The sequence below is a fragment of the Anser anser genome (assembly GCF_964211835.1).
Source record: "Anser anser genome assembly, chromosome: 8".
Taxonomy (NCBI): domain Eukaryota; kingdom Metazoa; phylum Chordata; class Aves; order Anseriformes; family Anatidae; genus Anser; species Anser anser.
Genome location: NC_139728.1, coordinates 11117467 through 11686522, shown reverse-complemented (window position 1 = coordinate 11686522; position 569056 = coordinate 11117467). Strand labels below are relative to the sequence as shown.

General features: G+C 43.6%; 12 protein-coding genes and 3 long non-coding RNA genes across 55 annotated transcripts in view; 9 read left to right on the top strand and 6 right to left on the bottom strand.

The window, feature by feature from the left end:
* The window catches only part of LOC310903014 (protein transport protein Sec16B-like), a 14992-nt gene extending 11740 nt beyond the window's left edge, over nt 1-3252 (bottom strand). Inside the window, exons 1-7 of one of the 4 annotated variants that reach the window (XM_083845505.1) lie at nt 3214-3252; nt 2516-2674; nt 1713-1984; nt 1389-1495; nt 766-871; nt 578-656; nt 115-244 (exon numbers count right to left, since the gene is read on the bottom strand). In XM_083845505.1, the coding sequence (XP_083701631.1) occupies nt 115-244; nt 578-656; nt 766-871; nt 1389-1495; nt 1713-1984; nt 2516-2674; nt 3214-3237 (877 nt within the window). In that variant the 5' untranslated portion in view covers nt 3238-3252. Of the gene's footprint in view, nt 1-114; nt 245-577; nt 657-765; nt 872-1388; nt 1496-1712; nt 1985-2515; nt 2832-3213 lie in introns of those variants that run through there. The other 3 variants (XM_083845503.1, XM_083845504.1, XM_083845506.1) reach the window with 3 other exon arrangements.
* Nucleotides 3253-9526: 6274 nt separating this feature from the next.
* Nucleotides 9527-16864, bottom strand: LOC310903168 (quinone oxidoreductase-like protein 2). The gene is made up of 10 exons (XM_083845908.1): nt 15202-16864; nt 14680-14803; nt 14416-14512; nt 13398-13456; nt 13112-13177; nt 12693-12802; nt 12237-12318; nt 11527-11708; nt 10866-11094; nt 9527-10090 (listed from the first exon to the last, which is right to left on the bottom strand). Exons 1-10 carry the CDS (start codon nt 15408-15410, stop codon nt 10022-10024), a joined length of 1227 nt encoding a protein of 408 aa, XP_083702034.1. The 5' UTR covers nt 15411-16864; the 3' UTR covers nt 9527-10021.
* Nucleotides 16865-21165: 4301 nt separating this feature from the next.
* Nucleotides 21166-199265, top strand: RASAL2 (RAS protein activator like 2). 16 transcript variants are annotated; one of them, XM_083845870.1, is made up of 19 exons: nt 21166-21716; nt 98247-98374; nt 106989-107112; nt 144104-144210; nt 157279-157388; nt 167283-167436; nt 168974-169072; nt 169877-170431; nt 172767-172911; nt 176314-176458; nt 177340-177576; nt 178245-178446; nt 181119-181318; nt 182093-182951; nt 187004-187138; nt 188475-188677; nt 189159-189246; nt 191942-191972; nt 194011-199265. In XM_083845870.1, the coding sequence occupies exons 1-19, from the start codon at nt 21554-21556 to the stop codon at nt 194151-194153; spliced, it is 3828 nt and encodes a 1275-aa protein (XP_083701996.1). In that variant the 5' UTR covers nt 21166-21553; the 3' UTR covers nt 194154-199265. The 16 variants fall into 16 exon arrangements, with proteins under 16 accessions (XP_083701996.1, XP_083702006.1, XP_083702007.1 ...); XM_083845880.1 differs by having other exon boundaries at nt 21454-21716; nt 181140-181318; XM_083845868.1 differs by lacking the exon at nt 21166-21716 and adding an exon at nt 55502-55824 and having other exon boundaries at nt 181140-181318.
* A 13278-nt stretch (nt 199266-212543) lies between these two features.
* On the top strand, nt 212544-357027 carry RALGPS2 (Ral GEF with PH domain and SH3 binding motif 2). 7 transcript variants are annotated; one of them, XM_083845889.1, is made up of 21 exons: nt 212544-212635; nt 229598-229654; nt 260002-260133; nt 263365-263472; nt 273415-273465; nt 278998-279081; nt 286649-286738; nt 290596-290688; nt 294832-294958; nt 320901-321038; nt 321958-322048; nt 324404-324471; nt 325140-325275; nt 325628-325779; nt 334468-334522; nt 338051-338128; nt 339718-339823; nt 340515-340607; nt 347055-347160; nt 348358-348449; nt 350662-357027. In XM_083845889.1, exons 3-21 carry the CDS (start codon nt 260077-260079, stop codon nt 350689-350691), a joined length of 1755 nt encoding a protein of 584 aa, XP_083702015.1. In that variant the 5' UTR covers nt 212544-212635; nt 229598-229654; nt 260002-260076; the 3' UTR covers nt 350692-357027. The 7 variants fall into 7 exon arrangements, with proteins under 7 accessions (XP_083702015.1, XP_083702012.1, XP_083702018.1 ...); XM_083845887.1 differs by lacking the exons at nt 212544-212635; nt 229598-229654 and adding exons at nt 234969-235120; nt 245185-245275; XM_083845890.1 differs by lacking the exons at nt 212544-212635; nt 229598-229654 and adding exons at nt 234973-235120; nt 238979-239136.
* On the bottom strand, nt 212642-238972 carry LOC310903172. 2 transcript variants are annotated; one of them, XR_014587318.1, is made up of 4 exons: nt 235647-238972; nt 229250-229321; nt 217815-217969; nt 212642-216679 (listed from the first exon to the last, which is right to left on the bottom strand). It is a non-coding gene; the product is annotated as an uncharacterized lncRNA (long non-coding RNA). The 2 variants fall into 2 exon arrangements; XR_014587319.1 differs by lacking the exons at nt 229250-229321; nt 235647-238972 and adding an exon at nt 220090-224121.
* Nucleotides 298271-320858, bottom strand: ANGPTL1 (angiopoietin like 1). The gene is made up of 5 exons (XM_083845904.1): nt 317962-320858; nt 310715-311570; nt 305498-305691; nt 302321-302591; nt 298271-301273 (listed from the first exon to the last, which is right to left on the bottom strand). The coding sequence occupies exons 2-5, from the start codon at nt 311538-311540 to the stop codon at nt 301086-301088; spliced, it is 1479 nt and encodes a 492-aa protein (XP_083702030.1). The 5' UTR covers nt 311541-311570; nt 317962-320858; the 3' UTR covers nt 298271-301085.
* A 27721-nt stretch (nt 357028-384748) lies between the features above and the next one.
* On the top strand, nt 384749-410062 carry FAM20B (FAM20B glycosaminoglycan xylosylkinase). Of its 3 annotated transcripts, XR_014587315.1 has the most exons (9): nt 385029-385430; nt 391619-392148; nt 394842-394928; nt 397267-397376; nt 399561-399732; nt 402221-402412; nt 404507-404566; nt 405787-406008; nt 406318-410062. XR_014587315.1 is itself a non-coding variant. In XM_083845905.1 (8 exons), exons 2-8 carry the CDS (start codon nt 391772-391774, stop codon nt 406547-406549), a joined length of 1230 nt encoding a protein of 409 aa, XP_083702031.1. In that variant the 5' UTR covers nt 384749-384869; nt 391619-391771; the 3' UTR covers nt 406550-410062. The 3 variants fall into 3 exon arrangements, 2 of the variants coding, with proteins under 2 accessions (XP_083702031.1, XP_083702032.1); XM_083845905.1 differs by lacking the exons at nt 385029-385430; nt 405787-406008 and adding an exon at nt 384749-384869; XM_083845906.1 differs by lacking the exon at nt 405787-406008 and having other exon boundaries at nt 385022-385430.
* Nucleotides 410063-411111: 1049 nt separating this feature from the next.
* Nucleotides 411112-421447, top strand: TOR3A (torsin family 3 member A). Of its 2 annotated transcripts, XM_083845909.1 has the most exons (7): nt 411112-411832; nt 412567-414445; nt 414812-414925; nt 415657-415922; nt 416536-416711; nt 418639-418763; nt 419275-421447. In XM_083845909.1, exons 2-7 carry the CDS (start codon nt 414160-414162, stop codon nt 419523-419525), a joined length of 1218 nt encoding a protein of 405 aa, XP_083702035.1. In that variant the 5' UTR covers nt 411112-411832; nt 412567-414159; the 3' UTR covers nt 419526-421447. The 2 variants fall into 2 exon arrangements, with proteins under 2 accessions (XP_083702035.1, XP_083702036.1); XM_083845910.1 differs by lacking the exon at nt 411112-411832 and having other exon boundaries at nt 411914-414445.
* Nucleotides 421448-421554: 107 nt separating this feature from the next.
* On the bottom strand, nt 421555-468159 carry ABL2 (ABL proto-oncogene 2, non-receptor tyrosine kinase). 3 transcript variants are annotated; one of them, XM_083845883.1, is made up of 11 exons: nt 467939-468159; nt 437327-437497; nt 436258-436553; nt 435343-435615; nt 434491-434575; nt 432597-432774; nt 431801-431985; nt 431370-431522; nt 430784-430873; nt 429412-429585; nt 421555-428360 (listed from the first exon to the last, which is right to left on the bottom strand). In XM_083845883.1, exons 1-11 carry the CDS (start codon nt 468105-468107, stop codon nt 426676-426678), a joined length of 3459 nt encoding a protein of 1152 aa, XP_083702009.1. In that variant the 5' UTR covers nt 468108-468159; the 3' UTR covers nt 421555-426675. The 3 variants fall into 3 exon arrangements, with proteins under 3 accessions (XP_083702009.1, XP_083702011.1, XP_083702010.1); XM_083845885.1 differs by lacking the exon at nt 467939-468159 and adding an exon at nt 447035-448379; XM_083845884.1 differs by lacking the exon at nt 467939-468159 and adding an exon at nt 441147-441398.
* On the top strand, nt 429592-436374 carry LOC310903171. The gene is made up of 5 exons (XR_014587317.1): nt 429592-429756; nt 429912-430043; nt 430683-430893; nt 433161-433264; nt 436238-436374. It is a non-coding gene; the product is annotated as an uncharacterized lncRNA (long non-coding RNA).
* Nucleotides 441987-452707, top strand: LOC310903170. The gene is made up of 2 exons (XR_014587316.1): nt 441987-442214; nt 448450-452707. It is a non-coding gene; the product is annotated as an uncharacterized lncRNA (long non-coding RNA).
* A 15399-nt stretch (nt 468160-483558) lies between the features above and the next one.
* SOAT1 (sterol O-acyltransferase 1) lies at nt 483559-511389 on the top strand. 8 transcript variants are annotated; one of them, XM_083845895.1, is made up of 16 exons: nt 483559-483645; nt 486383-486512; nt 493677-493735; nt 499016-499164; nt 499252-499311; nt 499748-499855; nt 501756-502038; nt 503111-503189; nt 503863-503944; nt 504633-504678; nt 505811-505940; nt 506307-506404; nt 506905-507003; nt 507462-507597; nt 508299-508444; nt 509286-511389. In XM_083845895.1, exons 2-16 carry the CDS (start codon nt 486389-486391, stop codon nt 509340-509342), a joined length of 1656 nt encoding a protein of 551 aa, XP_083702021.1. In that variant the 5' UTR covers nt 483559-483645; nt 486383-486388; the 3' UTR covers nt 509343-511389. The 8 variants fall into 8 exon arrangements, with proteins under 8 accessions (XP_083702021.1, XP_083702022.1, XP_083702019.1 ...); XM_083845896.1 differs by having other exon boundaries at nt 483562-483645; nt 486379-486512; XM_083845893.1 differs by lacking the exon at nt 483559-483645 and adding an exon at nt 483652-483787.
* A 3313-nt stretch (nt 511390-514702) lies between these two features.
* AXDND1 (axonemal dynein light chain domain containing 1) lies at nt 514703-535785 on the top strand. The gene is made up of 24 exons (XM_083845961.1): nt 514703-515368; nt 515740-515840; nt 516505-516631; nt 517031-517116; nt 518263-518319; nt 518461-518566; nt 519296-519417; nt 519948-520088; nt 520511-520615; nt 521269-521389; nt 522021-522122; nt 522703-522866; nt 524399-524462; nt 524919-525153; nt 527630-527843; nt 528471-528564; nt 529261-529469; nt 530051-530147; nt 531149-531259; nt 532023-532166; nt 532313-532444; nt 533650-533741; nt 534631-534782; nt 535543-535785. The coding sequence occupies exons 1-24, from the start codon at nt 515216-515218 to the stop codon at nt 535641-535643; spliced, it is 3030 nt and encodes a 1009-aa protein (XP_083702087.1). The 5' UTR covers nt 514703-515215; the 3' UTR covers nt 535644-535785.
* Nucleotides 535786-538620: 2835 nt separating this feature from the next.
* Nucleotides 538621-546882, bottom strand: NPHS2 (NPHS2 stomatin family member, podocin). 2 transcript variants are annotated; one of them, XM_083845855.1, is made up of 9 exons: nt 546835-546882; nt 544565-546122; nt 543585-543688; nt 542852-542924; nt 542462-542544; nt 541174-541377; nt 540428-540483; nt 539769-539847; nt 538621-539053 (listed from the first exon to the last, which is right to left on the bottom strand). In XM_083845855.1, the coding sequence occupies exons 2-9, from the start codon at nt 544863-544865 to the stop codon at nt 538775-538777; spliced, it is 1179 nt and encodes a 392-aa protein (XP_083701981.1). In that variant the 5' UTR covers nt 544866-546122; nt 546835-546882; the 3' UTR covers nt 538621-538774. The 2 variants fall into 2 exon arrangements, with proteins under 2 accessions (XP_083701981.1, XP_083701980.1); XM_083845854.1 differs by lacking the exon at nt 546835-546882 and having other exon boundaries at nt 544565-546724.
* TDRD5 (tudor domain containing 5) lies at nt 546871-565866 on the top strand. 3 transcript variants are annotated; one of them, XM_083845846.1, is made up of 12 exons: nt 546871-547026; nt 547183-547231; nt 548918-549316; nt 550120-550244; nt 553358-553578; nt 554444-554650; nt 556742-556808; nt 557781-557981; nt 558993-559154; nt 561238-561384; nt 563217-563433; nt 564252-565866. In XM_083845846.1, the coding sequence occupies exons 1-12, from the start codon at nt 546886-546888 to the stop codon at nt 564452-564454; spliced, it is 2139 nt and encodes a 712-aa protein (XP_083701972.1). In that variant the 5' UTR covers nt 546871-546885; the 3' UTR covers nt 564455-565866. The 3 variants fall into 3 exon arrangements, with proteins under 3 accessions (XP_083701972.1, XP_083701971.1, XP_083701970.1); XM_083845845.1 differs by having other exon boundaries at nt 546899-547026; nt 547183-547421; nt 561241-561384; XM_083845844.1 differs by having other exon boundaries at nt 546899-547026; nt 547183-547421.
* Nucleotides 565867-569056: the final 3190 nt, after the last annotated feature.

Below are 569056 nucleotides of genomic sequence, written 5' to 3'. Positions count from 1 at the left end.
GCAGAAGACAAATGGGAGGCAGCTCCTCGCACCCAGCAGGATCACCTCCAGCAAACATCCACGCCACAGGACAGCAAACCTCCTAACAGCAGCCATTTGTTTACTTGTCCTCACCTCCCTGCGCTGGGCTCCAGCTCTCCGAAAACGCGGTGTCGCAGTGGTCGGCTCCGTCGCGGATGTACTGGCTGAGCTCGTAGCCGCTGGAGCTGAGCCCCGACTCGCGGTACTGCAGGAGCAGGCTGGGCTGGCCCGCGGCATGGCGAGGAGGGGAGAAACGAACCTGGCTGAGAAACTAGGGGCTCCACTGCTCACCCGGGGTGGCAGGACCCACGGGAGCGCAGCTGATTGCTGTCCTAACAGCTCAAGCCCTTCAGCATCCTAGATTCACCAGCCCAGCAGATGGATTTCATAAATCCTAATAACCCCCGAATAAAACATTTAGCATCAAGCCTAATGTAGCAAAGCAGCCCCTTTCTCCTCATCGTCTCCCAGCTGGAGGAGGGGCATAGGATGGCTCCCTAAATCCCTGGGGGAGCCCCGAGCCTTTCCTCCCCATCCCCGCCCATCCTGGGGTTACCTCTCGGGGCTGGCCACTGGCCTCCCCCCCTGCCCACGACCGCCTGGAGCCCTCCTTGTACACGTCGTAGCTCTGGGGCCTGCAGGAGGGAGCAAAAGGAGATGCTCTTGGTGCTGGAGATTTGGGGACTGGCCACAAACCCGCTGGTTTGTGGGAAGGGATGAGCCGCAGCCCGAGCACCCCCTCACCTGTCCTGCCCGGGTGGGCTGGTGGCCAGGTTGGGGTGGTAGCCCCTGTGGTAGTGCTGGTCCCGGTAGGCGCTGCTCTTGCCGTAGGGTTCGCTGTATCTCACGTCTAGAGAGGGAACCAAGACTTCGCGTTGCCCCTCTGGCGCAGCAAGCCATTGTGGAGTTACAAAAGCAAAGCAACGAGCCAGACAATTTGCCGCACGCACTCCATTTGCTTCCAAATTAACCCGGCAAGTCGGAGGTCCGAGGAAGCCTTGCGCACGTCTGCCAACACCACCCTTCCTTCTTTCCTGCCTCCCCTTTTCTTCAGCCCAGAAATACAGCAAAAACGAGGTCCCAGCCACCCTGACCACATCAGCATCCCCATGCTCGGCCTGCACCCGGGCACAATGCAGATTTTGAGCCATGCAGGTCAATATTAAATTCTCCCTAATTGCTCCTAATTGCTCCCAAATGCAAATTTAGGGCAGCACAGCCCGGGGAGGACAGCACTGGTGGCCTGTGAGCATGGGCAGGAGAAAGCCCTGGAGGTGGGCAAGCCCCAGGACATCCCATTCCAGAGAAGACCTCGCCTCTTCTGCAAGCCAGAGGTCTGTCCCCAGACCCAGAGGAGGACAGGGTACCTCTGTCACCCTGCCAGGCCACAGGCTGCCACTGGTGGCTTTGGTAAGCGTGGTTGTCCCCGTAGGCGGCCGCTGGGTACTGCCAGTGGGGGTCTTCATGTCTTTGCCTGGAACAACACAACGCGTGGAGCTGGGAAAGGACACCACGCCAGCACCCGGGCCCCATCCAGGGATGAGACCTTTAGGGGCAGCAGGGATGATGGAGACAAAAAGCAGCTTCTCTGCCAAGAAGGTTTCATCGAACCTTCCAGAAAAATCATTAATGAGGTGGAGGGATGAGGAGGGGCTCATCGCGAGCCATGCTAAAAGCCACATGCCTCCTACCTGGAGTAGGGCCTGAGGGGGTGGCTGCTCTCGTAGCTCTCTGCCCGGGATGCCGGGCGGCGCGTGTCCCTGCCGGGGGGGTGGCCCTGCTCCCAGGAGCCGGGACGAGGCGGGGGACCCGCGTGGAGGACAGGCCACCGGGGAGGTGGCCCATGGTGGCCCTCTGCCCACACAGCCCACTTCTCGCCCCGGGCTGCGCGGCCCTGCCGAGGCAGGGGCGGCCTCAGGGGGGCCCAGGGCTCCATCCGGAAGATCCGAGGGGCTTTGGAGGCCTGGGAGCAATGAAATAGATGACAAAGGGCTTCAACAAGGGCTTTCCACCCACAGCAAAGCCTCCTCTGAAGCCTGTTGCCACCTTCTGCCCACCCTCCTGCAAGCCTGCCATCCTCTGTTTCCAAAATACCCGCAGCAGAGGCAAGATAAAACATTGATTTCCCCTTTTGGCTCCCCATGAAGCTTCCCGTAAAACATTGGGATGAAAGTGGCCATCGCTGCGAGGGGTCTGCAGCCAGGCAGCATCCTCCTGGCCAGCCTGGCAAAGCGCCCCGGGCCACCACTGCCCCACACAGGGGGAAACCCGCTCCCCTCCACAACAAGAGGGTAAAGCCCCGTGTTGTACATGCCATGCTACAAGCAGTGCCCCTCACGCTCAAAATTTAAGGCTTTTTGGGGTCATTTCACGTCTGAACAGAGGTGAAACAAGGGTTCAACCTAACTAACCTCCCCCTGCCCTGGTACAAACATGCAGGTGCCCATCACTTGGGTTCCCCCCCCATTTTCGGACCCCCCACAGCCGCACACACCTGCTGGGAGGCCGCTGGGGCCCTTCTTCCGCTCCCCAGGCGCCGCTGCCAAAGTCCACTGCCACCACAGGGGACAAAGGGCAGCAGCTCCTCCGCCCGGGGACCAGCCAGGTCGGTGCTGCTGCTGCTGACGCCGGGCCCCTGGGGATCCCCTCCCACCTGAGAGGAAGCACACGAGCCCCTGAGCCCCCCAAAAAGCGTATTTTTTCGTGCGTTCTTTTTTATTATTATTTTTAAGCCATGGTTCACACATCCTCCCTTGCCCATCTTCATGTTGCTCCCACTGCTGTACTCCCTAAGAAATTAGAAGTAAAACCTGCTGATTAAGCTCAGCTGATCCGGACCCGACCACAGATGCATACGGCTCAAACAAACAACATCCGTCCCGCTGGGTGCTGGCAGGACACAATTTGGGCAGAACAGACCCAGGAAGCACCCCAGCAATGCCTCTAAGTCCTTACTCTGTAAGGGACTGGGGATTCCTTCCTACAGAGCCTCCTGCAACCCCTCGGGCGCCCTAAAACACTGAAAAATTGAGGGAATTAAATCAAGCTGCATCACAGAGAAACACAGCAAAAGCTAAATGTAAAACTGTCTTCTGCCCAACAGCACAGTGACACGCCATCTTCTCCCAAAATCACAGGGTGGCCCTAGAAAAAGACCAGGGCCTCTCACTCCCACATGTGTCCTGATCCTACCTGCACCACCAGGAGAAATCCCATTTTAAGGATGCTGGAAGATTACAGTGTTACAACTTCAGAGCTTGAAATTTCCACCCCACTGGGACAATAGAACTTTTCCCTGGTGATCCCAAGAAATAAGCGCTCAGTCTCTGTGGAATTAAAGGTTTCAAATAAAAACCAACATCTGCATCGCTCAGCCGTGCCACCAGCCTGGAGGAAACGCAAACCAGGGAAGCGTCGTCCCCACGCCGACAAGCTGCTTGGGCAGGGCAGAATGAAGGCTCTCCTTTCAGTTCCACAGCTGCTCTTCATCATTTTGGGTGGCTGGGAGCAAAGTGAAATGTCTGATATGGAAAGGGCAGGTCTCCTGGGACAGCAAGAAAGGAGCCCTAGAGACCACAAGGATGCCACTTTAATATATTTAATATATAATTTAGTGTATATACACATAGATTTCTCCTCCTCCTGTCTCCACTGGCTAATAATTCCAGGTTTCTGGCCAAGAGGTGACTACTGGCTGTTTCCAGCCCATTTTCTAGCAACCACAAGGATTTATATGTGGGACTTGTGAGGGGCAAGCAGTGTCGCTTGGAGCATCCGTGCCTTCTCAGGCTGCTGCTGCCAGCAAGACCTCGGGGTCTGGGCTGCAGGGAAGACGCTCGACCTGCAAGAAAGCAGCAGTAGCTTGTGCTGCTGGGATCTGGGATGTGGGAAATGCTGCCTGGGTGTGCGCTGGGGAAGGAGGTGGAAGAACCACTGCCAGCAACATCAAGCTGTGAGCAAAAGCAGCTTAAAATGGTCAGCTGGGGAACACCAATTTCTAAGGAAAAACAAGCAGAAAAGTGTGTTAGAAGAGGAGAGCCAGGGGAAGGAGCTGGGAAATGAGAAGTGAAAGGAAGAGAAACAGACAAAAGGAGCAGGTGGGCTGGAAAGAAAGAGGGGAAGAAAAAAAAAAAAGAATAGAAAAGGTAGCCCTTGAACTGCATCTCTCCTAGCCAATACATTTCTATTTGAGAAGGATCCAGAGATGTCCTGGAAACCCCAGACCTGTGCCACAGGACTGCCACCAAGCGCACAAGTCCACTGCGAGGCAGGCAGCTCGCACTATAAACGGCATTTGTTGAGGCACAGCTATCTCTTAAAAAAAAATCGTATTTTTCACTTTAAAAGGTTTCCCTGCTGTTGTCACAGTAACGAGATTAGGTGGAAAACATTTTTCTCCATGCCCTGGGGTGTGCGTCGCATCACCTGCAGCCAGCCCGGGCTGGGGCACCAAGCCCAGCTGGGGAAAAAATCAGCGAAGCCCCAGCAGAAGTCCTTGCAACCAAAGGAGAAACCGAGGTGGCCACAGCACCTGCAGCTATTTTTAGGTGTTTTATGTTGTTTCTAATAAGCTCTGAGATGAGATCATTATTTTAAATGGCATCAGTAGGAAGCTTTGCCCGCCTCTGAGCTGCAGCCCCCCAGAGCTGTCTGCCGGCAGGGCTGTGGGAGCATCACGCCCCAGCACAGCGGGTTTGCGAGGGCTGGCGGCATCTGGAGGGAACACCAAAAAGCCTCATCCCGTCTGCGGGGCAGAAATGTGGGTAGCAAACGGGCTGCAGAAACAGGAGGACTGGTCTGCAGGTTCTTCAGAGGGAAGACACCAGCACTCGGGACATCCAACAGCACCTCACGTCACATGAAGAACGAGACCACCAAAACCCCCCCAGGATCTTCCCATGTATTGGCAGAGCCCTCAGCCTCAATCAGCCTCAGTGGCAGCTCATTAATTCGCCTGAGCACTCCTGCCAGGCGGGAGCCCTGCTCCGGCTGGGTCTCGTGGGGGCATTTTGGCCTTCCCAGGGTGGGGAAGGTGGCGGCTCCTGAAGCAGCAGAGATAAGAGCTGCTGTGTTAGCACCATCGTGTGGATCTGATCCATGGCACAGCATTTCCCAAAACCCTCCTGTCTGTGTGCTTCAGCTCTCACTGGTGGTTTTACGCCTTTCCTCCCCGCGTTGGGTTGTCCCCAGCCTCGAGGGAGCTCACCATTCCTACAAACACACGCCTAGCAGCACCAAAACATGCCTATTAATTTTTTTTTTTTTTGTGACTTTAGGGCACGAATATTAATCGCATTCCGGAAGCATTCGGCATAAAGCAAATTAAGAAACAGCACTTTACACCCAGTGTTGTACCCAGAGAAGAAGCAGAGCTACAAAAAGCTATTATTTGCAGAAACCAAAGCGTGCCTGTGCGCAGTGCTGCACCACACGGACAACGCCAGCCTGCCATTACAAAGAAACCCAAAAAAACTTTGAAGCCTTCCCCCTCCTCCATCCCTGCCCCAGCAGGACCTGCAGCTCCTGGCTGTGAATGCCACATCCATCTCCCAGCCCCAAACCAAGGCCGTGCCGCCGGGCATCCCAGCGGGGTGTGCTCTGCCCCTGGGGATCGGGGTGCCCACGGGGTAACGGGGACACATCAGCCAAACCCCCCCATACCGAGGAGGGCACTCAGTACTCAGGTCCCCTTGTCTTTCTGCACAGCTCCCTCATGTTTTCTAAGCCATAAAATTGGTGTTTATCTCCCTGCTAACTGCCTTACAGAGATCACCTGGAAATAGGCCTGGAAATATTCGCAGGGCAAACAAATATTGAAGCAGCAGCAGCAGCAACTCCCGAGGAAAGCTGATAGCTCAGAGATACTCAGCCCCACCACATTCCAGAGCGTCCTTTTGGAAAGATTGCCATCTTGTGTCTCCTCCGGCGCTCAAGTGTTGGTTGCCTTTGTATCGGAGACCACGGGGCTCGTTCCGGAGCTTTATTACACACAATCAGGGACAATAAAGACCCCTGACAGTTACAGATGGCTTCGGTGTGTCCTGTTCTCAGTGCTACCTTGTAAAGTTGGACAGTAATGTTTCCCTCATTTTTTTTCATCTCAATTTATGACTCCTCTACCATGAAAAGCCACTTATGCCCTCCACGGTTACATACACCATATCCTTCAAGGCCAGTAAATCACAGGCTCAAGTCATGTCAAATTTCACGAAATAAAACTAAATTGCAGCTGTCCTCTGAGGCAAGAAGCTGCAGAATTGATAGGGAATGAGGTGTTTGAAGGCAGAAACCTCACCGGCAGCTTCCTGCGGTCCATGGGGGCAAGGGTCACTGAAAATCTCGACATGGAAGAGAAACGCCTGACACAAGGGAGCCCAGGGGACCTTACGCTTCACCCCAAGGCACCTCTGGAGGTATTTCTGTGGTCTAAGGTTAAGTGTTCCCAGCCAGCCGGGTTTCTGGGCAGACGGAGAAGCTGGCTGAGCACTAACACGGCAGGGTTTTACGCAGCTGAAGCCACCTGGGCCCCGCACCAGGTAGGGAGAAGCTGAGGATCCGGCACACAAACCACACGCTGACCCCCAAAGGAGCTCCTCCACGGACACAGGAAAAATCCGACCCTAGAGAACAGAGGATTACAAGCAGCCATGACGGAGAGACGCAAAAAGATGCAAAACATCTCGTGCCAGATCCTTGGCTGATAAAAACCGCCGCGCACAGCATACAGCTTGGGGCTGGGATCCGCTTCCCCACCTCTGAATCTTTAATGTGTGTGTACACATTGGTTAATCAGCGGCGCGGGGGACGGAGCGCTTTGTACCTCCTCTCCACGTGTTTGGCAATTAAAAGGCTTCTCATTCAGGCACAGAGAGGGAAGGCAAGGGACTTTGGCTGCGAAGCATCCATTATTCAAAAGTGTATCCATTATTCAAAGTTTTTCTTAAAATCTTATTGTCAGCTTGAAAGGAAAATGAAAATGAGGTTTCGAAAGCTGTGCTCCAGTGATATTCCACTCCGATTTTTGCTGATTTCAAGTGGTACAACTCCAGCCACTTTGAAGGGCTGAAGAAATCCTTCCTGGCTCCTGAGAAAGGCAACACCCCGTGGGTAGTCACAGTTGTTTCCCCCTCGCTTAACTCCAGCTAGCAGGGATGCAATACACCGCAGCACGCTCCTCTCCCAAGCTGTTCTGGTGCTCCCCCCCATGATGCCAGTAAGTGTTTATTCAGGGGAAGGCGATAGCAGGCATTCAGCCAGAGCCATCAGACACCCACCAACGCCCCGACTGGCTCGCTGAGAGCTGTAGACCCATCTCAGAGCAGCTGGGTGAAGGCTGGTGTGATGTCCGACCTTCTCACAGCACCTAGGAGCTGCAGTTTCCCTTCATGGTGCCACCAGGCAAGGGCTGAGCTGGAGACACGTGGTCCTACAGCACAGCTCAGGGAAGGAAAGGGAAGGAGTCCCTGAGCAGAGCTTACATGGGACCCCAGCCCCATAGGTGGGGACAGTCGGGGAGGCCCATCACGGCCATTAACCTTATTAAGGTGCACAGAGGGCCTCTAGGGGCTCACGCACAGAGGAGGAAAGGATGGGTTGGTGCTCTAGTGCTGGCTGCTGAAGTCAGTGCTAGCAAGAAATAGTTGCAGATGCTGTGCGTCAGGCTCAGAAGTGGTTGTTGAAGCCTGAAAAATGCTTCAAAGCCATGAAATAAACAAACTTCTTACTATGGCTAAAATCATTTTTTGTAAGCAGATAGCAATAGGTCTTTAAAAGCTTCTCTGTTACTGAAGAGGTAAGGTATGGGGTCTCTGAGTGCCTGCAGACCTTTCTCCCTGGGTGGATGGATCTCAAGATGAAGCATAGCAGAGGTAAGCACTACTCAGCTGCAAGGGACTACTGTGACCTTTTTCAGGACTTCTTGTAATAAAAGTAATTTCAAAAATATTAACTATTTTTGAAATCAGATTGTTTAGATTTTTCCGTATAACTAAGCTGTGGAACTGCTGTGATGTGACTTGAAGAAACCAAAGACATTATTTTAGCTAAGCAAATTGATGGAATGATGGTAGTTAAAGCCTAATGAGCATTGAAGGCTGACGACCACACTGACCTGGGTGCAGCACAGGACTTGAAGTCCTTGCATGTGGCTGGGTGCAACAGGGCAAAGGTCCTGCTCCTCCATCACTGGCCACTGCTACTTGTAAATATTATCAGTAACTTTGAGGAGACAGCTTGAACATACAAAATGAAGCTACTGTTCAGCAGTCTTCGAAGCCGGAGATTTTATTTTAGGCTCTTTTTTTTATTTTAGGCATTTACCTAAAACACAATGATACCCCAAGAGTGGGTGCTCATCAAGTGCTTCCACGGTACTGAAATGAACCAGGCATTATCTACAGCAAAGCTACGGCTCACAGCTTATTTGGATGAATTCTTCCCTGCAATAGACCATTTTCTGCTATTACCGGTGGAATAAGCTAAAAAAACCACTACTTTTCTCCTGAAAGGAGAAGCTGTGCATACCATGATGGATTTGCAAGGCTTTTAAAGGATGGATGGGAGTTAAATAACTTCCTCCAGGGTCTGAGGCACAGCAGCGAAGATGGGAGCGAAGCAGGGCTGGAGCTGCTGCCGCAGTAGAGGTGTGCTAAGAAAGCCAGGAGGGCTATTGCAGCAGAGGAAGCACTTTGTAATTGGCGGCAATGCTGAAGCAGCTTGCAGAGCCAGAGTCTATACAATGCTAGGAGCTGGAACAGCAGGGCGCAGCACAGACAAAGTTAAGTGTTGTCAGATCAAATGGCTCAGCTATTGTGTCTCTACACTCCATTACAGCTTAGGTCTCTCTCGTTAAGCCTCAAAGAGTGTAACCTGCTCGTTACTGGAGCTTTGGGCTCCTTTTGTTTGCAGGGATGTGTATGACGGTAACCCCACCTGTGATCACTCTCCTGGGGCTGAGCTGAAGCAACGCCAGGTCAAGAAGCACGCTCCTTCTCCAGGCACAACTGCCTGGGAGCATGGGAGGCAATGGGGAGGGCGGGCAGGGGAGCAGTCACCCTTCCTGGCTGGTCACTGCAGGACAGGTCACTGGCTTCATTCCCTGTTCAGAACACGTGTGCCTACCTTCATCCCTCCAACCACATTATCCTCACTTTGTGCTTCCTTTCAGACCCAGCCATTTCATCAGGATGCTCATCAGATGCCTGGCTGGGCACTGCTCTGGTGTCTTAACCCCGTGGCTCCCAAATGAACATCAGCAGGAACCCTATTAGTCACATTTCCTTTTTGTCCAGCTCAAACTATGTTTAAAGAAAAAAAAGAAAAAAGCTGGAACTGAGCTACTTTCCTTCTCCCATAACCAACAACCACAGCCAACATAGGACATAAGGCTGTTGTCAATAAGGGAAAAGTGCACCAGAGCCTACTGATGGGCGAGCTGTGCAAGAACTCAGTTTATGCCTACGCTATATACGTGACTCTTTGCCCCAAGAAATGTTACTGGGTCAGATTTTGAGTGCTGTGTAAATTTATTGAAGATTTTGGGAGGACAGACAGACAGCCTTGTCAAAGTTACTGCTCCTGCAGTAACAGGACATCCATGAGGTAAGCTTGATGCTGAGATTTACCATATTGCACACGTCCCATCACATAAGAAATCCCTGACAGTGCCATGGGGTCCCTGGGCTGTGTGAAAGGCGTAGAGCAAAGCACTGGCCCTGTAACTGAGCAGTGGCTGCACAAGTTGTCCGATTTGCTTGGGCTGCGGAGATCTGAGCCTTGGCAGGAGCCTTTCCAGATGGTGGTGAAGCAAAGAAAGGGGACAGCTAAAAGCTCGCACGCATCAGCAGCCACCCCTGTTCTGCTGGCATGCAGCAACTTGAAAAGCCACCATAACTCGTGTCCCTGCCTCATGTGGCTTGTCCACTGCTGGGCTCGGAGCTTGGAGAGTCTCCTCTTCAGGGCGGGGGCAGAGCAGGAGGCTGAGTCTGGGGAAACAGCCCTCCTACTTCATGGAGATGATGACCTTGCCTGTGGACTTGCGCTGGAGCACATGGTTGAAGGCTTCATTTACCTGCAAACACAAAGCCCAAAGTGTTTATGGTGATGGTCATCAGGGCAGGAAGGGGCAGAACGAGAACATGTGGGAGAAGGCAATTGCTGTGTTGTGATGTCAGTGCTGTTACTTGCCAAAAAAAAAATGTTAAGATAAAACAAAGATCTGGTTGTATTTATGTGGATTGTACAACAGGCTGTAATACAGACTGGCATAAACAAATAGCTCTCACTTTGCACCTGAGTCCCTGGAATCGACTGCTGGGATCGAAATAACTCAGGAGCCAATAAGCTCCTGGGTATTCCTCCACCTTACATCCCTGAATTTGCTGGATGGTGCCTACATCAATACTTCTGAGTAGCTGAGCCGTTACCTAAGGCTTACAACACCATCAAAACAGGGGGAAAACCTGTTTTGAACACCTTCAGAAGTGCTCAGGGGAAAATGCAAATGAAGGCACATCACAATCCACTAATCCATTTCTAAAATATCCCAGCACATTATTCTCCAAGACCAAACTCTTTGGTATGGGAGTGTGCATTTTTACGACTTCCCCATTGAGCATGTTGCAATTCTAGCCCTGCAGTACCAAACCAGGAGTTAACGACTCCCTGGCTGAAACCCAATGGAAGAAGATTAAAAAAGGTGAGGGAAAATGGGATTTCTTGATTTAATATTTTTCTTAGGACTCTAGAGGCTTCTATGCCAGGGGTCTAACTGCACACACAAACCTGTTTCTACCCACATAAGAAAGACTTTGCTAACAATCCTCAGGCGTCAGCTCAGCAAATACCTCTTCCAGCTTGAAGACCGCTCCAATGTGGGGATGGATCTTTCCCTCCTGGCAATACTGAAGAACAGAGGAGATGGCAGAGGAAAAAAGAGGAAAATCCTCCTGCTGGTACCGACTGCAGTACACTCCCATGGCAGACACATTCTTCAGAAGCAGCAGGTTGGCAGGAATCGAGGGGATTTTTCCTCCGGCAAAGCCCATCACCACAATCCTGCCCTCCCAAGCCAAACTGCGCGAAGGGAGGAAGAAGACATGCGATGGGTACCTCGAAGCTCATCCCAAGGCAACGCTCACGTGCCAAGGAGAGCTGACAGCTGTGGATGATGAGCTTTCAGGCACAACTGCATCGGCGCTCTGGGCTGTGCCAGGTGTTAGAAAACATACTTGGTGTGCACAGGGGGCTTGGGCAGAGGTTTTGTCCCTGGGGGCTGGTGGGCGCCTGGACCCTACAGCAGCCCCTAGGGCTGTGTTAATCAGCCCTGACATGCATTAATCAAGCCACGAGAATGCGTCTTACAAAGACGCCATCTCCTCAACCAGTCCAGGGCAAACAGCTCAGAGGGTTTGCTTCACCTTTCCCCAGTGGGCAGCAAAGCCTTCTGGTGTGCCAGCAGCATCACCTCTGCTGGCACAGCTTTGTCATGCTCTGATTCTGGCTCACCTTTGCAGAGCTGCCTTGAAGACGTCGCCACCGACAGCCTCAATGGCCACGTCGACCCCTCTGCCGCCTGTGAGCGCCTTCACCTCCTCTCTCAGGCTGCCCCGGCTGTAGTTCACCCCATGGCTCGCGCCTCTCGTCAGGGCCAGCTCGCATTTGGGGTCGCTGCCAGCTGCTGCTATCACCTGAGACCAAAGGGAAAACCAACACCCGGTGCAAAAGCTGCTCTGCTCAGGAAGCACCGAGCACCTTAGCCTCCAGGTGCATTTCTTATTTCATTTATGGGAAATAGGAACATGGAGTTGGAAACCCCACTCTTTCTCCTTCTATATTCAAATGTTTTCTCACGTGTGCATCAAAAGAATCACTAGGTTAAAATGTGCTCAAGTGCCTGAATGACTTTAGGAGCCTGGGGCTGGGAAAAGGAGTGTCTAACCCCCTTCCAAAAATGATGACCCATAGGGGAGGTGCAGGAGGTCCTCACACTGCCCAGGGGAGCGATGGAGTCTTATAGCAGAGCCCGAGGGAGGTGGAGGGGAGAGGGTGGGCTGTGATAGCTAGGGGAAAAGAGGCTGGTGTCGGACCCAGCAAAGGCCTGGCCTCAATTCTCTGCCTCTGTCACCACAATGCTAGGCCACTTGCTTGTCAAGACGTGGCACTGGAGTACACACACAGAAGGACAGGCTCTGGTGAAAAGGAAAATACCTGGATACCTTTGCCTGGAACACGTTGACAGCCAGATCAATGATGGCAAGCCCAGTGGCCCCAGCTCCTGCTGTCACCAGCACTGTTTCCCTGGGAGGGAGAAGAAGAATGAAAAAGCAAAGGTCTATGGCACAACAGAAAAACATCCCTGATTCCTGAATGAAGCAATATTTCAGTGGCACAAGGATCACCCTGCCATCAGGACGCACTGGGTACCACGGCCACTGGGGTGTCTGTGGCATCCCTGAGCTTGGCCAGATCCACGCTGCTTTTTCTACCAGAGCATCAGGCAGAGGTACGTTAACTGCAGGCTGGGGAGAAAATGCTGCTCCCGCACAGTGCGGGCCTCTGCTCCAAGCAGCATTAAGCTGCACACCCTGGGAGCTCAGTGCCCCGATGGTTTTGCCCGCAGAGATGCCTGGGGCCAGGCTGCAGTTCCCGTGCCGCCCTGAGCTGCTGCTTACCCTGGCTGCAGCCGTGCCCGGCGGCACAGGGCCAGCCAGGCCGTGCCGTAGGCGATGGGCAGCACCGCTGCGTCCTCGTGGGAGACACCGTCAGGGATCTGCCACAGCATCTGCAGATAGAGATGTGATGCGGGAAGGGATGGGCTGAGGCTTGTGCATCTGAGCCCTGCTGAAGCAGACCCACCACACAGCGTCGGGGGGGCTTGCTGTGCGAAAAGGCTTGTTTGAAGGTGTTTTTCTATTAAACATTTATTTGCTGCTGTTTGAAAAAGCTCCCCCAGGCATGCGGTCCCACAGTGGAAAGGAAAGGGCAGAAGGCAATCCTAAAGGGTGGTGAAGCAGCAGCTCCAGCAAGGCTAAAGAGCTGAACAGAGGCGAAGGTCTCCCACAGTTTGGGGGGAGAAATGTTCCGTCCTTACCTTCTCATCAACGACACACTCCGCTGCCATAGCTTTAGTGCCAGTCACACCGATTACTCTGTATCCCTGCCAAAAATAGTGATTGGATGGGCGTTGGGAGAGAAATAGCTCAGTCCTGCTGTTCCCTCCGAATTAAGCATTTCATTTCCCTGCATTTTCAGGAACAACCGTGAACAGCTCAAGCTGTGTCTAACAACAGCCCACGTAGCGGCTGCATTAACTGCAGGTATTTACCCCTTCCCTCTTCTGAGTTCCCTGCATCCTTACATCCCTGTGTTGTTCTTACCTCCTTCACGGCACTAACGTTTTCTCCCGTCTCCATTACAGTCCCCGAAAACTCCATCCCTGCAGGAGGACAAGGACATGCACGTGTTGACACAACCCATTTTTGTATATGCAATTAGCAGCATCCTCAGCTGACGGACCTGCAGATGAGGTCTCGCTTCCAGTACCATGAAGCTGCGGAGGAGATGGCCCAGCAACAGGCACTTCTGTGCTCCTCAGCCCTCTCGCCGTTACTTATAATGCTGCAGTGCAAAGAAATAACCACCGGGCTCTGCTTCCAAGGCTGCTGAGCATCCGTGGGTTGCACCCACACAGTGCACATGGAGCAGGGGCCAAGCCATGAAGTTTTCAGCAGCAAAGCACCAGTTGGGCAGAAGATGGCAGCATCAGCACAGGAGACAGCAAGTGCTTGCTAGTTAAGGCAAGACTCTCTTAGCTTGGAATACCAATATATTTTTGCAGAGGAAGGAAGGCACTTCCACACCGTGAGACTTCAGAAATGTGCTTTTTTTGCACATTTTTTTTGCCGCGAGACAGCAGTTCCTGGGCTGGCGGAGCCAAAGGAGCTGTCACAGCCCAAAGGAGCACCATCCACATGCTGCCTGTGCACGGTGCTGCTGGAAGGCGCTGGGTCAGAGGGATTTTGCGGAGGGAGAGGAGGTGCCTTCAGCCACATGTGCTTATGGCGGTTATTGCAGCTCTGGACAGAAGGACACAGCCCTGCCCAAAACCACTCTGTGCTTTGGTGTTCCTAGCTTCCAGGCAAACAGTACTTTCTGTTGCTCTCCCCAGACTAGCAAGAGCTCTTTGCATGCCACATTCGAAATGCAAAAATATTTTACGTCGAGTATTATCAGAGGATGTTAAAATGTGATCCTACAGACCCTAAAAGACTCCTCAAGTTAGCTGATGCTTTCTCGGCAGCGGCCTTCACCTTGCAGGGCTGCTCATCCCCCTAGGATGTGACGCTTGAGCACATTTGGCACTGCCCCTTCTGCACAGCTCGGTCACCTACTCACCAGGGGTGAACGGAGGAGTGTGTTTGTCCTGGTACAGACCCTGGCAGGCCAAGATGTCGGCAAAATTTAACCCGCAGTAATGGACACCCACGCGGACCTGCAGGAGAAGGGGACAAACATTAAACCCTGGAGCACGAGTCCCAGGGTCAGCAGCTTGGTTTTGCTGTGGCCGCGCGGGCTGTCCCCGAGAGGTTGTCCTGGTGGCAGCGGACAGCACACGTTGAAGGGCTGCTGCCAGCCTCCTGCGAGCCCCCGTGGCCCTACCTGGTGGGGCTGCAGCGGGGGGGCCGGGAGGTCCCGCAGGAGCAGGGGCTTGGCCAGCTCGGTGCACAGAGCCGCTCGGTAGCCCCGGGCACCACGCAGCGAGGCCAGGCTCAGGGTGCTGATCCTGAAACACAGGAGCATGGGGACCCCTCAGGGTGATGGAAGGGGGGTCCTGGGGCTGAGCTGGGGGGGGCAGTGAGGGTAGAAGGGGGAGAAAGGGATGGGGAAAGGGGGATGGGGGGGTATGGGGGGCAGAGAGAGGGGGGATGGAAAACTGGGGCTGGGAAGTGGGATGGGGAATGGAGGAGGGTACAGGGAAAGGGGGATAGGGATGGAGGGGGAGTTAAGAAGGGAGGGAAGGGGGGCACGGGGGAATGGGGTCGGGAGTGGAAGGGGGGGGAATGAGGCAGGGAATGGGAGCCCGGGGGGCGGAGGGCGGGTTACGGGGAATGGGGAGGGGCAGGTTCAGCAGGAGGGGAGCGGGAAGGGGGCCCGTGAGGGCAGGAGGCAGCCGCCCCGCACCGCCGCGCCGCCGCCGCCGCCATTCCGCGCCCCGCGCCGCCTTCCGGGCCCCCCCGCGCTGCCGCCGGGCCGGGGCGGGCCGGGGCCGGGCCTTGGGCGGGCCGGGGCCGGGCCTGCGGGCGTCGAGGGCGAGCGATGGCGGCGCGGGGCCCGGCGTGGCGGCGGCGGCTCTGGGGTGGCCGCCGCTCCGTCTCGCTGCCCGCAGCCATTGGGCTCCAGCCCGGAGTAGCCCCGCGCGGAGCCCTGTTGGCTGGGCCGTGACAAAGATGGGCCTGGCTCGTTGCGTTCGGCGAGAGCCGCTTAATTAGAGCGGCAGCTCAATTTATTTGCCTTGTATTGTCTTTATTAGCCAGCACTTAAAGTCGTAATTAAGGGCAGGATGGGGACTGCAGGGATGGCACCCGCTCCTCGCCTGCTCCTGTGCTGGGGCCCGGCTCAGGCGAAGCAGGAGGGAGGCGGCCGTGCCGCAGCCCGGGCTGCGCTCCTCTGCCTCGCCTGAGGAAGGCCTGACTGCTGCGCTCCGGCAGGGATGCCGCTGCCCATCCCCTAAATGCCCCACCACTGACTCCCAGGCAAAAAAAGATCACCAGAAGCCTTGCAGAGGCCATGTCAGGCACCACGAAGGCTGAGGGACCAAGAGCTGAGGCTGACACGGTGGCTGAGAGAGCCCAGACCTCCTCCCAAGGAGGGAACGGGGCTTGGATATGCAACGCTGCACTACTGCTCTTGCTGTGGCTGCTGATAGTACCCTTACACGGTTGCATCCCTGTGTGCTGGTGCTCCTGAAATGCCTAAGATGTTTCTGTATTTCTCCGACGTCCTAAATCTCCTCTTTGCCAACCCGAAATCCAGGTTGTGTGCTTCAGGCCAATGGCCTTGTGTGACCAGCGCACACAGCCATGGCTCACCACGGCGCAATTCATGATCGGAGACCCTGCTTTCTTCTGTCACACCCAACTCTGGGGTTCTGGCATTTCATTTTAAATACAGCTTGAGCCAGAACCCTCTGGGGGTAGGGAAGGACGGGGGCTGTGTTTGCATATAGGTGAGCTGCTGACACAGCTGCCTTGTGCTCCAGACCAGTGCGCTTTCCTTTGTTTATTCGGACGCCTAAAGGAACAATAGGTTGGAGGATGGGGAGGGGAGGCATATACATTTTGCTCCTCCTTTCTTCCGACATGTCATCATCTCGCAGCTCTCGACCGGTTCTGTTTGGAAGGTGCCACCGCTGTGCTCAGCTCCAATGACAGACATGTAAGGGCAGCAGTATTTTGGGGCCATGCATCTCCAGGCTACCCCAAGCGAGGCTGTCTGTGTCTTTGCACACCCTTTGTTTGCAGACAACGGCCTCTCTAGGTAACCACACAACAGACCATAAGCTCCTATGTATTTGCATCTCTCTGCTTACAATAGCAAGGGCAGGGAACCCATCTGTTTAGGCAACACAGCGCAAAAATAAAGCAGAGATAGGCTGGGTAAAGTAGTAAGATAGGTGGCCCAGAGAAAGAAGCTCGTGTTCCTATAGATGCAGATAAATCCCGGGGTTATGTGCTACACAAAGTTCAATCCAAGTCACCTAACCTGGGCTTTAGCAAGAAAAATAGGGATAAATCCATCATTCCTTCCTTGTTGCCCAAAGATAAAGCCCAACCCATGTAGCCATCATCACAGTATCTGCTGCCATCAGCTCCCAGTGGCCAGGGGATCAGCTCCATTTCCTAAAAAGACCCATTAAAAACTACATTTTTAAATGCCAGTCCAATGCTCATTAGAACCAGCAGGAGGGTTTTACAGATCTGCTTACGAGACTGCTTAACAGCAGCACAGCTCTCCTGAAATAAGGGATGCTGCCCAAATAGCTGTGTGTCAGGGGCAGGCAGTAGAGCCGGTAGCTTTCCAGCTGCATTTTCTCTCTGTGGGGATGGATGGACAGGGACAGGACCTTCCACGGCCACGCTGGCAGCAGCACAGCAGGCAGCAATCACCGGTTGTTGGCAGGATGGGATCTCGCCAGCCCACATCTTTGGTGTTTCACACCAGCCTCACCCCTGTGCTGCCCGGCATCGCGTGTACAGGACGGGGAGTGAACAGCCGAGAGCCACACCAATCTCACCACATGTGTAAATAGAGAGGGGATGTTGTCTTGCTGAAGCGAGACCAGATGTTCCTCTTGTCCCTTAGTGAAAAATTAGAGTTTCATTAAAATAGCAGCCACTTTTGCAAGGTAGAAACCCAGCGTTAGCACACGTATCCTGGGGGCAGCTGGCACAAGATGAAGGAGGGATGGCGGCAGCCGTTAAAGCTGGGCTGCAGTTCTTTAATATTTAACTTTCCCCTGTGCTGGTTTTTCTCTTTTTTTAATCAGCGTGCGCATTATCTGCTGGCCATGTTCAAAGGGGGCTTTGCAGCGGAGATTTTGGTGCTTAATCCCAGGGGCAGGAGGAGAGGAAGGCTGGCTCTGGAGCCCTCAGGGCTCCATCACCCAGTGCAGCAGCAAAGACCGGCCACCGCCGACCGCGGCAGGTCCAAGGGAGAAAAACTGGGGTCAGCCCCATCTGGGTGATGGCTGTGGTCCATCAGGCTCCATCTATAGGGAATTAGCAGGAGGATACAGACACGAGTATGACCAGCGCCTGGCCATGGCCAGCTGCAGATGCTTAGGAAGGGATTTCGGAAGAGGGAACGAATAAAGCAATCCTTCCTCCGGCGTACCCTGCCGGCTTCCGGCAATCAGCAGCGGGGAGACTTCCTGAGCTGGAGGCTGCACGAATCCGTCTAATCCTTTTTTTTGAATTCATTTATACTTTTGGCCTCCGTGACATCCTGTGGCAGTAAGTTCCACAGCGTAATTATGTGTTGTGTGAAAAAGTGCTTCCTTTTGTCTGCTTTGGACCTGATAGTTTCTCTCCATGCTCCTTAGCTCTTGCATTGCGAGGAATAAAACTCCAGGTCCGTGGCATCCTTCAGATTTTTCCGCTTTTGCTTGCCCCGAGGTGCTGCTCTTCCATGCTGCAGCCCCTTCCTTTCTGTAGCCTTTCCTCATGCCCTATCTACTCCATCGCTTCCACTGTCCTGATCCCCTCCTCTGTGTATCTTCTCATTTTATTTTTCCCTTTTTGAGATAAGATCACCGAACTGAGACCTGTTTGCTCCTGAAGACGTGGATGTGTTCGGGAAGAAGGTCAGCACAAAAGCTTTGTTCTCCCAAGTCGTGCTGATGTAGCTCAATTTCTTCTACAACATGTACAGGCTTTGGATGAATGGAAATACAGCTGCAGCTCCCCTCACACACTTTGCTTTAACCTGTTCTGTCTGAGTAAAGCTCCAGTCCCAATTTAACCAGAGCCTGTGGGTTAACGTGACGGCCACAGGCAGATTAGCTCCCGGCCCTGCTTCTCACAAAGGGAATTCCGTGCATGCACTTGGTTACTGATCATTTACGCCTGCACAAATCCCCTCTGCACTACTGGCCGAGAAGTCCCCAAGCCAGAACAGCTGAACTGATGGGCATGAAACTCAGGCATCTCTTATTTCCAGGACATCTTTATTTACAAAATATGTCTATTTTTGCTACTGCCATGCCTGCAAAATCAGCCTTCCTATTTTAGTCATCTCTGCTATTTATTATTGTTTATATTGCACCCAAACCCACAAGTGAAGGCAGAAGAATGGATTTTGTTTTCTGCTGCAGTGCAAATTTCAGAAACTTCACTTTCCGGTCGCTCCAGACCTCGCGTTGGGAACGGGCCGATGATACTGGCAGACACAACCAGTCCCCACTTGATGGGAACCAGTTGTCGGTGTCCCGCGCCGGTCCTGTGTAATTGTCGTCCCGGCACTATGTGGCAGCTTTTTCAAACTCCACAATTCCTCTTTTGGCAGCAGCTCAACAGCCACATCCTTCCCTCGCAATACGCCAGCTCCTGTTCGCGTTCTCCGAGCAGCTCCATCCCCCCTTCCCCTGCAGCTGCCCGTGCAAGCTTGCTGAAGCTGTGGCAGGTAGACACAGGGACACGGCTGAGGGACAGGCTTAGGACAGGCTGAAGGAGAGGAGAGGGCCGCAGAGAGCGCAGGAGGGAAAACCTTGACGAGTTTATTGGATTACGGCCACTAAGTGATAAGGTTGGAGAATATGTTATATTATCAGCAGCAGCGGGAATGAGCAAGGGTAGAGTACGTAGGAGGGAGGAATTGGCTGCCGTGCTGCTTTATGGTATCATTATGGCAATTTATGCAGATGTCCTGTCTGGAAGGAGTAGCCCTGCACACCCTCAGCTCCCAGTCCTTTGGAAACCATGACGCAGAGCATGCTCTGGGGTGGAAAGGAGCCAGGATATGTTACTGGGTGGCCTGGCTCCCCAGGGATGCGCAGCCCACATGGCCTGCTCAGATGGTGAGGGGCTGCATCTTTATGCAAGAGGCCGGAGGAATTGCCTTGCGCCTGTCACAGGGGTGAAAGGATGAATCCTCGCCAGGTTTCTGCCTGGTCTAACTCTTCTTGTTAGTGGGGGTAAGTTTTTCATCTTTACTTCCCAGAGAACTGAGGCTGACACCACCAAACTCAGGATCTCTCTTTTCTCGTGGTCCTGTGTCTCGCCTCATAAAACCTCAGTAAGCATTGAACCTGCTGATCTGTTTCAAACAAAAGAAAGAGTCATAAAGGTCCAAGAGCTAATTAAATGCCAGCAGGAATAATGAACACCGGCAGCAAGGTAAAGCAGAGAGATCCTACGAGACTCTTGACTGCAGGTGTCCACCCCTTGCTAGATCCCAGGGAGTCTGCCTTGGGATGTGAATCAGTGGGAAACCAGGCTGCACCGGTTCTGCCGATCATGAAACAAGCCAACATTTCGAGGAAGGAGGTTTCTTTGTTTTCAAAGTCAGCCTGGAAATTGCAGCAGGGTGCGTATTCCCACCCTACAATGGAAAAACTGCGATGCAAACTCATCCCATTTCAGAAAACAGAGCTCCTGACTGGATAGAGAATGACCCAGTTGTAGGGCAAGATTCAGGTCAAGCTCATAGTCAAGCATGAGACCGAAACCCCCAGGAAACAAGGTTTCATCAATTAATCATAGGGCTGGCAGGACTTTTTTCTCTATTGAAATAGTTCGTACGTCTTCCATTGCGAACACAACTACACCAGCGTGAGTGTACTCGAATCCAGTCGGTTCAGTGCTGCTGTGCAAGTGCTACAGCTGTGAGACAGCACCGGAGACAAACTTTGGGGTTCAGGCTGCTGATTTTGTTACACTGCAGAGCTTAGAGAGTAATGGCCCCTTCAGAGGGAAGTTACGGCTCTTCGGCCGAGGTGCCGTAACTCACCACGCGAATGCTCGTACTCTGTTGTAGTGCCAAATAAAACAGGATGGCACGCAGCACGGTTAGAAGTGGGGGAGCTGTATCTGGCTTAAAGCAGCTTTATGGCCGTGTAACGGCTCTGCGGCCATGCCAAGGACAGCGTTGTTTAGCTGTTTGAATAAAGAAAAAGTTGTTAGGCTCTTTCTACTGCTGCAGAAGTTGTGTACTGAGATGGGCCTTTAGAGACAGCCTGCGCTAAGCTTTAGGTTTCAGTACGTTGTTTCGGAGAAACGTGGAAGAAATGGCTGATTCGCTAAATCACCTATGCACCATGGAGATAATCACTGAATCTTTGTGCTTGGATGAATTTTCCCAGCTCATATTGATCAGGGACAGGCTCAAACCCAGAACAAAGTGCCCAAAGCCAGCCGACCCCCCTGCCCACCCTCCCTGCGAACCCACGCTTCAGTGTTGATTTAAAACACGATGGGACACACGCACGCTACCCTCGCAGGTATTTTATTCAGGATTTTTAAGAACATGCACCTTGATCGATGGGAACTTGACCAAAAACCAAATAGAAAGTTAAAGCCTGGTGTAGTTGGGGAGCACTGAAACCCCGGGAGCGGCGTCTCACACCCATTTTTGAGCCTGAAACCGCCCCTTTGAGATCCCTGCGAGGGACGGAGGCAGTGCTGTTGTGAAACCCTTGTGGCACAGCGGGCTCACGCCCTGCTCTGAAGGGGGGTGTGCGAGCAGAACCTCCTGGAGGGCTGCGCCCCCCCGGCGCCCAGCTCCAGGCCTAGGCCGGAGGCTCGGGGAGCGGGGCGCGGGGCGGGGCCCCCCTCAGGAACCGGTGCGTGGCCGCCGGCGGCGGGCGCCCAGAGCGGGGCGGCCGCGGGCTCGGCCTCCGCCCGCCGCCGTGACGCAGGGGGCGGGGGGCGGCGGGGCCGGGGGAGGCGGGGATGGAGCCGCGCTGAGGCGAGGCGCGGCCGGGGCGCAGCGCGGGCGGGAGGGCGGCGGCGCCTCGTCCTCCCCCCCGCTCCCCAGCATGGAGGCGCCCCCCGCGGCGGGCGAGCCGGCGGCCTGGGCGGCCGAGGCGCTGGCGGAGCCGGAGCTGGGCTCGGACGAGCTGGAGGCGGCGGCGGGCGGCGCGCTGGACCGCGTCCTGCTGGAGTCGGTGTGCCAGCAGCAGGGCTGGCTGCGCGTCTACGGTAAGGGGGAGCCGGGGGGGGGGACGGGACGTGCCGGCGGCCGGCCTGGGCGGCTGCCTGGGCGCACGGCGGGTCGGGAGCGGAGGGAACTTCCCGGCGGGCCCAACTTTTCCTTCAGTTTTTTGTTTTTAATTAATTAATTAATATTTTTTTGGGGGGGGTGACCCAAGCCCGTCGTTACACACCCCCAGTCAGCCACCTGAGCTGCTCTGTCCTTCCCTCGCCCACCCCGCCGCCCTCACGCCGCTCGCAGAGCGAACGAAGCCCCGGCGGTGTTGGCATCGCCCCGCTGCCCCCCCCGGCACCAAGCTGGGGGTCCCTCCTCGGGCAGGCCCCGCACGCGGGGCGCTTCGCAGAATCCCCCCAAAACGCCTCGTGTCGCCGGTGTCTTCTCACAGCAGGTCCTGCCCTGCTGCCCCGCTCTCCGTCCTGCCCTGCCCGGCATCCCGGCGAGGTTCTCCAGGCTCTTCCTGGTCTGTAAGACTGGAAGCCAACGCGCCCAGCTATCAGTGTCGTTATTGACACGCTACCGGTTGCGTTATGCCCAAAAGGTACGGGTGGCACAAGTAAGTCACCTCCAGGAGCTCTGCTGGCTGGGCACGGTTGGTTATGGTGAGCACCACCACGGTCAGTTAGCCTTTGCCACCTCCAGCGAGGAGGATCAGGCTGCAGGTCTTCAGGGGAGCACGGTCTGTTCAAAGAGCTTTGTGTTTATTCTGGGAGCTTGAAAAGCTGGTGCGGTGGGACGAGGTTGTCTGTCTGCTTTCTGTCTGGTGCTTCAAGGAGCAAAGTTATACTTAGCGCAATTAATTGTCGTAGGAGTTTGGGATTTTCAGTAGTTTCCACTTGTCTAACTTGCGGCTTCTTGCGTGGCTTTCTTTTGTTACTCTCAGCCTGATGCTGAGACTGTAAAATGCAGCCTTTTTTGAAAAAAAAAAAAAACAACACCTCTCTGCTGCTGGTGGGGGGAGCTCAGAAGAAAGCAGAGTGCCTTCAGATTGTTTGTTTGTTTGTTTGTTTAGAATACTTTCCGAAGGTAAAATGAGAACGTACTTATGAAGAGGATGTCTGGCACCAGCCTATCTGATTGTTACCCAAGGTTATATCTCGTGTGAGTGGAAGCAGGAATGTGGTTTCAAAATTAGCCACAGTGAGAAACCCTGCTTGTTGATAAAGTCGCGTCATGTGTTGTGATGTGTTTGTAGTCTGACACTAACATGTAGATAAATGGAAAAAAACTCTGCGTGACGGAGCAGCTAACCGATAGGCTATAAAAATCAGGGCAGACTTCAAGCATGTAAAAATACATCGTGTAGCCCAAGGACAATAACTAATTATTCTTAGTTTAAAAACAACTCATTATCTCTCTCCCTTGTGAAGAATCTGATGTGGCGGTGTCTTCCCTCCTTCCCTATGAAATTGCAGTTGGGTTAGCTAGAATTTGTTTATTTCCTCCTGCTTCCTAGCCTTTTTTCTTGTGTGAACACATCTGGATAAGTTTGCGGACAATGAATCGAACTGAAGCTGTGCCATGTTTGTGCACAACTAAATATGGGTTACAAATCTATGAGTGACAAGTGTTATTTATAGGATTAAAAGTAAAGCCTTGCACAGTTGTTCGAGGAACCACAGCAGCACAGCTAAAGAAAACAGGAGCAGAAAGCTTAGCCTTATTGTCTGTATTGTCTGATAAACAATGCGAACGCTAACACTAATTATTTCACCATGAATGGCTGGGGAAGGGAAGGAATATCTAACATGAAAAGATGAGAACCATTTTCTTTCTAGTGTATCAAGAAATGCAGCTTTTGATGTCACAGCGTTTCTTTTCTGTGTGAGACGTGGACAACTGTGCTGTGGAGTTGTTCCAAACGGAAGATAATAGTCTGAAAAGCTGTAGAAGCGCTTCTTTTAGAGTTGGGTACCTGCTTGGAGACGACTGCTTATTTCTGTGCCTCTCTGTTCTGCAGCGGCGTGCCACCCAGCTCGCCTCTGTCCAAGGAGACAATTACTAGCATGAGGGGAGCTGGTCCAGTTGCAGAGCCTGTAAAACTTCATCTGTAAGCAGAGAGAAAAGAGTTTAGTCGTAAAGTACCCTCGTTACTGGTCTCTGTGGCTTGCCAGCAGCATGACGGCGATGTGAGTACAGTAGGACTTTGCAATGCCTGCGATGTGATTTCAGTGTGACACTGAGGTCTCGTCTGACCTCACTACCAGATCCAAATCACAGTCTGGCTATTTTTGCATTTCCTGCGTTCCTGCAGTAGTCACAGAGTAACTTTTTCATTCTGTTTTCTGGAGTTTCGGCACCTTCTGGTTAGGTGAATTAACAAGGACCTTATCAAACCATGAAAACCGTTTGCTTGCTGAAGGACAGAGCTTGTACCGCAAGCAGCGTCCTCTAACCTCATGTTTGAACAGTGAACGGGAACAGCACATTTGCTTGTCAGAGTGATAGGTTTAATTGCTTGTGAAACACAAATCATGTGAATGTCGTCAGATGATGTTTCCAAGCACTAGTTTTGACACACAACCGATGTTTCTGTAAAATATGTATCAGTGTGTGTTGTGGTTGATGGCTTCCTTCGGCCTCACGGCACGTGTGGAATGGGTAAGAGGGAAGAGATCGTCTTGCTTGGGTTAATGCTATGGGTTTTTTCTCTGTAATAGGGATAACTGACTTTTGAAAGCATCCACCAGTGTTTTAAGTCAAAGTTTCAAGGTCTCTTTCTCTGTTCTTTGGAACTGATTTGGTGGAAGACAGGAGAATGACTGAATTTACAGCTTTCTCGGTGCTAACAGTGAGAACAGAACAATTATATCGCTTGGTATGGCTGACTGCACATCCATGGATTTTGTAACAATGAATTATAAAGCTAGCGTTGCAGCATTGGTGTTAAATGTTGCATGTGATGGGGGCAGAATCAGATTTTGTCAGACTTACAACCTGTTTAGATACAGACTGTAAACTTCTGCAACGGCGGTTGTCAAATCCGTTTCTGGAGCGCCTGTTCCAAGCTCACCTTAAGCACCCGTGCACCAGAATGATGAACTGTGAGCTAGGAGTTGCTGAAATACATAGAAAACAGCACGTGGAAGAGTCTGTTCCTTCCTGAGTGTTCATCTTGGGAGTGGGCAGCGCTGCTCTGGGGCCTTATCAGGACTAGGAAATGTCTTTCCCTTTTAGCATTGGTGCTAAAAGACGATAGTGGTTGTACAGGCACTAGTGCGGATCGGACGTGGATGTTTTCATCACCTTGTCCTCTAATCCGGCCAGCAGCCTGGAGACATTCCTGACTGCCAGAATAAACCTCTCACTCCCCTCTCCCAGCAGCAAGAGCCTGCTCTGCAGACCGAGGCTTGAAGGGCTCCACGCTTTCTCGTGGATATTGATCTCCAGGCAGAGCTTCGCTGGCTCTGACTCCAAATAAAAGCACTAGACCCCGTGTAACCAGACATAAATGTCTCTCAGCTGCCTGAAACTCGACTTTGAGGCTTTTAAGTATTGGCTGCCTGAAAATATTAGGCTTGTGCTCGGGACTGAAGCTCTGGTAATCCACATAGTGTCATGTGGAGATTAAAAAATAGCTGAGACTCAAGCGCTGTCCAGAAGCATCTCTAATCATGTGAAACTCGGTCCAAAAACCCAATTTCTGTGAGTTACCCGTTCCAGCAATCCATCATCTACCTTGCTCAACTGTATTTTATAAATGACTCTGTGACTCTGACTCTGTGCCGGGGTTTTCTGTTTCTTTACAGCCTGCCTCGCTGTGGCTTTGTAGGTAGCTTGATGCCTTTTTTTTTTTTTTTTTCCTAATTTCTACTGCAAAGGTTATCCTCTTCCAAACCATCTCTCTTTGGGTGAGCACCAGTAACAAATAGTATCTTGTTGTTGTCAGCAGATCCTCTCCTTCCATGCTCAAGGCGAGATTGCTACGAGATGCCCGTGCGAGGTCAGCGACCCTCCCTGGGGGGTCACGAGCTCCCCAAACCCGGGGACCGCGTCCTGTGACCCGGAGGAGATCCCACCAGGTGGCGGCATTTTCTTTACGGTGGTGCCGGAGCCGCTGAGGATGCCCGAGGCAGCCCGAAACGCTCCGGGGAGCGGTGTCCTCTCCACTTCCAAAGCTTATCGCCTGGCTCCAGAAGCTCAATTAAAAAGTCACCTAAAGGCTGCCTCACAAGGAGTAGGTAGGGAGGGCGTGCTTATCGTAAAACCGAACAAAAATTCATAACAAATTGAAGTGGCAAGGCGATCCGGTGGTTGAGGGACGGCTGTTCTAGCTGCGGAGGGTTTTCTCCAGAGATGCGTGCAGGTAGTGTGGCTGGGCTCCGTTCTGCGTAGAGCCGCACTGTGTGCGCACGGGGCTGTGGTTAGTTGCAGGAGATCGTCTGCTGTTACAAAGGAGTTCCTGCGTGGGACAAGCTGAAGGGACGGATGGGAACTTGCTGAAAGGGAGCTTACGAGGTGTATGGCGTGTCTGCAGAGGTGGTCTTGCGTTGGAAAGTGAAGAAGGTCGGTGTTCCCGAGTATTGCTTTTCCTTCGCATCAGTAGGCTTATTTTTAACTCACCTGGCAACCCTGTGCAAAAGCAGGCTCAGGAGGCAAACCTCGCTGGGCCGGGCAATGCCGTTTCCTGTGCGTTTGGACAATGCCCGCTGTCAGGGCGTCCGACCTTACTGTGGCCTTCAGGTACCAAGGAGGCATGTTGCTTACAAACATTAGGTAACGACCGCACAAAGCACTTTTGCATCTCGTTAGGGTGGTAAATAGCAGTCACTTGCAGTCGGTTGTCCGCTGTAAAGGACGGAATTTAATCAGAAGCAAGCTTTCAAGTAACTGTGTTTGCTACAGACTGAAAGCAGACAAGCGTGCTTTGGGCAGGGGTACTGCCTTCCCTTGCCAGCCAGCAAGGGGACATCGAAGGATGCGACTGAAGCTCTCAAGCAGGTGATCTGCTCATACCTGCTGCGTGCCAGCCTCGCTGGTAACTCCTCTGGACTCCAAGGAGTTGTAGTGCAGGGGGGAATTACAGATCCTCCGTGCTGCCGCCGCTATTCGGTCTCTGCTCGCTGCCTCCTGTGTTTGGGGCTGTGACCGGGAGCACAGCTGAGGGCTGGATGTAGGCTGTTTTCTCCTTTGCTTTATTCCCAAACTTTATTGCAGTATTAGCCCCTTGACATTAAAACCATTTGCCCATCATCTTTTTTAAGTAATGCTGACGTTAATTTGTACATAAATGGTTGTGGGTTTTTTTTTTCACTTTTGTTAAGAGTTTTTAGCTGTGCTTTTCCAGCTGCCTGTGTTGTGCCAAATGTTGCCTAGGTTACTAATTTATTAAAAGTCACTTAAATATTTGGAGGCATCAACAATGCTAGTGTGTGTCGGGGAAAATGAGGATGACATTATTTTAAAACACCAGCTTCCTGACTCCTGTATTTCAGTCACACGATTTATCTCTGGCTGAACATTTTCATGTGGTGCTGTTTCCTATTTTTAAACAATAGGGAAAAAAAGGGAAGATAAGAGCATAACTGTGACCCATTGACTTATTATGAGATCATGAGTTCCTTTCAACTGATATTTATAGATTTAAAAAAAAAAATAGTTGGGATTTCAGCGTTTTCTGGTGTATATGCTTTCTTAGCCCCAAGGTCACTGAGTCGGGCTCTCATCTGGATTCTTTTGAAATCCTCTGTAAAGAGTCATAGCAATCATGGAAATATAATTTGTCTGCAAGAAAAGGAACCAAGGGAAGAGAGAAATTACTGCATTTTGGTTTGTAAACTTCTAACAGTCCTTTGTGTGTTTTGATGCCGCCACCACCCCCCTCTCTGAAAGCCATTACAGAAATCATCAGGAGATGATAACATTTGTTAATTCTCTTTAATGGGATTTCAAAAGGTCACAATACTGTAGAAGGGCTCTTCTCTAAGAATCTGGATTATTTTTAATTACAAAACAAGTCGAGTAGTGCGGGTAATGAGCTCTTGGAGGTGGGGGGGGGTCTTTGCACTTAAGTAAATGTAAAACCACGTCCTGGCTTTAGATCCTTTATTATCTAAAGAATTATTATTATTTTGTGTTACAGCTGGGAATGCCCCATTAAAAATTAGCTCTGACACTGCAAGCACTGGCAGGCACTTAGTTCAACACATTAATTCTGCAAACTGTGGGAAAACGACACCCAGTTCAGCAGATGTGCAGTGTCTGGGGTGGATTTGCATAAGAATGCGTATGCTTCTCCCGTCGGTCCTGGCTTGATTAAAACTTGCAGGCACCTTTTCCCTTCCTGTAGGGCCGTGTCTACATTCTTGGACGTTAGTGGTTTAATTGTGAACGCACTGTTTTCTTCTTTGTGAAGATAATTTATTTTATTTACACAGTGCTATGCTGTAGATGCAGGTGGTGTTTTACAGACGGAGGCTGCTTTGCCTGCCTTTTGGAATTTGTCGTCTGGACCGGAGAAGAAAGGAAATAGCAATGATGAAAAACGGCAAATGAGTGTGGAAGTGGATGGGGAATTACACGGTAGCGTATCATGAGAGAGGAGGGGGCTGAGTGCATTGAGTCCTTGCTTCCAAGGAGGTGTGGGACTGGGAATAGGCACTGCGATGACGAGGGAAGAAGTGTGTGACTGAAAATGATCACCCCTCAGTCAGGCTCCACAGAAGCATCCGCGCTGGAAAAGGCCTTCAAGATTGCCAAGTCCAACCGCCAGATCCCTCCCAGCAATAGGCTTTCATGTCACTGCCCGAAGGATTCAGCAGAACCTCTTCACCTCACACCTTTTCCCAAGCTGGATGGCATGAAAAAAGCAGAGAAAGTTATTTTGGGTAGACCACAGACACTGTAGCATCAATTCTAAGAGAGCTCGCTACGTTCTGGGTAGCAGTGACTTTGAACAAGGTGCTGGAGACAGGATATTGGAAAAGAGGATGGCAACTCGGATTTTGGTGTGAAGTTTCTCGCAAAGCGAGAGAAACTAACTCGAAAGCAACGTTTTGCGTAGGCTTTACCCTTGTACAACAAATGCTGGGTGCCCTCTGCCGTGATCCAGGGCTTTGGGAGAAGAGGTTTTATGTCAGGACTGCTTTCAGGGGATTTCTGGCATGAAGGAACAAAAGACAATTTAGCAGTATTCTAGACGAAGCTTAATGCTCAAGGAATGCGGCTCTGGAACTGCACTGCCCCGTCTCTCCTGCTAGCGATGGTTTTGTATCGGCCTGGGAGCCAGCAGAGCACTTTGGGGTTGGCGAGCGCCGGAGGGAGCGTGCCGCACGTCTCTCGGGGCATCGTTTCGGTGGCAGGGGGGTGAGAAGGAAAGGAGGGAAATGTTCTCCCTGGGATGCGGGGAGGCTGTGAGCTGGCACTGAATGGCAGCTCCCGGCTTGCAGCCTTACCAGCTTCCAAGTTTGAAAGCCTAGAAGCTCACTTCTTACCCTTTTTTAGGGGAATGCACTTCACAGAAGAGCTCGGAGTGACTGCCCAACGGTGTAAGTGCATTTTTCCTGCTGGGAAGCGTGACTTGCCCATCCCCTTTTGCCAGCGAAGGTTTGGAGGAAATGCAGATGGAGCTGATGCCTCTGGAGGGATCTTTTTTCCAGGGTTGGTAGCTGTATGGCAGAGGGAGTTAAAAACTTGCTTGCCTTCTTTGGTTTCTCATCCCTTGAGTCAGTGGATTGACTTGAGATAAGCGGAGGTAATTCACACCTTAATTTAGCTGACTCTTTAGTGCATGAATGCCATCTCAACAAGATAGGGTACAGATGCTGCTCTCATCAGCGCAACATGTAGTAGCAGGGATTTCCGATTCTAGGAAATGTGTGGAGAGCAGCAGTGGCTGGGAGGGCTGAAGCGAGCACTTCAGTCTCTTTGAGGACTGAAATAACCACGTAGCTTCAGTTTTGTGCATGGGTTTGTCATGGCAAACGGTGACAGCTTTATTAGCAATTCCTGTGCTGCCTGTTGGGGCTTTTAAAAAAAGAAATGTTTTTACTTACATAGCAAGGCAATGAGTGGTGTGAGTGAGTGCATCAATGGTTTTATTTGAGTGCTGCTCAGACGTAGGAAGATGAAGAAACAGGGCGCAACTAGGTCAGATAGCTCGCCCAAGGACATGCAAGAAACTTGGCATCAGAAGTCAGATCTCCTGAGACCTCTGCGGTGCTTTGCTTGCATAGGCTGAGTTGCATTGCCTTGCGTTTGGGCTACCTTTAAGCCTGCTGCTTTACTTGGATCCTCTTGTGACTATTAATAATCCTCTCAAATACCCTATTAGCTGTCAGAGCTGCAGGTCAGCGGGGCGAGATGCTCTCGGGGGAAACTCTCTCATTCAGGTGTTTATGTCTGCTTGCTCCCTTTTTTGGAAACAACAAGGGTGAAGTTTTGCTGACCTTCAGAATGTAATAAACTTATCTCCTTACAGTGATAGCAGCCTGACCTGCTGGCACGAAGGAGTTTGGAGAGCTGGCACTGATTAACTTCTCTTCGTTTGTGGACAGGGCCAGGTGTTTGACTAAATCATTGCTTCCAGGAAGGTAACTCTTCACTGTAGAGGAAAATGCATCACAGATGGAGACTGGAAAACTACAGAGCAAAGATTATACCACCTGAAGCTCCAACATACTTCCCATGGCATGTGAAATCCTGTGCCCCTGTGTAACACGTCTTTGTTTTGTTGGCTGTGTGAGGAGAGCTGACTGAACCAGATTAGTTTTCCAAATTAGTTAGGTATTTTATCTTGATATGCAGGAGTACAGTACAGTACGGGCATTATGAAAGAAGAGGAGACAAAAAGGTTCCCGAAAAAGATGTTTTATTTATGTTATGGGGTTATACCTCAGGCAGCCAAGCTGCTGCAACAAAAGCACCATGTGCTAACACTTGCTAGGAAACCATTAGACTTCTTTGTCAAATAATACTGAGAATTTGCTATTTTGAGGTATGTTTCCGTAATTATTTTCCATCTTTTTGCTCAGGATGGTGAGTAGTTGATAGTTCCCTTGGAAAACATGAAATCTGGAAAAACGGAGTAGTATCACCAAAGCAGAAATTGAGAGCTGTGGCAAAAGGATATGGTGTAAAAATTCAACACGCTTGTAATCCTGCTTTGAGGAGATTTATCTTTGAGATGACATAGGTTCGTGGGGTCTCTGTTCCCTGGCAGCACTTACGTGGGATGTCAGTGAGGTATGGTGTGACTGATTACCTCGCTGAATGGATTTCATGGGGTTCTTCCTTAACTCCTCCTTCTATAAGCTAAGGTCTTGCTCGGTGAAGTTTTCAAACAGCCTAAGCTCTGTGGAGGTAATGAGTTTTATTTCCTATGTAGGAAGGTAGCAAAAAAGCTTTATGGTCTTGCCGTAAATATTTATGTCGGTTTTCTTTCACGTGCCCTCAGCTGGTGAATCCTCTGCTCAAAGAAGCCCAGCGTTGCAGAAAGTGGTCGTTCACATCAAGATTTGTAAGTAGTGGCAGAGCACAGCAAGCCACAGCTGTGTGAAAGGCAGCTTTCCTGGCCTCGATCCTAGGGGTTACTAACTTCCCACTTTTATAACCATTACATCAAATTAAGGAAGAAATCCTTTCTCTCTCTCTTTTTTATTATTTGTCATTATAGACAAGCTTTACAGAAAGAAGTTATGCATATTCTGCTCTAGTTTCTTTTTTTCTTAGCTCATAGAAAAATCAGGAATGTGATGTAAACAGCCTCTGTTCACCAAATGATGAATGTGTAGGAGAAAGGAAGGATGATAAGAAGTAAAACAAATACTCCTGGTTCATGCCCAGTGCTGGAAAGGGAGTTTGTATGCTGTAAAAATGAAAATATGTCTGAAATAGTGGTGGAAAGGAAAAAAAAATCAAGAGGAATGCAGTACTAATAGTTAAACAGCTAGTTGCTTTGAAGAGGCATTATTCTTCCCTATACTGGCAAAACTTACGTTCTGCTACTTCTTTGTCAGAATGCATTTGTTTGTTCTTTGTCAGAAAATAGAATAGGGTGCAGCTAGAAAGTTCTCTGAAAATGTAGTGTGGCTGTCATTGGTAAACCTCTGTTTAGTGTAAGAGCACTGTTCACCTGGAGCTGTGTGTCCTAAAGTTATCTGGATCCTGCCTTCATCAGAGCGTTAGGCCAGTTATCCCATATCATGTGTTTTAGGTGGTTTGGGTTTAGTGGCTCTCGGCACCTTTGACCTGGTCCTTGGAAGGAGAAGGCAGCCAGTCATAGATAGTTTTTATATAGATGAGCCACTAGGCAACTGTGAGTTATCCTGATCTCCTTAGTCCTGTGTTCTGAATTTAAATTTTTTTATAAACATATAATTAATGATTCTGTGATTCTATAAGCCCTGTCTATATGAAGAATTTGAAGTGCAATAGCTGTTAATATCAAGAGATAGTAAAGAGATAGTAACTGTTTTCCTTGCAGTCTTCTGACTCTGTTCTCAGAATGGTTTTGAAACAAGATCAGCTCAGGACATAGAAAGCACTCTGACGAGAGGTAAGGTAGTTTCCCATGTGAGTAGTTAGGTGTTCCTATAAACATGTGCCAAGAATTAAATTGACCTACTTTCTCCTTGCTGAGAAACTGCTTACTCTGTGGGTTACACTAACTTGGACTTTTCACTAACAGCTTAGAAAAAAGTGAGAGTGGACTGAGAGCCTAGCTTTCTGCGTGCTCAGGACGACAGCTTTGGGTTGCAAGCCAGCCGGCAGCAGCCAAGGCTTCATTAACAGATGCTGTCCAGGCCGTGAGGTCCCTTGGTTGGCATGTCCATCCTGTTGGAGAATATAAGCACCGAATCCATTTACACATCTGTCTTGTACCTAACCGGCTGTCAGGTGATTTTGAGATGCATCTTGAGTTAAAACTATGATGAGAGAGGGGTGTGGAGGGGTTGAGATCCAATATGATAAATCATCATTGTCAAGATTGTTTGTGTTATTGATGGAGTTTAGAAGGGTTATTGTTTCAGACTAAAAACCATGCAATTATGTTTAAAAATATGGTAGCTTTAGAAGAGACTTAAAGGAAGAGCCGTAGTACATCACTTACTGGGTACTTGTATTTCATCCGTGGAACGGCTTACCGGCTGAAATGTTCTAGCCGTACTTCTGAAGCCCATTTATAATAACCACTCAATTCTATAGCTGACACAGTATCCCTCCCAGTTTTGTTTCCAGACTTTATTGATGTGGCTTCTTTGTGACCTACTTTGTGTTCACCACTTAAAGGTTGCTTTTTTTTTTTTCATTCCGTTCCAAAAGGAAGTGCCTTCCATGAGAAATGTTGGAAGCTCGCTAGCCAGTTTTATACTGGTGGATGGAAACTTGGACCCGGCAGACTGGGTGGCCTTCGACTACACCTAGGATGGATGATGAGACTCTTAGGTGCTTTCCTTCCTAAGCTCTGTTGCTAATCATTCTGAGATCCTGGAGAGGGGGTGTTTGGAGAATTAGGGAAGGAAATGCCTGTGTTTCCGTGGAGCTCTCGTTACTCATTGCTGCGAACTGTGACTGTAAGGACATTGCATTTGCCTCTTGTCCTTGCAGGGGGGCAGCAGTATGTCATGTGCTTATTACTTGCACAGCTTGAGGAAGGAGCATCCCAATTCTTGCTCCTTTTACTCATTCTGGGGTATTCTCCTTTTGCATTCCTCCTTGCGGTTTCCTTCTGTAATTTCCACTAGTGGTGATTCAGTTCAAGGCTTAGCTGTATCTCCCGTCAATTAGTGGTGCTTTTGCTTTTTATCTGGGGCATGAGGTATGTGCTTGCTTATTCGTGGGGACACTTAAAAACCAGTTAATGTGATGCAGATGTGCAGTTCTCAGCAGCTGCATAGCATTTAGCTAAGTCTTATGGAGGAATTAATACCTCAAGGTATTACATATCATTGGAAAAGAGTAATTCACTTCTGTAATTTTGCAAAGTGGACATAGCTTAGTATTTGTACTCATCATCTCATAAGATCTGGGGCTTCTCCCCACCCCATTTCACTTGGGTGTCATGTTGGTATAAACACAGGTTACCCTAGAGAAAAAATCCACACCAGTCCTTCGCCTGGAACCTTAATGGCTTTTTGCTTAAATGGCTTTGGATCCAGAGAGTAGCCAGATCTTTTGTTCGTTTGTTACGAAATGGACATGCTATTAATTGTAACCGTGCAGTTTTGGCTTGGAGCAGCAAAGACAGCCATGAGGAAAGTAAGTTTTTTTTTTCTCTGTGTCAAAGGAATTTCAACAGAGTTGATGTCTAGCTTTCGTTACAATTTGGACACAAGCTTGTCTTCGCTCCGTTGGTGTTGGGCATGCTAACTGCATTAGGAAAACCTTCAGCAGAGGATGAATGAAGAACTTAAACCAGCAAGAGCCGCTCACCGGTGGTGCAAGTTGCAAGGCATTTGAGGAGAAAGTTCTTCTTGTCACCCACTGTTACAAATAATATTCTGCACTCCCTGTCTTGTTGCCCTGGAGCATATTTGACTGGACACAGCATGCATGCTGGTATCAACGTGAGGTGTGGGTATGATTGTATGTGGAGAGCTGGAAGAGTTCAAATTGCCAGTAACAAGGCTAAAAGTAACTGGTTTTGAGTCACTTGCCTCAAAAGCTGAGCTTAGGGCTTTGGGCTGAGCCTCAGTAGGACTTTGAGGTTGAATGAACTGGATGTGATTGGGCAGAAAATGAAGAATTCAGCAAAAGATGTGGATGCCAGCTGCAGTGTGGTGTCAAGCTGTGTTACCCAGTGGATTGCTGGACAGAACAGCTCTTTCTCCACATTTCTTGCCAGCAGGGTATGGGGTGAAGGGGGGGAAGCTGTTTTTGTTGGAGGCGAGCTCAGTACAGAGGCCGTGCTTGTACAGAGGCAAGGCATGTGAAAGCTTCTAGTGGTTTGTAGAATTTTTAGGATGTTCTTTTTCTCTGGTTGAAATATCCAGTAAGGTGGGCGAAATGTTGGCACCCATGAGGGAAAGCTATTAATTTTTATCCCGTTTTTTATTCAGTATTACCCTTCGTCAGAGGATAGGAAGCAATGAATGCAAATCTGTTCTCCAACACATGCGGACACATTTTGTTGCTTGGAAGCTGAACAGGAGCTTTGATGAGTTACCAGCACCCTATGTCAGAGCTCTGACAATCTGCCATCTCCTTAATATTCTGACGAGCCATCATGGGTATTATTCCTCTGCATTTTTCCCCCTTTGTCCTCTTCAAACCCATGTTCTAATCTGAATGCCGTTGTTTTTTAGGATTGAAAGAGATATTGGCTGCCTCTATGCTTTGCTCAGTTTTCCTTTGACAACAGAAGGGGAGAGAGGATAGTATGATTCTTCTTTTTCCCTCCTATTGATAGTGCCAATGCAGCCTGAATTAGAAGTGACTTGGAAAATTGAAGAGTTTTCTCCAGTTCTGTTCGTAATTGTCTCTCTCTCTTAAGAGTATTACGACACATGAATTCTTCCTATCAGGAAGAAGTTCTTAATTGGCATGAAACTTTTCTTAGGAAATCGCAGTACATCCTAGGAAAAAGTCTTTCTGCTTCCTAAAACTTGGAGCAACTCTGTTCCCGGTTCTCTGGCAACAGTGGCAGCTTATCTTTGGAAATAAGTGCAGATTAATTTACGTGTGTCTCTTTTAAAAAGTAGCTTGCTTACCCAGATGGCAATTAGATTCAAGTTAATGGTAATGTAAAACAGCAGGATCTAGAGTAGTTCCCCAGCCTAAGGGCTGACCATTTTTACCATCCAGCTGTTTTCCAAGTGATTTATTTCATTTTCCCACTTGGCTTCTTTGCCTCACCCCCCGGTCTCAGTCTCGGTGCTCGCAGCACGGTGTGGGTGGCAGGACGGGGAGAACAGCTGCGCTTCGCCGCTCCAATAAATGGCTTTATTAGAATTAGAGCTGTGTCTGTGTTACACCCAGACCAAATGGCTGCGTTCATCGGGTAGCTTCTAAACCAGGCTGCCGCCGTTTCCACCCTGCTTGCTCGCTGCGGGGAGCGGCAGGGCAGCCCTGGCTCAGCCTCTGGCCAGGAGGGGAGGCCGTGGGGATTTGCATGGCCTCTGTCAGGGACCAGAAGTGCTCGTGCCTTTCTCCTGCTGCTTGTGTGTTGAGCGAGGTGTGCAGAAGGAAGGATGTGCTCCCCAGCAGCTCGGGAATCAGTCTGAACCACCCCGCTGTCAAAATGATGCAAAAATGCCCTCACACCATGCTTTTAGCTGGAGGATTTAACGCGGAAACCTAGAGGAACGCTGCAAATGTCCCCTTCCTCCTCCCTGGAGAGGCCTGGCGGGCTGGTGAGGAGGCTCTGCTCTGAAATCCCACCTCTGGGACGTTTGCACCTTTGCTGTGATGGAGCAGGCGCTGTGATGGAGCAGGCGCTTTCCTGGCTGCTGGGCACGAGGTACCCGCCTCTGTCCACGCATCTTCATGGCAGGTTTTTTCCTTCAAAGACTGCTTGTTTCCTTTGGGGAGCTTGTAGGGGCAAACGCAGTGGCTGGAAGAAAAAGGGTTTAATTTTGTCTTGCCTTATCTGTGCTTTGAAGAAAAGAGAAGTTGGTATTTATGAACAAGATGTATTTTTGTAAAGTGCACCGTGTTTTTTAACTGTTCTGCTTTTAACTGGATTTCTGTGGGTGAGGTGCCAGAATCAAACCCAGCAGCCGAATGCTGTTCTTGCACTTCAGAGAGAAAAATACCCAGAAAGCCAGGCAAATGGACAGCAGCCCTAAAAATCTAAAAATCTCTTCATAATCCCTGCCTTACTCCCTTGTGTTACTCTGCGCTTGGAGCTCACAGCAGCCTGAAAGCAGAGACTGAAGTATTTCAAGGGGGATTTGACAAATCCACCTGTCAGTGTCACCAGACGACTGATTTATCATCTCTGACAAGTAGAAAATTGCTTTGACTTGTCTGCAGGACAAGTAAAATTTAGTAATAGTGATGGGGTATTTTAAAAATTGTCATGATCATGTAAATCCTGTTATCTCTGTAACCCAACGTTAGCAAGCTCTGAACTGTAAAATGACATTAACTTTCTCGAAAAAAAAACAGTCCACTATTAACAGATAGCTGGATATTTTCCCCCTCGGTTCATTTTTTAATCCTGTTGTCTTTCAAAGGATGACATTTCTGTCCCTTAGCCCTATTTCCCTCCTAATAGAATATTGAAGGAGATGCCTTCTAAAGAAGGAGAAAAAAGCGTGTAGCTACATTGCGCTGTAAAACGCGAAGGGAGCACAGTACGCTTAATCTGACAAAGCATCAGTGTTTAGCTTATAAGCTCATTATAAGCCTTGTGTAGTGGGAGCTGATTTTTTCAAATTAATTTCTATGTATTACCATAACAAACATTTTAATAATATCCTTTCCTTCCCTCATATCCTCAGCAGCAGAGTTACAGAGTCCTTCGTAGCAGCCCATGCGGATCTGCTCACAAGAATGCTTATAGGTATTTCCAGCTTAATTCAACGTCCCGGGTTATGCTGCTTCAGCTGCTTCTCTCGGTGTGTTTCAGCTAGCGTTCAGGATGTTTCCAGAAAATACTTGGGGAATATTAAGCCTTCCTTTTTAACCCTGATTTTATTTGGTAGTAAGTTTAAAGAAATCACATCTTCGTTTAAATCTCTCAAGTGGCTGGGAAGTAACTTCTTGTAGGTAGCATCCAACACCTTAGAAAACAAGGCTTGCACTTGCAGGGTTTTGTTTGGCGTGCTCATCGTTTGCCTGTAAAGAGAAGTGGAGCTGAGTGTTTGCTGCTGCTGTGGATGAAGGGTTGCGGAAATTTAGAAAGCAGAAGTAGGACACTGTTAGATGACAGAAACTGGTAGGGGCCAGGGAGCTGTGCAGAACCCAAAACTACTTGCAGCTCCCTAGAAGCTCCCTAACTTCCAGTTTGTCACCCATTTGGTCCTGCAGCTCGCTCCGCTGTTGCTGCTGTTCTTCACTCTCACCGTTCGTCAGCAACTTCCTAGAAATAAAGTGTCCAAAAAATGCCACAGCAATCCCGGATGGTCATAACACATCCTCTGGGATCAGTCATTTGCATCTAGAAACCCTCTTAGTTACTGGCTCGGTTTTCCACAACAATCTCATGTTCAGTATGTTGTCCACGATTACCCCATCCCTTTCAACACTTGTGCTTCTTGAGTTTCTTTGCCATCAGTAGCTTTGAATATTTGCCACCTATCCTTGGGTGTCCTTAATGTCTTGTGCTATACCACGCTAATGGTCAGCGAGTAGAAGAGATCTGAAAGCTGTCTGTGTGAAGGCTAGATGAGCATTTGAAATCAAATTAAAATCTCCCAGCAAAATACTAGATTACTCGTGAGTTGTGGTATGTAAAGCTGGTGGTACTTGTCTCTTCTCCACCCTCGGTTCCTCCCTTCCTTCTTTGGCCCTTCTGGTTGGGTTTATTTGGGGGACCAGGGGACCTCTTTTAAAATAAGATGCAGCAAGTGCAGTAGTTAAATGTAGACATTCAAGATAATCGCAAAAAAAGGATTTAGTAATTGTAGAAGTCTTCTCTCAGAACCTCCGTGGTAGAATTAAGGCATAGATAAGATGTATGACATTTCCTCAGTGATTACATCCATTAGTACTGAAGTTAGACTGTGAAATCTAGATATGTTTTTGTTTTTCTATTTTTCTTCTATTTTTCCTTTTTTTCCATTTTTTTTTTTAAAGCTCATAGATGGCTGCTGGTAAGTGACAATAGTTCTGCTATCTTCAGGCTTTTCGGCGGCAGCTTGTTAAGAAATCTTGTATTCCCAGAACCGTACTGTTTTAAAAACGGGGGGGTTGGAGGGTTGTGGCAAATGAGGAAGTAAACAAAGAGCCTTTGGAATTTTAGTCTGCTGCAAAGAGGAACAGGTTCATTGTTGCAGGAAGAAATTGTTTCTAAGTTCTAAGAAACTTTTGAAAAAAAAACAAAACCAAAACCCAACAAAAATAGCAGCCCTTAAGCCTGTGACCTGATACACACTTTAAAAGTGTTTCAACATCAACATGGATACAAGCAATAAAGATGGAAGATAGGAGTTAAAAGCACCTCTAGTGAAAATACTGATAAGACCAGAAGAAACAGGTTTTGCTGTAGAGATGAAATGCTACTTGCACTTGCATTTTAATCAGCCTTATGTTTTTTTAAAATTGTTTCAGAGGAAGACAATCACACAAAGATTACACAAAGCAGCTCCTTTACTGCCAGCACGTCACGCCAACAACAGTCAGGAGATGTGATGAAATCAGGTTTAGAAGGCTGTTTTGCTAAACTCGAGTTATCATCCTTTTTTTTCCATTTTAGTTTAGTTGTAATTTTGTCTTATGCAACCAACCAGGGTATAAATACATACTGCTTTTCAAAAAAAGAGTACTTCTAAGGGTATTTTTGTACCAGTCTGAAACAGGTTCTGTGTCAAGGTATATCCTGGAATGAAGGAGCGGTGAAAAAGAGAATGCTACGAGCACCTGAGAATACAACCTCAGAAAAATCAGGTAATCTCTCCAGGCAGTTGTGCTGGCCGCAGCATACAGGGTGCACTCGTCCTCGTGGGGATATGGCACAGCCCTTGTGGGATTGTCCTGCTCCCCGATGGTGGGCGCAGGAGGTGGCTGCTGCCCATCGACCCCGTCCCTCCTGTCTGTGCTACGTGCCTGGGTGGCTCCTGCCTGTAGCTGAGGAATGTGCTTTAAAAAGTCACTTTCTGGAATACCAATTAGTTGGGTTTTGTTGTGGTTTTTTTTCCTATCTCAAATATTAAGCTGTTGATACTTTCAGTGGTTTTGACCCTTGTTTCCTGTTGGAAACATTCTAATGTGGAGAAATAACAGTGGCCAATGAAGGCAAAAGCTGCTTGGCTTTGAAAATGACCTCTGGGCAGCAACGTTTTTGCTTATTTTAAGTCATGTAGCACACATTATTCCATGGTTTTTTTTTCTCTTCTTACAGTACCAACTTGTAATATTTCATCTTCTTTCCCATTTGCTCCACACGCATCCAGTTAGGAGAAAGTGGTTTGCTGCGAGTCTCTCCTCTTGCAAACCATAAGCCTTTGGTAACCCTGGTGCTGCTCTTGTCACCAGGCTGGAGCTTAATCAAGGAGCAAGAAATAGGCGGAGTGCAAAGGAGTGGCTGCGTTAGGTGTAAAGGAATTACTTTGTTAGTGTGCTCAAAGCTTTGTCTCGAGTGGGAAAATAAAAAGCCTTGTTAGAAGTTCATTAAGCATGCTATCGCTGGTGCCCGCTTTTAAAACTGTGTAATCAGAGAGCAAACTAACAGCAGCTTGACAGTGGGATATAAAGAAGATGGATGGTATCTGCCGGCACGCCTGAAATCCTACAGATTCTGTTCAATAAACTTAGTTACTTTGGTTAAATGTTACCATACTTTACTTGTCCGGTTAAACATTTTAAATAAGTTTTGGCAGCTGCCTGAGTTAATATACATATGATTGGTTACTTTGTCGTCTTTTTTTTTTTTTTTTTTTGCTCTACAGCCTTGTTAATCTGATCCTTCTTTCAGACAGCATCCTTAAAATGCACAGGATCATTAGAAAAATGCTAATTTTGAGAAGTCTTGTTAATATAGCCCGTGTGCATCTACTTTCTGTTGTAACTGTATATGCACACTTGTCTTTTTTTTTTCTTTTTCCCCAGTGTATTACTTGCAGTGGTAGGTGAAGGCAGCAGCAGGGACCCCAGCAGTTCACTGTTGGGGCTCAAGACTTTTGCAGTGACATCTCTAAAGTCTGGCCTGAGTAAGGCTCAGTCAGCACTCGCTGAAGGGAATACATTTAGGTTGGAAATTAGGAAGAACTTCTTTGCTGAAAGGGTTGTTAGGCATTGGAATGGGCTGCCCAGGGAAGTGGTTGAGTCACCATCCCTGGAGGTGTTTAAAAGACATTTAGATGTAGAGCTTAGTGATATGGTTTAGTGGAGGACTTGTTAGTGTTAGGGCAGAGGTTGGACTAGGCGATCTTGGAGGTCTCTTCCAACCTAGATGATTCTGCGATTTTGCATTATCGGTCGCAGGGCTTCAGGTCCACTGTTCTGTTAATATCTTTGACTCTTTCTTTGTGGGCTAAAGAAAAAAGGAAGTCCATCTTCAGTAACATGCGGCTAAGCTAGAAACGGAGATAAAATGTGTTTGAATCCTGTCTTCATTTGAACACCATTTCAACCATATGAGATGAAGAAGCTTCACTGGCTCCGTATGCTTGGAATGGGTGGGCCACAAATCCTCTGTAGCACTCTTAATGTGCCATATTCTTCCAGCTGACTTTGGATACTTCTTTCCTCTCTTTCTTATAATTGTCATCCGAGAGGTTGGGGTATTGTCTCCCCCACCTTCTTTCTTTCTTCCCTCTCCCCAGAGAGCTTGCGTTGTTTTCGGACACAGAGAGGAGCACGGTGAAGTAAGTCAGAAACCTATTTCTGGTTTGATTGCGGTGACCCGCGGGGCTCTGTGGATGGCTCTTGAGGACAAGTACCTGGAAATCTGTGTGCCCTCTTCCTAGGCACTGCCTCCACTCTGTTCTGGCTCAGTGACCCTGAATAGTGTGTTCGTAGAGCATTCTCCTTCTTTATGAAGCAAATGCAAATCTACCAGATCCCGTATTTCCCAGCAAGAGGCTTTCTGTCATTCTAATTCCCTTATCATAAGCACAGCAACTTCACTTGTCCCTGAATCCTGGCCCATCTGTCTTGGATTTACTAGAATAGTATCGCGGTTTAAATAATGCTCCCTCCATCTGTGGGAACAAACATTTATTGTTTTATCTGCAGAAGGAATTGATTAATATTAGTGTTTGCAAAGATAAACTGCATTTTATCTTGGCTTTTACCAGCAGTCCCCCTGGCTGCACCTGCTGTTGGAGGCAGCGCGTGGGGAACAAATGAACATGTTGCCGTGCAGGCTCCGAGGAGAGACAGCGCTGCTCTAGCTCTCAGAAGGGCATGTTTATAAGTGATTTTTTTTAACATGAAGCGTCTGTTTCAATTTCGGGTTTTATTTTTGAGATCAAATGCTTATCCTGACTCCCTTTATCTGCCTTTTTCGAGCTTTTTTTTCTTTCTTGGGCAAGGGCATAAGAAATGATAACATGATTCAGCTGGGGGATACACATTTATCTGAGTGCTGTACCGTTCAATGGGGCATCCTTGATGGACCAAACCTGCTGCTTTTTTAACCTGGCCACTATGTCATTGACACTTGTGCTGGTTTCACAGGTGATGAAACGTTATTTTCCTGCTTTACAAGATGATTTTGCAAATGGTAGGGGAAAAATCATCCTGCTATGTAACTAGCATGAATAATTATGTGACTTTTTGTGTAGCTTTCCAGTATCTTTTCTGCTGACATTTTTTTCTTGTTATAGTGACTTGTGCAGTCTACTTTATAACTGGCTTGTAGAAGCTGTGCAGAATCTTTTAGATGAGTTGTTGGGGGGCTGGGGCATTGAAAAGTTATTAATTCATATCCACTTGCTTGTGAAGGGAAAAAATAATTTGTGGGTTTTTTTTGGCCATGGGTCACTTCCATGGTCATTTCCCACTTCTGGATTCCTCTGCATCCTCCAGGTTGGCACTCTCATCCTGAGCAGCACAGCCCGTATCGGCTCCTCCGATCGGTTTGAGAAGATTGTAGGTCCCTGTTGTAAGTCAGAGCTTACACGTGTGCCCTGCTGCCCTGGAAAGCTCAGTTAGAGACCTGTTTTTCTCTGGACAAGGAGATGCAGCTGCACCTAGGTATGTACGTGGTGCAAGCAGCTGCCTCGAAGGGTGCTGTGGGAGTCGTGGGCTGTTTTCCCATCACTTGTGGAAGGAGGGGATGGTTCCCCAAAGCTACGGCCCGAAGTACACCGGTCCTGCTGGAAGGAAAGGCGCTTATCTTGGTTGTACTGAGCCACAGAGCCTGTGCTGGGTGAAGGAGGTTGTAAATTTTACTCCACTCATCGATTTGCCACTCCGAGAGAGGTAAGCACTCTGTCCTGGATGGATCAACAACGGAAAAAGCTGTTAGTGTATGTGCTGTCAAGGCAGCAGCTGAAAGTTTGATTACAGGGTTAGAAACAAAATCCTAAGATGGGAAAACACGAGCCCAGGTTACAGCTGAACACGCGATTCCTCCCCAGCAGCGTCCCACGTCGGCTGCTGGCAGCATGGCTCTCTGCGCCCCGCAGGGCTCGCTGGCCTCGGGGTTTCTCCCAGTTGTAATTTACTTGTTTCTACTGCTGCAGTCACTGCTGAGAGCAGCTTTTTCCTTCAGCCAAAAATAAAACAGCCTAGCATGTGTCCTCGGTTCACGCTGGCTTCACGGAGTGAGCTTGGGCTTTGGGAAGCTGGGTGCAGGTGCAGCAGCAGGGCTGCTCTCCCCTTGTTGCTCTCTGTGGGATAGAAAGCAGGGTGAGAAGCTTTGCTGATTTTTTCCGCTTTGCACATTACTCAGACTTCTTCAGTTTCTTGCACGTTGAGATATTTGTGGGGCTTCAGCATGCTCTTGGCTGTTTCTTGAGGCCTGGGACGTTTGATGCCCATCGAGCTGATGCACATCCCGCCTTCCATCTCGCTGCTGGCGCTGCCTGAGGGCTGAGCGTGACAGGTTTGCCATGCCGTTTGTTTTTTGTTTTTTTTTTTTTCCCTAAGCTACCTACCTTCCTTTCCCACCACCTCTTTTTAGCGTTTTTAGCCACTAGAACGTTTCTGTTATAATTAGCTCTGAATATGTCTGTTGTTATCTTTATAGAGTTTAATTTTTAAAAGACGGTCTGGAGGAAGTAATGCTCATTTGGCTGAAATCCTTTTATTGTTCCAGCTGAGTGGCCAGCTTGGTGATCATACACAAAACTGACTTTTAAAAAATTATCTGCTTGCCCTCTTCAGTTCCTCAGCCTAGGTAAGGGACCTTATGTACCTTGTGATGTACAAGTGGAAAGAAAAATCAACCCTCCCTCTCCAGTGCACGCGCTGGTTCACTTTGATTTCATCTGGATTAGCATCAGTGCAATTTGTCTATCATATCTAGGTCACCGGTGGAAATAAGCTCAGGGTATTACGACCACCATCCATCCAAGAGCTGTCCGAGCTACGTAAAGCAAATCTGATCGTGACCTGTTCCCTGCTGAACCAAACTCCCCCGTCAATTGTAGATCTTGCAAACTTTTCAGCCCTTTCACTCGATTCCTTCTTGCGCATGTGCGGCTGAATTTTGTCTCCGTGTTTAATAGTGTGAAGTTTTTTATTTTTTAAACAAATCAAGCAGGATATGGGATCATTAACTTTGACTTCACCTTGCACCATCTTGCAAACAAATCAGCGGCTATCGAAGTGCCCTTCCCAGAACTGGGTGTGGTGGCTGAAATAAAACATGTCAGGAGTACAAAGAGAACAGAGTCCCATTGTTTCGGGGCAGGCAGAAAGATGACTTCTGAAAGCTAAAGTGTGGTTTTATTTTATTTTTTTATTTTTTTTAAAGTAGGATATTTGTGCTGCTCTTGTCACTTTTCCTCCAGTCTTATTATTTTGTTGATTATCTAAATAAAGTAATCCTGCAAGGAGCCTTCAGGGCCAATTTCTGTAATTTGAAGCTCGTTTCGAACTATCTGCTCCAATTTAATTGAAGAATTTCAGCGAGTGGTAGCTTAGCTTTGAAGTGTTCCTTTGCACCGAGGAGATCTTGTTAAAGAGGGATTTCATTGAAGCAGAAACTCCCTAGACAGTTGCCTCGATACCTCGCCTCAGAGCGATGTTCCTGTTCCTTTCTCTGCCTCTTCTCCATTGTTACACGCTCGTGCTTACATCTATCTTGCATTTGATGCTAGTTTTCCAGCTAGGGTTTTGACGTTATGAATGCGATGCCATACCGGGCTCCGTCTTGTACGTTGAAGCCAGAATAGATTCAGTGCCTAAATAGCAAACAGGAACGACTGGAAGAAGAGAAGGCCTCCTGGGTACCTGATTCCGTTTTCCTTGCTGAGTAAAACTTATTATATCGTTTCTTTACTGATAGCAGTCCTGAAAGGTTTGTAGCCAGGATGCTCATGCACATCTGTGTCCTGCTTTGGGACCTGTGCCCCTGCGTGGGGTCCAAAGAGTGCCTGGTGTAAGCGTGACGGGCACCTTGGTCTTGGAGAGGTGCTGGGCATGAATAAAATAACTGGGCTTGGCACGAGGAAGGCAAACTGGAGGTCATGTAGTCCCTCTGATCTCAAGCTGCTTGTCTCCCAAGGAGCCCTGGATGGTGGCGCAGCGTAACCCAAGATGAAAGGAAAATCCCACGCAATGAAAGCAGAAGTCAGGGTGGTGGTTTCCTCCTGGAGACAACCACGTGTGGAGAGGGGCATTCTCAGTAATGCAGGGAGTGTCTTTGGGTCTGTCATTCTGTTTGCTCAGAACACTCACTGAGACTGAAAGTGCTTGAGAGGAAGTGATTTTAGGGTGTTGAGTTTTGGTTTTTTTTTTTCCCTTAAAATACAAGGAATTGGAATGCTAGCTTCTTCCCTTGCAAGCTACTACTTCCATGTTGCATCAAGGTACATGAGCACAGCCCAAAGTCCAGCTTTCAGCAGGTCTCTCGCTGAGGTCAGCCCACATAACGTAATACAGGCCATTGTACAGCAACACTTTTCCTTTTTAAAGCCTTTGCTTTTATTTACAATCAGCATTTGTCCACGTGGGAAGTGAAAAGGTTTCCCTTTAAGACCTGTTGTTACTCCTCCCATACCTGTTCTTTTAAATGTATTCTTGTGTGCCTCTTCTCTCTCTTTTCTTTTGGAGCAAATCTGATAGAATGACTTGGGGGGGGGGGGGGCATTTATGAGTCAAATATCCTGTTTCACTACAAACCTGATAAAAACTTGAGAATTAATGGCTTGTCAGAACAATTGTGTCAGGCCATTTGCATTTCTGCCGCTGTGGACGAATGCTTGGTCTTTCAGTCTCCTTTGGAAATGTAAAATTCAATTTTTAAAAACTTCTAATTTTCAGACCAAAAGCTTAGACTGTGTAAGCTGTAAGGGCGCTGGAGCAACATGTGCTAGTCAAATGAGATAAATATTTGATGTCCTGCAGCCCTGGTAACAAAAGGACCATAGTGAGTGCAGTCCCTCATACTGCCTGTGTTCAGAGTTGCTGACTGTTCGCCTGTGGCTGTTTGCGGCTGATACAGTATTGTGTTTCTGCAGACATGCTCCAAGCTGTGTGCAACTTCCTTCTCTTTTATATAAAAAAATAAGCACAAACATAAGCAAAGGGGTATGTGAAGGAGCTGTGCAAGATAGAAAGCAAAGGGCAGGCAGTGCAGTGTGTTTATCTGGGTTACTTTGTGAGTAATCCTGTTTCTGAGGATTGCTTGCCTCACCTTCGCTTCCTTACCCCTTTTTCCTTTTGTTCATCTTCACGAGTGCTGCAGCTTTGCCAAATACATAGAGAAGAGAGGTAATGAAGTGGCAGTATTTTCAAGGAACGTGGCGGCACGCCGCAGACGGGGCAGCTTTCCTCATGCTTGCTCTTTTGACTTTTTGCTTTCTTGTACATGTGAATAATCAGGCTCCTTTTCCAAGGGCTCTTCCTGCCTGCTGAATCGCATGTAATATAGATAGAGCAGCTCCCAATAGGTGATTCCTTTTTCCTGTTGTAGTGGGTAGAGGTGAGTAATGGTGTTTTCCTTTTTTCTAACCAGTCAGGAAAACAGCAATCTATAACGTGTCCAGGATGCAAATAGCGCTGCTGTCTGTAAAAGATCGGTATGTTGTGTCATAGGGGATTTAAGCAGGGGTGATAACCATGCACAAATTTGACAATATCTACATACCATCTACTCATAAGAGGCAGAATTTGTCATGTTCCTTGGAAAAGTTAAATATCTTCCCAAGCATTTTCAGTTCTCCAGAATCATGGTCTTTAGGTATGGGACCAAGATAAAGTTGAATTAATTTGAAGTTGTAGAAAATTTGCAAATACTTTGACTCATTTTCATGAGCTTGACCAGAGAAGCTACATTTGTTTTACAATGCTGTTTACCCAAGAAAACGTCCAGGACCATGTTTCTTTGAAGGACGACTTGTGGGCGATGACAGAATTTACTGGGGGCCTTCAGGACTGATCAAACACATCGATCGCGCTCTGGTGGTAAGCAGAGCCTTGCAGAGGAGAGTCACCTACTCCGCTCCTGTTGAGGAGCCAAACGATTCCCTGGCACCCTCCTTACCGTGCCAGCAGCTGTGTTCTGGAAGCAGGAGCATTTCCACAGCAATAAGATCATTAAGAATTGCAGCACTGTGACTTTTACTTTGCTAGCGGCGAGGAAATCCTTTGATTTCGATGCAGGCTGAGGATTTCTATTGCTGATCTGCCACAGAAAGGCAAATGAGACTTAGCTGTTCTGCGTCTAAATGTGGCCTGTGTGAAATGAAGTTCTTTGCAGCGTAATTTTTTTCTAAACTGAGCCATTCGTTATTCCCTAAGTAGGTGATTCCTCACTGCTGATAACCGCCCGGCTGCTCTTCCCTTCTGCCGCCGCAGCTCCCTGGCAGTAGCGACATTTCCTTTCCAAATGCCACTGGGGGAGCTGCAGCCCCTGGGGGGGCCGCATTTAGGCCTTCTATTAATGAATCGGCTCATTCCTGTAATTACAGGGCCCTGAGAGCCGCCCCTGCAGCTCGCTGCCTGTCGCCGCTTCACCCTCGCTCCGGTTGCAGCCTAGCCCTTGGTGCTTGGCGAGGAGTTGGCGGCACCAGGAGGTGCAGGAGGCGTTTTGCGGCGCCCAGCTGGCATGGCAGTAAGCTCTGGCGAGGTCCATTTATCCGTGGGACGGTGGGAAAACGCTTCCCGATTCCATCGTGACCTCGTTGACTCAAAATGGCACGTTTTGCCACGAGACGGGGTGGGAATAACGCGGCCACTCCTGAGCGGGCTCCACCAAAAACCTCGGTGCGGGGTTATCTGCGGGGCTGTACGCGGTTGTGCAGTGGTCCCGGTCACTCACCTGGCTGCGGAGAGGGCAGGGAGGTGGGACAGTGCAGGAGATGGCATTTTTCTGTGATTTTAGTGTAGAAAAATTTTCCTAGCTTTTTTTTTTGTTCAGCATCCCTGGCGTTGCTCTGAAGGAGGTGGTGCAGAGACAGAGAGGAAGGCTTTGTATTTTTGCTAGCAGCAACTGTGCAAGCAAACTTACTTTGGCATTCTTAAGTCCGCTGGTGTTTTTCCAACTTTACCCCTCAGCTGTTGCTGACTGCATTGCAGAGGCCTCTGTAATCCTGCCGTGTTGCATTGTCTCCAGCCACTGCCATTTATAAGCGGGAATTGGATTCAGGTTGCGTATCAGATGAAGTTAGCATTCCCTTTTATTTTTAATTCTAATATAAGTATTTCTTCAAGTCTTCGGAAAAATATGCCTGACACCTCACTAGCCTGAGGATACATGCTTGTCAGCTGAGGTGAAAAATACCTGTATGATCTTGTCCTCTACCGTTTCTATAGGAAAGAAACAGTTGCATACACTTCATTTATTGCAATTCCTGTGTTTCATCTCTTCCCTCCACCCCCAGAGCAACCACACTGGCTTTATTACTCTCTCTCCTCTTCCTCCTCTCTCATTTCCTTCTTACATAGCTCATGGTATATCTCATCCTGTCTCTTTTGTCTGTGGGCTTCCTTTCCTTGCAGCTGCCCCACGTGGGGCAGCGTGCCATCTTGCTGCTTTCCCGTCAAAATAAATATCCTTTGGATGAGGATGTTCCCTAGGTTTGCTTCTACCTGTGCTCTTTCTCAGCCCATTGGAGAATTGGAGACCTTTTCAGCAGCTGCCAACAGAAGGCAAAGCTTTCTCTCGTCTCTGTGCCACCAGGACAATCTTTGCTGTCCCCTACTTGGCCTCCAAATTTGTGCTTTATTCGGGGAAATAAATGCGAGGGGATTTGTGGTTTTTCACTCACCCTGCCCCTACTCCCTTACTATGATCATTTTACGCAAAACCATTTTGCACAAATTACACTTCTCAGGTTATTGACGTGGTGGTGGTGAATTAGCGTTTGAAATCTTGCTCTGGGGCTCCAGAGTGCCTTTCACGAAAATGGTACCCCATTTAAAACCGGCATCTCAGTTTTACCCTTGCGAGGAAGGCTTCGCTCTCATTACGTAAGTTTTTGGCTGCTTATTGTCAAATAAGGCTACGTGGGCATGATGCTCAGCTGCACCCCCAGGTTTTCCAGCCAGCTGCTGGATCGCGGTCGCGCGCGTGAGAAGGCAGTGAGCGGCCGAGCCGGCTCTGCTTCGGTAGGCAGGGGAATTGTTGCTCGTGCGTAAGGATACTCCCGATTCCTCCTGTAAAGGAAGCATCTCTTTCATAAATGCTGCCCCTGCTTCTTTCCTTCGCCCCCTCCAGACAGACTTTTGAAGAGGAGGGAAGAGAGGAAGGTAGGTGCGGTTGATTTATTCTTGCTAGTTGTAGCTTTAAAAAAAAGCCCAGGGCGTCAAGCACAGAAGAGGGGATAATTCGCCAACTTTAATTAAGTAACAGAGCTGGAATCTGGTGGCAAGGTGGGATTTACTTCTTTGGGCTATGATATCTTGAAGTTTTTCTCATCCCATCTTTTCCAAAGCACAAGTGTCTGCACTGGGGCAGTGTGTGCATATGCTGACTTAAAGGAAAGTGGATTAGGAGGAGTGGTACAAAACGATTGGAAACAACTGCTCTTCTGTTTCGCTAAGGGAAAAGCAATTGCTTCATAAAACTGTGCATTCGGACTTTCGCAGAGCCAATTTAAAATTCCCTGATTTCTCGAAAACGGTAGTTGTGATTTGCATGATGACATGGGACTGAAATGCTCGTTTGAGGTTTTCTGAGGAAAAATAAATCCTGGTGCGCTTGGATTGCCACGGGTTTCGGGGGTTATTTCGGAGAGCAAATTACAAGATTCTCGTGTGGTTCTGAACTCTTCTGTTTTTGTAGCAAACATGCTCAAGTTTAGGGATTACGTGTGGGTTTTGCGGCAGCTGTCTGCCAGCTGTAAGAGCGCGCGGTCTGGTCTGGAGTTACAGCGATGGAAAGCGTTTGCCGGAGGAAGCGCGATGGGGAGAGAGGTGCTGGGAGCAGAGAGGAGAGCCAGGCCCGTTTCCCCTGCTGTCCTGGGAGGGGAACCAAGCAGCCTGGCTCTTCTTAATCTGCCAAATCCCAGCTGAGAGGGGTGCTCCAGGAACAGGGTGCTGGGCTCCCTTCCACCCGGGGAGGTGGGCTCTAGGTCACCCTGTTTATTAACAGTAATAGCTCTGCGTTGTTATTTTACCCTGGCAGTATCCTATAATAAACAGCTAATAGCATTCTGCGGGTTATGTTCTCTTTATGCAGAGCACTGTAAAGTACGTGGGGAAGCACTCACTTGTTCTTTTGTCTCTTTAGCATCCTTCAGCTGGAGGTCCTCCTTCAAAACAGGGGTGCAGGGTGAGGCAAGGCCTGATGCGTTTTTCTCTGCTCGGGTGCTGACCACAAAATTGTTCATCTCGCCTCCAGCAGAGTCAGTGGCAGCGGCTGGGAACAGCCCCATGGTAGCAGTGATCAGAAGGGACATGCGTGTGATGGAGGTGCAGACAGTATAGGGTTGTAAAAATACATTTGTGTCTCCTATATGGACCCTAAAATTGTTTTTCTAGAGAGATGCCAAGTCCCATTTCCAGCTTATGTGCATCTGTTTACACTGGGCTAACAACTGCAAAATCCTGCATGAGGACCAGGGAAGTGTAAAGACAGAATCCAAGTACACATTTCTTCCATTTTCTCCCCGTTTTTTAATCTGTTGTAGAAACTTGACCCTGTTTTAGCTTCCCATCCTCCCTCTCCCTGATTTCCCCCTTCCCTTCCTCCCTCCCTTGCTTTTTAAAAAAGTGCAGTTTGATTAAGAAGCTGTAATCTCTTTATTGTTCATTTCACTTAAAAGCACCTTAACCAGGCTAATGAACCACGGGCTGTTTCTCAGTCAGTTTGCAATAAATTTCCTGTTTGCCTGGATTCTGGGTTATTCACTCAACAGTTAACGGAGGCAATTAGGCTGCTGAAAACTCCTTGCAGCTGACGGCTGCCAGGCTGGCACTCCTGGCCCCGGGTCAGCCACAAAGCCTTTCCCCTTTACTGGCAGCAGCGTAATTTGTGCAGGTTTCAAAGGCATTTACTCGCGTTTCAGACTTCCTATCTTCTGAATTTAGCTTCTTGTCTTTTGTGTGTGTGTGTGTGTGTGTCTGGCTCAAATTGCAACTCAGAAGCAATCTTTAACGTGCCTTTCCTTGCATGTTTACACAGAAAATTGTCTGCCTCCTGGGGCCGGGAGGGCAGTGGGAAAAGGAGAGAGCAATCTGCAAATTCTTCCTTATCCAAACCTTTTGTTGGCAGAATAGAAAGCCTTATCCTTCTTCATAGACATTTTATGTAGTCTTAGAATACCAGCTGAACTCCAGCAAAGGTGATTTGTTCGTTGGGTATGTCGTGCTTGAGGCAAGAAACACTTGGCACAGCGCAGCTGTATTCTGGGGGCAGCGTTTTGCCTTAGCCTTTTGTGACAACCTGTAGCTGCCGAGGTGCTGCAGATCCCAGCAGCTGCTTCTCCAAGGACAGATGTGATGTCCCCTCCTCTGGCCTCACTGTTCCTGACCTCTTCCCTCTGACAGAGGACCTGGCCTCTGCTTCCTGGCCTCCGTTGTTTGTTTTTTTATTGTTGTTGTTGGTGTTTTGTTTTGGTTTATTTTTGGCAACTTTTTTGCAGTGCGTTTCTTGTCCTTTCCTGAGTTACTAGAGACATTAGGTTTTGATATCTTGGATTCAAGAAGACAATGTGTCACTTTACCAGCACGTTTCTGGAGCCGTATGTGGTCTCCCCCTCCCTTGCTATAGCTGTCTTGTAAAGCATAATAATTCTATCAAACGCAGCAACGTTAATAATGCCTACAGATACTGATAACATGCCTGTGTTTCAGATTTGATGAAGCAAAGCAGAGACCCGGAGCTGTAACTGTCATTTAGGCATAGAAAATAAATATGCTTCTGCTCCCAAATGAAGCCCATCTCTGGAAACAAACTTCCAGCAACCTCACAGGCAGCCTCAGTGCTCTTTTCCTCGGCTATGTTGATGCCACGCTATTGCACAGAGTGGCTGGGTACTGAAGAGAGGTACTGAAGATGCATTTTTCAGTTAGATGACTTTTTCCAGACTGGACCCATTTTGCAGGGATGGGAGGTGGGGAATTGGTGCATATCTGTAGAGATAAGCTTTAGAAATGAACATGTTAATGTGAATATATATATTTTTAATAATCCAGCAGGTCTTTCATCTTTTTTTTGAAAGAAAGCCTTTGAATGCAGACTGTGTAAATACTTTGAGAATGATCAAAACTATTAATGCATCATTGATTTCCTCCATTGACCCGTCTGTTAGATATTTAATCTCCTCTTTTTAAAAAGTGTGCATTTTTCTATTTCAAAAGCAGCCTCCTGCCGTCCGTCGCCTAGCGGGAAGCGTCTCCCGCTGGCTTTTTGTCACTTCGCCAGCCTTGACGCTGCTCTTTCAAGGATGGCTGAACACTTTGGACTCTTTCCCGTCGCTGTGTTGGGATCGGGGAGCAGACTCCCCTGCTGTACCCACAGCTTCGGTCAGCGGCCACCTGAGCCAATTAAATCTGCCTCGCCGGGACGGTGCGTGCTGTGATCAGATAGCTTCATCGCCCAGCCCGTCGTGGAGCTTCCCGAGAGGAATCGCGGCCGTCCCCTGCTAGTCTCCGTCCTGCAAGCTTTCTTCTGCACCTCCTTTCTCCTCGCTACGTCAGTGGCAATACGCTTCTGTGGCTTGCTCGCCGCTGGTAAGATTTTTAACAGTAGTGGCTATTAAAAGCATTGCCTGAGTTGGGTCTCTTCCACCCGGTTTGTAAGAGTTCTGGTTTTAAGGTTATGTCTCACTTTCAGAAAAATATTAGATAAAAATGAGGAATGATCAGCTGCTCTGGGAGCTGCATAGGGAAGGTGGTTTTGAACTTGTGAAGCAACTTGTGAAGTGGAAGGCCTGAGAAACAAAGTGATTTGACTCATGGCTTATATTTAGTATCATTACCTACTGCATTAGGTTCCTTTTTCTTCTGAGCATTAATGTTTCTGTTCAGGAAGGTTAAGAGGGAAAACGCCCAGCAGAAGGCATTTGTGTGCTTATCAGAGGGCAAATGCATGGAAAACATCAGGTCAGTGTGCTGGATGTCAGCTTTTTTTTTGTTTTAAAGAGCATGTAGAAGGAGGAGTATTCGAGGGTGGAGAGAGGATGTCCTTCCGTTTTGGTGAAGCCTGTAAAATTGGAGGTGCTCATGGATCTTCAGTTCAGATGTGACCTGCAGTCACAACACCTTCTTTGTTTCTTGAATCAGAACTGGGTATCATAAATACGGGACCCTGTGCTTAAAGTATGTGCTGGAATCCTAGCCACGAAAAGGGATAGTTCTGATGTTTCAAGTGAATTTGTAATTGAAGCAAAAAATCTAAGTACTTCTTTTACATATAATGTTAAAAATATGATTGACCTTTAAGGTTTTTCACAAAATCACAGAATATTAGGGATTGGAAGGGACCTTGAAAGATCGTCTAGTCCAGTCCCCCTGCCAGAGCAAGAACACCTCATGATCTAATGGCTTTTGTTAGGAGCAAGTTTTTACTACTTCTTTCCATAATTATTTTCAAGCAAGGGAGGGATGCCCAGATTCAAGGGGCTGCTTGCAAAGCTTCAGCCTGAAGCATTAAACCTTCAAAGATCTTTGGGCAGTCCTAGATGGCAAAAGAGCTGTAAACCCGGGCATGCTCGGGACAAGAAACTGCGTGACTCCTTGTGTTTCTGGAACGGGGTGAGGAGCTGTAGTCAGCTCTCATCACCAAAGCATAAACCATACAAATAAATGTGATGTGTGTCAGGTGGAAGTCCCTAGTACTGGGGAAGCAGGGTTGAAAATCGAAGTGAGTGGAAGAAGCTGAGAGCAGAGCTGAAGGCCGTGTGCTGCTCTTCGTTCTCCTCATTCCTGTCTCTGGATGTGGTGGTGTTAGTTTACCCCAAAGACCTCTTCAAGGGGTCAACTGACCAGACTGTTCTTTGTAGGTGACCTTAGATAAATACCACATTCAAGACTATTTTTCTGTTCATTACGGAGTGTGAGAAGCAGCAGAGCAGCTATTGCACTTCTCCCTGTATACAGACATGAAGGAATTTGACTTCTCAGGGTGCAGCTGCTGGAAGCAAGCCTTTTCTTTCCCTTGCTGCCAAGCTGTTTCATCCTGGGGCTTGTTAATTTTATTACGTGGGACACCCTTCACAACTAGGCTGAGGAGTCCCTGCTGCCTGGGCACCCCAAGTAATCGCTCTTTAGACAAACACAAATTTGAGGCGCTGTGTAGAGCCTTGTGCCTCCTGAGATTCCCGGTGATAACAGCATCATTCTGCCGAGGAATCCCTGGTAATATTCATGTGGTAATTGTTTCAGCACTTGGCAGGGATGAGGGTGTTAATGTGAAGCCTTCTTCGGCTGGCGCATGTTAAAGAAATGATTTGTGTTTTGTACTGTAGCAGCGATTTCATTACATCTGAAGAACGAGATTCTGGATGGCTCGGTGTGGATGCACACACCAACACTGGTATTCAGGCAGTTCGTTGACGTATTGGACTGCATGAACCTCGCATTATCTTCTGTATGGATCAGTTTCCCAAACGGGACAGGCTGTTGACTATATTTCTTAATACCCAAGTGCTGCTTTCCTTGCCTGATGTCAGTGCTGGACACAAGGTGAGCATCCCCACCCTCTCAAGGGCTCCCCAGGAGACTGCGGATGGTCCCCGGGATGTGCACACCCATGTGCACGTGTGTGACCAGGCGTACAGCCCTCGTGCATGGTAAATATTTCCATCTATGTGGCTAGGAGCCCCAAGTCCAAATGGATGTGGACTCGTGGTTTGTTGGAGGTGGCTAACTGTTTCTGAGTTGTCCCGGTATAGGTGGGGGTTGGCCACAGGGCCCGCTTAACTGGCTGGCAGGGAAGAGCCGGCCTCTTCGGGCCCTTTCCCCTCAGTCTCGCATTTCCATGCCTTCAGGGATAGCAGCAATTTAATTTTACTTTACTCCTATGGCATGATTCAAGAATTTGGTTTGTTGTGAAAAACAGGAGGGGAAGAGGTGGGCTGTGGGGTCTTCTAGTAGCCAGCTCTGCAGGGCGACAGCAACAAGGACGCTTGCTGAGTAGTCCCAGACCTTTTGGTGTTCTAGCTTGGAGGGAAGAAAGCTTTTTATTACGGTGGTCTCTGATAGAAAAACAAAACCAGCACGCAGCTGTCTGAAAAGGCGGCAGCTTTTTCAGAAGGTGCCTCCTATCATTCTGGAGCTAGGCGTTGCTGCCCTGCTCGCTGCTGGCACCTGCAGCAGCTGGGGCCCTTGGTGCCTCTTTTGGGGCTCGCTGGGCATCGCGCCCCCTCTTTGCCTTCCGTCCCCGGAGGGACGGGAGCTCTCTGAAACCTTTCGTACAGGCACTCGGCTTGCAAGACACTTGGTGCTGGAAATCCAGGAGGCTCTCCAGAGGAGGAAGCGGTGTCTCCTGTTTGTCTTGAGTTATTCTGTCACAACAATGGCTTCAGAATTGACCTAATGTAAAAGTTGGGTTTAATCTGATGGGAAGATGTTTGTGTATTTAAAATAGTTGTTCCTCACCGGGGCCACTCCCTGCTTTTGTCCTTCTCTGCCGGACTTTTCAGCTTCGCTTAGCTAATGTGCGCTGCTTGTTTACAGCAGAGATACTGGAGCATGAAGAAGGAAGTCGGTACGGTTCCTACTGATTCAGTTCCAAGCTTCCTGTGCGTGTGCACACACGTGTGTGTGTGTGTGTGCAGGGAGCTTTCAGCCTTGTTCATCCAGACCCTGTGCAGCCTCAGTAGGAAAAGCAGGGGGAGCGGCGCAGACGGACACAGAGACTGGATGCTGGCAGGTTTTTTTATTTTGAGCTCTTCCACCCAGTTTGGTTCAGAGCAGGTTTAGACAACACGGTTAAAAATTCCGGTATGGCAAGCCTGGTGAGGAAGATGCTAGTGCAGACAAAGCCGTGGAGCGGTGAGTAGGAGAAACGTCTTGCCTGATGGAAAAGATAACTGATCAGAAAGCATTGTGGTAGAAGAAAGTAGCGGGCAGAGAGCTTTGGGGCTTTGTTGTTATTTTTGTCTTCCATTTCCAGTGTGAGAAGGCTACCTGGAAATATCAAGAACTTTATCCGTGGAGGATAAGGGTATCCAGAGGGACGTGCCAGTCGCTGGGCAGTCACTTCTGAAGTCCCCTCCTCAGCCTGCCCCAGGATTTCTGCCTTCGCTTGGCTCAACGACAGCAGCTGCCCATGCACACGGGATGGCTTTTTGTTTGGCAGGTGCTGGGGGGAGCGGGGAGCTTGCAAAACACATCCACCTCGGGAGCACACGAACTGTTGTGGCAGTTTTGACAAATAGGTGGGACTGAGAAGAAAGTGATGCTAATAAGCTGTAGGAGAAATAATTTAGTCGCTTTATTTTTATTCCTTTGATTTGGTGCTAACTGGGTTTCAGTAAGGTTCTCTGCTGTTGCGTTGGTTACAGAAATCATCGTCGGCAGCGTTGTGTATTTTGGGTTTTAAAATATTCCAGTAGTAGCAGCAGCCTGTGCCTGGGGTTTTTCATTTAAATTTATGGTGTTTATTCAACTCTTAATTGTGCAAATTAGAATAATTGTGGAGTGTGATTATATGTGGAGCTGGTGAATGTTTTTAAAAAGCTCGCTCAAATTTATTTTATTTATTTATTTAGGAATTTATCATTAGCTGTGTCTCTTCTCTGGTGTAGGTGTCCTTGCTTCATGCTGCTGCTCTGCAAAGCAAACATCATAAACTGTCACAGCAGGGAACGATTTTTGCACCCTCATATCCGAGTAAATCAATCTTTAATAGGACAGAAATCTGTTCAGTATCTCGGGTGAATTAGGTCTGTTGGGGCGAGTTATCGGAGACTGGAAGAACCCTCCCCAAGCAGGAGACCCCTCTGCTGAGGACAGGAGGTCACGGTCTGAGCAGAGTGCCATAAGGTTTGCGCGAGTGCCCATTTTCTCAATGTACGAGTCTCAATGAAAGGTCATTTCTGGAAAATAGGACTTTTTATGTGAATTACTTGATGCTATTATTCTCTCACAAAGCAGCAATTTGGTCTGTATTTGCGGAGGAGAAAATTCAGACACAGGTGTAAGCAGTGTCTCTTGCATAGAAGTTACGGGCTGGATGCTCAAAGCATTGCTTTGGCCCTTGCTAGCAAGAATGTCTTATTGGAAACTGGTATTCACTTCTAGCCCAAATTTACTTGTCTCTCTTCATTTACTCAAGGCTTTTTAGAAACTGAATTTTCTGCCTCTAGGAAAAGCAGAGACGTCATTTGAAGTTGAATAATCTCCTTGATTACATTGTGACAGACAGGGCATCACAAATACAGAGAATTAAAGAGGGTAACTCTCTAATCTCACAGTGCAGAACCTGGGACTTGGAGTAAATTAACCAATCTTTGCGAAAAGAAGCAGAATGAAAATGAGTAAATACAGCTATATTTCCCTGGTTTAAGGATAAGGAGACTGGCATGATTGTAGTTGAAATTTCACTTGAAAAAAAGGCAGTCTGAGAACTAGAGGTTTGTTGTTTTTTTTCTATACAAAAGTCTAGCAGGTATTAAATGACTAGAACAAACATTTACCTTGCATAGATTTCTTCAGAGAAGTTTTAGCCCATCAATGTTTAAAAGAACAATTCTTTGATGAAAGAAACATAGCCAATAGGGAAACATGCAATAAACATCAGCTTGATAACTTTCTGCATAATTTTGGAATCCCTGGAGAGGCTCTTTGGGCTTATCTCGCTATTTACACTGTGGGGATGTGTGTTAAATGCATTTTTTTATTTTTATTTTTTAAGTACGTGCAGGACGTTAGGAATTTCAGGATGCTGGGGGAATGACACGAAATACAGCTGTTTGGAGCACAATTCCAGAGGCGGCACACCTGATGAAAAAACCCTCGGGTAGGGCACATGCCTCCAAGCACTTATTTTGCCCTGCACGAAGGTGTGTGCCTGAAGCCACTTGGGTTTCTTTATCTGGGGGGACTGTGGGTGCTAAAGACCTTGGTTCTGTAATCCCAGCCTCCTGTCTGAAGCTGCTGCCTGTGCGTAGGGATTGTTGCGATGGCTTCAGGTGGAAAAAGGAGTGACAGAGTAATGAAACATTATAAGGAAGCGTAAAGGACACTTCCAGTGTGTACTTTGCTGTGTTTAAGGTATGGGGAGCAATAAGAACATTTATCTACTCCTTACGCTGTGTTACCATGTGTAATTCTGGCTGAAGAAACGTCTGCAGCAGGATAGGCTCATGAACATTTTGCTGTGCCTATGTAGAGTCTGTTTCTCATTACCACTTGTCTTTATTTAACTCTTCTCATGCCGTTAAAAATATCTTTTACTTAATTCTTAATTCCTAGTGATAGATTTACTTATACAGGATATCTGGATGTTTTCCTGGGTTTGCATGTTCCGAATTTTTGCATGGTTTTAGCACTGACAACTGGCAGCAACGCTCTTTCAGAGATTTCAGGATTAATGAACCAAATGAAGAGCATCAATCTTTAGGAGGGACTTTTAAGTGGTGACTTCTTTATAAGAATACATGTTGGACACAGGTTATTTCAGCTGCAGTTATATTCTACTTACTTTGAGAGCTCTTTTTTAAATGACCCATCTGTATAAATACGTTTAAGGTTGGTTGTATAAGAGAACTCGTGAACACTTCACCAAGTGGTGCTGGAGCTGAACATCTTAAGATTTAGATCTTTATTTAAAACAAAAAGGTTATAAAAAGTGAAGGTCAAAGGAGACAAATGGCATATTGCCAGCTTAGCAACTGCTGTTGTGTTTCTCTCTCCTCTCCTGAGATCCCTGTTACTTTTAAAATGCTGTTTAATTTGGCTGACTGCTAGTCATCTACAACTGTAGGAGAAAACGCAAATCATTTTTGGGGGATTTGAGGTAAACTGAGAACAGCTTGAGCCATGCCTTAGCTGAAGAGGCATTTAAGTCAACTAAAATTGGCTCTTCGTTAAAATCATTGTTTGTCCCGTGAAATAACAAAGATAAATGGTATGGAAAACCTAAAACATTTAAGAACAGCAAAATAACAAAGACTTATAGAGAAGCACTTAGCTAAGCAGTATCCTTTGTTTTCTAACTACATGCTGTATTTCCTTTTAGTTAATGTGTGAAATGACACCCATTATTTAAGCTGCATCACCACAAAAGATGCTGCCATATCATCTGAAGATTGTGCAAGATGATGTTGGGTGCAAGAGGCTGTTCAAGGAAAGCTGAAGTTGTCACATCAAAGCTCTCAAATAACAAAAAGCAATAGCCTTAATGGCTGCACCATCTTAATGGTACTTGCTTTGGCAGGTGAATAATGATAGTCTAACAGGAATCTCCAGTACCTCAGAGGATTTCTAAGTCGCAAGGAATATCTTATATCTGAGAATGCCAAAGAAAATACACTAGGGAACTTTACACTAAATGGCCATATGTGAAACAGTACAGCTTTTAAAGGTAATATGCACAAAGTTGTCATATGAGACCTCCATAACCAAGTGAAATTCAGCATTAATTTCATCACCTGAGTGCAGTGACATTTATGCTGCCAGTTCAATTGAGTGTGCTTTGGAGCATATTTACCAACAAAAGCATCTTGTGTCATTGAAATCCTGCAATTCAGGTGTCAGAACTATTCCAAGCCTGGTTTAAATTTAGTAACGCTGTATTATTCCATCATGCAGCCTTCCAAAACCCAGCTTCAGCAACTCTTTTAATATTCTTGAAAAATAATAATGATAATAATGTGTCATGATGTTGCATATTCATTTTTCTTGCATACCTTCTAGCTTAGCACAGAAATTTTGAGTATTATTTCCTCTGCAGACAGATAATTGCAGGGAGAGGAAATGGAGCAGTGTTAAGTACAGAATTTTAAGTGGTGTGTATAAAATCATATTTATGTTTATTGGAAACAATAGATTGTTTTAAATTGTTTGAAATACTGAAATTTTTTTAGCTTCTAAAAAGGAAAGCTGTCATTAGGAAACCTCCTTTTTCATTTTTAAGATCCTTTGTTTCTGAAGGTACCTTCTATTGAAAGTAAACCTCTTCTGTTCTTTGTATCTCCATATCTGCTCTTTACTAAAAGCACAAAAGGACACTACCAAGGCTACTTCTTTTGTTCCATGGTTGCTTTTCTTTGTGAAAGTAAACTTGCAGTTGTGTTCTGACATGACAAAATAGGTATTTCTTTATTCTTGGAGTGCAAGTAGTATTCTCTGACAGCTCTGCAGACCAGACTTGCCTTTCTGTCTCTGCGATGGGTTTGTGCTTAGATCCTCCATAAGTGAATAAAGAGTTCCACGTCATAGCCTTTCTATCCTCAAAAACAGGACTAAAAATAATTCTTAGTGTCCTTGCTGTGATATTGCTTGCAGAGTTCAATAGAGCACTCTGAAGGGGCTCTCTCTAGTTCAGAGATCTGTTTGTTCCCTTCCATCCCATGCTGTGGATGCCCTGACTGTTTGAGGACAAGCTTTTTTGGCAATCAACACGATTTTTCCTGATTTAATTCCAAAGTGATTTAAGCTGTACCAGGGGAAAGCCACTTTAATGGCTGCATCTCAGTAAGGTTTCTTAAAAGTTTCTTTATCCATGTTAAATAACTGCTGAAGGTGCTCAGTTTTCCAAATATGCCAGTGTTATCCACTGAAAGTTCAGAGGGTGTTTATTACATCAAGTGTGTCGTGCAGTTATTGTCCCTTCTCCTAACCAGCTCTCCACTCCTACCACTGTGTAAATAAACACCACCTATTGCTGACGGTGTAAACACTTAGAGCGTTCAGGTTCCCCCGTCAGTATTTTCAGCTATTATCATGATTAAATTTGCAGTCCTGAGGGTTGTTATCAGATAACAGTAACGGAGGGAATTAGTTTTGAAAATGAGATTTCCAGTTTAGTAGGGCCTGAGAGGAGATAGCAAATGAGATGATAGTTGAGGCTGAGGGAAGAGGAAATCTGAACTGTGAGTTCAGTTAATACTGAAAGTTGCTTTGGGGCGGAAAGTTATAATTAGGCTAGTCAAAAAAGCACAAACATACGTAAGTGATTAATTTCCTGCTTGTGTCTCAAGTTTTTTAAAGCTTACAAGTGCTGGTATGAATCTTTGGATATTGCCAGTTACTTTCTGGGACAATCACAGGCAGCGGCTAGCTCTTCCCTGAGCTAAATTCAGCTTTTTCCTCAGTAAGGGCTCAAAAATAGCTGCCCGTGCTAAATTACAGCTTTCTAGCTGTCAGATTTCAAGAGCTCTACAGAAATTCTCCAATTCGCATGGCCAGGTAATGGTGGCGTTAGACATGTCTATGTCAGAAGAAGCTGCAGTTGAATTTCCTTGATGCTTTTTTGCTCCTGGAATCGCTGCAATTAGGATGCAAAGATAATAAATACATCTGTGTCTTCCTTCTTTTCTCTTCTCTTCTGCTTTCTCGCTACTACGTGTCATGTTTCATGACTCTAAATTTCCGAGCTTTAAATACAAGCTTATTCTTTCATTTTCTTTTGTGAGAAATTGTGTTGTGTGCCACTAATCTCTTTTGTATTGCCTAATTGGTAGGCAATTCTGCTTAATTTTCCCAGTAGTATAGTTTGTGGCAATTGGCTTCAGTTGTTTTAGTGGGAATCCTTTTGTATTACCTTTAATAATAGAGAAAGGATGTAGAAAAGGGATTTTTTTTTCCTTGTTGGAATTACACAGAAGTTGCCACCTTTTGGTTCATTTGAAAATGCCCTTAACTATATAGTGCAAAAATTAGAGGTCTTAATGGTAAAGGAGCTGAAGCTCTCACGTTAATGGTACTTTCATTGCTAGCTTTAGAAAGTGTTAAAAAGAGAAAATGTAAATTAGCGTTAGACTAGATTCGTTGCATTTTTTGCCTTGTGAAGACTGTTGAATTGTAGTTCATTTTGTAGTCTGCAGTTGTAATTTTAAAATGGACTTTAAAAAACGGACTGAAATCAAAGATGCACAGGGGTGAACTCTCCTGTGAATGTCAGTGATATATGATCTCTTAAATTCCCTGTGGATTGGAATGGAATAGATATGAGCTGTTCAGCTGTGAAAAACACAGTGAATACAACAGGAAAGGCTGTATGATTTAATCCATCTATTGATTGTATTTGATGGCTGAGCAGAGGAGAGAGGGAACAGAAAAAGTAAAAGAAAAAAAATCAGTAGGTAGAGGAATGGAGAACAGACGTAAAACTAACTTTTTTCCAGTGAATGTGATAATGAGATTCTGAATAAGGAATTTGTGTGCAATCATCTCCGTATAAAACTTGTTCTATTTCTGGAAAGCCTTTTGTAGACTTGAAATTCCACTGTAGACTGATTTCAGTAACAAAGTCAGTTTAAGAGGTATTTTTCTTTGTTCTCCTGCCTTTGGTACAGGTTCCGCAGACAAGCCTTCATAAATGGTGGAGTTGTAAGCCCACAGTCACTGAACTGAAAGGTTTAAAAAACTCAGAGCACCAAAATCCTCCCACAAGATGGCCTTACAGCCAGAGCTTCTGCAGGGTACAATGGTCCCGTGTGAATAATGAATTCTGGATTTGCTTGTGTTGCAAATCAGGATGCAAAAATAAACATAAAGTTGACTTTCCCTGGAGTGGGCAGCCTTAGTGATCCTTCTTCTGTCAAGCTGCCCATTGCAGCTTTTCAAACGTGTACCTGAATTTCCACTCAAACCACCAAGGCACGCTAAATGGGATGTACATGCTAAGATCCGAACATGTCTTGGTAGTTTGGTAGGAAATGTGAATTTTTGTTCACTTGATAAAATCACGCTTCATTCAGGCATGATGAAAGCTTGCAAAGTTGTTTGGATTTGGGGTGAAAGTGTGGGATATTTTGTGAGTACACAGTGAACCCTGGTATATGCCTGTGGGAACACTGCACTTCTTGGCTGGGTGGTGAGCATCCTCCTGTGCATGGAACAAAGCAAACAAGAAAATACAGAAACAGAGCTCTGACCTTCTGTGCATGGGAAATATTATGCCAGAATGGAAAGGTAAAGAAGCTCAAAAGAGACCTTGTTAATGTAACTTCTTATATCTAAAGAGTGTGCGAAGGTTAATTCAAATTTCAAAAATAAATGTCTTAAGCACAGAATTGATGGTGTGTTTACTGCAGGACTGTGAATATCTATAGCATAGTCAGCTATTTTCGGGCACTTTCGTATCAAGAGTTTCTTGCTGCTTTGTGATAATGTCAGCTGCACCTTTGGGCTAGCGGGGTGAAGGAAGTCTGGTAGTAGAGCCTGAAACCCAAACTTGGATGGCGAGACCTTTGGCTTCACTTGGTGCTGTTGTTGTGTCTGGTGGGTGAATACATTGCTCTTTGCAGAAATTCGGTGAAGTTATGAAAGGAACAAGCGAAGACCTGCAACTTCTTGCTAGTGAAAGAAGTAAATGTGCTACAGCTCTCTTGAGAAAAGTTATCTATCTCAGTGGTGCTAGAAGCAAACTGTTCTCGAACACTTCCTATTCCGGCTCCTGTGTGCATCTGTTGTAAGGGAGGAGTTGAGAAGGAGGTGGGACACGTCAGCTTAAAACACTAATACATACATTTAAAAACAAACAAAACAAACAAAAAACCCTCAAGCCTTGTTAAACTCTTAAGGTGATTTGTTAAGGATTATCTTGAGGATTGTCTTTTTATTTTTAATTGCAGGAAATTATGTTCCTTGAGGGGTTTATATTTTAAGAAGATAAGCTCTGATTTATCCCTGATCTTTTTTCCTCCTCTGTACCACAGTTTACTCTAGAGTAATACTCATTTTTCTTCTGTCAGACCTTTTTGCTTTTTTAGACATCCACGCTCCTAAAATTGCACGTGGCACTCGAGGTACCGGCTCACTGGCGCTGAGCACAGAGGGGAAATAGCTTCCCTGCCGTGCTGGCCACGCTATTCCTGACACAGTCTGTGTTTGAGAGACAAGAAGTGTAGGCAATCTGGGGATGCTTTCCTTTGGTCTAGCTGGCGCTTGGATGGAGGTCTGTAAGAGACCAGCGCTGCCCTGCACTCCTGTGGTGAGATGAGGACGGTGGCATCAGGGCCGGCTGCACTTTCAGTGAGGTAGAGATTGCTCATTTACAGAGCAAAGATTAAGGTCTGTGTGTGTTTTCTTTCCTCCTCCACTCTGTGTCCTCCACGAGTCACTTGTGACCTGCAAAGGTGCATTTTATGAAGCTCCCAGAGCCGGGGCACCGCTCGCCTCATGCCTGAGGACATGGCGGTGGGCGCAGGAGCCCTGTGAGGAGGCCCCTCACTGACCCTGCGGCCTGAGCTGGGATTTTTAAAGAACAAAATAGGATGCATTAAACTGGGATAGGAAGTTGCATGCTATCCAAGCGGTACAACCAAGCTTGTGCCGAGCTGACCCAGAGCTTTATCTCTATTTGTGGCATTCCTGTGAGATCTGATGTTGGCATTGTCCTGCTCCAGCCCCGCTCGCTGTGAAATGAGGAGGCGACAGGAAGCGAAGGCCTTGTATTTAATCTAATGTGGCGGTGGTGGGAATACCAAATTGGGAGGATTTCCTGGCTGTTCTTGTTTTTTTGGAAAGAAGAAAACAAAACCTGACAACAAAAAACCCTTGTTCTCTTGGCCTCTTCCCTTGGTGCTCCTCACCATGTCTGCCGTGCGCATCGCCAGCCCAGGCGGGATGTTTCCAGGCTTCTTTTTGAAGATATTTATAAATAAGTTGAGCTCCATATGCTTTTGTTGTTGTTGTTGTTGCTTCCCCAAATGACTTCTTTACTGTAAGTCATTGTAGTGCTGCATAATTGATCCATGCATGGCAACTTGCATCCAGGGAGGGAAGTCGCAAATGTTTTTGGCCTGCACTGTGCAAGTATAGAGAAAGGAAATAAAAGAATAGCTTGACAGTAACCCGAACAATGAAAGCCGGGGAGAGAAACTTGTAAAAATAAATAAGTAAATAATAATGCAAGTTCATTTTAACTTGTTCTGAAACAATAAGGATGAATGTGCTACATAACTTTTATGAACTAAAATAGACTGGGGAACAGCGAGCAGATTTCTCTCCTTAAGCCTCATTCTGCCCTGCAGAATCGAACTTTATTTTTATAAATGTCAATAGATCAAGAAGGGCAAAGGCACTTTAAGTCATGAGTATTTTTAGTAAGGAAGAAAAGCACTTCAGTGGTGTTTCTTCCCATACGTTATTATTATAAACTGCATTGCATCAGTAGGCTTCAAAAAAATCGAGATTTCAGGTTCCATGTCTTCAGTTTGTAGATTTTCTTTCCCAGCAAAAAAGAGGTCAGTTCTGCTTGTTTACACCTCTGTTCCCATGTGTTTGGGGAAAGAGGGTGAAAGAGGAATATACGGCTGGATTTGTGCTACAGCCAGGAATATCTGTGGTGGAAAAATATCTGCCACGGTGGGGATGGGGAGTGTGCTTCAGGCATGAGATTAGCTTAATGCTGCAGCATAGGCTTAAAAATATATATTAGAAAAGATAATGCTGCATTAATTCATGCAGGTTTAATTTTTGTAGCACAATGACAAAACAAAACTAGTAATACTCCAAAAATATAACTGTGACTTAAAGAACTTTCTCCTTTTCTCCTTATTCCCCCTCCTCACCTCATTTCCTGCTTGGACACCCAAAGTCTGAAACTCAGAAGGGTTTTGAATGGGATTTTTTTTTCCCATGCCTTGATTTAAAAAAAAATAAAATCCCTGTTTCTGTAGATGTGACTCAGTCCTATGATGCCTATCTGCCTTGTGTCAGGACTCGAGCTGTCTGTGGGAAGCAGAATACACACATACCCGAACTGTGATGCAAGTTTTGAAATTGCCCCAAGTGCACTCAGAGCATCAAACGCGCAGGATCACGCCGTGCATCCGGCAGCAGCCAGAGCTCGCGGGGCCAAAGTGGTCATGCACCCTGCGGGGGGGGAGAGAATCCAAGTTGCACATGCATTCAGATAATTAGGTAAACGGTAAAGATGAGAGAGAAGTCTGTCTCATTCTAAAATGTCATTTTTTTTGTCTTCTAAAAATCTCTATTTATAGATTTGGCAGCGAGATTTATCACAATAATCGGAGCATTGTTTAAACAAGGTCACTGGTGTGTGTGTGTGTGTGTGTGTGTTTATCTCTGTTTAACCGGATTGCTTATTTGAAATAGAAATACCTCCAAAAACATTATGCAGAGCTATTGGAAACTTGCGCGCTCGACTCCTGCAGCACATGGTCTTTATTAGAAAATAGATGCAATTATTCAATTTTGCAGATTAAAGTCCTGAGGGATTTGTACATAAAAACAATAGAGGTTTGATTACATCCCGATTTTATGTCTGACTGCTATAGGAGTGTTTCATATGTGTAAAATCTTTTTTAAAGTATGGATTATAATATGTTACTAAGTGGAGCCATACAAATGCCGTCCAGTCTATGTGAATTGGGATACGCATGTTCATTAACTTGGTCTAGCTTCGGTGGTTACTTATGTATTTATAAAAACCAGCGAAGCTTTGTGTTTTGTATTTACAGCAAATACTTCTGGCCTGTTGGCAGGTTGGTTTGTGCAATGAATGTTTGAAACTTTGGGATACAATTTCAGCATTGGACTTTGTTGTTGGCAGAGGTTCTGAACCACTTGGTAAGGATGGAGCATAGTTTACTAATAGTACTTGTGTGGTCACAGTAAACATAGTAAATAATAGCTCATTGTTCTTTTTTACTGATGAAGTGAGTAAATACAAGGCCCTGAAATATGCTCACGGAGTAGTTTGTGCAGGGATGTTTTAATCAGCTTTTTTTTTTTTGACATCAGGAGTGGGTGGGATGAAAGTATATTTATTAAGACTGTTCTCTCGTACGAACTTGGTCACCGCTGGGTAATGGTAGGTACTTTTACCAGCCTGGCAGTAATTTGCTTTGTGGACAATTAGTGGCTTCTTTCTGAAAGCTGGTTTCTTTGTTGGTGCGATGGCTGTGAGAGCAGCACCCCAAAGAGGCCAGTACAAAACTATCTGAGGGTTTAAATAAAAAGCGTTTAAGAAATAGCTGGAGTGGATTTTGTTCTGAGCAAGAGCATAAGGTACAGATTTTCCTTTTCTTGTTAGAGCTTTTGGTTAAAATTTCTGTTTTTGCCATAGGAATAATTGAGAATATTTCTAGAGAGATTGCTGAGCTCTGCCTGTCCCCTGCACACCGGGCTCGGTCTGGAAAGGACTGGCCACAGAAATGGGCAGGTTTGTCATCCAGTAACCCGATGTTTGCACCTGGTGAAACCAAGCCAAAGTCATTTTGGAACCTGAAGGAACAGTAGCCTGTGGTACAGTAATAACGGGTGAGGACACACGCAGGAGAAGGGAGAGTTTGTGTCCTGCACAGCGTGAGGGCCAGGCTGAGGGCCCTGCCCAGCCGGCACGTAGAAAGCCACCTCAAAAAGCGGTTTGAATGCTGGGAGACTTTGCCTGGGATGTGATGACACGTGCCTTGTGCAGCTCCATGCTCACAACATCCAGTTCTTTCCTTTTGTCCTTCAGCGAGAAGGCGTGTGCATCTGTTGCAAATCTGTTCCATAAATAGTCTGAGCGAGAAATTCCCTTCCTTCCTTCCTTCCTCTCTCCTCACAGCTTGATGTTATTCTGTGTATTTCTCTTTTTGGGGGATAGCCTCTTTTGCATGTGCTGCCATAAAATACGTTTTTAATCGGGTGTGCTCCTTTCTTTCCCCCCAGCTTGTGCAGGTCCATGCCTGCAGGTCATCTTTCTCCACCTTTTGGCTCAGCGCACCGCTGCCGGTCGCGAGATCGCCAGCACTGGCACCGGGCACATCTTCGTGTCAGCGCTTTATCGCTGCCCAGCCCCTGGCTTTTGCACCGATTCACCTCTGCTCCCTACAGACAACCTGTGGAGAAAGGGCTCTTCTGGTTAGAAGGTCATTTGCATTTCATAACTGCTCTTTTTATCTTTTTTCTCCGTTCTCTTCCTTTCTGTTTGTTTCTTCTACTACTTCCTTCGTGCAGTGTGTGGTACCTAGCACTACAGCAGCTGGAATTTTAAGCAGGCTCACTTCCCCAGCTGATACTAAATGTTTTTTTTCATTCTAAACTTCTGGCATTTTGAAAAACTGGCATGTTTTCATCTTTCCTCTCCGTGATCCATTTCTCCCTTTAGATGAAGGCTTCAAGTTAAACTCCTACACATCACCGATTTATTGTCAATTGTCGCACGCAATTTGCTAATGTTAATACATCATTCTGCAGGGGTCATGAGGTAGGTGTTACGCTAATTCTCCTACAGCTCAAGGAATTTCACTGCCTAAATTTGGAGCCTGAAGTAATTTGTGCATTCCTCTTGCTGCTGGTTCGTTGTATTCCCGGCTCCCACCGCCTTGTCTCGGCAAACACTTCAGAGCTGTCGTCTGTGGCAGTCTCCTCTAAAAGATAGAAACACCACTGAATATATAGGCTGTCACGAACCCCCGTGCAAACAGGATACAAAGCTGACCGGCGACTCACGTGTGTCTTTGGTGATTTCAAAAATTAGGTTTGTGTGGTTATGTTTCTTCACGCACCGATTCTATAAATGTCAAACGTCTTGGATGTTAAATACTGCAGAAGCATGTTTCAGGTTGTGTGAGCTAATTGTTTGTTTGCTTTCTTGTTACTAACCGGGCTTTTAAAAAGTCTTGCTAGTTTGGCTATGGAAACCCCCAAGCCTGTTGGCTTTTTCCAGCAGCAAACCAGACTTCAGCATGTGTAAGTGCTTGGCACAGGGAATTGGAAAAACCTCTCTGCAGATGAGCTGATGTCCTGCCGCTGCCCTTCTTCCCACCTGAACTGCCAGTTGTGCTGCTTAGCTCCAGTGCAGGGCAGCAGTCATGAAAGGAGACAGCATTTATATTAAAAACTTGGTGCATTTATATTGTGAATGCAAACATTGTGATTATAGATGTTGCTCCAGTTTGTTCCTTACTTGTACCATAACAGCGCACTGATACGCAATGGTAATGATACTGGGGAGTACTGTGAATTAGTTGGTGGCTATCTTTGTGCCTATAGTTGGCTTTACTGCAGGATTTCCAGTGTTCGAGAAGCCACATTTTAAAGTTTACAAAGCTAGCATTGCATGAAGGAATTGGTGAAATACAGGTTGTTTAGTCACTCTGAGACTGTCTGTTGTGGGGAAGAGGACAAAATAAAGCCAACAGAGTTAGGGCAATTAAGGAAAAAATGTGTAGACTGAAATCCTGCACCAAATACCTTATTAATCATCATAAAAAAAAAAAAGCCTTTTGAATCACTTTTTTCTAAGTGCAATTACAGATAGGTATGAAAATTTACATGCAGTCTCCCCTTTCTGGGCACCCAGTTGAAGAGGATTGCACAGATGCTTGGGTGGCTGGGGCTGCAGGCTGCCTGTCCTGCGAGCAACAGGCTGAGCTCTCTCGCATCTGAGAAGTGATATTCTCACCAGCTTTTCTGCATCTCTTTTCTGGTCCCCTGCCAACTTGCATTTAACGTAGTGGACGCTAGAGTTAATATAGGTCGTAGAGTTAATAAGTTGTATTTTTGCAACAGCCTGCACTGAGGATGTGGTCCTTGACAGCTACATAAAAATAAAGGGTGGAAAGTTTGAATATATACACCTGCTATTTGAGCACTGTTACCAAGACCATTCTTGAGATGTTTATCCATTAGCGTGCCTAAATGTTATGACTGTTTTTCTCTTAGCAATGTTAAGGCTGCCTTTGGTTTGATGCAAGCTGTGATGGCCTCGAGCAGCGCTGTGTTCTGCTTTAAGGTTGCAGGAATAAAGTTTTTTTCTCTCTCCACAAAAATCCCAAACACTTAAGTCTGAAAAAGAGTGGGGAGATGGGAAGGTAATTTTGCCTGCTGGAAAGCAATATCATTAAAAAGGTGAATCAGTAAGCTGCTTGTGATATTTAAGGTGGTACCAAGCACCACCTGTAGGCATGAAGAAGCGGATGTCAGAGTGGGGATAGGAACTATTTGTACAGTTTGAAAGATGGTTGTAACGGGTTGGAATTAGATAACCTTTGAGGTCCCTTCCAACCCAAGCCATTCTATGATTCTGTGGCCTTGCAGAAATTGTCAGTGAAGTAGGTTAATGCTCCTGTCTCCCTTCAGGGGCTGAAATTTGTGATCTGCAGCTCCGAAGGGTTTCCTCTCCCCTTTCAGCCCCTGTCTGCATCGGTGGCTTCACAGTACAGCACATGGGTAAGCCTGCAGAGGAGCCAGTGTTGCAGGAGCAGCTGTGTCACCCACTGGGCAGAGCTGCAGGCTTCTCCGCCTTGCAGAAACCCGTACCTGCAGCTCTGCAAGTTCGAGGCAAGTGCTTCCAGTCAGTAGGAACGGGTCTTTTTGCTCTTCTGACTTTCTGTGCTGCAGAGCAGTTGCCAGAGTGTTTACCTCCAGGTTATAGGTTTGTTTATTTGCACCAGCGCATGTTTCCAAAATACTTGGCTGGCTTGGGCTGGTGTTGCTCACAGCTGTGTGTGGGCTCTCTTAGCCGCTGTGTGCGCTTGGCTGGCTTCTAGATGTACATTTTTATGGCCCTTGAAACTTGGCATGAGTTGTGTTTTGTCGACAACAACAACAAAGAAGATTGCTGGTGAAATTAAAATCTGGCATCGCTGTTCCTACAGGTTTGCTCTCAGTGTATTGAAATGAGATTTTCTTGCAAACTTTTCTTGGCGTCGATCCAGAACGCAGCATCTCATAAATCTGTATTATCACTCTGCTCAGTTGTCAGGACTGCATCAGCTTCTCATGTAGATCACGGGAACAACATGGAAAACTGAAGCCAGGGAACTTTCAAATGAGGAGTTTATATCAGCAGAGCAATGGCAGAAGAAATTTGCCATGGAATTAGGGGGCAGAAATCTTCAAGAGGTTTTCACTGCCTTCCTTCAGAAACTAGACTTCCCAAAATGCAGACTTGTGTCAGTGGATATCACTCCATCTTTTGCTAAAAACTGAAGGGTAAGGGACGTGGAAATTCAACACAATGACGGTCCAGCAGTTGCAGTATGCCTTGTCACAGAAATGGTAGATCATGAAAACTAGGTGCTCTCGGGCATGCAGGTATGGCGGTGTCACTGTTTAGCTTATTCATAGATGCACGCTATTCTCAGCATAGTGATAGTGAGAACAACCTGCCTTTTTTATTTACCTGGGACAGGTGAGCTTGCTGTGTAGTCACTGCTATGTTTTTCCAACTCAAAGCTTGGGTCCCAGGGACTCTTAATTTGGGCTCAGTAAATTATCTGTGTTCCAACCATGGGGATTCCAATCTCCAGCAAGCCTTGCTCTTCGAGTCCCTGTAACCCCAAATGCAACAATTTTTAAGGTACTGTTTGATTTGTCCTCTGCATAACTTGGTGCACTGAACACGAAGCGGTCAGGTGCACGGGTGCGTGCTGCTCCAAGAAGTGATGTTCACCTGCAGGAAGTGTTGCGGGGGAAACAGATGCATCTCGGCGATAGGGGATGGGAAGGGGATGTTAGGTCATTAATTACTTAGCCTTGCATAAACAAAACTTAATAGTTTGAAAAGTCTGTAATTTAAAGGGGAGGAAAAATCTTTCATCTGCTGCTGTGCTATTTAGCTAAATGTCAAGTTGGGTCAATTGGAAGAGTTTTGTGATGATTTCTGCTTTATATATTGATTACTTTTTCTTGAACGTTGCCAGCACAGTGAGCATTGGACTAGTTTTGAAGGGGGAAAGGAGGTAGGGGGATCTAGTCTGCAAAGTCGGGGATCCCTGACCGGCTGAATCACTTCTGGTTTATCCAGGGGCAATGCTGGGTGCGATTGGATTCACTTTCCTGCCTGGTAGAGAACTCATTTCATGGCTGGTAGCTGGGGACTTAGCCTGGTGTCTTCTCAGAAACGTTGATTTTTGAACCTGCTGTGTTTATGATTTCGAGGAGAGGACATAGCTGAAGGCCCACATGTGGTGAATAAAGCTGCAGGGCTGGCTGGGGGCTCTGGTGCCCTCCCTCCTTTGGTTAGTGCTCTCCTCTGCCCCCACCACCCCATCCCCGCCTTGGAAAATCTTTTTAAAAATTGCTGGCAAGTTTGTGCTTGGTCCAAAACTAAATTTAAAATGGAGTGGTTCAGTCATGGGAGGTTTCAATTCAAGTTTTTCTCAGTATAAGCTGTAATAAAGATGAACTTAAATGTTATACTTTGCATGTGCCTTTACTCGAGCACAAGACGAGAGCGAGACAGCATTAAAAATTAATTTTTATCGTCAGAGACACGTTCTCCCTCCAGCTGCTTGGCAGCGATGCTTTTGTTTTTCGCATTGTTATTGTTATTTTTGTAATTGGCTGGTGGTGTTTATTAAACAACTGATACTGCGAGGAATTTCTGAAGCTTCTTGCAGCAGACTGGGTAGGTTTTTTGGAAGGCTGAATGGTGGAGGGAGGACTTCCCACGCAGGAGGCCGCTGCCAAAGAATTATCTTCATATGCTCAGTGAAAATGTAATGCTGCTTGTGTAAATTTTCTGTGAAATGTTGTTATACATTTAAAAAAGATTGTTTTCCCAATATAATGCTAAAGCTGGAGTACAGTTACGTTTCAGGGTAGCAAATCTGCATTTTTTGCATAAATTACTTAAATATTTAGGTGCAGTGAAATATATGCTGTTAAACATGTCAAATCAGATGATTAAATGACTGGATTGTTAGGAAGAAAATAGTAATTTTCTGAAAAAGCTTAATGAATGATCTGGCACAATGAACTACAAACACACCAGAAAAAAAAAAAAAACCCTTCTGAGAAAATTTGCCAGCCGAGGATCACGTTTTTATGCAGTAGGTAATAAAGACTGGAAGCATGAGTGAAAATATTCCTGATTTTTCTCAAGTGAATTGACAAGCTCCTTTCTTCCACTGCAATTATTTTACCTGCTGACAGCTGAGTGGGTGGCTCTCTCTGGTTAGTGATTTAGCAACGCGCTAGCAGTCACTGTTCAAGTTGATTTCTTTGTGATAGACGACCGTGCAAACGCTTCCCCAGAAAAACTGCTGCTCTGAAACGACTTGAGCTTCCACACGTGGACTGCGGATCAAGGAGAGCGTTCAGCTACGTGAATTGCCTTCTTGTATCTCACACAAGAAATGCTGAAGCCAACTGAAGCTGATTCTAACTCGGCGACGTTGGAGGAGAACAGATTTGTTTGGGCATCGCCTTTGCTATGGATGATGTGTAGGAGGAGGAGAGGGTCCAGTTTGACTCGAAGCCCAGGCTATAATTTTTGAGCTAGCAGTTTAAAAGAATTGTCTTCTTTGTAGACTAAGCAAACTTGTGTATCAGTGATTTTATGTCAATAAACCTGTAAGCCTTGTGTGCCCTTTTCAGAATCGCTTTGAGAAGGACCATTTTACCCCGTGCAGTACGCAGTGAAATCCCCGCTAAGTGAGGCAGCTGGATGACTGTTCTCTTGAAGCAAGAAGTGCGTTCGTCTGAGCGGTGGCAACAAGAAAGCAAAAGTGAAATCAAAAGTGAAGACCCTTCTGACATTACTTGAACTTAAACCGTGCCTTTGATGTTCTTGGGCTTTTTGTTGAGTGAAACAAGTGCTCCTCGGGAGTCCGCAGGGTAGTTATGGAGAGGGGGCACAGGATGAGAGCAGTCCTGGTGACCCTCTGATCCTCTCTGTCTTCATGCAGAGGCTGACATCCCACCCAAGCTTTCATTCTGGGCTAAATCCACGTGCCAGAGTAACATTGCCAAAGCAGGTGGCAAGTTAACCGAGTCGAGCCGCTCCTGTTGGTCATACTGAGTCCCCTGGTGGAGCACCTAAGTGCTTCCGAACCCCGTTGCCAAAAAGGTGCTTTGTATCAGCTCTCAGCTTGGTAGCTGTGTTTCAGCAGCAGCTAGAAAGCATGCTGAAAATCTCCAGCAAGCAAATCCCGGGAGGAGTTGAGCTACTGCAGTGCCTGTCTCTGTTTTCTGTCCTCCCCTGCCCTTCGGCGCTCCCAGAAGTCCATATAGATGTGCTAGTGGAAACTCACACAGGCGAGGCTTGCAGGGCTGACCAGAAACCTACCTCACGTTCTCAGTTTTCTTGGCTTATTATGGCCTGTGCCATTAGAGCAAACCACACTGTCGTCTGTCGGCTTTATTTGTAGTTATTTCTGAAGTTCCATAAGGCCTGTTTTACCAGACTGACTAATTCAAAGCATTTGTTCAAGGCACTGCTGCCTCCTGAGAGGTCAAAGGCTCACCAAGGAACACCAGGACCTGTTGCTGGAAGGGGTGGGTGACCGAGCACCAGCGGCTGCGGCTGAGGTCGAGCTCCTCAGCGCCGTGCTTGCCTCAGAGGCAAGGCCCCGCAGGCCTCCGTGCTCGGTGAAAGGGATCGAGGAAGGAAGGAGAAACACTGCTGGCAGTGGGTGAGCGTCACATCAGGAATTATTTACAAGACCTCAAGCCATACAAGTCCGTGGGACCAGGTGGGCTGCCTCAAGGGGGGATTAGCAGCCCCTAGGATCGAGAAACAGAGAAGTCTTTCCTGGTCTGCCTGGAGAAGAGCCAGCTCGCTTCTTTCCCGGTGAATTCTCCACCAGCGTTTTGTTCAGGTACATTTTGCCACTGAGGACACGTGCGCTGAGCAGCACGACTGCCTGCAGAGCAGGAGAGTCAGCTTCGGTGTTTTTGGTGCTGAGTTTGTATTGCAGTGTCCGAGCTGTTCAGGCGTCTGAGGTGGGTGTAACTTCTTGAGCATGGCAGCTTTACACAGCCACTTCTCTTGCTTCAATGTGAGGAACGCAGCTTGCTGCTGAATAGAGAACTTATTTCTCTACGTGATGGAGGTCTTGGGTAACTGCGGCCTTGTTTTAGGGAGCAGTGACACCCTTTTCCCTGTGCATTCAGAAGTAAGGAAGTTTTGCATCTGCAACTGTCAGGAATGTGCTTTGGCTGATGAATGCCATCGAAGCTTAAAGGCGAGATCCCATAGCGGGCCGATTAAGCTTTATTGGTCTGCCAGACCAGATTATCATTTTATTTAACCAGAGAAGTAGTTTTCATTGTCACTTGATTGCCAAGGGTCTGTCAGCATTTCCATTATAAACCCCCTATTTTCAGGGATTTGAGTAGACTTGAGATTTAAGTGTTCTGCTCTGAAACTTGGCAAGCATGGTCTGAGTTCACCAGCAGATATTTTCTTTATGAGATTTTAAAATAGTCAGCTGTTTCTTAAATTGTAGAGAAGGCAAGTTTTTTTTTTTTCCTCTTGGTTAAACAGATAGGATTATTTTTTCCACCCTGCTTATTCCAACTAGATTTATCAAAACAAAACCCTATTCTCTTGTTTAAAGAAAGAAAGAAAAGAAAAAAGACAAATATGCCCACTGTCAAGTTCTGTTTGCCAGCGGATCATGCCTCAAAGCTTTCCCAATCTCTGCTTCGGTGTGTGGTTGGTGAAGTCCCACCCACCCTCTCTGCCCTTTTTCTCCTCCCCTTTACTTCTCTCCCTTTGGTGTATTTACACTCTCACTATATTAAGTTGCAGCATTTCTTCTCCCCCCTTTGCCTTGCTCCGTGAAGCTTCCAGCACCCAGTTCTGAGCAGTCTGGGTATTTTACTTCTCTCTAAAAGGAAACTCTGGGGTGTTCCTAAGTGATCCAACGTACCCGTGGTAAATATCAACTCTAGGAATTGTCTTTATGTTGTGTGTTGCTCTATTTGGCGTACATTACTACTTAACTGAAGGACGTGTGCATTACTCTCAGTTTGACTATTGCAGTTTTACCGCTTTTCTGAGACTTCGGTGTGACTTTGAGTGAAGGACTTTCACGGTCGTCTTTTTTTTTTTTTTTTAACCAAATCTTTGATGTCGACTGAAGAAAAGTGAAGTGTGATTGGTGCAGAACACCACTGTGGCTTTTCATGGCTGGGCTCTTTTAGTCATTTCCTGAGAGCTTGGTGCAGAAGGGCGACAATGCAGGAAGCGGCAGCAGGCTCGGCGAGGCTGCGCGTGGTGTTGGAGGGCGGCTTGCTGTAGGTGAGGGCTTGTCCCTCTTGCTGACATGTAGAAGTACCTGGCGCTGGGGTTGATGCTCCTCGGGGAGAGCCTCTGCTGTCCTTCACAGCGGTGAAGAGGATGATTTGGGCATTAAAAGCTGAAATTCAAGAGTAGGAAAATGAGTGCTTTTAAAAAGTACTATAGTCTCTCTCCCAGGACCTTTAGAAGATCCTTGTCGGAACAAGATGCTGGCACGGCTACCCTGAAGGAGTATCACTGGTACCACCAAATGAAAAGCAAGAAGATGAATAAACAAACGACTTCGGATCCTGAGAAGGCACTCGGAGCGTACAGGTGGCAGACACATCCGCGGCTTCCCTGGAGGATAAGCAAAAGAGCGCGCTCCAGCAGTCTTAGAGGGGAAGGTAACGATCCGAGCCTTGTCAAAAGTTCTGCAAGCGTGGATGCTACCAGCACTGAGCATCTCCACAAAGATCCAGCGGAGATGATTTTCCAGGCAAAGACCAGGTCGCTGCGGGTTCCCTTCAACCGCTCTCTGTCCGAACCCGTGCCGCACTCTGCGGCCAGGAGCACAAAGCCCTTTCTGCAAGCTGTGCGCTCGGTGGACTGCGAGCAGCAGGGCTATTTCGTCCGTGGCATCTTCTCTACTCTCTCAAGTGGCTTTTCAAGGATAATAAATCGAAGAGGGGAGCCTGTCAGTGAGTCACTAGGCGAGTGGAAGGCAGATGATAATCAAATTGATCCGATCACAGGTAATGGGCTCTGTTTTGTTTTGTTCTCCTTGTGTTACAGGTGTCTACAGTTATTCTTTGGGATACACCACGTTTGTTTAAACTGGTTTTGAACTTGGTGTTTATTAACATGAGATGTGCAACTTTCTGCTGTTCTACCTTAATTTTAAAAAAAAATGACTGGGAAAAAAAAAAAGGCCTTTCCTGATTAGGGAAGTGGTGTGATGTTTTGGCATGTGCTTAAAAACCTGAAGGTCCCTTTAAAACAGATGTCTTGGAGGAAGCAGAAGCATTGCTCTCCAAAATGAACTGCGTGTGTGGTGTGCGCAGTCCTGCGAGCGCAGCAGCCTCAGAGGAGCTGTCGTGCACTGATGGATATATCAAGCCTGCTACTGTAAATGGAGTACTAGGGGGAGACAGAAAGAGAAATAAAGCTGTCTTTTAGCCAGTGCTCAAGGCAGTGGAACGGATCTACTTCCTCATACCAGATTCAGAGTTTTGTAATCAATCAGCTAAATTGATGTCTGCTCTATGTTAGATGCCAAGGACGACAGTGTTAGGAAGGTTTAGCCAGCCGGGATTGAGGTCAGCAGGATGCCAGGCCGAGATTCCGTTTAAATCTGCCCTGCTGTTAACAATGCTCATAAAGTGGGGGGGGGGGGGGGTGGAATTTGCCTTCTGTTCTCTAGGGTCTTCTGTGCAACTTTCTCATGGGCTACCCAGTCTGAACTGAGTGACTGCAGAGGCTTTGGGGAAAAAAACGCAAAGGTTAAATTTAGAATAAAAACAAAAATAAACCTCCCTTCTCCCCAAAACCTCAGTGCTTTCCAGAGTCCTCCAGATTATCATATTAAAACCTGATAACATCTGGAACTAGTTAGAACTGCTGGACAGGTCATCCATATTAAAAAATAAATAAATTCATCTTGCTGTTATTACTAGGAAACACTGTCCACGTGGGTACTGGGTCTCAGCCACAGTGGATTGTCTCTTACAGGCTTATGTTCGGTGCTGGGAGCAGTCACACTGCTCTAAAACAAGAACAAGTGGACAAAGAGGAGGAATAACTAAGAAGGACCATCTCCCCCAGCATCCCAGGGTTTGTTCAAACCACCTACATACAGTCTGTGATTTGTATTCCTCCACAACCTTGCTCGGTTGGAATTTGGCTTGATGATGCTTGTTGGATCTCGTGGCATACATGGAAAAAATGAAGACAGAGGATTGTTTTATTGCTGTTCTTGAAGACAGCTTTGTTAAGGGGTTGGTTTGATATTAGAAACAAGGATTTCCACTGCAGGCTTCCACTGTTGTTGAGAGCTCCTGGCAGAGTTATTATTGCGAGCTGCCTGGGATGGTTTGTTTGGTCCTTTCCGCCCACCAGTATACGTCAGCAAGCTATATTGGGAAGGTATTCTATAGGACATGAGCATTTTGCATTAAAATCGTGCAATCTTTGAAGGGCAGAGCATGCCGTGGTTGCTTTTTTCTTGGTCCTGGCACACTTTGATACCAAATGGTTCTCTAATAATTCAAACGAGTTGTCAGTCAGCTAGGTTGCTGGGGTCTCTGCTTCTAGTAGCATGAAAAGTGAACAGTGGAAAAGGATTATTTGTGAGAAGCCGCTGCGCTGTAAATGCTGTATGTTGGTTCTGGGAGAAGTACGGAGCCTTCTGGCTTTTGGACCCCGAAACCTCTGCCCGAGCCAGCCAAAGCTGGTTTCACAAAGAGCCTCGCAGTTCAGGAACTGAGAATAAACAATGGGACTCAAGGTAAAAGCCAAACTCTCTTGAGGGAGGAAGTCACAGCTGGGAAGGTGCCTGGGGAAGCGAGGGAGTGCAGTCACCTGCAACATCTCCTGAACCAGCTGGGCCCTGCTTCTTGAAGGCCTACCCTCTGCTCCTCGAGCAGACAACGGCCGGGCTCTAAGAGAACTCGTTTGCCCCCAAAGATGTGCTGCCTTGTGGGATTTATAGGCACAGGACAGCTAGTTGCTGGCCTCGGGATGTATCGTTCCCTAAGGAGGAGCAGCTCTTGCCGGAGCAGTTGGCCCTGCTGGGTCACCCCTGCCCCAGCGGGCCCGAGAGCTGGCGGCACTGCCGGGAGCTGGACGACAGAAAGGGAGAGAAATGTAACTCGTCTGTCATGTCTCCTGTTCAGGAAGAAATCCAAGGAAATGGGTGGTTTTCCTGTCCGAGAGGCAGGATTTGGGAATCCTTGGGCTGTCAAACCCCGTGGTCTGCCCAGACTTCTGACTTGCCCAGAGGTAGTGTGAGCCACGGGGTTTCTCCAAAGCATGCGGATGCTTTAACTTGGAAGGGCTGCAGTGAAAGTCTCCTGGGAAACATCTGGTTGGACAGAATTTCTTGTCGCTGTGACCCAGAACCAAGGAGGACCTTGCCTGGGGTGTTAAATACACAGTCCGAGAGGAGAGGCATGCTTTGGAGTTTAACCAGGAGAACCTGGAGGCATGCTGCCTGCCTTGTGTCCAAGCAACCAAGCCCTTTCCTTACTCACTCTCTTCGTTAAAACCATTTCCACTTCCTCTGAAATAGTTGCAGATTATCAGCTTAAAAAGAAGAAAAGAAAGTCTTCCTCCTGGCGCGTGCCTGCCCTGGTGTGCTCGGCCTTACCTCTGGGCTGGGGTCGCGGCGGTGGGACCTCGGCATGGGTTTGAGGAGCAGCCGGTGGAGTTTGCTGCTGACCTTTGGAAAGCGGGGGCAGAGCAGTTCCCTTCTTCAAGAAACGGTTACCTCCCAAAAGAGGGTTGGTTGTTTCTTTTGGCAGCTTGCAGAGGGAAGTGGGATTTAAAAAAATAATAATAATAAAAAAATCTGGATAAATATTTTCCAGTTGGTCTCACAGTCTAGGAAGCATGTTCAGACGCTGCTTCATCGCTCCTTGGCTGCAGCAATCCCTCCTGGATTGATGCAGGCATCCTCTTGGGCAAGGAGGGATGCCGAACCTGCGGAGAGCCGTGTGTGCTCGCTCCCCCGGGACGCTGCAGCTTCTCCCCTCTGTGCTGCTTGGGAGCAGCTTTTGGTGCACATGCCCTGGCTTCTGACCACTCTCACACCCAGGCGTTTCGTACAAGCGGTTAAATTGACATGTGCAAAGCCCCGAGTGAGAAGGACTTGGGCTCAGTATTAAGGTATTATTTATACCATCATTAATTAAAGAGCACTTTAATTTCTAGCAGATGTACCAGCTCGAGGAAAGAGAAGTAGCACTCTGATAAGCTTAATGGTTGCGAACGCACCGAGATCTCTTTAGGAACGAGATAAGGAAGGAGCTGTGCAGACAACTCAAAGCCTTGGATCCAAGGGTCGTGGGTGAGCTGCTGCACTCTGTTTTATTTTGTTTTTATTTCTGAGTATTGCCAGTGACCCTTCAACTCTGTTAAGAGTAGATTTGTGAGAGACTACCCAGATAACATGTATTTCACTGCTCCTTCTTATCTAGATCTCAGGGCAATGCAAGTTTAATTGGAGATTGATGACAAAATAACTCTTCAGTAGAATCAATTATCTGTATCTTCAGTGGGTATCTCTTGGGGGAGGGAGAAGGTAAACACTGATTTCTTGCATTTGACATGCATTTGTCTTCCACACTCGCTCTGTACTTGAGATTTTTATAGTGACGCTTCCCACAGGATTATTTCCTTCACTTTCTTCACCTGGGTGAAGATCTGTTTCTTCAGTATTTTAATTTTATGCTGTAAATCATTTTAGAGGTTTTTTGTACCTAGGCTGAGAGAGTGTAGTTTCTATCCTTGCTTTTCTGGAATTGTTCTTCTTTTTTTTTTTTTTCCGGTTCACTAAAGTTACTCAAATGTGGTGCTCTTTTTAATACAGTCTAGATTGATTAAATTGATTAAATTCTAAGTTTTGTATCTTTCCATATAAACTTCTATAGAGAGAATCTGCATTTTCACACTTCTAACTCAAAGCCAAGGCATTTAGGTTTCTTCAGTGATTCCCCAAACACAAAACTATTTCTTCTGTCTGAAATGGGAATTCAGCATTTATTACTCATTGAGGCAGCTTTTCAGTTTTTCATGTTTTCAAAAGTGCTTTCTCATTTTAGAAGTGCTCCTGCTGACTCATGTTCCCCTGCACCCCCGGATCGCTTTTTCTGTTGAGCAGTTTATTTTTGGTGGGGTTTTTATTAGCGAACCTCTACACAATTGAGCTCACCCTGTAACTCACACGCCCATTGACGTGCTGTGTAAATGCCACTTTATCTGCACTCTGCTGTGTTCCTGTTTCGTTGCAAGGTGCAGGCTCGGTGTTTGCAGTCATTAACCTTTAATTGCCAGAACAGCTTCAGGACAGCTGTTTATACCTGGGCTACATCAAAATGACCCAAGTTTTTCTGAGAGGTACAGCTGTGGGAGCAGCAGTCTGCAGTCAAGTGTCGGTCTGTTTTTCAAGCTGTAGTGTGTCTTCGTGGGGCTAAATGTTGTGGTACGTGGTGTACTGAAAGTTGCAGAGGGGTGGGACACACCGGGGAGCATTCCTGGCATTTCACAGCTTTGGATACGGATCCTACTTCTCCCCCCCGAGTATTTCCTTCAGATCTTGACCCATGTGTCATGTTCATCACGAGCGCCGTGTCGTTTACTGTGGGTAATAGGCTAATGCTATGCAGATGAATGTTTATGATCACAACAGAAAACAATTAGCGACAATATCTGAGGCTAATAAAATTACAGTCATCCGGTGCTAATTATGCTTAACAAAGGGTGTCTCTGAGCAGGTAGTTGTGCTCATTTCAGCTGTGACTGTTGATTTTCCTCCTCCTTAATCCCAGACCATTTTGTCTGAAGCCAAAAATTAACATCCACCGGGATGAATGAGGACATTTTTATTTGTGAGGACTTTCCTGACTCATGAAATCATGACGAGGGAACGGCAGAGTCTTGCATTCCAGGTTGCTTTTTGCTGCTCTTGTGGTCTGTGTCTGTGTTTTTGCTCCTTGTGTGGAGCGTGCTGATAACCTGTGCTTGCAATACTGTTACCTGTGGTTACATTGGTCTTGAGAAATTAGTGCATGGGAATTACCGGGAGGGTAAGTGTGTCCTAGAGATGTCCCTGGATGTTCTTTGCAGGGCGACAGGGTTTGAAGAGATGCAGCTTTCACAGAAGCAGGTAAGGAGTGGAAGTATGGGGATTAGGAGAAAGGGCTCTCAGCAAACTAGAGATTTCGGGTTGTGGTGGGAGAAGCTTTTCCTTTGATAACAGGCCAGACAGGGCCGAGAGGAAGCAGCCGGAGGAGGAAGAACAGCCTTTGCTTTGCAGAGGAGGAGCTATGTCTGGCGAGCAGTTGGACTGGGAGTCTTTGGCCAAGTTTCACGTCTTGCCTGCTGCGTCCCCGGAAGGAGGAGCTCCGGCGCGAGAGCCCGCGGGGAAGGAGCAGCTCGCGGTCTGGGGGCAGCCCCGGCAGCCTGTCCTCGCCCTTCGCCCCATGGAGCAGCGAGCCCAGGCGTGGGAGGCGTGCAGAAGACAGTGGAAAGAAATGGTGTTGGACTTTTCTCAAAACGCTGTATTTGTCTTAAAGGTAGACGTAAAACACAGCCGTCGAAGCGTGCAGAAAGGGGAGCTTTGCACAGCAGCTCGGCTCTCCTGGAAAACTCTGAGGTTCCGCCACCCCAGAGATGGGAACCGTAACTCTTGGAGGCATTTAGAGCCTGTGGCCGGAGGGCAAGTTCTGCCACGGTGAAGCTGTCTTCAGGCAGAGCTCCTTGCTTTGCGTTTCCCCAGCGCTGCCTGTAATGGAGCTTGGTGCAAGCTGAGAATTGCCGGCGTGCTTACACAACCAGCACTTCCTAGGCACATTGACCCTTTTTTCTTGAAATAACAAACCCAGAGGAAAGTATTTGTTTTAGGTCTTTGTTTCATTTTTCCAAATAACGAATGGTGTACATCTGTAATGCTAACAGTACTTGATTTAGGACTCAAAGCAATGGCATGTTAGAAGTAAACAAACGTGCACAAGATTATCTCCGTGCTCTTATTTATAGCGTTACTTGATCGCTTGCTTCAACTAATTAACTTGTTTTATTTAGCCTTATGCTTTCTGTGCTGATACTTTGGGGTAGTTATTCAAAAGACTCTCTAGGCTCTTCTGAAATAAATACTTCATAATCCTGTAAAACATCACTTGTTTTAAAGGAAGCTGTTTACATAAATAACAAGCTAATGCATGAACCTCTTGACATGTTAGCATTGAAACCAACTGTCCCCTGCGTGGTTTTGTTCTTACTACGAGGGAAGCTGAAGCCAGACATCTGGTCCTCTGTGGGCAGGAGAATGCTGTACTAGTTACAGGGCTGCTCGTTTGAATGGAGTCAGAAAACATTGTGTACAGAGGAGGTGAAGAAAATGACTGAAAGACTTTTTGAAGAGGCTTAGGTTTCGGAGAGCAGGTGTTCTCTGCCTCTGTTCCTTATGGGGGCATGCTGGTCGTTTTAGTGTGTGCGTCTGGTGTAGGAGCATCCCTCCCAAAACTGCTCGTGGGGAAAGTGGTGCAGAAAGGGGCGAAGTCCCTGCCAGTGGCCTGTGAGGGCAGGGAGCGAGCCAAGGGCGTTTTTCCAGCTCCAAAGCAGTGTTGTCAGCTATCGCCATGCTTTGCTGTCAATGCTGTCTGTAGGTTTGAGACCTCGGGGATCAGCTGTGTTGTGGTTTTATGGCTCCTCCCTTCAGTGAGATCTGAGTTTTTACTCCTGAGATCGTTTATTTGCAGAGCTCTCAGATCCCTCTCCCCTCGTCACAGCCAAATCCCTGTTTCTAGGTGAAATGCAAGGAGCTACGCTGCCAAGTCCGGCGGGAGGCTGTAAGCAGACCTGCTCGTTCAGTTTATGTCTAACTTTTCCTGCGTGTCTTATAGGAACAGAAGTGCTTTCCTACATCCCATTCTCAAAATACTCCTGAGTATAATTGTCTGAGACCATCGCAGGTGTTGGTGATGATGCTGTTGAGGGCCGGCTGCTCGCTGCATCTCTCCCAGCTCGGTGACTGCGGGTTGCAGTTCTCTTCCAGCTGCACCTAGGAGCTCAGCGCGTTTCCCTAGGAAAAGCGAAAGCCCCTTTTTAATGCAGTCGCTTCTGAAGCGATTCTCCTCGGCCAGTTGCTGACTGACACAGATGCTTTGGCATGGGCTTTTGATGAATTACCGCTGAAAAATCCGCCAGGCTTCTGATACTTGCTCCGCATCTCCATCTACCTCCTGGCTCCTGCCGGCCCTGGCTGCACCGGCACATGAGGGATGGCTTTGTCGCAACACTGCTGTGCGTGTTTTGGGCTGTCTGGCGAGGGCTGGCTTCTGGCTGCGCTGCTGTGGCCACAGGCTTCCTGTCAGCTCGGCTGCCGTCTGATACACACACAAGTATGGTTTCGGCCACCAGAGTCTTGAAATGACGGTCCTTGCCTTTATGCAGCTTCCTATGCACCTTCTTGAACGACACCGAGACTTCGTTTAATCAAAACAGGGTGAAGTTTTGGAAGGAAACAGAAAAGAAATGAATAGCCTTCCTGAGTCTGCTGTGAAGGAACCGAGATGTTTGTCTCCTGGTTTTCCTGGCTGCTGACCACGATGTCCATGTCTCACTGCCATGTGCAGGGTTGACTCCTGTTTCCCGTTCCTCAGTGTCGGAGGTGACCTGGGTCACTAAAGGCTTTTAATTAACCCGGAGGGCTCGCAGAAGGCATGCGGCACGTGGGGAAGTGCTGAGTGCTCCTCTGGTGCGGGTTAGGGCAGGAGGTGAGGCCCCGGAGGCTCTGCGGTGGTAGGCATTAACAGGTTCATTTATCTTGCACTATTAAAACCTCATCGAAAGGAGCTGGCTGGGCTATTCACCCCGGTGCTTCAGAGAACCAAGTGGGAAGGCGCTGTGTATGACTCGTAAGGCACGAGCAAACCGGCGAGCCCCAGTAAAGCATTTTGCAGAATTATCTTTCTCTTGGTGCTGTAGAGACGAGTCCTGTACGTGTCCAACACCAGGTGGGTGCCTCCCTACGACTCCGTGGTGCCCAGTAGGTGCTGGCGAGCGTGAGCGGGGCTAGGCGGGCATCGCTGCGTCCCTGCCCCGTGCTGCCTCCAGATCGGGGTCCCCCCTAACCACCACAGAGGTCGTCAGTTATTTTTCTCCCCTTCCCAGGGAGACGTGATGGCTGCAGCCGCTGTCGAGCTGTGCTAACAAGGTGGTTCTCAGCTGGTTTATCCAGCAGCAGGGAGCTCTGTGCAGGCTGCCGCACAACCTGGTTATGGTGAGAGGTTGCTAGCTCATGCTTAGATAGACTCCAATAGCTGCAGAAGGGAAAAAAATCTTTCCAGGAAATACGTATTTATTTTTTCTTCTTTGCTGTAGGGTTTCTTCGGAGCTTTCTGTGAACGCTGCGTGCCTACAAACAAAAGTGAAGGCCTGTACATGTGGTCGTAAGATGCCATTGGGTTTGTCTGAGGGAAATTATTTGTGTACAGCAGGAGTTTTGAGTTACTTTAACAAAAGAAGTGAATGGCTGCGATGCACTAATTGAGAAATTGGTGTTTGGGCTGTGACCGAAACAAATGGGCTGTGCACATGTGTGAGGCTGTGAACTGGGCCTCAGCCCCCAGACCTCCCGGGCTCTGTGCTCTCGCTTCTAACGCCAGCCCGTCTGTCTCCGAAATGGGTGGTTTTTTCTGCCGAGGCAGTAGGGGACAAAGTCTGCACTCGTGTGCAGCGTGCACTGGCGGTATCTGATTTGAACGTGCTCGATGGGGAATCACGCGCTCGTTTGGACGCAGGTGGATTTATTTTAACAGCAGGACTCCAGGTAGGAGAGCTACGTGGGAACAGACACGTGGATTCAGAGAGAAATGAACACTACAAAATGTAGGAGGAAGAAAAAAGTTTTATTGTCCCTACATAGAAAGGACTTGCCCTGACCGAGTCACGCGTTTCTGAGCTGTCAAGTACGTGGAGGAAAAAAACGTGACAGCATAGAGCCGGCCCCCAGCAGGCCCTGGCTGAATTAAACACACACATAGCAATCTGCGCTCCGAATAACTCCTGCATGGATATGTAATTTAAAAGAGAAATGCTTTCGGGGTGATGATAGGTTTTGTCTACATCTGTAATGTCTCATTTGTCTGTGGATGCCCAGCAGCCTTCGCTTTGTTTATTCAAAGATGAGCAAACATGAAGCTGAGTGTACTTTTCAATGATCGGGGGGAATCAACATAAAAAATGTAGGGCTTTATAAAATATATATGGACACAGATATATGCTTAGCAAGGTTTACTAGACTGATTGCTCCTAAACCTAGAGCTTGACTCTTCTTAAGCGCAGAGGATTCCCAAGGAGACAGTCGTAGCCCAGGGACAGTGGAGTGTGGCCACTGATGGATAAAATAAAATTCAAGCCTGTTTGCATTTTAATGGACTTTAATCACATGAGAGTTCAGGAAAGAAGAAAATAGATTTTTTTTTCCTGTTCATCATTTGTCTAATTGCTTCAGGCCTAGCGAAACTGGGTAACAAAATATCGTTTTTGGTTCTTGTACTGCTGTTAAGGAGGATTTTACAAAGAAAAGGGATGTGCATTATCATCATTAGTCACCAAGAGCAGAACAAACAGTACTGGTCTGTAGATGTGGCAGGGAAAGCAGAGCTGCAAGTTTTTGGCAAACTAAGTAGTAAGGAGGAAATGAGCAAGATGCCATGCATGGTTTTTATCACCAGAGATTTACAAAAATAAGTTTGACATCCGTCAGGGGCTGGGGGTAGGGTACCATCCGGCTCCAGCGGCGTGGAGGCAGCACGGTCTGCCTTCGACGGCCTCAAACTCCCGAAAAAGGCAGCTCTGCCTTAATCCCTTGCTCTTTGGGGCTGCCTGTCATCTGTCGGTCGCTTCTGCTGATCGTGACGGGATCCTCAGGCACGTTTTGAAGGCTCTTGCTTCGTTCTGCTGGCATAGCCCGGGTCTGCCCAGGCCAACGCTCCCTCCTGCTGCTCGTCCCGTCCGTAGAACCAGGCACACTCATCCCTCCATCCCCGGACACGGGTTTTGGTCCAGAGCACAGTGCAAAGACCAGCTAAGCAGGGTGTTTTGGGATAACACAGTCATTTATTTAAAAAAAAAAAAAAAAGGCAGGGTGGAGTGGAGGGTGTTTAAAATGCCAAGATATTTTATATAATGGGCAGAAAATAGAGAAGCTCAAGTTTTTGCCCCGTATTTTCTTTTGTTGTATCGCTAAGTGGATGTTTGTGTCTGTTTATACTCTGGTTTCGTGTGTGCTTTGAAATCTCATTGTGCTCAGAGGTGGAAAATTGGCTGCTTCGGTAAAGGCACGTTAAGGACAGCTATCTACAGTAGCTGGAAGGAAATGCTTCTCAAACATATTGTCCAAGTTGGTTCGAGTTAAATCTCTTGGGTACGTGAACTTTCCTTACCTTCTCCACCCATCTTCTGGCAGCAAACAATTCTTAGTATTGAGACTTAAAAATTAATACATAAAATAAATCCGTGCTGCCCCTGTAAATCGTTTCCCAAAAGCAGTGACGCGGGTTTCAGGAGCAGCTCAGAAACCGCTGGTGTTGGTAATTCCCTCTGGAGATGGGGGGAGTCCCACGAAGCAGCGAAGTACAACAACCCTTTCCAAACTGGATGAAAGTGATCACGTTGATGTAAAGATTCCCTCTGCCCTCCTAGTCTGGTCGGATTTACTGTTACAAAATGCAGTAGCACAGCAGGATTGCTAATTAGATGTTATCGGGACTGCTTCTGCAAGGTTGTGACCTATACATTTCTGTTTCCTACCGCTGTAGGAAAGAAATTTTCTCTTGACTTGTTTGTTCCCTTTGCTGGGCTCACTTGGTCTCCTTTGAGGATTTTGGAGATGAGCACCTGCGATTTTACCCTGATGAAAGGGGATTTGGGATCTGCTGGGGGGCTTCGTGATGTCCATTTGCAAAACGCATGGCACGGAAACATTTGGGAACGGGTGCACGTTGGTGCTTAGGGGATTGGCGGCATTAGCAGTAAGCATCAGAGAAATCAGCACTACAGAGGGAATAGTGGGAGGTTTCTCCTTGCATGCTTGATATTTTGCAGGCTTTGGAAAGGAGCAGGAGTGGCATGGGCTCCGGGGTAGAGGGGACGTGGGGTTGCCTTTATCTGGGGCAGCCTCGCCTGCCCAAGAGAGGAGGAAACGTATTACATAGAGGGAGAACCCAGCGGGTCTAAGAATACCTGAAATACTGCACCCTAGCTACAGATCCCCTTTAATTAACTAGACCTTCATCAAAGGAGACGTTAATCACGCTCATTTGTGTTTGCCAAAAGCAGAGGAAACCTGCTCCTCCTGTTCTGGTGGGACCTGGGAGCCTGGATCTCCGCGCTGCCAAGAGGGCCCCGCCGAGCTGGCCTGCTCAAGTCTTTTCCCTGACACTGGCTTATCCCAGCGCGTGCAGGTTCTCTGCCCTGGCACTGTTATTTCTCCTCCTGTTGCCTCTTTCCTGCACAGTTACCTTGCTTCAACATCCCACAGAGTAGACGAGAAGAAAGAAATCACCTGCTGAGTTCTGGAAATTCAGAAGAAAATTGAAAATTGAACTTTGATTTGCAAATGTTCAGGCCTTGTGGCAGCACTGAGAGCAATGCTCCCTGAGTCAAGAGGCTCCCAAGCCCTCGTGGGAGCCAGCAGCTCCATCTCCTGCCTCGACCAAACTGGCTGTGACCTCCTGATGCGTAACCAAAGTGGGTCTTTTCTCCCAAAGCCAGCTTTCCCTCCCTAGGAAGAGGTACAAGAGCAGGGTGAATTTACAAGGGGAAGCTAGCCTCGTGCAACCTTCAGCTGGGGGTTTGAACGTAGAGCTGGAAAAAGGTCATTACCTCTGAGCACTGGGTTGAGTGTGGGGTTCAGGTTATTTGCAACACAGCATCTCTTTGTATAAATCTGGATATGGCTCAGAATCGCCATCGCATCCATGTATGATCCAGTCTCCTTCCTCTACCGAGTGTTTTGTGCCTGAAGCATCTTTAAAGGATGAAGAAGTTCAGTCCTTTGTATAGTAGCAGCACAGTGCTAAAAGGCGTGAAGACTCCTCAGACATCGGGGTAGAAATGGAATGAGGAGTGTGCTGGTGTTTTTTTTGGGGGGGGTGTGTGTTTAAGTAGGTCCAATCAATTAATCAATGTCTAATGGCTGGTTCTAGGTTCTGAAAACACTCTGCAGGTGCCAGAAGGAAGGGGAGTGGGTCTTTGCAGATAGCATGAGGGGTTACTGGAAGGCTTCTGTTACATTTGAGTCCTTTGGGATGGTCCCTTACAAAGTCATCGGCTTCAGGTCGTTAAGCTAAGAAAGCTAAGCTTAGCCTCTGTGCCTGAGCAACCTGGGTACACACACGCAAAAAGCACATTGCTGTATTGCAATTGAGTGTCCCGTGAACTCTTCCTTCTGCGGCGAAACTACACTCCAATGTCTATGAAATGCCAGCTGTGGGCAAAAATCTTCTGAACCAACCCCCTCCAACCAAAAAAAAGGAAATGCCCTGATCACTTGTGTGCTCAGACTTCAAGAAATTTTCAGGTGGCACGCTGGGAGGTTGCAAATAGAGGAGAAGAGCAGCAGCAGTGCTGGCAGAGGGAGCGAGCACCAGAGGCTCCCAGGTCTGGGAGAGCACCCCACGCAGGGTTGTGATTGTTCCACCCCCTGAACTCCTCTCTCCCATCACAAAAACCACAGCCATGCAGAGGTTTGGTTTTCAGACCACAGGGCCTGTGCTTCTGTAGAGGTATGATTTAGGGGAGGGGAATTCAGCAATCCTGGCACTGCTTTGAGAAGTTAGTTTTTGGGCCGAGATCAGTGGCACCGAATGCATCGGTTTTCTTGAAGGAAAGCTGAAGGCAGAGGCTTCTAAAAGAAAACTCCTGCGTGGTGTAATGCAGGCTGCCTTAAAGACTGTCTTTGTTTTCTGGTTGCTCACCTTGAACTTGTGGTCAATCTCCTACCACCTCGGGTATGCCTGCGGCTCGTTCTTTTCCCAGAAATGCTCCTCTACCTTGGCTGGTCCAGTGCCTCCCTCCCTTCACCTGCCAGAAGGAGGCAAAAGGGTCTTGAAAGAAATCAGCTTCAGAGGAGCATCCGCTGGAGGTGCCCTGCTGGCAAGGGTGGTGAGCAGAGCCGCGTGTTGGGGGCAGAAAGTTTAGAAACAGCTTTCACCAAACTGTTGGTTTTTTTTTTCCTTTTTTTTTTTTTCTTTTCCACAGCTGCCTTGGGCTGAGGTCTCCCTTTTTAAGTTGAGGATGCTTTTCCTCAGTCTCCTTCCTGCACTGCTGCGGGCCGGCTTCGAAGACCAAAGATTTAAGAGGGAGCAGAGCAGGCTGGGTGCTCGCTGCTGGAGGGGCTGTGGGATGGAGCTGAGGCCGGGTGAGAGTGAGCGTTACAGAGAACAGAGCAGGGGGAAGGGCACAGAGCTGGGTGAGAAAAGGAGCGTGCATAAATTAAGAGGGAAAACTGCAGCTTTTTCTCCCAAGAATAATTAACTTTTTTGCTATTCTTCATTTTCCAGTTCCTTAAACCTCTCACGAAAGCCTCTCCTTGCTTTAGGGAGAAGTGTCACTTGAGAATCTTCTCCGAACTTGGCAGCTTGGCAATAAGGGCATGTAATCTTTTATAATCCTCTCTTCAGGTTTGTAATATCCATTTCTGTTTTGAGCTTCCAAAGCGTTTTGTAGGGCAAGTGGGAATTTAGCGGAGAGAAACGCATACTTAATATTCAGGAGCAAAGACGAGTGGTCCTGGGTGAAGAATGGGAACTGAATAAGAAGGAAGGGAAAACCTGCTCGGTATTGTCGGCAGGGTCATAGCAGTGGCTTTGAGCAACTGCGTGCGGGCGGCTTGAAATCCTCCGTACCCTGGGAACCGAGCTGTTTTTTCCCCGGCTAGCAGCTTCTCTCGGGGTGATGTCATGGGATTGACAAAGCCCTACAACGAGCTGCTTGTCTGCGGGCCGGGCTCAACCTGCAGCACACCTGCGTGCTCCGTAAGGTTCCCACCGTGGCTGGGTTTTGTCGTCTGCTTCCTCTCGTCGAGGCACGCCGATGGCGGCGCGATGTGGTGCTCCTGGCACGGGTCCACCTGGGGAGGTGCTGGTTTCTCCTGGCGCGCTCGTCCTTCGCACCGCGTCTCCCAAACCTGGCTGCGAACAGACGATGAGAAAAGGAGCAGAGGGAGAGAGGCGAGGCTCAATTACCCCTCCGTACATTCAGCGATCGGCTGGGCGGCGTGTAAGAAGCTTAGAGGAGCTCAGCAGTGTTCAAGCTAATTGGCAGCTTTGAACTGCTATTAAGAGCTTCCACACCTTTTGCTCAAAGAAGCTGCGTGGTGACAGTGAGCTGGTGCAGCTTGCTGCTCTCTAATCAGAATTACCCTCCCAGACCAATTTTAGCTTTTCGCTTAATTTTGCTTCTGCTGCTCCCTCCTTAGCTCATTTTTAGGACTTACAGGAAAGCTCCAAACTGTTGGCTCGCTCAGCATCTGCTAGCTGAGCTCCTCGTAAGATTTTAAGACTTGCGGTTTCTCTTCTGGAATGACTCCACACTTTTCCCTTTTGAAAAAGAAATCTCAGCTCTCAGGGCTGCATCCTTGTGGCCTGACTGAATTTGGCCTCTGGCTTGTGCTTGGGTACTGGGGAGCACACAAACGTTAGGGGCCGAGGGTGGTAAATGTGCTAGGAGGTCTTGGGAACGCTCGGTTTTGAGTTGTGTGTGTTACGGGGAAACGAGGGTGGAAATCTTGGCGCGTCTCTAACACAGTCTCAGCCTTGGTGTGAAAACTACTTAGCTTTTGATAGGCAAAGTGGTGATATTGCAAGTTCAGGGCAGATGTTTTAGGGCAGACCGAGTTAAATTGGCGGAGCCGTCTGGGAGCTCAGCTGGGTGAGTGAGCTTGCTGCAGCCATCTCTGTGCAAACAAGTCACATTTCTCCTAGTGCAGGAACGGAGAGATGGGAGCGACGTCACCACAAGGAGAGGCAGCAAGAGTTCATCCTTCTGGATGATGCCAGGTTCATTAAACGGTACCGTTCTGGTTTTTTGCTCCTTGTTGCAGAGGACACAGCCTTTGTCTGGCTGTTGGCATTTATCAGGTGTTCACTGATCTGATGGCTTACCCCTTCCCACATAAAAATCAGCACGCTGATGGTAGGGATGGGAAGCATGCACAAAGTGCACAGATGATCATTGTGGTGGTTTCCACGAGGGTACGGGGAATGAAGACTGCACCTGATTGAACAACTTTTTTATGAATGCGTGGCTGATGAGATTCTCCAGCGGGCTGATGGAAAACGAATTTTTTTAGACTGTGCTTGATCACTACCACTCAATAAAACAGCAGCGGAAAGTTAATAGGTTACTACTGCAAGGTTGGCCAACACTAGAAGAATTAAAGATCTTGTAAAGAATTTGTGTCGCGGTGCCAAATGTGTTGGAATCTGAGAAAGTCATGGTGCTGCTCACGGGCTCTGCCAGCTTCTAAAATACCGTTTTCACCTATTTAAACCCGTAGAATGGGTTTTCCAGGTAGCGTTTGGGCTGTAACCAGTTGGTGTGAGAGCTCTTGCAATCACTGAAATTTGATGGTTTGGCTAAGCTTTCTGACCTCCTGCCCTTGCTCTTAGATTTCCATGCGAGGATTCGGTTGTCGTTGCACGCAGCTGCTGGAGGAGAGCAACTGGGTTCTGCTGAACCGAGGGCTCACTGGTGCATGTGTGCCGAAGGTTGTTGAGTGTGGCTGTTAAAGATACCAGGAAGAATTCACACTAGATGCTTACCTCCATAGTAAATCCTATGTAAATGACGTGCCTGTCATCCCAAAGGGTCTGCTCGTGCTTTCTTTGCATAAGACAACACAGCTATTTCACCACAGAGGTGTTTTTCCAGCCGTGAAAAGCAGGTACCTCCTAAATGGTGTGCAGCCATGCCACACTGATCAAGATGGAGAGTGAGCCGTGCTCTGTCTCACCGTAGCTACAAGGCAGTTCCTAGAAAACCTGCAGCCACTTCACTGCCTGGGCTGTGATTTCAAATAAAATGACAGAATTAATAGGTTCATTTCTGCGATGTGCACTGGCCGTATCTCTAGGTGTGTTGTGATTCAGAGTAGAATTAATCACCCCTGAGAGCATTTTCTCTGGCTCGGTAGTATGTGAGTCTGTACATACAAGTTACCCCACATAGCATGTGCTGAATTTCCTCTGCAGAGTTACCTGATCGGTCGTGAGCATCGTGTGTTCCCTGCCGGGACATGGTGGTTGTCCGTCCTTGGAGAATGAGCGTCCCTTCCTTCTCCCAGGTCAGCCCGTGCATCTTCTGGTGGGATCACGCCTGGGTCGGAAGCATGGCCAGAAACCATTGCTTCGAGCTGGGAGCTGAACTTTGAGAAACAGGAAATGCAAACAAAATCTAAATATATAACTGCATGAGAGAAAGTAGAAGTCGTCTTGGTCGTGCTTTCCTAAGCAGACCCCTGGTACGTGCCGAGAGGTCAGCGGTCCCCTCGCAGCCGAGCGGGGCTGCTCTGATGCCTGTGCCTGTGCTCAGGGCAGAGGCTCTCCAGATCTCTGCTCCGTGTTAATCCTGACCCCGCAGACCTCAGTCTGAGCACAGCACAGCACTCTGAAATAGCCGCTTACACGCAGCCACGTGCCACCGAACTGTGCCGGGTATGCTCCTCTGCATCGGTGCCTTGTGCAGAAATCCTGCCCTATTGCAAGATGCAGGTTTGAGGGACCGGAACGTGTTGAGACACAGTGTGTCTCCGCTTCTGCCATATCTTTCCCTTGAATCACTGCCTTCATCAGCTTTTAGAGATGGTGCAAGTTCAGCGAAGGCCTTTTAATTGCCGCTTGTCTGTCGTGAAACTTCACGTCAATAGTCAGGCTTGAAGTCTCAGCTTCTGTTCGGCGGCTTGATAAAGCTTCGAGCTGATGATTATTCAACCCGAGCTGCCTGCTCGTGCACATTTGTGTAGGCTGGGGTACTGACAAGCTCTCAGACGACAGCATTTACCTAAAGCTCTCCAAGTCTTGTCTCTATGGCAAGTACATAAACCAGCACGGAAACACTGACAGACCTGTTGTCAGAAGGTGTTAGGGCTCCTTCTAATCTTTCTCTTCAGGGGAAAGCACACAAACTTGGCCACTCCATTAGTTACTCAGCTGCTTGGCAGCTCCTCGTTGGAAACATGAGGAACAGAATATGGACCCTAATAAAGTCAATGAAAATTTGGCAAGGGCTTCAGTAAGCCCTCAGTTTCGCCCCAGGAAGAGCGTGGTTCAGGAAAGGGGCTTTGGCACATGCCAGGGTTGCTCTTGTCATCGCGGGGAAGGAGGTTTGCTTTTGTGTGGTTATTGATGGTTGGTAGAGTGCTTGTTGGCAGAAGGAGCTGGAGACATGGATTTACCTTTAATGTAGTTTTGTTGGCCTGATTTCTGCAAATTCTGTAGTTTTCATGAGTTGATGCCCCCCTTCTGTGTCAGCAGAGCTGTTGGGGACTAAGTGCTGCTGGAACACTTGACATCGCGTGGAAATAATTTTCTGATTCTGCCCACTGACTGGAAAGTATTCTCCGCTTGTGAATGCATTTGGAAGTTGCTGCTGTTTGTGTTTTTTGTTTTTTTTTTAATTGTTGCATAGTTGCAATGGAAGATTCAGAAACGTTCCCATCTGATAGCGCTCGTACTGCTCCCTCAACTGCCATCAGCTTTCAGAAAATGTCTGAGCCCTTTCCGTGGGGATGGGCTTGGCACTGGCTCCTTCTTTCCGTGTTCCCTCTCCCTGTACCAACCAACACCTTTATCTGAAATGCCGTTGCAGCATGACTGTTTCTTTTTTTTTTTTGCCTTTTTTCTTCCTGTTTTTTTTTTTCCTTTATAAGCTCTGTAGTTGATAATAAGGTACAAGTTGTCATTTGGCTGAGAGAAAGGGAGCTTTGTGGATATTTATAAAGTGCCTGATGGCATTTCAGTGCCCCGAGGAAAAACAGCGCAGCTTCAAACCTTCGGCCGTGCCAGGCGGGCAGCGCTGCTCCTCTCGGGGCGTCAGGGGAGGATGCACAGAGGAGGGGATTTTTTCCATGCTGTTACTTAACTGCCATTAGCATTTGTAGGCACGTAAGGCATGACCTTTAATCCCGTGTATAGGCTAACTGATCTGCTTTCTTGAATGCCTCATTGTAATAGGGCCGAAGGGAGCGGGTTGCAGCAGACCAGGGAAGGGAGGACGTCTTCTCGCCGGCACTGCGTGCTCAGGTGCGGGGCTGCCTGAGCCTGTCCCACACACAACGTCTGCAGGCTCGGAGCTTTTGGGTGTGCCTGCCTCATTTCTTCTCCAGCCCCTGACCGAAATGAAGCATTTGCATTTGTCGGCGAGTTACCCCCGAGCAAAGGCTTTGTATGAACCGATAGATAGCGCTGTATGAGCTGACAGAGGATAGCCCCGAGGTGAGAGATGGCAGCCCTGACTTTCAGCCTTTCTCTGAAGCTAAGTGGTCCTACACACTAGAGGACCTTGGCGTTCCCTCCCTCAGTGATCTGATCAGCGGTGCTAAATCAGGTTTATAGGGCATTAGTGGAAGGGATTGGTAGGTTTTATTGCATTCGCATGAAAACTTGGGGCCAAGAATGTAAAATGAAAACTAAAGGTGAAGAGCACCGGAAAACAAAACACAGTTTGTGAAGCAACCGGGTGTATACGTGATACTGTGTTCAGTCCCAGAGAGTCTTTGGTCTAAACCTGTAAAACCCTTTGCAGTGAGTTTTGGGGCTACAGCTGTTGCAAGGGGCTCTGAAGAGGTCTGCTCGGGCAGGCTAGCTGAGAATTGGTTTAAACAGGGAGAAAAGTTGCTAGGCATGGACACAGCGGAGCTTACGCTGTGGTTTCTGTTGCGGGCAGCTTCCTCGTGAGCTCCCCTCTGGTGTGTGAGACCTGCTTTTGTAGCATCAGCCCCGGGGAGAGGACCGGGGGTACCCGGTACCTCGGAAACCCACCTTGCACCGCTCCTCCGGGTGGAAGACAGCGCTCGGTCAGCCTGCGGGGGCGGCGGGGCTGTGTCCTGCCGTGCGATCGGAAGGATGCCAACACACCAGATATTAACGCCGGGCCGTGACTGACAGCTCCAGGCACCGCGATGGCACGATGCGCTGCCAGCAGTCTGCGGAAAGCTCTTCTGACGTAGCCAGCCCGCTTGGCAGCAGAGCTGTGGCTGGCCCGCAGCGCCTGATGACTCAGTTACGTCCCGAAGTTGTTATTGCAGTGGAAGGAGCCGTTCTGTTCTTTAATCCTTTTGTGCAGCCCCGTAGATCAACTGGGTGGTATGCTGCCAAGGCCTGTAGTTAGTAGAAATTATAACGCAAAAGTCTTTTGGGGCTGGGCAAGTCGTGACTGTAGGTTCTGCTGGGGGTTCAGAAGGGTTTCCTTGTGTCGGGAGAAAGTTGGCTTTCCTGCCTGAGGGGCTGGACCCCCCGAGCTCTGGGCTTCGCTTTTGGTGCATGCTCACGGCTAGGAGCTGGGGGTTCATCCTCGCCCTGCAGCCTGCTTGCAGGTCTGGAGCCTGCAGGACCTCGCTTGGGCTTGTTCAGGCATGGGTTGGGTTCCTCTGCTGCTGCTGGGGAAACCAAGGGCTAAGCAGGAGCAGCAGCGTTTACATCCTGCATCTGGTTCGGTTTGGGGCTGTAAGCCGCGATAAACGTGAGTTGCAGGTGCGCCAAAAGCCTGCCTCGGGAGCGAGTGTCTCTGAGGTGGCCAAAGCTGTGGGTAACTCCTGAGTGAGAGTCTCCTGTGCCCCAGGAGCTTGCACAGACGTGCTTTTGCTTCACAGCGGCCGTGGTGGTTTCTGTGAGCTGTGCCCGTACCAGGCAGGCTTTGGGGCAGCTGGGAGAGGTGCAGAGCTGCGCGGAATGCCAGCGCCTGGTAGGCGAGGCAGCACGGTGTGGGGCCTGGCTCTGAACCTCAGGTTTGTGTCTGAATTATCTCATCCGAAATCAAGGAAACAAAGTTGAATTTCAGTATTGTGCAGAGCAGCAGGAGCGATGCATTCCTTTGCTTTTTCTCTCTTACCCGTATCAGATTGCACGTCACAGGTATTCCTCAGAACGACCACAAAGCTCCTAACGCAACGCGGGGCGTAACTGGGTTTCCAAGTCGATTCCCCAGCTTTAGAAGCGGACGCGTGCCTTTCGGCGCCGAGGCAAAGCTGTCGCGTGGAGGAGGAGAGCGGGGAGAAGCTGCGGCTTTGGGAGCCGTGAGGTGGGGTCGGGGGGCACCAGGGCTGCAGCTGGCCGAGCACCGAGGGTCACCTCTCGGCTCCCGGTTGGGCTCCAAGGGCTCCCTGCAGCCGGGCGGGCGCTGGGTGCCTGAGGATTCACTGGCCTCTAGCGGTGAATGCACGCAGCAGTCCCAACAAGCATCTTAGCCGTGCGCTGGTGCAGGTTTGCCTACAAACTCTGCGCAACACCTCAAGCGGGTTTTCAACTTCCCTTTTGCCTGCTGGGCTCCTCAAATGGGAGGGGATCCTGGGCTCCTGCACAGCAAGTGTAAGCCGCTGGCAGTGGGCTCGCTTCTTGTGGTTCGGGGGCTTCAGGAGGCTGCAGAGCACGGCCTGAGAGCGACTGGTGCTCACCTAGATCGGGGCAAGGAAAGGGGCGTTAAACTTGAGTGCAAGGTAAAAGCAAAGCTCGATGTTACAGATCACGCAGAACATGAAACTTTAGAGGTTGACTTCAAACTGTTTTCTGAAGTTGTATACGTGATGCTACCAATGGCTCTGTTGCATACATCCCCTTTGTATTACTCCCGTGGCATTTCGGTCTCCTGTAAAGAGGTTTTTACAGTAAATTGCCTGTGCAGTTGAATTCCTCAGGCTGCCTTCTTTGCACCCAGCCTTCTCGCCTTGCACAACGAGGTACGGAGCTCCAGCCTGAAAGACTTGAAGCAAATTGACTTTTTAGTGGTTTTTCTTTTTTTTTTTTTGTCACTGTGATGGCTGTGACTGAATGGAAACGCTGGAAGACTCCTATCTGCCACAGCTTTACCAAACAGCTTCCTGCCATAGGAATGTTACTAAGCCCTTCTCAGTGAAATGCCCGTCCCTTTGAACTTTCCCTCCCTTCTTCAAGCCTGCCTGCCTGCTTTCCTCCCATTCTCTCTTCCTGTGTCTCTCTGCCCAAAGTCTCAAATAATCCAGTTTGTTAAGAGTTCGGGTACACTCGGGGCCCACGCTTTTGCGAAGGAAACAGAGGGAAGATGGAGCTTGCATGAGGCTCTCGGTCTTTGCTTTTGGTTATATTTCAGTCTTAAGCAACAGCATTTATATTCTTCTCGGGCATTGCCATTTTCTTAAGTCATGCTCTAGATAACTAAGTACTCACGGTGTACCTCATGTTGTGTTCCCCACGGGTGCCTCCCAGGATTAGCAGTTTGTCTTTTAATACGCTGAGCCAGGCGCTGCTAAGTACAGATTGCAGTTCTGGTGTGCAGCTTGCTGCAGAACCACAAAAGCGAAGGAGGGCGGTTAATGACACACGCTAATGACTCCGGGATCCCGGTTTTCTGTTCGCAGATGTGAAAGGACCACCTACGCACAGGCTGTCCTGCGGCCAGTCCCCCTACACCGATACGACAACATGGGAGAGGAAATACTGCATCCTGACCGACAGCCAGCTGGTGCTGCTCAACAGGGAGAAAGAGGTGAGAGGAACACACGTGGGCCGCTCAGCCCATGCCTGTTGGCCTTCGTTGGTGAAATGGGAAGGCCATTTCTTCATCTCCTCCTTTTTGTTGTTGCTCATGAGTTTAGTGAAGACCCTGAAAGGAGGGAGCTAACCTATTTTGCATGTAGGGATAGCAGTAGCGCGCACAGTCATAATCCAGCTGGCCCAGATGCCAGTTGCATGGAAGCGGTGACAGCAAACTGTGTGCATCCACCACTCCTTGCCGGAGTTCTTTGCCCTGCATTTAACTCTGCCACTCCATCTTTCTGCATTATTGCTGCTTTTAATGGTAAGTAAAGCCACCACGGCTTTGTAAACCTACCTCCTCACATCAGTGTGGAGATGAGCTTGGGAAAGGTAGGGGAAAGGGGACGTTGGTGGTGGCTGTGTTAGAGCGCTGAGCTGCAGCATGCAGCCTTCACGCCGTACGGTCATCCTTGCTGCAGTCAGAAGGCAAATTGTTTGAGGCAGAGGTTTGCCCTCTCTCTGGCTAAATGTAGCAAACAGGATTGGGTGGCCCTTGGCATGGAATACGCAAAGCTATTGCAACCATCTTTGCTTTAATTATAAAATTACCGTGTGTGCTGTGTGTGTGTGTATATATATAGCATGTAGGACTGGGCGTTGTGCCTTGGCATGAAGGTCATGTCCATGTGGTTAAAGAATAGGCACATTCTAGTTGATTGAAACGTTTTGAACAAATAAATGCTGATAAGTTCCCTCTCACAGGTTACACCGTGATATGTTTTTTCTTGTTATATTTGATGTCTATGGACTCTCACACATACGTTGGCGTTAGAAGTTGATAATATTCCTGGGTTTGTTTGCTCAATTACTTTGCTATAGATTTACCCTGTTTAAATATTTCAAGATAAACTATAAAGCAGGAATGATTTTGTATTACTGAAGTAGATTTTATTTTATATAAATGTCCATGAGTTTGAGTCTAATACCATGGCTTCCTACCTATTGGACATAACCTGAATTTTTGCTTTTTCCTGTATTCTTTGGAATCTTCTGTATATGGCTGGGCCCAGGCTGAGCTCATTATACCTGTTGCTGGCATAGCACTGAATGTTATCCATCTTGAGCTATGATCAGGTGTGTTTACAAAGGTTGAAATATTTCCCTTCGTAGGGAGAGTGGGAGGAAAAGGCTTAGAGAAGGACTTTAGTTATTAGAAGGGAACAGCATCAATGCTAATTTATAGGAGAAGTGATCAAATGCAGGGAAAATGGAAGACCCATATCATAATGTTTGTTTACTACATCATTCTTTTTCTAGTCTGGCAGGAGTGTCACCTAGGGAATTAAAGTATATCCTGAAGAAACTTAAGGACATGAGAATTAATCCTAAAGCTGTACTATAGCAGCACAGCTGGGCTAAAAGGATGCATCTCATTAAAGAAATGTAATTGGAAAAAAAACACTGGCTCATATCAGAAATAATTATCTGAAGGTGGTAACTGTGCTCTTATGAGTTGTTAATTTCTCTTACCGCATACAGTTAAAAACATTTTGCCAGGAGTCAGATAAGCCTCTTGCTTAGATCCTGAGGAGTAAATATGGGGAGTCTAATGCATCACTGATGTCAAGTCCTTATATATGACATTTAAATACACTCTGGTTTTGCCTGTTTTCTGCTGGAAGGCGGAGAAATTCAGTACTGGGGCGTACACAGCATGGGCTTTAAGTATAGTAAAGGAAATCTTTGCACTGTGCTCTCAAAGGAGTGCTGCCAGCACTATCACGATGAGAAATAACTTGTTTTGGAAAATGCCGCATGCAGATGAACCAGGCAGACATGCTCTGTGCAGGTGTGGCTCCACATGCTGATAATGGGATTTACTTCAGAAGCTAGTAGCTGGAGTCATATTTGCCATGCTGATTTTCAAGTAATTGGGCCTACTGTAAGTGAAAGGAAAAAGGGAACTCCTTGCAGAGTCATAAGTACTTTATAAGAAAATACCTTTCAGAGTCATAAATACTTTATAGGAAAATAAAAGGTTGTTTTAATCTACTTCTGCGTCTGTACGCATGGCAGTGTATTTACGATCTCCTAAAGAAACACAGAAAGCTACACTGGCAGAACTGCTTGGCAAGAGACACTGAGCTGATGCTCCGGATTTGCACCTTTAATGCCCCCGAAACAGAAGCATGCCTTGTAGCTTTCATGGGAGAGGGAAGGGGAGGCGACCCGGTGTGAGTCATTCAGAGGTGAAAGGCTCCATGAAATGTGATCTCCAGGTAGGAGCAAACAAAGGCCTAAGGCAGCACTGGGGGAGATGCTCGAGGAGCATAATGATGGAAAGGTATGTAGGAGGAGAACAGGTATGTAGGAGGAGAATGGAAAAGGGCCCTAGTGGGACCACAGGTACCTGCATCCTAAACAAAGGACAGAGTTACGTGTGTAAGGAAAAGGGAGATTACTAAAAGAGGAAAACAGAAAATTATGTTTAGAGTGAAAAGTGACGCTGGAGGAAGTCTTTTTAACCTGAAATGAGGTGAGAGGGGCAACAGGAAGCTGACGATGGAGAGGTTCCTGCTCTGAATGTGAAAATTGCCAATAGAGTTGGTAGGTCGGATTTTCTTTGCACTGTTGATGAGGATCTTAGGAAGAATGCGAGGCACGGAATGATATGCATCGTTAAGGGGTGGGTGTGAGGGAAGGAGGAAGAGATGCTAACAGCAGAGTGCCCTTTCAGCCGACAGGGAGCACCTATATCATCTAAAGGCTGGTGTAATTTGAACACTGCACGTCTGAAGCACCTTGTTTTATTTTTTATGCATCTGCTTTGTTACTTCACAGAGCAAAAACCCAAGAAGCTTAGACCATGTGAAGTTGAAAAGGAACAGAACTGTTTGATGTGTATGATCTTTGTAGAATTATTATGCAAGTATGAATGTCAAAGCCCAAAAGTAGGAAAACATACAAAATGCAAACAGGTAAATGAAAGGTGTCTTAGTTGTTTCAGGTAAATACTAGCATGGGTTTCTTTCAGTTAAAATACTGCATTATGAATTGCACAGCTTTATTTTAAGACGGAGGGAACAGAACAGAAGGAAGACAAGTAGTAAGGAAATTTTTTTCTTCTAACACCCTCCCTCTCCCTCTCTGTACAGCTTTATTGACAAGGCAGTTTGGGTGGACTGTGTGCAGACAGATTTTGCACTGTGCAAGCCCAGCAGTAGGTTGGAAATCAGAGAAATTTTGAGGTACAACTTGATGCAAAAATATCTGTAATTGCTTAGACAAAAATAGTCTGAGAGTATTACCTTGTGTAGCGTAGATAAATACTAATTTCTTGACACCTTGTCATCTTCATACAATGAAAATAGGTGAGACTGGAGAATGAAGACTATTAATGAAGGGAAGAGATCAGGGCCCAAAAAGTAAGTAGAAAGAAAACAAACCCCTGTAGGGACATGAGGGACAACTTAGCAAGTAAGGAGTGTCGAGTGACAGAAGCAGTGCAATTACTAGAACATCTCGTGGTGTGGCGATATCTAGCAACACCTTCTAAGACTAGGAGAACAGGTCTGGGCTGATTCACTTACAAATCAGCTTTTTTTTAATCAGCTTTTTTTTTCTTTTTTTTTTTTTTCCTATGAGGAAGACAATTTCTCACTGTCGGGAAGGTGTCGATGTTTTCATCGTTGCTGAAACCTGTTCCATAGGGAAGAGCTGTGAGGACATACTTTTAAAGAGGACACAGGAAAAAGTGGCTGCAAAAAACAGCAGCATTTAAACAGGAAAAGGGAATGAGTCAGTGGCTCTGATCAGTGGTTTCAGATAGATAATCCATTGCACAGCACTTTCACGAGGGATGTGACAAATGGCTGCATCTGGTTTGGGGCTGCTTTTTAGTTAGTCATTGTCTGTAACTTGGCTGCTGTCCTGCAGAATCTTTTAATTTTGTGTTCAGCTGCAAATGGAGATGAAAATCACTTTTCGCTGTTAGACTCTCATTTTCCTTCCCACACTTCCCTCATTTTTCTATTGGATCGGGAGGCATTTTTAATTGAGGGCAAAGCAGAGCAAAGATCTGCATTCACCATTCGCCATGACAAGGTTGGCTCCTTGCTGGTGCTGCTGGCAGAGGCCAGCAGCGGGACACCTCCGGTGGGTTTTCTGCACTCATCCATCTCCTGCAACTCACACCGGTCGTGGAGTGACAGCGATGCTCCCGAGAGAGAGTTGTAGCAAGAGCAGACAGCGGTGAGTGGTGCCCCAGGGGAGGTTTTCAGAAGTGCCCCATGCCATCCGCAAAACTCGTCACATTGGCATTTACAGCACGTCTGGTTGGCGTGTAAGTGCAAGTTTGTCAAAGCTGAACTCAGTCATAAGAAAAGATTTGCTTCAATTCCCAAATGAGTTTGTTTGTTTTCCAAAGTCCCCAAGGAAGGTAAGAATTGAAGTGAAGAGCTTTCCATTATCTGTTTGTTGATGCGATTCCCAACTTATTGATTATCATTTCAGAAGAGGCTGCAAGTTCTCAAATGTTTTTTTTTTTTTGAGTCTTGGATCAGTCTTTCTAGTCTGAAAAAATCTATCTGCAGTGAAGAAACTCTTTTCTGCCTACTTCTTTTTTTTTTTTTAAAGAGACCAGTTTACACTACCTTTAAGTGGCATTAAATGCTTGTGGAGCTGTTACTCAGTTTCTTCTGAAACCTCTTCATCATCAGGCTAGAGATCCCAAATACAGCGTTTATACTTAAAAAGCACGTTCAGTGGCAGGTCAGCTGTGATGCCGTTCAAGAGGTGAGAATCCGAGCTGTGAACCTGCTCTCATTAAAATTTGAAAATCCAAAGAACCCAAGAAAAGTGGCCAGTGATCAAAATTGTGAAGATTGTCCAAATTGCCAACAAGTCAGCTCAGGGCTGGGCGACTCCCAGGTCGGTGAATTCTTGGCAGGCGAAACAACAAAAACCAAAGGTAACAAAGCTGTACAAAGAAAATAGGTGGAAGCCTAAATTGCAGTTCAGTCCTGTCTTTGCAATACTTTGTCATCCTCTGATCCACAGCTGAGATGCTTTTTGGGGAGGCAGGGGCTGGAGGAGGGCGGGCAGATGCTGTTGTATCGCTGTTTGCACAGTGTCTGGTTGTGCACTTGCCTTTGAGTGCCAGCCCGATCTTTGACTCTCTTTGACCTACCCCAGGGTGGTTTATTTACGTGCTTAGAAATGCACCCAGTCCATAGAGGTGTGGCGCTGCAGGCCAAGCTCGCTTTGCACATTTGTGAAGCTGGATTTTTCAGAGCTGGCTGATCTTGCACTGAGCAATGAACAGCAGCAAGGCAGGCTTGGAATTATGTGTTTTTATGGTCAGTGCAGGCTGAGACTATGGTTTGGAGGTGTGTTATTTTAAATAACACTGCAGTGTTAAGTCAGACTTAAGTTTTGTGGCTCCTTTGCTACTTTAATCTCATCCATGGAATCGTGGGATGTTTGTACATGTGCAGGCATAGGTTGAGCTGTGCAGCACGCAAGTGTTGTTCTTCCTCGTGCAGCTTACACAATTCTTCAATCAAATAAACAGTAGCACGTGTTTCTCAAGCCCTTGTGAACACACCAACAAATGCAGTCTTTTGCTGTGTCGCACCAGGTGAATGTTGCTACACCAACGAACCTTCTTTAGGGTGCAGCCCAACCGCATTTTCCCGGTCTGGGCAAATGGTAAGTACAAAAGGCAGCGTGACTCAGAGCTAGGACCGGAGCCCTCGGACACTCTTCCTGCTAATGGCTAGGTCCTCTTTGAAGATAAATCCTATCTCTGGTATGCAGAAGTAGGTTTGTTTTTGACACCGGCTGCCTGTTTGCTTTTCCCAAGGGCACAAAGGACAGCGCAGCCCCAGCCACCATCCTCCTCCTCGCCCTAGCAGCAAAAAACTGCCTTTGTAGTGTCCTGGCTGTTGTCGCCATCCCTGTACACACCGTAGCAGCATGGTGCTAGCAGCTTTTTCATGTCTTTGGATTAAAAGAGTGTTTCTGTCCTGTGTCAGAAAGGTCCCAAAGGTACCGAAGTGCCTGCTCGGAGTCGTTCCAGAGATAACAGCTTGCAGCATCCCCCCAAAAAGCGCTCTGGAGGAAACTGGGAGAGGCAGACCGGGCAGTCAGCAGAAGAGCTTGTAGAAGGGAATAAGACTAAGTGGCGTCTCCAGATGAAAACTGAAAATCTAATCTGTGATCTTGATTGAATGAGTGTAGCATAAACTAACAAAATTAGTCTCTGCTTAACTTCCTAATGGGCTTCGCCCGGCTATCATTCAGCAAAGGACCTGCTGTAAAAATCTACCGGTGAAGAAAGTAGCCTTCACGGAGTAACCACCAGGGATTTGGGAAACTTGTTTTAAAAAATGAGCACTGTTGGAAGGAGACAAATAGACTGGCATAGTAACAAATAGCATTAAAAATGACCTTATGAGAATGCTAAGTGCTTGAAAGTCAGGAAATGCCAGAAGTAGTTTGTGAGAGCCAGTGTAGTGCAGCCTGTTTCTAAAATAGTACAGTATCGTATACATCTTTTGCAACCTTCTGTACAAATGAATAATATCTTTTTGTTTGCTATTAATACTCTGTTTTCAGAGATGCTTGGAGATATGAAAGGATAAGCAGCACAGGAAATACGACAGGGGCTTCTATTCCTCAAGCTGCAAGTTGTGTTTTTTCCAGAGCTGTCTGAAAACAATTGCAGCATGACATGCATCACGGTTGTGGCGTTAGAGCCAAAGTCCTCACTAGAAGCGTGCTGGGACCAAGGGGTTGTGTCTGCCTCCGGCCCCTGGCTGCTGCATCTCTCCCTTACCCCCTGAGCTTCTTCCTGCAGGTGATGTCTGGGCTTACAGGGCAGCCCCATCAGGGTACGGGCTGTTACGGGAGGTGGTAAGACCCCAGGCAGACAGCTTTAGGGTTAGACAGGTCATCTCTAAATAACGGCGCTGTGACAAATACGGATCAGGAGCACGATTAGCCGTGTTGTTAGAAGTGCAGTCATTTGGTCATACAGTTAGCCAGATCAGAACAGCAGGTCCAGTGATTCACCAGCACGGGGCCAACAGTAATTTGTGAGCATGCAGAGACCTCCATAGCCACGGGCATAACCACGGTGAGCAGGCAGGCCGGCAGGAAGCAGGGCATGGCTGACTGAGGGTAACTGGCAGGCTCAGGAAGTTCCCGGTTCCCCACTCAGTGTCCTCTCCTGGTGCCACGTTGTGGAAGCACCAGCTGGACTTGCTGTCAGCCAGCACGTCCCCGCTCTGGTCCCACTTGGGGACACACAGAAGTGCCCTGCACAGCACTGGCCCCACGTGTTCCCAGCAGAGGCATGGATGGCCACCGTGGGCCAAGAGCTTGTTCTGCTCCCTTCTGGAAACACACTTCTTCTGTGTAGTCTCTGTCTTTGTTGTCCTCTCTTTCACCAACATGAATAATCTTTGTTGTCTTCTGGACCTGTTCAGAACAATCTGTGTGTTCTTCTGAAGGGTAAAGCGAAGGATAAATGTTTTCCAGCGACATGTGTGGCTCGTGCTGTAGCGAGCAGGCAGCCCGCTGAAGTTTTTGTCTGTCTGCGTTCCTGTATGCAAAGTGACCGGTGCTCGACTCGATCGCGTAAACAAAATCAGGATGCACAAAGCTGTGCGTATAAATTTGCAAAGCAGTTGGGTTCTCTTCCTTACCCCTCAAATCCCTTTTTACATTTTCCTGTTTAGGTTAGGAGTAGGTCAGGCTCATCTCTTGTTTTCTGTTGAACAAGGAGGCTGCATTGCTTGGGCTCTTTTAGAGCAGTTGCTTGTTGTCTGAATGCCCTGCAGCTGTAGTGATAGGTAGCTCGATTTATCTCTGTTTTTGCAGCATATGCACCTCTCTAGAAAGATGTCATCATCCAGGCAGGTGTTTAAAGGCAGAGGGAAAGGGGGGAGCAAACCCTGAGGGGTCAAGTGCTGCCAACATTTCAGATGAGAAACAGGATTTTCAGACATTCACTATTTTTGAAGAGAATTTGGTGCTGAGCGAGCTCTCTGCAGCTGGGACCCCAAGCCTTTTGTAGACCCTTCTGAGGTCCCGCGTTTAGGAAGACTTTGACTTAATTTGAATAGGAGCTACTCCCTTTCTTGATGTGGCCAATATCACCAGCTGAATGCCCGTTCTCCTCCAGCATGCTGCAGCTGATCGGTGAGTATGTCTGTGCAGAGATCGGAAAAATTGCTTTTGTAACCTGAGTTTCACGTGCAGCCAGCAGCCTCGGCTTGGATTTCCCTGTGTTTTAGTGGGCATGACGGGGTAGCAGTGGGTCCGGCACGGGGAAACAGATTTTGCAAAGCAGCACTGCCCTGTTATTCATACGGGTTGGTTTGTTGTTACTTGATACCTGTGCATTGCAGGGTGCTGCACACCTGTGTGCAGTCCTGTGCGGGCTGTGCACCAGCACTGCTCAAAGCTCCGGTGCTCGCCCATAAACCCACCTCTTTTCAGGGATTTCCTGGTAAGGCCGGCCACGTCGAGCTGAGCCTGAACATTATTACCAGATCAGCAGAAAGTTAGCTTCTCGACAAGATGGCACGTTAACAGCTGTCGGCATCCTTTTCACGCAGGTGCCTATGGATGGGGCGCAGGAGCCGCAGGATGCTACCAAAGGGCGCTGCCTGCGCCGGACGGTGAGCGTGCCCTCCGAGGGCCAATTCCCCGAGTACCCGCCAGATGGGGCCGCCAAACTGGGTAAGTGGAAACCTCAACCGCAGCAGATTGATTTTAATTTCTAGCCGCACGCTTTATCGCACAGCGCCGCTTCCCAGGCGGCGACCTTGCAAAGGAGCCTGCTGAGGTCCGTCGCGCTGCAGCCAGGTGTCAGCGGGGGTCGTGGCAGCGCTTGTAAATGCCTGCCTTCAGAGGGACTTAGGCAGCAGGATTTGTCCAAACGTCACTGAGATTGTTACGGGGTGTCAGAGGAGCTGGACTGCTGTGGCACGCGTGGAGGTTTGTGACTGTGAGCGAGGGACTACTGGACAGCCCCGAGGTGTATGGCTGAGAGCTGCTGAATGCAGGTCAATAGGAACGCAACATTTACTGGTAGTTTTAAGGTGGTTCCACAGTTTGTTTTAGAACTGTTATGTTGTTATGGTTTACCTCACTTTTGAGTGTCTCTGGAATTTCCTTTGCTTCATATTTTAGTAACAAGTACTAGATAACAGGTTTTTCTCTAACATACCTCATGCCTGTTCAAGGCGCAGTTCCTAAAAGAACCATCAACTGCCTGCTGCTGCTGGCTATAATTATACACGTTGAAATCTAAGGAAAGCAAAAAAGAAAGGGCAGGTATTAAAACGACAGACAAAAGCTCTCCTGCAGTGGTTTCCCAAGTCTAGTTTTGACCCCATTCTCCAGGGTTTTTCTCCCCTCTTTTTTCCACCCTACCTGTGGCTGCGTAAAGTGCATCATTCCAGCTCTTGGCAGAAGCAAGGAGGAGTGAGGGGAGGCAGCAGCCATGCACAAGGGAGTTCTTTCCATTCCCACCTCATGCAGGAAACTTGCCTAGGCATAGGCTGTGAGCTACTGATAGAGTCTAGGAGCAATTCTTCTTTAGTTCAGCTGTAGAATATTAATCTTGGGAGAGAGGGAGCTATGACAAAAAAACAATTATGCATCTCTGAACAGTAAAACAGCCGTGATTACATTGTTATCAGAGGTGAAGAGCAGGTAAGGTATTTTTCATTTCACAGGCTCATCTGCATTTTATGCCAAATAATGTTATTCTGTAAGTATATTGCACACGAGTCATTTAAAGAGAAAGTCCTGTGAGGCTAAACATAGAAAATCCCACTCTTCTAGATAGTTAATTAACAGATGCAAGGGGGTAGCACTTACTTGTTTATACTTGCCAATATCACTACTTAACTCTTCCCTATTTGGGGAGGCGGATGGGGTTGTGTTTTTTGTTTTTGTTTGACTCATGGATTAGGAGTCTGAGAAGAAAGGAGGCAGGTCAGTGATTTAGGGAGGAAAATTGCAAAATACTTGAGGATGAAAGACGTAAACATAGCTTTTACTGTATTTGTTTGTGGCATTTCAAATGCAACTCTAAACGATCATCTTGTTTTGCCATACGAACAAATACTCATTCTTTTTTTGGAAATAAAACCAGCATGAAACACATTTACACTGTGTTAAAGGGAAAACACCTACTCCCAGGCGCAAGGCTAGTGAGATGAGCGGGGAATCGCACTGCAGCCAGTCTGCGCTCAGCAACGGATGTTATTTGCAACTTTGCAAGCTAGAAAGACCTTTACAATCCAGGGGATTCAAGTGCCTTTTCTATACCATGTGCAAAAAAACGTAGGGAAGAATTCGTAGACTTCAGTGAGCATCTGAATAGCTGGAAATCCAAGTGTTAGATTTTCAAATGTGACCTTGTAACCCTCTTCATTTTTCTTAAATTGCCACAGGGAATAGATGACTGTGCTCTTTGGGTATGTGCATTGCTGTGTATTTTGCTACAATTTTAGATCGGTGTGGTGTGCTACTAGATGTATGCCTGACAGGAATCTATTAAAAGTACAAGGGAAACCCATATCCACACAGTCTCCTCCGTGTGAGATCTGCAACGGGAGCAAATACAGACATCAACGAAGTCTGTAGCTAAAGGAAGGGGGCATGCAGTGGGTGGGGAGGAAGAAAGGCATGAGCTGCAGAGAAATGGAGCAATGCCTGTGCCATGAGGACGGATGAGAGTAAGTGGGAGGGCTGGCTGTGCGTAACCTGATTGCAGCACCCTTGGTAAGGTCCCCTTGTTTTCACGTCCTGGTTAGAAATGTCTCCTATCATGATTACAGAATCCCTGCTAGTGGAAGAAGGTGAGTTGATAGAGCAGTGGGAGTAGTTTTGTGTCAAAATGTTGAACCAGAGGACAAACCAGTGCGGGCGACTACTGAGCATCTTTATGAAGAGAAAGAAGTGGATGGTAGCAGCCAGGACCTATCACCAGCAGTACAGATAACAACGAGACTGAAATAACTTTGGAATGGACACCAAAGCTGAAAAACAAGAGAGCTCTGCACAGCAGAGGCTGATGAAATATCTAGTAGATAAATTGCCACGCAGAGCTGATAAGAATATCTAGCTTGTCCTTGGGAAGTATGTGCATGACATGGCAATGGCAGACAGTGCATCTTATGATGATTTGTTGAGGCTTTTTTCCAAGTAAGGTTGCCATACCTCTTGTGCTTTAAAAATAAAAATAAAAATCAGGTGATGGAATTCCTTTTCATCTCTAGCACTAGTTACATCTTTTGTAAAACCTCAAGAGTATCATATCAGATCAATCTTTTTTTTAATGGAGCAATTAGAACAGTGCATGTTCTTCTGGGGCTCTGCTTAATTAACAATAGTACCCATTCTGCAAATAATTGTGGCATTTTTTATAGCACTGGGCACGTATCCTTGTAGCACCATTCCTAGGAAGCGTGTGGGAGAGAAACTACCCGTGTTACAGCAGAGAAGTTGAAGCAAGAGACGTGTAACTCACCAGAGGTCAACATTAAGTCAAGTGTGCTTTACTCAAGGGCTGTTGCAGTCATTCTTGCCATCTCTTTCATTTCTACCCTTGCTGCAGGGTTGGCTCAGCTGTTTGTGTGGCAGCTGCTGAACCACCATGGTTTACAGTCCTGTGTACTAAGATAGGCACCAATTTCCACATACTTCAGTACAGTAAGCTGTAATTTGTGATGGGTCAGCAGCTGCTAGAGAAGCAGCTGAGCCATCCCTTCTGTGCAGGCAGAAACCACTGTAGTCACCCCTCCATGAGAGACGGAGGGGTGGACAAACAGATAAAGCACAAGATAGAAAGTGACTTGTTTAAATAGGGAAAACTAGTAAGATCATCTAAAAAAAAATAAATTTAAAATACTCCAGAGGACACTTTCCATCTACTAGCTTAGGAGCTTGCCCTCTGCTTGCGGGCAGTAGAGAGGCTGCTTCTAATGCCAAAATTCTTAATTCCTGTCTGGAAGGGACATTGTACATACCGTTGTGTAATCCAGTTCTCTGTTAAATGTATGCCATGAAATTTCCTTGGTGCATAATCTCCATCACTGTAGTAACACTTACCAAGAGTGAATAGGTGCGTTCTTAAATACCTCATTTACTTGCCAGGGTTTTGTCTTGCCAGCACTTATTGTCAAAAGTGCTTCCTTTCAGAGAAGCTAAAAATGTAGCTGTAATTTATCCCTAACTCCAGTTTGACAGCCCCTTTCTTCTTTCAAGCATTACTTTCAATGGGCTAATTTTTAAATGAAGTGTGGAGGTGTGATACGGGCCTTAGAGACCGGTACCTAACTAAAGCGAGTCCTTCCGTTGTGCTTGCCAACATTCCTGGTGTAGAACCTCCTCTTTTTTAACAGGTGTATGAGTTTTTGTTAGGGAGATTGCATCCTTTGTAGAGGATCATTGTTGATAATAGCATATTGGAATTAACCATTCATACAGTAAAAGCGTGATTCAGATTTCCATCATTCATACTATTTGACAGACTAGTAACACAGTTATTGCTTCCTTTCCTAAAATAATCCTCTTCTCTCTTACTCTGCTTCCTTCTCACCACCTGCTCACACTAAATGAGAGTTGTTAAGGAGAATACATAGGGAAAGTTTTGATTCTGGCATCTGGGTGCATCTTTGTGGCATTAGTAAGAGATTTTTTGCCTGCATATGTGAAAATATTAGGAGAGATTGAAAGTGGGGAAATTGATTTTTTTTAATTGTTTTTAAATTATTAGGAAAATGTGTCATCAGGGAGAGAGTTTTTTGAGATTCTCTGATGCTAATGTTTATGCAAATGGATTGCAAAGGGCTAATGATTCAGAAGGCTAATGTTGATGCAAATGGATTTTCTTTTTATATTTGGAGACGAAGGAATCTGAGAAGAAAACGAAGACTTCCACTTGTTGGAACGAGTTAACCCTGTGTTTTCTCAGTCACATCTCTGACTGCTTGAACACGAGGGCTCTTGAGAAAAGATTGCAAGCGCTAGCTGAAAGCAGGTCAAAGGCAAATCTTTGTTCTGTCCTCACCCTGAGTCACTAGCATTGAGAAATTTTGTTTTCTGTCCAGTCACTTGGTCTAAAAAATTGGAAAATATCGTTTGTACCCTCAATGCACAATGAATGCTAGTGTGCTGGTTCTTGCCTTCATTGGTATAATTGCTGTAAACAATATTAATTTGGAGTGTAGATTAGGAGCTCTGGCATAGAGCACTGGTCTGACGGAAACTTCCCTTGGCAGTAACACTGATTTAGGCTTTTTCCACCTCCCTTCCACCATGCCAGTGAGTACGTTTTTCTCCTTGCACTGTGCAATCATTTATTTCTGCAGGTATTCTTCAAGCCACTTCACTGCACTGCCTTGTGGACAGCTGTGCCAGCACAGCTGGGGGAATGGTTCTGCAGTAGAGACGTGCAGCCAAAGGTGAGAGGAGAGGAGGCAGGGACTCCTTCAACTAACTTTGTTGCTGACAGGTCTCTAGAACTGCACATTTAAAGTTTTTTTGTTTGTTTGTTTGTTTGTTTTTTCCCTGGAAATGCATTCCAGTTTCTTTGCTGTTAGGCAAGAGTATAGTCACCAAGACTGAGGACAATCTGGGTTAGCAAGCCTTATGCCTTTTAGGAGCTTCTGTTCAGTCAGCTCTGTATATCCAGGGTCTGCTTGTCCTTGCACAGCTCTGTGGCTCATCTTCCACACTTTTGGGCTGGAGTCATCGTCTCTTCATCAGAAAACCAACAGGCCTTCAGTGCCTCAGCCTTGCCTGTAAAGTGTTAATAGCTGTTACTCAGCTGCTCTGCAGCTTTTCTCCCCATCCTTTGCAACCTACTGTCATCGTCTGCTCTTCATCCTTGGGATGAACCACCCATGCCCTCGTGAGTTGCTATTCTCTGAGTGTCTCTGGAGAAATTGCTTTTACAACCAATAACATGGCAACAGATCAGTTGTGTGATCTCCTGTACTCGACACAGCTGGTGTGCCAGGAGTAGTGGGTCCAGTTTCAGGCCCACCGGTAGAAGAAGGATGTTGAGAACCTGGAGGTGGTCCAGCATTTCTTAAAAATACAGGGAAGGAGACTGGACTGCTTTCAATGTGTTTCAATGGATGCTTCAGTTGGGAGGTCAGTGCAAGTATCTAGGAAACTGGGCATCCTGACTTTCCTGATGTCTCAGAGATGTCTTATATGTATAGAAATATTTTATGCATATAAAAATATACAGAAATATTTACACATATAAGGAAATTATATTGGTCACAACCTCCCTACTGTACTGTCACTGCTATATGTACAATTCTGAAATTTAGTGAAGATGAAATTTTGAGATTCAAAAATTACACTTCTTGATCTTCTGGTTTAGTTGCACAGTTGATAGATTTTATCTCAATAATCATCCCCTTTCCACTTGCTCAAGCTTATTTTTTCAGTAAAAATTCCACTGAATTTAGAGAAAGCTCTGATCAGGCAAAAAACGGCAGAAGTGATGAAAATGAAGCACCAATCTGCTTGGGTGCCAGATCCATGCTGCATAGCTATCAGGTGACCTGTAAGATGTACAGAAATCTGCCTCAGTGCTGTTTTAAAAGGTTATGTCCAGAGACTTGGAAATGGAGCGAGCGACAGAAGATCAGTTAAGTGTCTTCTAGTTTCCTTGCTGCCTGGCATGCACCTCTTTACAATAAATAGTTCTGCAAGCCACTGCTGAGTCCTCCTACATGGGGATCATTGCACCAAGGAAATACACAATCCGTGCTCTTCCTTCAGGTAAAAACTTGGCGGGAGAGAACAGACGTTAACTGAAAAAATTTCCAGGGTTATTTCAGTAACTGCTGCTTCTGAGACACAAGGTTCTTTGCAACTAAAGCAGTCAAAGCTGAGCCTTGCTTTCTGTATATTCCAGCTGGAACAAATACTTTGTGATGAAAGAATAAATAGACTTACTCTGTGAACACTGCATAAGTGCAGTCCTAGTGTGCTGAGGTGTGGGATAAAGACCTGAAAAGTGTTACTGCTTGGGAGGCAAAGGGGGGAGACGGTCTGTTTTGGAAGAACAGAGATTGTTCCTGACGTGGTCAATGAAAAAAATCTGCAATGCACCAATTCCTACATGTTCAGTAAAGATTTACTTAAGAAGTATGTGGGGTTTTGAAATAACAGATTTACTCTGACTTCTAGCAAAACAGTGTGCTGGAAAGAGGGCTTTCCTTTCACCTTCCCTAGCCCAACTCTGCATGTAAAGCATATCTGTTAGAAAGTGAGGTTGAAGAAATGCAGTTTACTAGCTTCCAGTATCTCAGGCTTACAGATTTGTGTTGTGTCTTGATGAAAGAATTTCCCCAATAGCACTGTCTGCTTTTTCGCTGTGTTGCTATGTGCAAAATAACCATCTCCTGCCAACTGTCTTGTGTGGCTGGGATGCAGAGTAGGGGCTTTGGGTTTAGCTCTCAAGTTGAGGGGAAGGATGTGCATGTTGTGTGCACACCCACAGCACTATCCCTGGCGGGAAGATAGATTCAGCTGCACTAACTTGTTTGCAACTCTTTGGATTTGCCTGATTGGGGCTTGCATGAGCATGTTTGTATATACACACACAAATAAACGTATGAGAGAGATCCACATCTTCCTGTATACAGATCCAGGAGTCTAAAGGATCAGATTTATCACTGTCTGCTTTTTCATTTAAATTAGCACCCCGTGTTGCTTCTTTTTCTTTTTTTGAACTTTAAGTCTTTTGTATCAAAAATCTACCTTGAAAGGTTCCTAACAGCTGAAAGGTGACTGAGAGCAGTGCAGTGAGCACCATTCTGCACTTGCATGGTTTGACACAGCTCTCTGGTGGCCGAAGAGCTGCCTGTGTTTCCCTATGCCACAGGTGGGTACTGTGCATCTTTAGCTACACGGCCCTGCTGTTGCATGGCACCTCAGTCCTAGCCCAACAGCGTTGCTACAACTCCTGTGTGAGCCTTTTGTGAGCAGAGATCTGCAGCCCTCACTTCACGGAATAGCACAAGCAAGGATTTGCTAAAGCCTTAATCCTTTGCCTGGTTTACTTTCTGATGTATTGGATCATTCTGCTAGTGCTGTCACTACTGGGTATGTTTAGCAGGAACTGATCTATGCTGATATCAATGGAAATTCTAAAATTTTAACTCTCTTTAGAAGACATTGTTTACCCACCATGTTCTATCCCAAAATTCAAATACGTGCAAACTGCAAGTTGCATTTTTAAAAACCTCCTGTAAAATACAGCTGCTTTCGGGCATCGTTAAACAACCAGTGAGCTACACGAGGAAGCACACACTATGTGGAAAGTGGCCTGCTATCTTCAGCATCCACAAAAAGAGGTTAGGAAACTTCAGGAAAAGCCCTGAAGTAATCTGAAATTTGGACTATGTACAGTACAATTTGCCTACCTCGGAAAGATGAAGAATTTAGACAACTCTGCTTGAAATTAAAACCAACTCCAGGGAGGCTAGATTAAACAAACAGGATGCCTAGATCTCAGTGACATTCCCCCTGGGCAATTGGAGTTATTTGTATACAGAAAATTGCCAAGCTGCTGTCTTTTTCTTCTTGTCAAACCCAAGCGAAGCCAGAGGATTTTGTTTTGTTCTGAGTGCTGCTGAAACTTTATTCCCTTGGACACAGATCATCTGTGCTGAAAGCCAAGTTTTGTCATGAAGCAAGTTTTATCTGTTCAATTCTTAAACCTTTTTAGAGCAGAAATTAATAGGGGTATGAACAAATAATCTTAACTCTCTAGTATTGACACACAATCCATTAAGGTTTTTTTTTCTTGGAAATCTCTTATGTTCCTGCCCGCTACTTCCAGCACACACAAGAAATTGCTTTAGAAGATTTTGAAGTTTTGTTGTGTGAGCACAAAGAGCACTTTATAAATACAGCATGTTGTGCAATGTATTAATTGCTACGAAATGGTAGCTCTTGGACCATTTGGCAGGTTTGTTGAGTGTGTTCTAATCAAACCTCAGTTCGTTATAAAGGAAGCTATCATTTTCCTTAGCTTTTGTAAGAAAAATATTTATGAAATTCCGTAGAGAAATCTACCTTAAGTCATGCATGAACTTACTGTGCATTGTTAAATTTTGTAGGTTCTCTTTTATAGTTGTTTGATCTTGTGGCAAAAAGTAATTACGTTTCACCCAACCATGTATACATTCCTTTTTCCTTCAGTAACAACCAACTTAACACTTAATGGAAAATTAACCTCTCTTCCTACAACCTGAATTTCCTTATCTGAAGTCTTCTCTACAGTTAATTTGAACTGTTAAAGTGATTTTAAAAAATTTAGTGTAATTAAATCTGGTTCGGACTTCTAGTTACAGTACTAGTTGCTGATCAGTTTACTGCTTTAGCATGCACTGATAGCAATACTTGTCAATGCAAATATTTATGAACTCGGATTATATGCATCTAGCTTTAAGTTTGTATGAAATCAAATATACTAAGTTCTCTCCACAGAACAGGGGGTGTGTACACTCCTATATCCCTGCTTTACCACCCTCTTTGGTGTTGGTTCTGTCTATGATCTGCCCTCCAGGAGAATCAATTCGACTTCACACAGTGAAGCCCACTTCTGCCACTGCTGAGTGCTGTGCTCTCACATTCTTACAGCTGCTGTTACTTGAACTACTTCTGGTATGTCTTCATGCATTGCAGTTCAGGCTTGTAGTTACAGCACACTCATGCCTTGCTTGTGACAACTATTTCATTAGGGTTGCACATTTTTCTGTCCTAGGCACAGCCTTAAGTTCCCTATCTTTCTCTAGCTATGCATCCATTGTGTTAGAAGTTCATCCATTTCTGTAGCATTCACATGTCTGTAATCTTTTTATATTCCAAACTTTGAAGCAAGCAGAATGCAAAATATGTGATGCACAAGCCTGTACAAAAGATGGGGAAAATGTGGAGTTATTATGGAGGACCACTCAAGTCATTCTTCCAGGGAACTTAAAGAAAGAGATCGATTTAGTAAGTGCACTAGTCAGACTAGTAAAACAATCACATTTTTATATTAATGGAGCTTGGAAAATGGAACTGCCACTTCTGTTTCTATTTCCCCTGCTTTTATTTCATGTGTTGTTTCTGGGAGGCCTGAACCTGTCTTTTCTCTTCCCATACCTCCCTCTCTTCCCAATGTACTGTCTCCACGTAACTCTACATTGGAGTTGCTCGTAGCAAACAAATATGGACAGGCGGTGTTGGTTGGTAATGTACCGTAATAATAAGTGAGCTGTCCTGTATCTTCTCTTTAGAGCACTGGAAACTGTGAATCGATGTATTTTTATTTTGGCATTATGGGTTACTGTTGTGGCCTTTGGCACGTCTCCATCTACACATCTGAGCTGCCCATGCTGAAGTGTCCCTGCAGGTATTGAGATGTGTTCGTATGTCTGCAGAAACAGCGCTGAAGAAGTTTTGTTATTGCTGCCCCAGAATGCAAAGTTTGGGGGGATTTTCTTCCGTATAATTAGTTCTGGGTGAAGATGGCAGAGCTTGCGAAGAAAGCTACAATGGGGCAAGAAATCCATTGTCAGTTATATATTGGGTTTTTCCATGCAAGACCTCATGAGATTTCTTTTCCATCAGGCAGCAATAGTACTTACTTACATAGCACTTTACATCTGCAAAATGGTCTATGAAGATGAGCTAATTAATCTGCACAATGCCTCTGGGAAGTAGGCAAGTAGGGTTTTTAAAAAATAAATAAAAGAAGCAAATTTTATGGTGTTTCCTGTGCCATCTTGTGATGTTTACACTTCACTGGGGCAGTGACATACCTCCTGTGGGCAAACTACTTTTATAGCTGCACAAATAAAAAAGTGCATAATATATGAGGTGGCTTATGTATTAAATTAGACTTATTCAGGTGTATGCTGGATATTTTGCTAACCTGCTAACCCTGTTGTAACTGATTGCCCTTTCATAGCACAAGGGGAGGAAAGAATTATAACTATGATTTTATCTTAAACCAAAGATGTTTCAGCAGCACAGCAGAGAGATAATTTACTTAAAAGAAAAATAATAAAGCCACAGAGGAAAAGTGGGCTATTGAACTCCACTGGAGTTCATCATAAACTCTTCTAGCAGGCACCTCCGTGTCGCAAGCAAATCCCCGATTCCCCAGAGAAGCCCTGGAGATGGAGAGGACTGTAAGTTCTAGTGGTGATTAGTGCCCATTAAGATTCAGCTCGGTGTCCAGTAAAGTGCTTTTGGCTACAAGCTAATAATTCCTGATGCACAGTTGAGACTACTTTATCTTGTGTATTATCCAGTGATTTTTTTTTCCATTTCAACTACAAACGTTTGCTTGACAAGCAACCTCTTTTTTCCAGAGAGTTGCATGTAGTTTTGGTGCAGGTCTGACCAGTGAGACCGTTAAAAATTCAAGTCATTTAGGTTTTTCCTCACAGACAGACTTTCCCCACTCTTATGTGGTATGCTTCGGCTAAGACAGTAGCAGGAAAGTCTCCAGCAGCGGTCACCAACCTTGCTGACCCCAAGGTATCAGCGCCATGCAAATAGTGAGTGCTTTGCTTTTCCAGCCACCTTTATTACCCCTTGGCTGTAGGAGATGCTGGGGAGGACTTTACGTGGGCTAAACAGTGAGGATTGCTGGTCTAAAGGCTGGGAAAACCCTAAGGAAGCATAAGGTGGCTGCTCTGTCATGGTCACCATTGGGTTAGTGCTTCGGTCTCCTTTGACCATGGTGAGGTGACCAGGGTGAGGCGTTAACAGTTCCGCCCAGGAGTGAGCAGATGGGAAGGATTGTATGTGCTCATGGGAGGGAGCCAGGGCTCCGTGTGCTATTTCTGAACGTGTAGGCATGTGGGGAAAATGCGGCTTTTCCCCCTGCTGCTGCCATTTGGGATGTTTGTGGGAGGAAGGGGATCTGCACGGAAGTGCCATTGCCATGTTACGTTGCGTCTCTCTCAGGCTTTTTGAAGGTAATGCATTCGAGAGGTGGGCCCAGTGATGATCATGTGAGCTGAATTCACTACTTTTTGATGATGAAGAAACTATAATCAGCAACTATTACAATAATGCACAGTGCTCTAATATGTTAGAAAACTTAATGATGTTTCTCAATTTTTAAATTAATTTCGGTTCTTTGTGCAAATACTGATTAAGTATTGGAAACTTTGCTAAGTGCAGACAACTGGTTTTTTTTTTTAGATAACTTGACCTATCTCTCCCCATGTTACACAGTATTTTAAAAAATGTTCTGCTGAGTGTTCCCATACATGTTTCTAATTTAAGTAGTTCAGATAGATCACAGGGAGATAGACCGTAAGGCAACATCTTGCATTTAATTGCAAATGATTTATATTAAAAGAAATTGATTTACATTTAAAAGTTAATTAAAAAAAAAGTCCGATTCTCAGTTATTTTCTTTTATCTCTTCTGCTCTAGTGCTTCTGCTCAGTCATTGCTAATGCATTTCTTCAGCTGCAGCCTCTGGAGACAGAAGTTTTAAATGTGTGTGGTTCCCTCACTGCCTTCCCACAAGGTTTGAATAGCAGCAGCAAGCTGGCCAGGAACTAGTTAATTGCTTGAATTGCTGTTTTCCTTCAGATATTGGGTGGCAACCTCCCTTCTTCCGATTCAACAGGGCTTTTTTTTGTGAGAAGTAGAACCCTGCTCTTGTCAGAAGATTTGGTGATTTGAGCAAAAGTCACATGGCGATGCATGGGTAATGTTATTGCTGTCTTTTCTGATAATCTTTAACCGGTGTTGCAGTCTTCTGGAAGTAACTTTTATTCCTAGGCTTCACAAATTGTATTTCAAATATCTGAAACTGTGTAGATTTCTAGAATACTTCAAAGTACTTGTGCACCTTAGGTTTTTTTTCTAATCATCTTCCTAATTTGCTGTCCCTTCCTATATCTTCAGAAGATGTATTTACTTGAGTTGGGTAGCTCCTTCAGCATTTCAGAAATCTTTCTTTGAGGCTGCTAAGAGACGTGTTAAGGTTGAGGAAAAATAAATACAAAGACTGGACCTACCCAAGTCACTAAAAGTGGCTTATTTATAAACTATTTGCCAGCAGGCAGATTATGGCCTTATTTTGGAGCTGGATCCAAAATTCAACCCTTGTGTTTGAACCTGATTTAAAAACAGGGAATTCCTGAATGATGTGAAATGAAAAAGCAAAACGTGGAAACAAAAACTGGAAATGTAATCAGAGAAACTTCTTTAAAAAAAGAGTTTATTATTATTTAAAAAGAAAAAAAAAATAAAAGAAAAGAAATGTTTACCCATAAAAGCGTTAGAACTCTTTGAAGAGACGTACAGGCTAACTTCAGAATACCAGTCCTTAATTTTTCCATCTCTTCTATCATGCTGTGTGGTATACATGAATTGTCTGATGTTGCTCCACCCTCAAGAGAGATGCTTTTCTGTGGTGCCGTGAATGTAGTTGGTAAAGTGCTCTGGAATGAAATGTTCTATATAATTACTGTAGTATTTCTTTGTTTTGCGGATCAGGGCTGGCGAGGGAGAAGAGATGGCAATCGTTCACAAGCGGTTACTGCTTTTTTGCAGAATCTTGATCAGCTGAGATCATGAGACCGTTTTGCCCTACCGTTTCCGGTAATTGGACGTTTCTAAGCAGCAGGTCAAACTAATTTGTCTTTAGAGGGACTGTTTATTTTGTTATACTGCTGTCAGTGACAGGTTTTGGGGGTTTGGCGTTGTTTTTTTTTTTCCTTTTTTTTTTCTCTCCTGATTTTGAGCTGCTGTTCTGTTCCAGCACTTTGTGCAAGATCCCTGGGTGTAGTTAAGTGATTAGCTTTAGAGGGCGAGGGAGCAATTACAATTTTGTATTATTTATTTTGCAGTCAGTATTGTTTAAGCACACATTCAACAAGTTTCTTTCCCAAGGCCTGTGCTGTGCTCTTCACACAGATATCTCATGTGAGCTTTGGCAGGGGTTAGGGTGACCAAAGCTGCTGTTTCTTCCAGGGGAAAGACTGTAAAGGTGTGGGAGGTTGTTTCCCAAGAGAAGTACAGATGTTCATCTCCAGTAATGAGGTGGGTGGCATTAGAGGAAGAAAAGGACTGAACCAGAGGAAAATACCATGTTGTAAACAAGTGGCAAAGTTGGAGCGAAACAGTTCAAATCGCTCTTCCCCCTGCCTCCAGCACACCTAAAACTGCAGAAGGTAGGAGCAAGCGTGCAGCCTCTTAGCTCTCTTAGGAGCAATGCTAGCCTGTTTAGCAACAGGCTCAACAACTTTGCATTCCTCTTGTGTGTGTGCTTGTCTGCTCCGGTCCCTGACTGGCAGGTGGGATCTGTTGGGAATCAAGCCGTGGACTTTTAAACTGATCCATCTTGACACACTATTTGCAGCAGGGGCATTGTAATGTATGAGACATTGTGACGGCAGCAGTAGCCAAAATGTGCAGGTTTCTGCTTCTGTGTGTTGAAGAGCAGCTTTTGCCTTTTCATTCAAAGCAATGTTACACCTAGAAGTTCAGCTCTTGGCACTTCTAAAATAAACAAGAGCACAGGAAAACGGCTTTCAGTATCAGACTTAACCATTTCATTTTCAAAGCCATAAATCACATTATGAATTTAAAAAACAAACAAAAAAAACAGTACCATCAACAAGAAAAAGGCAGCTCAGGATACAAAGAGAAAAAAAATCATTGTTTTCTTTTAAGTGAATCTGCAGGGTATTTTTGAGTACTGCATATTTCCTAAACTGTATAAAGGGGGGGGTTACATCTGCAAATAAAGTGGAATTTTGCCAGGCACATTCAGAGAGACAGTTCCTTGTTCAGCTGACAAAACCATGTTTTCGTCTTGACTGGCTTCTTGTAGTCCGGACAGTTTACGCAGTGATATCAGCCTCTTAAGTTTCCCTGCTGCTGCTTTTAGACTTTGAGTCAGCTGCTCAACATCCCTGACTTTTCTCAGCATCGGGCGTGTTTTTGCTTAACAGGAGTCTCCTCCTGCCCACACACCCCCCTTCCACCCCACCCTGAGTGCTTGCGCTGGCGCTCAGCTCCCCCACCCTCCCTTGGGACAGGAAAAATGAAGTGTCTGCCCGTCCCGGGTAGATTATGTCGCTGTTTGCAAGGAGAGCGGCGTGCATCCCATACGCAGGGAAGGGAGGCGAGCAACCCAAGGGCAGCTATTGTTCAACTGGAGCCAAGGAGCTGAATAGAGAGGCTTGCGCTTGACGGGCTTCAGCTCTGGCTTTTCTGCATTCCAAACCGTCTGCGGCGGGGAAAACAGCGCGCAGAGAGGAGTATGCAGAGGCTGCGCTGACTTTCTGGTTGGCGTGGTGGCAGGACCATGGTAGAGGCATTGGGATTACCGCAGAATGCAGTTCACAGGTGAGATCCCTCATGACATTGTCCATGCAAATAGGGGACGGGATTGCTGCAGTACTCCGGGGAGGCGGGATTGGGTAGGAGGCACCTAGGTGTTTTGCTGGAAATTTAAAGTGACTAGGCTTAAAGTAACTAGAAACTTAAAGGCTTTTTTTTTTTTAGCTTTTCCTTGCTGCACATGTATGTACACCTTTTTCTTCATTAGTTCAGGTTTATGTAGTGTTTTTTAAAGACCTATTTACATGTATTTAATTTGTTCATCGGAAAAGTGAATTATTGGTACTTTTCTGCTCGCTAGTACAGAATTCAGATTTGTTTGTATTCAAACCTCATCAAGATGCAAAGACAAGAGAGAAGTTTTTGTAATGGCTTTCCAAGTTTAGCATGTAGTTTATTGCTACTTAGATCATTAGGTTTACTTTCTCTCCCTCTCAGTGAAAGCCTTCTCTTGCCTAACGTAAGTCAGTACGTGTACGTTTTTATATGATATTGAATTTCTGGGTTAGGCCAGGCATCATTCTTCAAGGGCACACTGTGGGAATATTTTTCAGTGTTTACTTGCGGCTGGCATTGTGTGATGTTTTCAGCATGTGATATTGCCAACCTTGTTTCCTGTCCTCCAGCAAGCGATGGTAAATCAAAGCAGTTCAGGGAATACTGCAGGTTGCTCATAAAAACAAGAGGATTTGTTTTCAGTATAAAGCACGTTGCGTTAGTAATGGAATGTACTTTTCTAGCAGCTTTTGTCTTCAGATGTTAAGTAATAGCAAGCTGGAGAGCATTTAAATTTTGTGCCTTTTGAGATAGTTAAGACATTTTTCAGTGGCTACACAAGCAGTGAGTGTTACCTAAGGAAACCAGGAATGGAAACTACTGAGTTAAGTTTTTTCTACCTCAGAAACAGCCTTTAATAGGTACTGATTATGAAGTCTTTCTCAGTCATTTTCCTCCTCTTCTGTAGACCAGGGAGAATACTAATTTGCTGACTTGGAGAGACTGTTTTTGTTAGCCTGAACCAATGAGGTTGTTCTGCAGCCGCTTTTGAATTACACGATCAGAAAATGAAAACCTTCTGCCTTAGCCTTTTTTGGGCAAACATGTTTCTTCCCAAAACAAGCAAACTTTCGGCAAACTGATTAGTTGAACTCGTGGCAGCACAGTCCTGATCCCTTCCGAGTTTCATTTAGATGATTTTGGGGTGGTTGCCAGGACGTACCCTTTAGAATTTCCCACCTTTCTGGGCGGGCCTTTTCATACAATTTACATGCTAATGCGACGCAGAATCAAAAATACAGTACTGGGGATTTCTGGAAGGCAGACGTGAGCAGCAGCTTACCTTCCTGCAAATTTTTCATCTCGTGCCTAACTGTATCTGATACTCTGTGGGTGCTCTTGCTCTTTCTGTCTCCAGAAATCTAGAGGGAGGGGAAACCTGCATAATTCTGATGAATACTTGAAGTGACTTCTGTCAGAAAGATCTGTCATGGCTATTTAAAGCTCATGGGAACAAACCAGCTTCATTTGTATATAAGCAGGAGGAAGGGGCGTTCTGGTATACTGAGGCTTGACTGGCTCATTGCTATTTTCTGATAGCTGGGAGAAAGTGTCACATCAACTATATAACACGAAAGTCAGAGAATTATGTGATGTAGCAACATACAGCGTATGGACGGCATTTGTAAATGGCTTGTTGGCATCAAGAGACGGATTCATTCTCTAGCCTGTGGAGGTACGTACCTTTTCAAAGCTTTAATTCTCCACAAAGGGAATACTTCCTTTTATCTAGATTTGTTGGCTAATTGGCATTAGACAGCACAAATGTTTTTTACAAGAGCTAATAATGGTGGGTTTTGAAACTGGGCCAATGGCAGAAGGGAGACCTAATGATCCCATTCCACTTAATTTTCTACATATTTGTGTGACTGCTATTAGTAAGGGAGAGAAAGGGAGATCTGCACAAGAACTCAGCAAGCAAATGATGCAACTACAGTCACCGCATACAGTTTCAGCAGAATTGGCTCTAAATGTTAAATGATCAGCAGTCTTCCTATATATATATGTGTATATACTCTGTGGATTTAATGGGAAATGGTGCTGGAATTGTCATGGTAAACCTAACTGCAAAAACTGGGTTGTGGACTTCTATAATAGCTCATTATCTGAGCAGATGATGGCATCTACAAGTAGCTATGGCAAGTGTACATAGAGTTTCCTTACATAGCTGAACAGTGCTGCTCCTTACGCAGTGGATCTATTGTTATGATACACAACATTGCATTTTTCTTCCCTTGCACCTGCAGCTAGCTCAGCAGGGACTTCAGCAGGGTGATGGCGGGACGTGGGCGCCTGCCAGAGAAGTGAGACAGCTCCTCTGATGTGTTTGCTCGCAGTAGGCCTCTGGGCAACCTTTGAGTGTCACCAGCCACAAGCATTCAAAATTGCAAGTCTGACTTAGAAAAGAGGAGAATGAAGGGTGGGTTGGTTGTGGTTGTTTTTTTTTGTTTTTTTGGTTTTTTTTTTGGTACTCATTTTCCTGTTCATTTTGATGCTTCTGAGAGTAGGCTTCAGTCAGGTTCTCAAGCTCAGTTGCACTCTAACCAGGAAGGCCAGGTCCTTTTTCTAGAATAGAGGCTGTAATTGTCTCTGCATTTGCTTGATTCCAGGAATAATGGCTACAGGAAAAATGCCAAATGCTACAAAATACAGTATGATTCCCATGCCAGCTTTTACAGCATTAATTCTCTTAAAGCCATGTCCTGGTAAGTCATGAGGTCAGTCTAAAATGCTGGATATATTCTCCAGTGGAACTCTTGCCAGAGTCCAAGAAGAATCTTTTAAGGTACTGTCAGTTGGAAATTAAGCCTTTGTCCACAAGATGGAGGACTTGGTATGTCCTCATAAAAGTTACCTAGACTAGAGTTTCTTACCTTGCAGTGTTCCCTTCCTTCACCGCTAAATTTGGTCCCTAATTTGGAAGCAGATTAAGAAAATACAAACAAACTCTATTTACTGCCTTTCTTCTATTTATCTTTAGTGTTTGGAAAGACCTTAGGCCTTATTTTATTAGGCCAGTTGCCTTATTTTGATGCTTGCATAGAGATTAACACGGTATTCCTATAAACACAGGTGGAACCGAGTAGTAAGAGGGAGGGAGACCACATGATTCATAGGCAGGGTAGGAAATCATATTGGTGGCCATAACCTCATTCTTCAGAATGCTCCTGCTTCTCTGCTGCATGCCTGGTAAGTGCAAGCTGCGTGCTTTCAGGCTGCTAGATGCTTAAAGCTTTTGGCTGTTGGCTTTCTGTCTCATGACCTGGTGTTAGAGGCGCAGGTTGTTATGAATTTGTCTGTGCCAGTCAAGCAGAGTTCACCTCCCACCTGATGCTGTTGGCAAAGCTGTGGTTTATTGCCATACAAAAGGCACAAGTGGTGACCTCAGGGTGGAGTAAAGTTCCCTATTGGCACAGCACCCTCAACCCTGCTCTGCAAGCACCGCTGGTATTTAGTTTGTTCTGAAAACAAGCAAGTTGGACTTGTTGTGGGAGTGCTACATAAAACTGATGTTACCTTGTACTAAAGCTAGCAGGAAGAAAGGAAGCAATCTGTACGCTGGTGGGATGGTGTGGCAATTCCTACGTGATCTGAGCAGAAGTTAAAAAAGTTGTATGATAGGTAGGGTATCATATATTGATTGTGTTGAATTGCTTCTCAAAATACTTTGAAACCATCTGGCATCAGCCTCTTGCAGACTGGTAAGACACATTTAGCTCTCTTTCACATGAAACCATTTATTTTTCTCAAAATTCTAGTTCTCTACCTGTCTGATCATATCTCGTCATGTAACACGCACACACATCCCAACAGTAACAAATACACCCAGACTCAACCCTCACTGTGTTGCTTTTTCATTTTTGTTGTGGTTGTAGATGTCCAAGCAATTTATAATATAAATAGGAAAAATGGCTCCCGGCTGCTTCCCTGCTGTGTTTGAAGGTATAAGCAGTAGGATAAGACCAAGGATAAGCAGTAGGTCAGAAAGTAATATACAGACCAGCATTAATTAAGGTAGTAGTCCAACAAAACTGTCTTAATCATTTTCATCTGCTTTTCTTTTTGATTTTGGGCAAAATTCAGCACTTTTGAAGATGCAAGTTGTGCAAAGTATTTGGCCTGCACAGTGAGTAGGAAAAATTGTTTTCATTTTCCATGCTTGACTGCTGCGTTCATGGGGAAGTACTTTGCTGTCCAAACAGCAACTCAGAGGACAGCTTAATACAAGGCGTCCTTTTCTTCAAAAAAACTCCTCTTTTTCTCCTTTTGACAATTCAATGGAAGTCAGCCTCCTGAAGTGCAAAGGACGAAGTAGGTGCCTGTGAGGATAGTAATAACCTGTCAGATTGCTGCCCCTGTGTAGCGTACCTGTCCCTGTCAATTACGTTACAAGCACTAGGAGTTATTTGAAAGGTACTTTTTCCATGGTATTTCAATATATTTTCTGATAAATCAGTCATATTATAGATGCTTCTCCTTATCTGTCTTTCCGATACAGCTACTTTAAAATGATTTAGAATGGATAGAATCTGAAGAATCTTTATCATCTGTAAAATAGCAGTGGTGCTGTACCTGAACTGTTTAAGCACAATATTTTTTTATTTCCTCCTCCTTCTTCGTAATACTTGGCAGACTTGAAATTACAGCCAGCAGAGCTGCATCTGGCTCTTCATTGCCTGGAAAGGTTCATTTTTCGTAGACAACCTGAGAGATGCAAGTCTGAGGGACATAAGAGAGGAAGGAAGCTGTGTTGCCGGTGTTCTGTTTGTTTGTTTTGTCAGCATGTATTGTTTTTAGCTTTCTCCAAAACACCATTTTTCTTCCGGTAGTTCTACACAAATCGTGTTCATCCTTGTTAACTTTCATCTTGATCATGTTTAAGCTGTGCTTGTCTTTGAAGACAGGAGTTCTTGGAAATTGTTATTCACAAAAGCGCTGTAATGCTGATACCACAAGAGACAGTAGGGATTTCATTCCTCCCAGTATCAAAGTTCAAAAATCTCTACCTATCTTTCTCTTATACTGCTTTAAAAAATGGAAGATCTCTTGTACCTGGGCTGCATCTTCAGATTTGTGAGGCAGGAGATGCGACTGGTCTCAGTGGGTGGGGGGAATCACATCCTGAATATTGATCTTTTTCTTGTCGTTTATCCATTTTTGAAGGTTTGACATCTGTCAGGTTCTTTTCTTCTTAATTTTTCTTATAGCCTTAGTGTTAAAGTGCTAAATATCATTTCTAGCAACAGTGCTAGCTCAGAAACCCCTTTTTAAAGTGCTCGAGACTTGATCCACTTCAAGCTGTTGCTTTCAGAGTATCCACTTACCAGCAATTCTGGAGAAGTGCGTGTTTTGGTGGGGTTTGCTTTGTGGTATTTCCATCCACCTCACCCCCCCCCAAGACACAGCTCCATGTTTCCAGAACGTTTTGAGTCTGTTCTTCCTTTCGAACACCCAGTGTTGGGAGGGAAAGAATATAGGTGGTGTTCTTTATAAACGCATTCTTGGGGGAAAAGGTCATCGCATGAAGACCAGCATCAGATATTAAGTAGTATTTACGTACAGCTTGTTAAATACATAGCTGGATGTATTCAGGCTTGAATACAAGATGTCTGTTTACATAAGGCATATGGCTCACAGTTTGGAAAAGCACTGTGGAGTGGATGACTCTGTAAATAATGTCTTCGCCCTAATTTGGAATTAAATTAGCTTAATGTTTTTCGAGTAGTCATTAATAGACGCTTACAAAGTACCATACTGCCAGCAGCGTAACTTCGCCGAATCCTTGGCTATCCTGAAGATACCTGAAGTTGGATGGAGTACAAAAAGGTAATTAAGTTAGTGTAGAAAGGGAAGGGGGGAAGAAAGCCACAAAAAACTGTGGTTGCCTCGTCAGTGAAGTTCTGAAAATGCAGCAGTCTCCCCGGCAGGGATACTTGTGTCGGAGCTGTTGATTGCTTCTGGTTGGTCACTGTTCTGTAACACAGGCAAAGTGTTTTTCCATGGAAAACAGAGAACAAGAACGGGATGGTTTGCCCTGATGTGGTAAAACTGTCCTATTGCTAGCTCTGACTTTGGGAACTGGCTTGTTTAGGGTTAACATGCCCAACAACCAAAATCACAGTCATTTGCTTAGTCTTCAATTACTCGAATTATTTTTTATTTTAAGAACCTTTAAGTCTTCATCCTTGTCTTGCTATGCGTGAGCAGCATGGTGGTTCCTTCTACGCCTACCTCCTTGGCCTCTAGACAGAGCCCAGTTTCTTTTCTTCCACAGTGCTGGGCGCCCTCTGTGACGCAGGTGCAGGTATGTATCTCACTCGCTCTGCGTTGGTCTTCAACTTACGGCTTCACTCCAGTCTTCCTGCTGTTCTCAAGCATCCCTTTAAGAGGTGTTTTAAAAGAAGGTTACAATTCAGTTCCCTAGCAAGTGGCTTCATAGACTTCTGACAGCTTTGTTTCTTGAACATGAAAAGCATGTCTGTGATGCTAAGCTATTGCGTGTACTCAAAATAGTTTCTGTACACCAGTGAAACAATGAAATGGAAATCCCTTAAAACGTAGTTCGCTATCACAGAAAAGATTCTGAAGCATTGTTAGGTTCATACAGGCAGACAAACAGATCTTTATGTTGCAGGGGAAGTCCAAGGCAACTGCCATGCTGGCAGCTGCCATCCTTTGTGTCCAAGTGACCTGCCTGAAGTGGCTGCTGGCTGGGAAGGGCCCCCGGCTAGATTTAGGTACCTAGCTGTTTGCTGCATCTTTGTGGTGGGGGCTTGCTGCTCAGTTTCTACCAGGTGAGGTACGAGCAGCCAGCCAAGAGGAGATGATTTTGCTGGAAGGCTAAATGGGCATGGAAGAGCTTTATAAAGGCTAGGCCCTCACGGTTTAAATTTTCATTTCAGTTGCTGACCTGTTTGCCTCCAACTTCTTGTCAAAATTAAGTGTAGAAATAGCTTCCTGACATTACTTAAAATGTCACTTACACAAGAGAGCTCTTGACTGTGTTATTATATACTAGAGAACTTCAAGGTTTGTTTTGTTGTTCACCTTCATTTTGAGCCTTCCTGTCCCTATTTATCTTTAGAGGCTGTCAGCAGGCACGGCTCTCGCTGCCCTCGCTGCCTTGCTGCTCCAGCAGTTATTATTTAGGAAATGTTGTGCTTCGCTTCCCTCCTGAACAGCCACTAGGTTAATGTCTGTGATCTCAGCTGGGTTTGGAAGGACAGTGATGTTTGCTTTGGAAGTAAGGGGGGCTATCACCCTGGTACAATGAGGTATGGCACCAATGTTGTGGCACAAAGAGGTTGTCATCTTCAGCTGAATGAGAGCTGCTGAGAGCGAGTGCTACAGGTCCCTGACTGTACTAAAATCACTTCATTAAGCAATCTCAAAAGATAAAATACTAGATGATACTGTGTACATGTGGGCTAGTAGTTCATCAGTGTGGTTTCGCTTTCCAGAGCAGAATGGACTGGCTTAAGGAGACCTGAGTGTCCATCAATTTTGATAAAAAGAGCTTCCTGTGTACTTTGCTGTGCTCCAGCAGGGCTGTCCACATCGTCTTGTGCCTGACGTAAATCTGCTATTGATTTACTTTGCAACAGAATGAGTCTGCTCAGCTGCCTCCAGCTTGTGTCATGGTATTACAGGCTGGTGTAGTTTATGTGGCTTAAGCCAAAAAGTTATCTGTGTCACGAAATAGTTGTGAATCCTTTCACCATGATTCCGTAACGCAAAATGAATGACTTGGCCTTGTCCATACGGATGCTCTTGAACTAGATTATTGTGTAGTTAGAAGGCTGTAAAATTGTAATACTGCTTCTCAAAACAATACGATATTCATTATATATGGGCACTTAAAATGATTTAATGCAGGAAACAGCACATTTTTGCATCTAGAACTGACATTTTTAGATACCTAGGAAACTTATTTTAAAGCTAGCTTTCTTGTTCTGTGCCGTGGCATTGAATAGGATAGAAAAGTTATTGCTGCTTGGCATTTTTCTGGGAGAAATGACTGAAATAACTTTTCCTATTTCCTAACAGACAAGGGTAGAGGTGAGTAGTGTTGTCTGGTATATATGACATTGATCCAGGAAATGGAAGAGCAGGTGTGTATCGTGTCTTGTGGATTAACAAGTGCTGCAACCTCAGGCAAGCTGTTTTATACATCTCTGCTTGCCTGCTTTTTGTGGGAAAAAATTGCCCTCTCCCTGTCAGTTGTGCCCCTGCTCTGAAGGGAGGACTTCATTTTTCAAGTGCGTAAATATCCTGTCTTCCTTTGCTCCTAAACTAACCGTAAAGCATTTTATTAGGAATGACTTGGGTGTACAATGTCTAATGTATATTGCTGTGAAGAAATCACCTACTGACTGTAGCAATATCCATCAATCAGCCCGTCAGTCCATCCCTAGTGCAAGTAAGATCCATTTTTCCTTTTCTTGTAAGTGCCTCATGCAGAGACCATTAATACATTATGATTTATAATAGTGCCACTACTTTGTGCTTACAAAGCATCCGCATCAGAAGGCAACTGTACTCTATTATTTGCATAGATTATGAATTATCATTTTCTAAAATTCATGTAGAAAAAAAATGAGTACTCATGCTTCTGCGTAGTTTCACTTATCAAGAATGCTAATTTTTAAATCCACGGGATGGCAAAGCTGCTTAGTTTCATAGGTTTCAAAGTCACGTCTGTAGGAGGCTGACATTTCTGACAACTGCAGAAAGGAGCGGAAGCTCGTTCGCTGGTGGTAATGTAAAGAATTACTAGTCGGGGATGTGCAAAAGATTTAAATTACTTATTTGTATAAGACATTTGAAAACATAAGTGTTTGCTTTAATTTTCAGCCTTGTGGGCTCATCTGCCTTAAGACCCTCAGGGGTGAGGGAGGTGAGCCCCAACACTTTGAAGGAGCTTTTTCGTTGTAGAACATGCTGTTCCATACGGCTACCAGTGCTAATTTTGGAAAACAGCGGTCTCTCAAGGCAGCTGCTGCTTATCCCCGTTTTGTTTTGTTTGTTTTACTTCGCTGATCTCTCCCATCTTTCTGTAGCTTCAGTCATCTGCAAAGGATAGTTTTACATTTTAGACACCTCTGCTCTGGTTGATAGGACAGTTGCTATCTGTGTTTGCATTGGTTCAGCAAGTGGGTAGGTCTGACAGCATGAAAATGTTAGGTACATTTTGAATATTCCTCTCCTGCTTATTTGCAGCTTATCTAAAAACCTGGCTGCCCTGGAAAATTCAAGCGGGACTTTTCTGAAAGCTTTTGGTAAGCTCTAGAGCACAAGACCTGCTTTAAGGTGGAGAAAGAGCAATTTAAGAAGCAATTCACAGTGTTTCTTCTGCCTCTGGCAGGTTTTAATAGGAGACCAGTACTACTTCCCTCCTCCAGTCCTGGAGCAAGTTTGGTCTTCTTTTTGATTGTGGTGTGTTTTTTTTTGTTGTTGTTGTTTGTTTGTTTGTTTTGGTTGTTTTTTTCTCCAGAAGTTTTCAAAATGAAAACCAGTGCTACAAAGGAGTTTGAAGATATTTTTGACGTGATTGTCTGAAACCGGACATTCACAAAGGATGTAAACAGGGAGGAGATTTCTGATACCAGAATTTGATAATGGAGAGTACTGAAGCATACAAATGTCAGCCAGTGCCCAGTGGTTAGGAGATGAGGCTAGATAAATTCGTTCTTGGAAACGGAGCAAATTGCTAACCACAAGTGCAGTTAACCATTGGAACAGCTTAGGGAAGGGGAACGGACTGACTCATTACGTCCCTGCAGTGTCTGTTAAAATCACATGCCCTTTTTGCTGGAAGATGTGCCTTTGCTCAACTAGAAATAATGCAGCACATGGAGGAGAGTCACTGGGCGATGTTCTAGAGGTGTTTCAAGCCAGTCAGGTTAGATGACTGTAATCATTACTTTATCCCCATGTGTTGCCCCAGGAAGGTGAATGCCACTGTGCACAGGAGAGCAGGGGTTCAGCATGTGAAAAACTTAGATGCCATCTCAGTTCCCAGGTAATGCTACTGTCTGAAATCTTATGCCTCCGTTTTCTTAGAACATTTAATATACTTCCCCTGTTAACGTGACCTATATAATATATTGACAGGGTTTCATGAAGCTGAATCATGATACAAAAGGTGAGGCAGCTGTGGAGGAAAGCAGAATTTGTACACAATCTGTACTCCTAAAAAGGACAGAAAATTCATGGTGATGAGAAGCATTCATGGGATACCAATACTCTTAACTTCGTTTTCCCTAGAACCTGTTATTTATGAAATCAATAGATAATATTGTGAATTAAACCAGTTTTAATGGAAGGGTTGTCAGGTATTCTGGAGCACCATATTTGTTTCCCAGAAAACTAAAAGGAAGGAGGTAAAAATTTTTGTTTCATATTGACCAGCTGGATAGAGAAAAATAGCTACCTAATCCCTTCTCGAAAAGTTGTATTTAATTCCATTCTTACTGCAAGTAGATTTACGTCATCAGTTTGCATATTCTTAACCCAAAGAAGATTCTACTTGTAGAAGTTGGACAAAATGTAATCCTCTGCACACGGTGAAAATTTGTTGGAAAAGCTCATTTCATCAAAGAAAAAGAAAAAGCTGGTGTTTGCATAGATGGAAAAGCATATCTGATGTCTTTCTACCTGTCTTATAGATTATGTAGACAATATTTTATTTTATTTTTTTTTAATTCCTCTGTTCGTAGGGCGGGATATGTACTTTTTCAGTGGGAACAGGGGGACTGCTCAGCTGAGTCCTGTGTGCTGCTGGGTATCTCCCTCCTCAGCTGGTCTGTCCCATGTTCCCTCGTTAATTGTGAATTCTGTAGAGCATCTGCCCTGCTTGGCAGGTGTTTTATGAAAATATCCCTCCTGCACAAACAGTACTTTGCTACAGTTTGTCTTAAGTAATTGGAATTTTCTCCCCTGCTGGGACTTGATAGCTGTCTTTTTTTCCCCCTCGTTTGTTGGTTGGTATCTAATTCTTCGCTTTGCTGATCTAATGGCTTTTTGTTGTTGTTTTGCCTTGGCTTTTAGTCAGTGGTCAGCAAGCGTCCTAGTTTGTAATAGGGATTGGCAACTGTATAAATTATTTAAAATCAGGACAGGTTCAGAAAATGGTGAACAAAAGGCGGCTGTCTCTTTAAAGAGTGCAGTTTGATCGGAGCATCAGCTCCATCCCCTGAGGACAAAGGCAATTTTGATTTGTGGGGCCCGGGAGTCCCTCACTTACACGATCCGTGTCTGCTTCTGCATGTGTAAACCTGTAAAATGCTCTTTTGTGTAGAATAAATCAAGTGCTATAAATCCTGTACAATTAAACGTGACCCCTCAGAAAGTCACAATGACAAGTCCTCGTTGCAGAGCTGTGCAGAGCAAGCCCGCTGTCTAGACAGAGCAGAATTATTTTCCATTTCTCTCTCGCTCAAAAAAAAAAAAAAATCGACCATTAGCACTGATGACTTCTTTGAGCCCCCGTGAACGCTGCTCTCCCTTACCTCTTTCTTATTTGCTCTGTTGCAGCCGAGGCTGAAGCGCCGCGGGGCTGCCTGCTGCTGAGGAAGAGGAGCGGGTCCCTGTAATGCTGCTGCTGGCAGGCAGAGGCAGATTCCATTATTGCCGATCAATGCCGCCGCCATGCAGGAGGAGGGGAGAGGGAGGGGTGGGAGCTTCCTATTCACAGATTGATCAACCTGCCATTGCATGAACAAATTCATTGTAAGAAAGGCTGGGATGCTGTTATAATAGCTGGAGCACGAAGGGGGTTGCAAACAGGGGAATGCAGGCTCTTCGGGAGTGAGGAGGGTATTTAAATTGCCTCTAAGCTTTGTTTTTTCTTTTGGCGTAAAGCATAAAGCCTGAGCCTACAAACAAAGCCAACACTCTAAGGGATGGTAGGGATATATTACACTTAGCTGATGAGCTATTTCACTTACTTGTTTGAGCTTCTTCAGCTCTGAGATCTGTTTCTTCTTTTTATTTAAACTGTTTCCATCATAACCTGCAACCTCTTTTGGATTTTCAGACCTTGGTTTCCCCTGCTCCCCTTTTTTGCCTTCTTTCTGTTCCTGGTTGGACTGAAACCTGACACAAAGGGACAACAAGTACAGATCTCACTTTCTGCTCCCACCCATGCCTGCTGTGTCAGGATGGGCTGTCAGATGTAGGGCTGAGAGAGCAGGGCAGGATCACGCTCTCGTGTTGTCAGTGTAGCCAACAACTGGAGTACTGGAATCCCAAGACCATCCGCTCCTCCCCACCCTTCCTACCCTGCTTCGTTCACTTACTGAGTTCTGTATGGAAAAGTTTTCTGGCTGGAGAATGAGTCTTCTTTCTCCTGGCGATGTGGCCGAATGGCTGGATAGCAGCACAGAAGAAGAGAAAAGCCTTCTCTCATTTCTTGGTACGGTACGGTGCTAATTGTTGTTTCGTTGTTGTTGTTTTTTGTTGTTGTTTACATTTTACTGGCAAGCTTTTACTACTTACACTGCACTTAATTTCTTCAGTCGTTCAGTTACTTGATGTTACGTCTTTTAAAGCGTTTGAATGATAAGCAGTTATTAATTAAACCTGGTTAGAATCTGCTTAAAATAGCTGCAAGCGCAAAGGTCAAGTTAGAAATGGGGATGTGCCATCTTAATATGACAGTAAATTGTTTCTGGACATTAAAACGTGTTTCTTACTAGCCTGTTTTTCTCCTCTGTGTCATTTGACCAGCTGATCACTATGTCAGAGGGAGAACCCCCACTCTACTTCTACTCGTTGCTGTCAGCATGTCTACAACTTTATTTTGCAGCCGTGTGATGCTAGTAAGATAAATCAAAGAGGAGACTTCGCTGGAAGTTTTGCTTCTCCAGAGAAATGTCTAGATGCGTTTGGAATAAAAATTTCAGCCAAGGGATCAGATACTTCTCTAGTCCAGAAATTAAATCTAGGGAGCACAATCAAACAATCCTGTGTTCTGTTTCTGCGTACTTACACATCAATTTAACTGTATTCAAGTAGAAAATTGAAACTACTCTTTTATTTATAGTCCAGCATAAATACCAGTAAAAGCCTGAAAAATATTTTAAACAGCATTCACACAAAGAAGCTGATTATTGTTTTGTCTCTCCCTTTCAGCTGTTGCTATGTCAAGCTGTTGTTATTTGTTTTTATTCTTTCAGTGTCAGCTCCATAAATCATTCCGTCTCACTCTTTCACATTTTGTTGTTCGCAGGATGCTTTCATTCTCTTCTGATAATTTACAGGTTCCAAGTTGCTCAGACAGGAAGCCTGATACGTATCCCCTTTTCCTCTTGATGGACTGTTTAAAGTAATTTGTTTGCTATAACATTTATTTTTGCCAAGAAACAGCAGTCACCAGTGTGGAACTTTGTCAGTCAAGAAGGCAGCAGCCAGTCTAGTGCATTTTGCCCACTTCTGTTCTCCATCCAGACCCCAGGGCAGCTCCTGGTGTTGCTATACTTTTTCCAGTAGACAGCATTTACAATGTTCCCTCTATGGGAAGCAGTTCTCTTGCTTAGCACGTCCGGAGAAGTACGGAATGTGGGAGGAAAGGAAGTGCTCCCAGGTCTGTTAGTATTAGCTAATTACTTCATCACTACGTGCCGTGGACTTCTTTGGGAATATCACATCGAATGGGAGCAGGGACAAGAGGATGCGTGGACTGGGCTCCAGTGCCGTTCTTCCCAAGACTGCTTCCCCCCCTTACATGTAGGCCTGCATTCACGTTTTGTTCCACACCAAGAGGTCCTCAAGATGTCTTCTAAACCTCACCCCAGAAATGCCAGGGAGTATTTATTCAGCATGGAGTCTGTAGGGTGTAACAAAACGGAGCTATTTTTTGCCTCCAAGCCTGTGTTAATTAAAATCATCTCTTTTGTCTTAAGGAGATACCATATCCAAATCATAGAATTAGAGAATGCTGTCCTAAGTCCAGAGCCATACTAAAGGTTTGATGGCATCCATCAGGTATCTTCTATACATGGAGTTTTTTCTTCTTGTGTGTCCATAGCAATAGATTTTATTGCCCAAGGGCAAGATCCTGCCAGAGTGAGCAAGAGGTAGTGCAGCTTAGAGCAGGCTCCTGGCCCATTGAGAGGCACAGGGGAGAGCTGCAGAGCTTCAATTCCCCAAGAGCCAGTGACAAGTGAGGATATCCCAATAACCAGAGCAAAGCATGGCTTTTTAGAGAATGCCCCGATTCACAGCCTTTTTGCAGAGAGTAAAAGAGATGATTTCTGAAAGTTGTGGCTTGAGGCTGTTGTTTAATAATGAGGATAATAAATACTGGTATCATAATATTGTGCGTCTAAGTCATAAGCCTCTCAACAGATGACACTGTGGGAACAAGTTTCCATTCATCAGCTGATATGTGTTAATTGTCTGTGTGCAATCTCTCTGCAGCAAATACAAGGTAATTTAAATTAGCAGGGCCAGTCCAAGATCATTAGGAACTAACGAGGACATCAGCATCTCCAGGTCAAGTGTGGTGGTAGCTCCTCGTGTCTGTTTCTGTGTTGGCCGGCAATTTATACTGCTGTGCCTGGAGTCAACCCACGCAGGAGATTTTCAAGGCTGATGCACGAGGAGGGTAAAAAAGGGCAAGTATTCCAAATTTCATGTGGCTGGACATGTCATACAGAGGAGATACTGAACAGCTAGGGATGCACATATGCTTCATTTCTGACTTGTATTTGCAGAGCTGGAGGATTCTTTCCACCGCCTCAGAGTGAATGCATCAGTCTGATAACAGCTGATGATGTACTCACTAAATGCCACGTTCAGTTTCTTCAGAACATTCTGCGTAAAGGGACTGTGATAGTCAGTACTTGAAAGCCAATTTTTTTTTTATCTTCTGTGATATTCTTGCCCTTTCTTCCAGCCTCATCTGTGCATTCATCTGCTTTGCTTGTTAGGTCTTGTCTTTCAGACTGAACTCCTCAAGAATCGATGACTTTAATGTCTTTTAAGTGACTTCAACTGTAGGTTGCTCTCTATGCACTTTCTGAATTGGGCGCTAATTCAATTACATTTTTTTAGATGCCAACACAATGCAAGTGTCTAACCAACAGAATTACCTGTATGCAAATTAAAATCATTGATATTTACCTGGATCATCTTGCAAGACTTGTCTGATTGACTCAGTCCTCCGTAAAGCACAGGGTCTTCTTTTAAAATTTCTGCTAATGGACTGAGAGAGGTTTTGATCATAATTGGTATCTAGTAGTTGTTTGATGATAGAGTTCTATAGCTTTGTGGGGTTTCCTTTGTGTTTCCCTTTCCAGACTTGGGAGCTTTTGTGCAGTGTAGTGTGCTGTAGCTGTGACTGTTGTGTTCTGTCAGACTTATCTTCTTCTGGCTTTTTTCCTCCTGTCTAGTTATCTAGATAAATGTGGTAGAGCTATCAGTGCAAACTTCAATTTTCTCCTTTAAGTAACACCTGGTGGAATTTGCATAATGCATTTGAAATACAAGTTTAGATTTCAGGACTTAGTACAGATCATATTTTTTGAGTTTGCTTTTAGTCTAGGCTTTTTACACAGGCATTTAATTAATTTTTATAACAGTCTGTGAATTGCACCAAAGTCTGAATTTTCCCCGAGTGAGTAAAATGATAGAGAAAAATGCTCCAAGATAAAAAGTTAACAGTTTTATTTATTTTTATATGAGGCTTCCTATTTCATTAGGTAATAAGCATCTTTCAGATGAGGTTTAGATGTATCTTTCTTTTTTTTTTTTTCCTCATTCCTTCTTATATATCTCCTAACACTTACTTTCTTCCTGCTTTTTATTACTCCCTGTAATTTTGTCAGCTGGCATAGGTATTTTCACCAGCGTAGAAGAAACAGTAAGTAAATACTGACTGCACCCAAGATCTTTCTCATTAGAGCTGTCACTTGAGCACTTTGAAACAACCCTAAAGGGACAATGAGACAAAAATAACCTCTTCTGTCCTGATGAAGTCGTGAATGCCATAATGTTACACTCAGTTAATATGCTGTAGGTGCTGTGTGTGTGTGTGCATACGTGCATCGATATGTAGATAGACAGAGGTACATGAGGAAACCAAACCATCGGGACTGAACAGGCACCGTCACTGCTTACAGACTGCAGTAGGTGATCAGCAACTCACAATGGAAATAGTTAACAGAAAAGTAGTAGAGCAGAGAGGCAGTATCTGTACTTGGCTTTGTAGTTTTTCTGCCCTGCAAGCCAAAAGTTTTAGTGTACTGTCTTTGTAAAGTAAGGAACAACCACTGTAGTTGCTGATTGTGAAACATTGAATGTCACTGTGTTTGTCGCTGTAGTAAACCACTCAACTGGTGGTTACATTAATGAATAACATCTTCAAAAGCTAGCTCCAGCGGCAAACCTGTAAGTGCTCCAACTCTTCCAAGCTTAGATTTAAGCCCGTTATTTCTTGAAGTGTGTTTGTAAAAGAAATACGAAGTCACAAAAAGTCAAGTGTTGCTGTTTTTTGTGTATTTCTCTTGTAGCTAATCTGTAAGACTAATTGGCCTTTTGACAGAGGAGAAAATAGTGCTGAAGATGGCCTTGAAATCGTTTAGTGCGTTCTAATCCATTGCCACGTCTGCAGTAGTGTCTCTTCTGTCTGCCCTCATTGTGAGAAGCACTTGTTTAGACCCTTCTTACAAATCCTAAACGACAAAGGTGCTTTTTCACAACCTTTCTCAAGATACTCTTTTGTTTTCATCCTCTAGGATTTGATTATTTTATCTGAGGATAATTACTTCAGCATAAGTTTAATTTCCAAATAAATAATCACCCAGAGGCCCATCAAGGATAACTTACTTAATTTGCATGCCTTATTTTCTTAATGCACTTCTTCCCTCCTGCCTTGTAAGGCTTATCACACTCTAATAGTGCTTTGTTTCAAATTAAGAAAGCTGTAAGCTCTTTGGGGCAGAAATGGTGTCTATTCAGTACTTAGTCCAGCCAGGCTGCAGCCTGGTAATAGACCTCTAGGCATTACTGTATTTGAAATGTATAATAAGCTGTCCATGCAGATTAATTTAGAAAATGGCGCGGCTGATAGGTAAATAATTAGATGGTTTGCCCACTGGGGTAACTACTGCTGAGAGAATGGTACAAGATTTAAAGCAACAACAACAAACTTTGCTTTAGAAAAAAACAAGGCATAGTGTGTGTAGCTCATTGGACCTTGCTTACATAAAAAGGCTAATTGCAGGATTGTTTGGAGCTAATGCTCCAACCAGCAGCAATAACCTTGTTCTCCCAGGGAGTGCCAAGGCAGCTATCAAAAGGGGGGTGAACGTTTGGGTCGGGTGCTGGTTTGGTTTGTGTCAAGTGGGGACATTTGAATACAGTTGCACCTGAGAGGCAGTCTTTGGGATTGTTTGACTCTGGGTAGGTAATTAGTAGTATTGAATTGGTTTTGTGTTTATCAGTTGCTTGTAATTAAGCTAGGCTTGAGAGGCAGGATACATTGATTCTTTTTATGAATCGTATTCTCTGTCCCCTCTAGTCACAGACCAAGGTACCGTCGTATCAGGATGTGCACAGATGAAAAAAATGGAGGTCCCAGTCTCTGAAATCCTACTGAATCTTTCTTTTGTTGTCCTAACAAGGAGATGATATACACCAGCAGCCTGCCCCCTTCCCAGAAAAGACAAAGCAAAGATTTCAAAGAAAGATTATTTGGAGAATGAGTATGAGGATGGGAATTTTGCTCAGCACTACCTATGTCTTGGGAAAGAAATACAAATTTGTTGTTGATTGTCTGTCTTTGGCTGTTCAAGGTAGCCTTTCACAAATCCGAATATTTCGTGATCATCAGAACTGAGGATGTCGTAGCAGGTCAGCGCTAAGCCATGTGCTGTTGTGAACTGCTGAAAGTCACAGCTGAACATGGGTGTAGTGCCAGGCCGAGAGCTTTATCTTAGAAATGCTGGACCTGCTGCCGTGGCATGGATGGGCTGGCCTGTTGGCTGCTGCGACAGAGGCCAGTACCAGCCCCTGTGAGTAACGACAGACGGGAGCTCTACTTGCAGATGCATTTTCCCCTTTTCTGCATTCCTAGGTAGGTCCTTGGGACTGCTTCGAAGTCACCCTTGTGGACTTTGTTAGCAGGAGCTCTCAGACCTGGAGGTGCTCTCGCAAGTGCTGGGAGGACACGAGCGCAGTCCAGACGCGTGGCAGGGCGTCCTGCTGCGGCTGTGCGTTCGTTCTGTGCCTTGCCCTTCGCAGAGTCAGGGAGACCCCTGCAATCTTTGTTTCTGTGACCTTATTTACAAGTTCAGTAGCTTCATTCTTTTCACTCTAACCCCTGAGGGTCTTTCTTTGTTCCTGATTGTTTCTCCTGCCCTTCTCCAATCCATTTCTAATTCACAAAAATTGAGATAGAGTAGCAAGGGCTGTCCTGCAAAGCTGGGAAGTTTGTTTCATCTTTCCTCCTGTCATTCTGAGAAAGAGCTCTTCACAGCAGAATACAAATTCCCGCAGCAGCGAGGTTTTGGATTTCAAGTGGCCGGAGCACTAAGCTGTAGGAAATGCAGGAGTCCGAGAGCCACATCCCGACTGGAGGTCAGTGATGCTGCAGCCCAGACAGCTGCCTTCAAAGCAGGGCAGTCCCTGCAGCTGCTTATCACAGAATCTTCAGGGTTGGAAAAGCCCTCCAAGATCATCAGGTCCAACCATCACCCTACCACCAATATCACCCTCTAAACCATGTCCCTAGGCACCACGTCCAACCTTTCCTTAAACACCCCCCGGGACGGTGACTCCACCACCTCCCTGGGCAACCCATCCCAATGCCTGACTGCTCTTTCTGAGGAGAAGTTTCTCCTAATTTCCAACCTGAACCGCCCCGGCACAGAGCTACCTTCTGGCCAACAAAACAAGCCCGAGTGCTTTAGTGGAGAGGGAGTGGGGCAACGTGAAGAGGTTGGGAGAGCTCCCTTCCTTGTATCCCTGGGCACTTCAGAGGCATCTGCCATGGCGGAGAAATTGCCTCAGCTAATTGGTGTATGTTACCATGTAGTGTGTAAATATGTATTTACATAAATATTTATTTACATAAATGTTACTGCATATCATCAATATATGAGGGGATAGATTAAAGCTGCCCCACAGGGATGTTTACAACTCATTTCTTTGATGGATTTTTTTAAGGTTGAAAAGGGGAAGATCTGTCTTTTTTTTTTTTTTTCTCCCCCAGAGATTGGGAGGGGATGAGAAGGGTTTCAGACTGTTTCTCCATAGAAACAATGTGATTTATTTGTAGCCCTGGTCCCTGAGAGTGAGCAATGCGGAGAGCAATTGTAATTTAATACTGAGCCTATGAGAGGTGCATTGATTTTTACAGCAGGTGAAGATTATGCAAGAGTAGCCTCTAGCATTGCTTGTGGAGCTGGAGAGGGAACTGTCTAATTTTTTGCTCAGCGATGACAGTATAGATTTTTTTTTTACACAACTCAGCAAAAATCCTGTTCTAAGGATGTCATGGCAGAATGCCGTTAGTTTCTGATTTTGAGTTAACATCTCTTGACAATTCTGCTCTATCTAGGGCCTTCAGTTTCCTGGGGACTGAGCAAGTTGTCTATTTGCCCTTGCTTTTTGGAAGGGGAAGAGAAGGTAGTTTTATTTTTAGTTTGTTACAGGCACCTCGTGAGTATTTCATTTTCCCTTCCCCATTCGATATGCTTCTGTGGTGGTCTGAGAACAGGAGAAACTCATTTCACTGATGGAGCCCCAGTGGTTTATTTGCCGAGAACCTGAATCGTTCCTGGACAGATGTGGTGGGAAGAGGGAAGGCGAGGAGAGCCGGGCACGTTCCTCGGTGCAACTTCAGCTCCGTTTGCTTTAATCAGAAACTTCTCCTGATCTCCCTGTCTCGCAGAACGACCACCTATTGTTGAAAATCGCGGGGAATTCGGGCTCCTGTTTTCATTTATGACTCAGCAAAGTTAACAGACTGTGTTAAATTACTGAAGCAGCTTTGATGTGATTTCCTGTGTGTGAGAAGTGGAGAAAGCCAAGCCTATTACGTTACTCATTACGATTCAATCTAAAATAAAAGGTGCTTGCTTTACTCCCCGGTTCCAAGTGAATATGTCACTCCCGTTTGCTTTCATTACATTTAAAATGAGAACAGCAAAAGCCATCATTTAAATCCGACGTAATACGGCTCTCTTTGGGAGAGCTGTGCTTACAGGAGCTGCAGGAAATAAGTTTTTCTTCTTAGGGGAAAGGGGATGCTGGTGGCGGTGTAGGAAAGCACATTTTCGGATGAAGCCAGCCGCCTCTGCAGAGGCTGCTGAGGGAGCAGGGCTGACCGTTAACGCAGAAACCCCGGTCTAGCACTGGCCCCGCTCCAAGCATTTTGTTCTCCAAAGGTGCCCTGACAGGGACTTACCCTCCAGCACCGGGCAGGCGATGCCTCCTGAGCTGTGCGGGAAAGTGCCCGATGCTGCTCGTCAGCCGGAGGAGAGGGCTCCCCGAAAGCAGCATCGCTCTGTCGCCGTTACCGGGAGCTCTGGCAGCCCGTGATTTACTTGTTCGGGGCGAGCGGGGCTCGTGCATCATCCTCCCGGTCGGCAGCGAGCCGTCTGCCCTGCCCATTTCCCAGGGGTAGCTGCAGTGAGCCTTACACTTCGCTCCGGAGCCCAGGTTAGGAGGCTCTTCTCCCCGCTTGCAGTCCTCTCCCCGTCGATGGTTACAAGCAGATCGAGAGGCTGAGCGTTAGCGGTCTGGTTTTTCAAAAGATAAATATCTACAGCGTGAGACACTAATACTGCAGGGTCCAGATTTCTTAGCCTCTCGTTCAGTATGCTCCATTTTGTCTTTCTTCAAGCATCCATGGGAGATACGTATTATAACTCTGGTGACATGAAAATCCAGAATGCAAAGACACCACAAGTAATATTATCCCTGAAGAAGGCTTTTCTCGGTTTTTCTTCGGTTATTTTGAGAAAAGCGCTGTTCTCGTGGCACCAGCTGGCTGTATATCTCTGTAAACCCTTTTTGCTGCTGTGAATCAGGATATACAGTGAAATTTGCTGTCACGGAGGGAAGCCGGCAGTTGGGCGTCTGTTAATAGCCTGAAAGTAACTAATGAGGATGTGCAGTCGGAGCGATTGATTGAATAGCTGCAGTCCTGTGTGTTTCTTTTTCACTTGCTCGCTCGCTTGCTCTCCGCAAGCTGTGGGAAGGGAGGGGAGCAGAGACCCAGCTTTCTCCTAAGTGGAAGTAGCACGGATCCCCAGGGCCAGGAGGCCAGGAATGGAAGTTTAAGCTGCATCTGTCTTTGAAAGGAACACGGCAGGAGTCAGAATGTCACTGGCTGGAGTCGCCGTTTATTCCTTTTCTTTAGGATTCAGAGGATAACAATAGACTTTCTGCTAGGAAGTGATTTTTTCCCTCCCCGTGTTAGGATGTCTTGTGAAGCTGGATTCCTTTAAGGCTGGCAGTTGAGCCGGAGATGGGCAGCAGTTGCGATAAAGGTATCTGTGTCTGTGTGTATGTGCATGTGTGTGTGTATCTGGCTAGGCATAAAAAAGCATGTATGTGTAGTATACGTGTGTCTGTATGCCAGATTTTTTAAAAAAAATACTGTATATACTTTGTAAGTCAATAGAATCAGATAGAAGCATATCTTTTATGAATATTTGTGCTCATCAGATCAGCCTGCATGGATTTAAGATGCCAAAGTCGTGTCTTAGTAAGGTCATATTGCCAGAATGAGAAGTTGACCTATTTTTTTTTTTTTTTTAATCTGCAGAGATATATATGTCATATTACCCAGGTTGTTACAAGTCTTCTGGTGGTTGTAAGGTTTGAGCAAGTTGTGTGGTCATAAAAGACTGAACTTTGACCTCTGTCAAATTGTGTTCAGCCGTGACTAGAACTGAATTTCTCTGTGGCTTCATTTTAGTTATCAGTTAATTACTGCGTTGCTTATGTAAAAAAGAATAATTTAAAGTTCTCTGAATAGTATCTCACAAACAGTGATATACGTTTGGGTGTTGATCTTTACCAGCACTTTTCATGCCTATTGCATCCAGTCAAGCCAGATTCGCAACCTTGAATCTGTCAGTGGAAATGCTGCTGTAATTTAGGGAGTAAATAAGACCAAAAAAAAAAAAAAGGTGAGTGTAATTCAGCAGTTTAGTACGCACTGGAAACTTTGCTGAGGAGTCTGTCCTGTACAGCATAAAATTCCCCACCCCCCTGCACCCATTCACCCTCTTTTTCTTTTCTTCCTCAGAGGTCCCAGCAGAGAGATCTCCTCGCAGACGGAGCATCTCCGGGACCAGCACATCTGAGAAAACCAACTCCATGGATGCTGCAAACACTTCTCCTTTCAAAGTACCAGTAAGTGTGCCTTTTCTGCAAAGGAGGAATTTTTTCTCATGGAATAAGAGGAGGAGATGAAAATATCAACAGGGCTCTGAAAGAAAATGAGTATTTACTTAATATTTCCAGTTGACCAAGAAGTATTGGTATCAACTGTCATGTATTATAGATGAAATTTCTGGTAGATCTATAGCTTGCTTATTTTCATTGGATTGATCTGAAGTTGCAAATAATGAAACATCAGTTTAAATATGGGCAGCGACCTATATAAATACTTTTGAAGTCGTCGCCAGGGATTGCATTACGTATTCAATTTTTGACTAGGCAAAAACTTCCTTTATGTTGGTGATAGCATGCTATTTTTCCCTCAAGTCAACAAACTACATAGAAAATTGAAATGTATTTATAGTTTACTCGGAAGCTGGTGAAATCTCTGCAGGTGTGTTAATTGCTCTTTATCTCTTCAGCTTTTGTTGTGAGTTCAGCTGGCTGTGAGTCTGCATCAGATGTTTTAGGCTAAAATGTGGATTTTCTTGCCCGTGTCAGTCTTTGGTCAGTTTATCCAAGAACACAAAGGCTTTTCTATTATTAGACTGAGGGCAAATGCTTCAAGTTAAAATGAGATGCTCAGTTTTATCATCTTTTGACAATAGTTATTCATGGTTTAAAATATCGTACTTGAATATTGCATATTGTTTCATACCCCTCTCTTTTTTTTTTTTTGGCTAGAAATCTGTCTCATTTAAAGCCGGGGGTGGGGGGGGGAAGTTATCTAGAGAACGTTGTCTCTTCTTAAATTCTGTGTGGATATGGATACCATTTCTGTACCTTAGTGTATATGTTCTTTCCTTGTTTTAGATAACATTCATCCATTTTAAGCACACTTGTTAGCTCACTTTGGATCCAAATGCACGTAAAAGTTGTTTTTTTGATTAAGTTGTATACTATGTCATCTCTAAAAAATAAGAATTTAAAAAGAAACAGCGAAGGATTTGATAGGAGCTATTTAAATTATAACAGGGCTAAGGCTGTCCAGAGTGTATATAGAATATATGATGTCTAAAACAACCTGTAAACTCAGGATTTAATGGAATTGAGAAGTGGAACAGAGCTAAGGGCTATTTCACAACCTGGCTGCTTCCTAACTTCCGTCGTTCAGGGGTGAATATACTGACTATCCATCCTTGGTTCCTTTTTAGAGTCATAGAATAATATAGATCGTAAAAGACCTCTGGAAGTCTCTGATCCACCCCCTTCTTTTAAGCTGGACCAACTTCTATCAGGCTGCTGAGGGTGTTCTCCGGGCAGGTTTTGAAAACCTTCAGGGGTGCAGTTGCACAGCCTTGCTGGACAACCTGCTCTGAAGTTTGGCTGTTCTCATTGTGAAGAATATTTCTTTTGTAGAGGCTTTCTTGTCAGATCATACTTTGAACTTCTAGTATCAATAGATTATTATCAATAATGATAGTGTCGATTGATACTATTTTAATCTAGTTAGAAAAATAACTGAAATAGCAGTTGAAATAGACTATATTGCTTAGTCTTGGAGAGAGAGAGCTTTGGGGGAAATCTTAGCAACGTGTATAAATGCACGATGGAAGGGAGTAAAGAAGACGGAGCCAGGCTCTCTTCTTTGAAGAAGAGGTAATAGGTGCAAACTGAAATGCAAGGAATTCCATTTAAATTAAGAAAAAACCTCTTTTAGTGTGAGGGTGATTAAACACTGTAACAGGTTGTCTAGAGAGGTTGTGGAGTCTCCATCCTTGAAGATGTATTCAAACCCCAGCTGGACACAAGGCCCTAAGCACCGTGCTCTACTTGGCTCTGCTTTGAGAAGGGGATTTGACTAGATGGCCTCCAGAGGTGCCTTTCTACCTTGGCTGTTCTGTGCTCCTGTCTTCCATCACTTCAATGATCTGTTTTCTGGGCAGAAAAAAAGGGTTTCGGTCTAGTTAGATGTGAAGTTACCACAAGAATATTCTGTTATGTCAAGCTCTGAGTTTTTTATGCTGACCCCATATGGTCCATATAATGCCAGGAGGATTTCTGAACTCGGAGAGGCTTCAGAAGTCCTAGCTGCTCTCACCTTCATTTATAAGAAATTCTCTGTTTTCTTTGTCTTCATCTATAAGTAATTGTCCTAGCCTGTAGATCTACGCATGTGTTGTGGTGGTAGCCTGCATCTAACAACTGCAAGCTACTTATCAGCAGTGCTTGTTTACTATCTGTACTGTTTATTTTACCTCATTTTTTTCTTTGTTCCCTTTTTTTGGACATTGTTGTTGTTGTTGATCCCATCTTTAAGTAATGTTTTAACATTTCCCTAATCCTTGTCTAATAGTTTTGCAGTACTTCTTAGCTCCTTCCCCCTTCAAAACAAGAACTTTGCAGAATGGTCCTCATTTTTCCCCTGGCAGTTTTTTGGGCTTTTTAGGACTCTGGCAAAGAGGCTCAGGAAGCAGTACATAGCTGCCTTTCTTGGGCATAAACCAGCAAAAAACTAGAAGCTATTTGTGCCACGTGTAGCTGGTATTATGCTGCTTTGTCTGTCCTGCCACCTGTATACCCAGGAGCATAATGCACCCTCCTGTCTTTCTCACAGGGACAAGGCTTCTGGCTCTGGAGGTTTTGTTCTGAATAGTCCATTTATACGCCGGTACTCCTTAGCAGGTTGTGGTGCAGGTGGGGGCTGAGATCACCCTTTTTTAAAACAGGCCAACTTCTGATCTGTTTAAAAGAGCAAGCTGCAATTGAAGTCAGATCTCTTAAGCATACAGATGAGCTCAAACCAAAACTCCTGAAATAAAATACCCTCCTAACTTCGTGGATTAGTGCAGATCTAACGAGTGGATGATAAGGCAGGGAGAGGAGGAATCATGTTTCTTCCTTTGATTTTTACATTAAGAATTCGCCAGCTCTCAGGAGGAGGTGGATGATCTGGACACCTTGTGGAAGTCTCCGACCACTGGTCTGAGAAGAGCTCCAAGTGAAGGATGTAAGGGGTGCCTATGATGGCTTTAAAAATCTTTTTATGAGGTCATCTTTATTTGACAAGGACTTATTGTACACATAATGGCAATGAATAATCAGAGGAGTTACATTTTTGTTTTTCCAAACATTGACACCCACTCTGTGAGTTGGGGGGCTAAAAGCAGCTGCAGGGTAAGTGCTGTTCCAGTTATTCTTTCTGTGGACCTGCCTCTGTGCCATACCTCTTCTACACCCTGCTTCAACTTCCGAACAGAAAGCAGCTTAAGGCAGGGGACAGCTTAACCTTCTTCCATACTGATGAAAAATTATGCTGAGACTTCCATAATAAGTTGCTTTAACAGCTTTTTAAGTTTGCCTCTTAGAAAAGCTATTTAAAAATTGTCTTCTCAGTCGGGCAGTGGCTTCCAGCATGTTCTGTGCCATTTTTTTCCCTTCAAACACCAGGCAGTGATACTCACTCAGAACAAGGCATCTGTTTTTTTAATACTGCTAATTGGCATTTGTTTGGCATCTGGAATTTTGATTCATAACAGCATAATGGCCTTTAAGCGAACATTTCCTTGACGAGACATTTTTTAAGTAGTCTCTTCAGTGGCAGCGGTCAGTGAAGGATTTATTTTAAGGGGCTGACGTGTAAAGTTCAGGAAATTTGCCTTCTTACCTCTTGCATGTGCACTGGAGGAAAAGAGATAGATTTAAGCTCCCTGCTGTGTGAAAAGTGTGATTTCAGTAGTTATACCCTTTCTCAGGACTAACCACTTGTGGACCAGCATGTGGAACATGCTTGTTCTGGTTTTGTCCCACCAAGGGGAATACCGCGGGTTCTGCTGATGCTGACGTTGTACAAGCCATACGTGCAGAGACGAGAGCTCTTGTTGCTTGTCCTTTCTTTTCTTCCCCATTTCCCCAAATATCATCTGTGATTAGTCTCCATCTAGGTTCAGTTGTGTTAATTGTCATTTGACAGTTTCCAAGTGTATCTGTGAGGAATACTGACAGGGGGTGGAATGGCACTAAAGGTAGGAAAATGGAGAAGGGGAAATGCATAAACGTGCTCTCTCACATATAGACAGATGTGTGCTGTTTATAGAGATTCATATATAGGAAAAGTCATATTTTTAATAATGAATATTACTTGCCTGAGTAAATAGGAAGACAGACGGAATCGGCTAGAAGCAGGCATCATGACGCATAGGTGGGCGAGAAACCAGCTTTTCCCTTCCCACACACGCTATGTCCTGGCAGTGCCTCAGTCTCAGTGCATCCCGTTCCCTACTGATGCACTGTTGGGCCCGTGTAGCACTGCGGCAACACACCATGTTCTCTGCTGTTGGAACTGAGGGACCAGGGTAAATAGGAGACTATTGGCATTTTCAGACCTCCTGAAGTGGCAGGCTTGGAGGGGTATTGGTTAAACCACTCTTCAGACTCGCATGACTCTCCAATTTTGCTTCTTCGGCATAGGGGTTTAGTGAACTGTTACCACAAACAATATATCATTCATCCACGTCTGCTGGCTATTAGAAAAGGAGGACAAGAAAGAGGCAAAAAAACAAGTGCATATGAGACAGAAAGCCAGAACATAATCTCTGGAGTAAATAAAATGATTTTTATAGGAACTCTGTGTGAATGTGATGGGAAGACTGATACTTACGGGTTGCCTTCCTTGAGTTGTTTCTAGTCGAGAATATAATTGGATCTATAGAAATACAGTCTGCCTCTTTGCTCTTTAAGAGTACTGCTAAATGGAACAGAAGACAATGCAGCCAGCCTAAGTGAAGGTCAAAGCTTGATGAGATCTCACGGCTGCCCAGCCTCATCTTTTATGCAGTCAGCAAGATTGTTGCCTCTCCAGAGCGCTGCTCTGCTACCGTCATGCTGCCAGGTTAGGACAAGTCTGATCTTTTCTGGCCATGTGACTCGATGGCCTACAAGTACATATTTTTAATTCTGCGACAGTGCCAATGCGGAGATGGAGCTGTTGATTTACATTAATGTGAGGCATCACGGCATCCTTCATGAAAAAAACTGCTCAGAGCTGTCCTCCCTGTTGTAAGATTAACGTTTTTCCTTCCACTTTCCACTCCATCTTTTCTCACAATAGCATATTTGTTTAAATCTGCTTCAATCTTTTTGATCTGCTGTTACGGTGGTTTAGGTTTGTTGGTTATTGCTCCGTGGGTTTTGTGTCTTAAGGAAAAATTGGTTGTCTCCAGGATGCTCACCCAGCTCTCATCCACGTTTTTATTCTGGCAGAAAGGCCATTCATAGGCTTGGTAACCTTCACAACATCTTTCTGCCAAAGCAGATTTGTTCGTTATGTCAAACTGTTCAGAGCTGAGTCAAATGATGGGTAAATCCAGTCTGTGACACCGGCTGGTGGACCTCAACTGCAGGAACATTCTTCTCATTTTTGATGTAAACTTGACTTTATCTAATTCACTTGCAATTAGTGTAGGGGAACTATGAACGTATATAGCTGTAACCACCTGGTCATGTTCCAGTCTGTGCTTGGTTCAGTGGTACTTCAGCGTGTACCAACTCATTCATTCTGTTCCTCACCTCTAAATCATGACTTTGTCAAGTTATGTGCAGTTTCATTAATACTTTCTCTGCAAATCAGTCATTCTCACTCTTTTATCACTTTTCTTGCTTTTTTTTTTTTTTTTTTACTTCAATTGACTCACATAGTTCTTGCACTGAAGTTCACGGGAACGTGTGTTACCAGTTTGGGAACGTGTGTTATCAGTTTCTAATTGCTCACAACCCTTTGTGTTATTTCTCTGTCCTTGCTGGCCCTTGCTTCACCTCCTAATTTAATATAGCTCAGTGTAATTAATGTGCTGTTTAACTTTTCTTCCAGATCATTAACAAAGATGTTAAACAGAAGCAGTCATGCCTCTATCCCCACCACATCCCATTGGACGGTTTCTTCTACCTTGACACCTTATCATTTGTCATAATTACTCTTTTTAGATATTCCTGCAGCCGGTTCTCAGGTTTGTGCTACTAGCCTTGTCAAAGCTCAATTCCATTAGTTTTTCTAATTAGTATGTACGCTGTGTTATCAGAAGGTTTTCTGAAGTGTTGGGCTGCTTCCTGGCAGCGTGCCAGGGCACTGAAGAGCCCAGGTCACAGAAATTATTGCCTCCTTCCTGACGGAAGGGAAGGACAAAAATGCAGCCGCCTGAATCCTGCTGGGACAAGCTGAAGGCCACTGCTTGCTCTCCACGTGCTTCACCTGCTGCAGCCCATTTGTTGACAAACACCAGTGTTTGATTAAACACGTTGATAGACTCAGATGACTTCTTTCTTATAATATTTATTGTTTATCACCGTTGTTTTGGACAGACTTCTGACCTTTATTCCCCAATTCCAGGCTATGGGCTTTCAAATGTGATCTTTTCTTATGCTAGTGCTTTAAGCAAACAGCTCCCAGGTTCTTTTCCCAGTCGTGACCATGTTAAATGCCTTGCTGAATTGCGATCTGAAAGGCTGTTGTAGCTCTTCCCAGCTATCTGGTAGCTCTTGTTTCCTCCTGAATTTTTCAGCATGATACCCAGTGACTTGGAAATTTGATTCCTTTAGTACTTTTGACTGCATATCATGCAGAGTACAGGCAGTCTTCCGATACATGTTATTAAAAGATATATTATCAATGTATCCCCGTTGTATCATTTCCATTCCTCTGGTTTTCTTACTACTGTTCTTAAACATGTTCGTTCTACGCTGCATCCCTTCTGTGGCAGTAGATAGTTTTCATTGGAAAGTCAAAATTGTAATCTGGCCAAATCTGCAGTGCTGTCCCACCAGGGGAAAAATATCTTCCTGATCCTTGCTGTTGATCAGCTTGTGTCCTGAAGCATGATAATTGCTCACTCTTGTTATTTTTAAACCTGACTAATGCAGCTACATATGTTGTTCTTCCTTATATAAACACGTAATCCTTTTTTAATCTCGCTGAAAAATTTGTCTGTATAATATCTTGTGGAAGAGAATTCTACCGGCTGATTTATAGATAGCATTAGAAAAGGTCTCCTGACAATCATTTAAATTTGCTGCCTCTCATGTGAAATTGCCCCTTGGTTTTGTTATGTAACAAGGTGCGTGCTGGGCTTAGTTAATTCCCATTCTATTTGTTTTATACATCTCTAATCCCTTCTTGCTTTTATGTCTAAAATAAATAATCAGTCTTTTAGAATATATCTTTTGGAAATCCCCCTCTTTGCCCGCCTTTAATCAGTTTTTACTTTTGGAGTTTAGTTTTGTTCTGGTTTTGCTGCTCATCTTACGAGGAGATGAGAAGATCAGAAAAGAATGGTGCATTAATGTGAAAGCAATGCCGGATTTCCATAATACCACTTCACTCTGATTGTGCTTTATCCTTTGTTTGTACGCTGGGGATGTTTCTTATTGTCCCCTGCCTGTGCACAAAACACCTCTTCAGTCACATAGTGCCAGGCTTTTGGGATGAGTTGATGGTGGAATTTTAGACCATCTCAAGTCACTGTCTTGTCCTTTATATTGCCACAGAGGTGGATATATAGTGGTTTTCGTCTGCTTTTCTACTGCATGAGTGGCTCGGAGCCTTTTCAAAGGTAGTCATTGCTAATATTTTAGTAATGAGTGTTACTGGGCTCATAAGCAAACTGTTCCACCTCCTTGCTACTTATAGTGTTGGTTTTTTGTTTGTTTTTATTTTGTTCTACAGGGGATAGTAAACTTCACCACGTTTGATCCTCATTCTTGGAATATCCTGCTAGTCATATCGTTCCATTTTATGATCTGGCTATCTCCCCCCTCCCTTGCCATAGCTTTACAACATTACTGGCACCTGAGAGAATTTTCACTTGGCTCCATTTTCTTTTCTTGTTAGCTGCGTTTGAGCAACTTAAGAAATAAGGTGCTTCATGTACTTATAATGAGCAGCAGTTGGGAGGCAGTTCTCTCATCGTCCATAGTCATCTGAGTGTTATCTTTGTAACCCATCCAGTCTTTCCCCTCCGAGAGGACAAGTCTCGTTGCTCTGTAAATGAAGTTGCCCACCTGCTGTTATTAATAATGCATTAGTGCTCCTCATCGAGAATCATAAATGTTCAAGACGTGTTGCAAACCTGCAAAAAACAACGTGTTTGTCTCCAGAAGCGCACAATATAGGTAACGGTGCTGCAAACCACAGCACAACATATGAAATGACCCTTTATTGTCACCCATTTCACTCTGGTTTGCTTTGAAACTTCCGCTAATAACGTTACATGTTATTGACTGATAATTCATATTGTAGTTATATATATTTTTATTGGTTCATGGGTGAATTAACCTTTGACTTTTGAAACAACAAAGAGAACCATTATTTATTATGCATGGGCTGTTCTCTCCAAAGTGAAGAATCATTATGTCTTTTGGGAGCGCTAGTCGAAGAGTTGAGCAGTCCGTAGTTGGGCTGTCTTTGAATTTGTGGAAGAGTTCATGCGGTGCTGTGCTGAGATTAAGGACAGACAGACAGTTTTCGTCTTCGGCACAGATTTCCCAAAGCCAAAGCAGCCCTTAACAATAACCAGTCCTGAGTTCAATATACGTAGGGGTCAGGGGTTACATGTTTTGCCTGTGCAGCTCTGTATGGTAGATAAATAAAAAATAAAAAAATTAATAATTAATAATTTAATAATAATTATTTAATAATTAATACATTTTAAAAAATCCTGCTTCCACACTTCTCCTGTGGCCATTTTCATCTGACTGTGAGTGTGATGGGTTGCTTCACTTCCAAATGAGATGAATTGAATTCTCAGTGGAATTGGGTTATTTTTAGATGTTGTATCATTGGGATTTCTTAGCCTTGGGTTTGATGCTTTTGGCTGAGATGATGAGTGCACTCTGAACCTCCTCCACGTGCCCCATTGAGCATGTGGCATTGCTCCTGCTTTCCCTCTGTCTCTCTTTTCCCCTAAGCCCATGGTGCTGAGAGGGATTTGTACTGAGATGCATCCTGTTTGATGTGGACCATCCAGTCTGTCTCGGGAGGGATTAAGGCATGGTTCTCCTACAGTTGCTCTCTCCCTGGACTCCCTTCAAAATACCACATTTACATGGGACTGGTCTTTCCCAATTACATCGCAGATAATTTATCCTACCACATATTTTGTATTTTTTACTACGATAATCTCATCATTTCTGGCAGTTTGGGTAATAAGCTCACATGTTTTTTGTCAGTGGGTGCTTTTTCAAGGAGTAAAATTCCAGCTGTTTATAAAAATGTTTCATGATGATTCTTAAAGCTCAGATACATCAGCATTGCATTTAGGCATAAGAACCAAACAGCAGTGTATTTTGTGTTAAAATAAGTATTCAAAAGAAATACCTAGACAATAAGATAAGAAGTAAAGCCTTTTAGTGTCTTTTTAACAGTGCAAGCTACAGTTAGTAGTATTGGCAGAGTTTCCTTCTATTTAGAAGGAAAAGGAATTGTTTTTTTCGTTAGATGGTTTGTTGCAGACTGAAGTTTATTTTTTCAACTCTGCATACTTTTTATATCTGCAATCTGCATTTAAAAGGATTTCTGTTGGCAAACGGAAGTCAAAAAGCTCGGCTCAGTTCTGGCACATGTAAATTTCTTGTTCTGCTCCCAGGTTGTCCATCTGGAAGCGCTGGCCCTGCATGAGCTGCCAGCAAGGTGCAGAGAGCAAATATTACAAATATTTTCAAGTGTTTTGAGGATCACCAGTAAGCATAGTCTTTGTTTGAATATTTTTTATTATTGTGTTCTTACCCTTTTTTGTTATAGTCAGTCCTGGATAGCCTCATTCAATCAAAGATAAGGAACAATCTGTGAAGGAATAGATGATGTTCAATTAACCCAAGAGTATGTTTCACTGATGTTTAAGCAATGACAATTTAAAATTGTGTATGCTCACAGAAATGACTTCACGGTCCCTCTCTGAGTGGGTTTTGGATTGATTGAATATAAATACTTTTTCACCCTTGCTGAATTGGGTCGGCTTTGTCTTATTTGTCCTTAAGGGGAGAAAAACATTTTATTTCGCATTTGCAATCTGAGTAGCCTGAGAGGTACTGGAATGAAGCCAGGGTCCACCAGATCTGAATCCCTGTAGTTGGGTTTGTTACCTTTTGTGCTGAGAGGTCAGAATACACGAAAGTGCCTTTGAAAGCGCTTTACATCCTCTACTTGAATTCCAGCAGTGGCCCCAAGAGAAGCCCAAGAGCATATATTGATTACAGGGTTTTTTTCAAAGGCACTTTTTCAATACCAGGACCAAGAAAAGTGTGGGAACGTGGGTAGAGTTTGAGTGGCATACACAGCTAAAAACACATCTTCCTTTTTGACAGTACCTTTTCCCCCAGCACACTATGTAGATTGGTTTTGGGAGGTACTGTCTTGGTATAAGGTCATTTCTTTTGCCCTTTATTTTGTTTCAGTAGAAAATAGCAGCTTTCATCTCGGAGGAGCCTGCTGGCAAGCCTCAGAAACTGAAGGGCAGCCTTAAATGTAGCACTACCTTCAGATGCAAAAATCAGATTCCTTCTTCCTTTGTCCTACACGGCACCATCCCAGAGGCTGCAGGGCACCCTAATCTCTCTGTGCTGCCCACCGACAGGCACTTCGTGGGCTCTGGTGTGAGCCAGCAGGTTATTTGCTACACAAGTATTTGGGAGAGGATGATCTGCACGTGCTGGAAAGATCCTACCGCCAGCTTCAGGAACAGATTAAGATTTTAGTAATGAATCAGCCTTCAAGTCTCAGTGGAAGAGAGGAGATGCTCCATCTTACTGTGTTTGGAGAGAGAGAACCCACGGAACTTGCAAGTCTGTACAGAGAGACCAGGTGTGCAGTTCTGGGAAGGATTAGCTACAGAAGTGAATTATATGAAAGAGGAACAAACTGAAGGTAAAGGGACCAAGAATAACATGAAAAAAGGTAGAGGGGGAAGAAAGGTAGAGGGGCTTTGAAGAAGGATGTTCCTGTTAAAAGGAAAAGGGTAGATATCGTTTCAAAAGGAGCACTGAAAGTACGGGGAGACAAAGACAAAAGCAGAATTGGGAAATTGGTTTGGAGATGCTTATAGATGAACCTGACCAAATGCTGGTTTTGATGTTTGGAAGCGATTTTGTCCTCCAACAATTAACCTGGCATCCCTTGATGAGAAGAAGGTAATAGCTCTTTCCTTTGAATACAGTAGATAAATCTAATTTTCTTCCTCAAGAGGTGAAAGACATGAGATTTTTCAGGCTAAAAGATTACAGAGAATGTCTTGTTTTGCTGTGATGGCCTAATTCTTAGGAGTCTGTAAAACGAACAGGTTGGATGCTTCCGTCTGGTTGAGTCACCTGGAGCCAATAAAACACTCTTGCTTTGTCGGCGTTCTGTGTAGGAGAGAACAGAAGACCTTGTTGTCTCCAATTCGCTGACTTGCGTGTTACAGGAGGCAGCTGTAGGCAACATCTGTCACCTGTCCCAAAGGCAGCTTGAGGGGCTTGCTTTGCAAACATCTTGAAAGTCGCTGTACTTGACTTCTCTCCTAGCAGAGCATAGATGGTGGGACAGAGGGCTAGCCCCAGCTGGCTATCGCTGTCACCACACCTGTCCTAAAGCGGGGCTGTAGATCTGCCTGTTCAGTCCACACCAAAAGAACATTCATTTTGAACAAATTGTACCAACCAGCCTGTAATACTCTTAACAAATGTGGTTTCACTCGCATGCATTTGGGAAATCTCCTGATGGCAGTGCTCTACGCAGCTGTTCCATGAAGGAGCAGAAGAGATTCAGCCAGTAAAACGTTGCTTAATCCTATGGATTAAGAACATTTATATTTGCTTTGATCATACCAAAGAATGTATGTGCATGCATGCCTGCAAGCTCTGGAAATATTTTGACATAGTTTGGTTTTGCATATTGCATAAAGTAATTTAAAGGGCTGGAGGAGAAAATCAGACGTGCAGGTGTTGAAACACTTCTGTGATTTCCCCACCCGTACAGATGCACGCACCGTTGTGTATCAGCAGTGAGTTGCACTCGTACCGCACTGGTGGTAAAACAGCTGTAGTTCCTGCTGATGTCTGCAGGGGGATGACTGCAAGGAGAGGCTGAGGTCTGGTTTATCTGGGAAAGAAGAGGCTGAAGGGTGATAGAAGGCAGCCTACTGCCATGTAAAGGGGAGTTACAAAGGCGATGGAGCCAAACTTTTCTCCACTGAGATGTTCTGCAGAGGCAGCAGCTGCAAATTGCTGCTCAGGAGGTTTGGATGAACACACACAAAACTTTCGCCGGAAGGTAATGTGGCACTGGATTGAGTTGCCCAGAGGAGTGGTGAAATCTCCATCTCCAGAGGTTTTCAAGGCTTAGCTGGACAAAGTCAAAGCGAAGCTGACTTGGTGTTGGCATTACAGCCACGTTGAGCAGGAGGACTGTGTGACCCCCAGAGATTTCCTGCAGCTATCGTGTCTTTGGTCTGCAATTGTTCGGTGAACTACCATAGTTCAGAAGAGAGATTAGTTGAAGATTTGGTATTTTTAGAGCATAGGTAAATTTTTGAGTTGATCTTTGCTTTAAATCAGTTTCAGGACTAGTATCTGAAGTCACTAGTGTGTGAAATATTTTGAGAGTCTCAGTTTTGGCTAGAAAGGCTACTGAAATTACTCATTTTTGTAAGACTGACTTTCTGTATTTAAGTGCAAAAGGAGAACCTAGGTGCAACTGTGGGTGCATAAAAAAAGACATCTTCGAGTCTTAATCTGACCATGAATTGGAAACATGGCATGTAAAGGAAAGGTGGGACCTAATACTGATATCTAAGACCATCCTTATTAAATGATTATTTTTTTAACCATTTGTATAGTAGTTGTTATTCACTGAAGTGCACCTGTAACATGAGAAGTGCTAATTACTGCAATATGAAGCTGTCATGAACTGGAACTATATAGTATTGCCTTTGTGCCTAGAGGAATCCCAATACAGCACATTCCTCATAATTGTAGTCAGCAGGAATTATTGCTGAGTTTGGACTCGGTGGCGGTGCATTGATTGATTTATTACTGACATCAGTTTCCCCATTTCACTTCTGTGACTTCTCATTTTAGGGCTTCTTCAGTAAACGTCTGAAAGGGTCCATCAAGAGGACAAAGAGTCAGTCCAAGCTGGACAGGAACACAAGTTTCCGTCTCCCATCTCTCCGCAATGCTGACGACAGGTAAGGTTCGGTGCATCTCCCAAAGCAATCTCTACTTATCTAGAGGCACTTCACAAAATCTGCATGCATATGTGCTCACAGAATAAAAGTAAGGAAGGAGTTTTGTTGTTAAACTGGCAGATGGATGGTTTTTGGCTGACTGTAATCTTATAAGTTGTTTTTCTTACTATACGATGCGTCGCTGGCACACCACTGAAAATTTTTACTGCTCTTAACAGCTGATAAAAAGTTCTGCTTAGGCATCTGGACTCAAATGCCTTCTTTTGCATCTGTTTCAAATAAGGTACAGACATTAAATTTCATGATACAAAGCCACTGGCTTGATCAGCTTTTACAAGAACTTGCCTTGACAAATGCAATACTTATCCGTAGATCAGTGCAGTGGCTGATATGAGGGATTGTGCTGGTGCAAGCAGATCAGTTCAGCTAGCACTGGCAAAGCTCAAAGGTTTGTGGTGCAGTTAAAAGTCCTTGTCTGTAGATCATGTAGTGCTGCAGTGCAGAGTCCTACAAGGAACAGATGGTCTGATTTTCAGAAAACTGGAAAACTCGGTAACTTCTGTCCATCTTAGTGCTCCATTTGGTATAGTCTTGCTTGTTTTGCTTTTGCCTAGTGATTCAGGCTTGAGTGGATTGTATGTGAGGTAAGCAAGAGCTTATATGCTTTTTTTTTTTCTATTTGGAAAGTGTCTTGATTGTCTTCATTAAACATTGCTGTGTGTTATATTCCACAGCAGCCCAGCAGGAGAACTAGATTGAGTGGAAAATAAGTTGCCCTGTACTTAAGGCCATGACAGGCTTCTCTGATTTTACATTGTTTAGTGCATTTTCCCTTCTCTTTAGCTGAGTTGAATTCATTAGCTGCATCTGTCATGCTGTGCTGCTTCAATCAGTGGTGCTATCTTCTCCATCTGAAAGTCAGCACCATGAAATCATGGAGATAGCAAGGCTTCAGATGTTAGAGGTCTTGTTAACTTCATGAGTTACAGAAAAGACTGCTGCTCACCGAATGTGACTAATGGTGTGGATGTTGTTGCTCTTCAGTCATGGTAATGTCCACCCCGTCTGTTTAGAGTCAAGTCTGTGGTGGTGGTGGTTTTTTTTTTTTGTTTTTAATTAAATGCATATTTTCAGGGAGTTGGAACTTTGCTATAAAAAGCAACTCAGTGAGCAAAAGCATGTGAAATAATGCCACCATGTAATAACGTACCTGTTATTTTTACTGTTGTTTGTAACCAGCTTTGCTTGAAGTTTTGTAATGCAGAAATATCTTTGCAATAAATAATGTATTTGTCTTTTCATAACTTGGTACTCATGCTAAACCCAGACTGATGACACTTCCATTGGCGTGTAAGGGAAATGCTATTATTTTCGGATAGCCAATACATTTAGCTATAATTAATCCCTACAACTTTGGTTTAAGATGTTATATGCAGCAAAGCCACCTTCTCTCTGCCCACACCTGTGTGGGCATGAATTGTCAGCTAGACCTGAATGGCATGTGGGTTTTCTCTGACCGTTCAGAGAGCATAAAATGCACTACATGTGGGTGACGTTAGGCATCGCTGGTTCTGTCAGCCCTCTCAGGACTCCTAGGCATGGACTTAAGGAGGATCCACGAGAACTGAGAAGTTCCAATGGCAGAGTCCGTGCAGAGGTTTTGGGGGATAGAGCCCAGGACAGCCAGCGACGTGCAGGATGTTGGACAGGGACAAGGCGATGGCTGCGCTTTCCATCCTGCCACAGTTCTCCTCTGGCCTCCTACGCTAGCCTTATAGCAGTGTCTCTTGCAGCTGTAGTCCCAGAGATGGGACAGTGGTTTGGGTGTTTTGTGACTTGATAGCATCGCTTGCTGCTAATGGACCTAATCTTTTTTGATAACAAGTCCAGGCGAGCCTCCGCCTTTCAGAGCTACATGTGCTGAAGTGAACAGAGGGCACAGCGTGCAGGCAAGGGAGATCATTTGAGAGCAGCCAAGCTATGTAGAAAGCAAGCTGAGATGAAGTTTATTTGGAGCTCATCTTTGCACACTTGGCTGTAGCTGTTGCGAAGCATGAGCCTCACCTCTAGCTCTGTTTGTGAAGCGTCATGCTGCAGGTGCGGGTCATGAGTTGCTGATAAGTTATTCTAGGAAAGAAAGCGTAACAGCACTACTCAACCTTGTAGCTACCTTTTGTTGAAAAGATTGAAGGCTTTATACAGTTCTGTTTGCATTTGCGATCTAATCAGTGCACCAATTGAACACAGCGACTTGGAAGATAAGGTTATAGCTATTACTTTCCTAAGGGTATTTCTAATTTTATGAATAAAGCCTTAAAGGAAATTCATTTCCACCGTGAAGTTAAACTTGCCAGTAATTTCTCCCTTCCTTCCCATATGTTTCACTGTGTTATCTAAGGGTGCCTGAAAAATGCACTTGGTGGCTAGACTAATAGGAAAACAGCTCAAGACCTACGTGGGAATGAAGCACTTGAGATGAGGAACAGATGAGTGTATTGGGAGGAGATGGGCTGGAGGGAAGAGAGAGGCTAAAAAAAAATTATTCTTGTTCAGAATTACACTGTTATTTGGGATTTTTCCAACGGAGCAAGTCAGTTACAACTGTTTGTGCGTGAAAGAAGGTAACGTACAGCAGCTGAGTGGGAATTGACATTTTCTCACCTTCTGCTCTCTCTGCTTTCTGTATGAGTTTGGTTTGTTGCAGGAAAAACTTTCCTGGCCTCTGCCTCAGTGAGTCAGCCCTTTCCCATTTTAAGCAGGTGGTGCTAGGTGATGTCATGGTGCCGTACTGGTTTTCAGGGCCAGATTGACCGATAGCATCTACCTTTTCTTGCTCTGACAAATACAGAGCCCTAGCTTCAAAGAAAGTATTATGTAGCTTTATAAATTAAAACCCTTAAAAGTTAGAAGGGAAGGAATGGAGGCTGCTGTCATGTTTGTTTCGCTCGTGCTTTTGTGGTGTTCGGGTCCTATTAAGAAACGGGAGATGTTCATAGATAAAAACCTATAAAATTCTGGAATAAGGAAGGTTGGTTATCCTGGTTTGGGATACTGTCACAGTGCATGCCATTCCGGATGGTGACAGAGGAGGGATGCTGTCTGTTCAGAGTTGATTTAAAATAGAAAGGATTCAGGAATGTTGTCAGAAGGCAGTGCCGGAGATTGTTGCAGAATTTTTTGTAATCAGATTTTCTGTTTCATCAGGAAGAACCACAGCCAGCCTGCTTTGTTTTTCTGGGTTTTAAACTTTGCTTTAGTGTGACTGACTTAGTGGATGGGGAGGAGAGAAAACTGTGGCCCCCTTGTGGAAATGAGCCCACCGTGGTCAGTATCCAGGTGTCCTGCGTAAATCCACAGCCTCTGCAGTTCACACCACCTTTATCACTCCAGGTTCTGTCAGTTGTACTTGAAAACTTGTGGTTTGTCTTCACAAGACATCAACGTAGGAATGCTTAAACTGTGCTTGGTTGTGATCCATGCCAGATTTGAATGAAGCTCTTCAGATCTGTGGCCAGTACGGTATGTCATTGGGTTATCAGCGGCGCTGACTATGAGGCTTTCTGGCACTGTGTTACCAAATCACCTTCCACAGCTTTCCTAGCCTGATTCCCACTGCATTCTTTGAGCTCTCCAACCCACACATTTCTCTCATAACGTTTTCTCAGTAACATATAGAATGTAAAAAAAAAAAAAAAATAATAATTTTTAAAAAAATTGTAAAGAGAGACCAAATGAGTATTTTCATTTGGGGCTGGGAATTTAAGAGTGTTTCCAAGTGGTCCAAGAGATCTCGCCTCGGTTCGGTGTATGGAGAGGGAGCAAAGATTGTTGAGACTGGCTGCATACGGTCTCAGCGACTGCAGCAAAGCTCTGCAGACAGCTGGGAGGGTTTTGCCCTGTTGGGATTTACTGCCACGTGGGAGCCCTCCTGATTTGCTAAAAGTCATTTTATGGCATTATCAGATAGTCGTGGTCGAGCGCAGGATCCCTTCTGTGCTTGCTCAGGATGGGCTCCGGCAGGTCGCGGGGAAGCGGGTAGCCATGGCTCTGGGCTTCATGGTGAAGCGCGATCGCTGCGCCAACGACAGCTTTTTCTACTTTCGGTAAGTGCCCGCGTCTCCCTCCTTGCTTCTTTGCAGTGTGAAAATAGCACCCGTCATAGAAATAATAGAACTAGATCTTGCTGTGTTTTCTTACTTGTTCATCGTAATTTAATCCCAGTTTTCAAAAAAAGGTGGGTGATTTTTATCCTGCTTGAGACTTGAGGATAAAAATCTGCATTATGCAATGCATTGGTAAGGCTTGACTCAGTCAGAGCTTGCATTCATTCAGCATATCTGTTCCTATCTGCACACTGGAGTATGGAGAAAAGGGAGGAGTGGTTTGTTTCCAGAGAGATGTCTCACTCCTGTTTTGGTGGAGGTGAACGTATTTCTTTCAGCCACTTTTCTCGGTCCTCGTGCAGCTGTTTGTTTTCCAGTGAAAACTGAACAAGATCTCAACGTAAAGTCTATTGTTGCAAACCTCTGCCTTGGCCCCACTGCAGGCTGCTTTGACCCCCCTTTTAAAAACATGCTCCTTAATGGCCAGTGCTTTTCTGCAAAGCCCAGGCTCCTCCACGTAGCACCCACCTATGAATCGCTTAGCAGTGACATGAAACGTAGCAGGTTAAGCATCTTGTCTCCAGCAAAACAGAAGAATTTCACACATTAACAGCAGAGACGTGGTTACAGGAGGGTTGGGAGCACGTTACCCCTGTGAAATTCACAGCGGGTGCAGCCGCGTTGCCGGAGGTGCCTGCTGGACACGCGGTGCTGTGGAGGGAAGCAGGGGAGGTTCAAGCAGCGAGGCATTGCACCGGGCCTCGTGAAGGCGGATCAGAAACTCAAAGGAAGGCAAAAGAGATGTGCTCGGAAAAAGCTCCGAGTTCAGCTGCAACTGGGTGGAACTTGCATCTAAATAAACAACCCTAAATTTCCGATTGAAAACAAAAAAATAAAACAACCAATAATAATAAAACTGGTTAGACTTGTCAAATTGTTGACCAAGTAATAGGATGTTTCGCTAATAGGCAGTTGGGACACGAAGCAGGGTGTGGTGTGTCTACAAAACGAACGCGTGCATGGGGAAGGAAGGCTGGTGCTGCGGCACTGGTGGTGCAGACGATGCTGCCGACGTTGGGGTCCGGCCCAGCGGGGCTGGGGTTCCGAATAGCAACGCTGAGCAGAAAGCTCACTGCGTTAGAGGCCAAGCTCTCTGCTGGGACTTTGCGAGTGGCTAAGTATTGAATTCAGCTTTCTGATCTCGGGGAGTGTCTCTAAACAGACGGGTATTGTGCCGGAGTGGTTTGAATCATGCAGACGTCCAGTTCTGTGTAAGAGCAGTGGAGACAAGGCTTTAGCCGGGTGCTTGAGCTGAGCAAATAGCTCTTTTCTGATTTCCTTGCCTTCACACGAATTTGTTGGTAAAGGTTTAGGGGATTATGTTACTTGGTAGCTCATTTATATAAATATATATATATTTTTTTTAATTGTTACCTTTTGGATTGTTGATGTCCACGGGATTGTTTTTGAAGCAGTACACGGCTCTCCCTGGTAAGCTCAGTAATTGCAAGTCCTATGTGCTTTTTTGGTTGGCTTTTAAATAGGTCAACATCAGCATGAGAGCTTCATAACCAGAGAGCAATTAGGACTTTAACCCTTTATCCTACATGCCTTATAGACAGTAAAACCTAACACAAGTCAGCTAATAGGCTGCCGTGCGCCTTGGGCTGCTGCTGGAAGCCAGAGGTTTCCAGGTCCGGCGTTCCCTCCTTGCAACCAAGCCCTTCCTGCAGCAGCAAATTACAGAATTACGCTGTGCAAGGAGAGGGGGTGGCTCGGGGCTGGGCTGTAGGGTGGTGGTGGTGGTGGTGAAGAGACCTTTTACATATCGGCTGGATGCTGCCACCGGTCAGACCTCGGGGCATTGGCTGGGCTCTGGTTTAGGAGGAAGTTGCGCAGCCCTGAAGATCACTACTCCAAAACATGTGAGAAGAGGTGAGAAGTTTAAAACGTTCCCTGACAGGCACCTCCTCCACCTGCTTTTCCTATTGGAAAGCAATTATGGGAAGCAGCTATGTGAGAAATGTTCGGTGCTGCTTGTAACTGTTTGCTCTCAACCCCTACATCAGCTCCCTAACTCTTTGTTGCACACGGCAGTGGATAGAAACAGCAGCAGGAAAAGAGTTTGTTATCTGAGGTGAATTGTAATTTAAATGGGGATTTGGTTTGTTAATGGGGCTGTTTAACAGAAACAGATTTGTGCAAACAGCCCTTCCCCCGCCTTGTGCATGGTGATCTTCCTGTTTACAGTAATCTGCTTCTCTGGGATTACCTCTCTCTTAACAGGGGCTCTAAGCAGTACTCGCCTTGCCAGTAGCTTCCAACCCAGTACAGGAAAGACCCTGTTAATCCTGTCCCTTCGCTAGACACTGGGAAATAAGTTAGCGACTTCGGCTTATTAACTCTGCCTCTGTGCGAAAGGGAAGCCAGCAAGCAATTTTTCTTCATTGTTACTTACAGCCTCAGAAAATCAGATGCGGCTTTAAAGAAGCAGAGAACTATTATTTCCATGTAATTATTGCCTTTATTGATCGGGATGCTGTTGATTTAGGCACAAGTCAATGACTTGCGTTGCAGATCTATCAATAGATGAAATATACACGATGGTGTTTACAAGTGCATCTCCTTGTGTTTGTAAATGCATGTGGTTGCATCTAACCAGTGACTTTCCAGCATTGCTGTGATGTTTGTGGAAGATAAAGTGGCAATTCTAAGCCACTTAATCAGTTTAATGAGCTATTTTAAATATGGTAACTTCAAGGAATTGCTCGAACAGATAGACATTCCTCCGCCATGGATCCTGAGACAACAAAACTAACCTTCTCCAGCTGATCTGCAACAAAATGAAATATTCACAGCTCACAAGCTAACACAGCAGTAAAGCAGAATAGATGCTGCTAGAAGGTTTGTTTTGCAAGGTGAGATTCAGAGGCACCAAGTACAGTTTGTCATGTACTCAGCACATGTCGTGTCTTTGCCCCCACCCCGTCCCTGAAGGCTGTTTGGAGGCATTCTTGGAAGATGCCTCGCTCTCTCCCACCGTCCTTCACCCTCTGGGCCTCAATAAACTCTTTACAGGAAGGGAAGAGCAGGGACTTGTTTCTTTCTGGAAAGGTGACCTTCTCTGCATCAGCGGAGCAGGCTCCCTGCACTTGCTGCCTCCCCCTAATCCCCTTCCAGGAGGCCGTGCCATGGCAACACGCACCAGGAGCCTCCCCGAGTCCCCCCGGGGCCAGGCAGGCGCACAGCCGACCAGCAGAGAGATCGCTGTGCCCGTGCGGCTCCGACTTCTCTGCTGGCCCCAGCGTATCTGCTTGGTGCGATGCTCATCCGGAATTTGTAACCCAAGGCTTGAGGAAGAACTCTCCTGGATTTGGTGCCTCCCATTCTCTCCCGGCAGGATTTAGTGCCTGAGATGTAGCCCAGAGCACGAAGTTTGAAAAGAGGGGCTCTGACATGTGGCACCGCTATGATTTGGGGATGCACTGCTAAGTGGCTGTACAGTTGTTTCATGTAGGTGTGCTTGATTTGTCTTACTCCCAAGCGCAGCCTCTGCTGAACTGGGATTTGTAAAATCTCTTCTTTCTCCTTTATTTGGTCGTTTATTTTTTTCCCCTCTTTCTCCTCTTTGTGACCGCTCCACACTTTTCTTCTGCTATAAGGAGCTCTGGCTGGAGTTAGCTACAGGCTCCCAGCCAGCTCCCCTGCCTCACGCACCAAAGCACTCTGTTAGGGCTGGAATTGCTGAGAGTTTGGGACAGGGACAGGAGCCAAGTGACCTCAGCAGCGCTTTCTTGAGAGGAGAAATTAGAGAGGATTTTGCAGAGATGATATTGAAGTGGTGTATTGTGGTGTGTTTATTTTAGACTTGCCCTACCTTAACTGCAGCAAGTGTTCAATTATACATGGCTGAGGTTTTAGGTTTGCGTTGGTACAGCTGCTGCTGTAACCTGTTATAACAAAGCATGCACAGAGCAGCCAAAGCGTTCATACCAGCGCTGCTGTTTTGCATTTGAAATCAGTCTCTTTGTAATATCCCTCTGATAAAAGGTTTTTGCTGCCTGCATTTAGGTCATTTAATATATTTAATGGGAACAAAGTTCTCCCTCAGTGTTTAATAAATCTTATCGTACGTGAATCTACTAGAATACTTTGAGCATTTCATTTTGCACAAAAGCATTCGGGTGAACTCTGCTTGTTGCTTTACACGAATCCTTCATGATACGCAAGTTTTTGTTAAATGGTCTTAGAAGTACTGAACACACCTTCTCCAAATGTTTTTTTTTTTCCCTTCCTGTTTTTCTGTAAGATCGCTTAAGGGTATAAGGAATCTGATTCTGCTAAGGTTACAAAAACTGAGGATTTCTCTTGTAAGATGCACTCAGAAAGTACAAAAAACATACTTGCTTATTTTTCAAAAAACAAGGACGCTGTTAGAGGTAGCTGTGCTTTCCACGACTCAGTGAATACATTTTTTGAACATTTTGCTTTTCCTACTGTGCCTTGATACTGAGAATCAAATAAACGAGAAAAAAAAAAACACTGTGAGGACAAAGACAGTTGAGAAAGCATCATTTCAGAGCATTGCTTTTCTCTGCATGATGTATAGACAATTGATGCCATTCTACATTCACATCTGTTCTTTGTGCTCAGCCACGCTTGGTAGCTGTGCAGCCGTACTTACGGACATGCTTCCATAGGTGACTGAACAGGCATAGGGACCAGCACAAGCTTGAACATCTTACAAAACCGAGACCTGCCAGGTAAACAGCTCCTCTTCTGCTGATCTGGGACTCTCTGCTCCTCCTCTTTGTTGATCGTCTGCTTTGTCTTAGTCCCAGCTAGAGGAAAGCTGTGTATGCACATCACCTTTGTCTTTAAAAGCAGAAATCCTAGTTGAGCCTAAAATATTCTATGACTTTATTGCAGAAAGAGATGCTCCAGGTGGCAGTGTGGGGGGAGAAGCACAGGTGAAGCTACAGTCACCTATAAATGAGCACATTTTGGAGCGTTGCAGAGCTCCCTGCTACACATGAGCGTTGCATTAAATTAAATTGGGAGGATGCACAAATTTTAGAGCATGCCTTGTGATGTTGCTGTTGGTATTGCAAAGCTGAGGGATTTACAGGCCAGTCCACTGAAAAAGAACAGCAGTGTGTGTGGGAGGGGAAATGAAAAGAGAATGGAAGCATCTTGGGGAGGGAAAAAAAATGGTAACTGCTAAAAGTGGAAGAAGCAGCTGAAGAAGAAAATGAAAAATTTAAATGTAGGTAACCGAGCATTGTAAAGTGATAAATAGTTTGTATATTTGACTTAAGTTAAATCTTAAAAAAAAAAAAAAAAAAAAGGTATATTGCAGGGGAAATCTGTTCTGATGAGAAAAACTGGTACTCTGTATTGGTTTAGAGATTTGTGCACTTTTTGCTGTTACACACAACATTTACCTAGTAATCGGGTAGCAGATATTCCCAATAATATACCCAGAGCTGGGGATCTCTGGGTTTTCTTTATATGTCAGCAGTTAAGTTCTGAATTTCTCGTTCTGTCGTTCTTTCACTGGTGGCTCAACCGGTACAATTTGTAGGTCAGTGGGAATGGACTTCGTGGCCTTGTTTGGCTGGGTACTTCCTTAGGAGCCGGGATTACTGACTAATGTTACTTTTCACGAGGTTCACAAATAATTGTAGAAGCAGTTAGGAATAAACAACACTTTGCAGTTTGCTCTGGGACCTTGCCAAGCCTGTTAGTAATGGTGAGAAAAATAATATTTCCTTTCTCCCTTGTTGTACAGGTCACGTGGATTGCCGAAGCTGAAAGAGTCCCGTTCCCATGAGTCCCTGCTGAGCCCCGGCAGCGCGGTGGAGGCCCTGGATCTTGGGTCAGAAGAAAAAGTCTTTGTCAAACCACTTCACAGCAGTATCCTTGGACAAGACTTCTGCTTTGAGGTAAGGAACGTTCTCCAAACACGGAGCCGATTATATGCTGTTGGGTCGGTCTGAGCCCGTGCAGTGCGCTGTTCTGTGTCTTTGTAATTGGAGAAGAGATCGGCTGCCAGAGCAGTACTGAGGTTTGGGTGGGGGCTGGCTAACCAGCGTGCAGTCTTGAAGTCCTTGAGGCTAATGGCATCAATCACTCAATGAAGGGAAATCTTCTTCAGTTATTGCGTATTCTAATTGGAAAAATCTTGTTAATTTGATGAGTATCTAAGCATTTGGAGTCTGCATGCAAATGTAAGGTTGAAACGTACTATTGTTCCTAAGCTGTGTGTTCATTCTCCGCAAATTCACCTAAAATTAAATTGAGAAAATACAACATAACTGAGAAATGTGATTTCCAGTCTGAACCCCCTTCCATTAGCTCGGCCAATTTCCTGGTTGCTAAAGGAGAGGCTTCGGTAGCTGGGGACATGTCCGCTGCACCATAGAGCTGGATCCTCTTGCTGTTTCAACACAAGCTGCAGCACAGCTTTGCTTGAGAAACAGGCTGTTGGTGCGAGCGCAATCCTTACCTTCCAGCACGTTCACATGTGCTGTTTGGATGTGTCTAAGGCCATCGTAATGCGTTGTGGCAGGGGCGGTGGACAGTCAGTCTGCTCTGTCTTCAGCAAGGTTAGTCAGGTGTGTCTAAATTCTGGGACAAAGATCTGCTTACAACCTGGAAAACTGCTCTGGCAGAAAACCAGCAAATCAGGCTCTTCTCCCTCGAGACAGGTCCAGGAACTGTTCCTGTTTGCTTCAATCTCGTATTCTTTTGCTTGGAAGCACTGTTCGGCTTGCTTAGGTTTGGGGAGTGCAGTGAAAATACTGGCAACATCGTAGCTCTGAGGCTGTTGCCTCACACTGCTTTTTAATTGTGTGCACAAATGAATGGGAAGAGCAAACGAAGCTTGTCAGGCCAAGTAAAAGTGAAAGAACCAAGGTGGATCACTCCTGCGTGAAAGCGGAGTTGTGTATGGCATCAAGGGGTGGAACTGGATCAGAGCACAACTCCTTTAGTTTCTTTTAGACTGCTGCTGTATATATGGACCCTCAGAAACATTTTGTATTTCCTGAAGACACCATTTCCATTGTGCTTTGCCTTACATTAATACCTTGCTCTGTCTTTGCACTGTTGGTAACCAAATCATCTGTCTCTGAGATTTACCGGGGAAAACTGCAAGTGTTTAATAATTATACATCAATTAGCAAGTGTTTAAAAAAATAAGTGGTTGATTTAAGCCTTGCTTAAAAGTCTTTAAGAAGAGCTGTTGGTGCTCCCCTTATGTTTCTTTCCACTTCGTATTAATTTGAACTGACTGTTTTTTTCTCTCTGCATTTTGTGGGTCTTTTAACCTTTCCACACTCTAGGCTCTCATAGTGTTTTCCATCTTTTATTATATTGACTTTGTTGCTCAAACATTGCTTATCTTCTTCCTTGTTTTTTGCAGTCCCTCACATGTCTTATAAGCTTGCCTGAACTCAGCCTGTCATTTATATCTTCCAGGTAACCTACTCCAGTGGCAGTAAATGCTTCAGCTGTTCCTCTGCAGCAGAGAGGGATAAGTGGATGGAAAACCTACGCAGAACAGTACAGCCGAATAAGGTAATAGAAACTGCGGAAATAAGATTACCAGGGGAATGGAGGTGATATGATTGGATTTTAGTCCAGTGTAACAGGGCTTCCCACAGATACATGCTCAATTAATTTAGTCTGGAGAGAAGTCCACTCATCAGTGTATCATAAGTTGCTGTGCACTGCTCTATCGAGTGTGGTAGGTTAAGCCTTTAATGAATAAATACCATGCCACCTTGCTTCCTGATCCTCAGGTGCCCACTTATGATGTTTCAGACTTGTTTTCTGATACCATGTACCTCAGAAGGAAGGGACACTGAGCTTCAAGGTTTAATGTAGAGTCACTGTTTGGGGAAAAAGGGATTTGAGCCAGAGTGAGAATGGGAGTCAAGTTATTGATTAGCTGGTAAACATCTGATAAGTCACCTCCATAGTTAGCAGCCACTTGGGTGGGACTTGCTAACAGTGCTCTTGAAATTATTCACAAGAGTAAACAACACAGCATGCCCCACCAGACCAGCAGCTTTTGAGTGGCTCCTGTGCAGAGTGTTTGTTTTCCAAACCATTTCAAATACAGCTTTTTGAGAAGAAAAATGTTCTGCTCCCTACCTTTGACATGCAAAAGACAGTCCTTTGTCTCTACCTTAGAAATTGTCTGCTTTTCTAGAGATTCTGATTCTGAGAATCAAAGAATCTGAATGTGAATTCTGATTCTGTCCCTACCTTTGACACAAAGGCAGCCCTTTGCCACTTCTCTTGAAGACAAAATGTTCAGGTTTTTTTTTTTTTTTTTTAGAGATTATGAATAAAAGCTGAGCTTTTTCTTCTGCACAGGACAACTGTCGTCGAGCTGAAAATGTGCTCCGTCTCTGGATCATTGAGGCAAAGGACCTGGCCCCCAAAAAGAAGTACTTCTGTGAGCTGTGCCTTGATGACACTCTCTTTGCCCGCACCACCAGCAAAACAAAAGCAGATAACATTTTCTGGGGAGAACACTTTGAGTTCTATGGTCTCCCACCTCTTCACAGCATCACAGTTCACATCTACAAGGATGTGGAGAAGAAGAAGAAAAAGGACAAGAACAACTACGTAGGCCTGGTCAACATTCCCATGGCCAGCGTAACTGGTCGCCAATTTGTGGAAAAATGGTACCCAGTCAGCACCCCTACACCCAACAAAGGGAAATCAGGGGGTCCTTCCATTCGGATCAAGTCGCGTTACCAAACCATCACCATCTTGCCCATGGAGCAATACAAAGAATTTGCAGAGTTTGTTACCAGCAACTATACTATGCTCTGCTCTGTGCTGGAACCCGTGATCAGCGTAAGGAATAAGGAAGAAATGGCTTGTGCCTTGGTGCACATTCTTCAGAGCACTGGGAGAGCGAAGGTAAGAATGGGTGGCCTCTGTGTAAATGCCTCTTGCTGATGATAGGTGATACCTTCTCAGCTACTGCACTGTACAAGACAGGCAGTCTGGGCTGGCACAACCTCAGCAACTGATGGGATAAGGCTGAGAAGAGGACCTCAGGAGTGTTTTTAAAGGTTTGGTCAATTACATCTACCAAGAAGGCACGTAGATAGGTGCCATACTGACACAGATTAAGTGCCTGAGTTGATAAAAAAAAAAAAAAGGTTAAAGATACCACATATAAAGTGTAAGTGGCAGGACTGTATAATTTCATGTTAGTCTGAAAAATGAGGGCCTGCACTTATGTGCTCAGGAACGTTTTCTATATTTCTAAAGTCATGATACAGTATAAGAGATAAGTAAGTAAGAGTTAAATAAACCAGAGAATGTCTTCTATAAATATACCTCTAATACAGCAAACAGCAGCATGCCATTGTTGATTCAGTGCTAAGTCAGCTAATCAGTGCAAACATTGATTTGGTCAGCATTTGAACAGCCATTTGGAGAATCCATACTCAGTTAATGGTGATCCTGTCTGCCCCAAGAATGTTATTAGGACTTTCGGGTGCGCGCTGCTCGTTCTCTGTGATGCAGCAATTGTACTGAGCCCTGGGTTCTTTGAATAGGTCATGGGAGAATGTCCCGCAGGTCTCCAGAAATTCTGAGAAGCGTTAACCAGCATTGACTGATCCAAATGCTGCCTGCCAAGTAGGTGTATGAGAGCAGTACCAAGCTGTAGCCAGCTTCTTCCAGTAATGCCAGCTACAGCTGGTCAAGCACCACCAAGCACAAGATAGAGAGTTGGAGATATTGAAGAATGACCATAAGCAACAGCTTAAAATTAACTGCTCTAAAAACAATTCCATTATTTGCCACTCTGCTTTCCTTCCCTTGCTTGACGTACATTTCTAAAAGGCTGGTGCTCTGTGGCAATGCATGACAAGAGTTTGTTCCTTACCGACTTGTTTAGCTGATCTCAGGAAGCTGATAGCTGGGACAGCTCCTATAGAGCTGCGTTGAAACCTCCTGGAAAGCATGCTCTGCTTTCCTGCAGTGCTCGATAGATAAATTATTGTTATATCTTTGCCCTCCAAGTGCCTTTGTGTTTGAGTCTGTTTTTACTGGAAGCATTAAGTGGCTTAGGCTGCTGTAACCTTAATCTGCAAAGAAGGTGCGTTTCCATCTCACGCTGTGGTAGTGCTGATGCAGCTGGGTGTCCATGGTTTGCACCAGGTGAAAATAATTTTCTCCGGTCTTGAAAAGAAGCAGTAGAAAGGGTTTGAAAAACAACAGTACTGAATGCATTTTTGATGGATTTTTATAATGTATAATTTGTTCTGGGTCTTTTACGTTCATATGCCAGCACTGCATTATGGTTTGTGTACATAATGGGGTTGTGAAACCTTGCTATAGCTCTCCTCAAACTGTGCTGCTGTTGTTTCCAGCAGAACCAGAAAGTCACAGTTGTCACTGGTGTAGTTGTCACTCAGCCCTAATAGAGGATGGTGTTTTATTTCGGTTTTTGTTTTAAGTTTTAGAAGAGAGTGGGGGTGAGGTGAGATTATGGCTCCTCTCCTGGAGATCTTGGCAGTGGCTGACATCGGCTGTGGTGAAGCTCTGAGCATTTCTTGTGAAATGCTGGGTGTCCTTGACTCAAGTTACCACCTCAGGAGTAATAGAAGTATTAATGTAGAATCAGAGGTATTAATGTAGAATTAGACCCTGTATCAAGAGATTTTTCACTGTATCAAGACTTGCTGATCTTTCATACCTGAGCCTTTGAAAACGATACAAGTTAAGCCATATAGATCCACAGCAAGCATGTTAACTTTTTTCCCAAATCACTTTTCTTTTGTGAATTTAACTGTTGTAAGCAATTCTTCATACTTAAATTTCTCAAAGCGGTGAGAAGTTGTGTAGAACTTCCAACTTGAATTTTTAAATCCAATTTTATACGTAATATTTGGTATTAAAATATAAATGTACATTATCAGTTTGTTTCAGCAGACAAAACCACCGATAACCAAACTAACGAGGGTTTCTGTTCAGGATCTAAGCTTGGCTATAAAGGTTTTATTTTAGAGGCTTTTGCTTCTCCCTTTATCATTTGTGATTTATATTTTATTTTTTGAGGAGCTCTAGCTATTTCCTCGGCCCATACTAAGGTTGCATCTGCACCCCTTGTCCCAGGGTGGGCAGTTATTTCAGTAATCCTTTGGCTCCTCTGTTTGTCTTTACTTCTTGGCTTCTGCAGTTAGCCTGGTATACTGGGCCTGGTTAAACTAACCTCTTGTCATTTGACCTATTTCTTCAGGACTTCTTGACGGATTTGGTGATGTCTGAGGTAGATCGTTGTGGGGAACACGATGTCTTGATCTTCAGGGAGAACACACTTGCTACCAAAGCTATTGAGGAATACCTGAAGCTGGTAGGGCAGAAGTACCTTCACGATGCACTAGGTAAGAAAGTACTGCTCACAGCTGCTCACATCGAAAGGGCTGATCCTGCTGCAGAGAATCAGTCAAGTCACTGGCTGGAACTTGTGCTGGGATGCGGGAGGTGATCCATCCAAGAACTGTTACTCTAGCAATGAAGTTGGAACGGATCTTCCACATCCAGCATTCCTGTTAGATGTTATCCCTTGTACCCATGCTGTATTACCCCACGAGTCTGGTGCTTTCTAGAGGCATGTGGTGAACCCTCTCCACGTGGGCTGGTGAAGTGGCAGAGTCGCAACCTGGATTTTTAGTTCCACAATGTAACTAAAGCCTTGTGCACCTAGGTACGTTAAGGAATGTGGGATGGGAAGAAACTGCCTCAGCACTAAGCCCAGGTGTCTGCTATCCAGATAGCAAAACATACATAGTCTGCTCTTGATGCCTTTCCTCTCTACAGAGGAAGGTGTAGCACCCAAGGAAAAGCTAACTTGATTTGATACAGCTGAGTCCCTCTTAACATTTGTATCACCACGTTATGTTTTTCTGGGTAACCTTTGTGTCTCTAGCTGTGATGAGAGGGTATAACACTGCAATAGCTTAGTGAGCAACGGTTATTGTTCCATCTGTTCTATGAACAGGCTTAAAAAAGGAATTTTGTCACCTCATTTAACAGTGGAAACGGAGTCCAGTACTTTGTATCGCGGCATCAGGAATGAGCATGGAATCGAGTACAATGAAATTAGGTAGAGATTTCAGAACAGTTAAGAATATGAAACATATTTCACTAATCTCCTTTTATGTTAAAGAAGCTCCTGCAATCACTTCAGTACAAAGTGAACCACCTAGGGGGTTAGCTATAGCTAACAGAATGTTAGCTATGGTGTTAACATTCATTAGGTGTGAGGTGCCCACCCTAGCGTTTGGGTTCAGTGGGTACATAACAGGAAAACTCATTTTGAGATGCTGCAGCTGTTGGTAATGCTGACACATTCCAGAGCAATTGTTGGACTTGCTCAGCCCTTATCTTTGCCACAGAGCAATTAATTGATAAATGTTTGTGTTAACTCTCTAAACTGCTACATGGTCCCAACAAAAGTCCTTAGACAAACATGGCAGGAGGGGAAGAGGCCTCAGGGCTGCTGAGTAGCACAGAGCAGGAGACCAAGACACAGACTATCTAGGGAGCCTCCTGACTTTGTCCAGAGTGCTCTTTGGTCACCACATCCTGAAAACTGCCTGGCCATCCTGCGATGTCCTACTCCATTCCCCCCAGCGGGGTCTTACTGTCCACTTACTGTGACGGGTTCTGATGACTGTACTACTCACTGTCCTCTCCCCACCAGAAGATTCTGCTCTAGCAATAAGCCCCTGTCCTGGAATTACTGTACATGCAACTAATATTGCAATAAAGAGCAGTACAACATGTTTGCCCCTCTATGGTTAGCTTTTACCAAGTCCACATAGTCCACAATAAGATTGCACAGTGAGCCACCCATCCTCCTGTTGTTTCTTGGATGAAGCAAGCCTTGGAAACTGATACAAGGGAAACAAGATCAGGCCAAAGCCAAGTCCCACACCACATCCTTTCACAAAAAAAACCAAACAAACAAAAAAAAACCCACCAGCTTGCTTTCCCAGCAGTCTCACTTGTTCTCAGCAATCTCAGATGCTGGCAAGTCATCAAGGCGTTAGTTGGCTAAATTAGTGCTTCAAGGGTCAGTATAGTCGGGTCTGTGATTATATGCATTTTGGCAATGTTTTAAGTGTAATGAGCCTGTTCTGGTAGTCTTATTCTCATGGGTGGAACCACTGAGCACAAGTCACAGGCCTAGGCTCTTGCTGGTAGGGATAAGTAAGCAGCATATTGCTTTGGGGGTAAGTAAGTAGCACATTGCTTTGTGCTGTGCTTTTCAGCAGACTGAATGATCAGCTTTGAGACCAGTATATTACATTTGACTGCAAGCCCTTTAAAGTGCAGTAATTATGTTAAAATATTTTAAAATTAATGACTTATAATGTATCACTTAGAATATTGGTGCTGAGTGATAAGACTGTAAGAAATCAAAAATTCCCCTAAGGTCACCTAGCCTGTCTGTAGCCCAGGGCAAGGTTGTTCATGACAATATACTCGTCTGATTCTTTGTCAAGTTTTAAATTGTCTTTAGTCATTTTGTTCAGATGCCATGTCCTTTGAAAGGATTAACAACATTATGCTTAGCGTTAGCTGTTTAATACACTTGTAAGAGCATTTTGGTGTCCGATTAAGGCAGGGCCTTGTGGACCACAGAGAGCATGTTTCAAATGTGTTTAAGGAAGAAAATACGGCCAGCAAACAACAGACAAAACAGAATTGGCTCACACCGAAACGATGCCGAAAGTTTAGCAAATAAATGATCTAGATGCCCTCAGCAGAAATTTTTTGGATCCCAAAAAAAACGCTTAAGAAAAAGTGCCACTTGCTTTGCTTGCACGAACACTGCTGACTTAAGATGGCAGTGGCTGGGGGGGGACCACTAAGGGTTTTTATGAAAACAAAATTAAAAAAAAAACCCTTTGCACAAACAAGCCTTTTGGCATTAGCTCAGAGCCAGCTATATCTTCTGAGGAGATGAACTTAAAAGACGTTGAATCATGAACAAGTAAAGGGTTTTTGCCTAATGAACAACAGCGGTTTAAAAAGCTCTTGGTGTGCTAGCAGAGATAGGAGAACTACTAGTAAGTAGCTTATTCCAGTTCATCAGACAAAGGAAACTTCATCTGGGTTTGTATGTGTCCAGTTTCTGTTGTGATGCTGTAAGAGGAGGATGACAGAAATGCAAAGGGTTCTGAATGACAGAGGCAACAAAAATGTTGTAAGATGCTGATAAAAGAGGTTGAGCATACTTTTAGTATTTATCTAGTACTCAGGTATTCCTCTTATTCAAAAGCAAGGTGAATAAAATAAAATTAAATTTAAAAAAACAGTAAATTTTAAAATAAGCAAAATAAATACCATTGTCAAGTGTATTTCCTGCAGAAATTATGAAGACAAATATCACAGCTCCATTTTTAAGGCTGTGGATAATTTTATGCTTGATAATGCGGTTTGAGTACAAAGTCAAATCCTGTTCTTTAGGCTATAAATGAAGTGTTCGCAGGGGTTATAAGCAAAGCCACCTTGTTATTGTACCTCTGTCTGGGGGCAGCGAGGGCACGGGAGGCTGAAGCATTAGAGCACTAGTCGTCTGATCTGGTACGGCAAACACTGTTCTGAAAGAGCTGGGAAGAGTCATGTCCCCAACATCTGGTGTCTGGAGACTGTACTGCAGACACAGAGAGGACAGGAGGCAGTTGCCACGGAAAGGCATAAACAGGATTTAAAGGTGTGTCAAGGAGGCTTTTCATGTAATTACCCTGGTTTGTCATCCTCTTCCCTTTGTCCAGGGGAGTTTATCAAGGCTTTGTATGAGTCAGATGAAAACTGTGAAGTGGATCCCAGCAAATGCTCATCCAGTGAATTAACAGATCATCAGAGCAACCTGAAAATGTGTTGTGAGCTGGCCTTCTGCAAGATTATCAATTCTTACTGGTGAGGCATCTCCCCTCCCCTTCTCCCCCGTTAGGTCATTTGCTTATAAGGTGCCCACTCCTCTACAGATGAGAAAACAGCAGTTGTATAGGGAAGTAGCATAGACCCATCTATCTTCCGAGACTGCCTTCATTTCTTTCCCTCGCTACCTTAGGAGTAGCAATACAGGGGAGACAATATTGCAGGTGGAACTTGTGCCCAAAACAGGGTGTTGCAGTCCAATGCACCAGACCCAACAGGAGCTTCTGCTGAAGTACTCTGCCAAGGAAACAAATAGTGAAGTGTGACGAGAAAGGAGGGAATCAAGTGAGAAGATAACAGCTTAGTTTGAGCTTGGAATAAAAAGCTGAAAGTTTTTATATTTATAGAAAACCTTCAGACCCTTTAGATCTGTAAAACTGAAGAGGAAAACAAAAGGAGGAATCATTGGCTGAAAGATTTCTATTAATCTCTGCTTCTGAGTATCATTGAAGGAAGGGTCTTTCTGCTTTAGGGTGAAGCACATGTGAAGCACTGAGGGAGCTTAACAAGCAGGATAATAATTGTAGTTATAGAGACGAGTTCAGTTTGTTTTTAATATCCTAACACCGTTTGCTCCTGAGTAGCAATGGATAGGTAGTACTTAGCTTGTAAATCTGTGTGTCTGAGAAAGGCTTCACTTAACATATATAAAAAGGGATGCTTTAAAGAGTACTTAAGTATCACCAGATTAAATGGGGATCCAAGAATAGATGCCTAATGACATTTCCTAGCCTAGAGGGAAAAAAAAAAAGCCGATTATGATTTCTCACAGATAATTATTTCAGGTGATTGATCATCAGTTCAACTTGTTACATCTCATTGCCCATGCAATTTTATTTCCTGGTTTATTTTTTTTTCAGCGTGTTCCCTCGTGAGCTGAAGGAGGTGTTTGCATCTTGGAAGCAGCAGTGCCTGAGCAGGGGCAAGCAGGACATCAGTGAACGGCTGATCAGTGCCTCCCTCTTCCTCCGCTTCCTGTGCCCCGCTATCATGTCCCCCAGCCTCTTTAGCCTCATGCAGGAGTATCCTGATGACCGGACATCTCGCACACTCACGCTCATTGCTAAAGTCATTCAGAATCTCGCCAATTTTGCTAAGTAGGTGGTGACAACAAAACTGAAATCTGTGCCGCTAGGGCTGCAAGTCACTGTAGGTTACTACAGAGCAAGGAGAGCCCTGCTTGTAGTCATGTCTGCAGCAAATTGAAGACAGCTTTAGAAAGGAAGAAACTTCTTGCTTAGATGTGAACCTTGTTCCCATTGGGACACCTCAGTGTTGGGAGAGAGAGGTTCTCCTTTTCACATGCAGATTTGGGTTATATTGAATTCAGTAGAGGGACACCATATGAGACCAAGAAGAGTGGTGTGCATTATTAGCACGTCAGTGTTTATGCTATTTCAAAAGAAAGAAAAAAAAAAAAGATTGTTCCCACCAAGGAACTTGACTTTCCCACTTTCCTCCTCCAAAATTCCTAGCTGAATTATACAAAGGGCACGTTTCTTGAAGGCAGGGGAGAAAGGATGACCGGGGGGGAAGGTGAGGAGGCAAGATGTGTTGAGCCCCTTGTTCATAATACAATCAACGAGTTACTAGTATTTAAACAAGTCTAAAAACAGTGAATCTCTTAAACGGTTCTTCTTTTTTCCCCCCCTCTTCAGAAAGGGAGGTCTAAAGTTAAGCATTTCATAGTTGTCTGCAAGCACTTATACTCTGTATTTTGTCTGGAGGTTATTGACTGGGTTTCCCCAACTCCCCTTTCTTGCAGGTTTGGGAATAAGGAAGAGTATATGGCCTTCATGAATGACTTTTTGGAACATGAGTGGGGGGGAATGAAGCGTTTCCTCCTGGAGATCTCTAATCCAGATACCATCTCAAACATGCCTGGATTTGAGGGCTACATCGACCTGGGCAGAGAGCTCTCAGTTTTGCATTCCCTCTTATGGGAGGTTGTGTCCCAACTTGATAAGGTAAAGCAGGCTGGAGGCCCGGGCGGTCGTATCGTAGCAACTGTAAACACTAGGAAACATCAAGGGAGCTGCTGGAGCCTGCTTTGGGGATAACTTATTCAACAGCTTTTGAGAGGAATGTTTGATAATGGTGTTTCACAAGTGCTCTTTCTGTGATTCCAGATCAAGGCTTAAAGCAGAGCATGTGAAGTGGTTGGGCTTCAGCAATAGTGCAAACACTTTGCAGAGCCTTAAGTGAGGCTGGGTGTTAAATGGTGGAAAGGGCAACACTTAAAAGTAGGCCTGGAATTCCCTGTGCAGCCGGTTTTCTCATAAGTGATCTGGAAAAAAGGGAGGGTGTTTGGATGGAAAATTAAAATTTACAGGGCCCTTTTTGATGCTAATGGAGGTACTTTGCTGCACACCAGCCCCTACCTTACTCCTCTGGTGGAGTAATGTGTTGGCCAGGCAGAACTGTTCTCATTAAACACCTGATCCAAAGCCAGCTGAGACATTCTCATTTCTGCAGTCTTTGGATTAGGTTTTAATATATAAGAGGGTGCCTTGTAAAAACCTGGTTCCACTCTCAGTTTTATCCTGTAACAAAAGCAAGATGCTTTCTGCCCCACTGGGGTCAGATACGTTTTCCGGGCTCCATTCTGCTGATCACAATAGACGCTCATCGCCAACAGTAAGCATTATTCCCATTTAGCTATAGAAAGAGAAGAGATGCTAGTTTCTTCTTTAGCTATGTGGTTTTACAGGATCCAAAATCATTAAAACCTTGATAGCAAAGGTACTTGATAAGACCCAGAAAAGCTGAGCTGTGCATCATCATTTTTTTTGCAAGTACTTGGAACTATTCCATATTATAATTTTTAGAGGTGCATTATTTTATCCATATTCCATTTATATTATTCTCTTTCTTTTAAAACTAAAGAGGTGAGGCGACTTGCAATGCATTCTTCATATTTTTATTGCACTGAGGTTTGCCAAAGTAGTGATTTGTTTGGTTTCTGTTTTCTCACTGTACGTTATTTAAAGCAGAAAACAAAAAACTGAGCTTGCCGCATCAGAGTAAATAGAAATGTCCTTGACTCAAAAAGACAACATATGTTAATATTAGATAATTGTTCTTTGATAACAATTTATGGTCTTGTTTGTCCATTTCCCCCACACATGCATACATTCAAAATGTCGCAGGCAGCAAAGTCTGCTATAGAGACAGTTCAGCATCCTCAGAAAAACAAGCGAAGTGAGCACTCAGGACCAGTTCCTCCAATCCTATAAATCGGGGTAAGCCCATCAGTGTAGGGAGCACTGCCATCTCCTTCCAGCTGCTCAAGCATCAGGTCAAGAGAAACCCAGCTCCAATCTTTAGAACTGCAAATGGATTTTTGCACTTAGCCCTTGCATTTAGGGAGCGGCTTTCTGAGTGCAAAAGTCGTAAATGTCTTGTGCAGTGAGGAAAGGGAGGAGCTGCACCTGGCTAAGCCATCAAAGCAGATCTGCTTTGCCCTTTCTGTAGGTTAGATACTTGGATCTATCCTAACCAGCCCTTGGGGGCTAGTGTAGTAGCTTGCTAAAAGAAGAATTAAGGGCTAAAGTTACATTGCAATACTGCTTTACTGCAGGTAATGACTGGGAAATGATGAGAGAACCTCAGAGATTTTAATAGGTGCAGAAGAAGTGCTATAGGAAAGTGAATGTAAAGAGACCTCTCTCTGGAGTCGAACTGACTGAGTATCTGCCTACAGCAAAAATAAGGGTATCTTTGAAAAGACAGTGGTCTTTGTAGCGAGGTTTTACCTTGTGATACACCTCCAGCACTTTCACCCTCTTCGTTTAGACCGAAGAGGTTGTGGGTGTCCTGTAGATGATATAACCAGCAGTGACCCAAAGGGGGAGAAAAATAAAGAGTGTGTATGAGCAGCCTTGCTCGCTGGAGTGTCAGCTGCCCTTCTCCTGGGCCTAGGCAACACTGAGCAAATATGTAATTGAACAAAAAGCTATGTGTTTAATCCCAGGCTGATGTGATAATGTTGGGATGAGGATCACTGATGTTCTCGTGAAGTTTTTTTAGGTAGGAAAGAACGCCTTAATTTTTGATAACAAGTTGCTACAGAAGATGGCATCAGCATAGGATGCCAAAATACAAAGGCTTATGAAATGAAATCTTCCCCTTTTCCCATCTCCCTCAACCCCTGCAATTCTCTCATGATCCCCGTGAATGCCGCATCCCCTTGTCTGTTGGCATGCAGTTCCTTTACCATATGACACCTTTTGCCTGGAAAGTTCCCCCCACTAGCTGAATCTGTAGTCTTTGAATGCCCTTTCATGAGTAGATACCATAGTTTTCACTTTGACCTTACCCAGCCTGGACTTAGTTTGCTTTGCATGATAGTTTTGCATTGGAATGGCCATAGTTCTGTTTTGTTGAGCATGATTTTTATTTTGGGGGGTCAATCCTAATTTCTTTTCTATTTCCTTTTCTTTCCTCAATGTCTGCTGCACCCCGTTTCGTCTCCTCCATCCATCTCGTCGCCGTGGTTACGCTGCTCCGTAACACTGCATACGGTCCTGGCACACCCGCACACAACCACCCACCCTCCTTCCTTCCACCTCCACCCCTCCGCCTCTGTGCATCGTTATCAAAAAACTGGCGGATGTCGCGGTGCTTGTTGTCCAATTAGGGTGAAAATTCCTTCCTACAGGCGACCGTGGCAAAACTGGGACCCCTTCCTCGTATTCTTGCCGACATCACCAAATCAATGACCAACCCTACGCCAATACAGCAGCAGCTGAGGCGTTTCACTGAGCACAGCTCTAGTCCAAACGTCAGTGGCAGTCTCTCCTCAGGGCTTCAGAAGATATTTGAGGACCCCACTGATGGGTATGTAACAGCCAGAGCCCACGGGGAGGTGCGGGGAGAAGGGACCTGTTAAGGACCAGCCTTTAAGAGTAGAGAACTTCATCGCCTGAGCTGTCTGCCCAGCCCAGCTGCAGGAGCAGGGAACTTGGGCCTCTGTGCCCTGGGAATACTCGCTGCCAGTATGAGGTGCACAAGGTGGCACTTGAGATCTGAAGCTCTTTACTTGCCCAGGGCTCAAACACCTTGCTGAAAGTCAGTAACTTCAGCTGCTAAAATGCAGTCTAGCTGTTGATCTGAAGCAAAAAGCTGGCACGTGGCAGAACTGCCAAAGAGCTTGGATACTGTAGTCTCTGTGCAGTTTCCGCGCTGATATGTATGAGGGCCAGTTTTGACACATGGAAGTGTCTGTCCTCTAGACCTACAGGAGCCTTCAGGCAACTCCTGCTGAATTTTGAAACGTAGGTGAAGGGTTAAATGGAAACTGAACTGCTCTGAAGTCTTGATGGAAATAGAAGTGTCTGAAGGGGACGGATTTGGTGGGGATGGTTTGCATTTCACCTGTGAAAAATAAAGATGAAGCACTGCTTGAATCAAACTTAATTTTCAAAGATAAGCAGTAATTAAGGAAGAGTGTGTTCTGACTTGAACACAGAGAGCTCATGAAAGGAAATCCAGTTCCTTGAAGCTTTTGGAGCAGGGGAGGGAGGGTTAAATGAGGTAAAGAGGCTTCTCTGGGACAGGTCTCTCAGGGTCTTGGCTGCTTAAAAATTAACTGGATTCCTTTCCTCTCCACAGTGACTTGCATAAGCTGAAGTCTCCAACCCAGGAAAACGTGGATGGATATTTCAGGGGCAAGACCTTACTGCTGGTTCAGCAGGCATCCACCCAGAGCATGACTTACTCAGATAAGGATGAAAGGGAAAGCATCTTGCCCAACGGACGTAGCATTTCCCTCATGGACCTGCAGGATCCTCACACGGCTCACAGTGACCACGCTTCTATCATGCACGACGTGCCTTTGCGTTTGGCCGGCAGCCAGCTCTCTATCACCCAGGTGGCGAACATCAAACAGCTGTGGGAAGCTCAGAGCACACCCCAGAGCGCGCCCCAGGTGCGAAGGCCTCTGCACCCAGCTTTGAACCAACAGGGCAGCCTCCAGCCGCTGTCCTTCCAGAACCCCGTTTACCACCTCAACAACCCTCCTCCGCCGATGCCCAAGGCCTCTGTGGACTCCAGCCTGGAGAACCTGAGCACTGCCAGCTCCCGGAGCCGAAGCAACAGCGAAGACTTCAAACTCAGCGGGCCCAGTAACAGCAGCATGGAGGACTTCACCAAGCGCAGCACGCAGAGCGAGGACTTCTCCAGGCGGCACACGGTCGCGGACAAACACGTCCCCATCGCCTTGCCCCGCCAGAACAGCAGCAGCCAAGCACAGATCCGCAAAATGGACCAAGGGCTGGGCGCCCGGGCCAAGGCACCGCAGTCCTTGCCGCACAGCGCGTCCTTGCGGAGCACGGGCAGCATGTCGGGGGTGTCGGGGGCCATGGTGACTGAGCCCATCCAGAACGGGAGCCGGTCCCGGCAGCAGTCCTCCTCCTCCAGGGAGAGCCCTGTCCCCAAGGTGAGGGCGATTCAGAGGCAGCAAACGCAGCAGGTAAGGAAAGCCCTTTCCCAGGCATTTTCTGCTTTGATGTTTAGTTGGTTACTGCGCTGACCATCAAGGCTTTTTGATCTAAATTGAGCTGAATCAGTACTGGCTGATGGTGGCACTTAAACAAGTGGCCAGTAATAAGGGTGAATGAGTAGTCATGCTTGTTACCATTACAAGCCTGGCAAGCCTAGCGTGCCTATTATTTCTGGTCCCTTTCGTACTGAAGTTAAAAAAATAAAAAAAACTTTTGTATTTACTAAGGTAGCAGCACACCTTAGAAGAAGCAAAACTTGAAAATTTTCCCGAATAAAAAAGTAGAAGCAGCTTTGTTCCAAAGGGTAGTTAAGATTGTCACGGGAGAATGCATTGCCCTGTGGTGCTAATTTAAAAGCATAGCTACCTGAAAACACAGAATAAACAAAGATGAAATATCATGGACTAAACTGCTGCCAAAATAATAAATAAGTAGAGTTGTCTTAAGTATGGAGAGACCTATATTTCACCATGATGCAACAACCTATTCTGGCCCCAAATAAGTACTGTTTTTTCATTAATCATCCCAAACTATGAGTAATGCAAACACTTTCTGGAAAGGAGTGTTTGTATGTACCAGTTCCTAATACACCTTATCAGCTGCTCATAGACAACTGTAAATCAAGAGTTCCCTATCAAAAAACCAACATTCCTTAACCTTTGAAAAAAAATGTTGTTGTGATTTGCTGTGTATGAAAAGCATTTGCTATGTTCACTATTAAAGAGGAAAATAAGTATTTAAATGCTTGACGCTGCAGCGAAGGTAGAAAATGTCTTGACTGCAGGTCAGAGGGAAGGTGGTTGTTTCCAGACATCTCCTGTTCGTGCATACAGCTGGGCAGGGTGAGGCTCTCAAAGGCAACACCTGTGCTGTTCCTTGGGGTTAAGTGTTTTCTTCTGTGGTCACTGCAGGGGTAAACACGGGACTGTTTGATTTACCTTAACAGCTTCAGAAGGACGTTTTTTAAGCTGCGGCTTTCCACAAGACCGAGGAAGGATGCTGCTCTGCACAGAGGCATGAGTGAGGGCTTCAGCAGCAAAAAGTTGCAGCCCCTGAGGCTGCGCCATGCTGCCCGTGCAGCTCCATCTGCAAGAAGCAGGAGGTTGTGATGCTCCTCGCTGGAGTAGCCCTGCTGGCAAGGGTGCTGCTGGAGATGTGGTTACGCAGGGGAAGGATTTGGCTTATAAGGCAAAGCTGGCAGAAGAACTTACTTGCCAGCATAAGGTCCTGCTCTGCTGAAGGCTTTCCAGGTATCCTTGTAGCTTTCTTGGCAAACCCTCCTGAACATTACAGTCTAAACGAGATGGTGCCTAGGAACCCAGGAGCAATCAGGGCTTCAAAACTACTTTGATACCTGGCGTTCATTACAGCACAAGGAGATCAGAAGCACTGAATCACAAAGCAAAGGCTGTTATGCCAAGTTAATAATACCAAAAATGTAATTGCATGTTATTTGAAGTGCGTGTGTTTGCGTCCTCCTTTTGAGCATGTGTTTTGCATTTGGGCATGGAAGGGTTGATAGGTAAAGCATATTGGATTACAGCTAAACCTAGTGCAGAGATGGTAGGAGTTTTGGATGCAGGTAACAAGGCAGCCTCCTTTGCTGCTTTCAGGGCCCCTGCGTGCATCTGGATTGGCTGATCTGCTGTGGTTTGTGGTACGGCCCTGTGTCCTAGCCGAAAGCGCCGGGGAGCTGGGGCCTTTCCTCAGGGCTTGTTAGAGGGAAGGGCCTGGACAGATACACGGAGAGGCTTTGCCTTGGGGGTGTCAGGATGAGGAAGGAGCAGGAAGAACATACAGGTGTCGTCCCCAGCCTTCACGCATACACCTTGCATGGGTGGCTTCTGCCCTCTGTATTTACAAGAAACACTCCGTCCCCTGCTTGACGCCTCCCTCTCGGTCTGTTCGTCCTTCCACTGCTGACTACGCAGCTGCCCAAGTAAATCAGGTACCTGGGGAGACTGGCTCAAAGGCACTCTCCTCCCCCTCTCTTGTATGCAGCGTGCGTCTCCTTATTTTTCCACTCTCCTTCCCATGCTAATTGTTTTCACTGGCTTCATTAGAGTGCTTGCTCCCACTGTAGAGAAATCAATTTGTTCTTTCCTTCCCCACACCCTTGAGAATGTCTTGAGTTGTGCCAAATTGAGTGGCCAAAATTTTTTTTTTGAAGCAAATTCCATTGCGTCCTTTTAATTGCAAATCGTGTTGTGGAATTCTGCTTTTATTTTAAAAAAAAGAAAGCGGGAGAGAGAAGTTGGGCATGTTCTTTCTAGGCATGCTTTGTGGGCGTTATAATTATTAGACTCTGTTCTCCACAAGTCCCATTTGTTTCTGAATGCAGAGTGAGGCCCTTTGTTCGCTGGGAGAGGTCAGCTTTTGCCTTCCATTTCCATTTAGTAGGTAGGTGGGAACAGAAATGTCAGTGTGTTCCTCTGGAAGGGAGGCAAAGAGGGGAATTAATACATGTTCCTAGCAGGCGTTTCTTTTTTCTTCTCTATTAGAGTAAATCATAAACCTTTGGCATCCTAAGTACTTGCCATCCTCTTGGTCTTCGTGAGCTTTCTGAGCGTGGCTGCTGAAAGCACTCGGTGCTGCAGCTCAAAGGTGGTTTGGGGAGGTTCGCTGGGGCCCAGCGGTCTGTTGCAGGGCAATTCCCAGCGCCGAAGTCCTTGCCTCGGAGGAGAGCCTGTCGGTGGCAGAGCCCCGCACCGTTTGGGGCGTCCCTTCCCACAGCTGCCGAGAGAAGTCTCACCGAAGGAGCCTGGCCGAGCTGTCACACTGCAGCTGAAAGGGGCTGTTAGCCTTGCTGCCGTGGAGCCTTCCCTCCCAGGCTAAAGCCTCTGCCTAAAACCATGCGTTTTTCCCCAATTCCTCCTCCTTTCCTTTGTGTTCATATCTCCTTGCTAAGGCCCTTCCCAGAGCTGGAGGCCTCAGGGCAGGGGAGCCGCTGCAGCTGCTGCAGGACGTGCAAAAGCACCCCAAATGGAGGATGACAGCATCCCTCACCGACTCCTCTTCAGAAGCAGTTACTCCCTGATGAAGAGCCCCTCCCTGAGGCTTTGACTTTCAAAATCACTGCCACAGAGCACCTTTCACTTGCCTACAGTGCTGACACGAAGCAGTCTGCTGAAGAGCTGCCTGAGTGCAAAGCAAAGCCATGGATGAGGAAAACATTGATCTTTTGCATTTCTTGAAAACTTTCGGACAGCGTTGCTCTTTCAGGAGTTGTTATGCTAATTTCTGTGCTTATAAACTTGTCTTTGTCCATGAGAACTGCTTGGAATTTGTACCAAGACATGTTTCCCCCAGCCGGGTGGAGAGTTTCGGGTTTCTCTTCTCGGCTTCCTTTTCGGATTCCCTTAAGGAGGATAGCCTCTCATTGTGTTTTACAGTTCTCCTGGTAAGCACTGCTGGCCCTGATTTCCTTTCACAGCCTTGACTGGGTGCATATGCTACAATAAACCATGGAAATGTGATAGGCATTATGGTGATAACATTACACCTCTTGGCACTTCTTAAGTACTTCTCTGTTGTCTCCTATCCAAGCCATGCAGCCTCCTGCTCCATGGCAAATTCCTGTCTGCAGCCTGGCTGAGAAAGCTGCTCTCGAGCTCCCCAGCCCCCCAGCACAACCGAGGTGTCTCACCTGAACCGGCTGCACGCAAAGCTTCGTTGCTCTGTTCTCTGAGGGAGAAACCTCAGGTTGAGGAAGCCTTACTGAAAGTCTGGCAAAGGGGGAAGGTGGATGTGAATGGGATTTGGAAACAGCTTTTTTTTTCCAGAGAGATGTTCACTTAGACAAAGAGGGAAAAAAAAATCTCAAGTGCAGTGATTTTAGAGGGACTCACGTAAATGCTGTGTACCTAAAGTCAAGGGAGGATGAAGCCTCTCTGCAAGAAAGGTTTGGGGGGGCTTTGGAGACCAACAGTTCCATGGGAATTTTTCTCCTCCAAATGAATTATTTCAGAGCTGATTTGTGTGTAATTTCATTGAAAAATGCTTATAAATGTCTCTGTTCCAGGTTCAGTCGCCTGTGGACTCTGCCACAATGTCACCAGTGGAGAGGACAGCTGCGTGGGTTCTCAACAACGGGCAGTATGAAGAAGTCGAGGAGGATGCAGAGCAGAATCCAGATGAAGTCAAGCATGCTGAGAAGGTAGATTTTATTCTGTATACAGCAGACTCGAGGGCTGCTGGCCAGTCCTGTCCATCCCATGGCTGGGTTCAGAACGGCCTCCAGGTGCTGCTGTGCCAGAGTCGTGCTTTCAAACACAGGTTGCATTGGCACAGCTTCCTGCTGTACATGCTGTCACGTGTAGCTGGAGCACAGCGTGCCATACTGTAGATTGACACACTTACAGGCTGTAGCATGTCAGGTGGATGCAAACTGACATAGCTGAGGGCTTAGAGACAACAGGCTGATGTTTGGCATTTACGTGCATCGTGAGTCACACTGCCTAAGCGTATGAGATCCTCCTCAAGTCATTATTTTTTACGATGACATTATAGCTATGTTATACTGCTGTTTTTTTAATGCTTGCGTTTTTTTTAGTCATGATGAAACTCCATTAAAAAAAAATCACAGTTGTTAAACCCAACTGAGTGTGGTTTAGGATATGCTAAGTGATTGCGCATGGCTCTATAAGTGCAATTCAGTCTTCATCAGTAGTTGCGTTCAGATTTTATCTTGGGCTTCACCTGAGGCATATGCCAGTCATCGAGATGGTGCAGTGTTTCTGGACTACACAGAAATGTCCCTGATCATCTGAGAGATGACTTTTAAAAACATATTTATTTTCAAGATTTTGGAAAATTAGAATTTTTCCAAATACAGTCACATGTATATGCTGCTGCGGTGATGAGATTTAGTAAGAGGTTTGGTATTTTGAGAGGGAAGGGAAAGAGAGGAGGAGAACCTGTGGTGGACAAGAAACGGGAACATAGGATTTAGGAAAGGTGAATGAACCCAAAATGAAGTGGAAGGTGTTGTGTTCCACTATTGCAAAAACGATTGTCTGTGGAGACAGTAAGTGGAGAACAAATCCTCAGCCAACTAAACGTGCAGTGAATGATGTCCCAGCTGAAGGCGGTGGTTTCATGGCATGGTCCTGAAGAATGAGTCATTTGGGTGCTGTAGTGGTGCTGTAGTGGCTCCTTTTCCATGTTTGGTCACCCCAGGATGTTTCTACTGTTAGCAGCTTTTGTCTGTGAGCTCCTCGAGTCTGGAATAACTGCAGATGTTGCCAGCCAGGACTGAGGAGCCATGTCAGAGCCATCAGAGTGCTTAGACTGTGCTACAGAATGACATCTCACAGTGTGGGAACAGCCTAATGCTCAGTGAGAGCTCTACATAGTCCTTTGTCACAGCGACTTGATTGTCATTTCCTTTACTTCTGTTAATGTATTTTAATGAAAGAAGTGTTGCCTCTAAACATCAGAAAATTATAATGACGTGATCTGTTCCTTCTTTCCTTCTTCCTTCCCACCTGCAGTATGAACAAGAGATAGCGAAGCTGAAGGAGCGCCTGAAGGTGTCGAGTCGCCGGCTGGAGGAGTATGAGCGGCGACTCCTAGTGCAAGAGCAGCAAATGCAGAAGCTGCTGATGGAGTACAAGTCCAGGCTGGAAGACAGTGAGGAGAGACTGCGCAGGCAACAGGAGGAGAAGGACAGCCAGATGAAAAGTATTATCAGCAGGTAAGGCCTCTGAAAGTTTGGCACTGTTAGGACAAGAAGCATGTGCTGTCTTTGACACTGAAGAAGGTAGTTGTGTGAGCGTCTCGACGTCTGGAATGACATCATCCTTCCTTGGAAAAAGGAAAAACTGAGATACAGGTGTGGAAACTCACCTCAGATTGCCAACAGAGTGGAGGAAAAGAATTAGGAATTTTTGACTCTGGTCTTTGCTGTACTTACAGCTGGTCTCTTTGCTTTGTTTGGAATCTGTTCTTCAGGCAGTATGCTCCAGAGCAGTTGCATTTTTGGCAATGTCCATTTTGAGAATAATAATGTTAGCCAATTGGGAGTGTCAGATGGAGAAATAAGCCTTTCAGAGTGCAGCAGAATTCTTCTGCAGAGCCAGGACAAGCAGAGAAGTCAAATCCAGCAAGGCAGAGAACCTTCAACACTCTGGAGTAGTACTGACCTGTCCTAATTTGTACCTCTTTTTGTGCACCAGACTCATGGCAGTTGAAGAGGAGCTGAAGAAGGATCACGCAGAGATGCAAGCTGTCATCGATGCAAAGCAGAAAATTATTGATGCACAGGTAAGGAGCCTTAGGATCTCCAAGAACCAAGTGTTCTGTGCATAGAACCCATTATGTTCTCCTATCCTCCTGCCCCAGCGTTGTTATCTAGCTCCCAAGCCAGTATTGGCCCGTGGTGTTGCACATGTGACTTACTGCCTTCTAGGAGAGAATTGGGTTTTTAATTAATAAAGACTGTGCTGTCTAACGCCAGGCTTTGAGAAGGCCTGGCAGCAGATCACGGGACTGACTGCTTCTCCAAAACCTCTTCTACTTCATGAGATCCCAGGGGGGCAAATCAATAGTGGTGCTTTGTGTAGACATTGTTCCAAGTGTGGGCCTGGGAACTCTGGAAAAGCTGTGCTTCATACCAGCATAGTTTAATTGCCATGTGCATGCATCTCAGCTATGCGAGCTAAAAGCACGGCTTTGAACGTTCCAGTCAAGAAAAGAGAATGCTTGCAGTGGAGCATTGCCCAGTGTAACCTCGTACGTGGCATTTCACCCCATCTGACTGTCCACGTCAGTCTTGGAGAAATGCCCCCTTCGCCACAAACCCGCGGTGCTTGTCTCAGTCAACACAAGTTAGCTTGGGGAAGTGGGACCCAGTGGGCAATGCATGTGGGTGTATTGTGTGGGATCATTTCAGCTTTTCTTCTGTGTCTGTGCTGATCCCAGAGAGCAAAGCTTGTACAGCAGAACCAGAGACTGGTTTGGTGTCTGCCTGCCACATCACGTTTGGGATATTTGCAGTTGGAGGACATCTTTCCTGCTTCTGGGCTTTTCAATAGTTCCAACCGTAAATGTTAGTAAGAGATAATCTTTTAGATTACCAGTTTCAGGAATGACCCCAGTTGTTTCAGAAAGTTCTTTCCCTTTATGTACAGTGGGGGAAATAAAAGCCTCAGCTGAATATTGTTAAAGATGCTACCGGTGTCTTTTGAACATAGGCGTAAGTGAGCACAGAAGGGCATCCCCTGGCCATTTTTTCCTGCTGAATGGACAGCAGTAATAGAAACGTTTGAGCTTGCATGGAACTGCAGGGAAAATACAATGTGGAAAAAAAAATATTTTTAAAGGCCTGGAGATGTTAGAAGCATATTTTTTAGCAGATTTCTTTTTGATAATCTGAAAAGTTCTACATTTTGTCTGCTGCCCCTGCTCATTTTCCGACAGTCCTTTCTTCAGAAATGATGAGGGATGGATTTTTAGATCCATACTATCTAATCTGAATAAGTCACTTGCGTAGAATAGCACTGCACTTCTGTTATCTGAGCTCATAGAATACAAAGAAAATCCTACTGGAATTAGACCACATATATTTCCTAGCTATTGTGCAAGATGTTGTACACAAAGACGCTGGTGTAATTGCCCTTCCTAAGATGCACTCCACATGAAATCCTTTCTGTGAGGACTTGCACTCAAAATGTAAAGGGGAGAGTGCAGTGCAGGAGAGTGAACAGGAATGTAGCTGGTCACTTCATTTTTTAATCACAGCGGGGGAACGGTACAGCACACTCCAGTCTGATCAGGCAGTATGACAGGTGGAAGCTGGAGTAGAAATTGAACGTGTTAGGCCACTTTTTGGAGAACCCACAGCCAGGACACCTCGTTGTTAGAACTGATGGACGGCAGCTCATCCGAACAGCCACCTCTTTTTTCCAGGAGGCGATGCCTTTTTCATCCGCCTCAAGAAGGTGAAAGGGACACTGAGCAAACACATGAAAATTTATTTTGGAGGGGAGGATTTGCGAGATTGTGACTTGAATAAGAAACTTGCCCTTCCCTTTGTTCTATCTCTGTGCCAGCGGGCTCTCAGCCTTGGTCACAGACCAGCAAGCCGGAGGGTGGCCCAGCCAGGTCTGTCAGCGTCACCAGCTGGCGGAAGGGACAGCTGCTGACTTCTGAAGGCTTCAAACCCTCTGGGCTGGAGAGGTGTGCCCCTTGATCCCACTTAATCAAATCATGCTTAATTTATCGCTTGCAGTGAAAATCGTTGCAAAGACTGTAGCAAAACTGTAGCATTAATGATTCCTCTTATAATCTGATGCTTTTTTTCTTCTGAAGTGCTGTTAGTTTCTTGAGCAAGTGAGGTCGTCAGCAAACCTTGACTGCTTCACTCTCAACCAGCTCACGGGGAGGGCTGAAAGGTAGTTATTGGCCCTTTCATGGGTACCTGCACGGAAGAGGAAACCAGTGAGATTCAGAACAGACGCCAGAGGAGCCCTAGTGTTTTCTGAGTTATGTAGCAATCCCTCGAAGTCACACTTGAAAGATTTTTTTCTTAGTCTGTGATTCATTTAGCAAGGGAATATAGCAGTGGCTGGATAAGAAAAGGTCTTTATGGAGTGGAGTTGGAACCTGGCTTATCACACCTGTTTGAGAGGAGTGCCTGCTAGGAAACAGCAGTAACCCAGGCTGCTTCTGCTTAGTTACATCACCACGAGATGCTTTTCAGCATTTGCTCTTTAGCCTTGTGTCCAGGTGCAGCATCCAACGCTACACCAATGCACAGCCTTGTCCTCAGGATACGCGCCATTGGCACTGGCTCTGGGCAGTGCCCGGTGTGCGCAGCGGTGCCGGAGGCTGCCTCCGAGCTGCCTCTGAGCGTCCCCGGCCAAGCAGGGGAGGTCTGGCAGAGCTCTCTCCTTGGAGCTGCAAAGAGTATTAGCCCAGCTGCTATTGCAAGTGACATCTCCGCTGTGTTAAATTACAGGTCATAAATGGGGATGAGATAATTCAAACAGGCAAGTAAACCCAATCAGTTCTCTAGCTGAGCAGCACCCAGTCCTGGCCCAGAGCACTGCCCTCCTACCCATTCCAGCTCCTGCCACTCCCTGTGCCCAGTTCCCCTGTGGTAGATGTGTTGGGCAGATGGTATTTTCCTCTGAGTGAGAAGATGCCTCTAATTGCTGAGCTCATGCTTTTTAAGATGTACTTTCCAGGTGTAGATTCCCAGCTGTTGTGCAGGCTGGTATAGCGAGCACTCATCGGTGCCCGAACGTAACCAGCCTTTCATTTTTAACTCACTGTAAAGATAGATTATTTAGAAAAACAAATAATTTTGAAATACGTATTCCAGGTAAAATTTAGCCCGAGGAGGAGGAGCTTTAACTTGCTGAAGAACACATTTCTGCTAAGGCAGTTTTTTTTTTTTTTGTGGGATTTATTTCACATTTCACTTATCCCCCCCCATTTATTTGAGGGAAAAGGCTAAGGCCTTCAGCTCCTCCCTTGTCGATTCTCCGTGCTCATGTTGACTGGATCAGGGAAGGTGCTAGGGCAGGCCGTAGCCTGCCTCGCTGTTTGTTGACTTCTGCCTCCTCCTCCGTTTGCTCTGCTACGCAGAGCTTGGTCTCTCCAGGGCTGCAGCACAAGCAGTACTTAAATTCTGCTTTGTTTTTGCACCCTCATATTTACCCCTGTGGGGAAGCCCACTGAGAAAAGCCAGCATTACTTGATTACAGCTGATGTGCTGGGATCAAAACCTCAAGGGGCTGGTGCAGCACTTCTGTCTCCTCAGCAGTTTGCCTGAACTGTCCCTTAATGTTTGTGCCTTCTGTACATCGTTTTTCTTCCCTTTTGTTTCTCAATGGGCTGGACTGGGAAGAAGAGTTCCTGCATGCAGCTTTTTCCAGTCGAGTAATCAGTTGTTTTTCCTTCACAGAGAAAAAAAAGCCAATCAGCTGGCAGCACGAAGGGTGTATTTACCTGCTGCCATCTCTGCTGCCACTGTGTGTGCATTTTTTTTAAAGGGAAGACAAAAATTGCCATTTCTAATTGTGCCACCAACTCTTCAGCTTGACCCTCCAGCACTTGAGTCCCAGTGCAGATGGTCTGTTAGTAGGCTGGGTTGTGTTGGCGGATTTTCAATTTTATTTATTTTTAAAAAAATTCAGTGTATATCCTTTAGCTTTCTGACTACTTTTGCTAAAAGTGGAGGCTGGAAGTATCAAAATGTGGGAACCCAGGATTCGGCAGAGCCCGGGAGCCCCTCTGAGCTGGAATGGGTCTAGGAGCAGTGTGTTCAGTGTTTGTTCTTTGTGTTCTGTCGATGGCATCTCCCCTCCACCCACACTGCCCTCTTTCTCCTTCACCTCAAGTAACCCCTTAGTTTTAGCTTTTGGCTGCTTCTTTATGTTGCTATTGCACCCTCACCCCTGCTGGTGACTGCAGGCTGCCATTATTTGCTTTTTTTATTATTATTTTTTAATTTCGGATGTACCATGAGTTTATTCTGAGCACATTTCCATCCAAAATAGAGAGACAATGGCCATTAGATACCACCTGCACTTTTCTCTGCCAGATGAAACCTCCACCACTTTTATTTTCTGCTGCCTGTTTCTGTTTTTCTAACGTATTAAAAAGAAATATTGGCTATTGTTATTAACGCCAACACCCGTGCCCCCCTCTTCCCCCTTCCATGGCAAAATATCCCATTCCCATCTGCCTCAGTCGGAGGCTGTCTGGATAAAGCCACTGTGACTGCACCAGTTCACCAGCGTAACTTTGACTCACCCTCACCTTCCATCATGCAAAAAGGCCAGGAGGGCTGGATGGGCACGTGGAAAGCCTGCGGTGCACAGGGCCACGTTACCCCAAGAAAACAGAAAGAGGCAGACATCCCATCGTACCAGAGAATGTTAGCAACGCTGCCTCTGCCTAGAAACCATCCGAAGATACTGTCACAGCCCTGGGGCCTGGAAAATCCCCATAAAGCAAGCTTGTGGGGCAAAGGTGTTTTGTTTGTGAAGGAGCTCTGACTTTGTGGGGTGTTTGTTGCAGGAGAAGCGGATCGTGTCCCTGGACTCTGCCAACACGCGGCTGATGAGTGCCCTGACGCAAGTGAAGGAGCGCTACAGCATGCAAGTCCGCAATGGCATCTCCCCCACCAACCCCACCAAGCTTTCCATCACGGAGAATGGTGAATTCAAAAACAGCAGCTGCTAACTGGGCAGATGCTGCCGGCCATCTCCCCAGGAGAAGGGCAAGAGGGAGCAGACTCGAGAAACTCCCCAAATAGCCCCCTTCCCCTTACAGGTTTACATAATGCTGCTAATAAAGAGGAAAAGAGAAAGAACTCTGAACGGTGGGCTTTAATTCCCCACGCAAGGCCAGGAGAATCGGGCTCCCGAGAACAAGTCCTTCCATATCACTGTGTAAATAGCTGGAGCTCTTGGGTCATGTACAGAAAATGCCGATGTAATATACCAAAAGGAAGTGAATACTGTAGATTTTTTTAATTATTGCTATTTTTATTATTTTTTTTCTCTTGTTGAAAGCACTGCAGTCCTTGGAGGGGGAAGAGGGGAGTGTGAGTGCATGTGTGTTGTGGGTGAGAGAGAGCTGAGCAGTGGGTTACATTAGATAGCAGCTGTATATATCAGGCTGACCGATACAAGTACATGAGTGGAGTGAAATAGTAGTGAAATGAACTCTGTAAGAAAACTCATCTGCTGGTTTTATTCCCCTCTTCTCTAGCTGTTCTGTAACTGAATGCCAACTCAATAGCAAACATTTTAGCAAGGAAGTTGACTCTTGCCGGATCCTGTACCTACCTTGGGTAGGATTCCAGCAAAAAAAAAAAAGTCAGTCTTTCCAAACAAGGTAAAAACTTGGAGCAGCGAGCTTGTTTCCTTGCATTTGCACACAGTCAGGCTCCCCAACAAAAAGACAGAGGGAATCTGCAGTTTTCAAGGTAGGATTCTGTCTTTTTTTACCCCAGTTCTAATGCAGTTTATATTTTCTGTTTTGAGAATTTACAAACCTGTAAATACCTTTTTTTTTTTTATTATTTTTAATTTCTATCCAATCCTCACTTTATGCACCATGCAGCGGCATCCTGAATTCATCCTCTGCACTCCATCAGGAACAATCAGGTTAATGCTCTGAGGAAAGAGCTAACCAAAGGGTGCCGATGCCCAGCAAAGTAGACTTCTGTATGCAAAATTTCAATTTTCCTAGCAGATTTCTTTATTTTAACTCTATTTTGTTCAATTTCACTATTTCAGCCACTAGCTTAACCTGTCGAGTTCCAATGAAAGATGCTTTCTGCACATTTTTGTTAAAAGATCTTCCATTTCCACTGAAATTTGCCTTTCTCTGGATACTTTTAAGGGTGATTTTTTTTTTTTTAAGTTTTGTACACACCATCTTTTCTTAAGGAGTTTTGACTGAACTTTCACCTGTGATTACTTTCAGTTGCATTTCACAGAAGCATATTTACAGGCTGTATGTCAGTGCAATTACAAAGTGCCCTTTTCATGGAAGATAGTGACATCGACAAATAGTAAAAGATTAACAATAAATTGCACAGTATTGCCAATTCTCATGATTTTATCAAATGTTCCAATATTTAGTTCGAGGTTCTTTTAAAGTCCCAGATACTAGAGGCAAGTAGTAGTGTGCCACTCTTGGCTTTCACTTGTTGGTATACATCTCTAGCCCCTAAACTCTGAAAGGAAATATAAGTTTTGCAACAGCAATTCAAGTTTTAATTTTCAGGAATATACTAATAACAGTGAATGTGATTCACTGTTCAGACAAGTTTTGGAAATCGGAAATGTTGACGTCAAAAACGGGACAAAACCTCCAAAGGATGCCTTGAGGTGGGATATGTTTGGCAAAAACAGTTCAGGCTTCAACTAGGAACAAGTTAATGAGATGAATATGGGGGTACCTGCCTGAAATTGTGCAGCCTGTGGTAGGGACAAGGTCAGAGCTGATGTCTCATTATCCTTTCTGGCCTTCATTTATGAATCTCTAAAATTGTGCTACATTAAAAATGTAGCAATTTCTAATCCAATTCCATGACCGCTTGAAACGGACCCATGTTGCCTTGAACATGAACAATTGGCAATACTGAGGACCCAAGTTCAGTGTCTGTTGTCAAGTTTGTTTGTTGTTTGCAAATGAATTGATCTTGCCTCTGTGGGCAAATTTCAGTTCGTGACAGAGCACACTACGTTAACTGTTATACCTTGATTATTGTGAGTTCAGATGCTTTGGTTAAACATCGTCACACAAGTATGTTACGTTACTAACTATGCATAAATACAGAGACCACATCTCCTGCACTGTAGGATGGATGGGGAAAATGTGTATGGATCTCTCTTAACAAGGCTGGTGTTTGCATCTAGAGGAGACTTGTCTGCAGTGAGTTGGGATTTATCTTTAGTGCTTGGTTCTTTCAGATCAAAGCCTCTCTCTGGCTGCTCAAATGTGACTTGGTGCTACAGGCCAAGCAGCATCCTGCTCTGCTTCTTGGCGTGTCGTAGCCAAGTCAGCACTGTCTTTGACGCCCCCGGGGTGGTGCACTGCATTTGCTCAGTAGTGATTTCTTCTCAATACTTTCCAAATCGTCTTCCAGCTCTGGGTAACTGCTGACCTCTGTTTTCTTCCTCAAAGTGTGCCTTTCAGTTTCTCCTTTCCTTCCTCCTTCATGCTTCACAGCCGTAGGCACTCTTGGTGTGTAATAAGCAGACTTGTGAGTAGCTCTCTCTTTTATAAGAAACCTTTGCGACCCCCCTTTTAGCTGAGCATTTTTGTGTGATTTGCATCTCCCCTTTGCTATGTTCTTAACTACACAGCTGCATCTTGGGCAATTTGTTCCCTGAAGTAGCCTTCACAGATGGCCGCGTGTATTGGTCATTAAGTACACAGGGCAAATAGTATGAGTGTTCTGCGACTGAGACATGACAGCGAGCAGTCCTAGGAACAGAATGACTAGAACAAGGCAGATACAGGTATGTCATGCTGGCAGCATTAGTGTAACGTTAATTTGGGAAACACATTTCACCAGAGCTCCCCAGCTTCCTGGTAGTCCGTCAGAGACCACTGGCTGCGCTGTGTGGCTCAACGCTGAAGCCTACAAGGAGTCCCCTTTGGTTTCTGCAGAGAAATGCAACAGGGCAACATTTCACTGCAGATTTTTTTAGAGGGAAATTTAACCAAGGTTCATATGTTTTAGTGAGCTCTTCAGGGCTGTATCATTCTGAGTGATGTACCTACTCCTATGTATTTCTTAAGCATTTAGACTGGGAAAAGTTGCTGTTCTGAAAGAGTCTGACCAATTGGTATCATCCTCACAGCTAGTTGGTAGGCCAGTTGTTTCTCTTTTATTTCAATTTCTACCCTCAAAATATACTCCTCTATCTCCTTGTGCAGAAGAGAAGCTGCCTGTTGACCCAAAAGGAGGTGAAGATTGCAGACTCAAAATGCTGCAAGACTAAAATTGATTAGTTGCAGTACAAAACATTATGCTCCTGAGTTCAGCAGGCAGCTGTCTCTCCTAGTTTGTCACCAAGCAGCCTTCTAGAGAAATTTTAAGCTGCTTCAAGCCGACAATATGTGAAAATGCCAGCTTCTATTCTGTCCAGTCTGATAAAATTCAAGTGGTGCTAAGCCACGTGGCAGCCAAAAGGTCTGTCTGTTTTCAAACAAGAACCCTAAGTGGGCCTGATCTCGTCTGTATTAAGACTAATGCCAGTGGGTTTCTGCAGCAATGAAAGAAAATAGTGGAAAAAATTGGATGATAAGCGTTATAGACCTTAGGTTTTGGTTCATGCATTCAGCAAAAGCATCTGGCTGCGCTAATGCTATTGCAAGCAACTGCTGCTATCATTTAGAAACAGCTGAAGTAGTGCAGGAAACAGATTAATAACCTGTCAGAGTAATACTCGTATATTCCTAAGTCCGCAACAGAAATGTTGTCCCTTCCTGGCATCTCAGCTCTTGCTGGCCACGTTACTCAGTGCTGTTCCAGGATGACTCTCCCCAGACCGCAAAGCCTCCCGGCCTTCCAGGTTCTCCATAAAAGCTCGGGGCTGGTGTGTCGGGGCAGGGAAGCAGCGGCGTTTTGTAGCACTGTGGCCTTTTGCCACGTTGTGTGTGGTGTCTGCAGAGTGCTGCGGGATAGGTAACTGAGGAAGCCCCGTCTTGAATGGTATCCCGTAAATGCCCCTCCTTGCAGCTCAAGGAATTCACATCTTTTTTTTAAGGGGAATAGGCACATTTCACATCCAGGAAGTACCAACTATTACATCCCTGGTGTGTTGGAAATGCTACGTGTAAAAGCACAGATTCATACAGCTACACATTTTGCAACATTGCTCCCCAGGGGAATAACTCTAAGCAGGGGATCCAGAAGAGCATGGAAAGAAAGGGATGTGTATGTTTTCTAGTTAGAGAATTTGAGCTGTATCCAGTAATAAATTCTGTATCCATCTAATAAATCATCAAAGAAATGGATTTTATTTTATGTTCTTGCAATCGCTTTGGTTTGTCTTTTTTACATCATATATTAATTTCATGTTTTAATGCTTGCTTTAACCCACCAGCTTTTAACTTCATCTGAAAACTCAGTGATTGAAGTCAATCAATTTTACAGCAGCACCTGCGGAGTGTGCCAGCAATATTTATCTGCTGAGGTCACCATGTATGTGTGAATCCTGTTTGTGTTCTGCGAAAATGTCTATGTCATTTCTGGAGAACAATCCCTGTCCGAGTTGAACCATTAAATGTAAATAATAATAAAATCTGTGATTAGCATGGTCAGCCACGGGTATCCAGCCGAGTGTGACAGAGCAAAAAGGGTTAAATTTAGGCCAATGCTTTTAGGTATTTCCTTCCCCACAGTAAGTTAACTCCCATGAGAAAGAGCATGTCATTACAGATCATGCCTGCCAGGAATCCTACCTGTAAAAATAGATTTTCTGTCTCAAGGGCCTTAATAAGGGTGTTACTACACAGAACTGTTTTGCAATGATAGCTCTAAATAATTTATTTTTTATTTCAACAAAGTACACCTTAAAAAGTAATAAACTTGTTTTTCAAGCCGTATTTTTATGCTAGTAGCACTGGACTGTTTGGTCTCTGAGATCCATTTCTGCATTTCATTGCCTGGGTTTGTTCTAAAGAAGATTTATTTTTGTTCTGTGAATAATTTTTGAAGGTTCTTGTAATATGTACAGATATAGATACATTTGAGGTCTTTTATTGATATTCCTACAAAGAATACAAATAAACTTTAACTTTAAACAGTTTGGACTCAGTAAACCTACCTGATTTAAAATTCTCTTCTTTCTGCTCTCAGGTTGTTCTTGTGTTTTGTGTAACTTAAGAGGGAGGAGGGAAACGTGGTGTAACTTAAAGTTTTGGGACAGACTGCATTTGACACCTGGAGCTCTCGGAGGGGGTCCGTGGCTGAATAATTCCTTTCTCCTGTTTCCGTGGATGTTCTGATGGGGTGGCCAGTCCTGAGCGCTGCCTCCCCGCGCCGGCAACCTCTCGCTTTCTGAAGCTTGAAGTGCCGGGAGGTGTCTGGCGTTGTGGAGTGAGAGAGCGACAAGCTGTGGAGACATGGAGAATTGCTGGGTGCTGCTTTGGGGCAGGGGATTTTTTTTGTGTAATAGTAAGTGGTGGAAAAAACCTACCTGGTATTAATTAATGTGTTTATGCCTCTCATATTTGGACCACTGAATGCGACCAATTTTCTTGCTCGGTCAATTCCTATTTTACAGGTTCTCACGCACCAGCCCAAAGCTGCAGTGTTTGAAGTATGGACATGCAGAGAAATATTTATTTCATAACAAACATAAAATGCTGGATTCTAAGTAATTTTTATTTATCCTTTCATATATGTAATGAATCTTGTATATAGTGAGTCAAAAAAACCTTTCTTATTGAATATAAAATCTATAAAAGGGATGTCTTGCTAAGATTTTTTTTTTCATTTTACCTGCTATTATTTTTTCCACAGCTTTGAAGCCTGCAAAATACACACAGCAAACTTCTAGTTGTTACTGTGCACCTCCACCCTGGCCCTCTACTTTGTTCTGTTCAAGTCCCCTGCGTGTTCTGCCTTGTTCTTGCTTAGGCTGTAAGTTTTCCATGCCAGGATTGTCTTCCTGCGTGTTTGTACAGAACCCAAAACAGCGGGAGCCTGATGCTTCTGGGCACGAGGGCAGCACAAACAACATCTCTGAAGAAGATGGATGCAGCTGTAAATTCCCACACCCGTGTCCCGTCCATTTCGCCAGCACTCGCCCAGGAGAGTTTCCTGCTCTTTTGGGGTAGCTCTAGGCAGTGTCGGGGGGGAAGGCCAGGCCCAGCTGCCAGGATGTGACCAGGCAAGGCAGAGGTTGGTGAGACAAGGGGTAGGATGATGGAGCCCTAGTGGGGCACAGAGGTCTCAGTATCAAGTTTACCCTCCTGGCTTTGGAATGGGGAGAGGGGAGGGGACAAAAAATCTCAATGGAAGAGGGATGGGCAGGGAAAGGCAGGGCCGGGAGGAAGGAGGCGCAGCGTGAGGGTGGTGTTAGTGAGGCAGGGAGGAAACTGAGGGAGAGCAGCAGGAGCTCTGCACAAGTGAGGGCTAGGATGGCACTAGGAAAATACATTCAGTGCTTTGGGCTTCTCTGTGGCTGTCCAAAGCACCTGATAATGAAGTGTTGTATCCTACTGAGGATGTTAAATTCTGCTTTACTTTGGATGTGCTCCTTACTTTCACTGTACAAAGTTGTATGTGAATGTGCAAATTTTTCTCCCATTTTTAGACATTTGGATAAAATGTGCAGGGTTCTGAAGCCTGTCCTCAGCACTCCTGTAGTTCACCTGCTAAAGCCGGGAAATTGTTTTGGAGAAGCTCCCCTCCAAGACTCCTCCTGCATAAAGGATGCAAGTGTAAAGCCTTTGATTTCCTGTGTGTAAGAATGTGTGCTGCTGCTTTAAGTAATCAGCAGCTGCTGCTTAAATCCATTAGCAGGTGCAATACCAATTTGCTTACACTGAGATATTAGTCTCATGAGGAGAGAGTCGTTGTTCATACTAGAATCCATCTCACGTTGCTGTCCTTCACCTTTCTCCTTTCACAGATTAAATATCCTCATGTCTCCAGAAGATGTATTAAATTCCTGCTTTTTGCTGGTAGAGGTGGATCAAATGTCTTGCTTGTAGACGTGAAGCCTGGCTACCCCTCAGTTCTTGTCCTTGTCCTTACTAAGCTCTATGGGAACACACAATCCTGCTGATGAAACTGGAAATGTGAGTTCTGTGGACCTGAACCCACTTTTCATTACACTGAGTCAGCCCAGCTCAGTAGCAGAGCAGCTTTGGCTGAAGTCGGGAGGAATTATTATCAATACTGCAGGCTTCAATGTAGCTTGGCAGGAGCAGGGCACTCAGGATAGAGGTTCCCCACACCCTTTAGGTTCTTCCAGCTTTATAATATGACCTTCAGGGCAATTACATTAATAATAAGGAGAAGGGGACTTTGAGGTACAAATACCTAGTGTTGACACTATAAGTGAAGGATGACAGAGTGATGATAAAAGCTAATGCAGAATGAAATGTAATCAGCAGAGAGAAGAATGATGCTTCTCGTCCCTTTTCTCCCCTGTCTAGGCTTCTATTTGCAGCAGGATACAGATGTTGAGGGCAGTTCCTATTTTGCTTGGCAAGGAGGAAGTCCTGCATGCAGTGAAGGAAGAAGAGTTACAACTAAGTTGTAGCTGCATTCATTCACCTCACCCTTTGTTGCTTCTCTCCCTACAATTAGCTCACGTAAGTCAATCAACAGGCAGAGTCCATCCTGGACCCCACCTGAAACTCACTTTATGAATTATTACTATAGGAGTGGCTGATTTATTGATGGGAGCTGCATCTTGCCTCCCTAAATTAACTACTCTTTTATATCGTCCCGGTCTTTAGAGTCACATGAGAGAAAATCAGTTTTCAGAATTATGGGCCCGCTATATTTACAAGGAAATTATGTTAATGCCCAAAGAAGTGCTGAGTATCGCACGGCACGCGGTGTCACGTAGGGACAGTCCTTCCTGGGAGTATATCCGATACCGGCGTGTGACCTGTTCATCACTGGAAGGCTCACAGAGGTGGCTGCATGCTGCCTGTGCAGGTGCGTTGCCTTTGCATTTATAGGAGCAAAGTAAACCTGTTGGGGGCAGAAGGCTGAAGAAAGTAAGTCTATGGTAGATCCCTGCCTGGGAGATGGTTGCCTCAAAATAGCCTACGACCTGTGCAGAGCTCCTAGCTGGAGGGTCCACGTTAGTGCTACTCAAATGTTATACCTGTTCTGTGTCTTGGCCAAGGTAGAAGGAAATGTTCTTCATTTTGGGAGATGTAGAAAGGAAGAGGTTGAACAAGATGCCATATACAAGAGCATGGCATGGATAACACAAGGGCAGGAGCTCCAAAAACATTAAGACACTTCTGTGAGCCCTCAGCAAGATGGGGGAGAGCTATTCACTGACTATTCACTGCCTGGGGGGCAGCATCCAGAGAAGCAGCTTCCACCAGGAGAAGCTGGTGTTGTCTCCATGGAAAAGTCTGTGTGGAAGCTGCCTGGCTGGGCATTTGGGTGAGCCTCCCCTGACCTGCGACACAGTGTTTGGGGAAGGAGGGGAAGTGAAATTTGCTGACTGCTGTTTTCTTCTTTCTTTCTTGGAGGCCAAGCCTTCCCTGTCAGGACCACAGGCACCGTTCCCCTGCTCTGGCAGGTAGTCTGACTGACACCCTGTGCACATTCAGCAGCTGACTTCTGTGCAGAAAATCATTTTGCAGAGCCAGCATTGTCTCTGTAAGGAGGAATTGTCCTTACAGGGGACACTAGCGAGGAATGTCTAGTAAAAAGCTGTTTTGTAAAGGCCTTAGAAAGGTGCTGGCTGTACTTTCATTCTCATCAGTCAAGGAATTAACTTCTGCCTCCAACTTAGCTGAAATATGCGGGGACAGGCATCCCCTGTGGCCACATAGGACTGAGCCCATAGACTTGTACCTAAGGATGCGTGTGCTTTTTTCCCTTTCCGTCAGGTGTGGTTAAACAGTCTGCATTTCACTGCTCAAAGCTTTGCTCTCCAGCAATATCTCAGTGTGCACTAGTTCCTTTAGCGCTTTCAAAGGACTCTTCAGGATTTCCCCAGTGGGAAGGCAGTGAAAGAGGAGTGACTTCCTTTTCCTTGTTAGTACCAGAAACCGCTGCAAATGTTATATGTTGTTGGATATTTTTCAGGATAAGTAATCACTGAAGAACCTAGACCTGATCAAAACTCTCATAATTGGGTTTAAGTGGAAGACTGCCTTTCAGATTTTTCTCCATCATTGGGAAACTCAGCGGTAGCTCCCTGCTATGCCAAGATCTCATTCAGAGATTTCACTCAGAGGGTGGTGAGGCATTGGCACAGGTTGCCCAGAGAGGTTGTGGATGCCCCATCCCTGGAGGTGTTCAAGCCCAGGTTGGACGAGGCCCTAAGCAACCTGATCTGGTGGGTGGCGTCCCTGCCTATGGCAGGGGGTTGGAACTGGGTGATCGTTAAGGTCCCTTCCAACCCAAACCATTCTGTGATCTGTGCTTTACAGGGCCGCATTCAGAAAGGCATTGCCACAGCAACCAGCAAAGCTAAAAAAGCTGATAAAGTACACAGCATCTCCTTCGGGGTTGATTGAAGGGCAGAGAGATTGCTACTCCCTCAATAATGTTGGTGTTGTGTTGTGTGTTCATTGTTGTTTTTTTTTTAATTATTATTTTATTTTTTTCTTTTTCTTGAAAGAATAAGTTCCCTGCAGGCAGATTCCAGATTGTGGCTTTGGCAAAACATGGAGTTGAAAAAGGAAAGTCCATCTGCCCCAACTGCTGACTTGACAACTGTGCTGTTGGAATAAGCTGTGTTCCTAAAATGGAAAGAGAGAGAGACCTAGGAGGCAGTATACGTGGTCCCCCTTGCAGTTCCCTATTGCGTGCACAGTAATGCTCTGTTCAGTCACGGCTGACATGTTTTTACGAGACTTCTGCTAATGCGTTGGTGGTCTGACAGCTGCTAGGAAATTTTCCTGAAGGGCTAGACTTTTTTTCTTTTTTCCCTCAACGATGACTGTACCCTAGAGGGTTAGCATAATATCACAAACATCAGTGCTCCCACCTGTATGCAAAGCATTTCCTGCTCTGGTTAGGGACAGAAGCTGAATGTTAGAGGAGCTCCTGTGTTGGCTGCTAAAATGTATCAGCACTAGAGGAGTCTGTGGAGAGCAAGCATCAGTTATCCCAGAGATCAGAAATCCCGGGTAAAAAAGAGCCATTTACAGTTACAGTGCTGACAGTGGCTTTTCAAGTGTCATTAGAAACTACTAAAATTATCTCATTAGCCAGTAATTGCTGGGACCCTGCATGTAAATTACAGTCATCCGAGGAGAGGCTGGGTGGCAGACTCAGCTCTGCCTTACATAGGTGTTTGTGTCGTGTCGCCCAGCTTCAGGGGCTGGCACTACTGCTGCTCCAGGTCAGGCACGAGCTGGGTGGCAGAGCCGGGTGGCAGCCAGCTGCCCCCATCCCACAGCCACGCTCCTCAGCCACCTCCTGCAGCAGGAAGAAGCTGCAGTCAGTCACAGAGATGCTGAGAGGAGGAGTAGGGGAGCTTCCTAAAAGAGAAATGAGCTGACAGGAACATCTGGAGACCTTCCCACTGCCTGCACCAGCAGCTCTGAGCCGGCCTCCCACACTGAGAGGTAGCAGCTCTTGTAATGCAGCGCTTGTAGCGTGTCCTGGCTGCAGCCCACCTCAACTTGGGCCTGACCAGTGCTAAAGCCAAGTGACTGGAAACCTAGCGTGGGACTCGATGTATGAGAGAACAAGCTGGGCAGCCACAGCTGCCAGCCTGCGCCCTGGCATCTGCAGCCAGCCCACATGGCTTGGCTTGGCTTGGCTTGTGGGTAATGAACGTGGTTTTCAAAGACAAGTTTAGAAGTGAGGCTGTGCCCATAGGAGACACTGAGGTTTGTGTTGCTCTGCTGATAGAAGTTTATTCTCTGTCACTGGGACAAACCTGTGGTATATATGCCGTGCTCCCGTACCTTTCTGCTTAGGGGAAATGCTAGCCTCGCCTTTTCCTGGTCCTAAACAATTAAAATGGCTTTTGCTTCAATTATGTTCATTACACTAGTTGGCATAAAGGTAAAAGGGCTTGTTGCCCCACAGTCTTCAGGGTATCAGCAAATCAGTACTTTGGGTTCTGACTCCACAAACGCAAAGCAGGATGCAATTAAATCATTAGAAAATCTATATTGGTGGTGAAGTTGTTATACCTTCCAATAAGATAGTTGCAGTTGTCTGTGGTCAAAGACAGGATGCGCTTGGTCATGAGGGCAGCTGTGGTGGATGTGTCCGAATGGCAGCCTGGAGGTGTTGCATCAGCTGATGGTGAACATGGAGGAGTGTAACAGTGTTGAATCTGCTCAACTTAAAACTGGTCCCAGTCCAGTTCGTGGCAAGCTGGCTGCCTTTCTTATGGGAAGGGCCACCCCAGCAGCTGGAGGGAGAAAATCTGGTGAGTCAGAAGTCTTGGAGCTATGATTTCAGCCGAACTGTGATTCTTCCACTTGAGGGTTGGCGTTATCACTGTCAAGACTTCGCATGCAGCTTCCAGTTTTTCATTTAGTTTTGGTCTCTTAATAGTTTAGTAAGTGAGCGTCTGAGTATATACCGCACTGGTACCGGACTGTATGGCCATTCTTCTCTGATTTCTCCAGGTTTCCAGTGCAGATAGTTTTGGCTCATAAGAGCCACAACTATCTGAAGGGCCCCTATTAGAATGAGTTTGGAATGAATTTGATAAATAAACCCTATGCCTGCATGACAGGAATATGCTCATTGCTACAAGTGTTTCTTTAACCACTGCTCCCTTATCAGCATGAAAAACAGGTACGTTGAGTATCTTGGGCAAATACACTTGTGTAGATGCTACAGAATTACAAGTGTTATCAGCAGACTGGTTCAGGGATAACATTTGCAATTCAGTACACTTCGAACTGCTGTCAGTAATGCTCATCTTTCCTGAAAGCCTCATCCCTGCTAATTTACTCACATCCTCTCTGAGACCACATCAAGATATGTCACTGTAATAAAGTCCACATAGACTTCCCACACAAACTGTCCTCTAATTTATGTCTTGCTGAAGTACTGGGAACGCAGAAGGCAGACAAAGCAGATGCTGAGTTGCTAAATAACAAATCTCTCCTCCCACCCTCAGACTGGTCTAAGAAGCTCGTCTCTCAGAATTGATATTTATTAGGAAAAATTAGCTAGTGATTAATAGCTATGCAGTAGTGTATTGATGTTGTAAATAACTTAAAATGAGGAGTGCATGCACAGCAACAATAACCAGCTTTCTTCATTTCAACACAGATGAGCCCTAAGTTGGACAAACCATGCTGGGCATTTCAATCCCTGCTCGTGCACAGAGCTAGCCAGAGTAAGTAGCTTATGAAGAAGGAAAATTTTCTTGCTCTTCAGAGATGAGAAAGTGAAGGTCGCAGAAGATCTTAGTCCCAGTCCTGAAGTTCAGAATGCAAGTGAAATAAAAGACTGCACTGCTGCAGGCAGGAAGGAAAGCATCAGCAATCTTTAATCTCTGCTTTGTATCACTGGGGAGGAATTTTGAGTGGGCTTGAAAATTTCTGTTTAGAAGCTCTTTTGGATGAACCAGCTACTCCCAGGCACGCTTGCTGGGCCGGAGAGCTGACCAACCAGTGTAACAGCATTTGTCCCAGGGGTGCAGCCTTCCTCCTTTTACTGGGCATTTCCTCTGGAACTCAGGAAAGAAATTTCAGGAATTGAGAGGTAAAAGAAATGGTAGTGGTTGTCTGTAGCCTCCATGCACCATATTTCTGAAGGTTTACTGTGTTCTTTACCATGTAACCTCCTTTTCTGTGACACATTCATAACCCAACAAGCAAGTCTGGGATCAAACATTGAGACTGTGAGTAAAAACTGTGAGTTTCTGTGAACGGGGTGACAACATCTCTTTAGGAGTTTGGGGTCTTTCCGCGTAAGGGATATGCAGTAGATCTATCTAGCAGAGCTTTGGACAAGTATGGGATAACGTGGAATGCTGTTGCTTAAAATGGAGATCAGAAGTTTGCTACCAGATTGGAAGGTAAGATTCTGTCTGAAAAGGAGAGTAGTAAATCGTGCTGAAACATGAACTGCAGTGCTGAGATTGTTCAACGTTTATTTTGACTTTGGCATGAACAGCACAAATATGCTAATGAGACTGCTTAGGACTCAACTTTGGAAGCCATCTTCAAACACAGGAGGACCAGAACATCTTGCAAAATTAACTGAATGACCTTACAGGCTGGAATGAAAAGAACAGGGCTTCAGGTGGGGGAACTATTGGAAGTAGATATAGAAAGAAAACTGTAGTTGGATTTGTATGTTTTAGTTAATAAATACATGATGGAAGCCCACCTGGGCCTATCGGCTAGCCAAACAGTAGGAACAGCAGTCAGAGCTGTTCTGCATGCAACCATGCAAACTATGCTGGAGCCATGGGAACACAGCGATTTGCATCTCCTTCGCAGGGATGGAAATAATTTGTTATCCATATCAGCTATTTCAGTTTCTCCCATGTGCTCAAAATCAAGAGAAACGCTAAGGAAAATGGGACCTACATTGTCACATGGACTGGATCATTTGCTCACTGGAAACAAGGCTTGAAAGCAGACTGCTTTTGTGCCACCTCAGGCAATGTTCTGGAGGGTGCTACTTGCCCTGGGAAGTCATCTGCACCTTGCAGTGAGTTACTCAGAGCGCAGCGTCCTGTGAAGGTTGGCTTCTGCAGCTCCATACAAAATGTGCGCTAGGCAAGCAGGTCAAAAACAATCCTGAATGAAGTTTATCTGCCTCTGATGATTGTAATAGTATGTCCCCAGTGGAGTATTTGTGGGGCTTACCTTTACTTTATACTAAACTACAATGTAATGACGTCCACTTAGGAATTTACTAGATTATTTCCCTCCCTTCTGATGTGACCACTTTGCCAGGAGCTGAAAATCAACACAGCAGCAAAATTTTTGTTCATGATTGTATTCTACAAACTGTGGAAATGAGAAATTAGGTAAGACATGCACTTTCCTGAGTCCCAGCCTTTTCTGCTGACCCCTGTCTTGTCATGCACGTATCTGAAGTGAGAAGAGCCCCTGCAGAGCTGAAAGCAGACAACAACAGTGCTTTAAAATCCCCTGAGCTGAGTTCTCACTAAAGCATTAGTGTCCTTAAAGCATAAAATTATCACAGTCATCAGAGCACGAAGATTTCTGAGATGATGTGGATAAATCCAAAGGGATGCTACGCTGTCCTCACGGCCTTGCTCAGGGCTTCAGCCACAGTTGATTTTTTTTATGTTTAGTTCGATGAGTGTTGGAGAAAGCTGTTCTTGTTCTGTTTAAAACACTGAAAGCAGTTCTGTGTATTTGTGTGGCCTTCCTGTTTCCACAGCAAAGTATTCACTGGGTAATCTGGGAAGGATCTTTAGCAAGCCTCATTGCTTCTGCTTTGCAGTGGGAGAAACTGAGTCCAGGAGGCAATGTGACCTGCTCGAGGTTGCACACTGTCAGTATTTCGTGACTCCTTCATTTGTCCTGTGCTGCATCCACATCCTCAAACATCCCAGCTACAAGCTGAAGTCCCTCTGTGATAGAAGCAGTGGCCTGGTCCAAGGTTCATTTGCAGAGGTGGTGCTCTGGTTATGATGAGTATCACACTGAATGACGTAGTGGTCCAGAAACCACCGCCATTGTCCTGTTTTCTCCTCCCCATCGTATTTTCAGAAGAAAAGCACACAGTCTCAGCCTCTGTATTCTGCAGGTACCAGATAGTTCAGGCAGGATATAGGGAGCCTGTAACCATGGAAGATCTTGGATGATCATCTTTTGTCTCCTCCTAAGTCATGAATCTGCAAAATAGAACTGGATATCTTGAAAAGACTGAGACATCTGCTCCTTTTACCTCAGATCCCAAGGCCAAATGTAGACGTTCAACTGTCCAGAGTAAATCTAGCTTAATTACTTTTTTGGACACTACAATGATTTCAACTTTACGACGATTTTAATGGGGACAGCATTGTTTTTATGCTCAGCTTATGTTTTGGTATTGTCTGTCTTCAAAGATCACTGCTCATGCAATGTCAAACAAGTCATCATCACCTCTGCTGGTATGTGGAAAGTGGCAAAAATCTCCTGTCAGTAACAGCACTTTCATCCCCTAAAGCTGTGCTTTTTATGCTTTGACCCATATCCCATTATCTCTGCACAGATACTACTTTTGTTTACCTGCCACGTTCTTGCCCTGCAGGCCAGTTTCACCGCAGTGCTCCCCAACAGAGCAGCCTTCAGGTGCAATTTCAGTGCGCTGTAGTAATTATATTTGAAGGTTAATGTTTCATGAAAATATCAAAGCATTTCTGCCCCTCAGCTTTACTGCTGACTTTGGTAAAAGCCTGGTTTTCTTTCTTGTTTGTTTGTTGTGGTCTAATAGTAGTCTGTTTGGCAGCCTGACACTTGTTTCTATCCAAGGCTTGATCTACCTGGAAGAACTGAAGTGATATATGACCTGTGGTTTTGAGAGGTGAGGGGCGACAGATTTCTTTTTCTCCCTGAAAACTCTCTTGAGACTTAAAGGAATATTTGGAGCTATGTCATCAGGCTGTATTAGGCCAAAGACCTAATCAAAGGCCAGAAAGAAGGAGCCTGGGCTAGTGCCAGAAGAGCAGAAAAGATAATATTTATCTTCTGGCTTTGCTATATGACATAGAAAAGGAAGACTGAAAAAAACAAACAAGAAAAAAAAATCTGGCTGTAAAGAGAATCCTTTTTCTTAGGAATTTGCATGCCATATCTCTGATGGCTTTTGCTTTCCCTATGTAATGTGGAAAAAGCCACCTTTCATTTAAAAATAAAATAAAATAAAATTCCTGCATTATAAAAATAAACTGCTGAGAATCTCCTAACGCGCCAATACCACTACTCAAAAAGTAGGGAGACAAGCACAGACTGAAGGAGGATGGGGTTACATTTCATCAGAGATGCTGCTGGCTTTGCTCACAGTACGCTCCAGACATTCAATTAACATGCAGAAGGCGGTCTTGGGTTTTCTTTCTCCCAAGATTGATGGGCAATTGATTATATCTGCAGAGAAAGGTTAGGGTTAGGGCTGTTTCAAAATATGCTGCCTCTAAATTATGCAGAAGAGGGGAGGGATGGTTGAGAAGGAACCCGTCCAATTCCCCCCGGCAATATTCCAGTTGCTGCTTGCCTGGCCACCCCAGCTCGATCAGGTGCAGGGCGTCGCACCCCAGCAGGTGGTGACCGGATTCAGCAGGGGTAGGGGCTCCAAGGACGACGTATGGAATCGCCCCCGAAAGGTACTTTCAGTACTTTTAAGCTGGCTCTCTCGGCCTTGATGCATACACGACTGTAGCTGTGAAAAATGAGAGACGCTTGCCTAGCAATATGTCCTGTCTGCGCGAGGGTGGAAGACGCTATTGACAGCGTGGTGTCGCATAGCAGGGCCTCAGATTTCAAGTGTGAGCTGAAAAAATCAGGCTGCATAGGCAATGAAGACAGATTTCCTTGAGGATTGAGTGTTATTTCAAAGCACAGGGTTCCCAGACTCCCTTGGTGTTACAGACGTGTGCTAACGATGGGTCAAATTTTGAGGTATTTTGATGACAAAATGCCTGCTGAATTCAAAGCAAGGAAATTCTGACTCTTCCCTGTTGTGTTCCCGATAGCAGAAGCAATGCGGAGTCAGGGGCTCCTTGGCTGCAGCCCGAGCATAACCTTCTCTTCCAGGTTTCCTCAGGAAGCCTCATTTCACCTGTGCTGCACAATCCCCCCCTGTTCTCCAGGTTCCTGCCCCTTGGTAGACTGCCATTCATATCCGTGCGCTACAGCCTCTGTGAATTGGCCACTTCCCTTTCTCCTGTAAGTAAAACCATAATAATGCCTTCCTCGATGCATTGTACAAATTGTTACTGTGTATAAAACTAGCTTTATCTGGTTTAGTCACTGATGAGCTGAAAAATAAAATAGCTGCTATAAAACCATGTGAAATACGGGTTTTATAAATTAGATTTTGTGTGGGAGAAAAAAGGCTGGCTGTTTTTTTATGTTGTTCATATATCATTTTCAAACCTTTGTTGCTGAATGTGATATAGTTTGATAGCTAAAAATATCACACCAGTTTTGTGGTGGAAAATATTATTAACATGAAAATAAGTACGGGCATCTGTACATAGGTAAGAGATAACTAGCACGAGAGAATATATGAAGTGAAAAGAAGCTTTTCAGACAGGAAAAAAGGACAATTTTGCTTACATACAGCACATTGGTTTAAAATATATTTTTGACTTTGCATACGTTTTGAGCTATTTAGCTGAAAATTAGGCACTGCATCTAATTATGATCTCAAACCCCACGGACAAATGCTACAGGCTCAATACTTTGAAATGTAAATGTAACCACAGTAATGATACTTACGTGGGGGTAATAAAATGGTAAATATGAGACTCATCATTCAAAAGATTCAGAAAGAATACCTGGGGCAGGTAGGAAGAACAAAAAAAGTGATGAGAAATAGGATAAAGTTTTTCAACGTTTGACAACTATACATAGTCCATCTAGTCTAGAACCTCCTCCCAAAGGTCACAAATTGATGCTTCAATGCTGGCCAAAAAGCATAATGCATCTGACTGATGGCAGTACTGAGGTTTTTGGGGGTGGATGAGGTGAGGGTGTCTGCCTGACCTTCACGTTGTCACAAATTTATGCCCTAGTGCCTGAGAGTTGCTGATACGTATTTGAGCATTAATTAGGTCAGATGTGAACTATTTAATTATTGGCCAACTAACAGAGCTGCTGCTGGCTTTAAATTTCTCAAGGTCCCTGTCATTCGAAATGCAGCGTTCTTTTAGAGAGCCGTTCTGTTCTTGAAAACTCAGATGAGAAAAACCTGCCTTAAAAGTATCCCCAGTTCTGAAAGTAGTTTCAAGAGTTATGTCAGAAGGTGGTGCCTCATCAGGGGGAAAAAAAAAAAAAAGTAAAAATGTATGCATAGATGATAGAAAAGAGCAGTTTCACGCAATAGTCGCTCCTAAAATCACTGCTGTGAGAGAAGAGGCCCACATGGGGTCATGGTGCTTTCCCAGCCAGCTGGCAATTTGGGAGATGGTTGGTGAAACGTTCAAAATTTGCGGATACCAAAGAGGACAGCAATGGCTGACATAGAGAATCAGAGCAACGATTAACCCCGAGGTTAATCGTTGAAGGGCCAGGCAAGCAAGGCAAGATCACCCCTCAGGCCTGTAGCAGCTCACGCCGTAGTAGCAGCGGTTGAGCAGAGCTCTCCCTCCAGTACCTCAGCTCAGAGAGGCCAGAGCAGGTACCCAGAGGGATGGCTTGAAAAGCTTTTCATTACCACTGGGTGGAGCTGAAGCCCTTTTTGTCCAAGCTGCTCCTTTCATAACTTCCTCCTCTTTCGTAGAGAAAAATTGTGAATCAGGCTGTTTACAGATCGATCTGGAGAGCTCGTTATCCCGCTGACCTCGTTCTGCTGGAAGGGGAGGTCAGTGAGTGTGCTTCACGGGGGCTGGGGTGGGGGTTCTCCAACAGCGTGTGGTTGTTTGGGCTGAAATGTCAGACACCACCAGGACTTGGGATGAATTTGTGGTTAGGCAGTCATATAAAATCTTCGTTGTCTTTAAATGGCTACAGTATACCAGCCATAAAACTCAAACCTGAACGAGTGAAGGGAAAATAGCTGAAAGAAATGTATCAGGGTGAAGAATGTGTGTGTTAAATAATAAGTTTTCCTTGTTTCTCAGTTCAGCTTTTCTGTTGTAAATGATTCTGAGTGACAGCAGCAGATCCACAAGATGGGAGTTTGGATCAGACATAAGGGAAATAGGACTTGTTTTGAAACCAAATTCCCAGCAGATGGACAGGGCAGCAGGAGGGTGAAAGCAGTTGTCCAGATCACTTGGTGCTCATTAGTTGGTCTTTGTCCCGTCCCGCTTAGCTGGGCTCTGGCGCCCTGTTTTCCACCTGCAGCCAGGCTCCCCGTATCTCATTCTGATTTATCTTCTCAGTGTTTTGCTAAACGCCTGCTTTTCCCACAGCTGGATCGGACTAGAGCCTAGTCTCTTGAAATCTGGCCATGTGTACAATGGCAATTTAGGAGGTTTCTGGCCCCACTTGCCCTCACTGCCCCTCTTGTGGGTGGCTGATGCACTGCAAAGGCAGCCTGGTGGGTCTTCTGTCCTGTGGCTGCCACAGATCACCCCCTGGGCAAGCAGCTTATAACACCAGTGAGCTGAGCTTCCTGAGATGTGAATTCCCCTAGTGAGGAGCTCCATTTAATGATCCCTATTGGATTTATTTATGGTGGCTGAACATCTCTATGCCTCACAGCTCTGAGAGCAAAAACCTCTTCAGCAGATACAGCCAAATCCAGCAGGGGCCATGGCTTCAAGCTTTGGTACTACAAAGGTCTGATGGCATAACTGTGTCAGAAGAAGCTACAGGTGTAGATGTACCACTGTTGACCAGCACATGCTCTTGTTACCTCTATTCATGTTGTTCAGGCCACAAAAAGACATTTACATTGCAAACAGCTGTGACTATGGCAGAACATACTGCCCACTTGAGGCTTGTTATTGCTCTTCACATGGAGGCTGCAGCCCCTTTCATTTGCAAGCAGAAGGTACTGCGCCCTAGCCCACTTTAGGCAATGTCCAGTGGAGTGATTTAAAGTGATGATGAAAATGTTTAGCAGCTTTGGTCAAAGAACATGAAAACACTCTCAGAATTTCCTTTGTGGGCCCAGCTGGGTAACTCACAGCTGGCAGACGCTCATGGACAATGGTAAGTCAGAAAATCTTCAGTCCACTCAGCCAAAAAAGCTAGATGAGGATGTCTCTCATTGGACTTGAGAGATGGGACAGTTCAGTCAGCAGAAAAGCTCTTTCTGTTGGTTCTGTTGCTAATAGGAAACCTTGCTGACATAGCTTTGCTAGTACAAGTATAGCTGTGAAGATACTGTGGCATGGAAATAACCCTTGTTTTCTCGTTTGAAATCATCCAGAACATTTACAAGATGCTTGAAATTTTCCTGTTACTCAGTAGTTCCCTGACACTCTCCATCACCAGTCTTACATCTGTGCTCATCTCATTCCTTCCTTCTTTCTAAACCCGTGTCAGGACCAGCACCCATGGTGCACCCCGTTCATTGAAGACTTCTATCTCTACCTGGCACCACTCTTGAATGCACTAACCAAAACAGAGAATCATCATAGAATCACCTAGGCTGGAAAAGACCTTCCAGATCATCAAGCCCAACCATCAACCTGACCTGTAGAGTCCCATTACTAAGCCAGATCCCTGATTGCCGCATCCACACATCTCTTAAATACTTCCAGTGATGGGGGCTCCCCCACTGCTCTGGGCAGCCTGTTCCAGTGCTTGTCCACCCTCTGTGTGAAGAAACTCTTCCTAATGTTCGATCTGCACCTCCCCTGGCACACCCTGAGGCCATTTCCTCACATCCTATCACTTGTCACTGGAGAAAGGAGACCAATTAGCTATGGTGGCTACCCTATCAGACACTTTGGATTTTGGTCCATATTTCCCCTGTAATTTCTGTGCTCTACCCTGGCTCTCTGCAAGTACAATTACACTAGACCAGTATAACATCTGATTAGCTCATGACATAAAACTCATCTGTGTAGTACAGCTTATTGATTGACAGTGGTAGAGAGATCTTCTGATATCATAAACATGCCTCAGATAGGAGGGTGGTGATGTGATTGTAGTCTTTGCATCTATTGCCTGTCCTATGTGATGATAAAAAGGGATAATTATTACACTCATATTAATAATTTAGGAAGCTAAGCAACAGCACCTGGAAATTAGGTGTCAGCTTTGCAAGATTTCCACAGAATGAATAAGGACGAAAAATAGGTCAGGCAAAGTTATACTTTTGTCATTTTAGAGAGGGGAAGAAAGTATTTTTAGCAAGAAGAAAACGCTGTCTGTGCCTAGCTGTGCCACACAGGTAGGTACCCATAACAGATGAGCTTTATTACACGACTGCTCAGGGCCTGACCGATCGCCGACACTTTCCACAAACACGCTGCTGAGGTGTCCGCTGGTCTGTGTACCGGTGTTGGTAGTCTGCAGTGACACGCAGGGTCATCTTTGTCTTCTCCATTTGCTCGAGGGATATTGTAACTCCTCAGGGCTGTGTTCTGGCATGGATTTGCTTAGTTTCTGATACTAATTTTCCAAAGCAAGGATCCTAAAACACTTCCTCAAAATTTATTTTTCCTTGCTTTCAGTACTGAAGAAAAAGAAACTACTTGAGGCATATACTCCCATACATACTCGTACTTTGTGAGACACAAAGGGCCTGTTAGCTCTACAGAAAGTTTGTGCTGATATACAATTGAATAGATCGTGACACACACAGCTTTAAAGAGTTGGAGTGCAGCACTTGCTTTGCCATCTATTCTGCTGTAGCTTTTATTACTGGAATATTTCTCTCTTTCAGTTCTTAATTCCCTCCTCTCCCTTTAGGCTGACAGTATGGACCGGAGGTCTTAAAAATTGCTTCCAGTGGAGGGTTATTATTGTTTATATTTAAGAATACTGTTTTAAAACCTGAGGCCAAGTTGAAAAGAAGAGTTGCAATGTCGGGTGCATGTGTTTGGTGTCTCGTGACAGTAATAACATTAAAAAGCAAAACTTCTGTTTATAAAAACATGTCATTAATATTCTAGCCAAAGAAAGACTGCTTTTAAAATTGAACACCTCTGTTCTTAAAATGCTCAATTCAGCATGTGCTGTATGCTCTTCAGCGTATAGCAGTAGAATGTGTGTATAGCGGGCAAATTAATTGGTCTGCCTTATGTGATATTTATTTTCCTGATTTTTCCAGAAGATCTTTGTTACTGTTCCTTTTGAGCTTTGTGGACAGTGGGACTGTTGTGGTCTGAAAAATAAGCCATCAAATTACATATTACCAAACCACTTATTAACAAAATAGAAGCTGCATGCCTTCCTCACTCTGCATTCATATCTACAAGAGCAGCACATCCATCTCTGGCAAAGTAGTTGGGAGCACCTCACAGGACACAGTAGTAGACTCATATTCTGATGATCTGCATCAGTTTTACAGAGATCAGGGGTTGACAAGTCACATTTTTCATTCCAAAACATCCCAGTCATATGAAGTTTGTATGTATACTGAGTGAATAATTAGCCAAACAAAGCCTGGTGTTGGGAGTGGTACCAGTGCAGTAAGCTTTTATTCTTTAAATAAAAAGGGGATGGCACAATGACTGTGACTAGTTAGATCTCAAATACAAATGGAGTGTGGAGACAGACCATGTTAAGCAGGTAGGCCAACTCCTATTGTTCCGTCTTTTCCTTGTAGAGGAGGAGACATCTTTCATGGGGTAGATGAGCGCATCACAGAGGGTTCTTTTTTTACCTCTGCTCCATTACCTATAACAGTACAATCCACAGCTCCATCAGGAGTTATTTTTCCATACTCCAATAAGCTTCAGCCATTTTATATTTCATTCTTGAGTTTGTCATACTGCTTTGTGTTCTGGAAAGATACAATAGTATTGAGTCATATTGCTAAAAAAAAAAAAATCTTTTTCCTGCAGCTTTTGGATTTTACTATGGGGAAGTATAAGCCATTAGAAGGTCCTGTATTTCACAGCTGATATGTGCTTTTGCAGCTTCTTGACAGTTTTTCTGAACAGTAGGAAGCATTCTTCTGAAATGCCTTTTTTAAGTTTCTAGAAAGGGAGTTGTGGGGTGCAAATTTTAGTTTCTCACCAGTATTCTTTATTGGCCCCATGAATTAGCACTCAGTACTGGATGGCTTTATTGTAGTGGTACTGTGAACATTTTTACTACGTTTTATTACAGGAACTGTACAGTTTATTCATCCAGTAAATATCATTATTGTCTCAATGACACCTCATTTTAGCATTTGATCAACTTCATCCCTTAGATTAATTTTCTGTGCTAACAGGGTTTGCATAAATACACTGGTACCTGTGTTAATTACCTTCTGAATGCATTGCAGACTATTAAGCACTTAATCAAATTCCTTAGGATTATCTTCTTGCATCCTCTTTTGTAGACAGGTTTGTATACCAGTTCAATCATTTTTATCTAGGGAATGCTTTTTAACCCAAGCACATATGGGACTTTTTGTTCTGCTGTTACAAATCCTGTGGAGGTACATCTGCTCTTAGGAGTGTGCCTTGCCACATGCTCACATTTGAAAGAGCGTTAGGCCTTTTTTTTTAATTTTAAAGTAGGCCCCCCAGTAATATTTTTATATCCTTGATGTAATTACTCCGCATTCCATTTCAGTAGCTATACTTCAGTTCATTTCTGTTCATTTATTTACATAGCTAAAAAGCAATTTTTTTGCTCTTCTACTTTGTAAACATTTTAAATACCCTACAAAAATGTTATGTACCATAAATAGAGCATTTTCTGACTGTATGCTCATGCATTTGTTTTGGTCTTAAATTCCTTTCCAATTTGTTGTGAGTGCAATGCATTACTGCAAATTGCTTGCTTTTGGCAGGCATGACACTGAGTCCCTTGTCCTGATCCCTTTCCTTGTGCTACGATCTTTTTTACATCTGCTGCAAGTTAAACTTTTCCCTCTATTTAGCTACCCATACGTTCTGCCTTCATATCTTGGTATGTGTTTTTACCTAGAAACACCGTAGCTCCCTTAGTTCTTGTTAAATACTGCTGTATGAAATTGCTGCAGCCACCGAATGTGCACTATTTGTAGCAGTGCTCAGCTTGCCTGTGTTCCTTGCCTCAGTTGCAGTCACAGTTTGTCCTCAAGTCTGTGTGGCAGCATCTGTGTCAAAAAGAAATGTAGCATTGTATGATGTCTTTCAGGACACATGGTACTTTAAGCACCTCTAGCAACTTTAATTTATGTTAAGAAAGGTGAAAAAGTGAATAGTTATAAGATATTAATATGTAAGGAACATAAATTATGCTTTTAAAATAGTGATACTAAAAAATGCCCAGTAAACAAGAAAATAGTACTGAAGTATTATCCGTCTTACAGCCTCATCACTTCTAGATAACCCATCTCATCAAATTCCTCTCTCATCTCTCCTACGATATTTTTTGGGTTGTTCTCTTTCTCACATAAAGGGCATGCAGCCAGCAGTTTAGGCCTCGAACATGAGGGAGGTGACTTCAGGCATTATCTCAGGTTGGATAAACAAGTGTGCTTTGTTTACGTGTTCAAAAATGTAAAAAATCAGCAAGTAGTTAATGACAAATTGTTCATTTCACTTCACATCAGTGAACAGATAATTCCTCTGTACAAACACAGACATTATTTAGTTTATGCAGCTTTTATATGAAATTACATTTATCTCCTATAAGCAATGGGCCCAGATTAGAATGCATAGCAAATACAGAACTAGCCAAACAAAAATCCTTTTTTGCAAATCAAAAATCCATTTTGTTCCTTGAGCCTCTGCACATCTTCTGAGGCTATTTGTAATTGCACTTGCATAGCAGAGTTAAAAAGGGACTAATAGGATCCTGTGGGTTAAGGGCTAATCTTGCTGTGTTATGATTCTGTATTTCCATCTTCAATTTTTTTATCTACTTTTTGTTTAAAACCTTTATAGTTTATTTTTCAGAAAAGACTTATGCAATTAAGAAATCCTTGTGCTTCTAACAGAGATTATCCCCTGTCAGAAGCTGTCAGACCCACCACCTGCCATGATTTTGAGCCAAGCAGTGATGGACAAAACTCCAGGCAAGACTACTTCTGGATCAGGCTTAGGGATGCTTTGTTGTTTTTCTGTCTTTATGGATCCTAGCTATTTGAACCTAAACTTTATGAAGCTTTTATTTGATTTAAATATACAGGAGAAATTAGATAGAGCAACTTTTTGTTACTATTATTCATGAATTGCACTTACTTTTCTCTGTAATAAGAAAGCAATCATTGAAATCTGGGTTAATCCAAACTGGGAAACTCACAGGAGTGACCCACATAGTATAAAATCCACTCTGTTCCCTTCTCGCTAGGTTAAACATGGTGTTGTCCCAGTTGTCTGGATTCTTCAAGAACTGAACAGATCCTCGGAAATCTCTAAGAGTCAGTTACCTCTGAAACCTGAGCTAGATGAAGCGCTCAGAGACTGGAAGAAAAAATGTAGGGAATTCCTTCTAAATCTGAGCTGTTAGCCATGTTAACAGTTGGAGTAAGCAAGGGTACAAGACTTCAGATGTGCGCTTGCTTGGTAAAACAGCAAGGAGTATGGGTCCTTACTGTTGCCTGACTTTAGGATATTTGTATTCCTCTTCCCTGATGACATTTTGTGGCAATCCTGGCAAATTTTGTAGCTTCACAAAACAAAAGCTGCAGTCTGTCAAAGGCGTATGCTGCGTTTTTCTGTTAGGTAACACTAAAATAAGAAGCCAGAGGTTGTTGGCTGTTTTTACAGGGAGGTTTGGTAGTCTTAATAGCCGCGTCCTGACCCTGCCGGAGTCACATAGCTGGGCTTGCACTCTGTTAAGCACAGGTCTGGGCATGCATTTAAGCCCAGGCTCGCCTCCAAAGCTTGGTGTTTACACATGAGCCTGTGCTCAGGAATAAAGCTTTGTCTGATCTCTTAAACACTAGCACAGCACTTTAGCACAGGCTGGTGCTGTCATTCCTGTGCCAGTCATAAGTGGAGTCACATTGCTTTCCAGACCGCAGCAGATATCCCAGCCTTGGTTCTTTGTCATCGTGTGTAGATGTTTCCCGTTTGCAGCCAGGCTAGCAGCTAGCCACCTGGAAAGGCGAGCGGTGGGAACTGGAGCTTGGCAGGGGTAACCCTGCCCTGAGACCCCCAGCACTGCAGGACAACACCAAGCGGTTCAAAACCATGTGGCTGTAAAAGGATTTCCCAGGTGTCAGAGAGCCCTGGAAAGGGTACAGACATGTAGAAAGCTGGGAATTACCTTATTTCTCCCCCAACACAGGGAAGGGCAGGCAGAGAAAGGTCATGCCTGGAGTGCTGCTGCATTCTGCAGATCCCCTGGGCCCGCTGCAGCTAAAACAGCTGTGATTTGCTCCTGGGGTCCAATCTGCTGTCTGCTGCACAGGGAATCAAGTTATGCTGGCGGGGCTCTCCGCCCTCTGCGGGGATGGACTGGGCACTGTGGCAGTCCTGTGGGGTGAGCCTGGGGGCGTCCAAACAGGCACACCAAGCAGCCACTGGACTTTGCTGTGCTTGGGTCTTAGCAGCAAGGCGCTGCGATGCCCAGGTGTTCTGAGGCAGAAAATCCCTCCTCAGTGCCCAGCCTGCTTCTCTGAGCAGGGAGGGGGAGGCTGGAGGGAGGGACAGCATGATGGGCTGCCCATGGAAATGCTGCGTCAAATTTGAGATGTACCAATTTGGGTTGACCCGTTTAACGAACAAGCTCAAAAACTAGCAACTCTTATGGAACCAGAAAATTAATTGGGTCAGCACAATGATTATGAGTGATCTGTGAGACGGTTTTGTTTAGAGTCCAAGTACTCTCTGCATTTATTTTCTGGCAAATGATTATGCATTGTCCTGGATAATCCTTTGTTTTTTATTTGAGTGTTTCAAGTATATCTGCCTCCCTTATTTGTACCACCCCAACCCTAGTTGCAAATAAAGCTGATAAAAATAACATGTTGGTGACAGCTTACAGAGTGAACTGCAAGTGGTGGTGTGTGTGTATGTCCATGTGTGTCTTCCAGAAGTGCCACAGCACATACCATACGAGTGCTGCTTATATGAATGTACTTGCAATGTACTGAGAAGAGGATGCAACGATTAATGTTAGTTTTTGTCTAGAAGTGTTGCAATAAAAAAATCAGGTAAGTAATGGAGTGTTAAATGTGACATGCTCCAAAGACTAAAGAACATGCACTACTACATTTGCAATATTTTCTAGTCAAGGTTAAGCATAAGAATCACACTTGCAGTAATAATTTCCTGCATCTGTGCAAATGCTTTTAGCATACTCTAGGATAAGTAGGCTTCAGGAAAGTAATGCAAAATGTAGAATTTACAGAGCTGGTAATGTTCCAAGAATATCAAATGCTTATTGAGAAAATAAGTAAGAGTTTCTGTATATATTTGGGTAATCCCAAAAGGACTAATGGGGAATAGAATTCCTTCTAATTTAGATTCTATGGGCTTTGGGCTCCTAAAAAAATCATCTAGCTTTCCATGTCCCATTGCAGTATATACTATGTTAGGTACAACGGAGAAATGTATTTCAGACAATCTTCTGCTCTGATGCACAGGATTTGCCACTTGTTCAGATATTTTATGCCTTGATCACTACTGATACTGCTCCAGATGCGCACACTAGCAGAAGCATGAATGATACTCACTGAGAATGATTTCATGTGTTCTTTGGGAGGAGCTTTAATTTTTTAGTGATGAAAAATTACTGATCACATCTGAGGGTCATTTATAGACCTTTGTGGGCATTAACTAGATCAGTTTGCCTCTTCTATCTGGTTGTCTAGTATGTACGTGGAGCCAGTTGTGCTGTAACAGCAAAATCCCTGTTTGTGACTGAGGTGATCAGCAGAGTGGTTTCAGTGACTGCTTGGCTCTTCTGCTCTAAACACTCACCTCCTGTGCATCGGGACTGCTCTACACCATAATCATTTATTGGTTTTAACTATGGTTTTTTGTTTTGTTTTGTTTTTTCCTCTGTCAGACTCCTCTAACTGGAGATTTGTTTTCCAGTTTTGGTACGCAATAACATCCTTAGCTACAATGATTGCATTAAGACTTGCATTTTTGAAACGTTCTGTATATTTGTATAGGAATGTGCAAGCAATTGAAAAGGTACATGAGCTGAGACAATTCTGAGTTGTATACATACATAAAAGCCAAAAGCTTAGAGTATATTTCTTGATTTTCATGTCTTGTGAAAGAGGCAGTTGAGAGAAGACCTCTGTAGTATCACGTATTATGCTTTTTACTTGTCATATCTTCGGTATTATACTAAAAACCGTGGTTCAGAACCCCTGACCTACACACACACACACACACACACACACACACACACACACACACACACACAAAAAAAGCATTAGCTGTTTGTCACAGTTAAAAATCTCATTGAAATGCTTGTATTGTGGGAATCCAAGGCCCTAACACAGCTGTGTTGAAAACAGCACAGTGAGTTTTTGAAAGACCTTCACTTGCAAAATCAGCATTCTTGTGACCTCTTGAGGTCTGGTTGTTATTTAGTGAGTTGAAGTCAAGGCGTTTTTTATGTGTTCTTAAAGGTTTTTAAATAATATAGGATTGTGATCCTCAGTTTTGTCCCTCCTGTTCCTCTGTATTACAACAGAAGTTTTGGAGGACAGAATGCCCTGGGAGGGGAAGCCATCACCTGCGAGATGACAGACAGTCATCCCATCAGCCTAAATCCCATATGACTTGCTGTCACTGTTGAGGCTAGAAGCTCAGATTTTCTACCCAGGCACTTCAGTCTAAATGTTATTCACCTCACTTAATCACCAAATCACACAACCAAGCTGCTGTTGTGTGGGTCAAGTAAAAAAAAGTTTTATTTATATGTTTTGTCTTGTGTTTTTTTTTTCAATTTGAAGATCATAGCTTTATTTTCCTAACTGTCTGTTAGAAATAAGTTTCAAAATGCTTGCTGACATTTCAAGGAGCCTGATGTCCATGCTACGCCGATGCTGAGTTTCTATTTAATGTGAAATCCTGTGTAAACTCATTGTGACTTTGGTGGTTTAGTAAATCTGATACCTAGATAAAGCCTTATATTGTTTTTCCTACTGATGCCATTACCTGAGCTCATTGGGCCAGCCGACACAGAAAGGCAGCTCAGTGTCTCCCAGGCGAGGACCCTGATGTAACAGAGCAGCAAGTGAAGACGGTTCAAGGCAGTGAGCACTAAGCAATGCGACGTGGCAGTGTATGTAACGCCAGGATATCCCGATGCAGTGCGAGTTGCTAGGCAGTGAGCTGACAGCCTGCTATCGCAAGCTCCTGACAAATGGCATGTTTCTTGACATGCTTTCTTGGGATGCAAAAAAAGCATCCATGTAAATAGACAGGGGCAGAGGGTTTTTTCCAGAAAGTTACTGCCTGATACAATTTCACTGTTTTTTCTTTTTCCCATCCCTTCATCTTTCAGTAAATTCCAGGGTTGATTCGTCTTTGACCAAACAGACAAAGGGAGCAAAAATAATAATTAAAAATCCTGTGGAAAATACTTTGAGATTGTAAATGGAGAAGAAAGGTGATTACAAGCTCTCTCCCATTTTTAATACTCCCCTCAAAATCTCGCTTTGCAAATTCAGGATACTTGGAAGCTCTGCAGATGTTGCAAGGAAGAGGGAGGAAAGCAGTAATGCTGCTTAGCATGATTCTTTTGCACCTTTTAATTGCCAGATGTAACCTAGATAGCAGGCGGCTGCTCAGTGAAGGATTTCTTCTACATCTATAGTTTCTCCCCACTTTGCATGAATGTGTAGGAGGGGGGATTAGTGCATAGCCATATGGGAGGGAGCTAACAGCAGTACAGTTTCTTACTGAGCCATGCTGCAGGAGTGGTAAAGACAGCGGAGGGAGCAGGAAATGGTGGAGGAGGGGAGAGGACTTCACTGACTCTTAATGGAAGTGATGCAGAATTCCCCCAAGACCTGAGGGGCTGAGGATTTGAAGGCTCTGACCCTTCTACATGCCTTGCAGACCCAAACTGGAGAGGCACTTTTCAGTAATTTATCAGTGCAAGCTCCAGAATGTTTTTTCCTACTTTGTGGGATTTTCCACTGGACAAGAAGAAGAAGGATATGCATTACTTAATGGGAAACTGAGAGGACAGTAGTCTGACATCTCTTCTGTAAATCAGCAGGCCGGATCACAGCTTTCTGTTCATAATATATGAAAGTTGGGGATCAGCAACTCCTAAAGATATAACGTCCCTCCTTCCTGGGTACCAATAGCCTGGAAGCTCCTGAAAGGTAGGGGAGGGGCAAGTGGCAGGGGAGGGAGTGGGTTGTGTGGGAGCAAGCCAGGACTTTATAATGTCCCTGGTTCCTTTTTCCAATCTCAAATCCTCTGCTACAGTATTTCTTAGGCAGCTGCAGGCTTAATGACCTAGCATTCAAACAGTGACCTGTTTGCTTGGTAGTTTAAGAAAGCTGTCATTACATCAGTGTTCACGCTTATGCCCAGAACTTATACAGGATGTAAAAACCCCGACACCCAAATCATCCCCTGCTTTTCAGCTATAGAAGGAAATCTCAGTGACACAGTTCTTCAGATCGCCTCAGATCAGTGAGATGTCCCACTGAAATCTGGCATATCCTCTGGGATCTGTGGGAGTCAAGGACAGTTTTCCCCAGCAGGCTGCTTTTCCTGTCAGCTCCCTAGCCACATGGTCTTTCTCTGAGACACTACATGGGAACTATGCAGAAGAGATAATACGGTCCTCTGCCAATTAATTTTCCTGGCACGTTTCCATGGGCCTGAAGAGCAGAAAACATGTGCAGATGTAGGAGGCGAGATCTGGCCCTGTGTATTTTCCTGAAAAGCAAGCTCTACTCTGCACAGCTGTTGGTGGCTCTCTCCCTTTATATTTTTACTAACAAAACAGAAGTAGAAAATCATGTTTTTTTTAAGGATGTTTCTTATGCTATTATGCACGTCCTGTTATTGTTTTGCAAGTGTTGCCTGCTTTATCACACTCTGGCATTTTTATTCCTCTTATTCTTACAGGTCAGTAAACCAGCTAGTAAGTCTAATTGCCCTCATTCTGTTCTGCTGCTTTTGACAGATAAGAGCTGCAAACTGGGTAATATCCTGTCAGCGTACTTCAAACCTCCTGCCTTATAATCATCCATCCAACCTGCTGCCTTTTCTTATGGCTCATTGTGCAGCAATTGGTTTAAATACCTGGCTCTAGTTACTTAATAGAATAGAAGGAAACCATCAGAGGAAATGGATTAAATTGAAATGGAAAGGTCTTTAAAGATGTTTCCCACCTGTGTGAATCCAAACCACAAGCACTTAACTCAAATAGGATTCAACAATACAAAGGAGAAACAGAAGAACTTTTCTTAAGATCCTTTCTTAAGGTCCTTTTTCCAAACACACATTGACATAAACCTCACATATGCGTATTTGTTCCCTCTGTCACAAAACAAAATCAGTACAGTCTGACTTTTTAATAATATACTATAAATAACTGGTAGTAAAAAAACAAAGAACAGAACCAAGGACTGTTATTCTTGAGGACCTTCTCCGTCTCCAGCAGTAGCCTATATTTAATGCTTCAGCAGAAGGCAGTGTACCTGAACGTTATGCAAAATATATAAAGGAGAGAAATTTCTCCTGTCAGTGATCAGTTTATGCGGCAAAGCATCCCTGACACTAATGCTTGCAGTTGTTCTCTCTGTCAGCATGTTGTTATTATACATGCACGTCTAATCCTTAAAAATAAAAATCTTTTAAGCTATTTGTTTCGTTTGCTCAACTATTTGTCCTAGAGCACAGAGTTCCAGAGCCAAAGAAGTGGAACATTGCATTAACATGCACTTGGGGAGAGTTAATGCAAAATTCTATTGTCTTTTCATTTGGCAAGGTGTTTTCTCTTTCTCACACTTTGTGACAGGTAATGAGATGTGTTTCATTTGCTTCCAGCTTCAGCTATGTGTGCCTGCTGTGTAGGGATGTAGTGAGGTTTCCTTTAGGATTCATACTGCCTGACCTCTCTTCCCAAGGGGTAAGATGAAAGTCTTCACACCCAGCTGCTGGTCTCAGCCTCAGTCAAGCTGGGAAGCTGCCATGGAAGCAGAGGAGCTTTGCTGCCATGCTGGCCTGCAGAAAGCAGAGCACAGCTGGACTGGGGAGAACAAGGCCTTGACTGGGGGAATTATGGTGGTATGGGCAGGCTGGGGAGTAAGTTTTCCTGAAGGCACACGTGCTGTCTCTTTCCACAGCTGGCCCACGATGCTGCTATAGGAGATCTGTAATACTGTATGCTGCTGAAAGCATTGTGCACTTTCTCATCTTTGGAGTGGAAACTGTCATGTGATGTATGTTTCTGTACCCTTGAGTGCATTGCCCTGCTGGTTTCACTGGGTGATGAAGATGACTATGCAGATGAGACATTTGTGTCTCATTCTCATTTGTAGATCAAAGCACTTGTATACACGAGTTTTAGTTTCTCTTGTTTTACAGTCTTCTTTTAGGGCATTGCTCTTGTGGTTCTTCTAGGTTCTTCCTAATCCTCTTGCATCCACATATAACATATATCCTCTAACATGCACAATAGTATTTAAGGTAAGAATCTACTGCTGAAAGTACTGTTGTATTTTCAATGTTTTCTGTATCCAGTGTTTAGTTATACAGCACTAGTATTGTGTACCACTCTTATTGGACTGTGCCCGTAATTGAGGTCCATTACATGCTTGATTTTAAGTCCATCTTCTAAAATCCCCCCCCCCAAATTCTGCATTTCATCATGCTGCTCATATCTCCATAAAAGCCACCTGGGATGCTCTTGATTTAGAAAGGATTTCCCAAATTCAGTTTGCTTGGATAGTGTGTAGAAGTCATGATTGCCCAGATATGAGAAATTTAGTAGTTTCCATCCCCGCAATGGCATCTCCTGTTCCTTCCTTCTTATTCCCCTATCATACAAGCACACTCACCAAAGTAGTATGTGTGTCTTGGCTGTTCTCTGCAAACTCTCTTTTTCCTTGACATGATGTCTTGACCTGCACAGACAGCCCCAAACATCATCCCTTTACCCTGCTATTTCTAGCACCATTGGCTATTTGGTACCCGAATGCTCTCCAGGGTTCATGAATTATTAATCGTACGTGTAGTTATTTGGGAATCCCTAGTACAACATGCATTAACTTCTGGCAACCTTCTCCCTGAAAGGGAAATTTGGACCTTACCTTGTAAATTATCAGGCTCAAAGAATGGGGACTGTTACTTATGACAAGCAACAGTGTAATGAATAGTGTCTCTTATATGCCAACTATTAAAAAAATAAATGCAGTATGGGCAAAGCAAGCACATCAAACTTTATCTGCATTACCTTACTGCAGAATATTACATCATATTAAAAGTGTTAGTCCTAAGATGAGGTTATTAAGCTCAGTATCTCTATATGAGAATATCGGTTCTGGAAGCAAAATTTACAACGCTCCTTAGACACAAAGGAGGTTTCTGCCTCAGGTGGTGAATTCCATCTGTGTGGGAGACAGAGGAGGCCAAGGTGAGACCTCAGAAAGAGTTCCTGTAAGAATTAAAGACTATTGTGGAACTTGCTAATTTCTCACTCAATTTTACCTTCTCTAGTGAAAACTAAAAGCATCTGTAGCTATATCTAAAAGACAAAGTGTAACAAAACAAGCTCTCCTTTACAGCTCTCCTCCAGGGAAAGAACAAGACAATAAATCTGTCAAATTTTAGTTGTTTGTAACGTGCTGAAGAGTGTTCAGATAGTGTGTTGGCAAAAGCAATGTAATAATAAACTGTAGTACGGAATAAAATACTCAAATTCTACATTACTTTAGACTAATTGTTGGCAAAGTATTTTCTCATGCAACTCTCAGAGGATGACTTAAAATGGATATTCAATTTTTTTGAACTTTAATATTCCTCTGAGTCCCAGGCACATGTCTTTTTCTGATATTAGGTGGCATAGAGCAGTAGCTGGAAAGAAGTTTAGGTGAACGCTGGCTAAAATACACCCATTGTATTTTGGAATTTGCTTGTTGAGTATACTTCAAAGCCTTTCCAGTGGATACAGGAAGGATCTCTTCAAAATTTCAAAAGTTCAGCAGCTGTCTCCAGCTGAGACAACTTTATAAACACTAGACCTTCCAGTCACAGTGCTCCATGTCAGATGATTTTCCTTACGAGACAGGCTTTGCCTCCATGGACACTGACTTATTTACTGTAAGAATATATTTATTGCTTTTTCGTCTCTCATTTAACAGAAGCTATTGTGATAAATTGCTAATGTGATTCCCAGCAGTGGTATTATAGGGCAGTGCAAGTGGCATGATTCTCTTTTCTGTATAAAGTGAAATTTTGAAAAATCTCAATATTTCCTGTAGCATTTATATTGATATGAAAATTGTTTCACAGCTTAAGACAGAATTTGAATCTAGAAACTGGGGTTGATTTCATATATGGGTCTCTCAGACATTTCTAGTAGAGAATATTGAAACCTTCAGATGTTTTTCTACATGTTGTTTTGTCTTTTTCTTTTAATATAAATTATCTTGAATAGTCTTTTCAAAGTCCTAACATTCAGCATTTCCTAGTTGTCCTGTGTCTGTAACTGAACTGAACTGATAATGTTTGAGACACACAGGAAAAAATAGAGTATCTAGAAAACAATTGAGAGTCTGAAACATTATCTCTACCTCTTTTGTTCAGCTCCAAATGAGGATCTAAAACTGTATTATAACCTGGCTTCCTAATTTTCATATAAGAGCATATCATCAGCATACTTAGGCCATCTAACTCCAGCTCCTGACAAGCCAGTTTACATGCAGTGCTGTTATCAAAGAGATACTATAACCTTACCCAATGTTATCAAAGAGCTTAGCAGCATATAAGCCCTCCAACACAAGACATATAGGCTACAAAAGGTGATGTCTTTCTCCTCTACTTACCCCCAAAATATTCCCAAGAATGTTTATATAAATTCTTTTGAAAATACTGGCTATAAAACTATCTATTCTATTTTTGTATAATAACTTAAGCAATGGTATTTACTAAATTTAAAGCTGAACAGGTGGACCATCCACATCCTTCACAGAAAAGCTCTTCGCTAATGGATGGCAAAGTCTTCAATGGATTTACACCTATTTTTCGAGTAGACATTATACTCAAATATTTCCAGGCAAGGATTATTAGCTTTGGATGAAAAAGGATATTTTAGATTTTCTTTGCTGTGCATTATTTTTGAAAAGACATCACATTGTTTAACAAGCAGTGCAAAAAATCCTGTTTTCCCATCTTTACAAGCAGTAGCAATTATAATTGCAGAGCATATCAGAAGCATAGTAAACCAGCCAAGAGAGCAAAGGCTAAGGAACATAAGTACTGAGTCCAGTTACCTCCTGTGAAGCTCAGGGAAATGAGGAGGAGGTGAAATCCATAATTTCTTCCATAGAGGAAGAAGAAACAACCTAAAAAAAAAAAAAAGAAAGAGATTTTGAGGATATTCATAAAGAAAGGACAAGTTCAATGTTTATATTTATGACAGTATCATCATTGCACTGCACAATAAGCAGTAAGAGTTGGATAGTGACTGATCCTTCACTGTCTGCTGTGAACGATGGATGCGGAATAAAGAGCTTCCCTAATTTACATGACCCATGTGAGGACCAGGCAGGCTGTAGTTTTGCCCAGAAGGCAGGAGGACAAGATCTACTGAATTGTTGTTCTTGCTTCTCCTTGTACAGGAAAGAGAGAGCTACGTCCCTTTCCTTCCCCCTCCACCACGTCCAGGATGTGCAGAGGTAAGTAGGCAGCACTTCTCAAAGGAGTATCGTTTGCTAAGCTTCTCATGGTGCAACTAAAGAATTTGAGGAAGTTTCCTTCTTTTTGAAGTGGAACTGCTTTAATAACTGCTTTATTTGCCCACGTTGTAACCTCTTAATCATATTTTGACTGATTAACTAAATGACATTAACTTAATCTGCAGCTACTTTATTACTCTCTCTATTGAAACTACATTGAATCTGTGGGTGTGATGTCTCCTACTGTATGGTCAAATGTAAACGTTACCTAGAAATTTAAGTTAAGCATCTCACTAATAACATTTTGTATACAGAATCAATGGAGATCCAAGAGGGGCGTGGTTTCGCTTTTTTTTTTTATAGTCAACGTTTTGGTATGAAATTTAAAAAGACTTTTTTTCTTCTCCAAATAGCTGTTTAATCACTGCTTGAGGCTGAAAAAAAGTGTGTTGGAGCAGATGGCAAGAACATAGGATTTAAGCAGGGGACAGATGTATCCATATTAGGGAGCCTGGAAGATAAATCTCTTGAAGTCTTGTGGCAGACATGATCATTACTTTGTTTACATAGATGAAATATGACTAGTTCCAATTAACAGTTGCTGTTGTCCATATTTGGGATCTTTCCCCTTCAGATGGTCATTAAAACCTGTTCTAAATCATCATGTTTGTGCTACTTCCATTCTGTGTATAAATCACGTAGGCATCCCAGCATCTCCATTCTTTACGGGAAACGTCTAGATAGATATTTATACAACATAAAAACAATTGTGGGGGGATTTGCTTTCTCTTAAGCAGTTTGCAAGTACTGTCTCTAGTGACGTACTGTCTCCTGTGATGTACAGGGATGTTGGGAAAGCACAAAAAGAAGGACATCAGTATTCAGGTTCTGTGCTGCCAGTCCGTTCTTTGCCTCTTGCTCCCTCCCTAAAACTTCCAGGGACTATTGTCCCTGTCACAAATGGCTCCTCTTAGGACTCTAACATAAAGCAAGTTCCTAACTATTTTACATCTGGGTGTAAGAAGGCAACAGAGGAAAAAATATGTACTCTTCCTGTGGAAAAATCTGTAAGTTGCATGGGAGACAGTGAGGAAATAACATGTTATCTGTGTGCGGCTTTGTCACTGCTGAGACGTGGAAGAACCTTTGCTGACCCTGGGAAAAAAATGCTTTGCAGCTGCAAAGAGGAAGTCCTTTTAAAGTCTGCGTGTGTGTACATATATACACTTTATATATATGTATACACACGCACTTGGGTGAATTTAGAGGCAGCTGTTTGAATATACTCCTTAAAAAGCTGCAATCTTAAAAATGATAAAAATAACCAGAACCAGTTCAGAGTGATGTAATTGTGAGTCCAACTCATCCCTTCATTATTGCTCGAGCTGAGAAACAAGTAGATATGTATTCCTAGGAAGTGTTCTTACATTAATCACGATACTTTTAGGAGCAAATATTAGCACATCAGTTGAACGTATCGAATTAGAGCAGTTGGGAAGCATACATACACTCTTCAGTGAAAAATTCGTTGTAATGTTTTCTTCCTCCAACTGAAAACTCTAAACATCGGGTGCTTAGTGTCTATTTGAATCAGATTACTCTGGTACTGACATTTTTATCCATTAGAATATTTTTTTTTATGATTAGTTTCAAGTTTAACTGAACCAACTGGAAATTGCATTTTCGTATGATTGAAGCAGGAAGCTCATCCTCCTTACTGAAGGGTAGACGACAAGATGTGTGTATTATGTATTAAGCATAAACATCCTCCAAAAAGAAAGAGGAGGATGGTGATGGTCACAGTAATGTTACATTTATCCGGTTCTGACTCCTATTTTACCTACAACAAATGCAAGGATGCCAGAGAGAATGCCAGATCAAAAAAGCAGGAATACGTATGAGTTAAGTGTTGTAGACTACATAGTTTACTAGAACCCAGATACTAACTTGTACAATGTAAAGCACGGCATTTATAAAGTCAGTCTTGCATACGTAAGCACTCCCAACTCAGGAAGTAACAAAATTCAGGTGGCAGATACCTCAACAGCGCTTACGCATAGTGATGCAGACTTGAGCTATGACTGCACAGTTCCAAAAGAAAAACAAAACTATTTTATTCTTGTAAATTTTAGAGTAAATTTAGCAATATTTTCATTCTTTAGCATCTCTTGCCCTAAAGTACTATGTGAATTACGTGCAGATAGACTCATGGAATGACTTAGCCACAGAAAAATAATAAAAAATAGGATTTACGGGCTATATAAATAGTCTAATATATTGGAATACATAGAAATATTATATAAAATATATTGAAACACATAGAAAACATATTCTATTATTTTATTAATTCCTAATGGGAACTATATGCTTTAGCAATTACTTTGTTGGGACATCTCATATCAAACTGAGTTTAACTAATGACTTTTTATGATAGTAGCCATACCTTAGAAGAACTTTACTTAGCACCAAGTAATTAATGAAGTGTTAACTAGGTGCCAAAATGTAAGCTATGCTCTTTTCAATCTTTAGTTACCAAAACAAGATTAAGAAGCATCTTTTCTGCAGCCAAGCTTCCTGAGTAACTAAATTCATTTGATTTTATATTAATGTATAGTTATAATCCCAGAGCTTTGCTTGCAGCAGGACATAGGCTAAAATCAAATACTATTTGATTTGCTATCAGTTATAATCAAATGCTTTTTCTCTCTTTTCCTTTTTTTTTTGAATAATTTATATTGCAATCTATACGAGTAAACCTGAATACATTTAAGTAACTTACATTACAGTTTTTTAATCTAAAATGCTTATGCTATCTTCTGTTAATGAACGTATAATAAACAGTCACTGTAATCTGCTGACATTTTTACAGACTGAGATTTTACTATAGCAAGTGCTTTAAATTGCAGTGTCAATGTTTCATTACAGGTGCTCCTGCAAACACATTAAAGTTTGTATATGGAAGCATACACGTTTTATGTTGCCTAATGGAAAAATGTTTTTCACCTGTGAAATCAAAAATATACTGACAAATTTCCAACATCTCAGTTGGTAGATAATGTTAAGATGCAAACTGTTACGTCCAAAAGGAAATGTTTATATCCCACGTAGCGTGAGGGGTTTCTATTCACAGTGAAGTTAGTTACACTCATGCAGAGAAGCGTAACTTCTCTGTTGAGCAGCAGATTATATAAATAGTAATTGCTGATAAAAATTGGGATAAAAAGGCCGTAAAAATAACTTCCATGATCTATAGTTAATAATTATTCAAAAGAGTACCTATAAGCAGGAAGGATGAATAAGTAAATATCATTTCTAATTTTGTTCTCTGAGATGAAAGTGATGTCCTGCAGACTGCAAAACTTTCAGCCTCATGCATTTGGAATGAACCCTGTTTGGTGGGGTTTGGCCATCTGCACACATTCCCTAACAGTTTGCCAGTCACAAGTGGCAGCGGTTTCCTGTTACTTTTGACAGCAGCTTTCTTCATTCTAATCAACTATTTTGCCACATACTTTCATCTAGTCATTTCCTCTCTTTCTGATGCTTCCTGTGATTTGAATATTTAACAGCACAGCTGCAATAGTCAACTAATAATGAATTTTAAATGGAATATTAAATATAATGGGGAAATATACTAAATATAATGGGGAAAATCTGCACCTATAAAATAATAAAGAACATCAGCTATACATATAGAATGGGCAACTGAATTTTGGAAGGTGGTATCTTGGAAAAGACTGAGGAATCATAGAGGACTCTGCAACTAACTAAACATGGGTCTTTAATGTAAAAATGGCATTTCAGCACTTAGGTGGAACTGGGCATTCTGGTTCCACTGTCAAATTTATCTTTAATAAAAAATCTATTATTCCTCTCGTCACTTCTCCTTATCACTCATTCCTTAAAATACTTTTTGATATGAAATGATAGCATGACATCCAATGTTTTGCCTGTTTTTCTCCATTTCATATCTGGGCACATTGTTTGCATGACTCTGTTCGTATACTCAGGAGAGATTGCTACCGAACTATTGTTTAAGATGTCTGCATATTTCTTTAGCTATTATTACCTTTATTTTAGTTGTATGTGTTCTGTTGTATTGATGATTATTTATCAGTAGTGCATTTGTCACTGTATTGACCTCCTACACAGTTGGGTCACCCTGAATATCTTTTCAATCCACCCTCACACTTGTGAGTAATCTCGCATCCTCTACAAGTGTTGTCTCCTTCTGCACAGCCCTTTTCCTAGATTATTTGTAAGGGTGTTTAAAACATACAGCCCATCACAAAATTTTAAAAACACCTTATGGTTTGGGCTTTTCACCATAATTATGAATGACCATTTGTTCTCCTGTTTCAATCCTGTTTCATCTGTCTCAGTTTGTGGTCCATGACATTGCTCTTTTTTTTTTTTTTTCCTCACAACCCACTATATAGATTTTTTTTTGGAAGCATTTAATGAAAGAGTTGTGAAGTGTCTTTCACAATTTGTGCCTCCAGGCCCCCTGTATCCGCCTATAACTACTCCTAAGACGCTTGTTTCATGAGACAAAATAGTCTGTCTCCGGCTTTAGAGAAGGAGAATAGCTTAGGGAAAATTTACCTTTGAAGGAGATTAGTTTAGGAAAAATTTACCTTTGAAGGAGAATAGCTTAGGGAAAAATTACCTTTGCTTCCCCTTTCTGAGGTGTTTTTATTATTATTTCAGTATCCTCCTGGAATCTTATTTTATTTCTGTGTTAGACGTTGTGGTTCCAAATCTGGTAAAACATCCATTCCATTCACCGAAATACCAGTCGGTGGTAGACCAAATTTTGTGGATGGATGGCATTTGGCATCTTATTTTCCTTTCATGTATCCTGGTTCAAAACGAGTTTGACGCTGTGCTGCCGTCGCTCCTCCATCCCTCAGGGACGCGAAGGCGGCAGTCAGGGCCTGGATTCCATGACAGGATGAAAACGGGGCAACGGCCGGCCGAACGCATTGTTCGGGCATTGTTTGGGAAGCACTGTGTGTGTGAACACTGGCTGTTAATTGCTGTAATAAGTTTCCAGCCGCCTGCGGGGCCGGGCGGGGGGGGGTGGCAGCAGTCGGCTCCCCTCACAGCGAGACCCCCCCCGTTGCTATGGCAACCCGCGCGCGGCGCCCGGCCGTTGGGAGGTGGTTGAGGCGGGGGCTCGCGCCCGGCCCGGCCCGGCCCAGCCGTTGAGGGCGGCGCGTGCGCCGCCACCGCCCCGGTAGGCCGAGGAGGCGGGGCGGGAGGGCTCGGCGCGCATGCGCGGTTCGAAGCGGCGGGGCGCCCCCCCCCTCCTCCCTCCCTCCCTCCCTCCCTCCGCCTCCTCCCGCCCCGGTGTGAGGGCGAGGGCGGGCGGCGGGGCCCCCGCGCGGAGCCGGCGCAGGCGGCAGCACAGTGGAGCCCGCAGCCGGACCCGTTCCCCTCGTCCCGTCCCGTCCCCGCTCGCAGGTGAGGCACGGCACGGCACGGCACGGCGGGGAGGAGGAGGAGGAGGAGGAGGAGGGGGCCGGGCAGCCGGCGCCCGCCTCCGCGGGGAGCCGCGGCGGGGCTCATTGTCCGGCTCCAGGGAGGAGGAGGAGAAAAAGGCGGCTTTCCCCCGGCGGGCGGCGCGGCGGGCCCGGCAGCTCCGCCGGCCGGGGATTGGAGGCGCTCCGTCCCCTCCCAGATCCGGGGAGGGTCCCGGCCCCCTCTCCGCTGCGCCCCGGCTCCGCGCGGTGCTGGGAGCCCCGAGCCCTGCCCGCCGCCTGCCTCCCCTCGGGGAACGGGCGCGGACACACACACACGGACAGACAGACAGACACACGGACAGACAGGCAGACAGACACGCGGCCAGGCGCCCTCCCCCGCGGGCCGGGGGCGGCGGGGCCCCCTCCCCTGTCAGCGGCTGTGGGGCGGCGGCCTCGCCGCAAGATGGAGGGCTGTGGGGCGGGGGGGGCGAGCCCGGCCGGCTCTCCCCTCTCTTTATTACCGTTACCTTCTTTCTCTCTCTCGATACCCGCAGGTCGTGGCCTGGGTCTTGGGGGGAGTTGCGGTGACGTGAGGGGTCCGGGGTGCTCGCACAGAGCCAGGCCGGCCCGAGCACGGTGCCCCCCAGCAGGCAGGCGGCACCTTCACGCAGCAGAGACAGGGAGATGCTGTTTATCTGACAGCAGAAACGTTTGGCGCCGGCCTTTCCTGGCAGCAGATGCTGGAAAAGCGATGATATGTTTTAGACTGAGATGAGTGATGATGATGGGTAATAGTTTCAAGCACCTGTGTGTTTAATGGTAGTTACCGCCTGGTGAAATTCTGCGCATGGGTTTGTTTATTTGAGACATCGCCGTGCTGACAAAAGGTGCCTTTGTAAAGGTCTTTTTTTTTTTTTTTTTTCATTTTCACCACCACTTCTATTGCTGTGCTAAACCAAGGGCCTTTGCTATTGCATATGGAAGAGATGGGGACTTTTCCAAATGGGATAGGTGCATAAACAGTCACTTGATGTTTTGTGGATCTATGTCTTCTGAATTTCTTTCAAGACTGGTAATTGCCATGGTACGCACCACATTTTTTTTTCTTATAATTTTCTGCCTCTGCATCAGGCTTGATTTTAGTAATATTCTCTTGGTGTTTTGTTTCTAAACAAAACAGACACCAGTACTATATTTCTATTCACATGAGAAGTGGTTTGCAACCTTTTTAATATATAGACCTATTGTGATTTTTAGTGGTTGGTCACGTTTCACCTGGCAGGCTTGCAACTCGACAGGATTTAAAAAAAAAATCTTTTTTAGGTCTCAGCAGTCCTATAGAAATAAAACATGGACCATAGATTGAAAACTACTGATGCACTTATATTATCTTCATGCAAATGGTCTAATTCTTGGTCATCTTAAGAAAACATCAGATACAGAACAGCAAGCAGTAGAATAAGCTTTCTCTGCATGTCTGTTTTTTCCTCTATCACTGCAAGATTTAGACCATGATACGATAGTCTTAGGACTTCCATGGGCGCCTCTGCATGTGCTGGTTTGGGTCCTGCTTCCATAAACTGATACACTCCACACAGGTGCCAAAACTGTTGGAATGAATAGATACCAGCAAGTGCATGGTGGAGGAAAGTATAGAAGTTGATTATTGCTTGTGGTCTTAGCAGTGCTTCTGGCTACTATGAGAAATACTTCACTTTTCTGGGATAAATATTTACATTTGATTTATGTGTATTTTCTTAGGGAAATGTCTTGCAGAAGCAGAATTACTGCTTTGTACAGCCTCTGCACATCCCTGCATGTGGGCTGCCTGCAGTCTTCCTGAGAAGTTTGCTAAGCTAGGTCGCTTGAATTGAAAGAGTGCCCTCTGGTGACATCTGTATTTAGAGTTTGGAGTGTATGTAAAACACTCCTGCTAGTCTGGACTTAAATATTCTTCCCAGCAAGGCTGGCGCTTTATTCTGCACAGAAATGCTAGTGTGGCGTGTCTGAGGCAGGGGGAGAGCAGTTGTCTGCGAATGCACATGGAAGATGTACAGCAGTTGCTTGGAGTCTGTTGGCCCCCTTGTGAAATACTCATAACTCGTAATTTATTTTGCCTGGATGTTGAGGAGCTGTGTTTGATTCCTCCCTCAGTTAGTGGAGGAAAAACAAACAAACACGCTCTTCACGAGGTTTTCCTGTTTACTGTCAGTTTTTTTCCTATAAAAATTGCCTTTGTTCAGAATTTTTGGGGAGATCTTTTCTGTTCCGCACTGGACTTGCCGGTGACCATGTAGATCAAAAATCCCTGTTTAGATATTTTTTTTGATCTTGGTGCTGCACAGCACCAGTGACCAAACATGAAGCTACAGGATGAACTTCTTAGCTTCAGCTAATTGTGTAAACTTTGATTTTAAACTCTTAACACAGACTGAAGACTCCAGGAAAGCTAATGATCTACGTGTGCTAATGTTCTGCTTGACATACGTTTGACTATTAAAAGATTTGCATTGATAAAGACATGCCTCCATCTTAGTTTCTTCCTTATTTTCTTTTCATTGAGATTAGGGATTTATCTTTTCCTTTATACTTCCCTGGAGCTGAGTCATTTGGGCTCCTCCTTTCATTCAATAAATAAAGCTGAGCTGAAACCTGCTTGAAGGGTGGGGAGTGTAGTTTTGTCTAACTGTAAGACATCAAAGGCATGGTGTATTTCTGGTTTGAGTGTTGTTTTACAGCTCTTGGAAGGGGTAATGTTACAAAAGATACTTAAAAATACTTTTTTAAAGTAAGAGGGCATTCATATTAATACCTTTACATTTAGATACCTGGAACTGCTGCAGTAGAATCGTCCCTTAATATGTGTGCGTGGCTAGTATTTCTTGCACAACGAGAGCTTTGTGGGATCCACGTTTTGTCCATTTATGAACTCACCACCTCAGAAGAGCGCTGAAGCGAGACTTTAGTGTTACCATTGGGTATTTGAAGTAGGGGTTCCGTACGCTTAGGTCACCGGGATGTGCAGATGTGTGGACTCTTTTCTGGTACCGAGATCCTTAAGGGCCCTGCAGGACTCTGGGGGAACTGGCGTTAGAACCCCTCCCGTGGGCAAGCTGGTATCACCCTGTGTACTGCCAAGCAGAAAGGACATCTGGAGTCGGGTGAGGGTGGCTCAAAGCTCCTGAAGGGGAGGACACGCTCAGCAGCATTGCACCTTCTGAACATCAGAGCTGCTTGCCGTGACTCTTAGGTTGGCGTGGTGTAAGCGGGAGTCATTGAACCTGCTTGCTGGCTGAGCACAGCCGAGGGAGGGAGGGACTGCCTCCTGTCCCATGTTTTCACTTTACAGGGGAGTTTAATGAGAAAAACCAACCCGTGAATTGAACCTTAGAGTACAACAGAAAATACGGTGAAATCTAGAGGGCCAGGGGTGAATACTTTGAAATAGAGTTTTCCTCAGTTGCATTTGGAGGTTTGTCGTGTTCGAGTGCAGTCATAGCTGGTCTTATCAAAGTTCCTTCAGGGCTTCCAGGTGGATTGTAGGCTGTCATACAGCACAAATGGTGTCTTCCTGGAGCCCATGGAGATCTCCTGAGAACGCTCTCAAAATCCTTGCTATACTATCTTTATTGTAAGTGCAGTTTTTCTGTGGCCATAACCTCATATAGGTTAGGATAGCCTCCGTGCTTCCTCTGTGCCTTTCCATGAGGACAGGATTCCTTTCTGCTTCTCACGTGCGTGTTGCCTTGCAGTCCCAACTACAAGAGTGACTGCATGGGTAAAACTGCAGGGCAGAAATGCTGGGAAAAAGAAGCTGTGCGCCTTGCAGACCCTGGCAGCTTTGCATTTATTTCTGTAGGGCTGTGCTCTGTCTCTCGGACTGTATCAGCCGCATCCACAAGTTGAAGGTTCCCGCTGCAGAAGATCTCAGGGTGTGCTGCAGCGTATCTCTACCCGAACATCGAGAAGCTGAGGAGCTGCTCTGTCCAAACATCAGGAAATACTCGTTAGTCTCACGTACGTGTGATCTTGGTGGTTTAAAAACCTGCTCGTTTCTCAGTTGTGAAGAGCAACCTCCTTTGTTAAAGCATCTATCGTGACAATTTGTGTGATACTGGATTTGAGAGAGCCATGCATCTGTTGCTGCTTGCTGTTAAATTGAAAGCCTATTTTTTTCTCCCTTTGAAGGAAGATAATGCTTGCAGTCCCCTAAAGTAGGATTTGTCTCGGTGCCAACTCTTAAGAATAGCTGTTCATTTTGTTTGAGGTGTAGGACTTGCGATCTTTGCCTATTTCAGATCATTTTTTGTGTGTATACATACAAACACGCTTAATAGGCAATGTAAGCTTCAGATGGCAGGGGAACTGGGAGAGGCGTGTGCCGGCTCTGTTTCCTTGGGTCTGTCTGGGGAGACTCTGTGTCTCCCCCATGGATCGTGGGTGCGACCGCAGCTGTTGATGTAGCCCACTGCTTCATCAGCATGTGGTTGAGATTTGAACATGGATTAGAACAAGCTGGCTGAAGCTCAATCCAGATAAAATATACATGATGATGTGGATGTAATTATCAGCCTTCCTAATTGAAGAGTGCATTTGCCATTAGGTGAAAGTGTTCGTGCCCGCTGGTGACTCCAGTTGTTTCTAGCAATTGTACTGAAGCAGTCAAATCAGTTTTTTAAATCTTTGAGTAAAAAATGGAGACTTCCTAACCTGATTAGAGCTGACTAGCTTGGCTAAAAGCTGTCACTGCCCCTCTTGCCATTGTTTTCTAGATCGTTAAAGCAGTTCTCGGTGCAAGGAATGAAAAATAACTTGGGGGCTAAGCATGGGTCGGTTAAGGAAGAAAGAACAGCATGCTGGGGATAAACAGAAACTGCATGGAGTAAGAGTGATGGTTAGGCTTGCTGGTGTCCTCTGCTGAAAGGTGGTCACCCTGACAGGTAATTTCTGGGAGTTCTCCATTTACTTCGTTATGCTGCCTGTACTGGATGTCCATCGGCTGTCTGAGGGCCAAAACGCTCAGAGGGGGAGACAAGAAATGCGCCATGCAGGGTGCAGAGAAGTTTGAGATGCTGCCTTTCATGTTGAATCTCCTTTTTTTAAAGCGATTTAGATGTTTGCAGCATCTGGTGCAGAACATCTTGTTTGCTTGGGAGTCAGTAGCACTGCTGCTTGGGGATATGTAGGTGTTATCTCTTTCTCCTAATGGAGCTGTGGTATTGCCTGCAATCAATTAAGTCTGAAGCGACCTAGGACTGGCTATTTAAGAGTCAAGTCTCTGACCAGTGTTGTAGTAGGATGGCATTAAAAGCTGTTTGATTTGAGCCTCCCTCATTATTCATTAAGGGACAGCTTTAAGCCTATGGAATTTGCTCTCCTCGTTGAGACTGACTGAGATTGATCATGTTGGGGAAAAAGAACATCGATCTTGTTTTAAAAGTTGAAGGTGTATTTCTTAGATAATGGTGGCTAGATAAAAACTGGCAGAGGTCCTGAGAAAGTGGTCTTAATGCAATTTGTAAATTAGATTGCTTTTATCACATTATTAAGGTGCACAGGGTTTGGGATAATTGCCTAACCTATAGCATTATATTTTCATTTAGGTTTGGAGGAAGCGTTACAATGGTACAGAGTTACTGGAGCTGGACCAATAAGTGAATAAATGGGGTTAGTACAAAGCACATGTTCTGCTCTGATAGAAGCTTCTCAGATTAACGTATGGGCAGACTGAAGCCTCCAATGAAAAGCTTGAAGTCTCAGTTCTCAAAGTTTTTCTTCATAAGCTTCATGTCTTAGTTTGTTGCATCTGAAGAGGCACGTAAGAGGCACAGGTGGACTTCTGACTTGCTAGTTTTATATAAAGCTCAAACTTCTTATAACTCATGTTTTCAGTACACCTTATTGACAAGTTGCTAGTTGTCTGATCTTGCAATTGCTGCTGAGTTCTGTGACTTGATGATAAAGTTGGGGTCCTCCACGGTTGTAGCTAATTGAGATTGGTTTGTAATTGAAATTAGGTTTTGACCTCAGATGCTTTTTTCATTGACAACTTTTTTTTTTCTTGATGGCTCACTTCTAACACTGTCTGTTTTGGCAGAAATACTAGTAGGTTGAACTGTGTCAGGGAAGTTAATCAGCTAAGAAATTAATCTTTTTCTTCTCCCTTCCCTCCTCCAAGCTGTTTATTCTACAGCTGTACAAAATCTTGTGCTGCTGTCATGGCAGAGAAAGGAATGGAAAACAGTTATCAGGGGTAGAGACAGCTGGCAAATGCCAAATCAGAGTTCCCATAAACCAGCCGAAATCAGTAAGTGGATAGCTTGTCCCTTTGGTTATAGCTCAGCTTGTGGAGCATTTGTTCCTGCTGTTAGAGCACAAGCTGCATTCTATCCTGAATCCTTGTCTGGGTTTGCAAGTCTGGGGACTTGGGAAAAATCTCAGTTCTCTTCAGCTGTGTGAACTGAGGTTCTGTCGGATTCCGTGCAGAAACACCTGCGGCATTGTGGAATCTTTGCAATGTTTCTGAAAATCACTTTGAAGTAGAGCTCAAGTTTACAATTGTTGCATCTTTTTCAGTAGGCTGGTGGAGTGTGTAGGGAATGCTGCTGGTGTTACTGGAAACCTGGTAACAGAGCCATCTATCCAATCAGCCGGAAACTAATCCCGAAGCCTTCAAAGTATTTTTGTGGTTTCCGAAAGCCTCTGGAATCAACTTACATGTTAAGTTGTAGGTGGGCATCTTGGATTTGAAAATGCACATAAATAGTTTGAAGTACTAAATCAATAAAATAAAAGATGGCCAACGATTTGGACTACTCTTTTTCCTATTAATGCATCACTGTTTTCTGCCGTCACTAATCAGTAACTCTAATATCATGAGGTGTATTGATAAAGCATATGCTTAGTGGTTGACTCATAGTCATTGTGTTTCCAGCCCTGCTTTGTCACAGAACTAACTTTCTCTGCGTGGTTAAAGGGCACCTGAACTCTGCTTCTGTTGATAGCAACTCCAGGCCACTCTGCCAATAGCCTCGTCTTTGATTACCAGCCAGTTTTTCCATTTGCTTAATTGGTAAGTACACCTGAGTAGTGGCAGCTCCTCCTTTTGTGGAAGCCATTATTCTATTTAGAATACTAGTCACATATTTTTACAGTGACCAATTGGATTTGGTATCAGTTGTCAGGCTTGTCATTAAGTATCTTTGAATAATTGTGGTATGTTTCCTGGTCAAAATTGTATGGAAATGTGTGTTATTCCTTTCCAAAATGCCTGTTGGAACAAGATCAGTAGAATCTATTGAGTTCAGTCCTCCCTTACAGTTGAGGTGATCTGCAAGTACCTCCTGGAGATCAAAGTGCTAAATTACTGAACGATTAGGAAGATTTCTTCGTAGCTAACCACTAATCCTGTGTTCCTGAGAAGCGTGGATGTGGTGGACAGTGCGCAACCAGAAACGTGAGGTGTGTGTTAGGTTAGATAGAAGCCCAAGCCTTGCAGGCCTGCCTGAAGATAGGAGGAGGATGGACAGCAGCTGGGTATAAGGCTTTATTGTTATTTTCATAAATAATAATGCACGGGTGATGTCAGGTATGCGGTTTCAAATGAAACTGCTTTCTGTTCTATTTCTACAATAATAGCCAGTGTCCCTCTACGGTAGAAACTTTTTTGCTGTTTCCTGTTTGAAAAGTGCCTGGCTAACCATTCTGTGGTTGGTTGCCCTATCGATGATACATGATTCCTTCTAATCCTCTACATCCACACCCCAAATCTGAGCCTGTTTTGGATCGGTTTGGAACAGATTCTGCCAGACAACCCTTCGATAATGACTTCTGCTGTTCTTTGTGAAATGCCTCGCCAGAAGTGCTCTTCTCATTACTAGTGCATGGTAACTTTCTTTCTGATTCGCTCTAGTGTGTGCCTTTTCTAGTCCTGGTAATAGCAGATTTTAAATTCTGCTTTAAGCAAGCTTGTATTGTGGTAGGTTGGACAAGGTCTTCATTGCAGCGGTGCCAAAAGCAACAGTACAAATTCAATCACAGTATGAAATTGAGATTCTTTGGTTATTTTTAATACCGTGTAATGCTGTTGTGTAGATTTCACTATGCTGGCAGGAAGTTTGTATTTGTGGAAATTGTGTAACTAGACTGACAATGTGTATTGCAGAGTTCAAAGTGTCTACCCAGAATACCTCGAAAGGAATTTGGAGAGGAAAGTGATGTTAACTGAATTGTAGTCAGGAGATCAAACAAACAAAAAAAAGTCAATGCTGTTTTTACTTGAGGCGGATGCCAGATGTACGATGTTGTATAAAGTTGAAGGCATATTAAAGAAGTGGAAAAACTACTTTTGCAAAAAACTACAGCATTTCTTTACCTTTGAAGAACAGCAGCTCTTCATACGCAGGTGGTGTGCTTTAGGACCTGCATGCAGACAGCTTCCTCAGTGCCTGCGTGTAATGGCTTGCCCTTGCACTTAATTAAGTTGCTGGCTTTTTTTAATGTGGATTCTGTCTGTGTAATGACTGAGCTCAAACTGCATTTCATGCTGTGACTTGTGTTTAATCCTGTTGAAAAATCAGCCTTTACTCTTCTCTGAAGCTGGCTTAGTGGCGGAGAAGTTTCTTCAGTAAGACCTAGTTCACGTTTCAGGGAAGGTAACCTAACTTCTCTCAGCAGAAGTATTCATATCAGTCTGTGTTTGAGCTAGTGTTCAGGGTCTGCAGTTTGCTGGTTTCGAACAATTTCTGCGTGTCTCGTATTAACAAGAGAACTGCTTTAGTTTCTTATCTTTTTGGTAACAAATGCTGTAGGACTAGGAGATGAGAAAGGACTACCCGTGTGCAAACAATGCGCGCACACCTGTAAAGAACGTAGGATGGCATCGTGCCAGACACCAAAAACGTTGGGGTTTGTCAGTGAAGCGGAGTGCCTTCACTGGGGAGCTTAGGGACAAACCTGCAGAGCCTGTGGGTGTGGAGGCCGTGCCGTGTGCTCGCAGGGGGGTGCTTCTTGCACGTCCACACTGTGACTTTTAAAGTAGGTGTGAGCTCTTCATCGAGTGCAGGCTTGCAGTAACAAAGGTGTATGCGTTTGTGATTTGGGGATGACTGTTTGGATGAGGAGTAATTCTTGATCTCGATTTCATAATTAATTAGATGATAAAAGCCTTAACTGAAAGTGTGTTGTTGGGACTAAACTTCTATAAAGGATAACCTAGGAAAATGTGAAATCTGTTGTGATAGAAAAGTCATTTAATACAGACTTTACGTAGTAGCGATGTAATAATTCAGAGAGATTCCTTATGCTAAGTTAGATGGATGAACATAAAATCTGCTTGGCCGATGTCGATAGATATAGCTAAAAACAGAAGCTTGTTTGATAAAAACAGTGCAAGCATCTAATATGAAAAACTCTAGCTGAGCTGTTGCACCCTTATTTAACTCTCATTAAATCCCTTGTTTGTAAACAAAAGCATATTGTAGAAAAGCTGAAGGCTTGAAGTACTTATTTCAGCTGTACCTTTTCTGGGGGGAAAAAAAAGCTAGTTTTTAAATGATTTTCTTAAAGTATTTAAATGATTTATTTAAAGTATCCATGGCTGTATGTATTCTTCTCATGCAGTGATAGTCTTAAGTGCAGAACCAGGATTGGGCAGCGATGAAGTTACCCTCCAGGAGGGATATCTCTCTGGGGAACAGGAAAGAAGACTTCTTTTGCTGATTTGGGGTGTGTTGGAGTCCGTGTAGCTGCTGGGTGACAGATTTCTGGGCTGGCACTGAACCTCACAGATGTCTTCATGGTGGTACTTGTAGGGGTGAGGAGGGACTGACGATGAGGAGAAGCGATGGGCTTCAGCAGCTGAAGTTTTCTTGCCAGTCTCCCTCTTTCTCTGGTGTCTTCTTTCCCTGTTAGCTTCCACGTCGCTAATGGAATTGGACATCTCTTCTCCCTGGGGCACTAGGGTGTGGTGCTGGGATCTTATCATTAGGCCAGCTGCTCAGTAGTTCTTTGTGGCTTTCTCTACTTATGAATCTCCTAATATTGATTGAAGTGCTTTGCTTACAGGAAGAAAACTGCAGTGTTTTGGAACTCATAATTGGCATCTCTGCTAATGTAAAGAAGGCCAACATTTTCTAGTAACGATCCTCAAAAATCAGTAAGTACATCTGGAAGAGACAGGGGAGCCTTTCCTCTGTTGGAGACGCTACTCACAAGTTACATTCCTCTTTTTGGGATGGGGCTGGCTTCAGCATGCTGCTGAGTCCCCGAGTGAGCTGCTGCGGAGTTGGCCCCGTGCCTGGTGATGGAGCAGTCGGTGGGAGGGCAGCCCTGCTGCCTGCGAGCCCCTCACACTGACAGCGGTTATCAGCCCCGTGCAGCTCTGCTGGGGAACCCTGCTCCGCTTTGCTGGAAATGTGAGTCTTGGGTCAGAAAGCTGTCTTGTAAATCGTTATATGGACACAGTGTTTAAACTGGTAGCTGTGTTTGTGCTCTTCTCACGAGGCTGCTTTTCCCCCATTGTCTCGGAGGTGGTGTGACTTCTTGCATCTCTTAGCTTTTAAGTGGTAAAGCTGTTGCCAGAGTATGCCACTGGCCAAAAACACCCTGACCTTATTGTGGCTAGCTGCTTGCTGAGTTGTTCTTCGGGAAGATACTGGCGGTGCCTTTGAGGTGGTTGCCTCTCGTTTATGTTTCCATAACATTTGTGATGAAAATGAACCTTCCTGGCTTGGCAAGCTCAGTCTGAAACCGATTACAGGAATGGGGTATTTTCAAACTGCAACCGAGGTACTGCCTTGGTCAGCCATTCTCTTAACAGGGAAGAGGCAACTTCCTTGCTGGTTGTACAAAATGGGAGAACGAATTGTTAGTTTGTATAAAGAAAAATAAGTTGATAATTCACTTGAACAGAAGAGACTGCAGATGGTGGTTCCCTAAACCGAATGATCTTGGCTTTAATAAATTGGGGTATTTCAGTGCTGTCTTGCAGTATTCTTTGGAGCAGTAGAAAAATGTATCTGATATTTAGGCTTCTTATTTTTCTCACGAAATTATTTGTAGCTTGGGTTTTTCTAAAATTTGAGATCTGCATGGGTAGGTCAGTTGAATCTTTCATGGTACTGATACCGTCAAGTGTTGCAGCATCACAGTATGAAACCTGGTCTCAAAGGTGGGGCATTTTCCGTGGTTTTCTTCCTATTCCAAGTGAATCTTGTGTGATATCAAAAATACCTGTTTTGACCAAGCTGTGCAGAATGTAAGACAGACCTCTTACAGCTGTCCTGCAAGAAGTTACTAGAGAATAGACAAGTTTACCTGGTAAACGTTTTAGGATGCAAGGATCTCTGCTTTCATCCAGCTGTGATTTCTAGAGGTCCACACCACTCCTTTGTTTTAGCACTGTGCTGGTTTTGAGGATCCTAGGAAGAAAAGCAAAACACTTACTGATCAGTGTGCCAAGATCAGAGATTCCAGTTTTCAGTAGCAATTGAAGTAGCAGTTTCTAGTGTTTTTTTGTTGTTTGTTTGTTTTTTGAGGGTGTCAGTGTAAACCTTTTAAAGATACAGTTAATATCACTGAATGGTCACATAAGAATGGTGTTTGTTTTCTTATTTGTGACACCCTGCCACCTCAGGGTGTGAACTTCCATGAAATGTAGCATTCAAGATTTACTTTTTATCAGTTAGAAAGATTAACATAAAGATGAATGTAATTGTGGTCTTAGTTGAACAGCATGATTTCCTTAAGAATGAAGTGATACCTGCTGTAAAACAGGGTGTTTGCATTCAAAACACCATTCTTCTCCAAACCTGTACCAAAATTATATAGTCTACAGTCTCTCCTGTCATTACTCCTGGATCCAAGTTTTCAGCTTGCACATTTCTGTAATTGAATCAATTTTTAATGCCTGCATCCATTGATCTGGCAGAAATGGAGACAGCTGCACATCTTAACCTGAAGGATATGTTTGAGTAATAATTACCCAGTCATCTACTGAATATTTCAAACTTCCAAGTGGAATTTGGACAGGGTGTCACTTGTGAACTTACTGAGCTTGTAGTGCAGGAATAATCTTAAAAATCCTTCTTGATGGCCTGTATTGAAGGCATATGGGAATGCTGCTCTCGTGTGGGGTGAACGAGCTGGAAGTTGACTCTGAAATGCAGAAAAAAAGTAAATCCAACGAATGCTGATACTTTGTCATCAGTTGTCATGTACTTAGAGGCATGTAAAAATTGTAGGAATTCCCATGCTGTGTGTGATCTGGAAGAAGATGCTTGTCTATCCCTTAGCTCAAGGGCCTACAATTTTTCTGTGCCTGGGAAGCCATGCAGGCCGATCAGGTTTGTGTGTGTGTGCATCTTGTGCCTTAACTTCTGTAACACCAGTAAAGTGTGTCCGGGTTTGGGTTCTGCTTTCCTCTTACATTCATCTTATCCAGTGTTGAGCAGAAGGGTGCTTGCTCCTTTAGCAGCTAATGATTTTTGCATTCCTTATTTGAAGCATGGCTCAAACAAAATAACGTCTCTATACCTCCTTAGGAAGTATTTGGAGAAAATATTTGATTTCCTTTGTCCCTGGTTAGTTTAGAGTTGTCACACGCTGTGAAGAACTCCATTTTATCGTTCTCCTGCAGTTTCTTTTTTTCCCCTTGTTTTTTAATCAAGAATGTGAGGCTTGCCTTTCCTGCTAAGAGAGGTATACAAATGGTTTTGCTTAGTTGGATCCCATGCTTTGCCAGCTATGCTCTTCAAATTAGTGCTTGTGTTACGTCTTGATGTCTTTTTGATGTCTCCTGGAAAATCTTGTATTCTTCATCAATTACACAAGTTCTACAAACTATGTAGGTATTTATTATTTCATTCTTTCTCTAGAACAAATACTTTCATCAATAATGTAGGTAGATGGCTTAGAAATAGCTCCAGCAGGGCTCTCATTTATACTATCCATTTACCTGAAATTGCTTTTATTTTTTCTGGTGTTTCAATTATTGTCAGTGCACAAGCAATGAGATGGTTTTACCAGAACTTCACACTTTCAAGTAAGTTTGTCTGCTTTGAGTATCTAAAGAGACAAGATTTCCCTGCAACATACTGTTTCTGTTTTGCTAACAAAGAAAAAAGTCTGATAACGTCTTATAACAATATATTGTCCTCCTTCATGAAAACATCTCCTCTAAATGATTGCAATGGAAGAGAAGCATGCTTGGTCCCTACTACCAGACAGTAACATGTGTTTTGGTTTGCTGAAATCCCGTGTACATGTGTGCATTATCTTGGATTTGCTGTTTCTCTATCATGTTTTGTTTTTTTAGGCAGGTGCTTTGGTAGTCAGCAGTTACTGACTGGTCTTGGGTGAATAAAAGTATTTAGCATTCAGCTGGTGGTGGTTGAGTCTGAACATGTCGCTTATCAGTTGCCTTACTTACTGAGGCTCTTCCGAAGAGAGTGAGGAAACGTGCAAAAGATCTGGCTGCTTGGATGGGTAAACAACTGCTCTGTTTTTTGCTTGTACAAGTTGGACAAACCGAGCTTGATACACTTCCACGAACAAACACGGGATGATGGTACAGGCAGAATTCACTGGCACAGACAGTAAATCCAGCTCCCTTCCCCAAATGCCTGTTGTATTTCCACCTCATATTCATCACACCAAGTACAGGTAATTGATAAGCTGGTAGGTTTTTTCCATTAGCACCATTTCTGTAGCAACTGTACACATTTCCATATAGATGCAAGATGGTAAAGGTGAAAAATTAAAGGGAAAATAGTTGAAATGCTGACATCACAAGTGCTAGTGATGAAGATTGCTCTCATCTCTCTGAAAGCTGGATTTTAAAGCAGACTGACATAGTGTGTCACGGCTTGACGGGAAAAAAAAGGTAAAATATTCTCAATAATGTTTTCTTCCTCATCGATGCCAGCGGTGGGTGTTCAGTGGGAGGGGTTTTGTCATCTTTCCCATAAACGTGAAATCTTTGCCTTTTTGTCCAGTCGTACAAAGGAAGCGTGCAGTTGAGGCAGGTGTGTGTGCTGGGTCTTGAGCTCTGTGGATTTGGCGGCTGTTACTCAGCAGCAGTTGGTCCTGCGTCATCTCTGGTTGCTGAAAAGCTCTCCCTAGGATGGCTGCATCGTGCTGCTTCTGGTTTGGCTGGTCACAATTCTGACTGCACCGCCTAATGTCTACAGAAGGTGACTCAGGGAGTTGCATGGATATTCGGGTTTTCTTTACGTGCATGCGTGATGTTCAGTTTTACGCAGCATTCAGTGTCTAGGTCCTCAGTTTCAGTTTTCATCGCTGACTTCTGTGCGCTTTTGGCGTGTGAGTTGTCGTGGCTGCTGGTGACGGCTCCTGTGGCCTACTGACAGTGACGAAGAGCTCCTGTTGGCAGTTGTCATCTGGTTTTCAGAACTTGCCTGCACGCTCCTGCAAAGAAAATTGTACTGAAATCATTTTCCAAACTGTTCTGTGAAGTACTTTAGTTCTCTTCTGAGACAAAGTATGCTACCCATGTGGGTCCGCTTGTAGATTATCATTTTCACGTTTCTTTTCTGCTGGAATTTTCGCTGTCGTCTTATTTAAAACTTTTTTTTAAAGGCAAAAAGCTTAAACCGAAGCATAAAAAAGGTGACTTCTAGAGAACTTTCAGGGGTTATGTTGTGGTATTGTTGCTGATGCACAGTCTACAATAATTCTTCCCTGTGGGGTGGTGTTTGTAAAGTCCAGAAACAAAACAGAAGCGTGCATCTGGATACTTCTGAAAAGGACAGGCTGTTGTGGATCCTGAAATTCGTACTGGTGGCATTGAGGGCACTGCTGGTGCATGTTTAAGTACGATTTCTCTGTTCAGAGCATAGTGTCCATGGATGCGTTCTTCCTTTGGTTGCACTGATGCCATGCCTGTATATCTAACCCGAAACAAAAATATTTTGCAAACTGAACACCAGTTGATCCGCACGACATCAATCTTTTGCTATTCCTTTTGTTTGCAAACAAAATGGATTGCTACAAGGCCACGCGGTGGGAGTCTTGGAAAAGCGAGTCGTGGCAAGGTTGTCATCTTGTAGAACTGTGTAATTAGACTGTCTGGCTCTAGTTTAAATCATTCTATTTATTTTAGTTGCCCTCTTTGTACTTGTTCATGGAAACAAATGTCAGTAGCTGCTATCTTCCAAAAATGTCTCCAGGATATGATTTCTCCTGCCTTGTGTGTTTGGGAATTGTCTTCTGGTTCCTGAATGAACAAGCCTGGATTTCTTCAAACATTTGAAGAAATGTTTCTTAAACAGGCTAAACTATCACCAGGCTTTATATTTTGGAGGGGGAGATGGAAGAGGGAGAAACCTTAATATACTGCGTGTACTTTCTGTGCTTACACCATTTGGTTCCCTAATGCTTGTCCTCTGGGCGTATGTGAGGAAAAGCAAGCCACACATCGTAACTTAAGATGTTCAGTCTGTTCTAACAGCAGCTGTAAAATAATAGCGAAATCCAAAGGAATAAGACATTTCTCTGTGCAGTGTCCTTCCTAAAGAGCTACAAGCTGGAGTAGAGGCTGCTAGTGATCTCTGAAGCAAAAAAAACCTTTGGGAACCGGATAATCTGTAAGTAATTTTTGAACAGAAACTTGTTACGTTCTTACGCAGTAAAGTTATTTACTTAGTGAATGTGTGTTTTGTCTTACAAGTCCCAAACTCCACTGGACAGAGCTTTTTGTCAAACGAAAGCAGACCTCTTACAACCCCAGGCTGAACTCAAATAGCACGCTAAACACATGTTCACGTTTTTGGCTTACTCCATTTGTCGCTTGCAGTGGCTCTTCTCTTCTGTTCAATTCATGCGTGCACTGTGGGGAGGCCAGGCTCTGCTGCTGCTCGCAGCTGTGTACCGATGCTAGTGCACAAACGCGCTGCCTTGTGCCGTGTTATCTACCAGTTAACTCTCGGCTACCAGTCGGTTGTCTCCGCTGGGTATGGCTAGTTTTTGAACGGCAGAGGTCAGAACAGTAAGCATCTCCTCTCTGTGTGCAGTTCTTCTTAGAAAACTTTCAGCTGAACATTGTTGCAAGTTGATTACAGACAGAGCTGGTAGTTTTTTTGTACTAGAACTGGGTACCTGAGCAGTTTGTGTCCTGGAGAAAGAGATTCTCCTGGATCTGTGAGGCTTTCTTTATCTCATCTGAGGAAATTGAAGCTATGGGATGTACCAGCTCTTGAGAGTGGAAGAGGCAAGCATTGAGCACCGCAAAGAAGTCATCCTGACAGCTGGAAATTGAGTAAGATATGATTGAGACAGAGCCTTACTGTCTATTACCTTAATGTTATCTATGTCTTTTTATCTTACTCTTTTCTAGAGCTCAGAAGTATGAGATGCACAAAAGCAGCACTGTAACTTTGTTGTCCAGAATGTAAGCACACACGTGATGGTGAAAATGATTTATATAGGTAGTGTATGCTTAAAAAAGAATGAGAACCTCACTTGTTGTGAGAGAAAGGAATCTAAATTAAGGACCATATTTGAGCAAAGCATCATTTTGTACTTAAAACTTCATTGTAAAACCTAATAAAAAGATTTGTTCTTCTGCTTGTGGCTGTTCTGTAGATTTTGATTTCATCTGTTGGAGCTTAAACAGCTGATACTACCCTGACTGTTGTGCACCAGCTGCTTAGGGAAGGAGTGGGTGTGTGACACATCCAAGCAGCTGAGATGTATGAGAAGGAGCAAAGAGGTGCTTTGGGTCTGCAGCAGGACCATGTGAACCAGTGAAGGAAGGGCTCTGCATTACTGGGTGAGCTGCACTGCTCTCACAGGCACTGTGTAACACAATTTCTTCCAGGAACGAGTTTAGTATCGCTATGGCTTTGTTTGTTTTAATACTGTTTTCCAGAAACTGTTAAGAACCTGATTGCTGTATTCTGATTTTAAGCATAACTTTGCATTTATTCACACTCCTTTGGTTTGTCCTCCTGTTATTTACACATAGCAAGTATATCCTCCTGCAGCTTTCACTTCGTTAGCATAAGCAAGATGAGGTCTCCTTGTTTCCCCTACTATAATGGAGTCTTCCATCAACCTGGAAGCCCTTCCCTGCACATATTTGGGTTCAAGTCTTTTAAAAGCTGAATGACCGGAACTGCATGGAATAGAGCAGTCATTCTCTTATGAAACACATCGGCTTTAGTATTTGTCTACAACTAACGCAAGCATTAGTCATTTCCAAATGATGTGCTGAGACTCGTACAAATTTTACAGGTATCATCCCAAATGATTCTTAAATGATTGAACTCTTTTCATTGTCCTGTCTACCAGATGCTTTATTCTTCCTGTATTATGTTGCTATCCTCTATTTCTCAGTTATATCATTCTCCCAGTATTTGTACTGGTGTTGCATATTGAATACCTGTTAGTAATCTCTTCCTAGTCTAATATTATGTTTGAAATTCTGCTCCTGTATCTCTGATTTTGTCATTTCGTTGTCTACATGCATGTCTTCTACTGGAGGCTTTTATCTCAGTCCTCACTAGTTGTGGCAGCTTATCAAGTGCTTTGTCAAGATTCATACATCTGACTGGAGACTTGTTAGTATGGGAAGTTTTACCTCTGGGATTTGAGCTTTTCAGTGATAAATTTCCTCCAGGAGCATGGAGTTATATTGAGTTGCTTGAGCTTTTATTTCATTTCTACTGTGAAAGTTTGTATTTTTATCATTTTGCTATCTTTTATTACCTCTTAATATCGTCATGCTTGCTGAACACTGAGTTAAAAAGTGTGTTTAAGGGACTTTCATTTTGTTCAACACTACGCACATAGTATCCCTATTCTTACTCTGCAGAAACCTTGCTTTTCTGGTTTTAGTGCTTCCAGCGTGATACTGAAGAATATACTTTGGTAGGTGCCGTTCAGTTTAACTTGAGAAAATCTTCTTTCAGTGTTGGATGTACATTCTTTGTTCTCTCCCCTATTCCATGCTGCCTTTCTGCTTAGTTGGGGGGCTTTTGTGCGTGGCATTCTTGTTTAGGTGTAGGGTGTTTGTTTTGTTTTGAAACAGTTATCTCTGCTTTTGCCTTTTACCAGTCACCCAGGAAGACGATAAGTTTTCTTGCTGTCTTCAGGCATATTTCCAGCTTTACCTGTGTTTATGTAGCTCCTGTGGACTTTGAGAGGTCTAACGGGAAGTAATAATGAGCAGTGGCTTCTGGGGCAAGAGGAGGTCATGCGTTTCTCTTGAAGTCAAGGGAGTTAAAAGCTTGGTGGGTCACTCAGACCGCCTTGGATTTTTCCCCTCTGCAGTATCTCTAATGTCTTGTTACTGCCATTCGGTCTCGTGCCGCTTCCAGAATCTTTCCTGTTGTGGAGCAGACAACATACAGCAAATAAGTGGGGTTTCTTCACTGTTAGGTAATATGTTCCCGTGCCAACACGGCCCTTACGTATGCAGGCCTTCTAGGCATACTGAGGTGCATGTGCACCAAACTGCAGGGAAGAACAGCATGCTCAGCCCTCGCCCCGATGGCAGGTGGTGCGAGTTCTGGTATACCATGGTGACCGTCATGCCTGTGTGCCAGCGTACTTTGTCTTCCTTACGCAACCCTCCCCGGTGCCTGCGTGCCCCTAGGCTGACTTGAACCACTTCCAAGCAGAGCGAACTTGGGTGCGCAGCAGCTTGTGTGCAGCTGGGGTCACGCAGCACCACCGTACAGCACAGCATCGGGAACTTGTAGCTGCCGGCTTGGTACGGACGCGCAAGAGGTGCACTGGGCATGCAAGGCGTTCATGCTGCGGGTTGGGGCAGCTGGATTCTCTGCATCGCTTTCTGGTCCTGTGCAACCCCAGTGAGTGACAGCTTCTGTACGGTGATCTGGTGGGAACTGTGATCTGTGTTCCTCTCAACAAAGGAAAGACTAAAAGGTATTTCACAAATGCGTACTTCATAAAGATCAAGGCAAAAGTATTGGCATTAAAATAGCAGTATCTTAACTGTCACATATTTTTACTGCTGGATTTCTGTTGGTTGGGCTGTTTGTGACCTAGCAAAGAGTTTTATTTCTAATTGCTGCACGGGAGTTGGGGGAGCACTCAGGAACTCAACACCTAAAACCACAAGCACGTCTAGGTGTTCATGTAAGGTGGAAATTTGTGTGCAGAAGATGTAATTGCTTGTACCTACGTATGGTAAAAAGTTAACTAATTGGTGCTCTCTGTATTTATCAAGTTCTAATCAGAAGAGTGGTGAGGCATCCAAGGTGCAGAAGTGGTTCCACAAAGTAATTCCAGACAGAAGGATGTGACTTGGCACACAGGAGATGAACGCTTCTGTCTTGTTCTCAGTGGTTAAAATTACTGTTAATTTACAAAGTGCCAAGCAATGCTGGAAATAAAAACCAATACAATTCTTGCTAAGAATCTGAAGGCTCAGATCCAGAATTAGAATTCAGTCAGTGGCTGCAAGGTTTCATTGAAGCATCTTGAGGGCATGGTATGGAATAGCTAAATCTAGTTAGGCTGTGATATGTGTATGGGAAATAGAAAACTGCAAAGCCCAATATGCTTCTGGTCCTTGTTTTCTGTTCCTAGCTTTTTTTTTTCCTGTAGTTTTTATCAAAATACCAGTGAGTTTCCATAAGCTCAGGAGCTTGATTGCATCTTGAACAGGTCTTTCAGTCTTACAGTTCTCTGGTACCAAGTCCTTGGTAGTGGCTTTGCACTCTTAGTTGATCGTAATCCATGCAGGCACTTCTTTATTGCATTGGGATTAGTGAACAAAAGAAATGACATTTTGTACAGACATTATGAATAATAGCAAAGAGGAAGTTGGTCATCATAACTCTCGAGCTGTTCACTAAATCACACTGGCTATGCTTCCTCAAAGCTCTTCACGGTTCTGGATGTTGACCTTAGCAGGCATTTTTAATGTAATTTTAGGGTCATATTTTAAAATGCCGTTTACACAGTGTGTTTAGCAAAGCATACTATGCAAAGTACTGTTAGAATTTGACCAATGCTGAGACAAGAATATCCCTGGATTCTGCACTGGAAAGGATTTGAGCTCAGGTGTCCTATTGGGCATCTTCCTGTAATGGAATGGTCCCCAAATACTGCCTTGGGTGAAGGAAAACTGAAAGCTCTGCCTGCTTAGTCTGGACATTTTTGTTCTTTGCATATGACAAATCTTTTTTCAGTATTTTTGGATTGCTTTTTACTATATGGCATACATGGCATGAAGAGGTAGGAAGGTCCTGCCTAGGGCATCCAACAGCCCAGCTTTCAAACTGGCTTAAATGCACGTCTCATATTTCATGCTGCCTATAAAACTTTCAGTTCCACGTTAATGAATGCCTTTGTGTTCAGAAAGGCATTTAAACTGAAGAGGAGAAAAACTGAAAGTTCAATTTAATGTAATTCAGTTTTTCTAATCGGATATACTGGGCACACTCTGACAACAGTGACACCCACTGCTGCAGCGTGGCAGCAGTTGTTTGTTTCACACTGGTGTCGATCACTTTCTGCTAGTGCTGTTCATTGCTTATTGTGGTGATGAGCAGAAGGGTGCATACCAACCAAAACACTTGATTATTCCACTGCTAGGATTTTTATTTGCCTTGAATGAGATACCAACCAAAACTGTTGTCACAGCTCTTTATCGTTATGGAAAGAGCATGGTGCTCTCAGATTCAGTATAGCTTTTCTAAGCACGCTTTGCTGATGTTGTGAGTTCTGGAACTTTGCAGTCGGTAAATGCTGGTTTCTAGCAGCTCAGAGCTAATTCTGCCCCTCTATGTATTCACAGAGTGGGAAGAGGTATTTGTAAATGTATTCAAAGGTAATGTCGTAAGGCAGCAATGGACACAAAATCAAGATTGCACGGACACCTTTTGATGATAGAGCCTAGTTGGCAGATGTTTTATTTTTGTTATCCCCATCTCTTTTTAATGCAGGGGTTTCTAAGTGATTTTCTTATTTAAATTTTTTTTATATACTTACGCACCTCATGGGTTCTAGCACTCCTGCGGGAGTCTCGAAATCTGAGCTTCAACATATTCTTATTACACAAACCACAAGAGGAGTTTCAGTAGCAGGAGACAAGATGGGCCACTGAATCCAGTGCTGGCTGTGACTTGGTGAGTCTGGCCCAGCGCAGGACAGCAGGAGGAAGGCAAGCTGGCTGCTGGAGCTGAGTGCTCTGTCTGGGCATGAGGTATGTTTTCTGTTCCTGCATCCCCTGCAGGTGAAGGAGCTTGAGGTGGAGAGGGAAACATAATCCACTGTCCGACCTAGCTTGGGGTAGCTGGGGCAACTGTGAAGAGGGAAAAGAAATCTTACTGAAGTGCATATGGTTGCTCTCTGCATGCCTCCCTGGTGGCACTTGTCGTTATGGTGTTTGACTTCAGCCATGCTTGATTAGGAGAGACAGTTCCTACAGACTTCAACGTAAGCAGTAACTGCATAGAAAAGCAGAACAGATCAGTGTGCACCGCCGCTGTATCCTCTGGCTGTCCACTGGAAAGGCTCCCTCCTCATTTCCATGCTTCCCTGTTGTGTTTGCCCTGCTGGTAGGTGGATGCAGGCGGTGCTGTGCTAAGTGCTTGTCCATCTGGTGCTCAGGGTCGGTGGGCAGGCACAAACAAAACTCTTAACAGCTTAGGATACCGACAGGAAGCGGGAGGTGTCGCCTGAGAATGCTGCATTAGGAAATGGGGGGGGAGAAAGGCTGTGAGGGCCGGTCTGAGCTTGTGAGTTGTGTGAGATTGATCATCGGGAAACTGGGCTTCAGCCCTGCTGCTGCTGAAGGAATTAGTTCTCTTCCTTGTCTCAAGCTGCTCTGCCAACCCTTCTATAGCTTCTTCTGTAGCCTTCTATAATATGCAGTTTCTTTAAAAATACCAGTTATGCTGTGTCATAACAAAAGCAGATAGCATGCTCTAACTCCATTCACAAACAAACAAAATTTGTTTTGTTCTGGCTGAGGGAGCTGGAGTTATTCAGCCTGGAGAAGGGAAGCTCCAGGGAGACCTCCCAGCGGCCTGGAGGGGGCTGCAGGGAACCTGGGGAGGGACTCTGTCAGGGAACCTAGAGATAAGACTAGGGAGAATGGCTTTAAACTATAAGTGGGTAGGTTTAGATTAGATGTAAGGAGGAAATTCTTCACTGTGAGGGTGATGAGGCCCTGGCCCAGGCTGCCCAGAGGAGCTGTGGCTACCCCATCCCTGGCGGTGCCCAAGGCCAGGCTGGATGGGGCTGGGGGCAGCCTGGGCTGGTGGGAGGTGTCCCTGCCTGTGGCAGGAGAGGTGGAACTGGGTGGGCTTGAAGGTCCCTTCCAACCCAGGCCATTCCGCGGTTCTGTGATTCCATGAAAAGTTCGATTTCACTTTTCTTTGGTTAGAAACACTTCTCCCCAGTTCTTTTTTACCCCCAGGGAAAGGGAACAGAGGATGTATCCGTGAGACAAGGGTGTAGCCCTTTGCTTAAGATTGGGTTTGTATGTGTTGTGGTTTAACCCGGCTGGCAGCTAAACACCACACAGCCGTTCGCTCACCCTCCCCCCTCCCTCTCTGGGATGGGGGGAGAGAAACGGGAAAGTGAAGCCTGTGAGTTGAGATAAAGACGGTTTATTAAGACAGGAAAATAATAATAACAATAATAATAATAATAGTGATAATGGTAATAGTATTAACAATAATAATGTGTAAGTAAACAAGTGATGCACAATGCAATTGCTCACCACCCGCTGACCGATGCCCAGCCTATTCCCGAGCAGCCGGCCCCCCCACCCCGGCCAGCCACCCCTATATATTGTTTAGCATGACGTCAGATGGTATGGAATACCCCTTTGGCCAGTTTGGGTCAGCTGTCCTGGGTCTGTCCCCTCCCAGCTCCTGCTGCACCCCCAGCCTGCTCGCTGGCAGGACAGAGCAAGAAGCCGAAAAGTCCTTGGCCTGGTGTAAACACTGCTCTGCAACAATTAAAACATCAGCATGTTATCAGCGCTCTTCTCATCCTAATCCAAAACATAGCAGCCTACCAGCTACTATGAGCTACTTAACTCTGTCCTAACTGGAACCAGGACAGTATGATATATTTATAGGCTGTGTAGTATGATGATATTGTGCAAACTGTCAATTTTCCTTATAATGAGTGATTAAAAACATGAGTTGAAGGTTAGTTTTTCAGTAGAGAATAAGATTAAGTTGGGACAACAGTACTGTTTTGGACATGTGGAGAGCCTGAAAGTGATTTTGGAGAACTCATATCTCTGTCCTCTGCTGTCACTGGATAAAAGAAAATTATGACATGTTTTAGAAACCATTTCTTTGCTTTTCTGTTCAGTAATGAAAAGGGTGTGGGAAAGAAGCACGGGGGAGCTAGAACTATGCCATGTGAGATGGCCTGACGGGTAAGTCAGATAGGAAAGGAAAACGGTGACTAAAACAGTTTGCAAGCCAAAGAGGAGTTTTTTTTCCCCTTTCTTATGGACTGCACTTAGAATTTAGCTGGTATTTTTAATGGAGGTAACATAATCTTAATTACAGCGTATGGGCTGGGAGTATAACGTTAGAGCGGCGTGTAGTGTTTTGTGTTGTGAATGAGATCAGCCCCATCCAAATTTCTTAAACAAAACCCAAGACCCTAGCGTGTGTGTGTGGCTGTTCTGAGCTGTGGAAGTGTAGCACAGTGTAGGTCAGACAAGGACTACCGCTATCCAAAAATACCTAGCAGCTGTAGTGGTTGGCTGGAATTCGCGATTGGTTCTCTGTTTCAGTTGACCTCCTTTGTGTATTGCATTCTTACAATGACATTTTAAAGTTACTGCTTTTATTTTATTATTTAAATATTGCAGCTTCTTGCCTTCCAGGCTTGTTTGTCTGATATAGCTGTTTTGTCGCACTTGGAGACAGAGGTTTTCAGATGATTTTATTTGTTTCGTGATGTAGCGGTCTTAAATATGTGATGCAGTAATACTTTTTTTTGTCATACCATATTGCTTAGCTACCCGTCACTTAACTTTGCCGTTTATTTGCAGCCTGTGTAATAGTTCTGGAGTCAAACTACAAACCCAAAGTGAATTTCATAAATAAATTCAGGAGCAGTCACTCAATATGAACATACACGTATGAAAACTGATGTGTAATCTTTCGCACACTAGAGGGCACTAGCATCTCATGAAATTTAAGCCCAAGCCAATTTTTGTTCTGTCTGTTACACTTATATATTGTGTAGTCTTACTCTTTTTGTGTTGTGTATGCCACAGACTTGCATTTCTTCACGGCCTTTTCTCTGGAGAAATGAAAACTAAAAGTATCCTTGCAAGGATGCATCAGAAGTTAGTGTGTGGGATTTTCCTGTGTGCATGCACGTTTTTTTTTTCCCAATCGATAGTTTGGGTAGCTTGTGGACAAAAAGGTAAATTCCATTTGTATTCTTAAATTATGATATTATTATTGTGATAATTTTTGGTTAAAGCTGATGAATAGGTGTTTAAGATAAGGAATCATTGGATAACTTCTTAGAGAAGCAGAATAGTAGAGTTAACATCTGTAGTATACTTTTATAAAGCTTGTTATCAAAGGAAAAGAATCATACATGAACTGTGCTGCAGGCCAAGCTTTGTTGGGGTTAATGCATACGTTTACATGTTGATACCTCGTACATAGAGTATAGCAAAGAATATGAAGGCCTATCCTAGCAGTGAGAATCTGATTGCCATGGAACCTTCAGTTGTTCCTTACACATTAAGCAGGTAATTGTGGAATATGCATCTGAGGCTACAGCACATTGAGGTCCAAACATTTTGGGAGTTCATTCTCTTTATTTTTTTTCCCAATGTTGAATCTTGTTTAAAACACTTGAACAAACTGTCTTCTGATCGACTTCTTGTTCTTGTAGGAATGATCATTCAGTTGCCTTGGAGATGATCCTTCTGCTGTAAATGTAGGGACGAGGACTAATGGTGTGGGCAGTATGGATCTAATGAACGGGCAGTCAAGCAGTATTAATATTGCAGCTACTGCTTCAGAGGTAAGGATTGTAAAACTCAATAGGTACTGAAAATCATAAATACTCAGTTCTTTAAATGCACCAAAAAGTAATCTTTTCTTTTAACAGGTCTGGCACAGGAAATTCATGTTTAAATGGATGTATTGGTTTTATGTGCCCCAGTTTAGATGTGAATAGAGTTCTGACCTTTGTATACCAACAGAAAGCATGAACTAGCATTTACAGCCTTGCCATAGCCAGTAACTGCCTTTTTTGTGCTCTCTTCCATCACATCTAGACAAGGAAGCTTTTCTTTTCAAGTTTTAACAATAATAGATGCTCTTAATGCACTAAGCTGGGCTGGCAAGGCCTGTGGGAAATGTTCTTGCCTTTGACAGGTAGTGTGTGTGTGTTGGGGCAGTCTGACAGTGATTTTTCGTATTTTGAAGTTAATGTAATTTTCCATTTGCTACCTACTTATTGAGTGAGTGGGGGGGTGGTAAGTATCAGAGGGTTTTGAGGTTTTTTTTGCCAGTGAGGATCTGTTTGAGAGTCTTAGCACTGATAGAGGGCTTGCAAGATCTGCTTTTTCAAAACTCTTGCAAATCACTCCCTCCTTATTGTTATTGTAAGTATTGTTTTTTAATGCCTTGTATTATTGGAATGAAGGGAACTTAAAATCAGCCCTCAGTGTATTATGAGTAATATTTCCAGATGCACTGTTTCTCTTTAGGGTGGCATGCCTTGGCTTCTACAGATGTACAATAAAAGAACCAAAGCTTTCTGCTTTGAAAGACAGTTACTTTATTGCTGATGAATATTTTTAGTGTTTTTGTCAAATTGCAAATGTGTTTTTACCATAGTAGACTTCATTCTTTTTCCCCTTTTTTTATTTAAAAGACAACGTTCATGAACACTGCAAATGAGAGTGATACAAGCCACAAAGTCCTGAAAAAGGTTGCTTCCTTGAAAGAATATTTGAACCTTAAAGATGTTCATTTCATATGTGTTTTACAGATCTGTTTTAATAGTAGGGCTGCATGTGTGCTATGCACTTGCACATGCGTATGGGAGTGGAAAGTAGTCCAAACAAGGTGAAAGGAAAAGTGTTGTGTGATCGAAAAGAATCAAATAATCTCCACCAATTTCTCAAGTATTGTAATTCCCTTATTATGAATTGTTGAATGGCCACTGGTTGGCATGTAACTGAAAAGATTTCGTAGAGGAAAGCTCTCATTTTACTCAACAGGATAGTCTTGACTGTTTACATGTTGTCTGATAAAAAATTAAGTAAAATACATTTAAAATGTTGGGATTAGGAGTGTAATAAAGTTTGGCAATGTTACATAAATCTGCTTTCATCAGGTGTGGGTTTTTTTTTTTTTTTTACTAACTGGGAAATGTTTCTGAAAATGTAGTACAATGGTTACTGAAAACACGCATCTGATATGGAGTTTTCGGTGATGTTTCCAAAGCCAGGTTTTTCAGAGAGATGGTACTGTCAAAAGAAGCTCACTAAAACCGGACATTAAATGATCATGAATATTCTTTATCTGTTTTTGCAACAAAAATGCTTAAATATGGGCAAGAGTTAAATTTCAGCTGGCTGAACTCTCAAGGAGTTCAAATGCTCTTGTAGTGATTGGGAAGCCAAAGTCAAAATAAATAGTATAGCCATAAAATACTGTGAGGTTTTCAGGAGAAGACATTAGAACAGGAGAACTATTTGCCAGCATTGGTGACAGTGTGCTATCTATCTCCCTTCCTGTCTTGGCATCAGCAGACATGATGCAGGATGTTACTGGAAGCACAGTGAAAATGGCTTCCACGAGAAGTGGTCTTGTGAAAACGCTTGTTCATATGCATGTTGTGCATATGACCCATACCCGTGATCTTAAGTTTAGAACATTAGCAGTAAAATTAGAGGGACTGTCAGAAAGTACCTTCATTATGTGGGTCGAAGTCTAATCTTTTCAGCTTTCTAGGAGGTACACCCCTGTTGATACCTCCTAGCAGGCATCAGAGCAGTTAAAGATGTATCGGTGTCCAACATCAGACTGGTTTGTGTTCAGTGTGGTTTGCCACAATGGAGCTGGAGCTCCCAACAAGGGCATGAGCGCTCTGTGCATCAGTGCTCGATTTCTCTCTCTCAAAAGTCTCCAAAACAAAGTATTAGCAAATCTGATGGGGGAGCTCCGTTAGCACTTAGGTCCAGGCTATGCTGTTGCTGAAGTTTGTAGATGTTATGCTGTAGGTAAGGCAAGCATGCTGGTCACTGAAGAAGCGTTAAAAGCTCATACAGTTACTGACTGTACTACTTGTGGTCCCTCGTGATGCTTTTTGTTCATGTCTCATCTCATTTCTTCCTCTTAGTCAAGAGTTTGTTTTATACCAGGTTTCTGAAAGTGAGAAAAAATAAGCAAAAAAAAAAAAAAGCTTAGCCTTTCAGGTCTTCACAGGAGCGTGTGGGGCAGAAAAATTGCATGCTGTGTGCATATTTCTGAGTTAGATACATCTGGGGCTCAAATGTGAGATGTACATCTGCATATGACATCTCAACCTCCATGTGAAAAAAGTGTGATGACTGAACAGAATCTGTATACTAATGGAAGTGATTATTCGTAACGTAGATGTTTTGTTTTCATATTGAACAAAGTACTAATTTTTGAACAATATTTGTATTTTTGCAAGGAAGCAAGTATCTGTATGTTCTAGATACAGATCCCTAGAATAATCTAGGTTGAATCTGGTATCTGCCAAATTTGAGTTACTACCATTTAAAAAAAGCAACTAATTGTTATACTAAGCTTCTTAAATGCAAACGCATGAAGCTCAGTGCAATTTTTATAGGTTTTAATGAGTCTAAGAGAAACAGAAAGAGATGGATGGTAACTATTTCTTTGGTGGTAACTATTCTTTTGGGGCAGACCTTGTATTTTTTTCCTCATTAGTGATTTTTTCCATAGTTTAGATTTTGACTCTTGTTGTTAACTTTTTCTCAACAAAACTGAAATTTAATTACATCTTGAAATACATAAGGGTTGTGTATTGAGGACTGCTTTTGAAGTCCGTTGAAATCAGATTGAGAGTCTTTGGATCAAGTGATCTTTGTTGGGAGACAGTAAGTCCTGTGGCTTTTTTAATTGTTAATTTGCCCAATAGAAAAAAAAAATGTGATGGTTGAAAATGAATTTTGATCTTGGCAGTGTAAAAAGAAAAAGATTACAAAACCAAAATATCATCATTAGTTTTGTTTTTTGTTTTTTTTTTCAGAAGAGTAGCAGTTCTGAATCTTTGAGTGACAAAGGTTCAGCTGAACTAAAGAAGAGCTTTGATGCAGTGGTGTTTGATGTTCTGAAGGTTACACCAGAAGAATATGCCGTAAGTAATTCTTGTTAGTTGGTGTGTAATTTTTTCAATTTTCCCTACCCTTCTCCATTCCTGTATGTTTTGCAACTAATTTCCACCATTCTTGGGTTTCAAAAATGGATCCTGTCCTGTTCTTCATTGTCTATATTCTGGTTAATGTTGTGTAGTCTTTTGGGGCGGTGCTCTCCAGGCATTTTTCACCTTATTGTGTGCAATGTAGACCAAAGATTCCTAAATCTGTACCATACACCTTAATTCTCAGATGTGCATAGTAATTGCAAGGATATACTTGATCTGAACTTGTTTTTTCTTTCTGAAGGTGTTTAATTTAATCCTTTGATGGTTTGTCTATTTATGCTGATTGGTTTAATGAAGATACAGATTTGTTTTTTAATACAGCCATTCCTGCATAATACTTAGCCAGTGTCAGACACTGGCAGATGGTACACGCACGTCCCAGCTGAAGTCGGTGACAATTTCTGATGACATTTAGTGGGGCTAGAAAATTTTCACTCTTGTTATTACAGAATAGTCCTGTATTAAAATAAAAAGTGGCATCATAAAAACTGTTTGTAATCTTTGCCAACAGTAGTAGGGAATTCAACAATTTTTTTAAACTTTCCAGAGAAAAACTCTTGTGACTGGCTTGTATATGGACTGTCTGGGTGGTGTTTTGATTATGTTACAGAAGGCCCACATAACATTCAGTTGAGTGTTGCTGTTTCAACTCTTCTCCTGCAAAACAGCATTGGTGGTAGTTCTATTGGACACCTGTTGGCTGTGAGTTAGTATTGTAGGTTCTCAGGATGAATCTCTTACTCCATCACAGTATGGAAATATTTAAGCTCAATAGTAACAAATCATCACAACTTCGTTGCTTGTAGATGTTCCTACTGGGGATAAACATAGAACATCAAGCCTTCCAGTAATGGTCTCTGGTAGTACGTTGGTTGTAAGACTTTTGTTAAAGGTTATGCATGAACACAAAAAGTCACCTCTCAATCACATCCTTCTTAGCCTTGGATCTTATCAAGGATTCTTAGTGCATTTATTATGATGCTCGCATTCCTCTTCAGGAGGCTGCAAAGCCCAAATCTATACATAGGTGCAGTCATAGACAAAGATGGGTAACTGAATTTCACCTGTTATATACTAAGAAAGTGAATTTATTTCTGGACTGTCCAGCATGCCCCAAACTTTGCTAATTCTTACATCAGCAGAGTGTGTGTTGTTTTTTTTTTAGGGGTGTGATGGTACAGAATAATCACTTGGATACCATCCAGAGCCAAAACCAGTGGGTGATTCTTACCCTACTTGCAGAGGTTAACAAGACAGATGGTCCCTCTATTTGAGTGATTCAAATATGTTACTAGAAAGACTGTTATCAGGCTCTGCCTGACACTGCATTTATAATTCAAGTCAATGTGTTGTCCTGAGGAGGCTATTGATGTGTGGCAGTATATATCACAAAACATCCTCATTAAATTCATTCTGCTTTTTAAACTATTGATAACAATTTCAGTTCATTATTAATGGCTAAATTGATCTCGGTGAGCGCACTGAGAGTTTAAAGCAACTAGATTATGAAGTGGTACCTGCACACGAAGTTCTTCTTGGATAACTAATGGGATTTAGTCCTGACTGAGGCTCCAGGCATGTGGCTCGGGCCTCCCCTTGCTCCGTTGTCAGTGAATCACCTCCTGCATGGGAGGCTGATCTGGGTGTTTGCCAGCCGTTCAGTTTTATCTTACATTTTCTCTGCATAAAGTAAATCCGAATAGTTAGGGAATTTGGGGCTAGGGACTTTAATTCCACTTGAACTCTGGTGTTCAGGCCAGAATAGCAAGTTCCCCTGAAGGGCTCTGCCTCGTTGCCAGAGGTGGCTGCTGTTGAGGAGCCGAGGAGCTCACATAGTCTGTGTGGAGCTGCTGCCACTGCCTTGGACAAAATGAAAAGGTGCTTTGTTTGGCATCTCCTTTCAAAGGCCTCTTGCTCTCTTAAATGATCTCTCCTTTGCAGAAACCTTTAACTTTCATGAGTATTCTAAATATTGCCTGTTATAAATGTTATTCAATTTTAATATTTTTATTAAAATCTGTAATGAAATCCAGCATGTTTACTGTTTTCATATCAGGCCTCAAACTAGGTACAGTTCCACTTACAAATATGAATTTTTTATTTAAACATTTCACATTACGATTATGAACATGTGATTGTAGTTTGGGTTTATGCAACCTGGTGTAGTTTTGCTGTTTTCTCAGTTTCTCCAAAAGAAAACTATATCTTTATTCTCAGCCTTTGAGAGTATTTAATTTCAGGCCTTTTTTGCTGTAAAAGGATCTGAAATATCTTACAGCATTTTAAACAGTTGAGCAAAATTTCTGATAGTCAGTGAACAACCCTTTGGCAAGGTTATAGTTAATTTCTTTTTTATTCATGTTTCTGTATACAGCTATACTTCCTAGTTGATATTGAGTTCCTCAGGCAAGCTTATCTTATTTTTCTTCACTAGCACTTGCTTGTTTGATAGCTGTCTTTTTCTGGTCGTTCTTGTTGAACGTTGTGGAAATAAGTAAATTTGTCAAAAACTTGGGTACCTTGGCAGAAAAACATCTTTGACTCATTACAGTTGTTTGTTTTTTTTATTACCCATTTCCTTATTCTTCATGTTCTTAGTCCTACTGTAATGGAAAAGTGTAAAATCTTCCCCTGGATTTCAGTGCTGATTTGAAGACAACCAGAGTGATGCAGTATGGTCAAGCTCTTCAGGACACCAGCATCAATGACAGTGCAAAACTGTGCTAGTGAGGTTTTCATTGTAACAGTGGGTTTGTACCTCTCAGCTTAGACATGGATACGTTATCAGTTGCTTTTTCAAACTAGAAAAAGCTTCTAGCATAGTGAGAACTTCTGGTAAAACAGATGCAGTGTAGACTACTGACATCAGTGATTTACCAAAGACTGAATTCTGTAACCAGCTGTAGATGAATACTGGTTTCAAAATAATATTTTTTCAAGTGGTGAGCTGAAAATAAGTTATGGATTAAGTACTTCATGTGTAAGAGACAAGATAATGTGAAAAAGCCAGTAAAACGGCAGGAGAAGTAAGTTGCTGAACAAGAGTTAGACAGCTGTCTAGTTAATTGCTAGACTGTTTTGTCTCGTAGGAAAAAAAATTTCAGTGCGCAGATGCCATAAAGGTGAGAGTTAACTGATACAGTCTACGTCAGCATTGGGAAGTCCCATCTTGTATCTGTTGTGTTGTGTTTTGATGAAAGCAGGTAACTGTGTACAGATTGTTACAGTTATGCTGAGGACAGAAGAGCAAAAATCTGAATGGTATTTAGTTTAAAAGATACTGGAAACGGGATTCCTACTGGTGGTTTTAGTGCCACGGTGAGACACAAAGATGCCTTCTCAGCTCTCGGTGTGTTAGGGTTGTTACTTGAAAACTTAATCTGTTCAGTCAGTTGGTGGGTGAGTAAGAGACAAGAGGGACTGGAAAAGCTATTGCTTGCTTACCAAGTCAAAGTAGTCTAACTGTAAATACTGGTGGTTTTATTTTCACATTCTTGCCTTTGGCAGTCACCCACCAGGAGCATTATGCTGAACGTGCAGTTGGTGTGCCATTTTGTGATGGCCTGTTGTTTAGACTCTGAGCAACTTTCACATGTACTCCAACGCTTCCAGGGTTCTTTCTTGAACAGTTACAGCAGTGATTATTGTAATAAACGTGTAATATTGCACTTACACTGTTGTGAGCAACCACGTGTTAGAAGTTCTTTGTAAAGTTGAAGGGCCATGCTGCAGCTGAAACAGGTGAGATCTTCAGGCCTAGCTGCTGCTGTTGGAAACGAATGGATAGTCTGCTATACGTACACAGAAAAAGCAAAGCTCCTGGGAAGATGTATTGAATGCCTGCATGCTTCGTAAGCCTTGGGAAAAAGAATGCTATTCAGTGAGTATAAAGCGGGATATGTTTGTTTTCTGTGAGGGATTCTACAGACAGCTTTCTAGCTGTAACTAATAGGAGTCTGTCTCTAAATACCTGCTTTTAGGCTGATCACTGCTCTCTTCTTTATTAAACAGCTGAAAGCCACAAAGCGACTTGGTGCCAGCATTACCCACTGGTGCCTGGCCCTGCAGATGCAGCCATTCAGCGTGTTTACAGGGTAGGCAGAGCCACAGTGAATGCTGGCCATTTTTTTTGACGGGAGATCTGTGGTTTTGAGCGTCCAGGGCACAATTTGTGGGGGAGGGATATGGTAATGGGGCAGTGGCAGCAGAAAGCAGGGCTGGTGAGACTGAAAGAAAAAAGAAAAATGCTTTGGGAACTTGAGCTCCAAATTAAGATGCTGGCGAACCTCAGGTTGAAGAAATATTTATTTTTTTGCTTTACGGTAAATTCTTACTCCTTAGACTGCTACTGTTTAATTATTTGACTGTTTATTACTTTTTGACTAGCATTTCCATTTTATACTTCAGCTTAGCCACGGCGGTGTAAATATTTGAGGTAGAATTAAGGGAAGCGCAGCTGTATAAATCCATTGCTTTTTTTTCCCCCACCTAGTTATCTAAGGAGGATTCTTTATTCTTCTCCATAGTCTCTGAAAGCGTTACAAAGTAAGTTTGGTTAAGATGTATGTGTATTTCTCCTTCTGATTCCAGCTGAGCTTTGTCAAATGGATGTTGGAAGAAATATTGCTTATTTTGGAAACAATAAAGTCATCTTAAAATTGTGTAGATGGAATGGATTTTTTTCTCAGAGACATTCTTGTGACAGTTATTGAGACACCTATATCTGGAGAAAGAGCATGAGTGTGTGTTTTGTAAATGAATTGTGTAATGCAAGTGCAGAAACAGGTCTCAAGGTGTGTGGGGTCCAACAACTCCTTTTTTGCCACTTCCAACAGAACAAAAATAACTTTAAACTGGCCCAAGGTTCCCCATAGGAGACCTTCCTCTGTCCAACAGGTCCAGCATCTCCTCCACGAGTTCCTGCGCAGCTCCTGGGGCTGGCTGTCAGTGATCCGGCAAGTCTGTCTGCTGCGTCTGCAAGCGGCTTGATAAAGTGATGTACTGGGCCTAGGAGCATTTGCTTTAATAATAATAAAATAAAATCTGCTTGTATGTGTTCCTGTTAGCTTTATTTTACAGAAGAATATTAATAAATAAGTATTTTCCCAAGGAGAGGAAGAAGCAGCGATTTCAGTGTGTGGGAGAACTATTAGTGACAGAAGTTCTGGAGTGGACTTTGTGAGAAAACAAGTAGGGTTTCAGCCCAGGAACTCCAATCCCCCAGCGTTCATCTTGGGCAGTAGAATTATTTTACTACAGATGCAGTGCTTAACAGAGGCTTAGCTATTTTTTCAGTGAGGGAAAAGTATTCTGGCAGCCCAGAGAGACAGTGCTAAGCCAAGTTGGAAGGCTTAAATATATTTCCTTCTAAAAATTCAGATTAAGGAGCAATTTATGAAGTGCTGCCTGAACCAACATGGCTTCAAGGAAAATCAGATTATGGCAATGTTCTTCAATAACCGAAATACAGACTTTTTTTTTTCATCTCAGACAGAAACTTAGTTTTTCTTCTCACAATGAGGGTTTCTGTCAAGGAGCTATGGGATGTGCAGTGTCCTTGTGGGGCAGGTACATGACTGGAGAACTTGTAGTACAGTAAGCAGCCTGGTAAAGGAGCTGATGCTTGCAAAGTCTAGGAACTAGAAAAGGGGGATTATAGTCTGGGTCAAATGGGAGCTTTTGTACGGAAGCATGGAGAGGAGCTTGATGCAGTGGTGTTAACTGCAACTAGAAGTTCCTAAGTTACGTGGGTTTTGGAAGGAAGGTAGTCGCACATGTTCACAGAAAACCAAGAAGGAATTTTGAGGAATACTTTAAAATTTCATTTCATTGATGTCCATATTTGTCAAAGCAGCAGTGGTTCTTATTCATCTGGATGCAAAGTTTATAGTGTCATATAGTTATAACTTAGAAGAGGGGTAAATCTCTCTATATGGACCTGAAGCTATGTGGTCATTATTTTAGTATATTGAAGTACTTAGTTGTTAACAAGTCCAATATCTCAACACCCAGGAGAGCTAAAATATTTTTAAATTCTGTTGTTGAAGGGTGTCCCCAGGCAAGGTCTTAGCAGTGCATACAAAAACTCCTATGGCTGTGCTAGGGAGGCTGGGGGGACATTATCTTCCCTCTAACAAGCCTATATCAGAATTGCAAGATTCACCGTTTCTTAAAGATGGTTTTCCCTTGTAGGGTTCCTCAAGTGGTTGAGGATCTGGAAGGACAATAATTGTACACTTAAACAGAAACCCCTCTTCTAATCATATTCTAGAATTGTTATCAAGATCTACAGCCAATTTGAGAAAAAAAAAAATATGTTCAGCTCTTTCATTGCCTGAGCAACGAAGAACTACTTTAATATAGATGAAGTCGATAGCCATATCACTTCTGAAAGGGCAGAAAATACTAAGCTGCTGCTTCTTTGTCTAATCAAAATGCTCCTTTAAATCAAGGTCTTGAATTGTGCATGTGACTTTTTAATGCATGCAGCTGAGAGCTCAAACAAAAAAAGAAACCACAAACCAGAGGGGTTATTGTTGGCTTGTTTCATGCAACAAATCGGTGTGAACACTTGAAATTTTTAGTTTGAATATTAAACCATTGAACCACATTCAGGAGAGGGAGATATCCAGGAACTTGTATTGGCTGGATTAGGGAACTGAAATGAGAAAAGTCAGTGCATTGTATCGCTTCGCTACAGAAACCAAGTTAGTGGCTTTGTTTATGGGTTTAAATTCCCCATGATTTGGCCATGGTATAATTTTTTTATAAAGAGAGTTGAGCAATGGTATCCAACAAATATCACACATTTATTTTCTAGGCTTTGTCATTTCAAGTGGGCTGATTAGAATGACAGCCTTTCAATTTGCTTTCTTTTTGGCTTAGCAATGAGTAAGCACCTTTAAAAGGGTAAAAATTTAGAGAAATGTTAGACTTCTGAATATGAATGAGTAGATGTTTATTAAAAAAAACAAAACACTTGCTTTGTCAGAGGTTTAAAAAACTCGTGAGTACACTGCTATATTTATGAACTCAAATGGTTTTGTATCCATCAGCTTAGGTGTTCAGCTAACAATTGTTTGCTGCTTTGGAGTTGTGAACAATTAAAGTGCTTGAAATCCTTAAGACACTGCAGGCTTTCTAAGGAAAGAACCTCTATACGGGATATATCTTGAACAAGTGGGAAAGTAAATGCTAGTGTTACTACAGATGGATGTTGCCTTTAGTGAAGGCAATAAAATGTGTAAACCAAATGAGCAAAAAACTCACCCACCCATTCAAAAAAAACAACAAAACACACACACACACACACACACACACACACAAAACATAAGTAGGTAAAACATAAGTAGGTGATGCAAGAAGAAAGAAGTTTGGTTTTTTAAACAACAACAACAAAAAAGACCCCCCCCCCCCCCCCCCCCGAAGAAAAAAGACCCCAACTCTCGCTGCATCTTTGTTCTCAGACTTGTCTTCTGTATGTTGTGATACTGGTAACAGTCATTTCAAATCTTTTAGTAATGAGCATTAATCTTGAAGTTTGGCCTGTGTAGTTTTATTCATTTTATTTATGCGTGGTGTTAATATACCGTTCTCTATTTAAAGTGCGTGCATGTCTTCTGATGTCAGAGTTGTGGTGCAAAATTAAAATCAGTCTTTTTCATAAATTGCTGATGTTGATCTTCAAGTAATAATTTGTTTAGGAATAAGCATGAAGCAAATAACATTCTGACTTAGCTAAGGCAGTTCAGATTGGTCAAGAACACAATTTTTTCATGGGAAGAAATAAAACATTGGGTTTCAACCATACTCTCTTTTGCTTTTGTGTGAACAATGACTATTAAATTGCCAAGATGCAGCTCTTTGCTTACCCAAGTACAGTGTAACGTATTCCAGAACGACATCTGTAACATGAAGTAGTTTCTAATGCTCTTCTGTGGGTAATGGAAGGCTCTGTCTGTGCCCTTCACCTATGGCAGGGATTGTCAAGCGTGTTGTGGCTTTTGGCAGGGTGTTACTTCTCTTCAAGGGCTCTCGTCCTTTACCTGGTAATCTCCTTGGGTTAGGAGAAGGCAGGATTAAAACCCAGCAGTATGGCCTGTGCCTGCATTAAAATGAAAAAGCAAAGCAAAGTTTATTAACCACATTTGGAATAGTTTGCGTTGTCTGAGCACAATTTCACAAACTTGTCCGCTTCCCTTGCCAGGAATGACTTCTTGCTCTCAGGACTTCTTGTGGTATGCTGAAATTGCCCTTCTTGAAAACTTTTTGTCAAGATTTCTACATTTGTGACTCTGATGATCTTTCGTTTAAAACAAACAACTGAATGCTGAATCAGTCTCCAACTTTAGCACAAGAAGCCATTTTTTCCCCTTCACGAGCAGGTCCCTTGTTAATAAGAGAGGGGCCTGAGTTAGGCTGCTTCTAGTTCGGAAGGCGTTCTTCTGGTTTTAGCAAAAGTTTGTTTGTTTTTACTGTAGTTGCTATGGGTGGAAGGGAGTAGAGAGTTTATGTTGAAGGAAAAGAGTATTTTCCTGTTTTTCTGCTCTGGGTTCAGTTAAATTGATCTGATCTAGTCTCACTTGAACACAAGTTTAGAAAAATGTTGTCTAGGTTTAAAACATAGTTTGGAAGAAGCATCAGCTGACTAAAGTGGAATACAGGAAAGAAAGCATATAAAAATGAAACGTGAAGAGCTTGTTACTTCAGTGCTGTACTGCAAAATAACAGAAGATTGTGTCAGGTTTGTTGGTTACAGAAATTGGGACTGATTTGTACAATTTTGTTTGTGTTTGACAGAGTTTAGACCTAAAAAGAGATGTAAATGTCATCAGATCTGCTGCAAAATACAAATTTCTGGCAAAACCCATCTTCTCATCTCATAAGAGCCAGGTGCATCTCTTAACACCTGCTCTCTTTTAACTACAGCACCCTAGTTAAATTTCTTCTGCAAGGCCGTCTCTATTTGAGAAGCCAACTTGTTCTCCAGTAATGCGATTCAATGGAAGTCAGTTTTGGAGAGTCACAGTGGTCTTAGTGTGCACCGAGTATATAAAAGGAAGAACCACAGTTTTCAAGGAAACAGGGAAAATAGCTAAGCAGCTTGCACCTGACAAAACTGAATAAGGTCTCTGGATTCACTGCTAAAAGGGTATTTTGATATCCAACTTGGATAGCACTGGTGTTTGTGGGCTACCTTACATGTTCTTTGAAAGAGGTGATCTCTTCCTGTTGGGTTTATAGGCAGACAGCAATTCTAAACTGCTTAAAATAAGGCTCTGAATATGTTTAAAATTGCAAAACCTAGTTTTTGTCTCTTTTTGAGAGTGCCGCTTTACCCCTTTGAAAGCTAAACAGACAGTGAAAACAAACTTGCCAATTCTAACTCAGTGGAAGTGCGATAGCTGTGTTTAACTGTTGCTGTGCAACTGAAGGATTACTCAGCTTTGCTATTTAGGTGGTTCAAATATGGTCCAAGTATCAACTGCAGATTTTGGGGATGTTTCAATAGAGTTGTGTCATGCCTAGACTGAGAATTCAGAGTCTGAAGAGAAACTGTGCTTGGGTAACTGAAGTTAGGTCCTTATATTCTTGGATAGGTCGTTATACAGCATTTCTAAACTCAAGCTCTGATTTGCATATATAGCTGCTCCTGAGAATAATTTCTCATAATTTATTTTATTAAATGTAAAGTTTGGAGCGCTTTGGTTTTGCAGGATGGCTGTGTGGTGAGAGCCAAAACCTCTTAAACATGCTACTAAATTAAAGTGAAATAACAGCAAAACAATGGAACAAGTACGCTTTTTCTCCGGCAGTGCAGCAACTTAATAGGATGCAAAGTTAATTTTGAACTTAACTTATTATTTCTTATTTCAGGGTCAGATAACACTAATGGATGTCCCTGTATTTAAAGCAATTCAACCAGAGGTGAGTAGTTCACTGGTTTTCTTTTCAAACTTAAATGAAAAAGATTATGCATAAACTCCAGAATTGCGAAGTGTGAGTATGCTCAATAAATATAAACGTTTTTTTGTTTCTATAACTCTTCGGCAGATGGGTTTTATAATACAAAAATATCTGGAACTAGTAGTTTGGGGAATGCTCTATTGGTATTTAACTATGTTCAACCAGTGCTAGAGATGAAGTATCTGCTTTTTAATGTTTGAATGATAAAAATCTTGATTTGACAATTTTGGTCAGAATGTTTTAGGTTCCAGCTCCTCATAGATCCAAGGAAAAACCAAACTAACTAATAAGCTGGGTGGTACACAGTGTGCCCAAATATGTATTTTAATTGTCTGAACTGACATTTTCTGTTACTTTTTCAAAGTATTTAAGAAACTACAATCCTAGCCTCATCACTAAGAAACTGATTGTGTATCTCAGTATATTTTAAGGTCATGATAAGAAGGAGAAAAGAAAAATACTTATTACATGTATTACAACAGAACCAAAAGCAAATAGCAACCCCTCTAAGTACAAACACCACAGTTTGCCCATTACATTGTCATAATGAATGCAGCGGCCTTCCTGTGCTTTTGCCATTTGTTCTGCTTGGAGCACGCATGCACACCTGTCCCAGCTACACAATAAAGAGGTTCAGAGGTGCTGTTTCACTTTCACGGAAGAAGGAAGGGCTTTAATATTTTCTGCAACTTAATGACCTTTGTTCAGTAATAATATACAAAAATGGTAGAAACATTATGTATCAAGGTTAGTGATGCTTTTACAAATAGCTCCATATATCACTTCTATGTTTCAGCTATGCTTTTGGTCCTGAATGTAGTTTAATTTAGCTGGTAATATAGCCATTGTTTTTTTGTTTCCATACCTTGAAATTATGGAGTAGTCATTTGTATGTTTAATGGAGATAATAGCTGTATATGTAGTCTTGATGCTTGGAGATGATGCACATGTACAGCTTATTCATGAGGTTTTTGTCAGGGCATACTTGGCTTTGATTGTGAGTAGGGGAACAGTGGTAAGTTTACAGGTTGCAGCAACATGCACTGCCGTAACGAAATGTACCCTATGACTCAGGAAAAAGTTGATGAATGTGGGAATGGTTGTCAGCAGTCCTTTCAGACTCTCCAAGTGGCCAGCAGTAGATGCTTAGTGAGACAGTATGAGAAACCATGTATTTATCTATACATTGATATATCCTTCTGGCATCAGAAGCTGGAGACTTGGAGCTGCAAGGTGCATCCACATACCATGCTTAATAGCCTGTGATGGGCATTTCTTCCCTGACTTCTGGCTAATTCCCTTTGAACTCAATTATATGTTCAACCTTCACAATTTACTGTTATTTACAGTGTATAATATGAAAATGTTTCCTTCATGTGAGCTGTTCATGCCATTCTGAATACACCTTGTGCTGTTCTGATCAGTAGATAACTTCCTATTCGCCTTTCCTGTGCCAGGCATCTTTTCATTGCATTGCTGTTGTATCTTTTCTGATCTCCATTTGCAAAAGCAACTCTATTCAGTTTCTTCCTCATATAGGAGAGGAAAAGAATTCATGCCATAGTTCATTGTCCTCTGTTTCTCTGACTGCTTCATATATCTTTGTAAAAAGAAAAATGGCTCTAACTACTGTTTTATTCAAGATGTGTGTGGTCCGTAGATGTACTGGGATAACACATGGGTGATCTGTGCTCTCTATTCTGTTTTTAAATACCTCTGCATTCCTTTCTATTGCAGCCTGGCTTGAATTGATGTTTTCAGAATCTTCACAGTAACTACAATAAATTATGAATTTGTTTATCCTTATTTTGGTCTGATTAACTTTTTCCTATGGACATTGTTTCATACTTTTCAAGGTTTATTTTTATTGTTCATTTTATTGTCCACTTTGTCAGTAGTGTTGGAAGTCTTTGGGCTCATCAGTCACCTTTAGATTATCATAAAGTATTTTACTGGTGGCAGGCTTTTGTCATGTCCCTGTTCGTATGGATCCCTGAAGAATGTCTTGCTTCCAATAGAGACACCTTCCGGAAAAAGTCTTAGTGGTGATTACTGATTGATCATTTGTCTACCCATGGATATATATTTTTTTTAAGGCTTTCTTTTGGTTTGTACATGAAAATGTTTTCATGATTTATTCATAATTTAGCTTGCATGTTTTCAGCAAGCTGTCTCTTCCCCCCACCCCCTTAATCTCCACCTTCTTTTTTTCCCCTAAGTCCTTCAAAGAGCTTTCCATTTGATTTCTGGCTTTTTGGGGCATCCTTAGTCTTTTTGATTGGCAGGATATGGTCACCCTGACCTTCTAGTAGGATTTTTTTTAAAAAAAAAAGCGCTCATCAAAAACTTTCAAGTTGATTTACCCTTTTATCTAATTGTTTAGAGGTACACACAGAATGTATTTAAAAGCTAAGCTTTACTGCAATGTAGGTTGTGTTGTCTCACCCTCCCCACCCCGAAATGTTGCAGTTCTGGATGCTTTTTTGCAGTGCCTCTTCTCTAGTTACTGGGCCTCAAAGAACTGGGTATCAAAAAATCAAGCCACCAATTTAAATAGCTAGGACTTTTCCTAATGATCTGCTCTTACAGAAGTTTCTCTGCTTGAGCTTGATGGTAATATTTTCTTCCCATTTCTGCTTCCAGCATTGCACAGAGCAAGCAGTCAGCTGCAGAACAAGCAGAAGGGTGCAAGTGAATTAGATACAGTGGCAGTGATCCAGTACTCCATAACTTGTCATCTGCTGCTCTTTTAACGTTGATCCTCTGTATCTCAGGTTATGTTGTATGAGCAAACCTACTGAAAGGCTCTGAGAGATAAGAAATGTCAAGAAGGCATATTGAATTTTGTTGGATGTTCTACCTCATTAGGGTACATAAAGGGGAAAAGCAGAAGAAAGTGGAACAAGTATCTAAAAGGAAAACTGGGGGAGAATAGGAATTACTTTCTAGATGTATTCACCTTTTTAAGAAACACATATGTGCCATGTAAGAAATTATGATGCCTTCACTGCAAAATATCTGTCGTCATTTTGACGCTTCCCACATGTTTGCACGAAGTTGAAGGCACTGACAGTGTCAAGTACTGTGTGTCCAGCAGTGCTCCTTCACAGGTGGGCAGAGGTCTGTTGCATCTGACGTGCCTCTGAGTTGTGTTAACTTTATGGAAAAGGAGCATGCAGATTAAGTCTCAAGGCAGAAGGAACTAGATGCAATTAAAATTAAAAAACAAGGAGACCTCTTAGAAATAGTAATTCTATGTATGTATCTGTTTCACAGCCTAAGATCTTGGACTTGTGCCCACCTGATACTAGAACTCTAATTCTGAGTGCATAAATACAAATTTGAATCTAACCTTAAGATTGCTACTGATGTACCATCTAAAGATTCATGGTAATTTGTTTGGCTTTAAAACCAACAAAAAAACCACACCCACCCACCTCTCCTCACATTAATCACTAGTCACATTAGTCCCACAAGCCCCAGAGTCACAAAACCAGGTCTGCTTCTGATACAAAACCCTTCAGTGCAAACCCTTAGCTGTACAGTGCCAGGGTAACAGGTGACTTCTGCCCTCAGCTATCCGAGCTTTTTTACTCAGTGATAAGAATTGAAATACTACGAGGACAAGGCCTCAGTCATTAACAAATTACCATGCTTTCTCTAAACCTAATTTAGAGAAACTAATTTAATCTAAACCTAACCTAAAACGATTTTTTCCTGCTGTTAAGAAAGTGTAATCGTCAGATGCCAGTAAGGATGAATCACCTTGTATTGTCCCCACATGCCAAGCTGGGATTGTTCTAATGGGAACCCCGTCACAGTGAGAGGCTGAGGGACAGAACACAAACGAGTCTCTTGGATGGCTTCCTCGCCTCTTGGCTTGTTCTTTGCAGCAGGAGCAGCTCAGGGCCACACAGCTGTCTTGCACGTAGACATTGAAGGGCCAGTACAAGGACATGGGCACGTGCTTTTCTATGTTGGACAGCATGGCATTTTCCAGGATAGGTGTTGGTGACGGAACTTCCTAGTGACGTTTGAATGACTGGCCCTAAACACACAGTTGGGCACTCCACATTCTTCACATAAGAGCCTCTCAGTCTCCTCTAGCACGTACCAGGATGCCAAGGGCTTAATAAAGTGGGAGAGCTGAAGGTCTCTTAACAGGCATGAGGCTCCTTAGTAGCTTTGGGATTTTGATTGAAGGGACATTAAGAAGTTCCTAATTAAACACAAACAAAATTCAGAGCTCTTTACAATAACATGCTGTTGTGAGGTTACAGCTTACAATATTCAGATAGCAGATTCTTTTAAAATATGACTGTCTTAAAAGGCATAATTATTAGTTATATGTTGAAGCATTCTGCCTATGTTACGTGGTAGTTGCATGTATGGTGTAATGCCAGCTTCAGTAAGTGGTTCTCAATACGGTAATCAAACTGAGAGCGCTTCAGAGTGGAAGATATGGAAAGAAAGCATGAATAACTATTAAAAAAAAAAAAGCTGTACTTAGTTATTATGCCACTTTAATTGTGTCTGTACTGGGTAATGTTCCTGATGGTTTCAGTTGGCGCTGTGAAATATGTTGTATGCTGTATGTACCCGTGTGCTGCTCTATAGGAATAAGAGAGCTCATCAGTACATTCATTTTTATGGCTCCTAGTCAAAATTCTTTATTGAAATTAAGTGGTAGTAAATAACAATGAATGTGACACAGTTGCCCAGCTGCTGACTAAGTTTTACAGACAGGAAGCACTGTAACTTTTTAGTTAAAGAAATGTTTTTTCAGGCTTTGCAAATAACTTGTTAAGTTGTTATGGTCTACAATTTTTAAGATGACTTAAGTACACCAATTAACTGACTTCTTAACTTTTTTAAGCAGGTCTCCTTGCTCCATTTAACTCCACAAAATATTTTCTGAAGTGCTGACTGTTATTCAACTTAAAATAAAATTCCCTCATTTGGAGGGGAAAATTGGAAATCAAGTGTTAATTTTATTATGGCTACAGAAGATGACGATTTTGCTATGTCTTTATTTTAACTGGCATGTTGCATTAATGGGACGTGTCGAGATTGATATAACAAGGTCTATCATCTAAATAGGCTTCAAATGTCTTCAGAAAGTAATTAAAACCAAAAGGCATGCGACTCTCTCTAGCTCAGGTTCATGTTTAAAGTGACATTTTCTATGATAACAAAATGAATCTTGAATCATTTCTCTGGTTTCTAATAGCTGAATTAAGAAAATAACGTCCCTAATTCAACAAAAGATGAATGTCAAAAATCTAATTATTTAAATAAAATCAGAAATGATACTGTGGAATCTCAATGTTCAAAAGAAATTAGAAAAAGTGCTACTCTGTGTTTATTACTTTGCTGTATTATTGCTCTGTTATTTTGAATTCTTTTTACAATTCATCTCTCTATATGCTTATGGCTCTGAACATATGGTGTGCACTAGTTCAAAAAAATGAATTCTCATCCTTGTTCTCCCAGGAGCTGGCAAGCTGTGGATGGAATAAAAAAGAGAAATATAGTTCTGCTCCAAATGCAGTTGCTTTCACCAGAAGATTCAATCATGTGAGTTATTTTTTTAAAATGTAATTACATGTACATGTTTAAAAGGTCTGGGGAATTAAGTGTTCTGGCACATGACTTTTATTGTTGATCACAGCTGATTATTTGAAAACTTCAAATATGTGCTTAAAGCAGTTCCTTATCTTCAGCAAATACAGGAAGACCAAGACAGTACTAAAGAAATAGTTGTGGCTTTGTTTTAAATGGCAGCTACTGATGAATAAAATAAGGAAAATATGAAGGGTTTTTCCCCAAAACGGTGGTTGTCCTTTTCATAAAGACAGGATCATCATTTGAGGTTAAAGGCTTACCATATAGGATTTTTGGAGTAATAATTAGGTATGATTTCTTTCTATGTTAGTTGAATGTCTTTTGCTTCACAGAGGTGTGTTTGTCCCTAGAAATAAGAGCCTTTTGTCAGTATGGTCATCTTTTTAAGACAATTCTAGGCAAACTTAAAAACCGCAAATACATAGACTGTACAAAACTTTGTTTTAATTCTCTACTTGGTGTAATGTTTCAGGTATGTAGTTGAGATTTGTGGCTTGCTTTCTTAAAAAAAATATCTGTTATAAAACCAATTTATCAATTAAAATTACAATTCTAGCTTCTTCCTCTATTAAAGCTGCATAACTACAGCTGTTAGTTAGCCAACCAAGTCTCAAAACTGTAACGCTTTTTTATGTAATGCCTTATTTTGGATTTCAGATGAAGTAATTCTCTTACCCCTATCTCTCCTCTTGTAAATGTTTAATAATGTCTCAAACTTAAAAGCTTCCTTCCAGAGCTGTTTTCTGTGCCCAGTCTCACATCTTAGACATGTTTGTTAATCATCGCAAACGCAGGCCAAGCCTCTAACTTTCCTTTTTTTTTTCTGTCAGTTGTATACTTTCTCACTTTCCACTATTGCTCATATTCAGGATCCAACCAAGCTCTATTAATTACCTACAAAAATTGCAATATTCCTTAACCATCTGATGACTGAAGTGCTTCTCTGTGGATGGGTTTGGACACATTCAGAAGAGATGATGTTATGCCTCAAACTTCTTGCGACTGTAGCATCATCTACTGAACTCTGTTCCCCCTCTTCTCCCTTGCCATAGTATTTAGTTGAAATTTTCCTGATCTAGCTTTTGAAGTTGCTGTGTCTAGCCTGAGACTGTTTCTACACTGATCCTTCTTACATTAATCTCGCTGATAAACCAGTGGTTCCAGCATTTTGAGATCTTGTTTATTCATCTAAGTTGTGTCTTCAAAGAAATGCTGTTTTGCTGAATATTCTGAAATCATTTTGTAGAAAGGGCCTTCAAGAACCTCACTCCTAATTTTTTGTTGTATAACACACTAAGGAACTGCAGGAATTGGCTAAACAACTTTAAACATATGAAAGAATTGTTAAAATACATTTAGTAGCAAGAAGTAAGGAGGGGAAGCCAGATCATGTGAATAAGCAATGAACTGACTGTTTGTCATTACAGAACCACAGTTTAAAAATATCTAACCAGTAAAATATGTTAAGGACAGAGAAAGAGATGGAAGGCCTGCCTTGTACAGCTGGCCAGAAATAGCAGGAGATAGCTGTCACTTAAAGGTAGTTGTTAACATCTTAGCAGCATTTAAGACCTTTAACTCTATTGTTAAATAGTGTTTAGGAAACTTCTAAAAGCAGTATTCTTAGATTAACACATAAATTCCATATATCCCATTAGTTTATTATTGTAGTACTTTCTTAAGTCTCACATTCTTATTCGTGTTTAAATTATTTTTTTTTGACCAATTCAGATTTTAGCTGTTTTTTTAAGGATGTATCTACATTCCACCCTTCTGTGGAACACTTACCAAATCGGTTTGGTTGATTATTGATTTAATTTGATGGGTAATATTCTTTTGTTCTGTCTTAAACATTTCTGTGTGGATTTCTATAAAAACTATGTGCCTACAACAAAGTAAATACAGAGAATAAAATGCTAGAAATAACCTGCCTTTTTTTGTAGCACGTTTATTCATAATACTTGATAGTCCTGTTTCCCTAGAAAGCATTGCTAACTGCTAAAGGGAACTTTTCATATTCTCATTATTCCATGGTGCATGTTAGACGATTGTGGGTTGTGACTGGCTCTTCCATCTGTCTTGTTTTCTTTTCTCTACTACGCTTTTGTTTCAAGGAGCTTTTATTTTTGATTGAAAGGCAGGTAAAGACCAGGCCATTCTGGAAGAAATACTAGAACTAGGTGACTCCAAGTTCTGTAGTGTCTTTGAGCTTGTTCGGTGTTTTAGTTGACTAAAGATCTGTCATTGCACTTTGAATTTTTTCAGCATGGTGAAGGGAAACTTTGAATACAGTGCAGCCCTGTGGCTAGCTTTGAGCAGATGTTTATACCGTTTCTTGTGCTGTTTCTTTCCCTTCTACCTCCCCTTTTTGTTCCTTTGGCTTTGCATCTGAGGGCGTTGCAAGGAGTGATGCAGTCAGGAAAGGGCAGAGGTTTATTTGAGCTCTCCCTTTCTCTAGCTTATTTTTTAGCGAACATCAGAAGAGTGATAAACATACAAACAGACTGATGCCAGGCTGCCTACGGGTCTCCTCAGATGTCCTTCATGTAGACGTTCTCTTTAGTGGGATGTTTGCAAATGTAGGTTCGGATTTTCTTGTTGTAAGTTCTAGGTTTGTAGATAATCCTTACCCTGTGTGTACGCTTTCTGTACAGCCATAAAAGTTGGTTGTGCCCCTCTCTCACTTGATAGATTCCTCCATTGATTCTGGGGTTAGTTTGGCTAACCAGTTCTCTGGGAAATTGCGGCAGCTTTGGTGGCTGAGGGACGTACCATTTCCAAGAACTTCTTCCAAGAAGTTTGCATCAGTCTTTATTCTGGCACCGAGGAAAGTCATCAGTCCTACCTTCATATGGTAGAACCAGAGAAGAAGGGGAAAGGGGTAGGTGGTGTTTCAGTTGCAGATTTCTATCGTTCACATGGGTACATCCACTTTTGACTTACTGATGCTTTACTTTGTAGAATTTTTGATGTGGTGTGTGCCTATAGTTCAAAATGCGTCATTGGGGAGGAGTCATTCGTTCCAATAGTAGTTATATTTAGATTCACCATCTTTTTTGGGGGCAGTGAAAGCCAAGAATTCGTATGGGATAGACAGTGGCAGCTGGGAATAAGGTGGCACAGCGGAGTAAGCAGTTTTCATCTTCCTTGCCTGGACAACCTTCTCTGAGATTGGATCTATGCCAGCTGATCGTTCAGCAGCACGCGGTTCCTGTTGGGCACCTGCCCTACCTACCTAGGGGGTTCAGATGGTTAGAGCTAAAAACACATGATCAATAAAATCATCGTGACTTTTGGCTTTATTGGCCGTGAATACATTTCAACAAACTTTTGTTAACCTTTGAAACTTCACTGGGTTTAAATTATGCATCATGCATTTGTCTCTTTCCCTTTTTCCCCCAAGTTGCCAAAAGAAAGTCTTGCACAGCTCTCACATTGTAAGTAAAAAGAATATTAAATCAGTAACAGCTGCTTCACAGCAAATTGATCTGCTGATAGAGCTTTGGAAACAGTTATGATTATGTGCAGTTGATTGCAGTCCACTGAGAATGAAGTAGTGTATTTCCAGCATTAGTTATGTGATAATTATATATGGTGCCTGTAAAAACAGCTCAAGTTCAGGGAAGAGAAGTCAGTGAGTCGTTCCGTGCCAGGATTCTTTTATTCTCGAAGCATACGTTGTGATGCGGTACTGCATAGATCTACACAGCTACTATCAAATGTTTTCTTAAAATTTGCAGTTTCGCTACATAATTTTTTAAAACTCTGATCCCTGTCTTTTGCAACTTTTTTTTTCCTGAAAGTTAGTTGTATAATTTGATACTGTTGTAAATCATAAATCTGTCAAAGTGCAAAATCATCAGGTCTGACTACTTACCAAAACGTTGCTCTCTACCTTCTGGAAATAAGTATTTGTGAATTGCTGTTAGGCTTTGGTATGAAAACCTTTTCATAGCTTATTAAAAGGTAACTGTCACCCTCAGGACTATAAAAATATCTGTATTAAAAGCCTCTTTCCAGGGGTTCTTGTTTAAATGGGAGTGGAACTCTACTGCCGTAGAGCTTAAAATATTAGAGAAGCTTGTCAACTAGATTTGATGCATTTGAGCAGTTTTTTAAAGCAAAAATCCCCCTTGAAAAAGGCAAAATCTGTATGTTTTACTGTCACTGTGAAACACTTTTTTTTTTTTAAATGAAATGGTAAGATTCCATAGGAAGGGAAAATTTGTGCTGTCTTGAATGGTGTAGTGTTTTGCTAAGTTGCCATTGAATATGGTAGTGAAATTTTTCTAGGGCTATCAGAAATTAAAAAAAAACCTGTATGGGGGAGAGGTGGTCATTCTTCTTTTGGAAACAGAGGCAGGGGAATGACATGGATTTTACTGCATCTGTAAAGATGCAAGGTCAGTGCTGTCTATTTTATGCTGCATCCCGTCTTTTTATGTAGCGTATTGGAATGTTTCCAGTATTTCAAAGAATGATCCAGAAACTCTATTAAAGAGAGAGAGTCTTGAATTTATCTACTGATTAACAGAGAAGGCATAATTAGTCTGGAACCGGTGAATGTGAGCTTAAAAGTGCCAGTATAGCAAAGCTATTATTTTAGAGAAAGCTCGGGATAATTTCAAAAGCTTAGACTGTGACTCATGAAAGGTATATTCCAAAGTTGATCATGTTTTTATATGTTAATAGGGAGGAATATTACCACACAAATATATGGAAAAATAAAATGTAAAAGCAGTGAGAAAAGGCTTTAAACAAAATAACCACAAAATATCTATGGAACCATTCACGATAAACATGACGAAAGAACCTGGATAAGATATAGAAGTGGTTATTTGTGGCCAATTAAAACAAAAAGCTTTGTTTAACTTGTTTATTTTAAAATATTTGGAAAAATTAGATGGTGCTTTTTCAAGACATCAGTGAATGGAAGGCCAGCCAAAAAACAGTGTCAGTGCCAGCGAAAACACACCAAAGAGGAGTGGAGGTGGTTGGAATGGAAATGGTCACTGGCTTAATTCGTTCGCCTGCTTACTTTCACTTAAGGCATTGGAGAGCTCTGAGCTGAGAGGGAGGGTTTGGGGTTGGCTTTTTGTTTTGTTTTCCCGCAAGACCTTGGCAGTGCTGAGACCCCAGTCCGGCTGGGACTGGGACAGAAACCAGAGCTCACTGAGTAAACAGGAGTACTTGTGTGGTGCGGCACTTGTGTTACTGTGAGACTGATGAGCTTCGGTAGAAGTCAAGGCCAACATGCTCAATTGTTTGTTTTTTCTTCCTTACAAACACGCTCGAGCATTGTTCCATGTTTTGAGCAAGTGTTTCATAATCTGGCCTACTGCAAGCAGTCTCCTGTTCCCTCACATTTCTGTTTATCTGATCGAAGGCATGCGGGCCTGTGAAGCACAGCAGAGTGGTGTTGTCTCTGAGATTCTCTGCAATACAAAAACCTATGGTAAAACTTAAAATTTCTTTGATCTTCAAAGGGAAAGCATCTCTTTGGCAACTTACCACTCAAGGGGAAAGTTGGCTTTCTCAAGCTGTGTAACTGCAGCAGAACATCAAATTGAGGTGTAATTTTTTGGACAATACTTTGAAGTACTGCTGAATACTTCAGTATTTATGCATTTATTTCTTACATATTTTATAGTAACACTGTTTGCACAGGACCATTTTTTACATTTATCAAGGTAACAGTCTCTCAGGAGATGCTTTGTGTGTTTTATTTTTGTTGGTGGTGTTTTTTCAGATGGAAAAGAAAACTGAGTTCCCTGGCTTTTATTTCATGGCTGGTATGACTCTAGATAAACAGACCAAAGGAAAGCAGTTATGTAGGATATATGTGGGTTTTTAGTGTCTTATTTTGTAGCTCTTTTGTCTTCCAGTTTCAGAGCTCTTGTGTTTTGACATCTCAGTTCTCATCAGATCAGACTAACTTCACTGAAAATGTAATTTTATTTATTTATTTATTGGAGATGTGGATCTTCTGGTGATATTCTGTGTGAAGAACTGTCATACTGTACAGAGTGAAACAGGATAAATAGGATTTTTTTATTGAAATTTTGGGCAGTAACTTGCATATGCGTGTGATGTTAGTTTACAAGCAGTAGTTTAGAAGCATTAAAAATCGGAGCTGCACGACAGGTTGACAAGTGTTTACATACGGTAGCGTACATTTCTTTGTATGCTCCTTTCAGTAGTTTTGTAAATAGCAGTTATGCTGTGTCTTGCTAATCTTGCTAATCAGATAATTAACAAATGCAGGAGGCATCCTTCATGCTGTACTGAATATGATGGCAATTTTTACATACTAGGTGATGTTAACTCCGTGAAATTTAACAAATGAGAGTGATAGCACACTTTATATTAGACAGGAATTGGTTTAGTCATCAATAAGGTTACAAATAATAAACTCCAGGTTACAGCCTACCTGGATTTATGAATTGCTGTTAGGCTTTGGTACGAAAACCTTTTCATAGCTTATAAAAAGGTAACTGTCACTCTCATGACTACAAAAATATCTGTATTAAAAGCCTGTTTTCTGGGTTTCTTGTTTAAATGGGAGTGGAACTCTGCTGCCATAAAGTTTAAAATATTAGAGAAACCTATTACCTTAAAATATTAGAGAAATAAGGTAGGAAGGATTCCTACCTTATGTTCCAGTGTTCAGGTGATACCAGTTTATTTTCTTCAGAGGTGCTGAGAATTTGCAAGTGTCAGTAAACTGGAGCTGAAGCAGTTTAATACATCTGTGAGTTGGGTAGTGTGGCTTTGTAGCCATGGAAAACCAGAAACAGAATATAGCTTGATTTGGAGTTTTATATTCCTTCATTCTGTAGACTCCCTTAATAAATTTTGTTCATGGTTTTATTTTCTTGGGAGAATGTTTTTGAAGTTTGAGGGTTTTGTGATTTGCTTTTTGTCTGACATCTCATCCTCAAACTTAGCCTGAAAATGAGTATGTTAGCGTAGATTGCATATAATGTTTTGGTTTTTTTTGAGGTGCTCTGTTGTCAAAAGGGTTTTCCTCATTAGAAAAGCAGACACCGGTGTCTTTGTACACAAGTAAGGGATATGACAGGTATTACAAAGACAAATTTAGCCACCCATGCACGTAGTGAGAAAAGCAGGCATCAGAACATGCTCTCCAACAAAATACTGGAATGCATTGTTACCTGTAGAACTGAGGAAAGTGAAGAAAGTAACAAGATGCAAGGATCTTTCAATTCTAAACATAAATTGGGTTTATTAATTTGATTCAAGCAACTGCTTGATCGTGTAATGGTAGATGGTATTGTGAGTGAGAATGAGTGGAATAACAGGAAAAAAAATCAAGGCCTTTTATTAGGGCTTGGGTTATATTGCTTGATTGTACATGCATTTGAACCTTCTAAATTTGTTCATATGTTATAAATGGAACCTGAATGCTGTGAGACTTCAATGTGTTACTCGTGAAATTAATATACTAAAAGTGTAATGTTGATTCTCTGTTTTAAAAGGCAGCTTTTCTTCTTTTTAGGTAAGCTTCTGGGTTGTCAGAGAGATTCTACATGCACAAACGTTAAAAATAAGAGCTGAGGTTTTGAGCCACTATATTAAAACTGCAAAGGTAAGGAATTGGGGGTGGGTGGGAGAGGAGACTGTGGGATTCACCGTGATGAAAGATCTTATACTTAGGCTGGTCAGTTCAGAAATACACGTAGGTAAATATTTATCTGACACCCAGTTTAGCTGTGGTTGTATCTTCTGACATGAATAGGTGCTTGGCTCATGCATGTAACAAAGTTGACAGAAATAGTGACAGAGCAAAGCCCTGAAATTGAAGCCTTTGTTCCCACCCCCTCCCCCCCCCCCCCCAAAAAAAAACACTTAGCTAAGGAAACACAATGAAAACTTATTTCAAATATTCTTTATTAGATAATACAACTTACCAAATGTTTTCTGGTGTTGGATAAACCTAAACAGTATTTATAGAATCAGTTCAAACAGTATCAGTCAGAACACAAATTGCTTCTATTACTGGAAGGGAGGAAGCGTCTGTTATCTTTTTTTCAATTGTGACATGAATAATATAAATCTAATATTGTTTTAAAAACAGTTTCAGAAGTGTATCTGAGCTCAGCGCTTTAGAGCTCTTATCCTTTGGTACCTTCCTAAAAGCCATTAGGACTGACATTCCTAAGAAAAGGATCAGGAAATCTTGACTCAGATTTAGATGAGCCAGAATCCTGGCCCTTCAAACAGAGAGAAACTTACTCGTTGTTCTGTGAAGAGTGGGATTCTTTCTTTTTGCTGCCTCAAAGTGGCTGCTACTGCAGATGACTTCTGTCACCATCTTGGATTATGTACTAAAAATGATTGAATTTTTTTGTTGGTTACCTTGGTATCCATCTTGCAAATACATTTTGTCTTTATGCAGTTTTTTTTCCACAAAGTAAAGTTTTACGTCCATGGAGTTTGACTGCACAGACTGCAAGCTAATTTTTGTAAGATTTGACAACCTTTGTCAATAAATTGTGCCATGGACATAGTCGTTGAGAATATTGAAAAATGTAGAGGCTCTAAGGGTATCTTTTAAATATCTTTTGATATCTGAAGAGTTAATGTACCTTCATGTAATATATTTTTTTAAATGAGGGGATTTTGTTTGATGAAATGGGCATAAACAAATTTGCTTCCATAAACGTAGGGAAGGTGTGCCCTTGTAGTGATCATAGTGCAGAACTGATCTTGGAAACAAAGCTGAGTCAGGCCTGGTTGTGGTCTTGCTCTGATGGGGCATTTTAGTCCCTGCTTTGGCCTCATCACACTGAGCCTGATCTCATTTGTGGACTGTAGACAGCAATGCTTGCTGAAACTCTGCTGGTTTTGAGAGAGGATTTTGTGCCTCAACAATTAAAGTCAATTGAGCATCTCTTAGCTGTGAGTTGTAAAACTACAATTACAAAACCGGGGAAACACATGGGGTGCTTTTATCTGTTAATTTATTTACTGTATCTATTATCTTGGCTTTGCTTACATATGGCTGCTAGCTTTGAGTTACTGCAGTTAGTGTCATTTTCTGTTTATGGCAAGGCTATTATCAAAGTACTAATTAACTTTTCAGAGAAGCTGTAAATCCCCTAGACTGAACTTTTTGTGCTGACAATCCATTATATAGCTAGCAGGCCTTTAATGGCATCTCATACTATATTGTTTTATGCATGAACTAATTGGACGTAATTGCATTCCCCTGAAGTTCCCAGACTATCTCGATTGGTTATGACTTCTGTTTCAATGCTGGCAGCAGCTAGGAAAGGCTTTTTATTTTTAATCAGCCATGTTATTGTTCTGTGTCCTTCAGAACAGCGAACTTTTATCTTATTTTTGGGCAAGTGGGGGAGAAAAATAGATGCTTGTGTGAGTGGCTAGACAAAGACTGGCAATACTGTCTGGAAGGGATAGGTCTATGTTATAGAGAACCATCTAGGTTGGAAAAGACCTTTGAGATCACCGAGTCCTGTCACAAACCCATGTCCCTCAGGGCCACGTCTTCACATCTCTTAAATACCTACAGGGACAGAGACTCCCCCGCTCCAGTGCTTGACCACCCTCCCCATGAAGAAATTTTCCCTAATGCTCAGTCTAACCTCCCCTGGCACAACTTGAGGCCCTTTCCTTGTGTCCCATTGCTTGTTACATGAGAAAAGAGACCAAACCCCTCCTTGCTGCAGTCTCCTGTCAGGGAGTTGCAGATAGCAATGGGCTCTCCCCTCAGCCTCCACTTCTCCAGCCTAAACAGCCCTGGTTTCCTCAGCCACTTCTCATGTGCCTTGTTTTCTACTCCCTTTTCTAGCCTTGTTGCTCTTCTCTGGACATGCTTGAGCAACTCAATGTCCTTCTTGTAGAAAGGGACCCAAAACTGAGCACAGTATTTGAGGCGCAATCTCACCAGCGCTGAGGTCCTGGTCCTGCTGGCCATACCATTTCTGACACAAACCAGGCTGCTGTTGGCCTTCTTGACCACCCGGGTACTCTCCTGGGTCATGTTCAGCCTGCTTTTGCCCAGCATGCCCAGCTCCTTTTCTGCCAGGCACCTTTCCAGGCCCTCTTCCCCAAGCCTATACTGCTGCATGGGGTTGTTATGACCCACGTGCAGGATTTGACACTTACCCTTGTTGAATGCCATAAAATCAGATGCACCCTATTGAGTTGTCTTATCCCTCTGCAAAGCCTTCCTACCCTCAGGCAGATCAACACTCCTGTCTAACTTGGTATCATCTGCAAACTTGCTGAAGGTGTATGCAGATGATCCCCTTATCCACATCACTGATAATGCTAAACAAAATTGGCCCCAAACATGAGCCCTGGGGAACGCCACTGGTGACCAGCCTCCATTCTCCCACCCCAGCCCATGTAACATTGCTTTTTACACAGACTTACTAAAGAATTCACCAAAGAGGGTGAGAGAGGTTCTTATTCAGCGGGTGTGGAAAGACTCTGGTAGTCAGTAGACATACCAGAACCATGGAGTTCCAGGCACACAGACTCAAATTCCTACTACAGTGACCCAATAGTTAGCATTAAACATGGCACTCCTGAGAAATACCCATGAGGACCTCATTCCTTAACACTGTACCAGAGAACCATCAGCCTTTAAAGAGGAGAGAGAATCATTTGGCCTGCTCCCAAACTGCTAGCTGGAAAACCATCCCTGCAGTTCTGCTTCTAGCCTCCCTTAACAAAAAACAAGTCTGATATTCATCATTTATTCAGAACCTAGCTAAATCTTACTTACTTTTGTGTTATCTCATGAATGGCCTCCTAATGAGGACATCTTGGATAAGCTAAGTTTCAAGGAGGAAAAAAGACTGTCAGCTGTGTTTTGAGAAGCAAGGATTCCTCGTAATCTTATCATAAATTAGTTTTAGATTTTAGACCCCCAAAATTGCCTTTCAGTGAGCGAAGTACCCTAGGTACATGGCTTTTCAAATGTACCCTGCTTGACTTCATCCTGCATCAACTTTTCTAGGTGTTTTGATGTAGCCTTGGTAGCTCCATAAGCCAGTTGTGCAAAATATATTTACGATATTGAATGCTACCATAATCACATCATTCACAACTGTGTTATCCTTCTTGGCATGTTAAGTTTGAAAATTCTGATGAATTTTCAAAGAAAGGAATTTGTCAGGTTTGAAAATTTCTGGCATTTCTGGTATATGTCACAAAATGTATACATATATATATTTCTAGAACGTCTCTCTCTGGAAAATGAAATGGCTAGTGTGATATAATCCAAAACGGTACAGAAGCAACAATGAAAAATTAGAAGGTGCCATAAAAGTGATATGGCTGCACAGCATCTCACTATAATAAAATGTTCATTGTAGAACACGCAAGACTTCTTTACTTTAGATTGTTATTCATTCTGTATTAACTGTTGACAGCACTTGGAATGTTTGTTTTTGTATACATTTTTGTCCTCAGAAACTGTATGAGCTGAATAATCTGCATGCTCTTATGGCAGTTGTGTCAGGCCTACAGAGTGCACCGATCTTCAGGCTGACTAAAACATGGGCGGTAAGTGAGCAGCAGGACATTGGAGAGATTTTAATTTATTCTTAGAAAAATACAACATTCTGTAGCTTATTTTCAAGGTTGCAATAATTATTACAGATATTTGTAATCTTCTTGTACTGTGTACATAACGTTTCTACCGCATCTTAAGTCTATGGTTTCCTGTTGAGTTTTTTTCCATTCTGGCATAGAAATATTTTCCTTTTGAAAAATAGCTCCCTACAGATTCTGCTAAATGCAGAGGCTTTTAATTTGGCCAGAAGCTATTTTGTATTTAGTTGCTGGAAAATTACGAATGCCAAAGTGGGTCATATTTTAATCATTTAGGGGTTTATGCTGTTGGAATTTTTTTGCTATGGAGAACAGATGTTCAGAAACTCTTGATTCAGTTTCCATAAAGAGATTTTTAGTTTCTTTTACTGATAACTAAGTATAGCAATCTTCATCAGAGTTTTCAGAATTATTTTCATAGTTATAGCAACTGCATGTTTTTAGATTTGTATAGTTAAGAAAGAATCGTTTTCTTGGGAAACGTTTTGACGTGTTTTCTGAATTAATTAACTAGAATCAATATTGTGCAGTTGCATCCATCATGAGTAGGACATTAGAAATAACTTCTGCTCATTGATACCTTCAAGTTAAGGAAACTGTGCTTGATTCAGTTATACGATGTGTGTGTATATATATATATGTGTGTGTGTGTATATATATATATTGTAAAATCAGATGAACTGTGACATTTTCAAGTGTGATGGAAGTTATCAGGTGACTGAAATATTCCTGAGCAAGGTATCCATACAAATAGACAGCTAAAAAGAATGAAAAACTTTCTCTACATATGTCTACACATCCTTGTATATTACAAAAAGTGTTTTTTTCATCTTGTTTCCTTCCCCACCCAAGGCAAGAAAAACTGAATGATAATGTTGCTCAGCTGATAAATGTTAACAAAAGTGATTAAATCACTCCTGCCAAGATACTCACCTAGAATTCTGTGCACATTTTGCAAGTATGCAATTAGATAAGACTTCTTGTTTCAAAATACCAAAATCTCTCTAAGAAAATCTTTATGAAGTTAACACTTCAGAGTGTTCTCGAGGCTGACTTCTGTTTTTCTGTTTTTGTCATTGTGTTGTCTCTACAGCTTTGTGTAACTGTGATGCCAAATCGCTTTCTGTGCATGACTCAAAAAGAGTACCTGCTATACCTATGTGTTAATATAACCATACTAGTTACTACCATGATTATGCCATTCAGAACAGGGAGTTCCCGGTTTCTTTCCTACTTCGTCAACTAGAAGCAGTGGTTTGCAATTCTTAGGAAGATTGTTGTTATGCCACTGGCATATGTATCAGTTTTTAAACTTTGCCCTTCTTCCAACTTCTGAAATGCCAGGTAACCTCTTCCATGTTTCTGAAGGTGTTTTTGAATTCTATGGTCCCAAGCTAATCTGTGCTTTTCATCATCTTTTATAAGCCTCTGCAAATTAAAGTTGCAGGATAGCTCTTAGCAATGTGTACTGCAAACTGATTTAGACATCTTTCTCTTGGAAGTTCAGCTTATAAATTCTTGAAGTAATTCTAAGCCTTTTGTTTTCTGTATAGTAAAAGCAAGAAAAGACATGTAAAAAGGCACACCAAGCAAGCCGCTATCATCACTTGATTGAGTTATACAACAGTGTTCCAGAACATTTAACAAGGGAGTGTTTCTTGTTCCTTTCTAAGCTAATTCATAGCAATTTGCAATCGACCTAACTTTTATAGTCAGGAAAATAGCTGCAAGTATACTTGCTCCCTAAAAAAGTCACCTTATGTGGTTGGACTCTAGAGTTGAAAGGAGCCATTAAATATTTGCTTGGTAATCTAATCTTCCTTTTCTTAAAAAATAAAAAAATAAAAATCATGCTATCTGACAGCATGTCTGAATATGTCTGAAATTTACTTGTCTCATCCATTGCCTGGACCCCCAATGAACTCTAGAGAGTAATAAATGCTTCTAATATATGATTTACCGTATTCAAAGCTTGAATCATGAACTTCTCCAGGAACGTGCTTCTCTCTATTTAATGTAAAAGAAGCTAGATGACTAACTTGGACTTAAGCAATATAAGCAAATAATCATTAGACAGCTGAAATTAGGTGTGGTGAATCCTGCCCTGCTCTGCCGGCACCCTGAAACCTCAGCTCTCCTTTCTTCCATTTCAAAAGTTGTTTCCAGTGCTGGCATGCTGTAAAGCAAGGAGCCGTCTGGCAGTCTTTGAACCCTTCTCCTACTGTAAGCTGTCAGCCTTGGCTTTTGTTGTCTGCCTATGTACATCTCTTTACTGTTCTTTGCATCCTCAGAGCCTAATATACCAAAAGAGACAGCGGAAATATTATTTAGAAAAAGAAGCAGTTCCAAAACTGAAGAAATAATAATTAGGTCCTTACTTCTCCTCAGAATAACACCTTTTGTTTTGTCAGGCTCTCTGTACATTAATGCAGGAACTGGACACAGGATGTGAATTGCACCAGAAGCACAAAAGAAACTTACACAGGCTTTACTTGTTTAGAGATTATTCAAAGAGCCTGAAATGATCTATTCAACTTGAACAAGACTGTGCAATTCAGTGCGTTTTCAGGAAAATCCAGTTAATTTCATTCAAGTCTGAGTTTAGGCCATTACTATTCCTGTTAGTCTTGCCATACCTTCCAGTCCAAAAAAACAACAGAAAGCCTTCCAGACATGCAGTGGAGACAAAATGTTTTAGAATATTGTTGAAGGAAGGCTCATCTAGGCTGTTTAAACTGCAACCATCTTTGAGGAGATAAACTTCAAACGATAAATGTTACGTTCCAGTGGCTGGAAAGAAGTTATGCCTGTTGTTCTTTTGTCCTGGAAATGAATTTGAGTTGTTGCTCATCAGAATATTGGAACCAAAGCTAACAATGTTCAATTAATTGTTGAAATGCAAAAGACCAGCACATGTTGGAAAACAATTCACTCTTGAAAAGTGACTTTCTTCTAAAAGCCTGTGTTCAATTTGCTGGTGTGGCTATCCTAATGAAGACTAAGGTATGGGAAACGCATGTAGAAAAAAGTTATTTCAATAGTGAAATTACAGCTTTAGAAAAGGGGCGTTTCCACTTCTATCATGTTCACATAAGGTGATCTTCTTTTTGAAAGAGAAAAGGGAATAAAAAGTGATCAGCACCTTGTAATTTTGCACTACTGAGGATCTTGTCGGAGAAGTTTGAGGGGGAGACTCAAGCACTGAGTCTTCTCCCAAAATGTTCAGTATGAACATCTTATACCCTTCTTTAAACTTTGGCTTTAAGTTGAAATAAAGCCTCTGATGTGGTTTTGCAACAGTAGTGCAGTTAGATATTTCAAAAATATTTTAGTTTCTCAGTCTTGTAAAGAGCGCTTAGTTTCTGTTAATACTGTCAGAGGAAGGTGTTGGGGTAGGGGAGAGTGGACACAGAAGATCCAGGGCTTGCTTTTGTATTCTAAGTGACAGCTCCTCTAGTAATAAGATCCAGTAAAATTGGTAGTTAGCAGAACAATAAGTGCAGCCTGTATTCCAGTCCGTAATTCCTTTTGTGGAGAAAAATGGATCAAATCTTTACTCTTAATTGTAGTTTAATAAAAGATATTTTTCAAATCTTAATGATACTGCTTTGCTCTTCGGAAAACTAATTTGTTAAGAGTTTTCAATTGAATAAGAACACATTTTGGAATTTGGGTTTTTGTGGAACTGCATTGGTATAAAACTCAGTACATCTAATGAGAAAACAGTAACTTATGGATCATTACAGCGAATAAATTACTACTTTAAAACACTGCAGAAGTGGGCAGCATGTGAACTTGTGCTGTGTTTTGGCTAGATTAGTCTTCGGAAAACTTGTATTATTTCATAAAGATCCTGCAGGACACCAAAGTTTATATTTGACTAATTCTCTAGAAGGCTTATCTAAATCTGCTGCCAAAATAGCTACTTTTCTCTGTTAATCCTCCAAGTACTCATCGTTAAAGAGTAAATGCTGTAATCTTGAAGCAGTCATATTTAACAACAAAAAATATGGGGAAACAAATCTATGCATTTAAGGGTAAAAGAAATCATAGCAATCAAACTTAACCTCATTTGGTTTTGCCTTTTTTTTGTAGTTATTGAGTCGGAAGGATAAAGCCACCTTTGAAAAGTTGGAATATGTTATGAGTAAAGAAGATAACTACAAAAGGCTTAGAGACTATATCAGCAGCTTGAAGATGACTCCATGTATTCCCTATTTAGGTAAGCTGAAGAAACACTAATGGAAAACATGCTTCTCCGATGATTACAGAAACTAAATGCTATCTTTTAAGCATGCATGAAACTATTTTGATGCTTCAGTGAAGAATATAGAACCTTATAGTAATTTCACTAGCTTCAGAAGAAAACTTCTTTTAAACCTCACAAACACTTCAGGTTTTACATATAGTATCAGTTTTCTAGGAAACTATTTTCCCATATGCTCTATAGATATACCAATTGACTTCTGGAGAACTACTTAAATTGTTAGGCTTGCTAGCACTCTTCAAGAGCAAAATATTTGAATGTTACAGTAATTCAGGGTTTTAATTTATGAGCAGCGATAAATCACCAGCCTCTGAGATAAATAAATGTAGGTCTTTGGGTTTGGAACATGCTAAAATCTGCAACTGTTGTTGCATTTAATTATATTAAACTGACAAGTGAAAATGGGTTGATAGTACTGACTCACATTTATGAAATAATGATGGGTCAGTGATATTCCTTTGTATCTTGAAAGCTATATAAATAAATATATTTATTGATTGGTTTTAGTATTACTCAGTATCTGTTTTATTTGGTTTAAAGTGATGTGTGCTCTTATAATGTAGCTTTTCTTTGGTATCATAAGATGTCAGTAATTAAGGAAGAGTTTACACATTTTTTCCTTTTTCCAGGGGGAGAAAAAGTTGATATTTTTGTAGATACCAGGTGCTCTCGCACCTAAATTCAAGATGACCTCCTGTGGTCACTGAAGTTCATTAACCTGTGATCTCTTTGTTCATGACGACTGATACTTCTTTTACTCAGCGGGGCTATTATTTCTTTTTTTGTGATTAAATAAATAAAAACTTGATAGCTTTTTTAAGCTGTGATCAATAGTTCATCACAATACTACTTCATTTGCTTCGTAGCTTGATGCGATAAACATTACCGTCATTTGGTGTTTAGTATCTGGAATACCTCTAAAATGCATATATTCAGTTTTTGTGGAGTTGCAGGGATTTTATGTACTTTGTACTAGAAAAAAAATACTTCGCTCTAGAGAGCCAATAATAATTTTAAGGACAAGCTGTCCTATAGAGTTTGTCATTCTGTCCTCATTTTTCACTTCCATGTTACATCCCTCCCAGAAAAATCCATCAGTTCCAACATGATCTTAGCAGCTGTTAATTTCCTGTGTTTTCGAGTATTCAGATGTTGGTAATTGTTCATGCCTAAAATGGAGCTCTGAAAGACTCAGCGTGAGCCCATTTTGTCTGAAGTGCAAGTGTGAGAAGTGTCAGCGTGGCACACGATCACATACTACCCCAGCTGTTGACATAGCTGTTTGAACTAGGCTTGAATTAAAAGGGGCAAAGAAACCAACCAGAGTGTGATGTGATTAAACTTACCATTTTGTGGCTTCCCCTTCCATGTGCACATGTGTAAGACATGCGGACTCTGTATGCTTCTGAAATGGAGTGTCTAGCTGTCCAGAAGCTTTTTACCTATATGCTGTGATTTATGAAATGTGAAGCCAGGCTCAAATTGTTTCCTTGCCAATTAAAAAGTCTCAAGCCAACCCGCTCTCAGATTTTTCCAAGTCTCATGATACTCTGTCCCTTGCCATTATGGTCTTCTGCAACTTACTGCTATACAGAGAAATCTTCAAGTCTGGGTGTATTTGGTGTCCGACGTTTTTAAAATGCTGCCTTAATACCTGCAAGTGTATAATTAAAAGAAGATGAAAATGTTGGAAAGCAATGGTTTAAGTTTTGTTCTGTTACAGATGTTTTCCTCTTTATATGTGAGAAAACTCTTGTGCAACTTTTGGTTTAGAATAAGCTTTAGGATTGACTTGATAATTTATGGAAGTCAAATACATATTTTTCTGCTTAGAAAGCAGGAGGGGGTTAATGCTTTTTGCTGTGACCAGCTGTAGTTAAAGAACGTTTTGTGGCCTGGTTTCATATAGCATGAATTCTCACTAAAGACATAGAGTGTTCCTCAAACCTTTTTCTTAAATTCTCTAGAGAAATACGAAACGCCTAGTGATGCACTCCCTCTCAAATTAATTTTGTAAGATTTAAGTATGTGGCAAAAAGAACAAAATTGCTTTGCAACTACAGGCATGATAAACATGGATCTATCTTGGAAGGTTGGCTATTGAGTCCAAGTTTTCTCATTTGATCAGAACTTTAATCTCCAGTAAGACATGAGTAGATTTGCAGAAGTATTACTTATAAAATTCTGTTCCCGAGGCATTTCCATTAATCTAAGTGTTGTATGGAACAGAAGTAACCCAGCTTGCTTGCTTACGGTTTTAAGCTTCCAGCTGTAAGTTACAATTCCAGAAAGGAAGGGTTTTCTGCTGTTGCTTAGGGTATCAGAATCATATACAGGGCTATTGCTGCTCCTTGTTTAAAATGCTTATCAAAGTCTGAGTCTGCTGTTTGAAATTGCGAGTGTGGCATGTGCTGGAGAGGGGCTAACCATAAGGTCTGTTTCCTTTCCCAGAGAAAGAAGGGTTGGGGCAGGGGTCCCTTCAGGGGTGACGCAGAGATACCAAAGTTGCTGTTCTCCTTTAAACTGCTTTTTAGAAGAGTGCAGAGAATCGAGTCTTCCACAGAGGAGCATTTATCATTGCAAACCCCCGCCAGAGTAATGCTGGCCCAGGTTGTGAAGGACTCTGTTTGGAAGGTCATGGGGAAAGGGAGCACATTAAGGGATCTCAGCTGGGAATACTGGGATGAGTGTTTTACCCTTCAGAGCTCACTAGACTTGCCACGGCACCAAATGTTTGCGTGGAGCTTTTTTCTCGACTGTCTTAGCATTGTAGTGTAAAGCTTAAATGTTTTCTTGTGTGGTCTTTGTGATGGAAATGCTTTTTGAGCCACAGAAGTACTGATTGTTTTCTTATTACTTACCACAGCTTGCTTGCCGTGGACAAGGTAAAGATGTTCTTCTACACTTAACTAGGGGGAAAAAGAAATAAAAGTTTTTCAGTTCCTTGCAGCAATGAGAAAAGTGACTTGATTTCCAAGTTATAGAAGTGCAGGCAAAGAGCAGCACATCGGTACGGGCTCGCTCACTTAAATGGGAGAGCGATGTTAGGTGTGCGATGGCAATAAAAGTGTGCAGCACGAAGTCATTACCTGCTCTGGGGTAGGTCATCACTGTTGCATCACCTGGCCCACTAAAGTAGCCAAACAAATGGGAACTATGTGGAGGATGTTGTGTTTTGCCTCAGAATGAAAACACTTTCTCAAAAGGAGTCTTATGGTGGAATTCTGACAAATCTGAGGTTGCACAATGAAACAATTGAGCCGTCTCTTGAGAAGTAAGATTTTTATTGAACTAAGCAGTATTACCCTGTGAAATATTTCCTTACAGCTGTCTTTCAGGAACTATATCCAGAAATGGAAAAAACAGGTAGGTTATTGAAGTATCCATCTGCTGAATATTCAGCTCAGTGATAATGCTTGCAAATAGACTTTGGAGATATTTTTGCAAACTGTTTCAGGCTTTAGTACAGGTTAAACTTTTTCAAGGTCTGTTTGGTTATATTTGGACTGAGAGTACAAGAATGGTGAAAGCTCTGTCCTGCAGGGACAGATGGCTTCTGAATGTCCAGTGCAAGAAACTTGAGGGATGCTACAGCCTCTTCTGAAAAACTTTTCAGAAAAATATGAAATAAAATCTGAAGTTTTCTGAGTTGCTTACCCTGCTTTAGAAGATTCGAACCAAATGTTAAGAACTGATAGAATTGCAGGTATCTGAAAGTAGTAAAGTATTATGCAGTATGAGGTGTCACACTCTCCCTTCTCATAATCACAAACTGGCAACTTAACGTGAATTCTTTCCTCTAAGAGCACAGCATTTATGCAGTCGGAATTTTCTAGGTATGTTTATAGTAATGTTTAGTTAACTTCATTCTGTAGCTTTAAATCAAGGGAGACTATTTCAGATGTCTAATATATAAGATAGAATTTAAAGGCTGATTGCCAGCTAATTTCACTTGGGGGGGTGGCTGCAAAATACACCTTTCACTGACTGTTCTGAATAAACAAATACTATTTTTGTAGCAGGCAATAGATTATTGTGGTAAAGTAAGATCTCTTCCAAGGAGACCCAATCTGTAGGTTGAAGCAACTGGGGCTGACAAAAGTGTTCATTAAAGACCATTTCATTTCAAAGGGCATTTTCAGTTTTTAGGTTTACCTGAACTGCTTTTCTAACCAGCTATCATAGAAAAAAGAAGAGACTACAGATAGTCTGAATTTCAAGCATTTGCGATTAAAAAGAATTTTATAGAACATTGTACAACATTTTTAACAAATGTACTCTTTATGTGAAGACCAATATCAGAATTGTAATCTTAAACATTTGTGTCAGTTATAATTCTTGTGATTTGGGAATGAAATATGTTGGGACTGATCGTCTTTTTTTCCCCTTCCCCAACCCTCACTTAAATATTGTTGAAACTCATTAGCTTTGACCAAAAGTCTAACTACAACCCAGCCATATAATGATCAGTGAAGCTTTATCTAGAGAATGTGTTTTGAAACCAAAATGTTTTCTCTCCTTTGAATTGCAAGTAATGTTTTTCGTAGCTGTTGGTATCAATCAATTAAAGCAACGACATTAGGTATTAATTTAAGCATAACGACAATATTAGATTCTTCTTTTAGCATTTCTTAGGTTAAACAGGGACAAAGTTCTTTAAGATCCTGAAGGAACATATGAAGTGCCAAACAAATGCATTGGTTACAATTCAGAACATCATATGAATTTTGTGTGGTGTCAGATTAAATTAGATAAACTGTATAGCTAATTACGGTTATTAAATCGCTTTGAGACTAAAAACATCCTTCTTAGTGTATAGACTCTAGTACCTAAAGTAAACATTTTGTTTCAGATTTTGGAACTATCTTTTATGGCATTTCTTAAAAATTGGGAAAATTACATATTAATCCCAGTGGAAATAGATATCCAGAAGGCAAAAAAATGAATATAGAGAATATCATAGTAGTACCTACAGAGAGGAAGGGAAATATGTTGTAAGAGCAGTCCAAGTTTGGGGGTGGCAGGGAGAATACACTGAGCTAATTCCTCATCTATGTCAGCAGAAAGCTGTGTTGGAGGAAAACTTGTTAATATGCAGAGATGTGGTCCCGTAAACTACTGCGTGTGGACATCTGTTCAGACCCCATCACTCCGAACTGGAGCAGGAAAGGGGTCTCCAAGTGTTAAGCCATGATTTTATTATCAGGACTTTTCATTTTGCCATTTAAGTTCAAAGTATCAAGAGATTTTTTTTTAAGTAGGATGTTTGAATATGAAAGGGGAAAGTTAAAAAAAAAAAAAAATCAATTTGGTTGTCTTGAGGTTATCAACCTCTTCATACAATTCATTTCTTTTTCTTACATGAGGAACACTTTGTGTAGGTGTTCTACGGAAGGCAGGATATGCAGGTCTTAAGGAATTCTCTACACCATTAAGAATTTTTATATTTTATGTTTAATTAACCACTTCATTTTGAAATAATTATTGGTTGAAAAATCTCCCTCAGCTGGGAAGCTAGAATGTCTTCAATTTTTGGGTAGCTTCTTGGAGTAAATCTTAAACAGTAATGTGAAGTCAGATTTTCATTGAAAGTAATACCAACGTTTTTAAATAAATTGTTAAATAACTAATCAATTTTCACATTAAAGCAAGACAATGTCATTTCACATATTTACATTTAAGGGTTGAGCTGACCTGAAAAAGCATAAGCTTTTTAACTGAAAAAGCTTATACCTTGTCATTTTTCTGGATTTTTTTTACCAGCCTTAATGACTGTTTGCATAAAGTATGTTGGACTTGAAAAAAAAGATAAATACGCTTTGCAAATGTGAACATTTGCTTTTGTGAATGTATGTTTAAAAAACACTGTCATTTACAGTAGAAGAGGTTTCTGTGGGGGGGAAAAAACAGGGGAGGTGGGATGGGGAACACAACTTGGGAAAAAGACAGGAAAATCATAGGCCTGCATTTTGCAGGGGCAGATTGTGCAAAATAATGATTTAAAAGTAATATTTTATTTTTCTGGAACTCAAGCACTGCGAAGTTTATACTTGATTGCTTGAGCACTGTGGGATTTTCCTCCTCAGTCTATAGGTCTGATCATCATCTGAACTGCTTTCAAGGAGTAGGAACCTCCCCGGTACTCAGCCCAAAATATCCCATCCTGATACTTGCTCCTGTAGTGGCCACCTCTGTACCAGACACCATTGAGATTCGAATGTGCGCACGCATTGTACCACCAGCCGCCTTTGTGGAAATGAGCGCAGTTTCCTGTGGAACAGAGAGAAATCAGTAAACGTCAGCGTTCAAAGAGGAGAAATGCTAAAGATCAGCAAACGCTTTCATGTTCTTACTAATTCTTAGCGGGGACTTTTTGGAACTTTGTGTTATGTTGTGGTCCTATCAGTTGATGCTTCTACCTAAATTACATGTTCTGTTTTAACACCTGTTGCTTAGAGGGAGGATTATTAACACAGTACTTAACAAGGCAGCTGAAAACTAAGGAGACCAACTCTCTTCAGAACACCAGTAGTGCTTCTCTATGAGCTAGCATTTAAAGCATTCAGGTTATGTGCTGTTTAGAAATACTTCAGTGGAAGTAATGTGACTTGATGCAGTCCCAAGGAGCACTCAGGTCCACAGTTCCACAAAGCTGCTTGTAACTGGTGCATTTACCCTTAGAGGTTTCTTTAAGAGCTTGCAATGTTTGTCTAGTTTTATGGTTATTGACAGTTGAGGAAAAAGCGAAAAATAATTACTCAGTGCAGATGAATTATTACACTCTGCAACTTTTCTTTTACCACTAAGGCTTTAAGGGGAAGGTAGAGAGAGTAGAAAAGAACCAAAAAGAACTGTTCTTCAGTAAGGAGAATGAAATGAAGTCGTCTGTCCATTTCTCATGTACTGGTACATGACTAAGCCTGTACCCAGTTGCAGATCTTTCTGTGCTGTTCAGAAGCTTTTGTTCATGGGAGTTATTGTTCAGTGGCCCCCTCACTACTCACTGAGAGATCACCTGGGAAGGTACTCTGACTGCAAAGAATCACAGGTAAATGACAGGGTTGTCATTGAGCTAACTGTAAAGCTTGCTCAAGTGTGTCTGCAGTGAAGATGATAGAATTTGAATTTCTGAACTGTGCAGTGGCTTGAGTGGGAGCCTGTCAATGCAATTTGTTGTCTCCACCTATTTAAAGCATCTTTTAGTAGAATTGCTCTGTCAGAATTTGAGTACTTTATCTGTATTAATTCCTTCTTTAAAGGTGATACCACTAATGGGATTACTGTTTTTGTATTTCAAGTACATACCAGTGTCCTTACCTGAATACATATCCCTGTCTCTGTCCAGTGTTGTAAACTGCTTTCCGTTGTGCCATATCATGGAATCGCCTGCGTTTCCTTGGTATGTTCCTAAGCGTAGCCTGTAGAACTCATTTTCGGGCTCCAAGCGGAAACTGCTGTATTCTGCATAGACTTTCTTATTGCTCCAGTCCTCTAATTCTATCAGTAGTCTGTAGTTATCCTGATTGGTAAGCATGTAAATGTTTTCTAGTCCCAGCCAGTATTCTCCATCAATGTTTCCAAATCCTTTCTGTACAGAAGATCAGAAGGTGATATTTGCTTAGTTTATCTTGGTCATCAAAACTTTTTTCAGCAGGAGTAGTATAAACCAATGGAACTGGGGTACTGTAACCATTTAAGTTTCAGAATGACTGCTTGAAGCATACGTTTAAATGCTTTATTTTGCTGTCTTTAGCCACTGATTCAATTGGACTGCTACAGCAATATGAGGTAGTACCAGAATCAGCAAAGGTAGCAAGATTGTCTGTTTCTCTCTGATCTCCTCTTCTCAAGATAAAGGGTGAGAGAACAGGAGCTGAAAAAACGTATTTTTGGCTAAGTTAAGGGATTTATAAAAATGTATGAACAATGAATTGTAATGGGGTATGTTTCTAGGTTGGAAAAGGTGATCATGGATCAACAATTTCAATTTCTCAGGTAACAAAATTTTTGTTGCCTTTCTACACAGCTAGCATTGGTTTTTAGTGTCAATGTTATCACGTACTTCATCTGTACTCTCTGTTAGGCTTACTAGAAATGAAATCTAAAGACAATTTTCCTTTGAAATCACAGATTACCAGTTTGGTATCTGTGAAGTGATACTTCGTGCCTGTTGTCTCTTATCCCTGAGCGAACCAGTGGTGTTAGTGTTTGGAGTTGTAGTGAAGGTAGGTACATTCCCCCATCACAGCTACCTGTTAGGCTTCCTAGGTTCTGATGGCTTCCTATCCTCTTTCTCAGGTCACTGATTATATAGGATATGCTGCTTGGAATCACTTTCTGGGGAAGTCTCTCTCCAGTAAAGAAATGTTCTAGGCCTCTACCTCAAGCTGCAGTTCTACAAGCAGCTTAAGTTGATGTAGGATCATACCACTGTCTAAAATGAAAGCGGTGCCTGTCTCCTACAGGCTTGGGGTAGAGTGGCTGTAAAGCTGTGCAGAGGAAAAGGATCTGGGGGTGTTGGTCGATGCTTGCCTGAACTTAAGACGGCAGTGTGCCCAGGTGACCAAGGCCACAAGTGTCCTGGCTTGTGTCAGGAATAGTGTAGCCAGCAGAGCCAGGGAGGTGATCGTCCCCCTGTACTCTGCTCTGGTGAGGCTGCACCTTGAGTGCTGTGTTCAGCTTTGGGCCCCTCAGTATAAGAAAGACATTGAGGCCCTGGAACGTGTCCAGAGAAGGGCTACGAAGCTGGTGAAGGGCCTGGAACACAAGTCCTGTGAGGGGCAGCTGAGGGAACTGGGGTTGTTTAGTCTGGAGAAGAGGAGGCTCAGGGGAGACCTTATTGCTCTCTGCACCTACCTGAAAGGAAGGTGTGGGGAGCTGGGGGTCGGCCTCTTCTCACAGGTAACTAGTGATAGGACTAGAGGGAATGGCCTCAAGTTGTGCCAGGGGAGGTTCAGGTTGGAAATGAGGAGACATTTCTTCTCAGAAAGAGCAGTCAGGCATTGGAATGGGTTGCCCAGGGAGGTGGTGGAGTCACCATCCCTGGGGGTGTTTAAGTAAAGGTTGGACCAGGTGCTTAAGTGAGAAATCACCTGGGAGCAAGTTTAGTCAAGGTTGGCCTGCTATTACGCACCAGTTACAGACTTAATAAACTTTCATTGTATTATGTTCAAAATGTTTTCAGTTACTTCATAAGACATGCCATAACTACCCTATGGCATATTGGGGTGGGGACGACACTCACCACTGTTCTAAGAAGTAAAGACATTGAATAACTGTTACAGAGGAATAATTAAGATTTGAATGATAAAATTCTACAAATGCAATGCAGAAAATGAAAATCCTCATAGTAATCTTGTCATTTTCTTTGCATATATGATATCTTCGGAATATTCATTGAGTTAAACGTGGCTTAGTTCTCTCTTCAATATTAACACATTAGAATTGCAGCTGAATTTAAAGTGAGCACAGTGTCACAGGGAAAAGCTGTACTGTATGAATGAAGTTAAGACAGTATTATAAAAAGATGTTCATATTTCCTGTCTAGCATGTAGTTACTCCAAAGCAACATTTGGTTTTTGTCCTAGGTATTATGCTTGTTAGTGCATAATATCATGGTAACGTGTTTCCCTCATACCAACCCTTACACGTTCAGGAGTTATCTAATGTAATCTTAAAGGTGTAGGTCGATTCCTTTAATCACAGCATGGTTAGGGTTGGAAGGGACCTTCAAACTCACCCATTTCCAGCCCCCTGCCGTGGGCAGGGACACCTCCCACCAGCCCAGGCTGCCCCCAGCCCCATCCAGCCTGGCCTTGGGCACTGCCAGGGATGGGGCAGCCACAGCTCCTCTGGGCAGCCTGTGCCAGTGCCTCATCACCCTCACAGTAAAGAATTTCCTCCTTATATCTGGTCTAAATATACCCTCTTTTAGTTTAAAACTCTTTTAGTTTAAATTCATTGCTAGGAATAGTTTCAAGTTGAGGCCATGATCCCACAAATCTATTAGTGTGCCTAAATGAATAATTCCACTGGCTGAGATTGCTTACTCATAGGGGAGACGGTTAAGCTTTTTCAGTATTTATTGTAGTTCTCTGTGTGTTAATAGAAAGCATGTGTTTAGTTAGGTCCTTGTAATAAATAACTTCCCAGTCACTGTCTAGGGTAGCATGTCTCTCAACCATTGTTGTTGTGCGTTACAAATGCAGGCTCTTTCAGACTGTAAGTCAGTCAATACAAAGTTAAGTAATGCTTTCAGTGTAAGGGAATGTTCCTACTGAAATACATCCCTCTTTGAGGAATGACCCTTCTGGATGATTAATTTCCTTTCTAACTTAAGCAACTAGCTATTTCCAACACTTCAGTATATCATTCAGTAGAAACATTTGGAATGAAGAATTGTGTTGGAAATATTAGCACCTTCTTGATAGTGGTAGATAGTGTAGTCACTGTCACACCAAAATGAAGCTGCTGATTTTCAGAATTTGAGTTTACCTTGTAACTGTCCCAGTTCCTGAAAAAGTTGACAGAGCCATCTGTCCTCTTCTGAATAACTGCCCATCCTCCAGGGTCCAAGCTGTTCTCACACCATAGCTGCATCGGTTCATTACTGTTTTCAGGCTTGATCATATAAATCCCGCTGTTGGAATACCCAGCTTCCTTGGCTTGTTGGCAGTCTTTGAATGGACCTTTTTGAAAAGAAGTACAGTAAGCATACGCGCTTGGCTATGGTGTGCATGTTGTTCAAGGATATTTGATATTTTAGTGAAAGACTTAGAAATAATGGAAAGTCAATAATTCAATTAAGGTAAAACTACTGTGAAAAACAGTGTAAAAAGTTACTCTGTGTGTGTGTGTGTGATACATACATATATATATATATAAATATCCTATGCGTATATATATCTTTAATAATATCACTGCTAAACAGATAATACACTTCAGTTATCAGCACCTGATTTTTATCTGTTTGTGTCAAAGATTTGTTCTCTTATTTGTGATGTTGAAGAAGTGCAGAAATTATCATTTTTATTAACTGTTTTCTCCTTTACCATTTAGACAGAAGTTAAATGACAGTTTATTTCATTGCCTTTGGGCACCCATTTGAAACTGGTCAAAGCTGAAAATCAAGAAAACTAGACACAAAACACCCAAACCAAAACGAAGCCCCCCACACTTGAACACACAGTGGTAGATATAGTTTCTGTAAGAAATACTTACTCCCAGAGTCTGCAGATGTGGAATTTAGGGATAGAGTGTTCTTATACTGCATCACCCTTTAACCTTTATATACTTACCTGGTTCCAGGAGCAGCCTGCTAACGGTAGGTAGGAGTCTGTGCAAGTTTCAAATTCTGTCCATGTGGGAAATATGCAAATGGATACTGAAGAAGAAAATATGCAAGCGGTGGCAAAGGGCTTTTGAGCAGCTAACAGGGCCCACATACGTGTTTTCAGGGTTATGATTCTAAAGAAACATGCAGTTGACAGTGCTGCTTGAAAGCTCTATTTTGGACTATATGAATACTGGTTTTACAAATACTGCTTACAGAAGAGCATCTAGTAAGAAACCAGCAGCTTAAATACTTCTAAAATCTTTAAAATCATTGCTTTGTGTAGTTTGCCTTTCAGTTTTTCAGTTTTAGGTAGTATTTTCATGTGCTTTTTTTTTTTTTTAGAAAACTGTCTGTTGTGTATCACTATGTCAGTTGAGTTGATCAGAGACGAGCTATTTAGTAATGAAAAGCAGGATATGTTCTGATGGCTAGTAAGTGTCAGATGCCTTAAATGTATTTGAAAATTCAAATTCAGTTAATCTGAAAAAGAAATTACCTACTGCTTTCCTTTTTTTTTTTTTTAAGGCTCAGTTTCTCAAATCTGCTTGGAAGTTCGTAGAAAACCCTCATCATTCACAGAAGAAACTAATGTGCAAAGAAGCATAAAAGATTGTTGTTGAGGTTATTTTTTAATTAAAAGTAGAGGTTGAGTGGAAGTGACCTTCACTGCAGATTAATTTTCCATGACAAAAGCAAATTGAAAATCACTTTTTAAAAAAGTAATTTTAAGGTAGTAGTTGCTAGGTGCATAAGTTTGTAATTAGCAGGAAATCCATAGAACATTTCATATTAATTAGCATGCAAAACGTTTTTGTAATGAAGGTGACTTCTTGCAGCTTCTGGTTGCAGCCATGCTAGCAAGCATGCTACAGACATTGTGCCATAGTTGGAAGTACTGCTGCATACTGTGCTGTCAACATTTGATGTTTTTGTCATTCTTACAGTGCTTGCAATAATCGCTTGGGAAAGAAATAATGTAGCTTTGATATACTCATGCTTTTTTTTCTTGCTCACGATTAAAATGTCCGTGTAGATTGTGTACATTGCAACGTTTGTACAGTGGGCTTCCTGGGCTAAGTTAACCTCATTTCCTGTCCTTGATTACCTAAAGTAAATTTGGGATCTGTACAACTGAACATGGAGGTCATTCTAGAAGTATTATTGCCCAGCAATTATTGCATTAGAAGAAGTGTGAACAGAGAAGTAGGTTTTTAATAATTTTAATTAAACATTGAAAATAGCTCAATTAGATCTGCTAAGTATTATTTCCTGTGATTTCCTCTAGAGGAGGTATTGAGGGCATACTTCTGCATGAGAGAACTGAGCAGGTGTTTGGAGTGATATTAAGTAGCTTTTAAGGCAGACAAAATTGTACTAGTCCAAGTTCTTGAAATTTAGCTGGCATTAAGGTCGCAGGATTTAATTTATATGTTTTTTGATACTTAGATTTGTCTGTGGGCTTATCGGAAGTTAATGTTGCAGTAGAGATGACAAACTTCTGCTTTTAGTATTAGGAAATCCAACAAATCCCGTAACTTTTGGTGTATAGTCTTAAAACATTTTTGAAAAGTAAATTTTATTACATCTAATTATTTTAAATTCCTGGTATTAGAACAGATCCATTTCTTGTTCAGTGGAAATGCTAAGATTTGTGAAAGAGTGAAAGATTTGCCACGGTGTTGGTGTGGGTAGAGGCACTCTGGCTGATGTAAAAAGCCATAACTGTTTAAAGTGTTATTGCCTTTATAAATTCAGTTTGAAAATGTATTACCTGTGTAAGGAATAGATACTTCATGCATATCTTCTGTAACAGTCTGTGTACACTAAGCTGCTTTTTGGTTATAGTTTTTAACTAGTTGTAAGTTTATAAATAATCTGAGAAGATGACCTGTTACATAATTTACTTCTAAAATCAAGTTTTAGACTTATGATTTAGTACGCATCATATTCAGTTTTAAATTAAATGGTAGAGAGGGAAAGCAATGAAATCCTTTTAGTTGGAATCTTGGTAAAATAGTGGCTGAATCCTATTTTAAGGATGGCAAGTGTTATCTTGAACAGGTAACAGAAACAATGCTTGTGTAAGCTTCACAGGGAGGATTTTAGTCAGTAGTATAGAATAAATCCTCCCCCACCCTCCAAAAAAAACCACCACTGGACCTCTGCTTAAAAACAAGTTGCATTGTTATCTGAGATACATTAGCAGTAGAGTGGGTTGTGTGTGTAGAATTTTTGTAGCTGTTTATTTTTTTTACACTGTGGCAGTAAAACCTGGGGGAGATGGCTCTTACTGCAAGGATTTAGATAACTGTGGCAACTATAATTCACAGGAACGTTTTTCCTCAATTTCTAGAGCAATCTTAATGTAAATTAAACTGTTCAGAAAATTAGATCATTCTTCTGTTCCGCCGGATATTTTTCATTTTGATCCCTACCAACAATTTAAAACGCGCACTGACCTTTCTGTAAAAGTCTTGTGTGTGCAAGTATTTGTTTACTACGACTTCTTCAAATACAGTTGGAAAAAGCTCCTGATTTTTTGGTCTGGTTGCTTATTCTGTCATAACCATGTCTTTGACAGTCCTGTTTCTAGATGGGACTGTTTAGTTTTTATTGGTCTTTTTGGACGTCTTAATACATTATAAACAGTCATGATCTTTTAACTGTAAATTTCATTTTTCTGTAGCATAGGGAATTTTGCTTCTGCACATCATTAAATATGCTTACCTTCATTTCAAACAAGAGTGATAATAACTAGGCATTGTGTTGCAATTTGGTTTCGGTGATTGATGGTCTACCAGCTGGAGCGACTCTCAACCCTCATTTTCCCCAAGATACTGCAAGAAGCACTTAAACTTCAAACTCAAGACAAATATTAAGTAAAAAAAAAAAAAATTGAATAGCTTGTAATAAGCTTCCTAAGATTCCTTTTGTGTTCTCTTGCAAAAATGGGTTCAAATTCGGTAGGGGTAAAGGGGTTAGTGAAAACACTGGCAGATGGTTTAGAGAAAATATTTAGTGCTATCGCTTCATTTTTATATGTACATCAGGCGTATAATGAGAGAGAAACACATGCATTAAAAAACAAAGAAAACTTTGAAACATGGGCTTTCTGGGAAGCAGGAAATCACTTTTTTTAGAATTATGCTTTTGCTGTCTGACCGGACATTAATGCTTTTATATTAGCTGTTTCCTTTGTGTCATGATGTGTGACTTAAATTCTCGTGACATCTGGCATTTTAGTTGGGATTGTGCTTGAACGTTTTGCAGACCCTGAATAAAAATAGTTGTTCTCTACAACTCAGCAGCAGCTAGTTGTTTGTAATGTTGTGGAACAGTCGCAAATAAATGTTTGCCTTCATCTTAGGAACCAAGCTGAATTTCCAACTGTGACTAAAGGCAATTTAAAAGGGGGGAGGAGAGAGGGGAAACAACCCTTTTGCTGTGCAAGTTAACAGAAGTCAAGAACAAGAGCTGGTATGGATGTTTGAGAACAACATAGGTTGTTTTTGTGAATCTTTTTTTTCTTGTACTTCTTACGAAGTTTTAATAAAGTAAGAGTTGTGGCAAAATTCAGGACATCTCAGCAGTAGTTAATTTTCCTGTCACTAGTTTTGTTTCTAGTGATAAATGAATTTGTGTAATGGCCTAAAGAATGTAATGTATGAAGATGTGATGCAGCCCCTTAATGTATTTTCATAATATTTATGGTATTAATTTAACTTGACATCAGATTGCTGGGAATGTAGTTACTCATTTTAAATTTTCAAAGTTGAATGCATCTAATTAGACCTAGCCTTCATTCAATTATCCTTTCAGACTTATCTCTGGAGTATTTCAGCCAGAGTCATTGCACCACTGTGCTGGTGGATTTACATGCTCACTTTAAAGCAGTTCAGAATTTAAGGAGTAAAATTCTTCTAAGAGGGAGTAACTTCTGGCAAATGTATATGTGTAACTATACAGGACAACTGCTTAAAATTTTGTCTACTTAAGATTAATTATCTTTTCTGACATTCACTGTTTCTAGTTACTGTTACATGTAACTAGTAGGAATCTTCAAAGAGAGTGGTAAATACTAGAAAGCATATGCTAAAAATGAATTTTCATTCCGTCTGAATGAATTTTTCATTTCAACACAGCTGGAGATGCAAGCCCCAAGACTTTGTGACTCAAAGGCTTAATTCTTCAGATTGAATTTCTGAATATCAGCTATTTCAACAAATTCGTCTTCTGCAGCTATAGCTTAAAATCACAATCGGGAGGAAGGACTAGCTGTACCAGGTACCTTTAATTTTTCATTCCAGTTCTATAGTCAGGACAGTTTCCTTCTGAAGCAGAGAAATCTCAGGTTAGATAAACAATAGGTAACTCACCTTCGTTAATTAAAGCCAGCGGTGGTACTCTGAAAGGACTCTTTGTAGGTGAAGTAGCTGGATCAGGCGGTGGTCTTACATCTCTGTCTCTAGGGTAACCCGGGTCTCGTTGTATCTCGTTACCTCCCAGAAGAACGGGGGTGTATGGGTGACTGTTGGGGATGTGCTGGGGCACCACCTGGACAAGCGGTGGAGACCCGTGGGTGTCCTGCCGCGAGAAGATTCTCAAGCACTGCTCTTCCAGGAGGGAGATAATCACAGACTGATTATTTACAAGATCAGTCAGTGCTGCGTATTTTACTTCAAGCTCCTTGTATTTTGTTGCCATCTTCAACATTTCTGTTGTAACATTAAGGACTTTGTTTTCCAGTTGGGAAAGTTCAAGAGAGTTATCACGCTTTCGAATTATCTCATGCAAGAGTTGCATATAGAGTTGAGTGACCCGAGAGTTCATATTACGGCTTTCCTTCCTCAGTAACTTTACTTCATTCACGATGTTTCCATCCACATCCACCACCAACTGCAAGATGTCAATCTCCCGCTTTTGCTTGGACAGCACATCCTTCAAGTTCTCTATGTCCATTCTTGTGACTTCATCTTTTCTGTTACCAGTACCTGGTTCGTTAGTATTCACACAAATTGGCCCTGTGATCTTCTGTTCAGGGACCAAGAAGGTGTAACCACATTTCTTTCCTTCCTCTCCACTGTCTGCTGAACGAGGATGCCTCCGTTGGGATGTCTTATTGAGCGTTGATTGTTCAGTACAGCGCCCGATAGAAAGCAGTAGGAACAACAACACACCCAAAGTCCATTTAAATATCTTCATTCTGAAGCAGGTATGATGACCTTCAGAAGACTGTTGAACATATGGAAGGTAAAATAATTAGAGATGTAATGAAGGCAGCTGTAATTGAAGCAGGTGTAATGCTTCAGTTGCCTAAACTGAGTTTTGCCATGCTTATGTGCACGTAGACAAGCATTTGAAATCTTCAAGTTAGATTACATTAGGTTAGTTTCTACTCCCTGCAAATAAAGCACAAGCTTATAGGCCATACATGGTGCTTGCAGAATATTGTCAGAAGAGGGAAGTAGGGAGGCAGTGATTATTTTTCAAAAACTTTTATATACATAAATTTTGGATTTTGGATTATACAAGTTTTTCTGTGCTTTTGTTAGGTTCATGTATATACCTATAGGCATATACTTTCAAGTATTTTATACATATGTATATGCACATGTTTTTCAAGTTTATGTACACACAAACGTGGTAGACTTGAAAAATATATGTAAAATACACACGTGCACCCTGCTATAACACTACTTTTGAGCATTAATGTTAGGTAGAGTATGAGCTAAACATAGTTGTCTTTAATGTCGATGAAAATTACATATTCGAGTAACTTCAAAATTGTAAGGAAAGCCAGTAGCGTGGTTTGAACTGCACTTGTGTATCCCTACTTAGCTATTTTTTAATTGTTGTCACACTGCTTTCATATATTGGAGAATGTATTTATCCTAATAGCACTGAAGTGTTGGGTGTTTTATCAGTCTAAATACCACACTGAAGTGCTTCATTCACGTGCTAAGAAAATAATGTATTTCTTTTAACTCAGTGTAAGGAACTGAAATGCAATGATAAAAACACAGAAATAGTTTGAGAGTCATTTTTCACTTTGATTTCAAATATTTGAGATGATTAACAAAGGTAGCACAAAAACTGGCGGGGGGGAAACAGCTCCCATTACATGTTTAATTTGGCTTGTCAAGTAGATCGCTCTTCCCTCTGATCGCAGCTGCTGATCTGGCTATCCTTTGCAGTCTAATGTTAGCAGTTGTACAAGGCCTGGTACAGTGGCCTTTGTGTGGTTGCATAGAAGAATAAAATAAACCCAGAGAAAGCTAGCAATTTTCATGTTGTTCCTGCCAAATTCAAGTTTAAGTGCATTTGCAATCCTGAAGCAGTTACCCTGATGGAAAAGCAGATGAGTACTGCTTCCTTGGCCTTCAGCTTTACAAATGGTAAGATGGCTTTGATGCCAGGTCACTTCTCTGCGTTCTGGTGCTGGCTTTAATATTATTGCTGCAAGTGACATCTGTTCAGAGTAAATCTATCAAGCCTCCGTTAAGAGCAGTGGATGCAAATTTCAAAAGATTCTATGTGCAATCAGGAATTATTTCTAGGTTTCTTTAGCAAATGGTTTATTGTTGCCTGAAAATAAATTTTATTTTGTTGTCAGTTGTATTCCAAGCTCTGCTGTAGAGGAGAAGAAAATATTTGCATTTAACACTTTGAAAATAATTTCTTGCTTTACAATAAATGGAAGGAATACATAAAAGCTTGAGAATATTTATATTTAAATATTTGTCTCTATATATTTCACTCTTAATATGTAGCAATAAGCGTTTGGGTATATGGACTGTTACTTTCTTTTCAGAAATAGAATTTGGTTAAAAGGTTCGTTACTTGTTTTCCGCTGAAGGTATACTTTCTATTAAAAGAAAAAGTATTGCTTTTCTCTGGGGCTAGCTGTGTATTTTTCTTTAGTAATTTCAGACTTCAAAATATTAATCGCTTAGGCAGTGCTCAGAGTTGGAAGTTCATTAGGTTAAATTTTCTCATGAATCGTGGTAAAAACGCGGGCAATAAGTCTGTGTGTGGTGGTTAACTTGAGAACGATGAGCTGAACTAATTGTCCAAAGTTTGACACTTCTGCAAAGTCCCTTAAGTTATTTTTCAATATTTTAAGTTCAGTAGCAGGAAAGGTGACTTCATGGCACATTAAGAATGAAACTGTAGTACCAGTATTCTACTATTTCTTCTTTTCACAATATATAGTGGCTACTTCATAGCCCTAAAAGGTGAATAACAGTTCAGACCCTGGCAGGTTTTTTTTTTTAAGACCCTATACGGTTACTAAAATAATCAGTGGCTGGGGGGTGGAGGGGAGGAAGCAATATATTTTTCCCCTGAAACACATTAAAACTGAAGTGAATATTTAAAAAATAAACAAACGTTTTGCAGTGCAGCCCCCCGGCTGACCAGGTATGCTGTAGCAGTTTGCTTTCCACATATCTTTTAAGCATTATGTTCATTTTGAGTAAGTATTGGATAAAATTAGAACTTTTGTCAATATCTGTGCTGTCAGGCCATAAAATCAATGAAATCACCGAATGTAGCATAACCAAATGCAACAGCTGCACAATGTTATGCCTTAAAACTTGTAAGTAATTCAAGCATCTTGAATTAAACTGACTCATTCAGATAAGCAGTGATGAGCAGCTTCTGACAACTTACTTGATAGGTAACATGCATGCTTCCATGGAAATCTTGGTGTTGAAAAAAAAAAAAATGAAATGTTTTAAGGTGTTGCTTGGGGTGTTTGAGCAGCGTAATGCTGAACTTGTTATACAAGAATTGGTTCTGTGTAAGATATTTACCTGGAGTTTTAATCTTCTTAGAAGGAAATGAAAATACTGTTTCAGAAATTTCCTGATGTTCTGGGCAGGCAGCTTAAAAAAATATAAACTGCTTATCCAGAATATCCCCAAATGATGGCCTAATATGTAAGACTTTAAAATGACAAATATTAGAGTTGGGAAGTAGTTGGAGGGTTTTCTTTAATTAGCTGCGTTATGTCACAGGTTCCCAGTTTAGATTCTTAGGTTATGTCCTAACTGCTAGGAGATAAAGTAGTTGAGGCTCAGAGTCTTAAAGGCTTCCTGCAAGTCTAGAGTTGCTTGTGGTGAGGGGTATTGTTGAAATACCTGAATACAAACCTTGAAAAATAAGCAAGAGAGATGGTGATTACAGATGCTATCACTTTAAAACGTATTATATAAATCTGTATGAGCTGTCATGTTTTTGAAGTTAGAATATACTGTCACTTTGTCATGTTTCTGTGCTGAGCAGTCTTGTGTCAGATTTCTGAAGTGGCATTGCCTGTGTTCTGGTGTGCTGATGTTTTTCTATTGCATCTGCAGAAGAACATGTAGAACTACTCAGAGCAATGCAGGCTTCATAATCATGTTGTTGGAAATGTTCAAAGTTGTGGATAGGGTTTCAATACCATTTCAAGTTTAATGCTGTTTCTTTTCTAGATTGATCCCTATAAATGAAAGTCTTATTTCCAAAATTAGTTTTTATTACTTGAAAAAGTGCTAAAAGGAACAAGATTCCAATTTAATAGAGCAAAGTAACGTAGTAGCTACTATTTTTAATTTTTACTGAGAAATTACAAGAACGTGGGCTGTGTTAGCTAAAAATATTGTATTGCTTATAAATATTAGAGTTGCAGGAATGGGGAAGTGTGAAAGCTAATATATATTTGACTTTTTTTAAAAAACTATCTCCACAGCAAACAATTTGTTCTCTGTTGAACTGCTTTGAATTTCATGTCCAACAGGAAATAAAATTTGGAGACCCACAGCACAAATTAGAAAATCTGTTCTTTCAGAGCTGATGAAGACCACTTCTCCTTGGGCAATGTAGGTTGTTATGACTGAATGTAAGGGAAGTATTGCAGGTAAATGTGAACGTAGACTTCCCTTTGTATGGACAGCATGGTGCTGTACGTATCTTTATCCAGAAGATTTGTCAAAAGGATATGGTCAGATGATAAATACCACACGTGTCCTTTTTCATAAGCCTCTATTTATCATCACATACAACAGGAAGAAAAACAGCCAGTTGTTTTTGATTTGTTTTTGAGAAAGTAAGTGATAATGGTGAAAAGGAAGGTCCTGTGAACATGACAGCAGTTTATCGGGGAGCTCTACTATTGATGTTACGCGTACTTTGTTTTATGTTAAGCATTATCTAAGCAGCTAAAATAATTAGAGCTATTTATATCCACGCAAATAAGCACAGCCTTCGTGTGGTTTTAGTTTAGAAGTGGGTTCATAGCATTGCAAGTTGCATTGCTGTGGGGAGAACACTACAGAAGAAGCGTTCACGTGGATTTCTGATGTATCTGTATTTTTGTAAATTAATTTCCCCTGCATAAACAAATGCTTCTCCGGTAAGTCACTCTGCCTTTGGTGGAATAACGGGATTGCTTTCGACTGTGTTGACTGGAACCCAGGAACAATACATTCGTGGGTTTTGTTTGTCAGATATATAACATATTGATTTGCAGAATTCTACTGTTAGATGAACCGGAATCTGATCCCTTTTAGAAAAGGCCATCTAAAAATATTCAGGTGGTTTTGAAGCAGTTGCTGCCAATGTGTCATTCTACAAACGATAGATTCTTAGAAATGCTCTGCAGTATCTTGTCCTACAAGATACTCTGAAAACACAGTACAATATCATAACATTTCCAGCTTTTTGGTGAAGTTTTTTTTATGTGAGGATTCCTTTACATTTGTTTGCACCAGTAATGTTTGTTTAGAGCATTTAAAAAAGCGGGTACAATAGACTGGTGCATTTTGTGTTTGCAGATGTGTTATATGGGGCCTCCAGGGTTCTCTGTGGAACAGACATGGAAGGCATCAATCATCTAGCAATGTTTGCTGTAGGAACTTGTGCTTCATTCATCGCTGTATAAATTGCAAGGACCAGACTAATAGAGCATGTTATGAACAACCAGTTGAGCCCAATAAAACAATAAAAAAAATAAAAAAAACTATTAAAACCTGATAATAGCCATGTAGTTACTGGCCAAAGTTTACATGGCGTATTTTTCCATCATATATGGGAGCATTCTAGTGGCAACACCATAATATTAGCAGTCCATTATTTGTTCAAAACGAAGCATTTCAAAATTTCAACTCTAAAGTTGGAAGACAGCAAAGGAGAAGGAGTTAAAATCTTGCATGTTGCCATTTTATTGCTTTAAAGTTATTGACTCAGCTGTTTTCATTTGGAAAAGATTTAGGAATTGTTCGAAGCAATGTAAATCAAAAGCTTGGGGAATAATGAATGAATGGAGACTGGCGTCCAAAGCACATAATGTAGATTTCAAATGTTTTTGTTGTCGTTACTTAGGTTGTTCCCTTTTAATGTGTAAGAAGCACAAAAGGGTAGTAAGAAAAAGGGCTCAAGAACTTGGAAAGGATCCATCTTTCTGTTTGTCAAGACTGCTTCAGACTTTTTCATTCCATAGCTCCTAAATTTTAACTTTTTCCATAACACTTTGTCTCTTCTTTTAGAGTCACCCCCCTCGTTCTCTCCTATTGTGCCAGACATTGCTGAGAGTTTAATATGAACACGTAACTTAAATGCTTTCCCTTTGTCCTGGATTATTTACTGTACTCTCATTGCAAAGTCGATATGAAGAAAGGCAAAAAGTGTAAAAATTGGTTTAACAAGTTTTCTGTTTTTTTTTTCCGTACCTTCATCTTGGGTTTGTAAAAGCGTTCTTTTTTTAATCATTGACTTTGAAACTGTCTTTCCCCCTCTCCCACCACCCCCATAGAACTGTAACAAAACCCCCTATTTTCCACTTATTTTCCACTGTTGCCTTGCATGTTGCATTTCATTTTTCTGAAACTATTTGGAAACTAATTACTGCTAAATTAAGTTACAGTTAACTTCTCTCTCATTCCACAAACCTTTAAAGGAAGGGGTTAGTGTCCATTACAGCAATTTCTTTGGATTTTCAGTTCCATAATTGTTTGTGCTGCAGGCTTAATTATTTTCTGAAGCACTGTATGACTCAAGTTTCTTGGTTGATTGTACAACTCAGACTAATTTTGTTACTTCTGAGTAGTAGAAGTAAAACTTTAGTTGAAAAGGTACACGTTATTGCTACTTAGAGATGTGCACTGGTTTACTTGTTATTTTACAGTACTTTTATTGAGGTGTCCATTTTCTAGTAATGCTAGGTCTGTGCATTAATGCTGGGCAAAACAGAGCTTCCCCGAAGTCGATAGAAACTTTGGCTTTTGCTTTCTCAGGGGATCTGAATTTCATGTTAATATGTTCACAATATCTAAATTACATGCTTAACAAAGAATCTAGTAGCACTGATTTTCTGTAACTTTATAGAACATAAAATTTACAGAAGATTTACAGCTAAGCAACTGAAACTTCCAACTGGAATGAGTTAGGCAGAGTGCTTTTTAATTCTTTCCAAGTTTCCAAAGTCTACCAAATGCCACAAAAGTGAGTTTTATATTTTAGCTGTCAAACCGTTCTCAGGCTGAGAGATCTGTTTGTTCACAATTGTATGTGGATGGTAGATGCATGTACAATTCACAAATAGCTCAAAATTAGACTTGCGAGAAAGAATAACATTAAAACTTACCAAGGGGGGGAAAAAAATCTTGCAGCTGTTTTGCTTCTGTGGTAGATGGAGAATCCAGAGGCCAAGTTGCGTTGTCTCTCTGCGTTACCCGATGTTGTGGATTGTTAATCTGCAGTTGGAGTTGAAAACTGCTTTTGTCTTTCTCTGTTAGATCCAAGCTGTACTGAGGAATTGGGTTTCTCCATGCGATGACTGAGCTATTTAAATCATTTAAAAATAATAACGGGGGAAAAAAAGTTCCAGTATGTTTTATTCCAGAAAAAAAAAGAAAGCAATGCCTCTTTGAAACTGCAGTGTTTTACTCTCACATGCAGAAGTGCACTAACCAGCTACAGCTGACCCAGATTCCATATACATCACATTTGGACAGTTTTTTTAAACAAACACACACCAGACGTAGCCGTTCAGCCCACCTATGATGTCACCGCCAACACACGGAAAGCAGAAGAAACTCCTCCTTCGGATTTCCTATCCATACCCTCCAGAAAGGGAGGGGGTAGGGAGGCCGAGGAGTCCCGAACAAGGGAAGATTGTTTGCCAGCCGAAGGGAGGGTACCATATGGCAACAGACTGTGCAAGAGTTCAGCAGGCAATTACAAATCAAACATTTTTACTACGCTGCCTAAAGATGCCTTTCAAGTTATTACAGTGCTGGGCTTCATTTAGAAGAAAGATTCTTTCAGGCTGATAAAACTCAATTTGTGTTGCTGGGAATAAAAGGGGCAGCCTGGCTGGATACAACAGGAAAAATGAACCATTTATAGGTCAGGAGAATGTTCAACAGAACGTTGCATTCAATTCTTGACGTTCACTTAATAGGAAATAGTTCGAGTTGTTAAACGCATGAAGTCTCTGCTGCATGTGGAAAACGTTAAAGCTGTGTGCGATGGTTTTGGGTAGGTATCAGAATATTTGATAACATCTGATTAGCATTAGAAGTAGCAAAAGCTGCAGAGGTTATGCCCCTGCGAGGAGCGTAGAACACAGTTGTGTCGAGCTGGGCAGCACTTCTGCGCATTCATTTCACTTTTAGCGATCTCTGTGGTTCCTTCAAAAAGAACACACCAGTTCCTTTTGCAAGAACTACCTTTGTATGCTTTCAGAACTGTTTTAGACTTCATAAAAATGCATCAAATAATCTTAGGGAATAGCTCTCTACGGAAGAGCTCTTGATGTAGCTAAAAGAAAAATCCATGCAAGTCACTCAGAAAGATTGGGTTGTAAAATCATGGGTAACACTGCAGGTGCTTCTCATAGTGAATTTCTTTAATTGATAAGCATGATTTACTGCTTTCTGTGGAAGATCAAGCAGGTTTGGGATTTTTAAGGCCCATATGTGGACATTGCTAAGCAAAGTTAAGTTCAGGATAGATTACGCAGTCTAGATAGCATTGCAATAGGAATGTGAGTATCTGATCTTTCTGATTATTCTTTCTATTTTTTAATAAGCTGATATGAGCAGAATAGAATATAGAGAATTTTAGTAGTAGATCAGGTCATGTGTAATACCTTTTTATTCGCTTTTTTATATGCCACCTTTCAACCACAAGTATTTTAATTTGTTTCTGTGTGTGCGCGCACACGCGTGTGTGTGTGTGTGTTGATTTTGGAGGGATGCCCAGAGTCTCCCAGCTCATGCCGAGGACTGTGCTGGTGAGGTGCTACACAAACACAACTGCTGCTCTGGTGAGCTTGTATTAATAGTCTTCCACCTGTAAAGCCACACTTCTTGTTATGATTCTGCTTATACAAGGCTGAGTGTGAAGCAAAATATACTTTCAGAAATTCCCTAATACTGGAACAAGTTTTTTGGCAATATTATTTGTTTGGATATTAGATTTTAGATATTAGTAGGGTTTCTGTGTTGTGAAAGATGCAGAAGAGCAGTTGCTTTTTAATGGTAGGGTTAGTTGGTCAGGATGTTTCATTTAATTGAAACAAGAACGATTAGAATTTGGGTGAAGTTCTAGAAACCAAGTTTTATTTAGAATTAAAATAAGCACTTTATAACATTGATATGTAAGGAGAAGGATTTTCCTCTCCGCATTATCAAGGGTTTGAAAGAATAGTAAGGTTGCAGTGCTGGCAAAGAAGAAAACAAGTAGAAGCCTTGGAGACCTAAAAAAACATGTCTGTTGGGTTTCAGCAGTTACAGCTAACAGAAACTGCAGAATTCATGCTGCATTTCAGTGTGTGCGCACTTCTTGCCTAGTTATCTTTTCCCATGTTGCTGCAAGTCGAGTTTGAGTTTCTATTCAGGTTGACGTTGCAAATATGATGTTTTTTCCTTCTGTTATTTTTTTGTTGAGTTGGAGGAATGAAACAGTAGACTTCCTAAAATCGTTAGTAATTTTGATCATGTATTTTAGTTCTGTTTACTATGCTCCCATTTGTCAAGGGAACAAATAGTTGGTAGTATTGCAGAAGATTAGGTTCATGAGTACTTATGCTTGCTGTTGTAATTACTTCTAAATGTAGAACTGTTAAATACACTGTCCCTGGTGAAGATAGTCAGCTAGTACGTGCCTGGCGTGATGCAGGAGAAAAGGGTGCTCTCTGTGTCCTGTTGTGACTTGCTGTCCAGTGTGACCTGGAAAATTAGCTGTGCTTACACATGGCATCTGCAAGTACAGCTGAGGTAAGGCTAACAGAAGTAAGGATTAAGTGATGGAGGGAAGTGCAAATTCCACCCCAGACAAGGGTGGTAGGGTGATGTACTTCCATGACAGTCCAAGCTCTGTTGCTGTTTTGCTTTGAGGTTTGAAGGCTTTCAGAGATCTTGATGAAATGATTTCTCAGGCACAGCTAAATTAATATATTGAGGCAATGCTGTCGTCAATCTCTTTGCACACTAGGAAATGAAAGTAAAATATTCTTCATGATTTTTTTTCTGGTAAGTGTGAGACACTAAAGAAATTTTTCATTCTAATCTTACCCAGGTATTTATCTGTCAGACTTGACGTATATTGATTCTGCATACCCATCAACAGGGAGCATTCTGGAAAGTGAGCAAAGAACAAATTTAATGAACAACATCCTCCGAATTATCTCAGATTTACAGCAGTCGTGCGAATATGGTAAGCTAGTGTGCAAATATTTCACTGTTAAAGAGCAACGTTAAAAACTTTAATACTTGTTTTTCATAATACTGTGCAAGCAAGGCCCAACCAACTTGTGCCATTATGACTCTCCCATACCTTTGCAGTGCAAAAGTGTTGTAGAAGTTTATTCTGGTATTGTTGGTTGTGATAGAGCATCAGCATGAAGAGAAAAGATAAAGTTCCCTTTTTCTTGCATCACAAACATTTATGCAGTACATATTTTTTGAAGAAAAATGTGGAATACATTGCATTTAATAGTAGTTTTGCTAGTACATTGTAAACTTGAATCTGTCTTCCATAACTTTGTGACGATGAATTATAAAAGTAGTAGGATTGCTTTTAGAATAGTTCTTTTACTGGAGATAATAAAATGTGTACAACTTGTCTTTTGGACATTTATAGTGCTGTTCATAGATCAGATAATGTATTCTTTCTTCAAAGGTGGTCTCCTTCACAGTCCTTCAGTTTCTAGTAAAGTTGTAAGGCTGCATTTGTGATGGCGGAATATGATATTAGCACAGGATTGTGGCTCCGCTGAAAGCTCAGTATAATGAGGATGTGAGCTGTGAAGGAGTTCTCATACGCAGTCCTATAGGTTTGGGACTTCACTTTCGCCAGGGGTTCTCTGTGGCTTTTCCCTTCAACATACTCTGATAAGCAGAGCATCTCAGAGTGCTCTATTGGGGAAACATACCTGGCTTTACGTATGTGGGGAATATCAGCTCAATGCATGAGAATTTGTATGAAGGACAAAATTCCAAAAGCAGTAGGGATTGTAGTTTGTACCTCTGTCTCCCATAAAAAGGCAAGGGATCTGATTCTGTTTAAATAATTTCTGGAAAATAACTTTGCTTAATGAATGGTACAGTGATAATGAATGTCATCTGTTCTCCAGATATTCCTCTGTTGCCTCATGTCCAAAAATATCTAAACTCAGTTCAGTACATAGAAGAACTACAAAAGTTTGTAGAAGATGACAATTACAAGTAAGTATGAAATGCTGTAACTGACTGTAATTAATGACAAAATAACTTCATAACACACTGTCACTTTCAAGATTCTGCTTACAGCAGGCAATTGTGTCTCCAGTGCATCTGTTGAAAGTAGGAGTGTTACAGCAGGGTCCTTTGCTAAGATAAGTTAATTTTCAGCATGCCGGATGGCACGTAATCTTCCTTTTGTGTATTTGATTGTATTTAATCTGCAGACCTCTCTGAGTGTTCTCCAATGGAGACTCCATGCATGTGGCTCACATGCAACACTCTTTCAAGGGATTTATCTTACTGACTGAACAGAATGGAGATAGTCTGTCGTTTTTCATCAAAACAAAGTCATCTGTGTGTTCAGTCCCAAGTTCTTACTGAAGGGTTTAACTTTTATAAATCCTCATTTTATATTTCTGTCCTTGGATTAGGTTATGCAGCGTAAAACAAACACTTGATTTTTGACAAGTGAGATGTCGTACGTCTGTCCCTTCCAAAGTATACCATCCCAAGCAGAGAGGCTTTTATTCCTTAATGAAAAGATTATTGCTGTATTAAGTGATTTGGCATCCAGCAAAATGGGAGGATGGAAGTCTCTGGCAAGAGATGAGAATAAGCTCCAGGGAGAGGAAGCAACCTAAAGCAGATCTGTTGCATATGAAGAAAGTTTCTGTTTACTGCTGGCTGATCTGCTTGAGGAGGTTCCCTGCCCGTTCCCATCCTGCCGGCCCAGGACGTTTGTCAGCTTAGTTGTGTAGAATTGGTTGGCTGTGTTCTAATGGCGGGAGGGGTATGTATGCTGGGGGCGGGGGGGGGGGGGGGGGGGGGAGGTTATCTTTTCTAAAAACAGCAACTTATTAAATGGTAAGCTGTTCATAGCCTTAACTTGGGTTTACTAAAAGGCAGCAAATGGGGACCCGTAATTTATGTCAAAGGATGGTTGACAAGGGCTCAAACATCTGGTTTCCCATCACGTGTTAGTCTTTAAGGTTTGAGTTGTTCTCTGGAGCTCTGCACATTCTTATGCAAGCATCCAGCTTTACTTTCTTTCACTGAAATGTTCTGTAGCCTGATCTTGAATGTATTGCTTATCACAAAGTAAAGCTTTGTGGTCAAGCATTTGAAGGGGGAAAAAAAACACCAAGTTTAACTGCAGTGTCTGGTTCCTGTTTTCATGGATCCCCCACTCCACCTTCCTTCTTCCCTAGGCAGGAATCTTGTACTGGTGGGAATGTTATTGCTGAAGGAACTACAGCCTCTTCATCCTATACAACCCAAGCTTGGATAGCAGGGAAATTGAGACAATTACAAGTAGTGCAGAAACAGGACTGCTATTCAGAAAGTCTCTTTTTACACCCACAGGCTATATATATGTCTCTGAAGTAATTTTTGCTGTGGGAGAAGAGTGTATTTTGAAGAGTCGTTTTTACTATAAGTGACTATTCTTTGTGTTCCAAGGTGTCTGCTAAAAGGCTGAAGTTAGAGAACAATCATTGTGACTTGAGTACGTGTTTTTTCTTGCTGAAGGATTTTATTTAAGAAAATTGAACTTTAAAATTGTAATGAATTGTTGCTAAACTGTCTGGTGATGAGAAGGAGAGGAGCTGTCAGACTTATTCTCCCCAAAATTAAACAGCAGGCTTTCCCAAGCCTGCTAATTTCAAAAGTTCTAGTTCTGCAAATTGTGCAAGTGAGATGTTTGATCGTTCTGGAGTTCTGGACTCTGCCCCCTTTACAGTACTACTGGAAATTGCATTTTAAAGTGCCTGCTATAGAAAAAGCTTGAATTATTGATGCAGTCAAGTTGATAATGTATCTTCCAAAATGCCAAAGAAGAATTTTGGCTTTTATAATAGTAAAGGCAAATGGCTTGTCCCGCTTTATTGGAAAAAAAAAATCAGCATATGAAGTGTAGTGAGTATAAATGCTTTATTCCAGGTGGGGGGCAGTGGCACAGTTCCCTGGTGCAGAAGAGGTTGCAGTGCTTTGCTGTAGTAAAGGTTTTGCTGTTGTCTGTGGACCTTCTTCAGCATGGTATTGCAATCTTGTCCTGGTCTATATGTGCCAAAGCAATAGCTTAAATTACTACACTGTGCCCTAGCATGTCATTTTCTGAGCGCAGAGTGTTGCTGCAGTAGTGTTTTTCCACGTAACAAAAAAATGTTTGGAAATAATGTGTTAAATATAATGTGCAGGATTTGTATTAAGGTCACAGTGTTTCTTGCAATTACAAAACAAGAAGTTTTCTGTTGTAAACTTTGTAAACGTTGTGTGTGTTTGTGTGTGCATTTGTCAAAACCTTCTTTTTGCATGTTTCTATTTCCTGACAAAGTAATTTTTAATGCTTCTTTAATGCAGACTTTCATTAAAGATAGAACCAGGGACCAGCACCCCCCACTCTGCTGCATCCAGAGAAGATTTAGTAGGTAAGTGCTTAATAAATGTGAGAAGAATTTAGGTTGCCAAACATATTTTTGAGTTTCAAATGTGGAAAACATTTGCTCAAGGCTAATTAAAGCAGTATGAAGTATAAACGCTGTATATGGGTAATAAAAGTTCTTAAGTTGGCCTGTAAAGACATTTTTCATGAAATTGAGTCAGCTTTGTATGTTCTTGGTGTTTTGTAGCACTAACTTGCTAGTGTCATTTGGGGGTGAAGGGCTATTAAATATTCATTCTTTGTGTCTAGACAAAAAGCCTTCATCTAAGCTTCATGGAAGAATGTGCTTCCAAACGTGTACATTACTTTTGATTTCTGAGAAATTGGTGAAGGTGGGAGTTCCAAACGTGGAGATCAATGGGACTTGTTTAATGTCAATGTAGCTAATGGAACAACCTTTAAGACTTACCAAATGCTTACAGCTGGATGGTATTTGAAATAATTGTTTATTTTTAATCCTGTGGGGGAAAAAAACAAACCTAAAATATATATATTTTTAAATATCACTAAGAGTATATCAATAAATTTATTACAGGGTATCTCTTACAGGTTGAGTTTAGAAAGTTTTTTTTTTAACTTTTCCAAGGTTTTCTTAGAAGTAACACTGACAGTAATTCCAAGGTTACTTAGGAGTAATGTCGTCTTTGTTCCCAGGCTCTGAAGTCGGAGCATCTCCACAGAGCGGACGGAGAAATGTTGCAGCTGAAGGAGCTTTGCTGCCACCAACACCCCCTTCACCTAGAAACTTGATTCCACATGGACACAGGAAATGTCACAGTCTGGGATACAAGTCAGCGTTTTATTTAACCTGAAAATCGTCAGATTTGTTATAGATTTCCTTTCAAAACAAATGCTTTGCTTTAAAAAAAGAAAAAGTATTGTGGTTTGTACACTGTATTTCACTTAGAGACCACTTCATGGCAAGAGAGCAAACTCAAAACTATGGTGATAGTGTCACAACTGAAGGTAATTGGTCAAAACAGGAAGCCTATGTGGCTCTTATGATAATAAGAATAGCCAGTGGGTTAGCCAAAATAGGCTTTTTCCAAATGACAGAACTATATGTCAGGATGTTAAAAGCAGCAATTTTTAAAATGTATCGAAGATAATGTTGTAACAGTTTTATTCTTATTTTTTCCTAGTTTCATACACAAGATGAATACGGCTGAATTTAAAAGTGCAACGTTTCCCAACGCAGGACCAAGACACCTACTGGATGACAGCGTCATGGAGCCTCATGTCCCATCCAGAGGGCAAGCAGAAAGCTCTACTCTTTCTAGCGGAATTTCAATAGGTAGGAGTTTTAAGCACACCTGTGCAGTAAATGGTCTTTTAATAAAGATTTTAGCATGTTTAGTTGCAACACGCAGAGATTGTATATGCAGTGGTTCTATTCTAAAATACCAATTCTATTCTGGAACAAAATTGAGAAATGTAGGTGCGGAAAGGCAGCTTAAATTGTACAGCTGGAACCACAACCTAACAAATTATAAACAGAACATTTTTTTTTATATCTTCTTTAATGATGCAGCCACTGTTACCCCTGTCCTCCTCCATGGGGGTGAAGGGAAGCACAGGACACCTCACCCCCACAATTCAGTCCAATTTGAAAAGGTTTTAACTTACAAAATTGACAGTGAGAACTGTCAGTTGCTGTTAGGCTTTACGAGCATAACTGATGAACGCTTTTAAGTTGTCTTGTCGGGAGTAGATAATTTAAACTTCAGATACCAAAATGAAGTCTATTTTGACATTTTGAACTAAGTTATTTATCTTCAAATATTTAGGGTATTCTTTTGAGAACTTCTGCTTCCTGAGTTTCTCACAGGCCAGCAGTTGCTCCTTATTCCTGTTGCCCTCAGAGCCTTAAAGGGGAGGTTGGGAAGAGGAAGGCAGGTGCCTCTCAGATCAACCTAACCGCAGCCAGAGTTGAGATATGAAACTTGTGTCACAGTCCCTTTTCTCAAAATGATTTGCCCGATAGAATTCAGTGGTATTCAGTTTTTACACAGTTACAGTAATACAGTTTTTTTTGTAGTGATATACTTTTTTTTGACTTAATTTTAAAAACCCATTTTGCTTTTTAGCCTTCATGGAGAGAAACAAAGTCATGCAATTCAGAATTATGCATTTTTCAGTAGCTGCTGATGAATTTTACCAAGGAGAAAGACGTATTCTGAGCAAACACTAGATTTTTCATTTGAAAAAGTCAAATATCTAGATGCAATTTTTTTTTTAATTTATGCTAATAAGGGAGTCAGTGGAACTAGCTTAGATCAGAGTAGCTTGAACCTTTTCACATCAGCTTCCACAATTAAATGTGCATTGCCTGCCTATCTTCTATAGATTGTCTGCTCTGGCAAGGCTTGCCATTTCAAAATCATGAAGCGGGAATGGCAGTACTTAAGCATACAGACAGTTTGTATTCTCTGGGATTGCACCATACAGGAGACAGAAGCTCCTCCTGCAGTTCCTATTTTCCAAGTACAGTCTTCTCAGCATTATGCAGCATTTAGGGGAAAATGCAGTGCAGGCTTCGGCACACTGATTGAGATGCGGCATTGCCCTCTTCTTAGTGCAGTTGATTTGTATCCTTCAGTTAGTGCCTTAGTTGTTTTTTTACTGATGTTTCTCTCTAAATAACATACGAAACTTCTTTCCAGTTGACCCATTTTTCAGGCTAAATTGTTCCTTTACCTCCACGAGAGTTTAGCAGGAAGGGTTTTGCCAGAGTTGACAGTTTTTCATGAGATATGATTCTGAACCCATTGCCATTTAGACATTTGGGAGAATACAGGGTTTTCCTAGTTGGTCTCGTCTCTGAATTTCTGACACTTTTTTTTATCTTGCTTGGCTCAGGCATAACTCTGTTGACTTGCTGTAGTCACCCTTACAAGTTCGAACAAAATTGCCCGTTTAGAAGGCTTCTTTAGAAGGCAATCTTTAATTGTTTTTGCCAACATCATCATTGTATTTGCTACTTCTTGATTATGGAAATTTCTGTGATGCAGAAGAGGAATAGCGAAATACGTAGAAAGATTAAGTTCTCGAGTCTTGCTGTATTTATTAATGAAGAATTCTTGGAAATGCAACTTGTCTGGCATTCTGTACTGCTGCTTCAGCAGTATTTAAGGAAGTTGATTGAAGCTGCTAAGTTTCTCCATCAGGTTTGAAGTAGTCTGTTTACTCAGTGCTTGGAAATCATACAGTCACTGCAGCAGAGGTGGTTTAATGTGTTCTGCACAGCTTCAAAAGACAGACGAGAAAACTTCTGAATCTGAGTACTGAAAAGAGTGTTATTCCTCTTTCTGCCCATAAATGTGGATTTAAACCCGTTCCTCTAGAAACAGGACAACCTTTTCTTAGATAAAAGCCTATACGAGACTTAAGTTTCTGGATAACTGATTCCTCTTCAAAACATTGATGGCATTTCTGATATGCCAGTAGCTTGAATGTGACCTTAGTGATGACTGTAATATTACTTTAAATCACGCTCTTAAATCACTATTTTGGACCTTTCCAATCCTTGGAGGATCTGATATAGTCTGCCTCTATATCAAGGATCAAAAAAGCAGCAGCGTAACAACAGCTTTTATGGGATAATTATGTGCAGCAGTATACATTTATGTTATCTAAATCATTAGAGCATGCAAGTCTGTGCATCTTTCTCGTCACACCCTGTGTCAGTCATCATTGCTGTTAACAGATAACTGTAGTTCCTTTACCAATTCAGTAAAGCAATTTGTAGAGACATTACAAAGATTCTTCAGTGTACTGCTTCTTCAGATACGTAAGGACTTGGTCTAAACAGTTCTTGCTTCTACAATTTATGCTAGAGTAAGGGAGCCATACATATATCTGATTCTGTTGCCATTTTACTTTGAAATTTGTTATCTGAACAGAAGTGAAAAATCCTTGCACAAGTGCTGTGAGTATCCTAGTTAGAAGGAAGAAACAATCGACCAGACACATACACAATATGAAATGGGAAATGTTCAGTTGAATTCAGAAATGTTAACGAGGGATTTCTTGTCTGAGTTTTGGACTTTCATGATTTAGCTGCATTTGAGCTAGTCATCTGGGGCTTTTTATAATCACAGCGGGAAATAGGATTTTCAAGGATATGATTCATCTCATTCCTAGGTGGGTGGCTAAAAGGTGGTTATATGACCTGTGTCCTTAAGGTACCACTTTTAGGTCTGTGGACAGAGAATTTGACAGCTAACACAAAAATATGGACAGATGATGCCACTGAAGAAGCCTTTTGCTTTGCGCATACTCTAGGATATCTGCTTTTAGTAAGCTGGGATAGATGCTTTTACTTTTCGGTGGAAATTCGTTGAGAACCTCTCACTACTTGCTTTCAGTAGGTCTTAAAGCTAAAAAGGTAATTTTGTCTTGTGGCCACTCTGTCCACTCTTTTGAAAGAGCAAGCATGCTGTTCTGAGATCTAAGCGTTGCTTTTGGATGGGTTCAAGGAACCACCTGTAAACTTTCAGCAGCAATTCTGTGTGTATTCGCCCACTGTTTCCTTCTCACCTAAAAGTATGATAAATTTAGGTGCTGTTAACTAGATCATGATTCCATTTGGAGATAGCATGAATCTTTCTTTTATTTGTAATTTTTCTTTTAAGAATCTGGTTTTCTAGCGCTACCTCATTTGCTTATACTTTCTCTTGTTTCTTCTCGTGTTCACGTATCCTCCAATATCTCTGCAGCAGCACACCCTCATTCATGGTTTTAGGAGTTCTGGATTTCCACTACTTCTTACAATTTGGCATAGCTATATTAATGCATTTCTTTTGCAAAGCTGAATTTGTTTACAATGACTAGTTGTTCAAACAAGTCTGCAGATGTAAAGGAAGCATGTGAAATAACCCTCTCTTCATATGTTGCTTCTGTGTTTTTTCTCCTCTTATGCTACCTAACATACCGGATGCCAAGTAATTTTGCCTGGAAAGCTTTTAAGCATGCAGTTTCACAGGTACATCACTTTAGATATAGAAGTATTACCACAGAAAGAAAAGGCTGAAATTGAGAATTTAATCCTAGGTGCTTAACAATTCAAAGAAAACATACTTGTTTATGTTTTTAGCAGTTTTGGATGCAAATCCACTTTTAACTTTGTGTTTTCTTCCTCAAATCATTTCTTTCTTCCACGTATTTTTTTCTAGTCCACACTGCTGGGGATGAATGCCCTGGAAAACAACTCATGAACATTTGCTTTCGTTTGTGTGTTCCAGTCACTCAAGGATAACTCGATCCCTTATTTGAATGCAATCAGAAAAAAATAATGCTGTAGAGTGAAAGAAAGGCATTTAAAATCAGTGTAAATTAATGTAAGAAAGTGCCTTTATAAGAACAGTATATTTTGCAGACCTAAACTGGCATAAAATGCTTACAAGGCTATCAAAATTTTAATGAATTCCTCTATTAAGTCACCATCTTGAAGTACTTGAATTCTACAAGGGATTATATTTCTCTTTAAATAAATGAAGTATAGGTGTACGTATACAGTGTATGCATTTTCAGGTTTTTGGCAGCCTGTACAGTAGGGAAGAACCCTACACAGCCAATGTTTGTTTGAATCTTTACCCTGTAGTGTACACTGTTCAGGTGTTGAGGACTCTTGAGTCATCAGCAGTCCGCTTGAGAAGATCAAAGTTTGGGTAGAGTTTCAGTTGGAAGAATTTTTTTCGTTGATATTCCATTTAAATGAGTATGTAGATGCCTGACTCTTGCCCTAAATGTGGATACCCCATTTTGCTGTTGTGAACTACTTCTTTATTAGGGATAGGATAAATATCGGAGTTGTATGGTACTTTAGGTGAAAAATGCACATCTAGATGCATGGATTTGAGAAGAGAAAAGGAACATACAGGAGCTTCTGCACCCCCTGTCTTCCCCAGTCCTTACTCATTTTTGTACAGGGTACTCGCTCAGGGTGTTTTGTGATTAGGGCAGCTGTAAAAAACCTGTTTCTGCCCCATCTGTATCCATGTGGTTCTGTGTTTGTGCTAGCTTTTCATGATCAAATTTGCTATCAGTGATGATACTAGATGTTTGCGTGTTAATTATCTGGCAGCATATTGAGTTGTTTGCCAGTCTTTACAGCATTATTATTAACTTGCAGTCCCAAGCTGATCTATTGAAACTTTGTTGCATAATATTTACATAATTCTGAACAAGTTAAATATATATATGAAGATTTTCATTATGGTAATAGACGTAACAAGGCAGAACACGATTTTTAGGGCAAGGAATCCATCTCCATGTTTGCCAGGCTGTACTGTGCTGCAGCAATTGATGATCAGGCCTACCGAAAAATTTTTTATGTTTTTGCCTTGGAATTTCAAGCTCTGTCAGGTCAGTCCCTGGCTATAGTGACTAGGGCTCTGGAAACACTGTGTGGCTGCAGCCAAAAGAGTGTCAGTTGCAGATTTGAGAGGGGGAAAGAATTTTCAGTCTGAATACTTTTTAAGCTCTTTGGGGTTGGTTTGTTTATATTAACACCTGTTTAACTTTGGGGACTAACTTATGGATAAAGGAAGCCTGTGTTAAACGTTCCATATCCTCAGACTTTCAGCAGGGAGTGAATGCTGTGACTGGGGGTGGAATGGGTATGCCATGGGATAGGCATTCGCTATCGCATAACTGGGAGCCTGGCCTCATACTCTCTGGGTGGTTGGAGCCTAGACATGTGCATATGTGTATCTAGAAATGCAAACAGCAAATTCCCTTCGGTATTCAGCTGCAGTATTGGAGCTCTGTGCAAACAATTCTGAAACTTCTCAGATGATTGTCAACATAGCTAGTGAAAACCCATTTCGGCAATCGCTATTATTCTTAACGTTGGGAAAGGCCTTCCTGTTGTATAGTAGAGAGCAACACACTTCTCTTTTCTTTTAAGGTGATACAAGAAATTTTTCACGTTATTAGCAGTAAACAAAACTAGGATGATAGTGACATGTGTCAAGTGGTTTCTTACATAAAATCAGAACTCATATAGAAGATTACTTAATAGAAAGGATTTGAACTACCTAGGGTTTCTTAAGTTTAACCTGAAGATCTGCTTGAGGTTCTTGGGGGGGGAAAAAAAAAAAACCACAAATATTGAGTACATACTTGAGAAGAATTTAAGAAGGTGATATATTTTTAAAGTACTGAATGAATGAAATATTTCCAGTTGAGGTGATAGTCAAATAGTGCACTTAATGTTTAAAAAAAAAAAATCTCTAGGCATCTAATTTTTAATATGTTAAAAACAGTTCCTTTCACCTCTGTTTTGTTTTGGAGTGAAGGATGTAATACTTTTTTTTTTTTTGGAAAGTTTTTTTAGTATATTTTTTGTGCAAAAAGTCTGAGTTTCTTAGAGTCTTAGAATATATCTAATTGGATTTTTTTTATTCAGATGTTAAAGGAGGCGAGTCAAATGCAAAAATTCAACTGTTTCCAAGTTTTTGTTACAGTTCTTGAAAAACTATAGCCATTGATGTAGCTGGGATGGCTAGTCTCCTTTTTTCTAAATTAACATTACTTTTACAAAGTGTAATTAGCAATTTTTTTATAGAATAAAGTTTATAAATGGAACCTTTTGGTTATGAATCCCCCAAACTCATTTAACTTCTGTAACTGTACTCTGTGTGTCACAAGGATTATCACTTTCTGGAAGATGACATTTCAGCTCTTTGGCACTAGTATGTTTTGCATTTTTTTAAAAAACTGCACAAGCTTTTAAATCTTTTCGTTGGAATACTTAGTACAGTGTTTGATGTATTACTTTCTTAGCAAAGCTAATATAGTTACCATCAAAATGTCATTTCAGATAGAATTTTTATGCCTCTTTTTTAAATATATATATATATACACACACACACTTCATAATACAGAATTTGTAGTGGTCTCTTTAAGTAAGAACACTTACTCAACTGTAGGAACTGTGGCTTTTAGATACATTGTCCTTGCAGCTACTGGACAATACAGTATAAGCTGCCTGTTGTTCCTGGAAGCTTTTTTAAGCTGTTTGCATTCAGTCAGCTCCTTTACAACCCAGCTACTGAACAAGAGGCAGTGCAGAATGCAGGTACAAATCTAGAGGATTTGGGCTAGTTTGATATTCCGCACAGCGGATACATGATCAGGAAGAGTGAAATGTTCATGAATGTAGTAAAGAAGCAGTCACAGAAGTGTAAGTCAACTGTTCTTTTGTTTAGCAACAGGCTGTCTGCTGCTGTAACCTTTCAAGTGGTTGAATTCTTTAGGGATCAATGATCTGAGCATGTAGGTACTAAAATATTAAAGATACTTCTAAAAAAATTTTTAGTCACCTGTTGAGTTTTACACTCCTCCTTTTAGACCTTCGTGCCTGGCTTAGGAGACAGTAACACCACCAGAACCATCTCTTGGCTTCTTCCAGTATAAAAGTACCTTTTACCGTAATGTTAGTGTGAACCAGGTTAAGATGTTCCTTTAGGGGCAAAATCAGGGAGGGAAAAACTATCTGGTATTCTACAGAAAGCTGTACTAGGCCATCTTAAGATGGTGTAGAGCTAATGTTTGGAAAACAGGCTCCTAAGTTTAATTTGTTGGTTGATAAAGGTATGTACATTCTCTTAAATTTTGCATGGAGAGAACTTCAGCCCATGCTGAGTTTTTCATAGCTCCTAAATGGATTACCCCTGCTGTGTGTGAATTTTTAATAGTTCTATTGTATTTCTGTGTTTACTCACCAGATATCCATACTTAACTTCGTACAGCTTATTTTTGCTCTTCTGGGCACCACTGCCCTGCTGATTTTTCTGTGTGAAATTACAGGGAACTTGTTCCCATTATCAGCCTTTGTTTCCCTGTGTGAACCCCGACATAAGGTGCATTGATTCAGATTGTCTTGGGTTTTTTGGTTGCTTGGATGTTTCTTCTAATGTTTGTCTGAAAGCAATTCTAACTATTATTTTTATAAATGGATATTCAGGAGGGAGAGTAAACAAGTTGTCAAATTAGAGTGCCCAAACAACTGACCCTTCAGCAATAAATTCCCCAAACTACCTGAAAGAGTGACAAATATTTTCTCAGTATAGGTAGAAGTAGTTATGAGTACTGTAGAGTTCATTTAATTGTTTTATAATTACCAGCATAGTATGTATACATGCACCTAAAATTGCGCCTGTTAAAACCAAGAATTTGAAAGTTAGAAGTACCTGAAAGAAAGCAGATATATTTGTCAGACACTTCGAAATTTCTGAAAAGCTGATCACAGATTTGTATACATATTTACTGATTATTTTTTTTAAAGACAATTACAGGTAATACTGCCCTGTGTCAGTACATAAGTACTAATTTTCAGGCTGGTAGGATTTACTATAACTGTAAAATCAGAATGTTACTGAGCTGCTAAGAGTATAGATGCATCAGATACTTGGATATTGTATTTTTCCTCTCTTTAGTGTTTAAAATGCTTGCAGTAATATTGAATTAATTCGTGAAGTACAGCAGGAAAGAAGACTGATATCTAAGTAGGAAATAGCTTTAGAAAGTTGTTTCGGGCTTCTCAGATCAGCAAAGCCTTCCAACGTATTGGAGATTCTGCGATGACTTTTCACGATTGTGAAGTTGCACCTCTTTGTTGTGACCATATATGATACCATAAGGAGTTGTTTTGATAAATTACCTTTCTTTTTAAATGCATATTCTGTTCATGAGACAAAATAGCATTTAGGATCATCTTTGAATTTTAAAAATGTGTTTCCATTTATTAAGGCTCCTTTTTTCAACTTCTTAATCTTCACCCAGTTCTAGCTGATTCTAATCCCTACCTCAAATTAATGTGAAATTCTTGAAGTAAACACTAAAGCATTTTCACTGTAGTATTTTGGTGAAGTATCTGTTACATCTTTAATGTTAAATATTCTGAGAAAGAGCCATAATTGAAATAGTTGGGATGTAGATGATGAAATAGTTATCATTCATTCTTATCTTTGTCAAGGTAGCAGTGATGGTTCTGAACTCAGTGAAGAGACGTCCTGGCCAGCATTTGAAAGGTAAGAAAAACTACCTCAGAAACTGCACTTCTCTATTAAGAAGTTACTGCTCACGATTTCTCACTCAGTCCTGAAAATGATGCTTTATTTTAGTGATCTATAGATCTTCCAGTTGAAAGAATTTGAGAGACAGTTTTAAGCCAGAGGATCATTAAACCCCAACTGATTTTTCTGTTTATATATATTTGCATATCCTGTATATGCTATTCATGTAACCTGACAATTTTCACTTTTCCTGAGATTTCATCCATTCTTGTTCCCCTTGTTCTTATCATAGACATTTTCACCTGTTTTTTTCTTCCATTTATTTCCCTTCAGTTCATTGTTACGTGCCTCTCTGTTACATGGGAAAGTACATTAACAACCCTTGCTAATGTGTTTTGTGGTTCAGAATAAATATCCTGCCCTTATCCAAATACCTGCAAATACTCAGGCTACATTGCCCACTTCAATCCTTTCTCATAGTGAATTTGAGAATGTGGAAAAAGACTAACACCTATAGTTCATAGTAAAAGGTGGAAGTTTCGTCTTCCCACAGCTCAGTGAGATGTGCCATAAAGTGCATAGTTTTGCTTCTACACCTTGATTTCAGGTAATCTATCAGCTTCAGAATTGCCATGGATGACTTCTACCATGCTATGAAGACATGCTTGTTAGAAATTTTTGTTGAAGAACTGTATAGTCAGGAATTGTGTCACAAATCTTATTCTACTTGAATTTATTGAAGCAGTTCAAGTTTTGTGTTACTGTTTGGATGAAAACATTGGAAGTATCTCAGTGCCAAAGGTGAACTCTTTGATATCTCATGCTATAAATGTTTGTACACAAGGAAATGCCCTTAAGATTTCTGTATGTAAGAAATAACATTCCATATGAGCACAGAAAGAAAGTTCATTCAGAAAGGAAATCTATAAATCTGGTGCTCTCTGACGTAATGTGCAATATTCCAAAAATTTTCTTCTTGCTTTTCCTTTCCTGTTGCATTATGGAACTCACCAAGTTGAAGGTATCTCACAAAGTCAAAAAGTTGTATGGGAATGCCTTAGACAAGGTGGTGAACTCAGTGCTTTTTATGTCTCAAGTAACAAAATACATTTAAATTTTAGTAAGCCTCAGGCTTTAGTTCATGTTTCAAGAGAACAGCAACATTCTCCAGGATTATTTCTGTGGAACCCTGAGGTAAAGCAGAGGTCTTTCATCCGTTTTTTAGTGAGAACTGTCTAGCCCAAGCTCCCCCTAATTAAAAGGTGTTCTCCATTCAACCACAAATATGTCAGAAGATTTTTCCTCCATATTCCACATGACTTCAGTATTTTCTTCTCTTCTGAGAGAGCACTTTGGTAACACCGTTTGAAGTTGCATGCTTTGGAGAACAAGTTCTCTCTGCTTACAGAGAAGGGGATTGGTTTCTTTACAGATGTTCAAAACGTGAAAGTGCTAGAGATATGTAACACTCATGTCTATTCTTTCTTTTGTACGTTGACAAACCATGTTTTGGAATTTAGCGCAAATGTTAAGATTTAAGGAACTAGGAAGAATGTATCTCTAGCTTTGATCGGTACAGTTTCCATTCTTATACAAGAGTCACTAAGTGAGGAAGAAGCATTACTTGTCTGGAATCAACAGGTACTGGCAAAATTGGGATGTATCCAGTGTTCTTAGTGACTGTTTCCTATGCCATTGAATATTCCCCAGTGGTTGGGAAAAGGATCTTAGGGTTGGAGAGCTCAAATTGCCATAATATGCTGAACAGAAAGAAATGAGATACACATTTCCCAGGTGACAAAAGAGAGTGTACACAATAACAACTATCCTTCATTTCCCTGGCCCTCCTATTATTTTTAACTAGGAAATGCAGAAGGATGAGAACTGGAACTACTGATTGTTGGTTTGGGTGGTTTTCTGGTTTGTTTTAAGGGTTAACTTGGTTTGAAACTTGAGAAAGAGGTTTCAGCATTTGGGGTATCTCTCCTTAAGCTAATCAAAATTACTCAAAGGACTTCAATTCCAAGTCCTGACAGTTATCATGTTAAGGCTACTATATTAAGTGACACTTCAGTCTCATTGGTTATCACCCCAAGTGTCTCTGAATAGATTTACCTGAAATAGATCAAATCCAAGAGTGATAGCCTCCTTGTTACACAAAAACAAACAAACAAAAAAAAAGTGTAAAGGTAAGAAGAAAACTTATTTTGTTTGCATGCAAAATATAGGTACGCAGAAATACACAACTCATGTTACAGCTTTTCTTTCCTTTATCTTAGTGACAATTTTTGTCCAAATCTTGAATGTATTTTAAAAAACAAAAACTATTTTACAAACATATTGGTTATGTTGCAAAACAAATGATGGCATATTCCAGAACAGATTAGTAGGTGGTGTAATACATTAGCTGCATGTTGATAATTCTTCTTGCAGCAAAGGAAATAATTTGAGTTGTTTAAAAACCAGCAACAACAAAACACACACACAAAAAAAAAACACCACCACATCTTTTTTTTTTTGTTTTACTGCTACTGACCTTGATTGTGTCCCATCTGTAAGATTGTTACTTTCTAGGGTTTTGTTTGCTTGCTGTATGCGATTCTGAATTCAGATTGGAAAATGAGTGTTTTGGGTTTAGGGTTCCCATTCTTGAAAATACTGCCCTGCCCATATGAAAGCAGCTTTTCAGCTGATTCAAAGCACCTCTGACAGGTGGCAGATTATTAGATTTTATAGTATGCAAGATACTTTGCTTGTAAACGTGTCACTCTTGTTCTTTAACCACCTGCTTTCTGCAGAATTGGAGTCTTTCAGTATAATACAACCAACTAGCAAAACGGATGAAAATAGGAGGTGTGGGACAAAGTGCACATTTCTATTGACTTAAATGGAATTCAGTCAACTGAGGATCTGGTTCAGAAAAATAATATTCAGTAAAGCAAAGCAGTATTCTAAAGGCAGGTCTAGAACACAAATCCTGGGTAAGGATGACAGTATGGATCAGGTTAAGGGCATATATGTGAAGTTAAAGTTTGTCTGAATTAGGAAGTTGAAATGTTGATTAATTTGCCTCAATGTTTCTTAAAACAACCGTATTTTACAGTCAATACCAAGATATTTTGGTAGAGCTTTTAATTCCCTTCGACCCAACAGCTTGTGTGTACATATTCATAGAATTTGAAATCTGTTTTTATAGTACATCTAAAGTCAAAAACTAAATACATCAACATTTTATTATTATGCCTTTTTTTATATAGTTTTATTTTCTAAGAACTAAATGGAGACTTTTCTCTCAAAACCTACTATTCTTCAGTAGCAATAAAACTTTAGTATTACGAGTTTTGACAAAGTGAACACCTGATCAAATAAAAAACCACGTGGTATCTACCTTTGCATGCATTTTTGTAAATTATCTTCTGTTTTTTATATGGAAGAATTAGCTTTGTGATACACACACAAAAAATATACTATGTTTTAGCAGTCATGCTGTTTGTATAAACAAAAGTATATGTAATACGTACAATTTATAATGGAATCCAACAGGAACAGGTTGTACCATTCTCTCGGTCCGGGGACAAGAGTGTCACGAAATGGCTATCGAGGCCACATGAAGGCCAGCAGGTACAATCCCCACTGCACACAGAGGTGTCCAACTTTCCCTCTGGTGTTGGTGATTTGGTTTGGTTTAATAATTAAGTGGGTGTTTTCTGATGTTATCTTTAATTTACGTGTCCAAATAAAGGTAGAGACCTTTTTCTTCAGACTTAAAGCTTTCCTGTTCTATAACTTAATCTGTAACACTCTAAGGGCTTCTGTTCACTCTGGTCTGCAAATCCGAATTCTGAACCATTGGATCTCTATATCAAGGCTTAAAGATGTTTTACCATAGGTAGCTTTTTAACTATGTGCCACCGAGTAGTAGTGGTGGTAGTTCTCCCACAGACAACAAAGCTGTTTCTTGCGCTGAATGGAGAGCATTCAAAATGTTTTATTTGCTACCAGTTCTTTATCATATTCCCCCCCCCCCCCCCAAAAAAAAAAAAAGAGATGGTTAAATTGAGTAATGCATTAAATTTGGCCCCAATTCTATACTATACATAGCAGTCTTTGAAAGCTGATACAGTAATATAACTGATTCTCCTGAGTAATTAAACTAAATGTTGTCTGCAGCTGTGTGGCACTGTAATTGGGAAAGAAATAGCATTTAACTATGGATTTTTTTCATGTTAAGCAACCATTGTCTTACTGAGTTAAACTCATGTTCCCATTAACGTTCAAAACTGTCTCCATATCCTCATCCTCACTAGATGCTGCAATGAAAATGTTTGCTAGATTTCCAATTTACTTGGTTTATAATTTATTGTGCTTTACTTCTGTTGTGCTTTGCAATAAGCACAAGTGTAGGATGGATAAAGCAGCAAATCCTGGGTTCAAAACAGGTTTGGGGCACTGTTTGACGACTTGGTTCTTCTAGGTAGCGGCTGGGTTCAGCAACTTAGTTGTATGCTCCAACTTACATTTATGGCAATGATTTCTGTTGTATAGAAAATGTTTTGTAAGCCAGTCAGCTCCATAATTTGAATAAAACTGTTTTCTTTTTAGTGCTGTACCTGGCATGTATTTTTGCCCTTTGCTTTTATATCCTACATGTGGTAGATGATAAGGAGCGTACCAGATGCATTAAAACACCCTAAAGCTGTGGTTCGGGTTTCTGCTCTTTATTACTGCTCCTGCCCACTGTTCTTGCTTTCAGAGATTTTTAAAGAGTGTGCATGTTTGAGCTTTTGCTTTGTTTTTGATGTGCTAATGATTCCAGTGTTTCTAATGACAACAGCAAAAAAATTCTCAATCTTTCTTGCAAGAGCTGAGGAGATGTTTTAACGCACACAGCAACAGTATCAATGTATTCCAAATGTTTGCCAGTTAAAATTAATTGTTCTTGAATTTCAGTTGTCTTGTTTTAATTTTTTATTTTTTTAAATCAAGGATTACCTGCTTGGCTAATTTTTCTGATCACTTTCACTTGTGAGTGTAAATTCTACTGCAGCAATTCCTTGTAATGGCCAAACTCTTTTTCCACAATGAAGTCCAATAAATGAAATGGCATTTATAGATTAAAATACAGATGTTTGCAGTAGTTTGAGGTAATGATTGGATAACTACTTTAAGAAAAATAGTTTTTTACACAATTTTTCACATGCTCCTTTCAGCTCTCTAGAATCTGAAGATTTGGCTGTTCATTTGTATCCAGGAGCAGTTACTATTCAAGGTGTTCTCAGGAGGAAGACTTTGTTGAAAGAAGGCAAAAAACCAACAGTAAGATTTAAAAAAAAAAAAATCATTAATTTTCTCACCTTTCTTGTAAGTACAATAAAACAGCAATAATGCATCTAATTTATGTGTCTGAGATTTCGTTTGCCTTGCTAATTAAGGTTTAGGATCACTGCTAGAGTTTGAGTTCATCTGTTTGGTCATTTTATTTGGTTTATAAGACTATGCCCATGATCTAGGGAGTGGAAGAGAAGTGTAATGCTACATAGAATTTCATACAAGTACTGATTACTTTTTATCTTCCTGAATGGTAGGTGGATCCTTACAACTTATCAATAGGTAATAACCCCTAACATTTGCACTGTAAGTGTTTGATTTAATTAATTGTAAATAGGTATTCATGACAATGGGGTATACTTTATGACTGCGCATAAAATGAAAAAGAAAAGAGACAAACATTCTAGCTCAATGAAGTTTTTAATAAGGGTTGACGAAAGTATAGAGTAAAATAGTTTTTCTTTGATCAGTGAGGAAAGGCACATTCTTTTTGCTGTCTAGATTTCTTCTAATGCATCGTGGACTTATATGAGTAACGAAGAACAGCAGCTTTGGAAATAGGGCTGCTGGTTTTGCTGGACTGTTAGTGCTGTCTTGTCCTTGCAGGATGATGCCTGCTATTTTACATCTTAGTAATATGGAACATTTCATTTATACTTTTTCTCCGCTTTCGCTCTAGGTAGCATCTTGGACAAAATACTGGGTAGCACTGTGTGGAACCCAACTCTTTTACTATGCTGCAAAATCTCTGAAGGCTACCGAAAGAAAACACGTATGTAAAACAGGCATATTCCGGTATCGTTTAACAAAATTAGAATGTGATTTCCCGATGTAAATACTGGGAGTATTTCTAGGATTTGCGTGATTTCTAGCTCGTACTATCCCGTCTTCCAGTCACACTCAGCTCATACGGATATGCCCTAATGGACTATCACGTATGTTTAGATGCTACACCAGGAACATCTGCTTTGCATATGCCATGGGTTTCTTTGGATTTGTTGGTGTGTAAGGATGGAAGCTATGTCATTGGGTCTGTCTGCTTTTCTAAGTTAGAAGTCATATCTTCTGATGATTTCTGAGTCTTACAGCAGTTTGCTACTTGAAATCCAAGCAATCACTGTTGTGGAAAGACTGAGAAATCTCTACATATAATGTTAAAAGTACTGATTATGTATATGTGGCAAAATTAGACCCTCTTTTTTTGTCTAATCTCATTAACTAAAACTGACATCAGAGCACTTTATATGTTACATAAAGACCTAGCATATCATATGATGCTGGCTTTCTTTTCATCCATTGCAACTTAATTTGAAAGAATCTAGGAATACTTTGCTTATATGGGAAAGTAATAAAAGGAATTTCCGTAGATGTTCCAGGGATGTCATGGTGTGCATAGTTCACTTCTGTTTTCACTGGTTAATTATATTGGAAGAGGATGTGCCAGAGATCCAGTTAAGAAACTGGATAAAATTTAAGATTCTTGAGTTTTTTTCCAAGTTCATTCGCTACTTGGAACCATTACTTATAGCTGCCTTGGCCAGTGTTTGGGTTTAATTTATGACAACTGTCACTAAAGAACATTTGCTTTGCATAAAGCTTATGTAATTTTAGAAACTGAGATGTGCTCTAGAATCCTAGAAAGGGGACTGTCTTTTTTCTTTCTGGTACAAAATAGTGGTTTTTGATCCTAACATTTTTATGTTCAGAGGGTAGAGATTTGAAGCATAGCATTTCTGACTTGTAGACTTCTGAATATTTGAATTCTTGTTCTATTTGGAAAGTTTGTCTAGTGTTGTCTTAATCTACAAAGCAATTGAGTGTTTTCTGCTTTTATTGAAAGCAACTAATTAGGAAACAGTACTCTAATATTCCAAGTAGTTTAATAATAGCTAATTGTTTGTAGAAAGATCTGCATAGTTTCTTTAGTATTATTCCTCTGCCTCACCCCTAATGGCTATAATTGCTTAGGTGAAAGCTAAACTGATCCCACCTAATTTGTCCTGCCAGTTTTGAATGACAGTACTGGTCTGGCCAAAAGCCTGTTAGCTGAACGTCATATCTCCATGGTGTCTTGAGAAAAGTGTTCGTGTATGAATGCATTTACCTCTGGCATCAGTGAAAAACGTGTGGAAGGACTCCATCCCTTTAAAGCAAAGGTAGTTGGCAAGACCAGACTTGTAAACTGTTATGAGTAGAAGTGTGAATTACTAAAGCAAATGAGAAAGAAAGAAGAGAAAACCTGTGCTGGCATTATGTCACTAACAATTGCTTGTTTTTCTGGAAACACTGAGAAATGGAAAAGAATTTCTTGTAATGTCAGACTTTGTGCTCCTGTTAATGATGTGATGCCTTTTAGGCTTTATGCCAAAATTGCATTTGGTTTTCTTTTAAGAATAGAGTATGCATTTTGTAAGCCTTTCTTGTCCACCATCTGTCAAAGTACAGAATGATGGAAGGCTTTGCCATACTTGCACCTATTCAATCAGAAGGTTTTTCAAGATTGTGTATAAATATTTTAAAACAATCTAAATGACATACAGGTGTAGGGAACTTGGAGAAATTGCACAGCTAGTAATTGTGTTGTTTGAAAAGAAAATATTAAATTTTTGTTATCCATCTTCTTATCCATTTTATTCAGAGTAACAATTTTGATCATGCAGATGAACTTGCCCTTTTTTTTTTTTTAGGAAAAGTAAATTAACTAAAAAGGTAACATGCTTAGAAAAAAATGAAGTTTGGTATCTGATCATCTTAAGTCTCTATTGCTTGAAGTGTTTACTTTTGTATTAAATATAGTCATATCCACTTAGAATACTCTTTCAGAAATTTTCTGAACCTATTGAACTGGCTTTTATTAAACCCCAAATCACTGATTTGTTGAGATCATAGAATGGTTTGGGTTGGAAGGGACCTCAGAGATCATCCAATTCCAATGCCCCTGCCATAGACAGGGACGCCACTGCTCAGGGCCTCATCCAGCCTGGCCTTTAACAACTCCAGGGATGGGGCATCCACAGCAGACAGCCTGTTCCAGTGCCTCACTACCCTTACAGTGAAGAATTTCCTCCTGAACTCACATCAGCATGTGTGCACTATGCAAATACAATTGTATTCCTGAGAGGTTAGCTCTGCAAAATAAAAAGAGTTTTGAGGCTAGATCTAGGCTGTCTTGCTACTGTCCAGATTAAATGCATAAAAGGGGTAACGCTGTCTACTTCAAAGTGTTTTTTTCCAACATTGATACATTTTGGATACACCTTGCTAAAATATTCCAGGTATCTACTGTTGCCATGTTAAGATCTTTCTTTTGTAACTTCCTTGCTCAAGTTCTCTGTGATGTGGAAGGGAATGCTAGAAACAAACAAACAAAAGTCTGCTAAATAAAGGTTCTTGGCTGGAACTCCCATGCTAACCATGTCTTGATTACAGGCATACTTTTGACTGTTCTGCTCCTATTGCTTCAGGCAGCTGAGACCGAGGACTTGGAATGCACTGACACTGAAAGCTCTTCCAAGCTTATAGTAGCCAACCTCTTTGGAAAATTACCTCATAAAAATCTGAGTGTAATCCAGCAAGAAGGGCAAGAAATCCCCTCCCTTTTAAACACATACAGGCCAGTTCTTCTTGTACCTACAGTCAAAGACAAAGGAGTATACCAGTGTAGTATTTACTGTAGATGTGAATCTACTCCAAAGAATGCAGTAGATACCTGGAGGTGACAAATTTTCTTGTGTTGCATCAAAGTCTAATAGATATAATGATCTTTGTATTTTAAATAAGTAACAGGTTTCAATTATTACTACAGTAGTAGTTGTCTATAATGAGCATGTTGGAGTCCAGAGATGAGGTTCAGAGGAATGTTTGTAAGATACTTAAGGTTTTATCTAGTTTGCCTAAATGGTACCCACAAACAAGCATCCATGATAAAACTAGTACTTGCATATGTTTAGAAAACGACAATAGTAAAAATAGTCAACTTATTATTAAAAAAGCATTCTCCTGGAAAAATGTGAATACATCCGTAAGAAAACTGTTGTAGCGACTGGGATGAAAATATCTTGCCAATTTCTGTGACAACACAGTATGCATGAGAGATTTTTCCATGTCTGTAGGTATTTGGAAAAGCAACAGTGACTTTCTGAGCCTTCACTCTCAAGAATGAAGCCTTGTTCATTCCAAGCCTTCCCTTGCATGCGGCATTCAGAATTAGACCCATTTATCGACATTCTAGAAAACTTAGTAGTTGTTGCTCAGACACTTTCACAGAAAAACCATGATAAAGAATACTGCTGTTCTAGGAAATGTGGTCAGCCACTGAGAGAATGATTTGACTATTAGCTGTAAGATCCCAACAGGAGTTTGAATTTTTGATTCAAATATTTAAGTAAAACTGTTTTTGAGCTAGGAACAACAAAAAATCTGGTTATGTGAAGCCTTGCACCAGAGCTGTATGGTTTTCTGTGCATATAATAAGAGTTTCATTCCAGTGACCTGCATAGAAAAGCAGAGGGACCAGGAACATTAAATCACAATGAAGCTTTCATTCCCTTCAAGTTAACAAAGCAGACTAGCTGTTAGCACAGCTCCATGCATCAGTGGAGAATGAACTGCCTTGGGGGACTGTGTAAACATGCAGTACAAATCCAGCAGTGCGAAGGGATGGAAAACTGACATGTGTTTCAAGTGATGATGGATTGATGGTAGCAGGAAATGCTTTCCTTGTGTGGGGCTTTTTACTTCCTAGAGAAGCGTCGGGATTAACTTATTGTTTTGAAAGTGTGAAATATTCTTGAGCTGGTGGTTAAAATGAAACAAGCAAGCCCTAGCAGTTTTAATTGTGTGGTAATTTCACATATTGCAAGCCTATTGTTGAGGCGTGCAACCAAGATAGGAAAGAGCAAATGTCATTTTTAATGAAACTCTAGAAAAGAATGTAGTTCATTCATGTGGCTTAGATTTCCACCTCTGTAAAGCTGACCCATTAATGCTTTGTAAGACTACTGGAAGTTTGCATTTGTACATCCCTTTTAAGTGTAAGTTGTCATCTTATTTTTAAAGGTGGTGTCTCGATTGAGTCTGTAACAAGTCCGGTCCTTGTTTCCTGATCTTTATTCCTTTTTTCAAATAAACTTAACACCTTAACAGCTTTCATTACTGGCTGGAATCTTCACAGAAACTTTAGGTTCTGTTTGGAAAGAAATTGTTATCCAGGCCTAAATGTAATGAAACGTTGTCTGATACAGCTTTGTAATTTACCCGTCTCTCTTACGAGGTGTTACCAAATTTGCCATTTTTCTAAAGGCAGTAGAATTACTTAAAACTTTAGTATTTGTGGTTCTATAGGTTTTCTAAGGAGTGGTCTTCTCCCACAGTTTTATCTATAGTGATATCAATAAAGGCCATCCATTTTGAAGTTTGTTGGGCAGATCTTTCATAAGAATAGTCATCATCACTTCTACGCTTAAGCTATGTGTACAAGCATCCATTCAAAGTTTCCAAGCTTTCATATTTCCACTGATGCTAAAATATTTCATCCGAACATGACCAGTAGGAGCTTGCGATTAAATGTTTCCTGCAAGTGTAACTATAGCAACATGAGGATGACAGTACACAAGGCTGCATTCAGAAATACAGAAAATAGTTGACTCTTAAATTATTTTGAACTAGGTTGAAATGCTTTTCACGTTTCAAGTATTTGACCTAATGTTTGTTCATTTAAAGTTCTAATGTATTTTAAACTGAGTTTTAAAATGTAGGCTGTCTCACAAGTCTGAGACAGGTAAGCTTATTTAGGCATTCAAGGCCGCCTCTTAATTGTCAGTTATTCCAATCTATACCATACATTGCAATGAATTCTATGCCATGGAATTGCAATGGAATTTTATTTATGAAGTAATTATATTGCCTTATAGAGAGTATTCCAATACTCTTATTTTGTGATACCCGCAAACTAATTAGCAGGAGTGGTTCCTTTTGCTATGTTCCCTTTTTATTGGATTAGTAATGGTAAAACAGTATTTTTAGATGATACAAAAGACAATTGATGTTTAATGCTGTAAATTTGCTATGAGACATTAGTATGAAAAATAAGTGTTCTAGAATTATAAATTGACTTTAATAACTTAAAACAATCTCCAAGGATATTTTAGCTTTATGGCTTTTAAAAGATAACACATCTGATAGTGACCAGCATGTAGCAGAGTTGGACCTTCTGGGCACAGAAATGAGGTAAAGCATTGCAGAGGGTAGAATTGCAAGGTCTGGTGACAAAGTCTGTGGTGGGCACGTGAATGTGGGAGGAGGAGATAAGTCAACTAAACACTTGAGAGAAATTTTATGGGTTAGATCTTGGAGAGAGAATGGGACTGAGCAAGTAACGGGAGGTGGATTGTGAGGGTCCACTAATAGATAAACAAGGAGACCAGGGAGAAGGAAGCTTGTGGCCTAAAAATGGGCAAGTTGGGATTTAATGGGCAGTTTGCCTGGAACTAAGAGGAGAGGCCTGAGAAGTAGAAAATAATATTGCCCAGGTGAATGGAAAGGAGAGTGGAACCAAGGGGTTGTTAAGAGAGGGAATAGTGTAGGAGAGACTGATATCATGCTTGGAAGAGGAGGTGTAAGTTAAAAGTCAATGTATGAGTAACACCTCAAACAGGAAAACCCCATCATTTTGAATATAATAATGTCTTGTTTACTGAATATTCACTCTCACTCGATCTATTTCATTCATCAGGACATATTTAATAACACATTGGTGTTACCATGTCCAAAAGGCTTGTGTTATATGCAGTTACAGATTATTGTAATCATTATGTATGTTAACTTTGAATAGTTACAGCACAGATGAGTTCAATTCTTCTTGTTAACAGTGAGCGGACTAACTTTTCACTTGATCCATTTTTTAATGATGGTATATACGTACATGTGGAGTAACATGATAAGGAATGCTATGGTATTCATACAATGCAGTTCAGATGTTTGACATGTGATTTGATGGATTGTGATAATCCATTTAATTTGTACTTATTAATTGTGGTACGTTCTGTTTTCATTAATTCCATATAAAATTCGTAAGCTTACTTACATGATGTGCTTCCTCTGAAGTTATTCTCTGTCTTTGACAGTGACACTGAGAACGTCTCTTTTGAATACTTGTTCTACTTAGTCTGTCTGAGGCTTCTTGCTTCGTGCTAGTTTACATCTCTGCTTGTATTTTCAGTTCAAATCCACACCAAGTAAGAATGTGTCAGTGGTGGGCTGGATGGTGATGATGGCAGATGACCCTGAACATCCAGATCTTTTCTTATTAACTGATTCTGAGAAAGGTAAGTAACACTCGTACCAAGAGCACAGTGATACCCAGAATAAACACTTAATTGTGTAGGAATACCTCAGCAAAATTAAATGACACGGGAAAAAATCCTACTTTTCTTAATCAGATGCTCTTAGAGGGATCATACCATTAGTACGCTGTGGGAACAATTCTCTATAGAGAATCCTTAAGGAGTCTTCCTTCCTGAAGTTCTAAGTACTGTCCAAACTAACAGCTCTGCTTGTGTTTTTCTTGCAAGTATTCATTTGCATTCTTTTAAACTATATTTAGACCATCCAGAGGCGTTTTCATGTACACAAAAATGTAAGTAGCAATAAAAAGTTTGCTATTCAGCTAGCACCAAGTGTTTGACCTCTACCTTTCAAACAAAAAACAAACCACAAAACAAAACAGCTATTGAAATGCAGTGCTATTGCCAGGAAAAGCATTAAGATTTGACTATATTGCACTGAGAAGCCAGAAGAAAAAATAAAGAACAAAAAAATAATTTCCTTTATTCTAGCATAGTGCCCTGGTTTTAGTTTAAACTGAAGAAATTGTTAACTTTTCCGTAGCACAAAGAGCATCACTAGCAGTTCTGATAAAAGAGCTTGACATTATTCATTTTATTTATGTCCATGCTTAGTACATCTTATTTTTGAGTGTCTATTCTAGTTTAAGCTTGTCAGCTTAAATTTAGCAACAGCAACTTGAAACATTTTTGTAATACATTTCTGAATCCAAGTAAGCACTGCCTAACATGAGATACTGAAAATAGCAGTCTGACATATGTCAAAATATTTAGGAATAATTTTCAAATATTTCCAAATGCTTTAGAGTGCATTTCAGTGCCATCTTGCACTTCATAAAAATACCATGATATACCAAATTTGAATAATGGCATTGAACAAAAATTGTGTTTTTGTTGTATGGTTCTGAGAAACGTTTTGTCTTTTTCTAGTTGACACTGGTGTTAGTTGAAATCTAGAATGTCCAAAAGGAAGACAGATGAGCTGTGACTTCTTGCATTATGTCAAACAATTGTTTAAGCTACTCCACGTATGCCAGTCAAAGTGTGAAATTTAAGAACTTTTTGCTATAACATGTTTTTGTAGTGTTATAATTTAGAGTTATTTGACTATAGATAAGATTTAAATACAGTATTGGCTGTGTTTCTTTATCCATTTTTTCCCATACCTTTTTCACTTAGGAAATTCCTACAAATTTCAAGCTGGAAATAGAATGAATGCAATGCTCTGGTTTAAACACCTGAGTGCTGCCTGCCAAAGCAACAGACAACAGGTGAGAGCAAGATGTTGAAATAAAATTACGAGCTGTTAAGAGCTCACAACTGATAGAGCTTCAAGATGACTAAGCTGTAATTGATGGTTCTGTATGAAGAGTGGTCTACTCTGATCAGCCTAGACATTGATTTCACCTGTTTATTTACTTGCCGTAACTTTCTTGTTTGTCTCTTTGTAAACACATCCTCAGTGCTTCTTTGGTAATGAAGAAAAATTGGGGGTTATCTTGAGGCTAATTTAAAGCAATTTCAAAATTTCAGAAATGGAAGGAATATGCTAAAAGCTCTGTCCCAGAGCTGCCCATTTAAAAATGACTATTTTATAGTTATATAGTAAAACCATAAGCCATAGTATTCAATAACAATTTCTGGTACCTCTCTATGGTGCCATTTTTTTTAGGTCTTGGGCATGCAAGTTTTCTGTTTTTTGTATGTATTTCCAAAATATATAAAAATATTATAGTTCTGAGTATATTTGAAAGACATCAAAAGCAAAACCCGAATTTTCCCTGATTCAAAAAGGAAGAAAAGACTATTCCAACCCCTGCTAAATTCTGTTCCCATAGAAATTGTTACTTTTTCATGAGCAAAATTGTATCTTTGAGTTAACGCTTTATCTTTGTTAAATTCCCTTCTCCTTTGCACATGTTTGAGTTCCTGAAGCAAAAATGTTAATGAACTTGTTGCCTGTTTCTATATGGCTATGCTTAAGAATAGGGGGAAAGTTAAGGACCTTTTCAGATCCTTCTGTGCATTCTTGTTCAGTTTTGCTTCTTACAGAAATCTCAGGAGTAAGGAGGGCCGCAGAAATGTATCTGAGACAGTGCATAGGAGAGGAAATTGTGTTCCCAGCTGGAAAGAGTGCAAATAGTAGCAAATAATGGTAAGGAGTTTGCAAGAAGGTGGTGACTGCCAGGCAGGCCCAAAAACTGCACTCTGATGACAGCTTTTATTCAGTAAGGCTTAACAGTGCTACACAATGCAAACCTGTCTAAACCATTCAGTTCCTAGCTTATGCAAAAGCAGCAAGCTTAAGGGTCTTGGCTCAGTTTCCTGGGGAAAGGATGGCAGCAAGGTGAAGATAAATGCAGGAGATTTTAAAAGACAGGTGAGGGAGGAGTTATGGAAGAAGACCCCCACTAAAAGGCCAGTAGCCCTGCTTACCATTGTTTGTTGCATACCTTCTGTTTTCTGGCGTATTTGAGTGTAGTTATAGTGCAAGCGTTCTTGCAGTGTTAGAAGAAGCAGCACTTCATGCAAACATTAGGTAATAAAGGTTGGTTTAGATACAAAATGTGTTTTAAATAAAATAAAGATCCTTTAAAGTCTTTCTCCTGATTGTGATTTGACTCCTGACCAGCGCTTTCCCTAGAGAAGCACCTCATGAATCTGTTAAAAACAGATGTTTGCTTATTAAGGGCATGACTGCAAAACATTGCACATTTAGACGTGCTTTCAACAGAGTAAGCACCTACCCAGCTGAATAAGTTTGGGAACTATTTTAACATATATAATCTTTAATTTTAATGGTGAAACTTTAACCCGGTTGGTCATTCTTGCTTCTGTGGATAAACAGTAAATGCAAGGCAAGAAATAATTAGCTTCAAATCTGACCAAACTATGTATTTATTGGCAGTCATCTGGAATTTAGTGGTTCTCTAGTACCCTGAGTAAATAGGAGTTGTTGCTGTCAGGCAAGTTCCTGATAAGGAGAAAATGGGGATATAAATTATATAATGCAGACTAGCTTTAATATTCATGAAAGGGAGTGATGTTTCCATCACACATTCAGATTTCCTGTGGGAAAAGCCTAGGAAAGTGTTTATGCCTTGTTTTTGTAAATTAGTCCTAAAAATACTGGAGGGCCTACATCAGTCACTGACCTGTGCCAAGAATTCTCTATCTCATGGGACTCAAGTGAGAAGGTTCTTGCACAGTTCAGTGCTGAGATTTATCATGTTAAAGTTGCTTTGTCGACAACTTGAATCTTAAATTTCATCAAAATTAAGAAGATCTAAGGCATGTAGTAAAATCATAAACCATACTTTGATACCTGGGTTTTCTACAGCTGTAAGTATACTTGTACTGCTTAATGACAGTTGCATCTTCCCCCTTTTTTTGAGACAGACTGAGCATTATTAAAATGTGCATTTAAACAGGTGGAATAGTGTCTGAAACAGTGGCATCAGTTATTTGTATTTTTGTTTTCAGGTTCCTGCCAACTTGATGACCTTTGAATAGCAGGCTAATACAAAACAAACAAATGAACAGAGAACAATTTAAACCATCTCATAACTGAGAATGAGGTCCTGATGGAAAATGTGCCAGCTGCAGTCTGTGCCAGAACAGAGCTTGTCAAGTTGATCTGAACTCTGGAGCCCTGAACAAAACTACTAATGGCTGGGGAGTAGAGTCCCCCAAAATGAAAAATGGAGTTGCAACACGAATTGCCATGGACCATGCTTTGTTAAATTCTCTGAACTGACTTGTGGAAACCACTGCCTTAAAGAGTGAAAGGAAAAACAACAATGAAAACACCAAATAGTGTGTGTGAAACTTCTGGCGGTGCTGTGCTTGAGTTAAATAGATTGTAGCTTGTTTGAGTTTCTTTTAACTTTATACTAATTTTGAAAATAACTCACCTTTTTAGGTATTCTTAAGAAAGCAAGTAAACTGGTATTTAAGAGTTGTATCAAAAGCTATGTATGAACTGGGTAAAAGAGGTACTGCACACTGTAGAGATGTTGTTTAGACTATACCAGGAGTTCTCAATGGGAGCTTGTCCCAGGCACACTGAGCCTGGAGCAATGTCATTTCTCTCAGACCTACAAGTACAAGAAATTTAACAAGTGCAAGTTTAAAATAGCAGTAAGCTTGCAAGCCTTAGTACTGTATGGGAGCCGTACTCCCTGTGAGTGGCACAAAGGCTGAGCACTTACACACCAAAAATGCTTTTGGTATGTTGATACCTAATTCCTGGTTAGATCTTAATTCACGTGTTTCTGGTGGTTGGCAGGTGTACGCATGCGTGTGAGAGAGAGACAAAACTGGAAGCGCTGTTGGGTCAGAGCCAAGTGCTTTCTTCCCATTTGTTTCTACACCTGTTGCTCACCTACATATGAAGGTTGAATGACAAAAAAAATCCACCACCACCTTGGTATAATTCATGATGACATTTGACTTCTCTGGGTATCTGTTAAATTATCAGCTAGGGACCACTGTCAGTGTATGGTGTTTCATAATATCATTTAAGATCTATATTTTAAAATGATAGAGGCACAATCTCAAGCTTTCATGTTCTCATTTGGCAATAATTCATTTTATTATCTGTCTTTGGTCAAAGCATATGACATTGTGTGGTATGGATAACATGGCCTAAAGTCGACCGTACATACGGAAGCTTTTTTGATCTTCAGGCAAATAATTTATTAAAGTTGGGATAACATAAAGAGAAAAAAGGTGTGGGACTATCAGAATTCCATCCTTGACAGGAACAATTCTTGGTCACTGAAATTCCTCACAGAAAAAAAAAAAAAGAAGCTTGTAAAAAGGGAACCATATTTTAATGTGTTTTATTCATAAAACTTTGATTCTTGCTTTGGTTGGGTTTCCTTGACATCACCTAGATAGTGTCTTCTGGATGATGAGTGTTTATTTAATCTTCAAAAATACGACCTTCGTAAAGCAAGGAAACGTTGTCCAAAATATTCGTCTGATATCAGAACTTTGAAGTTTGTGGAAAAGTAGGAAATGTTTCATTGACTTTGTGGTTTAGTGGCCATAAATAAGCTTGCAGATTCCACCATGAATACTCCTTTCCAAAAAGAAACAAACTACCTACCAGTTTGTGGCAGAGTTCTCTGACTATTTAATAAAGGTTTCTACTAGTAGTGATTATTTTGAAAATGTACATTTCTCTTGCATAAGAGTAGAAGCCTATAAATTCACTTTTTAAATTTTTTTTTCCGGAGTTAAATTAATCTCTTACGTGACGTGATTAATTTCTGATTTCTGGGGAGAAAAAACAGAAGAATAAACCAGTCTCACACTTAAAGCAAATAAAAAAAAAAGTCACACACACTTGGTGATGTGGAGTGAAATGGTAATAGGCTGGGTTATGTTTCTAAAATTGTTCCTGTGAATTGGCTCTTGGTAGAAGGAAAACAGTAGGAAGATGCCTCTGTCAGAGTTACACCACAAGCAGCGTGGGAATTTGTGTCCCCCTGCAAGTTTTTTTTTGTTGTTTTTTTGTTGTTTTTTTTTTTTTTTTTGCTTTGGGGAATAAATAGTCTGTTCTGATCCTGAATTCATGGATTTTGGAAAGGAGTCGCTTGTGCTGAATCCCTCTTCAACTCACACATCGCCCCAGTTAACCCACGTTGGGTGTATAGTGAAGACAACATCTTCGTAGCCAGCAGTGTTACTGTAGTAGACTTTGCACAACTTCAGTTTTGTTTTTTTTCATTTTAAAAATTATTTAATGTGTGTTTCTTCTCAACAAGTAAGTGTTTTTTAGCAATGTGTGTACTTTTTTAAGCATTGTGGATAATAGCCTGTGGATTTTGAATTTTTAAATAAGCTATTATAGATTCATTGCAGCATAACTGTATCTGTTTTTCTGTCAGTGAAAGGAAACGTGCAACTGGGAGCCACAGCCTGACATCACGCAGCTTTACTTAAAGACAGAGCCGGGTCAGGAGGTGTCATTTATTATTGTTTTTTTGGTGTTTTTCCAGCTGTTTTGAGTTAGGGCTTTATGGTAGGAGGATGGTGGGGAAAACAGTTCACAAATCCTCATTTACTGAAGTGTTGCTGTTACCGACTTTAATTTTTCTTAGACCTCCTCCTCCTCTTTGGCTTTCTACCCTCAGATAAGCTGTTTTCTGCGGGAGAGATTGAATATTGTGGGAGGAGTTTCTTAAAATGTGTAGCCAGAGTTACTGGAGTGATTAATGACAGAAGACAGTATTGGTACTTATTGCAATGAATAGTTCAGTAGTTTCTTATGGTTTATCTCATATTTGGTCAACTAGCCTTATAGGGCAACACAGAACGAATGAAATATGACCAATTTTGTGATAGATCTTGCTCAGGAAGAGGTGGTGGTGGTTTGGAGGGAAAGTTCTCTTAACTAAGCTTTGGAAAGACTTGGATGAGTCAAATGCACTGTAAAGAACATAGTAATGGTTTTTGTTTTGTTTTATTAAAAAAAAAGTTTAAAAACATAAGTTTAAACCAGTGCTTAGAAAACAGGGATAGCAACGAGCTCACATTATTCAGATAAAACTGTTACCCAGGCTGTTTCAGTTAGTTTACAGATTCTCTTCATGTTTTTTGTAATGCTCTCATTCTTTACCTTCTTAATAACTAATGAAATTCTTCAGCTAATATTTGTCAATTTATTTCACGATATTTTTGATTTTGAAGCTAAAGATGCCCCTTACAGTACCCCGCTTGCAAACATATGAATGAAAAGTATTCAGAGTAGATCCTCATAGCAAGGTTTCCCGTGGAAATGTTAAGTCACCTGCTGACTGCTAACCGCTTTGTCAGCTAAACTAACAGTCTTGGGAACAACTGAACAGTTTGTGAAATCAGTGCAATGCGTTAGAGATACATGATTTCCCTCGGTACTGGTTTTTGAATACTTACTGCTAACTCTAATCTTTCCAACTTAATCCACAAATTTTTGCGCAGTTTTTCAAACTTCTCTTCCAGTGTTCTTAGAAAGCAAATAAGATTCAACTTTGAAAACTTCTGATAATTTGAGTAAATATAGATCATCCCAGACATGTATTTCATTTCGCAGACATTTCATGCCACAGGGATATTGCTCAGGCTGCTATGATTCATTAAGTATTTAGGTGCAAGCTGTATGTGTTGAAACTACAAGTACTGAATGAATGCATATAAATCCCTAATGAATGAGCTTTAGCACCCAGCTTTGGAATCGTGTTAGTTAGCTTTTTAAATTACTGTAAAAATCATATCCTACTTAAGGAAGATCTGTTAAGGAAATGATAGTGGATTGCACATTAAGCAGCCCACTAGTTATGCAATTGTTTTAGCCTGTTGCTTGAGGAATTGGTATCTTTTGGGGAATCAGCTCATTAACTTTCCCCTTAAGAACTCAACTGCAGAAGAGTATTTGAACTTTTACCAAGAAAAGCATTTATACAAGTGTTCATATTTGAAAACATATTGGCAGTAAAGAAAAAAAGCATAAAAGAACACAGCAGGATTTTATTAGCCATCTTCTCCTCACTAGAAGTAAATTCATCTAATCTAATTTTTCCTGCAACATCAGCCTCTTCTATTTGCATTTATATATTTTCACCAATACAGTCCTCTTCTATTAGTATAAAACATAACAAATGTTGAAAGGAAATGCTTTCCCTTCCAGCAGAAGTAATTGCATTTTTTTTTGTAACGCTACGACGCTCTAGGAGGTTAGATCCTTTTGATAAATGGCAAATTGATCTCGTGGTTTTGGTTTAACTTTAGGAAATCTTGTGCAAATCAAGATAAATCATGGGATGTCTTTTCTTCTGGCTCAGTCAGTGACATTTTTCTTAATTCTTTGCCCTTTTGATTTTTTATATGCTAACTCACCAGTCGTTTCCATGGCTGGCTGTAGCGTGCTGCCTGTTACAAGATCAGGACACCAGGGCTCGTATAAATCACATCAGTCAATCGCTTATTCTCCCAACAACATGAAGTTTTAAAAGCTTTGTTATTATTTATGTATTGCCCTTTTCCTTCCATCTTTTTCCTTCAAAAATGGCTTGTGGATAAGATGATTTGGCTTGGGAAAGTTCTAATTAAAAGAATCCATGAGTAGATATTGAATTTGTTTGTAGCTTATCCTCTTTTTAAAGCCATCATTCTAATTTGTTATGTATCTAGAGAGAGTGTTTTGGATTTAAGGAGGACGTTTGTCAGTGCCTTATTACTAACTCAAAGACCAATCCTGTTATTTCAGTGCTGAGAGTACCATAATGGCAGACTTGCGTACTGTGTCCTTGATGTAACAAGGGGGTAACATTCCTTACAGTCATTATGTTTCTGCAGAAGTTAGTTGCTTTGGTCAATGTAAAATAGTTGTGGCTTGAGTTTTAGTATTTTTTTTTTTCCCTGTGTCTGTATAGCCTCTATTTAGGAAAAATGCAGTGGTATTTGGTAGCCTGGGTTTGTACAGCTTTTATCAGAAATAGCCCAGACTTCTTGAAAATTAATTTATTTTAATTTTGGTATATCTCTAAATGGATGTATTAGTGGAGAAAAAAGTGAAAAGAGTTGTCCAAGTTATGGCTTGGAGCTTATGAGCTTAAAAGCTCACACTGTTAGAAATGAGCATCCTTTTCTCTCTCCCATTTCCTTTGGTTTAAGCATTGAAGAATGTAATTGAGATTTATTTCTTACAAGCTTTTTGTTAACATAAAAACTACAGGAAAAAAATGTTTTGGGGAAGAGAAACCTTGAATAAATCTATAATATTCTTTCATCATATCCCATAAGCTCTGTTTTGTATATTGTATTTCTAGTGCCGACACTAGGCAAAGAGTGCTGTCCTTCACTGAAACAGCTGCTAGAGACTGATTTAGTAGCTAGACTTTATAACCTTTGGAAAGAGAAACGGAAGAAAGAATATGTTGTTCTTAAGCAATTAAATGGTTTGTTTTCCTAGAATGCATCCTTATAAAAACATGGTAGTTTTAGTATAGTGGTAATAAATTCAGATATCGGAAAGGGAAGGATAGTTTGAAAGTTTGTCTTACGCTTTCTGAGAGTTTTTGGAGACGACAGACGGGTGAGGTGAAGGAAGAAAAGACCAATTATTTAGTTTAGCCAGGAATGTTGCAGACCAGACCTGACAGGTTTTCTTGAGGTTATGTTACTGAGAAAAAAGGTGTAATGAAATGAAGCTCCAGCAGATCGTGGCATGGTTATGGCTGTTAGCCTGATCTTGCACTTGAATGACTAAAAGCATCGTGAATATTGCATTTCCTTTTAGCGGTTGATTTGCGTATTAGTTCTCGTTATTTGGATAGGTTCTGGCCTTGAAATGTGTTTCTTGAAGGTATCTTTTACCATTCCAAAGCTGTTTACAGATAAAATGGAAAAGCTGTGTAAATCAATGAAGCAAACGTTGAAAGAAGGGGTCCTAGAGCACCTTGTTTACAGGCGCCTCTATCTCCTTGTGTATGGGAGTTTATCTGTTCAAATACTACAGTACTGAAGCATAAAAAGCACCAGGAATTCATATCTAAGTGTTATAATAATCCTTTAAGGACCAACCATCACTGGAGGGGGGATCAGGGTTGTCATGCAGTAAACACAAGCCGTTTTTAACATTCCCTGCTGGTGTGAGGCATTAATGGCGATAGAGCGATTGCACTATGATCTCACCGAGTGATGTGCAGTTTGGCTGACCTCTAGCCTTTTTTCTTCAACATTTTTAATACTTTATTCTCTGTGTGTGTGTGTGAAAATTGTGTGTTTGCATAAGCTAGTTTAAATGAATTTAAGTACAGGTTTCAAAAATCTTTCCTACTAAAATAAATGATTTAAAAGATGGCCTGTGTCTGAAGTTTTAATTTCTCATGTCAAAAACTGCCACCGTTTTTTGCAAGATGGAGTTTGACTGTCTTTTGGAATGATGCTGAGATCAGCTGGAGTTTTTCTAGCTCTTCTCAATGAACATCTGGAATGTAGTGAGTAAATATTCCATTGTCAGTTGATACAAAAGTCCATAAACTAACAGGAAAATACAGTTCATTGAAGAGATTTGTGTTGGTTTTGTTTGTAGAGATTATTCAGCTAAATGATGACCTTTTTTCTCACTGTGGTAGTTTATCAAATTTTTTTTCCTGTTGTCTCTGCGCTTGGAGGTATGATGAATTAAGCTCACTGAAAACAGACCTCAGGCAGATTGACTTCTTAACTTAAGGAGGAACTACACGGAATATAAATTAAAAATGACGAACAAATGAATAGCATGTGAGGCATTGTACAATACTAGCGTTTTGTTTGGTGTTTCACTGTTTTCAGTGCCTTTTTATTCTCCCTCAGCCTTGCTAAACATAATCTTGCAAATTTTGGCATGAAATGCTATGGGGTCATTGCTTGTCAGGTCGTGAGCCTTGGGCTCCTCCTCTTTTTTATTTTTCTTAACAGAACGCTTCCTTCCAAATGTATTTACAAAAGAAGTAGGGCTAAGGTAGATTTCTTTTCCACCTTTTGTTATTTCTATGTTGCTGAGTTTGAAGGATACTGTATCGACTAGTGTAAAAAGAAAGATGGAATTAATTTGTTGGTAATGTCTATCTTTTCTCATTCTCTTTCAAAACTCTTCTTGTTACTTGTGAGTTTCTGTCAAGCAGGTTTTCTGATGAGCAGCTTTATTAAGACTCGTGTGATGACCCCATGCTCAGGCATACAGCAGCCTGACACTGTGAGTTGAAAAGCTGAAAAAGTCTGAAGTGGTTTTTGGGTCTGCTGCCCTTTTCTGGGAGAAGATGGAAAAGACTTTCCTTCCCTATTCCAACTGCATCTCTCTTCACAGTAACCTTAGTGATTCTTGGTCTGTCTATCTCTCCTGTTAGATCCATCATTTGTCTGTGGCTTCTGTCTTTCACATACTTTCTTGCCTTTAAATATATTTTTCCTAGGGGCTGTAGCATCTTTCTGCAGTGCCTGCTAGAAGTGGCTGGAGTGAGCGTTCTCTAGAGCTTTTTTTTTTTTTTCCAAATCAAGCAGTATGTCAAGGTTTCCTTTGGCCTCTTTCCTTATTTTCTTGTCTCTTGGAGTACAGCTTACAGAAGAGGGCCTTCAATATGTAGAATGAGAGGGCAGGTGTGGGGAGAGGCATCTAACCCCTTCCTTGTTTGCTGGCTGTAACGATTTTCAGTGTGGTGATACTTCCAGCTGTTTTTCACTGGGTGCATATGCTAGTGAGTCCATTGACTTGAATGCTCCTTTGGAAGTTGTTAGAAGTATGCACTACTGCCTCAGTTTTGTAACCTCATCTCTTCGATTTTGTTTTTTTGTTTTTGTTTTTAGTTTGTGAAGGAAACCTAATGTGGGGCAGAGAGGAGGGTTCGAGTCTGTGGGAGAAATGGAGGAACCAAACCATAGCAAGGTGCTGCCAGAGGCATGGAATAAGCCAGCTGAAAAGAGGAGATCATCCTTTTGTATTAATCTCAGGTTTTGTCCAGGAGAATGTTAGGTAACAGATGATATCCAGATGTAGGCAGATGATAGTGTTTTGGCATGAACTGTATGCCTTGATTGAACAGTGGAGAGGCATGTTTCTGTAACAGCAAATAAATTGCCTACAGAAGACTGAGTCCATGCTTCTAACTTGTAAGTAATGTTTTTATCAATTTGCACTTAAATAGAATATTATTACTGAAACATACATCCTTAGATAGCCAATATTTATCTTTGCACCGGTACTTGCCTCTTTCAGTTGCCAATTTTTGTTCAATTTGGAACTTAAGCACAAAATGCAGATCCAAAATCTGGTTGTTTTCCTGAACTAGCACAAGAGACTGTTAGCTGCTGCTGTGCTAAACTAGCCTTTGCTGAAGGTCTTTTTCTTCTTTAGAAGAAGCAATTCATATTTGGTGTGTATAATGTGATAGAGCATCTTAGGGACCTGATAATAAGTTCCAGGCTATTAGATGGTGCAAATTTTCTTTTGAAATATTCAGAAAGGCCTGCTGAAAGGTGCAAAGGGAAAAATGAGTGTATTTTTTCATTTTTTTTTTTCTGCATCAAAACCCATTTTAAAGCTAAAGAGGGATCTCATACAAGAATACAGCTAGCAGCAATGTGGTAATGTATCTTTCATTTTCTTTTCAGGTAGGAAAATATTTCGCTTTCATTAAGGAAAAAGTATAAGGAGTTGAACTGTTATAAGGTCAAATAGCATAGCTAAGCATTTAGATAATTCATAGTTCATCGTAAAGTCACATTGCAGCCAGGGGTACACTGTGGCTTGTGTGGCAACTGTGCAGAATTTCTTTATTGTTTTAGAACTACTGTCAGGAGTACAGAAGAAGCTCATTTTGTAGGCAGAGATCTATGGAAATGTACTGAGCAAGCATGGGGAGAGGGAACTATTGCCTCATACAGGAACAATTCAAAGCAGTGGCTTAGAGGAGAATTTACAGTGTTGTGAACAGCTCAGTAGCATTATGAGGTAGAACTGGGAAAAACATATGCAAATTATGAGTTTCCCAATGCTGAAACAGCAGTATGCACTTCAATGAGCATAAACATGTATTTAAGATTTATTCAAAACAAAACTGTCTAAATGGTGCTTGCAATAACTGTGATCTGTTATATAGCTTGATTGGGTATATTTGCTGTTCACAAGCGTTTAAGGAACTTCTGACTTGTGCTACATACCCAAAACATTGTATGCAGGAAGTTTCCAAACTGGAGTAACTCTCACCTCAGTAATCAATTCGCCATCAGTCTTGAAATCTACAATGTTGTATTATACTGGTGCTGCTTTTATTCAAATACCTTATTTTTGATACCTGTACCGGAGGCTTCAGGGGAAAGAAGCGTACTGCTATGGAGTGCATTTTTGCAAGGTAAGTAACTTCTGACAGTTAATGACTGGCTTATGCCCTGAAAGCATTATAGTTTGATTATTTAAATGTCATCCAGTATTATGATGGCTGTAATAATTGAAATGTTCTGCTAATCTCTTAATTTCTTTGATGTAATCCATCTAAATGTACGTTAATGAAAATTAAAACACTTCTGATAACAAAAACATGAGAGCTATGTTGAAAAGTATATTTAAAATAACCCTCCTCCAGAATTTTGCATTTTAGAGGTGAACTTGTTTCAGTAATCTGCATTACAGGACAGACCCACACAGCTCTATTGGCACAGTTGAGGAGAGCAGTAGGGACTTACCAGGTAAGAATAAATAGTAATAGAAAAAATAATGCATACCAGCACCATTTCTAATCTTGTTCTGACCCAGAAGCAATCACAAGCATTTAATTGACAGCATGAGAAATTACAAGGTAGCTCTCAACAGCCCCACCTTCCATTGCAGAAGGAATCTGTTAAAGACTGGACAGCAATTGAATGGTTTAGGAACAATCTTGGTCCTTCTAGAAAGAATCCAGTTCTTGTGTTTTTATAAGGATCCATCCAACAGAAAACTGTCTGTTAAACCTCAAAAGCCATGGGATGGGAATTTAACCTCGACAACGCTTCAGCTGGTTATTGCTTTTAAGCCCATGGCATTCCAGTTTCACAGTGAAAACACGTTTTCTTCGAAGTAAACTACTAGTGTTGGTGGAAGGGGGCAGGTATCTCTAGAGGCCTCAAAGGTTGCAGAATACAGCAACTTTTCCCTGAAGTGTATCAGCTGTAATGACTCAGAGGCCATATTCAACAGCATATGTGGCGGTGTTTTGTATTTAATATCTTTGATGTTCAACTAGCAAAGTGTCAGATATACTGAGAATATGGTTCTTATTTTCTACTTGTTCTATTTTAATTTAATCTAGAGTCTTGCTTCCAGTAATATCTGAATAACATAGCTATAGAGAAGAGATGATCCCTTTCAGGGGCATCTTGCCTGCTGTACTGCGTACCACCAAAACGGCAAAGGAATTTGGTCACTTAGCTGGAAACAAGGTTGTACATAAAGGTCTTTGTATGAAGCTTACTTTATAATAAATCCCAAACTGTATTTGTTGAATGAACAGAGAGAAGGGGGAGATGTAGTGCTTTCTGTCCCTGTTCAGAAAGAATGTTTTTCATAAAGGGGTTGAAGCTATGCATGTAAGATGATAAAGAGCAGAACCAATGTGGCATGAACATGCAAACTTAGAGCCAATGTGAAATATGCCCCAGGCTTCGTCTTAAATCTTAGTTCACGTCTTGTCACAGACATCTGTATATTATTACTTATTTTCAAGTAGATTCCTTTTCTTTTTAGGAGTCGATGTCTAAACATAAGGTTATTGCACACAGCTTTGCGGTTAATTTGTGAGGTGTTGGAATAAGGAAACTATTTGAGGATAAATGTATTAGCCATTTGGTTATTTGAGAATATCTGCTAGCCATTATAAAGAGCCATATCATGCTTGCTACTATGGTATCTTACAAATATTTACTAAACAACATCTTGCTTAAATTGCGTTCCTTGTGCTGTTGTTCTTCCAGTCACATTTGGTTGCATGAGGACTCTCAAATTAAGCGACCTGATGGTTATAAGATGTCAGGGAAAGCTGTTACAAAAGAGTAGTGGTGCCTTACTGTCTTGTTCTTAATCCTGTCAAGCAGTTAATAGCTGCTTTTACCATGGGGGTTCATTAACAGGTCTCAGAGTGCCTTATGGAGGGAATTGGTATCGTACTGCCATTTTGCTACAGAGTGAGAAACAGAGGCACAATGGAGGAGAAAATGTTTGTCAGTGTGCAACAGTGATAGTGCCAGGCTGGAGATTAAGCCAGTTCTGCTGAGATTATACCCTATACTTTCCAAGGGGTCATAAATGCATAAAATAATCAAGCAAGAACTTGTCAGAGCACATCTGCTCCAGTGTTTCTGGCAAAAGTATATCAGTTATCCTGGTTAAATCATATGGTTTGACACTGATTATGTGTGAAGGTAAAGCCATCAGTGGCATGGCCACGTCTTTCAGACAGAGCAAGAAAAATGCTGGGCAAGTCAAATCATTTAAATTCTGATACTGCCAGGGTTGTATGTGGGTGTATTTAGACGTGGAGCCCAAGGGATTTCAGTGGGACTCCAGGCAGAATGATCTCTTGATCTCTTTCACTCAAGGACGCTTATAATATCAAAACCACTGTAAGGAAGTAGTCTCTAGACAAAGCTTACTGAGCTGAACGTTTTCTTATAGTGTGTCAGCTAATGTTCCCAAAAAGCGGTTTACCTAAGATTAATAATGCATTCAGGGGATTGTGAGATAGTCCTCTGCTCCTGTCAAGTCTTCTGCCAGTCTCAGATGGAAAGGGGTAAGTCATTTGTCCTCTCGCCATTTTGTTTGCGTGAAAGTGACCAAGGGAAAATAAGAGCAAAATTTAGTAAAATAGTTTATTCAAATAGACAAGGTAAGGAGCAAGTGATTGACTAGGTCTAACTGTAAAAAGTGAAGTACACAAGCCTCTTAATTCACCTCCATGCTAAGGTTCTTTTCAAGAGTGAAAGGAGGTAACAGAAACAACGTGAGGCTTATTTATTATTTTCTATAACAGTGCCTTGTGTTTCCTTTTGATCCTTGAAGGGTTTCTTTTGCAGTGCTGGATGTAAGCGAGCACGTATAGTGGGATTTTTTCCTGCTGCTGTGCATGCATACAAAGAGTTTCCAAAGGAGGCTTTTGTGGGGCATCAGACTGGTTTTCCTTGAGCTCACTGAGACTTTCAGTTAGGTATAAGTTCTTTAATATATTATTCACCCTGTCATTTCTAGTTTGATAATGACATTGAATGCTCTGATATCAACCCACTATATTTGTTCCTTCAGTGTCAAGTATTTGAGATGGAAATTTAATAGGCAGTTAGATTAGAATAAAAATATACTGCTGGCAAGGAAATTGAATTAAGTCAATGCAGCTCTGAATGTTGGTAACTAGACGAATTTTAATTTCTCATGGTTCATTTTAAAGAGCTATTTAGGCAGCCAACACTTCATTTATTAAAGCTAAGTTACTTTAAATTTATTTCCTAATTCACTTTAGTATTTCAAAAATGTATTATTCCCACATCACAAAACTTGAAGAGGCTCTTCATCCATACCCTGGTACACAACAAATGGAAAAGAAACATCTAATGTAAGAGAAGATTGTCACACGAACAAATGCATATAAACTGGCTGAGAATAAAAGCTGTGTTACATTCAAGGGAACAGTGGGGACCAAACACCTAAGTGTTTTTTTGTGGGACTTAATCAGATCATGAAAGAATGTATAAATAGATCTGCAATACCAAGAGACAACACTTTGTGAAGTAGAAAGTCTTTTCTGTGTGATAGTCTTTTAGGAACAGTCTCAGAGATTGTTCAACATTGAAGGAAATGCTATTTTCAAAAGGTATTTTCTAGAATATACTAGTTCTTGTTTGTAAGCAGTACAGAATATTAATCTGAGTTCAACTGTACTGAAGGGACAAGTATGCCTGGCTAGAATGGTGCAACTCTTAGTGAGACCTGCCACTTTCTGGGAGCTCACAAGGTAGCCCAGGCTTTTCTTAGGTTTTGCCTTCTATTGAAATTCAAGTTGTAATGTCTGAACATGAAAGAATTTGAGCATTCAAATACATGTGAACCTTTGTTTATTTAAATTGTAGGGGTCTAAACTACTCTGAAAACACAAATTTATGCAGCTTTTCCAAAGATGGAATCTAGCTTCTTTGTTAGTACCAGAAGATGAATCAGAACGGGTAAGCAGATATTTTGTGCATAACTAAGTACAAGCTACAGAAAAGTACTCTTTTAGTTCTCCCCAAAAGTTCAGGCTTGAGTTTTGAAGTCCTAACACATTTACAGTGGTAACACAAATTGAAGTCGTGAATCGAGAACCATAAGGGTTCCATTAGCACACATGGAAAGTAGGATTGGATCTGTAGAAGTATTGACAGTATGTCCCATTCAGAAGTATTATTTTTTAAAAATTAAAAATTAAACAAAACTCTCAAGTGGCTTAACATTTAGTTGACAGTGCCAGCACACTTTAATTTCCATTAAAACTGAAGTTGCCACGCTCTTCATTTTAAATGGAAATAGTATTCTGCTGATGTCACTGAGGAGCTTTATTTTCTCCCAGTAAAAATGTTTGCATTAGTGACTTCTTGACAGGAAATCCCTGAGAATATGTTTGTCTTGGTGATCTGCTTCTGCTTTAGATGAAAATTGCTATACCAGTCAGCTTGTGAGAGGATAAAACTTTGCATTTTTTTTTAATTCTGTCAATGTACATCCAGCATATGATGCTAGACATTGGAATAAATGTGAGTTGTTTCTGCTTGGAAGCCTGTTCTGGGAAGAGGTGTCTCATCCCAATGCACAAAGGCTTTTTCTCATTTTTTGATTCTGATTTTATTTAAACAGCATCTATCTTTTCTGCTGGAACATGTCCATCAATACACGTGTATAAACAAATTTGGGAAATCCGCTCTTGTATCTCAGACTTCTGTTTATCTTGTTCCTCCCCCAGGCCTCAAAGAAGTAGCACAGCTGTGCCAGGATACCCAGGATTGCTTTGCTGGTCTCCATCCTTTTGGCCCCCATTTGATGCTCAGTAGCAGTAGCTGCTAGATTCATGTACAGCTTGTGCACTGTCTTCAATGAGCTTTTCATCATAGTGTTGGCAAGGGGCACTCTTCTTTTAGTCTGCCTCAAAACCTGTGCTTTCTGTGTGTCCTGTAATAACTCATTATGCTAAAACCTCTACAGGTGTTCAGGGAGTAGGATGAAGTCCATTTTTCTGTTGCTGTTAGGTGAAATGCTTTGTGGATGTGCAGTGGTGCTTGGTTGGACCATTCAGGAAAATGTTCTGTTACCTGTGTTTTCCAGCACTGTAAGAAATGATACTAATCCTGGTTCAAACAATAAAATCAAGTTTGGCTGATGCAGGGCGCTTTTTTGGTTGATTCCTGAGAATTTAGCACTTCACTTGAGCACAATAGTGATTTTTATTCTTGATACAGCTTTCATCCAAAAGGCATTGCCAAATACTTTACAAATAGTACAGAGAGAGAAATTGTTTCTGGCACTTACTGCATTAGTCAACACTGAACAACCACCTTACCCAGCTCGTGAAGTACAGATCATGAATATTTTGTTAGGATGTATGAATCTCTACCATCAAACAAACAAAAACAAGAAAATCCAACCACCTTAACCTGCTGCAAGTTTAACCACCAAGGTAGGCTTACAAAATTGGTCTCTGTTTTCACAAAAATGTGTTTTTATTTATTTCAACAGCCACGATTTAGTCATTTATATTTCTAAGGAAAGGCGGTGGTTCCTGTGCTGTGCATTTTGATAGCATGGTATCAAAATTCCCTCCTGATTACTTCAGGCAGTAATTTAGAAGGTTCTTCGCAAGTGAAGTGTTTGGAGGAGAGGGACATCTGTAAGATCTTCCCTCACCGTGGAAGGGCTGGGAAATGTATGCTCCAGAAACATATTTCTGTAATAGCCAATGGGTATGTGGGTCTAAATTGGTGTAGGATTAAAACTGTCACAAGCACTTTTTCTAGAGCTGTGCTTTTGTAGCAGATAGCAAAATGACTTCTTTTTCTTTTTAATTTGAACTCTGGGAGGAGTAGTGACGTGGTTTGTGGTGATGGTTGTGCCAGTGAGATTTAGCTCTTGTGGGATCTGCTGTCTCCTCATCAGGGGAGTCTTTCCTTGCTGCCATCCACTTGATCACAGTTCCTCTTCCTCTATGTGTTCAGTGACCCCAAGCACAGCTTGCCACACATCGTGGCAGTCACATGAGGTCAGTTGTGGTAGTGAAGTCCCTGAATCCTTTCTAACTTTTCTGCTTTCTGCTCCATCCTTCTCCTCTCTTCCTTGTCTCTCTTTTCCCAAGGCTGGCTTGATACAGTATCATTTCAGATGGACAAAATTAAGCAAAATCTTGCTTCAGATTTCTGATGATCTCCTCTCTGATTTGTATTAACACTGAGAATTTGTTTCTGTTTTGTTTGTAGCTGAGAGGGTTCCCTGCCCCCACACCTCCATCCGCCTGAGATTGTTCAAGAAACACTGAACAGAGTGCTTAATGATTTCCAGTGCTTTCTCTTGACATTTTAGTTTTGGAGAATGAGCAATGCCTCCACTGGGGACTTCCCTGGCAGATCCATGTCTGAACAGCCAGGGCTGCCTTCCAAGAACATTAAATTCCAGCTGCTTTTCCATCCAAGGCAAGGTTAGTTTAGTATCCCCCTTCCTCCTTGTGTCTTTACAGCAGGAGATATTCTAGCCAACGTATTCGTCATGTTTCTGAGCCTCCCTGCTGCTTGATTTATGCTGAGAGGACTGGGGAGAGAGATTCCAGAGCTGTACGCTGAGTGTGAACTACCTGCAGGTGTGCAGCAGGGTGCAATAGCCTGGCACAGTGTGGTTCATGCATACACAGCTCCGTTAGGTAGTCCCCACACGCAGACGGACAGCGCTGAGATCATACGCTGCGTGTTCACATGCATTGCCCTGGCAGCATCGGTTCTGTTTTGGTCTCGCAGATGAGGCTTGTGAAACACCCCTGGCCTTGCCTTATGGGAGCAGCATGGAGAGGCTGAGGAGTGAGGGATGCCGAGACGGAGTTTCCAGACTTGCGACTGATGTTACTTCCCTCCCTTACGAAAAGCAGCAGTGAAGCCGAGTACTTCACCATCCTGTTAAGCTGTAGATAACTGTAGGTAAGGCTTCAAAAAAAAAAAAAGTCACATTATCTCTTCATAATGTTCCATGTTATGCAAGGTGAAGCAAGTGACATGCCTTTTTTATTGGTTACGCATATTTGGTGCCTGGCTTAACACTTCAAGGGATGTCATTTTCATCAGTATAATGGACTGCCTGAGTCCCTCTTGTCAACTGGGAGTTCGAGTATGCAGCACATTCAGACCATCCTAATGTAGCAACTGGCAAAGGAGAAATCCAAATCTATCGGTTGCTCTGTCAGCCTGTGACTTCTGCTTGCCTTTGTCCCATCTGAGCGCGGCAAGACATACCTCGTGCACTCATTCAAAGTTGGCTTCACATGTGCAGCCGCATGATGAAAGGCACCGCAGTGTTTTCAGAAACCCAAAAGGTAGCCAGTCTCCAGCTGGTAAAATTGTCATAGTTCACAGACTGATTGAACTACGGAAATTTACCCAAGTAGAGGATCAGGTCCAGTGTACACAGCTGGGAATCAAGCTGAGCTCAGTAACTATCTGTGCTCGGTGCTAAGCACCAGCCAACTGGGTTGCACACATATTTCTCCTAGGTAGCAGCACACTGATCAATGTCCTCTTGTTCGCTTGGATCCGTGTTGTCTCCCGTTGCTCTGCCCCTTGTCCCCTGTTCTCCTTTCCCTTCTAAATAACCTGTATCTACTGACACCAAAACAGCAAGCCATAATAGATGAAAACTGATCGACATTTTATGATGTTTCAGAGGAAAACATTACTGCCCTTACACTTTCATTTCTGCAAGAGTGGTCATAATTTGTTAGGTACCTTGTCCTTGTTTGTGAAACAAGTACAAGCTGTGCTTGCTATGAATTTGGTAGAGAACAGAAATAGATATTTAGGGGTGATTATTTCTCATTGATATCACTACTGTAGGCAAGAAAACTTAAAGGAGTTTTTGCTTAGGTCTTTTATTTTTCTGTGACTTTGTGGTCAGAATCTTTCCTGGAGTTTGTCTACAGATGTCTATTAAGACCCAAACCGCTAAAATGCTTTAAAGTCGATCCTTCTCTGCCCCGGTGTATTCAGCTAGCATGGTAAATTTTTTTTTCTTTTTCCAGAGTCTATGAGATCATTCAAATATGGAGACTTGGCAGCTTCCTTACGTACAAAGACGGCTGTTTGAATTGCAGACTGAGTGTCTTTCTGGCTAAAGATAAATTATTTGGTGTGTTACATGAGGATTTGTTTCTTTATCTTGCATGAATAAGGTTGGTTTATTATCAGTGTCCCATCATGATTTACTGCAGTTTTCTGTCTTTTGGGGTTTTCAAATTTTTGGTACATAAAAGCACATGCATTTCTTTTAAACAATTTTGTAATAGAAAATACTATAGTAGCTAGCTAATGTGGTTGGAAGGCCAAGAAAAGGCATTGCAAAACAGAAAATAAACAGGAGAAAATACAAAAGTAGTGGTGGGACTGTAAAAACAAGATGAATGTTTGCTTGGTCTTGGCATTTACGTAGTAGTTTGTGTGTAGAATTGAACAGTCACTACAAACAATGTAATCTCTGGAAAAAATGAACAGGGATTTTCGTAAATATGAGGTATTCTTGCTGAAGATGGGTTTTTGAAAAAGTAGTCTTAAAGAGGACTTGCTAGGACTTCTTAAATTCAGTTTTGGCATGTGAAATGTCTTGTAGCTCTCAGTGCACAAAAAAAAGGCAAGAGCAATGATTGTGGTTATTGTCAGCTTAGAAGATGGGTTCATTTTAAAGACATGAGTCTTGAAGTCTGTTTTGGCTCAAGGAGGAACAAGTTACAAAGAGACCCACTTCCTGAACTGGGTTGAGTTGCCAGGGTCAAGTACACCATCTGCATCTGTGCAGAGGGTGGGTGCTGTGCCCTGGTGAACCATGTGGAACGCTGAAGTGGAGCATTAATGAGCATTACAGCTTGATTTACAACATCTGGGTCCCACTTAAAATAGCGTTACAAAAAGTAAAACATCTGTACATACAAGCCTGAGAAGATTAACATAAGTCTATTTGCTTCTAAATTCTCCAGCATAGATGAAGAGTGTATACCACCTCTCTCTCTTCATTTTTAAGTTACATAAGAGCTTGTTCATCTCTATTGACGTTTGTGATGGTAGAAAACACAACTGCCCTGTTTTGGCCCCTTTATTTGCACACACTGTAAATGAATGTCAGTAGATATTCAGCTACATTTCGTAAATGGGCAAATTGATTTGTCTTTCAGAGGGAAATACTGTATGCATGCCATTCACAGTGCAAGTCTGAGCTTTCTTCTTGGACAGTATTCGAGAAATGCTACAAGCATAAGGGTAGGGTACATGCATACACTTTCCATGTGCTGTTGGTTATCTTGTTCCATTTTTCACGTCAGAAGAGTCAAGAAACAAAGACAGTATACTGTTAATCGCAGGTTGGAATGCATTGTTAAAGCTCTGAGCTTACTGAAGGAAATCATCATCCTTTGGCTTTGTTTCAAACCAGAAAACAGAAACGTCAGTCTGTGCCTTTACTGGTAGCTAGAGAGGCTTGCAGAGCGGCCTTCAGACAAAGGCAGTAAACCATTCTTGAACAGAGTAAATAGAATTATAGAATGGTCTGGGTTGGAAGGAACCTTAAAGACACCCATTTCCAACCCCCTGCCATGGGCAGGGACACCTCCCACCAGCCCAGGCTGCCCCCAGCCCCATCCAGCCTGGCCTTGGGCACTGCCAGGGATGGGGCAGCCACAGCTCCTCCGGGCAGCCTGGGCCAGGGCCTCACTGTCTTCACAGTAAAGAATTTCCTCCTTATATCTAATCTAAATCCACCCTCATTTAGTTTAAAGCCATTACCCCTTGTCCTATCACTACGCTCCCTGATAGAATCCCTCCCCAGCTTTCCTGTAGGCCCCCTTTAGGCACTAGAAGGCCTCTATGAAATCTCCCTGGAGCCTTCTCTTCTCTAGACTGAACAAACCCAACTCCCTCAGCCTGTCTTCACAGGAGAGGTGCTCCAGCCCTCTGATCGTCCTCATGGCCGTCCTCTGGACTCGCTCTAACAGGTTCATGTCCTTCTTATATTGGGGACCCCAGAGCTGAACGCAGTACTGCAAGTGGGTTCCCACAGGAAGGTGGGTTCACACAAGAACAGAAATGGTATTGAATAGAAATATGAATTGAAAAACATCCAGGTTATTTTTTTAAAGAAGCTTATAGTTTTGTGATCATCCTCATCTTTTACAGTCCAGTGGGTTTCTCAGTTGTGGGTTGTTCAGCCAAAGGGTTCAATCTCTGGTTCCTGCTCAGTCTCAATGAGGGCCTTGTGTCGGCAGGGCAGAACCAAAATGAGGTGCTACTAAGCTGAGAGCCCTTCGTTCAGGGTTACTGGGATTCTTGAAGTTCAAAGCAAGTTTTTGTATTCTGTTTGCATAACCAGTGTTGTGATAAAGTGCTGGAGTGGTATCCTGACCTGTCTTTGTCAGGAGCTTGAGCTGTTGCCTTGTTTTAGCAGCTGAAATTTCTTCAGCATTTGTATGGATTAACTTCTAACATTCAGTAACATTGCAATTAAGTCCATGTTGGAAGCTGTAAGATGAAAGATAAGTGAATGGGAGGGGGGAAGAAAAATAGAGCAATAACCAAAGGCTGCTGCCAGTAAGAACTAAAGAAACAACACTAAACTGTTGGCAAAGTACCCTGTGGCTTCTTTGATAGTCCCTCATCACAAGCAATAAAACACCTCTTGAGTTGTTCTTCACCTACTGGTTGTAAATCCTAATGTAAAGCTGCCTGTGTTCCCAGAGTACTGGGAACCCCCCAAAAGGCTCTGCTCTCCTCGAGTCCAGCCGGTTGGACACTGAAGGAGCTGAAATGAAGGTGGGAAGAGTAGGAATCACTGAATTTCTCGCCTTCCACCAGGGAAGCTCCTGTGAATTCTGGGAAGTGGGGAAGGCAGCTAGCAGCTCCTCTAGAAACACTGTCAGCTCTTAAGTAGGTCCCAATTTTCTTTATTTTTCACAGCCAAAGGAGGGGCAGCTGTCACCTTCACCCTGGACAGAGCACGTGGCATTGATGTCCTTATTTCTCTTTTGCCTCACCGAGTGGATGCAGACACTGGGGCTGAGGGTAAGGAAGGAGAACAGAGAGCCCAAGAGAAGGGTAAAGCTGGCAAAGGCTAGAATGAATGTTTGTGTAGTTAGCAAAGGACATGGCCTGAGAAGGGGACGCTTCAGTGTTGTAGAGGGCTCCCGCCTGAATGTGAAGCCTATAGGCTGTATTTTAAAACAAAACACTAACACATTCAGCATTTCTTACTTTTGCTCCAAATCACTGCAGCTGTGGTATGTATGAAGCTGTTACTGTTGTGTCTTTTTTAATGTGCTTTAAAATGTGCCTGGAGGTTTGGGGAATTTTTTATTTCATTTTTTTATTTGTATTTCTTTAATTCCTGCTGAAATGCTGTGCTGTTTATATTTAAGCAAAACCTCTAGCGGGAATGAATAAAATCAAAGAGCATCATAATCTTGAAAGGCAGATGGCGACTGACAGATACATCTGGCTGAAGGAGCCTTTTCACTAGGAATAGGGGTAGGCAGGGGTTCAGGAACAGAGCAGCCCCTTTCCTTTCCTATCACTGTGCACACTCTTTCTCATCATCTCTCCTGCCCCAAATCTATGTCTGCATGAAATGCATATCAAATCCAGGGGGTCAGCAGCAGTGGCAGTTTGAGCAGCATCAGAAAAGTCAGGCTTGTTGAGCTGGGCAAGACTGTCCAACCCCTTGGCTGCTCAGCCCCTTTTACTCTCCAAGAGCAGCAATTCTGTCTTGCACTTGGAGAAGCAGCTCCTTCTGTTTTCCAGTGGAATATCTGATGAGATTTCAGTTTCCACATTATAATGCTCTTTAATTTGAGTGCAGTTTTTAGCAGCCTGTTTTCACTCAGGAGCATGAATAAGCTCTGAGGGTTTTTTCCTTTGTTAAACTCCCTGGGTCAAGTGACCTGGTGTTGCTTCGCTGGCCAGAGGAATGATCTTGGCTGCAAGTGAATGGGGTTTGGTAGGAGTTCATACCTTTATACAGGACAGAATCCAACAGAATAAGGCTCATTTCTCGTTATACCTCTGTATGCTCTTCTGTTCCAAAAAAATGCAAGCCGGGCTCCAGGGCACTGCTGCTACAGGCCAGTCTCTCAGTGTTTGTGTGATGGGAACATTGTGGAAAAAGAAGCTTCTTCAGAAAGCAAAGCAGCTGGCAAAGGTGGAATAAGGAGTTTCTGTGTTTTATTTTGCATCCTTGAATTGTACAGTCAAAACTCCTGAATTTTGGTAGGGGGGGAAATGCTAAGGGGTGTGTATGTGTGTGTGTGTTTCTGTGTAAGATCTCAAGTTTTCATGCCTTTTTTGATCCTAGAAATCTAAACCCCTGGCTATCTGAGGGAACTTTGTAAAACTTTCCAGCTTACCCCAGGTTAGTCAGGTTATTAGCATTAGCAGCAGCAGGGAGCCTGTGCTTAGATGAGGCCATCAGTTTCTGGCATGTATTTACCAACTTGTCAGCTAGTTTTAAATGAGTGTAGAAAAAACACTGGAAGCTGCTGGGGCCTTGTTTATTAAGGTCATCTGCTGGTGTTGATGGGCCAAGTGATTTTTGCAACAGTAAGCATTTTCTTCTCCTGAAATTCACTGGGATATGTGCATGGGATTTGTGCATGATTTAATAACGTGGTCTTTAATTCAGGGATTGAAGGAAAGCTGTCCCTTCACTTCTTTGGTTTGCAAAGCAAAAAATAATAAAAAATAAAATTCTTGCAGGACAGTGGAGGAAAGAAGTCTCTAGTTCTGCTGGCACAGGTTTAGGGAGGTAGGAAAGGGGAAGGGGTTGCCTAGTGCTTTGTCTCGCTGCCTCTCAGCACTGTCTGATATCCTGTGTGACTGTTTGCCTGCACTGGTCTCCCTACCCTTTCTGCTTTCTCTTCCAGTCATAGTCTTTCTACAGTGTTATTGCTATATCAAATTCTCCCCTCAGTTTTAAAGTGGGAAACATAGAACACCAGCAGTGCCCTTCAAAAAAAGTTCACATACCTGTTCCCCTCACCGCCCCCCCCAGAAAAGGGGGATTGGGGAAGCAAAGGACAAATGCACGTACCTTCAATGCATTACTTTTCTACCATAAGCCTGCTTATGGTCTCTGCTCCTGTCCCAGGCCAAGCTAAAATTATCCTTCTGAAGTCTTTCCTATACAAGCTTTTGCTACACAACTCCTTTGGCCAAACATCAAGCCATTTCCCCAAAGCCTGTCTTCCAGGAATGGCTTAACACTGGCTTTTAGGCAGGTGTACAGATACCCAGCAGCAGATGCTGTTTCCTGATTTACCCCATCATCGCAGCGTGCCTGCAAAATGGCAGCCTGGTGGATTTTACATCTCTTAATGCTAGAAGTTTAACCACACTTGGAGTCAGTTCTTTGAATCTTGTCCATGGTATTTACATCTGGTAGTTTCAGCTGACGTTGTACTAGTTATAAAAACACTGAGAATCTGTACAAAAATATTTTTTTCCCTCATCTTTAAAGACAGTCTTAGCCTGTAATGTGTTTTATATATCTTCAAAATTTAAAGGTATTTGTCACAATAACTGTTCACATTTTCAGTTTCAAGTGTTGTTCCCTCATTTTTTTCAATTAGCAAACAAGGTTAAGTGCACTCCTTAAAAGAAATATATGATTCCAGGGCAGCAATAGGACAGAATACAGTGACCCAGGGCAGATCCTCCAGACCTCAATCTAACTTGAATTTATGTAAAGAATATTCATTATCCAAATATCGTGTTTGTTTTTTTAACTCTGAACTGATTTCATTCATACAGCAAAGACTGCAATTAAATACATTTCTAGGGAAAGTTTTTAGTTTCCTTTTATACTGGCTTCTCTGTCCTCCCTTTCTAAAGAGTTATAAAATTCATAGCCTTCCAAATTAGGCAGACTGTGCAAGTAATGAGCTATTTTGTCCTGTGTCAGAATATATTTTTTTCTGAGTGCTGTTTGCTGTCTGGATTAAACAAGATGTGTCCATTATGCTTCTATTTTTCATTAATTTTGAAGGTAATGTATATATCCAAACAGCTGTTTTTATTGGCCTGAAGTTCTAAGCTGCCAAGAAAGTTTCCTACTGATTTTAACTCTTGCAAGCTTTGGGGTTTAGTTATTTCAAGAGTTCTTATTAGGTTGGGTTTGTGGACTTTTTTTTTTCTCAGGACTGGTAGGAAAAAAAAAGTATATAGATCTGGTCCTGGAGCTTCCCTTTTAGCTAGAGCAGCAAAACCAAATGGGAACGTCTGGCTTATTTTAGAACTCCACTAACGTGGACCTCCCTCATGAAAAAAGCAGTGATGTCATGTTCAGCAGCACAGGAGGGGATCAGAGCGTGCTCCTATGAATTCAACACACCCCCAGAGGTATGTTATGGGGTAATACTCTGTAATAAGGCAAAGAACTACCTGATGCTGACTTTAATCATTTGGTTACTTTTATGTATATAGGTGTGTGTGTGTACTTGAACTATTTTTCAGGCTCTTAGAAGAAAAAAAAAATAAAGGGAGTTTTGGTTTCTTGTGATTTAAAAAAAAAAAAAAACTTAATGAGTTCCCTTTTTTTTTTTTTCCTGCAGAAGGTAAAGCATTGGTCACGGCCTCACTTGAAGGCTTTGTGCTTTTCTTTGGTAGAGTTTCCAAGTATCAACAATAGCAAAAAAAAAAATAATTTAAAAAATGCAGTAACCTTCCAAAGCTGGCAATATTTTTTTCCTTCCTCTTTGTCCTTGTCTTTTCATGGTGAAGAAGTAGAGTAAAACATTCGGCATTTGTTTCCAGGTGATCTGTTCTTTTTCACCCTTCCCTTTCTCTCCCTTGAGATGCTGTGCCTCCCCACCCCCAACCCTGCCATCCTTTGAGGTGTCAGGAATTTTTAGGATAAGATCTATGCAGCACTATAAACAGGCATTGGACCATGTAGTGAGGGTCAGACATGTGGTAGCAATGATTGTACACCCCAGTAAAGCAGCTTCCCTGCAAACACTTGAGCACATTATGAGAAATCTTTCGTCAGTAGCAAAGTGCTTAAAGATACACCATGTCTTCTGTCTTGTCAGGTATGCACCATGCAATACATGTATGGGAACAAACAAGTACTACTTTTCTTTCCCCAACTAAGTCAAATTGATTTCTGTGTGGAAATGGGATTGAAGTCCTCATTTTCCTTCTATCTCGACTCTACTACTCCAGCTGCTGAGGATTGCAGCTCCTTAGGTCTCTGGTAATGTAGTCTTCACTTCAAGTAGGGATTCTGAAATATTTAAGCATCACTCTCACGAGGCTTCTTGTTTCCTATTTGTGTCTTGTTGCTAAGCAATGCATTTATACCCCCAAACTTAAAATTTACAACTCTCAAATTGTCCCTCAGCCTTATTCTCCAAACCTTACATCTGTAATGGGTTTTCCATCTGCCAGTTTTCCCAGGTCGCCCCATCCATCGACAAGTCTGCAGAGGAAAAAGCGTTGTGGTGGAGGGTTTTTTTCCCTCTTTTTTTTTTTTTTAAGCCTCCATCTGTAATTAATTTTCCTGCAAAGCCACATCTGTCCATTTGGGGCAGGGGAAGTGGGGAAGGGGAGGTAAAAAGTGAAGTCACTCTCTCCTTTTCCCAGTAAAATGCAGTATTTGGCAAGTGCAGTTGTAGTTCCTCAGGGCATTTAGTCTCTCCCTTCCATCCTCCAACCCTCGCCACCAACACCACCCTCTCCTTCTCCAGCGTGCAGTCAAATATCTTACAGAAAGGTGAAGTGCTGCTGTTCTCAGCTGGTCGTTCTCCCGCCTGTGTGGAGCTTGTGGGTTTGGTCTGTGCTACAGCCCACATCTGACACTGCAGTGTGTTTCTGCTACTGGGGTTGCTGCAAAAGCTGCTGGCATCCTTTGGAAAACTTCCTTCTGTCAATATTTGAATTTTCAAAACCATACTAAATAGCTGCCATGATGTTTCTCTTTTAAAGACTAAGAAATAGCTACAGTGGTCCCAGTCAATATCCCTTCTCTACCATCACTTCGTGCAGCTGTTCCAAAAATTCTTAATGTCCTGCAGACCACCAGGTAGCTTCAAACAAGAGCAGGGCTTGCTGTGAGGCTGGTGGCCTGCCTGGTGCCCTGCTCTGCTGCAGGAAGGAGGAGAAAGAACCAGCTCTCAGTCCAGCCAGGATGAGCCCCCTACTGCCACAACTGGAACCTTGGTGAAGGTCTGTAGTGTGCTATCTTGTTCCAGAGTTTCTTTGGGGCACGTGATCTTCCTTGTTTTCCCCTTGAGAGTTAGCCCTGGAAGAAATGTCCTCTACTGCCTCTGGAAATAGTTGGCAGAGGTTCCAGAGCCTGATCTTCTATCAGGTCACCTATCCGATGCGAGATCCTTATCCTGTTATGTGACCTGCTGCCATCATGCCCCCACTCCTCCAGCTTCCTTCAAATTGAAAAAGTAGTCATAATTTAGTAGAGGCAGTGGTGATCCTATAGAAAAGTCCTTGAAATGGTCTACATCAAGGACGGGTGGCCACTGAACAGCCAGACCAGCTGCTGACTGACTGTAACCTCATGAACGACCACCTGAGAGCTGCTGAGCTTGTCGAGTGAGTACTGACTTGGAGATCGAGAGTCCACATCTGATCACAACCTCGTAGCTTGTCTGTTAGTGAGCTTGGGATGGGTTTATAAGAGAAAGTAACAAGCTGGTTCCTTGTGCGGGAGAATGTGAAAACATTGAAATCTATGGGAAATCAGACCCACAGATATTTTTGGACTCTGGGTCTTCATCTCTGTTACTCTTAACATGGCTCAAGCTGTAGGGGTGTGGGGGTATGGTCTGAACATCTCTGTTGTCAGCAGTGCTGACTTGGGTGGCCAGCACCTCTTTCCTACCCACTGCTCTTCCTATGCTGGTTCCTGGTGCCACAGCTGTTGTGCAGCCAGTTGGCGAAACAGGCGGGATAGTTGATCTGGGTTAAACATTTACTTCGCTTCTTTGCCAGATGAGTTTTAAGCAAGGTCAGTTCTGCAATTCACTTTACAATAGCTTGTGAGGCCATGCAGTATGGCACAACAGAGGCTGGTGTAGGAACGGGAGGATAAACAGTGACAAGTGGGTGTGGGGGGAGCAGCTTAGGCTGGTTCTTGTGCTGGAAGACACCACTGCTGGTCAAACCACTGCCTAATATCCAAGGCAGAGCGTGTCCTCTGCAGGGCTATGCACGCAGTACACCGCCAGTTTATTGCCTGTCCCTACACAAGCATGTCCTTGAGTATTGCTTTCAGGAAAAGTCCTCTGGGGCGTTGTTCCTGAGGCTGATAAGAAACGTCCCGGTATAGAATAATAAAATGAAGAAATGAAATGTTGAGTAGCAAATAATCGTATAAACTTCTGGCCCAGGAATCATCTCCGTTGAACACAAAACTGAGGCCTTCCTTTAGTAAGTCTCCCGAAATTGCAATTAGCTGGAGAATTATTGTATGAATATCGGTCAGCTAGCAGGTAGGCTGAACTGATGGAAAATTAAGAAAGCCATTGAGAATGGGAACATGGGTTTGGAGGGCATGGTGGCAGGGCCCCTGCAGAAGAACCATGGGGAGTAGCACAGGCATGGGGAGTACTCAGGTTGGAAGATGTAACGTGTGCTGTGCCACGCATCTGCCACAGCTCCCAGAGAACAGGGGGACTTTGTTTCAACGGAGCCGTATTAGTAACGTGGCTGGAAAATAATTTTTGGCAGGGGGCAACTTAAACAGCTTTATACTTTCCCTCAGATTCAGCCTTTCAAATGGCTTTAAAACACAGAATGGGTGGCAGCAATCTCTTGAGGTACCACGGATGCTCGTTGTGGCTTTGTGTCTGCCTACGAAAGGACATACAGTCCTGGGTGGGTGCAAAGGAAAGGGTGCTTTGGATCCCCTGCTGAAAGATCACCACCCAGCAGGATCTGGGAATCCCACCCACCGAACTGGTAGCAGATCTGGAGTCATGAATGTCAGCCCCTTTTCAAGTCTCTGCTATCCTTCAGTTGTCCCCAGACCTCCATGACTATACCTTTCTGGTCTCCCCGTTTTAAGAAATTTCCTTTTAACACTGGCTGTGGGAGGAAGGGGGGAGTGTGGTAACAAACAGGCTGTGGTGGCAGCAGCTCTCTGAGGAACAGATGCCTAAAAATAATGTGGCAAGTCCGATTCCAGCATAAAATGACCCAAATTTGAAATAACACTGACACCCTGTGGCTATGTGTGGAGGGACATTCTGCAGGTCTTGCTGGTCCTTGTTCTTGATACTATAGGGCTGGTAATTAGGTTCTTTCATGTCCTCTGCCGGATAAAACTGTTATCTTTCTCTTTTTTTTCAAGGGAAAAGTTCCATCTTTTTGTAAGTAAAATTTAAAACTTTAAAAAATCCTTTGTTTTTTTTATTAGAACTGATTCATTTTTTAAAGCCTTGTAGCTAAAACTGCAACAGTGCATTTGCCCAGAAGAGCATTTCTTGTATAACGAGAAATATACTTGAAGATCTAAACAATGTACCTGTAATGGGTTGAGTTTCACAAAGGACTCTTCCAACCTTAATGAGTTAATGACTTTCTTCTGCACAGTTAGAACAATCGGAGGGAACTGCTCCATGGTGAGCTGAAGTCAGTACGCTAACCATTTTCCTTCCACGGTCCGAGTTATTGTTTAAAAACGCGAGAGCAAAAAGGGTTGTCTGATTGTAAGTGTGCATTTTTAATTTGCAGAAAAACAGCTTTGTGTGTTGCTTGTTCGTGCTGCAAATCACTTTTTTCACTGTCTTCAAGACTTGTGCGTTACAAATGGGTCTTAAAAGAGAGGCTCCCTTAAGTTGGTCGTGTGTTTGTTCTTACAGTGCTGCGGGGCTGAGATTGTCCCAGTTAAAAGGGGATAAGTTTCCCTCTTTGCTCCAGCTGAGCACAGGATTCCTATCTACACATAGGGTTAAAGATCAGGAATAAGAGGGTGGGTAGCAAGGAGTTTCCTGGTGCTTTGAGTGCAGCCATTGCAGGATGAAGGCGCTCCTACTTGTGTTCGCTCAAACACGGTGAACATGAGTGCTCAAAGTCCACAATTCATTTGAGAATTGCCTTGTATAATTTCCTACCAGGATGATTGCGTTTAATTATCTTATGTTTGCTTTGTCTGCAGAAGGGAAAACTGTTAGAGTCAGACTGGACCGGGTGAGGACAATATATGGTAGGAGTTATGTTATCATATAAACTCTGTTGTTGCTGCACCTGTTTGCAAGGAGTTGATCTCTGGTGTTGCGGCTAAGCACGACTGGATACAGGTAGTCTTACACTATGCTCAGGAATCGCTTTCCCACAGAATGAGTGGTGTTGGTTGATCATCATCAGTGCAAGACCCACTCTGTCTTTGGAGGTGCCTTGCATCTTAGAGGAAGTTCAAGCTCAAGTGTAATGAAGCCTGTAAAGACAGCATCTCACTTCTCATAAAAATGGATATTTCAGCTCCAGGGTTGTGGCCAAATTGCATAATGGTTTTACTTAACTAACTAGCTGCTTCAACCCTGCCTTGAGCTCCGTACTTTGATCTGGGTGAAGATCAATATTCAATATTCAGTGTGAAAGCGGCTACATGAGGTAGCAATGAGCTGGCCCAGCTTATTGGTGAGGGGATATCTGTGCAGACCCAGCATGTCTGTTTGTAAAAAGCTTTGAGATTAAATATATTTATAGGCATTTAACAAATTCTTATGGACAGATCCAGCTTCCAAGACTGGAAACACTCATGGAAATAGGATTAAAGACTCAAACTGTGAATAGCTTAGCCCCAAAATGGCTGGGTGTGCTTTCCCCCTGCCCCCACCCCCAGAAAACTCCTGGGTATGTTCCAAATGCAATATTCCCAGCCGTGCCAGCTGCAGATCGGGTGACACGGGCTTCCCCTACACCGAGCCGACGTGGGCCCCAAGGTCTGTCATTCATGGAGGTGTATTTCCTTTCAGTTGTCTCCTGGATTTACTGCCTTGGAGCTGTGCTGCAGCCCTTTTCTGAACCAAAGCAGATAGATAAAGCCACTCCGTATTCTGCAGCAAGTGCCTCCAGCCCTGAAGGAAGCCTGTCATATCTGTAAGGAAGTGTTTCAACCTGTAGTCACGGAGTACAAGTGGCATCAATCATTCCTTTCAAACAAAGGTTATGTAAGTTTGGGTGGTCTCCCCTCTCACCAGGAGAGGAATTAGTTGCCTTTTTCATGAAAGCAGCTATCTGTCTGCCCTAGAACCTTAACTGTCATACAAGCAGTCAAGTTCGGGTCCAGATTAAATTACTTCAGGGAAAAAGTCAGTTTTCAAGCCTGTCTGACCTCTCCTAAAAGTGCTAAGCATACTTTCAAGAAGCTGCCTTGAAGAATGAAGAACTTTCATACTGTGAATCAGATAAGAGTCATGCTGAAAAAAAAAATCTGTGTGACTGCTGACAGCCTAAAAAAGTGGTAGGAAGAACCATTTGAGCCTCTGTACAATTCACGGGGTTTGATCTGAAGTCAGATAGTTATGATTTTAATATCTACAATTATTTAGGTTAATACCGACATAAAAGACAGGAAAAGAAGCGAAGGTATTCAAAAGCCCACCCAGCCTGGTTGGCATGTTATTGAGGCACGGTGACATCTTTCAACCTGTCAAGTTATCAGGGCTTTACTCGTGAGCTTCTTGTGACAAGTTCTGTTGGTTTAATCCAGTGTCCCTAACACTTCTATTATTTGTAGAAAGACAAAATGTTTGTGCAATAGTATTGTTCCTTTATGTTTGCTCCATCTTGCTTTATGGAATTTGTTTTCCAAGCAAGACAGTCCCTCTTCTTCCTTTTTCCCAGGCTGTGCTGAACCTTAATCATTTGAACAAGACTTAGAATAACATGCACAGATTTTTCCACTTGATTTTACCTTAAAAACACTGATTTTGGCCAGTGATACTTCATGAGACTACCACATCAGACTTACATTTTAATCTAACAATACTGAATCAAAAAAAGAATTTTTAATCTTTTATTCATTTTGTGCAAAACACAAAAGCACAGAAAACCACCTTAAACTCCCTGCATTTTTTTTTCTAGTGACCAATTTGAAATGGCTCCTTCAGTGCTGTTGTCAGGTTTTCAGTGTGCATGGTGCTCTGATGAGGTTTTAACGATCCCCATGTTCTCCCCATTAGCCTGGCACAGCCTCCAGTGTGAAGGATGCAGGATGTCATTGTGCTATGTAGGAAACCAATTGAATGAACATCTGGGTGTAGGGAAGCCCTCACTGGCTGGCCTGCTTTTTGTTTAGCTCTTCACAATGACCCCGTTTGGACAAGAAAGGTTGGTGGCAAAGGGATCCTGGCTCTTCCCTCCTGCCATAGCGAGGTGCTGCTGCTGCACCAGGCGATGAGGCCAGGACTCATCAACAACCAGGCAGAAAAACAGGCAGGAGCAAGGAAGGGGCCCGTCAGGCTCACAGGGTGTCAGTGGACGAGCTGGAAAATATCTTATTGTTGTGCCAGCTGCACGGTGAGAGGCGAGAGAGAGGAACGGGTGTGCGAGAGGTGGTTTCAGGTGTGGCGATGAGCACAGCAAGGGCACACACACACAGATGTGAGGCAGAGTATGAAATCAGTTCCTGCTGAATTTGTGTTGCTGTGTAGCTCCTTCAGCTTCCCTACAGGTGGGGAGGCCATGTGTTAGCGCTGCTTGTCGATTGTGCTGCAGACAGAAACTGTTTGATTTGTAGTGATGGTTAAAAGCAATTAAGGAAGTTAAATGTTAAATGTATGCTTTTGAGTTTTCTGTTAAACGTAAACTTCTGGAGAAAAATATTTAATTAAATCACAAAGTAATTGTGTAAACAAGCCTGACGCTCCTTTTGCTATTGGAAAGAAGCATACTGACTGGCCAGCACCTCAGCATCCTTAAGTTGGCCTCCCAGTTTCTTTTTTAATTTCTTGTGTAGCTGCTTTAACTTTATGCTTCGGGGTGTGGTGCTTGATGAAAACATTAACACTTGTGTTTTCCTATGGCAGCTCTGCTTCACAGCCTTGTCTGGGGAGCAGTTCAGGTGTGCATTTCTTAATCTGCTGATGCAGAAATATCACCAGAATTCCCCCAAGTTAGCTCTAGGCACCTAAACAAACTGTCCGTGTTGATTTTTCCTTGAAGTGGATTAGGGAGTGATGATGCAGAATTTCTCTGTTGGCAGAAGTCTGGTGCTAGAGACTTCAGGCGCTGGGAAGCAACCAGCAGCCAGAAGTTGTCGTATTTCAGACTGGGTCTGGGTCTGGTCTCTGCGCAGTGAGCACCAAGTTTTGTGCAGAGAATAATGGCTCGTTCTCATGCGTTACACATCTGTGACTTAAAGTCATGACCCTTTTGTGATCTTAATGTGAATCTGGTATAGTTCAAAAAGCATCACAAATAAGGACAATGTGTTAATTTGGACACCCTGTTGTGCATAGCAACCAGTTTGTGTTTTACTGGCTTTTGGGGAGCACTGGAAGCTCTCCTCAAATCAGCATCCGCTCCTTCCCTCTGGAAGGTCCAGGAGAGAGGCCAGCCCTGCCTGGCCTGTCTGCTCCTTTGATGCCAACAAACCTGCTTTACTTCTGCCCTGAAAGTGCTGTGTGGATTAGCTGAAGGTTAAAGCTCTGGTGTGTGCTACGCTAATCTCTCTTCTTTTTAAATCTGCAGTGGTCAATGTGAGGGCAGGGTGAGCAGGCCACATGCAGTTGGGAAGAAAAGCACAAATCCGGAGTTTGCTGCAGAGACCTGGTTATCAAGGAGACTCCTGCATGCATTACATGTCCAAAGCCCAGGTCCCACCCATCTGACCCTAGCACTGAGGATCAGACCTTTTTTGACTTTATGCTGAGGGCCACCTTTACCACTTTCTAGTCCCTGTGAAGGCTTTGTTGTGGCTTCTTTCCTCTGAACAGTGACCTCGTAGCCTTTCCTTTTGCCTGAAGAGAGCACCCCAAGGAGGGCATGGGGACAGTGGCCCACAGGTTGCCATAACACCATACTGATGTGATGGGATCCAGCCCATGGAGAGATGGGGAAGACCCTGTGCGTGTAAGTGCCCCGGAACCCGCCTGTCCTGTGCACCCCCAGGCTCTGCTTTGCCTTTGCTGCTCTCAAGTGTTAAGGTGTCCCTGCTATCTCAGGTTCTTCTACCACTCCCAGTTCACAGAATCCAAAAATTCCTCTTCAGATGTTGATACCTGTTCTTCTCACCATTGTCTTGTATGAGAGAAGTAGAGGGGGGTAGCACCTATTTAATTTGAGAGTTTCTATTTGAGGGCTTGTGCTTGGTACTTGACTTTAGTGTCACCCTGTCTGAAATTGTTTCTGTGACTTCAGCTTATTTTTTCCATTGCCTCGTGGTTTTATTTTATATAGATACCTTCTGCAAAGCGACACTCAATGCACTTTGCTGGGTCTAAGTGGTGTTCTCGACTCAGGAATTTCATTTGTACTTTATAAACCTGATTTCAGTCTGTTGCCGGGATCACACACCTCCTTGAACAGGAAGATCTGTGCAGCATCTGGTGACAGTGTGTATGTTGATTTAAAGCTTTCTCTTCCGAGCATGCAGAGATTTTCCTGGATCAGATGGAATTATTTAACAGCCTCTCTGGCCTCCTTCCCACACCAGCCCCAGCTTTGGAGGCCATCCTTGACCTGCTCTTCCCCAGTCGGGCCTCGTTCCCCAGCCCCAGATGGTCCTTGCTGCCGTGACCTGTTCAGATTTTGTTGGTAGCCCTGGTTCTGTCAGCTCTTGGTCTTCCTGGAGTCTGCTGCCTCCATAGCAAAGGGTAACGGAGCTCTTCTGCCTCCAGCTTCACAAGATGGTGGCCTGTCACAATGCTGTCCCCTCCTGGTCCCCCGTCAGCCGCCATCCCCAGCTCCTCGGCTTATCCCGAACCCAACCACTTGGCCACTTCGGACTTTAATGTTTCTATAGCTGTAGCCAAGCGCTCGGTGCTGAAATATTGATGTGCTAATTAATAATGAAAGCCGTAATTGTAGTGGGGCTTAAAATTTTAATTTGCTGAGGAGTTAGCAGGGCTGCAGCCTGTAACAATGGAACTGCTCCTGTGTGTACGTGTATACGTGCACCTTTCCCTCGAGAACAGTGCCCCATGTGGGGTGTCTGTGGAGATGGGTGCTGGGGGTGCTCGGAAGCTCAGGGCAGGAAGCCATAAATTGGCTCCGTGGTTTTTCAAAGGTGTTCAAGAGTTGTTTTTTGTTTGTTTTTTAGTTTTGTATTTAAAAAAAAAAAAAGTTTAAATTCCTTAGCTTAAACATAGAGGCGGGGAGGGGGAGTCCTGTGTAGAAATACATTTATTTTCCACCTCAGGCACTTGGGCTCCCAGTGTGTGTGTGTCACGGCCTGCTGTTCGCAGGGGGCTGTGTGTTACAGGCTGTAGGTGAGGTAGTGCTGTGGGTGAACTTTAAAAGAGGGATATTGTAGGACTACACCACTGTTATATAACATAACGTAACGCTCTCTAACCCTGTTCCGTGCTGTGGCGTGTCCGTCATACGCCCCCACCCTTGCCCCTATAGGGCATCCTGGGGGGCTCGGGGGGCTCCGGGCACGACAGGGTTAATCCCCTTTCCCCCTTCCTCACCCCCCTCCCCTCGGCCGGCCGCAGGTGGGCGCTCCCTCGGCCGCTGCCATTGGCGGAGGGCGGAGCGGGCCGCCCGCCGCCGGCCTATGAGCGGGCGCGCCGCGTCCCCTCGCCCAAGCGACGGCGGGCGGCCGATTGGGCAGCGAGCCGCGCGGGGGAGGCGGGGCGGCCGCCCATTGGCGGCGGGGCGGGGCCGGGCCGGCGGGCGGCACCATGTTGGGGGGCCGGCGGGGGGGGGGCGGCGGTGGCGGCGGTGGCGGCGCTGGGCATGGAGCGGGGCCGTCGGGCGGGGTGAGTGCGGCCGGGGCTGGGGAGGGGAGGGGGTGGCGGGGAGCGGCCGGGGCCTGAGGGGCTCGGCGGCACCTGGGGGCGGGCACGGCCCTGCCCCGGGGCGGGGGGGGCCGTTACGGCCGTTGGGGCCCTCGCAGCGCGCCCCCCGCGGACGGCCCCACCGGAGGCTCGGTGCAGGCCCGGTGCCGCTGCCCCGCCTCGTTCCCCTCCGGGCAGGGCAGGGCAGGGCAGGGCGCCTCTCGTGCTCGAGGGCTCGCCCGGAGCCTCGGGAGGCTGCGCTGCCCCTCGGTCCCCCACGCCGGCGGCTCGGTTCCGGCAGCAGCGCCGCCCCTTCACCGGTGCTCCTCCGCTGCCCGCCGTCTGTGGGGCGGAACCGGGCTGTGTCGCTCAACGTGACCGGGGCGCGCAGCCCCCGGGCGCCTTTCCGGCGCCTGCCTGACACGGGGCTGCAGCGAGCGTCAGGACGTCCAGCTGAGGATGGGGACCGCTGCGTTTCCCCAGCGCTTCCAGGCTGGACGAGGCTCCCTGCAGCACCGCCGCTTGCCTCCTTAACGCGCCCAGGTGGGACCCCAGTGCCCGGGATCCGGGCGAGGGGCAGTTGTGCCCTGACGGTAAAACCGACGGGCTGACCGGGTCCCCGCACCCTCCGTCGCGGTGACCTCAGCCCCTGCCCCTCGCCATCCCTGCGGCGCTCCCGGCCCCGTGCCCCGCCAGCTGCGCGCACGCTGCTGGCCCAGGCGGGCAGACAACTGTTGAGGTAGCGCGGCAGCCTTCCCCCCGCTGCGCCCAGCCGCCGGGCTCCAACGAGCACGTAAAAACGGCTGCTGTTCTCTCAGAGACGTCTCAAATCAGTCGACGGTTCCAAAAGCTTCCCAGTGAAAAGTGCGATTATATAAACTTTGTTTCCATAGGAAACCGCGCTTGAAGGAAAGTTTTTCTGTGAGGAGAATTAATGAAGCCCGGTTTCCTGTGGCCTTGCTGGCCGCATCCTACCACAGCCATTCGTGCCTGCCTTCCACCTGCCCCCAGCCCCCTGTGTTGCCCCCCTCTCCCCAGGACTGCTCCCCGCGTCCCCGGCTGCCCCCTCCTCATTGGACCGCCAGCTCCGTCTGGTGGCGGTGTTTGCCAAGTGGCCGGCCAGCTGCTGGGCAGCTCGAGGGGATGCCCTGGGTTGCCCTCGGCTCCTTGAGTTTTTTGTCCTCTACCTGGTTGGGTATTTCCGTAAAGCTCACGGAGGTAATCCTCTGACAGATGTGGCAGAAATTTAGGTGATGGGTTCTAAAGTCACTAAGGAATGTAATGGGAGCGAGGTAGACAGACAGGTGAACAAAATGATTTTGTTTCTCTCAGTATGGGAATATCTCGGGCAGTTACTGGCGTTCACAGCTACAGGCGTGGATAACATGGTGGTTAAAGTGCTTGTGATCTTTATCTATACTCTCATGGTCAAGCAGAGATGCAGTTGTGCATGGGAAGTTCAAGCATAGACTGTCACTAAGATTTTGTCTATAGATAGTGTGGGTTTTAACAGAAAAAGCAGACAAGCAAATACACACGAAGCCTTGTGTACTGGGTTACTAAACTAGTCCACAAAGCAGCATACAGAGAGTGGAAGTGACAGAATGAGTCTGATGAATCTACGCAAAGCTCTGTGGGAACCTGGCTGTAAAGACTGAAATATTGAGGCTTATGCAGGGAGAGAAAGCAGGAGCTGCGAAGGAGCTGGCGAGAGAGGGAAGGATAGGAAGACTGATCGATCTGCTGAGGCTGAAGTACACTTTAGGAAGAGGAAAATGTCACTGCTCTATGCGCTGTTTCTTCAAGGCATTTTCTGAGATATATTGGAGAACTTTTGAAGACCTTTTCCTAGGAGATCCTAAAGGCCGTAGGTGTGTTTAGGAAGCAAAAACATGAGTATAAATAAAAATTAGAGCATGCTTAACCATATTTATATCAGATTGTCATTGCCTGAACTATGATTTCTTGTGTCCTAGCGCTGACAGAGAGCAAACTCTTGCCCCTACTCAGACCTTTTCTGTCACTTGGAGCACAACAAAATCTTTTTGTATTGCACGCAAGTGGTTTTGAGATGGCAGCTCAGATGGTCCTCTGCTAACTTTGTGGGCTGCTGACAGTAACAGGTTTTGCTGCTGTTTGTAGCAGGCAAGTTTCATGCTGCTTTTTGACCTGGGAGTGAAGCGCTATGCTGTTGGTACTCAGCGTCAGTGGGTGTGCTTTCGTTCAGGTGCTCGTGTGCACAGTGGCCCCACCATGATATTTAGAAGATGCTGGTGTTTGGGTATGGACTGGGGAGATGTGTTACTTGCTTAGAATACAGACCTGGCTGTAACGAGAGACAAAATTGATGAGGAAATAGCCCGACAAGATAGTGAAAATCAAAGAACTTTTTGGGGGCAAACCTGGCAGTTGACTACGCTATGGAAAAGCTGGCATGGTTGTTTATTTCTGTTCTATTTTCCTAGCAGATCAGAAGTATGGTAAGATGGCAGAGAGGGAGGCGGTTTTTTTCCTGTACTTCTGTGACATGGAGGTAGAGTTTGGGTGATAAAGCAACGAACTCTTTGGATTCTGTTTTCTGTTCAATGATGGTAGCTGGAGATAGCGCTAAGCAGAAGCTCAAAACAAAAAAGTACTGAAACCCCGCCACTGTTAGAGTTAACCTGAGCTTGGTAAGAGATCAGTGTGGCTGCCCTATAGGGGGCGAAGGGCGTGGGTTCTGGGGCTGTAGGTATTGGGGTTACTCCGTTGGGTTGTTCGCTCTGGCTGGAGGCTTAAAAGTTGTTTGGCTTCTAGGAGCTTTGTTTGGCTTTTCCTTCTCTGGTGCCTTTTTGTTTAAAGAACATCTAGCATCGTTTAATACGCCCCCTGCTCCTGTGGCCATGATGTGGAATTGACTGGCTGCTCGGCCCCTTCGCTCCTTTTTTTTTTTTTTTTTTTTTTTTTAAAGTGGGGGGATCCTTGCCTTGTCCTATCACCCCTCTCCATTTCTGGGACTATTTCCTTTCTCGGTCTTCTTTGAGCTTATCACTCTCCTTTATTTTGTCACTGTCCTGGGCTCGTCTGTCCTTTGTTCTGTGGAGTTCTACTCACCCTATTTCTCCCTTTAAAATTATTTTTTTTCTTAGTTGTTATTTCATTTATTTCTGTGGCCACCCTTTCCATCTCCGTCCTTGTTTCAGGACCAGCTTCATCCTTCCCGAGCTTTCATAATCCTCCTTGCCAATCCATCGTGACAAACGCTTGTACTTTGCTTTGGAAAGAAATTAAATTGCCCTTTTAGAAGAAATTAATTTCTTTCAAACCCGCATCAATATTTTCTTACAGTACCCTGGTGCTGTCACTCTTAACCATCTTGAATTTAAAACAATAAAGCTTAAGTTCTCGCCCTCCGTGGTAAACTTCTTCGCGCAAGGATTGATTTTTGTTGGCTCGCTCTGCGCAGCAGCGAGCATAATGCTGGCACCTCGCGGGTAACGTGCAGGCTCTGCAGCTTGTGTGTGAAATCGATTGCGTAGCAACCTCAGGGGGGTCGGTGTTTGCTGGGGAAAAGCAGCTGAGGACTCACTTTGGCAGCTGTCAGTGAGGAGTCGGACGGGGCTCACCTGCTTGCGGTCAGGGCTCAGGCGGGACGCAAGGACTGGTTGTATAACATGGGGAGAAGTGTTTGCTGAGGACTGGTTATTCAGTTACGGGAATTACTGAAACGTCTTACAGCAAATATTTAATTTCTTTTGCTGACTTCTGTCTACGTAGTTGGAGGCCTTCAGCCAAAATTCGTTTCAGAGCTGTCACGAAGGATAGGCTAAGTAAATGGCCTTTGATTTAAGCGGTGGCTCCAAGTTATGTTCTCCCCTCTCCCCCTGCCCCGAAGTACCCCTGGAGAAACTTAGCATTCCTGAGAAGCAGCCTAGGAAAGTGGGTGCCCAGCTTGAGCTCCCAAGATAAGGAACGTTTCTGTCCAGTGCTTTAGTCAGCCAGCCCTGGCTGTCAGGCTTTCTTAAGATGTATATGTCTACCTCTCTCATAATAAGGAGCAATTGTTCTGAAAGGAACCGTGTTCTTCTGTGGGACTTCTTACAAACTTTGGTGGATTTTAAAAATGAATGAAAGCAGATCCTGACAACCACAGTGTTCAAAATGATAGAATTACTAGTTTTAAAGAAATTAAATTACGGTTGGAGGGAACAGTTGTAGCTTGATCTGCTTTCCTTTCTTAGATTTAAGAATATTATTATTTTGGGCTCTCTCGGGAAGATTTTTTCTTTATTTCTAGAACAGGACTCTCAGGTCAGCTACATCTTCCTCGTCTGTGCCTCTCATTGTCATGCTTGCAGTATGCAAATTGACCTGCTGTGTGGAGAAATACGGGCTGCCTAAACAGAACTGAGAAGAACAATAACCTGGTTTAATTACCATATAAACGTCTGGCTTGTTGTCTTCCACTATTGGTACAAGTGCTTGTTTTCCAGTAGATTAAAGTTAACATCTCATGGTTACCTCAGGACCACAGTGCTTGGTTAAAGCCTTCTTTCACCCTATTCAGTACCCTTCAGAGGGTTTTTATGTTGCTGCAAGTGGTTGTTCTTAACGTTAACCCCCTTGTTCACGTTTCACTTTTAACTCACTGCCGTGAGACTTTCACTTTCTTCTCTGCCTCTGTTGACAGGCCTTACAGAAAGTATTTAAGAGGCAAGATGTGTAGCTTGGGAAGGGCCAAAGTGCACTGAGCTGTCACCTGAAGGAGGGCAAAAAAACCAAATCAGGTGGTAAACTGGGCAAGGAGCCACCCTCTCACAGCTTTGGAGGCTGTCACCTGTACGTTGGATCGTGCTCAACTTGGTGGCTCTGCTGGAAAAGGTCATTGTGAAAACAAGAAGACCTGACAGTTGGTCACAGAATTTCCTTGTCCCTGTTGGTGGGCTTTTTGTAACGGGTTTGCTAGCGGATGGCTCAGCCGCTCGCGTTTGTTGCGCTGTGGTTTCAGCTGCACGTTAGGCTGCCAGCAGCACCGGGCACGGGTGGAGCACAGGACCACCCTGCGGGCGGCGGTGCTGACAGCAGGGCCCTTCCGTACCTGGGTAGGCTCTGTCGCCGCTTGCTGCGTCGTCATCTCCCGTTAGGGGAACTCTCTTTGAGAGCCGCTCTCTTTGGGTTGGCTTAAAACTGACAGGAGGAGGCGGTCGGTGGTTAGATGGGTGTGCAGCCGGGATCACCGAACTGCCTCGCAGCCGGCCGTAGGAAAGCTGGCGGTGACGCACGGGGAGCTGGGGGAGCCCCACAGCTGGCAGGGAGGGTGGGTCTGCCTAATGCACGTTTGTTTAAGGTGCTGTGAGGTCATTATTTAGTTTGCCTGTGGTTTTATACTGGTATCCTTGCACCGGGGCAAACCTGCTTCTGCGCTGATGACTTGCTCAAAGTCAAAGGGTGCACCTCAACGTTTGGCACAGCCTCCATCTTCAGTGGAGGTGCACCTCTGCAGTGCGTGCAGGTCCTCAGCGCCTTTGCACCCCTTAAGACCTGTGTGAGCAGGGCACGATGTCCACGCAGGTGCTTCAGCACGGCTTCATCTTCTTCAGCCGGCTGTCATCTGTGTTTGGCTAGCAGCTCGTGGTCTCGCTGTCCTTTGGTTGCTGCTGGTAAACGAACTTAGCCTGCACGGCTTGTTTTTCCAGTGACATGATTAATAATGACTGGTTTATACGCTTATTGTTAAATCGCATGAGAAAGCTTTTCTATATTAGTCCTACCACAGCTCAGGGTGCCGTTTGGGGTTTGCATGATTAGCATAGCTTGGGCAAAGAGAAATCTCTCTTGGCTCTGGGTGCTCCTCAGAGATGTGCCATAGTGTCTGTTTCCACTTGGTTTTTAACTACTGTTGTTGATAGTATGGAGATAACTCCTGTCCTCATAATTGAAATAAAGTTGTTTAACTCAGTGTTATGTTGTCCTTACATGGTAAAACTTTACGGGCAAAGACTTGTTGAGGGGTGAGGCCCATCTTGCAGCCCAAGGTAAATATAGAAGCGCATGTTGCTCTAACTGTGTTTTGGGTGACGTTTCTGGGACTACAATGCTAGTGTTTTGTGTGTTTTCCTGTTAATTTGTTGTTGAGATTACAGACACTTTGTGTATTTTTTGTGGTTACTGGTTTTACAGTTGACTGCCTAAGATGCAGAGTTAACCACAAGAAAGTAAAGATGTCGCTTTTTTTTTTTTGAGAATGGAGAAAAGATGAGTAAATTACAGTGGTTGCAAATGAAATGCAATAAATTAAGTCCTTATAGCTTCAGGAACTAGGCAGTGAAACTGTTCTAGCTGCTTATTAGTGTTAGAGAATCTACCTGGGACATCTCTCTTCAGTGACGAATCTCTAGGAGACTGGTGGTCATGGGTTCTTGTATTAATGGAAAGGAGTTTGTGAAATTGGAGCCGTCGACTTACACTATAATTCTCTGCAAAAGTCTCGCCTGTTGCAGCTAGCAACACACACTGTTGTGATTTTGGCTCCGTAGAGATGTTATCGGGCAATTTCCCCTTTCTTGTAGATCACTTAAAAGCTACGGGGAGGCAGCAAAACACGTAGTTTAACAGAAATGCATGGGCTTTAGGATACAAGTGTAGATAATCCAGACTTAATGTTCCAGGAACAGACTTGATTTTTCAGGTTTTTTTTTTCAGGTGGGATCTGTGGGAAGACAATTCTTTAAGTTTGTGTTGTTTCCTTTTAGGAGTACCAGAAGGTGCTTCAGTGGCCATCTCTCTCTTACAATGCAAGCTATGAATGAATTCATTAACTAACATCCCCCTCCTCACCCTGCTCTCCGATAGACTTCCTGGAACTCTTGGAAGAAAGAGTCAGGGGAGAAGGGTTGCAAGTCACCATGAAGCTAAAGCAGCGAGTCGTGCTCCTGGCCATCCTCCTTGTCATCTTCATCTTCACAAAAGTTTTCCTCATTGACAACTTGGACACCTCAGCTGCCAACCGGGAGGACCAGCGCGCCTTTCACCGCATGATGGCGAGCCTCCGCGTAGAGCTGGACCCCCGCCTCGACCACACGTTGCAGTCCCCCTGGGAGATTGCAGCCCAGTGGGTGGTGCCCCGGGAGGTGTATCCCGAGGAGACGCCTGAGCTAGGAGCCGTTATGCACGCCATGTCAACGAAGAAAATAATAAAAGCTGACGTGGGATACAAAGGGACCCAGCTGAAAGCTTTGCTAATACTTGAAGGAGGACAGAAGGTTGTCTTCAAACCCAAGAGGTAAATATTGCCTTCAGTGACTGAGTTAATAACTGCTTTATGTATTTCTTTGTCTCCACGTTGTTGCATTAATCCAAGTTACAAATTTGCGCACAAATGGAAAGGTCATTCTGTTATTTGTGAGACAATACAGAGCTTTGCTGGTCCCCTGGTAACACTAGGTTGCTGTGCCAGATGTCTGTCAGGCTGTACAGCTTTGGTGCTTGACCCAGCCTTGCTGCAGGTTAAAAGAATAATCACTGTGTTCAGTCTGGAGGGAGTGCTGGTTAAATCAACGTGTTTCCGAGCAGTATCTTCGCGATTCTGGAAGTGCCGGTTCTGGCAGTGTGGAGACGAGTCTTGCCTACTCTTACTCAATAAAAACTGCCGTGAGAGAATGCAGTTCAAAAATAGGGAAGGAGGGAAAGTTCACAGTGCTCTTAAAAGTAGATCTGGATGTCTGGTGTAGCTACATGTAGGCTGTAAAAAATGGCTTGGTAGGTCAAACGAAAACTCATGAGTTTCTTGTCTGGCAGTAGCGAGTACTGGAGGAGCAAAGTAAGAATGAGCAGGTAGGGATGTTTCCTTGGTAAGGCCTCTGTTCACAATGATATGAAGGGAAACTTGATGTGATTGGACATCTATGAAATCTTGAGCACATCTATAAAACTTTTTGAACTGTTTGCCTTTGGGGGAAAAGAAAGTAGGAAAAAAAGATGTAACAAGGTGTTTTATGGGAGCATATTGCAAATGTAAAGTGTTGTCCTCCCACAATGAGTACATCTCTCTCCAAAGGATGTTGGACTGAGAAATTACGAAGTTTTTCTGACATGTTAACGAGTGATTAGAGAATGAGAAAAAACATCTGCCCTCCACTTCTCGAACTTGCACTCCTGTTTCTGTATGATCAGTTACTGGCCTGGCTGGAGCTTCACTGTGGGGCCAGGCAGTGTTTAACCGTGTGAACCTTTTGCACAGGAGCGCTGGTGGTATGGCAGGCAGCTCATCCAATACGTGCCATAACAAGACGTGACATTTCCATAGTGCTTTCTGTCCAAGCGAGTGCTGTAAAGAGTTTCACCAAACACTAAGTTACACTCCAATAGTGGAATGTCCGTGCAGGCAATCACTGACTACGCTCCATCAAGGAGATGTGCTGCTGGGAATGTTTATAGGAGTGCTAGACAGTCTGGCCGCAGCCGTGCTGATAGACTCTTGTTCTGTTTGTGACTGCTGAATAGCTAGACGTGGAGGTAGAGTCTTGTTCTGTCATTGCAGGAGAGTCTACTTAACTTTCAGCTTTTGACCTGAAAGGTGTATGAAAGCTGCTGTGTTAACCAACCTTTTTGAGAGAGCTCACTGGCTGGAAAAGAATGGATTCTCTTGATTTGAAACCTTTACCCTGGGAGGTGCTAGATGCCTATTGTGTATGGAAGCAAGAAGTTGATAGTGTTTTACTGATCAGTTTGAGCTCTGCAGCTTTCAAAAGGTGACCCTGCTTTCAAATGCCTGCTGTAAGTACATGCAGAAGACCTGACTCTGAAGCTGGGTTCTTTTGGTAGCTATCTTATTTCAGAATTAGTCAAAATCTAGCTTAAGCTAATATGCTTAATGGTTGCTACCATTGTATGCCAGTGGGTTAGGTGAGATAAAGTGCTTGTTTGGAGCTAATTTCAAATTTGGCAGCAATCTGTCAAATCTTCCTTCCAAAAACTGCATAGCATCCAGCACTGGTTACTGCTTTCTTGAGCTGCCCTGCAGAGACTCAGACTGGTGAAATGTTGTCTGGCCCCAGAGCTCTTCTCTGAACAGGTTTAAAACATCAAAGTAGAGCCATGTGGCTTCACGTACACTACTGCTGCTTCTGCTTGAACCCCAAGTCTGTTGAAAAATCATCCAGTTTACACAATTAGATTTGTAGGTGGAAATGAGAAAATAGGTAATCTAATTTGGCCTTGCTTTATGTGACAGTGTGCTGCATTTCACTCATTTTCGCAGTATTGATAGTGGTATTTTATGCTTCTTAAGCAGTATCTAGGCCTGATTCGGATGTCATGAACCTCCGAAACTTTTATTTGCCTCAACTATTTAAGTAACTTCTGTTAAAAAAAAAAAAAAAAAAAAAAAAAGCCTAACACTTCACCATGGTATGCTGTTGCTGGTGTTGTAATGAGTGTCAGTTTTCTGCTTCTTGCTGTTAATTGTCTGTTCTTCGCCAAAAGAAAGGGACTTTCTGTATCTGTTATTCTCAGATTCACGCTTGCTGATCTTCTAACTACAAAAGATTGCATTTGACATTTCTGCCACAATATCAGATTGTATTTTCATGTTAATCTACAGTCTATTCTAACCCCAGAATCATTTGTAGAGTTGCTGCTTTACAGCATAAATAGGCCCCTGTTCTGTAGCTAGGTCTGTGTTCTTTGTTCTTAGATGTGACTTGGCATATGGTTGAATTAGAACTCATTAGTTTGAATGGGCCCTGCTTCCCAGGCTCTTGAGACCACTGTAAATTTTTGACCTTGCCTCCTTATTTACTACTTCAGTAGTCTGTACGCTATTTAATCTCACAAATTTCTCCCTCTCCCATAAGCAATCATTTTGAAAGTGACCCAGAGACCATTTATCTCAGCAGTTATTGTACTTGTTTCTCTGAACAGCAAAACTGATGGAAATCCTGCGTGAATCACTTTTTTGATTTACTTCAATTACAGGTATGCCAGGGATTATGTAGTGGAAGGAGAACCATATGCTGGCTATGACAGACACAACGCAGAAGTGGCAGCGTTTCACTTGGATAGGTATGCAACTATTGGACTACGTGGTTTTATTGTCTCTGGTAAACTCTTCCTCAGAGTGGGAGGAAAAGGAGTCCCTTGAAGAATACATCTCACATCTGAGATGTTTCTGACCTGCCAATATGTCACATTGAAGCCAAAAGTAAAAGTGATGTTTTTATTTTTTTGTGAAACTGCATTGCAAAAATCTGGCAAGATTCTAACATTAAGGATTTTTGTGAGATATTTGGAAAGGAGAATAAGCACTGAAACCACTGTTATATCATATTCGGAGGAAAGAGTGAGCCAAATTCTGTGCAAGAGTCTGAACTGCCAAATGTGATAGATTAATGTCCACTATGCTAAAAGGAAAGTTTAACGTCTAGACTTGCAGTTCTAAATGTGAATTGGTGTACCCTGGAGGAAAAGCAGCTATTTATCTATTAATTGTGTTCACGGGTGTTGAGGTTGTTCTGTGGAGCTGAGCTGGAGGTGAAATTACCAGGAAAAAAAAAAAAAAGAAGAATCCAAAGTTACAGTAATACGAAGAACAGGATGGAAAATACCAAACACTGAGAATCAATAGTTGTGAAACATGGGTTAGAGATGCAGTTTCATCTTCTGTAATTGAGTGTAGTCTTGGTCTCCTCATTGTAAGAGGACGACGTTGGCACCTTGGAGAAGACTTCTGAAGATATTTAAAGATGATAATTCTTAGATGAAGAGATGTAAATCCTTGGTCAAGGCAATAGGTAGGGACAAATACTAGAGTGGTTTACTTAATTTAAGTTTTAGTCTTCCCTTCTCAGTACATAAATAAGAGGCTCTTCACTGTGAGTGAATTTGTAGGTGGTTAAAGGTATGTTTGCTACTCCTAGTTCATCTGTGGAACTTATTGCACAGGTGATGGAAATTGGTTTGGTGATAATTAGCTGTGTATTTCCCATCACTGTTGGTGCAATCTTCAGGTAGTGGACCAAAACCTGTGTGTATTAAGACAAAAAAATTGTAGATGGAGCCAAATGTCTATTGCTCATTTGTGTTTTCCAGAAAAATTCAGGCTACAGTTTCCTTGAAAAAGATGAGACCAAACGTTGTAAGACAGCAATTCAAAGCCCCATCCCAGTGTCCAACCCCTTCCTTCTCTTTCTTCCTTGTTATCTCTTTGGCTTTTTTTTTTGGAGGCCTTTCCCTCTCTTCTTGTATATGTACCTCTGTATTCTTCAAGAATACCTAGCTAAAACTACTTGCCCATATAACATACATGAACGTTTGTTTTAATCGTGACTGTTGCATATTTTGGCCCAGAGTGTTACTGTTTCAAGAAGAACCCGAATCATACTGTGTTTACCACTGGTGGGGAGGCTGTGCTATCCCGAATACTGGACTTTCAGCTGTGGGCCTGAAACTACATGGACAGGTGTTCTGGATATGATTTCTGCATTTATTTATCTGTAACACCTGCATTTTCTCAAACTGTGCATATCTGTACTGGCCGTGAGCTTTGTTTTCATGCATACATGGTTTGTTCAGGCAGACATTTTGTGGAGCCCTTCCTTAGAATTATTTTATACTTATGGGACCTACTTGTTAAATATTGAAAAATATTAAACAACCTTGTAGCTATTAAGGAATGACTCTGCCAGTATTACTGTGGAATGGAGATTGTCCCTTCAAAAAAGGGGAAGGAGTCTGAGATGCAAGGACTACCAAATGGGTATCAAGCATACATTAAGAGAGTTGGGTCTGTGGCAGACATGAGAGTAGCACCTGGATCTCGTGATTGCAAGTCTGATGATTATTCTTCCCACCTTTTTTTTCCAGGCACTTTTCAGACATGTGGTTTTATTCTGCCATTTTAAACTCCTAGATTGTTTACTTTCAAGTGCGATTGAATTGGGCTTATACATAACATTTTATCAGATTGTAATTTCCACAAATTAGGAATGATCTTCCCAGGTGACCAGCCCAGAGGCCATATGGTTACTGCTTGAGCCTGTTCACAAGACAGATGATAGATATTTCTGGCATGAGGTCTGATTTCTCAGAGTTGGAGCATGATTCATCCTGTGTTGCTCTGCTGCAAATAGCCTAATAAAAGAGCGTCACTGATGCCTGTAAAGCACCTGAACACCCAGACACTTCAGAAAGAGGGGTTTATTTACTTTGCCTTGGAGAAGTGAGGAGGTTGCTGCAGCATTCCAATTTTATTCCCTGGTCTCAAATTATCTTGATTTCACACAGTGGCACAGAGACAGTGTATTGTTCGGTTATTTTTAATTTAAAACTGCTGCCTATGTTACTAATTCTCATCCCTCCTCTTGTTGTTTTGTTTGTTTGCTTGTTTTTTACCCCAAATCAGAATTCTGGGTTTCCGACGAGCTCCACTGGTGGTTGGCCGGTTTGTGAATCTACGTACAGAGATCAAACCAGTTGCCACAGAGCAGCTTCTGGGCACCTTCATGACTGTAGGTAAGTGGATTCCATGGATTGTGCAGCCCAGTAAAGAAAAATCTGTTTAATGGAAAAAAGAGCTGTGGGAATCTGACACAGAGAACAGTTAACCATCAGACAGGAAGCTGGTAAGCCTCTTTCTGTGCCAAGAGAGATCTTAACACTTGTATAACCCCGGCTGGTGGGGGAGGAGGACTGCTTTCTCCAAGTAGTTTTTCATCTGCAGTTTCTCTGTTCTAAAATGCTGCTGTTACAGATGTTTTCTTTTTTTTTTTTTGAGTAAAAATTGTATTTCTTTTATCAGAGGCTGTTAAAAATGTCTGTTACTAGGCCTGAAAGGAAAAGAATGGAGTTGTGTGTAATGCTGACAAAGGGGTATTTGGGATAATTTATAGAGTTGGTGCCTTGGTTGGTGTTAGGTGGTGTTTGTGCCACGTCAGTCTGCTAAGCATTCATAACTGTGTCAGAACTTCCTTATGTTGTTTACAGTCACAATGCTGTAAAGGGACCGAATGGGAATTACTGATGTGAACTCCTACCAGGTGGTCATTAAGCAGCAACAAGGGACTCAGCCCGCACCCTTAAATCCTTCAGGCTTTTCATAAAATACCTAATAACCTTTTTTTTTTTTTTTTTGAAGAATTTAGAGATGATTCTTCATTACAGCTGATCTGTGTGATGTATGCGTCTGTATATATTTCTATTACAAACACTGCTGGTAATCTCACCTTCTAAGTTTGCTTAACGCTTTCAATTATAAGGTTGAACTTTCAGGAGTGAGTAGCTTTGCCTTGCCAAACTTCTTGCATTTAGATTGGGTGTCTGCTGCAGGCAGACTTTACTTTTTCTCATTTCAGCCAAAATAACTAAGCAGTTTTCTAGCACAAATGCTGACTTGAAAAGTGTGGCTCCAAAAATTTTTCATTGCCTCTTAGATTCCTTGGAACCCCTTGTTCTACAGAGCATAAACCAAAGAAACGGTCAGAACTGTGACTGTCACACTGGGGGGGAATCTCTTGTCAACCCAAATTTGACTCTGTTTCTCAAGTTTTGAAGGAAAGATAGTTCATGAATGCTCAGTACAGATTTGCTAGAGCTCTGGCTAGAATCTTAGGTGCTAAACCTGCTGTAAGCCATTCATAGGAAGAGAGACTTGCAGGGCTGTCCATGCAAACTGAGATCTGGTGGGCTGCAAATTCAGTACTGTAAGTGATCGTCTGCTTGATGTCCTCCAGCTGTCCGAGTGGGATGCTAAGAGCATAAGAGCCAGTTCTGAATGGGGGACTGCAAAGGAGTGCTGGCTGACGTGACATGGCTAATTGTGAGGAGAGATCGGCACCCACGGTGTAAGGATGGAAAGTGAGAAGCACATGCTGGTGTCTGGGGAGGATGTCGAGCTGGAGGAAAGAGGACGGGGAATAAGAGGTGTAGCAAGGAAGTGAGACATGGTTGAAGAATGTTTTGGAAGAACATCTGTGAGAATGGAACGGGAATTGATTTGGCAGGGGTCAGGCAAAGGCAGGTTAGGAGGATGTGGCAGAGAAGGTTAAGCTAAAGAAGTTAATCCAGACTACAAAGATTATTTTACCCCACACGCTATGTAGCACTTAACGGACTAAAGGCTGCTGGGCTTCATCATTTCTCTCCTGTCAGAAGACACCAGTGAAACTTCTGACAGAGCTGCATTCCTGGGTCCTAAGAATGTTGGCTTGTTTCTCCTGCTGGGTCAGCTCAAGTAGCTGAGTTGTGTGGCAAGTGTCAGGGCTCCAACTTCATTTGTGTTCTGCTTAATCTTTTTTTCAGTTGTCTCTTCACAGTCAACTTTTTCAAAAAAAAAGTGTGAAATCTGACACAAGCGCGTTAAACAAGTAGTGCTAAGGTTGCAGAGTCGAGGTCTGGAGGATTAGGAAGGGATCACAAAAAACTTGGTGATAGTGCAGTGTTGTATTATCTCTCAGCATGATAAAAACATCAGAAAATATAAATACTCTCACCTCGAAGTATTAGTCTTTAATGTTGCTTTGAATGAATGGATGTCTGTCTAATCCCTTTTGAGCCTCTCCCTCTTAGAGAGAGGAAGCATGAGGTCAAGTGCAGTGAAATGCTGTTGCAGGGGAGGCTCTGCTGCAGCAGCAGCATGCTCCTGAGTTTCAGTTGTCGTCCCTCAAATTAATTTCTGCTCTATTTTTTTTTCTTTTTAAGGTAATAACACTTGCTTCTATGGAAAGTGCTACTATTGTCGGGAAACAGAGCCAGCTTGTGCAGATGGGGACATCATGGAGGGGTCAGTGACTCTGTGGCTACCAGATGTCTGGCCTCTTCAGAAGCATCGGCACCCTTGGGGTAGGACTTACCGTGAAGGCAAACTTGCCAGGTATGATATCGTGACAGGGTTAATCTTTGTACATGATAATCTATACTAGAATTGTCCTTGCAATACAGTGGCTAATTAAACGGAGCAAGTCTTCTCTAAATCCAGAGTTTGCCGACAGCTTTCTTGATACAACAGTAGAAGTCAAAAAGGCTAGCGTGCAATTTAAATGAAAATGAGCAAGAAAGAAATCTTCGTTGTTTTCCACAATACTAAGTGCTGTCCTTTTTCTTGTCTGGTACATTAACTCCGCCATAAAATCACTCCAAGCTCTGAAAATGCAAGATTCCTGTGCTGCTAGACGTCCTTTTGATACCATCAGTACCTGGGGACCATGCATCTGAAGAATGCTTTTGTAGGAGGGCACACGTGGGATCTAACGTCTTGTACAAAGATGTAGCGTGTCAGAGTGTTTGGGTTGGAGATGTTTTTGCCATGACCAGAGCGGATGGTTTGGACCTTAGTAAATTTTTCCAAATCTGTATCCTGGACAAGTGATTAGAAAGATTTTTAGTCCTTGATCTAAGATTTCCATTGATTTCCAGTGATGTAGTTGTTCTTAGTTTCATCCAAAGGCTTCATTGAATTATTTTAGAGCATTAAACGTATAGCTTGATTTTTGAGCAGCAGACATTATCTCCTTTTCAGCAGGTCAGAATCAGCTGAATTTCGAACATGGTCAATTGCAGTAATGAACTGACTGAATTTTGTAGAGGTGTGTTCTTTTTTTTGAAGGATTGTTTTTCATCTTACACTGCCTGCTTACGCAGGAGTTTACCCTGATACCTACGCTGACTTGATTGATATACATTGTATTTTAAGCTTATGCTCGGATGGGATTGCATGGTCCTGTTTTGCACCTTAGTGTGTTGCACTTTTGACTTCTATGGCATCAGGAGAATTAAAAGGTCTAGATGCCTTGCTTTCCTTTTTCTGTGTCAGATAATCATGGAAAAATAACTGTAGGCATTTTCCTCCCAGTCTCACTACTTCTACTCTGCCCTGAGTTGGCCTTTTGAACATAAATTGTCTGGTGTCATTAGTCTACGTAATTTTTAATGGATATGTGATAGATAAAATTCCTGACCCTTGAAGTCTTAGGCTAATATGATATTAAGGATCAGAAATAAATGTCAGAGAAAGATCTGTCTTGAAAGACTGAATGAAAAATGGGAAGAGCACATAGTATATCTGAAAAATTGTTCCAAGAATATTAAGTACTGATCTAAAGTAAAATAAGAGAAACAGTTGAGTGAGAGAGGGATATAGCATAAAGGAAGTGTATCAAGTACAAGGAAGAGCACATTCTGAGACTTCTGCCTTGTGGGTTTGTGCTCTAAGTTAAATGCTGGTTTGACCTGGATGCAAAAGAAAGGGGAAACTAGAGATGTGTTAACCAAAACACTGAGAAGGTAAATTTTTGCCACTCTGATTTGGATAACTGGAGGAAAGATGGGATATTGGAGCTCGAAGTCCAGATCTCTAGAAGATGAGGTGGGGCATGTGACAGTTCTAGTAGTTAAATTCTTATCTTTTCTCTGCTTTTATTACTGTGTGTGATTTTGAGCATATCAGTGAGTTTCTCCAGCTTTTATTTCCTCTATTTCTCTTTCCAATTCACAGATGGTTTAAGGCATTTCCAAGTTAACTGCTATTTTGCAGAGGATTGTTTCAATCCTTACATGGAAGATGTTATAGATGTACTTGTTATTTAAGTAGACAGATGGAAAGGATATATGCCAAAGATCTGGCTGATTTGGTGGTGGTGGTGAATAGCTTTGAAAACTGTAAAGAAGAAAATGAGAAAAATTTAAAATCCTAGCTTTGGAGAATTGAGACATGATATCTATGTTGTAAGACTGCAGGTACATGCATAGGCTATGTGTATCAGAAGAGGAAAGAAAAGAGAAGCTTGAAATCTTGCCAGTGGAGAAGAAGGTGAGAGACTCCAAAAGGAAAATGGGGAGGAAAGAAGCAACTGTGAGTGGAAGGGAATGAACACGTGGGGCCCTTAGGCCAGTGGAAGTCATTAATAACCACAATGAGGTTATTTACAGTAGGCAGAAAAAAAGGTTCAGAGGGTTGCTGGAAAGCAAGACTGGTGGCAGCTGATCAAGGCAGTAGAAATAGACGTGATACTCGAAGTCCTTAGTTAGAAAATGAGGGGAGGTGAGTCACAATGGACATCTTGCAGTGAGGCAGCCCAACCACCGCTGCCTTGTGCGCAGGAATTAAGCAAACTCTGACCTTTTCTGTAGGAAGATGGTGTGTAACCTTGTACTAAAGCTATAGCTCCGTACCCTAGGGTGTTAATACAGGTTTTACTCTTCTAATAAAACATTTTTGTCTAGCTCTTTCTTTTTTATAGAGCTTTGATTGCTGCATTTAACTTTTCTTTAAGCGCTGATAGTTGAGTAGAGGGACTGCTGTAAGTACTTGTGGTATGACTGTTCCTTGAAGATTTGGTTTGGTTTCTCTTGGTGGCCTGCAGGTGGGAGTATGATGAAAGCTATTGTGATGCTGTGAAGAAGACTTCACCTTATGACTCGGGTCCCCGTCTGCTTGATATCATTGACACCGCAATATTTGACTATTTGATTGGGAACGCTGACCGGCATCACTACGAGAGTTTTCAGGATGATGAAGGAGCCAGTATGCTTATCCTTCTGGATAATGCCAAAAGGTGAGGCAAAGGGAAACCCTGGTGGCCAGGCCTCAGTAGGCATGAGGGCACACATTTAACTGCTCTGTCTCTGTTTTCTTTCTTTCTGTCACTTACTTTTCCATTAGTACATTTTTGCTAAAAATCCAAAGCTTTCCCTATTACTCACCAAATATTAGGGGCTTTCAAGGGCAGTTGTACTTACTCCATGGTCTAGATACATAGCTGTGCCTGCTTTGGGCTAAGTCTTCATCAAACTCCAGAAACTCCCAAATTAGCCCAGTGCAATTTGTTTATCAAAAGCAGCTTTTAAAGGTTTATTTGTCTCTCCTCCTACCACAGACCTGCCCCAGAGTTGTACTCATTTAAGTGGTAGAAGATTATAAATTTCTAGGATTTACTTTTTACTAGCAAGTATTAGTGAGTGCCATAGTATAAGTAGATACCTTCAAGATGTCATTCAGAGTGATTTGGCATTCTGTGCCTTCTGGATGTGTCTACCATAGCAATAAAAGTATAAAAGTTTAAAGTAGAGAAAGAACTGATGGTAAAAGCAAAACACGATGATGTGAGTGTACTAGGTGCTTACTGCTGGGATCCACCAGCCACTGAATTCTGGTAATACCTGTGATAGATGAGGAAAAATCATAGAAGTGTGATAAGGTGATCGGTAATGCTATTTTTTTGCAGAACCACACGCTTGAAAATACTTAAGGGACTTTGTAAATAATTTTAAATAGAAAACGGTAACTATTGTCAAGAAAAAAATGAAACACATAGTAAATGGGAGGAACTGATGAGAAGTCCTTCTTGAGGTCAACCTTTATTGTCAGATGAGGCAATCCCGGACAAAAGGACTGACTGGGTGAAGAACTCACAGAGCAGCCCTGCAGAGAAGGACTTGGGGGTTGTGGTAGAAGAAAAGCTCTACGTGAGCCAGCAGTGTGTGTTTGCAGCCCAGAAGGGCAACTGGGCTGCATCACCAGAGGGGTGGGCAGCAGGGGAGGGAGGGGATTGTCCCCCTCTACTCCGCCCTGGTGAGGCCCCATCTGGAGCCCTGTGTCCAGGTCTGGGGCCCCCAGCACCAGAAGGATGTGGGGCTGTTAGAGGGGGTCCAGAGGAGGCCATGAGGATGCTCAGAGGCTGGAGCACCTCTCCTACGAAGAAAGGCTGAGAGAGCTGGGGATGTTTGGCCTGAAGAAGAGAAGGCTCCAGGGTGACCTCATTGCAGCTTTTTAGTACTTAGAGGGGGCTTATTAAAAAGATGGAGAGCGACTTCTTGCTCAGGCAGACAAAGACAGGACAAAGGAGCAACAGCTTTAAATTAAAAGAGGGGAGGTTTAAATTACATCTTAGGAGGAAATTCTTCACTCAGAGGGTGGTGAGGCACTGGAGCAGGTTGCCCAGAGAAATTGTGGGTGTCCTGGAGGTGTTCAAGGCCAGGTTAGATAAGGCCCTGAGCAACCTGATCTAGTGGGTAGTGTCCCTGCCTATGGCAGGGAGTTGGAACTGGATGATCCTTGAGGTCCCTTCCAACACAAGCCATTCTATGATTCTACAAAAACTGGCAAAAAAAAAAAAAAAAGGCATATATGTAGTTGAAGGCTAAAATACTATGAAATTCTTTTGGCAAGCCTCCCTTAGAAAGTGTGATCATGAAGTGTTAAGCTTGATCACCTTGTATATTGAACTGTTGGTCTAAACTTGGCCATCTAAAATATTACATGGCTACTGTTTCATTCATTCCCTGTCCAGCTGTGTCAGAAAGGCAAGACTCATGCTCTGTGTCCAGAATACCAATTATTCCTTTCCCCCACTTTGCAAGATGAGCCCAATTTCCTAACTCCTCTGAAGTTTGTTTCTAAGATTCCTTGGTCTGATAAAGAACTAGGTACACTGGTGTTGCTTCCATTTATCTGGTACATTAACTGATGCTGTTGAGAGTTATATCTGTAATTGGTCATGGTCTGTTTATGTTTTAATTTAAATGATTTAAGCTCTTGGAGCATGAAATTGCCTAGCATTGATTTTTGAATTTTTTACAAGTCTGTTGATGATGAGAACAACATTAAGTGTTCAACTGGTTCACTTTTTTTTTTTAATTTTGCTTTTCAGCTTTGGAAACCCAGCCCTGGATGAAAGAAGCATTCTAGCTCCTCTTTATCAGTGCTGCATGTAAGTGAAATTCAGGGATGCTGTTCACTTTACTTATGAAATTTCTGTTCTTAGATTTGCGATACAATTAAGTTTGAAGCCTTCTGGCAACCTGGAAATACTCACTCAGGTACACAGTGCTTTCTTTTTTTGAAGTACTGCGTGTGTTTGATGTACTGTCAGTGCTCAAGAAGCTCAGAAATACATTTTTATTAAGGTAGTAAATCAGACGGTAGACTATAGGAAGTAGTCTCACCTCCAGGTCACTGGTCAAATCTATTCCTCGTCAGTATGACAGGTACTTTGCATCTGCAGCTGTCTTCATCCAGCTCCTGCTGAATAAAAGTTCACATCGCAGTTTGAGTTCTCCCTGACAGAAGCTAGGGACTTGACGTGTCTGGCAACTTAAACAGCTCAATTTCCAAGTGTTCTTTCTCAACTGGACTATAGCACTGCTCAGGGTGTGGCTTTCAAAGAGAGGTTTGTAGTTTTTTGCAGGATATGGTTTTCATTTTGGCCTTGCGAGCTGTGGGTTTTGCTCATTTTATTTTTAGTGCCTGCAAGCTGTTGATTTCTGTTTTCTGTGGCCCCTCTCTCACCAGGCCCTTGCTACTTCTCATTAACAAGTAAATACAAATACCAGGAAGAAAAGTACTGATAAATCTATTTCCTGCATCTGTTACTTCAAGATAATGTAAACTCCTTTAAACCTTCCAAAATAAGTATCTAGCTGAGAGTTCCTTGAGCCTGTCCTTGGAGGGTTCTGTCTCCTGAACTCCTCAGCCTGGGAAACCTGGGAACTCTGCAGAAAGTCTGAGTTCTCACCGCCCTGCTTGCTCCAAGCCAAGGCTCTATGCATGCTACAGTACACCTGACCTACATTTTGCAGCGTTTTTGCAGAAGCCCTATGGAGAACAATTAAATTAAATGATTTTCAAATTCTTTAGTTTTCCTGTATTTGAATGTATTTTTAACTTCCTGTTTTATGAGGATCTTTTTGAGTTTTTCTCATCTACATCCTCCCAAACGTAACCAGAAGAGAAGTTTATGTAACGGACTTGGCAGTTCTCTGCTTTTCAGATACCCTTTCTTTGTGATACCAGGCACACGCCATATAAGAAGTGATAAGTTTCATTGTTTTAACTATTGGTTTATACTATTGGTTTAACTACTGGTTTTTCATTGTTTTAACTATTGGTTTATTTTTATTATACTTGCTTTCATTGCTTGTTTCTTTGGAGGCCCTCAAAAGCAAAGAGTTTAGACCCATGTTTCTAAACCACAAAAATTGGAGGGAAAATCCCAAGAGACTTCACAGAAAAGACTACTTGGATACGCTAACATGACAAAGTTAATGGCAATTGAAGCGGAAAGATCACTGACATGTTCACTTTCTGTGGAAGTTCAGTTGAGTGACTTGTGTCCGTTGTGATTAACTGTTGGTCAGTTACATTCTTCCTGAGGTAACCTGAGTTTTGTTTTTGCATTAACAGACAGACTGTTTATTTTCTTTCTGTTTTGAACTTTGTCCAGAAGGCCTCAGGGTTAAAGAAGTTCCTTGCGAGGAGCTGAAAGTATTTCTGTATAACATAAGAATTATGCTGTGGTTATAACTGCGCGCCCCCTCTCCCCAGACCGTTTTTGTGATAAACTCCTTTCTATTTAGATAAAATCACGATGTTACAGGCTCCTTCCAGAGGCTGGCTTTTGGTATTGCTGACGGGACTTTAGCTGGACGGTGCTATGATGACGTGTTTGTTTTTCTTCTGCAGCATCCGGGTTTCTACCTGGAACAGACTCAATTACCTGAAGAATGGAGTACTGAAGTCTGCCTTAAAAACTGCCATGTCGCATGACCCCATCTCACCAGTGCTTTCTGACCCTCATCTGGATGCCCTAGACCAGCGGCTTCTCAGCATTCTGGCTACAGTGAAGCAGTGCACAGACCAGTTTGGGCCAGATGTTGTGCTGGTGGAAGACAGGATGACACTGTCTCATTTGTAATTGTAGTGGAACACAGATGAAACTCCTTTTTTTTAAAAAACAAACAAACAAAAAAAGTGATAGAAAAACAGCACAATCAGTTCTGACAGGCTGTGGCCACGATGGACTGAAATGAACAGGAAGCTTCCGAGCCAGAGAAACAGAGGTGACGCTGGCTTTTACCGTGGGCTGACAGCAGTGAGAGGTGGGAAGTTTGAGCCTTGGATGGCTAAGTACCCGTAGTGGCATCTTGGCCATCGCGGTGTGTCCATTGCCGGCAGTGGACGTTGCACTGGATGAAAATGGCTCTTGGTGTTGGTGGAAGTGCGTGGAATACAGACACCAATTTGTGGACTGATTCTAGAGGGGTGAAACGGTGGTGAACAGTACGGTCCTCTCCCCTTCTCTTCCCCACATACGGTTGTGTGAGTTTTGTCTGATTCAGGGTTGTATGTAATCAGCTGTGAGCTGGTTAGGCATTTTACTGCTTCTTTAGACAATGAGGAAGTAGTGAATAAAATAATTACTAGACTGAAGAGTTGCACCCCCCACCCCGGGGGGTGGGATGTTCTTCTGAATGCCATTGGGGGTGGGAGAGGGGACCTCTGCTGCTCAGCTGCCCTCTCCTCGATAAAAAGCTGAGAAAGGGGGTTGCCTCACTTGTGATAAAGGTTCAGTGTTATCGCTGAAGTCCTATCAAAGATTTATCCACAGGGTTGAAGATTTAAAGGAGGACAGGGTGGTTATATAGCACTTGATAGTTAAGGGGTTAAAGTAAGTTTCCACATGTCCTGTCACTGTTTTCCATTGGTAAGGAACCTGGTCTGAGTTGAGGAACTATCTTTGCAGTCCTGTGTCTGTGTTAACTAAATTTTTGTTATGTTGTAGCTGAGAAGGAGGACAGAATCTGTCCTTGGAAACAGGTACCGTTTAGCGAGGTCCTGCTGCTTACTGCATGCCCCTTTTAATTTGGAGAATCTGGACGTGTCGCACTGACAAAAAAAAGAGATGTGTTGCTGAACTTCCCCAGTAACCAACAGCCGTGGGCAAGGCCCTGAAGAGTGAGTGGAGAGAACCCTGAGCCGTGCTCTTTCCTCATCATCTCCCACAGAGAGAGCTTCATGCTGCTTGATGCTGCAGTCACAGCTCAGTGCTGCCCTTGCGTGGAACGCCAGCGGTTTTTCAGTCCCACCTTCTACCTGGCCCGTTTTGCGGCTGAGCTCTGAAGCTGCGAGCATTTCCAGTAAGTTTTTCTGCCTTGCTGCTTCCTGCAACCCCCACTGGGATGTTCTGATGGAGCGGGGTGTCCATCCTGGTGTCTTCACTCCTAATGGTTTTGCCATAAGGCGAGAAAATGTCTGTGCAAGTTGGCTTTTTGGGGTGACCTCACAGCACTCATCTGTGCTAGTCCTGTCATCCTTCAGCACTGTGTCAGTCTGCACTGCAGATGAGCTTGTGGCCATGAAGCTTGTCACATTCGTGGTAGGTCTGAATCTGTCTCCAAAAGGGGAAGCACTTTCTTCAGCAGGTTTCCAAATTTAAAGGCTTTACATCAATTTTCAGTTCACACAGTATGGTCCTTAGAAGAAAGGGAACATATCACTTCCCAAAGTGATTATATCGTATTGGACTTGTGAGCCAGAGCAGCAGAATGTCAGTTTAAGACCTTTTCCTTGACGTGTCTGTCAAAATCTTTCCACCTCTGCAGCAGTGTGGCAGGCAGATAAAATGAAGAGCTGTTTACTGGTGCTTGCACCTGCTGCCATACCTGATCAAAGAGGTATGAGTGAAAGAGGGTATTTTAAAATGTAGTTTTATTTTGTTGACGTCTTTTTGTCATTTTCTGAGCAGAATATCTTGAAAGTAGAATGCAGCTGTTCTCCTGAAACGGGCTTTTATGTCCTTCTAGATGTCTTTTGGACTTGGCTACGTCACAGACTCGCTCCACAGTCAGGATTGGAGCCAGAGTTATTTATTGGTGTTGCTAGTCAGGACCGATGCACAGACAGCTTTTTGGACACTGGTGCTAAACTGGAGCCTCTATGGCTGTACTGGATAATATAACACAAGCTTAAGAAGCCATGGTCCTTCGTGCATTTAGCCTGTGTGGATGGTGCCTGGTGGGTTCCCTTAGTGCAGCGCTGAGTGCCCTGGGCTGGCACGTCGTGTGGCCTGCAGTCACATCTCACTGGTTGGGAGGTACTGTGAGTAACAGGTGGTGAGTGAATGCTTTTGTTTTGAAGCAGAATACGTCCACACTAAGCCATTTTGGCATAAACTTGTTTCCCAAAAAGTTCAAAGTGATTTACATGAGAGGGGACACTGAAGCACATGAGAGCGGCTTGAAGTATTTTAAAGTTGTGGGTTTTTTCTCTCTGAGCAAAATCATGAGCACTTAATATTTTGGGAAGGCTCTGTGGAAATTTGAAGTTCAGATTTGTATTTCAGCACAGCTGATGATTCACGTTTGACTTAGTAACAAATTCCAAAAAACCCTGTCTTTATGAAATGAAATTAATGTTCAGGGCTTATACTTTGCTTGTTTGTGGGCTTCTAAGCTGAACCTTGCAGTCAGATCCGAATTGGGGATAAGTTTTCCCCCAGTATGAATGTCAAAGATTTAAAGTACTGTACTGGTTTAGTTGTAAACAAAGGGCATGAAGTCAAGCATCATCATTTAGGAGTAAGCAGGAAATAGGTGCTTTTTTCCTTCTTTTTTTTTGTTTTTGTTTTGGTCATATTGACTCTTCTGGTCACAGTAAACACCACTGGAGCTTGGTGTTCTGCAGCAGGAAAAAAGAATCAATTCCTCTCTTCCCCAGAATCAGGAAGATCCAATTTTGGCATTGTAGTAATCACTGGTGTTTTGGCAGTGATCGTTGTTTCGCTTTAATATGGAACCCTGAGAAATTTAAAGTCAGTTGTAACCATTGCAAAGGAAATAAGAAGTAACATCCAGATGCAAAACAGAGTCTGCTTGAACCTCTAAAAAAGTTGTTGTTTGTGAGGCAGGTGCTACGCTGTCTGTCGATGAGGTTTTCATGACACTTCTAATTCTTGTTCACTGTGCACACTGTAATTCGCTGGCTCCAGATGTTACAAAATGGTTATGTTGTGGATATTAGTAATATCAGAGCGCTCGAAGCACAGAAATGAAGAACCAATTAAAAAGAGAGCATCATCAGCCATCTGCTATTTATCTCCTCCTTCCGAAGGCAGCAGTCGGGCTGGAGGAAACACTGAAATCAGCTCCTCTTCCAGCAGCTAATGAACTGGAGTGTGTCTTGCCAAACAAACTTCAACTGAAAAATAATAATTTATTAAGAAGGTAATTTATTTGCTGTGGCAGCTGGAGCAAGATGCTTGAAACAGACGCCCCTGTTGGAGCTGTCAGAGGATTGCCCCTGGGAGCAGCTGCACAAATGGAGGTTGCTAATAAGAAAACGGAATGCAATCATGACTTTCTACTTGTATCCCCCAGGGTCGAATCCTGCATAAAGCAACATTGTGTGAATAAAGATTTTAATAAAGCAACGCTGATGGATTGTTTAAGTTTCTCTCCATGCCTTCCCCCTCTCCCCCTTTCCTACATTTGCTGGATTGAATGTTTGAATCGTTTTGCTACTGGTGTTTCCCAGTTATTCCTTCACTGATGCTTACCGATGGCATTTATTCCAGGGATGTATTTATTTTCAAGAATGGGATCAAATGCGCAGCTCGGTTGCGAGAGCTTTGCTGATAAGGAAGGACGTGTTTAAGAAGAGTGTACCAAAGCGATGCTAAACAAAACACAGCTAGGCTTAAATGGTCTTCAGAGAGCAAATCTATTTTGCTTTATAGCGTGCATCCCAGGGCCCTGCATCTGCCAAACACCTAGGCTGATTTCTTGGTAGCGTCCCAGTAGGCTGGCTCGTCGTACAGTGTATTCACTTGGCAAAAGGTATGTATAGAAACTGGCAAGTGTTTGTGGTTGGCTTTTCTAAGCTTTTGTTGAAGCCTTATTACGAGACATGGCAAATAAACAGCCATCAAAGGCCTGTTCCTACAGAGCACGGGGATCTCATCTTGCTGGATTGGAGCTTGTTTTCGTAATAACCTGTTGCACTGAGCTTTTCAGAGGTCGAGGTGACGCTCACAGCTCTGAATGTCAGGCATCTGGAAGCAAAGGAAGCTGCTGGGAGCTGCTTGTCCTTGAGATGACTGCAGGACGTGCTACTGGCCCCGTGTGGCTCCTGGGGACCGGCAAACCGTGAAACCACCGAGTCACCGTGCTCATGGAAACGGGGGAACGGTCTGACCTGGCCTGTAGCATCAGCGTGGTGTTGCTACATGGCCAGAAGCTTCTGCTTTCTCTTAAACTGACTTCTCTGTAGAAACCACCCTGCTGCGTAACAGGGTGAGAGTTCGTATAAGTGTAAAGTTTGAAATGTTTCTGATTATATAATGAACATAGTTTTACAGAAGAATACACAGAAACAACTTTGAGCCAGTGGAAAAGAACGTGGTTTTGAAAACCACTTCCTGAATTTCCTTCAGATTCTTTCCCTACGATTTTTTGTTGATTCTAAAAAGTAGAAAGGAAAAGAAGTTTGTGGCATGTGTGGCACTGGTGCTCTGTTCTTTCTTTGTAGTCTCAATATTTTTAGGAGACTGGGGGTAGGACTTGGTGGGAGAAAAAGAGGGAGAGAGTTCCCCCAATCTCATTTATTCCAGAACTGTCTTTTATTTACTGATCTAATCGTTGTCTGCGTTACACTGAGCTGCTGGAGATGCTCTCCTCCTGCTGCCTCCTGTCAGAGTTCATCTGTGGAAGTGCAGCAGGAATTACTGTATGGAAACTGAGAAAAAGCGTGAAAGGATGGATGCACAGCATTTCCCTGTTGAGCTGATACAGCTGTAGCTTAAAATCCCAGACTGCAAGGTTCCCTCTGTCTGCTTGTACCGAGTTGTCAGAGGTGCTGAATAAGCCAGGCCTAACCACATTTTTTGCAGTACTGATTTTTCTTTCTCTTTAGATGATATCTGTGCTGTCAGACCCAACCTGACCCGAGATCATGGATTTTTAATCAGATGGATGCTGTTTGCCAGGGCTACTCTGGAATAACTGTTGTTACGTCTGGGGCTGGGCAGCCCCCTGCAGCTTCCTCTTCCTGCGAGACTGCCAGCTGAAGACTAGCAAATACTGTAGCAAGAGCTTGAGATTCAGCAGAGGAAGGAAAAAAAAAAATAGAGATGTAGTCCCAGCAAGCTGCACTAGGACACTGACTGTCTGCTGTACTTCCCAGCCCCGTCCTTCCTAGCCAGGTATGAGTGAGTTCTTCCCTTGCAGAGCACTAGGGTCTCTTCCAGCCTTCTGCACCTTCCCATCTAGTCCTTGGGCATAATTTCCTGCCTGAGGTCATGCAAAGGGCATTGAGTTATTCAGGATTTGGGATTTTTTTAATGTTTTAATGTTACTTTTTTTTTTTTTCCTTCAGTTCATTATTAACCTCAGCCTGGTCATCAGGGTGTAGTTGGCAGGTTACTGAACAGTGACTTTCATTTTCCTCTCTAGCTCTTGCAATGTGCTACACTTACATGAGCTGACACCCCAGGAACTGTGCTGTAGCACCCTGGAGCTGGTGTGGGACCATCAGTCATTTTATCTTTCTGAATTTGCTTTTTCAAAGTTTTTTTTCTTTTGGAACATTGAAGCATCTGCTTTTGGTAGTGAATACTGGCCCTTTTGATAAGCTCTTTTCAGCTAAAACATTTATCCCAGGAGGGCGGGGCTTGAATGTCACAACTATGATTTTTTTTTTTTCATAAACCTACATAAAGGCTTCAATTCAGATGCTTCAGTTGGTTTTCAGAAAGATTGGTGGCGATTTCATTTTTCTGTGGCTGCAGTGCTTTTGGTTTGGGATGTTTTTTATGTGCACTGATTTTAGTTTTGGTTTAGTTTAATTATAGCAACTAGTGTTAAGGGTTTAGCCTCAAGGATTATTAAACTGGAGGGGGCAATTATGTTAATCAATACGAGTATCTTTTTCATGCAGATTTGCAGTATTTATAGCCACCTGTAGATGGAGATCTGCTCCACTCCATGCCCTGGTGGTGCTGCAGTCCTGCTCCCCATCCACCTGAATGAGTGAATCGCATTTAAGCATCCACTTCGTTTTTCTGAGCACTTGGGATAACCTTGAAAACTTTCCATGTCGGAAACAACGCGTCTCAGCCTTGTTTTGTTTAGGGTAAGTTGTGGGAGGACATGTTCTGATGCTGGAGTAACTCGTGTGAATCTCTTACAGTAAGCCAGCAGTGGGTATACCTTGGGGTAAAATGCAAGATAAAAGGCACTTACCCACTTTTCGTCTCCCCCACACGGCTGAGTTTGTGTACTTGGCATGTCAGTGCTGACTAGTTTTCCTCTGGAGGGTTCAACTGTGCCCTTCCGTTACTGCCTTCTTCCAAAATTGCAGCCAAGCTTTGCTTGGGATCCTTGTCTCCTGCTAAAGCAAGAGCAGCCAGCCCTAGTGACTGCTCGCTGCTTCCCCGTACAGAAGGGGTTTTACAGCTGGTTGGAAAAAAATTGGTTGGTGGTGAGGTCAGTGGTGGTAACGAGTTGTGCCACAGCTCTCATACATGATTTTGTGATTCTCTGCTGATCTGAACCTTTTTCCTGTCTGTTTGCATCGAGTCCACCCTGTCCCTGTTTATGTACTGGTGTACAAACATGCACTGATGTTAAAATTATCAGCGAAACCCTTTACTGTAGATGAGGAATGTGACACATCGAGTGTCACAGCAAGCCCATACGGAGTCAGCCACAAAATCTTGTCTCCTGGAGCTTTGGTACAATTGCTAAACCGAACTCGCACCCAAACAGCCAGCGAGTAACACCCAGAGAGCTCATTGCAGCCCCGTGTGCTGCCGGTCTGACTCATCCCCGTCTCCTGCTCCTGTGTTTGTGCCGGTTATTTTTGTGTCCCCTTGGAAATGACCCTGATGAGCAACTGCCAGCGCCCGGGGCCTGTGTAACCAGCTGTTTTCCCAAAACAGCAAGCCCAGAGGCAGGTAGAGACCTTCCCCGAAGTCCCCCCTCATGTCTCTGGCAACATGTGAGTGTTTTAGATTTGTACGCGTTTCAGCTGCCACAGAAGGGCAATGAAATCCCCTACCAGCACCCGAGCACACTGCTGGAAAAATCCCACTGCTGGAAGCCAAACCCACCGCCCCGTCCCGTGTAAGCGCTCAGCAGCAACGCCTCAGCCGGGCCGCGGGGCTCCTTACAAAGAGGTTGTTTGTCACCCTTGGGTGCCTTCTGAGCAGGGAGAGGCGGGAGCCCGAGCTCTGTGCAGAGCAGGGCCGGGACAATCCCAGGGGCCGGTTTTGCTGCGTGGCGCTGGGAGGAGGAGCCGTGTCGCAGCCCAGTGCTGTGGTGTGGGGACCGCGGCGTGGGGCAGGGGCCGTGGGGTGGCTTGGCTGGGCCCGGCGGGGTGCGGCGGTGCCACCAGCCCGCGGCTTCCCCCAGCACCACTCCGTTTGCGGGCAGCCAGGAAGTGAGATCACGGCTCCAGCGGTTTGAGGCAGGACGGGATCCACAGGGATCCAGGGGGATCCGCACGCACCCCAGCGGGGTGGCCGCGGCCATGGGCCAGGGCACGCTCCTGTCCCGCCTGGGGCTGGCTTGCTGCCTGCTGCTGCTGGGGGGCTCCGAAAGCCTGGGGAGCCAAGGGAAGCAGCGGGGACCCTGGGAAGAGGACCAGAGCGCCGTGACGGAGGCGGCCCCGTGGGCCAGAGCGAGGTACGAAGCCGTGAAGAAGCACTTGGGAGCTGTGGGAGCCCTCTCCAAGCAGTACTGGCAGTACCTGGCTTGCAAGGTGTCACAGGAGAGCTGCGAAGAGGAGGGGAAGAGGAAGGCCGGTCCCAGCCCGGGTAAGCTCCCTCCTCTCCCTTTCCTGTGCCCTGGGAACAGCAGCGGGACCAAACGCTTCCCTGTGCCTGCGTGGGGGTCTGCACCGCGGGCGCCCGTGGCCGCTGTGGGGATGGGGCTCCCCCCATCACTTTGTACACAGCGGGTGCCACAAACACGTGTGTTGGGGCAGGGAGTGTGCTCGCAGCCTGTGTGGCTCTGTGCCCCTATCTGAGCCAGCTACAGCCCGTTATCCCCTCCTGTGCCCCAGCTGCCTGGGGGCAGCCTGTGGGGCAGGGCAGCAGTTAACCACGAGCACCTGAGCGCCCACACACAGCGCAGGGAAGGCACCTGCTGGCACGTCTCTGCTCTGACCACTGCCTTTCCAGGTTGGAGCTTGCCCCTGGTGGGCCAGGATTACCTGGAGATCCTCTCTGCCTGGTACTGCAGCTTCGGCAAGTGCTGTGAGACAGGAGACTGCAGGATAGTCAACAATATCACAGGTAGGTGCTGTGCTGCCTCTCAGGAGAGCTTGGGAAGGGCTTTTCTCTGCTTCTTTTCCCTGCTGTCTCTGTTGTTTTTTTCTAAAAAGTGTGTTTTAGCAAGTGATGTAGCTAAAGGGCACTTCTGGGAGGGTGAGGGGCTGAGCGAAGCCCTGTTTCTCATTACTCATTTGCAGTTCTGAGACTGTGAGAAAGCCTGCTCCTTACAGTGTAACGTATCTGCTCCAGTTTGCCACGAGCCCTGCCTTCAGCCGGCAGTTACCAGGCACAGTCTGGGATCCAGGCTGGCCCAGTATCCCCTGTATCCAGCCCTGGGGCAGGAGGGTGCCCCGAGAGCTGTGTGCGAGCCCTGCACAGGTGTCATTCATTTGCTGGCCCTGAAACCTGTGGTAACCGTACCCTCTGCTGAGTAGTACGTAGAGCTTGGTAAATACTAAGTAAAACCTTTGGGCTTCAGTGCTCTGCAGGCATCAAATACTTCCTTCAGTTTTCAAAGGAAAAAAGTAGTCAGAGGAAGATCCACATCTTTTTTTGCAGTTCTTGGCCAACACAGGCAGTCCACAGGCTTCTGTAAGCAGCCTGCCTCGGTGTTAATGCCCGGCCAGACACCTCTCGGGCAGGCAGCCCCACCAGCAGGGCTCTGGGGGCTTTTCTCGTCTTACTGCCACCTGCAGCAGCAGCAGCAACTGGGCTTGCAGATTAAGGCAGAGCTCTCACTGTCTTTACTGCAGGGCTTGAAATGGACCTCAACGGGCAGCTCCACGGGCAGCACTTGGCCAAAGAAGTCGTCCTGCAGGCGGTGCGACGCTTCCTGCAGAGCCCGCAGCCGGAGAAGGCTCTGGTCCTCTCCTTCCACGGCTGGTCCGGCACAGGCAAGAACTTTGTGGCCCGGATGGTGGCCAGTCACCTGTACCGGGACGGGCTGAGGAGTGAGTGTGTCAGGGTGTTCATCGCGCTCTTCCACTTCCCCCATCACAAGTACGTGGACTCGTACAAGGTGAGAGCTAACAACCTGGTGCCGCAGGGATGGTCTGGCTGGGATGGAGTTGTTTTGTTTTTTCTTTTTCCCTAGCAGCTATCCACCAAGTTGTATTTGGATTTATGAGTAAAACAGGGTTAAATAACAGAGGTTTGAGCTGCGCAGTGTGTGCACAGCATTGAGGTTTTCCCTTTTTCCCCACTCTGCTCCCTCAGTTAGTAGGTTGGGGGTGCGCAAGAAGCTGGGGGGAGGTACAGCCAGGACAGCTGACCAGAGGGATATTTTGTGTAGCATCAAGCTCAGGAGGAAAATCTGAGGGGACCGGGCTTTGGGGTAGGACGCCATTGCTGAGAGACCAGCCAGGCATCAGTCATGGGAGGTGGTGAATGACTGTCTTTGCATCGGTCAGTTTGTTCTCTTTCTTCCCCCTCTTCACATATTAAACTTTATCTCGACCCACACGTTCTCTGCTCTCCCTGTTCTCTTCCCCTGTCCCTCTGGGCAGGAGGGAACGAGCAAGCGGCTGTGTGGTGTAGCGGGGCTGGCCAGGACTGTCCCTGCACATCCAGGCTCAGCCCCTGTGCCATCGACTGCTGCCAGGCATTTCACTCTGCTGCCTGCTGCCCTGCAGGTTCAACTGGAGAAGCAGATAAGTGAGACTGTGCAGCTCTGCAAGCAGTCCCTGTTCATCTTTGATGAGGCAGAAAAACTTCATTTTGGACTCCTGGACGCCATCAAGCCCTTCATGGCTCGTGATGGCAACAAGGGCCAGGTGGATTACCGGAGGTCCATCTTCCTCTTCCTCAGGTAACTTCTTCAGCCCCAAACACATGGGGAGGGACAAAATGGTGGAGTTTATCCCCTACGGTGTGCAATATGAGGGGTCTGGCCTGCAGAGGAGGGAGAAGAGGTGACTGACTCCTCCAAGGAGTGGTTACCTCCATGGTCAGTGTTCCTCGTTGATGCTGGGCATCCTCCCAGGGTACGGGGCAGTTGCAGGAGGAGCCAAGGCCCAGCTTAGCTGGGACAGCTGAACTGGTGTCTGGGCCACAAGGCAAGGAAGCAGTGAGATTCAGAGTTAGCATGGTGTCATCCTGCACCCTGGATGGCTGAGCAGGGGGATCCTGTACTGCAGGGAACACAGCTGGGGCTGCAGGTCTTGCTGGGAAGTTGTTGTGCAAGGCAGCACTTGTAGCCGGGAGCAGGGAGGTGCCACTTGCCTGGCCCTGGCTGCAGACTGAGGTGCCGTATGCCTGTGAGGGCTGGTCCTGGCATCAGCTCATCCTGCAGCGTGGGGAATGGAGGGCGGCTCCTTTACCATCTGGAGGGAGGGAGGTTGTCAGCATCTCCATGCTCCAGTGCTGTCCCTCACCCAGGTTTTGGTGGGACGGGACATGGGCCAGGAGAAGTGGGACATAGCACAACCAAGACGTGAGGTAGGCAGATGCCTGAACTAACCAGTGAGAAATGCCCAGGAGAGACAAGCATCTTCAGTCCCCCTTCATTTTGGTTTGCAGCTTTCAGCCTTGTTCTGGCAAGAGCTGTTCCCACAGGCTGGAGGTGAGCAGAAAACCATGTTCAGTTCCGAAACCATGTTCAGTTGTCTGAAAGGGAATTTGTTACCCCCTATCCTGCTATCCAGACAAATGCTCTAACCTCCAAGCTCGGTGGTTCCCCAGAGCAGCTCCTCTGCTCATGAAGAGCTGTGTCTGTGCCTGGTGCCTGTAGAGCTGACCAGATCTGTCCCACCTGCGTGGGCCGTGGTGCAGGAGGCAGGTTCTCCCTCCTTGCTCTTTCTTCCCATCTGCTCTGGGCAGGGTGTACGTGCTGCTGGCTGTGCTGAGCTGCCCTCGTGCCCTACCTGGCAAGCTGTGCAGGCGTGGGGACAGCAGGACACTGGGCCAAGGCCCCATGTCACCGAGCAGAGCGAGCAGGGTGTCTTGAACTGCGGCACTGTGTAATCTGGGGGGGTTTCATCATGCACAGTGGCAGGGTGACACCGGCCTGGCACAGGAGGGCTGGCTCTCCCCCAGCACTTGGGATGCTGCTCTGGGCCTGCACTGTGGCCAGGTTTGGGTGGTGGGAACCAGAGGGGCTGGTCACCCTCAGCCCGAAGGGTGCTTCTCCTGCAGGCCAGGGGCGAGCAGGGGCAGGCGAGCTGTGCTGGCAAGGCGGCACGGGGAGGTGGTCGCAGCTTTTTTGTTCTGCTGCCCTGGGAGCCTCGATGGCTGGCAGGACGCCGTGTCCCCCAGCAGGCAGCTGCACCTGAGGCGGGTGGTCAGGGTTTGTCCCTCAGGCAGGGGATGTTCCAGTCCTGGACCTTTACTGGTAGTGGGACTCCTGCCATGTGCTCTGCCCTCTGGCCTGGACTTCGCGGCGACTTGCCGAGGGTTTGGTGTGGAGCCAAGCGGCACCTGAGAGGTCAACAGCTTCGGGGCCAGGACAGGGGACTGACAGGGATAGGGGGTTCTGCTGACTGCTAGTCCCACCTCGCGGGAGAAAGCAGCTGCCCCGGGGGCTGGGCTGGCAGGATGGAGGGCAGCTGTACAGGTGCCTATAGAAAGAGCTTTTTTGGGAAGAAATTCCTCCCTGTGCGAGTGTTTCAGATGCTGATCCTAGACAGAGAATCCTGTCACGGGCAGAATTGCTGATGCATGCCTGCAGGGGGTGCTGCTGGCACCTCTGAGCAATTTGTCTGTGGTGGCATGGTGGAGAGACTTCCTTCTGTCCACAGCAATATTGGTGGCAACACCATCAATGAGGTAGCCCTGGACTTCTGGCGGGCCGGCCGGGCGCGGGAGGAGATCTCCTTGGAGTTCCTGGAGCAGCGGCTGCGGCTGGAGCTGCTGCAGCCCGCAGGTAGGAGCCCGGCTCGCTGTGAGCCGGCCACTGGTCCGGCCATAAACCTGCCCCTCCACACTGCCCTGGGGCCTTGCTTATGAGGTGCCTTGTGCCACACGAACATCTGTGCCATGGAACAAGCACTTATGTGCCCCCCACTCCCTGGCGTGTGCCCCTTCCTTCGTCCACATAGCACAGCCCCAAGCGAGGCACGTGGAAAAGGAGCTGTTGGTCGTTCTGCCCCCTTCAGCCCTGAAAATAGCCGGGTTGTGACAAGCAGCCTCGTGCCTCAGTGAATGTGGTCTCCGCTGGGAATTTGGGCTTCCCTTGGCCTGCGGTGGGCGAGGTGTGGTGATGTGCTGTGGTCACGCTACGTGCTGGCCAGCTCTGCGGGTGGAAGGATGTCTGCCTCCCCGCCGTGTACAGCTGGGTGCGGCAGGAGAGCAGCCTCAGGAGAGAGGACAGACCTCGTCTCAGAGGGGTGCCCGCTCTCAGGTGGCTGAAGCTTTTGTCTTGCTTTTTGCTACAGAGAACGGCTACGCCCGCAGCCACCTCCTTGAAGAGAACCTCATCGATTTCTTCGTGCCGTTCCTGCCCCTGGAGTACCACCACGTGAAGCTCTGCGCACGGGACGCCTTCCTGGCCCGCGGACTGCCGTACACAGAGGCAGCCCTCGACGAGGTGGCCAGGATGATGGTGTTTGTCCCTAAAGAGGAGAAGCTTTTCTCTGCACAGGGCTGTAAATCTGTATCCCAGCGCATCAATTACTTCCTTCCTTGAACACCAGGTGGGACTACACCAGTGGTGAAGGCGGTTTTGCACACTAGGAGTTGCTCTCCTTGCACAAGGTCAGGCAAGCAGCAGATTACACAGCCGTACGTTTGCACAGGGGCAGAGACTTAACTCCTCGTTGCTCTGAGGGCTGTTGACAGGGTGTGCTGTGCACCCTGCCCAGCCTTACTCGTGGGGCACTGGCACAGCTTGTGCTTGGCTGTTTGAAGTCCCTCTTGTGTTTTTTTTAATTCCTTCTTTTAGCCTGAAGTAGCGATTTGGTTGTGCTGACTGACTGCTTCATGTGAACAAGAACATTGTCAGTTCGTTGTCTCGTAATGAGGGCCTCGAACAGCCTGGGCCTGTTGAGAGAGTCCAGCGGAAGCCACAGCCTCTTCCCTGGCTGCAGCTTTCTGTCACTTCGCAAGCTCTCAGACTGCACAGAACACGTTTGCTGCTTTTGAGAGCTTTTCTGTATTGCTCTCCTGCATTCACAAGGTGTGTGGCACTTGGGGACGTGTACCAGGATCATGGTTTGGGCAGGGACATCTTTGCATAGAGTGACTGAGAGTCTCTGGTGCTGTAAAACCCACAGCCTGCTGCTTTGGCCTGCCCTGTCCCTCTCTCCCCTCTCTTGGAGTCGTTCGTTCTATGGAAGCAGCTGTGGGGATGAGGTGAGCTGCTGCTGAAATTGTTTCTCTAAGTGATTCGGTAAAGAGCCTGTTTGGTTCGTTGCAGGAACTGGTTTAGCGCGAGACAATCTCCCATTTCATGGGCAAAGGGCAGCTGAGGTGGATGGTGGCTGAAAGAACAGGTTGCGGTTGAATTCTGTTCTTTCAGAGATGGATTAAGATTTTTTTTTCTTTTTTTTCCCCCGGTATGCATGCTGTGGCTTTTTGGCTGGTATCAGCATTACTACACCGAGGGGCTGTTTGCTGTCTGGGTACTTGCCAGGTGATAAGTACCTGACAGCAGGACCAAAAAATTTCAACAGTGTTACAGGAATCACTCTGTGACCTCTGGGTCAAAACTCCCTTCCAACACAGCTGTGCTCGGCAGCGAGGTGAATCAGCACATGCCAAGGACGGGCTTTAGCTGCCTGAATGCCACATGTGCGGACCTTTGAGCTATTTTAAGCTTTGACCCTTTCTGTCATGCCAGCGATGAGCAGCACAACCCTGGGAAAAGATTGACCAGACACACTTACTGCTCTGGCAGACTTTGAGTCCACGTTTCCCTCCGGGCATGTCGGTGCTGTTACCTAACGCGGCTTCATAGTCTGAGGCAGCGGCAGGAAGACGAGCTGGCTGCTGTCTTACCCCTGGCTTCTCTCTGTGCAAAGTTGGTTTAAACCAGGCTGTTGACTCTAGGTTGGACCTTTAGGGCCTGTGTCAGCATCTGCTTTTATTGGGCATTTCTGGGACTCGGCCTGTGGGCGCTCATGTTGCCACGTGGCAGTCCTAAAGCGTCGGCCTGGGGCACAGCTGGGGAAGGTGAGCTGGTGGAGGGAGGCAGTGGCCCCCTGGAGGGCACAACTCAGGCGCTGCTTTATAACCAGCTGGTGTGCTTGGGCAGTCATATAGCCAGGGTGACTTTTTCTTATTTTTAAATAGAGAAGAGTCATTAGCTGTTCAGGTTAGAGTGATGCTGTTCGGGGTGGAAGGAAGTCACTTTATCGAGCTTTTTGCCAGTGCTGGCAGGTCTGAAGTTGGCACGTTGTGCAGTTCTGTTACTGAGTAAGGAGGGGGTGGTGCTACCAACGAGGGCACCTCTCAAACTGATGCTGCAGGACCAGCTCATGCCAGGTCACACGCGCGTGTTTGAGAACTAAGTGAGAACCACTCTCCTCTGACTACTCCATGACACGTTTAGATCAATGTTAACGTTTTTCTTTGCAACCTGGCAGAATTAAATTACTTCCCTTTCTAACAGGTTTGCAGTCAGCTTGTCTTTTCTACCCCAAATAACAGCCTTCAGGCTGCCACTGTGCAGGTTCAAATATTCTTTTAAAAAAAATAAAGCAACATCTAATCAAGTGGTTTTTTTTTGCCAATAAAATATTGCAACCTTTATTTAAAACAAAATGCAAATTGGCAAAACTTTGTGGAACGACAGGCAAAGAGGCCCTTCAAAGGGCCTTATTTACATCAAGTTTAACACTGTTCGCAGTTCACAGTCAGACGATAGTGAGAGAATTAAATTAGAAAAACAACCAAAATATATTACAATAACAATTAAAAACAAAAACAGTTGACAACACTGGTAGAGTGATTGGTGATTAATGTGTTTCATTTTAATCCATTCCTGCCCTCAGTGAGTTCACTACTGACACAAACAGCATGCCAAGCTGAGCGGGCTCTACCCCCCTGCGCACAACGGAGACATTTGGAAGCGTGACCTCCTTTGGTACAGACATTTCTCATTTTCTAGACACTGCAGCTAAGTCCGGGTACCCCCTAACCTGTTACTTCCCACCACCAGGGAATAGGCTAAAGGCTTTGTTCCATGCTACAGGCGACCAGAGTGCACCCTGGTACCCACCCATGTGCAGGAGCTGCTGGATGGTGCTGCTCGCGCTGACACGGGAGGTTTCCGAGCACGCTGCAGCTGCTGCCCCTCAGTTTCTGGCAGCTCCTGGTGAACAGCAGGCCTGGACCGAGTGTTTTAAAGGAGAAGGCAGTGGTCTGTTACATCTGCAGAAAACAGCTTCTCGATGTGTTAGTGTTTGTCCCAGCTGCTGCTGCCCAGGAGCACCAACGAGCAAAAGGCTGAGCACCTGAGCTGCCTGGGGGGCCTGCCTTGGGTACGCAGCGCAGACACCAGCCTCACAGACACCAGCCTCAGGTTTCCTCTGAGCACAGAGGCCGCCAGCCCAGCCCAGCCCATCGTGCTGCTCGCACACCCTCTGCCTGGTGGGGAGGGGTTGTTGGGCCTGCTCTGGTAACAGCAGATTTGGAATAGCTCTTGCCCCACGCTGAGGGGTTTTGTTCCTGCTGCCCACAGAGCAGTGTGCCATAAAACTCTGGGGTAAGCACCCCCAAATGGGATGCCAACGTGCAGCGGTTTGGGTCACGCTGACACAAAGCGGTGTCCAGAGATGTCCTGCATGAGAAAGACAGGAACAGGCAGGCCCCCACCTTCCCCACCACGTTCTGCGCCAGGCATGCTACTGCATTCAGCTCCGCTCTCCCAGCTGCCGAGTTTGATGCAGTCCCAAGCTCAAAGCTCTTAATTCAGCTTCACCCCTGCCAGCACTAATGAACAGTACAATTAACCCTAAGTGCTGCCAGCCAGGTGCTTGCTTTTCAGGTGCAGTGCAGGGGGAGAACCACACCTCTGAGTCAGCCAATGCCCCAGGAGCTAGGAAGGGAAAGTGCCCCACGAGCGCATGCTTTGTGCTTGCCATTACCAGGCCCTACATGATCCCATCCCCTGCTGCAAAGAAGACTACTTTAAATTCTAGTCCATGCTAGTGCAAGTTAATTAGAGAGCCTGGCTGCGACTGCATCTTTACCACACGAGGCCTTCTCACAGTGGTGAAGAAAGGAAACGCAACAGGAGTTTTTGCCTTTTCCATAAACAGCAGAGCAAGAGGTGCTCTGTGCTGGAGCAGTAACAGGGCTTCACTGTCCCTCGGGTGCTTTACACACACTGTGCAACGGCAAACACAGAAGCTGCTACAGTGGAGCCCTTGAAGGCTGAACACAAAAATCTAGCAGAGGGAAGGAAAAGGACCTGCAACAATGTGGAAGGAAGAATGACTGAATGTGAGCTACAATACAACCAAGCTTTTCCAGGTAGCGTCCTTTTGCTGTCCTTCCAGAGGGCAAGGGGAAATTCTCATTTGAGAATAAAACAAGATTGGGCAGGAGAGGCAGTGGAGGTAGAGGCAAGTCTGCAGTCTCTTATTTAGGAGAAAATAAAATTAGTGTCAAGTCAGCAGTACCTCTGCCGCCATCCACCTTTCTGATGTGACTATGACAATCAGCTACAGCAAAGAAAATGCTCCCTGTAGGAGTGATGACCGGCAAATCCCTCCAATTCCACTACGAGGTGTTTTACCTCCACTGAAGGGATCACAACTGGTTGGGCTTCTGTGTTGCTCCAAGTGGCTGAGGAGTCCCTGGGGAGCTTCAGAAGCTGCCTGGCCGCGGTCCTGGGCAGCCTGCTCCAGGTGGCCTGAGCAGGGGTTGGAGCAGATGGGCCCCAGAGGTCCCTGCCAGCCTCAAGCGGTCTGGGAGTCTCTAAAAGCAGGTGGCTTCTTCGGCTTGTAGTAACACAGCCTCAGCCCTGTCCCACTACTACCACCTTGGGGGCGGTGGGGGTCAGAAACCAGGCAGCATCTGGAGAGAAAGCATGGATAACCAGGGGAGGGTAACCAGTCCTCTGCCGGGGCACAATTAGTTGCTTAAAAAGGGTAAGAAAGCTTGAAAGATCTGTTCTAATAGCTAGAAATTCCAAGAATTGTTTGCTGTTTTGTCACTTTTGCTGGAGTTGTTCTGGAAGACTGGTATTCAAAAAAAAAAAAAAAAAGCTTCTTTCAAAACACTCATCAGAACTGGACTAATATTCTTACAATTTTCTGGTTAAAATACCTTTCCCCTGAGAGTAACCACTTCAGTTTCAGTCTGTTTGTACTAGGCTGGGAAGTAGTACAATGATGAAACCACGCGATTGTCTGCCAAGGCAAACACGACCTGCCTTCCTTGATTGTTTAAAAGGCAACATGAAGCAACACCGTCAGACTTTTTCCCTTTGCAGGTGACCTTTCCAAAGGCAGTTAGTTTGGTGCGCAGTGATGCCCAGGTTCAGTAAAGATGACTGAAAGAGATAAGGTAAACCACAAAAGCCCTCAGTAAAGTCTGCAAGATAACGGTTTGGTACTCTGCCTTACTGCTGAGTGTCACGGTGGAAGGAGGCCGGTGCAGCCTCCCCCTGCCCTGCTGACGTGCGGGCTGGAGCGTAAGGACCAGAGGAGATCCTGGACAAGCTGAAAATCCTACTGCAGGAGGAGATAGCAGGCTTCGTCAGGTAGGCTGGTACCTCCGAGTCAGGCTGACTAACCCACGCTGTACTTTCCTTTGTTGCCACTTGGGAACCAGCTCACTGACCTGTAGGAACAACTGATTCACTTTAATGCCTGTCACTTAGGGTGGAGGGTTTTTATTTTTTTATTTTTTATTTTTTTCCCATCATTTCACTCACTCTGACAGTGAAGCTCACACGGTCCATTTTACCTCGCATTCTGCTCCACTGGTGTGCATTCATGCGTCGTGCCACACACCTTTGCTTACCACAGACCAGTAATAGAATGAGGAGTCTCAGACACCAGCACCTTTCTCAAGGCTTTTCAGGCCACTGTCTCACCATGCTCCATGGAAAACAAACAGGGATGTGGGCCGAGATGGCCCAGCCTACTTCCGAGTACCAACAGGGCATCGCTTCTAGACCGAACTGGAGTGCCAACTGTCCACGGTCACACCTGGGCCCCAGCTCAACTCTAAATGCTCAAACTAAAAGCAGCACAGTCACACTTTAAAAACAAGTTAAAAAAAGCATTTTAGCAAAAAAATAAAAGATTTAAGGTGCAAAGCAAGCCAGATCCTCTATCATCACAAATAGTGTGAAGTGAGCAGCAGCATGCAGGGTAACGGGTACTGGAGACGGGTATCAGGCCTGTTTGCGTCCTCTTAAACCAACAGCTAGTTGAGGTCCTCCTACTTGCCAGTACACTTACATCTCAGGGTGCTGTGCGCACACAGCCAGCTTTCTGAGGCCCCCAGCGGTCCACAGCCAGCGCTAGGAGCAGGGCAGCCAACCAACCACACGATTGCTTTCATTCTGGGATTGTCAGCAGGCATCAAACATCAGGGACCATAACCCAGTGGAGCAGTAACACCTTTTGTCACGTTTTAGGCAGAGTGCACAGTTTACGTGCGTGTTCCTGCTCCACAGCATGAGATCCTGGTCCAGTCTTTAAAACACATAAATCAATTTTAAAAGATGGCCGTGACTCACATGTGTTGACATACCTAGTCACCTCCATGCCCAGGGAAGGTAGAAGCCTGCAGGCCCGGTAAGCAACGGGAAGCACCAACCCCAGAAATCTGGGTGAGGTGGCTGTGCTACAGCAGGAGGAGCAGGGCAGGCGGCAGGCAGGCCCGCTGCTCCTTCTGCCTCTGGCTGCACAGCACTGACTGCTGGAGGAGGGCGGAGACCAGCCAGGGGCTGCTGGGGCAGGGGCTTTGCCTTGCCTACCATGGGGCCTCGAGGTGCTGAAACTAAACTGGGGCGTCAACCTGGTAACGAGTTAAAAACAATTTAAAGCTTAAAACAAAAACCAACCCACCCTGTCCCAATAACAACACTGGCAAGTTGTGCAAGAGCCTCAAACTACTCACACACGACTATCAAGCGGCACCCATGCTAGACCACTAGAAATAGGAATCAACTGAGTGAAGGTGGGGTGGGGGTAACTCCAGTGGTAAGTCTGCCCAGCACTCCTGACATTCAGCTACAACGAAGACACAAACGTGGTGGATGAGGTGGACAGGAGGGAAAAGGGATAGTTCCATATATTAACTAATTTTGCAGTTCTCGTTACAGCAGCAAACAGCACTGTGGAAGTATGCCACCGGGGCTAGTGCATCCACCTCCAGCAGCTCTGAATACTGTCAGTGCATCAGACCCTTCCCCAGCTGCACACACCCTCCCGCAGAGCTGCTCAGCCCTTGGCACCACCAGCACCCCTGCGCCTTTCCACGCGGTGTCGGGGGCCGCAGAATGCGGTAGTGCAGACGGGGCGGATCCTGCAGCCACGCCAGTACTCCAGCCACCAGCCCCAAACCGTCCTTCCCAGAGAGAACCTGCCGTCGGTTCTCCTGCCTCTCCAAGGGAGGAGCAAGGAGCCTCCTTTCCTCGCCATACCAAGCAGACCAGACTGACTAGGTAGGGACAAACATCTGCTGTTCTGCCCCTTACAGCTTTAATCTACCCTCTCCATCCCCCTTTTCTGAGATGAACCTGTAAACGTGAGGAGAACTCAGTGATCTGAGGTACTTCACATACTCAAGTATCAGTCTTTCCTTTTGAAAGCATCAGTACAGAAAAAAGTCCCCCCCCTCCCCATGTGTACGTCTCTTACCCAGACTGACAGTAGCTACCTTTGCACCACATCGCTGATTTCTTGGACACACGACAATAAGTTATTAAGGACGGGGTTTGCCCCAGGGACACTAGCAGCTGTTGAGGACACCTGCAGTTCCTGCAGGCTGAGTTCCAGTTTGCTCACGGCTTCCCGGAAGGCAAATTTGTTGCGTGTATGTGGGATGCAGTCCACGTAGCCTGAGCAGTAATCCAACAGCTGATGCCCTGTGTCCACCAGCTGGCTGTTTGGTGTTGGCTCAGCGATGGCACTCGAAAGGAGGTCTGCGCACTCCAGCAGTGCTTCCTTGCTGATTTTGTCTGCTGGGATTTTCTCGGCCGCCTGTTTGGTCTTTCTTAGCGCTACTTTTGCGCCAGCCGTGCCGTTGGCCATTTTCACTGGGGAAGACGATGACAGAGGCACTTGAGGTGGAGGCATCACAGGCCTCCCGGATTTTCCACCAACAGGTGCTGCTGCTGCCTTCTTACTCCCTTCGCTTGATTCCAGTCCATGCTGCGCTCCCGCCCCGTTGCTCAGTTCTTCTGCTGCATCTGCACAAGCAGCTGGCTGTTGGAGGAGCCTCATCACTGGTGGTGGAGGTGGAGCACACTTTGGTTTTACCCGTCTGGGCCGGTCCCTGTCGCCGGAAGAAGTGACCTGATGCTCAGATAAGAGCTTAAATTTATTACCCTGAGAGTCTGTGCCAATGAGCTGCACGTCTGCTGGAGTGTGTTTTAGAGTGGGTGAGATTAGGACTGGCACTTTGTGGTTATGAGTGGTTGGAAGTATTGCTGCAGCCTTGACTGGAGAGGACCACCCCGGTCTCTCGCCATCTTCAAGGGCCCCTTGCCGCGGGCCACTGTTTTTTTCTTTGCTCTTAGGAGCTGCTGCTAGCCCTGGACTCTCCTTTTCTTCCAAACCAGAGGGGGTTCGGAAAGGGAGAGCTGTGGCACCCCTTGGCAAGAGTTTTGCTTTTGGTCTTTCTCTGGTCAAAGCAGGGCCTTCTTCCAGCTTTTTGGGAAGCAGGTCGTTGGCCCTCCCCATGCTCTCATCAGGCTGAGAGGAGGTGGACACTGTCCGTTCCAGCTGGATTTTTGACCTCTGGGAATTTCTGGGAAGGGTCATTGCCATCCTATCCTGCTCTGGAAGCCCTGAGGACATGGAAGATGTGGAGTTTGACCTTGGAAAAGGCTTTGAAGTTTCTTCACTGCCAGTAGGTTTTCCTGGTCGTAAACCCAGTGTCTTTTTAATCAACCGTGGTGTAAAGAAACCTGTGATGCCTGACCACCCACCACCAGTGCTTACACCCCCACCACTGCTGGTGCCAGTGCCATCATCGTTGTAGAAGGTCCTCTGCACAAAGCCCCCACCGTAGCACTTGGGTGGTGCCAGGCTCGCGTCCTGCTGCGCGGGTGCAAAAGCGAACCCATCCACATGCTGCAAGGAAGCAACAGATGAGAAGTTACCCGTTAGCTCGTATTTCTTGTGGGGCTGATTCTCCATCTCCCGGAAGGAACTGCTGCGCTTGGGAGGTGTGGGCGCATTCCTCTTCTTCATAAAGGAGCTGAAGAAGCCACCTTTTCTGTCCCTGGTGAAAGTGGTCTCTTTGGCATCCTCCAGCAGGCTGCTGGGTGACTTGTCCCTCTGCTTGCGAGGCAGTGCGGGAGACCCACTTGTTGGCTGTGTGCTTCTGATAAAACCTAGACAGAAGAAACAAGCATGACTATTCAAAATCTATTTCCATTTCCACTCCCCTGTCCTGCAGCGGGCTGTAAAGGCTGAGCTGCCCAGGATCTGCAGAGACAGACTGCGAGAGAAGGTTAGCACTTTTATTTTTGTGCAAGGCTGATCTGCTTTTGATTTTATTCAATCCGTTCCGCTTGCACGACTTGCCTGTTGTCTGCATTGGGGAGGCTACTTAGGAGAGACGTCAGGAGAAAGGGAATTTACTCTTTCTCCCCAGTTTCTTACCCACTTCCTGTAGTTTTTTTCTCCTTCCCAAATACTGCAAGTATAAAAGAGAATCTCTTGTTGCATTGTCAAGTTTAGTTTGGAAGCTGTCATCTTAAAAATACAGCAAAACCAAACTTAAAAGAAAAAAATAAAATGGGCTTTAGCAGAAAACCACTGAAAAAGCTGCAGCATTTTCTATTTAATTGTAAAGGAGTAGGCTGACAAACAGCCCTAATGACACAGCTGCTCAAGGCACCAGCCTGCAATATGTTGTTTCAAGATTTTGGTTCTTTGCTCCACAACCTGAGAGCAGAACAGAGAAGTCTGAATTGCGCCTGTACAGATGTGGGCTCATCTTAGCTCTCAAGAGTAGTCTCTGCCTTCTCAAGACTGAGAAGTGACACCTGTACTGTTGACCAAGAGCTCCCACTCTGTGCTGTATCATTCTGTGCTACCAAAGAACAAAGCCATGCTGATTTCCTCCCCACAAGTTATCTTGTCTCTCAGTAAATCTTCCATCATTGTGACCTCTCCACCTCTCTAATCCAGGAAGAGTGAATGCAGCCACGGGGTGTCCAGCCCTGCCTCTCCTGCCACAGTACCACAGTAAGTCCTGCTACAAACTGAAAAAAGCCAACGCACTTTATCGTATCTTGACTGGAACATGAAATTTTACAAGCCAGGATACTGGGTTGCAGAGCTCCAGCTGGTGGATGTTCTGTTCTCTTCCATTTGGTACTTCACAACGGGAGCAAGTCTACCCACATGGCCTCAGCGCAACTGTCCTTGTGCTCATACCTGGTGCTGAGCTGGAAGCTGAATGCTCCAGAGTATCTTGTGTTCCTTCAATGTTCTCCTTGTTCTCTGCCTGCTTCTTCAGTGTTCTAGTCTTGGAGGGAAGCATGGGCAACCGGGGCAAGTACGGAACTATGGATGAGGAGGAGGCTGTTCTTCCGAGCTCCTCTGCTACCTCTGTAAGGGGAAAAAGCAAGTGGAATCATTGGAACAAGGACCAGCAGAAGAGGAGGAAAAGCAAATATGGGTCTTTACTGCAGACCCAGAGAAGGAAGAAGAGATACATGTCTGAAAGAGGAAGCAGTTTATAAACTTTTTGTTTTTTATTCCAGTCCAGAGGTGTTTAGTGTAAGTGATGTTTTACATAATGACTTCAAACTCATTTACATCTTTATAAATTCAGCCAGAAATGGTGGTAGGATCTGTACAAGCTCTATGCTGGGTTAAGGTTGCCCAAGAGCTAAAGCTCACGCTGGATACATTTATCTCTGTTTCTAATTAAGGTGCCTCGTGTTGATCCCCTCAAAGTTGAGTCCTCTCTGCATCTGGACCTAAGCTGCTTTGTCAGAAGCAAAGCACTGCACCTGTCTATTAGAAGTGACGACTGCTTGTTTCCTTCCCAACATCAACACAAGGTATGTGATTTAAAAACAAACAACCAAAAAAAACCTCCTGGCCACCCGCAGGTTATTATTTGTGTAGGCCACTTGATGCGCCTATTATAGATCCTCCCTGGTAGAATTTCCCCTTGGGTGTTTTTTTCGGTAGTGAGGAAGTGGATGGATGGGCTTCATATTTAATTTCAAATTTGAGATGTTTAGACAGTTGTGCTTGTCTGCTGCCTAGTACCACACGTCTCACCAGTATTTCTCTCCTAGTTGACTAGATTTGAAAGTTGCATTGCAGATTCACTGCTAAAAGTAGCTAGGTAGAAAATGCAGAGGTTAAGGCAGATTTAATTTTTTTTTAAATGAAAGCTGGTAGAATACTACTGCATGACCTAAATTCTGCAGTCAGAAATAGACTGTGATATGCATGCACCTTTTTCTCTCACTCACTATTCCTCCCTCTCTCCAGTCTGGGAAACAAGAGGCTTCCTCTAATAGAAGAGACAATATTCCTTAAATGAACTCTTATCTGGCTGCTCAAATTAATTACTATGCTGTCTCTGTATTGAAGTGTCTAAATTTTATTCAGTATTCGTGCAGAATGTAAGAGGATGTATTGATAGACTTATGGATAACAAATGAAGTAAGGGTGAAGCCTCATTGCAGCCTCCAGAGCGAGCAGATGAGCCTTAAGAGCCTGTGCAGAAGAGCACTCCGGGGGATAAACTCCTCTACTGTTTCAGAAACCAAGCAACAGGGGTTCTCACCCTCCGAGATGCTCGAGTCGTGGAACATGGTTTCAAAGGCCTGGTGGGTCTCAGCAAAGGAAGGTCGGTCAGGCGGGTTCCACTTCCAACCTGCAGTGTGAGAGCGCAAAGTAAGTCTCAATGCCTGTAGCAGGTAGGAGATGATTTTTTATTCTTTTATTAATAGAGTTTAAATTTGTTATGCAGCATTAGAGAGCTTTTCATGGCAAATACTAAGCAACACACTTGGAGGATGTATTTTGCGCAGCCATGTCAACGACTTGTCTCCTGCAGAGGTGTTATGTTTGCAGAGAACTCAATTTCTTTCTCTTTTGGTGATTCCATAGTAAGAATCCTGCTCACAAAAGGACAGTACAATTTGCCACAAAATGCTATCCAGCTGTAATCAGAGATGACAGTTTTTGAGGGTTCTTGTTCCTTAGAGACCAGACTCATTTTACATCGGTGACCAGGTACGTGTCAGGTGATAGGGACTTCTCCACGTTAGCCAACAAAATGTCACATAAGAAGCAAGGATTTAGAATTAACCACAGATTTCACCCATCCCTCCCAGGCTTTGTTCCCTGAGCTGGAAGACAATACTCACACGCCCTCATCAATTCATAAACCTTTGGAGGGCACCCCTCTGGTTGTTCCATCCGATAGCCCTTTTCCAGCAGATCATACACCTGAGAGAGGTCAATGCCTGGGTACGGTGACATCCCATAGGTAGCAATTTCCCATAACAGCACCCCAAAGGCTGCAAAAGGAAGAAAACAAAATTCCTGGTCATAAGACTGCCCACCTCCTATGTTGCTTGTTATATTGTGGCCTTTACTGCAGTTTGAGGCAGAATCTCTTTGATGCAGATACTTCAGGTCAGCCTAGGTGAAGACATCACACACTAAAAACCCTATTGATTTGTGAAGCTGTGGCCTGGCGTGCACCTCCCCACGTGTTTTTGCCCAGGATAGAACCCAATTTACTCTTTAGGCTAGCAAAGAAAAAAAATGAAACACTGCAGTTGAGTTTTCTTACCCCACACATCTGATTTGATTGAGAAGGTGTTATAGGCCAAGCTCTCGGGAGCAGTCCACTTGATTGGGAACTTGGCTCCAGCATGAGCTGTATACGTATCTCCAGTCATAAGTCGACTTAAGCCAAAGTCGGCCACCTTCACCACATGATTTTCTCCAACTAAGCAGTTCCGTGCTGCCAAGTCCCTGTATAAAGACAAGAGGCACACTCCTTTACTGGAGCAAGAGCAGGGATTTTGAATACAGTCCAGTACTAGCACAGCCTGCCCCCTGCTCCTGCAGGAGGAAGCAGTCCCTTCATACAGCAGGTAAAGACAACACGAGCTCTGTTCTAAACAGTGTCAGACACTGAGTGGACATATTCCTAGGAGCAGTAAACTGGGATTAGGGCTCTTTCCAGTAAACTTCCAGTAACGATAGCTGCTACAATGAGAGGTTCATGTTTCTGGAGATTAGGATGAGATCAGCAGCTCATCACACCGGTACCAGCTTTATGGCACTGCTTTATCCAACTGGATAGGATGCCATGGTTGGCATGGTCTTGCCCAGAGCGGGGACATTGGAACAGGACACCACCAACTTTCACAGCCATCAGGCACATGCACACAAGATTGAAAGCCATGGGGAGGAGGTACTGCAAGACAGCATTAAAGCCAAAACAGCCAACGCATTACCTACTGTGAAACCTAACTCTGGAAAAAAATCTCCCCAAAAGCAAGAATTCCCAGGCCATCACATTGGTGGCCTGTCCACCATTACAATCTGACATTATACCACCTTGATGTGACTTCACCTACCTGTGAATGAAGTTCTTTTTCTCCAGGTACTCCATAGCAGAGGAGATCTGAGTGGCCATATAGAGTAACACAACGGCACTCACTTCCTCCCGGTTGCATTCCCGTAAATAGTCTAGTAGGTTCCCATATGGCATGTATTCTGTCACAATGTAAAAGGGTGGCTCCAGGGTACACACACCTAGCAGTGAGGAGAAAGGGGCATGTGAATAAAGCTGCCATTGCTTCCCTAGCTTATCGGTGGTCCCGATGTTATACCCACTCGGTGCATTTTGTACCAATGAGTGTTTCTCTGGAAATTGAAGACTTTCATCTACAAGACCTGGATTGATGCAGCCCAACTTAAAATTCAGTGCTTCTACCTACCTCTCTGTCCATCTACTTTCTGGATAGTGAGAAACATGTCTGTTAAAGCACCACTATTCCTATATACTGTACATAAAGGATGTATACCATATATATATATAGAATATTGCTACACACTGTTGTTTGGAGGGTTACAGGATGAAATAGGAGTTATTTTGAAGACCTATGATTTGCTTTTCTTCCCCCCCTTCTTTCTTAAAGCTAAAGAGTGGCCAAGTGGAAGCGGGTACCTGTCAACTGGCCAGATTTCCAGACCGAAATGTCACTACAGAGGAATGTGAAGCACTCCCATGTGTGCTAGCTGGGTAAGCCATCAGCACGGTGGGACCTACTCCTGAAGCAGCATTCTCCCACATTCCTCAGATGACTCCTTGCTACAGTCACTGCAATCATGTACAAAGTATGTATTAGTGGAGGAGGAGGGCAACAGGATACTCATGTCAAATCTGTGAACTCCCACTGCAGCACTGCTGGATTCCTGCTGATACTGTTATCTACATTCAGTAGTAAAACATGACTACACTGCGTATCAGAAAGAGCAAAAATGCATCTCTGATGAGCAATCTTTTTAGTGTCTACTGCTGGAACCAGACAGGGCTAGGCAGACACTTCATCTGTGTTCATTTTTTAAAAATGGGCACAGAATAGGTGACATTATTAAAATCCTTCACATTCTTCACATTTCTCCTTTTATCCTAGGCTTGGCTTGACAGCTTTGCTCCTGAAAGCAGCAAAAGTCCAGACGCAACCAAACACTAGTGAAGGTTTAATGTGTCCCCTTAAGAATCTTTGTACATGTAGAATTAACAGCTATGCAGACTATGTATTAGTGATCATGGTATCATGCACGTGCCGGTGAGATAAACAGGGCACAGCCAAGCTGAAAAGCCTGCAGCTTTCTTCCACTCATGCTGTTTGATCTGACTTGCATCTCCACTGCCTTGATCTCATGTACTTATTTGGTGATAACACGATGGTCCTTTGCAGCAGTAGTGATCTGGCTGTCTTCTGCTCAGTTACAGATTGATTGCTTCTACTCACTGCAGCTTTTTCTATAAATGTCTCTGAGTTGAGAATTACAAAGAACAGTATTTGTTGTACTTCCATTGTAATTTTTTTTTTTGAGTTTTCTTGTTCTGTTCTATCAGAAAAATAACTAATGGAAAATAATTTTATAAATCTTAGTTAACTAAGTAGAAAAAAAATCTAACTTCACTGATATCTGAATCCTGGAGAATAGCTAAAGGCAAGGGTACAATCTGACAGGAGACTGTACCGCAAACTTTATATAAGGCACAGTCATGCATCAGCAGCAAAGTTGCCTACTAATGTGACCATATTTGATGATTTATTTAAAATTGGTGTCTCAATACTACACAAAGGAGTAAGCTACCAAAAATATCACCTCATAACCTGACCTCATTCAAAAAGTTATATAAATACATAAAATCTGCCACTCCTTTTAAAGGAGAGGGATTTCATTTTGGCAGAAGCCTGAGTAAGAATAGAAAGACGAAGGTATTTCACTAACCTAATAACTGCACTAGATTTGGGTGCTTGATTTCCTTCATCACAGCAGCTTCTTTCAAGAACTCTTCCACCTCCATGGTATCTTCCTAGACGAACAGAGAAGGGAAGATTAATCTTCATGACCAAGGGCTGCTTAACACTACATATTTTAGCTGAATATAAATAACTCTTATCTCTGTTCTGCTGTTTTGCCTTTTACCAAAGCAAAAAAGGGTCTATAACACCCCGGAAAAGCTGGCCTGCAGCATGGCCAAATAATGGATCTGCAGTACCCAGAAAGTGTTAGGCTCTACCAAGCAGGTAGCCACTGGGGCTACCAAAGCAGCTGTGGCTAGTAAGGGGATGACTCTAAGAGTCACTGACTTAGTTTGCCTGTCTAGCTATAAAAATTAAGCTTGCAATCTCCCTTACTTAGGGGGTACCTAGAAGGTTAACATTCAACAGTGGTGACATTCAAACAGAAGACTTTGAAAATTAATATAAATGGAGATGCTGATTTTTTTCAGAAGTAAGGGAGAGGTAGAACATACTTCCAACACCTTTCATTACTTAAGCTTCCACAGCTCTTCTGAGGGAAGGGAAGTGGACGTGTGGGTAACCATTTCTACAGATCTGACTTGGCCATGCAGTTCCTGCAGGCGCTTGCTGGACCAAATTCCAAATTGTTTCTAAGCCACATGCACTGCTGCAAGTTTGAAAAGCTAACTTAGCTTGAGCTACTCTCAGTTATAGAATTTATGCAGACTAGTACACTCCGTTTTCATATATTCGTATCATTAGGTGGTATAATTGAGAATGTGACAATTCCCTTACACTGACTAAATGAACAGTGCACAACAATCTGAAAACTCACCTTTAATGTCTTCACAGCGACCGTGAGATTGTATCTCTTCCAGACACCAACGTACACCTCGCCATACTGCCCGCCCCCAAGTTTGTGCTTCATGGTGATATCAGTCCGCTCCATCTCCCACTTGTCGTGGATGGGGGACACTCCATAGACAGTGGGCTTATTGCACTTAGGTGCTGGGTAATGCAAAGTTGTCACCAGGCCGTCAGCTACTGTAGAGTGATGGTGCACTAGCTCTGCTAGTGTGCTGAAACGGCTCTCTGCTGTCACATAAACCTGTTGAGAAAGGTCCAGGAATCTACTTAGTTGAAGGCAGCTGAGAACTTTCAGTAACACTGGAAAACAGGTACAGTAAAGACATTCTGACAGGTTAAAAACAAAGTAATAGAACCAGATTTTAGAATACTTGTTCTCTGTTTGGGCAAATGAATATTCCTCCGCAGGACATTTGCTTGCAGAACGAAACGAGACATAAGGGAGGCTAGAGCAGTGCTGACTCCTGCTTTGTGCTTTACAGGACTAGAAACCAGAACTCTTGTAGCCATACCTAAGTCCAGTTTCTACATCTCTCAGCACAAAATACTGCCATTTGATCAGGGTTAAAACTGCTGACTCACCAAAGCTCTGCTTATTCTAGGAAGACCAGTGGAAAGGTATCACCACATCAAAACAAAAACACAACCGCTTTGCTCTCCAGCTACTCTTTCAGCCAGAAAAGTGCAGTTTGCACTCCTTCCAAAGTGGTGTTGAGTGTTACAACCAACCTCTTGGAATAAAATGTTCTTTCTTATACTAATAAGCCAGTGGGGCTTTCTCACATACACTCCTTCTTTAACTAGCAGCCTGCAACTTGAGATTCTGCACCACCTCTTAATATTTTTATTTCCTTTCCTCACAGCATTGTCCAGAAATCCTTACCTTTCCATCTGAGGTGGTATTGATCCTGTAGTGGTAAACACGTCCCTCGTACCTGAGCGAGATGGATAGCTGCCCGGGGCTGCTCTCGCTTTCACGAACCAGGAAGCTGCCGTTGATGAGACTGCTCAGCAGATACTCTGCTGCACTGCGTGACACCGGCCCATGGTACCATGAATGCTTTTCCAGGCTGTTCACTGGTGTGATGTAGTTGCTTGGTACCCAGCCCTGCCCATTCTTCGAACGTACCTCGCTCCATTCACCGTTCTGGTTGTAACCCAGGACTCGCAACTTCTCACCTATGAGCAGAAGGAAAAAAGCAGAATAAGCACAATACAATCTACAGGGTCTCATCGAGTCAGCTGACAGGGAATGTCTCTCTAAGCCTGGGTTTGTAGCTAACAAAAATCTGCAGCAATGATTTTGTAATTAAATTGCTATATATAAGGGATTTATGATGTAAAATTTCAGACAGAACTCCTTATGCACTGTTCCTAAATTAGTACCACAGTGTGAATGATCAACTCAAAAAGCTTCCCGCAGTCCACGTTTCTGGACTAGAAAGCTGTTTTTTTGGTTTTTTTTTGAGGGATGAGGTTTGTGTCCGTCTTCATGACATTTAATAAATAATTTATATTATTTATAGAGATATAGATATAAAAAATGGCATTTTTTTAACAGTTGTGCAGCAGAGCATATTCTTATATACATACTGAACAAAAACAGAAAATCTTTTTGCCATTCTTAATTCTTGATTTTGCTCCAGCTGAAAGTGCCGAATTCTGTTTTCGCCAATAATGTAAAGGTTTTCCCAAAATAGGTGTCTCACGTGGCTAGTGATCTGGGGAGCCTGGATGTAGCTGGGATAGATTGTTTGGTATTATACGAAGCTGTATCTGTACTAGGAGAACTGCCCAGCAGGTGTCGCTCCAACACAAGTGAGAGAGGGAGTGTGTAACCTTCTCTAGGTGCACTCATTCTGTTAAATGGAACAACAGAAGAGGAATTCTGTTTTCTATTTTCTCTTGCTAAGTTTACAGCCTAGTAGCTGCCGTGTGATTCCGAGCCTTACCTTTGGTGATACTGAGCGTGTTGTCACCGCTTGCTACAAAATCATAAAGTGCAACAAAGAGGTTGGGATCGCTCTCAGTGGCTCCAAGCAGGTTCTCCTTGGAGCTCCACCTGATGGCTTCGTTCAGTGCCTGGGGTTCAACATCACAGCCATAGGGGCGGTGCAAGGCCTCTGAAGAAAGAACAGAAGAGGAAATTACTTTGTGTGCAACTATAAGTAAATCAAAACCCAATGTGCAGCAGAGCAAAGCTCCTACTGCACAATAAGCCCTTTATGCAAAGGGAACACAACGCGTGCACGTCTTAGATCAGAGTTTTCAGTCTCCGCTTTGCTGGCTCTTGAGGTTAGTGCTAAAAGGAGACTAGAGAAGATGATTAACTTCATAGAGAGTAAATAGCAAGCTGTGTACAGAATGTTTATACTAAGTATTTATTCTATTACTTTTATTTACATACACATCTATTTGAAAGCTTTTAGGTATTCACAGACAGAACAATGGAGGAGAAATTAAAAGTGCTTTTTCAATGTGAAGTAGTAAAGCAATCCTTTTCAAGACTGAAATGTCATGTTTTTCATCTTTATTGTTTCTGTGGCTTGGATTTGAAAGCAACATTAGAAATAGAGGTAAGACCGAATGAATTATGACACATAATATGCAATAGTAACTGATTCAGTATGAGTAGAAACGACAGTGATTTGTGATACATTTCAAGACTATGCACATAAAAAGGCGGAAAGCAGACAGGGCAGAAAGTAGTGAGGATGATGCTAACCATTTAGCAGCGGTGTTACTGAATGCCAAGGCAATTCCGTTTTTCTGTTTCAAATTAAAATGGATGCATACTTGTTAGTAGAAGGGAGTGGGAAGAAGAATCAGTCTTGAACATGTTTTACAGACAGAAGTAAAAAATAAAGTTCCTGTGATGATGAAAAGTAATCCAAATATACAAGGTTTTGTAAAGAAATAAAGTAAAGAGCAAAAGTATCTGAACACTTCCTGGTCATGCTGTGGTTAAAAAAAATGAGTGTCAAGACCATCATTGGCTTTCTAATTCATAGCGGGGTTTTCCAGGAACATGTAGCTCATTAAATTTCAATGTTAGAACACAAGAAAGAGCAAAGATGTAGTTTCATACATGTGGGGTGCTCAAGGGGCCAAAAACATAAAAGGGTAATGAAGTAATAAGTATTTCCTCTGAAGGCACAACTGACATATGTTCCTGCCCCAAAGCCTCTTGTTGAACTTGGGTTTGAAACTGTATTATAAACAGACTTGGCCCATTTCTGCAGGTCTGGGAAGTCAGGCCCAGGATGTTTTTAAGCAGATCACTGCAGGAGAACGCGTGCATGTAACTACACTCCCTACACACACACATTCTCATGAGATCTACGTTTGCGAGCAAGAACTAGTCGTAAGGCACCGTAAGAGAACAAAGAGCCCAAATGCAATGCAGGAGAGGAAAACTGGGAAGTCGGTGAGACACAAAACAGGAAGAGGCCTATGCCAAGCAATAGGCAAACACAGGCCAAATCTGTGCACGTGACAGAGCTCAAGCCTGGAAAACTAGAATGTCGGGGGTGTTTCCCAGAGTCCATGTTCAGTTTTTTTAAACTATATTATATGTACGTGAGAAAGGAAATGGCTGAGGTTTGTTCTGGCTTGTTCTTAAACACATAGCTAAGTGGCTTTTGACTGCATTTCTGGTAATCACTCGGGGTTATACTGCTGGCATAACCCGCTCACCGTGCAACTGCTGAACTCTTGCCTCCCAGCTTTGCCAAAGTAGCACCTATCAAGGTTCTCCTACCAAGAACAGAAGTGACCAGAGACTAAGCTACCAAAATATCACTTCTTTAATTTCAGTTTCTGCAGATGCAGTACTTAGATACGCTTCTTGTTGCTAGCTATCAAGTGCAATTAGTTTTACAACATACTAACCTATCAGATAAAGAGTCTAGGACAACTGGTGCTCTCATGGAGAAGAGAGGAAAGGCCAGTGCCTGCCCTGCTACCTCCACGACAGCATGGCTGCCAACATACTGCTGCATTTTTTTTAGGGACGGGTGTGTGCATATGCAGTTATTAAGCATCAGTAACAGATGAAATGGCAAGAGAAAATAACAGTGATTCCTAAATCCAGCTCTCTTTACGGAGTACAAACACGTTAATTAAATAAAATATTCTTTATATGCCTACAATGACTTGTGTTAGAAAGAGAGAGAGGGGTTTGGTGCCTTAAGCTAAGTCACTCAGCTAGTCTGCTATCCAGAATAGCTGTGTTACGTCTTTGCTAGCCATAAGCAGCAAACACAAAAGCAGGCAGTGTTTCCAAATAAAATATCCTGACCTTTCAGCTCCAGAATACCTTAATGGTGTTTGAATAACTTCCTACTTTCAATTATACATCTGCTGAAACGGCAAAGGCCTTAAACAAAAATATATGTATTTGCTTTATTGTATAACCAATGTATAGCTTTTCTATTTTGAGCCACGGCAGCTCAGGAACTGAGCATCCAACCCCCCTCTAAGCAGAAGCACAGAGCTAAGCATTTAGCCGTGTACTCAGTGGCAAGCCCTGCATCAGCTCCGCTCCCGAGCTGCTGCAGCAAATCTCCCGGCCAGCCCAGCACCAGGCACTTCAGCCAAGGCAAAACTGGCAGAAATGGCACCTGCTGCTCAGCACCGAGCAGCTCTGCCCACACGAAACCATTTGTGGTGCTGTGCTGGACTGCCAGCCAGGATTCAAAGCAGATGTGGGACTTCCACCACTTCCTTGGGAATGCCTGGGAGGTTGGTACGTGTTCTCAACACCCACGTCATGTACAGAAAAAGCCTGCAGAAGTTAATGTTTGATGAGGAGCTTCAATCACTTAGCTACAGTGCTTACCTAGAAATCACATTACCTAAAAATCAACTGCTTTTAAGAGCTTATGTCTCAATAACTTCCCGAACTCTCATTTTTAGAGTGACTCGGGTGCCCAAGTAGCAGTAAGGTAAACCAGTATCAACTAAAGGGGCATTTGCTGGGATAGAGAAGTACCTATTGCAGGTTGCTGTTAAGAAATAACCTATGCTGCTCAATACAATCCAATACCATCCAATATGCAAGGATAAGAAAGGTGAATTAAACATGACAATCGCATAGACCTCAATAAGGAAACTAAGATAAGCAAAGCGTTATCACAAATGATGCCGCTCAAACCAAATAGTCTGAAAGCTCTATTCACACCGAGTGAGGAAGTGAGCTGGGAACTTCTGTTCTGTATCAGCTCCTTTGGAAGCCTAACCATAAATCATACGTGACCACTTTCATTTCCTAGACAATTGGAAACTTACATCATCATTTAGTGCAAAGTCAGAAATGCATGATCAAGCAAGGATGTTATGCTTCACCCACCTCCTTCCTTTTCTTTATTCCCACAATACAAATTGCTTCTCTCCAGACACGAATGCTTTTCCTATTCAGCCAACACGTAAGAGGCGTTTTGTCTCCCACCCTCTGCCACCGAGGCTACTGTTACCAATCTCTTCAGCTCAAGATCAGGGCGAGTCTAGTAAATGCTAAATCTTCAACTTCAGAACCACATCAGGTGCTGGTAGCCTCTTTTTTTTTTTCTGAAATACTGACTCTGCAACTGCTCATAAAAGCAGAGCATTTCAAATAATCCTCAAACCTGGATAAAAGCAGGCAACCTCAGTCCTGCCTGTACCCAGTCTTGTCCTTCAAGACAAAGACTTGAAAGGCCCCACGTCCTCCTTTAAGCGCACAGAGTACTGCACGAAAGGGATGGCACAGCGTAACATCCCTACTCATCCTACCTGTGAAACTTGACACACCAGGCTCAGAGGCTTCGTTGCCAAGGCAGCAGAGCAGCTTGCCCTCTTTGCCATAGCTGCTAGACTGGAACAGGACGGTCCCCACGATCATGCTGTGCCTCACAGCAGGCAGAAGGCTGACACGAGAAGTCCTGGACTGCCACTGCCTGCGCAAACGCCACCACGTGCAGGCGATCGCTGCTCGCAACGCTGGTGGCCAATGAAAAAGCAAGCGCTGCCGAGCGGGTGAGGAAAAACCAGGGAAATCGAGCTGCGGGTTACTGGGTTACCAGCTGGAAGTAAGGGTGGAGCTTCTCACGAAACGCTGAACAAACAAAGGATGTGGGGACCGGGCTGCGAGTTGAAACAATTTTGAGATGAGCTATAGACAGAATATTGTGCCGTTAAGAGTTAGGCAACAAAGTGTTTGGAATAAAATAAATTGTTTCCTTGGAGAAGTTCCTTTGCACAAATTACAAAACAGATCACCCATTACGGGGACCGCCCAGATTGATTCATTTTTCCACTCCACATAAATGCCACTATTTACATGAATCAACAGGAAACATGAATGAAAATACAAGTCTAGGAGATGTATGAGCAATGAAAGAGTAAACTGTTACACATTTTAGGATTTCAGAAAGAAACCGAAAGCAAGAGCTGTACAGTATGCCTGAGCTACACATTTAATGATTTAATAGGGTTCAGGTCAACTCTGTGAAAGGACGTCATCAAATTACCTTTCAAAAACCCTAAAATCTGTTTGATGAATCCTTTAAAAGACTTGGTTTTCTAGCTAAGTTTGTACGGTTTGCAGCAGGCCAGGTTCCTCCTAACATGTGGAAGGGGAAGAGTTAAAGAACAAGCACTCACCATGGCAGTCTCACACCTGGGAGGCTGGTGGGCTGCAAAGGGGTATAAAAGGGAGCAGGGAAAGGGAAGCAAGTGGTTTGGCCTCTGGGAGGGGGAGAGAGGCTGTTGCAGCCCACCAGCATTTCTAAATCTGCAAACTCCACTGCTACGTGAGAAAGGCAGCTACAGCACGTCAGGAGGACGGAGCTTTGACTAAAGGTAAGAAATGAGCAACTGGGTTTGTTGCATTGTTGCATTTGTGTTGTGCAAGGTTGTGAATGTGAAAAGCCATTCTAAAAAAAAAAAAACAAACAGATATGCTGTGGTGACAAGGAGTTACTTCTCCCTGTGTGGCCTGTACCAAGAGTTTTGTGCCTCCACCATCACCTAATGCAGGTGGAAAAACACAGCCAAAGGAAATACCTTAGGACAGGAACATGCTGTTGTCTTCCAGAAGTTCAGACAACTGGGTGACCTTTCCTCCTTCTCCTCCAGAATGAGGCTCAGTGAACCTTGCAGCATGCTACCCAATACTCAGAAGTTGAGATGCCTTTACTTAGGAGTCCCTAGGCTATCTTTTTCCCGTTTGTTTTTCTCTTGTAGTTTGTTTTCTACTCTCTTTTATATGCTCTGGATGCCTTTAGTCACACTGGTATTTCAAGCAGTCTTGGTGTATCTGTTGATACACAAAGAATAAGCAGAATTTGTAGAGAAAGGCAGCATAGCCTGAGAAAAATGGGGATGAGCTTTGCAGCAAATAAGCTTTTCAGGTGGGTCTGCAATGGCATCAGCAAATGTCAATTAGTATTAGCTATAATAATTAAGCAAGTTAACAACCAATTTACTCATTAGTTAAAATAGATGAGTAACTGGTATCTCCAGAATAAAGAAGGATTAGGGGAAAGCTGAGTTGGATTAAAAATGTAGCTTGCAAACCAATCCACTGAACATGTTACTTTTAGCCCCCCTCGCTGAGTAGTGGTGCCCTGTGACCGGCAGGCCTGTTAGCGAGCTCCCGATGGCCATCAGCTGGTGCCAGCACTGGCATGGGAAGGACATGGGTGTCCCTGCACAGTGCCTTGATGTTTGTAAGGGCCGGTTGTGTGCACCCAGGCAGAGTAAATTCAGGCTTCTTCCCAACCTCTGGACAAGTGCTATTTCTTTTACAATTGATTTTCCTAGATAGTTATTCTACCCTGTAGGCTGTTACCTTGACATCTGCATCCACCACGACAAGCTTCCTGTTCCTATTCCCTTGGCTGTCAGTGGACGAGCCAGGCTCTTCGTTCTGGTACGCTCAGCTTCCTCGGTGGAAGAAGAAACCTTTCAGGCAGAGCAGCTCTTCAGACTATTCCCTGCGGTGCCCTTCAAAGCTGTTTCCTGAGAGTGGTTACCCTTCCTGTACCACTTACTTAATCCCTTTTGAAGTATTTCTCTATTTTTTTTCCAGCAATGGGGGAAAAGTTAAGTACAAGGAAATCTTGCTGACTACACTACTTTGAAGTGTATAGTTCAAGCAGCTTCTAAAAAAAAACCTTGCTCCATTTTGAATTTATGAACCCACAGTCAATGTCTCTTAATCAAACAAAAGAAACGTGCAAAGAGCAATACAGCCCTGAAAAGGATCTGGGGCTGCTGGCAGCAGCCCAAAGTGACTGGGTTTTCAAGAGAAGGAAGAGAGACAAAGAAAGGGTTATAGGGTAAATGCTGATTATTACATACAGTGTCAATTTGATATATTATTTTACACCAATAACAATACTGTGGGGGTGTGTATATATTTCTTTAATACAAAGGGACACTTTAATATAAGGCCACAAAGACCCCTGTACATACCACATCTTTTACTCTATTTCCACTTAGGGTTTTCAAACTAAATATCCATATAAATATCCACACTGTTACTTTACACAAAGACTCATTTTATGTGCTAGCTTCAAAGACTACCAAAGAACAGGCATTGGTCAACTCGGAGTGTAAGAAATAGACTGTCACGTAACAACTGGTGGCTCCTGGTGTAACTGGCATTTCCCACTGAATCTTCAAAATGTACATCACTTTACACACTAGACTTTAAGAACTTCAACCAGCTTTTTAGTGGGAGGCTTTCTGCATTAACAAGGAAACAAATTGATAACAGCAGCGAGTGGGTTTCCTATTTTGCTGACATGATTGGAACAGGATCAAGTTTTTCAGAAACAAGGCTACCGTAGCCAAGTCTCAGTGCTTCCTACTAACCAAAAATACTCCGTGCTAAGGAGCAAACCAGTGCTGAGCAGGCCAAGTTGCTGCTGTCTAATAATATGGTAGCACAGAAACAGACCTCTGAACTCTCCTTGCCCTGTTACCAGACTTGAGGCCTCACCTCAACGGACCACCTAGTCTTTCTGCTGACATACATGTGGCCACGAAAAACAACAGCTGAGAGGGATTCAGACAGCTCCCATATAGCTTTGGTAAAATACAGGCAGCCTAACTGAATGCTGTTCCTAGGTGTTCCTCTCCTGTAAGCAACCAGACTCTTAATAACGTGGTTTGCTTGAGCTAAGCACAGATCCATAGTTAGTCTTTGGGCCTCCCACAGAGTGGTGCAAGGTTTAAGTACCGTAAACAACCCACTGAATAAAGCCAAGAAATACAGCTCGGAGCCAAGAGCTTGGGGTGGGCAAGGAGTAGGTTTCTATTTATGGTCCCAGGCTGAGGGAGACAGAATGGGAGGAGACTTCAGAGAGACAAAATTGCATCATGTTCACATCAGGTTTCAAGCCAAACTAGTAGTGACTTCTTGCCTTAATTATCAATACATAACTGAAGAGTGAAATATATGGAGAACTCCAAAACTCTCCATATAGCTCACCTCTTAAGAATAGATTTATTTTGAACATGTGCTGCATGAGGTATTCCCCTGCAGTTATTTCATGGTGAAAGTGGTGGGTCTTTACACAGTAGTGCTTTTGGGCTAGTTTGATATGAAAATCCAAATGAAGGCAAGGTTTGGGTATTTGGTATCACTGAATTGAAGTAACTGGTGGAAGGAGAGAGACATCGATCTCAGCTAATTACACCGCTATGAAAAATTCAAGACCTTGTCATGTCTAGCTAACCATTAAAAGAGAAAACACAGATGCTGAGTGAAGGAACTGCCTGTCCTCTGTTTCGCTGGTTCCAGTTATCCTCTCCATTTGTTATTAATGCTATCAAACACCCAGAGGTGCCCATCAGCCCGTTTCCCTGCTCAGATGTTAGTGACACACATGGTATGCCATTCTTCTCCATTATCGCCTAATGTAGAACTTCCCCACTTTCTCTCCACTTCTTGGTAAAGTGTTATTTTGGTACAGAATCCAGAATGAAATAAATCAAGCTTAAGTTCCAAAGTATTAATTGAAAAATTTCATCCATTCCTTGCTAAATGCAAGATGCGTGAATCTCTTCATAGATCATCAGCTGTATAGGCTGTAAGGGACGGAACCTTCTACTGAAGCATTTGACAGCATTGCAGTTTTACGTGATTTCAAAGCAGATAAGTATCAGTCATCTTCAGTACACATGCTGCTAACTCAATAGATTGGCTCTTATTACCTTGATGATTTCTTGTCCTTGTGGAACTCTGGCAGGAAGGTGACTTTGGGATAAACACAGCTAGCAAAATGATGCAGGTTTTTATATGCATTTAGAAACGCTTTAAGGTGAAGAACTCATGTGATCACGGGAGCTGGACATAGCATCAATTAAAAAAAAAGGCACAATGGACCTGGCCACAGGAACTGGGAACAGTCAGAGGCAACACAACTCAAAGCACCAATATGACTTTTTTTGAGTATGCCTCTGGGTGAGGAAGCAAAACCTAACAGCATGACAGATAAAAACACTCTCCTGCAGTGGGAAAGATTCTAATGCAAGTAAAAATGACAGACAAAACAGGATTTTAGAATGAAAAACTGTACATGTAACCTTTTCACAGATCCTGAATACCTTAACAAAATGTTTGTTACCTGAAATTACACAGATTTGTTTAGCTCCTGTAAAGCTAGTTAGCTTTGCCAGTGCTGGTATCTGGAAACAAGCGAAGAGACCACCACCTTTAGGTGCTCTGTATTACGTACCTCTTTCCATTCGGTACAATGAAGTCCCAATCTTTGTTCCTCTGAATCCTGCCTAGAGTGGACTACAACTACTCCCACAGTGACAGTTTCAGGGAAAGGGGTGCTATGAAAGGGCACCAGCCGAGATAACCGGGAAACTGTATACATGTAAATCAAAAGTCTACCTGATATCCCTAGTCGCAGTAAGTTCCAGTAAACCTCTCCAGTATAAAGAGGAAGGATTAGGTCATGCAGTCCTTCTCCAGGAAAGGTGGGATGGCCACACATTATGACAGCTCACAGCAAGTCATTTAGCTTTCTTTTTAAGCACTGCTTTGGGAGAGAAGTTGCTTAATGTGGATTATACTTCACTCCAACGGAATTCCTGAGGAGTCAGTAATACTGGCCAGATCAAAGTCAAGGCATTATCTACTTCTAAGAAAAAGAAATGAATTGCTATTTATTCACACAGTGTTAGGACAAACATTTGAAGAGCTCTTCTGCAAAAAGACTACTTAAAGAATCATGGTTCAACTGACCCCATAGCAAGCCAGAAATACCTACAGTAACAAAGTGTAGCTGGTGAGAGGTTTATTTTGCAGATGTAAAGCAACAACTGATCAGACCTTTGAGTTAACATGACATAAATGTCCAAGCTGCTTTCCAAGTGACATAATTACTTCTAATAAGAAGTCCTACAGTATTAGGAACTCTCCTTAGACTCAGCACCTGGAACAATGACCACATTAATCTATTTCTCAGCTGGCTTTTTGAAATTTATTTTTAGCTTTTCTAGCCAGAGGGAAAACTTGGATGGAGAGGGTAGAGTCTAACTCACTGACTTGTAATCTCAAAAGTCAAAGAGCGTGCCAATCTGACAGCCCAAACTTGAGCTGATGTCACAACTTGAGGCCTAAGTAGTTATTTTTGCCTTGGACAGGCAGCACTACTTACCTTCTGGAGGATATTCGGAGGGTAGAGCTCCCCAGGTGAGCTGATACAGCTTCAGTTTCCAGTACATGAGTTTAATTTTTTAATGCAATCCCAAAATGCTTGTTAGCACAGATGCGACTTCTCAGTTCCATCCACCCACACTGAATATGCAGCAACTGCCAAAGCTACACAGCCTGAAGTACTTCTGCTTTAAACAAAATTCTCTAGCTAAAAATAAATCACAAAGCTGTCAACCTCAATTGTCAGCAACCAAGATGCTGTTCAAGCAATTGTCCACAGCCATTTTCTTCTCTTAAACAAAAGAGAGTTTTCCTTCTTAAAATATTTACTTCATTTGACTAAAACACTCTTGTGATCTTGTCTCCTTGAAATACATACGCCTTAGAAATTAAACCAGCGTTTCCTTTTATCCGAGTAAAGCCCAGCTTGAGCATGAATACTTGCCCAAATATTGCATGCTGTCTTAACTTCAGCACCAGGGAAGACTCTTACTATGGATTCTCGTTAGGAGAGCCACAGTCTGAGTTTCAGCTAAGCCCTGGCTGAGGGAGGTTTAGTTGTCTTGCTCCTTCTCGGTCCTATGGGCTGATTCACTTTTGTATGGGGCAGCGTAAATACGCATGGATGAAGTCAGAAACACATCCATCACACTAAACTTAGTTACTGGCTGCTGTTCCACTTCCTGTTGGCTAAACCCAGACACTTGTAATTGGCTCTGCTGACCAGACAAGGGACTCCATTCACCAGTGCTATTTCCAACAGCTGCTAAATAACCAGGGTAACACAACCCCAGCCTCGGCCATAGAATTCCTAGCTCAGTTCAGATGGCTTTTCAGTTTCAGCCTGTGCCACTACGTTTGCTTTTTCAAATCTCCTAACAGCAGTGTTTAGACCTTGTGTGTCTCAGTACCTTACTAAAACAAGAATATACTCAATTAAATAATTTCTGAAGATCCTTTCTGGGTTATGGCAGAATTAATACAGTTTTGAAGGAAAAGAGTCAGTAGTAAGACTGAGCACATCCAATACTCATTATCTAAAAGTAATCAAAGGTACAAAAAGTCACTGTTTGAATTGCTGGTGTATTAATAAAATAGTCAGTTTCCTTACAAAAGATAAAGGCAAATGAATAAAATATTATGATTAAGGATAACTTAAGTTTGTAAGGGATATTATTCAGTAGAGATCTGGTATTTTTAGACAATTATAAAAGCTTTAAAATAAAGGTAATATTAGCCAATATATTCAACTTGAAGGAACTTTGTGCAGCTAAGATACAAATGTGCATTTTATGTATGTGCACTTCTGTGGAGGTAGCATCTACTGTAAAGTTAGGCACCAACTTGATGACTTTTTCTTAGTAAGAAGCCCAGGTACTTCTTGATTATTAACATCAAGCTATACCACATTTATAGGAAGTAAGACAGGAAAAGCAAGTTCTGCCTCTCGGATTTACCAGAACACTTCAGGATGTCCAAACAAGTCAGCTAGCTGCCAAGTGGGATTCTTCAGCCATGTAACAGCCATGCTGGGTCACACCACCCAGTATCCTGCCTTTGTGATTACCAACAGGCCGCTGGAAAAAGGCTAATGATATTACTCCAGAATACTTTCCAAACATTCAACATGTTGCATTTCAAGGTTAACAACAAGAGGGAAAGGGACCAATGCTGCTTTTGCCCCTCAAAATGCAGAAGCTCTGGGAACAAGCATTCTTTTGGATTATTTCGGTGATAAAGTTCAATAGTGCCACTCCTCCAGTTTGAACCAAATCTATTTTCTCATTTGTTGCTTCGAGGTTCTTGAACTGAAGTGTGAAATGATAGGCAGTATCCTCTTCTAAAACAGACCCAGCAACCAGAAGCAGCAAGAATGATTTAATTCTGTCACTTGCCTGCCACACAACTACATGACTAACTTCTCCTGTTCAGAGGGTAAAACAACAACTCCATGTGGACACAGCCCGGGAATAAGACCCACTGCTAGTTATTTAAAGAGCCTTCCTCCCACTTAATGCTGGCATTGCTGTCAGACTTCCCTCCTGCTGCCAGTATTTGTGGTGGCATGACTGGGATGCTCAGAGGATTGGGCACTATCTTGTCAGTAGTTTTTAACTGACAGCTATTCTGCTCTCCATTACTGCTTTGGTGCCACCTCTCCAAACGGTTAATTTACTCTATTTACTGTGTGTATTCTGAGGAAGGAAGGAAGAGGGAAAGGGCTGGAAATTCCCAGTGGGAGGTCAACGTTGCTGCTTGCTCAGCAGTTCATTTCCTCTCGCTCTGTAAAGCGCTGGTTAGCTCCTAAATTGCATCCGTCTACAACATCAGGTCTGTAACGGGCTTTTCTGTAGAGACAGGGAGTAGAGCACATCGCGAACTGGGAGGATGAACCAGTACTACCCTGCCTCCCAGGGCACTGAGACGTTTTTACACCAGCAGCAATGGTAGCAGTGGCAAGTAGAATCACAAACAGCCAATTTGATACAAATTATTACTGATACTGGGCATGCACCAACAAAAGCAAAAATGTGACCTTGTGTGAGTCGTGCAGCAGAGAAATCAAACCCAGTAGCTGAAAGGAGTACCCCAGCCCACAGGAGGACTGCTATCTGTGCTCTACCACATCAAACAGTGGGGAAATTAATGAAGTACAACATGATATAACCTAAGGTAGAAAATAAGATCTGACAACAGAACTTCAGCTGCCTTCAGTTTCACGGCCAGATTTCTGCCAGTTGTGCCATACAGCTTTGAGGGTGATATGTAAAACTGCTTAATTTAGGAGTTCTATGAAATGTAAATTTTGAGCTGGGATTAAGACCAATGTCTGCACCATCCAGAAGGGAACTTGCATGGGGTGCCCCTGCATCTTCTGGGTTGAGAGGCCAAGAAAAGTTTCCTTTATCTTGTTAAATTAAGATTTTTTCAAATTTGACAGAGTTCCACCTCATTCCTTCCTCCTCCCACTCCACTGAAAAACATTCCCAGTTGTTGCTGGCCTGTATAGGTTGTCAGGACAGCTGACTGCTTGGATTACACAGGGCTGTATTGTATCCCTTCAAGAACCAGCCACCCTAAGTGCTTCCTTTGGGATCAGGGCTCACTACTGGGCTGATAGCAGCACACCAGGTGCTGTCTTGAAATTGGACATTCCAAGGCAACAGGCAGTCCTGCAACTGCTTCTCAAAATCATTCTTCCTCTTGAGCCTCTTTAATACAAACCTACTCCAAATCAGACATCTGAGTAACTAAAAACATAGTGAACTTAAACTCATCTGGCTTTGCCTCTTAAAATGGAGGGACAGAGTTCTGCCTTACACTTTTTGTCCAGGTATTGGAAGCAAAAGCACTTCTGGCTTTTGGTAGCTAGGGGGAAGATATTTTCAGTTACATTTCTACTACTTGCAACAGTTATCTATGGCAATCCTGTATTTAATTTTTTTCAAAATTAACCATAGCCCTCCTCAGTGCAGTAGTTAAAGCAGAACATTTTCCATCCCATGTAGACAGCTTCCATAGATACAGGCTTTTCTATCTCATCTTTATGGAGACCTCTTAGCACCACTGCAGGCTTGTTGAGATGTCATTGAGTTATAAAAATGTAACCCCCTGCCTTTTAGGGCATTTCTTTGAATTCCATGCTGTTGGGATGTTTTACCTAACTCCCAAATTTCTTTGAAAAAGTACCTCTGAGGTAACTACAAGGCATGCTGCAGGTGAAGAACTGCTACTCTGCAAGCAATGGAGCATCCAGCAGCAGATACAATTAACTTGAGACTGAAAGCTGCTGTACCATGTAGGCTTCAAATGGGTCTCTCAGCTCAGGAAGACTTTAGAGAATCAGAAGCTAGCTAATATTTGAAAGCTAATTGAAGGGTCTTTAGAATTAATGGCATGTTTCCTACTCATCATCATCATTGCCAGAAAGCCTCCCCATTGCCTTCAAGCTACTTTAAGCACTTAAAGCCAAGATGACTGTGCTGCATGAGGTGCTTAGGAGTAACAACTTCCTGCATAGGTTACAGAACTGAGCCAAAACTGTCAAAAACAGTGAGGAAAGTGAGGCAAGGAAAGATATTTATATGACCATATTATTGCTTTGAGATCTTAATCTCTCGCTATCTAAAATAAATTATATAAGCAAAACAATGTTAAATTTTTATACAGCCCGCATAGTCAGTCCCTGGAGAAACTGAACCAAGAGCTGAAATTCAGAAACCTAGAAGCACTCAGCACACTTAAGCGCTTTCACCAAGGATGCTGAAGTTGCTGCATGAAGGAGCAGCAGAGATTCTGGGGCAATCACCCCTTAAGGTTACTCTTTCACCATGAACAGTAGATTGCCTGTGACCAAAAAATGAAACCCCCCTGAAGCACCCATGAAGAAAACAGCACATAAATCCAGCACTGAAATACAAAGATTAGAGCCTCATTAGTACCCAGCAGAGACATGTGTGGAGTCTGAAATCTTTTTCTCTAAAAAGACCCTTAGTTTAAATATGCAGGGTCACACCTCAGGGTCTGAAGCTGGAAAAGCTGAGTAATGTCAAACATCAACTTGTCACATCAAATACATCAAACAATTGGTCCTCAGCAGGACCGACTAACTAGGTCGGTATGTACTTTTATTAGTAATATCAAATGTGACTGTTTAGTCAAAAAGCTACATTGGGAATTTGGTCTAATTAAAATGCAGAATATTACTAGTGCAAGAACTTAATTTCTAATTACTAGAGAAACTAGATTAACAGATTTGTTCACAGAACTGAGATTTTTTTTGGCAGAAAAATTGGTCAGATAATCCATTTGTTTATCCTACTTCAAGTTTGCACCTAACTCATCTTGAAGGACAGCCAGTCTCTTCCTTCAGCTGTCAATCTCACCAGCTCAATTAAAGCAATGAAGAGCTGCTGTCCATGGGCACTGGGTTGTAGCCAGCTTTTCATTAAAGGCATACATGTGTAGCACTGCAGAAAGTCATTAGAGCTAAGAACTCAATAAGCACTAACATTAAAAAAATAAAAATGAAACTTAAACCAGACAAGATCTATCCCTATTCCTAGAAACTTGGAGGAGTAGCCTTATGAAGAGATGCTGCCTTTCACTCTTGAAGTATGAGTTAACTCACTTCTGAATTTCAAAGAGTTAAATTAAAGGACATTATTTAAGGGGCTTGTTTCAGATAGCAACTTTGCTAAAGAACTGCAATGCTAATAAGGTCTATTAGTTTTTTGGTTTTTTTTAGTCATCCTAAACCCAACTCACAAAGCTCTCCCCCAGGCACAAGAGACAAAACCACTGTACTTGTTTTCTCTGGTTTTGAGGGTGCAGGCTGACCATTTGGCTAACTTTACTTCCGAGATTAGTTATTTCTTGCATCAGTTTAAAATTCCATCCATTTTAGAAAATAAGACAACTATTCTTACTTTGAAAATCCTCGTTGCAACTTCTGAAAATTACCTAACTGAATGTTGTGAAGAGATTATTTATAACGGACTTCATATGACTGGTATTGCTACAGTTGGCCCTGTTAGGGTGAAATTACAATTGACAATAGATGCACATGAACGGCAGGAATGAAACTAAATGACTCATCCAACTAAAATAGATGGAGTCTAATGACTTCTGAAGACAGGGCAGGGCTTCCTACATAATGACAGGTATAACATAATTACAGAGAAACCGACAGGCTTGGCTTTGTTCTTAATACATGAAGGTGGCTGCTGTAATCTAAGACAAATACATAAAATGCAGGTCATTCCTTTAAACTGGGGAGGAAAAATATTCAACTCTGGGTGTGGAGGTCTCAACCCAGTTTTAATGGGCACTTCTCCAATGTTATGAAAGCAGTATATCACGTAAGGGTGGTAGCCTAGTTAAGGAAAAATCAGCATGTGTAAAGAAGGTGTGACTTGGGCAGAGGAAAAGGGCACGCTGGTAGAGTATAAACCGCCACAATGTTGTGTATGAGCACTGTTTATGTTTATAGGCATGTGGGCATCTACCCAGGCTCACACTGCCACGACTCCGTCTCTCTGAAGAGGTTAGCATTATCTTGACAACTTGAATGGGAATATGTAGTAGCCCTTACAGCCATCATTAGAGACTTATGAAAAGAAGCACTTCAAATAACTCCTTACCCTTATTAAGATTCATAATCTGAGCCTTCTGCAGCTGTTGAGATTCGTCTCCCGTTTTTGTCTGGAGATTTGGGGTGGGGATCACTGCGGAGGGTGCAGACCCTGGCAGACACAAACGCTAACTGCGCAGCTGTCTTCAGAGGCACGCTGCTGAAAGGACTGAGCATTCCTCCTCAGAGACCAGGCCTGAGATGCAATCGTTCTTGGTGTGTTTTTTTTTTTTTCAGATTTAAAATTGTGTGAGTGCTAACTTGTAATGTTGAGAGAGAACACATGTCATAAGGTAGTGTCTGTTCTTTTACACAGGAGGCAGTCAGGAAACAGCAGTATGAGTATCTCATCCCAAACAGCGAAGTTCTCTAAAGCAGATAATTGCTCTCTAGGGACAAAATTGTTCTCCAGACTTGTCACAAGACGCAGCAATCTCTTCCAGTGAGGGTAAAAGTTCTAGTCAGACTTGTTTCCAAACCTTCTAGTAGGTAACCATTTGGCTTGCTCGAGTGTCCACAATTAACAGCAAGATCCACAAATTTGGCTGAAACACTTGTTAATAACTGAAAGAATTCACTCTGTCTTCAGCTCCATCCCAGCAGGGAGGTAGGAAAGGAGAAAAGAGAGGGGTAAGGTCCCAGACCGTGGGCTGCTGCTGAGGCTGAACCTGCTCTGTGGGTGGTGGCCCTCACTAGAGCTAAGCGTGCTGTGCTTTCTGCTAGCAGTAAATGCTTATTCACACATGCGCTAAATTCACAGCCTACAGAACGTGCTCAGTCAGGGCATGCTAATATTATGACTTGATACTACATGGGATATTTTTGTAGCACTTGATACAGAGCCTCACAGTTTGGATATTTTATTCTCTTGACAGCGCTATAGAGTGGGGAGATATCCCTGCTACACAGAGGAAGGGATAAAGCAAAAAACAGTCACTCGCTAAATATCACGCTGGAAGCTGTGGCAAAGCAGGACTAAAACTGGTGTTGGGCAGCCATCCTTCCTAAAATGCAATATTCAGAGATTTCACAACAAAATCCTTTCAGTACCTAACTAGTGAATAAAGCTTTCAAGACAAAGTGCATGAGAGTTTGTAAACAGGTAGTGTCTCAAACTACTGATGCTGTCTCCACAAACTCCCCTACACTTCCTCATACTAATGAAGTAGGTTTAAAACAAGATAAATTCAAGCATTAAAAAAAAAAAAAAGGAAGAAATTCTATCATAGGACAAAGCACAATAGAAAGCCCCTATGGCTGAACTTGGAAAAGAAAGCATGGTCCTGTGGAAAGGACACTAGCATACAATTCAAAGTGTCAGTAGTTCTGCTAGAGATCTGTTGCATAAACCATCTTCTCTACTCGTGCCTCTTATCTCTATGATAAAACTGTCTTCCTTTTATATACTTACTACCCTACCTGTAACGGGAGGAAAAAAGATTAAACAGCTAAGTACTACAGAAAGTAGTTTTCTTAACTGCTGGAATTTTTATCAATATCACTTTTTCGTATTTAAGCAAAGATGGTATCTTCATGAAGGAAAAAAATTTTTTCAATCCCTGGGTGTCTGCATTCCTGGTTCTAAAGTTGGCAGCCTTCATTTGTCAGCAAAGGATTAGGGAACAAACTCTTCCAACGAGAGAAGGAACAGACAGACAGGAAGACCCCATGTTAAAAGGACAAGAAGGATGAGGGCCTGACCTGCTCCAGACAAGAGAACATAAGGAAAAAACAGGCAAATTAAGTTATTGAAGTGACAGGAAGGATTAAAAGCACAGAAGAAACAAGGGGCATGTATGTCAAACACCACAGAAAGGAACAGCAGGGCCAGAAAGCAGATTTAAAGCAAGGAAAGGTGGTACAGCAGCATGTAATAGAAGATACCACAGCACAGACTTGAATGTTATATACTGAAGGAACAGAAAGACCAGACTTAGCTGGTTTGTCATGATTTTCACCTAATTTTCAGGTGGGATATGGCTCAAAACAAAGATACAGGCAGCTGCATAAGAATGCTAAATGCTCATGCAAAAGGAAATAGTCATTCTTCCTAATTTGTCACCAGCACCTATTGCTGGACATTCGATTCTGCTGCCTTTTACCTCAGCCTCAGACAACCCTCATTTCAAAGGGTATTCAGAATAGACTGCTTGCTTCTCAACACACTGCATAACTACCTAATTTCTAAAAGCAAATCTGTAGAGCAACCCCTGGAAGGCTAGCCTTCGGTTTGGTGAACTGAAGCGCTGCTGTGCCAGAGCAGCTCATATCCTAAAGCCTGTTTCTCTGTTAACAAACCAAGATGCTGCTTCTGTAACAGCTTTTATGGTTTTGAAAATTACAAGCTCATCTCCCAGGAGGCTAGGGGGTGGAGCATTGGGGATAATTGTGATGAACAGTGTTTTAATCTTTCTGTAAGAGGAAATAATGGGTGGGTGGATGTAACAAAGCTAGATGCCAAGGCCTGAAATGCACTTACACCTCAACCTCATAGCAAATTAAGAAAGTGGGGGGAAGAAGAAACGGACAGCTGTTGCATACCAGAACTCATGCTCTTGCATTTACATGATAATACGCAAGCCAGAGTCCTAGTTATATTTTAAATGGATTTTCCTATGTCCTTTCTAGTAGTCTGTTTTATGACCTTTATGATCCAGTAGTCTGTTTTATGTATTCCTTTTAATGTGGCCTGTCACTGACTAGCACTAAAGGGAATGACAGGTGACTTTTAGAAAAACACAAATGTGTCCTAATGTAGTGTAACAACTACCCCACAGCTGAGCAGTCAAGGATGAACACCAGAGTAGTGTCAGGTGATTTGATTTTCTGGTACTTACGTGCCTAAACCCTAACACCAAGTTTAGGATATCTTTGCAGAGATCCTGTCTCCCAGCCAACAATGCTACTACACGAACGCCTACTGCAATTCACTCGTTTGGTGGTGGAGTAATACCCACAACCAAGTATAGCACGCTGAAGTTCACTAACTGGTGCCAAGTCACTAGAACTGCAAGGTCTTTATGCAAGTTTGATTTAACTTCCAGTAAAGCAGTGTTTTGAGTTTGCATTTCAAGACAAGTCGAACTACTAACACAAACACTAACCTTTCAGACCTATTATCATGCCACAAGTGCTTTGGAATAGTCTAGAACCACAACAAACACATCTCAAACAGTCTACAGGATGAGACAAGAGTGGGTGACCGAACCTCTAGCCTGCAGACAGCTTTCCTGTGTGTGTTTATGCTAAAGTTAAGTCTAAACATCTCCACAAAACAGGCAAGTGCTATTGCCATGATGAGAAAAGCACACAGAAGCAAAGAGAAGCAGCTCTAATTTGAGTGCTCAGGTCAGCCAGCAGAAGTATCAGACTTTGTCTTTTCACGCACGAAAGGTTGCCTGCGTTCTCATACAAAAACAGCCTGGAAAACCTCTCCTTCTGGTAGATGAAGTTACCTAGGATAAAGCCCAACAGAAACAAAACTAAAAAGGAAGCAGTTCAGCTCTTACAGGCAAAAGCAAAATAAACACGTATCCACTACAATTTAAAACAGCTACATCTGCCTTATGCTACTTGGATCTTGTCTTTCCTAAGCCAACAGTTACTTAAAACACACTAATATTGAAAAACTCTACTTTTAATTTACTAACAGAAAAACCTTTTAGTAACAGATAAACTAAGTCAAAGCATTGTAGCACCATCTCGTGGTAAGCTGGAAAATAATTTCCTACAAAAGCAGCTGCAATTGATCCTTTTACTTTCTTCAAGTTCAGTGTGCTGCCCCTGCTCCTCAGCTACCAGGATAGCTCTGCTTCAAACTCACCTGCTTCCTGCTGGCAATGCGATGGGCATTCCGAAGAAAAGCAACGAGGTGAACTTGGTGCGGAGCGGGCAAGGCAAAAGAAAGCAAAGAGACTAAGAGGTTCCTTAGGTGCTGTCCTTGTCCAGGAACAAATGCTAACTAGCAATGCTTCATGTATGAGCTGCAGTTTAATTGTGCACGTTAGCTGTTAATCAGCACCTGGGGATACCATCCCCCATGTGTAAAGCAAGAAAACTAGCAAAGCTCACCTGAGTCTAAACAGTCCATAATTACATTGCTGTAAGGCATGCCAGTTTCCATAGCCCACCACACAGGTGGGTGTACTAGGGGCACTAAGTCTATCCACCTGGGGCTGTGTGGGTCCTGAGAGGCCAGGTGAGCACAACTCAAGAGCTAGGCTGCACCTAGAAACAAAGTTGTGTGCTTTGCCACTAAACCCTGAAATGAGAAAAATATTTGATTTAGCAGAAACATTCCGCAAGGTGCACACGGGAAAAAAAAAAGTTGTTGCAATTCTACTGTTATGGTGCAAGCTTGTGTTCATGGTATGACGCAAGTGTCTCACTAAAGTTTACCTTTAACTATCTGATGAAAAAATAGACTGAAGCTATCAAGACTTATCAAAGAAAGAATTAGAACTTCTGTGCAAGACTCCAGACAAGCTCAGCTTTGACAGATTTAAACATCTGGCTTATTTCAATGTGGCGCTAACGTGTGTGAGGTACTGCTCAGCTAAATGGCTTGGATTTATACCGTAGTGCCCTCCTGGTTTTGCCCTAAATAATTTAAATATTTAATAATTATGATGATCTAAAGCCAGAAAATTAAAGCGTTTTCTGACAAAGCAAAATTAGCAGTACTGTTATGACAAGGACAAGAGTTGAACCTGCTAGATACGTTTCATTAGATAGCTATAGCAGGCTTATGCAAACTGTCATTTGAGCATCTACTGCTTTTGCGCACCCATCCTACGCCACCTAATGCATCTCTGGAAAACTATGAAAAGCAGGCTAGGTGTTCTTCTGTAGCTCAAATCAGACTTTTGATTTAAAAAAAAAAAGTCTCAGCTTCTAACATGAAAAAACAGCTCTTTTTTTTTTTTACAACTACGTTGTAAACCTCAACACCCACATAGCTTCTTGAGCAGACATGAGATACCATTTCCCTATTTATTCTAAGGATCTTCTCAGAGAAAGCCTTTTTCATCTGATACAGTACCTCTGCTTTCTCTGTTTACTCTTGGGATTTTAAAAGCACCCATAAATCAAAATTTAGTAAAACCAACAAATATAGTACTGAATAACAAGCACAGAACTTGTAACTAGTGAAAGGTATTTCGCTGTGCTTCACTGAGTAATTGGGGCAGAGCACAGCTTTCAAGCTAGTATCAATTACAAAAACACTGTTCATCCCTCCCCAGGCTGTACAACTCTCCCTGGCTGAAAAAAAAAAAAAAAAAAGGAAAAAAAAAATACCCAAATCCCCTCATCTTTCTAGTCAGGAGGCAGTGCAAGAATTCTCCCGAGCCTGTAGACAGAGAGCAGGCTCTCGCTATTTTTTTTATATTACTGCCACAAATGATCGACCTCATCACCGCTTACTTGAGGCCAATCCAGACAGTAAAAGAAAAAAAGCCTGAAAACAAACTAGAATGGAGTAATACCACCACAAAGTGGTCAAAGAACATTTCAGAGCATCTGTACCACAGCCTGTTTTCTGTAATCAGCACGCCATTCGAACGGCATCCTTACCGAGACACAACTCTGTTAGTAACAGGGATATTCTAAAAAGCACATGTAGGACACTTAGGGATTTAAAGTTCAGCTTCGAAGAAGTTGCTGTTTTAACTTCAGATATGAGTGAGGGAACTGCCAACTATTAGACTGAGCGATTTTATTTGCTGCTTTATAGCTACTCCAAAGATGGAAAAAAAAGTTATGGGAGAGAGGAACTACAAATCAGCTCTGAGACAAAGGACACGTTTCTCTCGCTTGTACTGAAGTGAACTGTGGACACAAAGAAAGCTTTACAATTAAAACTGGTTCTCTATGAAGAAACTGCATTAAACACGAGCAGTAAGTCCGTGCTGGCTCAGGGCAGCATAACCTCAAGTTCTGCTGGAGCCAGTGATTTAGTAGGGGAGGAAAGCTATGCTGCAAGCTAGTTCAAAAGGTCTTGAACGCTATCCGCATGGCTACGAAGAGTTCATTTCACTTTTCCCAGATGATATAACTTGTATCAGTTTTTTTAAAAAGTTTGCATAAACAAAGACTTCATTTAGATCTTAACAATCATCTTCGTTTCGTTAATTGGCGAGTTCTGGCATGTTAGATCGCTGGACCAGAAATAGCACTTCAAAATGATTTCTTTGGAAATCCCTTCAAGGACTTCTATCTCAATCATTCTTCAGTCTCCTCCTGTTATTAAATACACTTCTGAAATACTAGCATAGCTGTATCTCTCCTCTACTTCTGCTCTTTGCTTTTCTAAGCAGCGACAAAAAATTGATATTCTCATCAGTTGCACAGCCTCCCACAGGTTTCTGAATAGCAGCAGTAAAACTGAACAGTCTTGTTAACTCCGTGACATCGCTGGTTAGCAAAATGAACCCAGGGCAGCAAAGACTTTGAAATAATCTTGAGAAACTGAGTTGACGCTGTAAGCTAAGGAAGGCCTTGTTGTATTAATTCACACTCTGGCTTGGATTTTAAGGGTTATCTTCACAATACAGGGGCTACAAAATTAGAACATACAAAGCTTTGTTTTTTCTCTAGAAAACATTATCCGTGCTCTGTAAACGTTTTTTGGACCTCTCAGGTATCAGGTAAATGTAGGAGTTTAAATACTAACCTACTTGGATATGACAATATTTTAGCAAGCTTCTAGGCTGGGCCGTTTTGGAGTGGTCACAGATTGTGATGGGAAGCGTTTCTTCAATTGGCAGCTCCTATATGTTTTGGTGTATCTACTGTACAGGCACACTACCCTCTATGGTCAACTGTTCCAAAAATTATGGATTTAATTGGCTACAGAATCTGAAAAATTGAAGTATTTCATGAGCTGTGCTACATACGACCACCATAGCAGTCAATCTTGATATCATTTCTTTTAACCAGAGCCAAGCCTGCCACCTGATTTAAAATTAGCTATGGTGCTGCGCTCACAACCTGCAACAAAAGTGATTGTATCTTCTGCCTACCCACTGTAAATCCCATGTGCAAACTCTTTATAAAAGGACTGTGTATGTGCATTCACTGTTCAATTGTTCTTGATCCCACTTCTGGTAAGATGAAAGGAAGAGATCTTGCCAGTGAGTTTTTCCTTCCCAAAATGACCAGTGCTGCAGATTTGTGGTTGGTTGTGCTCCAGCACCTCAGGATTTTAGTGTCTGCTATCAGTCATTAGGTACATGAGGAAATCCCTCTGTTGGCATGCCGCCCATTACAGGGACCTCAGGCAGTAACCCACTTCTAACTTTGATCAGTGTGGAAGGCCCACCTGTCTCATTCAACAAGCATTAAATATACCAAAGACGGTATTTTAAAGGATTATCTCCAAAGCTGAGCAACTGAGATAAAGTCTCCCATGTACCAAAATGCAGTATTAGGGAGAGGTTGAAAGATCTTTTACATTTTTCTCTTTTTCCAGTCTTTGCTCATTCCCATTCTTCCCTTCCCAGCATTATCTGTCTTTCTGGAGTTACTCTTCTCCATAGTTGTTCACCCCACATAGCCCAGGTGAGATGATAACAAATAGCATCAAGTGTGTCTCTGCTGTGCCTTTGTTGCTGGAATTATTACATGAAAAAGGAAGAAGAAATAGGCTTGTATGTGCATAGGGTCACAAATACAAAATGTTCTCATCCTCGCCTCCTCTAATGTCATTCCTAATTTGACCCAAATAGCACCAGGAGATGGTTCCTATGCCTTTGCCACATACAGCTTATATCAAGAAGCAGCTGCTTCAGTTTCACTTCAGTATTTGTCCTGTTAAAAAAAAAAAAAGGCAGAAAAGAGGCCAAGCCCCAAACCAGTAATCATCCTTCAAATTGAAGGATGGGGGATTGCAAAACTGCCCTATGGAAAATGAGTTTTCATTCATTGAAGACCGCTTCCTCTTACATAATTGTAGTTCCAGTTCTCACGTGATTATTATCACAGAGTAATTGCAAATCAGCATAAATGAAGCTCCAAGTTTATTAACACATGTAATTATTTTTTAATGGAAATAGCACAGTAAGATTAAGATTCTAAGGACAATGTTTGTGGACAGAAATACTTCTGCATGTTTGGGCAAGGAGACAGGAGAAAGGGAAAGGAATTTACAAAAAAAAAGTTTACTCTTGTGAGAAATAAATTTAATGGCCTTTTAAGAGCCACAAAAAATTGAAACGAAACCAATCCAGTTGTTAGTGAAGTATTTCTGTGAATCTTCATCTCCTCTCCCCCCAAAGAAATGGCAAAGTTGCTTTTGGGCTGTTTTTTGAAACTCCTGTGCTGATTTAGCTGCTAATGAAAGCTGTCTACTAAAAGATTAATTTACACTCTTGCAGATAAACAGTTGGTATTGGGAGACGTGTATGTCTTTTATATAAAGACCACAAAGCACAGGAAACTTCCTGAGCAGATATTGGTAATATAACTGAGCTTTGTTGTTGTGGTTTTCAGTGTTACCAACAGGAAGCCTCAATGGTTTTCTAACAGTCACTTATTCTACTGAGAATAATCTCCATGGACAATACCAAGATCAGCCTTTAAAATAAAACAAAGTATTTCATAACCGCAAAACCAGACAGATGCCAGGGATGATGCAGTAATGGTGACAAAAACATTTTTTCAGATCCAGAAACTCAATTGTGTTATCACACTTGGCGCAAGCTTGTGTTTCTTTCCTGCTCTGTTGAGAGAGACAGTCTCCTGGTGGTCCGAGCAACTATGAGAAATATTACTTTATCAGTAAATACTCTTCTGAATGCTGTTAAGAAGGAACTTGCAGATTCAACTTTGCAGGTTCATCTTGCAGATTCTCCTTTGCAAATTCACCTGCAAAGCCAACCAAGAGCTACCTCTTCACTACAGCTACCAAGCTCCATGTCACTCATAATTACACACCGTTGAAAGAACAACTAACTGCTTGGCAAGCTGGGATTTTGGGCATCAGATTCTGAAACAGTTATAATATAGGCGGGGCTTTAGGCTGCAGCCATCCATCCATGGCTTTTTTTTTTAAATACGACCAGGTGAAAATAAATTTGGCAAGTCACTAAAGACAACTTCCCTGCACTACTTCTAATAACTTTCACATGTATCCCTACTGGAATAAGTATGAAATTCTTTCTCTTGGTTTTATATTAGTTGGATTCTTATGAGTGTGAACTAGTCAGCTGTTACTGGCATTTAGAAGGCAGCTTAATGGTAAGTGTACTGGAAACAGTTGTGACAACTAACAGAAATGGGCTAGAATAAATCATGCTAATGATCATCTAGCTTTATCCTAAAAAACAAAGATCTAAAAAGTATGATTGGACTTCAGCAAGGACTAGCCTGCTTTTAGGAACCTGACATATGCTGAAGTAAGTGGGTCACAGAACAGGTCGCTTCTTCTGAACACCAGTGAAAACATGATTTCAAGCCTACTGTCTCAGAATCTGTAATTAGCACTAGCAATGAAATATTCCCAAAGCCAACCCTGCCACAGCACCTCTAGGAGATAGTCCAACCATCTCCTAACTCTTAATTATGTGAGCTGTCAGTCCAGCTAGATTAAAGGAGATGATTTAAACTGTTTGTGACAATTTGTGTCCAATAGCTTACACAGTCACTTCCCATTGATATGTTCACTTGGCCGTGTCCTTATTTCCAAAAAAAATCCAACATTTTTTTCTGCAAAACATTGCACTTGCAAGCAACAGCAAGTTTGTGAAATATTGCTAGAACAACTTGTACCACACCATCTGCTACAAGAGAACTGAGAAATCAGAGATCTGCCTAGGCTTTGAAATTTGATTTTTAAGATAGTTCCGATTACCATGGTTTGAAGTAACTTCATTCCTGTCGTCTTCAGACTGTGTTCCCCTGTGTATATGAAAAGTACTTTAAGAAAAAAAAAAAAATATAATCTGCTAGGAATTAAAACAGGTCCGTAGTCTGCATTATATTGTCCCTTCTATTGAGTTGGTAGAGTCTTCTCACTTGTAAAATACGGTATGCAAAAATTCTGACTTAAGACCAGTTATGAAAATGAGCATTGAATGCAACCGAATTTGCAGGAATAATGGAATAATTCGGATATCATGGAGAATGATGCAGCAGAGAACAAGGAGCCTATGATTTCATGTTCTACAGGAGACATTTCTCTAGATGCTTAGCTGAACTATCCTTTATTCCCCAAATAATTAGTTAAGAGTTATTTATACATAATGGTCCCACAAGATTTCTGATTTACAGTACAAAGAGCCAGGCGCTGAATACAGTGATTATATTCCATCTGCGTAGGGCATTTACTGACAGGAAAGTCTGCGGGCAAGTAGCTCTGGCTCAAGCTTGCTGCCTTTCACTGGGATGAAAAATAAAGGACACTTTAGGAGGCCCACAAAGTACAGTTGTTAAACAGTCCCTATTTTCTCTCCTTCTTTCCATTTTCCTGTATCTAACCCTTCAGTTTCACTGAATTTCAAAGGGATAGTTATTTGTGCTTCTTCCTATTTTAGAATGTTTTTATCATGTAGCACAGCACTCTAACTGCCTTAGGGGAGCTTTAATGATAATTTTATTTTTAAAAGTATAGGCTTATCTTGCTTGACCTTGATGCACTGAGTAAAAGGTTGCTAAACTCCTCCTCTAGAAAACAAAACAGGGAACAAATGTCCTGCGCCTGCTGGATCAAAAGCTCAAGCGTGGCAGCGCCTTCCATTACCCCAAAATATATCACCAAGGCAACTGTAGCAGTATCGCAAACAGGTATAGCAAAGGCTTCCCAGCCAGGATTTAAATAATCTGATTTTCCTGCAGTATGTTTTCTACAACACTCAGCAAGTCTTTTCGGAGATGAAAAGCATGCTAACACCATTCCAAAGAATATCTTGGTACAGTAGACGGTTATCACTGCTCTTCAGAAAGAAAATTTGAGCATGTCACTGTTTAAAGGTCATACAAGGAGCCGACTAGAGCCGACACAACTTGGAAGTTGTCAGTTGTTGTTGGTTGTACATCTTCTCTCAGACAAACCAATGAAAGGATAAGGAGATAAACTATGTTCCTGTTCTTTACCCTGTTCCTTCTCTGAAAGGGAAAGCAAGCTTGACCTGTGACAGCACCGAGTACTTCTTTTCTTTCCTGGCTGCACTGGACTGTAGGAATTAGATCATAACCAGTGCTCACTGCAGCCTCTCCCAACTCAGTTGTTGTCTCTGTGGTATCAGTTAACTCTGAAGCAGTGTGAATGGGAACAGCAGTGTTTGAACGATCCTTCAGTTTACACTCTTCCTTTCTAGTACTTTACTAGCAACCAACATGCTTGATGATCCATTGCTTGCTTTTATAAATCACAGATTATGTGCTAGGAATGCTAGAGTGAGGCAGTTTGAAGGCCTAACTGCAAAAGGCTGCAAAATCCATCATCATCCTCTACATCTTGGAGAACTCTGCTCCACTGATAAGAAATAACGTGTGCGTATCAGCTTGCTTAGGTCTGGTCTGTTCAACTTCAATACCACAGTGAGTTGAACTCCCCAGGAATCTAGGTATCTGTTTCCATGACAGAATAGCGGGGTGCCACAATACAGATTTCCATATTCCTTCCATAAAGCAGAAAACATCTTCATATTCCTTGTTTCTTCCATAAATACATATAGGCGTTACTTCTGGATATCTGTACTGCTTCTGCTACACAGCTGTAGCTAGAACCTCTGTAACACAGCAAATAAGTTTGGGACAAACTGGTTCAACTCAATCTCCATTTTTTGTAGACAAATGTACTTCAAGTTAATTGCTTAAAAATACTCATCTCAGGTTTTTGGTAGCCTAGCATAAGAGACATTATACTTAATTCATTTGACGCAACCTGTTCTTCAAAATCCTGTGGCAAAACGGGTCTAAGGCCGAAAACCTCGTTTACTTCGATCCTTTTCATAAACAATCAAGAAGCAGCAACCCGTCAAAATGAGCTTTGGCAAGAGTCCTTGGCAAGGTTCATGTCACTCCTGAGATAACAGTTTGAAACCTGTCAACGTGAGCTAAAACAGGGATGTATAACCATAAGGATCTAGCCCAGTTAAGAGGTGGTCTTCCTCACCTCAATGAACATCTCAAGGAGGGCAGATAACCTAGGCTCATCCTTAGACTGGCTGGTTTAGTCACTGGTCCAAGAGTGCTAGCATATAATCCTGTGTGTTTTCCATCACTTTCCACATACTGTGAATACATGTCCTACAGGAGACAGGACAGGTCAGGTTCAGTAAGAAACAACTAGAAGAAAGGAATGCGGATCAAGAAATACCACCAGCAACAAGAGTGTCTCAGTAAAGAAGGGTGGCGCTTAAGGAAAGCCAGCAGGAAGCCAGGTTAAGTAAAACAGGAGAAGGTCAGTAAGTGAAAAATAAGAATAGGAGTAGAGAGAAAAAAAAAATCTCAGACAAGGGTAATCAGGATTGCAAGAGAACAATTTCTCTGAGAAAGGAAGTTAACGCCAAATCCAGGAACTTGACAAGAATCTTTGGTTATTGCCCAAGACAAGCGTTTTAAATACGTACCCAACTTTAACTAGCATTTGCTATAGATTATTAATAGTGAGCTTTTCACTTATGTCTACTGAAACGTATGTGGACTCAGGGAACAATTCAACAGGGTTGAAGCATTCACCAAGGACAAGAGTTTGAAGGCTGCCGCGCAACCCTCAAAAGCTAGATTGGAAACAAAGAAGAAAAGGAAGAAAATATTTCTATAATCTAAAAGAACAGAAAGCTGTATCTTATTTTCAATAGGCACTTTCAATATTCCTTTACAGTCTGCAAAGAAAATAACAGAAGCAACAAAAAACTAAGTAAAATATTACCTTACCACTGAAGCAATAGTCTAGGCAATATAAGTAGTAGAGAAATTACTTTAAAAGTTATGATCGCTCTTATAAGAGAGAAACGCTCTTTTTATATGCCACTGAACAGTTTTATTCAGAGCCTGTTTGCTTTCCAAGCTTATTCTTGTTTCTAGTTCTATGGAAGACAGAGCAGAAGGGTTGGCAGAGCACATTAATTTGTCTGTTTTGCGTGCCTCCCTGCTTAAGAAAGCTTTTTCTTTCCATTTCCCTGCCACTACAAGTAAATAATTCTCCCTACCTTCTGCCTTTAAAATTTAGTAGCACAGAGGGAGGAGCTAGAAGGACATGTTCAGGATGCTGCACTAAATTACTACTAAAACATGCAGCAATAAATGAAAAGATGCACTTGAGTCAAGAAAACCTTAACTGCGTTACTCTGAAGTAACTGTAAGGCCCTACATGCCGAACTATACTTCCCACAGATGTCCTTGCTGTTTCTCGTAATATGCTTGCCTTGTAAGAACAAGAACAAAGTAGTCAGCTGGGTACCAAAACACTAAAGACAGATTCCCATCAGCAGAAGTACTTTTGCCTGCTAAGTCATGCTTAGCAGTCTACACAGCAATTTTGTTCTGCTACTGAAGACATAGATTACAGCAAACTAAAAGAACCAGGATAAGTGTGTAGCTTCTGAGATCTGCTCCCTAACATCGTGAATTTACAATAGTCTCTATTTTAGATTAATGTTTCTCCCCAAGTGCCTTTAAAATACAATCCAATGACAGACTAAATCATGTAAAAAGTTGATGATAACTATGGTTGAAAGAAGCAATGAAAAAGTAATCCTTAGCTTTAATAGCAGTAAGAGTGGGTCGGGCATTTCGGCAAGCACAGAGTTGTTTTGGTTTCCCAGCTGATACTGCTCCCTGAACTCAAGAGCTGTGATAACACTGAGAATTTAAGAACCAAATTTAGTGATGCAGTCTTGTTTTGATAGATACTTACATGTCAGCAGTCACAGCAGATGATATTTACATTTAGGCTGCTGGTTGGATGTTCCTTAATCTTTTCGCCTATGCTTATTCTATTGAGCAAAAGAAATTCTGACAAGGCTGCTTGTCAGAAGCAGCCTTGGTCTACAAACACTGACACCTCCCTCCACTACAAAAAGCCAAACCAGTGATGCTCTCCACAGCAGATTTATTTCTTTAGTATTGCGGATGCATCCACAAACCTAGTCTCAATCTTCTTGCTGAGGCAGACAGGTTTCGGTTCATCACACCTTCCCAAACCTGTGAATTTTATTAAGGAGCTGCCACAGAGATGATAATAATAAAACAATCACAAAACATTGGGGATTAGAAATTTTAGGCACCTTCTAAGAGCAGTTACAAATGGATCATGTTGCATTGCACATTTCTGGTATCAGTTTACAGTGATAAGATAAAAATGGATAGGCATAACTTCAGCTGCAAACTGGAGGGCAGCTGTAATACCTCAATCAAAACCAACTCCTTTCCTGCTTCGGGCTCTATAATACCAACAGCGAGTTATAGATCGAGAAGGGCACGTTATAAGTTCCTCGGTAAACTCTTGCAAGCACATGTAACGTTTATTCTTGTAAACACACCCCGAGCTCGGAACCTCGGCGGTGACAGCTACGGAGCGCTGCAAGCTCCGCTTCCCCGCAGCGGCGCTGGGCACGGGGGCGAGCCCTGGCACACCCCCTCCCCCCCCAAGCCCCGGGGAAGCTCCCCCGGCCCCGAGCCCGCTGCCAGGCCCGCGCCGAGCCGAGCATCCCCCGGGACGTGGCAGCAGCGCGGCGGGGCTGCCGTGCCCTGCCCGGCGCCACCCCCCGAGCCCCCCCCCCCCCCAGCCCGGCGGCAGGCCGCCCGCGGCCCCTTCCCCCCGCTCACCGTGCTGGGCGAAGACGTTGAAGCCGCCCTCCGCCGTGCGCCCGGCCGCCTCCCGCCGGCGGCCCGCCGGCCTGCCCGCGCTGCTCCCGCGCGGTGCCCGCGGCTGCTGCTGCTGGTGGTGCTGGAGGCCGGCGGGCGGCTCCCCGAGGCGGCCCACCTGCTGCCCCATCGCCGCGCTGCCGGCCGCGGCCCCCGCTCACATGCCGCCGCCCCCCGGCCCGGCCCGGCCCGGCCCGGCCCGCCGCTCACGGCCTCGCCCCCCCGGCCCCCGCCGCCATCTTAAACCACAGAGCGCCGGCGGAGCGGGCAGAGCGGCTCCCGCAGCCACCTCCGGTCCTCCCGGGGAGCCCGCCCCCGCCCGTCGCGACAGCGGTCGCGATGGATGGCGCGGGGAAGGAGCGGGGAGCCGCAGCTCCGGCGGGGCGTTTTGTGCTCCTCCAAGCGTTGGGCGGCTCGGGTTCTGTCCCTTCCAAGTGGCCCTTCAGCTTTCGTGGCCGTCCCATATCGCGATATGTTGCACACCAGCGGGTTCCTTCACACCTTGGGGTGAGACCTGCAGCGCTCAGGAACAAGGCCCCGGTGTTTCTGCCCTGCGAGGAGCGGGGCTCAGCCCCGTCCTGGTGGTGCCCAGCCCCATCGCCATCGAGGCGATGCCCGGCCACGCGTCCATCACAGCTTGAGCTCGGACTTTGGTGTTTGCATCGGTGTCACTGCACGTGTCCCCAGGGATTATCCCACTGATGGCAAAGTGACCCCACAATCTCAGAACGCAGCCTCACTGCAGGCTAAAGCTGGGCCCTTACCTGGGCTGTAGCCTACACGCCCAAGCAGGTGGATTAAACGTGGGATCGCTTTCCCATGCGGTCCAGTCCCAGAAGGAGAACTCACACCCTCCTCATGGCCCTGGCACACGGGTGGCAGCCTGCAGGTCTGGATGGCTAACCCATCCTCCTCTTGGCCCTCCTCTTTGTTGTGCACGCACCATGTTCCCACTCCTGTGCATTGCCCGCACCACATGCGCCTCCTCTTCCACTGCTCGTCAGGCCCCAGGTGAACTCCCTGGGCTGCGGCATGTCACCTGCCCTCATCCTCCCTGGGCTGAGGGCACGGAGGAACAGGAAGGCACAGCGGTGTGAGTTAACATCAGGCGTGTTGCTGGACAGGTGTGGCTGGCAGCAGCATCTTGTCATCAGGTGGCTGAGCACACACCATCGCTAATTGGTGTGCAATTAAGCTCCCTTCTTTCAGCTTCTCTACTTCTAGCGTAAGGCTTCCCAACTCAAAGCAGAAGGAAGGAGGTTTCATCCTGAGAGATCGTGGTGCTTGTTGCAGTTTAGAAGACCTAGGTTCTTGTCGGTATTTCGCTCTCCAAGCTAGCTACTATTTCAGCGATATATTGGCCATGTTTGCCTCTCTGGGGATGAGCTGCAAAGCTGTTAGTCTCAGATGCCCTCACTGCATCACTAAGGGCAGTGTCACATTGGCTTGTTGGCAGCCAGCCTCCAAGGAGCCCCAGCAACCCGCATCTAGATCAGCCTTCGTGTGGCTGTCCTAGACTGGGATGGCGAGGAGAAGCTCCTCCATGGAAATCAGCTTTCACGTATGAAATTTCCAGTGACACTTCTAAAGTCATGTTCTACCTTCCCAGGGTCACCACGTGCTACCAAAATGCTATCCATACTCTCACATGTGCTTGAAATGCACCAAGCTGCAATAACAATTCTGCCTTGAAATAGGGGTGGCTCACCCAGCCAGACTGGTGTGCTCTCTGACATGGGCTAGGTTGAACAGGAGCGAGGAGCCTGTGCAGCCAGAAATGCCTTCACTTACTGCATTCATGGACTAAGAGCACAGGAGAGATCAGGAATTAGAGAGAAGCTTGCTAATAGCACACAACAAAACAGTTCCTAAAATAGCCCTGGGAATATTTGGGGTGTAGCACGGGGTACGCACTGCCAAGTCCTGGGACCTACAAGGGACACGGCTATGTGGCTATGAGCAGAGGGTGTCTCTGCAAGACGCACAGTCTCAGGCAGAACCGGTCCACATAGGTATACTCTGCAGTGGAGATTTTTCCTGGTCTCATTCCAGCTAGAATTTGCACGGTTTGGCATTTGTAAATGGTTTGCCTTGTAATCAAAATATATGTTCTCTGGAGACTGCAGAGAGACAACAAACATAAAACTCCCTCGTGCCATTTGCAGCTGCCTTGCAGGATAGAACCACTCTTTCCAATCAACAGGAATAGTATTTTTATTTCCTAATGCCGTTTTACTCACTGATCCTAAAGAACTACACAGAAGAAGGCCATTAGCATTTTAAAAGAAGATGCCAATATCAAGAGACTATTATACGTAGGTACACTAAAGAGAATTGGGTTTAATCACTGCTCTTATTCCTCAGACCTTATGAAATCCCTCATTCTCCATATCAGCAGCTTGTGCACATATAACAGCTTACTGTGGGTTCTTAATGGCTGACTGCACAGAAATTGTCTGGCACAGATATGTCTTAGCTGGGGATGGAGTCAAGCAGGGGCTTTCTAAAAAGGTCTTGCAAAGGGAAGGGGGCTGCAGCATGGTTACCATTTGCTACTGTATAGTAGTATTTTTAGATTGTGCCATACCCTATTTAAAAAGCTTCAAAACCAGTGCCCAAGATGTTACTGGTTGTGGACAGTCTGCTAAACAAGTTATGTCCTCAGACTGTACCCCACTTGCTGCTCTCAACCACATCTTTTAAATGGTGTCGTTTCCTCTGGCCCCACACAGCAGGGGATGCCAAGCCCTTGTTGGTGACCACTCTTCTGGATTGCCTGCTAGAAGAGCGATGGGATATAAACAAGAAACTTTCCAAACTGAAAATGACTCTTTGCTACTGAGTCACTGATGACACTGAGCCACGCCATTCCTTATTGTTAGAACAGGGGCTAATGAGTATTTACTTCATGGAGTGTCACAGTTATTAACTATGCAAAGATTACAACGTGCTTTGAAGAGGTAAAATGTGTATCAATGCTACCTATTATTATCAGCTGTTATGTTATCAGGTTCATGCATTATCAGAAATAGGTTGTTTGTCAGAAGGTAATTTCTTTTGAAGAGGGCTGGCAGCTTTGTGTTAATGTGGTATCCTAATAGTTACTGCCCTCCTGGCAGTTTTGGGCTTCCAGTCAATCTGCCATCTCATGAGCTGTTTGAGTAAGGGATAATAGGACCAAGAAACAAAGGCAGCATTGACACTACAGTAATATGCCTGACCAGAAATGTGGCATTTCTAGAGTCACTTCTGAACTGACTTTAAATATTTACCATATACCCATTTCTTGGAGTTTCTTCTAAGCACTGACAATACATTGCTCCACATCCACAGTGTGCTCCAAAAATCACAAGATTAAGTAATTGCTGGATGAGCAGTCCTATGTGCTCCACATTATGTAATGAACTCACAGCTGTCATTTGCCTGAAGTGTGGGTTCCGTGCCAGAAGAAGCCTGTGGATAAATTGGAGACTCCTGGGCCTGAGTGTTGAGTCAACTGGGCAGTTTTTGTTTGTAACTTGGGAAAAATTAACTAGCATTACTGTACTAGCGGCTTGAAAATTAATTCTAGGAGTAATCTTTGCTCTTCTTCCAGCTCAGACACCTTCAGTGTATCAAAGCTGCACAGAGGAACAGATGTATTTTAAACATTTGGCCTGTATTTAGGATATGACCAGTATTAGTTGAGGTATTTGTGAATTGCCTAGGACAGCAGGGGCCTGACCCTAGGCATTTGGAGAATCCTCAAGAGTAAAGGATACCTGTGCTTCCCACGTCAAGATTATTGCGCTTTTACTACAATACCAGAACAAATCATGGAAATCAGGACAGCTGTAACTCACCTGGGATATCTGCACAGGCAGAGGGTGATGTCCACTAGATGGCCCCGGCATGGCCGCTCAGCTACCTGTAACACTCAGCCTTCAGCTGTGCGAACAGCAGGCAGCCACCTCTGAGCCAGAACAAAAGGGTTCTAGGGAAAGACATTAAAAAGAGAATGAAAGATTTTAAGATCTGATAAAGGCTTTGTGACACGAAGTTAGTTACCCTGCAATAAACACTGAAAGCTTGTTAAGTGCTGAGCCATTTACAAGGAGAATGTAATTTCTGACATTCGCTCATCCTGTCATCTGTCACTGACAGCTCTTAACATACACCATCCACAGAGATCTTTCGTGGCACAATAGGTAGCATTTCAGTGTTGTTTTAAAAGTTATTTTTAATCATTACTATGATTTAAATTAGAATGTATGCACAGCGCATGCAAGATTGCTTGAAGTACTTGCAGGCCTGTTCAATGAGCAGCTACAAACATAAAAGCTTTCTCAGGAAGTGCAGCTTTCTAACAGATTTTGCCCAACAGCACAAAAGGTTCACGTGCAGCCCTTAACAGATGAAATTTCTTCTGTTAGTAACTGTTCTTTTCTTCCAAGGTAGTTAAAATAAAACTCTACAAACACGTCCATTCTGTTTTTGCATTAGGTATACTGTCCAACTAACCACCCTCACAGGATCCTAACAGCGTGGCTGGTCATTGTGTGTATATCTATTAACTGTGCACTGGAACATATTAACTACTCTGAGGTTGTGCATGAACTATTCCCATCATCGTATACCCTTAACCTTTTCATGGCCTCCATCGGAGCAGAGCTAGAGGTGGGGGGACATGGAAAAAGCAACTTATAGGACTTCTTCAGTAACTGTTTTCCTGACTAGTATATATTTGTGTGAGTGCTACAGCTGCACCGCCCTTCCCAAGCATCTGTTTAAGGCACGAGAGGTTGTAGAGGGGTATGCTAATAAGAACATTAAGAATGGTGTTTGTTTGCCTTTTTCTCTGGAAAATGATGTCTCTACCAAACAGAAAATGATGACAAGTCTCTGCACCTGCTGGCAATTGCAAATTAGTACTCAACTTGCACAGCATGTCTACTGATAAAGTACATTTGCTGAGGCAATACGAGGTCCCTCGATAGTGTTGGTGATGATTCAGGCCTTTAGGCATTTGTCTGCGGGAGGGTCAATAGGAGTATTTTGCCACCAGACTTTCAGCATTGCCTTAATTCGTGTTTAGGAGCCTAATTATTTTGATTCTTAATTTGAAGTCTTACGAGCTCACTGGATAGTGAAAGATCTCTAGTCTGCAGATGGAAGCTTTTTGTTTTGTGTTTTTGCTTTTTTCTCACTGAGAAGTTTGTAGCCAAAGAGCTGACATTTAGCTAAAGGATAGCAAATGCTTCAGAGTGCAATGCTTACTGTATCTCCATCCATGTCCCTAAGACCAAACTCATCCCACCGTAGATTCCTCTGATGACTACTGTACTATATTTAAATTAGAGTCAGCAAAGCACAATAGTAGTCCAAAACAAAATAAAGGCTACATTAGCTAGGGAAAAAAAATTCTTATCTTGGTTTTCTAAGATGTGCGGTTAAAATAAGATGGAATTAAGACTTATCAGTGATTCCTCTCCATGCTCTTTGCTTCACATGCTGATTTCCCCTCACGCTTCCTTCACCGCTGTCTTCTTTCTTGCCCCCTCTGGTTGTCACTCATGCTCAGGACACTTTGCCAGCCAGAGTTCCCAGCACCTTCACTGCGCTTTTCTAAATCATACTGAAAACCAAACATTGCAATGTTGCCCTTGTTAAAAAAATTAATCTCTGTGATTGCACTCCTGGTATTGAATCGTACACATTTCTGAATTTAGTCTCTGGTCTTGTCAGGAAACCTAAGTGTACAACTTCTTGCAGGATTGGTGTTCTCTGTTACAAATTCAGGGTGGCATGGATCCAACCTTGCTCTGGACTGCTTTGGTAAATGCCCATGTGCCCCGGCCATGACTGATGCCATGCTCTATACAATGGTCCTAAATAATTAAATCACTTCTTAAAGTGAAAGTTCAGTCTCAAGTATTATTACTGTTTAATTTGACAAAGACCTGGTAGATTATTCCTTGGCAGGCTTTTTTATTTAGTTATGCAAGAATTGCAAGCAATTACTGTGTCTTTCAAATGACACAGTGTTCCTGCCTCGTATTGTAATACAGAATTAAATATGTCAATTTTTTAGTTTTCAAATTGAATATTGTTTCTTTAAAAGTGCTCAGTAATGTGAAACAACCAAAGAAAAATGTAATTGTAGAAATGAAGCAGGAGAAAGCACCAGGGTTTTTAAAGATGTTTCTGCAAATGTGTTTCTTTGTGTGAGTGCACAGAATAGAATAGTACCCAAGAGATCAGCATATACATTTGTAATCAAATCTCACTTAAGTTTAAAACTTGTTCCTTCTGTTAAACATGCAAATATTTCCATTCTCTTTGCAAATTCTGCCTCTCCGCTCATTACCAAGCCTCTCAGAAAATACATAAGCCCTAATCTTTCTCTGATCAGGCTCTTAATGTGTTTTGTGTGGTCTCTATTTAGACTGTAAACTTGCTGAAGTAGGAAATGTCTTATAAAAAAACAACTACACTGTCTCATTTCACATCCAAATTCTTCTCCCATACCAGCTGTGTGTGTTTGCCTAGCAGCAAGTCTTCTGTTAATGAATGTCTTGTTCTCATTAGCTTGTCAGGCTGGATATGTAGCCCGTAGTTCCCACTCACACAGAGCCGCGCTCCTTCCCTTGTAGCTTCTGGTAAAGCAAATAATGAGATATACAAAGCCTTGTGTCTCTGAGTTTGACCTTTGTACTTTTAATCATTAACTAACACAGAATGCCAAAATTAAGTAACTAGCTGCTGGTTAAATATATTTAACATAAGCTGAGTCCTGTGGGCTGCCTGGTGTGGGGGATCACTGCAGACTTTGCCTTCGGCTGCCACTTCCAAGCCCTCTTTAAAAGAGGGAAAAAGTAGTTTGCTGAGGCTTGCGCAGCAGAGCCAAGGGAGTTGTACTCTGCATTTGTGTTGAGGTCCAGGGTGGACTGTCTGACAACTTGGAGGTCTCCAAAATGAGGTCCTGAACAACCTGATCTAATTTTGAAGCTAGCTGCGCTTTGAGCAGAAGACCGGCCTAGATGAGCTCCAGTGACCCCTGCCAGCTTAAATTCTTCTTCATCTACATGTTTCCTCCATTCAGAGCATTAATGAAGACTCCTCTAACTAGCCTCAACTTGTAGGAACTAAATATTTCTGGAACCTCTACTTCTCCATCTGATTTGTGTAAGATTAGCCAACAGGTTTGAAAGTTACTGGAGGTAAAAGACAGATGGGGCTGACAGACAGACACTCCCTTCACCACACGCACAAGATGACTGTACAAGCCTTGTCTTCTTAAGAAAACCTTTCTTCCATTTACGTTTGTTCAGAAAACTTGTCAAGTGTGCACCTAATGAGGCCTGAAGCCATGCTCCGTACTCCCAGCTGCGGCCAACCTGAAATAATACCTCCCTAGAGCCAACAGCACATTTCATACAGCTGAGATATTTACTGTGCAATGGGAACTATGCAGAGAAGTTGAGACATTTAAGACTGAAACCCGGGCATCTTCTTTCTGATAGTCAGAGATTATATCGCTGTGCTCACACAAGTGCATGTTTAAGTCTGCCTGCTGCCTTGTCCGTCTCTGCCAGCAGAGACGGGAGTGTGTCTGTTACCTATCTGTGTCATCCTCAACTTTCTCATACCCAAGAGTGACAGAAAGGGGAATTTGACCTCAGCATGCTAGAGACCGCCTGGCTGTCTGCTGTCTGCCTTTCCCTTTTTGTCTCTTCTTTCTCAGGATGTAGTCACACTACAAAATTACCTTGAGTGATCTGTCTCAAAGTTTTTCCCAGGGGCTGCTTGTGATAAAGGGCAGACGTATGACGTGCATTAACAGTCCGTGCTGCCAGGGGAGACGCTGATATAGCATGAATCCACCATGGATTGCACATGACCCTGAGGTTTCTGTTTACTTAAGCCAACTTTACATCCCTCAGTATTTCTTCTGCAAGGGAACAGTTCTATAGCTTCAGCCCAGGAAGCTTGCCTGATCAGCTGAGTGGCTCCTTTTGCAGCGAGGGCAGAAAGCTATTTTGTTTCCTTTTCTCCAGGTTTGCAGAGAACACACCTATATTCTCCAGCTTTTGATGGCTCAGGAAAACATTACTTTTGTGTTCCTGAGAAAGAGCTTCAGAGCACTTCTATTTTCTGCCTCACAGGGAAGCAGTAACTGTGAAATTATCAGCATCCTCTGTGTCTGTACGTTCCCTGGAGTTGTTATACAGTGCAGTCTGAAATAGAGAGCTGGCCTCGGGGATTTGCTAATGATGTATTCAGTCCCAGCATGGCACATGCTCATTCCTGGGGAGTTACTGAGTTAACATTTATAGTTCTACACTTTTTCTCTGAGTACATGAAACCCTCTGATTTTCCCTCAGCACTGAGGTCTTGTGTACTGGATTCTCTTCTCATGACAGCTCATTTGGATTACCTCCAGAAAGCTCTCAGCCTGGATCCTTCCCCCTAAAATCACAGACTACAGTAGCATCACACCAGTGATTCTCCCATAACTTGGTGCTGGATCAGCAGGCAACAGTGAAATGAGGTCTTCTGAGGCACATTTTCAAAATAATAAAGCACAGACTTCCGCGCTGAAGATGGGTGGTTGCTATTGCGGGTGCTGGAAGCCTTTTGCAACTAGGTGAATAAGCTCATAAATGGGAAGCAAGGAGCTGGCAGACAGTGAGGAAAACACAAGTGGAAAAGCTGTGGGTAGTAAGCGCTGCTGACTGTCTCAGTGGTTCTAATGTGGGCCATACTGTAGAGAAATGGCAGTAGCAAAGGATGAACCGAACTCACTCAAGGTTTACCCTGTTCTCTGCTTGGTTTGTTGATTCGTGTTTCTCCAGCCACTTTATGCAACGAGGGGACTTTTTTGTGTGTGGGGGCAAGGGTTGAACTAACAGGAACACTTTTACTATATTTCATATTAACTTGCTAGTGAAGACAAGACCTCTCTTGCATGACCTACATGCTTGAGCTCAGAATCCCTCTCCTGGGCCTGCCATCTTCAGATTTAAATCCTTTAAACAAACTCAAGTTTTCATCTCCTCATCCATATTTCCAAAGCATGCAAGCCTCAAGGCACTAGGCCAACAACGGAATATTGCTGAGCACAAAGATGTTCTTGTAACCACATCAACTCAGCCCAATGCCGATCAACTGCAGCAGCAAACCCTGCAGATTGTTTCACCTCCCAGTATAGATTCATTATAATCTCCTATTTTTACTGGTCGTCAGCTGATAGCTAAAGCTCCTCTTTCAGCTTTGTAACTCTGACTGTTTTTTCTTTTTTTTTTTTTTTCACTTTCAGTGAAATTCTGTTGAGAGCTGCCAGAGACTCAGCTGTGACATGGATCTATCTGAATTCAGGGTTTTGGAAGTGTTCCTTCACGCTTGTCATCTCCTTCAAAAAGCACTGCATTGTACCAAGTCTGTACATTCTTTACTGCTCTACTTGTTGCTATGGCCAGAGATGCCAAGTTTCAGTCCAATTCTTCTGGGAGACTAGACAGAAATCTGGATTTTCTTTCTTTCTGCTTTGTTTCTGCTCCTGGCCCCTACACTGTTCTCCCTTACCATCACCCCAAACTTTTTTCCAAGGCAGCTTGGAAACTTGGAAAGTACTGCCCTCTCCAGTCTCTCAAGTTTTTACAACCCGCAGCACTCCCTCCTTTCCCTGATCAGGCAGGCAGTGAAGAGAACACGTGGATAGGTTCCCTCTCTGGCCAGGTATTTCCAAAGTCAGGGAGAAGCAAAAAGGAAGAAATGGGAATGGCCTTGAGCAGTGAAGAGGAAAGGTTTTGGCAGGGGAGCCACAAATGCATGGTGTTCTCTGTCCTCATCAGGCTTGGGAAAGGTTCTTGCAGAAGGGAGAGCAGCAGGCCTGGCTGCATCATTGCTATGGAAACAGCCAAAGAGCTGGTTGGGCGGATTTAGAAATGTCTCCTGCTTGGGACTACTTTCAGTAGACGTCATCTATCTCTGCAGAGATTAAAACAAAATGGAAAAGAGAAAATGCCTCATGCTGAAAGCTGAAAACCCATTTTCTTTCTCAGTTTACAATGGAAAGTCAATCTTCTCCTCCCAGAAATATGTCATAGTTTTGCTACTTTGCGGGGGCTTTTGCTATAAAGACCAACCACTCTTGGCATTTTGATCTTAGCTGCCATTCTGAATCTCCTAGACTTCTCCATGGTGTTCCCCACAGAGTTTCTTTAAGTAGCCAGCGCAGTGGCAAAGTGACATTTCTCTGTAAGATCTCTCCTTGATGACCCCAGGGATCTCGTATTCACTCAAAGAGAAGACCCAGCTGATCTGATCACACCATAGCAGCTCGATGTTTTTTCCCCACACTTTTTCCACAGCCTCATAACGTTGTTTCTGAAGACAGTCTAAAAGAGTACCAAAAAATTATATTATGGTTTGCATATCAAAGCCCTGCCCTGAAAACATGCTGTTGTTTCTGAAACTGAGGGGTGGGGAAAGCCATGGAAGTCTCCCACATCAGAAAATGAAAATGTTGCTTACTGCACACAGAAAGTTATTAGTCCCTATAACATGGGCTTTGCAACATACAGAATAGGTAGGACTTTGTGATTTTTACCTTCACATGCCTGTCCTGGGAATTCCCCTGGCTCAGTCATTACAAAAGCACCAATTCTCTTCCATGTTCATCAACAGTCAGTGCTTTTATACTGTTACAAATAAATGGGAGGCAAGGAAATGGTAGAAAATACTGACTTACGCTATTTTGTCCAGCTAAGCATCTTAGCAGCTATGGGGAGAGCGGAGTGCCTCATTTTTACCTAGGAAACAGAGAAAGGAAACAAATTATTATGAAGTACTGAGAGGAAGAGATTTCTGGTCCAAACTGGCTAACCAATGGATTTTAATGACAGGTCATGCTAATTCCTCCTCAGCTCTCATCCTTTCTATGGTAGAGAAATGCTTAGCTGCTTCTGGGAGATGGTGTTGGGCTGCCTTTGGTTCAGAAGAAACACCACAAAGAGGACACAGCAAGGCCAGAATCATCTTTCAGGATTATACCACGTGACATTTGCATCCCCCCCCTTTTTTTTCCTGGTATCTATTTGTGTACTTCTGCAGTTGTTTGATTCCTCTTTCTTTTTTGCTTTCTCCTTACCTTTAATCTGTCACTAAATCCCCCTTTGGAAATGAACACCAGAACTAAAGACCAAACTTAGAATGTCTGACAGGTTTATGCACGGAGGTGTCTGAAAGGATCAAAAAGCAACCCCTGGAGCTGTTAACCCCTCCAGCCAGGGGCAGAACATGCCCTGCCATCTCCCTCCAGAGCACTGCCACACGACATGCCAAGAGGTCCACCACAGCTACACTATGGGACAAATGACCTACAGAGTGAGCAGTCATTAAAATAGTTGTGAAGCATCTGCTCTTCCACCTACTGTGTCTTATCTTCCCAAGGAAGGGCCCCAGCTGTGCCACACAGCTGGCAGTCTGTGGAGTCACAAGGAGCATGTAGAGTTGCTGGTGGAAGAACGGGAAGGAGACAGTGGCCAAATTCAGCACTGTGTTTCCACAAAAATATTTAGAAGGCCCTTAGAAGCAGAAGAGTCAATACCAGTAGCTAGGCCTGTTTGTTCTGGAACTGAACTCTGAAGTCACTCTTCCAGGGCTGACTGCACATTTAATGCAGTGTGTTCCTGCTGAAATGACTTCAGAGCCCCTCTCACTGAGGCAGTTCAATACTTTCATGCAATTTTAATAAGCAGCAGCATATGCTGCAAAATAAATCTGAGATTGGTTTGAGCTCATGTCACGCGGAGAGTGATTATCATATATAATGTGGTTGGGACCCAGATGAAATTGTTTCCAAGCCTAACGGAAAGAGAAAGCTGGGATGTTACAGAAGGTAAAGAGCAGTAGCAGAAAAAACAGTTCAGCTTGGCAGGGTTAAACAGGGGTTATACCTATACAGATTCAATACCTTTCATGATCTGATGCCAGATTAGAAGGATCTTCTCCTTTTTAACTATACTGAAGAAAGAACGCCCTCAATTTAAACAAGCAAACAAATAAAACTAAAATACCAGCCCAGATGGCAAGAATAATCCTATTACTTTAAAATGGTAGGGAAAGGAAAAATGATTTGCCTCTCAGAAAACAATGCAAGTTTCACAGAAGCATATGGTTGTAGCAAGAAGCTCAGCACCTGAATTTCGGAGCTTGCAGAGAAATCCAGCACCCTGCTGCTGCCAGGCAGTAGGGCTTTGCTTTTTTTTTTTTTTGAAGGATGATTTCAGCTCAGTAGCAAAAAGTGGTGTGATACCACAAGCAAGGAAACCACTGCCCTCTGCCGAGAGAGATGTGATTGTTTCTTTGACTGTTTCAACTGCCAGCAAAAACAGCAACTTCATTGCTTGGAAAGTAGCTGTACGGGGAATTGTTTGCTGGAGTCTGAGTTTAATTCCTGCTGCTTGTCTTTTCTCAGAAGTGTGCTAATCTGAATCTCTTTTGCCAAATATTTTGAAAACTCTCAAGGCCGCATACAGAGTAAAGAGGAACAAGGGTAATTATGCACAAAATCTTGACATGATGATAGCAGGAACTGTGAAAAGTTGTACTGGAGGTTTAAAAAGCAGTTTTTATGATTTACAAACACTTCAGGCATCCTCAGCGATGTGATGTCTGCTGGAGCCAGTGTTAGGTTTTCTTGCCAAAATTCAGTCATGCATTATCAGATCAGGCTGAAGTCCACTACAGTTTCTTAAAGGCCTCTTTTTTTTTTTTTTTAAAACTGCAGCACTTGCCTGATTGAGTTTTGACCTCAGTCTTACATCAGCACCATTTTGTTTTTCTGGTTGTGCAAAAACAAAAGCTCATTCATTTCTGTACTTAAAATAGGCGTTACCTTATGGGTCTAACTTTACTCTCATTCTGCTGTGTTTTTTTTTTAAAGGAAAAAAATCAACATTTAAAAAGTGTAACTTGTAGCAACATTTTCTACCACTTGAGGGAGCGCTTTCATTTATACAGTAGGATGTTGCTATGGTGCATGCATATTGGGAAATTACAAACCATACCTGTAAACAGCACATTCTAGGAAATAACTACACTTCACTGAAATATGTGAGAGTATTGAGGCTTCCAGGTGACCGTATTTAAAGCCTAGATAGAAGTTTTAAAGGAATTACTGATTCCAGTCAAAATTAGAGGCAATACATGTCGGCATCAGAAACAGCCACAGCTACTTAGTACCTGGGCTGACTAAAATAGTAAATAAAGCAGTTATACAGAATAAGGAATAGGCAGCATTAATCACATCTGTGCTGCAACAGCGCTGAGAAAGATGGAAAGGAACAGGGCTGGGCACAGGTTTTCTAGAGGGGCTGCAGCGACCTCAGCCCTCTGCCTCAGCTCCCTGACTGTCCCTGTCTTGCCATAACTCACGGTCAGCACCAGCCATGCTCACAGACCCCAGCAGTCACCACGCGGATGTATTTGTCCACCCTGGGCAGCACGTGTGGGTTAACATCAGAAGCAAGTAAGCATAAGTAAAGGGTTGGAGTGTCAGGGACACCAGCTGCCATGCCAACAAATGGGGGCAACCACGCCGTGATTCATCCAGGGGTGCTCAGAAACGGTTGTGGTTAGGCAACCTTTGAGCAACGCAACCAGCAGGATTAATGGAAAACACTCGAGAAAATCAAGAAGCAGCTTACTGACAAGCATAGTAAATGATGAAACAATACAGCGGGTTGGACCTGTGAAGACAACAACAGAAGATAGGCATGAGTGGCAAAAAACAGGTGGCAATGGCTTTTTCTATTTTTTTTAAAGGATGGGAAGATACGTAACAAGGGGAGCTGCTTTGCTTTTCACCTTGGGTGAGCTGCCTGGAGACGCACTCAGAACGAAAGGAAGGGTATGTTGTCAAACAGCGCTTTTAGGGAACGGCTGAGTGACCAGAAGTGCCCACCACACCGTGCTTCTTTGGCCTTAGAGATTTTTCAAGAGGTGTTAAAATATGGTGGCACCTATCCCTTCGAGGCAAAGTAAGCAAAGCAAGTTGGCTAGCTCTGAAAGTTAGGTGCACTTTCCTTTTTGCTAAAGGGATCTCATTTTCCTACCGTCTGGAGTTGGGGTTTTACTGATTTGATGGAACAGTTTCATCAACAATTTTTTCATCTTTAGCAAACTTTGAGAGTTTTTTTTTTCTTCTTCTTTTCCACTCATCCACCCAGGTCATGCTGGCACCACAAGACACTTCTGTGTAAAAAGCTAGCACAGCGTTTTCAGCATGAGGGCACCAGTGGTCATGGATAGCCTGACTCAGAGTATCTCTAAGAAGCCTTGTGCTAAAAATGAGTTGATAAAAATGGGCTCAGTTTTGTTAAAGTTCCCAGTGCTGTCATCCATGCTGCTATTTGCATTGCAGCAGTGAAAGGATTTTTTGCTTTTTCATTTTTTACAACAATTTTCCTATTAAATGGCATGAAAGATGGGTGGTGGGACCACTGCAAACTAAATCTTTCAGACTCTCACTCAGTGGCTCTGCTCAGAGTCCCCAAGGATTCTTTAAAATAGCTTAATAGTTCCAGCAGTTACAGGTTTAAAAAAGCATTTCACGGGTATGCGTTGGCCAAAACATTTTTTTTGTACTAACAGTAAGGTGAAATGCAACAGAAACTCTGAAATATTTTACTACCTCAGCATATTTTGTACCGTGGTTTGGGACAACCTTTTGAGGTATATCTGCACACGTAGCATGCATAGCACTGCTTTGAAGCCGTGAAGAGAAGGAAAAGACATGAAAGTTAGTGGCTTAGTTCTTATTTTAGCAATGCTTTCCCATCTACGCTGTAAATTGCAGCTACTGAAAGGTTACTAGAGTTTGTTTGCTGCTGACGTGTTCCAGTGACTCACAGTCCGTCATGTGCCTGTGTCTTCCTAGAGAAAGGCACAAAGCAAGGGTGTGGGTTTGAGCCTTTCACCCAACTCCTGTCACTCCAGGGTACGGACTGGGAAAAATGAGATGTCTCCGTCCAAGCCCCTTCCTCAGCCCCCACCTCACGGTCGAGCTGGGGCTCATTCCCCACACAAGGCGTCCTTGGGGCTCCCCGGGAACACTTGGGAGAGCCAGCAGCCCACAAAGCCTCTTCGTGGGCACAGGGAGCGCCACACAACTTGGCAGGCGCTCTGTGCGTGCTTCCCCTTCAACAGATTTGCCCCTGCTCGGGTAAAACGCTTTGAAGTTGGGTCCCTGCAGAGGCCACGCGTGTCGCCCAGCCCCGGGAGCTGGACGAGGCGCTGGCTGAGCAGCCGCTGCCTTCCTCCCGAGGGACGAGGGCGGCTGCGGCAGCCAGGTCCCCCCAGCCCCTCGCAGGGGTCTCGGGGCTGCTGCCGAGCGCTGACGGGACCCGGGGGCGGCCCCTGACAGGAGGCGAGAGGCGGGAAACGGGAGGGGACCGGGAGGGGGGAGGGGTGAGGAGGGAGGAGGGGCGCGCGCCCCCCACGTGCGCCTCACGTGCCGCCTCCCGCCCGCCTTCGCCCCGCCCCCTCTCCCCCCTCAGCCAATGGGCGGCGGCGGCGCCTCTGCTCCCCCCCCCCCTCCCCTCCCGGATCCTGGTGCGCGGTGACGTGCGCGGCGGAGGCGGGAAGCGGCGGCGCGGGGCCGTTGGCGGCGGGAGCGGACTGAGGTGACTTGGGGGGGGGAGGGGCGCTCCGTGAGGGGGCCGCCGCCGGGTCTCTGCTGCTTCCATTGCCCTCCTCGTTCGCCTCTCGCTGTGAGACCCCAGCTTTGTGCCGGTGCCCGCCCGGCTCGGGGGAGCCCCCGCGAAGGTGAGCCCTGCTCGCTCCGAGGGCGTGCTGGCAGGGTTGCGAGAGGGAGGACGGAGGAGCCCGGGTTTATTGGGGCCGGTCACGCCTATAAAAGCGGGGAGGTCCCGCTGGGAAGCCTGGCTGGGGGACGCCAGCGTCACCCGTCAGGTGCTCGGAGCGGGGCGAGAGGAGCGGCTGCTGGTCGGGAGGCTTCTGCCGTCTGAGGAGGAGGAGGAGAACCTCTGGGTCCTGCCCTGCCGTGACCGGTCTGCCTCTAGCAGGGGTCGGAGGGAAGGTCTGCTCTCCCCAGACACCGCTGTGCCGGTAGCTTCTCAGGTGCCGTAGTGTTATACTTCTCATGCGGAAACCCCATGAGGAAAGTATCTGCTTTGCTAGATTTCCCCCGGCACGGTTCTTGTTTCTGTGCCAAAAATCCTTTGCTCTGATCGCTTGACCTCCGCTGAGTTGTTTTGGTACCGCATCTGCGGAGCTCACTTAGGATACCAACTCCCTAAGTTAATTACCTTAATTCTTCTTCTGAATACATCATTCTTCCTCCATCCATCCTGGAACGTGTTATTCTTACTTCCTTTCTGTCAATCTCTCAGATACTCTTACAACTCCCATGTGTGCATTGGAGAGGAGACTGCTTTCCTCGCCTCTTGAGGACAGAGAGCGTACGCTGAAAAGAAGTAAACTTAGTCCTCTGTTGGAGCTGGAGAACCTGTGCTCCGTAAGGATGGGTGTAGTTCATGGGAACAACTTGGCTTGGATCAGGAGGCAGTGGAGATGCTCTGTAATAGCTCAGGGGATAGATTGTTAATGATCAAGTTAATGTGGCTGCTTTATTCCCCTCTCCTTCTTCCCTCATTTTTCTTTAGAATCTGCGCTGTGATCAGTGACCCATTCTTATGTGATAGGATTTTGGCCACCTCACTTGTGTAAGAGCAGAAGGATTGAAGTGGCTGGCTGGCTGTAACCTCCATGTAGTTGTAAGCCCCAGGTGGGCAAAATGATTCTTTGATAGATGTGATGTGGCAGTGTCTGTACTGGGAATCCGGTGGGAAGGCAGCGAGCTAGGAAGCATAGTGTCTTCACAGTGGTGCTTGGCTTGCACTTAAAGGTGAGAGGGTTGTTCAGAACAATGGCAGCAATAGGTGTGGAGAGCTGTTAGAAGTGGGCTAGTCCTGCTAGCTAGTTTTCTGTGCTGCTGAGCATGTTAACTGAAGGAAGGTTTACTGTTTCCATGCCTGATCCTTTGTGTTCTTCAGGTGAACGCTCTTTGTATTACATAAATCGTGATAGTGTGAGCTATCAGCTGGTTTACAAAGCCAGCTTGGAAGCTTGTCATTTTTATGGTCCTTGGTTTTATAGTGTGTAGACTGACCTGGCTGGGATCTTGTGACACAGGGCTAAAAGGGGCAGTGTCCTGCAAGAAATGGCGGTGGTGGTTGGTTAATCGAGTTGTTTGGTGTTGGAGAAGTTTAATGTGTGCTGTGGTGCCCAAAAGGGGAACGATGAATTGCTCAGCTACAGAGGGGGCAAACACAGGAAGCTGCAGCCTGGCGGTATGTGACCGAAAGAGTTCAGTTTCCCTTTCTGGAAAAGTGTCAGCCTCAATTTTCTGAGGAAATTCATTCTTAAATTATATTCTGCCATCTTTGTTTTTTCTACAATTGCCTGACTTTTCCTTACCTATTTCTAATAGCTCATCTGTGTTGGTGCAAGTATTCTTTTCACTGGCAGCAAAACATGTCCAAAAACAAAGCAAGTCTGCACCAAGGTAGGGGAGAAATGTATCAAAAAGGAAAAGCACATGTTTGAAAACCTAGTTCTGTAGGTGCCTGCATGTTTTTTTTTTTTTGGAATTCCAGTTCTGAAAATTGACCCTGATTGTAGCTACGTATCTGTGAGCTTCTTTGAGCTGTTCTTTGTGGGCAGCGTGCTGGGATGTCACTGTGACCAAACTGGAGTCCCTTCCCCCTTTTAATTAAAGAAGGTTTTTCTGTTTTTCAGCCTAGTTGTAGTAGTTCAGGTGTTCCCTGTCAGCTAGCAGCTCTGTCTCCAGCAGTGACCTTTGTCATTGAATCTGGCATAGTTCAGACCTGATCTTCTCTTCCTGTTTTTCCTTTATTTGCAATACAGCCATTGTCTGCCCAACCAGAGTACAAGGATCTATTGAGGAAACCGCTCTTTCAGTAAGGACTGAAGACTTGACAGGAAGGGGCTTGGCTCAAGTAAAATCATGTGGTTGGTTCTGCAAAGCAAACGTGCCAGAGCTCTCTGAAGACAAATTCTGCTGTCCGACTGACTATTGGAAAGCATTTACAAAGGCTTTTAAAGATTTCACAAAGGCTCGAGTCATTTTAAATACTTAAATCTATAGGGAAAAGGAGGGAGCTGTGAGATGAAAGATGTGTTGTTTTTTTTTTTGTAGTGGTGGAGAAACTTGGATACTTTGCTCCTTTCCTGCTTGTAGTAAGGGATGTGTAACCTGCAGTAAATAACTAATACAACTATAGAGCAAAGAAGGCTATGTAAATTATTCTTTAACCATTTGAAGAATAAATGAGGTTTTGTCACTAATTGTTTTCTCTCCTTTTCTGGTCTAGCTAGGCAACAATGGCAGGTGAAGACTGTGCAAGGAAGCGCCAGTCTGGCTCCGCTGCAGCCCACAAGCCCCCTGAGAACGAGGAAGTGCAGAGGAGACCTGAGGGTGAGAGGTCCTTCCAAAACGCAAGCAATGGTGAGATTCTTTCACTTGGGCTTAGAGGGGTTTGTAGCAGTTTGTATTGTGGCTACCTAGAAAGTAATGTGGCTTGTAGTTGGCTGGCTGGGAGGGTTGCTGCTGCACGTGGCTTGTCCCTTAATTTGCAGGGATAATTGTGTGGCAGTTGGAGTGGTTTTGCCTGTGGACACTGACTGTCTTAAACTCCTGGGTTATGCTGTACTGTTTTTCAGACTGCTGGTGATGGAATTGCAGCTCGTTTTCTTTCTCTTTGGGAGACTGAATAAGCAAAAAGCTAAAGTAGTTTGTCACAGTGTGCCATGCGAATATAAACTCTAAACCCCTGGTACTAGTGATTCAAGGAGATGATTTTCACTGGTGCAGTTCTGAATAACGTTACTATTTTGCTCTACCTCTTTAAGCTGGAACGGGAGTTGGAGCAAATTTAAGTTTAGAATAAGTTGGATTTCTTCTTACAACAAAGTATCTTGGAGAGAAAGTTGTCCCACAGACTACCTAAGAATTGAGATTCTTTTTCGTCAGCTGTTGGTGCTACTGATAGTTTAATTCAGTAGAATGGGACTGTTTTATCAATGCTCTTTTTGGAAACTTGCAGGGAGTTAGTGACTAGTGGAAAAGAATTATGATGGGTTTAGAAGTGGACTTCCACCTCTTTATCTATGTAAACACCTTAACTGTTATGCTTAAGTTTGAGTTCTTGCAAGCTTATGGGTAAAGAATAAATAGAGCTGTGATAATTAGCACCTGATAGGTGGGTGTGCCTGTTTTTTAAAAGCCTTTCATTGTAATACCTCTGAAATGCAACATAATGTCACTGCAGGTGAGATACTGTGGGTGGATAGCAAGTAAACATTCTGGGACAGGTCTCCTGGAAGTGTACTGGGCTCTCGTGTGTTGGTATGCCTGGTGGGATGGTTTAGTACAAAGTGCCGCCTTCTAGTACAGTCCAAGCTGCAGTGGAGGACAGCAAAGACAGCTGAGGGGCATCCTGTTTAGTTACAACTAGCTGCCTTTTATCTTCCAAGGTTGCTGCCAGTTCAGCAGAAGGGTTGTAAAGACTTCAGACCAGTTAATGCAGGCTCTTTGCTCGCCACAGTGATCGTGGCAGTAAGAATGCCACAGGGAGCTAGGAGACAAGTCAGGCTCTGACTGAGTGGATTACAGGACCATGCAAAAACCTGGAGCCCTCTGGTCAGGAATTTCTCTCTATGGTAGGGTTAAATCTACAGCTCTGCACCACAAAGTTTGAAGTTTTACAAAGTCCAAGGCATTTACAAAGTTCAGACGTTTCATGTAGCAGACTCTTAACGTAGTCCAGTATGCTTGTGTAAGTAGTAACAGTTTTCTGTGAAAGCACAGCTAAGGTGGAAGAATTGCTCAAAAGAAGTGCCTGTACATTTCTTTTTCAAGATTTTTGTCCTAGCTTGTGCATAACTATTCCTAAGGCTTTAGTGCTGATGTACAAAGGCGGCTTGAGGCCAGTGGTCTGGTATGTAGAGTTTTAGACAAGACGTGTACTGCAGCCAAGGAGTTCTAGACAGGTGAAGATGGCATCTTGTATGCAAATAAATATGTAGTATCTTCGTAGCAATTCTTTTTGTAGAAAAACTAAATCACTAATGTGACTTGCCACCCTCAATCCTCCCTGATTAGCGACCACAATCTGCTCTTTAACTTAAGAGTTAGCGTCAAGGGCCAATTGACTAGTTTCCAGAAGTGTGTGAACTTTTTACGGAGGCTGCTAGGCTATTAATCCCTTCTTTATTCAAACCGAAAAGCGTTGGCTGATTTAGTCCCTGTATTGGCTTCAAGACCACAATGGCTCAGACTCTTCCATTTGTGTAGCTTAGGCTACGTTTGCCTCATCAGTGCTGCTGGAAGCTCGCAATGCTTGCTGAGTTCTGAGACTGGATAGTTTTGGGTTGTTCTCGGGTTGTCCCTAGGTGGGTTTGTATCTTGTAATGGTTCAGTCTGTAACTTCACTTTGACAGAGTAGCTGAACGTTAGTCTTACACCTTTTCTCCTGAATTGGCTTCAGTGTATTAATTAAACAACTAATTTGGTCTTGGCATATAGTCAGCAAATGATCTAGGCAGCAATAATCCCTTGTCAAAATCCAGGCTGCTTTAAGATTAGTTTTATGTGTTTCCAGCGGGAAATGCGTAAAGGTAAATCTGTTCTGCTTAATTGGATGTTGGTACTGGGCAGTACTTGCTGCAGGCAAACTTATCTGGCATGGCTGTAATGGAAACTGGATAGATCTAAAAGATTAGAGAGGATGGTTCTTTGACTTGTATCTAAATGCTGAGATGAGAGCATTCAAACCGGTAAACTGATGGTTGTGGAGTCTGCCCTTCTTTCCTCAGAAATCAGAGAAGGGGCCTGGTGTACAAACAACCTCTGCAGCATATCTCTGTCTGGTGTGAGTAAGCCTGTCTGGTAATGCTGGACTTGGAAAGGGCTTGTTATCTCCTAACCAGGAGGTTACTGTTGGTCGTTCACAGTGCAAAAGTTCATGAAGCCGGGTGTCTGAGGCACAGCAACAAGTGCGCGCGAGCTGCTTGAATTGAGTTTCTTGGGTGTGTTGTGGGGAGGCTGATGAAAAAATTATCCTGTTTAAGACCGGGTTCTGGTAATTCTTAGGTTCTGTCATGTTTTGTAACCCAGGGGTTTGGTGAAGGCTGAGAAGTTTCTTGTGAAGAGCCTGGGGATGAGCTGGCATGACCTGGAGCATCCCACTGTTTCCTCCTTGTGCAGACGCCGTTAGGGTCCCGTGTCCTTGCAAACTTGGCTTTTTAACTGGATTCCTTGCCTAACTGCAGTGCAGTGACCTCTGGGGCCTGTGCATGCTTTAAGCAGATCGGCTGAACTCTAGGGGCAATCTAGCCATAATTTGCCTCTATCTGCTGAGTGGCCACAAGTCAGCATAACTCAGGGTAAGGCTTACTAGCATCAAATTATTGACTCGTGTTCCATATCTGGTGCAATACAACACTTCCTTTCCTTTTCAGTACCCTTCTGATAGGTTGGCTTTAACATAGCTGGTCCTTCAGATAACAACATTTTCAGTGTGTTTAGAGAGGGAGCCTTGGAATCCAGGTATCTGACAGTAACAGGAAATCCTTCTGCCTGTGTTGCTTTAGTCTTTTGAATGATATATTGTCTTCATTATTTCTCAGTTGAACAATTTTTTTAAACCCTTTTAGGGAAGGGCAGTATTGGGTATTTGTATCTGTGACATTACAGGATCTTGAAGTTAAACAAATCCTGATGTCGTTAGGGGGAAAATACTTCTAAACTGTGAGTGATTGTCAGGTATGGTTTTGTCTTGTGTGCTTGGTTGGCCTAGTATTACCTGAGAAGTACTTTTTTGACACACAAGCTTCACTTTATTGCCACTTATCTGCGTGCTTTTCTGCAAAGAGGCATTTTTGTCATGAATGCTGTGCAGTGATTTAAATGGTAGTCATCTTCCTGGGTTGTTGTAGCTCCTTAGTAGCAAACTGACCTCCACAATGCAGGAACAGTTTGAGGGGGAGTGATTCAGAGTGCTGATCTTCAGGCAAATCCTGTGGCTGAAGTCATTACAGGCTGGAACCGTAACACTGCACACAAACCATGCCTTTGCTCAAACGACTTATTCCCACTTGTGCTCTCGGTTGTAATTACAGACTGTAGCAGTTAAAATGAAAGTTTTTTTTTTTGACACAGCTAATTCCTGAGAGCTTGTTCAGCAGAGTGCTGGCTAGTGTCTCCTGTAGAAATTGGTTTTGCTGGATCCCGAGGTGCAGCACTAACAGGTCATATGCATTGGGATGATTCTCATCTCAATGTCACCTGCTTGTAACAGCCACAACAGAAGGCTGAAAAAAGAAAAATGAAATCCTATTTTTAAAAGTTTGTAATTCTTTCGTGAAATTTAAGTTGCTCAAGTTTTCAACAATGAGAAGCTTTATCAATAATCAGGTGATCTATTTAAGCTTAGTTTCTTTAGGAAGCCAAGCGAACATTTTTAAATTGTTCTTTTTTTTTCTTTTGACTTTTGAACCTGTTTTGAATTTGGGCTGCACAGAGGTGTCAAATCCTGCAGGGATCAGTTTCTACAAGCCCAAGACAAGTGGTCAGCGAGATAAAGATCTTATCCACGTCTATGCTGATGGGAAGGGAATATTGAGTCTTAACTAAAATTTCTACCTGTAAGCAAAGTTCTTTCAAAGCAAATCCTGCTTCAGCCTCCTGTGAGATTTGCTACTATTTCATGCTAGTCTTCAAAGAAGACTTTCTTCCTTACGATTTTAAATGTTTCCTCTTTCCTTAAGGCATATCCCACTTTGCTTTAAGTCCTAGATGTGCTTGCTTGTCTTGTGCAACCTTGAATCTGATTTTCGTAATGATAGTGTAATCCCAGAGTGATACAAAGGAATCAGTCAAAGAAAAAAAAAACGTAGCCTTCTCAGTGCACAATTTCTCTTACTCAAAATCATGTGATGGTTCTCTTCTTGAATGACCTTCGGGAACATAGGGAGCAGCTTGCACAACAGGAGATGAATGATTCAAGATGATGATATTATATGTTCCCTGGTACCTGCCTGGTGATCCAGCATGAGTTTATTGGGCAATGCGAAACAGCAGGATGAGTTGTTTTGGGGTGTTTTTTCTTCTACAGGGGACTTCTTTTTATTCTGGAGAAGAAGTAACTGAGCTTACAGGTGGTTTTACTTGGTTTGCTGCATGAGATGTGTATACTGAAGACATTGAGGTCTTGAAGTAAAGGCTTTTTAAACTAGCCGTGTTTCTAGGCAGTGTAGTCTCTGCATACACACTGGTGTGTGGGTGGATAAAGTGATAGGAGGGACGCTGTGTACAACTTAGCAATTGCAACATCAGCAGGTCAGAGACCTGCCTATTGTCCTGTACAGCCAATAAAGCTGTACGCTGGGTATCTGTGTAACCATCTCTTAAGGCTTCCTAAGTCAGAAAGGTTGTTTTAGTTCCACAGAGAACCACTCCTGGGCAGCAGTAGTAACCAAGGCCTCAGATGCAAGATCCGGCAGGAAATAACATGGCCAAAGCAGTTGCTGCTTATTTTTATTTTGGTTTGAAAAGGAAATAGTGCAATCCCCTAAGTCTCACATGTCCTGTCATCTTTGGCCCTGTTGGATGGCTTCCAGTAAACTTGACAGTCTTGAAGACTGGCCGCTGGATAAGAGACAAATCCTCACCTTTCTGCAGGAAAGGTCAGTTCTGCTCTGAGCTCAGCATCTGTGTGGTTTGCTTGCTGGCAGATAGGTGTCAGGTGGTTCTTGGCCCTCTTCCCCTATTACTGCTGTACTCTTAATACAATTGTGAAGCAGAGCAGTGAGGGAGTGGAGCCCCTGAGATGATGTGAAGGGCGTACTGTTCTGCTGCTTATGGAATGGCTTGGTGTTTTTTTACTTTTTTTCTTTGGGTGGGGGAATCCATTTGAGACCAGCAAAGTGCATAAGCTGAGTGGCACAAGGTCGCTTACACTCTTGGATTGTTTTCCACAAGCAGCTGTTGTTCAGCAAGTACAACAGTGTGGTAGGCTTAAATGCTTAGGTAATACTTTTTTTTGTTGTTTTGGAGGTGTGATGCTTAGCAACCAAGAATTCTATCTTTGTGAAAAGTGATCTATTTGTGCAGCCAAAAAAATCATGGTGTTTAGTAAATGCGTTGTTTGTGTTACAAGGCTGATAAGTAATAGACTTATCACCAGTCCGTTCTTCGGTCTGCAGCCTGTGTATCGATTTTTACAGGCAAAAACTGTTTTGCCTGCTTGATACGGAGTGGCAGGGATGTCAACTGAATGCTGACAAATGAGCATAGCTTCACTGAAGGTAAAGTTTCACTTCACTCTTCTACTACATTGGAACTGTAGTTCTCTCTGGAGTGTTTAAACATTTTTACAATTGTCTGCTTGCAGAAGCACCTTCAGATGAGTGCTTTGCAGAAGCCCTTGCTTCTATTTAAAGCACACTGTACGCTCTGTATGGATGGGATGTGCACGTACAAGGGTGGCATTACAAGCCATCAAACTGACGTGAATATGTTAGCAGCACAGAGCACTGCAAGTGTGATAATGCTGCTGCATTAGAAACTGAAAACAAAAGTTGTAATGTTAGCCGTATGGTTGTAGCTATAATTGCCAGAGGATATGCACAAGGCAAGGGCTGTTGGCATCTTTTCACCCTAACTAGTATTTTAGGGGGGAGGGTGGATGTTGCTGGTTTAATCTTGCTTTTCCTTCATATGTAAGACTCTTGTAAGAATTACAAAACAGAAGATCAAAGTTAATTATGGGAGGGAAATGCCAGCTGGCTTGCCCGTTCTCTGCAACTGCTGCAGACAAACCTTGTCTTAAAACTCATTTGCTCTGAAATGTCTGGTTTGTGAATGGTGTTCCTCCTGATGTAACAGAAGTATCAGATGCATATAGTTTTATATGCGAAAGAAAGGCAATATTTGAGGCTTAATATTTAAGACAAAGGTATTGTTAATGACCATAATGCTATGGCATGGTGAGACCCGTTTGGCTAAGCGATGAAATACGTTGACGAATACAGTCAGACTGATGCCTGCCCTTCTCCTAGGGGATGATGCGGGGGGAGTAGCCAGGTTTGAATGCAGGATCACCTTCCAACTTGTCATTCAGCCTGTCTTCAGAGCTGGTTTCTTTATTTTACAGGCAGCCGTAATTTGACTGCCTTGTCTATTGGCAGTGTAGAGACCTCCAGACAACCTAATCTTATGTCTAGTTCACTGTGCCTGAGATAAAACTCTGACAAAAGATCAGCACGCTTGGATGTGACCTTCCAATGGTTGTTCTAATTGCTGTTTCAAGGTTGAATATGTTTAGGGACCCTGGGAAGATTTGTGGAGTTGCAAAGCTTTCAAAAATCCAGCATGTTATCAGTTGTTGCCTGCTTTATAATGCTGTGATCCTAAACGGCTGTTTAAAATACTTGTTCATGCTTGTGAATTTCCTGCAGTTTTGTTTTGAACTTACTGGGACCTTACTAAAAATCAAGAGCACTAATGAAAAATCAATGGATAAGCTACTGCATGCTGTTCTTCCTGTATTTTCATATGCGGTCACATTGCTGAAGATGCAACTGCTAAATATTTGCTTTCCTTCCTTAGGCCGGGTTGATGTTGACCATGTGATAACAAGGAAAATGCAGCTAATAGCAGAAGCTGAGGTAAATACACTCTTAATACTTCCTTGTGGGGAGGAGCGGGATAATTGACCCAGATTGTCTCCTTTGGAGACTGGCTAGTCCTGGAACACAAATCTCTACTCAGTCATAACTTGAGCACAGTGACTTCTACGCAGCCCTCTTTCTCTTTTCCTTCTGTCTCCTGACTTAGCACAAGAGGCAGTGTTATCAAACGCAATTCTTTCTTGACCCCCCAGTAGGTTAGAGTCCAGTGATAAGATTGAACTTGGAAGCATGCAATAAAATTGAACTTCCCTCACTACTAACTTCTGACAACAGCGTGTTTGTCAGCTAGCCTGTTCCCTTTTGACAGCTTGCAAACTTAGTGTTTAAAATGCTCTGTGACCTGCTACCCACTGAATAAAGGCATGTACAGCACCTAGCCTGTGTCCCACAGCTTCTGGTGCCCTGGCTGTGGAGATGGCCTTACTGAGCCTTGGTCCCACTTTTTCTTTTCTCAGTGAGCAATGTTTTCAGAAATAGTATTGTTTATTTCTAACATCATCTACGTCTGTGTGAGTTGCCATTGTCTTAGCTTATGCTAAGGTGATTTATAGGCAAATTAACTGAAGTTAGCTAACAATGAACTGCACCCTCTTAGCTAACCATTGTTTCGCAGCAGGCTTGTCCTTCAGGGCAAATTGTCCTGCACTCTTTCTTCATTTTATTGCAGAGAATTCCATGGTAAAGATGAAGTCATCTAATTGCTTCAGCCTTATACAGATATCAAGGAGTGAATACTTGTAGGACAGAAAAACTAAGCCTTTGAGACTTTATTGCTTTAAAGTCTCTTCTCTCTCTCTATCGGTGGTAATTTACAACAGGTAACTATAGTGTATGTCAGTGGGTTCCACTAAAGGTGTACTGTTTGTGCTGAAGCTCCTAAAATTCAGCCCATGAGAGGGATAGTCAGCCCTGAATTTTATTTCATATGTTGTCTTCTCCAAGTGATTCTTACTGAGGGCATGATAGAGCAAGCCTCATATCTGCCTCGTATCTTTTCTCTGCAGACAAACACAGCTCTTGCAAATCACCGTTTGCAACAGATGCTTGCACAAGCAAGCTTTAAAAGACTGTTAAGCAGACAGAGCTTTGTAAGCTCCAGGTTTCAGGGGGTACTAGCTGGATGCAAGCAAACAGCTTGATCTTGGATTTCTTTTGTAAGGAAAGTCTTTTCTTTCTAAATGTTTTCTGGCCACCAGGTTTGAGACATACTAGCCTGTAGTCAAGGTGATTTCTTATCCACAGTAAGAGTCAAAGAAAACCAGCAGGGTCAGTGGCACTTCTAATTTATTCAAGTTGCTCCTGAAACACGGGGAGTTCAGGTTTTAAATGTTGAGTTTAGCAACTTGCAAATTTAAGGTGCCTCAAAGCTACAAACTTAGCTACAAGGCTAACTAGAAATTTGCATCTGTTGCAGCATTCCTGGAGTGCCTGCTCCTGTTGTCCAGTGGTTTACACAACAGAAGCTTGGATTCCGGTTTATCCTTTAGGTGGCAGGTATCTGAGGCCTAGACAGATGCTTCCTTGAAAAGTGCTGGTCACTGACAGCTTGCACTGATTTAAATGGGAATTGTGGCTGGTAGGTGTTATTTCAATTAGGATGCCTTCATTGTATGTTGCAGTCCAGTTGGAGGATCTAGTCCTCTGTTAATCCTGAACTGAGTTGAGAATGGTGTCTGTCACTTGATCAGGACTTAATGTTGTGATGTTTTAGTAACTGAAATAACTAAACCTGTTAGGACTAAGATGAAGGGGAAACTCTTGTAATTTTCTCTTCAGCAGTAAGGTACAGGGTTATTTGGCTCAACTTTCTCTGACTTGTGGCCTATTGCTGGCCAGCTTCTGTTATTTATCGCATAGCATTTTTTATGCTTGTCCCCCTTCTTGTCCTTGTTCTTGTAACGAGCAGATTCTTTTAATTGGAACTTGACGGTTACAGGTGAGTGGATCTGCCCAATTACTTGTCTAAAACTTCAAGTGCAATTTAGGAAACTCTTGTTGAAGTGTCCTGAGTTAGGAGACACTACAAGACCAGCTGCGTGCACGCACCCTGTCATTGCATAAGCTGGTGGGAAGTGTGTCTTCTCCTCTGCTGTTTCACTTCTTTGGTGACTGAGTCACCTGGCTTGTTGAGCACTAACAGTTATTCTGGCAATTTCTCAAACAGACTGCCCTTTGATTTGTAGTCGTAATAGAAGCCAATATAGCATGATATATTGTGTGGCTTTGTTGTACAGAATTACGTTTACTGTAGGGTCTGTGCTCCAGATGTATTGTATTTTATTTAATGAGAACTTGTATCCTGTTTTCCCAGTCCAAGCACATGCATATGTTGATGTTGGCCCTGGAGGGTTGTGTTAAGAGGAGGCAATCTCAGTAGAGTGCTAGCTGAGAGGGAAGAGGTAATTTAAGGAAATAATTTTTCTTAAACTCTTGCTGAGAGGCAATTAGGCTTAAAAAAAAATAAAAGGACGGGGGAGAACTTAAAATAAAAAGACAGGTTTTGGTAGGAATGAATAGTGCTTTTATTTTGGCATGGAAATTTGTGCACTTCAAGAGGAGTAGGAATTTGTATTGTGGGTTTTTTTTGGTAGGCATATGTGCGTGCATGGTATAAAAGCACGCCGTGACAGGGAGCAGCAGTGTCTTCTGTTACAGGCTGTAGTTCCAAAGTACTCAACTAACTCTTCCTATTCTTTTTAAAGGAATAAATCACTTTCTCTGCAAGAGAAGCCTCTTCTGCCTCCCAGAAAGCAGTATGTAAGAGTAGCCAGCTCCGAAGAGCTGTTTCATTAAGTGCTGGTGAAGTTTGTTTATTCTATGTTGGCAGCTGCCAAATAGGGCACAAATATTTTTATTAAGTTAAATATTAATCTGCTCCTTCTCCTACTGCAGCTTCTGTTTCAAGAGATCTCTCTGAATCTGACCGCTGTGAAACAGGAAGAATGTAGAGTTCTGGCGTGGCTTGACTTCAGGGTCTTCTGGTTTTGTGGTCTCATTTCAGATTATTTTGTATTTACTGCAAGAGTTAAGCTTGGCTGTTTGGCTGTCGTTGCATTAGACAACAGCATTTTGTATGAATACAGCATCTGTTAACAGGTTTTGTTGGCCCAAAAGCTCTGTGACTGAAGCGGGCTTTTTAGATGAGCTTTTGGTGCCTACTTCCTTGTTTTATTAGTCTTTGTGCCAGTTCCTTCTTAGCAAAAATAATGCTGCTTCAGCTTTTTTTAGCATAATTGTTAAGCACTGAAACATAAACATCAACTGACAAATGAGTTCAAGCATCACAAATGCTGTTCTGAGGGAGCATCATTTGTGTGCACAACTTCCAGGCTCTTTCTTTCCCTCCTTGAAAATAGATTTTTGTTACTTTTCAGCCTTAAAGATTACAGAGTAAACGCTGGTAAGGAATTCTGAAGGCATTTAGAGAAATGTGTTTTTAGAGCTGATGATCAGTGGGTAGGCTAGATGAAATCATATTTAGTTACCGCGTAGAAAGACTTGGGCCTTGAATCTGAAGGCAAACTGAAAGTCCAATGCAAAAGGATGGTCAGACAAGTGCTGCTAATAAACACTTGCATTTAAAAACAAACAAAAACCAACCATTGTATACAATTAGGCTAGTAGTCCTATGAGCTTTCTTGTAACTTGCTTATCTCCTGTGCTGAAGATAACTATCTGGCTTCTGAGGTGCTAACAGTCTTAGGATCTTGCGGTTGCCCAAGCTGTCACTGAAATACAAGCGAACATGTTTCTCTTTTTCTCCCCCTTGAGGGAATTAGTTTTTCTAGTTATAAGAATAACATTTAAGCTACTATGCAAATCTAGGGTTTCTCTTTGCAAATGAAGAGCAAGAGAATTTGTACTGTAGTGAAGAGCTATCCTGACTTCAGTGTAACATTTTCTGCAGAAATAAGTACTTTTAAATATTTTATCATTCAGTTTCTTTTAAACGCATCTTGTTTTAAAAACTCTGCCTGGGGTGTGGGAGATCAGGTCTTTGAAAGTTCATGCTGTGAGGCTAAAGAGAGCACATTGAGATATTTTGTAGGCTGGAAAATAGGGGAATGAATCATACCCGCTAGTCTTTAGACAAGACAAAAGTGATATGAAAACAAGGCTATAATCTTAACGCTGCATAGTTTGTCATTTGAAGATGAATTCTAGTCCTAGTCTGGATAACTTACTTAAACCTCCCAATAATAATCTTTTCCTTTCTTGAAAGAAACTTTTTATCAGGTGAAGTAAGCAGTCTTTGATCAGGGTGGCCTGTGTCTCATTCACAGCCAGTTATCACTTATTTGTGCTCTTCCAGTGTATTTTTCCAAGGAAGTGGTAGATAAGGAAGATGCTTGTGCATTTTTTTATGAACCCTTAGAAATGAAGAGCTCTAGCAAACATAGGTGCTTCCCAAGTTTTCTGATAACTTGAGGAGGTGTTGGGAGGACACGAATATGCTGAAAACAGTACAACTTGGTCCTAACTGGCTGTATTAGAAAAAATAACTAACATAAAGCTTCCTGGGAACATAGCAGATTATGCTGGGATGTTTGTTCCCATTAATTCTTTAACTTCAGTCTTTTTACCTACTATTTTTCTCTCTCATAGCACCAGTCTTAATGCTTAGCAGTGTGGCCCTGTTTTGTTGCTTTAGGGAAGTCTTGGAGTGTTCTGTAGTTTCAGTGGTATAGAGGAGTTTTTATTTGAATAGCAGTAGAAGAGCGAAGGCAATATTTCTTCCTTTGTTCATATCTGAGATCATTCCTGAATTAAGGCATGAAAAAGTCAATGTTGATTGCTTACCCACAAGCATGAAGTCACTTTTCTCCCCAGTAGCACTAGATTGGCTAAAATGTAAATCTTGTTTGCACTTGTTTTTGTGTGGTAGGGATGTAACTGGTTAAAAATGAGAAACGTTTTGTGGGTATCATGAATTAAGTTTAGCTCAACTTCCTTAGCGCCATAAAATGTGAAATACCTGCCTCTCCAGACACACATGAAGGTCAGTATGTTTGCTTTGTTCCCGTGTTGCATCTCATAGGGAAGACAAACATCATTCAAAGTCCTGTGGCCTGAGGTGTGTGAACAGGCCTGGATAAGCCCCTGATCTTGTCCAAGTTGGCTCCAACTGTAGGGCAATGGTACAGGAATATTTTCTTGATGCCTTTTTCTGTCCTGCTCTGGGATAAAAAGAAATGTAAGTCACTTATGACATATACCCAGAGACTTAAATAACTTGCTCTATTTTCACTCTGTCAGCAATTGAAGCCAGTTTTCATGAAGGAAGTGGACAGTCACTTCACAGAGTTTGTGAACAGTTTGGTGGCAAAATCAGCATTCCTGGACTCCTCATCTTCAACCTCCTTCTTCCCAGCTTCCTGCTCTGAGAAGGAGCTACATAAAGCCAAGTAAGTCAGTTCTAGGCTTGTCCTGTAATAAGGTTGCTTCCTGAAATCCTTATTTGCTTTTTTCTTGAACGTTCTCCTTGTTTGCAGGTCCTTGAGAGCCCCGCCAGAACATGGGAAGATATTTACTGCGAGGAGGTCCCTCTTGGAGTGAGTAGTTCAGCTTCACCCTTCCCATTAAATTGACTGACTGAAAATACCCTTGATAACAAACAAGCTAGCCCTTGCTTAGAGGAGAGGTACTCCATTTCCCCCTACTCCGCTTTTCCCAGCATTCAATCCCCCTTGGACTAATCCACCTAAACTTCTCCATTTCTTTCTGAAACATCCAGCCTACAGCTTGCAGGCTTCCCCTAATGTAAATATACAATCCCTCAGAACCATTGAGATAATGGCTAATTATCCTTTGAGGATAAAGGAAAGAAGTGTCTGACATGCAGACTGGCTTTTAAATGGTGTTAACTGCAGTCTCTTGAATTGGAATGGTGATCTCATGTTATCGTACTATGAAGTGCTTTGAAAGCAACATACTGGAGGTGTGATCTGCTATGTGGATGGCATGATAGCATTTGAATCTCTTCCTTAGTGAGCTGTTTGAAGTGAGTCACATCAGGACGATCTACCACATGTTCATCGCTCTTCTCATTGTCTTCATCCTCAGCACGCTTTTAGTAGACTTCATTGATGAAGGAAGGTAAGAGTGTTTTGGAAAGACGAGGGCCGGGGCTGGGAAGTGCTTGCTCCCAAAGAACCAGAGCTACACACAAACTGCAGAATGCAGCTGGAAGGAATCCATCCTTGATCTTATTAGAAGGGGGTGTTCAGCTTGGTGTACTTCAAACATGCTGCAATCCCTGTTGAGGGGATATGGAAGCTTCAAATAAAATTACCTAGCCATTGGAAAAATCTTACGGACAAGTGCTTTGTTTCAATACTAGTAGTGAAACAGCAGCCTTCAGCTGCTTGCATTGATTGGAGGACAGTGTTTTTGAAGAAAATACTTTAAATATGTTAGCAGTCCTTTCTCTGTTTAGAAATGATAGTCCTGGAATGCTGTACTTGTGCTTAAAAATAGAACTTCGTTTATCCTGTGGAAGAATCTCAAGGATATTTGCACAGCCTCTGTTAAGACTGTTCTTTGAAGGTAGCCAGTTCGAAACAGGATTGTGAAAGACTGCTTTCCTCAAGCTTGCTTGTTGCTTTAAATAGTATCTTTTTGGCAAGCAGTATCTCATGTACACAAGTAGGATTACATGTTGATCTTGCTGATTATCTGGTCTTCAGTGTATAAAGCCAGAGCTATGTCTTGATTATAATTGTTGTCTTGCTTGTCTAGGTATAAGAGCAGGCTCATACACTATTGAACATCATTTAGCTGATCCTCACTTAACAGCGGTATGGATTTGGGGGGAAAGTTGGCAGTTACCTCTAAAATCAGCTGAAGGACTGGGTTAGAATCATAGAATCATTTAGGTTGGAAAAGACCTCAGATCATCTGATCCAACTGTTAGCCTAGCACTGCCAAGTCCACCATTAAACCATGTCACTAAGCACTACATTTACAGGTTTTGGAGACCTCTAGAGATGGTGACTCAGGCTGCCCAGGGATGTAGTTGTGACAATACTTCACAACCCTTTAGTAAATAAATTTTTCCTAATATCCAACCTAAACCTCCCCTGACACAACTTAAGGTCATTTCCTCTTGTATTATCTGTGAATACTTAAAAATTTAAAAAAAAATAAATTGATCTAGATCTGATAATTTAGATCCACTTTGCAATGAGCCTAATGGATAAGAACAAATTAATTGCGTTGGTGTACTCTGCATTACCCATTCCTCTGAGCTGGGTTTAGAACAGCTACTTATGTGTAAGAGTAAGCTCTGGTGACTTCGGGCTGTACAACTGAACATCTGGGCCTTATGTTTAAGTTTGATTAATGAAATAAATTACTCAGTGTGCATTGCTTGAATATATTCACGTTGACCACCCAATGACTGCAAGCCTTTTGTGTGACTTCTAAAAATGAATCAATGTGGAATGTGTACAGTTCTCACAAAACAGAATTAAATTAGGTTTGAGTGCTAGGTGCCTATGGTGGCATGTGTGGGGGGAGCCTCTCTAGATGTTAAACTCCTGAGAACTGATTCTTCATGGATTAGTGCCGTCCTATGAGTGTTCCCCAGAAGCTCTTTTGGATCCTGATTCAGCAGCGCATCATTCAGTCACGTGCTTTTTATTAGCAGGGATGAGCTTGAACATACTCTCAAAGCACATTCTCATCTTAAAGCTGAACTTAAGCCCTGTGGGATTTGAAGGTAAGCTGTTCCTGACAGCATTGATGGCACGAGTCCTTTAGCCTTTATCGTCTGCTGTGCTGGTGGGTGGTCACTTACACCTACAACAGACAGCCCTGTTTCTGAGCTGAAAACTGTCACGGTCACTTCTACCTAGTCTCTCAAATAATGGTGTTCTGACCTTTTGTGAAGGTCATCAAGTAATGACGATCTGACCTTTCACCACTTAGTGAAGTGGAAGTATTTCCTAATGAAACAATGGACTCTGAATATTGTCTCTTCCCTTGTGCCTTTCAGGCTGGTCCTCGGATTTGATCTCTTGGTTTTCGTTTTTGGAAAGTTCCCGGTTGTCTTCTGTACTTGGCTGTGCATGTTCTGTGCGACGGTTGTCATTCCATACGGCCTTTTCTTCCACTGGGCCCAAGGTTACTGCAGCTCCTCCCATCGTGTAATCCGCTCTCTCTTCTATGGGATGTTGTTCACGCTCTTCCAAACAGTCGGGCTTGGGCTTGGGCCGACCTATGTTGCTGTATCATACGCCCTGCCTCCGGCTTCCCGTTTTATTGTAATACTGGAACAGGTAGGTGCCTATCTACTACCTGTGGCTCTACTGAAGCTTCTTCTCAAAATAAAAAGGGACCTTTTTCCGATGGGGTTAGGTGTTTCTTTCATTCATTAAATTAAGCCAGGGCTGTGGATGGGAGTTAATCTTTGACTTAAACACTTACTTGTGACAGGTCTAATGAGGAAAAACTACTGATAGCAAACTTTGTTTTGATTTGGAAACCACTTTTTTATTTTACTCTAGGATTTTGCAGGTTGTTTTTTTTTTTCTGAATGCTTCAAGGCTGAAATTGTATTTATTTCTAGTTGTCTTGTGGATGCTAAATGCCTAAAAACAACCATAGGGACTTGTGCTGTAGCTCACCAGGAAGCTGTAACACTCCTCTTTTAAATAAAGGTACATAGTCAGCAAGTGATTCCTCTTTCTTTGTCTTGTAGAACTTTATTGGAAGTGGAATCTTCTTTTTCTAGAGCGGTGGGAGGGATATGAGAGTTTGTGGAGGACTGCTTAAACAGGTTAATCCAAGGATGGTCAGAGATCAGTGTGTAGGCCTGAAGAATTAAATTTGGACAAGCCTTCCTTTTGATCCTGAACTTTAAAAAGAAACAAACAAAAAAAACCCTGCATGGCAGCTGCAGATCTATAGGTGGTACCACTGTATTTTAGCCTAGTCATTGTTGCTGTAGGACGTTTTTAACAGCACAGTTTCAGGACTTTGAAATGTACTGGCCTATTGAAAGGGATAGGGTTTTTTGCATCCCTTTTACTAGCCAAAGTTTTTGGTTAGTTGGCTAGTGGCTTACTGGTCTGATTTGGAATCCCTGCATACACCATATACTGCAGTCCTATGAGTATAAATGAGGTGTGTTTTGACTCTTCTGAGTCATGATTGCTATAGCTTGTTTTTCATTGCAGTGTTTTAAATTCCTGACAGTTAAACAGGCTTGTGGGTAGAGGAAGCAGCTCTTTCCTGGTAGGAGTAAATTGGAGAGGAGCCAAGATGCTAAAGGTGTTGCCCTAAGATGCTGGATGCAATTTTTGTTGGGAAGTTGGTGAGTATTAAGGTGATGTTCTCTTAATATTACAGGTTCGTCTGGTTATGAAGGCTCATTCATTTGTCCGTGAAAATGTACCTCGAGTCCTGTCATCTGTAAAGGAGAAGTCTAGTGAGTAACTTGCCCTGCTTTTTGCTGACAACTGTGTATAACCAGCTCTTGCTTACCCTCCATTGCTCTGAGCTGGTGTCATGAGTTGGAGAGAGGTGAGATTTGAGTAGATCACCCTGGATGGGGAGGTGATGATGCTCTAGGATGGTCTTCTGCATCATAACTTCAGTCTGAACCTTTTCATTTGGTATTAGGCAATAAGCCAGACCATTCAGGTTTGTCTTGCTTCAGGACTCTTTTATTTCTGCTTCTAGGATCAGTATGTAGAGGGTGCCTGCACACCCCCAGTTCAGTGCTCTAGTGAAACAACAGCAATTCCAGAAGAACATCCAAAAACCTCTCTTGGTGACGTTTGCTACAGCTGAACACGAACCCTTGTTTTGTTACGGGCCTTACAGTTCCTTCTTCCTTAGGAGAAGAGGAAACGTGATATCCGGGTGTTAGCACTGTACTGCCTGTTAGCCACCCTGACCTGTTAGCTGTGCTTCACAAGGATAATTCCTTCTGATATGTCTAGTTTGCTCTATCCCCTGGGAATCCCTTACCCTTAGATCTAGTCTGGTCTTTTTTGAGGTGATGAGAGCTGTATGTTGGGAGAGGGCACTGGGGAAATGAAACCTTTGGTAAGCAAAAAGATTGAAGAGTTTTCTTTTCTCCTCTCCCGTTCTTCTAGGCTCAGTACCTATTCCCCGAATTTCTCAATACCTGTACTTCCTCTTTGCTCCCACCCTCATCTATAGAGACAACTATCCCAGGTAACGTGAGCAACACTAGTAGAATGTTAAAGTAGTCTAAGAACTGAAGCCAATATTAAGGACCCCTGGATGTGATCTGTTAAGTTAATCAATTAGATCTTTTCTAAAGATGTGGTTAAATCTGTAACCTGGAAAAGACAGGATGTGGTTATGGAAACTACACTAATAATATTTTTTAATTTGACAGTTCTAGTTTTTCTTTGGGAAGTGCACAGGATGTGAAACAAATGAACTTGTTACTGAATATTGTTGTATGCAGTTCCTGCAGCAGGCTTGTGCATTGCTTCATGCGGTGTTCATACAAAGCCCTACCTCTGAGTTTGAGGAGGTAGGGCGAAGCCTTTGAAACTGGGAACTCACCGACTTTTCTGTACTTTGTGTTGAACTTTGATAGTGTCAGGTCAGCAGTTTTGTGACTATCGGGCAGATCACCACCTCCTGTGTAATTGCGTAATACTGCCCTCAAGATACTTTCCCACTTATGGGATTGCTGTAGTTGTCCTGCTGTGGTTGAAGGTGAGGAACCAGCAATTTGGTCCAGGCGTCTCTTGTTGAATGTCAAGAGATTAAGAACCTTGAATTCTAAGAAATCTTTTTCAGAGAATAGATCAGTAAAACGTGTAATTGAAAGGAGGATTTTGCTGCTCTTAAGTCCTATTTAGATGTGACACTGTGTCCTTTTTCCTAGGAATCCCATGGTAAGATGGGGCTACGTAGCTACCAAGTTTGCACAGGTGAGTAATACAGCTTTCTGAAGAACGGATTTTCAGAGGTCATTTAAACTGTGTTGCTAAACACTTATCCCCTTGGCACTAAGTTGCTTCAATGTGTTGTGGGCTTACTGGAAAAGAATACTTTTTAGTGATTAAAAAAAAAAGATAACGGTATTCTTGAACTAATAGTTATGTCAGAAATAAATAATCCTTGCTGAAAAAAGCCTCTAGAATTATTTTCTTGAGCAAGCAGACTCCATTCTATACAAACAAAGCTGTGCGTAGGGGGAGCAATATCCATGCTCTGTCACTCTTTCTTCACACTGACACTGCATTGTAATGCACTGGTACAGCAACTGGTCTACAGATATTCAAACCAATTTTGAAATAAGAGGCCTGGAGTTCAGTGCTTATTTGAGCTCAAGTCTGACCTGATTTTCACTTCAATGTCAAAGGAGAACCTGTCTGGGCTGCGAGCTTCAGTAGCTTCTTGTGGATTTGTTTCTAAGAAATGGCTTTGTGTGACTGAAATTTTTATTTTAACACAATGCATTCCTGTTTTTTCTTAAACAAAGAATCATAGGCCTTCGGCTGCTCACTCTCTCACAAAAGAATGACAAAGCACACAGCTGGTTTACAGGAGTGTTTAAAGCAGTGGCATTTTGACTTCAACTTTCAGAGCAGGGATTTGTAAGCCGGGGAAGGGCTGAGGTGGTTTGGCTCTTACTATCTCCTTTGGTATAAGAGAGTAAGTTTTAATACTAGATATAATTACAGCATATATTTTTCAATTATTTCTAGACTTGTCCTGGACCTAGATCACAAAGCACTTTGCCCACTTACTTTGGCATTGACATGAGTCTTTTGTGTCATGATTTCTGAGTTGATAGGACAAGTAGGAACTTGCAACTTCTGTAGTGGCAAAGACTAGTAGAAAAGCTGATTATTTTTTCCTTCCTGGCTGTGAACGCATTCCAGAAATGGCTGCTGTTTCACTTTTTGACTAGATCCTTACAGAAGCTCATTAGTAGCATAGTAAAATTATACTTTGACTTGTGCTGGCAGCTGCTGTTCCTGTGTTCGTCTCTTCTAGAGCTGTGAAGTGGTAATGTCTTAATTGTGCATTTCTCTTAAAATCGCTCTTCTGTTTCAGGTGCTTGGTTCACTTTTCTATGCCTACTACATCTTTGTGAGACTCTGCATTCCTCAGTTTCGCAATAGTAGCCAAGAAACCTTTAATTTACGAGGGCTGGTCCTCTGCATCTTCAACTCCATTCTGCCAGGTAAGACCTGGATCCATAAGTAACTATCTTTATGGGAGAGACAGAAGGGCGGGGAGCTGCTTGATGCAAGCTATATTCACAACGGGCAAAGATGCACAAAGGAGGTCTTGTGGGGAAACTTCAGTGTTAAACTTCAGAATTGAGAGTACAAAATAAGCTTGGTTTTTGAATTAAGTCTTCAAAGCCAGATTCTAGGCCCTCTTGCCCTCTGAAATAAGAAACTGATATGGTTTTACTTTTTTTTGTGTGGGTGGCATAAAGCTCATGTGTCAGTGCCTATCAGAACAATTTTGACTGCGTTACATGTTCCAACGTGTAGCTGAGTGAGAACACTACAAAATCAATCTCACTCTGTCTTGCTTCTAGGTGTACTTATTCTTTTCCTGGTCTTCTTTGCCTTCCTTCACTGTTGGCTTAATGCATTTGCTGAGATGATGCGCTTTGCAGATAGGATGTTCTACAAGGTAAGAAACAGGAATTACAATTTATAAAGCATGCGTTATAAAGCTTCTAAACCAGATGCTTTTGTCATGGAAAGGAAAGAGAAGGAAAACAGAAGCTTTTTCTTAATGAAGCAACTACAGGATTTTGCTTGTTTTATTCCGTTAGGGCTCAAATTTGTTGCTGTACTTGAGAACAGTTTGTATTTTTACTTGGAAGTCTGAATGATTTGTGGGGCGATACATTTTCCCTTTGCATGAACAGAACCACCCACCAGGCATACCTAATAGCTCTGTTAGCATTTTTTCTTTCATCATTTCAGCCACTGCAGATTTAGACAAAACCAAATCTTGATAAACAGAGGAAAATGTTCAAAGTCCAATGGAATGTATTATTTCATGGTGCAAATCGTTATATTGCCTCGGTATTATTCCAATCAATGTTTCTTCTTGATATTCTAGAATAGACTTGTAGAATGGGTTGTGCTGAATTAAATTTAATACTCTTTCAACTGTGCTTTCAGGACTGGTGGAACTCCACATCCTATGCAAACTACTACCGAACCTGGAACGTGGTAGTACATGACTGGCTCTATTACTATGCATACAGGGACTTCCTTTGGGTGAGTAACAAGACAGTGCATTTTTCCAGATGCCCCATCATTGTCCATTGAGAAGCACGCGACTGGCTTGCCTCTGCTGGTTTTGGGTAGCCACTGTACTACTTAGAGTATCTGTTGCTCACTTCCAAGTCTGTTGGGTGCACAAAACGTGGATCTGAAGCCTAGTCTCTATTTGGAATGTTGCGATTGACTCGGCAGTCTGAACTCATGTTCTGTTTTGTTGAGCTTTTGATGAGTTGTGCATGGGCTTAACCTGAGAACTCATGCAGGAAATGCCTTAAGAAAAAAGCATCTAAAATCCAAGGTGTTCTCTAAAGAATTTAGCACTTTGTATATGTCACTCTGCAAGAGAAGGCCCCTTTGGCTAAGGCTGTTAAAAATTAAAAAATAAATTGAAACAACCGAACTAAAACCACAGCAGAACAGATTGTAACACTTGGTATTCTTCTGTCTTCCAGTTCTTTGGTAAGAAGTTCAGAGCAGCAGCTATGCTGTCTGTCTTCACGGTATCGGCTGCTGTGCATGAGTATGTTCTGAGCATCTGCTTCGGCTTCTTCTATCCAGTTCTCTTTTGCCTGTTTATGTGCTTTGGAAGTAAGTTCCCAGGAGAGAGTATGTGAACGGGCTGTGGCATCACTGATGTATAGAACTGTTTCTTGTCCAAGAGTCTGCAATTGTGGGGTCCAAAGCTTGTAAAAGGTTTTGTGCAGTTAAACTTGGGACTTCGACAAACAAGATGTGGGTGGGGAGGAAGAGAGACTATGTATGACGCATACTACTGTTCGTATCACACCATACGTATTTAGTAGCACTGCTTCCTTTTTTGCAAAGCCTTAGTTGACTTCCAACCTGCTGACATGCAGAATTCTTCCTTCTTTCAAGCTGTAGTGTAAGACAAGTATTATTTTGGTACTGCAGCAAGGAAGAGCACACAAGCGAGGGCTCTTGCATTTCTTTTGATTTTGAGCTAGAATAAGTTAGAGGGCTTTAGAACTCTAGGCCACCTCTGCCAGTGTGCTTTGGTCACGTACATAACAAATCAGTATTGATCCCCAAGCAGAGGTATACAGCTGTGCCAGCTTGCTAGTGAACTTCTTTGAACTAAAGGTCAGAATCAAGTCCGAGTATTTGCTCTAATGCAGTGCATAATCAGATTTTTGTGCGTTACACCAGCCTCAGGGAACAGCCATGTTCTGGGGATGAAGTGGTGGAGAAGGGGAGTATCCACTGGTATCAGCTGGTTTCCAAGTGATTTTCAGCTGCTCACCTGCTTTTCTTGTTTCACCTCTTTCTAGTGGTCTTCAACTTCATCCTTAATGACCGTCGGAAGGGGCCTATCTGGAATGTGATCATGTGGACATCCCTCTTCCTGGGCCAAGGTGTCATCATCTGCCTGTATAGCCAGGAGTGGTATGCCCGCCAGTATTGCCCTCTGGAAAATGTGAGTGACTGACCCTGCCCTGTGGGATAACTGACCGCGTGAGCAGCTTGTCCTTATTGCTGTGGGACAGGGCAGGAACTAATGGCACAAGCCTTTCTGACAGTCTGCTCTATTAGTTTATTAAGAGGTATTTATTTAAAAACCATAGAATGTCAGAAATCTCTTCTTAACAAAAGCGTTTTCCTTAGTACTCTTTGCTGACAGTATTTCACTTCTTGAAACTGAGGATGTTTTTCCCACATCTGAAAGGACATAAGGCACTACTTCCAAGTACATTAGGCCACTCTGGCTGTGTGAATATAACTGTAGCACTTGGTCACTGAGGTCAGGAGAAACTTTTCTAGGAGGCCTACAAAAACTAAGCTTATTGTGCCTTTCCCGGACGAGCGTGGGTGGCAATGAGAATCAATTGCCTATAAATGGTCAGGGTTTTTTGTTGTACTCGCTTTCTCTGACACTTCCTTGGCATCAGACTTTTTCCTACATAAAAGTTTGTGCTGTGCTAGTTGACTTCAGTTTTAGCCAAAGGTGTGCTCAGGCAAACTCAATTTTAGGTTTGATTCCCACTTAAGAGATCGCCGTCATACACGACAGGCTCCATGGGGTAATATGCTGCTAGATGGCCCTGAGCTGATGTGTCAGAACCACAGGCAGGGCAGAAGGCAGGCAGCTCGTTATGGCTGCAACTAGACTTCTGTGCCTTTCAGTGGGGATAAGATTAGGGTTGTGGGGTATGAAAATGTGACTTGATCTTCCCTGTTAGGGAAGTTTGACTTCAGCAGACCACACCACAGTTGGTGGTGTTTGCCTGTGACTAACATACTGCCTCTCTGTTTTGCAGCCCACGTTCCTGGATTACTTAAAGCCACGTTCATGGTCATGTCATATGCAGATGTAAAACTGATATGCTCTGGGCCGCATCATCACAGAAGATCAGAATCGTCCTCCAAGTATTTGGACCATTGACCTAACTCACTATGGACTTTTTCTAAGAGAAATTTTGCCTCCTGATTATTTGGGAGAAACTGTAATTTTTAAAAACATTACTGGTGCAACCCAGTTGAACTGGATTGCACCAGGCTTCATTGGCAGCATCTATTACATGCTGTCTCTATTTGAGCCATTTCCATGCCAGTGAAATATTGAGCTGAAGGTGTGGAATCTACTGGAATCCTACTCATCCAGGGGTCCCCCAAGTTGCTGCTCTTCTGGAAAACAGATAGACTAGTCAGATTTGCTAGTAGCTCATTTTTGGCTTCCGTCCATCTTCCTTAGCCATCCCTTTGCATTTTTTCTCATTTTTGGTAATGGGATGTCTACAGAACTTCTATTCTTTGTGATCTTGTCCGTTGCTATGACACGGACAAGAGGCAGAGCAACAGGATATTTGCCTCCTTGCTGTGAAAATAGCCAAAGTATTCCTGGATGGCTTTGAACTGCATTCTATGTACGTTGGCTGCCTGGAGATTTCAAGTGGGCAGAGGAAGAGGGCATTGTCAATTTACTTGTGGCTGCATTGGAGACTTAGATCTTTCTATGTTCAGAAGCAGGGCACAGTGGGTACAGTTCTTGTCTTTTTACATGGAAAATTTAGGTTTTCTCTGTATTAAGTTCCCAGCTGACTTTACAGTGTTTGGTTTTTTTTCTTGGAAGGCCCTTGTGAGTCAAGGAGTAGTTTTTCTTGTAGCTTTCCCTTTCTGTTCCTCCCAGATAACTAATTCTTTTAACACAATTTCCTTGTAAAAGAGCTCTTTCTTTAATTTGGCAGGTGCTTTAAAGTATACCAGTTAAGGCTTTCTGTAGTGAGAAAGATTTGAAATACTATGACTGACCTGTAAGAAAATGTGACTGACTTTACAGGTACATAGTGCATTCTCATTTGAAAGGGCTATGTCAAGTTCAACACCAGGAAGTTGTGGTGCCTCTTGCCAACGTGTACTGTAGCAGCTTCTAACACTGCGGTGGGGAGTAAGGGTTCACCCAGCTGGAGTCAGAGCTGCTTTTCATCTGCCTGTCTGCTCTCCTCAGGGAGGTTTTCAGGTGAAGGTCAGTTTTCTAGATACTACCTTCCCTCTTCTGAAGAGGTAGGACATCCTCCCACATGCTGCTAAAGGGAGAAGCATTAGGTGAATGTGGTGTTTCGGTATCTATTTATAACAGCAGTTACCCTGCCTATTGGGCAGAGCCCCTTCAGTTCCCTTACATCAGATGGTAAGCACAGAAAGGGACTTATACAGGATTTGGGTCTGTCCAGTTCTAATGGAATTACAGCTTCTGTTATTGGAGGGGGTGGGTAACCTGATAATTACCTTCAACCTTTGTCACAGGAATTTCTTAATTACTCAAATGTTCCTAACTGGCACTTTTTAGTAACAGCTTTTCCTTACTGACCTACAGCCTAGGTATTGGATACCAGCAGTATTGAGACTGATGGACTTGTCTCCCAATCCACTTAAGACTGTCCTTTGGGCTTCTATTTTTATTAACTTGAGGAGGGGGGAAAAAAGGCAATTTCATGAGAGCTAGATGATACTTAAATTTGTCCAGGCCTTCAGTCTCCTGTAAGAGGAAATCTCACTTATCAGAAAGGACATTGTCAGGTCAACTTTGCCAAACACAGCATGTGCATATGTGGCTCTCCTCTAAAAATACCTCGTACCAGAACTTGTTTGTTGAAACAGCTGAATTGATTTCAAAGGAAGGAGTTCATGTATCTAATCAAATGGGGCAGTATTAGTATATAAAATCTGGGAAATTAAATGGATTACTTTCCTGTTGTTCAGTTTGAATAATCCTAAATCTCTTTTACCTTATCCTTTGTGGTAGGAATGGGTAGTGCTGGAGCAATTAAGCAGTCACTCAACTCAAGCTTTCTTTTAAAAAAAAAAAAAGCTAACAAAACCAAACAAACCCTTTGGCCAAACAGCTCTGTCGCTTCCTTAATATAGGATGAAATTCAGTCCGGTACTTTTGAGTTGTGGTGCTTGAAACACTTCTGTACAGCTGTAATTGCACTCAGATAGGGTGCGGTGGATTTGAGACTTGACTTTTCTTCTTGATGCCTGTGTCAGGTCTTGCTACTATCTCAGTGTTCTCAAAAGGAGATAATCACGGCACTTTGTGCCAACTTGTAGTGTTTCCCTTTTAGCTGGCACTGTCATATACCTAACGAAAAATATCAGCATTTACTGTGTCAGTGTCCTTAGTGTTTGAAGCCTGAAGGCTTGAGTGAAGGCTTGAGCACCTGGCAAGCAAAAGGCAACCAAAAAAGGGTGCCTAGCTGTTGGAACTTGTCTTAGTTCTTTGACAGTTTGAGGCTTTCAGCCTTGTAGATCAAGGCATCTGGCAATTGTACTGTCAGGGAATTATTTTCATTTTCATGGGGTTTTTAATTGCTTCTGATTATAGGCTTCCTTCCATTTTTCTGAGAGTACTGGAGGGGAAATATGAAGTCCTTTACACATTACTTGTTTAATTAGTCTGTTATACCATGCTTGTTTTGAGAACTCCTCTTAGGCTGCGAGTACCAGAGCTGGCAGTGCTGTGTTCTGGTCAAAGTGAATGCTAAGGTTCACAACCTGCCGTTTTCAAATGCCCAGTAATGGTATATACTGTTCCCTGTGTTTCTCTCCAACACAAGAATTGTGAAGCTTGCTTCCATGGTAACTCCGTAAGTCCTGAGGTGAGAAGCTTCCAGCTTCGGAATGGCAGCCAGTACAGCTGCAGTTCATTGCTCAGTAACATCACAAGAATCAGTATTAATTTGGTGAAATGTGTCCAAAATGGGTCCCAGTTCTCATGCAGAAAATGGCTTGTTCTCAAGAAGACAATCTGTGCAGTCTTCATGCCTCGTACATTCTTTTGGGATATTTTGTTTCCTGCCTTCCAAAGCGAAGTATTCCTGTAGTTGAGCAGTTAACTGTATGCTATCCTGTGACAGCTGCCTGAATAAGGCACATGCTACCTGCTGTGGTGGGGGAGGGGGGAGATCCTAATGTCATTTTTAGTATGAAATGGTGTCATTGACATGAATCAGTCCACCGGCTAACGGACAAGTGAACTGTTGAACTCCCACCTTCTGAACGTAGATGGGCTGGAAGCACGGAAGTCCAACGTAAGTGTGACCTGTGAGCAAGCTCCTGCAGGACCAGCTCTGCGCAGTGCCTCAGCCAGCTGAGCTCAGCCTCGTCTCTTCTGGTGCTTGTAGCTGGGCCAGCTCCCCCTTCCAGGGCAGAGAAGCTATTGCTGGGTCTTGATCTGCTGCAGTGGCAAGGAAAGAGGCGTGCAAGCAGAGGACAGCACAGCCACTGTGTGCTGGCCACAGCACCAGCGATTCCATGTATGCAACCTGTACCATGTTCTGTCATGCAGAAGAGCTGTTTATAATCTATTACAGCAGTTGAAATATATTTTGCTATTAGGGGAGGAAAAAATTGTCTTGGCCTGTTTCTTTTGCTGATTGGTTTGGGAGGGAGAAGGGGGGAGGGTTGCAAGAGGGCAAAGGGGAGTGGGGCTGGGTGCAGGGTGTGAGATGTGTGGGGTTGCTCTCCTGGGAAGGTGGCTGCTATGGGGTGGTGTGGGGCTGGCCGCTTCCAGAATGCGGGTCACAGCAGTGGTGGGGAGAGCTCTGTGTTTCCGTAGTGATAGAACCACCGTGGGGCTGCCCAGCGGGAAGGGCTAGCAGGTATGGGGAGGCCTCTGCCGCTCCCCCTGTAGGGAGCGGGGAGCTTGTGTACTGTGGGGGTGGAGGACTGGCGGCCTGCAGCAGGGGCTGCAAGCTTGAGGGGTGTGGGGTGGCCTGAAGCTGAGCCCACAGCTCTGGGGAGCCCCTGCTCTGTTCACCACCTCCATTAGATCAGGGGATGTTCTTTGGAGCTGAGGAGGAGCACAGGGAAGGGGATTATAGCTCTTGGAACAGGCCAGAGTTTCAAAACTCTCTCAGTTCAATGCATATTAAATTGGACCAACTGCCAAACATACATCATGTTGGTAATTTCTGCCTTTATTTTGGGCCTGAAGAGGGTTTGTGTGCCAAGAACTTAATGTGATGTCTTCCAGCTGCGCGCCACATGCTCTAAAGTCAAGTCTTGTCTGTGTCCTTAAGCTGTAGCAGCTACACAACAGTGCCATTAATCAATCTTCCTATCCTTTCTGGGGGGAATATAGTGTACTGCCAAGCAGCGTTGTTAAAGAGGAGGGGAGGGTGGGGGGAAATCACTGCAATATTTTCTATCAGAAGTTTTTAGCAATTTTTTCTATTTTCTTTCCGAGAAAGCATTTACCTGACAAAGCAAGAAATGATTTGGCTGGCTGGGTTACTCTTTGGTTACACCTACATGCACAAAAGCACGTATAAAGTCAAAGAAATGCAGTTAACCTAACTGGGAACCAGGATGCAGCTGATAACGAGGCTAAAGATTTTATAAAGAACATTGTGCATTGGCAAGGCTTGCTGGGGTGGAGCGTAGGCTTCACATGAGAGTTCCTGGAGATGAATTTAATGGAAAGATGAGTTCTTCATTAGCAAGACATTGATAAGAAAAAGTGCTAAGACTAATAATGAAGAAATTCAGTTACAATTAAACCCCTGGCTCAGTTGTTACATGTGTAAAAGCAGCAGTTGTTAGTTTTTAACCTATTTTGTAAATGGAAAAAGCAAGCACTCCCATGGTGGATGTAGTGTCTAGAGAGCAGAACTCATCTGGTGGTCTTAGTAAGTGCAGAGCAGTGCCATTTTGTGATGCTAAAAGTAAATAATTTGCTGACGGTGTATTTGACTTGGATATAAAATAGCCACAGGCAGTTGTGGATCGAGCTGATGCCCTATCAGTCTTGGTTATGAAATACATTTTCTTGTGTCCAAGTGGATAAAAGTTGGGACTGTCCTGATGCCTCCCTTGGCAGAGCCATTTAAGAGCTTCCTGTTTGGTATCGCCTTGCTGGAACTACAGCATCAGGTGCTTCTTCCTAACCAAACTACCTGCTATCAGACAGGCAATTTTTTTTTTTTTTAATTAATAACAGAAAAGACAGTGTTGTGAAGTATAAATGTGGGTTTAACTCCGTTTCTAGATCATTCATTACTGAAAATTTCCTTGGCTAAGCATTAAAAAAAACCACAAGCACCTGTTTGCCATGCCCACCAATGAAATGCCAGCTCCTGGACCAAACGCAGACGGAAGAAAAATGAGCGGTCCCTCGTGTGCAGGGCCTGTCAGCAAGGACCATTCAGGTAGGGCTGGGGTTGGAGACGGGGATAGACACCTGATGGAAGATGGTGTCCTTTCAGGCTCCTTACAACAACAACGATGCTTTTCTGGGGGAACGTGTTAGGGTTAGCCTTTGTTTTGTCACTCCCTGATATTTCAGGGTGTTAATATTTTTGCAGAAAGCTGACTGGTAGCAATCCGCAGGAAGGGAAATGGATTTACATAAATAGATAACTTAAGCTGTTTACAACATCCCTTGGCACTTGTGTACCTGATAGCTGGGCACGGTCGCACTAGTGCTTCTGTCTCCTGTAGTTTGGAGGTAACTGTTCTAGGCTTCACCGAAGATCCAAGAGCTGCTAAAAATGGGATTAGCTGCCTGTGTCTGACAGAATTGTTCCTGCTTTGAGGTAAGGGAGCAGGCATCTTCTCATGGTTCTTCTAAGTCCTGTATTTTATGAAGGTGTTTGCTTTCCCTTTCACCAGCAGAATAAATGTGTACCTACCAAATAAGTTCTGACATTATGTTCCAGAGATTCCTGTGTTAAGGGGCACATCAAGGATGCTTGACCACATGAGGCCTGTTTCTTCCTCCCTGGAGTACAGTTTTGTTCCAGAGGAGATTTTCCGAACCCTGACCTGTGCAAGCAGTTCTCTCAGCAGTCCAGAATACTTAAAATCCCACCAAACAGTAAAAAACACAATGGGCTTCAGGGTAAGTGTCTCCACCTTCTGCTTTTTCTCTCCAGAATTGTCTCTTTATTAGGGGCACGTTTGTCATGTTGGCAAAAGGAAAGCATTGCCAACTTTGTTATACAAGCTTATCTTGCCTTCCCATCAGTTTTCTGATCACACCATCCGATACAGATCCAAAGTGCTGTCTTCCAGTGCCTGCAAAATGGTAAACGTGCTTGCACCTTTGTGTTGCTGTGAACTCCTCGCGGCGACTGTTCTGTCCATACTGGTTTCTTTAGCCCCAAGACAGGAATAATTCCGTGGAGCTTGTTTAGGCAGTCACTCTGACCTCTCCCACTCCTTGGCACATTTCTGGCTAAGAAGTGACAGCCACGTGTGCCTTGTCTGCAGGGCTGCCTGCAAACTCCAGATCGGCTTTGGCATTACCCTAATCGTCGGAGCAAGTTCAGACACCTGACAGACCACCCTGTCAGCTTGACATGCGCTGGAAGGTAAGCAAAGAAGGGATAAGGAGCTGAGGGTGCTGACAAGACGTTAGAGCTGGGAACGCAGATAGGTCTCTCCGTTGGTCTTTCTCATGGCAGGTGACTGTGCTGCCTGATGTGGCTGGATGAATGGACCAGCTATCCCGACTGAGTTTAGTCTGGAGACATTCAAGGGAAAGATGTTTCAGGAATAATAAATAAAAAGAGTTGCTAAATGAGCTCTTCTTGGAAGCATGTGTCCAAAGGATCCCAGACTTACTGGTATACTCTGTGATCCAGAGGGATTAAGAAAAGAAGCTCTTCTGGCTTTAATGGACTTAGAAGGGAATAGCTTTACACTTCTTTGTAAATAAGCATTGCTTAATAGCACTAGGAATCGAAAAACGTTCTGCTCTTCTACCATCTTTTATCTGATGTTGGGTACTTATGTGATAAGGCATTGGCAACAAGCATGAGAAATAGTCTTTGGCCAGTGATAGGCAACGTGAGATTAATCTGCCTAACAAACGTTATCTCATCGGGTTTTTTTGGCCCAGAAGAGGGAGTTGTGGCTGTAAGCCTGACCTCTGACTGAATGGAACAAACTCACATGTGGTTTGGGCTGATAGCAAGTGAACGGTAGGTTGCCTTCAGGCTGGGTCAGTGAATAAGCTCTTTCCCTCTGTTTCAGGGATGTCTCTTACCTTTGTGATGTTGTGACTCGGCAGGAAGACAGGAAAATGATGGCTCTCAAAAGCTCTTTCTCTGAGAGTCATCAGGAACAGAGACGGAACAGCCGTACGGTCCCAAGTAGTCCTGTGAGTGCTGCTGTTCAGTTGTTTTTCTGTGTGTAACACGAGGTGGGAGGAAGGAAATTTTCACATACATTCCCTGATGTTGTCTTGGGCTGTGGTTTTGTTTGATTTCTGTACCAAAACAATTGTAATGTTTCACCTTGATCCTAAAGCTCATCAGTCCTCCTTTTGGTTCACAGCTCCTTGGTCGTGCCCATAGTTCAACATTAGTTATTTTAAGCTGCTTCCAGATGTAAATTATTTCTTTAGTGCTCTGAGTGCAAAAGGGAGAAACACCATGAAAAGTCACTTTGCGAGCTTTGCTCCCCAGGCTACCAAAACTGTGTCCTCTCTGGTAAGGAACTGGGAATTTGCGTGCATCCTCAATGCCGATGTTTCATGCTCTCCCATTTCTATTCCTAGCAAGCAACCCTAGCACATAGTCTGGTTCCCAAGGAATTTCACATCGTGAAGAACAGGGGAGTTTTGCCCTTGAAGTACTTCGATGAGTAAGTGCTTTCTGATTTACCAGCATCTGTCCCCAAGCTGTGGAGGTTCCATTGTTCAGAATGAGGGGATAAAATGATGAGAGGCTGAGAGCACTGCAAAAAAATTCACTTCTTGCAGTTGGGGAGAGCACAAAAAGGGTGGTTTTCAAATCTCACACTAATGCCATGGCTACAGTCAGCCCTCCAGAGCAATGTGAGCCAACTATTCTTTGCCTCTACTGCTTTGAGAAGGGTAAAAGAGGATTTCCTGTACAATATTACTACATCTCAAGAGTTTTTCTGTGGTTGAACATGGATGTGGAAGCTGAGGTCTGGTTTGATCCCTTGAAATAACTTCTGGAAGTTGCCACTTTTCCTTTTTAGTGATTTTGATTACTCTGTTTTTCTACCTACCTTCTAGAATTGCTTTATGCAGCAAAGCTGGGTGGGCGCAGTGTAGTTCTTGTTCTCACTGGAGCTTTTCCAGAAAAAATAAATAATAATAAAAAAATCTGACCATTCTAGTGGGTTTTAGTTTGTTTGGGATCTTTAGTATTTCAGGCTGTAAGTTTTGAATGGAATTTACCAAACCTTACACAAAATGGCTACTGAGTACTTCCCGTGATCTCTTCAGAAAACTGACTACATTTTAAAGAGATTTTGTCATTGTTCAAGGATTAAAATACCAGATCAGGAGTGAAATCCTCACAATTTGTTTGCCAACATGATAGAACATTATCTAATTATTTCAATAGTTTCCAATGACGTGTGGTTCCTGTGGTGAATCTCTGGGTGACTGTGATGTGCCTATGTGGTGATTTTCTGGCCCCACCTGTAACTTTTAAACCCATTGGTGACTTTTTAACCAAGTCCTATGGAAAAGGGAGAGTTCTTAAAAGGACAAGGTTCCTAGAAGATATATGTCATTAGTGGCGAGAAGGAGGAGCTCCTGTTGGTCTGTCACCTGTGGGAACAGCTGTAGGAGGTCTGATTCTTACCTTAGTCTCTGAATATTCCTAAGGAGCAATTGTGTAGGCAGTTTTCTGCCTCTAACACTGTGATCGGTTTGTGCATGGGACAAAGAAACTGAAGCAGAGGGTGAGATTGCTTAGCTACCACTGGAAGGACTGCTTTGTAATAAAGTTTTAACATTTATACTTGTTTCAGTAAATACACAACTCTGCTTGAAGACCATGAAAAGAAGCTACGGCTGTTTCCATCCATGTAAGTACCACCCTGAATGAAGTTGTTACTAGGAAACAAACAAACAAACAAAAACACAACAAAAAACTGTTTGAATTTCATTTCCTGGGAAAATATACCATGCTATACAGAATAATGATGCATCTCTTTCTGCTCTGTCAGGAAACCTGCTGGGAGGTTAGAAGTCATCCAGCTGATGGAGGCAATGGACAACATGTTGGAAAAAGCGGGAGTAGATGAGCTAATCAGAGTAACAGGACCTTCACAGGTGGATAACTCACTTGTACCCAGAAAAATAATATCCTGTTTTCCCCAGTGTTTACCTCTGCTGTGCTTAAGGTGCCTTCCCGCAGTTAGTTTCTGCCCAAGCCATCTGTCTGTATGTCCTGTCACAACTGGGGATTCCCCTCTTCAGCTTCTGTTCATCTTCATCTGATCCATGAAGAACAGTTAGCTTTCTGGTGCAGGAAGTTGCATTTCTGGCAAAAATGCCAGAAAGGGATGCATCTGGCATTACTATGGAGGAAAAACAGCAGTCTCATCTGCTCATTAGGAGATAGGCTGCTGTGGTAAAAAATGGGCCTCTGGAAACATTCATATGCCTAAGAGCAGATGTCACAAAAAGCTTCCATACCTTGCTTGGGTTTATTCTCTGTTATTCTTGTACAGTAAAGGGGAAGGTTTAAATGGATGAAGCATGATTTCTGAAAAACATAGAGCATTGCCTCAGGAAGAACTCCAGCTGGAATTAGCAGGAAAGCTCCCATGGATGTTGATAGGAGGGTAGTCAGGATAGTGCATAACACATCTGAAAATGAACCTGTGAATGCATGCAGGATGATGCAGGATGACCTCCCCTTTACCTCTTCAACAGCATTTTGTCCTCCAAGGGAAACTAGATTCAGAGGAAACAAGTGATCTGTGCCACTCTCTGTTGTTGAAAGAGTACGTTTGCCAGGTTCTGCAAAGCTGTGATTTTTCTCGAATGTTTTGCCAGCTGCACAACATGCTGGAGCTACTGAAGGCGGAGCAGAACATTTACAACATAGTTTTCCATGAGCTGATTCGGCAGGTCAGCGTGGACTGCGTGGAGAGAGGACATCTGCTTTCTAAGCTCAGGTCATCATTAGCCAAGCACCCTTAATCCCCCTCTCGATTTATGGCAGTATCCTCTCAGGAGCAGCATTAGCTATTGCAGGTCTTTCCTAATGTCATTGCCCAACAAAGCCAGCCTGACACAATGTAATTGGCTCGGGGTCTGATGCCAGGAGTGAAATAGGATTGCCCTGCCTAATTAACACCCAGGGCTAATGAGCCTCTGTTACGTAACTGGGAGCTTGAACTCTGCTGAAGTTCCACAACACTTGACAGTGTGGACACCTTATTGGTGTGACATTTAATGGAAGTTTGCATACGTAGAATAGCTGGAACTTCTCTCACAATTGAGGTTCCCATGTGTTTTTTTTCACCTCACACTCAGATCAGCATTGGCAAATAAATTGTTCCAAAGTGTTTAAAATTCTATGTCCAAATGATGAAAAGATTGCCCTCTTGATAGCTTCCATTGCAGTGAAAGGAAATGGTCTTCAGATGGGGTAAGAGAGATCTGCACTTTCAGGTAATTTCCTTTTTTACTCTTTTTACTGCAGGCAGAGGTATGTGGATCTCCTGGAGCGGATTCCTCAACAGATGAAGACTCTCTACAAAAAAATGATGGCACAGCGGTTGCTTGACAGACACATTACAAAAGAACTACTCTATTTTAAGGAGTCTGTTGAACAGCTGACCAGGTCTGAATCCTGCCTGATCCTAAACAATTATCTCAATGTGCTAGGCTTAGCATATTGTTTTTTTGTTTTGTTTTGTTTTTTTTCGGTTTTCTAATCTCTCTTCCATAGGAGAAAAATTATTTTTCTGATTTGAATCAGAGCTACAGAGACTGCACTTGAGCCTTCTCACACTCTTTTTCTACCCCTTTACTGCTGATTGTGCAGCGGGGGAGCACAGAATAAGGGCAAAGCCAACTCCTTTCCTTAGCGTGTTGTGCAGAAAGGGGTTGTAGGAGTAATCTGTGCACACAGGAAGAAGATATCTTCAAGATGCCTTTCACCTCTGCAGTGAGATGCTACTGTATGCTGAACAGACCAGTCTGTGTTTGCCCAAACCTTTGGGCTGGGCTAAGTTGCATTAAGACTGTTCCCTGCTGTTTCAGTGAGCTGTATGAGGTACGAGAACATGACCGCAAGGTGACCAGAGAAGCAGAAAAAGCTCAAGAGGAGCTAGCTGCAGCCATGCGGGAGGCTGAGGCGAATGCAAAGTAAGTTGATTTCAAAGCTGAGGTTGGGAGATTTCTGCAGTGTGCTGGTATCATTCTAGCAGGGTTGTTGGGAAGAAGATGGAAGGATTGATTTCCTTCTAGGGAAGAGAGCTTGGCTGTTTGTGACAAATGCAGTTGTTTTCTTATAAATTTTAAATTTCCCAAAGCTGTTGAAAATGTTTCTATTTTTAAGTCATAAAAGTTGCACCTGAGCATTTGTTGCTCAGGTGCTGACATTCCCTTCACCCCACATTCACAGTTGGTAAGCTCTTCAGAGTCAACAGAGCCTGCAGCTCTGAACTTGTAAGAGGTCTGTGGACGTCTTCAGATACCTAAGAAATTGAGGATTTAGATGGTTGGTATCAAGTTGTGTTGAGTGCTCAGGCACAGAGATTCACTTACAGGAACCTTGTGTCATGAAGAAAATAGCTTGTCTAGGCCCAAGAGATTTGTATATATACTGACTGGAAACTCGTAATAGAAATACCAACAGAAAGGTGTTGTAGGGGCTCAGGGTAAAGGAATTGTGAATTTACAGGATGTGTGGGAGGTGAATGAGGGGGATGAAAAGTCTTAAGCATTAGGAATTGCGAGAAAGACCGTAAATATGGATAAGAAATGTGTGCACATACTTCGTTGTCTTTCTCTTCTAGCCTTTTGGAACAATATCGGGAGTTGTATGAGTTACAGAGGAGAAGACTGGAGGACCAGGTTCTGCTGGTAGCTCAAGAGAGAGACATCTGGAGCTCAGCTGCATATGACCTGGCTCTGAAGGTAGGTGCAGGAGGTCAGTGGTACACTGAAGGTATAAACCATCATAGCAGGCAGTCTTGTTCCAAGAGCAAACTTCATCCCAAGGAAACATTTTTATTTATTAAACACAATTGGGTACTAACACACCTCATACCTGCCCTCCCATCATTTACTGAGGTCTGTTGTATTTCATGAAGGTGTTTATTCTTGTTGTTTTTGTTTCGTTATTTATTTATTTAATGGAAACCAGATGAATCACACAGCATTTTTAGTACAGACCTCCAGGTTCTGTGCAGGAAGAAATTCTGTGAATATTTCCATTCAGTGGTAGGCTTGACTAAAAAGTTTTGTATTTCCCCATAACTTGGAATATTTTAGCCAGATTCCTTAAACATCTTCACAAAATAGCATTCTTGGTTAATTCCGTGTTTCCTTGCTCATGTATGTCCCTTGCTTGTTACCTTCTACTTTTCCCTGTTCAAGTTTAAAATCTGTTAGACCTTCTGTGTCTGTCTGGGGAATAAGAATTTTATTGCTAAGGTAGTGGCTTCAACTGCTTGAGCTGCATGTCATTGATGGTAAAGGTCCTGTGTTACTGTCAGATGTCCCTCCTCTCAGAAGACAACAGTGCAAATAATAATATTTCTTTCAGATAATAGATAGAAACCAGCTCACGTTGGTTCGCAGGCTCGATGTTAGTGGGAAGACACTTACCAAAGTTCTCAAGCATTTCATAGTCCTGTTGGCCTCAAAGGTAGGGATGTGTCTGTGATGGGTACCTCTCCCAAGTGTTTGTCTATGTGGTGTATGTCACGCGCTGGTTCTCAGTCAAGCATTCAGTACTTTCACTGTTACCTGAACTTTAAAATCTTGGTCTAGTTTAGAATGAGTACTAAAACTTGATTTAGTTCTCTCTCCTTCCACTTCTCTTTCTCATTACTCCATATTTTCTTACTCTACCACAAACTTTTACTTTTCTTTGTTTTCCCATCTTTGTGGTTTTCTTCCCTATCCCTGTTCCAGCTCCATAAAACTGAAACAGATCCAGGCTAGTGTAATTTTGGCTTCAAAGTATGGGGCTGCATGGCCTCTGTGTAGCGTACAAGCTGCAAGAAGTCAAGAGCTCAGCTCCTGTGTAACCAGGGAGGGTGAGCCAACATAGTCCCACATAAAAGGGTTTGCAAGGACTGTGCTGTGGAATTACAGAATTTTCCAAATCTTTGATATATAGATATATCTCAAAATAGCCACGCTGAAGGGAAAATTCCTTCAACTCAGATCAAAACAATCACTACAACAGTTTCTTTTCCCATCCTCTTACCCAATGCCTGCAGGACACGAGAGACCTTGCTGATCTGCAAGAAGAGGCAGAGCAGTTCAGAGAAATGTTGGGTCGTGTTGGAGCAGAAATAGAGCATTTGGAGGAGTCCAGCAAGGAAAAACTGCAAATTGTGTGCCGCAGTCTCAACAAGTGGCTTCAGTACCGTGACAGTAACTTGTGAGAGGCCCAGAGTGTCTGGGAGTAGTAGTCAATTCCCCCAACTTTAGCCTTGTGACAGCAGGTTTCACAAAGCATGCACTGACTTCCCGACTTTCAAATGCAATGCGATTTGGTACAATCTGCAATTTTCACATCCTTCACTGCTCTGCTTTTGTGCTCAATACATTTATTTTGATAATCAGGTCCCTAATGGTAACTCCAAAGTGATGCTGTAGGTTTGTGGCTGAATTCAGTGGAGAGATTGCTGTTGACTCCAGTGGAGCAAGGATTTTACCCTCCCATTATAAACCAGAGTTTCCTTTTTGCAGCTGTCATTGCTATGGCAGAATTGTTCTGTTTAGTTTGGTTCATTTTAACTTCCAGGCACATGCATTGATGCTTCAATAGAGCGGTACACATACAAAACGAGACTCTAAGAGATGAGATTCCAAACCCAAAGTCTTTTTGTATGTTATTGTGTATATTGCAGACTTTTTGTTAGTTCATCATGATATGTTAAATAAAGGATAAACGCAAGGGCAAAATGCAGAAATGCACACACCACCTGCACTAACAAAAGAAATCATTTTGTATATCTGGGAGATGAGTGGTTGGAAAGCTGCATGGCAGAGAAGGACCTGGGAGTACTGGTTGATAGCTGGCTGAATATGAGCCAGCAGTGTGCTCAGGTGGCCAAGAAGGCCAACAGCATCCTGGCTTGTATAAGAAGCAGTGTGGCCAGCAGGTCTAGGGAGGTGATTGTCCCCCTGTACTCGGCTCTGGTGAGGCCGCACCTCGAGTACTGTGTTCAGTTTTGGGCCCCTCGCTACAGGAAGGACATGGAGGTGCTTGAGAGAGTCCAGAGAAGGGCAACAAAGCTGGTGAGGGGTCCGGAGAACAAGTCTTACGAGGAGCAGCTGAGGGAGCTGGGGTTGTTCAGCCTGGAGAAGAGGAGGCTCAGGGGAGACCTCATCGCTCTCTATAGGTACCTTAAAGGAGGCTGTAGCAAGGTAGGGGTTGGTCTATTCTCCCATGTGCCTGGTGACAGGACGAGCGGGAATGGGCTAAAGTTGCGCCAGGGGTGGTTTAGGTTGGATGTTAGGAAGAACTTTACTGAAAGGGTTGTTAGGCATTGGAATGGGCTGCCTAGGGAAGTGGTTGAGTCACCATCCCTGGAGGTCTTTAAGAGACGTTTAGATGTTGCCCTTAGTGATATGGTTTAGTGGAGGACTTGTTAGTGTTAGGTCAGAGGTTGGACTAGGTGATCTTGGAGGTCTCTTCCAACCTAGACGATTCTGTGATTCTGTGATTTCCACTCGTAGTGGTAGTAATTGATTTTTCTTAACTGCCATCCATTGTTGGCATTATGTTGAGTCAGAGAACAAAAATCACTGCTGAGTAGGGCCTGTTGTTTTCTACTTTTGCTCAAGATACAGTTTGTATCACATATTCAGTGCATATACAACATGTCTCTTGTCTCTTGGCTTTACATAGACTACTAAAGGAGGTTTTTTTCTCTCAAATCTCATCCCTTCTTTCTCTCTGCTTAGTTCCTCTCAGATGAACGAAGAGCTATTGGATGAAATCATACCAGATATGAAGATCTTGATAAACGTAAGATTTCTGGGGCTTGAATGTATTATTGAGTGGTATTTGCTCAGCAAATTACCACTTGTTAGCTGAGCCACAGCCAGTGTCTACGCCTGTCACAAAGGTGAATAAAAACACATCAGCTTAGTATTTTTGTGCTGAAGCTTCAATTAAGAGTCTGCACATGAAAAGTTGTAAGTGACCAATGCCAAAGCTCAGAAAGTGCATTAGACTTGGTCACATGTTTGAGCACTGACTGACAGCTCTGGTGACTGATAAATGATATTAATCTGCAAAAGCACTCACCATTGTCACCCTCATGGACTAAGTTGTCAACTTATTGTGCTGTTTACTCACTGTGGCATCTTTATGCTCATGGATTCCTCATAATTCTCTTACCTGATTTCCACCACCTTTCCGTTACAGCCAAGGGGTGGTCCAACTTTTGGAGATACAATAAGCTTGCTGCTTTTCTTTTAGATGCTGAAGGAAGACGTACAGCAGTATGGAGGAGAGGTGTACCTAGTGAAGATAGAAAGTCTCAGGAGTGCTGCCAGGCTACAGGAACACTGGACAGAGCTAGGACAAACAGTGCTGAATCGACACCGGGACTTCACTGGGGCATTGCCTCCACAGCATGCTGCCCTGGGAGAAATAAACCAAAGTGCACATGAACTCTACCAGCAATACAATATACGGATAAGTGGGAATAATGGTAAGAAATAACCATTTTTGCAGTTCAGGCTTTCTTTTGGGTATGTCAGGGAAGTAGCAGGTAAAAAAAAGGACCAGTTGACATAATCTGTACAGGCTTTTTGCAAAGCTAAAGTCTAACCCCCAGATATGTGTTGGTAACCAGAAGCATTGAAGGGATAAACTCCAAGAAACTTGACTCACAATCACATATAAAAATAATATCTGGAATTTGAAATTCAATACAGTGCAATCAAAGGAAAATGCAGTACAAGTAAGATGTAAGTTTTACGTTAAGTTCAGAGGGATTGTGTGCAGGTTGTGATTATGTGGATAGCGTGTGGAAATGAAAATAAATGTAAAAGTAAAGAATACATGTTTATGTTTTAAAGCAAAATGTTACTTTGGAGATCATTAACCAGATAATACTGTCTCAGAGTGTAATACTTTTTTTTACTACCTTATCACTAAAACAAAGTTATCTTAATCTAGATAATGAATTATCCTGGAAATAAATTATGTAAATAAATGTTTTTGTTGTTGATATAAAGTTATCATGTTCTGTGTGAGATAACAAACATTTGTTAGGTAATTTGCAACTAACCTTCCCAACCTTTGCCTCTTAAAGGCCTTGACTCATTTCTGATTTCAAAATCGTTTTCTCTCTGATGTTTTTAAATCATCTTATTTTCTTTTAGCAGACTAAAACTAAACTGAACATGTGCTGTCTAGGACTGCTGCTCATGTTTGCTAAGCTACTTCTTGTACTGCCACCTTATTCTTTCACTCAAGGTTATCCTGTGCTTTTTACTACATGATCTTATGCTGCATGTTATATTTCAGCCTACTAAAGGAGCTGAGATAAAATGATAAGTCTGTCCAACCTAAAAGACAGCTAAAGGAATTAAATACTCCCAGTAATTCTCATTAGAAAGTGAGAGAAGGAAGAAGAAACAGGGACATAATTGGCCAGATACCAACAAGGCAAAAAGTTAACAGCAGATTGTCAGAAGCCTTGATAGTTAGTAATGATCTGGACAAAAGGCTAGGCAGCACAGTGCAGACAGCTGATACAAAATTGCTTCCATCAATAAAGTCCAGAAAAAGGGGGGTGGCTGAGTGGGGGGTGTTAGATTATTTTAACAAAGGCTTTGGGAACTGGACCACAATAAAGTTATTCTCTTCCTCCGTACAAGGCAGTATATTTTGAATTGCTTGGAGTAATTTCTGCACTTTAATTTCATGGCTGCTCAGTAGAAGAGACAAGGTATACCTTCCCTTCACATTGCAGATGCAGTAAAAAAAAAAGAAAAGAAAAAGAAAGAAAAAAAAAGTAAAAATAAAGAAGTTATAAAGAAAAGGGTAGAGACAGTACTGAGAACATTGTAATTTTGTTGTGTAAGGCAATGGTACTCATTTACCTGAAGTATTTATTATTTGCTAAGATCTGACTACCTGATGTCAAGCAGCACATGACAGAAATACAAATAGTTTGGTATTTGATGACAAGGATTAGAGATGCAGATCGAACAATGAGATAGGAGATTGTTTTAGACAGGAGATATGAAAGGACTTATATAAAATGTATAAGGTTTGGCTTAAGGTCTTTGCTTTTAATGATTCTTCCTTGATCACTCCTCAAAGCTGTACCTTTTTTGGAAGATAAGATTTTTTGACTCTGAACTTGGCAGCTGAGATTACAGTGACATCTCCACAGAGATCCAATTAGGTCCTCTCTTTTGCTGGAGATGATTAAGCTTAAAAGATCAATGCAATCATGAAATCTTCCCAAAGCAAGCCTGTCTCATTTCTGGTTGTGGGGCTCCTATAATGCACTCTGAAAGGCTTCACCAGATGGAGGGTAACCTCTTCTCTCTCTTACCAGTCTGAACATCCCAACACTGCAGTACAGTAGGGAAACTGGTTCATTAAAATATTACCAAAATTGTAATCCACCTCTATGTGTGTAACATGTCATCTTTGCAACAAGACGTCATGGAGGCCAGGACTTTAGCAGGATTTAAAGAAGGCTTAAACATTGGACATCAAGAGCAGCTATTGTTACATTTTAAGCATACTCCCAACAAACAGAGAATATCCATCAGCATATGCCTGCTGAGTGAATGAACAAGTAATTTACTACCTTATCCAGGCATTTTACATATCTGTGTACATTGTATTACTTTTGAAGAATGGGGTTGTAACTGCAGAGCTTTTTTTTTTTTTTTTTAAAGAGTTCTATTAAGTCATCACATTTATTTTTGTAGTAAGGGAGCCAAATCTGCCAAGACAAGAAGAAAAGTCAGGGCTCCAAATCAAGCCCATTTTCTTTCAGCTTGCTTTTAATTCAGTGCTTACTAAACAGTTCATTCTTAGTACGAAGCGTAGCCAGTTCCCACATAGGCTGTTCATCCCTCTTGGCAAAGGACTTTGAATTGAGCTTTGTTTTTGTTGGCTGAAAGAATGTAATTAAAGGTTCATATTTTCTTCCCCTCCAGGCACAACTGTGTTTTTGACAGCCTTGGTGAGAAGTATGGAAGATTGGTTATTTAAGGTGCAAAAGCTGAAGAAAGGTTCTGGCATGCACAAAGCTGAGCTGCAGGCATTTTATCACAGGATTCCTTCATGGTTGGCCCAGGTGGATGCAGTGATGAGCTTTATAGGCTCTGGCCAGTTGCATGAAGCTAAGAATGATATGGAACCACATCTCCCGTAAGGACGGGGGTGTTAATTGTGTCTGGGCTGGCCCTGTACATTAAACTACATTCGTAAGAAAAGAGAAATGTTATTTTGTGAGGATCCTGGCACAGGAAACTGGCAGTGGGATAAATGTGATCAGCTGAAGTGTTAAAATGATTGGTGACTGTCTTTCATTTGCCTTCATTTGGCCATTTGCTTTGATTTGGCAAGATCTGTGGAGACATTTGGTGGCTTCAATATCGCTCCTGGAATGCCACTGTCTTTCTCGAAACTGCCACCTGCTTTGGAAATCTTAACATTTGAAGGAAAAAAAAACACAATATGTGATTCATTTACAGGCAGATTTGTGGGGGCATACTCTTCCTTGTAGTGCTCCATTGTCTTTGGTAAATATCATCAGGAAATAAAGTATTTTCAGAGCACATGCATAACATATATGTTGGAGATTATTTGCAAATGACAAGCTCATCCACAAATTAACAAATCTGCCTGTGTCGTGTTCCCAGTATATGGTGTACTAAACATTTTTCTCCTTGAGCTGGGAAGCAAAAGGTGTCTTTGAGACAGGAGATCCTTGGGTCTGGTGCACTAGATGTCGCTTTGTCTCTGGATTATTTTTTGCTATTGTTGTTGTTTCAGGGTGGTACCTAGAGAATTTTTTAAGATGATTCAGCAATGGATTCTGTCCGTGAATAATGAGGTTGAGAAGAGTATCATGCATCTTAATGAAGAAGTAAGTGAAAGTTTGAAACTGCTAGAAGAGCACTGTGTCTTGTCTTTGCTCTTTTAATTTTCATCTGGCCAGAGCACAGTTGTGAGGAATGCTTGTTTCTCCTCTGATGCCTTCTTTCCTGCTTGAGTTCTGGCTTATGTCTTCCAGCCAGGGGAGCATAGCAGTACTCCTCTAAAAATAGCTGCAAGGTCTCAAAACAGTGCATGAACACAATGTCATTGTGCTAATCTTTAGCAAGAATTTCCTTTGGAATAATGTTGATATTTCCTTGTGAGAGAGCTGTTTTTGGCTGCTAGTTCTGTGTATGTTTGTTTGTTTGTTTGTCTTTTCTCCTGGGATTGTAAAGCAGGAGGCTCTTGCTATGCATTTTTTTGAATGTTATTTAAGTGTGATGTGAGATTTTCAGTTTGTTGCTGAATTCTGGACAAGCAAGAGTGCCACATGGCTGATAAAAAAAACCTCATGAGGCTAAACAAAAACTTGCAGAAGGATAGATCCACAGTAGGAAAAGCTGTGTTGGTAATAGGAATGAATATAGAAGAAAAAAGATGAGAAAGGTAAATATTTCTGTCATTAGGTCAGTTTGCAAATTGAATTAGGCAGGACATTGACGTATGTGAAACGCACTGACTTCATACTACGTGGCAAGACCAGTCATTTATTACTGGCTTAGATTTGCTCCGATGTTTTGTGCAGGTGACTGAACTGCACAGAAACCTGACCCTGTGGCTGGTGAATTTGCTGCGACATGTGATAGCAGACCGCTTGTTCTGTGAGTGTCCCCAGCAGCAGGAGTCAGAGACTGGGATGGACAAGGAGCTCAGGCTTCTGAGTGCTCATAAATTACAGGATGAAGCTAAAGAGCTGGTTGCCAAGATGTGCAGGCTGTCTGGTTCTATAGTCAGGTATGAACAGAGGTTTTCAGTTTAGTCTAAGGGGGTTTTATTGAGAAAAAATGTGTAGTGTGCAGGGAAATTCCTCAGGGCAATAGATCCCACCAATACGGTTTTCCTTAGATCATTTCCCAAATCCTAAATGGGTCTTACTGGAATTTGGTGGGAACCTAATAAGACAGGTACATTGAAAGAGAATGGCAGTGTCTGCTTTATACCTAATGCTGCCATAAAACATGCTGGCATCTGTGATTGTGTGGGCTCTGCCTACATTTCTGAACATGACTTCTGGAGGATGCAAAGCAGTACAGGCGGTGAGTCTGAGTCCGTGTCACCTGGACCAAAGCCTGCACCTTATTCAGCATCTGTGCTCACACATTCACCGTGCGTTAGTACAGCACAGGCACAGATAAGCTGATTGGGAGGTCGTTGTGTGAGTGGGACAGGTGAGGATTGCTCTTCTGGAGACTTCTCTAGTGCAGAAGTCTAGAGATAGCTTATACATCTTGCAGACAGCAACAGGATGCCAATTGAAAGGAATAAAGCATTTGAAGGCACTCTTGCAGGGTTGATGGCATTCTCCCTCTTTGCAGCTGCTGCCGTGAGATTGTCAGTGCAATTGTTCGAAAGAAACGGTCAGAGATGGATTTAGAAGCTGATTTTGAGCTGGAGGAGCTGAATAAGATCAAGGTAAAAAGGGGTGACCACTTCCAACTCTCTAGGTCTGGAGTAGATGAGACCACATTTACTTTGTGAAAGGTAGAGAAAAGTATATGTGAGAGTTTCAAGAAGGAGAAAGACTCCTGCTACTCCAGTGGATTACCCTGGTCCCTCAAGTTTCCCACAGTACTGGAAAGCAGATAAACCATGTTCAGTTTTAATATTTTCCTTACCCTGTTTCAGGCTCTCCTACTAGATTTATTCCATATGAGTGGCAGTAGATTCACCTCTGGTTTTAAGCTTGCCAGAGCTGTGTACATCTAGACTTGAGCAGTGCTTTGGAGTTCCTGAAAGTGTGTAGTGCAATATATCTCTATACATAATTAGTTGAAGTCTTTTGAAGTCAGATAACCTACCTTCTGCCTCCTTATTTTACACTTGCTGATAAAGCTCTTACTCAAAGTATATGTTGATGGCAGCATCTTCATTTGAAGCAGCTGGGGGAGCATGATAACATATATTTCTTCCTCCAGTAATTACTACCGGTGTGACCTCAGCTGTTTAGCTGAGCTTTGCCTGCACTTCAGGAGCACGAGAGGTCGACCTTTCCTGAAGCCCAAGGCTGCCTTGAGCAGAGGACAAATGGTATTGCTCCCAGGAACTTAAGAAGCTTCTCTGCAGAGACTGAAAATGCTTGTGCTTCTGTTTTGTGTTAGCTTAGTGAGTGAAAAAGTAACCTTGGGATTTGCACTCATTTCTGCCCGTCAGTGGCCTAACAGACATTCTTACACTGGCTCAAGGTGGAGCTTGTTGAAGCAATTAGTTGATGTGAGTGATTAGCCAGTGATAGACGCCACGTCTGAAAGCTTGGAGAAATGCGTCTTCCATTTCCTTTGTAGGTTGTGGATGGAAGGTTCCAGGTATGTTCCTGGAACAGACAAATACAGAAAGATGGAATTACTTTCTGAATGAGTACGATTACAGCTATTTTTCTTGCTCAGCAATCCCTCTTTTCTGTTATGTCTTCTCAGACGGAGTGCTGTAATTGGATTCAAGCGTGCAGCCTTCTCCTTTCAGAGATCAAAGGCACTCCTGTCTCTTTTCTGGATTTAGAAGAACTGAGAAACCTCTTTGGATCAGAGGTATATATAGACTGCATTTGCTGCTCTAGATTGAACCAGTTTGAATGAAGATCAGCTTCAAAACTTCTTAAAGAAGGAGCTACAGTTCAGTTTGAGGGAAGGTTTAGCATGGAGATCTCCATGCACTCAAAGCTGTGGTTAGAGATATGAAGAGTTATGACTGTAAACTGGTTAAAAGTCACAGTGTGTCTTGTGAGGGTAGGCCTGAGGCAAAGCTGGAGCTTCACTGAAGCTAGAAGCTATTACCCACTGGTAGATCAGTTCACCATGGTGCTTGCTAGCTTTTGCTTCATCCCTCGGTGTGAACTTTGGCTGGAATCCTTGTGGTTGGTTTGCCCAGGTCAGGCTGAACTTCTAGTTAATTCCTTATGTGGCTAGATGGATGCCTGACACTGCCTGTGACAACTAGATGTGTTTTACGGTGGTCTAATTTCATACATAACAGCTGAAATTCTGATGATGAGAAAATGGCTTTCGATCTATTGTCTTGAACAAATTGTTTGCAGCAGCTCTGAAGTCGACCCCCAGGCAGTGCCATGGCCTGTACAAAGCAGGAATGCCACAGTGGGTCCTGCTTATGAAATGTTCAGTAATTAACATATTCATTTGTGATTTAAAATATATTCATACTGAGGACCTCCTAGGTGGCTGAAGTCTAGATCTAAATGTGTACAAGTGAAAGTCAGAGACTGGTTAGCTTTGCCTAGGTTACTTGGATGGACAAAGGAAGCATTACTAACCCAGTCCTTACGGTGCCTTACAGGAATTGCAACTGAAGCTTAAGCTTAAGGACACGATCATTTCTTCAACTCAAGAAGGGCTTAGAGCTGATGATGCCAACCACTACAAGAAACCCATAACACAGGAAGAAACATTAACAGTAAAGGAGGAAATTGCTCTTACACAGGTGACTAGAAGCTGCAATATGCCACGTTCCAGCAGGATTTTTTTTTTTTTTATTGCTTGGTGCATGTGAAACACGTCCTCTTAGCTGCCCTGAATGCCACTAAGCTAGCGTTATTTCTCCTACTTCTTGTTCATTTTCTTTCTTAGCAGCAGCCCAGTGCTGGTGCAGATGATCTGAGTGAAGGTGGTGAAGCTACTGCAGACATGATCAGATATGTAGGACACGACTCCAACATCCACCTGAAGTCCCTGAAGTCAGACATCATTTCAGTTACAGGGGTAGGAGTCTCTGCGACACTGAGGGCTTTAGCATGTATGGCAGAGCTCTGGAGCTGGGTTTTAGCTGTTGTCAGGCTCTGTAACGCTCATGTCAGACCTGCGGGGGCAGTGCAAGGTGCTGGTGTTCTCTAATTCCTCTCTTCTTGCCACTATGAAGTATTCATTAGCACAGCTATTGCTGCCTCAGTTTATCCACCTGAGCCACGCATTACTGCCCTGTACCATGGACTCAGGACCAGTAACAGGATGTGTGTAGTCTGAACCAGGACTACCAGCAGAGACTGGGTGAGTCCTGGCAGCATTTCCTGGGATGGTGAAAATGATTTGGTGCTGGATACACATAAGAGGAGGGATTCAGAGAGCTTCCATAACAACAGGGAACCAAGAAGTTCAAGTTGCTTTTGGCCAGCTGTGCATCCTGGGTCCCTGATTTCTCCACTTTTCTTTGGGACAGTACTCTTTGGAAGAGGGCTCCAGGCTAAAGGCCTCTGTCAGTGAAGGAGCTCCTCAGAATCATAGGGCCTGCCTTGTCCAGTCATGCCGGCCAGTCAGACATCCAGAGCAGAGCCTCGATGTACACAAACTATGGATCTTCAGCAAACTGTCGCTGGCCAGTCCTACCCCTTCAGCATGCGGTGTTGCTGGGCGTGCCTTGCCCTTCATGCTTTAGAGGTGGGCAGCCAGTGCCGAGTGATAGTGGGAGACTCAGGAGTGTGCCTGTGGATTTTCGTTTGTTTCCAAAAATAAATCTCTGGAAATTGCAGTTATCTTCCAAAGTTTAGAGTAGGAGCCTTTCAACAGTTACTTTTCCAGAGAAGCCATGGTTCTTTTCTTCAGATGAAGAAAGCTAACTTATGCCTGTTGGACTCTGAGGAGCTGCCCCTTTCTCTTCTCTGAACACTGTTTTTTTAATTTCTTCACTCCTGGTCAGGCTACAGCCATCCCCAACCTCTGTAACCCAGTGAATATGTGGGCAACACAAGAATATAGGCCAGTGAGATATTCATGTCTAAGTCAGAAAATGATTTTACTTTATTTTTAATGCCAAGATATGATCAGATCAATTCAAAGCAAAATGCTTGAACTACCCTCTGTTTTTACATGCCTTGCTGAAACTGAGCTCTTGTCTATGTTGTGACCATGTACTGAGACCAGCACCAAATCAGGCACATTTACTTATGGAGGATTTTCATCTTCCCAACCAGAGGGAGATGACTGCCAGCAAGTCGTCAACTCCCTTTTCTCAGAAAGAGTTTGAAGCCCTTGCCATGCTGGAACACCTGCAAGTGCAGCTCCTGTGAGTACTCCTCCTATGCTGGAGGCATGAGCAGAGCAGGGTTTCACCCCAGGCTGTTTTGCTTTCTTGTAAAGTTCTGCTTCACCCATCTCTGTTGGCTTAATATTGGGTTTCCTTCCCTACTGATTGTCTTGGGAGATTGGTTGTGATTTATGTTAGCTAAAGATGTGACCCATTTTACTCTGGGACCAGAGCTGCTGTCAGCTGTCCACATGTGTGCAGATTTTTTGCTTTTTGTACTCACGAGGTACATTGCAGAGGTACTCGTGATAGTGTTGGGTTTTTTTTGTTTTGGTTTGGTTTTTTTTGCGAGACTTCTTAATAGTTTGGGTCCTGTTAGCACTGGTAGGATGCTATGTGAATGCAGTTGAGTGCCTCCAGTGCCTGCTAGTGCCCAGAAGCTTGTTAGGTACAGCCATGTAATGTTGTGCCTAAGTGTGGGGAAACACAATGAAGAGGCACCCAAGTGGCTCCGCAAGGTTTGTGCATGCAGATGACTTCTTCCATGCTCAAGCAGGCCTGGGCACTGTGCATTACATCCCCTGCTTGTTTCCTCTGTGCATTTGCATTATCTGAGGCAACCCTTCCCTGTTAGCCTGGCTAATAGAATTGTCTGTGTTCTGTATTTATCCTTGCACAGTGAAGATCAGTATCTCACCCTTTGCTAGCAAACAGAGTTTTAAGATGAATTCACTTTGCAGGGTTTACATAGCTGTGCCACGAAGTCCCTGCCTCTTATAGATCTTTTAACAATGCCCTTCTCTGAAACCATAAATGTGTTTTAGAGTCATTCAATCCTATGGAACGCTTCAGATTTATAAATCTTTCTTTTACATATCCTGCCAGTACCTGCTTAGATTTCAGCATTATCTTTGCTTCTTTGATTCAGAGAAACAGAGATCCGTGCTCAGAATGCAGAGGAGAGAGCTGAAGGTTTTGAGAAGAAGCTGGAAGAAGCTCTGGAGAAAATCCAGGAGCTAGAGAGAGAGCTGGAGAAAAAGGGGAAAGTTGTCCCTGAAGCTACACCCAAAGAAGGGCAAGGTCAGGATAATTAGTGTTCTGGACCCTCTCCTGGACTCAGAGAGGGAACCAATCTTTGAGGGTACCTTGTTCATGTGTCCCATTTAGTGCAGGCCCCTTTCCTCCTGCACAGTTCCTAGGGTTTTGTCTAGACTCATTGGAAGAGGCCAAGCAAGGAGGCTTTTACCATAATTCCAGATTGGGGCAGAAAAAACTGCTGAACTCCATCTGTTTTTGAAAGTCATTTGGTTTGATTTTGACATATGACACAGGGTCTATATCTACTCTAGATATAGGAAACCCCTGTAATTGGCTTCATCTTCCTTGTAAGTAAGTGGTCCCTGTTACAGTCAAAAAGATCTGCTTAGGACCACTATGTTTCGGGTAGAAAAGAAAGTTCCAGGTCCCTTCACACTCACATACCTTTTGTGTTTGTAGCACAGGATACTCTTGCTGTCTCCAGTTCTTTGAACACTGCTCATGTACTGGTCCTGCCCATGTGGTGTGGCAATGATTTCCTTAGGTGGCATGTTTGTTGGGGACGAATGCATTTCCTTGCCTCCTTTCTCAGCTGGATCTGCTCAGATATAAGACGTGGAGAAGGAGAAAAAGTGGGAATTAAAACTTCTTCCCTTAGTCCTTCATTGCATCCTCTCTGACATCAAAGTAGGAGGAGGGACTAATTTGTTTGTTAAAAATGTAATACCTTGGGCACAATATTACTCTGCATTTTAATGGCTTTGGTTTGTTGTTGTGTAGTTTTTTTTCATTTTTCTTTCAGAAAAATGTTTCCAAGAAAGCGTATCAGAAGGCGAGCCCTGCTCAAGTCCCAAAGCTTCTACCTCTGGGCAGTCCAAGGGATCCAGAAAAAGCAAACATTAAAGAACAGCAATGCCTGAGTAGTTTCTTAGTGTCCATTCATAATAGCATCTCATTCCCAATCCAGTGCCTTTGCTCCTTATCTGCTACTCCCCTCTCTGTGCCATCTCAGCATTTATGCTGTTTTTCTAGCTGGCTGTACCATTTCCACACCTGTCTTGCTTATCCACTACTTCCTTCCACAACTCTAACACGTTTACAGCTTGTTCACCCTCTTACTGTACTGAGATGGCATTTAAAACACATACCCCATCTCCCTGTGATTTCTATGCTTGGCATCTGAGTCCCCTGGCTCCTCATATGCAGTACCCCTACAGCCTGAACAAGCCAAACTGCCCAGCAAGGCGGTTGCCCAGGGCTGCTGCTTCTGTCAGTCCCCAGCCCAGGACAGTCTGTGTGGTTATAAAGCTCTGCAAGGACAGCGGCAGCTGCCTGGATTTGGCATGACTCTGCAGTTTGACCCAGTCTCAGCTCTGAAGAGCAGGCAGTGGAACTGTCAGGAATTGCATCTGCTCCAGACAGCCCCTGCCAACTCCCCTAGAGTAAATTCTATTTTGAAACCATCACATATCAGTGATACTGAAGCACATTTTTAAATGATGTTTCCTTGTGTAAGGTTTTTTAATGTAATACCTCCTGAAGGTAAAACGACAAGTTTCTGCCAGCTCTGTGTACGTCAAAGAGAAAAGATCCTGCTGGAACAAGGGTTCTTTGGAACTGAGGATGCTCTTAGCTTTCATTTGCCTTTTCTGCAAATTTGCAGAAATGTTACATGTTTGAAAAAAATATGCCTGACTTCTGCAGATAGGAGTGCAAATAGAGTGATGTGGGCCCTGGCACAGTACCATGTGTCTCTGAAAGTCTTAATTCTCAGGCTCTGTTGTTCCTTTCAGACATTACTTGCAGGTGATCGTCCTTGATGTGCCAAGGAACCTTAGTCTGGGTGGATCATTTTACAGGGAGTTAGAAATGTAGCCTGAGAAGTGTTTGGAGAAGGGATCGTCTGCAGCTAACTCTGTGCAGTATCACACCATTTTGCTCTAGGCTGGGAAACAGGGGCTTACCCTAGCATCAAAATTAAAAAACAGAACCAGACTTAGAGAAGTAAATACACAGCTCATGTTCATCGGTGGAAGGTTACAGAGCTGTTCCACTTCCCAGATCTAGCTTTCTATGGCTGGATCACAACTGAGATCTATTACAGACAAACAAGCAGCAGCTGAGGGCATCCTGCAGCCCTCTCCTGAGAGGGTTACAGTGGCAGAATGAGCTGGATGGGAGGTTACACCTGAAGCTCAGATGCTGTGTGATGAGTTCAAGGATGAGGGTTTTTTCTCCTTTCACTTGTAAGGGGGCTGGTTTGCTGAGTGTCCTTGCTGTAAGAAGGCCAGCAAATACTTGTGAGAATTATGGGAACACTGTGTGCTGAGAAGGGGACGCTAGGGAGATGAAAGGGCTGATAAAATACAGAATTAGGTGGTATGTAGTGGAAGTGGGCTCCTTGTCCCTTGCAGAAGTGTTAAGCCAGTACCTGCTGGCCATCCCTGGGACACAGCTGCACTTAACAGAAGCATTACAAATGGTAGGTGCCAAGTGTGTGTCTTACCAGCAGGCACAGAGAGACTGGAAAAAATGAGTGAAAATACAAGAGTGAACGACTGGCTGGGCTGCTCCTGCTAGGCATGTGTGATGAGAAACTACTGGGTAGGCGATTAAGAGAAAGGGTCACAAAGTGCCTTCTGTCTTGGTGATAACCGAGTGCGTGGCATTTCTTTCAACCCTATATCCTTCAAGGGAAAGGCTTACAGTATGTGTAGGTCCCTGGCTATTTCAAGTAGCTTTTGGCAGATTTTATAAGAATTTTGAGGACTTCCTGTGTGTAGAGTTTAGCAAGATTGCTGCAGTGGGCAAAAGTATCGCTGTTTGGTTTTGTTTTTTTTTTTTTTTTTTTTTTGGAGTATTGCTGTTCTCAAGGCTCTCAGCTGGCTTCGCGCTGGATTCCCACTTCTCAGCTCAGTGGGAGTTGGCTAAATGGATCACCTCATATTTTCAGACAGTCCTACTGGAAGCAGGTGCCCACAAGCTCAGATCTTGTCCTGCCTCACCACCCAGTGGAAGCAAACAGCAGCACAGCCTGCCTTCCCTCTGCACAGCTGAAAAGTGCCAAACTATAAATGCTGCCCTTTCCTTCTTTTCCTCCTTTTTAGTACTAGGGCTAAACACCTTGTTTGCCTGTGTGTGTATGTATATGTGAACAGGTGCTGATTGTGAAATCCTATATCCAAGAGGACGCCACGGACAGGACCCATCTCTCTGTCCCTTGTTGCAGGAGAGCCAGGCTGGCAGCACCTACCAAATTCCCTGCGTGTTAAGTCCCTTCCCGTTCCCCCAGTTGTTGGGCTCCCACTCCTGCCTGCCTGGCGTTGTCACCCCATCACCCCTTCACACGGAGGGAGAGCGATCCCTTCTGTATCACCTGACTGCTCCCACCTTCCCAGAACACAGCACACGGAGATGGGCTGTAAGGAGGAATGTGCCCCTATGCAAGCACTTCTGCCTTGCCTGTGTTTTACCACCCAGCTGTAGGACTTGCCTTTCTTTAAAAAAAAATCTGCCACTTGCAGCCAAGAGCGCAGAAGGGAAATCCCAAAGAGTCTGAGTGTAAGGACAGAGCCACAGGAAACCAATGCCTCTGATAAGTCCCTCCCGTGGGGCAGCTTGTGCCTGCCCCTTTTATCCCAGCGTGGGGCTTTCTGCACCTTAATTCCCTATAACTAATGTCGTGAGAGACCGGTCGTCAGTCTGGGGATGGGGGTGTTTAAACACAGCAGGAGGGACCGGGCCCCAGGGGTCAGGCCTTAGGGTGTCAGGTGAAAGGGAAGGGATGACAACCCTCTTCCCTCAATCCCCTGCTCACACAGGCATCAGCCCTGCTCCTCGTGCTCCATATTTTTCCCTTCCCAAAACAAGCAGAAGCTTCTTCCATGTACAATCTACTTTATATTACAGGTCTGGCTGCCTCCCCTCCTGCCTCCAGGCCAGTACCTGCTGGTAGGCTGCCCGTAGATCAGCCTTCTTGCTCCTCTCCGAGCAGGATTGACCATGGGCTGTGGCAACCTTTTCTGGGACAACTCTTAGAGCATGGGTGAGTCCTTCTTGTCTTTCACACCTTCTGGGAGTTTTGTGGTGTCTGTGGTGAGGCCGCTCACTCCTGGAGGGCTGTGGGTAGCTGGAGAGATCAGATTCATGGGGTCCAAAGGCAGGGGCAAGATGAAGGCAGCAGGTTTCTCTGCAGCAAGGGAGTGCAGGGCATGAAGGTAACGGAGCTGAGCAGCAGCAGGGGCACTCGACAGGATCTCAGCTGCCATGCGCAGGGACTCAGAAGCAGCCTTTTCCCCCTCAGCAGCAATCACCTAAATAAAGATTTTTGTGAGGGGGGAACAAAGGGGGCACGGACTGTTTATTACAGAGGGAGGTCACCACTGTGAAACTCCCAGGGTCCATGTGATTGTAACATTCCTGCTGTCTAAAGATCATGCTCCCAGGAGTTTGTAATCTTGTGTCTAACTTGTTTTTACCAAAGCTATGTGCACTACTAGGCCCACTGGTACTCAAAACTGGACATACCCATCCTGCAAAAGCATGGGAGAGGACAGCCCACAGGCTAAGCTTGTGGGAGGGGTGCTGGACACCAACCTTACCCAGACTCTTGAGCAGCTTAGTGCAAGGGATGGAAGCCAGGCTGGGCTGAGGAAGGTGAGGGGTACATGAGAATGAGGGGCACATGAGAATGGGGACAACTTGGCTGGGTCCCTGAGGGAGAAGGAAACACCGAGGAGGAGGAGATTCCTACAAGCATTGTGGGCCAGGGATAACCCCAGATCTCTTGTGTCTCTTTCTGTCCTACCCATAGGCTAGGTACCAGATCTGGGACTCCACTGGGCGGGCCCACACTCTTGCTCCAGCTCCCGTTGCTAGACATAGCTCTTGAACGGGATCTAGAGATCTTGAACAGACCTTCCCCAAGCTGTACCCTAGTGTGGCATGTTCCATTGGCCTCAAACCAGGTATGGGAAAGGAAGGAGGGATGCTTTGGAAGGAGTTAAGAGATCTTCAGGGTTGGCTTACCCGCACTTTGGCCTGCCTCTGCGCCTCTGCTTCCACGGCCAAGGACTGCCGGACTTCAGCAGGCAGCTGCACGTTGTTGCTGTGGTGGTAAGGGACAGGGATGAGCTGGGCTCTAGGCTCACCTGGCAGCCCCGGACAGCCAGTCGGGGGCTTGGGATGTCATCTATCAGCCCCTGCAGAGCTGTTCACCAGCATCCTTTGTTCCCTGGGTGTCCCTCTTTGGCTGTCTCTCTTTAGCCTCCTACCTCCGTTCCCATCCCAATTTTCCAGTCTGGTTTTTAAAGTTTCAGGCTGGAATCCCAACCAGTGCTAAGACCCTGAGGCCTTTGATCTAGAAGCTTGGTGCTTGCTGTGACACTTGGGCTACCAGAACTGGGTGCAAATTCTGCCTGCAGCAGCGGTGAAGCGGTGGTGAGATCCTAGCTATGGATCCTGCCCTGCCTGTCAGTGCAGGAGCAAGCACCATCTTTGCACATGGAAGTTTTACATGAGGCAGAGGCTGCAAGGGGAAGGGAGAACAGAAAGGTGACAGGTGAGGCCCTCCCCGCTGCAGAATGGCTGCAGGGAAAGAGCCAGAGCCAAAGAAGAAAGGTGAGCAGGGCAAGATGGGTACTTGCAAAAGGCCAGGGAAGCCTCTTCCACCAGCATTTCCTACCTACATTTCTGTTCTCTCCACTTTGATGCCCCAGAGGCCTGTGACCGCGTCCAAAGCCACCTGTGAAGAGGAGGATATTTCTGAGCACAGGGAGAACAGTGGCCCTTGTCCAGACTCCTCAAAGGGAGTTAGTGCAGGGGTGTTAATTCAAGACATTCATTAGATTGTGTGTGCTATTGCATGAGGACCCTCAGAAATAAAATTATTTCCCTCACTTCTGATTTGTATTTGCCCTGGGGTTTTAGCAGGATTTAACTAGTCCTTTCTGTGTGGAAGCAAATCAGTTCCATAGGAAACACTCAGCTCCTGACTGGTACCATCATGTCTGTGTGGCATGGCCACAGAGAACTGCTGCTGGAGATCCCCTGTATTCAGAGTTTACGGCATCTCACTGAGGCAGCAGAAGACAGTTCCCATGAGCATTTCCTCTCTGGGGTAAGTACTGAAGCTCGGATACTGCAAAGCACTGATGAAGGTGATCAAAAGGTTCCTTCTCGCTCCTCACACCGTAATGTTTGCTACTACACACACGTGCCTGTGGGACCCACTCTGTAAATTCTTCCCCTAAAATGATTTTTAAAATAAAAATAATTTTTAAAAACTCCCATTTTTCTGTGAAGGAGACACATTGTTATTACACCCTTCTGGAAAATGATGTCTGTGATTTACGAGGACTGATCATGCTCCGAGCTTCCTAGTGGAGCCTGAATTCAGCCCTTTCTCTGCCCTCTCCCCCCCCTGCTGAAGCACCTTTATCTCCTGGCTGATGCTCTTTCTCTCCAAGAGAAGTTCAGAGAAGGCTCGATGTGCCAGGAGGCGCTTCGTGGTGGTCTGCACCAGCAGCTGGATGGCACTGGAGATGCTGGTCAGGGTGGTGAGGAGAAGAGAGGCATTCTCCAAACGGTAGTAGCAGACGGCATCTATCTCCAAGGTAACCATGTCTTTAGTCACCACCTAAAAAGATGTTAGGGGAGATGGAGCTGGTTCTGACAACTTTAAGGTAGCAGAGAAAAGCGCATGACTCTGGGAACGAGGGAGACTAGCTGGATGGTGAAATCTTTGTCGTTTCCACCTCTACTACTTTCTGACCTTGGGGAAACTATGTAACCTCCAGATCTCAGTTCCCTGCAGAGCATCACTGTGTCTGCCTCCTCAGTTTGGTTGCTGAGTTAGGGACCGTGAGCAGGTGAACGTCCCACTCTGTGATTCCCTGCCCACTGCTGCCTAGTCCAGTCCTGTTCCGTGGTGTGTGCTCAGTGCTGCTCAGTACCATCACCAGAAGGATTTGCTGTACACCATGGGTACTAGATAAAGGCAGCAGCACGGAGAACAGGTCCTAGAAGGAAAAGAGGGGCTATTAGGGCTTTAACCTGGGGGACTGTGGCTAGGGAGGTTGCAGCTTCCAGGGTTAGCGGCAAGGATTCAGCCCTTTCTCCTTCTCAGGCTTGTACAGGAGCAGAGTAGCCTCATTGAGGAACACCCCTGTAAGACTGTAAAGTCTGTGCTTCTGTCCCTGCTGTATGTACCCCTCAGTGTGGTGGGTTAAAAAAAAAATAGGTCCAATAGCTTTTGCCCAGCCACTTCCTATTGGCATATATTACCACTAAAGCTTGTCAAATTGAATGGGATTGAATCTCTAAATTTGTAACGCAGTGGTTTTAAAACATAAGACAAATACTATGGTGAATTTTTGGCTTTCCGTTTTCTGAAGTGTTAGGGTTACTTTGAGACACTTCTTCAAACTTTTCCATGCAGCCATAAAGGCTGGAAGCATAGCAGCAGGGAGGCAAAGGGGACTTATCCCTCACTGGATTCCAGGAGCTAGGGCTTTGCAAAGAAGGCCTGGTGTAAGATCTGCAGTGAGATCCGAAGCACTATCAGTGCTAAGCAGAACCTTATGGCCAATGGATTGGTCCTTCGTGACCTGGCTCCACGATCACTATCTTAAGTCATCACTTTCTTAATATCAACGCAAAATTGGAACTGTCACAATGATAAAGAGATGCAAGAATTAACAGAGAAGGGGTGGCAGTCATACCTGGTGGAAGGGGATCTCTAGGGTTTTCAGGCGGAGGTCCACCTTGTGATACGTGTCCAGGCAGGGGAGAAAAAAGAAAAGGCCTGTGGAGGAAAAGAAAGACAGCTGGTGATCATCAGAACCACAGAAATTGCCTCCCCTACTCTGGGGAGCTGGGGAAGGGTCAGCATGCAGAACTACAAAAGAACAACAATATATGTATGGGCTCCAGTTGTGAGGCTGCTTCTGTATTGGGAAAAGCTGTTAGAAACTACTGAACCCTAGAAGAAGGACCAAAGACATACTGTCTACTGTCCGGCTGTACCTGCTTGGAGGGCACAGCAAGTGAGCTTTGGTAAAGCATGATTTAGAGGAGTGACATGGCTGGGGGCAGCTCAATGAGCATCTTACCAGGCCCTCTGGCTCTGCCAGGAAGGAGACGCCCAAGGCGGAAAACGATGGCTCTCTCGTACTCCCGCACTACCTGCAGAGGGAGACAAAAGCTAGGCTGCAAGGGAAGGCAAAGGACAGGCAAAAGAAGCAACGGTCTCTGTGTAGGAAGACCTGTGCTCTGGTAAAGCCCTGCAAAGGGAGGGTTTCAGCAGGCTGAGAGCTGGTGGAGTCTCCTGTCACTAAGTCCCTTTACCCCAGCGGAGAGCCTGGCCCAAAACTGCTGGTCGGCTCATGCACAAGCAGTGGAGGAGTAGCCTGAGATTTGGTAGGAGCAGTCAGCCCATGCTAGAGCATCCCAGGATTTCCCAGGATGAGGCCAGCATTCTGCTTCCTTATAGGCTGGCTGAACTTGAACACCCTGAGCTGAAATTTTCCATTTCCTGAGAAGCAGTAATAAAAATATGTCTACTTGTTGCCATGCTATAAATCTGAGAAAACTGGAGGAAGAGGGGAAATCTGCTATTAACTGGGAGATCAATCTCTCTAAATTTGTAATGCAAAACCTATTTACCCCGCTGCTGCAACGCAGCCATCTCTGAACTGGGTAGGCTGAAGGTTACATTTAAAAGTGAACAATTTTTTTAAAAAAAGGAACTTAAGCCAAAGCTTTGTGCCAATATGTACCAGTGGGGTACATCCACACCAGACACTGAATACCACATAAGTAAAGAGGCACTGTGCCTGTTCTCACCTTCATGCAGAACCAGACAGAAATGGGGAAGGTCATTACGACGAACAGGAAAGACAAGATAGTCAGAAGCCACTCGCAGATGCCGAGACCTGGTGACTTTATACCTAGGGAGAAATCAAATCCAACATGGCTGTGTTAGGAGAGGACAGTTCCCAAAATACTGATGGCCTGGCAACTGCCTGCACAGATAAATGTCAGTGTTGTCCTTTGCCTAGACCTGGCATGTGTGAACCATTTGGCGCTCTCTGGTTCTGTGTTTAAAAAACAGTCCCTGTCTCAGGGGGCCAAGAGCTGCCAGGACAGACTGACAAATTTTGCCTCTGCATTACTGGCAGAAATGGAGCCATGCTTCCCCACAGTGCCTTTACTAGAGAGCGCTCTTCAGCTTGAAGACCTGTGGCTACCAAGCAGTGTTGGAAGGCTCAGAATGGGCAACTTGCTGGCTGAGCTGGGATCCCAGAAGCGTATTTGGAAAGATAAGCTAATGACAAAGAGAAGGATTGCAAATAAGAGTTAGCTTTCAACACACACAGCCTGTAAGTACCCCTCTCCATCAGGGGCATCCAAAAAATCCTGAAGACAGTTTTAGTCCAATTTCAGAGAAGAGGAGCTGCTCTCGAGGGTTATCTAGAAGGGAGCTACGAGTTCATGGCCCTAAGAAGTCTGCTGTAAAGCTAACTGTGTCCACCTAAAGAAGGGCAAGCAAGAAAATTATGAGCATGAATAGAACTGGGGATTAGTGAGCTGAAGCAAAATGGATTCTGGGGATGTAACTGCTAGTTGCAAAGTTCATTGCTTTGCTAGACAGTGCTGATCTTCCTGTACTGACTGCAGAAGTTGGCTGGGAGGCTGGCTGGCTATCCATCCTGAGGATAACTACACATCCGTGCAAGGTGAGCATGAAAACACTCACTGTGCAGAAAGCAAAGTCACACTGTGACCCACACAGTGTTCTGTCCCTTCCCTTCTATAAGCCATACCTTCTTCATGACGCTCGCTGTCCAGCAACATCATTGCCTCCATTTCTTCATCAGATATCACATCATCCACGTCCACCACCGTGGATGTGTGCACCCGACCATCAGTCCCTGCGATGCTCTTGATCTCCTTTGTTTTCTCCTGTTTTACATCTCCTGTTTCTTTGTTGGCTTCTCTGCTGCTCTCCCTCTTCTCTCGTTTCTTCTGTGTAGCCAGAGGCTCTCTGTTTCTCTTACGAGACTCCCTGGAAGAGCTCCGAGACCTCTTATCCATCCTCATCTGATTCTCTGTATCAAGGAGCATGCAGCTTCCTGTGGGAGTAGGTTGAATTTGTGCTTGAATTTATTGCTGCAGGCAGGAAATCCAGGCAGGGGAGGAAAGAAGGGGAGGTGTCAGATCAAGGAGGCTTGTTCCAAGTTTATCACAGGCTTGTCAGACATAATGGGCAGTGAAGTGAACAAGCTGTTTCCCAGCTGCTCTGCTCTCATCTCACACTGCTGTGGAGATGGGAAGGAAAGTTAGACCTGGACAAGGTGGACTCCAGGGGGACTTTCTGTTTGTATCTTCCTGCCCTTGGAAATCAAATATGATCACAAGCCCTCATGATTTTTAGTAGATGGTTTTTACGAAGTTGATGAAAAACAACCTAAAAGTAACTGGCAGATATTTGGCTCTGAAGACCTCAGATGGGGAGAGTGACTAGTACAATAAATGCCAGGGTAAAAAAAAACAAAACAAAACAAAACAAAAAAAAACCTTACTAGTGAGATCTGCAGCTTCTCTGAGTGTTTGGAAGTGCTGTTACTGAGAACAGCTAGGTGAATAGGGTCTCATGCTATTAGGTCTGTTCCTTAAAAAACCTGGCTGTCACAGTGGTGGGATATTGACAGCAAAATTTCTCTTGGGTCACTACACCTTTTAGCAGGGAGATAAACTAGCTGTTCCCAGTTCAGCCCCAAACTTTCCAGAATGGGTGAAAAGCAGGGAGGTCATTGCTAGGATAGTCTCAATAAATCTTTCTAAATTGCCAGAAAAGTTTGTGTGTAAAATGCCTCCATAGTTTTCCACAGCAGGAGTGAGGCAGCACAAACACAGGAGCTTTTTCTGTCAGAGAAAGAGCTGCCACACTGCGCAGACTGTGGTGGCATCTGTGGAAACCTTTGCAAGAAACACTTCTAAAGTGCTATAGATCACACTATGTCACTGACTGTATTAAAGAAATCAGCACCTGACTGGAAATCACACTACAGCAAGACAAGGCTGGAACATAAAAGCCGTGACTTCCTCGTCAGTCAGGCAGTGCTGAGCTCAGGGCTTCCCACTTGGCCTCTGGCAGGGAGATGTGTTATGCGGAGGAGCTGCTGGAGGGAGCAGGAAGACAGTCAGGGAGGTGCTGCTCTTGTTTTTTCACAGATTCCTGTCTTATTGGAGGCTTTTGGCCTGCCCAGAGTCTGGATATTAGAAGCAGGGATGGCAGGAACGCCAGCTCATCGCTTTCTCTGCTCTGTCATGCTTCGTGCCTCATCAGCAGGTCACTGGGGGAGTGATGAATGTAGAGCACTAATGGAAGGTGAGAAAAGTTGGGTGGAAATAGGCTGTAATTAATACATTCATACTGCCTGCATTTGCTTTGGAGATGTTCCAGAGACTTGTTTTACTTTGTGTTTAACACTCAGAGAGGTGGAGACAGTCTTCAGCTGCTGGAAGTGCAGGTGGTTTAAGTAACAGTGAACAATGTCTCAAGCCTGGTTTTGGCCAGGCAGCGCTAACTCTGGCCCATTTATTTCCAAAAGCTCCACAATGCTCTTTAAATCTTAAAAAAACCTGCAGCTTTCTGGTTGTGCCTGACATTCTTTCAGCCAATGACTCCTAAATCCTCAGTCCCTGTGGGGCACTTTTGGATGATACCTCAGGACCAGGGAGGTGCTTTGAGGGCATGTGCTGAGGTGGGTTTGCAGACTATTATCCTGAAACCTCTATCTTTAGTCCCCACTGTCACCCTGAAACATATCCCTGTGTGGAAATCAACCAGATCCTCAAGCGGGTTTCTCAAGTAACCTCCAACCTTTGGGAAAACAGCTACTGTAACCCAGTTTATAATGCTTTGGCCTTGGGAAAGGCACTCCACCACAGATTCTCCTCTCAGAGGGGACTAAAACATGCAAGGCCACCCTTAATAATATTGTCATGAGGGTTTAAATATTGTTTCCTTCGAGAAATTGGAACTTTGTAGTCCGTGGCTCTGACTTTTCCTGTCAGAAAGCATGCGCACCTGATCCCTCTGCTCCTCCTGGAGGAGGCTGAGGGAGCAGCCCCAGCCTTCATGCGAGCCCAGCGCGGCGCCGAAGAAAATGGCGGCCGCCGCCCCTCAGCCGCCGGGCGGCCCCGCCCTCGCGCCGCCGAAGGGCGGAAAGGGGAGCGCGCAGGCGCGGTGGGGGCGAGGCGGCGGAGGCATCGTGGCGCTGTGAGGGGGGCAGGGGGGAAGTGGGGAAGGGGGCGGTGGAGCTCGCCTCGCCGCCCCGCTGTTGTGAGGTGGTGAAAAAGGCTCTTTCCTGCCTCTGGGTTGCCTCTATCGCCGTGGTGTGAGTCGTTCTCTGCTTGTTTTCGTCTCCCCTTCCAGTGCAGACACGGGCGAGCAGGGGCGGCTCATGGAGGTGCTGCAGAAGGAGGTGAGGTCGCTGCTGTTGGCTGCCAAGCAGGGCTTGAGCCCGGAGCAGCTGGAGCGGGAGTACGCGGCCATGGTCGGCAGGCCTCTCCCCGTGCGCGACCTGGGCTTCCGATCCACCATGGAGCTGGTGGCAGAAATGCCCAAAGTTGTCAGAGTCTGTCCCAATGGCAAAGGCAGCGTTGTCCTCAAAGGTGAGGCTTCCTTTCCTCGCAGGTTGTTCGGCACCGCGCGCTGGGAGGAGGCGATGCCCCAGGATAATGAGGGTTTGCTGGATGCGTTCCCAGAGCTCTGGGTCCCATCTCTGTTACTCTTCCTCATAAAGCTGTTTTGTTTCTCATCTTTGGTGGTTTTTCCTAGATTTCAATCTACTTTGTAATGTTTTTCTGCTCTTTCCTCTTGAAAAACCCTGTATGCTTCTAATTTTTGTACATCTTACGTTCTGCACTTAATTCAGTTTTGTCTCTTGTGGGTGCACCAGAACTGTTAAGCTTCACTTTTCCCATAAACACAGGCTTCAGCAGGAACCAAAATCAGGGGTAAGGCATATTGGGGCAAGCTGTAAACACTTCCTTTTCTGGCCCCAAGGGAGGGAAGCTTAGTTTGTACTAAAGAAGACTTCTCATTTTCCTTAGCTTTGGGAGAGGAGCTATGGAAATAGCTGTAGGTGTAAAAAGTTGATTGGGAGGAGTGAAATGGTATTTTTGTAGAGCCCTACAAAACAAGAGAAGGCTGTTAAAAGGCATGGGGAACATCCGGGCTGCTCTCAAGGGAGGCCTCGCCTGGATGGGTGTCTACTCTGTCACATGGAGCCCAGCCAAAACCAGGCTATAACTGCCTGATTCTGCTGATGCTGAGGGCTGAACGAGACGTTTTGGCATTGTCTGGGATGCTTTGCAGGCTCCCTGTCCACGGATCTCTTCCATTTCAGCTGTTTGCTGTTGCCTGGCTGAGTGGCAGAGTACAAAAAAGCAGTGGATGAAGAAGGTGAGCAAAGGTCTGTTATCGGTCCTGCTTTGAGTTGTGGAGCTTGGACCAGGTGGCCTCCAGAGGTGCTTTCCAACCCACTTCATAGTGTGATTCCAACACTTTTGCCTCTAGCTGAGGGTTAGAATTGAGGATGAACTTGGAGAACACTGCACAAACATGGCTCTTTCTCAAGTGTCACTGGTAGCACCTTTTAGTTTTGTAAAGTGGTCAGAGAAGCTTAGGTTTTTGGTTGCGTTAGTTTTCTTGTTTCATTTGTAGGCCCTTTCAAAAATGACACTTGAGTCCATCAACATCCTGATGCTCTTAGGCTATGGTGAAGTCTTACTGTGATTCTGCTGAGGGGGGCAGCAAGCTATTTACTGTTTTACCAACCATACCCACAGCCCTTTCCTCTTGTGATCCTGTACACAAGTCTTTGACCACCCTACCTTGGATCTGGATTTAAAGGGTTGAAGGTTCAAGATGACTGTTGGTTAAATTTGATTCAGCCCAGTTTGCAAAAGGAAAGGAGAAGCGTTTGTCATGCTGGAAGCCAGCCATGATTTAGTGTGATTGCTTTTGAAAGAGGTACCTGTCTCTGAAAAAGCTGGGGGTGGAAAGGAGAGAAAAGTGGAAAAAAGCACTTTGCCTATTTTGAGCTTTTAATGGTTTACTGTTTTAGTGGTTCTGATAGCTTTTTTTTTTTTTTCCCCTGTTGTAGCTATTGCAGATGAGACCACCAAAGAGATTTCCAAACTGATTGCCAAACAGAGAATAAGCAGTAAGGCACGGAGTGCTGCTAAGAAAGCAAGTGCATCTGCCTTCAGGAAGCAGCGGAGTTTCTCTCTAGGGGGCAGGACTCCCGCCCTGCCAGCAGCAGTGAAGAATGAGCTCCAGGAGCTGCTGAGTTCCTCACCACTTCTGCTCTTGGACTTCAATAACGCATACTCCAGACGCTTTGGGCGGACGTTTCAGTACACGCAGTATGGGTTTCTCTCCATGTTTGAAGTCCTCAGAAGCGTATCGGATATCATTGTGGTTAAGCAGACAAGAGGAGGTTCCTTGTTAACCCTCAAGGAGAGCTCATCAAGTGAGATAGAGCAGGAAAAGATGCCACAAGGTGAGGCTGTGTTATTTAACTTGAAACATGTAGCTCTCATAAGCACTATGGCCAAGCAACCATGTCTCAGGTAGATGTTGCTGCATTTCTAGTTGCAGTAGTAGTCACGGTTCCCCTACAGCTTAGTACAGAAGGACTGTGGGGTGCTGCAGAAGTAGTTGTTACAAGGGAGTTGTCTCAGTAGCAGAGAGCTTAACTGGAAGATTTCTACAGGTTGCTACTGGTTTTTGGTGGCAGGTGAAAGAAAGGATGCTGAGATGCTTCAGCATGTGGGCTTTCTGTGCGTGTACATGGGGTGAATTTCTAGTCATTCCAGGCAACAGATAACAAAACTAGAGGAATCTCTTGAATGTCTGCTCCACAGGCTAGTAGAGCCTTTCCAATGCATTTTTTGAGGCTGAAAATCTAGCAGTTAGTCTGAAAGGCTCAGCTATGATTTTCCACAGAAGAGACTGCAGGTGTCCTCGGTGTTCCCATAACAGCTATGAGGGAGGGCAGAAAATCCCATACAGTTCCGGCCAAATTCCCAACTTGCCTGGGGAGAATTCATTTTTGCATCATTCTAGGAATTAGCTCAACCCTTAGCATGCCTGCAAGCAGAAGTTACTTTTAAAATGCATTAATACAGTGAATGATGCCTCTCTAGTGAATATACATGAATGCGGTGACTGTGAATGGTCCAGAGATTAGGAAAATGCTACGTGTGCTTTCTTTCATTTTCAGATGTTTTGTCTTTCTGCTTAATATGTAGCTCTGCATCGGTCCAAGAAAGAATAACATACAAGTTACTGTCTTTGCTGCAGCCACTGCAGTTGAGATGCCTCCCTTGGAATCCAGCTGTGAGACAGAGAGCTTCCATCAGACAGCAGAAGAAAAGTCAGAGCCACTGGAAACACAAGCAGTACATTTTGGTGATCACCTAAAACAAGTAAGCAGCTGGATAAGCCATCTGTAGCTTCTTCGTGTCTTAATCCCATGATAGATGCTCTTCTACTAATTTTGTTTCTGTTGAGATTGTCTTGTTGAGGCACTGCTGCTTCCAAAAATTTTAGAATCTGTTTTAGGTGAGTCTGGAGGTGGTAAGACTCACATTAGGCTGGCATGTAGCTATAAATGCCATCCAAACCTAGGTCTTTCGCTGGTCTCCAGATCTGTCACAGATCATCCAAGATGAGCTAAGCATCATCTTGCTCCCTGATACAAGTGGTGATACCTTTTGGTGCATTCATCTGTAATTGCGCTTTAGTAACCTGAAGACCAGCTCTGTGAAACTTCCTCTCCTGCTGTAGGCAGGGTTTGTGTCTTGTTCAGTGTTAGCCTGTAAGAGAGGAGAGCTGGACAATGGTTTTTGGAGATTTTGATTCCTGCGGGCTTGCTCTAGTGACCAAACAGCATTATCTGTGGGGACACAGAAAGGATGAAGTATTTTTCCAGTTTATGCTGTGGTTTGAAAGGGACCTTGCTCATGTTTTTTTTTTCCCTAGAGAAGGAGGCTTAGAAGAAGGTGTGCTCTAGCAGGTGTGGGTGGTTACAGCAGCACACCTGTGTCTGAAGCTGACCCGTGCTGAGGGTATGGGCTTGGTCCTGGTGGTTAGGGGCAGCCTTTGGTTGGGAGCAGGGAGTGCCTGTTCCTCTGTAGATTGAATGGGGGGGCCTGGTGTGCATGATTTGGGGTTTTTTGTTTGCCTTAAATCTCTTACTGAAGGAAACCAGTAACGCTTTGTTCACTGTCTAAAGTTGTAGCCATTCCTGCTCTTCCTCATTGGACTTCAAGGGTTTTGAATTTAGCAGTGCATTTCCTACAAGGAAATGGAGAGGAACAGTTCACTCTCTGAATTTGCCAAACCTGTTTAGGTGAATTTGTTTGTCCCCTCTGTGTTTTTTTTTTTTGTCGTCTTCCGAGCCTCTTCAGGCCTTCCCTTTCTCCAGAAAATCCTCCTACACCGAGTTATTCCACCTGTCAAACTCATCTTGTGGCTGTATGCAACTGGAGGATTGGAGTGCGCTGGCAGGAAAGAGTCCCAGGAATTCTTCCTGACTTAGGTGTCTTGTGCAATTGTGAACTTGGAAGCCTGGGACCGAGTTTTACTTTGTGTGGCAGTTCATAAAACATGCCCTCCGGCAGTCATCCCTGATCCTTTACGGAAACTTAGTTTGGTGTGATGAAGTCACCAGCAATTCCCCTAATTCAAGCAAAGCCCGCCTGCTCTTCCTGAAGGGCAAAAAAGGGTGCTGGTAACCTTGACCTCAAGTTAGGTTTTTGTTCCATTGTATCATGTTGGGAATCTGTTTAAAGACCGAAGCAGGATAAGTCTTGAAAGATGTTTGTACAGCTAGTATTCCTCGTGAAACGCTGAGCTTGCTATTTTGTTTTAGAAAGGCCCTGAAGGGGAGGAAAGCTAGTTGGAATGTGCTGGCTGGTATGTGCAACGAACGCTTGTTCATCAGGGTGCTGCAAGGTAGAGGGGAAAGAAATGACCTGGTCCCTACCCTGCTGTAAGGTATCCAGGTATCCTGTCACGGGGAGCTAATAATGGAAGTGTTGTAAGGGACGAATGAGGGACACAGGCTGAGTCAATCCACTTGGCCTTAAGAAGGGGAAAGTGTATAGAGCTGCTGCTCTCAGCAGCTTTTCTCACCCCGAGCAGAAGGAAGGGTGTCGTTCACACCGCTGTGGCAGCTGCCGGTCTGTCCTAGGGAAAGGAGTTAGCCAGTCTCGCAGACCACAAGATACTGCAAGTGTTGTTTTTACAGTGTCTTGTTTTCTTTTTTATGATTTTGTTCCTTATTCTGCAAACCTGTTCTCAAGTACATGTTTCCTGTCCTTGCCAAAATGTTGTCGCTACCAGTGCGTGAACTAGATGATAAAGATCATGTGTGCCCTTAACAGGGTGATAAGAGCATTCTGGGAGCAAAAGTGTTCCTCAGAAATGCCAGTGCTCACGGGCACTTCTTAGAGGAATTCCATGAAGTGTGGATTTTTTTTAGAGGTTATGCTGCTCGGGCAAGAATTCCCTCAGCTACTCTTTAATTTAAAAATGTTAACTCACTGTTTAACTCAATGTTTTACTCAAAATTTTAATTAAAAATTTCAAGGGCATTAGCCCTGACTCAGTCTGCAGAAGCAAAGATTCCTCTCTCCTTGAAAAAATGCTTAGAAGAGACTTAGAAGTGTTGTTACAAACGCTATTTGCAGTTGAATTAGGCAGATAGGTGACGGTATGTTTGCAGGAAGACACATTTCCCATACATGGCCTGATGTATAATGCAGTGTTAGCTTGTAGCATATTCATTATGAGTAAAAACGAAATTGTTTTGACTTCTGATCATTGGAGGAACGCTGTTCATTGCCCTGAAAGAAAGCACTTGAGGCAGTGAAAGTAGCATATGTACGATTAAGATTCCCCTCCACACTAGTTCAAGTGAAATAATCTTTTCAGCACACAACAGTTAAAGAATAATGCAAAAAGCGTAAGCTGTGCTAGCAAATTTGTCCAGAGTGAGAAAGGAACAAAATTTGTAGGTTTTGTTTGTTTTTGCCCTTGGGAAGTAGCTCTAGTGTGAAAATGAGATGTGTTGTGCCTTCTGTCGCTTGAATCATTTTCAAATAGTTTTGCTGGCTCAGTCATGTACTTTCATTGACCTGGAGCTTAGAAATCGCATCCTTTGGATAAGATTCAACAGAGTTGTTGATTGGTTTTTTTAGCAGTAGCCATTTAACATTGTCTAAATAGGGGACATGACTTCAGTTCCTCTCCTTAATTCTTTGTAGGAATACAAGCAAGGTATACACCACTGTTACTTTCCTCTAGAGGGAGGGAAGAAGGAAGGAAGGGAAAGAGAGTGAGTGTGAAAATGTGAAAACGTTCCCATTGCAGCAGAAGTTTTAATCCAAGCTTGCACAGCTTGGTGGGATTTGCTGATACTCAGCAATTCCCAGGAAAGCAGAGCTGTATTTTTAACCTAAATGGAAAGGCCATTCATGTGTGTGCAGTGCATGAAGAGACATCCTAGTACCACTTCCTTCTTATCCCTTTGTAGCCTCAGGATTTGGAGCAGTCCCTGCTAGACGAGATGATGGTGATGCCAGAAATTCCTCCAGATGCTGTTCAGGACCGAAACCTTTGCAGTTTGCCACCGCTTGAGAGAAGGTGCTTGGTGGGAGTCTTTGTGGAATTCATCGTCTCTCCCAGCCAGTTCTACATCCGCATCTGCAGCACGGAAACATCTGATAAGCTGCAGCATCTGATGATGGAGATGAGGTGCGAACCTTTTGATAGTACTACTGCCTGTTGGGTGTGTGTGTTCGTGCTGAGGGGACAGGGCAGCCCGCTGGCAGGTACGGTCACAGCTGGTTTGATACATTCCTACTAGCTAGCAAGCAGATGATGTGGTTAATAACAATTCACAGTTGTGTGGCTGTGTCCCAGACAGTTCTAAACTTTAAAAGACTGGAAAGAATACGAGAGGGAACTTTTGTCTTCCTTTCTACCTCTGTATTGTCCGTGCTACTACTATTAATGAGCTCAGTTAAGACTTTTACGTTGATCTCTAACATTTAACCAAAAAGCAACAGGTAAGAGGCCTTTGTCGTTATCTACATTTGAAAGCAAAACCCCATCAGTGACTGTGTCAGTTACATTGTGCATTTGGGATTCTGTTCCACCACAACCATGCTACAATTTCTATTAATTGTGTGCCAAAGTAAGCACTTATGTCCATGGGGCACACGTAAGTGTAGTTACAGACTCTGCAGGCAAATACTGTACGTGTAGCCTATACTCCAGAAACTGGTTTATAAAAACAAACAAACAAAAAAACCTGTGATGGGTCAAGGTAATGTTTAAAGTTAATGACTAGACTGACTGTATTTAGCCTCTGATGAATTCACTCTTCATTGGACCCCAGGAAGAACGCTCAAATGTTAAAGTTTGAGTTTGAATTTCCTATTGTCATTTCAGTTTAAGTTCAGCAGAACAGAGATGTAAAGCATCCACTAAAACAACTCCTGAAAATTCGTGTCATTGGGACTTTGAGAAATGAAGATTCTTCTGAAATACTCTGTATTTCTCCTTGTTCATCTCCTGCATCCTACCAAGCACAGTCTTTCATTATGATGTTTTGCAGACGCTGTTATTCAAATAAACTTGTTTCTGATCGTTATATCATGCCTGAGTCTTCAGTGCAGCCTGGACAGCTTTGCTGTGTAATGATCTCGAAATGGTGGTACCGGGTTGTCATCCACCGTGTCGTCAGTGACCAGGAAGTGGAAGTGTTCTATCCAGACTATGGAAACGTAGGCATTGTCCGAAAGTCTTGGCTGAGATTCCTCAAGTAAGTAAATGAAACGTGGTTGACAGGATCACAGAATGGTTGAGGTTGGAAGGGTCCTCTGGAGGTCATCCTGTCCAAGGCCCAGGCTCAAGCAGGCTTACCTTGAGAAGGCTGCCCAGGACCATGTTCAGATGGCTTTTGTGTATTTCCAGGGACAGAGATTCCACAGACCTTGTAGGGAACCTGTTCCAGCGCTCACTCAGCCTCACTGTAAAAAGATGTTTTTCCTTTAGTTCAGTTGGAACCTCCTGTGTTTCTGTTTGTGCCCGTTGCCTATTGTCCTGTCACTGGCCACCACTGAAAAGAGCTTGACTCCATCTTCTTTACTCTCCCATCAGTTATTTGTACATGCTCATGAACTCCTCCCCAAGCCCTCACTTCTCCAGGCTGTTCAGCCCCAGCTCTCTCAGCCTTTCCTCATAGGAGAGATGCTCCAGTCCCTTCGTCATCTTCCTGATCCTTTGCTGGACTCTCTCCACTAGCTCCATTTCTCTCTCTCTTCTACTGGGGAGCCCAGAACTAGACACAGAATTCTGGTGTGGCCTCACTAGCCCTAAATAGAGAGGGGCAGGAACACCTCCCTTGGGTCTCCTGGCAATGCTTTGCCTAATGCAGCCCAGGATACCTTCTTTGTGGCATGGGCACGTTGCTGGCTCACGCTCCGCTTGGTGTCCTGCAGGATCCCCAGGTCCTTCTCTGCCAGGCTGGTATCCAGCTGGGTGGCCCCAGCACTTACTGGTGCGTGGGCCTGTTCCTCCATGAGCAGGACTTTGCACTTCCCCTTGTCGAGCTTCACAAGGTTCCTGTCAGCCCATTTCTACGGCCTGTTGAGGTTCCCTGGAGGACAGCATGGCCCCCTGAGCTGTCAGCTGCTACTGCCAGTTCATCGTCTGCAGACTTGCTGAAAGTATTCTCTGCCCCATCATCCAGATCATTAATGAAAGAGTTGAATGGGATCGGACGCGGTATTAACTCCTGGCATATGTTACTAGTGCTAGGCCTCTGACAGGCCTTGATGCCACTGATCGCTGTCCTCTGGGCCCAGATGTTATGTCAGTTTTCAGTCCATCTCACTGTGTATTTGTCAAGCCCATTTTTCATCAGCCTTTCTATGAAACTCTCTTACAGGAGATAGTGATAAAAGCCTTATGGAAGCCTAAGATGATAGGCACTGCTCTCCTGTCACTTACCATTTAGTTGTAGAAGGGTTCACACTGGTCAAACATGACTTTCCCTCGGTGAATTTGTGCTGACTGCTCCCAGTCAGCCTGTTCATGTGCCCAAAAACGGGTTTCCGGGACTAGTTGTTCTGTTACCTTCCAAGGGGTTGAGGTGAGGCTGACTGGCCTGCTGTTGTTCAGAGAAATGTCCCAGCATGCTGACTTCCTAGAAAGGGTCTGGGGTTTTTATTCCATAGTGGTGCCTTGTAGGTACTCATTTACATACTAATGCTTGAGGTGACCCAACATAAGATGTGTTTTGCTTATTTTTTTTTACCCCTTTAGTTCATATCACTCTATGCCCTTTGCTCGTCAACCTTGTCCATCACTCTCCTGGTGACTTGGGGGTAAATCTTTTCCTGTTTCTGCCTTCTTTACTCAGCCTTGCCTTTAGGCACTTTCCATCGCTTTAGGCAAGCTCCCTAATCCTCCTTTTTAGGTTCCAGTCATGGATGTAAACATCCTCCTGAATGGTCCTCAGTGTAAGTGGGCTGTGCTTGTGCTGTTAGAGGTGGCAGTTCTCCTCTGCAATTTAGTATCTTTTCCTCATTTTCTTCTCTCATTTGCCCCTAGCCATTGGCATTCTTTGGTTCAAAAGGCATAACTCTGTAACCATAAAGGTTTGATGGGAAGATGGGTGGGCAAGGGAAGGTATAAGGGGCCAGTTGTTACTGCTATTCCTACTGTTCCTGTTCTCTGGGTATGGAGTGTTATATAAAGCTACTGTAGGGTTTTTATTCGTAAGTGGAAAATCCAATAAGTACCTCTCTATTCCAAAGTTAATTTTAAAACCCACAAGAGGATTAAGTTCTGCTTGCCTGCCTGTTTTTGCTCTGTTTGCTGTAATGGTCATGACTGTTTCATATTGTAGGTGGTGCTACTTGAAGCTCCCTGCTCAGGCTGTCCCGTGTTCCTTGGCATGGGTGAAACCCGTGGAGGTGCGTGTTCACGTGCAGTTTTGTTTACTGACGTATGTATGAGAACTATCAGGTAGAGGTTGACTTTTTCACCTGTTAAGGGCAAATATTTGGATTTTTTTCATGTCCTTGTGATATTAACAGAAACAATTCTGCTGTGATGTTCAGTGGAGTATCACTGTGCCTCTCTGCAAGCGATCACCCTTCCACCCTGACTTCCTTATGTTCATAGTATTCTTGCTTATATTATTTCAGAAATATACACCTACTGTTGAGCAACTCACTTCTTCCCCCTTCAGTAGTTCTTCACGGTCCTTCTGAATGCTTGGTACCTCCAGCCCTGTTCTAATCTTTTTTTTTTCTGTGACCAAGCTTTAAGTGAGTTAGTTTGGTGCAATCAATAAAGCCAGCCTGCACTGAGAAAACTCTTGGTCAAGAAGCCTGAGAAACACAATCTTTCCAAAGGAAAGTGTGAGCAGAGTTGAAACTTCTGTGGTTTAAAAATATTTTAAAAGAACTTTCCACTGTTTGTTTTGTTTGGTTGTTTTTTTTGAGGGCTAACGATTCACATTTTTCATTGCTTTGAGGCTTAGCAGCTTCTTAAAAACTTTTAATAGTCAACTTTCATAATCCTGTGGTAGAATGAATTTACCAAAAAAAGCAAAAACAACAACAAAACCACTAGGATATACAAAAGAGCCCTACACAATGGTATTTTTGACATCTGTGATAAAGTCATTAGTGAATGCCACAGAACTGTGTTTGAAAATAGATACTTGGGGTGAAAAGACATTCCCAGTGTTACTAGCACTGCAGGTTTTGGCGTAGTTTGATTTCGTTCAGCACTAGGAAGCTTGTTTGCCTGACTTTCCTGTATTTGTCCCTAGCCTGACCGAGTGTAATTGCTTTTATGACAAGTGCCTGTAAGGGAAAGTCTCAGGTGATAGATGTTGGTCTCTTTATAGTAACTTTGTGTTCTTGTTTCTTCTTGAGGGTACGTGGACCAGTGCAGCAACTCTCCAATTCCAGGAGCTGTGTGTCTCAAAGCTACTTGTGGGCATTGTGGATGAATACGTGAATGGCATTTTGCATCTCTTCCTGTGCGACACATCCTCTGAGGAGGATGTCTACTTTCACTGTGTCTTGAGGGACCGGGGATATGCAGACGTCTGCGGAGAGAACATTCCTTCCCAGGTCAGGAGGGAGACGTGCACTGCTGAGAGGAAGGGTAGGAGAGGGTCAGCTGGGTGCTTGTTGCAGGAAGATCTTTAGTTTAAGCTGTAACTTACATGTTGTGGCTGCCTCCCACAGTGTCTAACTCGGTGGTGAGTGCTTTTGGTTAAGTTGGAACCTGATGCTACAGAGATACTCTGGTTTTACAAAACAAATTAAATTTATCCTGTCTTCAGAATTTTCTAATCTGCTGTTAGATGTTGTTTTTTTTTTGGTGAAGTTCATGAGCTTGTTAGCACTGCAGATTCATCTAGAGCTGATACACACTCTTTGTAAGTAATAGAGAGAAATAAAATAGCCGTAGGTGTTCTACGGAGAAGGCCAAACTCTGATGGCATTGAGAGGTTGTTAAGAGATGTGTTAGTTGCTTGCTGACCCATTGCTAATTCCAGCAAGTTTTGGTAGCCACGATTTGAGGCTGAATTACAGAAATGGTCTTGATTAAAAATATCTTCCTTTACCAGTGAAATGAACGATGTTGAGTGGCGTAAGCTTGGTGGATTGCACGTTGTACCTTGGACAGACATTCAGGTTGTAAACCAGTGCAGGGAGTACTTGTGATTTAGGCCCCTTTCTATTGTTACCTGAATGTCTCAGCTCTGTTTTGGTAAGAACTGTGTGGACCTAAAAACCTTTAGGAAGGTTTTTGATCTCAGCAGAAAGTCAGGCTTGACAGCCTAGATTGCTTGTATTGTTTAGTCAGTAGATGCGGGATTGGATGCTGTGATTGTATTTTTGCATGAGTATATCCAGTTTGGGGGGAGCAGAGCACTGCTGAGTAATTTTGTTGCTGGAGGGCAGGGTTAGTTGATTTTTGCAATAAGACAATTTCTGCCAGAAGTTGGCACCAACCTGTGGTTGCTGTGCTGCTTTTTAAAATGTATTAGAAATTATTTCTAATATATTTTTTTTGTGGTTGTGGTAGTTACAACATAGTTTTCTTTACTGTTGGGGGGGGTTGTTTGTTACTAGGGATTCAAGGAGCTGAATCTGTCAGCCTTGTATACTCAACCCAGTGCTAAGCAGGAGGATGCTGAGCTGGTGGAGCCAGACCTTTGCTTGCAGCAGGAATCTCTGGATGCAGACAAGGAAACATCGAGCTCGAGGCTGGACGGGGATGAGCTGTGTGACCAGGTGGGCATTTGGCTAGGGCATGGCCATCGTTCGATGAAGTCAGCTCCAGGGGTTGGTTGACATGTATTGTATTAGTATCATGCAGGTTTTCAGGGAGTTTGTTTTCCAGAACCACCATGATGTGTTTAAAAAAAAAAAAAAAAAAAAAAAAACATTACAAATGGATCAGAAATGCCACTTAGGTCCTTGTCCTCTGGTCCATTTGCAGACTCCACAGAGTCTGTCTACTCAAAGTTTCCTCTGACATCTGCGATCTCCTGGGGGGAGAGAATGGACTCGTGGAAGAACTCGGACCAGTACCTGATTCTTGAGATCAGTTGAGCTCAGTTTGGCTCAATACTTCCCTGTTATGCACGTCCCGTAGCCAAGGAGTGGTGTGCTTTTCTCCTGTTTCTCTGGAGTTTGGCAAAGGATGTGTAATAACAAAGGGTATCATTCAAATGTGGGAACAGACCAGAAAAACTAGTGTTATTCTTTGCATTAAGGGTTTTGTTTGTTCTAAAATGATTTGCAATCCTGAGTGTTTTGGGGTTGTACACACCTATGATTTTATTCAAAAAATACTCTTAAGGATGATTGATATGGAGATCTGGATACTGCTTGATACCTTTGATTTGAGAGCATATTAAAAAGGAGAACCCTTTGATATTTAACAGCTAGAGAACCTGATGGACAAAGTGGTTAAGCAGGTGGTAAAACCCAGGCCTTGAGTGCAATCTAATGTAGTACCGTGAGAAACAAACAACGTTTCTCTGCAGGAGACTCTCTGCTTTCCCCTGTTGTTTATATTGTGGTGTTTGGTTTTCTTTTTCTTCTCAACATACCTTGCTACAGTGGCCAAAGCACCTTTCAAGGAAATGTCAGTTGTTGAAGTGCTCAGAAGAGTGCTCAATAGTGGGCCTGTTCCAGAGCTGGTTTTAACGATGTTTCTCTGAAATTGTTGCAAAAGCCTCGTGTAATGCTAGTGAGTTGTAAAGTAGTTGTCCTACTGAGACTTTGTTTTAGCAGACTTAAGTTTCTGTGCTAGAGAAACTGTATGTAAGTTGTATATCTTGATTATTAATGGTCTTCTGCTGCCAAAAACTTGATATATCATCTGAACTGAAGGTCCGAAGCCAACGTTGTAATTTGTAGTTTTGGAAGAAATTAGTGTGATCAAAACTCTGCAAATCTGAGTTTACTGTGTTCTTGGTTTCTTTATTTGTTTTGTTTTTGTGAGGTGGGGGGGTATTATTGGAAAAATCTGGGTGTACGCTCACTAGTTAACTGTAACCGTGTGTAAATGGCAGGCATAGCTGGCAACTTGGAGACTAGAGGAATGCACGAGCGTTGTAGTTTTGTCCTGTCCTATTTCAAGGGTCTCTCTAGAATCCTCCTCCAGAAATTGCGGTCTTCTGGGTCTGTCTTCATGCAAGCAAGCCTTTTTTCTTTGCTCTACTGTTCTGTTTAGTTGCCCAAAATGATTCCTCGTCGTCTTTGATCATCAGTGACAACTATAAAATTGCTCAGTGGTTTGAACTGAAATGAAAGATGTCTAGTATGACACGTCTCACTCCTCAACAAGTGTTTCCTTGTAACCACCCTTACTGCAGGGAAACTCATGGCATTGTCAAATCATAGGTTCGCTGCCTCAGGCTTAACAGCTTGATGCTTTCCCCCACCCCAGTCCCCCCTTAAATGCAAAATGGTTGGACACTGTTGTACCAGCTCTGTTAGACTGGGCCACGTCTCCACGTTGAGGTTTCTCAGAAGGCTGCAATAACTGGGAGTGTCCCTTTCAAAGTACAGTTTTATTCAAGAAATACATTTTGCGGTTGTGGAAAGAAGTTAAGGTGACAGCTAGTTCCTTGATCACATTATTGCCTTTCTTTGCATGTTCTTTCTCAAAGTTGCCAAAACTTCTCCAGAAAGAAATGTTAAAAACTTCTGAGCAGAGCAGAAAAAGCTCCTTTGCATTTCTCTCCGTTAATCTGTCAGAGTGGCATCATCTGATTGCTCAGTAAGCTGCACTTCAGTGGATTTGCTTCCTGCTTTCTTCTGCCCACGCTGGCTGTGCCTTTTCTTGTTTTGTCTTCCTCTGTAGCAGTGCCATTCCTCTACTGAGGAGGGATGGGAAGATGTGCAGCCACTTCCAGATGAAGTAAATGTTGCAGGAACAACAGATCAAGACCCTGAATTTGTACAGGAAGATAGAAATGAAACTCCCACAGAGCTTATGGCAGTAGTTAAGGTAAGGGCGTTTTTCTCAGCTGCCGCTGTTAGGGGGAGGTTGTTTTAGCTTTTAGATTATTTGAATAATGCTTTGATTACTTTAATGTTTTTTAAAGTGGCTAGCAATGAATAACTACTGGCTGTTAGCATGGCTCAGAGCTGTACATTTGCCTTCTGCTCTTGTTTCTGATGTCATTGATTATATGCTACCTTCCCCAATACCTTGACGTGCCAGCGAAATGCACGACTGACTGTTTTGGCACCTCATGGATCAAACCTGGCCCGTCTTCACTCCTAAACATTCCCCTGCAAGTGTCAAACCACGTGTGTTCAGAAGCATAGGAATTTCCTCACTGGATCAGAGAAGTCATGGGCACATTGTCTGTCCCTGGCTGTAATCTCTGTTAAGTGCTTTAGAAAAAGTGACAAGAATATCTTTTAAGGAAGACTGTGGAATGGAAAACTAAATCCGATGTGTACATATTAGGGGAAAAAGTGCTCCAGTCAGCTGGTTATGATGACAAACAAAGATTTCATTTCTCTGAATCCTCCTTATCTCTCGACATCTGTAGAACTTCGGCACTTGCAGCATCACCAGGTGGTATTCCCCCATTTCCAGTTTTCACTGCTCACGCTTTCCTTTTTAATGGTGGTGGTGTTAACTGTGGGAATCAGTAGGAAGCATAGATACTGCCTTACTTATTTCCTGCCCTTCACAGCCCTCTCTAGGGAGTCCTGTCTTTTTTGAAAATAGCCTCTTTCTGAACTATATCCACTCTGTCTTTTTCCAGTACTAGTAGACACTTGCGTCGTCCACCCTTGGACCACGAATGCTCCTGGTTTGCCCTGAAGTGGCATTGATACTGCCAGTCCGCCCACAAGGGCAGTGTGGGTGGCAAGAGGAGATGATTATCTTCTAACGTTGTTTCTTTTCCTTGTTCTAACGTTTTTTACTGCATGTTAGGTAAAAGGTTTCAGTGGGCTGATGATATCAAACTGAGTAGCTGGTTAGTTGAACTCTAGTGATGACTGTCATTCAAATTATTATGCTGTTATCCTGTCATCTCTAAATGTCTGCTGTCCAGCCTTGTAGCTCTCCTTGGTGCACCAGTGCACCTTGGTGCGCTTCTCACAGTTGCCTTGTGAGCAGCCAATTTAAACTGTGTAAATTTACTTGTATAAAAATAACTTTGGTCTGGGCTAAGCCTCTGAACACTCTCACCAATGGACGATGCACCTCTGGATCATGAATCACCTCTTCTGAAGGTGGATGCCTTTCTTCTGCTGCCTTGACACCAGAAGAAACCTAGAAGAGAAACCTAATCTCTGAACAGCTACATTTGGGCACAATGAATTGCACTCTTGCTTGTCTGTTGTTTCACTATTTTTTCCCCTTCATGCTGAATCGGTAATAGAAACACTGGCTCCACTCCCAGTTTGTGACAGAGACATGGGTGGTCGTCTCGGGAACTGAAGTTTAATTGGCATTTTTAACTCAAAATGCAGGGGAACTTCCTCTGATTCAGTTTTCATTCCCATGGAGAAACTCCCTCTGTAATTGCTGTCACTTGTTCTGCGTGGGGCTGCTGAGAGATGAGCCAGCTGTAGTTCTTTGTTAAGACATGGTGATTTGTATCTCATAATAATCTGTCACTCTTTTCAGCTTGTTGTGCAGGAGGAGCTGCCCTTTGGCCAGGGTTGTGAGTAACTGTAATTTAAAAAAAAATAATCCTGTTGCTGACATTCCACTTCTTAATGCACTCTGAGGGATAATAAAGATCAGGGCAGCTAATGAACCAAGTGTGCACTAATCACGCCCTCTCCTGAGGGTTTTTTTTTATACACTTGCAGACACCTCGTCTTCTTGAAGAGTCCTCAAAGCCTGCCGTTGTCTTCAAGTCACTGGAAGACTTTTATAACTCCTTCGTCTATGCCAAGCAACCAGCAGACGTGAGCCAAGATGACCCTAATAAGACAGAAGGATTTTCCAGCAAGACTGAGCTTCATGAAGCTCTACATCCTTCTGTTCTACTTATGGCAGCACCGTTTATGCTGGACAACCGTAACAGTATGAATAGATTTGTCAGTAAAAATTAAGATAGAGGAAAGCTCAGCAATCTCTTATTGTGCTGTGAGTCTTGCAGTCGATGTAAGGTGTCCTGGGACTGGTGCTGTTTGTTTGCTAGACCAGATGGAAATGTTGGCATTTCTTTGGGATGAGAAGCAGCAATAATAAATGGCTGGATGCAATGCTTTGGTGTGAACTTTGTGCAGCAGGATGGATTTCTGAGTGTTTCATGGGAACAAATGAATTGAGGGTTGTTTCTCTCTGTTAATTTTGTCTTTCCTGGACTTTTGTTTCCTTTAATGGTGAAGTTTTTGCTTCTCCACTCCATATATTAGCCTGTGTTCATTTCATAACAAGAGGCTCTCCTCCTGAGTGTAATGGAGAAGAGCATTTTTTTTTTTAAACTTACAAGATCCAAGATGGGATGTTCTTTCATTTTCAAAATAATGAAAGAATTTACGTACCGCACGTGAAAGCTGCCCAATTTACAAGCTAAATTAATTGACATGCCCAAGGTAGTGCCTGTTCATTCCTTGAAACAGAGCTGTTTGATGTGTGGAATGGAGGCCTCAGTCCTCCAGATAGGACCTACTTAATTCATGTCTGCTTTCCCACCTCTGGGGAAATAGGGGAGAGCGCTGGGAGGAGAGGGAGAGAGCCTCTCGGGTTGTGCTGTATTTAGGGCTCATTCAGTAGGTGTGTAGTAGGAAATCCTCACGCCATGCCTTGGTAACATCCAGGCAAAGGGGTTTTCCAGTCTAAGCTGGAGCCCCTAGAGTTACCGTGTGGATCTTTCTTTTGTCTCCCTCCTTATGCAGATGACGAGAAAATGAAGACCAAAGACCTTCCGGGGAGTCTCGCACTTGCCCCGTGCAGTGCCAGCGGGCTGTCCGACCAGGGGGCGTCGTGGAAACTCTGTGTCCCTCCTACCACGCTGTCTGCAGTGCTGGCAGCTGCCACGCGCTTGGCCACTTCCCATGGCTACTTCCAGTGGCTCCCAAGTCTGAGAAAGGAGCTGTGAGAAGAGGGGAGAGCTGGAGCTGCTGCCGAGGAAGGCTGCGGGGAGCAGCACAACATGACCATGCTGTCACTCTTAATTCAGAAGCGTTTAATCCTTTGAAAAACTTGAGTCTGACATCTTCTCAGATGCACCCAGTGCCTGTGATGCATGTTGCTTTTACTTTCAGGGAAACGGGCTGTTTTTCTTGTGCTGGTGTTGTACTGTTTTATTGCTCTTTAATGGCTTGGAAAAACGTCTCTGTATCACGTTTTGTTTTGTCCACTGACATGAGGAGAGGGGAACTGGAAACACGTTCCTCACTCGGTGCATGGGGGTTTTATCATTCTGTGTACAGGGGGTTGGTTGTGTTTTGTTTTGTTTTTATCACAGTGGGTGCTCTTGCACAATCCTTGCTGTTAGGAGAGGTGGTTGTACACCAGCTCAGGCCTCTGTCTGTTGAAGTGCCGCTAACCTCCAAGAAACCTCCTTCCTTAAGACAAAGACACCGACTTGTGGATGAATTAGGATGCAACAAATACAAAGCCTCAGGAATCCCATTTTACAGGTATCAAATGAGGTCTATAAAGAAGACAGCGAGGGGAGAAGCTGGATGTGTTGGCTTCTTCAGTCACGACTGCTGTTTTAGACTGGCCTCTGTAGCCTCTCTGTTTCAGGGCCTTCAGTGATTTTTAACAGAGCAATAGTATCGTTGGTGTCCGGCAAGAGGAATATTTTGCATATAATGTCTGGGGAGGGAGGGAGATGCTGAGACTACCTGGCCTCCGAAAGCATTTGTGGCTTTCATGCAAAGACAACCTTCAGCCCAGGACCGTGTCATCCTGCAGGGTGGTTCACAGAGCGTGGGCTGAGCACGGCTCACACTGACATCGTGCAAGCAGAGCGTTTGTCGAAGGCTACAGAGAGCAAAGTGAGCTATGGCACTTCTTGTGGCTGGCGGGGGCTTCCTTTTCGAGGAATAAACTGCCCTGGGCAGGGCTCTGTACAGCTCAGGCCTGGGAGAGTTGTCCCTGAGAACCAATGAAGGAAAGATGACTGTTTTGTTTGAATTTCAGCATTTAGGGGTGGTTTGGGATGTGGATAGGGCTAAAACTGTACAGAGCAAGATAAAGACAAGTTGTTTCTTGTTAGGAAACAACTGGACAGAGAGCTAATGAAGCAGAGAGGTTGAGAGCCCCAGGGGTTGTGCTGTGAGCAGCAGATGTACAACCCCGCGGGGAGAAGTCAGAAGTTGTCGGACATTTCTGGTCCTGTGTTAAGGCCACGGGGCTGTGCCAGATGTATTTGCCTCCTAATGTAGGGAAGGATGAAACAGCTGGGCTTGCGCAAAGTTCTCCGGGCAATGGAGTTGGCTAGATTTGAGTGCTTTTTATCTTTGTTTTTCTGCTCGCTGCAACTGAATAAAAGTTCTCAAATGGGAAGACTTGTGAAATTTTTTTTTCTCCTCACTGATGAGACAGGGAGGTGTTTCTTGGGTCCAGGGTGGATGAGAGTTCCCATTCCTGCAGGAAACCAGTCACAGTGCTTTTTTGGGATGAGAGCAGGGGAGAGATGGGGTGTGGATCTCGGTGACCTGGGCAGTGGGTGATTTGTGGGGCTGGGACAGCCATCGGGACAGCCCTGGGGCTGCTCTGCTCCTACCCAGGTTTGTCCAGGGACGTGCTCAGCAGGACCCAGTTTGGTTTCAGTGCCAAGAATTGGGGCTAGGGGAGCCTCCCTGCTCATGTACCTCTTCTAATTGCTTAAATCATTAATTAGCAGCTCGGCAGCCCCTTGCTGGCCCTTCTGCAGGATGGAGGGAGGCTGGGGACATCTGTGGCTTGCAGACTGGGCTCAGAGCAGAGCGACGAGGGAAAAAGCACCCTGGCACAGGGCCTGCGCCTGTCGCCGTGTCCCCAGCGCTGTCGGGTGGCTGCTAGGTGGCGGCCGAGGCACAGCTCTGCTCGCTTCAGCCTAAATCTCCTCTTCTTGGTGGATCCCAGAGGGCGAGGAGCTGATGAAGCGACTCTGCGGGGTGCAGAGCATCCTTGTGGCCGGCCCTCTCAGCGAACCCCAAATCCCACGGGCACGGCTCGCATGGGGGCTGCTGGCCTCTGGCCGGGGCAGCCGTGTCTCCTCTTGTTCTGTAAGCAGCAGCGGAGAGGAGGTCAGTTTGGGGAGATATCAGCTGTAATTGGGGTTGGGGGACACAAATGGGGTTCTGGAGAAGGGGATGTGGACACCGAGAGCTTACATCTGTGCGGAACGAGAGCAGGCAAGTTCGTGGGAAGAAGCCAGCAAGCACTGAGCAGGATGAAGACATCCCCTGTGGCCTGAGAGCTCCCTCGTCTGCCAAGTTTCGGAGGTAGGGAGCATGTTCTGGGCTATCACCGCTGCATGTCGCCCTTTTTTCATGCTCAGGTTATCTGCAGGAGGCAGGCTATAGGGTTTTGCTGCAATCCCATGTATCTTTTCTGATGCTCTTAACTGGTCAGTGTATCTATACGCTTTTTCTATGCATTTTGGCCATTCACGCCTTGTCTGCGAGCACCGTGGTTTCTCTGCTCCCAGAACAGCTCGGGTCATGTCCCTCATGCCTGGCTAGTCCCTGTTTGTACATTTGTTGTTTAAGGGAGTGGAAAAAAAGCCGCTTGTTTCAGGGACTGGAGCACGATGCTGTGCCTGCATCCCTGCTCCCAGGGCGTGCGTGGGTTGTGGCTTCGGGGTGAACCTGAGCGAGCTGAAAAGTCTGGGGGGACCCAAGCCTGCAGACCTGTCTGAGGAAAAGGAGGGGAGGTGTTCTGAGCTGTGGCTAACCCTGTCCCTGCGGGGCTCAGGACTGCCCAGCACGGGTACCCCCATCCCAAGGTGTGCCCACAAAGGGCTCCAGCTCTCAGGATGGGGCCGCTTTGCTCTCCTTGCCCCCAGCTTCCCCCTAGCTAAGGGGCGGTCGTGCTGCTGGCAGCGATTATTGATGGGCAGTCCCCAGGGCAGAGGACCGAGATGTTTAGAGGAAATTAAAATTTGAAAAGCGGCGCAGCTCTGCCACCCTCCTAAAAGCTGGGGTTAAGCAGGGCGCAGCGAGGTGTGTGCTCCGGGGACACGCTAATGGACGGGGGCATTGCACGGGGTCCTGGCTTGTGGCCACGGGGGATGGCTCGTGCCCTCTCCCGGGGGGGATAGGGGGCCAAATTGGGGTGCTGGGAACGTGGGGTCTTCTTGGCCGAGCCCCCAGGTGTGGAGATGACCCCAGACCTGGACCAGCTCCAGAGGGAGGCAAGCGGCAGGGAGGTGGTTTTGTGTGGGCTGCGGAAGAGTTTCTCGCCGTGTCTGCGAGCAGCAGTGGTAAATGGGAGCTTTGAGTTTTAAACGGGCTGTCAGGAAGCATTTGGCTGTCAGGGAGGAGGCTGGAAACGACAGCTGAACAAAGTGCTGCGGCGCCGGCTGAGCGCCCGCGTCCCGCTGCTGGGGCAGCCGAGCTGCCCGGTGCCACCGCCTCCCTGCCGCTGCCGTCCCGTTTTCCACCTCGATGCTTCAGCCCATCCGCTCCCTTCTGCACCCTCGGGTCGATCCATGCTTTACAAAGTGGGGTTTGATCCAGCGAGTCATTTGGGCTTTAAAAAAAAAAGTTTCTGACACCAAAACCTTTCTTCTTTTATTTTTAGATTCGTTTTTTTCAGATGGAAATGGAATCTTTGGTTCAGGGAGGGTAAAACTGCACTCAGCCCTGCATCAGATTGCTTCACTTGACCCACGAGTAAATGCTTTTCTTTCCTCTGACCTGGAAGGATTTCTTTTTCTTTCCATTTAGCAAGAAAAAGGGAGAAGCAAATTCTCAGCACAGGTCACTGCAAAACAAGGTCTGGAGCCAGAGCTGCCTTTTCAGCCCCAGCGCCGTGTTGAAACCCATCAGTGCTCCCGAGCGAACGCAGCAGCCCCCGCGGGGGCTCCCTGTGCAGCAAGAAGCCCCTTTTGCCCCACACGTGGCCAGGAGCAAGCAGCTGCAGGGCTGAGCAGGGGCAGCTTTGGGGTGAGCAGCGGTGGGGACGGTGCTTGGGCTCTGATGGCTTTTTGGAGGGTGATTTTTGCAGCTTCCCACTTGTGGTTTGTGCAAGTTAAGTGCACTTAATCGCTGCCAAAGCCCCTTTGGGTTCGGTTTGGTGCTGGGATCTCTCTGCTTGTGGGAAGGAGTGTGAAAGAGGTTTGGAGAGCAGAGGAGGAAGGGGGGGTCCCAGCGCTTGCGCCCGGGGCGAGCGGCGTGCGTGCCTGCGTGCGCGCTCCTCTTCCCACCCGTCCTGCTGCCAGGAGGTTTCTTTTCTGGTTCAGCTCTTTCAAGGCAGAAGCTGATTGCGGAGGGGTTGCGATCTCACTTGTGCTTTTAATCCCACTGCTGTCAAGCTCCATTAGGAGGTTCGGCATCAGCTCGCTACCTCTGGGGCCGGGCCGCCGCTGCCCAGCCTGAAATGAGGCCAAGGCTGGGCTCCACGGGAGGAAGGGATGGGATGGAAGCTCGGGGCAGCTCCGTGCACCGCAGCGGGAGGGCTGCGGGACCCCCATGGGCAGGGGTCACAACCAGGGGCTGGGCATCCTCACCCCATGCCCTGCAGAGAGACAGAGCCCTAAGTG

Bases quoted from the DNA above. Each gene is read 5' to 3' on its own strand.
- LOC310903168 (XM_083845908.1), bottom strand. From the start codon at position 15,410: ATGGCTGCGGGCAGCGAGACGGAGCGGCGGCCACCCCAGAGCCGCCGC. The intron at 14,513-14,679 runs GTAGGGCCACGG...CTTCTCCTGCAG, and splicing joins CCCCGCTGCAGCCCCACCAG to GTCCGCGTGGGTGTCCATTA. The intron at 11,095-11,526 runs GTGAGCCAGAAT...CCCTTCGCGCAG, and splicing joins TTCAAGGCAGCTCTGCAAAG to TTTGGCTTGGGAGGGCAGGA.
- RASAL2 (XM_083845867.1), top strand. From the start codon at position 76,071: ATGAGTGCTTTTAAAAAGTACTATAGTCTCTCTCCCAGGACCTTTAGA. The intron at 76,666-98,246 runs GTAATGGGCTCT...TTCTGTTCGCAG, and splicing joins TCAAATTGATCCGATCACAG to ATGTGAAAGGACCACCTACG. The intron at 181,319-182,092 runs GTATGTAACAGC...TCCTCTCCACAG, and splicing joins TTTGAGGACCCCACTGATGG to TGACTTGCATAAGCTGAAGT.
- RALGPS2 (XM_083845889.1), top strand. From the start codon at position 260,077: ATGGATCTAATGAACGGGCAGTCAAGCAGTATTAATATTGCAGCTACT. The intron at 290,689-294,831 runs GTAAGTGAGCAG...TTTTTTTTGTAG, and splicing joins GGCTGACTAAAACATGGGCG to TTATTGAGTCGGAAGGATAA. The intron at 322,049-324,403 runs GTAAGTATGAAA...TCTTTAATGCAG, and splicing joins GTAGAAGATGACAATTACAA to ACTTTCATTAAAGATAGAAC.
- ANGPTL1 (XM_083845904.1), bottom strand. From the start codon at position 311,540: ATGAAGATATTTAAATGGACTTTGGGTGTGTTGTTGTTCCTACTGCTT. The intron at 305,692-310,714 runs GTGAGTTACCTA...CTTTTCAAAAAG, and splicing joins GCTGGCTTTAATTAACGAAG to GTCCATTCAAAGACTGCCAA. The intron at 301,274-302,320 runs GTAAGGACACTG...TCTGTTCCACAG, and splicing joins AGACAGGGATATGTATTCAG to GAAACTGCGCTCATTTCCAC.
- FAM20B (XM_083845905.1), top strand. From the start codon at position 391,772: ATGAAGCTAAAGCAGCGAGTCGTGCTCCTGGCCATCCTCCTTGTCATC. The intron at 399,733-402,220 runs GTATGATATCGT...GGTGGCCTGCAG, and splicing joins CGTGAAGGCAAACTTGCCAG to GTGGGAGTATGATGAAAGCT. The intron at 404,567-406,317 runs GTAAGTGAAATT...TTTCTTCTGCAG, and splicing joins CCTCTTTATCAGTGCTGCAT to CATCCGGGTTTCTACCTGGA.
- TOR3A (XM_083845909.1), top strand. From the start codon at position 414,160: ATGGGCCAGGGCACGCTCCTGTCCCGCCTGGGGCTGGCTTGCTGCCTG. The intron at 414,446-414,811 runs GTAAGCTCCCTC...CTGCCTTTCCAG, and splicing joins GAAGGCCGGTCCCAGCCCGG to GTTGGAGCTTGCCCCTGGTG. The intron at 418,764-419,274 runs GTAGGAGCCCGG...TTTTTGCTACAG, and splicing joins GGAGCTGCTGCAGCCCGCAG to AGAACGGCTACGCCCGCAGC.
- ABL2 (XM_083845883.1), bottom strand. From the start codon at position 468,107: ATGGGGCAGCAGGTGGGCCGCCTCGGGGAGCCGCCCGCCGGCCTCCAG. The intron at 437,498-467,938 runs GTGAGCGGGGGG...TTCTTTCTTCAG, and splicing joins CAACGTCTTCGCCCAGCACG to AGGCCTTGCACCGCCCCTAT. The intron at 436,554-437,326 runs GTAAGGCTCGGA...TTCTGCTCATAG, and splicing joins CACGCTCAGTATCACCAAAG to GTGAGAAGTTGCGAGTCCTG.
- SOAT1 (XM_083845895.1), top strand. From the start codon at position 486,389: ATGGCAGGTGAAGACTGTGCAAGGAAGCGCCAGTCTGGCTCCGCTGCA. The intron at 502,039-503,110 runs GTAGGTGCCTAT...TTAATATTACAG, and splicing joins TTATTGTAATACTGGAACAG to GTTCGTCTGGTTATGAAGGC. The intron at 504,679-505,810 runs GTGAGTAATACA...CTTCTGTTTCAG, and splicing joins TAGCTACCAAGTTTGCACAG to GTGCTTGGTTCACTTTTCTA.
- AXDND1 (XM_083845961.1), top strand. From the start codon at position 515,216: ATGCTTGACCACATGAGGCCTGTTTCTTCCTCCCTGGAGTACAGTTTT. The intron at 517,117-518,262 runs GTAAGTGCTTTC...TACTTGTTTCAG, and splicing joins CCCTTGAAGTACTTCGATGA to TAAATACACAACTCTGCTTG. The intron at 518,567-519,295 runs GTGGATAACTCA...ATGTTTTGCCAG, and splicing joins GAGTAACAGGACCTTCACAG to CTGCACAACATGCTGGAGCT.
- NPHS2 (XM_083845855.1), bottom strand. From the start codon at position 544,865: ATGCTCCTTGATACAGAGAATCAGATGAGGATGGATAAGAGGTCTCGG. The intron at 542,925-543,584 runs GTGAGAACAGGC...CTCCCTCTGCAG, and splicing joins CTGTCTGGTTCTGCATGAAG to GTAGTGCGGGAGTACGAGAG. The intron at 541,378-542,461 runs GTATGACTGCCA...ACATCTTTTTAG, and splicing joins TAGAGATCCCCTTCCACCAG to GTGGTGACTAAAGACATGGT.
- TDRD5 (XM_083845844.1), top strand. From the start codon at position 546,914: ATGGCGGCCGCCGCCCCTCAGCCGCCGGGCGGCCCCGCCCTCGCGCCG. The intron at 547,422-548,917 runs GTGAGGCTTCCT...CCCCTGTTGTAG, and splicing joins AGGCAGCGTTGTCCTCAAAG to CTATTGCAGATGAGACCACC. The intron at 553,579-554,443 runs GTGCGAACCTTT...GATGTTTTGCAG, and splicing joins CATCTGATGATGGAGATGAG to ACGCTGTTATTCAAATAAAC.